Here is a 576,716-nt window from a genome sequence, read left to right on the forward strand (position 1 = left end):
AGTGGCTTAGTCATGCTGGCCACATGACCCGGAAGCTGTACGCCGGCTTCCTCAGCCAATAAAGCGAGATGAGCGCCGCAACCCCAGAGTCGGTCACGACTGGACCTAATGGTCAGGGGTCCCTTTACCTTTACCTAATGCTTTGGTGCTGCCCCTTCCTTTTCCTGCACATGCTAATTCAACCTTTTTTCATCCACAGCTTCTCTTTGTTATTCCGTTTTTGCTCCTGAACACATAGAACTGCGCAGAAAAGCTCCACAGACATGCACACCTTGGCAGAGAAACTAGGCGTAGCCTTTCTCCAGATTTCATTGTGAAAGTTAAGAGGTGTAGGCATTTAAACAAAATGACTAATGAACAGATCTATTTTCCTGGTGTAGTAGTGTATACCCTTTGATATTAGTCATTATTCTACCTGGCTTTAATTGCATATGTAGATTGATAAGTTCAAGATTGATGAAGCACTTAATTCTCAACAAAGGAGGTAGTTAAGAAGACACATTTTCCACCAATGAGTTTGATAGATAATTTAATTAATGTCATACATAATGTGACCCCTGTTTCATGAGAGATGAGACAGAGAAGAAGGTCACAGGTAGAAAAAAAAATGATAATCCCTGGAAGTTTAGAGAGCCTTTTGTTCAGACTCCTATGGCAAATAGAGGAGACCTGCTTCCCCAAACCACCAGAAACCACCAGAGTTGATTACTGATAGACTAAGCCATCATTACCAACAATTGACCATTTTGGCTGGAGGTGATAATCCATCTGGCTTTAGGCCGGGATTCAAAACTGATGGCGTGTCCACACTTCTGCTTGCCCTGCCAATTTCCCCAAGGGAAAACCCGCTGCTTAATGCTGAACTGGAGCAAACTTCAATCAGGTTTTCCAAGGATTGATGTTTCCTCCAATTCGGCAGTAAAGAGCAGGTTTTCCCAGGGAAAGTGGCAGGGCAAATGGAAAGTTGCTTTCTAGGCAGGGCAAGCAAAGTATGGATGAGCTCTGAAAACATCTTGATCTTTCTGATTGATTACCTTTATTGTGACATGGAGAGAGGTGCAACCCTGTTGGTTCTGGGTATCCTCCTCAAGCAACTCTACAGCTTGGGAACTGGGGGCACCATAAGACTATGGCTCCACACTTATCTGCCAGATGAGTAGCAGAGGACAGCACTGGGAGACTTCTGTTCAGGGCTGTTATCTAGGGATTTAAATCAGGAGAGGCTCTTCAGAGGCTGGAACAGGAGCAGAAGGCAATGATGGGCTGGATGGGGAATACAGTTTCCCAGAGGAAATACCCCAAATCTTTGATGAGCGGAGAAGGTGTTTCTGTTAACTGGGTAGTTGCCAATGCCTAGGAAAATGTTCTTCCTTTCACTGACAGCAGCTTTTAAAAGTTTATTTATTTAACTTATTTATGGTCTGCCCTTAACCTCATGGTCCCAGGACTGGAGACACATCATATATTATACATCATTTCAGAATAGTAAAATCACAGAAAGCACTATAAATTTTTGATCATTAATTAGATATCTGGAAAACAGAAATGTGGCCATTCTGGATGGGTTTTTGGATGCTGAAATGGGGGGGGGAGAATAATAGTGTGGAATGAAATGTGCATGATTTGAAAAGCATTCTTAGCAGATACATATTGGTGATATCCAATGTCATGCTATTAGATGTGGCAGGGCTTCCCCTTTCTCCCCCCACCCCTGCAGACCCACCACAAAACCCCCAAACCCTACTCCATGCTCCAGACAGTCTTCCTGTCCTTCAGAGCAGATACTGAGAGTGTGCAGTGGCTGCAGGTAGGAGATGAAGAAGAGGAGGTCCACTGCACTAGTGAGCTGAGGCCACTGGATGTCACCCGTTAAGTTTGTATTTAGAATAAATTCTATCCAGTAACCAAAGAAGAGCTCGAGGCAGCTCTCAGCTTCCAACAAACAACCATCAACAATTAAACAATAAAAATAAAAATAAAAAATAAAAACAGGAACAGCATGAAAGAGGAATGAAAACATCACAGTCAGCTTAAAATACTAAGGTTAATAAAAAGCTCGCCTGAGCAAAATTGTATCCTGGCAACAGAAGCTAAAAAGAGACAGGAGCAAAAGAGTCTTCCATGAAAGAGAGTTCCACAACTGAGGTGGGGCTACAGAAAAGTCCTCTTCTACTAGCACACACTTTTGTTGATACCATAACTGCGTTGCCTGAGGTTTCTGTGAACTTGGGATGTAGCCCACTGCAACCTTTTTCTCTCAGTTGGTTAGAGCTGCAGGTTCGATCCCTGTAGAGGAGAGCTGCATATTCCTGCATTGCAGGCGGCCAGACCAGATGATCTCCAGGGTCTTTTCCAACTCTATATCAGAGAGAGAAAGGGAGAGAAGAGGGAGAAAACTGATTTTCTATGCAAAATATTGAGCAGCTGTTCACCTGCAATTTAATTTATACTCTATACTTAGTCTGATGTTGCTCACTCCCTCTTGCACAATGCTTTTGGAAAAGCTAGTATTGAACACTCTGCAAGTGATATTCATTTACAATATTAGAGGGACTCATTTTTGCTGTCATTAACTTGGCTCTCAAACCATGAAATACATCACTGGGCAGGTGACCCTGCAGAGATGCCCGCAGACCCCCAACATGTGCAGAGTGCAGCGTCTTCAGTCAGAGGTGAGATCAGGCTGTACTGCTGATCTTTGCGATCTGGCAAATGTTACTGGCTTCCAGGGAGTGAGCGTTCAGTAATCTTTTAGTCCACTCTGCTTTTTGCTCATGGATCTATGCTAGGACTGTATGAAACCATATCGTCTAACAGCTATAGGTTAGGATGTATATTCATGGTTTTGGTGGCGACTGATGCTCTCTCCACAGTCCCATAGTGAAGCATCTTAGAATCATGGAATCATAGAGTTGGAAGAGACCACAAGGGCCATCGAGTCCAACCCCCTGCCAAGCAGGAAACACCATCAGAGCACTCCTGACATATGGTTGTCAAGCCTCTGCTTAAAGACCTCCAAAGAAGGAGACTCCACCACACTCCTTGGCAGCAAATTCCACTGTCGAACAGCTCTTACTGTCAGGAAGTTCTTCCTAATGTTTAGGTGGAATCTTCTTTCTTGTAGTTTGGAACCATTGCTTCGTGTCTGCTTCTCTGGAGCAGCAGAAAACAACCTTTCTCCCTCCTCTATGTGACATCCTTTTATATATTTGAACATGGCTATCATATCACCCCTTAACCTCCTCTTCTCCAGGCTAAACATGCCCAGCTCCCTTAGCCGTTCCTCATAAGGCATCGTTTCCAGGCCTTTGACCATTTTGGTTGCCCTCCTCTGGACACGTTCCAGTTTGTCAGTGTCCTTCTTGAACTGTGGTGCCCAGAACTGGACACAGTACTCCAGGTGAGGTCTGACCAGAGCAGAATACAGTGGCACTATTACTTCCCTTGATCTAGATGCAATACTCCTATTGATGCAGCCCAGAATTGCATTGGCTTTTTTAGCTGCCGCGTCACACTGTTGGCTCATGTCAAGTTTGCGGTCAACCAAGACTCCTAGATCCTTTTCACATGTACTGCTCTCAAGCCAGGTGTCACCCATCTTGTATTTGTGCCTCTCATTTTTTTTGCCCAAGTGCAATACTTTACATTTCTCCCTGTTAAAATTCATCTTGTTTGTTTTAGCCCAGTTCTCTAATCTGTCAAGGTCGTTTTGAAGTGTGATCCTGTCCTCTGGGGTGTTAGCCACCCCTCCCAGCTTGGTGTCATCTGCAAATTTGATCAGGATGCCCTTGAGTCCATCATCCAAGTCGTTGATAAAGATGTTGAATAAGACCGGGCCCAAGACAGAACCCTGTGGCACCCCACTAGTCACTCTTCTCCAGGATGAAGAGGAACCATTGATGAGCACCCTTTGGGTTCGGTCAGTCAGCCAGTTACAAATCCACTGAGTGGTAGCATAGTCAAGTCCACATTTTACCAGCTTCTTTACAAGAATATCATGGGGCACCTTGTCAAAAGGTGAAAATCAAGGTAGGCTACATCCACTGCGTTCCCAAACATATCAGCAGAAGGTTCAGTTCAGGCACAACATCTATACCTTCCCACCTCCCTTACAGATCCTCTCAGTACAGCAGAGTACAGCAGAGGGGTCTCTTGGGAGTTCCACTGCCCTCAAACTTTTTTTGGGGGGTGGGGTGGGGATAGCAGCCAGGGATAAGCTGTGGTATTCCCTCCCCAAAGAAATGCACCTGGCTCCTTCATTATGGTGTTTTCATTGTATGCTCTTTACCCTGACTAGCGATACACATTTGTATGAACACTTTGTTCATTTGACTGTAATCTGTTTCAACTATTTTTAATATGCTCAGATTGTTGTAATCCCCTCAGAGACCTCAATGTTTATTTTATTTAGGCATTTATACCTTGCATTTATACCTTGCCTACCAACCTAAGTTCTCAAGGCAGCTCACAATATATTTTAAACACAACAAAATAGACAGTGACACAATAGCCACCTCATCAGGGCAAAGGTGTAGCTCAGTCTTCCCGTTCCCTTTGTTATCTGATGTTATCTGGCATTCTGCAGCTGAACCTCCTGGCTGCTGAAGCAGCAAGATGTTCAGCTCATGATGAAGAGCAGGTAACAAACCTAAAATAACAACAACAACCACAGTTTACTGAGTTAGAATTATGGTCTGCAAAATCCACTTGATCTCCAGCAGTTGCTAAAACCAGATCAAATGCTTCTGAAGTAGCACCAGACCAAATCAATAATGCTTTTTGTTTGGGATACCCAATGTAAACACAATAGGAAATGGAACTGAACATATGGGTCTGGACATGAATGACTGGAGATACATTATATATATATATATATATATATATATATATATATAGTAATTTTTCTGTATTAGGGGGAAATCTTAATAAAAAAGCTTTTTATAAAATGGAGTGCTTTTTGTTACAGAAATAAGTTTAATCTGCAAAAAATGTTATGTTTGAATGCATTGTATTTAAAATGCTACACAGATAGGTTTGTATTAGACAGGAGAGCAAATGCAAGGTTAGATGTTTCCATTTGAGGGTTTAGGCTAATTTAGGGTTGCCATACGTCCGGAATTTCCTGGACACTGTAGGAACCAGTGTCCGGGTGGGGGGAAAAGAAGCTCAATGTCAACAACTTTAGGCCAAAAAACCCACCAAAAAACAAAAATTCAACAACTTTGCCAAAAAAGTTGTGTCCAGATTTTCACTTATTGAAATATGGCAACCCTAGACTAATTGATGATTTATCACCAGAAACCGAAGCTGCAATGTCTGTTGGCAGGAGGATGAAACCTGCAAACTCAGCATCTTAGTCAGTCACGGAAGCTCCACAGTGATGAACAAGCTCTCTCTGGGACCAGAGAGAGGAAAACTATAAAGAAGAAAGGACTATAAGAAGATGGGACCACATTGCTTGCCGTTAAAGAGCAATGTGTTATTTTGTATTTTGCAACATTTATTTGCAACTATTTTAAGCCTGTTCTGCAGTCAAGCTTTCTTCTTGTGGAGAATTTATCATTTCTACTCTGCACAAGGTTCAGATCAGAGATTTCGTTTGAAAAAGACTCTCCTCCCTGAAAGAGAGGGGAGTGGTTGTGGGTGGGAGCCCGAGCACCGCCCAGCACCGGGGGGCATTTGCCCCCTGCCTCCAGCTAACCTGGCTGGTGCTCACGCCCCCCTCCTGTGGCCATCCAACCAGGTGCCACGGAGGGGGCAGGTTCAGCAGCCTTTTGCTGCAGCACTAGCCTCTCCCTGGCCTCATTCCTCATCGTCGTCCCGTGGCGAGTCACCCACCCTCCACTCCTTTTAGTTAGGGCCTAGGTCATTGGCCTTGCTATGGACCTTAGGTTGGTCGCCCTGGTTGTCCGGGGGGCCTGGTAGGAGTTTTTCCATTTGGCATTAGGCTTTTTGGTTTTTTCGCCTACCTCGTAGCAATCGTCACAACTTTTGTGGTATTGGTGGGTAGGTTAGGCATTGGAATAATGTGTTGTGGTGTGTCGAAGTGCTAGGTGTGGCCATCGCCTATGCCTTCAATGTTTAGGGGTATTCCGTTAAAGGAATCTGGCGGTCGTGTATTCTGTCCGATGCCTGCTTGGCGGGAGGCCATGGCACGACCCTCGGTGACAGCAGGAGGTGAGCCTATAGTTGGATCAGCATCAACAGGCTCCACCTACTGGTGAATAAACCCACTTGTTTCGATCCAATGCCTAAGCCAATACCTTTTCATTGCTGTAATCAATAAAGTTGTGGCCTTTTCTAGCCCATTAACCTTATAATCACGTGTCCTTGTGTCTTCATTTCACTTCGCGGGGTCGGGTCCTTGAACCACAAAACTCTTTCCTTACGCTTAGTAGCAATTCGACCAAAATAAAAAAGGGAGGTCCCATCCCCTTGCCATCCCTTTCTCAAAGCCCTTGGGGAAGGGGCAGCTCAGCTCCATCCATTCCACTCCCCCAGCTCTCTTTTTTCCAAAGTCCCCTCAGAGCTGGGTTCCATATAGCTAGCAAGCAAATACTGTGTGTTGATGTATTTATGTATGTATTTGCTTTTAAAAATATGTTCAGGAAGCCGTGGGGTGCATGAAAGAGAAACAGTCCTCACACACACTTGTATAAATATGTATGCTAAATATATGTACCAAACTGCAAAAAATAACCCACAAATAATAGCAAAATCCACAAACATTGCAACTCCCCACATGGCACTGAATAATTTAGCAGAGTACTGATAGTTCCTAATAGCATACTGCACATTTTGATTATGTTAGGAAGGTGAGTCTTATGAGTTGGTGTTAGCCTTACTCAAAGAGCTTCAGATTCCCTACAGTATTTATTTTATTTATTTATTTATTTATTTATTTATTTATTTATTTATTTATTGTTTCTTAAAATCTAAACTGCACATGGGTTCCAGGGAGGTGTACATTAAAATGCAAATACCCATAAATATTGAAAGAAAGCAAAGTTGTTTTAATACTACTTTGATCCACCTGCCCATAAGATCAGCAACAGCCACCCTTCCCACCTTCCCCAGCAGATAGATTGGGAGAGGATCTTCTTTGCAGGGGTCTCAGGAATGCCTTCTCACACAGAGAGTTAGCATGGAGTTCAATAGGACTTGGTATGTGCCTGATCATTCTCACAGTTTCCATTCCATTCCATATTATAGTTCTATCTCGGCTGGCGCTGAGCGGAGGCTCTCCTGTGGTAAGTGCTTGATGTGCAGAGCTTATAGCTGTGGGGTGAAGTGGGAACAGCCTTTCCTTAGCAATACAGTGGTACCTCGGGTTAAGTACTTAATTCGTTCCAGAGGTCCGTTCTTAACCTGAAGCACCACTTTAGCTAATGGGGCCTCCTGCTGCTGCCGCCGCCCCACCAGAGCACGATTTCTGTTCTCATCCTGAATCAAAGTTCTTAACCAAGGTACTATTTCTCAGTTAGCGGAGTCTGTAACCTGAAGCGTATGTAACCCAAGGTACCACTGTATGTGAAGGGGGAAAACATGCACCCACACATGAAACGGCCTGATCCTGGTCTCTCTTGCTCAACCATGCTACAAAAAAATGTGCTCTGAAGTTCTGGGGCTCAGTGGAACTTGGCAAGTTGGTGTGTTTCTGTGTGCTCTTTGTATGAGTGGGTGCATATTACCATGCCTGCCTTCTTTCTTCCTGAAAGAAAACACAAGGAACCAATTAAAATACTATAAAAAATACAACTTTCTATTCAAATAATATATTGCCTACTTTTTATTCCCTTTATGCATGTGCCGAACTCGGTATTGGACCCGAGTGAAAGAAAGCCAAGTTTTGCCCCTGCTTGGCCCCCAGGAATTCTTTTTTTAAAACCTTTCTTTTCCCACCAACAGCAGCTTCCTCCATGTCATTTCTTTTTATGGTTTAAGAAAATTGGGCCCAACCCAAGATTGGGGGGGGGGGGAATCCTTTCACCATGTTATGGTTCTTTAATGGGGAAGACGGAGAAATGCTATTGGGTGACAGAGAAAAGGCGGAACTAAACACCTACTTTCCTGTGTCTTCACCCCAAAGGAAAGTGATGCCCAGCCTGGTGAAAACAGAATAAGTGACGTAAGGAGGGAGCTGCAGCCCAAGATAGGAAAAGAGGTAGTGAGGGAACACCTAGCTGCTTTAAATGGATTCGAATCTCCAGGGCCTGATGAGCTGCATCCCAAGGGTACTAAAGGAGCTTGCAGATGTAATTTCAGAGCCCTTGTCTATTATCTTTGAGAATTATTGGAGAACAGGTGAGGTGAAAACATGGCAAATGTCCCCATCTTCAAAAATGGGGGAAAGGAAGACCAGGGAACTACTGACCGGTGAGCTTGACATCGATACCAGGGAAGGTCCTAGAACAGGTAATTCAACAGTCGGTCTGTGAGCATTTAGAAAAGGATGCTGTGATTACTAAGACCCAGCATGGGTTTCTCAAAAATAAGACATGCCAGACCAACCTGATTTCTTTTTTTGATGGAATTATAAACTTGGTGGATCAGGGAACTGCTGTGGACATTGTTGTTGTTGTTGTTTAGTCGTTTAGTCGTGTCCGACTCTTCGTGACCCCATGGACCAGAGAACGCCAGGCACTCCTGTCCTCCACTGCCCCCCGCAGCTTGGTCAGACTCATGCTGGTAACCTCGAAAACACTATCCAACCCTCTCGTCCTCTGTCGCCCCCTTCTCCTTGTGCCCTCCATCTTTCCCAACATCAGGGTCTTCTCCAGGGAGTCTTCTCTTCTCATGAGGTGGCCAAAGTACTGGAGCCTCAGCTGTGGACATAGTGTTCTTTGATTTCAGTAAGGCCTTTGACAAAGTCCCCCATGATATTCTCATGAGGAAGCTGGTAAAATGTGGGTTGAATGAGGTAACTGTTAGGTGGATTTGTAGCTGGTTGACTGACCGAACCCAAAGAGTACTCATTAATGGTTCCTCGTCATCCTGGAAAAAAGTGACAAGTGGGGCGCCACAGGGTTCTGTCCTGGGCCCGTTGTTGTTCAACGTCTTTATAAATGACTTGGATGAAGGAATTGAGGAGATGCTCATCAAATTTGCAGATGGCATGAAACTGCAGCTAATGCCGCAGAAGACAGAATCAGAATTCAAAATGACCTTAACAGATTGGAGAACTGGGCACAAGCTAAAAAAATGAATTTCAATAGGGACCAATGTAAGGTTCAATGTAAGGCAGGAAGAACCAGATATACAAATATAGGATGGGGACACCTGGCTTACTAGCAGTACATGTGAAAAGGATCTAGGGGTCTTGGTGGACCATAAGCTTTTTTTTTTTTCTCCCAATAATATTTATTCGAATTTTAAGAATTACAAAGAAAAAAAGAGAAAAAAGAAAAGTAAAAAACCAGAAAAAATACAAACAATAAAAAAGAACAGATCAAACCTTTACATAGCTTTCTTTCCTTTGCTTATTTCCTTGACCTCCTCACACCTCCCATTTTTGTATTCTAAATCAATTTGTTATTTCAGCAAATCCTTCCAACCTTGTTTTTATCTTAATAATTTATCTTAATATACTATAGTTTTACATTCTCTCTTTCACCAATTCATTTTTACTTAATCCTTTATGTCATTTCTGCTAAAACCACATAATTTTCTTTTCCCAACATCTTTCTAGCAATCCTTAATTTTACAATATTTTTGAAGATAAACTTTAAATTTTTTCAAATCTTCTTCCACCAACTCTTCTCCTTGGTCCCGGATTCTGCCAGTCATCTCAGCCAGTTCCATGTATTCCATCACCTTCATCTGCCATTCTTCCCGGGTGGGTAGATCTTGTGTTTTCCAGTACTTTGCAATGAGTATTCTTGCTGCTGTTGTGGCGTACATAAAAAAAGTTCTATCCTCCTTTCGCACCAATTGGCCGACCATGCCCAAGAGAAAGGCCTCTGGTTTCTTCTGGAAGGTATATTTAAATACCTTTTTCATTTCATTATAGATCATCTCCCAGAAGGTCTTAATCTTTGGGCATGTCCACTTGGTGGACTATAAGCTGAACATGAGTCAACAGTGTGAGGCGGGCTCAAACCAATGGCTTCAAGTTGCAAGAAAGAAGATTCCATCTAAACATTCGAAAAAACTTTCTGACAGTAAGAGCTGTTCAGCAGTGGAACAGACTCACAGGAGAGATGCTGGACTCTCCTTCCTTGGAGGTTTTTAAGCAGAGGTTGGGTGGCCATCTGTCGTGGATGCTTCAGCTGAGATTCCTGAATTGAAGTTGGTCACCCTTGGGTCCCTTCCAACTCTAAGATTCTGTGATTTTATGACTACTGAATCTTTGTCATTCATGAGTAATCACTAGGTAGTTAAGCACTGGTGGGTAGCAGTGAGTGGCAGGTATTTGAATGTGCTGAAATGTTGGACCAGCACACTTTTTGTCTTGTTTTGTTTCCCAGACACAATGTGCCTTTACCAGGCGTGTTCAGAAGAGCCACAGGCAGGAAGAACCATGTGTGCTTTTCTTGCCTCCTTTCATTCTGGACACTGCTCTGATTATCTTTTGACATTATACTTTAGGAAAAGTAGTGTGTGCATTTAAGAACGGAACATACGACTCTGTGCTAATGACCAAGCATTAGTGGAACTGAATGACAACCAAACAGATCTGCTAAAATTTATATGGTGTACAGAACTAAATTGGGAGGCTTGGCTCTCAGAAAAATGCCATGTATGTTGGCACCAAGCATTAGGCAAGGATGACTTATTGATCTTGGTTGTAAAAAACTGAGGATCAAAGCTCTCTCTCAACTATAAAACTCACTGGGCAATAATAGATGATGATGATGATGATGATGATGATGATGATGATGATGATGCACCCCCTTAGCTCGGTGCCCTCACCACCCTATCTCCCAAAAGTGCAGAAGAAGAAGAAGCAGCAGCCTGTGTTAACTGTTTTTGGTATGCAGTATTGCAAATCAGCCAAAAGAGTGAAAAACCCACTCATACACAAACTTTCTTTGCTCCCATCTCCCAAAAATAGCACTCTAAGAAAGAAAAACAAGTGTTTCTGTAAGGAGTGAGATGTTTTCCCCCTCATATGTGATGTTTACATGCATGCTTGCTGTTTTCCCCACCTGGACAGCAAATAAATGTATTTTGGGTTGTTGTTCTGGATCAGTCCAGAAAGCAGATGGTTAAGCTATTCTGAAACTACAGCACAAGTAAAAAGCCTACAAAATGCCATGTATCCATTTATTTCAAATTCGTTTATCCAGAATTGCTACCTGAAGCCCCATATCTATAAACTGCATACAGTACATGAATTTAGCTTGCCCAATTTCACTTATGAGGGCAAGATGAGGATTTTCCTGTGACGTCTCATGGGAAGTCAGATCTCACAAGAGCATCCCTAACACCCCCAGAGCCAGCGTGTCAAACAGACTTTGCCTGGCAGGCAAGGCCAAGAACTTAAAATCTCCTTCTGTGTGCCAGGTAACCCCAAGTGCACTTAGCGTGAAAAGAGTTTTTCAGTTCCTGGTCTTGTTTGGTGGTATCTAGACATATATAAAAAACACTATGGAAATGCTTTTTTAAAAAATGTTTTGAAAAATATATTTAATTTGCTATAAGCTCACCATCTAGTGTCATATTTGTATACAGTGGTACCTCGGGTTAAGAACTTAATTCGTTCCGGAGGTCCGTTCCTAACCTGAGACACCACTTTAGCTAATGGGGCCTCCTGCTGCCGCGCCATCACCGCACGATTTCTGTTCTCATCCTGAAGCAAAGTTCTTAACCCGAGGTACTATTTCTGGGTTAGCGGAGTCTGTAACCTGAAGCGTCTGTAACCTGAAGCATCTGTAACCCGAGGTACCACTGAAATGCACTTAAAACACACTTAAAACATTATATTTGCAGCTGTGTAGCTGAGTCCCTTGTTAGGCAAGGCCTGCTTGCCATACCAGTTCTGGGATTGGAGCCTCTCTCTCTCCCGTCACTGGCTGCCTTACAGAAGGTAGGCTGGCTAGCTGTGGGGTGGCTCCAAGAGCAACCAAAATGTTGGCTATGTGCAATTTTTGCATGCATATGGTAGCTTGAAACCAACTCCCTGGATAAGAGGTGAAACAACTATATTACCATATCTGGGTATCTAGTCACATGGCTGCACCAGAGTCTGGAAGGAGAGGACCCACAAGCCAGAGCTTGTATACAATTATTTATTGAATAAGACTTCTATATTGCTTACTTTGAAAGAAATCTCAAATAAATTTAAAATAATTTTAAATTTTAGTGGGTCAGAAGTACACAATGCTACTGTTCATGTTAAGCGTTTTGCTTCTCTGCATCTCTAAGTGGTTGACCCAAATTAAATTAAGAAAGAATTCATTCAAAAATATGTGCTGTTCCCTCAGACTGGAAACAATCCTAACAGCATCACATATTTATTTATTTATTTAAGGGATGCCCAATTACGTAGGAATTGAACAGACTGATCCTAAACTGCTAAGGCAGGCTGTAAATTGAATGGGACCATGAAGCAAAAAGAACTCCCAACTGAATTTCTTGAAAAACAAGTTTGTAAACATTATGTGATTATATATTTGTTATAATGTTAGAGGATTATACCTGTGGGGTGGGTAGGCCGGTTGGCGGTTTCTAGAGCCAACTCTGATGAACTGGAAGCGTACGACTCACAATCGATTCAATAGCAACTGAACACAAAGTATGTCTCTCTCTGTTTCCAACGCACACTGACTCTGCCTGAGCTTGGTATTAAGGGCTGACCATTGCTCAGGGCAAGGACTGGCAGAATGGAGGAACCATGAGGCAAAGATGACACATTTAGTTCATTAACCGAGCCTTCCCTTCTGTCCCCTTTCTTTGCCAAGGCTGCAGATGGTGGCCCAAACACAGGGTCACCAAGTGGTCCTTCTCAGTGCCAGATATCTGAATGTACCCCAGCTGCCACTGACCATGTGCACAGAGGCCTATCCCCCCCCCCCGAGAAAGCAATGGATGGAGTGCCATAGCCTTCTTATGCTGAGGGACCACCAGTTATTTTACAACAAAACAGCCCTGTGGAAGAATATCTAGGGAAAGCTATTTCTGAAGTGGTGCAGAGTTAGGGAGCAAACTATTGTGTGCTAGATTAAAATTGAGAAATTTAGAATAAAGACTCTGAGTGATAAAGACAAATTTTTGAGAGACCACGAAGAAGACTTGTTGAAAGAAGTGGAGGCTGGAGAGGACCCAACACTACCAGGGAAAGGAATACTGGACATAGCAAACTTATCGTTTGGATTGCAGCCACCGACAGAAGACGAACAGCAATTGGGAGCAGTAGGAGGAGTAAGTAAATAACCCCATCATGGCTCTGCGACTGTTAAGCTGGAACTGTAACGGTTTGAACGTACCTCGGAACGTACCTCGGAATGTCTTTCATATATTAAAGAAACAACAATTGGACTTGATTTGCCTACAAGAGACACATGTGATGAGAGCACATAGAAGATTACTTATTAACAAAAAATTAGGACAAGAATTTATCTCATCTGACAGAGTGAAAAAAAGAGGAGTTGTTATATATGCAAAAGACAGTCTGATGCCGAAATTGATATTTAAAGATAAACAAGGAAGATATTTGGCAATTGAAATCCAGGTTCATATAAAAGACTTCATGGAATGCTGCATGACTATTAAAAATCCAGTAAACTCTATGCACCATCTTGATCTTCAAGGCCATAACACGGTACATCTAGAGATTGTAAATAATGTGAAAGAGATTATGCGTTGAAATATTTTAGTTGATATTTTAGATTGTAAAATGCTATTTTATCTATTGATTTGTTTTACCTTGTGGGCTTATAGCCGAATAAAGTATTATCTTATCTTGCATCCAGGTTCAAGGACAGAAATTTTTGATTGTAGGAGTTTATGCACCGAATGAAGGTAAATCTGAATTTTTAAAGAAGTTGCATGAGACACTGTTGGATTATTTGGACTTTAATGTAATTTTGATGGGAGATATGAATGGAGTAGTTTCTACAAATATGGACAAAGCACAAAGACAAGTGATTTCTAAAGATGGAAGACTATCAAAAAACTTTTTTGAAATGACTGACAATATGGACTTGGTTGATATCTGGAGAACAAAAAATCCTCTTGAGAGAGAGGGAACCTTCTTTTCTGAAGCCAAAATGACCTGGACTAGAATTGACCAAATATGGGTTACTAGAGGATTGGCGCCAAAGATAAAAAAAGTGGAAATCTGCCCAAAAACATGCTCCAACCATAATGCCGTGAAGATGGAGATGAACCAAACAACAGCTGGTACCTTTAGATGGAGGACGAATGACACCTTATTCAGAGATAAAGAAATCTGCAAAAAGGCCCAAAAAACATTGAGAGACTATTTTGAGATTAATATGAGGACTAATGTTGAGAAAAGAGTAATCTGGGATGCAAGCAAAGCCATTATGAGAGGCTTCTTGATACAACAAAATGCAATAAAAAGAAGAAGCCAAAATGCGAAAAAAGATAAGATTTTGGAAAAGATAAAAGAAGGAGAAAAGAAATTAAGATCAAAACCAAAGTCTCAGGAGATTTTGAGAGAAATTAAACTATACCAAATTCAATATATGGAATTGATGAATCAAGAAATAGAATGGAAAATCAAACAAATGAGACAGAAGACCTTTGAATCCGCAGATAAATGTGGTAAATTTTTGGCTTGGCAATTGAAGAAGAGACAAAAATTAAACACAGTGACAAATTTGGAAGTGGATGGAAAGAATATTTATAATCCAATTGAGATTAGAAGCTGCTTCCAGAGATATTTTAAGCAATTATACGCACAAAGGCCACAAAAAGACTCTGATAGAGAACAATTTTTGGAGAAAAATGGACTGAAAAATTTTTCAAGTGAAAGTAAAGTACTTTTGAATCTGAAAATAACTGAACAAGAAATAGAAGGTGCTATTCAAAACATGCAATTGGGCAAATATCCGTGGCCTGATGGTTTGACTTCCAAATACTACAAAACTTTAAAGGAATGGATATTACAACCTTTGAAGGAAGTCTGTAACGAAATTCTTGAGGGGAAAAAAGCACCTGAAACGTGGAAAGAGGCTTATATCACGCTTATACCGAAGACAGAGACTGAAAAGACCCAACTTAAGAACTACCGCCCAATTTCCTTACTAAATGTGGATTACAAAATTTTTGCTGACATTTTAGCTAAAAGATTGAAAAAAGTTTTGATGGGGGAGATTCACAGGGACCAAGCAGGCTTTCTCCCGAGGAGACATTTATCAGATAATGTAAGGAACATAATAGACATTTTGGAAATGTTAGAAGTTAATATAAACACAAAAGCTGTTTTGATATTTGTTGACGCGGAGAAAGCCTTTGACAATATTTCTTGGACTTTTATGAAGAAGAATCTCCAGGGGATGGGGGTAGGTCAAGGGTTTGAAAACGGTATAGGCGCAATATATTCTGAACAAAAGGCTAAACTTATAGTGAACAATGTGATTACAGAAGAACTTAAGATAGAAAAAGGGACACGTCAGGGGTGCCCAATTTCCCCATTACTTTTTATCTCAGTCCTGGAGGTTTTGCTGAACATGATAAGAAAGGACCAGCTGGTTAAAGGGGTTCAGGTCGGAGTGAAACACTATAAACTGAGAGCATTTGCAGATGATTTGGTACTTACATTACAAGAGCCAGAATCTAGTTCCAAAAGGGTTTTGGAATTAATTCAAGAATTTGGTCAAGTGGCAGGATTTAAATTGAACAAGTCAAAAACTAAGGTATTAGAGAAAAATTTAACAGATACTGAGAAAGAGAGGTTTCAGAATGAGACAGGTTTAACTGTGGTTAAGAGTGTAAAATATTTAGGGATTAATATGACAGCTAAAAATATGAACTTATTTAAAGACAACTATGAGAAATGTTGGAAACAAGTGAAAAAAGATTTAGAAATTTGGTCAAATTTGAAGCTTTCTTTGTCTGGTCGAATAGCAGTTATAAAGATGAATGTATTGCCTAGAATGTTGTTTCTGTTCCAAACATTGCAAATTGTGGATAAGATGGAATGTTTCAAGGGTTGGCAGCAAGACATCTCTAAATTTATCTGGCAGGGCAAAAAGCCCAGAATAAAATTTAAGATTTTAACTGATGCAAAGGAAAGGAGGGGATTCGCCCTGCCAGATTTGAAACTTTACTATGAATCAGCAGCTTTCTGCTGGTTAAAAGATTGGCTGCTTCTTGAGAACACAGACATTTTAGATTTGGAAGGTTTTAATAACTTCTTTGGGTGGCATGCATATTTGTGGTACGACAAAGTTAAGGCTCATAAAGGCTTTAAAAACCATATTGTTAGGAAAGCATTGTATAATGTTTGGATTAAATACAAAGATTTGCTGGAGAACAAAACTCCAAGGTCACCAATGGAGGCAAAGGCATTGAAAAAGCCCAATACGGAGTCTAAATGGCCAAAATATTGTGAAATCTTGGAACAGGAGGATAACAAGTGGAAATTGCAGAGTTTTGAGAATCTAAAAGATAAAGTGCGAGATTGGCTTCACTATTATCAAATAATGGAGGTTTATAAGTTGGACAGGAAAATTGGTTTTCAGGTGGAAAAATCAAAATTAGAAACAGAACTGTTAGAACCCAATACTAAGAATTTGTCAAAAATGTATAACTTGCTGTTGAAATGGAATACACAGGATGAAACGGTTGTCAGCTATGATTAAGTGGGCACAAGATATTGGTCATAACATTATGTTTGCTGACTGGGAAAGGTTGTGGACCACCGGTATGAAATTTACGGTGTGTAACGCCTTGAGAGAGAATATTATGAAAATGATTTATAGGTGGTACATGACCCCAGTCAAGCTTGCAAAAATTTACCACTTATCAGATAACAAATGTTGGAAATGTAAAGAAAATGAAGGTACATTCTTTCACCTCTGGTGGACATGCCCAAGGATTAAGGCTTTCTGGGAAATGATATATAATGAAATGAAAAAGGTATTTAAATATACCTTCTTGAAGAAACCAGAGGCCTTTCTCCTGGGTATGGTTAGCCATGTGGTGTTAAAGAAGGACAGAACGTTTTTTATGTATGCTACAACAGCAGCAAGGATACTTATTGCAAAGTATTGGAAGACACCAGATCTACCCACTCTGGAAGAATGGCAGATGAAGATGACAGACTACATGGGACTGGCAGAGATGACTGGCAGAATCCGAGACCAGGAGAAAGAGACAGTGGAAGAAGATTGGAAGAAATTTAAAGACTATCTTAATAAATATTATAAAATTAATGAAGGTTAGAATTGACATGGGTTTAAAAACTATGTGGTTTTCAGGGGTGTTGATTATGGAAAAAGAATAGAATTATTAAAAAATAATGGGAAGTAAGGGAATGGATTTGCTGATTAGATAATGAAATTAGAATACAGAAGGGGGAGGTATGAGGAGGTCGGGGAAATTAGGTTTAAGAAAATAAGGATGGAAATTATACTTGTTTCTTTTGGTTTTTTGTTTGTGTATGTTTTTATTGTGAAACTTTAATAAATATCATTTAAAATAAATAAATTAATTAAAATTGAGAAATTTAGCACTGCCTGCTAGGCATTTAGACCACTGCTGAGGGAGAAGCTTCTGAACACCAGTTTGTTTCACATGTGCTTTCTTTCATTGCTTATTGCGTCGTTAAATTTTCACAGGAATGCTTAGGTGCATTCCTAAATATATATTATCAATCAACTGGTGCAGGGCTCCAAGTATTAATCATGCACTTAATGGTCAAGAAAGCGTATTCTGCACACACTGTAGAGGGACGTGAGGGGCAGATGGGGCTTGTCAACCTGGGAATGGAGCCCATCTAGGAGAAGGAAAACTCTTACCCTAAACCTCCACCACCTTGCAGCTACTCGTTCATGAGAAAGGCTTCTGGAGTAAACACTGAGCAAACATCCATTAACTGCTGCCTTGCGGGACACCTTTGGGAGGGAAAAAAGGCTGAGGAGTAACCCTACACAAATCCAGAGTGGAGTTCCTAAAATGGTTGCATGGTATCTTGTACACCTCCTTCCAGCAATGCTGCAGCCCAGCTGGTGGGAAACATCTTGCTCTGCTTTCCTTTGGACCACATGAGTGAGGCCGAGAGGAGGGTCTTGTCGTCAGAGCAGCCCAGGACCTTCATTCACACTGCCCAGGCTTGTGCCTCGGGAAGGTCACTTTGGTGCCGCCAACACTGCACAAACAACGCAGGAGGCAGCAGTTATGAGTTACTGGTCTCTGCAACCACAGCAGGCGCTGTGATTCTCCAGCAGTTAAACTTCACCCCTGGAGGCACACTCCATTGTCTCTCAAAATAGATGGATGCCAACAAGAGTATCTCTGGCTTGGCTTGGCTCTTGACTTTCATGTGCTTTGGCTCACTTGTGTGTTAGTAACTTTGGAATCCTGAAACTCCTTGCTCCTAGAAAGGATTAGTTGGATGTGGTTTGTGATAAACTGCTCAGGTTTGGCTCCAACAATGTAAAGAATTCCAATTCTCTGTTTGAATTCCATGGGTTCTGTTTGGGTTAATCCCAAGAAGAGCTAGTTAAAAAGCGCTGTGTCATTTCTCTGGAAGAGTTTAAAAATTAAAAATGACACGTTGGAAACTTCACTGCAGCCTGTCAGCTGTGAGTGGAACAATGCCAACACGAAGTGTCAAAAAACCAGCACTGTCAAAATTTCTTATCTGTCTGTGTTGTTTAAAATGCAAAGTGTAAAAATGTAATGCAATGAAAGGCACATAATGAACTGATGTGCAAAAGAACCTTCATGCACTAAATAGAGATGATGTCAAAATTTCCTAGCACTAAAAGTTTGGAATTAAGGTTTTCGGATCTTGGCAAGAACACAGCTCTGGCACTCCACAGCAAAGAGAAATATCTGTGCTGAGCTCATCATCGCCTGCCTTAATGCGGGTGCCTATTATTCCAGTGATGAAAGACAGAGAAATCAGGGCGAGGGCTAGGCAGAACATCAGGTGCACCTTCTCCCACGGGAATCTCCCCAGCTTCCTTAAGATCTTAACATACTCCGTGCTCCTTCAGTTCACAGACAATTCCCACCTCCATGCACAGAGCAGCTCTTCTCTCTGGTGGCCCCGTTCTCAAATGCATTGAGGGCGGTCAGAGGAGGATTGCTGCTACGACACAAGAACAGTAGCAAAAACTGCTTCAAGCAAGGACATGTGTGCGCGCGCATGTAGATTAGAAATAATACACCAAAGTCATAAAACATTTCCCACCCCACTTCTTCTTCCCGCTTTTGCACCGATGCCCAGCTGATGCCCACCTGCTCATGAGAAGGGCTGAGGCAGCTACACTGGGCAGCAGAATTCAAGAGGCAGTGAGCTACTGGCGAGATCTCACTGAAATCTTGTGAGATCTAATGTGCTCCACAAGTTCTCACAAGATATCCCTGGAACCTCAGGTAGCTAAACAGGGCTGACCACCCCTGACCCCCTCCCCAAATTTCTCCTGAGAAAAAAGTTCTCCTGAGAATGTTCTGCACAATCCTATGCAGATGAGCCTTTTTTGGCAACCCAGCCAGGCATCAATATCATTATACAGTTTCTGCCAGACAGCTAGCAACCTTTTATTTACAAAGCTTTGCTAGTTCTATTTTTGTTGTTTCTGCTGCTTTTAATTATACATTTGCTGTTTGTTTTGTTAGATAGCTGCTGATTCCATTTTTTTTAAAAAAGAATTTTCCTGAAAGCTTTGTAAAAATATATTATTATGTCACTGAGGTCCAGCGCCGAGGGCCTTCTAGCAGTTCCCTCACTGCGGGAAGCCAAGTTACAGGGAACCAGGCAGAGGGCCTTCTTGGTAGTGGCGCCTGCCCTGTGGAACACCCTCCCATCAGAAGTCAAAGAGAAAAACAACTATCTGACATTTAGAAGACACCTGAAGGCAGCCCTCTTTAGAGAAGTTTATAATGACTGGTGTTTAATGTATTTTTAATCTTTGTTGGAAGCCACCCAGAGTGGCTGGGGAAACCCAGCCAGATGGGCGGGGTATGTATGTATGTATGTATGTATGTATAAATAAATAAATAAATAAATAAATAAATAATTCTTGCACATTGTTTCAATTGCTCAGGGCATGAGAGGCATCTAATGAAACTTGATCAAACAAATGGATGAAACATTATTGGATGGCCATCTGTCATTGATTCTTTAGCTGAGGTTCCTACATTGCAGGGTTTGGACTAGGTGACCCCCGGTATGCCCTCCAACTCTACAGTTCTATGATTACCATGTTATATGCCTATGCCCATTGCTCTACAGCTCAAAGGGGACCATGGCACCCCCAGGCTCCTCCCATGCGGAGCCCCAGCCCTCCACCTTTCCATGGCTCTCTAGACGTTCTCCTCTGCTTTTTAAACTTTGGTATTTGCAAGGCTGGCTGGAAAGAGAAGACCAGGCTTCCATCTGGAATGGTGACCTCTTTTCAAGTCGCCATTTGGGGCCTGAGGTCATTTTTCCTAGGAAAGTAAAGTAAGAGGGCAGAGTGGCTAAAAGAAAATGGACTCTGCTGCTCCCTAATAGGGTTTTTTTTTGGGGGGGCGGGGTTCTTCATTTTGTTTGGGGAAGTGTGTTTTGTCTGCATTGGAGAAGCAGGTGTGTGAGTGTGTTTGCTTGCTTGGTGTGTGTTTGTGTGTTGCCTGTTTTTCAGTGTTTTCTTTTCTATGGGGTATTACCTGTTTGCTTTGCCTGTGTATGGTTGGTTTTGGGGGTGGGGGTGGGTATTTTGCCCATTTGAGCATCCCCCCCTTTTCCTTCTATGAAATTGGTGTTTTTGTGTGTGTGCCCATGACAGTTTCTTAGATTTCCAAATGTTCCTCTGGGCCCAAGAAGGTTGGGGGTCCCAGTTTTAGAGGGTTAATGCTGGGAGGATCCTATTTTAAGGTCAGAGAGTGAGGTAAATGACTTTGTGTTTTCTTCCAGTCCTCTAAATCTGCATCCTTTTGTTGAAATGAGGGGCGTTTATGTGGCAACCGCCTACACTTAATTCTTTAGTTCTATTTCCTTTTCAAGGAGCATTCTTCACTCTAGACAACAGAAAATAACTATGTCACTAACATCTTATTACAGACTTTATCTAATCTACTCAGCTATGAAGTATCACAACCTAAGTGACAGGGGGGGGGGGAGGGGGGAGCTGTCTGGAAATCGGTACAGTATTTGAAATAATTCCTCCTCTTAAAAAAGTAACACCAATTTTTCTCTCTAAATGGTTAAGTGTGGGAATGTATTCAAAGTTCTAAGAAATGAGATCATCATGGATCTTAGTAAACTTTGTCTCAGAGCCAGATGGTGATACTCTCAACACAGCCTGACCATGTTCCATGTATAGATCAAGAGAGATATTGTTGTGAGTTTGGGGAATTCATTGTTGAAGTAGCCAGGCCAACTTCTTGGTAATGACTCTAAGTAGGGGTTGTCAGTATAAGGAAGGAATCTGCTCTGTGCTGGAGGGTGAAAGTGTGCCCCATCTCACCTGGCTGCTCACTCGCCAGAGTGGCAGAAGCAGAGAGGGAGAACCACACTGGCTTTCTGCTGGAATCCGAGGCTGTGGCTATGGGAGAAGCAAGACCTTCTGGGGTGTTAATGCTGTGAGGCCCTCCATCGTAGGCTCAGGCTAAACAGACCATATCTCCTAAAGATCTGAATCTCTGCTGCCCCTCATTCCAAGGAAAGCAAACCTTGGGCAAATGCCCAGAACCCCTGGAATCTGTCAGGGACTGGGCAGAGGAGGAATGGTGGAGACGGCCTCCCCAGCCAGACCTTCCCGAGAAGAGGAAGACAGGTTAGATTTACAACAGGAGTTTGAGGGAGGTCACAGCTCAGAGGCAGATGAGGAAGAAAGTTGGGAAATAATGGGAGAGGAGGAGGAGGAGGAGGAGGAGGAGGAGGAGGAGGAGAATAGTTTGAATTCGATATCCTGCTTTGTCACTCCCCTTCAGGAGTCTCAAAGCGGCTAACATTCTCCTTTCCCTTCCTCCCCCACAACAAACACTCTGTGAGGTGAGTGGGGCTGAGAGACTTCAGAGAAGTGGGACTGGCCCAAGGTCACCCAGCAGCTGCATGTGGAGGAGCGGAGACGCGAACCCGGTTCCCCAGATTGCGAGTCCACTGCTCTTAACCACTACACCACGCTGGCTCTCCAGTGTGGAGAGGAGGAGGGAGAGGAAGCACCAGGGGGTCACAGCTGATGGACACAGTGTCTTTAGAAAGCATTCCAGACCCCACCCCTCTCCCAGAACTGGGCAAGCCTTGAAAGTAGGAGAGCTCAAAGGCAGAGGGCACGTAGCAGCACCCATAGACGTGGTGATGAGCATGACAAATGAGGAAGTGGGAGAGATGGGGGGGTGGAGATTCACTTGGGTCAACGCCATTATCCAAGAGGCTGGGGTTCCAAAGCCTCTCTCTGTAAATACTGAATAAAAAGCGAAGAGTAAGAACATCCCTTGTCTTTGTACGTTCCTAGGCAACCGGCTGTGGGAGTCAGCAGCCTGACAGAGACTGGGGTTGAGGCCTTACTGCTTAGAGGCTTCAGGATACTTCCCTGCTAAATAAAGAGCAAAGGGAATGTATTTTTTAAATTGATCTCAATTAATTTGTAAAGAAAAAGAAACATTACAGCTCTCAAAACAATATTATACCCTTCAAAGAAACAAACTGACACAACATAAGATTAGCAGTCAATAGATACGAAAGAAAGAAAGAAAGAAAGAAAAGTAGGTAATTATTTAAAACAAAAACAAAAACCAATAAAGCAAGAGCTCTGCAGATTATAACATGTCCAAAACATATTCATCAGGCAGGCAAGTTCTTATTCATTTCTCTAAGAATGGATGAATTCAAAATAAATTACAAAGTTTATACATAAATATTCAAACATGTTTTACTTTTTTAGGTACTTCATGTGAGAAGGAAAGGAGAGCCTACATCAGCCAAGACTTATGGTATGCAGGTAGCGAGGATTGTCCATGCTCTTCAATATTAATAGATATTATAAAGTCAGAGCATACCACAGTAAAGTTATCTTTCTTAGTGTGGCCTTGAACAACCCTCAGCTTATTTGTTAATTTTTCTATTAATGCCGCATCCTGTATCGCTCAATACCAGTGCTCTTTATAACTGCTGGGAAGTCAAGATTTCCAAGATTTTCCAGCTCTGCCCCACCATTACAGTGGTTCAAAGGTGGAGCTACTTCCTGTGAATCTATACTCGGGAGGCATCAAGGAATTTCAGCCTTGAAGCCAGAACTGCAGGTATAAGGATTGTTCAAAACTCTTCCCTACACATCAAAAGCCATGCACTTCCTGAAGCCTTTGGCTTAATTCCTTCTTCTTCTCCGTCAGCTGAAGTGAGTTCTAAGTGCAGGATGTCTTGTTCTTCCCCACCACCATCAAATTTAGGAACTACGCTTGTCAAGGAAGGGCAGAGATGGCATTACCATTAGGAGCACCAAAGCAACTGCCTCAGGCAGTGGGATCCCCCTGGGATCCAGAGGTGGCAGATCCCGCCACTGTGCCTGCCTGCCTGCCTGCCTGCCACTGAAGCGAAGGTGGCAAGGGGGTTCGTTGCTGCTGCCACTTCTCCACACGTTTGGCAATGTGGTGGCGCAGGAGAGACCCACAGAAGAGAGGAGAGGTGGTGGCAGCAGGACCCACTATTGACAGATGTTACAAGTAGCCTTCTCTCTCTAGAGGGTTCTTTGCTTCAAAGTCCACAGCCGAGTCCTTAGTTCAGCTGCTTGCAAAGCACTGTAACGGACAGGTCTGGGAATTTTCCAACTCCTTCCTCAGACAATCTCTTCAAAAAGGCTTGACTCAAACCTGCAGTTCCAACAGACTGCTGGAATTGTTGGAGGCTCCTACATAATATGAACGTTTTTATATAATTCTGCCCAGTAATACCGAAAGGAGAGTGACAAGATTCCTGCAAGCGCATTGTGGGGAATGAGCCTTCTCTGCTGACTCATGGAGAATTAACCTATTAACTGCATTACTTAACAAAGATGAGGTGACCGCCTCAGGCGGCAGCACTGGCACCAACGTCAGGGAGCCCTGGAGGCCCGGGCAAACACAAGGTTTTTTTGCTGTGGGTGTCTAGCCTCCTCCCCCTGCCACTGTCCACCGCCTTTGCAGCTGCCTCCGCATACCACCCGCCACAGCTGCTGCTGCCTTCCACAGGAGCGCTGCCTGCTATGGCAGTGACTGGACTGGGGCCAGAGGTAAGGTGGCAGGGGGCCATGGTGGGTGGTGCTCAGGGGCAGGGGCAGCAGGTGGTGGCACACAGAGGCGACCACAGCAGCTAAGGCAGAGGCCCTGGTCCAGTCACTGGTCCTGGGGTGTGGCTGCTGTTGCATGCTGATATCTTCTAGGAGCCAAGGTGAGAACTCAGTGTAGGGTGGGGAACAAGGATGATCAAACTACCCCAGAAGGAGCATGACTTGTCCTCCACAAGAGCTACTACCCCTCCCTTAATACCCTGTACACCCCTTCCAGTGGTAGGCAATAGCATTTTATATTGAGATACAGAAAATTGTCACAGCAGTGGTGGTGTGATCCAGAAACTGCATATTAAGAATCCAATCATATAAATACACCTCAGGGAAGTGTCACTGGATTCAGTTGCCCTTATTTCACAACTGGGTGGGCAGCCCAGGTAGGGATTTATAGGCATGTTGGTGGCTTGGTCTTAGAAACAGGCACACAGAGATAGACAACCAAAGGGTCAATGGGCCTGCAAGCATAGGTGCCTGGTCCGGCATCAGGGTTTAAAAGATAAGTGACATTCTCAATGAATAGAGACGCGCAATGCAGTTCCAAACTATCCATATTTATACCCTGGGAAAGAGCTATTGCTCAACTGGCACTGCAACTTTATGCAGCAGAGGTCCTGTTGCTTCCCAGGCATCTCTTTCTGCTTAAACAGATAAATGCTCCTTCTTCGAAGGAAAACAGCGTTTGTTACTCATCCAAGAGGCCCATGTTACAAAGAGTCATTTTGTCAGCTCAGGGAGTTTTTATGGGTTCATCATGACACAGTGTTAACTGGAAAGTGTCCTCTCTGAAAAACCCTCAGCGCTGTCTTTCTGTCAAGAGCAAAATGGGTTGCACACAGCGTTATTTACAAGGCAATGCTACACAAATCTACTTAGAAGTACGGTAAGCCCTATTGAGACCAGTGAGACTTACTCCCAGGGAAGTGAGTATAAGATGGCAGCCTTAAACTTCCAATAAAGCTGTGCATAAAAAGTAGTGTTGTATAACAAACAAATATGTGAAGCACCTACCTAAATTAGCCAAAGTCAGAAGAAAAACACCCAAAGTAACACAGAGAAATGAGTTAGCAGTCATAAGCACAGCACCGTCATTTGTGAATCTGTGTGGTTCTCTTGATTTTTATTCTTTTAATGGAAAGAAATATTCTTCAGCTGAGCCAGGCTGCCTTCTCTTCTGGTGATAATTTTGTGTATGTGCATTTAATTCTCATGAAAGATTTCAGAGGGACAAGCCAGGTCTGTTTTATTTCAGAATGGGAACAACACATGACATCGCCTTTAGGCTGTAAAGCCAAGAGACCGAACCCCAGGCGCTGGAAAGAGAGTTGATCACCACTTTGCTTTGGCATTATTTATTGTTGTTGTTTGCCTCTAACAGTTGAACCATTTACTAATGCGTCAAACCCATTTTAATAATATGATTTCACTCACCAGGAAAAGGCCTGTTCCACATTCCAGATATTATAGATCTAGGTACTGTAGCATCGTCTTCCCCAATGTGGTGCTTTCCAAATGTTGCTGGACTCCATCCTCTGCCGAACCTCCAGCCGTGGTAGCTGGGTTGATGCCAGTAAGAGTCCATCAACAAATAGGGAGACCCTGGTGCAGAAAGACTGTTGGAGTGGCTCAGAAAGCAGACTGAGACTTCGCAGTCAACATGGAGTCCAGCAACATTGTAGGAGCATTAGCTGCCCACCCCTGCCACTCCATGAGATCATGGACCTCACAAAGCCTCATGTTGCTCTGCTGCTCCTGAACTTTTCTGTATAGCTTTCCTATATCTCTTGGTTTCTATATTTTCCTATTTGCGTGTCGAGGTCCCCAGGTCCACCCCAATAACTCACACATCACACAGAAATTTTTGTTTAAGATTTTTGGCATAATTTTGGCCACAACTTTATTAAAATACAAATTTGTGAGTGGTTGCGTAGGCATTGGTTGCGACTATCTGCCCCCACCATGGGGGACAGACTGACATTCCGCACGATGCGAAAGTCAGAATGGGGGAATACACTTGGGGGTTACGCGGAGCAGGGAACCTGCCCTCACCCCAAATGCAACCAGGAGCTCATTGCTATGGCCCGAGCCCCCTTGTCAGAGTGGACAAGCAATAGTTAGCTCCCAATTCCTTTAACGGAATCCCTTGCAGCAGCAGCATTAGAGGGGCAGGCACAGCCAATCCATGCCCCTCAACCAACCAAACCATAAACCAATGCCTAACCGCGAACCTTACAAGTTGTGATGATTTGCTACGCAGTAGGCAAAAACCAAATGGCCCAGCCAATCAGCCAGATGGACAAAATTCCTACCAGGCCCCCGCTCCAAAGCAGACGACCCCATGACAGGGATAGCAAGGTCAAAGCAAACAACCCTATTCTAGGGAGGGAGGGACGGGCAATCCAATGCACGGGCGAAAAGAGGAAGCCCTAGCCTTGTGCAAGGAGTTTTACTATTTCTGGCTGTCAATCAATGAATGGCAACATTAACTTCTTCCCAACAACAAGGGAAGCCCCAATCGCATCAGTGGCCAACGATCAATTAGCCCGCCCCCCAACTTTGGAGTGTCCTGGCGGCCCCCACCGCAACACGTGCTCTCCATGAAGGAGAACACGCTTTCTCATAAGTTTCTTAAGATCCATTGACTTTGTAAGAAGCAAGGCTGTTCAAAGTGTTAGCTGCAGAGCACTTTGGATTCTTTTGTTGTTGTTAAACCACAGCAAGTGAGGATTTTAAAAAAGTTAAAAGGTTCATTTAAGGGTTCATAATGCTATGCTTTAAAAACACATGCACACACAGAACTCCATGGGTAACATTTTGTAGAGCCTCATGTTGTAAGGTTTATCGGAGGCCTGGAAGACTTATCAGAAGACACAAATAAGCAAGAGAAAGGAAGGGCTAGTGTGAAGCAAGAATACACATCACTCAGCCATCTCTTAATTATTTTAAGATAAGAGAGAACAAGCCATGCCCCCACTTTCTCCCTTATAAGAGACTATGAAGAACAGTGGATCCCCTTTGCTTCCCCCTACATAAGGCCCCTGGACCTATTTCTCTGCAATTTAGCAGCCTTAATCCACTCTGGAAGGGCTTCTGGGCCTGTAAATTTTATCCACTTAGGCAAAACGTGGGGGGAATTATAGTCCTTTTTAAATTACCCAAATTTGAAATTTGAACTACTTCTACCACCAATAATAATAATAATAATAATAATAATAATAATAATAATTTTTTTATTTGTACCCCGCCCATCTGACTGGGTTGCCCCAGCCACTCTGGGCAGCTTCCAGCATATATAAAAACATAGTAAAACATTATGCAATATAATGAATTGGGGAACATAAGAGTTTCATTTTATTTAGAGTGATTTCCATCAAAACAACAGCAACCCAGAGCCCATATTGAAGCATGTTTTGTGTTTCAAAATCTCTGCTGAGGTTCTCTCACTAAACTGCACTTGTCCCAAACCTGGATCTTGGCATCCAGGGAATTCTTCTTTTATAGTTATATATATTACCTTGCACCAAACTTTATTATATATTATTTATTTACACATACATACAACCAGAGCCTATGATGGAGAGGCTCATAGCATTAACACCCCAGAAGGTCTTGCTTTCCCCATAGTCATAGACTTGGCTCTCATGTCTTGCTTCTGCCTGCTGCCAACCCAGTTCTCACACTCTGGCTTTTCTCACCACCAGCCAGGTGAGGGAGGAAGCCCGCTCATTTGCCCTCTGGCACAAAGCTGCTTCCTTTGTTGTATTAGCAACCATAGTTGGGTGGTACTTATGACCCTTGCCTGGCTAATTAAACACTGGAACCCTCCTTTAGATTTTCACCCTTCCTGAACCCAGGGAACAAGGAATTAGAAGGGACTACCGCACAATTGCACTCATTTCACACGCCAGCAAGGTTATGCTTAAAATTCTACAAGGCAGGCTTAAGCAGTATGTGGACCGAGAACTCCCAGAAGTGCAAGCTGGATTTCGAAGGGGCAGAGGAACCAGAGACCAAATTGCAAACATGCGCTGGATTATGGAGAAAGCTAGAGAGTTCCAGAAAGACATCTACTTCTGCTTCATTGACTATGCAAAAGCCTTTGACTGTGTCGACCACAGCAAACTATGGCAAGTTCTTAAAGAAATGGGAGTGCCTGATCACCTCATCTGTCTCCTGAGAAATCTCTATGTGGGACAAGAAGCTACAGTTAGAACTGGATATGGAACAACTGATTGGTTCAAAATTGGGAAAGGAGTACAGCAAGGCTGCATATTGTCTCCCTGCTTATTTAACTTATATGCAGAATTCATCATGCGAAAGGCTGGGCTGGATGAATCCCAAGCCGGAATTAAGATTGCCGGAAGAAATATCAACAACCTCAGATATGCAGATGACACAACCTTGATGGCAGACAGTGAGGAGGAATTAAAGAACCTTTTAATGAGGGTGAAAGAGGAGAGTGCAAAATATGGTCTGAAGCTCAACATCAAAAAAACGAAGATCATGGCCACTGGGCCCATCACCTCCTGGCAAATAGAAGGGGAAGAAATGGAGGCAGTGAGAGATTTTACTTTCTTGGGCTCCATGATCACTGCAGATGGTGACAGCAGTCACGAAATTAAAAGACGTTGCTCCTTGGGAGAAAGGCGATGGCAAACCTAGACAGCGTCTTAAAAAGCAGAGACATCACCTTACCAACAAAGGTCCGTATAGTTAAAGCCATGGTTTTCCCAGTAGTGATGTATGGAAGTGAGAGCTGGACCATCAAGAAGGCTGATCGCTGAAGAATTGATGCTTTTGAATTATGGTGCTGGAGGAGACTCTTGAGAGTCCCATGGACTGCAAGAAGATCAAACCTCTCCATTCTTAAGGAAATCAGCCCTGAGTGCTCACTGGAAGGACAGATCGTGAAGCTGAGGCTCCAATACTTTGGCCACCTCATGAGAAGAGAAGACTCCCTGGAAAAGACCCTGATGTTGGGAAAGATGGAGGGCACAAGGAGAAGGGGACGACAGAGGACGAGATGGTTGGACAGTGTTCTCGAAGCTACAAACATGAGTCTGACCAAACTGCGGGAGGCAGTGGAAGACAGGAGTGCCTGGCGTTCTCTGGTCCATGGGGTCACGAAGAGTCGGACACGACTAAACGACTAAACAACAACAAAAGGTCAGCAAACGTTTTCAGTAGGGGGCCAGTCCACTGTCCCTCAGATCTTGTGGGGGGCCGGATTATATTTTTTTGGGGGGGAAATATGAACGAATTCCTATGCCCCACAAATAACCCAGAGATGCATTTTAAATAAAAGCACACATTCTACTCATGTAAAAACACCAGGCAGGACCCACAAATAACCCAGAGATGTATTTTAAATAAAAGCACACATTCTACTCATGTAAAAACACCAGGCAGGCCCCGCAAATAACCCAGAGATGCATTTTAAATAAAAGCACACATTCTACTCATGTAAAAACACCAGGCAGGACCCACAAATAACCCAGAGATGCATTTTAAATAAAAGCACACATTCTACTCATGTAAAAACACCAGGCAGGCCCCGCAAATAACCCAGAGATGCATTTTAAATAAAAGCACACATTCTACTCATGTAAAAACACCAGGCAGGACCCACAAATAACCCAGAGATGCATTTTAAATAAAAGCACACATTCTACTCATGTAAAAACACCAGGCAGGCCCCACAAATAACCCAGAGATGCATTTTAAATAAAAGGATACATTCTACTCATGTAAAAACATGCTGTTTACCGGATCGTCCATGGGCTGCATTTAGAAGGTGATTGGGCCGGATCTGGCCCCCGGGCCTTAGTTTGCCTACCCATGGACTAAGGCATCATGCAAACTAACCCCGCAAACTCACAACAGTATAATCAAAGGTTTATTCAAGAACTTGGTGTCTTGAACGTTTCAAGCAGAGCCATTCATCAGAGGCAGAATCTATGTAATCTCAAGGTCTCTCTCTCTCTCTCTTACATAGCTCCACAAAGAAGCTGCTGAGTGGGCAAACTCAGCATGCCTCCAGGCTATCACTGTTTTGCAGGAAGAATTCAAGTGCCTACTTTAGCTATGCACAATTAAAAGGCCTCTGTCATGGATGTAGGCAGGATTTTTGTTGCGGGGGGGGGGGGGGGGACAGAACCAACATGATTGGTCAGTTATTTAAGTATGTTGCTCCCCCCACTACACCCATGGCCTCTGTCATCCTAGGGCAACGAAGCCACTTTAAAAAAGAATTGACTTTTTGCCATTTAGAAAGTGATGCGGAAACGCATTGAGAAGTGTAGAATGGACAAACGACTAACAGAAAGGTGTATAAGCAACCCACAAGCAAATTTAGGGCTGCCAAATTTTGAAGAGCAAAAAAGAGGACACATTTGCCAACTTCTACTTTTAACTATGGATCACTATGATGATTCTACCCATGAAAAAGAGGATGTGGCCTGGAAAAAGGGGGCACATGTCACCTTTCCATAGTTAAAACCATGTTCAAGGAAGCTTACAACATGAAAATCATGGAAAAAATCGCATTGTTACAAGCATAACCAAAGTAGTCATAAACAATAAATAAAGCATCAAAATGTACACAATCAAATTGAGCAATTTCCACATAAAGCCATAAAAAGATCTAAATAAAAATCTAAAAGAATCAATAACAGAATTCCCCCCCCCCGCTGCCTCAAAAAAATCCCACTAAGCAACAGACTCAAGAGCCTGTTTAGCAACCTCTGCTTTTGCAGCTGGAGTCAGTCAGGCCAGCTGGGAAAAGGCCAGCAAGGCAGAGAACAGGTCTTCCAGGACTCACAGCCAATATGAATAAAAGCTTGTTTTCATATAACTGCCCCGTAAACAAATCAGAACAGGTGCTCAGTAAAGACTGGAGGAACCTTCATATAGATGCGGGCAAGAACTGCAAATGTTTTTCCCCACCCCGTAAAACTTGTTGATGTCATTCCTTGTGTGGTACAGTTGTATGGGAAGAAATTCACCTCTATATGGTTAGGTCCAGTCTCCATACGCCTCACCTGCATCTGTGTGGGATGAAGCATCAGAGGGAAGGGGCTCCTCCACAGCTTGTTGTTTCGTGAAAGGGTCTGAACAGAGTTCTCTATAGCAGATCTTGGAGAGAAGATCTTATTGAACGAACAAGGTAACATTCAGCCACTGAGACAGCAGGAAGGACTCTGAGAGGGAAAGTTGCTATCCCACTTTTTAATTCGTTTACCCTGTGCCAAAATGAATAAAGTAGACGATCACACAGTACAGTGCTCAAGAACAATAAGGGATAAATAAGTCTGTGCTTGAAGTGCCTTTACTCCTGATGGCAGTCAATACTTTTGTCTGTGTGCTTCCAACTCCTTTCTGATGTGTTAATGATAGGCTAGCTATTTCAGTCCTGTACTTTGCACTTTTGTTCCCACTCACTCGATTTCATTTCCCTTCCATACTATGATTATTTGAGGGAGGTGGGGGGGGACCCAGGGTGGGGGTAGAGGGAGCACTCCAATATCTGGCTCCATTTATTGTCTTGATAATGACTCACTGTCAAATTAGCACTGCAAAAACATTTGACATGACACAGTGGAACAATTCTGGAACAACTCTGATGTGCTGCTTCCACCCAGAAGATTACTTTTATGGCACAGTTCAACATCGAACCCTCAGAGTTTCAGCTAAATGGGCTCTCTGGCATGATGCAGAGGCATTACAGGCGCTTTAAATGTGTCATCAGTACTAGTAATGTTAACATAAAATGCATAGGAAAGTATGCTTGGGGACGCCACTAGCCTAAAGTGACAGTTCTGCACCATAGCTGAAGCTGTCTCCACAAGAATCCTTTAGGGATCCAGAAGAACTCGAGCACAGAAACGACCTCAGAGAGAAAGAGGGCCCGTTGGTTTAGCTGATACTACAACTGGAAGAATTCTGCAACGTTTACACATGTTTTATATTCAGTTATTTGTTTCTCCATCAATAAATTCATCTCCCAAGGAGCTCTAGGTGGCATACACGGTTCCCACTTCCCCATTTTATCCTCACAACAATTCTGTGAGGAAGGCTAGGAGAGACCATATTTGGCCCAAAGTAATCAATAGGCGAGAGCAGTGTTAGAAACTGAGATATGAAAGTGAGGAGCTAAATGGCACCTTAAACCTAGGTTATGGGCACAACAATGGAATGTCTAGGCATGCTTTTTTAATAACAAAAATACAAAGCTGAAAATGAATGAAGTGCAACTAAAATATTAAGTTCATTTTTCACATGGTCTAGTCCTTCCCCTGTCCACCCCCTTAATATTCTTTAGAGGGTCTCTTCTCCAGTCTTCAGAAAGTAGCTGGAAGTGGGGAAGCAGAAAAAGGTCCTCCTTTCCTTCTACTCTGCAGTTTTAATCTGAAATCTTAGGCGCAGTACTGCGCCCAGAGCTAGAAAATGCTTGTGCAAATGAAATTCCCTGTCGCAAAATGCGCCTAGAACCAGTGGCGTAGCGTGGGGGGTGCAGGGGGGGCCGGCCGCACCGGGCGCAACATCTGGGGTTAGGGCAAATCCACGGGTTAGGGGGCGCAAATCCACAGGTTAGGGGGCGCAAATTACTTGCCTTGCCCCGGGTGCTGACAACCCACGCTACGCCACTGCCTAGAACAATGGGAGCTTTTAACACTGGGTGTGAGATTTCTGTTGCATGGCTGGTATAGGATTTTAAAGGATGAGCCACCAGTCGAAAAAGGCAGAGATCTTCAAGATCAGATAGGTCCCTCTCCTTCCCTGATTTTCTCTTTCATTTAGTATGAGTCTGAGACACATTTATGCAAACACCCTCCAAGTTTTTTGGGTAGCCAGGGACTCTTTGATCTTTAGATCTAGGGTGGATGTGTACTGTATTATTTGCTACCCATATCTGTGACATGGATGTCTGAAGTAGCACCCATATACTCTGCCTTCATGTAATAAACCAAGCTCTTCTTTATTTCCTTGTTTATGGGTGTTACAGAAATTACGGGGGGGGGGCACATCTTTAAAGTTGTTAAATGTTACAAATATTATGCATAAATGTATCCTTTCGACTTGACAGCTCAGGGAAGTTACCTAGCTTTAACAATCTTATAAAATCATCTCCTTTGCCAGTTTCCTCCATTTCAACTCTATTTTGCCTTTGGAAAAATGACTATTTTCCCTGCCACCTCCCCAAGCGTGAGGACATGTATACACACCTCCTACCCCAGGAAGTGCCCAGAGGTGACAATTGCTGAGCTGATTGTTGGCCAAGGAAAGCCTAATACCATCACCAGACTTGCCAAGGGGTCCAGACATGCAAAGGAAGTTCTGTTGTACTTCGGGTGTGGGACTACAGAGGTCTTTGCCTATGCTAATCTTATACCGTGGTGCCCTGCAAGACGAATGCCTCGCAAGACGAAAAACCCACTAGACGAAAGGGTTTTCCGTTTTGGAGGTGCTTCGCAAGACAAATTTCCCTATGGGCTTGCTTCGCAAGACGAAAATGTCTTGCGAGTTTTTCCGACTCCCCCCCCCCTTTTTCTAAGCCGCTAAGCCGCTTATCCGCTAAGCCGCTAATAGCGCTAATCCGCTAAGCCGCTAATGGGCTTGCTTCGCAAGACGAAAAAACCGCTAGACGAAGAGACTCGCGAAACGGATTCTTTTTGTCTTGCGAGGCACCACTGTACCTGGGTCTTGCCCTGACTGTCTGCTTATGCTAATCTTGTACCAAGGACTTGTCTGGACATGTTTGCCAAGGTTGAACTAGTGTAACCCCTGTCTACCCTCCCCTTTTGTGACATGTCAGTGATGTAGCAATGATGCTGTACGAACTGTATTCTGGGATATGGTGGGAAAGTTTTAAAAGTCATTGTCACCTCATCCTTGGGGTTCAAAATTCCTCTTTGAACCTGTTGCACAATAAACTTTGGTCTACAGCTGTTTACTCTGGTTGGTGGCTGGACTCCTTCCTTTATTCTGCAGGGACCCATGGGCTCTGCCCGACGAGCTGGGTGACTGAGCAGCCTCGCACTAGATTTTCCATAACAATGGGGCATAAGGTTAAGGGTAAGCATGTATCCATAGCAGATGCACTTACTGACTCCAGCAAAACATTTCAATCTTCTCGGAGCTGAGTGTTGAATACAACACAGAATGTGGCCGGTGTCAACTGGATCAGATCTAGGGAAACTGAGGAATCCATCAAACTAGGGAAAGATGTGCTAAAATTAACCTACTGATGATATTTTACACAATATTGATATCTGCCAATTGCTGGAGAGATTTCAAAGGTTGGGGTGGGGAGTTCTTTCCACATGTGGTGGGAGTGCCCAGTCCAAGTGCTCTGGAAAAGAATTTAAAGAAGTCTCTGCTATAGTGCAACAACTTACTCTTATGGACCCTGGACTAGCTTTATTGTCGATATTTCCTGACACAATGCAAATGTGTCACAATGCAGAAGATCTAGTCATATTCTTACTTGCAGCTGCAGATACAGAAGTTTCTCAGTGTTGGAGGCACCACATACATGTGGCACCTACAGGGTTAGTGGAGCAGGATCTAGAGACTGGCTGTGACAGAGAAAGGGACAGAGCGCAACAGACCAGCTAGAAGAGTCAACTCCTTCCAGTGAGTGTTTTGTTGGAGGCTTAACCAAATAGAAAGAGGTATTTGTCAGCTAATTTGTTTCATTTCCCATCACCTACCGTAATTACACGTTTCCCAAATGTTTGGAAGCCCTGAGAGTGCCTACTGCCTTCTGCCAAGTACACTTGGAAAAACATCCTATAAACAAAGCAATCCTGTGAGCGGCAGGAGATTGGCTAGAAGTGGGAATAGCTGGTGTAGTGAGAAACTGCGGCCCACTTTAGCAAAGGGGGAATATTTTATCAGAAGGCCAAGGTTGCTAGGCATGTAGAGGAAATCATGGAGACTCCTGATGCAAAAGAGGAAACAGATCCTTTATCTACTGTTAAAGAAGAATTGGGGCAGTGAAGGATGGGATAAATTTGATTTAGCTGACAAATCTCTCAGATTCACACCTTCTGAAACAATATGCAAAGTGAAACACAGCAATCCTTTGAAATTCGCATTTTGGTGTATATTAAAGTGAGCATAAAAATGAAAATATTGGGGCATGGTCGGCCAATTGTTGCCAAAGAAGGACAGAACTTTTTTTATGTATGCGACAACAGCAGCAATAATACTTATTGCAAAATATTGGAAGACACAAGATCTACCCACTTTGGAAGAATGGCAGATGAAGATGATGGACTATATGGGACTGGCAGAAATGACCGGCAGAATCCGAGACCAGGGAAAAGAGTCGGCAGAAGAAGATTGGAAGAAGTTCAAAGACTACTTGCAGAAATATTGTAAAATTAATGAATGTTAGGATGATGTTGGACAGAAATTAAGTGGTTTCCAGCTGTAATGCTTAAGAGATATGAAAAATAAGGTTCAGAAAGGGGACGCAGGTGGCGCTGTGGGTTAAAGCCTCAGCGCCTAGGGCTTGCCGATCGAAAGGTCGGCGGTTCGAATCCCTGCGGCGGGGTGCGCTCCCGCTGCTCGGTCCCAGCGCCTGCCAACCTAGCAGTTCGAAAGCACCTCCGGGTGCAAGTAGATAAATAGGGACCGCTTACCAGCGGGAAGGTAAACGGCGTTTCCGTGTGCGGCTCTGGCTCTGGCTCTGGCCAGAGCAGCGATGTCACGCTGGCCACGTGACCCGGAAGTGTCTCCGGACAGCGCTGGCCCCATGCCTCTTAAGTGAGATGGGCGCACAACCCCAGAGTCTGTCAAGACTGGCCCGTACGGGCAGGGGTACCTTTACCTTTAATGGTGAAGATTTGTTGAACTAACAATTTGAATTGGAATACAAGAAAGGGAGGTAAGAGGAGGTCTGGAAAATAAGTTAAAAGAAAATAAGTAATGGAAACCTTATGTGTTTTTAATTATTTTTGTACTTTTGTATTTTTGTACTTTTCTTTTCTGTATTTTTGTTATTTTGTATTTTTTCCTTTTGTCATTTTACATTGTATTATTTTCTGAAAACTTTAATAAATATTCTATTAAAAAAAATGAAAATATTGGTGAAAATAGCACACAGAAATGTATATCAGGGGAAACTGCTTGCAGAAATGTGTGCATTAGCCAGAACTGCAAACAAAACAGGTTTGCTAGGGGAAATCTGCATTTGCTGATGAATTTCATGAGGATTTAAAAAAATCATCATCATCATCATCCCAAATTGCTGTAAAAGGTAGAGAAGTGAATTTAAGACTGGCATCTGCCCACAATTCCTTCCTCTGCACAACTATTTTATTATGTTATTCTTTTGAATAATGTATAAGCCGCTTAAAATAAAAACCTAAATGTTAGACAACAGCAAATAAAAAAATACATTTGATAAAATCAACCATAGAATTACAAGTATGATCAAAGTGTGGTCATTATCCTGCTCTCCTACTTTGCATTTGGAGACAGAAGGAAGCTAGACATGTAGGATTGGGTGCCAATTGTTAATTGTAGTTAGTCAACAATGAGATTGATGGGATTTAACTTCGTCATCATGACTAACTTTTCCCACTGATTTCAGTGAGATGTACTAGCAACTAATGTAGCCTGGATTCGAGCCATAGAGTAAAATACATAAATAAAAGCAGATCCCGTGTGCAGATCAGGGTTAAAGATGGGTCTCAGGCCTGAAAAAGTTGAAGACTACTCCTCTAGAAAATGGCGTTTCTAATCTAAACACAGACAAACCAATGAAACTACCAGAAGCAAGACATGTTCTTTCAGCTGAAACGCCTTCCTGTGGCCATAAGGTGGCAGTGGCCATAAAGAGAAATAAGCAAAATGAGACATCTTTAGGACATCAAATCATTATAATTCCAGTGCAGAAACTGCAGGCAGCAGTAATCTCTTTCTGATTCATTCCAGCAGAAAGTTCTCATTGTTTCTCTCGCTATGTATATGCACAAGCAGGATGCTGTGCATCTTTGTTTTGTCTCTTTCCAGGAGCTCATCAAAGTCCATTACGCAGGCTCTGCTGCAAGTTGCAAAGCTGAGCAAATCAGGTCTTCCCTGTGGATGTATAAATGAGCCAAATGACCTCCAAAATCACACATCTTAAAATGAGGTTGAACAAAGTAGCAGATCTCTATGGTGATTAGTGTAGAAAAGGACTTCAGAAAGCAAAGGACCAGGCAATAGAGAAAAGAAGAAGCCTTATTCCAAAAATAATTGCATCCAAAAGACAGCAGCAAGGATAAGCCCAGGCAGCTCTGAAATATATATAAATGGTGATTAAATGCCCACATTTGAGCTCAGCTCCTTGGTGAAAATAAGCACTTCAACAGGGAACTGAAATGGGACAAAAGGTTCCTGCTCCTGGAATTAGATCTTTTAAATATGTCTCAAAAGTGCCCATGTTTGTGTTGAAGACTTTCCAGGTGGACAGTGCTCTTTCCCCCTTTTTTCTAAAATATTCCTGTTAGTTCATCAAGTACATAATATGCTTTTACAAAAGAGACTGATCATTTATCACAAGATAAGAGGAATTTCTAAAACAGCCCAGGGGCAGTGGAACAGCCTCTCAATTTTAAAATGTTTCCCTTTTGGTCCTTAATAGTGATGTTTCATATTGAATTTGCACTTTACATTTAATGGGATGCATTTCACTAGCTTCACAGCTGGAACTGCCCAACCCATGCACTTTGCCAACTCTCATAACTAGGAAAGAGCTAAAAAGTAAAGAAGACCTTGAGAAACTTACGTGACTATAAGTTTGAACTATAAGCTTGGTACAGAATCTGGAGGCCACTGAACTAATTTCTGTGCAGGAAGGGCTCAGGCAGCTAGGTGCTGGCTTATGAGTTTGTTCTTGGTACATATTGCATAACTCTGGCTCTGATCACTCATCCAGGTGATCAGAGGTGGTCGCTGATAAACGGTGTGACATCAGTGGAATTAAGTTAAACTGCTGGAGACAAAAGAGCTCTGAACCCCCTTCCTGGTTTGGCAGATCAGAAGAGGATTTAACAGCTCGAGCAGAAAGAGATTCAGTTGCAGTTACACTGATGCACACAACAGAGAGCTAAAAGTGTCACTCCTTAAATATCCACTGAGCCTTAATGACTCACTTTTCCATACCCTCAAACATTCCATTTGGTTGAGAGACAAACCCAATATGCAGGGACTTTTTTTGTATATCAATACTTTTGCATTCAGCAAAAATTGTCATTGCAGACTTTAAGTCAAAATAGACTTATTTTTATTTGCTCCTCACGGCTGAGAAAGGTTAGCATTGTTTCTGACTTAAAGCTTATTTGCTTCCCCTTTCCCCTCTGCAGCCTACACATCATGTACCTGGAAGGTACTTCAGAGCTATTTCTGTATTTCACTGGTAGCTGCTTTCAAGCTTTTCACTGCAAAGATATGCTCTCCTTTTTACAGAGACCTGTACAGTATTTGGGGATTGCCTTGGAGGTCAGACCAGTTACTATGTGAAACAAAGTTTATGAGAATGGCCTTTCCAGGCAGGGAAAACCCCTCACCTTCCTGGTAGTATTTTTTTCCAGCACTACCAATTAAGCACCAGGCTTTTAGAAATGGCTGCTTCATTGTTAACGCCGGCATTAATTGAGAGTCTGCCAGAGAAATATGTCTGTTCAGAGAAACAGACCAGACAAGAAAGGAGGAGTGGTGTTATATGTCAGGGATGTGTATACCTGTGAAGAGATCCAAGATTTAGAACCTCAAAGCCAAAGTGAGAGCATTTGGGTCAAAATTAAGGGAGAGAAGAATAACAGGGACCTCATTGTGGGAGTTTACTATAGATCCCCAAGCCAAACGGAGGACATAGATGATGCCTTCCTGGAACAGATGGCCAAGCATGCAAAGGAAGGGAGATAGTAGTAATGGGGGACTTCAATTACCCGGATATTTGTTGGATGTCAAACTCAGCCAAGAGCATAAGGTCAAACAGATTCTTCACTGGCCTTGCAGACAACTTCCTTGTCCAGAAAGTGGGAGAAGCAACAAGAGGAACAGCCATTTTAGATCTGGTCCTAACCAATGTTGATGACCTGGTTAGTGGGGTAGAAGTGGAAGGATCATTAGGCGCGAGTGATCATGCTCTTCTGAAGTTTACTATACAGCGGAAAGGAGCAGCCAAGCATACTAGGACTCAATTTCTTGACTTTAAGAAAGCCGACTTCATAAAACTTAGGGAAGTGCTGGGTGAGATCCCATGGACAGTAATACTAAAAGGAAAGGGAGTTCATGATGGCTGGGAGTTTGTTAAGAGGGAGATAGTAAAAGCACAACTTCAGGCAATACCAATGAGATGGAAACATGGAAGGTGCCTAAAGAAGCCAGGGTGGCTATCTAAAGAACTTTTAACTGAGTTAAGATTAAAAAAGGATGTGTACAAAAAATGGAAAAGGGGGGAAAACCACCAAAGAGGAATTCAAACAAATAGCCAGCACGTGTAGACACAAAGTCAGAAAAGCTAAAGCACAGAATGAACTCAGGCTTGCTAGAGAGGTTAAGAGCAACAAAAAAGGCTTTTATGGGTATGTTCGTAGCAAAAGGAAGAACAAAGAAACAGTGGGGTCACTCAGAGGAGAAGATGGTGAAATGCAAACAGGGGACACAGAAAAGGCTGAACTCCTCAATGCCTTCTTTGCCTCAGTCTTCTCCGATAAACAAAACCATACCCGACCTGAAGAATTTGGAGTAAATGATTCAGCAGAGGAAACACAGCCCAGAATAACTAAGGAGATAGTACAAGAATACTTGGCTAGTTTAGATGTATTCAAGTCTCCAGGGCCAGATGAACTGCATCCAAGAGTATTAAAAGAACTGGCAGATGTGATCTCAGAACCACTGGCAGTCATCTTTGAGAATTCCTGGAGAACAGGCGAAGTCCTGGCAGACTGGAGGAGGGCAAATGTTGTCCCTATTTTCAAAAAGGGGAAAAGAGAGGACCCAAATAATTACCGCCCAGTCAGTCTGACATCAATACCAGGGAAGATTCTGGAGCAGATCATTAAGCAAACAGTCTGTGAGCACCTAGAAAGGAATACTGTGATCACCAATAGTCAGCATGGATTTCTGAAAAATAAGTCATGTCAGACTAACCTGATCTCGTTTTTTGACAGAATTACAACCCTGGTAGATGAAGGGAACGCAGTGGATGTAGCCTACCTTGATTTCAGCAAGGCATTTGACAAGGTGCCCCATGATATTCTTGTAAAGAAGCTGGTAAAATGCGGTCTTGACTATGCTACCACTCAGTGGATTTGTAACTGGCTGACTGACCGAACCCAAAGGGTGCTCATCAATGGTTCCTCTTCATCCTGGAGAAGAGTGACTAGTGGGGTGCCACAGGGTTCTGTATTGGGCCCGGTCTTATTCAACATCTTTATCAACGACTTGGATGATGGACTCAAGGGCATCCTGATCAAATTTGCAGATGACACCAAACTGGGAGGGGTGGCTAACACCCCAGAGGACAGGATCACACTTCAAAAGGACCTTGACAGATTAGAGAACTGGGCCAAAACAAACAAGATGAATTTTAACAGGGAGAAATGTAAAGTATTGCACTTGGGCAAAAAAAATGAGAGGCACAAATACAAGATGGGTGACACCTGGCTTGAGAGCAGTACATGTGAAAAGGATCTAGGAGTCTTGGTTGACCACAAACTTGACATGAGCCAACAGTGTGACGCGGCAGCTAAAAAAGCCAATGCAATTCTGGGCTGCATCAATAGGAGTATAGCATCTAGATCAAGGGAAGTAATAGTGCCACTGTATTCTGCTCTGGTCAGACCTCACCTGGAGTACTGGGTCCAGTTCTGGGCACCACAGTTCAAGAAGGACATTGACAAACTGGAACGTGTCCAGAGGAGGGCAACCAGAATGGTCAAAGGCCTGGAAACGATGTCTTATGAGGAACGGCTAAGGGAGCTGGGCATGTTTAGCCTGGAGAAGAGGAGGTTAAGGGGTGATATGATAGCCATGTTCAAATATATAAAAGGATGTCACATCGAGGAGGGAGAAAGGTTGTTTTCTGCTGCTCCAGAGAAGCGGACACGGAGCACTGGATCCAAACTACAAGAAAGAAGATTCCACCTAAACATTAGGAAGAGCTTCCTGACAGTAAAAGCTGTTCAACAGTGGAATTTGCTGCCAAGGAGTGTGGTGGAGTCTCCTTCTTTGGAGGTCTTTAAGCAGAGGCTTGACAACCATATGTCAGGAGTGCTCTGATGGTGTTTCCTGCTTGGCAGGAGGTTGGACTCGATGGCCCTTGTGGTCTCTTCCAACTCTATGATTCTGTGATTCTATGATTAGTAGCTGCAGCTTGTAAAATTTAGAACAAGCCAGGCTCGTTTTCTTTGTTTGCTAACAGGCTTTGGGGGCTTGGGGGGGGGGTCAAGAAGCCACAAGGCCTTTTCAGTACTGGCCCCCAACTTACAGGTATCCTTTCCTTGTGGAGTTCATCAGACCTTAAAACTTCTAAGAAAATGGTAATTACCTGTTTCCTCTCCCATGATGAATGTTTTTTTTTAATTAGAAAGTGTCTGTGTTGCTGTTTATAAGATGCTGTTTCTATCTAAAATCTGTGAGTTAGTTTTTAATATTAGTGTTTTAGTGACATTAATAGTTCTGATATTTTGTATGCTTCTCCAAGGGCTCCATTGATCCATGGTGGCAGTTTGTATTCTTTTTGTATTTTTAGGTTGTGAACCGCCCAGGAGTCTGTGAATGAAGGGTTTTATTCAAATTTATTAAGTAACAACAACAACAAGAAGAATGTGGAATTTTTTAAAAGAAAGAAGAGTGCCATATCTCATATCTTGCACATGGGGTGCATGATCAGTGGCGTCGCAAGGGGGCGGGGGGGGGGGGGCAGTTCGCCCCGGGTGCCATGTCTGGGGGGGGGGTGACAAGAAGGCACCCCACGGGGTGCTCACCCTGCCGCCACCAGGCGCTGCAGCGAAGCAGCCATCGCATTGCCACAGCCGCCATGTGGAGGATGCTCCGTTCATGGCTACAGCCGCGAGCAGAGGATCCCGCCACCGTCTGTACAGCACTCAGGCGGTGCTGACGCCAAACCGCTATGTACAACACATGCACAGTGTTGCACGCATGCACTGTACATAGTGATGCCGCACATGCACCCTACATAGCGACGCCATGCATGCGTTGTATGTAGCGGTGCAACGCGTGCGCAGCCAGCGGTTTCTCCCGCCCTGGGTGTCGGTTAGCCTTCGTTCGCCCCTGCGCATGATGTGATTCTTGCTGAATTAATCCATACATAAATTTCCTAACATAGACAACAAGCCTTTGGGGGGTGAGGTTCTGATTATAGGCTTCCATGCCCCTGTGTGCCCCACAACCTAAAAAACTGTACCATTCACGTCGATAATGGCAACTATATGCTTGGAATAGGTCATGGGCTGTCTGTAGCATACAATGACATTTGTCCAGGCCATTGCTATGCACATAGATTCATGGATCAGGGCATTGATTCACCACATTTATAGAAGGAAGATGTGGGGAGGGGAAATAGAGGGTCATAGCTTGATAGTCGGGTGCATACTGTATTTTTAGCAGGTTTAAGACACTATCTTCAACTCCTGGCAGTTAAAAGGATCACAGGTACCAGGGCTGATCTGAGAACATGGAGAGCTGCTGATATCCAAAGTAGATAGGATAGGACTAGCTAAACTAATAACCTGGTGATCTAAAGCTGCATCTTCTATATTTCTAAAGCACTAGTTTACAGGGAATGCTTAATTGCTAAGACAGATCCCCTTCAGTACCATGATAACCACCTAGAGATGACAAGAAATTGAGAATTCGTCAACATAACTTCATCTGGTGCTCGACATGCAACAAAATGGAACTTATCTCTCAGTGTCATCATCAATGAAGTAAAATTATAGTACAAAGTGTTTGTTAGAAGAGAAAATGAGTTCATTTGGTATCTCCCTATAGCTTATCATCTTATACTCTCCAACTCAAAATAAATGCAGCAGAAAGAGGAAAGAACAGATTTGTTTCCTGAAGCAGATATGAAGTGTTTGTATTGAATCAGTTACAGAACATCTCTTTTTCCTTTAATAGTGCATTAGCTGAGAACAGGCTTCCAACTGGATTGTATATAAGGGCAATTAAATTGTCAAGGCACAAATGTTTTGATCTCATTGGCCAATGCAATATTCTCACAACTGCATCAAGAACACCAGTGCAAAGGTGGGATGAAGAGATCTACAAGTTAGTTTAGATGGACAATTTCAGAATATTTTTCATTCCCCAAGTAATCCATGTTATCTACAGGGCCATGCAGAAGAGCTATGAATAACAGAGGACAGCATAAAAAGAGCACCAGTCCCAGACCCAAATTTGATGTTAGGAAAGGCAACTACAGTGGTACCTCGGGCTACATACACTTCAGGTTACATACGCTTTAGGTTACAGACTCCGCTAACCCAGAAATGGTGCTTCAGGTTAAGAACTTTGCTTCAGGATGAGAACAGAAATCGTGCTCCAGCGGCACGGCAGCAGCAGCAGGCCCCATTAGCTAGAGTGGTGCTTCAGGTTAAGAACAGTTTCAGGTTAAGAACAGACCTCCGGAACGAATTAAGTACTTAACCCGAGGTACCACTGTATAAGAAACCAATGGGGAAGAACTTTTCAGTTTCCCAGAACACTCCCACTACTGACTTGTTGCCATTTCTCCTACAAAGGAATTTCAGATTTCAGAATTAGAGTTTATTTAATTCAGTTTATTTAAATCAGAGTTTATTTAATTCAACTGTCCCATCGGAAGTGTTAATCAGTTCAGCAGTGCTACAAGGAAGGTGTATTCATCTTAGCATTGCTGAATTTTGAATGGCTCGAAGCTTGGCTTGCATGCATTTAAACTTCAGTTGAATGGTCACAATCTGCTTTTTGCATTTCATGAAGTTCGACCCTGCTGTTTACTACTATTTTCTGTACACCCATATGAAGGAACCTGATGGTGTAGATTCTAGTCCATAACATAATAGATCTGTTAATATTTAAGGTGCTACAAGATGCTTCTGTAACAGACTACTCAGAAGTCGCCCAGAGTGGATGGGGTAACCCAGTCAGTTGGGTGGCATATTAACAGCAACATCCAACAGCATTGTGTTGAATTCCATGGGGTTTACTCCTAGGCAATTGGAGATAGGACATGTTAAGCTGCAGCCCATTCTGGATAATTTTACTTTAGATTGTTTACCTGAAAGCGTTCACATGGCATCCAAAGTGGGGTGGGAGCTGGGTTAATCCACACTATACTACTTTACTCATTTAAGAGCTACAAATAGTTCTTGGAACATTTCTCTTGCTTCCGGCACCATTGAATGAAGCTGGTTTCTTTGTTATGTAGAAACTGGTGTTATGCATTGAAAGAAGAAGTGAATGTGGAGCTTGAGCAAAGTAGTCCTACCTAGTTGTATGGAGATGGGTTTTAGTTTCCCTTCTGAGGTTGAAGTGACAAGGCTGGATGATAGAATTAATTCAGAGGAAGGCCATCAGAGCAGATTAAAATGCTGCCAAGGTTTTCTCACAGCATTGAAACTTCAGCTCCATTATCTGTAAAGTAGGAAAAAACAAGAGGGCAGGGAAAGGAATGGAGAGTAATAAAGCTCTGCTGGCAGCTTCACGGATTACAACCCCCCCCCCCTTCTTCATGGAAGCTATTTCTGTGTAGAAAATCAAGCTAACACTGCTGGGTGTTCATTATCTCATTTGACTTCTGTCATTTGACCTGTCTCTGTGCCTTGTCCATATTAGTAGACACCACTCCATTCATATCTCCCATCAAAATGACTTCTGTGTATTATTGGTAGTAGCTCTATAGCAGGGGTCAGCAACCTTTTTCCAGCCATGGGCTGGTCCACTGTCCCTCAGACCATGTGGTGGGCTGGACTATGTTTTTTTTGGGGGGGGGAGGGGGAATGAATGAATTCCTTTGCCCCACAAATAACCCAGAGATGCATTTTAAATAAAATGACACATTCTACTCATGTAAAAACACATTGATTCCCGGACCATCTGCGGGCCGGATTGAGAAGGCGTTTGGGCCGCATTTGGCCCCCCAGGCCTTAGGTTGCCTAGCCCTGCCCTATAGCAACAAACTTCCAGGATACTGGCCAAAACCAGGGACCACTTGGTCAAAGGCAGAGACCTAAGTTGGAGAACTGCCTGAGATTGTGCGTGCTGAAGCCTCAGGGCTCATTTCAGACAAAGAAGGGAAGAGGGGCATAAAATACTCACTGACATCTCTGAATTGGCCAAGCCTGGTAGTAGTATTACAGTGGTGCCCCGCAAGACGAATGCCTCGCAAGACGGAAAACTCGCTAGACGAAAGAGTTTTCCGTTTTGGAGGTGCTTCGCAAAACGAATTTCCTATGGGCTTGCTTCGCAAGATGAAAATGTCTTGCTAGTTCCTGCGGGGTTTTTTTTCCTCCCCCCCCTTTTCCTAAGCCACTAAGCTGCTTATCCGCTTATGTGCCAAGCCAATAAGCCGCTAAAAGCCGCTAAAAGCTGCTAAGCCGTCAATGGGCTTGCTTCGCAAGATGAAAAAACCGCTAGACGAAGAGACTCGCGGAACGGATTCTTTTCGTCTTGCGAGGCACCCCTGTATTAGGAACCTGTGGACAGAGCAGCCAGTGTCTGCTAATGTTCAGGCTCCGACCAACTTCACTCTGCATCCAGCTTCTCCATCGCCTCCAGGCCTAGATTTGGGCATGGCTGCCCAAGAAAGAGAGGGCAGGAATCTCAGTGATGACTAAGCAACTCCATTGTGAACAAGGCCAATGTTTTCAAGTAGTAAGACGGTTTACAGTTAGTAGCCTCTCTTCACCCCCACTTACATAAGTACAAGAAGCAAGTTGCCAAATAACGTGTTTAATTTGGACTTGAAAAAGAAACCCAAAACTTATGAGAGCAGCCAAATGGGGGAAAAACCTGGTTATTGATAGATAAGTTTCTAACTACTGTACTGTATAACTTCTGGGTTTTAATTGTTGTGGTGATGGTGATTTAAACTTAATAGCTTCTTGCCAACCAAAGGGTCTTTCAAGCAAATTACATTAAACAAATATACATAAATACATTATACCATAGAAAGGGGGCGGGGGAAACATATAGCACACTAATATTCCATACAGCATAGTGGGGGGGGGGCAACCAGACCCCCATAACAGTGATAGAAAACATTGGCAGTGTGCTAACAATAAACAAAAGAATATTTAAGCTCAATATCAATATCCCCCTCCCTACCCCCCAAAACCATTCACATCAACCCAGCAATTAAAAATAATCTCCCCGTTGCATCCAAAAGTCCAGCATCAAGGCCATCTTTGTGGGGTGTGGAGTGGGCCTCAAGAATGAGGTGGAAATCTATGAGGTAGGGAATCTGAGGAGGAAGAGGACATTTGAGTTAACTAGGTAATGCTCAATGACCCCACCACCTAAGACCTCCATCCATTCTGCTTGGAAGTTCATCTTGAAGGGTCAATAAATGAGAAGTAACAGTCCACCCATGTAATCTTGAGACCATATCCAAAGAGATGAGCCATAAGATTTGTCAATGCCCGATCAAACGGTATTCCACAAGCTTTGCTGTTTCCATGGTGTGCCTTTCTTGCTTGTGTAATGTACGGTGGCCTTGTTCAAACAAGCCAAGTTTCCTCCACAACTGACATTGCTGAATAGCTTGTGGTCAGAGAAGAGTCCTTCCATCTGACAGAGAACTGGATACTGCAGTAAACATCTCCCACAACCAGAAGGGCATCAAGTCCCAAGTGCATTGAGTTCCACTGGAGGGCAGACATGTGTTCTCATGTGCAATCCAAACAGCTGAGAGAAATGGGAAATGACAGCAATGTAGAGACAAACAAGACTGGCACTGTAATTACATAGCATCTACCGCAAAACATCATAACTTGACATGTTATAACCCTCTCTCCATTTAATGAATTAGTTACAGTTCCCTTTCCTCCTTAGAGTCTAAGGAGCTTAAGGTAGCATGCACTGTCCTCCTCCTCATCGTTTTATGACTAGCCCAAGGTCACCCTGGGAGCTTCATGGCTGAGTAGCGACTGGAACCCTGGTCTTCAAATGCCTTGTCCAACACTTGAACCCCTATATCACACTGGCTCTCCAAGTAGAAAACCACTGTGGCATCAGTAACACATTTCACAACATAAACTAGACTTCCTGCTAGACATAGGAGGCTCATATTGCTTTTACCAAGTGGCAATACGAAGTGGCCTTAGCCAAAAAAGTCCCTGCTCCAACATTCTTACAAGAGGGTTATATACTGCTTTAACTTCTGTAGCAAGGGTGTCAATGGACTTTAAATTACGACTTATACAACAGAAAATAATACAGTATTCAGAATTCATTGGACTCTACTATGTTTGTATAGAAAAGGATTGTCTAAGATAACATTTTGTTGGAGATGTAATTAGGATAATGCTTCTTTAAAACACATGCTTTTACAATGTCCTACACTTACTAAGTTTTGGGAGAAAGTAGCGGATTATGTAAATATGACTGGGCAGGGGGGAAAGCTAGTGTTTGGGGCATGGGCTGGAAAGACCTAGGATCAAAACCCTGCTTAGCCATGTAACCATTTACTTATTGTGAAGATAAAATTGAATAACTCCGTATACTGCTCTAATGGATACAATGCAGAACCATTTCCCCTCCATTCCAGATTTGCAAAGAGGTCCACAGATACATTAGCTGTTTATGGCTTACTGCCACAGTAGGGAGGCCCTTGAGGTTGGTCTGGAAGCTGAAGCTAATGCAAAATATGGTAGCTCAACTGCTCACCAGGATATCACCGTCATGTTACACAGATTGTGTCCTCCCTAAAAGAGGTCATGTGTTGCGGTGAGATCTGGAGACTGACTCCCTGTGTTGTGGGTGGGTTGATTGGTTAGCCACAACACCCGATTGGTAGGTCCCTCGATGTTGGGTTCAATCTGGCCAATGGGGCGCAGTCTAAATGGATAGAGGGACCTATATATACCCATGCACGTGACCCAGAGCTTCCTCTTTTGGCTTGTGCATTTGGAACACCCGCCCACCTCTCCCTACTTTTAGGGCTTGGCGCTTGACCTTGCTATGCCGTCTTGTGTCGTGTGTCATTGAGACAGGGGCACAGCAGGAATTTCCCCACTTGGCTGATTGCCATTTGGGTTTCACCTGCCGCGTAGCAAATCGTCACAACTTGTAAGGTTGTGGAAAGGCACTGGTCCAGGTGATGGGGATGGGAGAGTGGTCTTGCCATCCCTATGTGAAGGGTATTCCGTTAAAGGAATCCAGGGACTCAACTGCTTTGGTCAGCCTCCAAGAGGGGGTTGTGCCATGCCTGAGTCCAGTGGGGCGGCATCTGTTCCCAGCTTTTTGCCTACCTACATGTTTACCCTTGGCTGACCTATGCTGGTGCCCTGAGTCGGTGATGCCTGCAAGGGTGCAGGGAGCTAGTCGAACCAGAGCCTATGCAACCACTCACTCTCTGTAATCAATAAAGTTGTGGCCTAAATTCTGCCAAAAACCAAAACTAAAATTTGAGTCATGTGTGAATTTATTTAGGGGGGAGGTCTCTGGGTTTGAACATGCAACTGCTGAACAAATTACACTGGCTGCAACATACTGGTTCTGATGCATAAAGCCCTATGCAGCTGAAATATCACCTCACCAGTTACATATTCAATAGATTATTGCACTTTGAGGGTGGGCGGTTCCTACTGCAGATACCATTTTATCAGGTCTCTTCTGCACAATATAGGAGCTGAAAAGAAACAGAGCCAAGCAGGTCTGTGCTGAGCATTACATTCTGTGTTGCCATGATTCTGAGATCCTCAGACAAAACACTATGGAAGAGTGAGAAAATTAACAGCAGCCAAAGGTAATATAGGCTTGCCATTCCTTCAAAACAGGAAGAAAACACTGCATTGCCCATATTCCTTTAGGTATTTTACTTTGCAGGGTTCATTTAGGGTTAGCTGGAATGTAATATGTCCTGAGTGACTGAAGAGATATTCTCCATAAGGCAAAGTCAGCAATCCAAATGTATTCTTCTTTTAAGTTGAACCACTCCTTTTCAGTTATTGCTTTAACAAGCAGATGGATTTTGCTTAATGTCTAAAAGGAGTTAAACCACAAAGACACTTAAAGCAATGAGATGTCAAGTCTTTAACTAATGGGATTATACAGTAAAGGACTCTTTAAGATGCCTTGGCCTAAATGATCCAGTTTCTGTAAAGACCTTATTGTAGGTCAGCAGTTTAGACAGTGGACAATAGCCCTACTTAAAAATTGTGGCGCACAATAATTCAAAAAATTCAGCAAATCGAAAGAGCTTGATTTTATAAACTCTTCTAATATATATTCATAAGCTTTCCTAAGCCAGCTGTGTGTGATGTTCATTCGGAATGCTTGTAGTTATTTTTATAGATAGATGGATTTATATAGAAATGTCAATGCTTTTTTAAAACCTTTTCTCTATTTTGTTTTTAATTAGTATATGAACAAATGGAAATACATTTTTTCCCTGCATGGTGACGGGGTTGCTGTTTTATAATCACATTTCATACTGTTGTGGTGACAAAATGTAGCCAAATAGACATCTCTGCTATTGATCAATATTTTAAACATAAATTGCATAGCAGTGTTAACCTCTCTAAAAGGGAAAAAGTACACATGTGAAAAACACATTCTTCCCCCAGTCTGGAAAGCTTGTCAAAGTTTATGACTATGGAAAAGTGGTTGGAAGTGACTAATCTGCCTTTAATAGTCAAGGTGCTCTGTTTTGTGGTATCCTACCTGTTTTGCTTAACCTACACGGCTATATTCTGAGGGGAATGGTTTTACTGGTTTTTTTAAAAAAAAATATTGTAGCTGTTTTAATTGTTTTTGTCAGGGGCTCAGGAGCAGAAGCACAGGGAAGAGGGGAGATGGAGAGCGAAGGGGAAGAATCTGAGGGCAGCATAGGAGAAGAGGACAGTGGCCCGAGAGATTCCATGAGCCTCTCCAGTGAATCGGAAGATTCACAGAAGGGGGTGCCGGTGGCCAGGGCAAGGGGGGTCCCAAGGGGGACACTCCAGAAGCAAGGGGCCAGCGGGGACTCCCAGAGCAGCAGTTGGAGATCAGGACCAGCTTCCCCACCTGAGCATAGTGGGGGGGAAGAGTCCCAGGTATCGGGGGTAGCGTCTCCCCCAGCAGGGAGAGAAGAGGAGTCAGGGCTGACCACGCCTCCATCGGAGAGTCAGGCAACGGAGGGGAGGTCAGGTCCAGCTAGCATCCCGGAAGAGGGAAGCAGTGACAGAAGCAGTGCAACGGTCAGGAGGAAGGTCACTGGGTTGGCGCGAGAGCCAAGTTCAAAAGTACAGGCGCGCGGGGCAGCAGAGAACGAGGATTGGGAACCGGGTCCTAAAGCCCGCCGGAGACAGGGGGAGGAGTCAGGGGACTCAGCGTCAGAAGAGTCCAGAAAGGGGAATGCCCCAGCGGACAGGAGGACCCAGAGGAGAAGAGAGCAGAGGAAGAGGTGGAGCAGGGCGAGAATCTTAAACTGGTGTTAGGGGGGAGGAGATTCAGATGGAACTTCGGCGGTCTAAGGTTTAAGACGTAGAGCTGCGCACTACGGCTTTGGAATGGAAACTGAACTTCAATAAAGACTTTTGTATATAACGACGACCTGGCGTTGGTCCTCTGTGAGCTGGGACCTTGGGCAGCTCTGACAGTTTTTATAACTGTATATTATGTTGTTGCAGCCTGCATGGTCTGGGACCTCTTATAAATATCTACATATACCTACATAGCGTATATAAATAAGATAATCCAGAAGAAGTTAGTTGTCCCATTTGAAGTCAATGGGGCTTAAGTTAGTCACAAGCAAGGACTCCGTCTCCATTTAAAATTAATTTGTACATGCAATTTGAGAGCCATAACCCAACTGAGCTTTGTTTATGCTGCTTTGCCTCTCCTAGTGCGTCCCCGCTTAAGGCTGAGCTGCTTGTCCACTGCTGGATGTTGTTGTTGTTTTAAAAAAAGTCCTGAATAATTATATGCAATATATACATATATGTAGAGGAGTTGAGCTCTATGCAATATTTCTGCAGCATAACTTTATAAATAAAATTATAAATACATGTGTGTTGCAGTATATACAGTTGCAGTATGCATTGATGTACAGTGGTACCTCAGGTTACATACGCTTCAGGTTACATATGCTTCAGGTTACAGACAGCGCTAACCCAGAAATAGTGCTTCAGGTTAAGAACTTTGCTTCAGGATGAGAACGGGAATTGTGCTCCAGCGGTGTGGCGGCAGCAGGAGGCCCCATTAGCTAAAGTGGTGCTTCAGGTTAAGAACAGTTTCAGGTTAAGTACGGACCTCCGGAACAAATTAGGTACTTAACCCGAGGTACCACTGTATCTGTTTACTTGCACTTTCCTTTGGGAAACCTGATGAATGTGAGTATAATATTATAATCAATAATGCATATTATATACAATAATTGTTCATATTTTTAGCAGAATGAGGGGGCGGGGACCTTGCTTATTGTCTAGATTAAATAGTGATATGACAAATAGATAAAAATTGTACTCGGCATCAAGATTTTCAGAAATTATTTTATTTATTATTTATTTCATAAAGTTTATACACCGCTTGATTGTAAAAATCTTCAAAGTGATAAGATAAAGATAAATCTATTAAAATAACCTTGACTTTCTAAGTTTTCTGGGTAGACAAGAATGTTTTTAGCAGGTGCCAAAAAGATTACAGTGAAGAGGCTTGCTTGATCTCAATAGTTCCAAAGTGCAGGCACTGCCACACTAAACGGTCAAGTTCTTACAAATATGGGAAAATGGGTATTATGTGGCACCTGCAGCAGTGTGGGGTGTATGGGGTAGTACCACTGGTGAGGGACAATGTTGTGCTAAACCCAGGGAACGGCTTCGACTGGCAGGCTGAACCAGATGAGAATAGCTGATGGGTCCCAAACCCTCAATGCGTTAGGGACTCCCCCTGAGGCAAAGGCAGGCCCCGGTGGATTGGGAGGGTGAGACTAATGGGTCTAACAGTCCAGAAGGCAATTTCTGGGCAGATGAAGGTGATGGAATATATGGAATTGGCGGAAATGACTGGCAGAATCCGAGACCAGGGAGAAGAGTCGGTAGAAGAAGATTGGAAGAAATTTAAAGACTACTTACAGAAATATTGTAAAATCAATGAATGTTAGAATGATGTCGGAATGAAGTTAAGTGGTTCTTAGCAGTAACGCTAGAAAGGGGTAGGTGAAAATGGATTTTTAACAGGCGAGAAAGTAAAGTTATAATATATTAAGATAAGGGATTAAGATAAAAATAAAGAGGGAAAGGATTTGCTGAGTTAACCAATTGAACTGGAATACAAAAAAGGGAGGTGTGGGGAGGTCAGCGAAACAAGTAAATGAAAGATAAGTTATGGAATGATGGACTTATATATATATATATATATAAAGAACAGAAGGCAATTTCTGCCTGTGCTGTAGAGGGAAATGAGAGGCAGATGGGGCTTATCCACCTGGGAATGTAGCCCATCTAGGAGAAGGAAAATTCTGGTTCAAACCTATGCTGCCTTCTTCAGGAGAAGAAAAGGCTAAGCAGTAAACCCTACACAAATCCAGGGTAGAGTCCCTGAGGTGGTTGGATGGCGCCTTGCATGCCTCCTTCTGGCAACTCCTGCAGCCCAGCTGGTGCCAAACGTATTGCTTTGCTATCTTTTGGAGCACATCAGTGAGGCCAAGAGGAGGATATTGGCATCTGGGCAGCCCAGGAGCTCCAGACACACTGCCCAGGCTTGCACCCCAGGGAGGTCCCTTCGGTGGAGCTAACTCAGCTGCTTGACTTCACCTCTGGAGGGGCATTCCAATGGCTCTCAAGGCAGACAGGTGCCAACAACAGCAGTGCCAAAATTCCACCCTTAGTCACAAGTCTTGATTGTAATGCACTGTGATCTGCAGTTTCAGGTGCATCATTCCAGGCATATCAGTACCTTTTTCTTTGCTGTTGTTGCTTATTTAAGCTTTTATTTAAGCTTTTCTTTTTTATAAGTAAAGCTGGAAGCACGAGAGAGAAGAAAGATATTCACAGTGGCTCCACAGCTGAAAGTTGAATCTGGGTTTTAAAAAATAACAGATGTAAGTATTAAAAAGTAACCCCCTCCCACTGAGATTCTGAGCTGATTTCCCTCTCCCTACAGTTGCCATTTAATAAATATGCAGACAAACTATGGTTTTAATGCAATGTCTAGTTCTGATCTGTCCGTACCTCTTTAAGGTCTGAGCTGCTCTCAGCTTCATTTCTTCAGATGTGGGTTATACCAGCTTTCAAATTAGAGCTCATTAAGAGCATTGATTTGGTCACTGAAAAACTCTGTGATCCAGCAGATACCCAGCTCCTCTTTTTCCCCTGCAGAGATATCTGAATAGTGTTAATTTTGATCCAGCAATCCCTGCACATGGTTTAGTGGGAGTTTTGTTCGTGTGGAGACTGCATGATCAAGACTTAGCAAATATGTGCAAATATTTGAATAGACCAAAAAGAGAGGGGAAAAACCCAACCCTAGGAAGAATTAAGATTTGCAGTTCTGTGAGATTGCTTTCTTTATGAATAATTTTCTTCAAATAGCTAGTGGAAAGCAACAGTATTATTCGATCAGTGGAAAGAGTCAAATCTCCTATGATCAAAGTTTTCATTCTGGAAGTTTCTGTGTGATCTAACCTTGTGTTTGCCTTACTATAAAGGCAAACAATGTTTTTTCAGGAAGTTAAAGGTGATATTCCACTACGGATTTTGTTCCGCTTGACTGGTTTACCCAAACAACACTGAAATGAGTGTTCATGCTGCTTTCCGATGTGCTTTTGTGTGGGTTGTGGGTGTGCTGAAAGTTCCCTCAGGTGCACAGCTGGACAGACTGGGCCCATCTAACAAATGGTCAAATTCCACAATGGAAGTTGGGGTCATCTATCAGTATCAAAAGAGAAGATGATAAGAATCTCCACAGTAAATGGCAGACCAATTAACAGAATGCAAACGGCTGCACTGTATATAAGAATGACCACTATTAGTCCAAAAATGTCCTCAAAATATTCTTAAATATATGAGACTTATGAGACCAGTATCTCATTATTTGTTTTAAGATTTTACACTCTATTTTTGGTTTGCTTCATATTTTATGTGCATCATGACTTAGCACTTAGACTTATTTGACTTAGACTTATTTGTAGTTTGTTTAGTTTGTTGTATACTCTTATGGTTTTCTATTGACACCAAATCCATGCCCTCCAAGAGTTCCGATTTTCTAGGGACAGTCAGTGCTGGAATTACAAAAACCATCCCAGCTTCTGATTTGATCCTGGAATGTTCCTGTTTCCCCTGCTGCTTTGGGGATCAGGAGCAGGACCTAGCGCTTGTCCTGAGCAACAACGGTGACTGCAGCTGTGGCTGCGAGAGAGTACCGTGTCAGCCTGCCCATGGCCTCTGCAGCGCTGCTGTTGCTGCCTCGCCCCTTAGGCTGCTCCTAGCGGCTGCTGTCGTGTGGGCAAGGAGGAAGCGAGGCTCCCATCCCCAAGGCCCAGCCCTGTGTGATACGCTGGCTCTGAGAGGCAGGCAGAGGGCAGGGGCACCCTGGGCAGCAGCGCAAGGAGTCTACATCTTTTTTTTTTAATGCTTTGTGTGTCTGCATCCAATCTTTAAAATTTATTTATTTGTGCATGTTTTTCTTTTTGCAAACCTATCAAAGTATAAAATAATTAAAAAATGCATTAAGGGGTTTCCTCAAGTGGCGGGGGGCATGTGTACTGCATCTCATTGGTGTCGTGGGGGCAGCACTCACCCTTCTTCTGATAAGAAATGCTCTGTGGGGAGGGGGGACAAAAATGGGGAGTCAAGGAGGGTCAATTGTGGGGGGAGTGAGAAATGTCCCTATTTTCACCTGAGGAGTGTTGGAGGGTATGCAGATCTGTTACTGTGTATGCTACTATTATGGAAATTCAAATTTTGGTGCTTTATGGCTCTTTTGGAAAAGTGATGTTTGTTGTCCTTGTTGTTAAAAAATTAATAACAAATATTTTTGAAAAGAAAAGAGAGGAAACAAAATGCCAATGATGTAGGCTGTGGGTTGTATTAGGAGTAGACTCAGTGAAATTAATGGGCATGACTAATTTATGCTTGTTAATGTCAGTGGGCCTACAAGTGAGCAGAATTCAGTTGCCTTTAACCCTGTGATGCTACTTCCCACCACAGTCCACATTTAGCTGGACCTCTGATGCTGCTCACTAACTGCCAAAGTTTGGAAAGAGGGAACAAACCATCCTGATTCTGAACATCCAGCTTTTATAATGGCAAAAAGTTGTTTGGTTCATCCACCTGAATTAAGAAGGCACAACTATGAAGCAACAAAGCACTGGATTCTGTGTATCATTTGCTAAGCGTATAGCTTAATATGGCATGATCAATTAAATCCTTTGGGAAGAGTGCAGGATAGAGCTTGTGCTGGGTTGGCTTATTTGAAGCTGGTCACCCAAACTTCAGTTTAGTTGAATTACAACTTCATAAACAAAGAAGAGAGAGTCTCAAAAGAAATTGTGCCATCTAGCCAAGGACAGAGGTGTTAGAAGAGTTATCGAAACATAATAACATAACATTTTCCCCATAGTACCTACCCAGTGCTTGACATTGTAGTTAAAGAAGTTTTGGTCTTTGAAGCTAAGTTATAATGGAAAATCACTGTCCTTCCTCTGTTCTGAACACCATGCTAACAGTGTTCCTCCCTGTGCTGCTTTCTGAAAAAATAGCCAGGGTTTGTGTGGCCTGCATTACTGAGTATACAGAGAAAAAAGTACAAACATGATACTGTCAGTAATTTCATTCTCCCATTGCTGATGTAACATGATACATGTTGACATTTCTGTACAGTTATGTCTGGGAACGGAAGTGAACTTCTGTAACTTCCGCTCTTTGTTTTCTCTCTGCTCTCGAACAGAGAAGACGGGTGTGAGGCACTCAGCTCACACTGGCCATGTTTGTTGTTTTAACCTGCTGTAAATAATAAAGAAATTTGAAGTGCTACATATCTGAACCGTCTACTTCCTGCTGCAACTCTGCTGCAGCCCGGAGGGGGTTTTTCATACCTCCCCCTCACATGGGGGGCTGCCAATAGGTACTGGGTGCAAAATCTGGGTTCTGGAGAATACCAGCTTGCATTGAAAACAACAGCATCATGTAGTCTTTATGGCTAGAAACTCCATAGCCCTGCTGCTCTCCAGGTATTGTTGGAAAGCCTCTCCCTCGACCCCTGGCTAGGCTGCCTGGGGCTGAGAGGAACTGCCGTCCTGTGACATTGCCCCACAGGTTCTCCAACCCAGGGGACTTCAGCACTTGATGACCACAAAGAAGGGTATTTTTAAGCAAGACGTGTGGGGAACCATAATAATAATAATTTATTATTTATACCTCGCCCATCTGGCTGGGTTTCCCCAGCCACACTGGGTGGCTACCAACAAAATATTAGAATACAATAGTCCGTCAAACATTAAAAGCTTCCCTAAACAGGAATGAAAGAGGTTTGATATTCCAATTTCTGATTATTCAAAACATGCATAAAAGTGGGCTGATGAGTTTATACCTTCCTTATGGGAAACCCATTTCACACTTTGACAATGATTAGTTTGGTGCCCAGGTCAAAATATAAGCAACTCATTAATGTGAAGTACCACTATAGCCCTTAATATTTTAATCATGATTACTAAAAACTCCAGGTTACCTCAATTCGTAATATTTTTCCTTTGCATGCATAATGCCAAACAAACACTACAAAAATACCTTCAAGCTTCTGATAACGCAAATATTTTAGATGTTCAAACCATAACCACACCTAATAGCAAAGGTGTCTCTTTTGGCATTTGCCCTTTTTGTCTTTTGCCCTTTTAACTCTGCCCCCACATTATTGTCATACCAGCCCTTTGAGAAGGGCTAGGTTGTGACCCACCTAAGGCCATTCAATGAGATTCAAGGCCAAGCAGGGTCTGAACCCATCTCCCCAGTCTTCCTCTGACAATCTATCGGCTATATATTTAGGTTGCTAATATGGAGTTATCCTGATGCTTTTCATACTTGTTCCCCTCCCCACTCCAGATATTTCAAATCAATATGTAATAAAGGATCTAATTAAATCCATTCATGACACATATTCTCAAAATCATACTTGAAAGGAAGACCTTTGTTACCTGAGTGATAAAAATCTTCCTATATGGCATTTCTATTGTTCTCACAAATGGTCCTCCTCACTTTTGATTGACAGGTCAAGCCATAGCTCTTTTGATTATGAATGAGGCTAAAGTGTCTAGATATAAAATGGACATTTTACTGAAGGTCTCCTGGTGAGCACTTCTGGACTTTATGCCACTACACATGGGAAATTAGGCTTAAAAGAAGCAAAGGTTTCAAGGAGCAAATATGGAGCCAGAATTAGACAGTTTTATAATTGATCCACAAGTACCTGCTGTACTTGAAATGCTGCTGCCTTTCTTGATAGGATTTGCTCCCTGAGCAGTGGAGTTTTAATTTACACAAAGATGAACTGGGGCACTCTGATTCAAACTAGTGGTATTTTACTTTCACATCAAAATTGTATTTCTTCAAAACTGCATAAGCAACAGTTAAATAGCGCCACAAAAATGGGGAATGGTTGATTTTTTTTGCAAAGAGAAGTAGGCAGTACAAAAGCTGGTGGAGCACAGTGGCTAGGATGAGACCCCTAAAATATGGCAAATCATGTAGTCCCTCACCCCCACCTTGACCCCAGCAGATGGCTTTTAAGGAATAAGCCCACTATGGGGTATGTTAAACAGAGGCTGGAAGGCCTCCTGTCATGGATTTTCACAGGCAACCACCCCCAGTCTGAGACATTTTGCTGCCTGAAGTGGAACACAAATAGCAGCGGTACCCCCAGTAGGGACAACAATTTTTAAAAAGCTTTGCTATACTATTCAGAAATCAATTTCTGCCTTCATCTGTTTATTTATAAAAAATATTTATACCACTCATTCATTAAAAAAGAATCAGCAGTTTACAACACTTGTACATAAAAACCATACAAGAAAAAGCATATTAAAAAGTTGTAAATTAATACAAGGTCCTTGAACCAGGCTCAGTAGATGGGCAGCAAGCACGGACAATTCCACAGGTGGCACATGTTGTTGCACAGGTACCTCCATCTGCAATCAGCCCACCTGAATTTCGCATGAGCTGAACCCATCCCTCTGCTTCATGATGTTGCCCAAAGCTGCTCCCTTTCTCTACCATCATCTGTAAACCATGATCAAAGCATCTCAGAATGCTAAGAAAACTTACATAGCAAGATAATTCGGCAACATTTACATGACATAAAATTTAAATAGTCCCCCAAATATTAATAGGCTAATCAAAACATCTCATATCAATAAAGTTAAAGAATGCAATAATTCTTCATAAAGGTAAAGGGACCCCTGCCCATTAGGTCCAGTCGTGACCGACTCTGGGGTTGCGGCGCTCACCTCGCTTTATTGGCCAAGGGAGCCGGCGTACAGTTTCCGGGTCATGTGGCCAGCATGACTAAGCCGCTTCTGGCGAACCAGAGCAGCGCACGGAAACGCCGTTTACCTTCCCGCCAGAGTGGTACCTATTTATCTACTTGCACTTTGACGTGCTTTCAAACTGCTAGGTTGGCAGGAGCAGGGACCAAGCAACAGGAGCTCACCCCGTTACGGGGATTCAAACTGCCAATCTTCTGATCAGCAAGTCCTAGGCTCTGTGATTTAACCCACAGCGCCACCTGCATCCCAAGCATCTCAGTAAAGGTAAAGGTAAAGGTACCCCTGCCCGTACGGGCCAGTCTTGACAGACTCTGGGGTTGTGCGCCCATCTCACTTAAGAGGCCAGGGGCCAGCGCTGTCCGGAGACACTTCCGGGTCACGTGGCCAGCGTGACATTGCTGCTCTGGCCAGAGCCAGAGCCGCACATGGAAACGCCATTTACCTTCCCGCTGGTAAGCGGTCCCTATTTATCTACTTGCACCCGGAGGTGCTTTCGAACTGCTAGGTTGGCAGGCGCTGGGACCGAGCAGCGGGAGCGCACCCCGCCGCAGGGATTCGAACCGCCGACCTTTCGATCGGCAAGTCCTAGGCGCTGAGGCTTTAACCCACAGCGCCACCTGCGTCCCGAAGCATCTCAGTAGGCTTGTCTAAACAGGAATGTTTTTAAGCAGACTCCGAGTACAGTGAAGGCACCTCCTTGAACTCAATAGGCAGGGAGTTCCAAAGGGGCTGCCACACTAAACAGTCGAGTTCTTCCAAATGCAGAGAACGGTTATTATGTGGCACCTGAAGTAGAGCCAATTTCATTTATCAAAGCAGGTGAGAAGAGAAATAGAATAACATAATCCAAATGGCAGCAAAAATATTATGTTTTCTCTAAAACAAAATGTGACCCCACACAACCTGCACCCTGATGAACAAGGAGAATCCCTGCAGCAGGAGTCGGCCACTCAGGGTCCTTGCCCTCCCTGGACAGGCGGACGTGAGCCAGCAGGGAGCAGATCCTACAGGGCAGCATCCAGGTGGGTTCTGCCTCCTGCTGCCTGGGAGGACCAACCTGTAGGCCAGAGATGGGGAATCTTTGGTCCTTCACAAACTCAATTTCAACCATCATGGTCAATGGTCAGAAATGAAGGGAATTTTAGCCCAGCATCTGGGAGGCCAGAGGCACAGTTTCATCTCTGAACACCGCTAAGCTTAGTTGCAAGGCAAGTTGGCATCATGTTTGTTTCGAAGCTAGGAAACAACGATAGCAACACCTATTTTATTTTCAAGAGAATTCCGTCTCTCTTTTGCCATCAAGGCTCTACAAGCATGAAGAGAAATCTCAGGTCATGGCAAAATAACGCAGCCTTTAAACAAAGCTGTGTTCGTCACTGAGGGTTTGCTATGAAAGCCTTTTCTTCCTTTGATGTTTGTGGAAAGGGTGAGGGAATAGGTAAGACTTATAACAGTGCAGGGAAAATGTTTAAAACCAAGGTTCAGTATAAAGACTAGGTAGTGAAAAGGCCTTTTTATCAGTGTGGTATGTGACTGTACTGGAAAATAAATGGGAAAGATAGAATAGTTACTTTTAAAAAAAGCCATTGGTGCTGGTTTTTGTCAAGCCGTGCTTCATTTGTATTTTTCACAAGCTGGGAATCCAGCGGCTGCTGAACATGAAGTTAATTTTTTGTATTTTAGCAGGTTTTATTGGATTAATATATAACAGGGCAGACTCTGATCTTATTTACACTGATGGAGTAATCCCATCGTAGCTCCGTCAAACTAATCAGATTTGTAGCCAATGAATGCCTGGAAATAGTTTGCTATCTCAGAGGGGGATAAAAGGGGGAATCTATTTTATTTTTCATTTCATCTTTTCAATTTATTATCTTGAGGGATCACATATCACTCTGATACAAGACTTTTTGATTATCTCTTCAAGTCAATAGAACACATTTCTGAGAGTAAGCAAAAAGGGAGGGAGCCTCGTGTTGCGCAGAGGGAGGGTGGGAGGGGAGAATCCTGCCCTCTGCCTATCAACCTCAGTCTCTTAGTCTGACAATTTTGTAGTTGCCCCAGAATCAGAGTACAGTGGTACCTCGGGTTAAGAACTTAATTTGTTCCGGAGGTCCGTTCTTAACCTGAAACTGTTCTTAACCTGAAGCACCACTTTAGCTGATGGGGCCTCCCACTGCCGCTGCGCGATTTCTGTTCTCATCCTGAAGCAAAGTTCTTAACCCGAGGTACTGTTTCTGGGTTAGCGGAGTCTGTAACCTGAAGCGTCTGTAACCCGAGGTACCACTGTAATAGTTTGGGTGCTACTGCTAAATCATAATTATTTTCTAAATTGTAAATGAATAGGTGCAAATTGTGGTAGAGGGTTGAAAAATATGTTATCAACAATGACGAATTGTAGGATTTTTGTAGTCAAAACTAGAAAAAGTAGAAGAGAGAATGCCTTGTGTGTGTACCTGGAGACTGAGAGCAAGAGGATAAATGTTGCAGGGCTTGTTGTCCTCTCCCCGTGTCCCAGCGTCAGTGAAATGCAGCTGTGATGGAAGAACATCTATTTTTGCATGCAGGAAGTCCCGCGGTTCAACCCTTGGCGTCTCCAGGTAGGGATGGGAAACCCTGGAGAGCTACTGTCAATCAGTGTAGACAATACTGAGATAGATGGGCCAATGGTCTCACTGGGTATAAGGCAGCTTACTATGTTCCTAGGACCTTACACCACCACAGTCTGTTTCAAGGTGATCATCAAATTTGACCTCTCAACTCGCATTTCAGTCTGCTTACTTGTCCTATGGACCTCAATGGGAGCCACTGAAAACCAAAGCTGTCCTCTAGTGCTTTCCTCTGCCATGGGTTGCATTTCTAACAGCTAATCACTGCTTTCAAAATACTGCTTTCAAGGTTGACTTCCAACATTTATACGGTGTGTTATGCATACTATGAGGTATGAATTTGACAGAAAATAAACTCAGAACTTGTCAAAATTTTAACCTGAAAGGCATCAAAAAATCGACTTTGGGAACTTGCTAAACCTTACCCTCTCAGTTACTGAAACATCTTACTATATCAGTGTCCCAAATTACCTGGTCAAACCTCAACCTCGTAGGCACTTTCCTTCATTCTTGCCATGATGAAGCATGCTGGGCTAAGGATTTTGCCTCTCCCTTTGTGCACAGGTTTTGACTGGTCACTTACCAGCAGGATTCCACCCCCAGTCAAGGGTGGGCCTCTCATGGCAGATCTGCGGGGAGAATCGGGACTCTTTTTCACCCTGGTTGCTAATCATAGAAGCTGATATAAATATCACATGACAATCAAGCATTGCTAATTAATATGTAATTCCCATTAGCTTTCTTTCAAAGGGTTCATTATGCTGAACAAAATAACTACCCATTCAAACAATTTCATTTTGTATGAAGAAGCGCAGAAGGGAAAGGATGACTTTAAATGAATTGTACAACAATGACGGTAATAATATTCGTCTGAGAGAACTATGGGAAGGTAACAAAAGGGCTTACAAACTGAGTGCATTACAAAGATGCTTTTATACCTGAAAATGTGTGGTGTCCTACAAAAAGGGATGAGAAGGCTTTGAGGTTTTCGTATAAATACCCAAAGATTGTTTCAAAGTTTGTCTCCTTGGAGGGGGCCAATATCTCCACTGGAACTCACCCAATCTCTCTTCTCTTCTGCCATTTAATGTTTTTAAAAACATGCTAGCCTTTCTGTCTTGAGAGGACAGTGAGAAACTGTCCCAGAAACCTTCACTCGGTGTACAGTACATGTGTGGGATATTCCTCTCCCACTATCTGGCAAATCCTGTATCTGTAACGACAACTTCATCTTGGTGCTGCACAAGATGAGGGACAGGACCATAGCTCAGAGGTAGGGGCGTGCAAGACTAATTTCTGAAACTCTGGCAAATCCCTGCCAGTCAGCATAAGCCATATGGAATTGGATGGACCTGATTCAGTTTATGACACCTTCCCAGGCTCCTTCTCTGCTCTGCTTGAGATGTGGAGCTGTGCAGCATCTGAGCTGCCAAAGGCTGCTTCAAGTCCCTCCTTTGAAATTACTATGGGGCAGGAAGGTCATTTTAAGTTTCAGTGGGTCTAGTAAGATTTTCAGCAATGTTTAAAGGCCCACTCTGGACTATGTTCAGGACAAAATGGCAAAAAAGCCATGTGTGTTAAGGCAATTTATTGAACCTCTTTGAGTGTGCGTGTGAAGTTGCGCATAAGCCACTGTGCTAAAATTTATCGGGTTTTTGTTGTTGTTATGTATTTTGTGTTTTTATATTGTGATTTTATGTTGTAACTGTCCTGAGACCTGCAATATAGGGTAGTATACATTTTTTAATAATAATAATAATAATAATGTATAAACCTGCAATGATCATTTGAATCTAACACTTTTAAATAAATGGCTGACTACAAGCAGGACTCCCACATCACTTTAAACCATAGCTAAGCCGCATGCTTGCATATGGAACAAAAATCTTAACTGCTTTGCTCTTCTCCTGCTCTTGCTGCTGCTACACTGCCAGGCGCTAATCCATGGTTTGCATTAGTGTTATGTTTGAACCAGGGTTTCCCCTAAACAAACTGCAAGTGGTAAGCCAAGAACAAACTTTGGTGTTAGCTCATGGTTTGCTTGGAGAGAAACAATCCAGAAGACTATGTTCAGACACTATTCTAAGCCAAACCATTACTTAGCTGCTAGCACTGTGGCAGTAGCAGGAGTGAGGGAAGTCCAAAATGGCCATGATTTTCACCCCTTGCACTGAATGTTGTGTATTCACCTTTAAACCACAGTTAAGCTTAATTGGTGACATGCAATTCAGGCCAATATGCAGATGTCTAGAACACACATACAATTAACAGCCTTTACAGAATTAGACAGTTCTCTTGGGAAAGGCTGTTGCATTGTGAATAGTAGCAAGTCTTAGCTAAATTCTACATAATACTAGTGGATAATCCTACATCTCTCATCTTAACCGCTCAGCAATGGAATTCAAATGACACTCCTGACAAAATTCAGAAACTCTTTATTTCATTGGAACACCCACATTACAGGAAGTAATTTCTGTCTTCTTCTTGTTCTGGTTATCATCTTCCAAACTCTAAAGAACCTGAACCTGCCTACCTTAAGGGTACCTGCCACACATACATTTTTGCCAATCTGAGACTGTCTGATGTGGGTTTCAGCAAAGCCCCTCAATTTGCTTAAGTAAGTTCAAGTAGGCAACAGAAGCTTTCTCTGTGGTGGCCCCTACTCACTAGAAATCTGTGTCCAGGGATGTCCACCTCTGCATTGAAAGTATTTTATACTAGAAGATGAAGCATTTTATATCGCAGAGTATCCTCTATCAGAAGGCCTTCCCCAAGTAGTGACTGGCTGCCATTTATTGGATTTATGTTGCAACTGTTTTAGTCTTTCTGGCATTGCATTTTACACTGTATTGATTCTATCATTTGTATTCATTGTAGTATTTGTGTGTGTGTGTTTCAATGAAATACGTACACATACACTCTTGGATATTGATTTTGAGTGCTATCCCTAAATAAAAGAAATGAATACATCATGAGAATGATATCTTTAAATCTCTACTGAGTCTCTACAGAGACATCTACTACCTAGTCAGAAGAAAACATTCCACATTTCTGATTATTCCAATTCAAAATGAAACAGGGCACTGTGGGGGGCAATGCTGTAGACTGCAAACCATTGGTACAAGAAAACAATAACACTGAACATCTCCTTGTGAATCAAAACAGTGCCATGCCTCATCTACTACACCGCTGGCACCTCTGTGGGTAAAAACAACCAAAATGTATCTGCCTGAGGGAAAGAATATGGAAAATTGATCAGCAAAAGAATGTCACCTGGATTCACTTTGTCTCAATTTGAGGACTCTCTGTTCAGAAGGAGCTTGAAAAATTCCATACAAAAAGGAGGTTTAAAAGCATAATTGTGTACAGCATGACAACCAAGGCTGGATCTGTTTCTGCTATTTTTCCAATTCAAAATGGATGATTCTGTTGATTTATTAAGTTTATTCCCCACCCAGCTGTGGGGAGCCCAGCTGTGGATTTCAGACGCTGTTCTTGGTCCATCTAACTAAATATTTTTCACCCTGACTGACAGCATCTTTCTAGGGTTTGAGGCAGGTCTTTTCCAGACCAGCCTAAGAGGGACTTAACCAGGGACCTTCTACATACAGTGGCTGAACCACTGAGCTATGATCTCTCCCTCTTACAACAAGAGGAATGTCCTTGCCAGAGGCACCAGCTTGCGAGGGTGATGGAGGGGGCAATGTCATGTGCATGGCATCAGGATGTCAGGAGGAGTCAGGGACAGAGCCAAACGCAGTGGCCACATGGCTTCAATGGCTGGTGGCTCCTCCTTCTCCTGGTGCTGCCACTGGCGGGAGGCTGCTTCAATCCTCCTTCCCCTTCATGGGAGGAGGAGGAGGAGGAGGAGGAGGAGGAGGAGGAGGAGGAGGAGGAGCTGGCCATTGGAGCCAGGCCAGGCTTCATCTCCATGCTTTCTGGACGTCGGGAGGCTCGGCCACCACCCCAAAAATACTGGGGCTCCCAAAAGGGCTTGGCCCCCAGTTTATGTCTTTTGCACAAGAGAATGAAGTGTCCCCCCAGTCTATAGGGATCAACAACAGCTCTTCAGGGTATCAAACAGGATTATTGGGCAGAATCCCCGCGATGGAGTGAGTTCCCGTTGTTCGGTCCCAGTTCCTGCCAACCTATCAGTTTGAAAGCATGTCAAGTGCAAGTAGATAAATAGATACCGCTCCAGCGGGAAGGTAAACGGCGTTTCCGTGCGCTGCTCTGGTTCGCCAGAAGCGACTTAGTCATGCTGGCCACATGACCCGGAAGCTGTACGCCGGCTCTCTTGGCCAATAAAGTGAGATGAGCACCGCAACCCCAGAGTTGTCCGCGACTGGACCTAATGGTTAGGGGTCCCTTTACCTTTACCTTTTATGATGACTGTATCATTTTAGAACAGTGATTCCCAACCTTTACAAGTAAGAGGGCCACTTCTTCACCTCATTTTTTTTGTGGACCTCCACATGCAAATTGTAATTTTAGTCTCCATTAATGGAGAGAATACAACACACAAAGGCTATTATGAACTCAGTAACATTTTAAATGAATTCACAAATGTGACAAAAGCAAAGTAAGCAAAAATTATTTAAGTACCAACCAATTCACGATTTAACCACTGAACAGAAACCCAAGCAATTAATTCCAAAGTGTATTCAAATTTCATAAATATAAATTCTTTTATTTCTCCAAAATACCCACTGATCAACACAATTAATCAACTAAAAAATGTATGAAAGGTAAATAAAAAATATATTTTTCATTATGATTCCATTCATTTATTTCTCCGGTATAACCAGTGATCAACTAAATGCAGATGTATTTACTTATTTCCAAGTGAATGCAATTGAATTAATCCCCAAAGGAATTAAAATGAAAGCTTTAATTGCCACTAATGTAATATATTCCTACATATAGCATCAGGGCTATCAACTGTATACTTCAATGAAATCCCTAATCCTTGTAAGTAACACAATTTATTATTTAATAAAATTTATATATCACTTGATTGTAATAATAATAATAAAAAACCAACCCACCGCAAAGCAGTTTACAAACAGTTAATAAAATCGAGAAAAAATCACAACCATATTTTAAAACATACAAAAGTTAAAATGCTAAAACAAATTTAAATTACCTCATCTAAGCATGTGGGTAGGCTTGTCTAAAGAAGAATAATCCTAGCAGATGCTGAAAAATGTACAGTGAAGGCGTCTGCTTAATCTCAATAGACAGGGAGTTCCAACGTGCAGGCACTGTCATGCTAAACAATCAAGTTCTTACAAATGCATTCCACTTTCTGAGCAAGACCCTGTCAGAGTGTAGAAAAGGAAGCCAGTGGTTGGGGGATTCACCCTAAGAGCTTCCCATCTGATCCCTCAAAAAGTGCCAAATATTCCCCCTTCATTATCAATCTCAGCCATTTTCTCCTGCATAAGTGGATAGCAACAAAGACTTTGGTTGAGCCCTCCTTGTCTTAGTTGTGGGATAACCAGCCTCATGTAACCAACATTCTCAAGTCTAATGAATGCATGAAGGGGTTAACACCATAGCCTAAGCTGTCCTTCCAGGCTGAGCTCACCTTGGGAGGGACCAGGTAATCAAGACTTTGTAAAGAACAGTCTACCTGAGAAGCTCAGTGAGTCAACTTGACTAATGTAAGGCTTTCTTAAAGTTTACCATAATGCATACATTTATTTAAATGTATGAAACTGAATCAGTAAATTAGCAGCCAGATGATTGGAATACCAGCAAATTCACATTGCACAATTAATCCGATTTGGCACTCTTTAGCTACATTTCACTTCCACCCCGAAACACTTTTTGTGATAAGTGATGGGAAAGGCACTAAGAAGTATGGCATGACAAATGCTTAACACAATATGGGATAACCTCCCCACAAACAAATCAGAATGAATGTGGAACAGTTGACATTGTCTAACCTCCATGCAAACCATTCGGGATGAATGCTCAATAAACAAGCATCTGTCTTGGATGCTTTGTTGAGATTCCTGCATTTCAGGGGGTTGGACTAGATCAGGGGTAGGCAACCTAAGGCCCGGGGGCCGGATGCAGCCCTATCGCCTTCTCAATCCGGTCCACGGATGGTCGGGGAATCGGTGTATTTTTACATGAGTAGAATATGTGCTTTTATTTAAAATGCATCTCTGGGTTGTTTGTGGGGCGCAGCGGCGTAGCGTGGGTTGTCAGCACCCAGGGCAAGGCAAGAAATTTGCGCCCCCTAACCTGGGGCAAGGCAAGTAATTTGCGCCCCTAACCCCTAACCTGCCGCCACTGCCAGCTTCTTCTTGCTGCTGCCTGGGCTGGTCGGGTGTGGTTCTCTCCCGCGCTCAGCGCTGCGCTGGGCGGCCGCTGTACTGTCCCTCCCCCAGACAGTCCCTCCCTCGCTCTCTCTCCGCTCCGCACCGCAACGCACACCTGGCACCCTCCCCCTCCACAGTGGGTGGCGACCCGGCAGCTCGGATCGGATTCGCACAGCCAGCACTGCAGTGAGAGAGAGTGAGTGAGCCAGGTAAGGGCAGAGAGCTGCGAGTGCGAGCGCGCCCCCCCCCAAATGTTGCGCCCGGTGCGGCTGGCCCCCCCTGCACCCCCCACGCTACGCCACTGGTGGGGCGTAGGATTTCGTTCATTCCACACACACCCCCCAATATAGTCTGGCCCACCACATGGTCTGAGGGATGGTGGACCAGCCCACGGCTGAAAAAGGTTGCTGACCCCTGGACTAGATGATGCATTGGGTCCCTCTCAACTCCTATTCTCTGATCTTATGACTGAAGTAACAGTGTCCGGATAAAGGGAAGGAACAGTACCACTCTATTCCATCTTGGTCAGACCCCACCTGGAGTACAGTGCCCAGTTCTGGGTGCCACAATTCAAGAAGGATCTGAATCACAGTTCTGCTATTTCTTGGCCTCTACACAAATGAGCAAGAGATAGAGGGGAAAGTTCCAGCCTGAGGGAGTTTCTCCCTCCCTCGCAACCTGTGCTCTTCATTCATAACCAAGAACAGCAGCACCCCCTCTATACTTTAACACCTCGCTTTAAAAATAGGAAGCAGCACAACTGAGATAGTCTATTGTTAGTTGCAGAGATGTTTGAAAAGAACAGCACAGCGGCAGAAGAGAGCCAGCCAATCAATGCCCTTGTAGAAAAGATTGGCGTCGGGGGGAGACGCGAATCGGGAGGGGAAAGAAAGTCCAATCCCGGGGGGGGGGGGCGGGGCAAAGGGAGCTGGATTTCCCATTCGGATTCCATACAATAGAGCGCCGAGCGTCTTGGAGCGCCAGGCGCCCGCGAGTCCCTCCACACGCTTCTTTTACCTTTTTAGAACAAAGCCTCCCCGCCTCGCTCTCTTCGCCGTGTCCTTTCCCGACGCTGGGGAAGTAGCCCCACCGGAAAGGATCCCCCGCCTCCTTCCTCGACCCGTTTCCCCAGTGATCCCTAGGGATCCATTCGGCCCCATCCGAAGGGGAACGCAAGGGAGGGGAGCCAGTGTCGCGCAGAGATGGGAAGGCGCCGACTGGAAGGGCGGCAGAAGGACTTGAGCGAGGAAGCAGCCCCTGAAGAGCAGCGGCTGGAGCGCGAGAGTTTCAGCCCCGGGCCGCGGGGGCCGGAGGGAGAGAAGGGAAAGGGGTCTGCAGGGGGGCAGCTCCTCAGCTGCCACGCCAAAGGGATGCCTGTCCGAATCCGAAAGGACACGCGTCGAGCTCTCCCTGTTCTCGGCGCGCGCGCCTTGGACAATCCCCAGAAGAGCTTCAAGCACTTGCATTTCTGTGCCCCCTCCCCGCCGCCCTCCATCGCCTCGAGGGATCCAGCAAGGGGAAGGAAGGGTCGCTCGCCTTGCTTTCTTCTTATCCCACTCAGCAAGGGCAGGTTCTGCAGAAGTGGAGCGCAAAGGCTGTTCATAAGAAGAGTATCTCCTCCGGGCAGGGAACTTAACCAAAAGCAGCGTGGAGCTCCAGATTCTCACCTCTTCTGCTAACCTTTTCCCGTGATTGTTTCGAAGGCGTCCAGAACCGCCCCCGCCCCCCGCGCGCAATTTGCTAAACATTTGATGGAAAAAGAGAGAACAAGATTCACAGTGTTTGCAGCCCATAATCGCATGAAGTTCCATACATTGCTGGCTTGTGCGTCACGCGGGGAAAGAAGCGTTTCTAGAAAGCTTTTCCCTAAAAAACTACAGCATTAAAAAACCCCCACAAGTTTATCACCACCGCAATTTGTAGAAAAACACTTTTCTCCGTTTTATTTTCCCCCCTCTTACAAAAATGATTTAAGTTTCTTTGAGCACAAAAATAGGGTACATTTCCGATTCTCAGTGGCACTTTACGCAACAGAAGCTTACAGCGGCTCCTGCCTTTTGTTCCAAGGCTGCTTACGCCTGGACTACATTTCCCAGCAAGCTGCGGGGCGGAAGAGAGGGCACGTGATGCATTAAAAGAGGTACAGAAGCCTATGGCGATGAGCTACGAAGCGCTGCTTATGTGTGAGATGCAGCACTTTTCAAGTAGCCAGGTTCTTTACATAGCTTCTTATAAAAGAGAGAGCTGCAGGAAACTACGTAGAACTTTGTTGTTGCTGCTTTTCGTGGGAAGATGGAATAGTGCATCAAAACGGAGGAAGGGTTTGGTTTTTTTTTTTGAAAAAGGTATAAATAGCTTTGCAGTTTGTGCAGGTGTCCTCAAAGCAAGACTAAGTCAGCAATGTTGCTGCTCTATTTACAACATTTAGGCCTATTTATGCATTTAATTTCTCAACTAGATCATGCTTTGCAGCTTCCCTCATTTAGTTTTCCACCACCATGGCTAGAACGTGTCTTGTTCTTAACAGCTTTCAGAACTCATCACCGAACTTTGCTGTTAAATGACCCCACTGCACCTCAACCATATTTCATCCTGGTGGAGGTTTGGACAAGAGGGAGACCAGGCTGTTCTCAAAGAAGCAGCCAGCCACCCTGATTATTACCCCATCCTTACCAGGGAGGTCATTTAGGGAGTACAGGGTACAACCACTCCCCTCCTGAGTTTCAAACCACATGAGATTATACCTCAGGAGCAGCTACACTGCTGGTCAGACATTGGTTCTTCATAGAGTTGACAGGTCTCAGGATCTGAACGGGAGTTCAGGAGTTTGGCCTTCTAAAATGGAGCAAAATATTGGTGAGGTGCCAGTGAACTCCGCCTGCGTCCACCGCAAATCTGGGCTGAACGGCATGAAGTTGCTGGTCTGTTGACGTTCTGGGTCCTTGGGTCCCAGAGCTGTAGCCTGGATGCACGGTGCGATGTAGAGGTGTGTTCGGTGGTGGGCTGCGGTGCAGTGCACGGTTGACAGCTCAGCGAGATCCCATCATCGTCGCCAGTGAAATATACTCAGAGTCGCGTAGTGATTTCATGCACTTTATTGCAGCTCATCAAACAGTGAGTACGTAAATCCCCCCCCCCCAAACCTCTGGCTTTATATGCATTATTTACACAATGGGTCCCGTCTGATTGGCTGATTCTGCTTCCCTCCTGGGGCCTGATTGGGCTGCTCCTGCATTCTAGGATCCTACCTGCCTATTGTTCTAGGATCCAAGCTTAGTACATAACACTTATGTTCTTACGTTGCCAGGGACACCAGGCACAGCAGACCTCTGCCCCTGACCTTGAGGTACCATCTCTAGCCTCCGTCAAGGACTCTTAAGTGCTGCATCTACCTTGCTAACTTCCCTGCATCTTATCTTTCAGGCACTCATCTGTGTCTTTGGTTTACACGGTGCTGCTTCAGATGTAAAGGAAAGGTATATGCTTACTCTGTTGTGTTTTTAAAACCAACTGGTTGTATGATTAATTAAACTAGCACAGTTAAATCAACAAATAATTTCAAACTTGTGATGGGTCTAATAGTGAACTGAAGTCCCCAAACATCTCCACAGTACTCAGTGTTTTGCAGCGCCTCTTTAAAAATGCTCCAAAAAGCCTATTTGTAGATAATGGTTAAAATCGGGCGAAAGCAATACAACCTATGAAAATATGAATTCATCACTTAAAATCAATATGCTTTTCTTTTCTTTCTATAATGATTAAAATTAAGAATGGACTTCCCCTCCACCAAGGGCCTTCCAGGGCTCACAGCAAAAATGGAATTATTCACATGAGTATTAAGAGAGATACATCCACAAGCAAGATGCAACTTGCATCTAAGAGCTGGTTCACACAGTATTGTTGACCCATGTTTGATTATCTGCATGTGTAAACAAACCATTGCAGATGAATAACTGGAGGCAGAATTTTAATTGTACCAAATGCCAACTCAGGCCAAATTCATAATTATCAGAGTGGGGCAGTGTAGCTTTTCCATTAATATATGAAATGAGATCTCAGCGAAGAGTTAGCAGGATCCTATAGTAAGTTCCTGCTGACCCTAATTGGGAGAACAGTGTTATGGGAACATCCCACATGATCTGCCTGTTCCACATGTGTTCATCATTTCATGTGTTCCTGAAGTGGAGCGAGATGAGGCCATGGGGAAATAACACCCACACCTGTTGAACAGAGCCAACCCAATACTTTTTGGCACCTGAGGTGAACCACAAAATGATGTTGTCCCTCCTGGCCAGGGAAGAAGAGTTGAGTGAAGCTCTGCATCATTACACAACTAAGGCCTTCAACACTGTAAATCATAATGCCCTATGGACTGTCCTTCTGAAAATCAGCTGCCCAGATAAATTTGTGAATATCCTTCGGCTCCTTCATGATACTATGACAGCAACAATCACAGATAACAATGGCTTTCAAAGTGAACCATTCACAGTGGGATCAGGTGTTAAATAGGGGTGTGTTATCACCCCAACTCTATTTATTATTTTCATTGCCATGCGCATTGTCAAAGGGAAACTACCCACCTGGGCAGAAATCATATATCAAACAGATGGAAAGCTCTTTAACTTGAGTAGGCTGGAAGCAAAGAATAAAGTTATCATAACTTCTATCATAGACCTTCAGTATGCTGATGACAACATAGTGTGTGCCCACTCAGAGGATGACCTTCAAACCATCCTAAACATCTTCACAGAAGCTTACAGAAAGCTTGGCCTATTGCTCAACATCCAAAAAACCAAAACAACCCCTGTGCAGCACCTCAAATCCAACTCAATGGTGTAACGTTGGAAAGTGTCGATCACTTCCCCTACCTGGGCAGTTATCTGTCCACAAGAGCCAACATTGATGCCGAAATCCAGCATCGCCTGAGCTCTGTGAGTGCAGCTTTCTCCTGATTGAAGCGCAGAGTGTTTGAGGACCAGGACATTCGCAGGGAAACCAAAATGCTTGTTTACAAAGCTATTGTGCTATCAACCTAACTGTATGCTTGTGAAAAATGGGCCAATTATAAACGTCATCTCCAACTCCTCGAAAGATTCCATCTCAGGGGGGCGGGGGCAGGAATCACTTGGGAAGACAGGAAAACTAATGCCAGTGTATTGGAAGAAGCAAAGATCACGAGTGTCGAAGCAATGATTCTTCAACATCAACTTCTTTGGTCTGGGCATGCTGTTTGGATGCCTGAATATCGTCTTCCAAAGCAACTACTCTTTTCTGAACTTTAAAATGGAAAGTGTAATGCTGGTGGTCAACAAAGAGGTTTAAAGACTCTCTCAAGGCAAATCTTTAAAAATGTAGCATAAACACCGCCAATTGGGAAACACTGGCTTTTGACCACTCCAATTGGAGAACAGCCTTTACCAAGGTGTCATGGACTTTGAAGACACTTGAACTCAGGGTGAAAGGGAGAAGTGTGCTAAGAGGAAGGCACGCTTGGCAAACCCTCACCATGATCAACTCCCTTCTGGAAATCCATGTCCCCACTGTGGAAGGACGTGTGGATCCAGAATTGGCCTTCACAGTCACTTACAGACACACTGTTAAGACGGTGCTCATGGAAGACAATCTTACTCAACTATGAGTGATCGCCAAAGAAGACATCATTACATAACTTTAGGCACCAGGCGAAACATTTATCTTCAACCAGGCATTTGGCTGATTAAAATTCTATGGCTCCTTAAATGTGTTTATGGGAGGGGAGGGTTTAACTGTTTTGTTTTATTTTGTATTTTGTATTTTGTATTTTCCTGTTGTGAACTGCCCTGGAATCATCAAATGAAGGGCAATATACAAATTTGATTAAATAACTAATAAATTTAATTTAAATAACTAATAAATTTAATTAAATAACTAATAAATAAAATACAGTGGTACCTCAGGTTACAGACGCTTCAGGTTACAGACACTTCAGGTTACAGACTCTGCTAACCCAGAAATAGTACCTCGGGTTAAGAACTTTGCTTCAGGATGAGAACAGAAATCGCGCAGCGGCAGTGGGAGGCCCCATTAGCTAAAGTGGTGCTTCAGGTTAAGAACAGTTTCAGGTTAAGAACGGACCTCCAGAACGAATTAAGTTCTTAACCCGAGGTACCACTCTAACAACATCAGGAGGGGGAAGTAAAGTTCTACATCTGGAAACAACTGCAGGAATCAAATCAACCTTACTCAAAGGTTGAAGTGGGAATCAAAGGCCATCCTGGGGGTGGGGAACCCACTATGATTCATGCCAGGAGGCTACAGAGCCTGAGACCCTAGAGCAGGGCTAGGCAACCTAAGGCCTGGGGGCCGGATGTGGCCCAATTGCCTTCTCAATCCGGCCCGTGGACGGTCTGGGAATCAGCATGTTTTTACATGAGTAGAATGTGTGCTTTTATTTAAAATGCATCTCTGGGTTATTTGTGGGGCATAGCAATTCGTTCATCCCCCCCCCCCCCATATAGTCTGGCCCACCACATGGTCTGAGGGACAATGGACCAGCCCATGGCTGAAAAAAGGTTGCTGAGCCCTGTTCTAGAGAGAAGCCCCTGCCATTTCCTCCCTAGGGGTAGGAGGAGACCACCAGCACCTCCTGTTTTCTGAGAAGCTGCTGTTCCAGTGGCAGATCTGGCCTTCAAGGAGTGGGTGGCAGTGGCGGCAGCAGCAGCAGCAGCAGCTGGCAGTGCATTCTTTGGAGGATGGATCTGCTGCCCCTGTGGATCCTGCCTGAGGCAGCCGCCTCACCTTGCCTCATGGGTGGGCCAGTCTTGCTTCAGAATACTCGTTGGTGGCAGTCATAAGCAGGAGGCTGCTATCACTTTCCTGCCCTGCTTTCGGACTTCCCACAGGTATTGCAATGGTCATTGTGGGGAATAAGTTTCTGACTTCGCTTGAGTTTCGGTCTTATTCAGCAGGGCTTTTCTTATTCTTATTTTTTAAAGTGAATATTAGCACAAACCATATTCTCCCCCCCCCCGCCATAGGAAATATTTCCACTTCACTGGCATCAGTGTTTTTGACCTGAAAACTGAAAATACGTGAAAAGGGGAATAATGTGTTGCAGCCTTTGTTTCTGTTCTTGAGTCGGTAATTTTGACCTGCTTTTTAATTATGCAGTTATTTGGTGACTAAATCCATACAAATACAAAAATAAAAAATTACAACCCAAACAATTTAGTGTTACAAAAATCACATTAAAAATCTGCGTAATTAAAAACCATTTGAAGTTCAAGCTCCACAACCAATACAAATTGATTTAGTTTTCAGGAGTCATTACTAAGTTCTCTGCTACAGGAGTTCAATATACTTTCTACCCTAGGGCTCCATTCAGTGGAAACGCCATCAAGGCCTTTTTGTGTGTGCTGAAGCCGGCTGGAAACTGTGGAGCAGATTTCATCTTTTTCATCCCGTTCAGCAGAAATTTCCTTATCCCATGAAACCCCTCATGACTGGTGGGGCCTTTCACACAGAGCCAAAAGGTGGCAAAGACTTCATTATATAATCATTTGGCACTTTCTCCTTTTGACAGGAACAAAAATATCTTCTGCCAACTTAATTTCTGTTTGTCTGATGCTAAATTACCTTTGAGGTTTTGCTAGATCTCAAATATATGGGATAATCTTGTGCAGGGCAGTGTTTTTAAGTGTGTCATTGACATGAAGCAACTTAAGTCTTCTTAGTTAAAATTACTATAAATGTAGCGGCAATGGAGCAATGGCCCCAGGAAGTCCCTGATCAAAATATTGTCATTGCTAGGACAGTCCTTTATGCAGAACTCTTGCTTCAGCTTTGCAAATAATGTAAGTTCCTAACCCAGATTCCCCCACTCTCACCATCTCTAACCCTTCAATCTCATGTAATTAAAAATAAAATATTTTGGGTTGTTTTGGTTTTCCTTTCCAAGTGTTGCTGTTGCTGCAATCTTCTCACTATGCACACTGAATGTTCATTTGGGTCCACGTATTCTAGATATACAACCCATGTGTCAAAAACCTTGTTATTCTTTGGTAGGCTTTGCTGTTTGTATTTACTGAGGGTTCCCCCCCCCCCCAGCCCATGGTATCTGCCCAACCTTAAGGAAGCATTGCAATATTGTCATGACATCTGGAAAGTTCTAGTTGTGTGCCATACACAAGTGTTGCTGACAGTAGCTAAACTGTGATCAGTATCTTGTGGAACAAGGAACTACCGGTAACTTTTTTCCAGCCTCCCTTAATTCCTTGGGAGGTAAAAACATTAATGATTTAACTTTATTCCCCCACTTGTTTTTCATCCTGACTTTCAATTGGTTGGCACCAAAATTCTTGTCTTGGGGCATTGCACAATGGGTAAACAAAGAAGTTCTGTTAGTGCAAGGATTTCCATTTGTGCAATGGAACTCTGCCCCCTCGCCCCCTGCATGCCCCACCCTACACCCTCCCAGGATCTTCTCTCAGAGCATGTGTGGAAATCCAGTACCAATTTAAGCAGCATGAGGGGAGCATGCGAGAGGGGAAGCTCCATTGTACAGCCATAAGGCCTTGCCCCAATGAAGCTACCTTATTCCCCCCCCCCCCAAAAAAAATTTAAGCTTAAAATTGGGGTTGTCTTACACATGGAATGTTGCAATTAAATATATAAATAAATACATGCCGCCACCCATATTCTCCGCCCCCCCCCCAGCCTCCCCTCACTATTGGCCTCACGACAAACCCTGGTCTGGTATTCCCCCCCCAGCAGCCCCACTCCGGACATTGTCCCTTCCACCCGGTTCCTTCAGCCGCCCCCTGGCTACCCAGACTCCCCATTGAGAGCCAGTGTGGTGTAGTGGTTAAGAGCGGTAGTCTCGTAATCTGGAGAACCGGGTTTGCGTCTCCGCTCCTCCACATGCAGCCGCTGGGTGACCTTGGGCCAGTCACACTTCTCTCAAGTCTCTCAGCCCCACTCACCTCGCAGAGTGTTTGTTGTGGGGGAGGAAGGGAAAGGAAAATGTTAGCCGCTTTGAGACTCCTGAAGGGGAGTGATAAAGCGGGATATCAAATCCAAACTCTTTTCTTCTTCTTAATTCCCCAAGTGCAGCTCTGGCAGTTGCAGCTCCTCGCAGCAGTGGAGGAATCGGCTCCGGCACCTGGGGGGTGAGCTGCCCATAGGGGCAGGGTGCATTGCAAGGCCTCCGGAGTCTGCCTGCCTCCTCCCACTCAGCCACCCTACAGCTGGGGGGTGGGAGGCAGCGGGCAGACTGTTTGGGCCCAAGGGGCAGAGTGCAGTTGGCTCCCCTGGATGTTTGAGAGTGGAGCAGAAAAAGGCAATTTAACTTCTGCAGCATATGAATTCTCTCTTAAAGGGTTCTTCAGCTATCGTCAGGGACACGCTCTCATTCCAGCTCAGCTGCCCGGCTCTGCGCTAGCGCTGGTTCAGTTCTTATACTGCACGTTATAATAATGCTGACTAGCCCCCCCCCAATAAAATAAAATTACCTACAGTAATTATGATACTAAATATATTGATAAAGTTGTTCTGTTTGATGTTTAAATATACGGTACTAAATATACAAGTGTTTTGAATATTTAATAAAATATCAAAGTTGATCTGTTTGGTGTTTAAAACATTTATTTCTTAATTTTGGGCTCAAAAAATAGAGATCGTCTTATACATGGGGGCGTCTTCTACACAGAAAAATATGGTACTTTGTTGGATGCCACCTGATAGTTAACAGTAGACTGCAATGTAATACCCAATGTTTAAACAAAAGCGAAAGAGAATTTTCTGTTAGGTTCCAGTGAGTGTTGTAATTTTAAAAAGGTATTTCTTTATATAGTGCAAGAGATTTCCAAGCTATTTATGAACCAAAACCCACATACTTGAGGTTGCCTGCTACATCTTTGCATGCCACTGTTCTACAGGGTGGCTGCACACGCATTACCAAAAAAGAGGATCCAGATTTGCATACAATTTGCACATACTCATTTATGCACATAGAAACAAATTTAGAAATACTTCTGCAGCTGAATTAGAAATACACTGCATCTCACCATAGTGGGGAAGGCTGTGAGACTGGCTTGTTTCCTGTTGATCAGGTGGCCTGCTCAGGACAGCAACACACTTTAAGGTGGGCTCCTGTGAATGTGAGTAATGCTTGTTCTTGCACATTCTGGGGGATATCCAGTGTTAGTCATACTCAGTGGATTCACTGAAATCATTAGAGATTAGTAACTTGAGTCTGTTGATTTCAGTGGGTCTAATCCTGACTATGACTTAGTTGGATATCAACTAGTAAACGTTTTCTAGTGGTAAGATTGAAATTCATTCAGTTGTCATTAAGGGGGGAAATGTGCCTTATCGACCAGGGACTTAGAAATTGAGGTGGCCTATACACTTGCTGAGCATAGCACACTGCAATTTTAGGGAGCCACCATGCCTTCCCAGAGAAGGAGAAACTTGCAATCTGGTCAGGAACCTTTTTCATATAACATAATGCTGAAACAGCTTAAGAGTCATTTCTGCTTTGTTCCTGGGAGCTGGTTAAAGAGAGTTAGGTCAACAGGACCCAGGGTGATTTTCTGAACAAACTGCTTCTGGTGCAAGGAGTGATACTTCAGTTTACAGACTTATTATGAAATAGCCCCCTCCCTGTCTTGAGTCAATTCTCCACTGTACTTTAATGCGGTTCATTATTTGCACTCGGGGGTTATTCCATTCTGTGCTCAAACCCTTTGAATTCTGTACCATGCAAATATATTATTAATTGAAGCAGACACTTTTTGAATAATGCTCAGCACTTCTTTATAAACAGCCAAAATTAAGGGCATTGAACACCATATTTTCTTGGTGTCAAAGCAAATAATTGCATTGAGAGGTGAAGATCATTAAAGTTTCTGTCCTTGATCTAGACAATAAAACTTTTTGGTCAAGATCTAGACCAGGGGTCCCAAAACTAAGACCCGCGAGCTGGATAAGGCCCGAGGGACTCGTTTATCTGGCCCGTGGTGACTCCAGCTGCCCGCTCTTAATGGTGCTGCACTGCACAGCTGCCCACTTCCAGGTCGGAGGAGCACCGGAAATAGCTTGTGCGCATGCACAAGTGTCATTTCCGGTGCACATCCAGGTCAGAGGAGGCCCGTGCACATGCACACAAGCTATTTCTGGTGCTCCTCCAACCCATAAGTGCGCCGGAAATAGCGTGTGCGCATACGTATGGGCATGTGCTCCCCCGCCCTCCAGCCTGCCGCGCGATTGGCACTGGAGACACTGGCTCGAGGCGCGGTAAGTTTGCTGACCCCTGATCTAGACAATAAAGCTGATACTTCTGCGTCCCAATCTTGCCTTTGTTGTATGTAGTTAGGTGTGACTAATTTTATGAGGAAAGATAGGTGCAAACATGTGTAATTGCACATTCACTGAACTTACAGTGTACATACGGCATTTTATCCCAGAATAAAATTGAACTACTTTTTTTTCTATATAGTTCACACACTATTGCTTATAGTTTACCACTGAAAAATGCTTCTTGGGAAATTGGTTTCATTTTGAAAACAAACTCTTACTGCAGATTGATTCTGTGTAACTCTGCAGTGTGTCTGTTTGAAAACAGATGTAGGCAGTCTCAGCCATGCAGGGCGGGTGGACCCACACCTGCCCAATAACATATGATTCTGTTGTTGTGGGTGGCCATATACCAAGGTGGCAATCACCGCTTCCTTCTTCATTCACCTGGGCCATGTGCAGGGAGGAAAAAGTGTGTCAGGTACGAGCTAGCAGTAAATCACACTGCAAGTTGAGTTAACTCTCTGTTAGCAAAAACAGTATCTGCACAGGAGTGAGATGCCTGATGAGCACAGCAACTTCTGGTAGGTCTTGCCCCATGAAGCAGTTGCTGAGACTGAATTGCTCAGCAGTTGCTGAGACTAAATCTTTCCCACAGCTGCCTAAGTTCCCTCTCCAAACAATCAGAGACTGCATCTACATGTTTCCAATCTCTCCTCTGCCCTTTTCCTGACTCTCCTGGCCCTGGAAGACCAGAGGGGAGGGGAGCTTGCCACACCAGGAGGGGGAGGCACTCATGCCTCTTTCCCAGATTGACTCCTCTCGCCTCTTGGGCTCCCTCCTCTCCTGCTTCAGCTTCTGCCTCTGATTATGCACTTCTCTCTGCCACAGACTCTACGAGCTCACTAAGACCTGTTACCTCTTTAGCTTCTGACATCTCCTCTTCACAGTCTTCTCCCTCTGACCACTCATTGTTGACCCACCATTAATCCCAGAGGCTCTGAGCCTTCTTCCCTTGGTGGTTCCCCAGCTAGTTCCACCCACTATTCCTCTTTGTCCAATCAGTCCATGACAGTGGGTAACTTAATCAAGGGGAATGTTTTGAAATGTGCATCAGGTAAGCACACCTACCCTTGTGGACAACAGGATTGAGAATCAATCTACAGTGGTACCTCGGGTTAAGTACTTAATTCGTTCCGGAGGTCCGTACTTAACCTGAAACTGCTCTTAACCTGAAGCACCACTTTAGCTAATGGGGCCTCCTGCTGCCGCCACGCCGTCAGAGCACGATTTCTGTTTTCATCCTGAAGCAAAGTTCTTAACCCGAGGTCCTATTTCTGGGTTAGCGGAGTCTGTAACCTGAAGCATATGTAACTTGAAGCGTATGTAACCTGAGGTACCACTGTATAATAAAAGCTGCATGTTGAGAATGAGCCAACTATTTTTGTCTGTATGCAATGATAGGATCCAGCTCAAATCATGTGACTGGTCACATACAACAAGTGCAAATCTGGGTACACCATCAGATGCCTTTCCAAATAGAAATCTCCCTTTCTGGACTGGAACACTTGTGCAGAATGTGGGGTGTTTGTAGAGTTTGGAATTCATTGCCAATGGTAGATGGTGAGCAAGTGGTGCACAACAGAGCTGTAATAATAATAATAATAATAATAATAATAATAATAATAATAATAATTTATTATTTGTACCCCGCCCATCTGGCTGGGTTTTCCCAGCCACTCTGGGCGGCTTCCAACAAAGATGAAAGATACACTAAAATGAAAGATACACTATCTTTTTACTCAATGTAGTAAATGGATGCTAAACGGAGAGGATATGCAGACCTGCACGGGATAAAAGGGCCCCCTCCTCAAACACTTACAGCCTGCCTTTCTCCTGAAAGTCCCAAGTTCAATCCTTGGCATCTCCAGGTAGGACTGGGAGACGACCCTGCCTGAAATCCCAGAGAACCACAGCCAGTCAGTACAGTGGTACCTCTGGATACGAACGGGATCCATTCTGGAGCCCTGTTCACATCCTGAAGTAAGCGTAGCATGCGACTGCACATCTGTGCGTGCGCGGGTCATGTTTCACCGCTTCCGCACACGCACGTGACGTCATTTTGAGCATCTGCGCATGCACGAGCAGCGAAACCTGGAAGTAATGCGCTCCATTACTTCCGGGTCGCTGTGGAGCGCAACCTGAAAATACCTTAACCCGAAGCTACTTCAACCCGAGGTATGACTGCACTGAGTGAGACAGATCAAGCTGAAAGCGGCTTCCTTGTTCCACTTGACCAAAGGCCTGGGTAAAAAGGTGCACCTTGACCTACCATCACAAAGCAAGATGCACCTCTTACACCACTTTTCATTTATTAAGTATATTTACAGGGTATGCTTCAACATGTGATCCCATGGCAGGTTACAGTTTAACAAAAGCAAAGTTAAAAGCAAGCTAAAAACAAGATATCAAAAAGCTCAGTTGTAAAAAAGAGACGGCAGAAATAGACTTGAAATAAAAGTTGCTGAATTACAACTTACCCCTAAACTGAAAACTATGGAGAGACTGGGTCTGAATAGAGATTTTGGATTCTTGTCTCATTACATATGCTAAAGCTATTTTTGGCCATCTGCATACTATCCCTTGCTTTTTCCTGTAGGACTAATTGCACTTGTTAACAGGTTTACCATACCCATTGAGTCAGTCACCCATCTCCTACTACCCCTTCTGAGAAAAACCCCACCCCACCCTCCCACTATATATAAGGGTCTGGTGACTTCTGTTTCAGAGTATCTGCATGCACACGAAAGCTTATACCCAGAACAAACTTAGTTGGTCTCTGAAGTGCTACTGGACAATTTTTTAAAAAAATTATTTCGACTGTGTCAGACCAACACGGCTACCTACCTGAATCTAGAAGCATACATACTTGGATGTACAACTGAAACACACCTCCAATTTTTTTTAAGTGTGTGAATTGCCAGAAGTTTGGGGGAACACAGCATTCTTTTCCCTTACATCCAGGGGTGTACCTAGGGGTCGGCCAGCTTGACCCCCACCAAGGGCAGAGATCCATGGGGATGCAAAAATCATGCCTCTCGACTTTGGCTTGGAGTGGCCTGCCTGTCTGCATGCTCGCCGGGCTGCTCCTCCACTGCTCTGGGCAGCTGGGTGAGGCCTGCAGGCGGCTCTGGGCCCCTCAGTGGAGCATCCTTGCCAAGGATACAAGAGATAAAGGGGCACCAATACAGTTCCTTGCCAAAGACTCAAGGGAGCCTAGGTTCACCTATGTGTATATCCCACCTTTCTTAAGTCATAGAACCTAAGACAGTATATGTGTGGTTCTCAGGTGGTCATCCATCCAGACACTGTCCACACCCAGACCTCGTATGCCTTCAGTCCGTACCCTTGCACAGGTATGGGAGCCATATATGCAACATAAAAGAGAAGGACTTGTTTTCCAAAGGGAATGTGGCTTGTTAGAGCCTTAATCCAACATTTCAAGACACAGTGTGTGTGCATTTGTACACATATTGCATACCCTTTCCCTCACCACTAATTAAGTTATAAATGACTGGATCATTACTTATTTTTCAGGAAGGGATGACGGAACTCCCATCACTTGCTCATGGTCAATTCCAGCAGGAAAGAAATATACTGTTTGTTCTGCTTCTCTTGAAATCTGCACTATGTTTCTAACTGTTTCCTTGTCTTTCATTGAATGCAGCACGATGACACCACTGTCGAGACTTGCCAATGCCGTTTCCTTTTCTCCTTTGCCTCTCTATGTCTTTCCAAAGCCTTTTTACCTGTGGACAGAAATTCCAAGGAACTTCCCAAAAGAAAATGTACTAAAAATGGAAAAACGGAAACTAACAAAAGAGGAAGCACCCAGCATCCTGATTTATAGTGTAGTTCAGCCCAGAAACAGTTGTCCTAATTCACGGAACAATGTTGTTCTGCATTTGAAGACAATCTTGCCCTTGGATGTGCCTGCATGGCTGCCTCTCATATCAAAGGGGCTTGTGCATCATCATCTGAGAGAAGATTTTGATAGCAGCTTAGAAGTTCATTCTAATCAGTATTCATGTGCATTTAGAAAGGAGTTTGCTGGAGGAGAAAAAGTTAGCAGCAAGATGAAAGGCTGGCAGGAATACTGGGATAGCTTAGCAGCACAATAGGAGCATATTACAGCACAATGAAAGGTAGCCTTTGATTTGACAATGGAAGCATGGCTGATGGATTGCTAACAATGGGTTTGATCCTGCCAGATAAAGTATGTTTCCTGTCAGTGTCAGAGTGCCCTCAAATTCCACTGAAGTTCTGAACTGTGACCAGGAATGTTTGAACCTTGACAGTGTGGCCTGCATAAACCAGCAGTGGCTCTGGCATTTTGAATCCTCCACTGTCTGATGTGGAGAACTTGCTGAAAATATACCTTGAGGATTCTTGACTTTAAAAAAAGTATACAGGACTTATATTTGAAGTCATTATTGAAGAAAACCAGGGTCAAAGACTGTTGGTGGATCACCTATATCAGTGGTGGACTTTGGGCTTTAAAATTTCAGCAGCACTCTGTGTGATGCCAGAATTTGGTGCCTCCTGCCTCTCGCCTTCCGTTCTAAGTCAGTGCTTTCTCAGCAAGGCACCCAGTGCAGGTGAATTGCTTGCGTCCCTAGTCTGTCACCTGCTATTAATGTATTTAAATATTTTTTTTTTATGGTTGAACGTTGTTTTTAGCAATATGTTCCTCAAATTCTTTCTTTCTTTATTTTTTGCATCCCTTAGTGTTAGTTTGCATTTCTTTTGCCAAACTTTGTGTTCCTTTCCATTCTCATTTAGACAAACTTTCAGTTGCCTCTAATACTTTAGTTGACTCTGCTCACTAACCATGCAGATTAAATTTTATTCTGTATATTAGTAAAACTTCAAAATAGGTGTCTTTTTGAGATATTTAAGAAAATGTGAGATTTCCAAAAACAAAGTTATCACTCCTTACTAGGAGGGAATTTTAATTATCTAAATTTCCTTGTTTCATTATAACTCACCAACCAAAACAGCTCCCACAAGGTCTCCTGTCCTTTTACCTGCCTATCTGGAAGTGCTGTATTCAGATATTAATGGTATTCATACTTAACATTTATAAAGCAGGTTCACAACACTTTGCATTCATTTTCTCAATTCTGCAAGGTACACCAGTATTGGAGAGCCTGTGTGGTGTAGTGGTTAGAGTGGGAGACCAGGGTTCAAATCCCCGCTCAGCCACAAAGCTCAATGGGCGACTTGGAGCAGTCACTCATTCGCAGCCTGACCCCTTGTTGTCGCAAGGATAAAATAGGGAGGATGCCCCCTGGAGCTCCTTGGAGGAAAGGTGAGATATAAATAAATAAATATTATTAAACTGGTAAAGCTCCACAAACCACTATAAAAAGTGGGATGTTTGCATAGGCGAGGTGAACAAGTCAGATGTTACTTTTTTCTATTTATCACTTAAAGAGGCTGCACATGAGTGCTCCCTAACATCCCGAGAATAAAACTTGTGGAATGAGAGGGAGGGAGAGAAAATCATCTGTTGAAAGTGCTCTGATGACCCCCCCCCCCTTAGCTCTGAGCAGAAGTTTTGCTGCAAATGTCAACACGCTCCAGCTCCGAGCGCCAACACTGATAGTCTTGCTGCACTATTTGGGTAGCCACTCCTGCCTCTCTCTAGGTCCTCTCTTGAAGGCCCCACTTGAAGCAGGGTCCCTTCATCCTGCTGCACAACTTGGCTGGCCCGGCCTCAGCCACATGGCCAAGGAAGGTGGGCACTTGGCCTCCCACAGAATGGCCATGTAAAGAATGAAGGGGAAACATAGGTACGTGGAAGGGGCAGGATCAAGAGATGGGCCAGGTGGGGAGGGGACAAAAGGGTTGACTGGCACAGGGCGATATTCCACCACATTTGCTGATTGGCAGCTGGTGATGGGAACTCCTGGTCCAGTGCTTCTCAAAGGGTGCGGCAGGAGAGGATGGCAAGTGTGGTGGGAAGATTCAAGGGCAGTCAATATCACGTTTTGGAAATGATTCATGTTCTCACGTAGCTGCATCGTTTTATACTTCCTGGATGCCCCATGATCATATTATAAAGTAGTTGTGGTCTATGTTACAAATCAAGCACTGCCATGAGTTGTTTCCTTTTGCTTTCCAACTATCAATTAAAAAACTGGTGTGGTGTGAGCATTTTTTCCTTCTGATCCACTGCCCTGGTCCCATGAAAAGTCTTCCACTGGAGGCTGTGCGAGAGGGGGCAGGAGGCCCTCATTCAAGGCCCATCCACGCCCAGAACCTTGCTTCTCTCTCGGGGCCTGTCTGCGGGAGAGAGGGGGCTTCAGAGGCAGCAAAGAGCCCCGGGCTGTGCAAGAGAGGCAGGCCAGCCGAGCCCACCAGCCCCTTCCCGGGCATCCCCCTCGCGGCCAGGGCTTCACAGCTCTCTTTGGGCTGAGCATCCCCGCAGCGCCTCCCGGGCCACGGGCTCGTCGGGACTCGAACTTCTCACGGGCTGCCGCCGCCGCCGCCGGAGCCTCGGCGCTTCTCTCCATCCCTCCGTTGTCCTCGCTGGTCCACTGCTGCTGCTGCTGCTGCTGCTCCCGCGCATGCTCCGACCGGGGGCTCCTTCTCTCTCGCCTCCTCCTCCTCCTCCTCCCCCCGCCCTGCCTCGCTCCATCCGGGCAACTCCGAATTAGCATTGGCAGCCGTGGCACAACTTTTCCCGAGGCAAAGTGAAATCAAGGCGCGCACTCGGAGGAAATATAGTCCCTCCCGTTTGGAAGTCTCCTCGGCCCCCATTGGAGGGGCGGCGGCGCTGCGCGAGGCGATTAATCGGGTCCTGGGCGGAGCAGGGGGCGGCCGAGGGGCCCATGGGGATAGGGGGCCGGGGGGGCGGCCGGGGGGTAGCCTCCCCCCCAGTTTGGCGGAAAGTGAGTGATTTGTCCGCGTCCCTCAGCAAAGAGGCAAAGAACTTGCTTTGCAGCCTGACTAGTTGTTTCTTTCGATTGTTGTTATCGCTTTTTGACGGGGGGGCGGCGCGTGGAAGCCCCTCGCTTCGGTTTTCTCCGGGGGTCGCTGCTTCGCCTCGCCTGCCGCGGCTTCTCCTTGCCAAGCGGGGCGGGTGAGGGGAGAGGAGAAGCCACCAAACTTCGCGGGGGCTCGAAAGTGGGCGAAAAGTGCCGCGCAAGTTGAAAGGATGGAGCTGCGCCGCTTGCCCGAGGCGTTCAAAGTGGAACTCCAGTGTCACCAGGTAATGAGAGAGGGACTCGGCAAGCGCCAGCCCCGCGGGCCTCCCGAGTGGCGGGGGGCTCGGGGGCAGGAGGGGGAGTCGCGGGAGGGGAGAGGCGAGAGGCTCCGGGAGGGGAGCCTCCCTCCGCTGCCCTTCTCCGGGGGGACCACTTCACAAAAGTAGTTTTCCAGCTTGTTTGGCTGAGTTTGGGCATGTGTGTGTGTGTCTCTGTTGTCGCGATCCGGAGTTAACATTGCGGTTGGCACTTGCGCGTGTGTGTGTGTGTGTGTGTGTGTTGGAGAGATTAGGACGAGACTTGAATATTTATGAGCTTTGCTTGAAACTGACTCGCTGTGTTTACTTGCCTCTTTGTTCCAGACCCCCACCCTCCCCCTTACACACACACACACACACACATTTTAAAAAATCCATTACACGTGAAACTCTTTCTAGTTCCTTCTTTTAAGGGGCATTTTAAAAAAGAAACTAGTTGCACAGATGAAGCAAGATCCACAGGTAAATGCAGATCTGTTGTGTGTGTGTGTGTATTGAGTGTGTGTGTGTTTTTAAAACCCATCTTCTTCAGTATTTTAGCTTTCTTGTGTTAAGTGCAGTTCTGCTGGGACAGCAGGATGAGAAAGTTTATCAGTAAGAGATCTCATTTTGAAGACCGGGCTGAGCTTTGTTACTTAAGGGGGTTATTCTGTTTCCACCCCCTTTCCTTATTGTGCATGCTTTCGGTTGGGCTTTTGCCCCCGAACAATTCCTAAGCGCAAGTTTCCTCTGAATTGGCTTTAGTTTACACTTGGTCTCTAATCTGCATTTTATTGCCATTTTTACAGAACGGTGATCTTAAGAAACAAATCCATGAGAGGCAATCGAGAATAGCTGCTCTTAATGAAAAACAAGTAAGAATGAATCGATTCAGTTATGTGTCTGTGGATGGGGTTTCGGCTTTCCTTTCCTTTCTCTCTCTCTCTCTCTCTCTCTTTTACAAAGCACTTTCTAAACATTCTCAAAGAATCCGCGTTGGCCGGAAGAAAAAAAAATACCCGCACCAGTGAATAAAACACTCATGTTTACTAAAGGGAGCCTAAAGTCAGAAAAGGTTTTAAAGATGAGGGATCCAGTTTTCTGTTGCCTTGCCAGGCACTGTGTTTATATTAATAACCACAATACACAAAAAGAGATATGCTGTAGTTAGACGTTTTAAAAACACACACACACACCGAGGCGTCCATTTTGAGTTGGTCGACATGTTTTAGGAATATGGGAAATTATTTGGTCTTCTGCTTAGTTTGTTTTCACTTCCTTGCAACGTGCAAAAGCAGAGAGTTGGGAATAAGGGGACTGATTCCACTTCGAAAGCCTTGAGTGCTGGTTTTGATTGGAAAGCTGCTTTTGCTTCCATAGATACAGATATGTATATATATATATATATGTGTGTGTGTATATATATTCTCCCCCCCCCCACTCCACACACTTGGCGTCTTCTTTCTTTGGCTTGATCTGACCTGCTGGCTTCGGAATCGAGTTCATGTATATACATTTACACACACACACACACAGCCGTGCACCCCTCCTGCATAGCTTTGTCTACTTAGGCAAATCTGAGGGGGGTAAAGTGGGGGGAGGGAGAGAGAAGCGAGACACTATAGAAAGAGATGCCTTCGCCCACCTTCCGTCCAACAAACTTTCTTTTTTTGTGCCTTTCTCTGTGAAGGTGTCTCTTATTTTGCAGCGGGCGACCCTGGTGTGCGTGGGGGCAATGACGGATCCCCCCCGTCCTCCCCTCCCTCCCCACCCACCTCCCCTCGCCCCTTTTGCAAGCTGAAAGAAAGTTGTCTCGCATTGTGAGTTGGTGTTCAGATCAGCTGATGGCGCGGGGCTGGGGATTTGCTGCGTTTCAGCACCACGAACAGATGCCACGGCACGCTCAGCAGCTCCCCGAGCATCTCGGGAGCTTTAAAACGACACACACACACACACCCCCCAACCACACACACAATGCAAGGAGCCCCCTTCCCTGCCCCCCCCGCCCCGTTCGACTTTCGGTACTTCCAATGCAGCGGCTTAGAAATCTAGTCGCTGACCTGCCGGGTTGTCCTTTCCCCTCCCCCCGCCCCCCATAAAAGCCAACTTTCGCCAGGCTCCCCTCCCCCTCCCCCTCTTCCCCGCCTCCTCCTGCAGCTTTGCAAAAGCCCCTTTGGCGGAGAGAGCGAGAGAGCGCAACCTCCTTTCCCTTTTCCTTCGGCTGAATCGATCGCGATTCCTTCGGAATGCAGCAGTTCTTTCAGCACCAAAACTTGGAATAGCGCCTGGATCATATTCCGCCCCCCCCCCCGCCTAAAAAGAGTCTTTCCAGCCTCTCAAGGAGTCTTCGCCCTACGTACCCGGGGGGCGGGGAGAGGGGAGGGAGGAAGCCAGTGGTGGTGGACGGAGAGCGGAAAGGAATATCCCCCCCCCTCCCGCTCCATATATATAGTTGTGGTGGAAGTTAAGAAGTAAGCCGTGCCTATTTTTCATCCTCGCCCGCTGAATGCGCGCCCGAGGCGACGTTGGCTGCATATCTTATCTGCCTGTGCCTGGATGTGTGCGAGCATTTCCAGCGCCGCCACTCCCTCCCTGTCCCGATTGATCGCAGCCCAGAATTTGTCAGCTCGCTCAGTTTGGTAGTGGAAGCTTCCATTTTGTGAGGAAGGGGTGTTGGTTTCTTCATGACATGGAGAAAAGTCTGCAGAGTTTGAAGGCGGGGGGATGGGCCCCCATTCAGGCTTAACATTACCATTTTGATTGCTTTGATGCCATTTTTTTTAGTGGGGGAGGGGACAGAATACCCTACTCAGCAGAGCACAAAGATGTTTAATCACTGTATGGAATCAAATCAGATAGTTTCTTTTCTTTGGGGGTGGGGGAAGGAAGCAGCGCAGAAGCAGCAGCTTAGAGCAGTTAGTCCTTTTATCTTGTTGGGTAAAACAGTGTGCTATATTGATTCTGCTACTACACCGAGTAGAGAATTTATTAAAGCAAGTTAACAGCCTCACACTGCCGAGAATACATTTGTTTATGTTTTCCTGTCTTTGAAAGGGAAATAGTCGGTGGTGGTGGGTTTTACTGCATTAAAGTGATTGTTCCTCTCTGCATTATAACAACTATTTCAAGGCTATTGAAATTTTTATGATGATAGTAATTGGTGAGCTGTTTATTATGTACCATGCTGGAATTTAGATAAGGCAAAGAGACATACTTGGAAAATTAGGGTTCGATGCAGCTGTTGGGTGCAGGATGACATTTCCAATCTCATGCAACACTTTGTGAACTAAATAGTCAACAATGCCTGTGTGTTACACTAAAAGAACCCCGCCCCCCTCCAAATTATGCAATGAGCGAACTAGTCCTTGGATTCAGCTGCTACTTACATTGAAAAGTGCAGATGCCATCGACAGGCTTCCTCTGCCTGCTTTATGCAACAAGAACTTATACAATGGTATAAGACCAGATGCTGATGCAGTGTCTTCTTGTGCTGCGCACTGTCACCTCTGGAGGCCAGATAGGAAATCTCCCTTTGCACAGAGAGAAGAGTGACAGGAGTTTTAAACCCTCAGCCTAAATACAGATAACAAAGTTGCTGGAGTCAGATTTTGATACAATTAATATTATTTCTTCAAGGAAAAGGTCCAAAGCTCCCCTCCCGTTTTTGCCTCGCATGGAAGAGGACTGCTGCATGTGAGCTTGGATTTCATGTTTTAAATCAGACTCCCCATTCCAAAAGACACAGAGTTCACTGTGAAACATTTAAATAGACCTCTGGGAAGTAGAATTAGGAATGGTGGTTTTAACTTGTACAGGTTATTCATATTCCCGTCCATATCTTTCAGGTACCATTTTTGTTTTTACATTCTGCTAATGTGGAACTCATGAATGTGACTGGGTGAAAATGCTATGGAAATTCTGGCTGCAGTCCATAACTTTAACAGGGCTAATCTGGGATCAATGGGAATGAAGACTGCCCAACCCAGAGGCCCTATGTTTATACATATTTTGTGTTCATTTTTAATTGAAAGAGAAAATAGAATATGTGTAACCATACCAGCCACATATATTGGCCATGGCCATTGGTTTGGATTCAGGCTACATAAGAAGAGCTGTGATGGATCAGACCAAAGGCTCATCTATTCCAGCATCCTCTTTTTACAGTGGCCAACCAGATGCTTATGAGAAGCAGGACACCATCAAAAAAACCACTCCAGACACTTCCCATGTAGGAGGAACATACCCCATTGCAATTCTTCCATAGTGTACAACTAGATGTCATTGCTGTTGTCATGCACCACCACTGCTGATAGACTCCTGTATGCCTAGTTGGACATAGTGTTACATTGAACTCAATTTGACTTCCCTGTGGGCAGACCCATTTGGCATTGCAGTGTTAGAGACCAACTCAAATTCTTGGTGGGCAGCAATGGGGCTTAACAGAGTGGCCTCCACATTCAGAGTTCCACCACTCCCACTAGTCAGGGTAGAAAGTAGAGAACAGAAAAATCCTATTTATTTGCTGTGCCATGCTGGATTGTTGCCCCTGGGTGTATAGTGAAGATAGGAGAAATCCTTCTCTGTTCTTTGTTCCATGCATCTGATTCTTATTGTGACCACCTGATTAATTTAATAGGCTTCATCCATTATTATTATTTTTTAAATCAAGGTTTCCAAAAACAAATGCAAAGTGTTTTGAGGATATTACCAATTTAAAAAATGGATTTATATAGGATGCAACTTAGCTGGAGTAATTTAATTTAATTTCTCCTATAGACTTAAATACTTTCTGCAGTATTTTCAAGGATGGATTGCAATCCCCCCCAATGCATCTTGAATCAATACTTCATTTTGCGTTTTGTCCCCAAAGTCAAAGCCAGAGTGTGGGTTCTGTTCATTGCAAACATTAGTATACCTGCATATTCTACCCCTCCCTCCAGAATGTTGATGAATTGTAATACTATTTGAGAATGGGTTTACTTCTTCTTTAACAAGATATGATGTGTGAAGACTCCATTAGTTGGTCCAATGCTTTTACACCTTGAATCCCCATCACCTACAGAACAGCTGTAACATTTTTATCTATACTGTCAAGGAACAAGCATGTATATGTAAATAAAAGGCCTTCGCTGAAAAGCAGCATTGTCCTTTTAAATGCACATCTGAAGCACTCTGCTGCATGTTTGCCTGGGCTTACTAGGCATCCCTTAACTCCTCTTGCTGCTTTTTTTTTTGAACTGCCTACTTAATAATTGCACAGTTAAACTCTAACCTGACATTAGTATTGACTCGTAAAGCAGATCTTGGAAATCAGCAGTGAGCATGTGGAAGACTTGCTGTGTTTTCATTGCTGATGAACTCTCGATTCAGAGAAGCCTGTCCTGAAGCACAGCAATAAAAATATGTCTTCCTGAGAGGCATTATGTATATGCCATTCACTTGGGCGCTGCTTCATTTCTTTGCTGTAATTTACTACCTACATAGAAATCAACATTAGTCTCTGACAGACTCTTCCAAGATAGTGTTATTGCTGGTTTTGCCTTTTGAGGGTAGCATATCTGGAATTAAATTGTTGACTGTCATTTGGTGTTTATGATCTGACTGGAAGTAGGTTCTTGGGATGCATTAGACTTCTCGGAATTAAGGTGCTCTTCTTAAGCACTGGGAATGTGTAGGCAAATTATATCTTTGATGGAGCGTATTATATTATCTGTTCCAAGGGGTTGTTTTTGCTGGGCTTTTCAAATCAAAGGTAGCTAGGTGGTGTCTTGAAATGGCAACACAGTTTACACATGTTTCAGCAGAAATTAATGACTTTTGCTGGAGCTCAGTGATTCCTTTGGTTAGGCATGAAATAAAGTAGATAATATAAGTATCAATGAAAATAGAAGATGGAGCCATGATCCATGGCTGTGTGTGTGCGTGCAGAGACTTCATGTGCTCTTCTATAAGGAGGAAAATCTTCTATGTATACTGTAGAGTGGAACCCCTCAGATCGTGACCAATACCTTACTTGCAAATAGAGGATGACCGAGAGAATGCATTTTATACATTTGCAGCTAAACATTTTCTTTGTTTTATATAGTTGTGACAAGATTTGGCACGTCATTGGGAAAAATAGTTGCCGAAATGGAAATCCAATCATTAAACTTTTGAAATTCCGCTAAGGATAACAATTTCCCCTTCTATAAACCCCTGAAGCAGATGAACTTCAGGCCATCCACTGGGGTGAAATATATTTTGACCAGTTTTTGTTCCATAGAAACCTTGATGGCAGAAGAAAGATTGCTTTAAAAAACACCACACAGCAAACTGGAATTGTAGTTCTTCACTTGGAAGTGCTAGAGGTTGAGAAAAGTGAATGTAACATTTGTTGTAACTGCTTTAAAGAGTTCGCTTTGATATCTTAGCCACTTAAAACACCTGCTGTCAGAACAGTACAATTGATTTCAATTAACTTTGAATTTCTTCAATAAGATGACTCTTATAATAACTCCAGTAATCCCATGATGCCTCATTAGAGGAACTGACTATGATGATTAGCTCTGTGATTTAGCAATGTTTTCCTTGCAATGTCTTTGTCTGTTCAGAAAAAGGAATTCTAGCAACAATGCTGTTTAGAATTTGTTCTTGTTTAATGCTTAAAGATATTTGCTACCTGTTACATGTTGAGGACAGCTAATCTGCAGTGAGTCGAAATTGATTATTGAACAGCTGATGGTAGGATAGCATGAGCACTGAAAAAACTTGTTGTGTGTGCTGCATTTTGTAGGGACCTAATCTTAGATCATGCACCAATTATTCTTTCAGTATATTTTCAGGCCTACAAATAGCAAACCTTAATTTCCAGCTTAATTTTTTTGCATAGGACTCTGGCTAAATCAGTCAGTTAATGTGGCATTCATGAGCAGTTTTAGTGTTTCTACATGTTGCTTTATTTTGAACAATTTTCTTTTGAATACAGCCCTACCAAACATTAGGTCCAGTATGGTGATCAATAAGGCTGTGTTTAAGGGACAGTCCTTCGTTTCAGGAGCCTATAGAAACCCAGAATAGGTTTTTGACCTTGCAACTCTAGGTGAAGAATAGTCCTGTTTCAATGGATCTTCCATTGGTTTAATAATTTGATTCACATAGAGCTTAATCCAAGAAAGAAAAGGGAAGGTCATATTGGTAGTGTGGCCAAAGAAGAAATGGAGGAACAGGAAGTTCCAATAAGTTGTATTTGATAATGCAGGTTTGTAAAAGAAAATTATATCCATGTATGAAGTAGCAAAAGGTGCCTGGGCAGCAGTACAACTGGGATCCAAAGAGCTCATGGACCCAAGAGTTTTGACTTGTATAAAAAGAGTTGAGCATGTGGTAAAATGTTTCCCACTGAAGTCATGAGGACTTAAAGCTTTATTTCAATAAGCTTTGGAGCAGGCAAGAATGTTTCATTGGCTCAATTATCACTGTATCAGCCCTATGAGATAAGTCCCTCTTACTTCATAGAATAATAGAATTGTAGACTTGGAAGGGACCCCAAGAGTCATCTAGTCCAAGCCCTGCAGCTAAAGCATCCATGACAGATGGTCATCTAACCTCTGCTCAAAAACCTCAGTTAAGCTGAAACATAGTGACGTAGCCAAAGCCTCAGCATAGAGTTGAGACCATTGTGACCAACTCCAGCATTTTTTTTCTTAACCCAAGTCCAGTATCACTGCTGCTTTGTTGAATGGTTGCCCTCAGTTTTGTTCCATCTTCTATGATACTCTGTCTCTAGAGTTTGGGAAATGGTATCAATGCTATTGTCGATCTGTGCTGGCAGGTCCTTTATGATTGCACTAGTAGTGGGTGGGTATTGACTGATTTTGTTATATCTATTAAATGATGTGGCACTATCTCACTGCCTTTTGGTCAGAGCTATCCCTCAGTTCAGAAATCTTAGTCCCACTGATTTCTGTGTGAGACTTAAGCAATTGTTTAAACAATTTCCCAGTGAGATTTAAATTCCTTAATCTTGGCTGGATTGCATACACAATGTTTAACTGAGAAAAAGAGTAGCAAGTTGTATGGCTCCATGGTGTCAAATAAGGATATTTTGTCTATAGATGATAAACTGATACCGTAGCCCTGTACTTTGGAGGAAGTTCCAAGAATTTACCTTCAAGAAATTATGAAGCCCATACTGCAAACTTAAGATATGTATATGAAAGGAATCCGGTGGAAATGCAAATTGGGGTGTGTGTGTGTGTGTGTATATATATATATATATATATATATATGGTAGTTATATTAGAAATTACTTCTGTATAAAATATTCTTCCTTAAGCTTCCTTCCTTCCTTCCTCTTTCTTTCTTTCTTTCTTTTTGAATCAGCTACTTATTGTCATGTAGTAGCAATTTTTAGAGTGTCATATGAAATTGCTGATGGGGCTTAGTTCTAGCTACAACCTCCGCATGCCAGTAGTAAGCACCTATTGAAATCTAATATATGCTGTGCTTTCAACACAGCACACACAACCCCTTATGGTTAATATAACAAAGGAAACCCTGTATGAAATAATACATTTTAACCCTGGAAGAGCTAAACCTGAAACTCAAGGTTAGGATGGAAGAAAAAAAAAGCTTTCCTTGACAGAAAGTAAAACAGAAGAAGATCTGACTGAGATTGCTCTAAGGATATGAAACTCTCTAGTGGAAGCCCTGTGCCTCTGCAGGAATCATCTGCTGTGTTGATTTGAGTGTTTGAGAAATTGCTCTCCCCCACCCCCACCCCAGCTGAAATTGGCTCCAGGGATTTTAAATATAGCAGTTGTGGCTACAGAATGTTTGATGTAAAATTTGGCTGATTGCTTACATCTAATCAACAGGAGTATGTAATTGGGCTTGAAAGAGAAACTTTGAATCCCTGCTCAAGGGTTTTCTTCCCAGATCTCTTTACATTAACAGTGACTTATTCCCTCTGTGAGAGATGCAATATTTTTATTTGTAATCTGGAAAGGATTTGCTTTTCCATTCAATAGTGGACCATAAAAATGGGTTACCAAAAGTTTTCCTTTTTAAAAGGAGGTGCATTGCATTTTGAGTCACAGAAGTCAAATGAGAACATTGATACCTTTCACATGCAGTGCACCTTAAAGTGTATTTTCTGTAATTTCCACTTTCTGGAGCTCTTTGAACGAATAGAGATTGCTTAAAGATTTATTGGTGAGTTGAAGATTTTCTCTATAAAAAAAGATGAGAAGGGATGACTGATTTAGAAATGCAAGTCAGGACTCCCTCCTTGTGTATAATTTTCCTGATCTCATTCAGGCAGAAAAGTAATATGCTCACATAAGTGAGTTTGAAAGGTATAATTAAAATATATATAATATTTACTAGTAACTGAAATACAAGAGAAACTGTTTTTAATATGGCAGGTGATTATAGATACCTCTTCAAGGGAAAATGACAGTTTTGTACAAATTCCTCTCCAATGAATGTTTCATTCTGTGGCCTGTATACATTATGCAAAATAGCCCATTTGTATTATTTCTCTTAAGGACGCGGGTGGCGTTTCCGTATGCTGCGCTGGTGCCGGCTCGCCAGAGCAGCTTCGTCACGCTGGCCACGTGACGCGGAAGTGTCTCCGGACAGCGCTGGCCCCCGGCCTCTTAAGTGAGATGGGCGCACAACCCTAGAGTCGGACACGACTGGCCCGTACGGGCAGGGGTACCTTTACCTTTTACCTATTATTTCTCTTACTTTCAGTTATTTCTTCACAGACTTAAGGACTAGAAACCTTATTTTTAAAACAAAAAATCTGAAGTTTTCAGGAAGCTGGATTCTGTACCTGTACCACACTCGGTGCCTTTTCTCTGTTCGAGCAGAATCACATCATGCACATAATTTTGTTTATAATTTCATATAGATTGAAGACCCCTAAAAGAAAACATAGCAATTGAATTGAAAAATGTATTTTTTAAAAAATGTAAATCCCTCTGGGAATGATGTTTCATTCCTCTCCCTATCCTCTCCCTCAAATTAAACCTCTAAGGATCTTGGGTCATTTCCAGTGAAATCCATATGCAGAGTAGACCCACAGAAATCAACAGACCTAAGACTGTGTTGATAAACTCAGAGCCTCTTTGACAACAAAACTTTGGTTCAAATGGCCTATAGCATTAATGCTTAAACATCTAGGACATTTTGTGGGCTGGTGATAAGTATTTAGCTAATTGGGAGCCACTGAATGCAATATAATACAGTCTTTGGCATGAACTCTAGCACAGAACATTGATGCTGTTGCCAAACTTATCCATGGTGTTCCAGTTTACTGTAGCTAAGATATATATTTTGAAAAGGTATGGGCACAGTGTATAAAAGTAAAGTATCGGGAAAAATCTAAAGTAGAAGAATAAGTAGGAAAGAGGTGACTGCAGAGATGTATTCCTCTTTTTTATTATTATTTTAAAAAGCATTGAACCTCTAATGTTTCTATTACTCTGCCACCTGCCAAACATCCATAACTCATATTCATGCACAAACCACACATACACTTACCCGGTACACACAGACAGAGAGAAAGAGAGATCATATGTGCACATGCCTTATTTACGTGGGTTTATTAACATTCTTTGCTGAGTAGGCTTGAATGAAGTGCAATCCTCATATAGATGATCTAATTATAATCATAAGGGACAGAACAAAATAAGCAGTCTTTAAAGGGAAAAGAGTCTGGCAGCTTTGTTTAAAGTGTCCTTTAATGAACTTCTTTAGTAGCTCGTATCTTAGCAACACATTTTATTACATACCAGTGCGGGAGAAGCAGTTTGCAGATGGAGTTGCACACAGTAATTTATTTTCTCCCTTTTCACCACCCCCACTTCTACTTTCTTCTCTGTGGTGACTCAACTGGAATATGCAGACTAGCTGCTTCCTAGCACTGATAGCTCACTCAAACCCCCTGATTGGTTCATTTGTATGTGCTCTGCCTTGTTAGTTGATGAAAACTGCATTTACTATCTTAGAGACTGTGCTTTGCTTGCTATGTTAGGAGGAGCAGAGGCAGGGCTGAGGATTCTGAATGGGGACCGGGTTTAAAATGAACAGGCTTGCTTGCATTCATCTTTCATCTGAACACCCTCCCCCCACCTTTCCTTCTTCCCGGCATCGGCTTATATTCACGGGGTACATCAGTTTCTGGGTTCCTTGATTATTTATTATCAACTCCTAGTGGGTTTATTTTAATCCCTTTCTTCTGCGCTAAAACTGATTTGAATACAACATCTGGGACATTTATAATCCCTTTCTCCTTTTACTGCAAGTACCCTATGATTTAAAATGTAAACGTATCTTCCAGTTGTAGATTCTGCTTTGCGTGTGGGTGTGCACATTTGTAAAACTGACACTTTTCAGCTCTTTTGAAACACAGTTGATTTGGAAGCATTTATGGTTCAGGAGCCTTACCTTCAGAGCGTCAAATCAAGCAGTCAACTCCATGATTTCACTGGCACTAATCAAGTAGCAAAACGTTACTCAGCATGATTAAGGTTGGCCAAACCTTGTCTTCAGAGAGCTTTTGTTCAAAAATGAAAAGAGGAGAAAGGCATTTGATTGAATCAGACTAATGTGGAACATGAACGCTGGGTCATATTTCCCCCTGTACTCAGTAATATTCGGAACTGACACAGGAGTAGCAATGATCAGACTGTCACCCTGGCAGAGGAGATGGGGGAGGGGAAATTACACCAAAGTGACCTCCCCTTTTGAAGGGCACATAGGCTAGTACACAAAACATTCAATTTAGCTTTCACTGTATATATCAGACACAGCAAACAAGGCAAGAGGTGCAAAAGTTATCAAGTGCATTTGTGCTCAATTTGAGCAATGGCAAATTGCTCAGTGTCTTCCCTTAGCATTTGATTATAGGCAAATAACTTTAGGTTTCCATGAAAACGCATGTGTGAGCTGGGAACCCTGATTTAGACATATAGCTTTATGTTGAAACAAAATTTTAGATATACATTTTGATCCTGGTTGTCTTTGCTAGATGGTTTATGCGATCATTATCTCTCTCCCAAACCTCTGTGCATATGATAGAACCCAGTTGGCTGATTTAGAATGGGGGAGGGAAACCACTCATTTTAACCACAGAATACAGGCGTTTCACTAAACACAGTTCCATTTCTTTCTCAGCCCATGGGATTCTGCTTTGATAGTTGAACCTCAGTAGTGGGATGTCCTTTGAAGCTCAAAGCGATTAAGTTGCCATGTGATTAACTTATTCTTCTCTTTTACAATTCATTCCCTTGTTTTATTAACTTACAGTTGGATTGCCAAAATAATTTAAGCTGTAGAATGCATCAAGGTCTTGCCCAAGTGCCAGAATTAGTAGCGACAACCTGAACGGTTGAAAAGCAAAGCCATCATGAAATTTACGGCTTGGCTAGCAAAAAGGCAGTTAGCTTTAAAAAGATGGGCCATCACACAGCCGTGTCTACAAATAAAGGTGGTGTAGACTGGTGTGTTGGATAGTAACCATTTAAACCATTAAAAAATATACTGCAGAGTAAGGCCTGAGTGCACTCTTTGTCAGAAACAGCTGGAACACCTTTTTATTTCATTTTTACCCCATACCTTCCTCCAGAGAGCTCAGATCAATGTACATAATCTCCACATCATTTAACCCAGGCTTCCTCAAACTCGGCCCTCCAGATGTTTCTAGACTACAATTCCTATCATCCCTGACCACTGGTCCTGCTAGCTAGGGATGATGTGAGTTGTAGGCCAAAAACATCTGGAGAGTCGAGTTTGAGGAAGCCTTACAACAACCCTGTAAAGCAGGTTAGACTAAAAGATAGTGACCGGACACAAGTTTACTAAAGTAAGATTAGTGGCCAAGGAGGAATTTAAACTCAATTGAAGCAAAGCACACTGTGAACAAGGTTCACTAACTTTCTGGTTAGCACAATCTGTAGCTTTGTTTGCTATGAGGTATAAGAAGAAACTACAACAAATGCTTTTAAGTCACAGCTTTATTCATTTAAATCTTGAATACAGTATAGACAAGATGAGGAACCTTGCTGTGATCTTGCCCTTCCAATGAAATCTGTCCTGTCCATCCCCCTCCAGCCCCCAATTTATCAAAATTTTGCTGCAACTTTGAAAGAAGCAAATAGAAACTTGGGCAGCCTATTTCAGCAAAGGCTAAATTTACATTGTATTTCTGATCCTAAAGAATACATGGAAGGGACATTGTTTCCAGAAGCACAACTACGCATAGAGCTCTCTATGAATTAAATGGAGTTGAAGCTAATAAGCATCTACTTTGTTGGGATGGAGGATGGTTCTTAAAGGAGGTTCCAGTCCTGGATGAAGCAAAGACTCATTTATTAACAATGAGAGCAGGAACAATGGGAAGCTAAGTGCAGTCTGCATGAATAATATAACCAAGGCTGGTGAAAAGCGGACAATTTTAGTATGCCAAACTGAGTGTAGGAGTCAGCATTTCACTTTTTTAGAGACACTCAGGATTCATCTCCCCACCCTGCTTTCCCACGCGTAGGGAGAGACATGCTTAATCACAATGGATCATCAATTGAAGGTGTGAGCAACAGCAGCGTAAGGCTGCAATGGAGCACGAAAAGTTCTGAGATGAAGATGCTATCCTGCGTGCTGGAGATTTTTCTTTTTTTAAAGAGGGGACATGAAATCTGAATAGTGGGCACGCACAAGTTCTCATTGCATCTTAATATGTAAAGGAATGCATGCGTAATATTAAGGCTTGTTCCTCTTTGCATCCCTGTATACTGAATTATTATTATTATTATTATTATTATTATTATTATTATTATTATTATTATTATCCCACCCATCTGGCTGGGTTTCCCCAGCCACTCTGACTAGGCAGAAAATGAAGGAAGAAAGATTGTGATGCCTGAAACAGGTTCAATGATGGAGGAAAGTAAAAGGGAAAACTGAGCTACTCCTAGCCAAGCTTAGTTAGTGTAGCAGTAGCATAGTGGTGCAGATCAGGAACATCCCAGTTCTCACTCCTCTTGCTCCAAAAATTCTGTACATGGTTTTCAATAAGGGAATGTCTCCCATCCTTAGGCCTCCTTTCCCAATATGGGCTAGTGCTCCTATACCTATCCTACAGGGTTGCTGTAAGGATTCCATCAAGATAACATAGGTGAAGTACACAGATATAAGAATAATTATTAGTTTCTTGAACTATGTAGCTTAACAGAATTTGCCAGGCTCCGTAAGTGGGAAAGTAAGATAATGCATTCTACAGCTGGAAAGATATTTCATGCAATCATAGATAGGCAGAGCTGGAAACAGGCAGCTAAATACTGTGGTCATAGTTTCTTACTTTAAAACAACAACATCATTTTCATGTAGTTTTCTTTCAATGTACAACAAGCCGTAAATTTTAAATCCTCTTTCCACAACTTCTCCCATAAATTAAAAGATAGATTGTAACCCACATCTTTTGCCCAGTGTATCTACAGCTTTAACTTCTTCATCTGTAGTGTCCCAGTCTAACAGTAGCTTATAAATGTTCGATAATAATTTCTCATTATTCTCCAATAATTCTTTTTTCAAACCTTGAAAATTCTTTCCCAAAACCCACTCCTTAACTCTCCTAAATATGTCATTTAATTGGTGATATTATAACCAATCTGTTAATAGGTGTCTTGTCTCTTGAATTTTTTTCAATTTCAATTGGTTTTCCATCTCAGGTAACAGCTCTCTGTAAGTTGCCCACTTGCCTTTCATATTAGTTTTTTTAAACAGATATTGCTTCCAGTGGGGCATTTAGGTGTCAAATTTGACAAAAGTCATCAAAAATTAAAATTTGGCATTTGGTAGGAAGAATTTTGGTATGTAGGTAATGATTTCTGAATGAGGCAATAACAGGAAAATTATCCACTCACTTTTCAGGTAACTTTTTGTTTCTCTTTTTCCCAGATCAATTCTACAGAAATTGGATTGTTCATGCTAATTTTAGTATCGTGTGAAACCCCTACATTTCACTTCTCCATTTCCTGCACTCTGCTCTGAAGCTGCACCAAATGTCCTGCTTTTCAAAATGACTCTTCCATTCTTTTCCATTCTTTTCCATTTGAAGCTGCTCCTCTCTTGTTACATTGCTGCTTAAAACACACCTTTTCCATGAAGCCCTTCGCCAAAGGTAGATTCTTCCCCTCTTTATCCCTGCCCCTTCTTTCTCCTCCCTCTATGACCTTCTCTGAGTCACATTCTAGATTGCAATTCATTAGGCCAGGGACCAATCTTTTCTTGTCATTACAGTATTCCATACAGTACCAGATACATTAATGATGATACAAACAATGGCTGATGAATGGGGGAAAAAAAATCATATGCAATTCAAACTGTGCAGACCATCAGATGTATTTTTCTTTCTTTGCATTCTACTGTTCCTCCAGAAGTCTCAGAGTGGCTTACATCTGACTCCAAGTGGTTTCCTAACTAGGCAGGAGTCAGGTGCTTACTTTTAGGAGCTCCAGTAACGAGAGCTCCAAGCTTGAGGTCTGGCCTTTATTAGCATTTTCAGATTGTTTTGCAAGTTACAAGATTTGTGAGTACCCTGTATGTACCTGTGGTACATCCCTGTAGTGTTAGATATGAACTTTGATCCCTCATTACCTATGCATATTGTGCTCCATACAGCATGTATGTAAGTTTAAAAGGCAAATATTGCCTCATACATTATGGTATGTCTGCAGTAATGCCCCCTCTCCCCAGATTGTACCGTGTTGCCCTGAGGAAGAGAATAGACTCTTCAGAAAGTGAAAACGTGTTGACTGGTTCTGTTATTGCTGCATGCTCATTCATCCCCATAGTCAGCGGCATAGCGTGGGTTGTCAGCACCCGGGGCAAGGCATGTAATTTGCGCCCCCTAACCCGGGGCAAGGCAAGTAATTTGCGCCCCTAACCCCTAACCTGCCGCCGCTGCCAGCTTCTTCTTGCTGCTGCCTGGGCTGGGGTATTTACGGTAAGGTAGCCAGGGCGGCGGCGGCGGGTCCGTGTCAGGTGATCTGAGGCGAGTTGCCGCTGGCGCTGCTGCCCAAATGACGCCGCTTTCCCGGAGGAGGAGGAGAGCAGAGAGGCGAGGAAAATGCAACATGGCCCAGCAGCTGCAGCAGCGGCGGCGGGGCTGTGAGGAGGGGCAGCCTGGCGCGCCCTCCGCGGCCCTGACGTGCGGGGACCGTGGCGAGCGCTGAGAGCCGCTGCCTGCCGGACGCCTTCAGCCTGGACGCGCGCACAGCTCGTCAGTTCCGTGAGACATGGGGCTCTGCTACAGCCTGCGCCCGAGGCTCTTCGGCGACTCCGGAGGCGGTGAGCGCGCCCCCCTGATGTTGCGCCCGGTGCAGCTGGCCCCCCCTGCACCCCCCACGCTACGCCACTGCCCATAGTCTAATGATGTCAAAATGTCATGGGGCTGGCCCTTAATGCAGAACGCAGAGCGACCTGACTGATGTAGGTCTGGCCAAACTAGAATGCCGAGCAGAGAAGTTGACCCTGCTCATGGAGTCAAAGCTTTAAGACTTTGAGCCAGAGTTCACTAAAGTCTAGGGTCTTCATTGCAGTACCATTGCTCAGTCCTAGAAAACATGAAATAATAATAATAATAATAATAATAATAATAATAATAATAATAATAAAACTTAGAGTCACCTTAAGTATGTGCAGAATACTGTTCCATCTGCATCAAGTACCTGCTTCTATGGAAACATAAGATACCCCAGATAGGGTGTAACACAAATGCTTGATTAAATAAACTTTAGACCTCCTCACAGCCTTGGCTCCCGGGCAGTCTGTCAGACACCACATATCTAGGACAATGGCTTTCAGAGAATATGAATTCAAAGAAGGCACATTTCTCATTTTTTTAAAAAAGAGAAATACTTGTAGAGCTTCATAGTGCTTCATCACACAACCCCAAAGCAGAGATTGATGGCCTTTGCTCTAGGATTCACCGTCTTTTCATTAATTTTAATGTAGAGGTACTCCAGACAACTCCAGCTACACCAGAAATACAAATTATCTGGAGTAGAGTTTTAGAGCAATTCTAACAAGTAGCTTAGTTACAGTCAAAATGCACTTAGTTTTTCTCTTTTTTTAATTATCAGCTGTAAAGGCAGAGCTAGGGTCTGAGCTCTTGAATACACATCCATTTTTATGGTAATCTGGTACAGATGGGAACAAATATCCTGGGGGACAGCCTGACAGCCCTCTGGCAACACCCAAGGGTGCCTACGGGCACTGTATCGACAATCTTGGCCTAATGAGATTTCCCAAAGCTTTAATACATATTTGATTACCGCCATCTTCCCCATATGAACTTTCTCTCCATGGGGGGGGGGGTGTGGCTGGCTCGCTGAGCAAGGGGGTACCAGGAGGTTTAAAACAAACAAAACAGTTTATGGGGTAAGAAGTTAAAAACTCATGTGGAGCTTGTTTTTTTAAAAATCAATTTTAATCTTGTATAACAATGGCACCTGTATGAAAACAAGGATTTAGAAACAGAGTAAGCTTTGTAGGGAGAGTGGTGCTTAGAACAATATGCATAATTTTATTGTGGAAGTCTGGAAGTCCATAAGATTGAGTCCTTAACTTGATAAAATATTTAGTGCATAATAGTTGTTTTGTAAGCTTTTTAAAATGTTTGATTAAACATGCAAGAAAGCTTTTTGAATGACAAGTTCACTTTTTCAGCATTAAGCACCCAATCCTGCTCTATTCATCATAATAACTGCAGAATAAACAAACTCTTTACTCCTTACTTCAGGTGAACAAATGTGCTTCTTTATTGCTGGCTGGGTAGAGAACATCACTGAAACTGAAAAGCAGAGGTCAGAAAGGACCAAGGGATGGAGTCTAGCCCATAATACAAACTTCTAATACTTAACTTTTCAAGGGTGGTGTTACTGTTTCCCCCAAAAGGGGGAATGCTTAGATGATTATAGGATGAGTGTGATCATGAAAAATCCACCCTTAGTCAGGGAAAGTGAACATTAAATGGTCTGTCATGTCACAAATGTAAAAGACAAAATTGGGGGAGAAATTGGGGGGGGGGAGTTCACCTGTTTTGCCCACCCTGGCTACAGGGCTGCCTTATACTAAACATTTCTAATATATTGCTTAAAATATATCAGATAAAATATTATAATTAACTCCATCCTATATTAAATGTTTTTAAAACTATATATAGCTCAGTACTAAGCAAAATCCTTACTACATATATTTATAAGAACAGAGAAGATTTGTGGCAAAATTTTGTGGTACTGAAAGTGTGGGGATAAGTTATTAAGAATAGCAGATGTACTGGTCTATTGGCCCATGGCACTGTCAAATCAACACTAAATGCTGGCCAGTTTTTCTGCTGTTCTTCTGTGCTGCTATGGGTTTGGAGTATACACAGCCTTTGCCATGCCTGGACCTCAAGTGAACTCAGGAAAATGTCAGGAATAGGACCAGTGTCAGCAACCAGAAAGGCAAAACATTAGCATTTCTGGGCATCCTTCAAAACAGGCCAGATTTTATATTTTAGAAGCATGGCAGATGCCTTTTTAATTCCAAGCAATGGGGAGCACATATTGACTGCTCCAAGCAAAGTCTGAGAAAAATTAGTTATGCCTGTTGAGAAGCAACATGGAAGGAGAAACTGCATATTTTTACAATAAGAATTTTGCCCTCTTGCATTAATTGTCCCATGGCTCTGCAGTCACTGTTGATGTAAGTTATAGATTACTGGATCATTGCTGAATAGTGGAGTATTTTTGTTTGTTTGCTGGCTGGCTGGCTTGCTTATTTGATTTCAGTGAAATACAAATGCACCCCTCCCCCATGCGCTAGTTTTGAAATAGCCATTTTGTCTAAAACAAGGGCCAACTTGGTGATGTATAATGAGCTGGAGGGCTGCAGCTAATTTGCTTGTTTTATGCTTGCATAGTTTTCATGGATATGCTTTGCACCAGGCTGTGGCAGAGGGACATGTTGTGTTTCATCTGTGATGCCACATGGACCCTGGGTTTTTGTGTTGGTGCTTTTTGTGGTGGTGCATTGTAAAGGAACTGATTGTCACAATGTTATCTGTTTTGGTAGTACATCTTTAACTGCATGCTGCAAGAGAACAATTTATATTATGCGAGGAGTTTATTCAATAATTAAAGGAGGACTATGGTTTTACTCCACAAAAGGCAAGGGAGACACAGTTGGGATGACCAGATGCAAAAGAAGACATGACAAACTGTCCCATTTGAAATATCATCTTCTGCACAACTATTATCATTGTAGGGGCCCTGTCCTCTTTTTAAACCAGGCAGAACAGGCCAGAGGTCTCCGTGGTTACTTACTCTGCTGCTATAGTAATAATAATAATAATAATAATAATAATAATAATAATAATAATTTATTATTTGTACCCCAACCATCTGGCTGGGTTTCCCCAGCCACTCTGGGCAGCTTCCACAGAAACCAAAATACACTAAAATATCACTCATTAAAAACTTCCCTGAACAGGGCTGCCTTAAGATGTCTTCTGAATGTCAGGTAGTTGTTTATCGCTTTGACATCTGATGGGAGGACGTTCCACAGGGCGGGGGCCACTACCGAGAAGGCCCTCTGCCTGGTTCCCTGTAGCTTTGCTTCTCACAATGAGGGAACCGCCAGAAGGCCCTCGGCGCTGGACCTCAATGTTCGGGCAGAACGATGGGGGTGGAGACGCTCCTTCAGGTATACTGGGCCGAGGCCGTTTAGGGCTTTAAAGGTCAACACCAGCACTTTGAATTGTGCTCGGAAACATATAGCCCAAACTCTATGCATATTTACTCAGAATTTTTCACTCAGTTGAATTCGGCTTACTCCCAGGGCCAGCTCAAGTCATTCTGCTGCCTGAGTCAAAGGACAAGATGGTACCTGTAGTATCTCTTGGGCTTGGAAAGGGTACTCACTGTGTGAAGAAACCTTGCAACAGGTCTACCATGATACCAGGAGGCAACAGGAGCCAGGAAAACATAGTAGCTATATCTATTGCTGTGCAACAGATCAACAACTCAGCATAGCAGCTAGGTAAGGCCCTCTCAGCACCTCCTCAACTTCAGACACTTAAGCTGACCAATAAGTTGAAAACTGATGAAGCGACAGTATCTTCCACTGCATTTGAGGGGACCAGGCCAGCTTAGGCGATGTAGGAAAGCTAGTTTCTTAGGTATTTTGGCTGATGGCTCAACAGAAAGGTCGACTGTGGCATCTGAGATTATTTACTTTATTTGGAGGTGAAGTGAAGTGTACTTACTGCAATATAGAGTTGCTTTGGAGAAACAGAACTGTTGTGGGGAAAACAACCTTTAAACTGGTGCATATTATATAAAATAGAATATTTTTATTTTTTATTCAGATTTGTACTACTACTAGCCTTTATCGGCATAAGTTAAAACAATAAAATCATACAAAGTCATCCAAATACATTGATAATCCAAACACATACAATATATAAAAGACTAGATAGTCACCACAGAACAAATCAGGCAACTGTAGATTTAGCTTGAAAGATCTTGGCTAAGTACCCCAAAACAATCTTGGTAGTTTGGGGAGTATCATCCCTCAACAAATATTGGATTACAGACTGTTTGTAAATCACTAGGGAGTCACTAGGAGATTTCTGCGATGGGTGTCGAGAAGAGGGCAATCCAAAATTATGTGATGTATCTGGTGTTTCCTTATTAAAGGAACAGAATCTGTCCTGGAAGGGGTTTTCCCCGAAACCTTCCAAACAAAACATTTGAGGGGAATGCATTTAGACAAACTAGCATAAAAGCTCTGTGATTTGATGGAGTATCTAAATTATAAAAGTAATTAGGTATTACTCCATGGTGGGGCTGTGATCCTAAGTAAGCAGATGAGCATACAAATGGCTGGGAGGGGTACAGTTTTTGGATTTCATAATCTAGCAGCCTCTGTTTGATGAGAAGAGAAGATTTGTGAGTCATCAAATAGAAGAAGGGAATCTACTGTAATCCCTATTTATCTGAGTTTGAGGGTAATATCATAAAACCATGTAGAATTATGTGTATCTCTCAATTAAGAAGTTAGTAAACTCTCCGGGTCTGTATTAAAATGATTTTTTAGCCAGTATTTGAAAGTCATAATCCAATCCAGCTCCTAGATTCTAGGAGATACTGTCCTAACTCTGCACACATAGCCAGACAGAAGACACATTTTGGAGCTCCTAGAATTTGTCAGAAGAAGGATGCCTGTACGCCCTCAACTTTGTTGTTAAAGTTAGTTATCCATAAGGGAATCCCATAAAGGAGTTGCCAAACAGTTTTTGCGCTATAGGCCCTAACCACTGCAGGCACATTCTGATTACCATTGAGAAATTAGAATTGTTTAATTCATGCTGCAGAGCATTTAACTAGGTTGATTATCCTGTTACAATGGGTCACCCATTTTAGATTGTAATAAAAGATGATCCCTAAGAATTTAAAGCTTTTAACTTGTTTGATTTCTTGATCACCAATGCACCATTTAGATGGATGCCAACTCTTTGAAAATACCAAGATCTTGGATTTTGAGTAATTAATCACTAGTTGATTTCCTTGACAGTAATGAAAGAATTCTTTTAGATACCTTTGGAGCCCAACTCTGGTGCAGGAGAGGAGGACAGTGTCATCCGCATGTAAAAGTATGGGAACTGCCTTAGATCCTAACCTAGGAGGGTGGCCATTCACAATGAATAGATGTTGTTTCGTATCATTCAAAAATAAATTAAATAGCCTTGTTTGACTCCTTTTGTAGTTGTAAAGCTGGGTGATAAGTGGCCGTCCGGGGAGATCTTCACCTGCCACACAGTGCAGCTTTTTTGTCAAGGAAAGTAGTTGGGGTTCTAGCTCAATAGCATTCAGTTTCTCCCATAACAGCCCTCTGGGTATCAGGTCAAAAGCACTTTTCAGATCAATAAAGGCCACGTGTAACTTTCCCCTTTTTGGATTCATATATTTATCTGCTAGAAAGGCAAGTGAAAGACAGTGATCAATAGTTGATTTCTGTTTTGTAAATCGGATCTATTCAGGGCCAATAATTCTATTCATTTTAATCCAATCCAATAGATAGCACTCTAAATGTTTAGAATAGAGTTTACTTATAGTGGACAGGAGACTAGTAGGGCGATAATTACATGGCTGCTCAGGATCACCTTTTTTTTTTTTTAATAAATTGGGATAATTACAGAAGTTAACCATGATTTGGTAAAAGGTTAGCAAGTGATAATTGCCCACTAATCTGCATACTTTTCAAAATCTCGGCAGAAATCCCATCAGAGCCAGAGGTCTTACCGGGTTTTAGTTCTGCAATAAGTTCCATAGTTTTGTTTGAGCTTACAGGGGGCCAGTTTGGTATATTAGAAGGGATAGGTTCATCAGCATTTGGAAGAAAGCAGGGTAAAGCATTGAATATTTTAAAATAGTCCACCCAGGTTTGGGAGGGAATAGTAGGTACAGTTAAAAGAGAGGTAGCCAGAGGTTATTTGCCAGACGGTTTTATGAATGTTCCTTTTTATTGCATTTATTAAGTGGGTCCATTTTTTCTGATGGTATATTATCTTTTTCTTAGCAATAAGTTCGTTATATGAACTTCCTTCACATAAAATAGGTTTTTTATCACCCTTTTTGCGAAGGTCTCTGAACGATATTCTGAGCAATCTTTTCTCTGTATAACATTCCTGGTCAAGGGGAGGGATTAGAGAGGGTAACAGATGCATGCTTAGCTATTGTACCACAGTATTCTATTGCTGTTATTACTACCTTAATAGAATGTGAGTTAGTAAGTGTTGTTCTCAAATGTAACATTTTTCCAAGTCCAGGAATTTGGCGATCACCCCTTAGAACTGCAGGGACCATTATTCTAATCCTTTCAGAATACTATAAGAGGCCTGATCTGAGTTACCAGGCTACAAGATCTTATTTGCTGGGTCGCATTTTATAGTCAGAAGTAAGTCTGTACGGACGCCAATATAAAAGAAGTTAACATCAGAGTGTAGATTTAGAGAACAGATGCAGTAATCAACTACACTATGACCCCTGGACGAGATGAAAGTAAACTTATCATCACCAGGAATGTTATTCAGTCTGTTTAAGATAACTACATTATGGGCAATTCAAAATTCCATAAGTTTTAACCCCGCTCTGTTAGTTAATCTATCCTTAGAGGAGCGGAGAATAGACAGTGGGGTAGGTATTATATCTATTCCTTCAAAACCCAATTGGGATACAATATTTTGGTGGTTGGTCCCAATTCGTGCATTTAAATTGGCCGTAATAATAAATTGGGTAGATGGAATTTTTTTGGATAGAGAGAACATAACATCTGACAACTTGACCCAATTAGCAGTTAGAATCATCTCATCTTCTGAGGGAGGTAGACATTTACCAAAATTTTAAAAAGGAAAGGTAAAGGACCCCTGACAGTTAAGTCCAGTCATGAACGATTCTGGGGTTGCGGCGCTCATCTCGCTCTACAGGCCGAGGAAGCCGGCGTTTGTCCACAGACAGTTTTCCGGGTCATGTGGCCAGCATGACTAAGCTGCTTCTGGCAAAACTAGAGCAGCGCATGGAAACGCCGTTTACCTTCCCACCAGAGCGGTACCTACTTACCTACTTGCACTTTGATGTACTTTTGAACTGCTAGGTTGGCAGGAGCAGGGACCGAGCAACAGGAGCTCACCCCTTTGTGGGGATTTGAACCACTGACCTTCTGATCAGCAAGCCCCAGGCTCAGTAGTTTACACCACAGTGCCACCCGCACCACCAAAATTACCAGTTTGGTTATTCATAGTTATTAGGTAAGCTTGGGCTAATGGAGGATAAGTGCCAAGAGGAGTTTTTTTGAATGGCAGACCAGATCTGATTAAGATCAATAGGCCAGCTTTGTGAATAATTGTCTATGAGCCTGTGAAGAATTGTCTATGAGAAGGTAAGCTATATGAAGAGAACCCGGCAATGGGGAAACTCAGCCAGATGGGCGGGGTATAAATAATAAATTATTATTATTATTACCTCAGTCACTAATCAGGTTTCTTGAAGTAATATACAGTGGTGCCCCACAAGACGAATGCCTCGCAAGACGAAAAACTCGCTAGACGAAAGAGTTTTCCGTCTTTTGAGGTGCTTCGCAAGATGAATTTCCCTATGGGCTTGCTTCGCAAGACGAAACGTCTTGCGAGTTCTTGCGAGTTTCCCCCCCCCTTTTTCTAAGCCGCTAAGCCGCTAATAGCCGCTAAGCCGCTAATAGCGCTAATCCGCTAATAGCCGTGCTTCACAAGACGGAAAAACCACAAGACGAAGAGACTCGCGGAACGAATTAATTTCGTCTTGCGAGGCACCACTGCACAATCGAAGCTTTTAAGGTATTCTATGAAGTCCAGGTCACTGGCTCCCGCCCCCCCCCAGTCCAGCAGTGTTTCAGGAGATGAGGCAAAGAATTCCAGTGGGGGCACCTGCTGATTGCCAGCCAGGTTCTACAGTTTGATCCAAAGGTCTACGACTATCCTGAGGGACATAGTTATTTATTTGAGGGGTGCTAGGGAGGGTTGGGGTAAGTTCCATATCCTCTGAATTCAGGTTTATCAGTGGGGTTTGCATTTTACAGTTCAGCTTCGGGGATTCTTGGTTTTCAAGGAATAAAAACTTGGCACCATTGCTTTCACTAGTTTGATTTCCCTCAATTATTGGGGGTGGTCAGTTAGGTGTATTATCTTTAGATCTGATAAAGATGTTGTTCTTTGAAAGGGCACTGCTGAGATGTTCCATTTAATATATGAGTCACAGATTGGTTGAATCATAGATGGCTTTAGAGGGTTTGGAGATTTTTCTTTACTCGTGGGTAGGCTCTCCTTCAACAGATCGTGTTTTGCTATAATTCTCTGGTACTCCTGCTTAGAAAAGGTCTGTGGAGGTTCTTGGAGATTTTCTTCCAGGACCTTATTTTCCAAGGGCATGTTTATACCCAGGCCTGGGTCATCTGGGTGACCTGTCCAGGGAACAGCAACCTTTGGGCAAATTTCATAGAACTTACCTGTTAGTAGTTTCTGGAGGGTTCTCCTCCTTTTTACTTTGAACGTTATTATTTGATAACAGATTTATCTGGCCTTGCACTGTGCCATCGTCCATCATAACTCTGGGTTCGACTTTCCTGGGACTTGTTCTCCCCTTTTCCCTTTTTATCTCTTTTATCACTTGTGACTTAAATTCCTTTAATTTTAAGCCCATTGCTTCTTCTTTGTTGCACAATTTAAGCCCAGTTAAACAGCTTCTCAAAAAGTCTAGTCTTTCCAAGATTTCTATTTGGGCCATGGCTGGCAATGTCCAAAACTGACGCATTAAGGCTTTCTCTTCTGAAGTAAAAAACAAACAAAACCCACTTGATAGTGGAGTATCATGGGTCATGTATAGGTGGTATCTTCCATTCTGGTTTTGATGCCTTTTGTTTATAATAAAGGGGCAAGGATTCTTGGGTCCAATTCAAATCTATAAGGTTTTCATCACTGTTTGGTTTCAGAGAATCTTTATCTTTGTAATGGACAGCCATATCACCAAGAAGAGAGGTCACTGGGGCCTGGTTTTTGAAAAGTCTTATAATCTCTAGCCTGTCTTTTATGAAAAACTCACTGATTTTATAAATAAAGTTGGCTAGATCTGGATCCTTAAAGTTAAACCACTGCCTGTGCCCTAAAACTGTCATGATATTGAAGACAATATCGTTGGGTCTCATTACTCCTGGAGATGTGTTACACTTTCTGCCTGGGTGAGGAGGCTTTTCAGTTTGGGATAATTTGCGATAACTAGTTTTTGTGGACTCATCACCAAATTCCACCCTTTTTCCTAATGAAAGCCACGTTGGACTTCTGGGTAATCAGTTATTGGGTCAAGTTCAATTTTGTGGATAGTATCCTCTCTGTTCCCCTTGTTCCCAGGTGCTTTCCCTCCTGTAGTTAGAGCAGCAACCTCAACTGAAGTATCTGTTTTATTTTCCTCTGTTGGATTTTCCGTCCCTAGCATTTGCTGTGGTATAGCAAGATTTGCTTCTGTCTTCTTCCTTTTCCCCTTTTTTCCTGTGAGCTTTTGATGTAGGCTTATTTGTGCCCAGAGTGGAAACCGTTGGTATCAACTTGTAAGCTTCTGTAACAGATTTTTATGTGCACAATGAGTTTTCTTTTGCTTCTTAAAAGTTTTTAATATTTTTACTTTTATTCAGCGCTTTAGATTTTTTTCTTATACAGTCTTTTGGTGACTTCTTTAGCATTTGCCTTTGTCATTTCACTGATTACCAACTGGGTTTGTTTAGATGTCCTTTCAATAACTTTTGACTCTAAAGCTCTCTCTTGAATTGTAAAAATTTCCACTAATGTTGGAAGCAGCCCAATGCTTACTGTAAGAAGGTTTTTGATGAGGGTTAATTCTGAGCAAACCATATGAAGCTGATCCTGGAGTTGAGTGTCCTCTGTTTGTGGCTAATACAATAAAGTTATTTGGACTGGATAGAAATAGAAGAAAGGTGGGGTGGAATTGTATGATCTTTTAAGTGCAAGGGATGCCAGTATAACCTATAAAAGTTTTATAATTCAAAGTACAAGTAGTCAGTGTTATTTGCACTTTTTTTTTTGCTGGAAGTGAAAAATGAAATAAGTGCCTTTTCTTAGGGAAACCTAAGAACACTTGAAACCTAAGAACATTTGGAAGTCTCCATATTCTGACAAAAGCTGCAGAATCTCAGCCACCTGTGCCCTAGACCAGTGTTTTCCAACCTTGGGCCTCCAGCTGTTTTTGGACTATAACTCCCATCATCCCTAGCTAGCAAGACCAGTGGTCAGGGATGATGGGAATTGTAGTTCAAAAACAGCTGGAGGCCCAAGGTTGGGAAACACTGCCCTAGACCATTTATATTTTCCTCCTCAAATGGAATTTCACTACTTATGATTATCTTCATATACATTCATGGAAAGTGCTGATTCTGGCAATTTGTTGTGTTCAAGATATTTCATTTCACACATCAAGTACTGATAACATTTCCCCCCAGGACCCAGGGATGTTTCCAAAGAGCTAGTCCATACTTTTGACAGTACAGTGGTACCTCGGGTTACAAATGCTTTGGGTTACAAACACTTCAGGTTACAGACTCCGCTAACCTGGAAGTAGTACCTCAGGTTAAGAACTTTACTTCAGGATGAGAACAGAAATCATGCGGTGGCGACATGGTGGTGGCGGGAGGCCCCATTAGCTAAAGTGGTACCTCAGGTTAATAACAGTTTCAGGTTAAGAACAGACCTCCAGAACAGATTAAGTTCTTAACCAGAGGTACCACTGTATTTGTTGGCTTGCAGTATAGTCTGAGGCGATTTCCTTGTTTTTGCCTTCTTTGTTTACTTTTGTAATCGTAGTTTCTAAAAAAGCCGCAGGTTTTCCGCAGGTGGATTAGAGTGCTGCGTTCAGAAATAGCCAACAGTGCAGGCAGTGGGAGAACTGCAACAGTTTTGGTTCTGTCCCTTGTATTTCTTTTCTCGCTGCCAGGAAGCACCAGAAGATGGCATGGTTTATACAGATGCATGCTCGATCGAGAGCAAGAGGCATTAAGAGTTTGTGGAGATGCTATTAATAACGCTGAGATGCTGTTTAAACACTTTGCTATAAAGAAGAGAGGAGACAAGCAATATTTTAAGCCTTATCTCTTCTTTACGCTGGCAAAACACAGCTGTACTGTCCTTTTTGCCTCCCCCCCCCCCCCCCGGATTTGGGTGTCATAGGAAGAGAAGGCAGTGAAAGAAGCAGAGGTCTGATGTAATCAAGGTCCAACGTGAATGTAAAGGTCAGGCTGACAGAAAGGGTACTTGAGGGGATGGCACTTCCTCTCAAGAATTTTGACACAAGACCTGTGTATCACTTTAGAAATTTTGACACCTCTTTCTTAAAGATCCACATCTCTCTTTCAGCCCCCTTTAAGAACAAAGAAAAGAGAGACCCTGTTGAACGCTTGGTGAAATGTTTCACTTCAAATGTTTCTTAGGTTAAGGGTCAAAATCCTGGCATCTTGAGCTTTATTTAGCTTTTTTTCATAATGTCCTCAAGGTTAAGGCAAGCATGCACTTTAAAGACCAGATTATGCCCTGGTCCTTTTATGAAGCTCTAAGGGGGAAGTATCTATATTATAAAACACTAAGGGATTTTGTGATTGTGTTATCTTTTGCTGATAATCCACTGCAATGTTCCCTCTATGTTTCCATGTCCTGGACCCAAGTAAATACTTTTGCAGGCTCTTTGGATGCCCCATGAGCTCTATCATATCTTGAGAGAGTTTTAGTCATGTTTCCCTCACCAACCATATACAGTAAATGGTAGCTGTCATACATACATGAGTGTTTGGTTCACTCCCTAAGTTTATCAGGGGCTTTAAAGTTGCATGTATCTCTTTAAATTGTACATTGCCTTGGGGGCCTTTTGGAGCCAAAATATGACCAATAAAAATATGATGAATAAAATAATAATGAAATGTACCTGCCTGTGCACCTCCTATTAAGGTGTTTTTAAAATTCCGCACACAGAGGAGGAGCAGGGCTATGTGTGGCTCCATCCTGATTTTCCCAGGTTGAGCAAGAAGACCTGAAGTGAGACTGAACACCCTTAGAAACCTGACCTTGACCTGGAACTCTGTGCAAAAGAGATGCCTGATTGCAAGGAGCCTCCTAAATTGCATTCGACCCAATGTGCTCAGAATCTCCCTTAGGAGGTCATGGATGAAGCTGGTGGTGATGTGGACATTGGGAGCAGGGCTAGCATGTGCGTCCCTGATCCCCTTTCATGCACTGAACTTCATAGTACAGTGTTACCTCGGGTTACAGATTCTTCTTTTTTTATATATATAAATATTTTTTATTAGATTTTCCATTAAAAAAAAACATTTTTACAAAATTATACATCCATTTTTAACTTAAACCCTTTTTTCCAGAACTTCCCTCAGCTTGTCTGATAATTTTCCGTTTATTTTTTATCCTCGTCTCACATTTCCCAATATTATATTGCACTCAAATACTCTTAATCACATCATATTTTTAAAACAATATTTCTAACAGTAATTTCACAGAGCTTCTTGAAAGCCAACGAATGTTATTTGCTCATCACAGAAATTTTTGATATACTCTGTAAATTTCTTTCAGTCCTCGGAGAATCTCTGGTCACGTTGGTTACAGATTCTTCAGGTTACAGACTCTTCAGGTTACAGATTCTGCTACCCCAGAAATAGTACCTCGGGTTAAGAACTTTGCTTCAGGATGAGAACAAAAATCGTGCTCCGGCAGCACGGTGGCAGCAGGAGGCCCCATTAGCTAAAGTGGTGCTTCAGGTTAAGAACAGTTTCAGGTTAAGAACGGACCTCCAGAATGTATTAAGTTCTTAACCCGAGGTACCACTGTATCTGAAGAGACTTTGCATCATTTTGCTGCGCAAAATACCAATGTGTCAGGAGTGCATGCAGGAACCAGACCCTGTGACCAGTAGGACTTTGCAGGACTGGTGCCTTCCTAAGTTTGTTCTGAAGAGGCAAGGTGCGGCCACACAGGTGAGGCTGATTGGTAACTCACAGCACCTGGTGGCAAGAGCCGTGAAGAGATATAAGGTCAGCATTTCCCTTCGGCTCTTTGCCACAGCAACACGTTCCCTGCCTTGCTGCGCTTGGCTCCTTGACTCCTTGCTTCTTGACCCTTGGACCCCTGACTTCATGACTCCTTGCTTCTTGATCCTCAGACTCTTGACTTTGTGACTCCCAGCTCTCTGACACTTGGACTCTTCCTGACACCTGGCTTCTGGACCCCCATTCCTGCTCCCACCCCGCCATCTTGCCCCCGGTCCCAATGTCCCCAGCTGGGACTTTAATTGCCCACGAACTGGACCATGACACAATGTGACACTGGTGACATTCCCAAATTACTGACTTAATATATAAAGTACACCTGCCATGCTCTTACCCAAAGGAACACATGATTGTAACACCACTATTGTCTATGAAGACTCTTAGCACTATATCCTGGTAAAGCTGTCCTTCATAAATAAGTATGTTCATGCCAGTGCTGGTGATGCAAAAAGTATAAAGGTACATGGTCTTCCATGTAGAGTCATTATTATTCTACTACACCATAATCACAAAAGGCAAGGACACTGTTGGGCCCACCTCTGGTGTAGTCCCCAGGAAAAGAATGCCTGGATTCAATTTTTAGTCATCTCTGTTTACATAAAGACCCTGTACACCAGTGGAATCAGGTTTGTTCCCTCGTGGAGATTGAAGTGAAATTAAAATAATAAATTTGAAGTCCAATGTGCTACATTAATGTAGTGCTACAGTATAATAAAAAAGGAAAGCAGAACACAATTTGCCAAAGCAGGGCGAGCTTGACTATGTTCAAATCTAGTATATTTTATTAGCTTCTATATATTAAAAACACAGAAATATTTGAGTGCATTTCTGCTCTGAAAAAATGAAAGTATGTCTGTAAAAGCAATACCTTTTAACTTTGACTAATAAGCTGCTCTCGTCTTTACTTGAGAATCTTCAGGTTAAATTCTTGTCTTTGGAGATAATTTTAGATGAATGACCCTTTTGATAAGCTGGCTTTGGACTTTGGTGTGACAAAAAATACAGGGTTTCAAAATGGCAGGCCATCATTAGAGAAATGACAGCATTTCATTAGACTCCATTAAAATTAAAATGGTAGCAGCTTAAGAACATTGGAGCTACCTTACTCAGTTATATAGCATTCATTGTTGTTGTTTTTTTAAATAATTTTTATTAACCGGCCAATCAAATCAAATCAAATCACATCACATAAATTCCAAATTACAAAGCCGAATTTTAAATTTTGTTGAGGGAACCCATATTTCAAGATCCGAAGGGGGATTCTGATCATCTTCTTGCCACTGTGTTAATGTCCAAATCAGTCCAAACAAAGTTCATAATTCTATCCAGTCTTATCTTGCTGTTTCCACATCACATCTTGTTCATATATTTTCTCTTTTTTCTTTATAATCTCTTCTGATAGTCTCCTTAAGCCGATAAACACCAATAATAATCCTGTGTGAATTTTTCCGTTCCATATATCATCGCCTTCATAGATAACAGCACTCTTTCCATCATTAATTACAGAACTGTCGTTCTTAAGTCCCACTGAGGAGTTTCACCCACAATATAAAAACAGCTCTATTTCTCTATTTCTCCTCTCAGACTTAAATCCTCCGACAGAACTTCCCAATATGGCGACGGAATTTTTAACTGCGTCATTCCAAAGCCCTTATACATTCCACACACTTCTTAAAACATGCTTTGGTTCGAAAGTTTATCTCCACACAGCCTTAAATCCACAGCTTAAGTCCTTAAAACAGCATTTCTGACTTGTGAGGGGGGGGGATTCTTGTTTAATCACATAAAGGAAAGAAAGGAAAGTCCCCCCCTCCCCCATCAGTCCCTTTGCCATACCGAGTCTTGGCGTATCTTCTCATGATTTATACTTGTTCCTCCGACTCATCTTGTTTTATCAGAGATCTCTTCTGTTAGCAGTCTTTTCTCCCCCTTCTTCCTTGAGATATGTGCATTCGCTTCATCCAAATTGTTTCTTTTGAAGTTCTTGCAGCTAGTGGCGCGGATCAGAGACGGCGTCCAGGAGCGCCGAAATCCCACAGGAGGGCATTGTGCCTAGTGCCCCCATCCCCACAAATTCGGGGGTGGTATAGGGCACAGCAGGCAAGGGCAGTCCCCCACCACAATCCTGGGGGGGGGGTGTGGGGAGGCTATTTACTCCCATCACAGCCTCCAATTTACCTCGTGTGGGTCGGAGAGATGTATAATAATATCTTTAATACGGTCAATGACCAGAAAGCAATTTATAAAAGAAATACAACATTATAGCAGTATTGTGCTACAAATAACAGTGGAAATATGGCCAATTCACAGAATTGGTACTTATATTTAGGTCGGAGAGATGTTATTGTCAGCCATCTTCTGATGCGCCCCTAGTGGTCCCCCCTATATAGCATTCATTGTTCATACATGTTAGCCTCTGCTTTCTAATGTAGACTAAGACTTGATGTTTCAGAAGACACTTGTGAGAAACATGGTGATTTTAGCCAGACACATTATTGCATGACATCATTCAGACCCTGCATGCATGAAGTTGTCTCCGAGGACCATTCTATAGGTACATCTACCACCATGTTGTATTAATGTCTTTTGAATGTCGCAAGATAATGAATGCAACAGTTTGGTGGTATTTTTCTTTCACTGATGGAGTTCCGATGTGATGGCAAGCCATAATCTATGGCTCACATGCCCAAGCCAATTGCACTTGGTTTGCTCCTAGGAGAAACTAGCAACTACCCCTGGGTTAGCGCTATATATGATTGCAGTTTATTTTGATCCTAAAAAACCATGATTAGTAGCCAAGGTTTCTTTTCTGGGCATATTGATTATGGCTTGTTGTAGTGAAACAACCCATGATCCCTGGTTTGGATGCAACAGTAAGCACTTTGTTTCCTCTGTGTGCTAGTGGGAGGGGGAAAATACACACAGTCTTGTTTACACTTAACTCTGCTTTGCGGTGCCATGTGAATTGGACCAGTGATGATTATAGATATAAGTACACATTTACACTAGTAAAAGAAGTGTGCATTGTACTGAACAAAAGGTTATTAAGGATTTGAATCCCACAAACGTACCATTGTGGCACTGCTGTCCTGTAATAATGGCACAGGAAAAGGCTGCTGAAAGGATTATCTTGGACCAGATACATGGTTCATATTTAGACACCCCCCTCCCTTTCCTTTGGCCGTATAAATTTCTGAGGACACAACAAACATGTTGTAGCCTGATTTTGTTTGTTCCCATGCCTCCAGAATTTATTTGAGGGAAGGTTCCTCTGTAGTCATAATGCATTGTGTCTCCCATCTCTTTCCCTTCCCATCCCCAACCCCACAACAACTGGGGCATTAACTTCTACAAGAGTGATGAGCATGATTGAGCACTTAGCAGTTGCCCTACAGCAAACACTGCTACACTGGCCATTTTTCTGCCTATGTTACATTGTGAGTAGATAAAACTTGTTCAATTGTTGGCATCCACCTGTCTTGGGAGACAATGAAGGAGTACACCTTCAATGGCTGGAGGGTCACAGTGCCTGCTGTGGCTATAGAGACCGATACAGGAGGGGCATGTTTTATTGCAGCTAGGGCAGGTGAAGGTGTCTGGTTTTGTTGCTACAGGTGCACCATGGCCTTTCTTCTCTCTGTGCTCCTCCCAGTAGTCTTCTGGTCATTGCTGTGGACATGCAGTGTAGCCTTTGTAACAGCTATAGATATAGAGTTCTTCAAAACCCAGGATGCCCATGATATGATGGGCTTTTCCTATGGCTTCACAGGGAATTACAGTCTTTTGAGAAACAAAAGTCCTAACAAGTTTCCCACCACCACCATGATCTATGCATGAAATAATATAGGAAGCTGTCTTCTACCAGATCAGAACCTTTGGTTTACCAAGCTCAGTATGCTATATGCTGATGCATAGGGGTGGCCAGATTCACAGGGGCAGCAGTTCTTGATATAGATGTTTATTCCTCCCCTATTCCTGATGTAGATCTTTGTTCACCCTTTATTTCCTGGCAGGGAGAGGGCACCATTTTTTGGTTCGCCTCAGGTGCCAAAATGTCTTGGGCTGACCCTGGCACCATGTCTCACTTTTAAAAGCTGGTGGGACAGGTGGGACTGTTTGTCAAGACATCTTTGCAGCTTTCACCTGGTCTTGGACCCTTGTCACTGTTCTCAAACTCTCTAGACTTGTCTCTGGAGATCTGTGCCCATAGCCTGACCTGTTGAATAAAGCTTCTTTTCTTACTAAAATATAAGAGCCTCTGTCTTGCCTTTGGGATGGGGTGAACAACAAAATCATGTGTTCTCTCACTGAAGTGTTACTCTACCAGAATAACAGATGTGGAACAAAGTCTTTTGACTTCTTCTTCTGGCTCAGAGGATAAAAAGCTGGTGATGCAACTAAAGATTCACCCCATAAACTCTCAACCCCACCTCCGTGGGTTCACTTAACATGCCCCCCCATGAGAACCGAATAAGTGAATGGATTTTGAAATGTTTTCTTCATCAAGGGAAATTTCTTAAATTTCTTACTGAAAAATACTCTTTGGGACTTCTCTTCCAGCTCACCTAAACAAAAGCATTGGGAACTAATTCACTTGCACAGCTGTCTTCTTTCTTTCTTTCTTTTTGGCTTTCTACAGCTGTTTTTGATCCCCTCTATTATGTTTTCTGATATACCTGCATTGTCTGCAGTCTTGGCTGGGACAGCTGTTAGTGCATAAACATTTATGGATATTACTGAACCAGCAGTAAGTCTGTTGTCCCCATGTGCCCATGCTAGGATGTATATTAGACCCTAAAGGTTTGCTAGGTCAAAATTAATTAAGTTCTAGTTAGCTTCTCCACAGCTAGGATCTGTATTCCTGATCCAGTAAGCTGTTCCTTCAGAACATTGACTCTTGTTATCTGACTACTAGGATCAAAGGTTTTAGAATGAATATTTTTTGCCTGTATTTGATGTCCGATTCTTGTTTCAAAGAGCAGAAACTAGCCAGTGTATAAATAAATAGTAATATAAAGTGGAAAACAAGGCATTCTTGTTATGAGCAGTTTTGGGAAACATTTTAAGAAAAAACAACCTGTCATTATGTAGCAGTTGCAGTAAGATAAATATTGTATTTATAATTTTATAAAATGTGCAGAAGCTACTGCCTTTCTGTATATGGCAATATGCAATATGATAATTTGGTTTGGAAATATATATGCTAGTGGTTTTCAACTGGTGCCCTGGGGTGCCCTGGGGTGCCTTGGATGAAGGCAGGCATGGGTTGATGGGTCCGTTGCTGCGTAATATGACTGTTGTTTCCAAAAAGGCCCCTGCTTGGCGCAAACTGCTGCCCAACCCACCCTCTGTCTTGCAAGGAGCTCTTTCGGCATGGAAAATTTATTTATTTATTGCTTCCCTATGACTGATTTATTAAATTTATGATCCAGTGTATGGTAAGAGTTAGCCCTGTGCGTCTTAGTCTGAGTAAATATAGGTATAGGGCCATGCTGGGAACTTTCCACAGGGGAGCCGCAGAAAGAATGTAGTTGGTCAAGGGAGCCGTGGACTCAAAATGGTTGAAAACCTCAAATATGCACTTACAGATTCTGTCTCTGTGTTCTTATTTGTGAAGAGTGGCTGGGGCATTTCAGTTAGATGGGCAAGGTACAAGTAATAAAATTATCAATAATATTATTCTCATTACCCAGTGCACAGCAGAAATTTGCCAAGCAATAGACAAATCACAAAAGTAACTCGCATGTCAAAGCTCAGCTGGTTATAACAGAACCTTTTCGGTGGTGGCACCCATCTTCTGATATTCCCTTCCTAGAGAATTAAGAGTAGCCTCTCCTGCATATCTTCAGCTTCAGTTAGCTCTTTGGTCCAGCACATTTGGTGATGTTTGACAAAGAGACTGCTGATTTGTATACTTCTTTCCCCCCTGCTATTTTGAAGACTGTTTTTAAAAAATGGTTTTAAACTTTTTTTGTACATTTTTTTGTTTAGAGCATGCAGTGGGTTGGAAAGGCAAACAAAGGTGTTCTGAATAGAGCAAATAGATAAACGAAAGGCAAGAAAGGACTCCATAGCGCTACGGTTGTGTAGCATGAACATTGTGGTGTGTGAAACAATGCTATTTGCCTGTGAACTGCTACAGCTGGAAATTCATGCAGCAGGAGTTCTTCTTTGCCGACATGCTTGCAGGATGCTCTGCGATGCTTCCCACTGGCCCCTTTAATGTTTTACATAAGGTATTTCCATTTGGTTGCATTCTTTCACACTTGATGTTCCTGCGACACTCCGCTGGAGTAAAAGGCATTTGCAATGTGTAATGGTAACTGAAAGTTCAGTCATAATGTGGATTAGTACATGAGGAGCATGATTAAATATTGAAGCCAAGAATGTAATCCCTTGTCTCTTTTCTACAAATAAAATGGCCATGTATGTATAGGGAAGAATAATCCATCAACACTTTAAATTACTATGTCCCATAGGCTTGGCACTGAGGCAGACAATTCTACACAATATTTCTAGGTGTTAGATTTTTCGCTTGACAGGTATCCAGTGAGGAAATTCACATAAAATGTAACTTTGACTGTCTGACAGTTTTTCTGGATGGGGGAAGGTGGGCATTATTTGTGGATTGGCCATTATGAAAAGACTTGTTGGCAAATTGTTCCTGGAATCTACCACTTTAGACTGGGAGAGAGAAATGGCAAGCTGTCTCTCCCTATGAAAAAAGAATTCTCCATACATCCAGAACTAGCATACTGAAGATAAGAGAGGAGGAGACCTCTCTCCCCCTACCTCCCCACGTGTGTGTGTGTGTGTGTGTGTATGTGTGTGTGTGTTCCCCCCCAAAAAAGATGTTTAGGAGTACTCTCATTTTGACTCAAGAAAATCACCATTTTATGGTTCAAATCAGGAAAAATACAGTAAATTGACAAAAGTACAAAGATTCACAAAATGGTTAGGGGTATGCGTACCCCTGCATCCCCCCAGAAAAAAGCACTGTGTATACACACACACACACACACACACACACACACACACACACTTGATAAGGCCTGGCATACCCATGAGGCAGACCCCACCACCTCTGCTGCCAGTGGAGAAGTGGTGCCAGAATCAGCACAGATTTCCAGTAAGAACTTGTGAGATTTCACAAAACACATGAGCTCTCATGAGATTTTGGCAAGAGGATCTTGCAGGAAATTGGCACCCAAGCCGGCATTGCTTCTCCACCAGTGAAATGCCACCCCTATACTTGGAGATCAAATACCATGCAGTTAATATGTTAAGACTACGGTGAGGAGGTCTAAGTATCTAAGGTTTTGAGATTTGGGTAGGGAAGGGACCTGTGTATTAATTGCCACAAAACCCTGTTAGTTGTTGTGCAGGAGATATTTTTAAATGTAGTCTTCATGCAGACACATGTTTATCCATTTAAAAGGCTGGGGACAGAAAAAATGGGGGTGAAGCAGGACGACTCAAAACTGAATTGTTTGAGCGAATCCCTAAGTGTGTTTTGTTAATAGATTTGGGTATCCACCAGATCTGATATTTGAATTGAACCTAATTCAAACCTATTGAGGTCTAGCTTGAAGCCCTACTGTAATGAATTCAGATTTTGATAATCTCAGTTCTAAGGATATGTGCTCAATTGATTGAATCAATAAAACATGTATCTAGTACATGTTCAAAGCATTCCTTATACATTATCTCAGCCACGGTAGTCAGCTTGTACTATTTTGCCCATTGTGCAAATTAGTCCTTTGACTAAGGCTACCTAGGAAGCTTATGGCTGAGGTGAAATTTGACCTGGGGAGTTTATCGTTCCCCCTTCCTAGTCACTGCACTACACAAGCTCTCTTTTGTTTACAGTGGTACCTTGGGTTACATACACTTCAGGTTACAGACTCCGCTAACCTGGATGTAGTACCTCAGGTTAAGAACTTTGCTTTAGGATGAGAACAGAAATTGTGTGGCGGCGGTGGCACAGCAGTGGAAGGCCCCATTAGCTAATGTGGTACCTCAGGTTAAGAACAGTTTCTGGTTAAGAATGGACCTCCAGAATGAATTAAGTTCTTAACCTGAGGTAGCACTGTATTTTTAGTGTTTTCATTCTTTTTGAAAAATATTGTTCACATATGCATTTTTAGCTATGATAAATCAAAGATGCATGATAGAATATGAACTGGCTATCGTTGCATTTTTAATATTTTGTTGGGAGCCACCCAGAGTGGCTAGGGCAACTCAGACAGATGGGCAGCATATAAATAATACATTTATTATTATTTATTGTCATATGTTACACAAAAGGTAGCTATTAATTCAGCACATTTAGGCTGCCATCCTTTAACCCATGGGTAGGCAAACTAAGGCTCGGGGGCTGGATTTGACCCAATCGCCTTCTCAATCTGGCCCGTGGGTGGTCCGGGAATCAGCGTGTTTTTACATGAGTAGAATGTGTTCTTTTACATTTAAAATGCATCTCTGGGTTATTTGTGTGGCATAGGAATTCATTCACCCCCCCCCCCAATATAGTCCAGCCCTCCACAAGGTCTGAGGCACAGTGGACCAGCCCCCTGCTGAAAAAGTTTGCTGACCTCTGCTTTAACCATTTAATTGAGAATAAGTTCCATTGAACTTAAAAGGGGCTTAATGTTTGAGCAGACATGGATAAGATTGCACTGTTAGTCTACTCCTTAAGTTTTATCATAATCAGATTGTCATGATCAGCATGAAACACCATGGGTGAATCTCAAAAGCAGTTTCTTCATTGCAAATCCTGTGTGTGTGGACTGTATCACTCCTGGAAAACAAACAACAAATTTGAAAACATCACATGGCACAGCTTTTTCTGAAACTAAGACTACGGGTAAGGCATTTGTGTTTGCATGCTCTCCCAAGATCAAAACCTATTTGTCTGTGTAAAGGTAGCACATCAGAAATGCTAGAAATGCTTCTGCCACTGGAGTTGCCACCGCTCCAAGGGCAGGAAGGTGATTTTAGGTTTGGGTGGGTGTAACAAGAAGTCTGTGGAATACCTAGAAGCAGTGACTGAAGACAAGAGCCTTGCCCTAGTTTTTGTCTCTAAGCACCTGTTTTTTAAATGAAAATGGGAACTCATTTATTTATTTATTTATCAAGACTGATAGTGATAAGCTGATTTTCAGTGAATTTGTCTAATCTTTTTTAAAATAAACTGGCAGGCACCACTGTATAAAATTCCATCGCCTTATTAGGTTTCATGTGGAAAATTACTTCCCATTGTCTGTTTGAGCCAATTGGTTTGGTTGGACTTTCCATGTTATTCTCTTATAAGAGATGAATTTTTTTTCTCTCTCTCTTTCCAGTCTCTCCACACCGCTCAGTATGTTGGGACTACAAAAAATATATATGTGCAGTTGTTTGCTTTGCTTGTCAAACTAAAACATTTGGGAACCCAGTGGGACCTGCAGTGGCATTTCCTACAAATTCTGCCACTGTGTGAAATAAACAGCGAAAGCCCACGACCCCCCCAGGCAGCAGTGGGGGGCTGGGAAGCGAGACTAGAAGTGTGCTTCTTAAAGCCTCGCTGAAAAGTTTATTTGAAAGCAGTATGGCAAGGTGAGATGGTTTGATTTGATTAGCAAGTCTAAATGTATTAGCAGTAAGACAGAAACTGTATTACAATTAGAGGTAATTAGTTGCACTGATTACTTCAGACCACAATATCGTTTGACAGATGCTGCTGTGAGACATGGTATTAAAATAACAGGGTACTTTACCCTCGTAATGCATCTTAGTTTATTTCATATTTGGCTAGACTTTCCTCCCACCCACCTTGCCATCATTCACTTACAAATTTTCAGTTACAGTAGCAGTGGGACCAGCTTTCGGGAAATAGAGTCCCTCATACCCTTTTTTAAACAGAGTAGCAGTCTCAGGAAGGGACAATTTTGAGCAAAGAAGCAGCAGTGTGTGTGTGTGTGTGTGTGTGTGTGTGTGTGTGTGTGTGTGTGGATGCTTAACCCTTTCCACACCTGCTATTTTTCTGCTGCAGTGCCTGTCCCCAAGTTACTCTCACAGGGATTTGAATCGCATGAAAAACAGCTGTGGGATGGGAAGTTGCAACAGAAAATGTCAAGTGGGGAAAGAATTAAGCATCCGCAGAGCACCCACCTTAGGTGGCACAAGCACAAGAAGTGGTACCCTGCCCATCCCATTGCTCCTGCCACCACCGGAACCTACCTCACCCCATTTCACTGGGGAGAGGGAGATACTACAGCATACAGAATTGCTGCTCTTCTTACCTGCCCAAAAGATCTCACTGGGTTTGCTGAGGGGGTGCATTCTGGCAGCGATGGAGTGGGGGACATTTTGCCTCAGGTGGCAAAATGGGACGGGCTGCCTGTGAGCAACCCACCCTCTACTGAGGGACTGTTGCATGCGTATGTATGTAATGTATAGGTGGCTCCATAACAAATGTGGTTTAGCAGACGTCCTACCACAATATGTGATTGTTCTAAGGTGGACCCTGCAGAGATGGAAGACACAATCAGAATGAATGGAAGCTTTGCAAGAATGCACAGCTTCCACTCATTTTTGCAACTCTTGCCCAGAAGAGGCTCCTTCTCAGCTCTTCTTTGGCTCTTCTAAACCATTCTGCCACTGATATACCTGGCATCACCTGCTCTGATCCAAAGCACATAGAACTGGAAGTTACCTGGAGCCTTTCTGTTGGAAGGTGAGGGGTGGGGATTAGATCCATGGAGTGAAAAGGGAATCTATTTCCCACATCTGTTCAGCACTTGACCTCCATAAAATGCTACAGGGCGTACCTTGAGTCATCTGGATTAGTAGCGGGAACATATCCAGGGGAGCAGAATTAACTGAAGTAAGATCTTACAGTAAGTTGTAGTGGGAAATAATTACCCATAGTGCAAAAATGAACAGCCCACTGAATAAAGCAGCTACTTCAATCCTAATAGTACAAATAGTCAGAATAAAAATTTAAGCCAACGCTATTTTAGGACATATAAGCAGAAGAAAATGGGAAAGAAGTTTTAATATACACTTGATCCTATGTAAAAACTGTTCAAAGTGCAGATGTTCTAACTGTCATATCCTCCAACATTTCACAGGCGAATATAGCAGATATTTTTGTGTGTGCTTGTAATAACCCCAGTGGTGCCAACATTTTTGCATAGCGTAAGAGAATGGACGATTTTCTAGGAGCTGAATCCCACCATTCAGAAGAGGGTTGCTGTTCCAGTCTGTTGTCATTCTTTGTAAAGGTAAAGGTAAAGGTACCCCTGCCCGTACGGGCCAGTCTTGACAGACTCTGGGGTTGTGCGCCCATCTCACTCAAGAGGCCGGGGGCCAGCGCTGTCCGGAGACACTTCCGGGTCACATGGCCAGTGTGACATCGCTGCTCTGGCGAGCCAGAGCCGCACACGGAAATGCCGTTTACCTTCCCGCTGGTAAGCGGTCCCTATTTATCTACTTGCACCCGGGGGTGCTTTCGAACAGTGCTTAATTTAGACATAGTGTACTTGGACTTTCAAAAAGCTTTTGACAAAGTACCTCACCCAAGACTCCTGTATATGCTAAGCAGTCAAGGAATAAGAGGAGAGGTCCTCTCGTGGATCAGGAATTGGTTAGGTTGCAGGAAGCAAAAAGTAGGTATAAATGGACAGTTTTCTGAATAGAGAGAAATAGAAAGTGGAGTCCCCCAAGGAGTGGTATTGGGACCTGTGCTTTTTAACTTGTTCATAGAGATGGGAATGAGCAGTGAGCCAAGTTTGCTGATGACACTCAGTTGTTGAGGGTTGTTAAAACAAAGTAGAGAATGTGAAAAGCTCCCAAAGGGCTTTCCCAGACTGAGTGAAAGGGAAGTAAATTGCAAGTGCAATTCAGTGTAAACAAGTGAAAGTGATGCATGTTGGAGCAAAAAAAATTAATTTCATGTACAGACTCATAGGGTCTGAACTGGAGGCGATGGACCAGGAGCGAGACCCTGGGGTCATGAGTAGATTACTCAATGAAGATGTCGACCCAGTGTGTGGTGACTGTGAAAGAGGCGAATTCTATGCTAGGGATCATTAAGAAAATAAATGAAAATAAAACTTCCAATAACATAATGCTGTATGGTGCTTCTATACTTGGAGTACTGTGCTCAGTTCAGGTCACCTCAACACAAAAAGGATATTGTAGATATTGTAGAGTTGGGAAAATGATAAAGGGGGTCGAGCAACTACCCTATGAAGAAAGTTTTCAGCATTTATGACTATAGTAGTTAGTTTAAAGAAAAAACAAGCAGGAGGTGACACGATAGAAGATATGATATACTTTATAAAATTATGCAAGTCATGGAGAAAGTGGATAGAGAAAAGGTTTTCTCCCTCTCTCATAACACCGAAACTCATGGACTTCCAATGGAGGAAGATTTGGAACAGATAAAAGAAAGTCCTTTTTCATGCAGCGCAGAGTCAAACTATGGAACTTCCTCTCGCAGGCGGCAGCTTCGTTGCTCATAACATGTTGTAAGTAATTCACCAGGGCTATGGATTCTCTCTGAAGAGAGAAAAAGAGAAAAACCGTGTAGGGTGGCGATCATTTTAAGAGAGATCCACTATTAGATATCCAGTGATTTGTCAGGCACATATATAAGAAAATCAGGGTTGTTGCTGTTAAATGGAGGCAGCTGGAGCTATGAAACGCCCATTCTTTCAAAAAGTCACTTCTCATATTGGAGATAACAATATTTAATTTTTCCAACCTATGTTGCCTTCTGGCAATCATTAGGGTTGCTGTAGAGCAAATCTATTGATGACTTTGTATCTTCCTGATATATTAAACCCTGGGTACATTTCTCATGCCACACTCATAGTCTTCCATTTCTAAAGGGTGAATCCCTTTTGGTTTTAACTCTGAACTATAAACACATTAAGGGTTTGGGAAGAGAGAGAAAAATGTATTTGAAAATCATACTGTTCTTCAAGAATAAAACAATTTTGTCTATCTGTGTTCGGTTTGTGAAAAATAATCATATTACCAGCCTTTCAGAATAAACTGAATTGATGTGCATTAATATAGACCTGTCTGGTGTCTGAACTGTCTAGAGATAGATATGCTGAATGCTTGAATTATACAAGTCAGACATGTTTGGAGGTTTCTTCAAAATGTACGGTGCATGACCTGACTTATATATTTTACTTATTTGTACACAAATTATACAGAGTTTCTTAAAAATTGTAATGAACAATGATGATAAAGTTGGAATTCTGAACATTCAGAAGTAGGTCCCATTTAGATCCAAACAAACAAATTTGGGATCATGGGTTGATTTCATTAAGGGCTCTAGGGAGGCCATGAGCTTCCTGTTTTAATTTGATTTGCACCAAGAATAAAAAAGGATTTATTTTTTTACCCTTCATTGTTGAGTGAAGTTTGAATGAAACTTGCCCAACAGTTCATTGGCAGGGGGAGAGATTTCTCCAAAATTTTGAGTAGGGAGTTTCATTGTACCTTACTTAAATTTAGGATATGGTTAAGGGTTTTCTGTCCCCCCAAAATTTGCTTATTTAACTTTTTAAAGCCTCCTGCACCGCTTAAAGGTAAAGGTAAAGGTACCCCTGACCATCAGGTCCAGTTGTGACCGACTCTGGGGTTGCGCGCTCATCTCGCTCTATAGCCCAGGAGCCGGCGCTTGTCCGCAGACAGCTTCCGGGTCACGTGGCCAGCGTGACTAAGCCGCTTCTGGTGAACCAGAGCAGCACACGGAAACACCGTTTACCTTCCCGCCGGAGAGCGGTCCCTATTTATCTACTTGCACTTTTGACATGCTTTCGAACTGCTAGGTTGGCAGGAGCAGGGACTGAGCAACGGGAGCTCACCCCGTCGCGGGGATTCGAACTGCCAACCTTCTGATCGGCAAGCCCTAGGCTCTGTGGTTTAACCCACAGCGCCACCCGCATCCCTCCTGCACCACTTACAGTGATGCAAAGCTCTGCACCTTCCTACCCACTACACTTTCTCAAATGACGTGAGAGTGATGCCATGTCACATTGCATTGTCTCACTTCCCAAGTCATTATAGGAAGTGCAGACCATGAGAAGCAGTGCAAAAGTTTCTCCACCGCTTACTGCCAGCCTCACTTCCTAATGGGACCCAGTAAGGCAGGATGGTGCATTATGGAGCCTGTTAGATGTTGCTGGATTGGGGACAGTCCTGAGGGCCAGATAGAAAAGTTTGGAGGGCCACATTCAATCCACAGGCTTAGGGTTCCTACTGCTGCACTAGAACATGGTGTGATTTTGGGAGTTGGCATTGGTATACATTTATATTAATATATGTTCATTATCAAAATCTGTTTTCCTTATCACATGCAAATTATATTCTCATTCGTTGATTAAGGAAAGTTGTATCTTGTAGAGTTATCTCTCTCTGTTTTACTGATCTCTGATGGAGTTTGACTGACATAAACCATTCTGTGCTGGAGCACCATGAGTGCTGTTGCATCAGAAGGAAAAGTCATCCTCTGATAGAAGCAGATGCAATATGAAACATGAATATGTCAGTTAATTGGGTTCATGCCTTGGAATAAGACAGAATACACCATCTAGCTTTACTGGGTATTCGTACAAGTAGAAGACTAGGTATATTAAATCTCTTGGAGCAAAAAGTGTGGTTTTGTGGTACCTGAAATGTAAGAGTGTTACTTGGGAATAATCCCCCTTAAACTCAGTGGGTTTATATGTATGCCACTCGATTACTTAGAAAACTGCTTTATACAGAGTTAGAGCTTTGGTCTATCTACCCCAGTATTGTCTACATACGCTAGAAATGCAGGCTTTCTCAGCTCTACCTGGGGACTGGTCTTGGGATGTTATACATTCAAAGCATGCATTTCCTGCATGCCAAAGGTTTCATGGGAAAGGGGGGGGGGTTAATTTGAAGAAGAAAGTGGGTCCAGTGTTTATGGCAGGACCACAAAATTTCTGGAAATTGCTTTGGCATCTGACATAGACCCATTGGTGCCTTTATGCTACCATGTTTAGTGGAATCCCCAGTTACATTAACTGATTAAAACATTCTGATCAACTAAAAAGATGCCCCCAATTTATTGGTCAACAGGCTCTGAACAAAAAAAAAAAATGAACAAAAAACAATGTAAAGTGGCCAGCTCTGCCATTAGGCAGAGAGAGGTAGCTGCCTCAGGTAGCAGATGCTGAGGGGCTGGTAGCAATGGGAGGACAGGCAGTGTGTGCTGTGCAGCCTGCCATGAGTCCCCATAGCTAGTCTGCAACTTTCAGGTATGGTGAAGGACACTATCCCAGTCTACTCTGCTAAGTTTTTGTATTTGCAGTTGGGGGCAGGTAACTTGTCCTTCACCTCAGGCAGTGAAGTATATTGTGCTTCATGCAAGTGCTTATAAAAACTGTATTTTTACTTCAATTAGTATCTTAAAAATAGATGCTTCCAGTTGTATGAGAGAGAACAAGGAATGCCTCTTTGATGTTGCCTATAGCAACACATACATGCTTTATCGGGAAAGAAAATACATTCCCCACCCCCCTTTAGAAACATTGTTTTCCTCATACGCCAATGTACGCAGATTCAGTTGCTTGCCTGATTGACTAAACCTTATACTGTTATTTGGCTATGATTTCACTAATTATTTGGCAGCCTTATGTATTCTTCCTTTTCATGAACTATTTCAGAGAGGTTGAAATCTAAAGAGAATCCGTCTCCTTTAAAAGTTACATGAGAATCATCTGTGAGCAGCTGGAATTTTAATAGCTTGGGACTACAGGGATGAAGTAACTTACCATGATCTTCCAAGTCTCCACTCAGTGCTATCTGACCTGGCTCTCTGCTCCCTCTTCTTCAGGGTTACCAGGATTGAAGTTTGTGCAGTGCACACAAAGGTTCTGGGTAAAGACAAAAGGCTGCTCAGATGAACATCTAGAGAATCCCTACATCAACCTTCCCTAACCTGACATCCTCCAGATGTTTTGGAGTAAAGCTACCATCCGTTCCAGCAGGGAGCCATAGCCATAGCCCAACACATTTGTAGGGTCCAACTTGGGAGAGGCTGTCTTGCATGCTTACATGCATAGGCCCCTTTTACACGTATACCAAAACAGAGCCTCTTGGCAGACATGGCCAATAGGTACAGGGGTACCAAAGGGACAAGGCTGGTGGGCACAGTCTTGTTCCTGCCCTCAGCATGTGAGGGATTTACCTGAACAGAGCCAGACTGGCATTCTGTAGTGTGCTGGGAGACATTTGAACACACATCCACTGTGAGGAATAATAATAATAATAATAATAATAATAATAATAATAATAATAATAATAGATATGCTGCCCATCTGACTTGGTTGCCCCAGCCACTCTGGGTGGCCTCCAGTAAATTAAAACACCAAACACAGTAAGATATCAAACATTAAAAACTTCCCTATATAGGCCTGCTTTCAGATAACTTCTAAAAGTCAGATAGCTTTTTATCTTGACATCTGATGGGAGTGGGTTTCCACAGGGAGGACACCACTGCCGAGAAGGCCCTCTGCCTGGTTCCTTGTAACCTCACTTCTCGCAATAAGGAAACTCAGAGGTAGACCTCAGTGTCCAGGCTGAACATTGGGAGTTGATGCTCTTTTAGGTATGCTGGGCCGAGGCCATTTAGGTCAGCACCAACACTTTGAATTGTGCTCAGAAACATACTGGGAGCCAATGTAGATCTTTTAGGACAGGTGTTATATGGTCTCGGTGGCCACTCCCAGTCACCAGTCTAGCTGCCGCATTCTGGATTGGTTGTAGTTTCCAAGTCAAATTCATAGGTAGCCCCACATAGAGTGGCATTGCAGTAGTCCAAGCGGGATATAACCAGAGCATGCACCACTCTGGCAAGACAGTCTGCAGGCAGGAAGGACACAGCTGGCATACCAGATAAAGCTGGTAGGCGGCTGCCCCAAAAACAGAATCAACCTGGGCCTCCATGGACAGTTATGAGTACAAAATGACTCACAGGCTGCACACCTGGTTCTTTAGGGGCACACTTACTCCATCCAGGAGCAGGGAGTCCCCCACACCTGCCCACCCCCTGTCCCCCAAAAACAGTACTTCTGTCTTGTCAGGATTCAACCTCAATCTGTTGATTGCAATCCACTCCCCAAACGCATCCAGTCACCCACACAGGATGTTCACCACCATCACTGGTTTTGTTTTGAATGAAAGGTAGAGCTATCATCCGCATATTGGTGAAAACCTAGCCCAACCCCCCCTGGTGATCTCTTGCAGCAGTTAAGAAGCATGGGAGAGAGGACAGAGCCCTGAGGCACCCAACAAGTTTGGCCCAGGGGTCCAAACAATCAACCCCCACTACTTTCTGGACACAACTCAGGGGGAAGGATCGGGACCACTGCATAACAGTGCCCCCAACTCCGAACTTCTCTAGATGGTCGAAAGGATACCATGGTTGATGGCATCAAAAATTACTGAGAGATCAAGCAGGACCAGGAAACAGCTTTCACCTCTGTCCCTAGCCCACCAAAGATCATCGGCCAGTGCGACCAGGGTGGTTTCAGTCCCATGATGGGGCCTGAATCCCGATTGGACGGGATCCAAATGGTCCACATCCTCTAGGTGTGTCTGAAGTTGTTCCGCAATCACCTGCTCAGTCACCTTGCCCAGGAATGGAATATTTGAGAACGGACAATAATTGGCCATAGTGGCCGGGTCCAAATATGTTTTTTTAAGAACTGGGTTAATAACTGCCTCTTTAAGGGGTTCCAGGCAAACCAGATCTATCATACTTGGAATGTGTATGTATCTTAAGTCAATTTAGAAGCTGCTATCTGAATACTTGGGACGCAGGTGGCGCTGTGGGTTAAAGCCTCAGCGCCTAGGGCTTGCCGATCGAAAGGTCGGCGGTTCGAATCCCTGCGGCGGGGTGCGCTCCCGCTGCTCGGTCCCAGTGCCTGCCAACCTAGCAGTCCGAAAGCACCTCCGGGTGCAAGTAGATAAATAGGGACCGCTTACTAGCGGGAAGGTAAACGGCGTTTCCGTGTGCGGCTCTGGCTCTGGCTCTGGCCAGAGCAGCGATGTCACGCTGGCCACGTGACCCGGAAGTGTCTCCGGACAGCGCTGGCCCCTGGCCTCTTAAGTGAGATGGGCGCACAACCCCAGAGTCTGTCAAGACTGGCCCGTACGGGCAGGGGTACCTTTACCTTTATCTGAATACTTCTGAGCATGGCCAAGCATTTATCTTGCACGCTGAAGAAACATGCCAGTCTTTTTTTTCTTGTCAGCATTATGCAAATCCCCAGCATTGACATTAATGCCATTTTGGTTTTTATAGCATGGTGACAGCAACAGCCTGCAATATTAAATACAAATATATGTACGCAGTTACAGTAGTGATTACTGTAGATGCTCAGCTAGTCATAATATTTGTGCACGGAGTGATAAGGCACTCTGAATGATAATAGCACTAGTAGGCACTGGTTAAAGAGGCAGTAATCCTGTGTCATTGTTGAGTTCTGCACTGGTTGTACTCCTGTTATTTGTTTGTCTTGTGTGTATAACATTTTGTAAGGTGAAGTAGGGTCTGCCTGGCTGTGGAAGGTAGAAACCAAGACAGTTTTGCAGGTTAACTTTACTACCCTTATTGTGTCATCTTTAAATTTGGCACATTTTACGAAACCTTATTGACATTTTGTCATGAAAAAAGGAAAATATATTATCCACTTCAACATGTCAACTGAAAATAGCTGCACCTGTTCTACAACAGGTGAAAGGCTGGACTTATTTGTTAGCAGTGGTGGAGTTGGAGCTGCTGAGGTCTCTACTGGACCCCCCCCCCCCCAAGTCAGGTTGGAAGGAAGCACCTCGTGTAGGCAGGGGCAGTGGTTTGGTTACTCCCCATTCCAGCATCACCACATCATTGGAGCAATGGAAAGTAACCACATTTCTGCCCTCGGCCATTCAATCTGATTTCCAGCTTTTCTTTATTCAGTTGCAGCATATTAAAACTATCACTGCACTGCAGAAGAAATAAGGGGCAGATGGGACTCATAAACCTGGAAAGTCAGGCCATCTAGGAGAAGGAAAACTCTGACCCTAAACCTCCACTGCCTTGTGGCTTTGCTCATCTGTAGTAGCTCATCTGCTTCTGGAGTAAACCCCAAGGAAAAATCCATATCCACTGCCTTGTGGAACATCTTTGGTAGAAGTAAATCCTACACAAATCCAGAGTGGAATCCCTAAGACTGGCATCTTGTAAACCTCCTTCTGGCAAGTCCTGTGGCCAAGCTGCTGCCACAGAGCACCAGAGCACTCCTGACATATGGTTGTCAAGCCTCTGCTTAAAGACCTCCAAAGGAGGAGACTCCACCACACTCCTTGGCAGCAAATCCCACTGTCAAACAGCTCTTACTGTCAGGAAGTTCTTCCTAATGTAATCTTCTTTCTTGTAGTTTGGAGCCATTGCTCCGTGTCCGCTTCTCTGGAGCAGCAGAAAACAACCTTTCTCCCTCCTCTATGTGACATCCTTTTATATATTTGAACATGGCTATCATATCACCCCTTAACCTCCTCTTCTCCAGGCTAAACATGCCCAGCTCCCTTAGCCGTTCCTCATAAGGCATCGTTTCCAGGCCTTTGACCATTTTGGTTGCCCTCCTCTGGACACGTTCCAGTTTGTCCGTGTCCTTCTTGAACTGTGGTGCCCAGAACTGGACACAGTACTCCAGGTGAGGTCTGACCAGAGCAGAATACAGTGGCACTATTACTTCCCTTGATCTAGATGATATACTCCTATTGATGCAGCCCAGAATTGCATTGGCTTTTTTAGCTGCCACGTCACACTGTTGGCTCAGGTTGCGTCCCGCGGCTACCCGGAAGTACCAGAAAGGGTTACTTCCGGGTTTCGCCGCTCACGCAGATGCTCAGAATGACATCATGCGTTCTGCTCATGTTGCGAATGGGGCTCTGGAACGGATCCCGTTCGCAACCAGAGGTACCACTGTACTGTTGTTTTTCACAATTTCATATCTCAGAATGCTAACTCATACATTCCATTGAAATCCACATGAATTTCTATTTCTAAAGAGGGGAATTGGGACAGAGGTCCTATCTGGATAGTTCCTAGTTATTATCTTGAATTTAAACTTTTACTTCTGTTGGGCAACAGAAAACATATATAAGAATTTGGAAAAATAACTTTCAGATTATGTTTATTTTATTTTAACCACACTATTAAATAGAATAGAGGAGGCTTTCAAACACCTCGGTTTTTATATCACATGCTTGTTTAGGTCACCTTAATGGTCAGTGGGGAGATACAGTTTGATGAAATATGTCAAATACTTCATATCATCTGTGAGCGTTATGGGTTAGAATTCCACCTCTGGGTTCACTATGTGGCTGCAACATCAAGTGACAACTGCAAATGTGAAAAAGCCACCACAGAATTAATATCACAGAGAGGAGAACTTTTATAACACCCAACATCAGTTCACATCTTCTGCTGCTGGTCCCCAAATGCTGAACAAAAAAATGATGAGGAAATAAGTGTTAATTTGAATGTCTGAATGAGCCTTTGAACCCATGGATTTAAACAAGATTTAAGTACCACCTACCTTCCTTCCTTCCCCAACCCCAATGGATTATGCCAGGTGCTTGCAAAGCTCTTAGATTTGGTTCCAAAGCCATAAAGCTGGTGTTTCTTCTTCTTTTGTGATCACTCGTAGCTGAGTTAGATTGTCTTCCATGAACTCGGCCTTAACAGTGAGTCTATAAGTGACTATGGAGGCCAGTTCTGGATCCATACATCCTTCCACAGTAAATAATAGGTACTTGACCCAGTGTACACACCAGACCCAATACACACCAGAGATTGTATCACATGGTGAGAAAATAAATATTGCAGTTATTAAATATGGGTAGAGGGAGAGGGTCTGGAATGTGGATTCCCGTTAACTTTGTTAATGGATTTTAGTTTGGATCCTTCATTTTTAAAAAAGCAGACATCATTTCTGTGAGTTAATATTTCAACATAACGTTTGTTTCCTGAATATTTGATAGCAGCTCTGCCACCAGACGCCTCTTTCAGCAGGTGTCATGACAGCACCTCCTGAGAAGGGAACACTAAGAGCTGGGCTCATTGGTGATACAAGTGCAGAGTGTACTTTGTCCTTCGGTCCTTATTTGAATTCTAAAAGGACATCCGTGCCAAGTGAAAAGCAAAGGCAGCAGCCCTGAACCCCTCCCTCCTCTTTTCAAGTGCAGCCAGCTCTGAAATATAATTCATATGATCACTTTAGGGTCATTGTACCGAGTCCCTAAAGACCAACTGCATCGTCATGTAGAATTGGTCAGAGAAATACGTGGGGCACATTTTCTCCTCCTGTAAAGGAACTGGGAACAACTATTTCCAATGTGATGAATAAACATGATGGGACTGTCCTTCATAAAAGAACTCATGTGAACTCATTGATCATGTGAACTCATTGCTGCTGAGATTTTGAGTATTTTTTTCCACATCTTTTTTGAAACACATGCATACTGGTCACCAGTAGCCAGTCATAACATTATCAGTGATTTAATATTACCTCTTTTGTAAGATTCAGTAATTTGTTGCATGAAGGCTGCAGTTAGCAGATTGGGAATAGTTAATAGGCTTGAAAAGGTGGAGGGAATGCCTTTTGAAATAACTATCTATTTCTATCTTATTCTATCTTTTTGCTGCCTTTTTTCAGCAGTGCTAGGTAACTCTTGTCAGTAAGACAGCTATTTATTTGGAGGTGTTGCGTGCTCAAGGGGCAGGAGGTGGCACCAGACAGATTCCCCCCCCAAAAGTTCTTTAATCTTATGAAATATGAGGATTTTTACCCAAGGGTGAATTAAACCCTGGCTCTAAGTCATACTATCTGTTTTCTGATTGGATAAACAGTATATATACGTAATATATGGAAGTGTCTGCCAAACAAAAAGTGAGTAAGAGTGAGAAAGAGCTATCTTAGATATTCACCACTTTCTGTTTTCTAATAGAAATCAACAGTTTCTTTGGAGTGATTTCTCCCCTGCAATAATGAACTTTTTCAAATATTTGTCATCTCTCTCCACACACCCCTCCCTGCTATTGCTGATGCTTTGAACAGTTCTTTCCTTCTGGCTCATGTTTCTTTGCCCTTTGAAGATTAGTCTTATAGGTGATCTCACCCAAAAGGAGCTATGCAGTGAATGGGATGATATTTCTGCATTATGTGGCCAGATCTGTCACTGTGGCAATTACGAGCAATGCCAAATGAGGCCCATCTAGGTGAATAAGTTAATGTTTTTGCAAGGAGTGTCATAAAATCACCAACAACACGAGATATTTTTCACACTATCGAAAATGTTTGCAGGAACCAGGAAGTAGTTTGGACTCATTTCCACCAAAAATGCAACCCCCAAAGTGCCTTTGTTTCCTTTCCTCTTTCCTTTCCTTTCCTTTCACCCTTTAGAGACGACACATGGAGCAAATACAGCACATCCCTTTTTGCTTGGCTGTGTATGAATTCTAGTGAGTAACTTTTGGTCAGGAGAGGAATGAATTACTCTGCCCACTGGTGCTCTATGTTAGGTTTGGAAGCAATGGCCAGAGCTTATTTCCCTGCTATTTGATTATGTCCTCTTTACAATCAGTTCTGAATAAGTGTCTCTTTAAAGCATGTAGTTTGGTGAGGATGCTGAGAATTCTGCTAGAGATCCCCACAGGCTTCAGAGAAGGGAGAACGTAAAAGGGGCACCAGTGAGGTCAGGGATAAATCTACTTCCTACTCCATAGTGACTCCAGCCATTAGGTCCAGCCTGTCTGTATTGTCCAGTTTTGGGTTCTGTTTCCTGGTCCTCCTTTTACCTTACCTCCTTCAGTGTGACAGAACGTAGCTTTTATCTACAGATGGGTTGTGTTTGTCTATACGCATTATTTTTTTAGCTTTTTGCATAAAGTACATACGGTTCTTAGTAGTAAAGCTAAAGGGACCCCTGACCATTAGGTCCAGTCATGGCCGACTCTGGGGTTGCGGTGCTCATCTCGCTTTATTGGCTGATGGAGCCGGCGTACAGCTTCCGGGTCATGTGGCCAGCGTGACTAAGTCGCTTCTGGCGAACCAGAGCAGCGTACGGAAACGCCATTTACCTTCCCGCTGGAGCGGTACCTATTTATCTACTTTCACTGGTGTGCTTTTGAACTGCTAGGTTGGCAGGAGCTGGGACCGAGCAACGGGAGCTCACCCCGTCGTGGGGATTCGAACTGCCAACCTTCTGATCGGCAAGTCCTGGGCTCTGTGGTTTAATCCACAGCAGCAGGCAGCTATTTTTGATTCCAGATATGATTAGTTGCTTCTCATTCTCTGGTGATGCCATGTGATCCAACTTTTTAGTCCCATAATAAAACTTTTTGGCTACTTCATCTTACTGGATCACTGATTGTGATGTGAAAATTGCTCCATTTCCTGACACTTTGCAAGTTAAAACTGTGAAAGATACAACAGATGCATCTTAAATGCTTGACTGGTACCAAAAAAGGCAAACATGTCTTTAGCTTATGCTTCTGTAATAAAAAACTAAAGCTTGCCTTGCACCTTGCGCTCATAGTGCTCTGCATTATTCTGCCTTCACTTTGCACCATTGGCTCTGTAGCTAGGATGGGGGCAGATAAGCATGGCACATCCATGATGTCTGGGCATGGCTAAGTTCCTATACAATGCACTTTGCAAAGGGAGGAGCTAAATATGTTGCTGCAACATTGTGTGTAACATATCATCCAGTTTCACTAGCCAACAGTGAGATTAGTAATAGTTATTCATCAGTAGATATGCAGTGTAAAATAATAATAATTCTAGATGTCCCTACAATCAATATAAAGCAAGAGATATAACGATTTAGAACAAATGAAAACATCCATAATGGAAGGTACTAAATACAAAACTACAGTGTGACATCTAGAAACATTCAGTGCAGCAAAACATATTGAACGTTTTTGAAAACTCTGTATTAATTTATCTAGTGTCTCAAATAATCACAATCAATCATGATGTATTTGAAAGGGCAACAGAGCTGATCATTTGTTCACCCCTTATATTAGCTTATCCATCCAGTTACACAGAAACAGGCTGCTGTTCCCAACCAGTGAACACACTTAGCAGTCTTCCTCTCACTTTGAAGCATGTCTTACGTTCCTTAGTATCCTTTGCATGTAGAAATCACTCTCCAAAGTAGATGTCGTAGTCAAATTTGCCTTCATTTAAGTAAAGTAATGTAAAAGAGTAAAAAAAAGTGAAGTAATGTTAAAAAGCCTAAATTGTATTAAGAATTTTTTGTTCATAATATAGATGTACATCTCTGCAGAGATGCTCTTGGAGCGTGCAATGAATAAAGCCCTGTTCTTTGTTTTTAGATTATGCAAACATGTGTCACAGTCGGCAGAAACCATATCGGAAGGAGCATTTCCTCCTGAAAGCCCCTTCTACTTGCTAAGAATTCATAAGTGCTTATATTTAAAAAGATTTTTTAAAAAACAATCTCTGGTGCCTTATAAATCATAGAATCATAGAATCATAGAGTTGGAAGAGACCACAAGGGCCATCGAGTCCAACCCCCTGCCAAGCAGGAAACACCATCAGAGCACTCCTGACATATGGTTGTCAAGCCTCTGCTTAAAGACCTCCAAAGAAGGAGACTCATAGGCACCATTTTAATAGACCAAAAATTGTGAGCACCATTTCTAATTTATTAATTCCTTACAGCTTGCAATCCTCATATTAAGTAATACATCAATATAAAGTTGCTGTTGTCCTGTTAAATTGGTGATTTCACCACCCCTCAATACCTTGAATGAATTCCTTCAAATGGGAGCGATCATTGACCTAAGTTTTAACCCTGCTTTGTTTATGATTGAAAATGCACCACTCTGCTTTGTCCCAGTTCCTGCCAACTTAGCAGTTCAAAAGCACACCAGTGTGAGTAGATAAATAGGTACTGCTGCAGCAGGAAGGTAAATGGTGTTTCCTTGCGTTCTGGCTTCCATCACATTGTCCCATTGCACCAGAAGCACTTTAGTCATGCTGGCCACATGACCCGGAAAGCTGTCTGTGGACAAACACTGGCTCCTTTGGCCTAAAAATGGAGGTGAGCGCTGCACCCCATAGTCAAATTCAACTAGACTTAACTATCAAGAGGTCCTTTTCCTTTTACCTTTTCCTTTCACTGTGCATGCCTTCTTCTCATTAGCTGCTAATCTTCTTTTCCAAACCTTGGGAATTAATGACAGCTGATTGCTGACTGAAGGAAGTTTATGGTTGAACAGAAGGGTAAAGGAGGCTCAGTTTTTAGTGAGATGTTAAACCTCTGCTTGGGCTAGACCACTTCAGGCTGTAGGTGGGGGCTCCTGTGCCTGAGGGCTCCTCACACAAAACACAAAAATGAACAAACAGAACCCCCCCCCCCTTCCCATCACATTCAAAACAACCATGCCAGGAAGAAGGGTTTTACCATGATCTTCTATCTGACATTTAGGTTTTTAAATGGCAGATTTATTTAGTTTGAAAGAGGAAAAATCAGTTGTGTGAGCCCCTCTTTGCAGGCAGTACAACTCAGGCACAAGTTTAACACCTCACTGAGACAACTAAGCATTAGTCGGCAACCACTTAGGAAAGATGCCCCAATGGTCTGTTAGCTGCTGTACACAAAACCCCAAATCAATTGAACTGCCTGCAAAACCTTCTGAGCTACATGTATTCTTCCTCTTCATACTCATCACAAACAAGGACATTTTAAGAGCCTGGGAGAAAAGATGACTAGGATATCTGGGGTTATTTTCATTATTCAAGTGGCCTGGGATCTTTCGCTGAAGTTTGACCAAAGTTCACTTTCCTCATGACAGAGCTGTCCTTGGATCCAGTAAGCTGTCCCTGGTCAAATTCTACATCCTAAGAGCTCCTTTTATCCCCTTGTTTCTGTTTTCCCCTAGTCTGAAGCATCACATGCCACAGAGGGGGTTTTCGTATTTTGTGCAGAAGAACAAAGACCTCCTTTGACCTGGATTTGGATGCATCTGTGATGGCCCACTTCACTGACGCCAGCTGAGCATCGTGCATTTAATTGATGAAATAATAATGATGAACCATGCCTGAACTCGCTCTGACTACCACTTGAAGCAGAAGCTGTGGTAAATCACGCTGCGCCTGCTCCCTGGCGGGAACTGGCCTCCCCCTTCCTTGGGGCACTCAGGCATTGCCGGAGCGATGGGTTCCAGGAAGATTTGTGCACAGGCCTGCCTGGGCTTTCATTTCAAAGCTCTCCAGCCCTGTTAGTGTATGTGAGAAAGGAGCCCCTTGCTCGCTTTTTAGGAAAGCTATTCCACTGCTTTAATGGAAGCTTGGTCTTCCGAACTACCCAGAGAAAAAGGCCCAAGTTCTACTGCTGTTACAGATGCAACAGCAAAGCTCGGTGATTGTTCTTGAGTTTGGCCAGCTGTGCTACAGCTATTTACAGGGTTGCTGCAGCAGTCCTTCAGCTGTGCATAATCTTCTGACATTATTCTTTGATGTTATGTCATCTCTCATAATTCTAGAACTCAGGGCCATCCCATGAAGTTGAATGTTGGAAGATCCAGGGCAAAGAGAAATGTGAACTTAAACTGTGGAAGATGTTCCCACAAAAGGTGGTGGTGGCCACCAACGTGGATGGCTTTAAAAGGGGATTAGACACATCCCTGGAAGATGAGGCACTCGGTGGCTGCTAGCTGTGGTGTGTATGTTCTCGCCAGCTGTGCTGAGTCAAAGCAAGTGGGCTTCCTGGGCTGTTGCAAGCACAGCTAGAGCATCTCAAGTTAGCAGAGCTTTTCAGAAGCTGCTTGCCATATCTATGAAGTCCTTTCACTGTGGATATTGCTGTAGTTTTTCTATTTTATGATGTTTTAATCTTTGTCTCAAAGCAGCTTACAGAAAAATAATAAAAAATACATAGTGGAAAGTGAAGTACTGTATAAAATTCTTAAATAAATAAATATGGACTTCCACCATTCTTGTAGAAGATAGGAGTACGTAAAAGCTTAGCTGACATCCAGCCAGCTCCCCAGGAGGACAGAATTGAACCCCAATTCCTTTGTCCATCCTCAGCCAATATCTGCTCAGTTAAATGCATTTGCTTTATAGACTGGAAATCCCGCCCAGTGGAAACCAGGCAGGCACTATATCCCTGCAAAGTTTCAGACCTTAAATGAAAACATCCCCCCCCCCCCCGGATGTCTTTGCACTATGAATGTTCTCATTTCCTGATGTTTTAAATTTTGTACATAATGTGTTCTATATTCTTCCTTCTTTGCAAGCTACTTTCAGACACATGTGAAAAGCAGGGCATAAATAAATAACCTGGCCTGTGCTATTGCCAGCTTGCTGAGGCTTTGGGAAAAGATGACAATTTTAAGCTTAAGGAAACATTTCATTTCATTTTGCTTTTAATTTGCATACCGGCTTTCTATATTACTATACACAAGGCAGTTTACAAGCTGAAGAAACAACAAGAAAGACAGAAAAGATTACACACCTAATAATCTGATCCAATAAAAAAGTCATAATAAAAATATAACTTTAAAATAAACAACATATCAAATAAATCAATAATCCGTTAGAATATAACGATAAACAGTAAAATTAAGTATCAGCAAATAATAATTAAACAGTTTACTCTTAACAACTACAATAAATAATTACTTAACTATAATAAATAAAAATAACAGCAAGTCGCAATGCATGGCATCTCTTTGGCCGATCAAGAGACTTTGCTAAGTTGAGATGCTGTATCTGTGCCTGCAACCTCCCAGGAAATTCTCCCGCTTTGAGTCAGCACAGCTGGTGAGATGTGAAATGGGATGTAGATCAGGCTTCCCCACCCCCAATGCAGCTGCACAACCTCCACAAGTTTGTCTTGCAGTTGTTTTGCTCAGGCAGCGAAGATGGACAGTTTTAGTTGCAGCTTGAAGGCTGTCTCCTTGTAAATCTGCTCAGGGCCATCTTGGTACATCGGCCATGATGCTTCGCAGCCTGGGATCCATTCTTCCCGCCATGCAATTATTCTCCTCCTGGTCTTGGATTTACAGTAAGGCAGCTTTTAAAGTCATTTGTCAAATAAAAACAAGCCCTTTGGATCAGAGCATTTCAAAGCTGCCAAGTGTTCCAATATTCAGCAGCTGCTTCATTTCCCCTTTCAGATCAGTGGGATATAAAAATTGAAGCCTTTTATATTCCACTTATTTCAATGGGAATGCTAAACATTTCCTCCATGAAATCAATGGGATTTTAAAATGTTTAATGCTGGCTAGATCTTGCCCATATATTTACAGTATGCATAGGCAATTTAGGATGTAACCCTCTGCACATTTACTTTGCTGTACACCTCATTGAAGTGAATGGAGTTTACTTTTGACTAAGCAGTTTTAGGATTGCCCTGTTGGACCACAATTCTAAACCCAGTTACTTGGAAATAAGCTCCACTGAATTCAAGAGTAGGCGTGGTTAGCATTGTCCTGTTAAACATTTTATTCAGCTCAAGGCACTTGGGTCAATATAGGCCCAATATATGGCAAGCTTTATAATCTGCAGGGTCCTGTGTGCAGCCCTTATTTTTTTGGGTGTGTGTTTGTCATTATTCACCTTAGTAAATGTGAATATTTCAAAGTTGAGTGAATGGAGAGATGATAATAATAATGTTTCTGCAATAATCCAATAATCCCTCCTTCCAGAACACATTTTAAAGGGTGTTAGATGTCAATCAGCCAAAGGCCTGGTTAAAGGGCAACGTTTTCACCTGGTGCCTAAACGGCCAGGGCCAGCCCAAGACATGTTGCTGTCTGAGGCAAAGGAGAAAATGCCCTCCTCTTTCCATGTACAGAAGCCAAACTGGACCTTGCAAACACCATCTGAAGCCCTCCATGTTATGTTATGTATTGTGTATTTATACTGTAAACTGCCCTATGATCTTCAGATACAAATTTAATTAATAATAATAATAATAATAATAATAATAATAAATAACAATCTTACTTCAACATCAGTAATGGAACAGTCTTCTGCTGCTCCTGAGAACACCTGGCTAGCTTAGAGGGTATATGACTGGCCTGTGGTAGACATTGCTCCAATATCCAACAGAGAGGAATGACATGGGGGGCTTATAAGGAATGGCTACTGCCAGGATCTGCTGGGTCAGATGACTAATGGTGGGTATGGCTCTGGGTAGGGAAAAGTACCTAGGAGTCACTGGAAAGACCTTATAGGATGTTGGAGTATTATCAAGCACTTTATTTGTATGTCGCCTTTCCAATGTTAAAACCGGGCTCAAGGCGGCTTACACATATTTAAAAATTGCATAGCTAAAAGCATAACAAAAGTCATATACAGTAAACAAAATATTGAAACACACACACACAGCAACAACAGCAAGAACCCCATTAAACACCCCAGCCCAAGAGTTTGTTCAGCAGCCTCCGCTTGTGTAGCTGGAGTCAGTTCCACTCCCAGGCCAGGTGGGAAAAGGCCTGCAAGCCAAGGAGCAGGTCTTCCAGGACAGGCCGCATGTAGCATACACACGCAGAGACAGCTAGATGAGGAAACATAATATAATGCTTGCACCTCACTTTTAGGTGGGGTTATACCAGCAATTATTGGGTGGAAAGTGTGGTGCAAGCTTGAAAATTGCTCTAGAAAACTTTAGAAAACACAATATTGTGTTTTTTAAACTGTCACTGTGCACTCATGTCTTTTGAAGGAGGAAGATTAGAGTACGAATTATACATCCAATAAGTAAACCATCTTCTGAAGAGCATGAGCCTCTGTATCAGGGTGCTGGATGGATGACCTAGATTTTTTAAAAGTTTACCAGATTGTCATACCCCTCGATTGCCACCCCTGAAACTTAACTTTCAAGTGCTGATGAAATGGTGGTTATATTAAGGGACAAGAAAGCAGCTAATGGGATCTTTAACCACAAGATACAATAATGCCATTTTAAATTGAGTTCTTTTGTGGCAGGCTGTCTGGATAATATTGCTAAAGCTGAGCTTCAGTTGTGAAGTAAGTGGTGCATGTGCTGTGAAAGGCAAGCTGCAGAGTGATAACAAGCTATCTCTGCCATGCAAAAAAAGAAAAGTGTGTGAGGGGGAGGGGGAACAATCTATTTCCATCAACTCAACAGTGTGTGTCATGGTAAATACGGGCCCATGATACTCGGCCAAAGAAACATACCATATTGATTGATGTTACTGAATCCAGTGTGTTCCTTGTGCATAAATGTGCTGATGTGTCATACGCAGGAGACCCAGGTTCAATTTTCAGCACCTAGTTGAGGATATTATGTGCTTGGAGATCTACTGCCAGTTAAAGTACTCTAGCTAGATTAAGTAAAGCAGACTAGAATTACCAACTATTGCTTTCCAAAATTCTATTACTTGAGTGAGGCTATGGCCAGAGGCAACCCCTCCCCCCAAAAAAACCCCCAATCTGGACCACCCCAAGGTAAATTTGCAAGCACAGTACTGAATCTGGCAAAAACAATGCCACTTAATTTGGAAATTGGGTTCAGACTCAGAAGGCTGTACCCAATGTTAGGTTTCCTCAGAGTAGACCCATTGGAGTTAGTTGCTTCCATTCATTTCAGTGAATCCACACTAAAATAGACTAAGCAATGGATGCAACCCAAAGTCCTAATGATGACGGTAATTCTGGCATGGACACACTGCAGAGTGAAAGGGCTTTCCTTCTAAACAATTGAGTGACCAAATAATTCCAAATTTAGCTATTCAGGAATAAGTTATTGGGAAAAAGAAAGTAAACATTTTAGAGAAAAGGAGAAGCTATACCATATTTAGAGCTGAACACAACACACTAAAAGTGTCTACATTTTCCTAAAAAGAGCAAAGCTTGGAAGAGCTGATATTATTAAGTCATTATTTTAGTATTACTGTTTCTTTCTAATAAGAGAGGAATAGTATATTAAGAGCAAAAAGAAAAATGTATATTGACAGGATCGCCCAGTCGCATACCTAAGACATTCCACACTAACATAACTGCACACATGGAGATTCCAGCATGTATATGCAAACATATGGTTAACTAAGCAGATTGTTACTCAGATTCATCCTTAAGCAGATTGCTAACTGGGTTACTTAACAGAAATACAAGTGTATTTACTGAAACCAGCTCTGCCTCACAGTTGGTTGCTGTGGTAATGCAATATTTTTATGGGGCTTGGATCTATACTGTTGTTTTGGAAGAGAAGGAGAATTCTTTTTTCTCTGAATGGAATCAAATGTTTCTCCTCACTGTAAGGTGAGATGTCTTTTGTGGTTGAAGGGATAAAAGTTTGGATTCAAGGTGACTAGAAAAGGCTCAGTTCACAGTCGTCCCCCCCCCCCCCCATATTTATTTCCTGCCTGTCTTCCGACAGGGAAGCCAAGGTGGTGCTCATGTGCTACCCATCCAGATTCAGAACTGCTTCACAGCAGCAGGTGGTGAACTCCTTTGCACCCTGGACATACCAAAGAGGAAATAGGGCCATGGTCCTAGGACCCTGCCATCTGTCAAATAAATATAAAAATATTTTGTATGCATTTGACTGCCCTTCAGCTGTCTGTGGACAACACCATCTCCCTCAGCCTGAAAAGCGAGATGAGCACCGCACTCCGCAGTCACCGTCGACTGGACTGAACCATCCAGGGGTCCTTTACCTTTTTACTTTTTACCTCTACTTCTCCATCACATTCAAGGTTCTTGCATTAATTTACAAGTCCTGAAAAGGTTAGCTTCAGGTATCCTAGGGTCCACCTTAACCTTTATATCCCAGCTTGATCACTAAGATCATATGTGGGAGTTTTGTTGCCCCACTCCACCAAGTGGATGAGGCTTATTTGACATCAACAGGAAATAGAGCCCAATCTTATGGAATACCCTGCCCCTAAAGAGCCACCAGGTGTCTTCTGTTCCAGGTTCAAATTGCCATCAGGCTTATGCAGGCAGTTTAGAAAATATATTTCTGTAGTAGTTAGTCTCTGGTTTTTATTATGTACAGATGCACTGCTTTGATATATTTATGATATAGTGTATATAACTGTGTTTATTAATGAATACTAAAATATGTTTTGTGTGTGCAAAAGCAAGCCTTAGGCTCCCCCCACCCCAGTGTTTGGTATGTATACCTCTGGAGCATACATGAGTACATGTATATGCTGCTTGCACAGGTGAATAGTTTGGGGAGGAGTTTCTTGCAGGCACCTCAGTCCACATAAATGACCAGGCGTGGGTCTATGAACCCTCCGCTGTAGATGGCTGGGTGCACAGCCTCTTAGGCTTTAAATGTGTGGCAACGGCCAAGTCACCGTCTCGCTGCCTTGGCCCTCCATCAGCAAAATGCTGATGATAGTGATTCACATTTGTAGCAGAGGAATAACTTTACATTCATTGTCTGCCTAACTGCACAAGCAACTACCCAGTCTCTTGGGGCACTGCAAGAGACTCAAAGAAGGAAGTAGCATGCAGTCTTGAGAGGTGCACACCTTACCAAAGGAAGGGAGTGCAACTCTCAGATCTCACAGTGCATCAGTGTGGGTCAACAACATGTCTGGAACTCTTTTTTGTTTGATCTCTACTGATGTATCTTGAAGGTTTACAATGACCACTCTTGGGCTAGGAGAGGCCATAGCTAATTAAACGATAGCATTTAAATGCCTGTATCTAGGTCATGTCTGTATTGCTACACATTCTTGGTTTTTATTAAAAACTCTAGTAGCAAGGCCAATGAACATTCTCAAAAAATATTTAAAAGAAAGAGAATTGTGGGGCTATTTTTTTAATAGAAAAAGTATGGAAATTGTGTTTAAAACATCTGTCTCCACTTGATGAACTCTTAGGTGGTCAAAAATGAAAGTCAAAGATACTCTTTCTGGTGGAACTCTCCCTCTTACAGTGTATAATGGCTTTTTCTTTAACTAAGCCTGGGAGGTCAAAAGAGCAGACAGATATTAACCCTGAAAGCCTCAAGCTCTTTCGCTGTGACACTAGGGTCTCTCTAAATTAAAATGGTCTCATAGGTGTGTGCAACTTGCACATTAAAAAAATGCAAGCTTGGAAAATTATTGCAACAGGGCTCTTTAACATACTGTACTCTAACAGCTTCTTTTATTTTCATTTATCCCTTTTGTGGCTACAGGATTGTGTGCAAAGTGAAATTCTGCTTAAATCACAATGAGGTCATTCAGTCCAGCACTAAGGGACATAAGGACAAACAAAGAAGCCTGTGTGGTTATCCTTAGTGAGGTGAGGAATAACACATGAAAACTGGTGCTGTGAATGTCATTCCTCAGCCCAGTCCAGCAGTGAGGCTTCTGCATGCATAGCCCAATCAGATAACCAGTGGTGATGCCAACGGCCTGTTTAGGAAAGTAAGAGACTGGGGTATCCCTCTCTGCCAAACAACTGATCAGAACACTCACCATTTATCTGACTACATTGCACAAGCACACATTTGGATTGGGGCCAATAGGAATGATCTAGTATAATGGTGGACAGGATTATAACCGTAACTTTGTGGCAAATACCTAAAGCACGATATCTTTGTTAATGTTGCCCAGATATCCTACAAAATAGAGGAATGGCTTCTTTTCTCTCAGCCCGTAAAAAATGATAAATACTAATATTTATGCCATTAAACAATATAAAAACTAAAGCTAAATCGCCACCTGCAATGGGTAAATTAAATATTGACTAGTTCATTGACTGTTAGATTTAATTTGAAGCAATCATGCAGGAGCCATAATGGTGTGGAAGACGACTGACTATTTAATCTTGGCTGTCATCCCTGTTAAGTGTTGAATAATGAGAAAAAAATGTACTTGACAGACTAGGCGAGTTGACTTCATCTCCTGTTTCTGTGTCAGGAAGGCTAAGGAACTTCATAAGGCTGTTGGGAACAGCTGTTGGAGCAGCACTCTCCGCTTTTCAGTATACAGATGAAGTTGGGTAGTGTGAACGCTCTTTTTCTGACATCCTCCACTTGATTCAATTTCCAGGGTAATTGTTTGGACTGGTCGAGCTAGCCACAGGCCACATCTCCCCCTTCTGGCTGGACACACTTCTCATAAGATACACCAGTAAGTCTGAGAGTAAATCAATCCGTACATTTATGACTAGTGAGAAGAACGGATTTCCTGGATCAGGCCAAGGCTCAGCTAGTCCGGCATTCAGTTTCTAACAGGAGCTGATGAGAGACTCCTTTTTGAAAGTTATCTAAGGCATTGTTGCAAAAAAGTCACTCATGGAATTTGTTTGATGAAGAAATTGGTTAAGCAGAAGTCTTCTTAATTATACTCTTAGCATGTTACTGGCCGCCTTTTAGTACTTTTGTGAATCAAAATAGACAAGATAAGCACCTACCTCCTCAGCATGAATCACTCTGAAAAGATCAAGGTTGTTAAATTTGGATTGATAGCCTTCCTTGTGTTTTTTCTTAATTGCACATAATAGAACTCTTCCACCCATGAGTTTTTGAGATTGCATTAACCCCTTTCCTATGGCTTTTTTTGGGGGGGGAGGGGAGTGCTTCTGTATGTTGTCATCTTCTCTCTCTCTCCCCCCCCCCCAACACACTGTGTATGTGTAACCATTACGTATATAGAGATCTAGGGTCTGTAAACTAAATTCTCTGTTGAATTCTGTATCTGTAGAACAAAAAGCAGTCTGCAGCCTGGTGCGCAGTTGACCGAGAGTCCTAACCTGCTCCCACCCCAGACATTCCATGGGTGCCCTCAAGCACACACCTTTACTTTTTCCTACATAAGTGAGTGGCTGCCACTTACTCCTGTGGTTGAAAAAATAGATTTGGTACTTAGGGAACATTGCTGTGTTGAAGGTGTTCCTGCCAAGAGACAAGGAATGTGCAGTGCACCTCTGTGCACAAAGACATGTTAAGCCTCTGCCATACTGAAGCCTTCGCTCCACATACAAACCCTTCTTCTTATAACCAGAATGGTGGACAATTTTCTGGGCCAAAATATTCACTACACAAAACCAATGTGGTAAAGTCACCTTCTGGTGACAAATAAAAACTAATCTGAAAATTGGCTTTTTACAAAATAAGATATATTATTGTAGCATTGCCTAAATTTAGGAACCTTGATTGTGTTTGCTTTTTTTAGAAAAAAAACTACACAGAGACTGGGCATTTCAAAGACTTGAATCGTTTCTTTCATGTAGAATTTTGTTTGGCAGGACTGGAATCTTTTTGTGCATTAAAAAACAACAACAAACCCTTTCACGCCTTTACGTAATTTAGTCCTCAAAACACCAAACAAGCTGAAGCCGTTACTCTCATGGCAATCAAATTATTCTCTTTGAGAATGCTCTCCATTCTTGGCAAAATAAGTTTTCTGTTTTTTGTTGGCTTGAAACCAGTCCCTTCTCAGTGGGATAATTGCCACCTTTGCTATGTGTAATATAAAATGTGTAGTGCAACGATTACATCTACACTTACAACACAGAAATGCCACGAAAGCATTTCTGTTTTTCTTGAAGATCTACAGGATTTTCAGACAACCCAGAATCATTGCTCAGCTAATGAATGTCTCGTTGGTTGGATTTCTCATACACCTTCACCATCACACTCTTCAGGAAGAAATGGAGGAGACCCTCAAAATGGAGCTGCTACTGAAAATAGCAACCCCACACTGAGTTCTTTCCCATCCCCCTCAAAATGCCCCCCCCTGCCACCAACCATTGATGAGAAGCAGGGAAATGAACCATTCGTGATGTTATGGGAAGATGTTAAAAAGGCAGGAGGAAGTTCTGCACTCCTAAAAATGGCCCCCAGGATTTCTTCTACTTGACTGGAGGAGTTCCATTATCAAATGCACAGCCCTGTATGCATCACTTACAGTTTACCTCTGGTGAGGCTAGAAGGAGGAGATTAGAAGCTCTTACTTGCATTTTCAGTAAATCACAGTATATTATTATTCTGAACCCTAAACTGTGGTTATTCTTAATTATGGTTTAGGGGAACAAGACAACTTCAGAAAGCAGTTGCCCAGGTTCAAACATCCCATGATACTAAACTAGTTAAAAATGAAAGTCAAAACTTTGGATAAAGGGTGGTATATAAATTGTAATCATCATCATCCACTACTACTACTACTACTACTTTGGATTGCCTCTTTATGGCCATTAAGGAGGGGGAGGGGAAGCTGACAAGCCTGTGACTCATTTACATAAAGCTGAACCGTAGTGTAGAGTTATGTCCAAACATGACCATCGAATGGAATGATATCACAGCATGACATATCCAATCAGATTTTACTATCAGATGACATCACTGAGGGCACATGAGAGCAATTGATGACAACAACATGGTTAACTGAACATTTTTATTTTATTTTTTACAAGTGCTCAGAAAGAGCTGAAAACTGAGGGCACCTCTTGGCATGTTGAAAATGTTTGTGAAAAACCGAGACCACTTTATCAGCAGCTCTGCTTTTAAGCCCCATAAAGTCAGGAGTAGTGCTGGAATAACATTGGGCAGCTGGTCTGGCCCATTTACTTTAAAGCTGCCAGACTAATTTATGTGTCACTTTCAAATGTCTTCAGATAAATTCAGCCCAATGTGTAAAAAACAACAACTAAGTATCATTTTGCAAGTTGGTAAATCGTGGCTGCTTTTTTCAGCATAACACTTTTCTAGTAGCAAATATTATCTACATAGGGACGTGGGTGGCGCTGTGGGTTAAACCACAGAGCCTAGGACTTGCCGATCAGAAGGTCGGCGGTTCGAATCCCCGCGATTGGGTGAGTTCCTGTTGCTCGGTCCCTGCTCCTGCCAACCCAGCAGTTTGAAAGCACGTCAAAGTGCAAGTAGATAAATAGGTACCGCTCCAGCAGGAAGGTAAACAGCGTTTCCGTGCATTGCTCTGGTTTGCCAGAAGTGGCTTAGTCATGCTGGCCACATGACCCGGAAGCTGTACGCCAGCTCCCTTGGCCAATAAAGCGAGTCAGGGGTCCCTTTACCTTTACCTTTATTATCTACATAAGTTGCATCTTGAGATGCTGAGAACCATGGGAATGTATTCCCTGGTTAGATCCTCTGAATTTATTTGAATAGAATTTGTGAAAGATGTGTGGGATGGGCAGGATGCGAGGGAATGTACTAATTAAATGAACTTTATATGCAAAGATAAGTGTTGGTGATGGCAGTTATTACTTAAATAAAGCTCAAAGTCCCTATTAAAGGAGTAAAACATGAGACAAAAACTGCTGCAGATTTAGTTCAGTGTAATGATTTTATATGTCTCAGGCATGATTGCGCAGGGGAAGGAGCTGTGCTGTAAATCCAATGATTTTGGTGGTTACTGAATGAATGCAGACTTTCCAAGAAACCTCAACCGCTACTTAAAAGCAGTGCTAAACACACATATAAAGCCCCCAATTCCAGGTAATATAATCTGCACATTATGCTAATTTGTGCTAATATGACTTATCAGATTTGCTAGGTTAGCATACTTAATATGTATAATTTCCAGCAGGTGGTTCACCTCGGCTGCAGCTCTGGAGACAGTGAGCAACATTTGATTTCTAAAAAAGAGAGGCACATCGGGAGTTAAACTTGCCTGGAAGCCCAGGCCCTAATGCCATACATCATTTGTGCAGATTGATGTGGTTGTTCAGTAGTGAAGGAATCATGGTTCAATGACAGAACCCATGTCTTATATTCTGGAGGTCCTGAGTTCATTCCCTGGTATCTCTAGTTGAGAAGAAGCTGTGCTGGGGAAATCTGACCTCACGTGCTCAACCTAATAATGCCTTCTTAATGGCATGCATTTGGGAACAGACTTCATCCTGCTAAGCCATTACTGAGGGGAAAGAAAACACTGCCCATGCTCAGATGTAGGCCTTTTGCTCACTTGAGCCATGGATGTAGTTTAGCCCTTAACATTTCTAAGTTTCAGAGCAAAATCTTGGAAATACTAATGTAGGTATTTAGCTTCTAGCTGGAAAAGCAGAGTTCTTCTCGTTCCTGCTCTGCTCCTGCTTCTCTTCCCCCAAAACACAGAACAGCATACAATCTATTTATCTGGTGCAATCCAGATTTTTATGGTACCAATCCCTGGTTAAGTCACTGCTCCCACTTTGCCCTGTGAGAGATTTGGTGGTACTTTTTAACCTTATTGCCAACCTGCACATATATTTGCTAATGTTCAGGCTTCAGCTCCCTTCTTAAGGCCTCCAGGGACTACGATTTCAGGGTGAATCGTGTCTCTTAGTGCGTGTGCATGTGAAGGCGCGCACATAAACCCTAAGGCACCATGGAGTACAGTCTGCCTTCTTGCCCGCTGCAGCTAGTGAGGTTCACTTCCAGCTGTTACTTAATATATATTATAGGACAATTGTATTCTTTTCTAATACATGTTGACCCCAAGGGACCAACACACACATTCTTAATGGCCAGTGCCAGCCAGTGGCTGTTCATGCTTTCTTGTGTGTGTGCTCTTATCTTTGAAGGGAAGGGATACTGGGGGTGGGACTATTCCTTTCTTCATCTTGTTAAATAGTGCCCTGTCAGATCATACGAAAGTAATATTTTTTTTTTCAGAGGAGATTTGAAGCTTTAACAGTAGAGAATGAAGAAACAAATTTGAGTGTGAACTGCCGTAAGGAATCTCATGAAAGCTTTGATTCCAGCTTTGATACTAGGGCTTCATTTTACTCTGCGGTAGTACAGCCCTGCTTCGATGGGGCTGTTCTGAAGCAAGTGGTACAGAATTATAAGCCAAAATGATTGTGCTAACAGAGCATCCTTTTAAAATGGATGTGTTGATCACAGCATAAACTACCCCAGCTGTATACAATGGGGAATTCTGATAGTTGTGTCAGCAATACCTATTTTCCTGCGTAAACATATATCTTCTTTTTTTTTTAAAAAAAAAAAAAGCTTGTTTTTACTACTTAGTACTTTGTCTAAATATAATATCCTTATTAGTGCAGGTGAAATATAACTCTGGGCCAGACACTCAGAGTCTCTTCCCAGTTCTCAATATAATCAGGTGCCTCTGGCCACTGTATGCCTGCAGCTACCTAGGGCATATAAGGATGTGGTGTCTTGGTAACTTTCGGGTATATAAAACCTAATTACTTTTGATCAGGGCATATACCGTCTTTTTCGCACTATAGGACGCACCTTTTCCCCTCCAAAAATGAAGGGGAAATCTGGGTGCGTCCTATGGGGCGAATGCAGGCTTTCGCTGAAGCTTGAAGACCGAGAGGGGTCGGTGTGCACTGACCCCTCTCGCTCTCCAGGCTTCAGGAACACATCCGCAGCCAAAGCAGCCCTGCGGGAGTTCCCGCAGGGCTGTCTATGCTGCGGATAGGAGCCTGCTTCCCGGAGCGTCGGGCGCCCTGAAAGCAGAGCACCCAGCGCTTCGGGAACACATCCGCAGCCTAGGCAGCCCTGTGGGAGGTCCCACAGGGCTGTCTATGCTGCGGATAGCAGCCTGCTTCCCGCAGGGCTCCCTACGCTGCGGATAGCAGCCTGCCGCCCGGCGCAAGGGGCGCCCTGAAGCAGAGCGGCCTGCCCGCCGGACAGACATTGGCCAGCCCCACAAGCTCGGGGGACAGCAAGGAGGCGCAGCGCCGCCATCCAGCTGTTCCTCGACCTGGTTCGGTTTTCCCGACCTGGTTTTTTTTTGGGGGAAATAAAGGGGGAAAAATTTTCCTTTATTTCCCCCCCAAAAAACTAGGTGCGTCCTATGGGACGGAGCGTCCTATGGGACGAAAAATACGGTACATAAAGAAACAGACTTCCTTAGCTGAATGAGGAATCCCCCACATAAATGTCAGTTGCACATGTTACTCCTGGTCCCATCTAGTAATTGAATGCCACTTTGTTGTAGTCCTGGTCAGACGATGGGTGATTTGCATCTGTGTGTTGGGTGGGGGGATATAATGGGGGCAAAGGGGCTGGATAGAGTCCCTTTCACTGCACAGATTAACAATGCTACTGCCAGTATGACTCAACTGAAGCTACCTAAGTAGAGCCTTGCTGAATCAACCCAGCACCCCATTTCGCATATTAGCCAACCAGATGCCTATGTGAAACCCACAAGCAGCACATAAAGCATACAGGGGCTTTCCAGAAATCTTCATCCAGCCTTCAGCACACTCTTCAGACTTCATCCTCTCTCCACATTATGGTCCTCACCTGCTCAGCACCCTCCTCAGGTGCTTTTGCCTGGCTGGAATGTGTCCTTGAACTGTGACAATGTGTCACAGAGTGAGCCAGTCAGTCATCACACAGTTCAAAATTGGAGTTAACTATTAACACTAACACTTGGTAGAGTGTCAGGCCTAATGAGCACAGCAGCTCATTCCTAATAGGTCTTCATGAAATCAGTTGCCGAGACTGAAAGTCCCCACCTCTGGGAGACAGAGGGGGAGGGGAAATGGTCACAGCAGGGCAGGGAGACACCTGTGACTCTTCATCAACCTGACTCTTGGCTTCCCCCCTCCCACTTGCCAGCTTCAGCTTCTGGTTCTTGACTTTTTTCTGTCACAGACTCTCCCTGCAGCCCAAGCCCTGTTTCCCCAGTCTTCTCCCTCTGACCATCCATCACCATCCCACCCCGCTCCCCCGGCTCTGAGCTGCTTCCTCCTACCATCCATGACGTCATGCCTGTTGTCTGGAGGATGCAGCGGGGTGGGTGCGTAGGGGTCGGAACTTCTGACTTTTGCATGGCTGTTCCACTCCCGGACATAAAGGCGATGTTCCTTATCTGTTACTGCTCCCAGCACCAGGAATTTATTGCAGTACCAGTGGGATGGTGGGGCAGTGGTGCTCACCTGACTTCTGTGCTGATCTCACCCGATCCACTCTACCTCCTGGTGAGCAGCAGTGGCATGACCAGCCAGAGGTCAGGTGAGTACTGCCATTTCACAACACCATCCGCTCCTGATTTAGTGGCATTCTGCCTCTGAATCTGGACGTTGAACATAGCCATCATGACTCGTAGTCATTAATAAACTTACCCTGCATGAAATTTGTCTAATTCTCTTTTAAAGCCATCTAAGCTGCTTGGCCTCACAATAACTTGTGGCAGGAAATGCGATAAATCAGGGTCAGGAACTGTGTGCATATGTTTGCATCAGGGCCAGTTTATGCAGCATCCCTCAGTATAGAAGACCACAGCTTCAGTCCTATACACACTTACTTACCTGGGAGTAGGTCCTAGTGATGGAGCCTACTTTGGAGTAAACATGCAGTATTTATTCAGAAGTCTACTTGAGTGCAGTGCTCTGGTAAATTGCCATGAGATGGCAGCCCAAGGCTTTTGTTTAAAATATTATTGTTTAGTCCTAATCTTAATTAGTCTTACTCTCCAATCAATCAATTACATGCTGATATCAAAATAACTGCAACTCTTGTGTAGTTTGTACTGATATTTGTACTATATCTATATCTATATAAAAAAAATAATCACATTGAAGATACATAATGAATATAATTCAAGTCCAGAACCATGTTAGACTGTGGCTGTGATCAAAGTTGCAGTCCTGTGTATACTTGGGTTTACTTCTGAGTAGACATGTCTAGGCTTGCACTATAAGTCTTTTTGTGTTAAAAAAGTTAATTTTAACTACTTCATACACCACTTAATTGTTTGTGAAATAATACTAAACTTATTGTAGCTTTCCAATGCAGAGTACACTTACTTGGTAATAAGTCCAGGGGTATTTATAACCCAGATTGGTGGGGTATAAATCGTTATTATTATTATTATTATTATTATTATTATTATTATTATTATTCCTCCATTCTTTTCAAAGCTGAGTAGAGTGTGGGCCAGCCTGTGTACACTAAAGCCTTTATTTATGCTCTGTAACCCCTGGATTGGGAGGAATGGAGGGTGGTTGCTTGGAGGGATGTATTTAGACTTTTTTTTTCACCCAATGAGTAATTTGTAGTAAAATTCTTTCCCAAGCAACAGCTCATTATTACAATCTGGTTAATTATGCGCTTGTTTAGCCTCCAAGTACAGTGGTGCCCCGCAAGACGAATGCCTCGCAAGACGAAAAACCCGCTACACGAAAGGGTTTACCGTTTTTCGAGGCGCTTCGCAAGACGAATTTCCCTATGGGCTTGCTTTGCAAGATGTTTTTTCCCTCCCCCCCCTTTTCTAAGCCCCTAAGCTGCTAATAGCGCTAAGCCGCTAAGCCGCTAATGGGCTTGCTTTGCAAGACGAAAAAACCGCTAGACGAAGAGACTCGCGGAACGGATTATTTTCGTCTTGCGAGGCACCACTGTAATGAATTGCTTTTCCCAATTAATTGATTAATTTGCACCTCTTGACTGTGGTTATAATGCAATAATTCAGCTGGTATTTCCATTGACATAGGAGATGAACATGTTATTTTAAAAACTTCTAATACACTGACCTCTACTCTTTTAAACACACACACATACACATGCAAGCCAACCACCCTGCTCACATGATTGGCCTACTTGTGTGACCAGTGTAACGTAGCAGCCACAAACTCTTGTGAGAGCTGTTCCTATTCTGTGAACTGGAAAATTACAAGTTTAATTTTTTCAGCTCCGGAAGAACAGGAGTAATCTTGTGTTGAGGAAATCACTCCAATTTTACTTTGCTCCCACGAGAAAGCCACTCACATGAGCCTCGGGGTCTGGTGTAAGCTGACCGCTGTTACAGCACTGGAACTGACTCTGAAAATCTCTTCCGCTTCCTACATAAAATTAAAATCCTGGCTTGATTAAATAAATCAGTATGAAATTCAAATGTTTCTTCTGGGAGCTCCTTTGAGGGAACCCAGTGGATGTTTTCATGGGTACAGGTTGCATGAGAAACAAGGATATGACATTTGGGCTGTTAACACTTTGATTTCACTGGTAGATGGTATGGCATGTACACTTTGAGGAGTTTTACTGTTCTAAACCACTGAGCCTAGGGCTTGCTGATCAGAAGGTCGGCGGTTCGAATCCCCGCGACGGGGTGAGCTCCCGTTGCTCGGTCCCAACTCCTGCCAGCCTAGCAGTTCGAAAGCACGTCAAAGCGCAAGTAGATAAATAGGTACCGTATTTTTCACTTTATAAGACGCACCAGACCACAAGACACACCTAGTTTTTGGAGGAGGAAAACAAGGAAAAAAATATTCTGAATTTCAGAAGCCAGAACAGCAAGAGGGATAGCTGCACAGCCTGCATTCGCTCCATAAGACACACACACATTTCCCCTTACTTTTTAGGAGGGAAAAATTGAGTCTTATAGAGCAAAAAGTATGGTACCTTTCCGTGCACTACTCTGGTTTCGCCAGAAGCGGCTTAGTCATGCTGGCCACATGACCCAGACAAATGTCGGCTCCCTCGGCCAGTAAAGCGAGATGAGCGCCGCAACCCCAGAGTCATTTGCGACTGGACTTAACTGTCAGGGGTCCTTTACCTTTACCTTTTTACACAAAAGACACCACCAATAAGCAAATACTGACTGCTATTAAAGAACACATGGCTTTAAATTGGTTAGATGATTCCCCAAAGAAAGACTTCTACTTTGGCTCCATGAGCTTTGTAGGAAACCTTCATAGCTGTTAATTATATTAAATGAAACACTATGGTTGGATTATATTACAATATATTATGGGACAACTAATTGGCTAGTATATTAGATTGAGACAATGTGAAAAAGAATTTTTATAAAGCATTGAAAATTGAAATCATCATGCCGTTAAAAATTAAATGTAATTCACTTACTAAATAAAAAGAAGGGCAAGGTCAGAATTAGCTATCAAATGATGTTAATGTAGAACTCCCTGTTTCATAGCAGTATAGTGATTTTTCAGGATCAAGCTAGATGTAAAGAGAGTATCCACAAATGTTCATCCACATATTTACCCAATTCACATGTAAAGTGGGGAGCAGGAAAAACTAACTTTAACCTGTCTCCTTCCCCAGCTTACCTTCCTGTGTGCCATCAATTTCTGAACCAGCCTGGCTCCTAGACTAGATACAAACCAGAATGAGAGAAAAGAAATTGAAGTAATGGTGTGTGGAGAGCAGGAATGAGAGAATATGTCAATTTCCGATTTTCTTAGTTTCTCATTTTTCCAATCTTGAGTTCAATTCTAACTATGCATTCTTCTCAGACGCTTGGAATGTTCTTTTTTAAAAGGATCAAGTTCAACATGTCCAAAAAGGAACTAATTACAGCTTCTCTTCTTCTCTTTGCAAAATAAGCTAGCTTGGTTCATGTTCAGTTCAAGTTCATCTGTTGAGATCATCAAGTTGATCCTTGTCATTCCCCCTCCCCCAAAAAACCTGCACACAGTATTCCAGGTGTGGTCTGATCAAGGCAGAATACAGCAGTACTATTACTTCCCTTGACTTTTACTTACTATCCTTCTGTTGATGCAGCCAAGAGTCTCTTGTTGTTATTTCATCTAAATGAAAATTCCTTCTTTCTCCTGCTTGTACACTGAATCTATGGATATCTATGGAGACTGGAGAGAGAGACAGAAGAAAGAGACTTGGCCTCTCTTGAGTAGAAATGGGTTGACCTGGAAAAGATCCAAGCTTTTTAAAAAATGTGGACTGATTCCTTGCCCAATCCAAGGCCAAGAAAGATGATCACATGGGCTTTAGTGAATTGGCTTGTTGGTTACGGCCAAGCTATCTATTTCAGCGACTGTTCAGATGCCTTTCCAACCTCACATCAGGGCAGAGCACAGCCACCTGGCCCTGCCTCCAGCAGCTAGTACAGTGGAACCTCGGTTTAAGAACAGCCCTGTTTACGAATGATTCGGTTTATGAACTCCACAAAACCGGAAGTAGTGTCCCGGTTTGCGAACTTACCTCGGTCTAAGAACGGAAGCTGAACAGAGGAAGGGCACTGGCGGCAGGAGGCCTCATTAGGGAAAACACGCCTCGGTTTAAGAACAGTTTCGGTTTAAGAACGGACTTCCGGAATGGATTAAGTTTGTAAACTGAGGTACCACTGTACTCAAAACAGACTACACAAATAACAGTATGAGGTCAGTCAAATCAAGTACTTCCTGTACTACTGTAATCCCAATTAGCTTCCTTCTTGTATCACTGTCTCCACATAATTCCTAATCTTATTTAGACTGTGAGGTTCCATGGGGCTGCGATGTTGCCCCCTTGCCTGCATCCCTACCCAAATAGTTGAGTTGAAGGAAGGACAGTGGGCGTGGGGGGAGGGAGAAGACAGGCAGGAAGGAAGAGAGACACATTGGTTGCAAATGAGCAGGATTCTCTTTCCTTTTTCCTTCTGAGTGACATGGTTACCAAATCAGTGTCACAGGTGTTTCCCTTTTAAAAGTGTGCTGGCTTGATGTGCTGTTTTCATAACAAATGATGCCTTGGGGCAAAAGAAATGCAAATAAAGTAAATCTTTGATATTGCTAGTTGCTAGTGGTAGATGATCTGGCAGGGCTTCCTTTACACTGATATTATATGATAGTGTAACACCATAAAACACTGTAAGATTTTTAGCAGCCTAAAATAGTGTAAGGATCTGCCACACTCTGTTAGCTGATTTCTGAATGAAAGCCTGGCATGGGGTGCTCCAAAGTGTCTTGGATAGAATCAGAAACAGGAGCTTTGCCCCCTGTGTGAATGGACCAGAGGGTGGCTGTGGTGGCCTCTTACAAGAAGCCTCTGCACCCTTCTCCTCTTTTGCTGGGTGTGCTGGATTTTTGCAGACGGATGCATCTAAACCAGGGGCAACTGAACCCTTTTTAGCCTGAGGGTGGCATCCTCTTTCAGAGACGACATGGCAGTAGTGTAGGGTTGCCACCTGTCATGTATAATACAGGATTGTCCCATAATGTAATGTAAAATGCTGTGTCCTTATTGATACAGTTTTGTCCTGTATTTCAGAACTTCTCGTCCTCTCTCTCTTTGTGTCTTTCTCTGCTAAGTTAGGGATCCTCTCCAAATGCATGTGTTTGAAAGGATGTGTGAAAGGTCATGTATTTAAACTCTGGATAGCCAAGCACAGACAGATTTACAAATTTGTGTGTGTGTGTGATAAATTCCAGAGGGTCATCCTGTTAGACTGCAATAGATTGGAATGGATTGCTTTGAAGTCACTTCAGCACCAGATGAAAAAATAAATTTCCACCAACCTGTATTTTGGCAGATTTTACTGTGGCAGCCGTAGAGCAGTGGGGAGGGCCAGAAGCAGAAGTGGGCAAAGTAATGCCTGTGCATTTCCCCTTTGGACTATAAGCTAGTTTCTGCATACACTCAAACACACTGCTCTGTCCTCCACTCAGGTGAGCAAGGGTCCTGGATCAAAGTCTGACTGCGAGAAATGTGTAAGGCATGTTTCTAGATTTTCTGTTTCTAGCAGACACCCCTGTACCAAAGGGTGGCAGGATCTGGCCTTTCTTCGTTGCTAGTGTGAATGTCCAAACTTGATTCTGTGCTGTATACTTCTGCTGAAGGCATGCTTTTTTCCTGACAGTCCATTTCTCCAACCGAACAAAGATGGCTGCCACAATAGACTGCCAGAGGAATGCTTTCCTTTCTGCACCTCCCAAGCCCTTTATCCTCCCTCTGTTTTCCCTTTCAACTCTCTCCTAAAGGATAATAAGTGGAGGAAAATCCAGTGAAAGGAACAGCTGGCAGGTTATACAAATGGCTTCAAGGAGGGGCCACCAAGGGAGCTGTATGCACCCTCACAAAATGGAACCTTGCAAAGAGATTTTACCAAACACATTCTGGCAGATGGACTTCCTGCTCCCAATTACCACAGGCAGATGCAGCTCTAAAAGCAACAAATCCACAAGTGTTTGCCATTCAGGAATTACACCCCAGCTGTAATTGACCCCAAATGTCTTTTTCGGGAACAGTCTTCTTGGTAGCCCATGTAGACAGACTGCTGGCATTTCATGTATGTTGCATAGAGCTAGCTAAATGGCATTTCCATTGAATAATGCTGAATGTTCATTTCCTCCAAGGAAAGGAGCTTAAACATTTTCTTTGAAAAATGCATCCAGAGCATTGGTTCCTATTAGGATTTTTCTGCAGTGACTGAAGCTGCACTAAATTTTGAGAATTAATCTAGGTTCCCTTGCCACCATACATTTTAAAGACTCAAGAATATTGATGGAAGCTACTCTCAGGTCTAGTAAACAGCATGGGAAGGGTCTGAAAAAATCACCCCGAATCTGTTCCAGAGGTCATTCATCTGCTGTGCTAAAGGATCACCAATGCCAAAGAGGTTGCAAAATTAGCTATGCTACAATCTTTCTAAAAGTGGCACAGTGTGGAAGATGAGATTTCCTGGGCCTCTGTGACATAAGATAATGTCCACAGGGTACCTGCTATCTCTTCATTGGAATTATTGTTACAATTTCATGAACATGATAGAGAAGAAAGGGGTTTCACAATTCTGGCTGTTTTCTAAGATCCCAAATCTCAAAAGAAATTTGTAGTCCCTTTAGTTCATGGGGGCTATTTTCAGTTTCTTGCACAAGGAGAAAATGTGAACATGTGGATTGGAACCAAATGCGCTGAGAGCTGGCACGGTACCATTTTGCATCTTTTAATGCAAACCAGTGTTTTGTTTTCATTTCTTCTCTCTGAAGAGAAAGCCCTTGGTTTTAAGACCCAATTTAACCTAAAACATCTTTAGCATCAGAGTTTAATAGAACCCATAAATCACAGATTTACTGTAATAATATTCTATGCTAGTTAGTAAAATTGTCAGAGCACAAAGAACTGCGGTGGCAAGATTTCCATAGAACATGCCTTGTAAGAAACAAAGGTTGCGCAGTAAAAAAATTTTTTTATCAAGTTTCACAAATAATTTTTAAAGCAGCTGGCATGCTGGAAGTTCTGCCTATTGCAACATGAGTTATTACCAGTTTGAAGGACGTTCTGTATCAAGTTATAAAAGTGAGCAGGCTCCTCTGGATCTCACGTCATTAAAATGAAACATTTCCCCAATTAAGAACCTGGAGGAATCATGGTTAAAGATAGCTGTGAAAAACAGATGCAGCATGTGGGTAAACAGGGGAGGAGGAAGTAATGTGAGGTAGATCTTAATTTCAAATTCATCATGTGAGAAGGACCAAATAAGGTTTGCTGTATTTATACAGACAACAGGGGGGGGTGGTATTGTTTGGCTCTTGTTTTATTCTGTATTTTGTGTTTTTATCTTGTATTTTTATGCTGTGAGCTGCCCTGAGATCTATAATAATAATAGTAATAGTAGTAACCCGCACCAGGAATTCAGAAACATAGGACTTTGGGATGCACAGAGTGGGGGTGGGGGAAGCAAACATGCTAACTATCACAATTCCCCTTTTGGAAGCATAAAGCTTGGAGCTGCTTAGTGAACTCCACTAGGTGCCAGGCTTTTAAATGCCTTAAAATAAAGTCAGTTTCTGGCCCAAGTAGACTGTAATCCTTTCCTCTTAGCATGCACTTGCCCTTGGATTTACTACGGTATATTTTTTTATTAGAAATTTAAATGTAAGTAGCTCGGATGAAAATGTTTGGGGGAGTGGATTTTTATTTTAAAGACCAAGAAAGTGGTTAAATTAGAGTGCTTTTGCTAGTCATACCCTGCCATTACATAATTCAGAAATAAAGACACTGGGGGTGGGGAAGCCCTTGATAAAACTCCTGGGTTAAGAAGGTTGTAGAGCAGGAACCCAGCCAAATGAGAACGACTGCTGTAATGCAATTATCTAAATGTTTCTGTATGGAGAGTAGGCTGCCCTGCTCCATATGGTGGGCTTTTCCACAGTTCCCCCACAGATCAACTCTTTCATATACTATATCTCAGAGATTATGGGTGGATTTTGGTAGCTGGCAGTATCCTATTCCATTCTTGGGGTGTATTTTTATATACAGTCGTACCTTGGAAGTCGAATGGAATCCATTCCGGAAGTCCGTTCAACTTCCAAAACGTTTGGAAACCAAGGTGTGGCTTCAATTCTCCTTTGGCCAATCAGAAGCTGCAGAAGTTGCGTCAGACGTTCGGGTTCCAAAGAACGTTCACAAACTGGAACACTCCTGGGTTTGCAGCGTTTGGGAGTAAAAACATTTGACTTGCAAGGCGTTCGGGATCCAAGGTACAACTGTATAGAGGTTTTGAAATCCCTCAACTGTGCTTTCCATTGCTATTTAACTCTGGTGTAAAAGCATCCACCTTAACATTTTTTTTCTTTCTAAATTGTGCTGAATGGTAGCAAAGTTGCCCTTGTGTCTGCGAGTCTGGAATATACACTAGGAATCTCTGGGGCCTACTCAGACACAAAAGAAACGGTGCCTCGCAACATTAGCCCCTGAGATCGAAAGGCAGTACAAAGCTCTGGATTAGCTAGGCATGGTATAAATATTAGGAGCCTGTCCTTCTTTCCTGGCTTGTTCTACAGAAAAGATAAGTTCCACTTCAGTTAAGAGGCAACCTTCTAGTTCCATCAACTGACCTTGAGGATTCTGGCCTGGACCACAACCTCCAGATCTAGATTTGGGCATGGCCATTCCAGCCTGTTTCTGATCCCCTTTCAGTCTCTTGCTAGGAGGCACTAGGATTCCCTAAACTATTGCTACAAAAATAAATATATTACTTGTGCTTAGCCATTTTCATTGCTGTCATTCTCAGACCTCAACAATGAAATGGACCAGGCAGTAACCAAAAGTTTTGGCTACTTAGGACCTTGTTTTGGGGTGGGGTACGTGCAGTAGCTTTGCAGAGAATTCTCTCAAGGTAGCCTTTCTGCTGCAGGAATACTGCATTCTCCCCAAATTTGTGGGCCATTCTACATACTGTGTGACAGCAAACTTGGATTGTACCATTGACAGGGAGCTGCCGCCAACCTTCACTCTCTGATGAGTATAACTGTATGATGCATGTGTTGTCAAACCTACATCTGTCCCAGTCACAAAATAAACCACACATGTGGGCCAGATTAAATTTGATAGCAGCAGGCCCATCTGTTGAAGCTGGGGTTGCCAACCTGGCACCTGCAAGCTCACCTGCACCCTTGAGGACCTCACCTGGTCTCTGCAAAGCTTCTGAACCTTCCTTATCCACTCTAGTTGTTATCCTATGTTAAAATCATAAAGTCCCATGCCTTGTATGAGTGTTTTTGTGATGCTGGTGTGCACTGGAGCTGTGGTTTTATACCTTGCAGTCCACCAGTGTAAGTTTTAATTTGACCATTTTGCAAGAAGGGAACCTGTGGGACACCCTGCAAATTCATGAGGGTACAGTTTCGTTTTGCTGGACCTAACTTTTCCCCAGATCCTATAAAAAAGTAAAGATTGTGTGTGTGTGTGTGTGTGTGTGTGTGTGTTTGCGCGCACACACACACGCGCGCACACACAGACACACACACACACACACACACACACACACACACACACACATGACTGCATACTTTCTCTTTTTCTATCAGTGGAGGGGGGTGGAAGTAATCAACAGCAAGATGAGAGAAGGAGAAGGAAAAGGTTTAACAGAGCAGTCACTGTGCAGCCTGTTATACCTTCAGATCCTCTGGTGCTGTGGGAGATGGAGGCTCCTTTTGCCAGTAAATCTTGTAGGACTCCAGGATTGCCACTCAACAGATAACATATGGAGCTGCATGGGACCACTGGTCCTTCTAACCCTGGGATGGGAAATTTGTGGTCCTCTAGGTGCTAATTCTCATCAGCCCTGGCCAATGGTCAGGGATGATGGGAATTGCAGTCCAAATACAGGCTCCCCATCTCTGACCTAACACAGCACTGTTTACTATGACTGGCTGTGGCTCTCTGGTGTCTCAAAACAGCTGTCAGTCTCAGCACCTGCTACCTGAGCTTCTTTACCTAGAGATGCTGCAACTGCTCTACCCCTCAGCTATAGTCATTCCTTCCCCCATAGAGACTTGCACTTGCATTATACTGTATATACCTGTATGGCCTTATTGTGTATATCAGACCCTCATCTCAGTGGCGTAGCGTGGGTTGTCAGCACCCAGGGCAAGGCAAGTAATTTGCGCCCCCTAACCCGTGGATTTGCGCCCCATAACCCTAACCCCCAGATGTTGCACCCGGTGCGGCCGGCCCCCCCTGCACCCCCCACGCTACGCCACTGCCTGATCTACAGAAGTATTGGAAACATATGACCAAGTCGAATGGAGAATGGGTGTACATAGCAACCCTCAAGTTCAGCAATAGTTTAGATGGCTGTAGTGGATCTGTCTGCTGAGTTATCCATAGAGAGGGGGGTGGAGGGAGAGGGAGGTGTGTGTGTGTGTGTGTACTGCAGCACAGTTTATAGATGTCATACCTTTAATATTCTGTTGTCCTGAAGGGGTAAGAAAAAATGAACCAACTGAGGTTCCCTCTGTTGCACAACCAAAAGTTATAAAGAGTTCTGACTTGTATTATAACTAGTCGTACGACATACTGCAACTGGAGGGAGACACACTGTGATTTAAAGCTTCATGTCCCTAACACCTGAACATATTATGAAGTAATATACTTTACAGATGTAAACCAGGTCCAAACTTGTGTGCCATGAGTCACAATCAAGGAGCCTCCAAAATTTATCCCTGTGGGTTTCCTCCAAACTACAATGCTTGTGCGCCTTTGGCAGAAGCTCTGTCATCTTGACTAGTTTTTAAATGGTTTAAATTTTGTAGAGTAAATGTGCCCAAAGCAGTGAAAGGGGTGTTAATTCAACAGTGTCTCTGAAGCTTGTGAGTTTAAGTTAGATTTCATTAGACCTACTATTGCTGGACAAAAAGAGCTTACACAAGCACCAGGAGACATACCTCTAATGTTGACTCTTCATGGAGGAATGGACAAGAGAAGGAAATACTATGAGTTTATCTCTGGAACATTTAGGCAAGAAGTAGCTGTAGTAGCAGCGGCAGACTTTATTGTGCAAAGCCTGCTGCTTTACTGCCACACTTACAGCCTCCAGTCGTGTCCCTGTGGGTTTCAGCGTGCTCAAGCCTTCACAGGAGGTAGAACAAAGGATGACATAAAAGAGGGGACACATTGGACAGTGACTATGCCATTTAATTTATAAATTGCTGGATCAGACAGCGCAGAGTATACAATTTGTCAAGCTGAAATCTAATGTCCATATAATATAATGTGCAATCAAAGTGTCCGCGAAACAGTAGTAACTTCTTGAGAGTGGTTTTGCTTTCTAGTAGTAAGCATGCCTGCAATTGTAGCTTTATTACTACAATCCGAAACATACTTAACTAGAAGTAAATCGCCTTGAAATCAGTGGAACACACTTCTGAATGAACACGGCTAAGGTCAGGCTGATAATCGTATCTCTATTTTCTTTCTTGGTGCTACGTTTTGTGAGGGAGGGCCAGAGGGCACACATAATTATTTTTGCTCTCCTGTATTTGTTAAGACTATCACAACATTTACAGAAAAGATGAGGGATTGAAAGCAGTGACCTTACTTTTTGAATGGGAATTTACTGGAGAGTAATTGTCAAGGGGGGAGCATATTCTTTGTTATTTTGTACATGTCTCTATATGAATAACACTTTTTAATTTGACAGTTTGTGCCAAATATCTTTATATGAAGAACAGGATTGAAAATTAACCCCTGGGTCACTTTTCATTGCAGAAATAGACCTACAGTATAGTCTTCCAAGAAGGATGTTGCACAGTCTTAAATAATGTCTCCAAATTTCAGCCACTTAGCATTTACAGTTTTTGTTCTCTTAACTACTACTACTATTAATAACAATAACAATAATAATTCCACCCCCTCAATGGAATTCAATGAACTGTGTGCAATGTTAACATATTCTGGTGGTGGAAAATGTCACATTAAACTTTTTAAGCAGTAACTGACCCAGGGAAACAGGTAAGCAACTTGCTTCTGACACACAGAGAGATTTACTTTGGGACGCTACCACTTGAGACAAATTTGAATTCAGCCTAGGATAGAAATATATCCCCTAAAACTGTCTATGCCAGCTCTTTGGTTTTTTTTAAGTGAAAACGAAATGCAGGGAAGCAGTTTAACATGCTCTTCTCCTGACACGATACATGTGGCTTTGTTTGGGACATTCTACTATCCTAAGTTAAAGATTTCATCTTCTTCTGTGGAAAGGAGAAAATAGCTTATAGCAGGTTTTTTTAGATTTCCCAATAAGAACGAAACAGAGCTTTAGATTTAACAAATTGGCTCTGACCTGGAATAATGGATTGGATTTGATAAATAGAGCGGATCTGAAAGAGAGCTTCCCAATTAATACAGATACAAGGTGAATCTTGTGGTTGCCGCACGTCCCTAATACAAATATGCTCCCAGAGACTGGATTCTTTGCTTCATTTATGCTTACATTACCTCTCATTTGTACTCCCATTACTAGCGTGACAAAACTGAAAATTCTTGTCACCTTCTCCGGCTTTCTCATCATGCTAGTTTATTAATACATGAGGGCTGAGGAAAAAGGCAGCACAGACCACAGAGAATCTTGGTAATGGGATGGCTTGGATGCGGACACAGCAGGCATAGCTTCAGAAGATTAGAAATGAAAATGCTTGCAATTAGAAATTCTGAAGCCACTGTTCTCCAGGAACTCACGGTGGAGTTTAAGTACACAGATTAAGCTAGAAGGTGAGAAAATAATTAAGTTGAGCCAAGTGTTTCACCATAACACTGTCTCTGGTATCAGACCATAAGATCAATCCTCATTTTGAATTCTAGAGGGACAGCCAGTGAGTCACAAAGTCCTCAGCGCCACAGCAGGGAGTCCTGCATTCACTATCCAGTACTTCCAAAAGTTCAAAGTACTTTACATACGTTTTATCATCTTGTAATTCTTAGAAGGATCCTGTAAGATAGCCCATTGATATTATCCCCATGTTGCTGGTTGGGGGCGAGTGAAAGACAGTAGCTAGCCAAAGCTGCAATCCTAACTCTGCCTACCTGAGGGTTTGCACCATTGCTTTCAATATGATGTACTTCTGAGTAGACATGGTTAGGCTCGCTAGCAAGTGTACCAGCTGAGTCAGTGGAGTAGGCTGGTGTGTCTCATGTCTCCACCTGATGCAGCCAGGTGGAATGGTTGTAGGTGGGTGAATGGGGCCCAATGGCAATTGGTTCTGGCTGAACAGATGAATCAGGGCTTGCTGTCTCACCTCTTCCTTTGATGTAGCCAGGTGGAATGTTTATCCATTCAGACAGGGCTGGCCCAATACATTTTGGCACCTAAGGTGAGCCACAAAATGCCCCTCTCCCTAGGAACATGGGGGGAACACGGGTGGGAGGAGACCAGCAGTATCTCCTGTTCACCAAGAGGCTGTTGTAGAGGCAGAAGGGGGTGGGCTGCCAAGGAGGCAACAGAACCAGCCTCCAAAGAGTGTGCCATAGCCATTGCTGCCACTGCATTCCTTGGAGGACGGATCTGCTTCCCAAGGCAGTCACCTCACCTTGCCTAAGGGTGAGCTGGCCCTGCCTGCATTCAGATATTCTGAGACTTAATAATTCCTTGAAGATATTCAGATATTCCAGGCCTGACTCCCAGGTTAACACAAAATAATGGACAGGGTGCACATTATTCTTGCTCTGAGAATACAGCCAAAAGAGGATTCCTGATGCTGTAGAATTACAGAATTGTAGAGTTGGAAGGGGTGCTGAGTGTCATCTTGTCCAATACTCTGAAATACAGGAATCTCAGCTTCTTGAAACCAAGCGAGTTGATACCCCCCTTCATACTTTAAATAAATGAACATATTTTTGATGTGGAAGTAGGAAAGAACTATAACAGAGTCTTCAGCTTTTAGCTAAACAAGGAATGCAGTGTGGGCTGGCTTGCTGAAGTTCGGCTGAGGTGATGGTGCCTGCTCCTGCTATGTGGTCAAATGTAGTTGAAAGAGGCAATTCTTCCTTCTATACACTGCATCCATCTAAACCAGCGGATCAGGGTTGCCTTGGAAACAGAAAATACCTCTTGGGCTTGGGTTTCATGGATAATCCAGAAGACCTCAAGCTTTCCCCAAGTGAGTTGACACAGATGTTATCAACATGTCACAGTGGGGGTTACCAACTGACCAGCAAAATTAGTTGACCTGTTCATGTGCTTTTAATAGATTGATGAAAAGCTAGCAGTAAGGCCTGCATCAAAAGAGAATAGTAATTTTAAAGGATAGCACTTCGATATAACCTTCAGTAATATTTTTGGGCTAAAATATTTTTCCAGTTGCTAGAAAAGCAACCTTTACATTTCAACAATCAGCACAAAGGAAAAGTGAAAATCTTTAGCCTTAATAACAAGGGGTTTCAAGGGATCATTTCTTTTTCTCTTCTAAAAACTTTGAAATACACTGTAATAGAGAACTTGTAATTGTAATTTTTGTGGTAGTGGTGGCTAATATTTGGGAGCCCAGCACAAAGGAGCTAGAGAGAAAGGTCTTTGGCTGCCGTTGCCTGTACTACTCAGATCCTAGGGGTGAGTGGGGATGAGGTCCAGGGCAAAAAGAAGACACTCTAGGCAAAGAGAAACACAAGAACAATTGGAACATGGTGCAGTCTAGAAGACTGAGGGGACGGAGGTCTGAGATTGGAAGGAATAGTGGGAGGGAAAGTGAGGCATATAGGGTCAGGCGCTCTTGTGAAAAATATCAGGTGAAATTTACCTGTTAATGTGGGGAAGAAACCCAATCAAAATCTTATCCACAGATCTCTAGTATAATATAAAAATTTAGACATAGAAGAATATGTCAGACTGCTTTTAATAGTGATTTAAATGTGCAGATGTGCATAACTCATTAAAATTCATGTTCATGATAAAACATTTGTGTACTTTTTATTTGCATAAGCAACTCTTCTGTATATTAGCTTGTGCTAGTTTTCTTTCAAAGACCATAATTGGCATCATTAGAAATATTGATTTTAGGTTTCAAATGAAACAAGTTAACTGTAAAGAGTGCCTACAGGCAAAAAGAATAATCAATCCACAATTGGTTTTCTCAGCATGGATATATCTATGGAGCCACTCTAGAGGGAACATGATACAAACATATGCAATTATGGATGGCACTGGGTGGACATCTTTTTCCTAGATTCCTTCTTCTAGATCTCTGGGTGACGGACCCAGTCACATTGCACAGTGATAGATTTGATTTTTTAAAAAAGTGAGGATGTCCACTGGCTTGGATGACTTTAACAATGCAATCCTGTACCCTTTGAGTTCAATGAAGCTTTCTCCCCAGTAAGCTTGCATTGCTTTAATTAAGCAAAGCTCAGTCAAAGGTCTATAGACATGTGTTAGCATTCATTATTGCTAATATTATTTATTGCTGTTAACCGTGATAACCAAATGAAACTTCATGTTAAGAGTCAGTGTGTCTGTAAATTGCAGTTGCTGGGGACTAAAAACTTGTTTCATCCATGGGCTTAGAGGTCCTGGCTGGGCTTTACTGGAGGCTGGATTCTGGATGAGATGGCCCCTTGTTCTGATGCTCTTCTTAAGCTTGTATGATCACAGTAACACTCTTTACCTTCGTGTCATACTGCACACAACTTCTGGCAGAGTGTGGTGATAACCACTGAGATAGATAGATATAGGCCTGGATTCAACTCACCTGGTGTGCTGGCAGAAGCCGGTTCATGTGCTCCTCCTGGCACAATGGAGCTTTCTGCCCACTCCATACACCCCCATGCCTCCTGCAAATCTACTCTGGAGGATCCGGCAAACACCTTAAAACACAGGCAGAAATGCTTGTGCTAACAGAACGACTAGAAGAGGGTGACACTAAATTCCTCCCATTTTGGATTTGAAGAACCTGTGGGTGTAATTGAACAACAGGGCACCATGACCCCTTTTAGTTGGAAACAGAAGTAAAATGGATGGTGCTTTGTATTTGAAATGAGACACAGAAATTTAACAGTTATTTCCTATTATTAGCGTATATGTTGCGCAGGAACTGGTAGCAGTACTGGAGCTCTGCATGAGCATAACTTTTCATTTTGTCAGCAATTTCCAAAGGAAAGGAACTATAGATCTCTACAACAGAATAAATGGCCTTGAGGTTTTTTCAGGTTGGTTTCTGTTTTTTTTTTTTAAAAAAAAAAGCTGCTCAACACGAGGTCATTTAATTAGCACATTGATTACTAAATTCTTCTTTTATAGCTGCTGCACAGCAATATGCTTCTTTCACATAATGCCTTTGAAAAGTTCAGTTGATGGCAGTTCTCTGTAATACTTACAAAGAAAGGGAGAGGGGGAAGACTCAATGTTACTACACTTCTCCCTGGAGAGAATGCCCAATCAGTTCATTCCAGCGCTTGGGAAGGAAACACACACACACACACACACACACACGGATTCTTTCAGTGTTGCTGAAAGAAACATTTTATCTGTATTTAGCAGCACCCCAGGGTTGTGTTTAACTTAAAAAAACCAAGCTGTGTATGTGTGTGCGTGCATGTGTATTTTCTCTCTTCAACATGTTACACGCTTCTAGTAAAAAAGAAAAAAAGGGGAAATGTGCTGTTCCATTTTTAAATTGTAGAAGAGAACAGAACATTTAGTGCCACTTAACTCTGAGTGTCTCTGTGCAGCAGCATGAGTGCCATGCTGGAGCGGCTGCTAGGGTCTGAAATAACCACAAAGATTGAATTAAACCTGAACAAAAGTTGAGTGAGAGCTATTGCCAAGGTTTGTACAATGCATTCTGTTGGCAGAGTTAGTGCATACAATGAACATTGGGGGTGGCCAAATTCTACATGCAAAGGAAGCCACTCATGTTTCCAGGTTTCAGGACCTGGAAACATATCTGACTCATGGGTCAGATTCCATCACAAAGTGGGCATCATCCAGCACAAAGGACTTCAACTGTTGGGGTGCATAAATAGAATCATAGCATGGTTGATCTTGAAGAGAGCATCTAGTCCAACGCCCTGCAATGCTGGAATCTCAACTAAGGCATCCATGACAGATGTCCACCCAACCTCTGCTTAAAAACCCCAGGCTTAGCATATGAGATGCAAAATTAAAAGAAAATGCGGGTGGGAAGCAGATATAGCATTTACATGGTGTGGAGTATCACTTCTTTCTAACAACTGGAAATCTTTGACTTTTTAACCAGAATCTAATTAAAATTGAGGGTTTGCCAGAGGCAAGATAAGCTTTCATCAGATTTCTGTCACATTCCAGAGGGTTGGTACTTCCCTATGAGAATGTTGGTTTGACTTTGGGTGCTCCCTCCCTCCCTTTTAAACGGAATGATCTTTTTACACAGAGACCATAGGCGCTGGCTCCTAGGGGCTGAGACAGTTTTGGGCACCCCAAAAAATATTTTTGAGGGGGCTGGGCCCCCTCCATTTTCAGAGGGCATTTGGCTCTGCCCCTGGCTCCTCACAAAATTGCATGTGCAACTTCAGGGTGTTGCGTGACATCCCATCAGCCCCTCCCAATTCCTCTGGAGAAGCTGGCACCTCTGATAGACACAATGTGATGGACAGGTTTTTTAAACGCTTAACTGTGAAAAGAATAAGAAAATTGTAAATGTTATAAGTCACAAACTTTTGTGGCATGTCTAAAAATCAGGACTATTACACCCTGGTGCATACATTTGATGTTTGAGCAAATCTGTGCACAGTGTTTTTCCATGTGAGGAAACATTTGTACTGAAAGGGTCTTCACATCAGATAAAATGCTTTACAAAAATGCCTGTGTGAGATTGTCTCTGTTTGAAGGCTTAAAATCCCTTAAAAACAAATGCGTCTGAATTAAAAAATCAACTTTCAAAACAAGCTAAGATAGGACAGTTGGCCAGCATAGGTGCTCAGAGAAATCTTGTTTGGTCCCTGAAAGCTCTAACAAATTTTAATTGAGCTGAGGGTAATAGAAACTTGCACAAAAAGCAAAATTATTTAAAACTGTGGGAAACAGAGAGGCTCTACATTTGAATAGTGCATCTGTTTTTGGATTTAGTAGGTAACAATGCCTGAGCGCAAATGCAAAACTCTTAACTACCTGATGGCACCAGCTTTATTATGGAGCACTTTTGAAGAAGTCAGTTTCTGCAGCAGTGTTCACTTCTAGGCCCTGAGACCATTGTTTAAAGGAGACAGCAGTCTACAAAACTGCCTCTCACTGAGCTGGAGCAAAGAGCAAGAAACAAATAGGAGAGATTTTATGAAAAATACCCCCCCCCTTACTTGTATATATGCATTGTGATGTTTTGTTTTGTGTTAATAGCTTGTGTTTTTATATTGTAGACAGCCCTGGGATCTTCAGATGAAGGGCAGTACAGTGGTACCTTGGTTCCCAAATGGCTTGGCTCCTGAAGAAATCGGCTGCCAAATGTCACAAACCCGGAAGTAAGTGTTCCGGTTTGTGAACTTTTTTTGGAAGCTGAAAGTCCGTTTCAGCTGTCGGCATTGTTTCCAGGGCCAAAAAGCCAATCAGAAGCCATGCCTTGGTTTGCAAATGTTTTGGAAGTTGAATGGACTTGCAGAATGGATTGAGTTCGGGAACCAAGGTACCACTGTATAGAAATTTAACAACAACAACAACAACAACATTGCACTGTGCCACTTGTGAATGCTGATCAGAAACTTCTGGAAACTATTCTAAAATGTGTCATTCTTTTAGATGTATATGCTTATTAGTCAGGGTTACATGAATGAGCATTATGTACCCTTCTGATATTTGCATTTTCATATTTTAAACATTTCTCCCAAAACCATTTTTATTCTCATAATTTAATCTCTTTGCACTAAACCATCTTTGTTCTTGCAAGCGAAAGGAATGTGCATGAGCATAACTTAATTGTTGCTTAAACTCTAACACTACCAGCTCTATGGTTCAGTACAAACAGTGAGTGGAACATTCATACTTGAAAATATACAGGGCATTTAGTCAAATTGATTATGTTGATAAGATCGCAGTACAAATGGAATAAGCTAATGGCTCAGATAAACAGATGGATTTCCTGTGGAAATCTGGTTGAGGCTCTGAAAACTTAATTTTCTGTGGAATTCCTTCTGCAGGTTTCAAACATAACTACCTACATATAAAACTTTCTTTCTTTCTTTCTTTCTTTCTTTCTTTCTTTCTTTTTAGCAGATTTTGGTATAATGAGCATAGAAATCAAACTACGTAATTCACATACTGGGAATTATATGTGCTTTCACAAGAAGGACATAAATGTGGCCTTTCAAACTTTGGGGTTAGCTGAGTCTGAAATACTTTAGGCCCATTGACATGCTTTGCTACCATTATTCATCATAACTAAGAGATATTAATAACGCCCCTTGGCTAATCTTCAGATTATGGAACACAGAATAGTCCTGATTCTTCAGCGGCTAATGGCAAAAGTTGGAATTGACTTAGGTAAAGATGCTGCCCTTAGAGCAAACATGAGGTCAGTGGAAGACTTTAATTGCCTCTAGCAACGGAGTTTGGCAGAAGTCCATCATTTCCATTTTTCCTGGAAATGAGTTTAATTTGTCTAAGTAGCAGAGGGAATATTGGCTTTAACAATCAGGTTGGCATTGTACCAAATAGTATGCAGGGAGTGCACCAGAGAATTTGGGGGGAAAGGATCACAAATGGAAATTGTGGCTGTGGTGCATGAAAGCTTCTGTCTTACTTAATGTTGTGCTCATTTATCATCATTTGACTCACAACACAACTGTGCAGAAAGGGCTACCTGCTTTAGATTTGCTGACTCCTTGAATGGGAGACTCCGGGGGGATTCCATCTAAAGCGCAGCAACAAGGGAATTGGGAACTTACTTAAGCTCTGTTGCTTTCAGTGGTGCATAAAGCTAACTTTGCTTAGACTGGGGCCCAGATCTTCACAAAAGATAAGTCTGACCCTCTTGGTATATGACCAGGATGTTATCAGCCCTCCACCTCAGGTCCTCAAAAGGTATACTTCTGATATTGTTTCTCTTATTTTGCCCCCTTGTTTTTGCAAGAATAAGGTGCCATTATCAATGGTGTATATGTTTTTCATATTATTGCTTTGTTTTCATATTCTTTAAACTACATCCACTTTTACATGTACGTCCTTATGTTTTTGATACTCTGTTTCATGGGGGGGGGGGGTTTGTAGAAGTAATACACCCTCCCTGCCTGACTTGTCAGGTTCCATCCAGGCTCCACCTGCAATCCTCTGTGTTCTAACCTAGTACCACTTTCTCCCACCATAGTTTCTCTGCCATAGTTTAGGGCAGGGGCAAAGTATATTTCTAAGTGGGTGAGAAAAAACAGCAACATCTGTTAATGACAGTTCAGAAATGTGGGGAACAAGTGGGGGCAAACTCCTTGTTTGTGGGGGGTGCATGCCCCCACCCCCTGGTACCACCTGGGCATGGTTCTGTCCCATGGCTCATCATGGATAACTGCAGTTTCTTCTAGCCCTTGATCAGTACAGAATAGCCTTGATTGGAAAAAAGAATAAGATCGAATCGAAAATGTAAACTGCTATTGCGTGCCCTAGAAACTTTATAATATTTGGAACAGTGTGCTAGACCATGTGCAGAATATAGAAGTGGCACAGGTGCCCTTCAGATTTACCTGCATTCATGTGGGAGTGGCTTTTCTGTGAGCAAATCTCAAGTGACAGGAGAAGTCCATATGATGCAAGTTTGTGGGCAGCCCTGAGAGGTTGATTGTTTGCACCCTGATAGTAAAGATCCATGCAGTCTGCCCTGCGTACATGATTACTTCTTTTGGACGCAGACACAGTCTGAGGGACATATCCCAACTGCTGTAAAATGCCATATCATAACTTACAGCTGGTCACTCATCATAGCATAATTTCTAAAATTAATATACCACCATTATACAGTTAAGCAAGATGAAATCAGTAATAGCACTGAAGGGAAAGGGTATATTTTTCATTTGAAGCTTTCACTGGAATGTGTCTGGCAGATCTCCCTTGAGAGGGATTTCCACACAGGTATTGCCAGCGAAAAAGCCTTGCTGTGGTGGTGAGTAGAGTCTCTTCAGATTATACAGACTCACCTGATCCACAGAATTATGGGCTGTATTCAACTAACCTGTTCAGCTCATGGAAGCCAGAGCAAGGTCACCCTCTAAGTGCCACGGGGCTTTTCCTCTCTCTCCCATGTGACCGCCATGCCTCCCCTAAATTCACTCTGGAGGGTCAGGAGGACCCAATAAACAGTGCAAGTTGAAGGGGGGGGGAGAACATTCCATTGGGCAAGCAGAAATCCTTGCGCTCATGAACAATCTGCTTAGCACCACGTTGAATTCTACCCCATGTTCCAATTGGATGCTAATGTGAAGATTGTAACATGATTATCTTTTAGATTTCATGCTTCTCCAAATTTTGCATGGCAGTTCTTAGCAAATAATAATAATAAAAAAATACCAAGAATACATACTTTAAAAAAACACCAAATAGTATTTAAAATGTTTGTTTGGGGATAAAATATGCTTAGGAATGCATACATTGAGATTTAAACAGATATTTAAATATGTATTTTGTGGTCAAATATGAATCTTCATGTGGATTTCTTAAAAAAACACAATAAAATCAAAGATTAATTTGGAAATAGGACAGAATGGACTTATGAATGAACACATGGACCAGAAATAGACCTGATCTATCCATCCCTAATTACAGCAATGGCTTTCAAAGCACTAAGTATAGACTAGGGATGGAAGAAAAAAATGATTCAGTTTGCTACTTACTTAAATCACGCTTTTTGAAATGATATGCTATCTGAAACGCATTTACCTTTGAAAATATCACTTCTCTGAATTTTGCAGTGTAGTTCTCCAGTCAAGTAATGTGTACAAAAATGCAGAGTAAAGTCTGCATTAGTGAAAATAACATGCAAAATATCAAGGAAAATCGCTTGACAAAAGTGTGCATGTTGTTAGAAAATTCATACTAGACTGCTGATGACTTTTCATGAGGACTTTTAAAAAACACAAACTGATGTGAATATCTGGAGAAGTGAACATAAGATGGAAAATGATAAACTGAGAGAAACCAAAATATACATATTAATGTATCCATTGTGTGGACTGGTGGTAGCACTGGACTTTAATTAATTTCAGCAGGAGCAGAAACGGCCTGTTCTGTTCTTCTCTGCCTTCCTTGTGAATTGGTCAGAATGCACCTTTATTGGGTACAGAGGTTCAGGCTATTTGTTTCAATCTACAACTGTGGGTTATATTGTATTTGCATCAGAGTCTCTGTGAAATCTCCTTATTATGATTTGCTTTCTGCTAATCAAAGTGTCTCCTTTCCCTTCACTTGCTCTTAGGTTGTATTCCTTGTATCCAAAGGCACAAAGACAAACTTTGGGATGAGAGGCAGAGAGTTTGCAAAGCCAGTTTGTCAAAGAGCAAATACCTCTTTTTGAATGCTTGATTTAATGCCGCAGGCATGCTTCCCTTCTGACTCAGCTCTTTGTTATGACTAACTGTTCAGTGGATATAGATTTTGTGTAACTGTGGATAGGTTTTTAAGTATACAACATTAGTTAATGTAATGAGTTAATTTTACACCAGGCATAAAATAAAAAAAGCTCAAGAGCACCAGTGCAAATGTGCTGTTGGTACATTAGAAATACACCCACTTCAGTCATTGTGTGTTTGCTGATTAGCAGGGAACAGAATTAGAGTCAAATTGCATTTTATTTTTTCAGCTAAAGATATAAAAAGTAATAGAAGTTAACTAATTAGTTCCCATTCCCATTTACAATGGCATCTTTAAATTGATGTATGTCTTTTTTCTTTTTGAATTTTTATTAAATAAATTGATGTATGTCTCAACCCTGCAATAAGCAAAGAAGCGGCAACTGAGCTCAGAGGGTGAAGTTTCCATAGAACATCCTATGTTGAAGATCCCAAATGCATGTGCTTGAGTTCATCGCTCAACAGAGCTCCAAACAAAGTAAGAGAATGAAAGCACTTTAGAAAAGCACTGGACTAAGCATTAATAAATATTGGCTACTGATGTTGATATTGTCCTTTAGAGCCACTGTTTATTTTTTGTTCTGTTCTATTAAATTTGTATACTCCTCTTCATCCGTAGATCTCAGGTCAGTTTGCAGCATAAAAATACATAATTAGAACAAGAACAAAACAAAGCAATACTTTTATAGCATTCTTTTCTTGCTTTTTGTTTTGTTACTGAGCATTTACGAGGGGGGGGGGGGGAAATCTCTAATGTGTCATTTTATCACACACACACCCTGGTATTTATATGACCCCTACCATTGTCCCATCCCAGGGCTTTCTAAGACAAATAAAAAAGCAGACACCCCAAGAAAATGCACATAAAAATTCCAGAGAGTTCGAGGATTATTTCATCTGCCTGCAATATTGCTCTTCATTGCAGTCTGTGGGAGGAGAACCGCTTGGTGTCCTTGCACACTGCTTAGCCTTTGGGCTGATGCTCCCATTGTTGGCCTGAAGTGGACCATTCTTTTCTTCCTCTGTCTTCTGCATTCCACACTTATTTACTGCTCATCCCTTTCTTTTCTTTTTTCTTTTCTGTGTGGCCTCCATTGCAATGGCTTACTAAAGCTTCAGTTCCACATGGCCCTCCATTAGTCACCTCTTTTGTTCATTATAATGTCTCCCCACCACAGACTGATAATTTTTCTCTTTTCTTTTCTTTAAAAAAAATCAGCCCTTGGTTTTGCTCGGTATTCTCTTATTCCCATGTTTTCTGTTGTCATTTTATAAAAATGAGAATGTATACTTGAGACGGACAGACATAATACATACATCAACTTTACAAATTTGGTATTAGGCTACTGGAAATCTTTGCCACTATCGTTGCCTTAAGTGTAAGCTAGACATGACCTTAAAGATGTGTGGGGAGAGGTTTTTCGTCCTTTCCTTCTGATGGAAATTGCCCTCTCATGCCTCAAGCTGCTATTTGGTACAGGAGAGTGTTATTTGCACTTACGGAAGCTCTTCACCCATGTAAAGTAGCAGTTGGGGCAGGGGCAATTTCCATGACATCCCTCCGCCTCCGCCACCATGCTCAGTCCTGCTTGGGCCAGAGTGTCTGCTTCTTACTGCAACAACAGATGCACACAATGCCAAGCAATGAATGTCAAGGCCGTGCGTCTTTTGGCCTTTATACAGAGTTCTGCAAGGTTCCCCGGTGGACATCTTGCTAGCCCTGCTGCTGAGGATTCTTTTTAATTAGCAGGTCTCAAGTAATGAACCTGAGGCCTTCTGCATTCACTGGGCTAAGGCTGTTCCCCACAGATCTAAAAGGGCAAGCCATGAGGCCTCCTTGAAAAAGAAAGGCATTCCAACTATTTCTGTTCAGGAATTGGGATGTCCCACACATACATGTATACATACATACTTTCCCCATGGAAACCAACGTGCCTAAATGTGGTTCCCCAGGCTGTGCTGGTTGTAACTTGCTAATAATTGACTGTCCAAAGACCATTTAACATGTAAGTCACTAAATGATAATGCATAATGGATTTACAGAAACCAGGAATGAAGTGTTGAAATGTCTTGTCTATCTCAATGAAGTGGACCTAGATGGCTTGTTGACACCACAGGTCTTATGTTGAACAGTCACGGCAGCACACCTCTCCCTGCCCCCCCATGGACCAAAAACCAGGGGCCAATGTGTAAAAGTAAAAATGGTACATACAGTGGACTTCTTAATGTACAGAGTATGTAGTTTAGATGTACACTGGTTGTATGTGTGTAGGCCTCATGCAAATCAATTGCGTAGTGATTTAAGGTGCATGGAAAGGACAGAGACACACATCTTTATCAGGATTCTTTTCTTCCCCTCCCCCTATCTCTATTTTCTCAGCTCTAGCTCCATATCCACACTTTATTATTATGTCATTATCCACATTTATTTCACTACTTTTAACAGTCATGTTAAAGGGGCTGGGAATTTTTGCTCCGAGAGGTTAGCACCCTTAACAAACTACACTTCCTGGGATTATCCATGACAATTAAAGCAGCATGATAATGCTTTAAATGTATGCTATGGATGTTACCTTAGACATTGTTAGAAACTCAGCTCATGATATTCTCAGAAGCCAGAGATTCCACTTGAGTTGCATCTTTATTCCAGGGCAAGAGGGAACCATGGCTCCATGACAGAGCAGATACATTGCATGCAGAAGTCTCCATGTTAAGTCCCCAAGATCGTCCGGCAGTCTGATGGCAGAGTTAGGAAGGAGGCCTACCTAAGGCCCCATCAGAGAATATAGTCCTAGGATGGATAGACTGATGATCTGAGTCAGGAAGCTCCATAGATATGTCTCACACTATAAAGAATAATCCAAATCCCCTTACTTCCATAAAATGGCAGAAACTGCCCTTAATTTTAAAGTTAGGGCATCTCAGAATATCCAGTTTGTTTCTTCTTGTTCTTATTCTGTTTGTATTATGTCCAGAGGCCTTTTTTCCACTCCCCCCCCGCCCCAAGGAAATGGATATCCACACAGTGTAAAATGCGCAAGGGCAGCCATCTGCCTCTCAAAGGGCATGTGCATTTTTATCTAACTTGTGCCAGCTGGCAAGAGTCCCTAAAGGCACAGATTTAGATGTCCTGATACAAATTTAGAAGCTTTAGACACCCAGGCTCCACTGCCTTTTCTTTTCTGTAAGAACCATGTTAAAGTTGAATGATGGTATTGTGAAGTCCCTTGGAAAAACAATATGACTTTTCACATTCAAGAATGGCCCACACTGGAAATGGCATTGGTTGCTTTCTAACACTCTGTTTATGCAGCACACTATAGGAAGGTCTCTGCATACCTGGTGCATGAAAATTACCAGACGTTTCTTCTTTCTTTTGAGAGTAGGACTGAGAATAAAATTCTCACCACTTTGCAAACATTTTTGAGGCTGTTGAACAACATTTTGTCTTTTTGAGGAAGTTTTGGTGCTCCTTGTGAAAATGTTAGTTTATTCATTTAAACTGCCACCCCGTGCCCTCAACTGCCCTCATTTGCTCTGAGTAGCATTTTTGTATTGCCAGATTGTAACTTTAGATAGTGATGTTGTCAAATCAAACAAGGCATCACCGCTCATGTGAGTAGCTCATGGGTGTCCTGGATGGAGCCGAAGATGGAGGAGGAAATGGCAGTGAGGAAACAGCACCCAGAGAAAACAGTGGCACTGAGCAGAACCACAAAAAGATTAAAAAGATGAATACTTACACAGTTGGAATAGTTGTTTGGATAAATTTCTAACCCAAGAAAAGTGGCAGTTTCTGCTCAAATAGAAACCTTGGAAGACTTGCTGCAGTCTTGTTTCAAAAGTAACTAAGCATTTCTCAGGGAAATCCTTCAGCCAGCTAAGGCAATCCTTTCCCTTGAGGAAAACACAATCTTTTAACTTCTTTCTTCTTTCTAGACTCTCCAAAGAGCTGAAGGTTGTCTCCCTTGGGAGGCTAACATCCATTCAGCACTACATTTGTCCATTTCAGAAAGATTCTGTCTTGGTTGAAAAGAGAGTTTGCTTGGTTTATTGTGCTGTCAGATCTTGGCACTCTCTATCCATGTAGATATGCATTTGCAAATTCAATTTCAGGGGGAGAGAGGGAGCATGGAAGGATGATCAAGTCTTGGGGGTGGGGGAAAGAATCAGCAGATAGCATATTTGAAATTAGATTTTCAAAATTACTGTTTATTTTTAAAAAGGTCTGAGGGTCTTAAGGGGGATGTTGATCAGTAGGGAGAGCACTTGAAATTAGATTTCATAAATTACAGTATTTTTTTAATGCATGTAGCAAGGCATCTATCCCTCCTTGTATCACTCAATAAAAGAGGGTAGCAAACTCAGAAGCAGAAAATATATAAGCCCCCAAGTTCACGTTTGGGCTGGAAACATATTAAAATGTAAACTTTAATGGAATTCATGCAGGGGTGAAGAATGATTCAAAGAGGCGATGAGCGTGTGCTTTCAGAAAAACAAAGAGAGGAGGAATATTAAGAAACAAGGGCTTCAGCGCCGTTATGAAGGACTACTGTGATTTATCGAAACTTGATGAGATGCACCTCTCAAAAAATGCAAATGTCTGGTCTGGAGCTGTGTAATGAATGGGCCCATGCACAATAAAACATTTGACTTGTTTGGTAGACTCTTACTGATGCTCCATATGCTCTGCTTCATGCTCCTTGCCCTTTCATCATGCTGCCTTTTTGTGTCTCTAAAACTTAAATTAGAAGACTGTCGATGATTTAAAATCCATGTAGAGTTTTCAAGCCTGTGGTTAAGTCAAGCAAATGAATGTGGAAATTTTGTGAGTGTGCAGGGACACGGCAAACCACAGAAAGCAATGAAGTTTGGGAACAGCAAACACATGTAAATTTCAGGAGCTGCTAATCACATGTAAGACTACAGCTTTAGGTTGTGTGAGGCTCTGTGTTGCCCAGTGGGGAACAATTTAAATACCACACAGTCTGTCAAGGGAGAGCGGCTACACGCTCTTGCAGTTTTTATTAAAACAGGCGAAGCTAAAACTCAGTTCCCCTGCCTCCTCCCACCCCACCACCCTTTTTCCATTTGTTAAAGTTGTGCATTAAAAGAAGGAGATATTTTACAGCTTTTCCAGAGATTTGCAGGCTTCCCACCCCCCACTTCCATCAAGGCTAAGGCCCATGGCAGCCTTGAAGTTGCGCTGAAAGAATGTCAGCAGACTTCATAGGGTTTTCTATCAGCCCTCATCTTATTAAGATCTGTTTACTGAACGCTTTTTCCTAAGATGAAGGAACAGCAGAGCAATCTATTAATCAAATGTTATTTGAAGCAGGCCAATGTTGTTTAGGGATTCCCCCACCTCCTGCCCAACATAAGGATTTGTGCATACAAATATAAACACAAAATGGGTGCCTCTTTGGTGAGCCTGCATTGCAGTTCATAAAAGATCTCTCTCTCTCTTTTCCTCTCTCAGAAAAAAGCCAGCTAATTAAGAGCAGCAAGAAACAAAATGCCAGCTTGTAGATTTTTCTTACCCCTGCAGGAAGAGCCTTCCCCCCCCCCATTAGATTCCTCTTTCTTGATCTGATGTAAGGAGAACAGAGAGTCAGCTGTGAATCTAGTCCCTTGTTCTCATTTCCTTGATCACTGACATGGTTTCAGGGGGAGAGGGTGGGAAGGACAACAACGAGAAGGGAGGCTGTTGCAAGGTTTTTATTTAAAAAGTTACCCTCCCCCCTCTCCTCTGCAAGATACACAGATGCTTCGAGAACGTTTTGTATTACGAGTTTGACTTTTCCCATTAAATCCCATCCTCTTTTCCCCTTGTCTCCTTATTCGTTAAAATGCTGATTACAAGTCAGTAAGCACATAATTCAGCTCTTTGATGAGTGCATTGCCAGTGAGCAATGCAGGGGGAAATGCTAATTTTTTTTAACCCAGCAAGCTGTCTAATGGCTTCAGAAATTAAAGGATAATTGCACATGAGTGAATTTCTGTTTTTACAAGTCCACTGTTACCATTTGGAAAGTATTTGCATTTTTGTAAACACACACACACACACACACACACACACCACTTCATGTCAAGTTGTTAATTCTTTGTTATTGTTTTCGTCTGGAAAAAAGAGACAAGTTTCACTCTTTTTAGCCTTGAGCACATTTATTTGGAAACTAGTTTGGGGGATTTCAAGAACTGTACTTTCCTATAAGGACAAGTTCACCTGTGTGTCCCCAGCAAAGAGCTGTAGCTCAGCAGTTGAGCTTCTGTCTCACAATCAGAAGGTCCCAGGTTCAATCCCCAGGTGAGAGAGCCGTACCTGAAACCCTGGAGAGCAACTGCCAGTGTAGTCTGTGCTGAATTAGATGGGCCAATGGGCTCACTCACTTTAAGGCAGCTTCCTATGTTCCTATGATTTTTCATCCCTTCATTAGTCAGTAGAGATGGGTGAATCTGTCAGTTTTGGTTTCTCTGTGTGCCTCATTTTTCCAATCTTCAATTCTCCACATTTCCACTTCATTTGCATTTATTAAAGTATGCATAAGAGTTAACCAGTATTTTATTGCAAATTTCTCCTACGTATACATTTTTTGTATGCAATTTGATCTAATAAACAGATTCTTGTGATGTATTTTTCACCAATAGCTGGTTTCATGCACACATTACACCAGTATATGCATTTCTGTACATACTGCTTTACTAGAGAATGTTGTTTGGAAACAACCATCTTCCTTCTAAATCTCCAATCAGGCATAAGGAGAGTAGTATTTCTCTGTCTCCCTGCCTTCCTCTTGAGTGCTGGATGTTTGTTTGCTAAGGAGTGGGGGGGGGGGTTGCTTGGATTTGAGCTACTTTTCTCCTTTGCTGAAATAAAATTAATGCATAGCACACAACCTAGATCCCCCTCTGCTGTGCTGATTGGATCCCCATGCCGATTAAATATTTCACACCGATTAGAGGAAGCTGAAAGCACTCAGCTGGTAATTCAGCATATACATGACTTCTACAAGAACTGACTTTTGGGCTTAAGTCAAACACCCCAGTTTCTGGCAGTTTGGATTAGAAGGCGTCATCTGCATTAAAATCCTTCAGCCCTGTTGCCGTAAAGCCTAATTAGCAGAGGCACACATAAGGGGAGGGGAAATGAATACATTGCATTGCAAATGTAACCCTAAGAAGTATCTTCTGAAAACAAAAATCATCAAGAACAAAAATGACTATTTTAGTTCTTTCTTTAATTAGGATCTCCTCCAGGACCCTTCTGGGGCAAAGCTTTTTCTAAGATGCCTTATCCTCACCCTGCCATCATCTAGTCTTGCCAGCTGAAGGCAGAGAGAGAGAGAGAGAGAGAGAGAGAGAGAGAGAGAGAGAGAGTCCCCCACTTTGTTTCGGTAGGGCTTTCTGAGTAAACAACATGCGTAGGATCAGGTCCAGTAACTTTTATTTCTGTTTTCACTTGATATCTGCCAAGGTTTCTCTTTTCACAGTAAACTGGAGGTGAAATATGTATTAATAATCATGCTGTTACCTTCTTTGGTCCACTCCATATCCTTTGGTATTGCAGCCTATTATTCAATTTAGTGGTAGGAGTGTGGGGCTTGGTGGAATTTCTCTCTAACAGTGCAGTCCTAATGTGTTTGAAAAGGCTTAAGTACCCCTTGCTTTGTAGAACACTGAGCCAAGAGGGTGGCTTCCTCCTTCATCTACGCTAGTGCGCTGAAGTGGGCTCTCTGGAACCCTTGTTAAAATTGCACCATCACATTTAACAGAAGGTTCAGTTAATTCTGTGCCTCTGATAGTGCCTATTGTCAGTTTGCAACATGCTCTTTCTCCCTTACTGTCCCTTCTCCTGATCCCTTGCAACCCTTCCTGCCAAATTATGTGTGTCAGGCTAAGGATGACTTATCCTTAAGGTTCAGTAGAACAAGTCCCGTTTTTACCCACTTCAGAGCAAATAAATGCCTTTGCCTCCTGCTTTTTTTAATATCAGCATTTAAAAACAAAACATACATTGTTTCATTGGGCCAAACTTCCACCTCTTTGAAGCAGAAGCAGGGCATGAAAGCACAAGCCGTATCCTGCTCTTTGTGCCCAGCTTTGTGTCCAGAAGTGCTTCTGAACATGGAGAATCCTATTAGCTATTTTTGATAACAGCAGCTCATACATACACCATTCATAATTGGTCAAAATGTCTCTTAAAGTTATTTAAACTAGTGGTCATCACTGTATCTTCTGGCACTGAGTTCCATAGAGACCAATCTCTGTCTCATACCACAATTAAATACCAAAATGGGCCTATTCTGGAACAGACCAGGATAGTTTCCATTTGAAAGTATACATCTGTTTCTGTTTGTGGGTGTTTTTGAGAGATACACCCATGGAGTGAAAGAAGGAAATATGACTGATTCACGGGCCCTTCCCCATGCTTCCAGTCTTGTGTGAAGGGGAAAGCGCCATGTTGACTACTCCTGTCTGACTATGGAGAAGTGAGGCTTCTAAACCCTATTGGCAAAGAGGCCACTCTTGTCTGGTTTAAGAAAAAATGGAAAAACTTTTTTTAGATTTATTTTCTCAAAGCCTGAAAAAAATATGCTGGAAGGGGTGCTAAGGATCATTTAGTCCAGTCCCCTGGAATGCATGACACGTATCCACCCAAGTATGCTTAAAAACCTCCAAGGAAGGAGAGACCACAACCTCTCATGGGATTCTGCTGCACTGTCAAACAGCTCTTACTGTCAGAAAGTTCTTCATGATGTTTAGTTGGAATCTAGTTTAGGTCACAATAAATGGATTATTATACATGTGGCTTAGCACATGGCTATGATTTTATTCCTGCCAACCTAGCAGTTCAAAAGCACACAAGTGCAAGTACTGTAGGTAAATAGGCACCACTGCGGCGGGAAGGTAAATAGCGTTTCCGTGCGCTCTGGTTTCCGTCACGGTGTACCATTGTGTCAGAAGGCTCATGACCCAGAAAGCTGTCTGTGGGCGAATGCTGGCTCCCTCAGTCTGAAAGCGAGATGAGCACTGCACCCCATAGTCGCCTTTGACTGAATTTAATTATCCAGGGGTCCTTTAGCTTTTTTATGATTTTATTGAAAAATTATAGAGGAATCGTTTTTAAATTAACAAAGCTAGTTGTCAATGCATATAAAGAAGATTATAAGGAGAAAGGGGAAGGCAACAAATTACTCACGGAAACTTCCATATCAAATCCAAATGTAAATCTAGCTCTTGATAGCATCCATCTGTCTCAAGAAACACTGGAGTGCACTTCTGGGGGTGAATCCAAATTGCTACATTGGTTACCTCCCCGGGGCACAAGCCTGGGCAATATGTATGGAGGTCTTAGACTGCCCAAACAATAAGAGCCTCTTCTGAGCCTCACTATTGAGGTCCAAAGGAAAGCAGAGCAATATGTCAGGAGTGCTCTGATGGTGTTTCCTGCTTGGCAGGGGGTTGGACTTGATGGCCCTTGTGGTCTCTTCCAACTCTATGATTCTAGGATTCTATGATTCTATGTTTGGCACCAGCTTGGTTGCAGGAATTTCCACAGGGAGGCATACAAGGATTTGTGTAGGGTTTACTCCTTGTCAATGTATATTTTTTCTTCTCCTGAAGATATCCCATGAGGCAACAGAGGTTCAGGGTCAGAGTTCCTAGATGGACTGCCTTCCCAGGTTGACAAGCCCCATCTGCCCCTCACTTCCCTCTACAACCACCTTCTTGACCATTGGACCCACTATTGGTCTTGTCCACTCAATCCACTGGAGCCTGTCTTTGCAAGCAGGGTAAGCCCCTAACTCAGTGAGGGTTTGAGACTCATCAGCTCCCTTCACTTGGTTTAGCTGCCCAGTAGAAACCGTTTCCCCGGGTGTGGCCTCTGTCACATGCTGACAGCTTCTAGGAGTCACAGGTGAGAGCTGAGTGCAGGGATGGGACCAAAGGCGGACAAACTACCCCAGAAAGAATACAATGTGTCCCCCACCATAAATATTACCCCTCCTCTAACATCCCATACACCCCAATTAACTCATTTTATCTGTTTTGAGTAGAGTGTTAGGTTTCAATTTGTGGTCAAAGTTCCTTATAGAAAAGATTGTCCATGAGAGCTTTAGTCCCTTGTAGAGCATCTATGGCCATTTCATTCACATAGGTCCAAAGAAGACAAAGGGAGTGAGATGGGGCCTCACATACCAAAGGAAAAACCTGCCTCCTTTTGTAGATAGTGGAGTAAACCAGTGGTGAAAATACTCAATATCAGGTGAAAATGGTCCAGGCAGTCAATCAGACCTTTACTTGCAGGATGGTCCCACCTTTCCAATGGATTTGAACTTCCATTACAAAACAGCAACTCAGTTCAGAACATTGGGCTACCATAAAAAATGGGTTAAACTGGGTAAGAGGATTATTGCTGTCACACCAGGGTTCTCAGTGGGGGTCTAGATGTTCTAGCCGACACTGTTGTTCTGATCAGAATTTAGGGATTCATCACAGGTTGTAGTTGCAGAAATAGAACGTACTTGAATGTATAATGGTCATGTGGAGTTCCAATTTATACCAAACTGCTTTCATGTGGTCACCAGGTGCATGAAAGTTCTGAGGATGAGGTGTGCACACTCATGTACATGCTGCAATATCATTTTTCCATAAAGAGGACCACTGGCCTACAAACAATGAATACATGTTGTGTACATGAATATATGATGACCATGTGGTTTTATATATGGGTAAATATTTGCCTGGCTCATAGAAGAATGAAGCTTGGGGGAAAAGGTCACACAATAGCTGTCAAAGTCACTATTCATCTAAGTTCCAAACGCTGTAATTTTTTGAAAAGCAGGACTGAGAATACGTTTGTGGTTCATTTCCGTTGAAGGACAAAGATTGTTAAAATGTGTTTACTGTGAGTGGAGGGTAAATTAACAAAGGTCAAGACCCAGCCTGGTTGAAGAAATAACTATTTAGCTCTCTCAAAATGCTGAATTAATTTGAATGCTTCCATTCAAACATGATTGCTATTCATTTGTGAACCTATCAAACTCTCCGAGTTTCACAGAATATTTTTCTCTAGACTAGAGTGTTATGCTCTGCAGAAATATATAAATGAAAAGGAATGGATGTTGCTGTGAAAAGGAATCGAAGGATTTTTATTTCTATTTTATTGCCTCAAAACCTTAGTGTCAGGGGAATATTGTTCTGGAAGGATTAATAGAACCAAGTGCATGTCCAGAGCATGTTGGAGTTGTAATATGGACAGTGATGGACAGTGAATTCTAAATCTCACTTAAACAGATCACTTCTCTCCACCCCCATCCCTGAGCCACGAAGGGATGTTGACAGCCTCACATCAATTTAAAGTCACCACCACAGGGAAGAAAACGAGTGTCAGAAAATAAAGTATTTACAGTGTGATCACACCCTTATTCAATGATTCCTATATAGACATGTGTGCACCGGTATCTGCATAATATGATTCTGCTCAAATGAAGCTGTTTAGGAAGGATGACGATGTTGGAGTATAAAACAGATGAAGCTGAATCTCTTTCAAAACATGAGATAAACATAAGCTCAAGCATGGGAAGGAAAATGCTGAGGGAAACTTGAGCATCAAAATATAACTCTCCCAAAATGTGGATATAGAACAGTATCAGAGAGCTGTTGGTAAAAACAAGTACTTGCAAATGATAATACAGGATTGTTAATGTAAGCAATAAATGTGATACAAATTCCATCCTTGCTGTACCACAGTCTAGGACTCAGAGGACCCAACTAACAAGGCAATCCTAACAATATATTCTCAGAAGTCCTACTAAACTCAATGGGGCTTACTCCTCAGTAAGTGGAGTTAGGACTATATCCTAAGTCATAGAGTAGGCCAATTTAAATAAATGGTTTTAAGTTACTTCAGGCCATTGATATCAAATTATCTACTCTGAGTATGACTGACATTGGACAGCACCCAAAGTCTTTTACAAATAAATTCTTTTCTTGTTGTCAAGAAGTCTAGTATCTCTTTTTGTTGTATTTTTTCAGCCACAAAAAGCATAAATACAACTATTTATGACCTGCAGGGACTGGCCTGATTTAGACATATTTTTCTTAGTTTATTAAGCTATGGTATGTATGATCTTTGCATTGCCCCATACTTCCGCTCTTCTCAGCATGCTGTAAGGCACTTCCTGCATAATTAATCGTTATTTCCCATCACATGTGAATCAGAAAACAATGGATAGCGGGTTCAGAACAAACCAGCATCTTACATCAGCTTCAAACCATGGTTTATTAGGCCAAAATAATTAAATATGTGTCTATACCTCAACATGTGAAATTTGTATTCTCCATTTATGCAAAATACAGCTTATAAATCCAGAGAGCTAGGCAGACCCCTGTGTACAATCAAACTGTGGAGGTCAGAGTGGAGACCAACAGGCGCAATTTCCCTTTGTCTCTTTGCAAAACTCTTTTGAGTTTATTGGATAATTTTTTGAGCCTTTTTTGAGATGCCACCTAAATGCAAGGCATCGTTACCTTCCTCAGGTACTGACAAACCCAAGAATCAATGAGTAGTGCCCACACAGGAGGAGAAACTGGAAGTGCTGGATTGCTTACAATAAGGCGTGATCATGTGTGCAGAGCCAGTGTGGTGTAGTGGTTCAGAGAGGTGGACTTGTGATCTGGTGAACCGGGTTTGATTCCCTGCTCCTCCACATGCAGTTGCTGGGTAACCTTGGGCTAGTCACACTTCTCTGAAGTCTCTCAGCCCCACTCACCTCACAGAGTGTTTGTTGTGGGGGAGGAAGGGAAAGGAGAATGTTAGCCGCTTTGAGACTCCTTCGGGTAGTGATAAAGCGGGATATCAAATCCAAGCTCTTCTTCTTCTTCTTGGCATGTAAGTATGGTAGGAATGAGTCCAGCAACCATGCCATCAAGATACCCGAGAAAGAAATCCAGGCAGCAGTGGTAGAGAGTGCACCTACAACTGCCAAGGTCACCAGCTACATGTGGAACAAAGTTCTGGTGAAGACAGAGAAGGTGCTGACCCTGTGGCTAGAGGACATGAACTGCCAGCATGTCCCCACTGATGGCAACACCTTGCGAAGAAGGTTCTCCATCTGTATGCGCACTTCAAGTCTGCTACTGAAGGGGGGGAGTGGGCCGTGAAGGAGTTCTAAGCCAGCTCTGGTTGGTTGAACTGCTTCAATGATTGCTTCAACCTAAAGAAGCTCCACATCACTGGCGAAGCTGCACCTGCAGACACAGAGGCTGCAGAAGCAGACCCCAGGGAGCTGAAGAGGCTGCTGCAAGAGGGCTATTTTCCAGAGTGGGTCTTCAATGCAGACAGAATGGGCGTGTTCTGGAAGAAGATGACTGAGGCACTTACATTGCGAAAGCAGAGAAGGCAGCCCCCAAATTTAAAGTTGCGAAGGATCAGGTGACTGTGCTGCTCTGTGGCAATGCGGTTGGGCCCCTGATCAAGCCAGGCATGCTGTCCAAAAACCACTGAGCCCTCAAAGGCAAGAACAAGAACCTGCTGCCTGTCTACAGACAGTCCAGCAAGAAGTCCTGGGTGATTGCTGAAAGCTTTCTGGACTGGGTCCACAACACTTCAGCCGGGAGGTGAAATGTTACCTGCTAGAGAAGCGGCTGGAGTTCAAAGTGCTGTTGGTGGATAATGCTCCTAGTCACCCACAGGGACTGTAATTTCCACATAAAGATGTCACAGTTGCTCCCCCCCCCATACGTCTTCACTCATCCAGCAAGGGTAGCGCTGTGGTCTAAACCACCAAGCCTCTTGGGCTTGCTGATCGGAAGGTCGGCAGTATGAATCTGCATGACGGGGTGAGCTCCCATTGCTCTGTCCCAGATCCTGCCAACCTAGCAGTTCAAAAGCACACCAGTGCAGGTAGATAAATAGGTGCCGCTGCAGCAGGAAGGTAAACAGTGTTTCCATGTGCTCTGGCTTCTGTCACGGCCTCCTGTTGTGTCAGAAGTTGTTTCGTCATGCTGGCCACATGACCTGTCTGTGGACAAATGCCAGCTCCCATGGCCTGAAAGCAAGATGAACGCTGTACCCCATAGTTGCCTTTGACTGGAGTTAACCATCCAGGGGTCCTTTACCCCCCTTTTTAAAACTCATCTAGCCTCTGGATCAAGGGGCAATTAACTGCTTCAAGGCTCATTACATCAGACTCACCTTTGCCTTGCAGATCAGTGCCATGGATGCTAAGCCACATCTCAACCTTCTGGCATTCTGGAACCATGCTGGCCTGATTGCAGGTTGGAATGGGCCCTGCTTCCTTCAGAACAGTAGATTTTCCTACAGGATTACATTTCTTTAGAGCCAGTCACAACAATTGTCCTTCTGTACTTCGGTCCTCAGAACCTCATTTGCGTAAACAGGGTATACAGTTCAGTGTGGACAGTAGGTGAGGTTGACAATTGAGTAAGAGGCTATGTATTGCGCTTCCTCACTCCAAACAGATTTTCTATAAATGTACTACAAATTTTCATTTTCCTAATTTCACCATCTTGAGGCACTGTTCATGGAACCAGCCTTCTTTGATCCAATCTCACAACTTCAAAAAAGCCAGTCCATTGTTTAATAGCTGTGCAATATGGATATTTAACAAGCTGGGTCCTGATTATTCCCTGCTGAGGTTTCTTTTTAGCTTGCTTTTCTTCTTCAAGTTGCCATTACTACTATTACTTCAAGTTCACCGTTACTACTAGCAGAGACCTCTGAGAGAGAGTGCCTTTTGCTTTTTGAAAGTATGTAAGCAGTAGCAAAGCTATTCGGCTGGAGAGGCATATATTGGCTCTGCTTTGTATAGTTTTAGATTTATGAACAGGACTCAGCCATGTAGAATACTGGAAATCACAAACAAGCAGCTGCTTTTCCAGCACATTGAAGTGTGTTTGCATGTGACTGGCATACATATTTCAAACTCCAGTTTGCCTGTGGCATCCTGCCGTGAAAATGAAAGTTGTGTCGCCACTGAAAGGCGCTGCTTCAAAAATGGGTGTATTGTGAGGATTGTTATGCAGTATATGAGAAGCAGGGAGCTGCTTCCCAGCATTTATAGAATGTTTTTGATTGGCTCTTCTTTTATGACATGTTTTCAACTACAATGCCCAAAGCAAGCTTAAGAGATCCTTATTACTCATTGTTCCAAGAAGAGACAGAGAACATGTTCTGCTGACTGATTCCCAAAATGGAGATTTTCTCGCTTTTAAAAGGAGGATATTCTTTTTAATTAAATTTGGCAGAAATATAACATGGCAGATGTAGCTTTTGTTTGAGGATTTTTTCCACCTCTCATATCATAATCTTTGTTGTTTCTGCCAACACCCCTTTATCAGGCTCTCCATAGGGTATGAAGTCAAAAAGAAAGAAGTTCATTAAAGAGGAAAACCAAACTGTTTCTCCTGGCAGGAGAATCTAATTAAGAAAGATGTTCCGCTATTGATCAATGCATTTTTTCATGGAACCTTTCAAGTCAGCCACTGTGGTGGACTCAGGACTCTCATGTTCCAGTAGGTTTGCCAGCAGTCAGGGTTTGACCCAAAGTTTCAGGATTTCAGTCTTTTTAAAAAGGTTTCCCAGTGGTATCGTCAGGAGCACATCTAGGTCCACAGATTGCGGGCCTCCCTGATCTCCCCCACAAAAATATCCCTTACCCCCCATGCCCATCATGAGTCACCACACACCTGCTTTCCTTTCTCTTAAAGTTACTTGACAGGGAGGTCTCCACTAGTAGAAAATGCATACAAAACCCCCACCACAACAGATTAAAAAGAATGGCAAAAACACCAGTTGGCGCTCATGCAACGCCCTGTGTGGAAGCATCAAACAGTAGCAGCAATCTATGGTAGGACATTATGAGCCATGGTTGGCATTGTTTGTTTTGTGCCTAGAACACTGTTCAGGAATGTTATGGAGGTTTCACCGTGAAACCTTCCTGTTGTTGCTGCTGTCATTGCCACTGCCACCAGGAAAGTTTGAATGGAAAAGCGAAGGAGGTGACTGTGTAGACATGGTGGGGTGGAATGGCCTGTTGTATGCCTGGGCCAAGTCCAGCATTCAGAGATGGGTTTGGGTTCCACTTATAATGAACTCAGCTCAGGGGTCCAGAATTGGAAAGGACACATCTGAATCACCCCCATTTTGAACTTCAACCACCAATACTAGTTTCTTTTTGTTTGTTCATTGGTTTTTATGTTGAAAACTACTAAAAATGCAAATGCTCTTCCTACAGTCATTCAGCCCAAGAACTCTGCTGCTCTTTCATAAATTTCCATAATGATCTAAAATATAGTGTTAAAAGTAAGTGCCTCATAAGTTTATTTATCTGTTTAGGCTATAGAACTAAGATTCCTTGCATGTATATTGTTAGAAAAACACTCTTCTCCTTTGACTTCTCTTTGGTTTTATGTAGAATAAACATCGTAAACCGTGATGTTAAGTAGAGCAGACCATATACACATTTTTGTTTCTTGGTTTCACGGATTTGTAGATCAAGTTGTGCAATAAGCATTTGAGTCTAGTTCTCCATGGGCTATATTAGTTCAGACTACATGTGTGTGCTCACACAATGTAATGCTCACCCACACAAATGCAATTGCCGGCAGGTAAAAAGCTCATCAACGAGAAGGTCTCCAGCTTACCTTCTCTCTGGCATGCTGTTTTTAAAATCTTCAAAAGCAGTCGCAGCTTTCCACTGTGCGAATCCCCACCTCCAGTCTGAAATGGTGTGCAGCCCAGACACAGGTTTACCAGACAGAATCACTAATGCCCATTTATGTTGAAAGACATAAATGCTTGAGTTACAGGTAGGTAGCCATGTTGGTCTGCCATAGTCAAAACAAAATAAAAGAAAAAAAATTCCTTCCAGTAGCACCTTAAAGACCAACTAAGTTAGTTCTAGGTATGAGCTTTCGTGTGCATGCACACTATCTGAAGAAGTGTGCATGCACACGAAAGCTCATACCTAGAACTAACTTAGTTGGTCTTTAAGGTGCTACTGGAAGGAATTTTTTTTCTTTTATTTTGTTTTGATAAATGCTTGAGTTAAGTCTTTATGAATAAAGGTCCCAGATACAGATTAATTGTGACTTTTTCTAAGCACCTCTATTCTGGCTAAACAGTCTTTGAGTCTGTGCTCCTTTCTCTTTGTATGTTCTCCAACATTTCAGAGATGTAAACAGGGACATTTCTGCATACCAGTTGCATCACCCCTGCTCTCTTATTAAAAATTGCTGACCTCTCCACTCCACTCCGTACGCATTTCACATTGTACATTGTGTTTTTTCATTTGTAATTAAAATGTCTACCCTGCACAAGTTTATGAGGGAAGGTGAGTTAAACTGAGTGTTTCGAATGCTTAATTCCAACATGGATCTGACAGTACACTAGAGAATTGTTTCATCTCAAACATACAGCAGCATTTGCTGAATCCATAGGCTGTGCCCTGACAAAATGGTTCCTGCAGAATTTGATTTGCTCATCATATGCACAGCATTTAAACACATCACGCATTTTTAAAGGTTCCTCATTAGCAGATCTTACTTGTAAGTCAGCTACAGTACATGATTTGGGATCAATTATAAACAGCTCTAATGTTACTTTCGTGAGTTACTGTTCCAAGAGCTTTTCTACCCTGAAAGGCAGCATAAATATAAATACCCCCCCCCTTTTTACTAAATATATTGAAATAAATAAACAAAGGAATGAACTATCACTCTAAAACTGAAATATGATGGCAGTAGCATTAACATGTAGTGTCCTGTCTACCTAACATGGTCGTTATGAGGATAATATGGAGATGGATACCATGTATATCTCCCCCCACCTACTTTGGGGAAACGTATGAAATAATATCAACACAAGAAGTCTCTAAGCATCAGAGTAACAATATTTGTCTACTTATAAATGTGCAAGTTACATAATTTCAGATTTCTGTAGTGCCCCCCCAATGTACAGTACAGTGGACGCTCGGGTTGCGAACGTGATCTGTGTGGGAGGCACATTCGCAACCCACAGTGCTGCGTCTGCACATGTGTGGGTTGCTATTCAGCGCTTCTGCACATGAGCAAAGCGCGATCGCCAAAACCAGGAAGTAACCCGTTCTGGTACTTCTGGGTTTTGGCATGTCCGTAACCCCCCAAAAAACACAACTTGAAGCATCTGTAACCCGAGGTATGACTGTACACTGGGATTTTTTTAAGGGAAAATATTCAAACTTTTTTTTTTTTTTTTTTTGCAGAACAAAATTCTTATAGCTGCTATACTTTTACAGTACAAAAATATTTAACTTTTTACTGTTCAGTTTTGTGTGCTATACTGTAATAAGCAAGTTTAAAGGGGTTGTAAAACTGTAACTTCTACAGGTGGAAGAAAGAAAGCCCACTAGTCAGAGTTGCACTAGATGACAAAATTAAGAAAACACAGACAGAGGGTCACAGACATTTTGGGAAGGAGGTGTGAAGGATCTACATCAGGCACAAGGGGCAGGGGAGGAATAAAATACCTATTGCCCCCGCGGATCCTGCTGCATGAGGCCCTGGGCTCAAGGCTGCGGTCAAAAGAAGTCTAAAGGGAAGGGACTGAAGACCTGCAAGAGAGAATTCAAAAAGATCGCATGCTCTAAGCAGCAGAAATCATTGCCAAAGAACTGGGGCGGGTAGAGGATATATGCGCTTTTTAACTTCTGAAAGCCCGTTATCCTGGAGTGCTCTATCCCATGCACACTTATTTGGGAGTCAGTCCCACAAAACTTAGTACGACTAAGGGCCGGCCTTGCGGGGCGCGCAATCCTGGGGAAGGTCTCTCGCGCAAGCCTCATTCCCGCGAGCAGGAGCTGCACCGGAGCGCCAAGGCTGGGCTCCCGCGGATTTCCAAGGGGCATGCGCAGCCGTGGCTTCCGTCGGGGCGCTTGGCCAGGCTCCCGCTGGCGGGGCTGCCTCGCAGCAGCAGTGGCGGAGGGCGGCGGGCTGGTTTTGCCCGAGTCCCAATGTGGGCTGCTCAATGGAGGAGGCAGGGTCTGGATCGAGAAACAAGGAAGGCGCGGGCGAGCCGAGTCAAGTGATCCCGAGCTGCTTCCTCGCTTCAGAATGCGTGTGCGAGGGGGAGAGAGAGAGAGAGAGCGAGACTGATGCCCTGACTTAAGCCCAGGTCCGTCCGCCGACCCCGACGGGGCTCGCCAGCGCCCTCCGCTCCCCGACAGACGGGCCGCGCTGCCCCGCTCTGCTCGGCGGAAAAGGCAAGGCGGAGTTGGCCGAAGCCCGCAGCCCCGACGGGGAGGAAACAGCCGCCTGCCCGGCCCTCCGCCTGCAGCGCCGGGGGTCGCCGCCAGCAGAAGCCCCCGCGGAGCCGAAGGCAGCTGCTGGGCGGGGAGGGCGGGGAGAGCCGCTTTCCAAGGCGGGAAGCCTGAGCGCGTGTCGCCTTCTTCTTTTCCCTTGCAGAAGCTGGCCGTGCGGAGCTGCTCGGCCGCGGGGCTGGTGGGCAGCAGCGCAGCAGGGAAGGGCGGCGCCAGCGGCGGCAGCAGCAGCAGCAGCAGCAGCAAACAGCCGGCGGGGCCGGCGCTCCTCCAAGCGGGAGGAGGAGGAGGAGGCGGCGGCGGCGGCCCCAGCTCCGGCCCTGCGAGCGTGGCGCTCTCCGTGCTGCCGTCCAAGGGTCCCGTGGCCATGGTGACCGCGCACCTGAACGGCGGCCTGGGCTGCGGCGCCGAGCAGAGCGCGCCCATCAACCTGCAGACCAAAGGGGGCTGCAGCGCCCGCCGCGCGCCCGCCGCGCCGGGATCCCAGAGCCAGGTGAGCGGGGGGGGGGGGGTGCTGGGCAGGGGATGCAAGGGCAGCCCGAAAAGCTCCAGATAAACGCACACCGGTGTCTACTTTGGAAACCCACCTTGCTCGATAGTCCTGGAACTGTGAAACTTTGCTCACGGGCTGGAAGATCGTGGTCATCAGTCGCTAATCGATTTATGATGATTCAAGCAATAAAAATAACTCAGGTGTGGAAGTAAGGAGGTAGAGATGCTGGAGTAATTGGCGGGGGTGGCCGCTCAGGTCCGCATTAAAAGGCCCCCGCACTCTGGGTCTCTGGCCATACTCTGAATATGGCCATGCAGTTTAGTGAATCGCTGGCCAGTCCGACCCACTTGGGTCAAACTCTGAGTCTTCAGCTTTCCAGAGTCTTGGGCAAGACACCCTTTCAATCCAGCTGCCTGAGATCTAACTGAACTGGAGACCCCTGAGGCTGCAGCTTTGTATGCAAAGTATGTGAGGTCTTGCTTCTTTCCAGCTGCAAAATGAAGCCCAACCTTTCCTTTGATGAAGTGAAGCTGCGCCTCTTTGATGGTGTATGTGTGTTTCACTGGATGCAAGATTCAGTGACAGCAAGCACATGCAGAGTGCCTTTTCTCTCAGATGTTACAGACACTGGGCTATGCCAAGGGTGAAGAGAATAGAGGAGGAAGAGGCTGGAGCAATGAGGGAGCAGGAAGATTATGGTAAGAAGGAACCTTCAGGCGGACAGTGATGACAATGGGGTTTGGATGCTCTAAAGATCAGCAGGGAACAAAAGGTGGGGGCTATACACAGGGATGTCTGGAAACAGGAGAGCCTGCTTACAGAAAGAAGTAATGTGTAGTCAGTGACTGGGTCTGTTTTCCAGAAAATTGTCCTATGGATAATTTGTATTGAAACACTTTCTGATGCCCTGGAGAGTGATCTAGTTTAGCATGTTTATTTAACTTGCAGTTTAGTAAAGAAATATGTGAAACTACCAGGCTTGCCAAGCATTTATTTGCACTGGCACCAATTCATTCCTACTAATGAACTTAATAAATTGACACTCCTCCCACCCCAATATATTGATTATAGAGACCTTTCTAATAATGCTGTTGATTATTCAGAGTTGGGGCTTCTTCTGCTGATTTTATTCATTTTGCTATGTTGTTTTCAATATTTGCTTTATTATAGAGAAGCAATTGATACATTTAAAAATATTGATTTAATTGATTTAAATGTCAGTTTCTGATGGGTTTTCTATCTCTCAGAGGGGAGAATAATGTTCAGTGTAATTAGTTCTGTGCGTAGTGCTGCTTTTGAATAGTCACAGACAACCAGAGGAATGTGATGCAAAGGCCAGATTCCTGAGAATCTAACCTTGTTTGTAACCACCACCACAACAAAAGTTTCTCGTTCGTTGTGTGCAAGGTTCAAAGCCTGGCAAAATCTCACCCAGTGGTTGAATAAGACTTCCGGTGGTTGTGGTGTGGTCTTCTGTGCCTTGCATACTTTCTATATCTCCTCATAACTTGGATAGGCAGTATAAATTATGCAAAATTAAACATGCAAGTAATTGATATGCATAATGTATACAGTTAAGAGCATTCAGATAATCTTGGCACAGAATCTGGTTCTTCTTTTGGTTCAAGTTGTGTTTTAAAGCACAGAGTACATGCCAACCAGGTTGGAATAAACTTCTGTCTTCTCTGACAATTTCTTTCTTTTGTTCCTGTCTGTTCATAAGACTGAAAAAAGAATATAGTTCAGATCATGTTCTGCAAGGCTCCCAGAATCATTTGGGAAAATAACTTTAGGAATATGAAAATCCATTTTGACATCTGGCTAGCTATAGAGGTTTTGCAGTACACATGTTTACATCAGTCGAGCATCAGTGGGCTCTTTTTAAACAAGCCATGCAAGCCAATACTTTTGGCTAGGCATTTGCCTAAAGCCTTCTTTCTAGATTCCTTATTCTGGAAACTCTTGTTGCAGTGTAGTGAAATGACAATTGTATTATCTCAGACAGGGAGTAGTTGACCTAAAAACCTGTGAAATATGCATTGCTATAAGTATAAAAGGTAAAGGACTCCTGACAGTTAAGTCCAGTCGTGAATGACTCTGGCCAAGGGAGTGACGTTTGTCTGCAGACAGTTTTTCTGGGTCATGTATAAGCTTAGATGACCAAAATGCAGCACAAAGTGTCTTAATTTGTATCATCACCATCAGTTCTTATTTGTTTGTATCATCTCAGTCAGAAGAGGATTGCAGGTTTTAGAGCAGACATAGGCAAACTCCGGCCCTCCAGATATTTGGGACTACACTTCCCATCATCCCTGGCCTTGTCCTGTTAGCTAGGGATGATGGGAATTGTAGTCCCAAACATCTGGAGGGCTGAGGTTTGCCTATGCCTGTTTTAGGGTGACTGCAGTGACAAGCTGGCCAAAAGCAAAAACAAACAAACAAACAAACAAACATAAAACCTGAGACAAGATGGGTGGTTGACTATGGGTGGTTGACTCCTCAGTTCAAGAAGTGGTCAGATCGCTTATTTAGGATGGCACCACCCTCCATCCTAAATGAGCAAGTGCATAGTTTGGGGTGCTCCTGGGTCCAACAATGTTCTTGTAGGTGCAAGTGACCATCATGGCAAGGAGACCTTTTGCCAACTTCAGTTTGTGTACCAGTTAGGGCTGTTCCTGGGCAAAGAGAGCCTGGCCAGTGATTCTCGCACTGGTAACCCAAAGTTTGGACCCTGCAGCAGGAGCAGAGTGTGGTGGCATTACTATTGTCAAAGAACAGCACTGCCTGGCTGTGTGCTTAAGCCAGGTTCAGTGTGCTCCTTTTGACTGTCAGGGATTGGTTGGATGCAGAGGACTAGTGGGAGGAACCAGCTGGGGAACCTCTAAGGGCAGAAGGCTCAAAGCCAGGGGGTTGGTGGTGGGACAGTGATGGGTGGTCAGAAGGAGAAGGTGTTGGAAACTGGAGAGGTAACAGGGTTTAGTGAGCAGGGAGAATCTGTGTCAGAGAGAAGTCCAGGATCAGAATCATAAGCTGAAGTAGAAAAGGAGGGAGGCCAAAAGGCGGAGTCCAGCTGGTGAGAGGCATGGGTGTCTCCTCAGGCAAATATTTTTTAAATTTTCGCTACACCTTTTAAAATATTGCCTGACTCTGTTTTATGGTGCTTCTTGAGACCGCTTTGTTGTTCTGCTGTTTTAATTTTAAACTGCAGTTTTATGATACTGTTTTACTATTTTAATTGCTTTTTATTTGATTCAAAAGCCACCCTGAGGTTTTAGTTGTTGTTTTTTAACTGAGCTAGAAATTCAGTACATAAATAAATATGCTTGTGGCATTGAATAAGTAATGAAAAAGAAGAAGAATGGTTTTATTTGCGTTGTGGCATTCTCAGGGCTGCAGCCACACCCACGCAGTTTGCAGTGCTGATTTACACCATGCCATTCATTATGAATCCTTGAAATTTCAGATTTGCCTAAAGGAGGGTTTTTTTGGGTTTTTTTTGCGTGTGTGTGGAAGCAGCACAACCCTGATATTGGCTTAAGCCACAGCTTAAATGTTGGCTGTGGTGGCAGCTCAGCTGTTATATCAAGTTATTTAGATTTTCTTTTTGATGAATAAACAGAGGCATGAAGTACATATGCAAGCTACACTCCATAATATGATTCTAGAAATGTTGCAGTAAGAACCACTTCTCTGAGCAAAGGATGCTGGTGCAAACCCAGTAGGCAAAATATATAGTGTGCCCATGGAATGGTGAGATAAGCATCCTTCATCCCAAGTGCCACATTCCATTATGGAGAACCTGTGTTGGCGGAGGGGGGGGGGACGTGCCGGTGGTGAGCAGGTCAGAGGCAAAAGCTGATGGGGCAATGAATGTGACTCTTACATTAGGTACAGTAGGATACCTTTTGGCCAATATAAAAGCCAGATAGTTCTGCACACACAGCTCTCCATTCAGGCAAGCAAGAGGGCACATACTAGCCTGGCAAAAGCTCTCAAGGAGGACATGGAGAAAGGCTAACGGGGGCTGTGGCCCCAGGGAGGTGCATGATTTAGGGGGTGAACTTCTTCACTCCTGGTGGGTAGTTTAGATTTCTATAGAATTATTTGTTTTGTTTAATTTCTATCCCATCCTTCCTCCCTGAACAGTGCCTAGGGTGGCTAACAGCATCATTAAGAACATATCTAAAAACCAATAAAGTAGCAGTATAAAATTCTAAAGGGCTTGAATCTTCCAATCTCTTTCCAAAGGGGTAGGCAACCTAAGGCCGGGGGGCTGGATGCGGCCCAATTGCCTTCTCAATCGGGCCCGTGGACAGTCCGGGAATCAGCGTGTTTTTACATGAGTAGAATGTGTGCTTTTATTTAAAATGCATCTCTGGGTTATTTGTGAGGCATAGGAATTTGTTCATTCCCCCCCCCCAAAAAAAAATACTCCGGCCCCCCACAAGGTCTGAGGGACGGTGGACTGGCCCACGGCTGGAAAAGGTTGCTGACCCCTGGCCGAGACATTGTTAGTCTCACACCTAGTACAATGCACAGTACTTGCAGTAAACCCTCATTTGGTGGGGTAATACCCCAAATCCTACACTTATTTTTAGCAACTTATTTGGGGCAGCTGTATAAATTAGTAGGTAAATAAATATGGGGAAAGCAAAATGTCACTTGCTACATAGGTATCTTGCTAAAAGAAGTGTTGGGTTTTGGATATTACCCCACCAAACCAGAGGTAGAAGTAGACATAGGAGCAAACAGCAGGTGTTACTCTTCACCATTGTTTAGTGGTCTGTGTTCCCGCCATGCAAAACTCAGAGATGTCCTGTATATACTGTTTGTGTGTGTGTGTGCGTGCGCGTGTGCGTCTGTGCGTATGCGTGTGCATGCACATCTAGGCAAGTAAGAGTTATCACAATTAAATAACACATTCCAGCTTTGCAGCAGTACTAGGAGGCACAGCAGGGCTAGATATAGAGGCCTGGGCAGCCATGTCTGGCACTATGTGCCTGAGGTTCTCCACCTGGGAATTTGCAGAAACCAAAAAAGGTTATGATTTTTCACTGAGTAGTTTTAATTAGCGGGTTTGGATCCATTGTGTCAAAAGTCAGACAAAGTCAGCTTTTTTCCCGTCGTCTTGATTCAAAATGGCATCCAGTCACCAACAATGACCGCTTCCCCACCTCAGGAACCCTTGTGCGGAGTTTGGCAATAGCATCTTTAGCCAACAGAGAACACAGATGGACAGACAGAGAAACCACTTTCCTAAATACATAGTAGATAATAATTTAATCAGTTGAAAAAATAAAATTGCAACCTGGTGCCTGCTTTCCTGGGAGTACCTTCCTGGGGAAACTTCTGAGAAGACATAGGATTGTTCCGTAAAATACTTATTGGTTTGTTGCACAGACTGGTGCACAATCCGTAGCACAAGATCTTACAAAATCAGCACAGGCTTACTGAAAGCAGATTCCAGACACTAGATTTTATCACTGTCCACAGTTGTTCTAATTTTTCAGAAATCATTTCATATACATCCAGACCCTCCAAGTGCCCCTATTTTCCAGGGATAGTCCTGTATTTTCAGAAGCTGTCCCAGTTACTGATTATATCCCAGAATGTTCTGCTTTTCCTTAGATCATCCCTATTTTCATCAGAGAAACGCTGGAGGGGATGTATGTAGAGACTTAAAGCAACAGAGTAACAAATTCTCAATTTGATTCTTTCTGTAGACAGAAAACTACAGGCTATGTGGAACATTTTGGTGTCTGCTTTCCAATATAGAAGTAGTCAACTGAAAATTAAAAACAACAAAGACTCTGCTCAAGGGGAATTTATCCATTTTGATCTAGTAATTTTTCAATTTGTGTTTGTAGTTGATCATGCTGTAGCAAGGAATAATCTTGATTGTATTCATGGATGTCAAGTTGAATTGGGAGTACCCATTTTCAAGTCTAGTTTTAAATTCCTTGCAAGCTATTTTCTTGTCGTTTGATTGAAATAGACTTCTGAAAGGCCATATGAATGCAACAATGTGAACAACATTCTGGTGCCAAGAAATCAGATTAGATACTTCAGAGTAAATTTGCTCAGGGAAATGTAATTTTGAAAGTGTTTCTCAGGGCATATTGATTAGCTTAAGCCAGTTTTTGAAGACTGATAATGAATCTTCAGCCAAGAGTATTCCTCTTTCTGTTCTCAGAAGAGCAAAGAGTGTATGCTTAAAGATCTATAGAATGGTTCTCAATATTTTATCTTTAAAAGAATTTGAATAAGAAATCCTAAAATGCAGTGCATTTCCAGCTCCTAATACCAGGAGGGCTCCAGCATTGTTTTGAGTTTACAGGGAATGGGAATTCCAGGAAAGGGCACCTTTTTTCCCCTCCCCCACAGTGCTAAAGGACTCATGTTTGGGGCTTGACTGTCCAAGGCAATACTTATAGCTGTATAAACAGGGTGCTATGATGACAGAGGGAAAGGTGAAACTGTTATTTTTCATAGTTGGTTTTTTAATACTCACATTAAACACATGCCCCAGACCCTATTTTCCACCTCCAAATTTGTTAGTATAAACGGCCAACTCCCTCTTCACAAGGAATTACCTTTCCCTGCTACCCAAACTCCCACCTTCAACTTCCTGCATTTCAGTTGCTATTAGTGTTCAATAGGCACTGAAATATCTGTTTACATAGAATCAGCACCTACCACTGTATACCAAATTGTTTTTACCTAAATCTCCATGGATCCCATATTCACTGGGTGCCTTCTCGCTACACCATAGCATAGTTTATGTTTTCAAAATTTAAGCTGTTTGTAGATGGTGTTTCTTTGAACCGTCCATAGACAAGTATGGTTCAAGATTGCATAATTCAGTAAGGTTGCTTAAGGAATCTGGATTTACTGTATTCCTGGAAATGTCTCCTGGATTGGAATGTAATTATTTGGAATCTGCTCCCAACCAATAATTTGGTTTGGGGCTATGGAGCTCTTTGACTCCCCTGTGCACGTGTCTCCATTGAATTGTATGGGGGGCTGCAGCCCCCAAAACTACCAGTGAGGAGGAAATGTAATCCTCCTGCTGAAAACCCTGAAGACTGGAGGGTTTTTTAGTAGGGAGATTGTACCCGTTGCTAGTTTGGGGGCAGCACCCTTTTTAAATCTTCATATGCAATTCACTGAAGACAAAAATATCCATAGCAGGATTGAAAAAGATTGTACCATGAAATCTTGTTGATGTGAGGAGGAATCTTCCCCACTGAAAATCCTCTTTCTCCAAGTGTCCTTTGTTGGGGGGTGGGTTGCATCTCCTGCTCCCCCCACCCCACTGCCTCCCCCCCATTTACCCCCCCCCCCATAATGTCCAGGCTGTAAAACAGCCCCTTGCAACCCAGGAGTGTTTGTGTCCCTAATTCTCAGTGCATGGACCCAGGACAGTTCCCCTCACCTGTGCCAGGGTATTCCATTTGGAGATTCTGGAATGCAGAATTCTGTTCAAAATTCAACTAGAGTGGACTTTGCCAGATGTTGGAATCCCAAACCAACAACGGAATGCGAACTGTTGTGCTCATCCCTATAAATTAGTGGTAGACTCCAACATCTAAGTCAGGTAAGACCACCTCAAAATGGAATAGAAGTGTTTCTCTTTAGGCAGAAGGATATTGCACTATGGTCTTATGGTCTCTATTGTTGTAACTCTACAATTTCCCCAAAAAATTACATTGTCCTTGGTTTTAATTAGAGTTTCCAAAGATCACAAAATGTCTTTGGTTTTTATTTATGTATCATTTATTGAGTAGAGTTTATAAACCACAATCAAATAAACCCTAAAGAAGATAACATGGAATTAAGTTTCCACCTTTTCAGAAGGCCTCAATACTCCTGTTTTGTTTGTTTGAAGGAGATTTTTTACACAAGAGAAGGAATTAACTTACTCTCGCTTAGCTACCTTTTGTGCCTGTTACTTGGCTAATTTGCATTCAGGATCATATCGTGAAGAATTACCTTTTGGGACAGAAGGATAAAAATGTGCTATTAAAAGATCTGAGGCTGTGTCCATATTTGTTGAGCTGTGGCTTTTAAGTGAGGGGAAGACACCTCTCAATCTAATAGGCAAGGAGACTGGTTGTTGTTGCTGCTGCTGCTGCTGTTGAGAGAACATTGATTGCCCTTTTACTCTAGGAATGCAATGACAAACTAAAAAAAAGGAGGTGAGGCATGTGTCAGGACTCAAATGTAACAGTATTTTCTTCATCTTTCTATGAGCATTGTTATATAGCACTGTTATCTGAGCAGCTCACAAGCCTAAAAGAGTGAAATACAATCGGAATGCAATATGTTCTCATTGGCTCTTAAAGGCTAAAAACAATAAATTCCTTACTGGAATCTAAAGTGCCCCTGCGATTTAACATTTCATAGTTTAATTTACATAACATTTCCAGCAAGCTGAGAGACAAATTGACAGCGAATGTTTAGATTTTATAAGTGAAGAACTGCCGTCCTTCCCTTGTTGCTATCTGTATGAATGTTGAAGCAACCAGCCTTCACTATAGTAAATTACGGTGGCTGTTCTTAAGACTTTGAGACCTGTTGACATTACTCCAGACAGAAATGGAGAAATATTTGGCATTTTTGATAAAAAATATAAATTAGTTAGCAACATGGAAATAGGGCCTGTGTCCCAAACACTGATAACTAGACCATTTCATTTATATGGCAGAGCTTATTTGCTCAGTATTATCATTTAACTTCCTATGAAGTACCCAATACCTGAATCTCCTATGGGCTGCCCTCCGGCCTTTAACTGCAGGAAAGTTCCAGCCATTGTAAGCAGGCATTCAAATTTCATCAGTGTCTGACTCCAAGAAACTATTTAATATTTATATAAAAGTGCAAGGACATTCTTTCTGTAACTGAGAATTCCAACCTGCTGTCTTCACTGACAAAGTGGAGAGGATACCTCTCCTGTGTCTGAAATTACTGGTTGTCATGGTTCTGCGTAAGTATACTGCTAGGTAAGAGTTTCAAAATAATGAAAATGAAAAATTTAGGTCCTTTGTTGTTAAAATAACCACACTAGGTAGCAAGTCTTTGAATATTAGAATGATGTAATTTTTGAACAATAGTTAACTGCCAAAGAAATTAATTTTAAATGTGGATTACTACTGTCCTCACAAGACAGAGTTGAATCATAAAGGAAACTTCATTCTCCAAATAGTCTATGCCCTCCAATTCTTAGCAAGAAGACATTTCCAGTTAGTGATGGACAGGTTCAAAAATAATGGATTTGGAGTATGAACTTTCCAAGCTTGTAATGCAAATATATATTCCAAGGAAAAGTGTCACATGGCAAAACTTATCACTTCAAATTTCAATTTGGAATGTTATATGGTTATATGCTGATTTTGCACCTGTACCATCCAAATTCATCATGCTCGACTCTCAAAGCAATGAGTCATTGCTGGCGTATGTTCAGATGATGATTAGCTTTTAAGTTTTGACTAAGCTACCTGGCCCTGGCAAAAATGACCCACAAGAAGCAGGTATGGCAGAGGACTGCAGCAGATAGGAAGAGCAGCAGGCCTATAGGTTAGAGCAGCTTTTCTCAACCTTGGGTCCCTGTATGTTGTTGGACTACATCTCCTATCACCCCTGACCACTGGTCCTGCTAGCTATGGATGGTAGTTGCAGTATAACAATATCCGAGGACCCAAGGCTGAGAGGCTGAGCTAGATTGTGTATCAAATTGGAGACTGAGAACCAGAAACAAGGGTAATCAAAGAGAGCCCTTCAGAATCCTGCACTGGTCCCAGGGAACAAGCAACTTGCCCGAACATGCGCAGAATGTTAATTGATTCTGGAGCTCCCGCACTCCTGGCAAGCCACTTTGACAGATGGGTGGGGCCTGTCAGTCTCCAGGTGCTCCCCTTTCCTGTGCAGCATGGCTTAAGTACACGCTGTGCTGCAAAGGAAGAAGATCCCTGCTGATCCAAGTGGGGCTTGGAGTCTCTGCCAGTCAGTGGATTGGCACCGACCTCAAGCCCTGTTTTTGGCAGGGATCAGCTCCACTTGTGAGTTCATGAGTGGGAACCATTCCTGGCTGGCCTTGCATTTGGCACCAAATTTAAAGGCACCAAATACAAGTTCCACTTGCCAATGAACAATTAGGAGTGCATTTTAAGTCTCCCTCTTGTTCCTTTGCAGCCACATCTTGCCCTACAACTGACATATATTTATTTATATGTACTTAAATAACGCTTAATATTCAGAGTATCTAACTGGCGCACAGAAAATGGTGCTGCTGGTGTTTTTTTGAAAGAGGTGGCTGCAGCATGGGTAAAATGGGAGTGCCGCTGTCTCTGCCAGCCTTCACTATCCCACTGTGATAGAGGCCCGAGCTCTGCTGAGTAGCTTGCAGGAAGGTCCAAAACAGGGTGTCATGGGTATAGGGCCCTGGAAGCTTCAGATCTGCAGGGTCCAAAGTGCTGGGGATCCTCAAAAGGCACAACTGGTGGCTGTGCTGGTCCATTCGTCCCTGGCTCTAGTTGGGATTCCTCTGTAGGTCCAGTCTCCTTTGCACTGCAAAAGCTCCCTGTTAGATGAATTGTGACATATAAATTATGTAAAATTTGACCCACAACTAGCGACAGAGAAATAGCAAGGGATCAGGTGGCGCTGTGGTCTAAACCACTGATCCTCTTGGACTTGCCGATCAGAAGGTCGGTGGTTTGAATCTGCACAACGGGGTGAGCTCCCATTGCTCTGTCCCAGCTCCTGCCCACCTAGCAGTTCGAAAGCACACCAGTGCAAGCAGATAAATAGGTACCATTGCGGCAGGAAGGTAAATGATGGTTCTGTGTGCTCTGGCACTCATCACAGTCTTCTGTGAACCAGTAGTCATGCTGGCCACATGACCCAGAAAGCTGTCTGTGGACAGACTCTGGCTCCCTTGGCCTGAAAAGCGAGATGAACACAGCAACCCCATAGTTGATTTTCACTGGACTTAACTGTCCAGGGGTCCTTTACCTTCATCTTTCCAGAGAAAGAAACAAAACTGTATTCAGTGCAGTCCCTTAAATTTCCATTTGCATGGGTTCAGAACAAAATCAGTTGGCTTTCTTAATTCAAGAGGACAGTGATTTGTGTCGGGAAGTTGCAAATACTTCCATATTGAAATAATCTAGTACTTTTTTTTTCCTGACAGTGGTTTTAAACCACAGCTCTTGAATTAACAGTTACAGAAGTGTAAGAGTGAAGGTGGAATGGGCATGTTTTCCCCATGAAGCATTTTATACTCAAAAACAAAACACATACCTAAAAGGAAACCCCATAAACAGAAAGTTAGGATTCTTCTGCTCAAATGAATCCTAGGAATAGCTCTTCATTGTGTTGGTGCCAATCAAAATAACCCCCATGGAGAGCTTTGATTCACTTCAGAAAATAAAAGAGCCCTCTTTAAAATGGTAATGCATTGCAGCTGTTCCATTGTATTTGGAAGTTGTTTTATGCCTCATGTAAATTGCCAGGCTAGCATTCATGAAAATGTCAATGTTTTTAAAAGTTAGTTCTGTTTACAAGTCTGGAGGCAATGACAGAAGGGGAATAAATCAACTATATGAAGACTGATTCTGGATGGCTGGAATCTCTAGTAATGCTAAGATGTACCAGCTTTTTGGTTTGTGGCAGGGTGGGGAATCTCTTGAGCATGATCCAGTCATACACATACATTTTTAGGCTGTAATCCTATTCGTGATTGTTCAGATGTAAGCTCCAGTAAGTTTAGTGGGACTTACTTCCAGATGAATGTGTATAGCATTACAGCCGATTGATTTGGATAAGTTTATTAATCACATTTAAATCTTTCCCACTGAAAATAACTTGTTAGATGAACCCTCCCCCACCTCTTATTAAGAGCAACAGAGAATGAGATATGCTTATCCTTATTATTCTTATTTGAATTTATATACTGACCTATACCTGGAGGTCTCAGGGCAGTTCACATAAAAAGATCGCAGTATATAAAAGCAATAACCTAATAATATCCCCCCAAAAGAGCCACATTTTAAAAGGGTATGGGATGTTGATCAGGTCAACCAAAGGCCTGGTTAAAAAGGAACGTTTTTGCCTGGTGCTTAAAGGTGTATAATGATGGTGCCAGGTGAACTTCCCTGGGGAGAGCGTTCCATAGACGGGGAGCCACTGCAGAGAAGGCCCCGTTCTCGTGTTGCCACCCTCCGGACCTCTCTAGGAGGAGACACACGTAGGAGGGCTTCAGAAGATGATCTCAGGGTCCAGGTAGGTTCATATGGGAAGAGGCGGTCCTTGAGGTATTGCGGTCCTGAGCCATTTAAGGCTTTATAGGCCAAAACCAGCACTTTGAATTGGGCCCAGTGCAGTCAAACCAGGATCGGTGTAATATGCTCAAGACTGTCTTGCTCCGGTGAGCAACCTGCCACCGAATTCTGCACCAGCTGAAGTTTCCGAACTGTCTTCAGAGGCAGCTCAAGTAATAACGCATTGCAGTAATCTAACCTTGAGGTTACCAGAGCACAGACAACATTAGTTAGGCTATCCCTGTCCAGATAGGGGCGTAGCTGGGCCACCAGCCAAAGCTGATGGAAGGCACTCCGGGCCACTGAGGCCACCTGAGCCTTGAATGACAGAAGAGGATCCAGGAGTACCCCCAAGCTACAAACCTGCTCCTTCATGAGAAGTGTAACCCCATCAAGAGCAGGCAACCTCCCAGCCATCTGGTCTAGGGTGCCTCAGTCTTATCTGGATTGAGCTTCAGTCTGTTGGCTCTCATCCAGTCCATTACCAAGGCAAGACACTGGTCCAGCACTCCCACTGTCTCACCTGCAGATGTAAAGGAGAAATAGAGCTAAGTGTCATCAGCATACTGCTGACAGCGTACTCCAAACCTCCAAACCTCCAGAAACCCACCCAGCGGTTTCATGTAGATGTTAAACAATGTGGGGGGATAGGATTGAGCCCTACAGAACCCCACATTGAAGGTTCCACAGGGCTGAAAAGCATTCCCCAAGTAATACCCTCTGGGAACGACCACTCCAGAAGGATACACAATTTTCAGAAATGAAAAGCTTTGGAATTTCCCTGGTTGCCTTAATTTTATTGAAGAAGAAGAAGAAGAAGAAGAAGAAGAAGAAGAAGAAGAAGAAGAGGAGGAGGAGGAGGTTTGGTAGAGGCATTAACTACAAGAAAGAAGATTCCACCTAAACATTAGGAAGAACTTCCTGACAGTAAGAGCTGTTTGACAGTGGAATTTGCTGCCAAGGAGTGTGGTGGAGTCTCCTTCTTTGGAGGTCTTTAAGCAGAGGCTTGACAACCATATGTCAGGAGTGCTCTGATGGTGTTTCCTGCTTGGCAGGGGGTTGGACTCGATGGCCCTTGTGGTCTCTTCCAACTCTATGATTCTAAGAAGAGGAAGAGGAAGAAGAAGAAGAAGAAGAAGAAGAAGAAGAAGAAGAAGAAGAAGAAGAATACTGCCCTTCATCTGTAGATCTTGTGGAAAAAGGAAAAAAACAAATCAATGATCCCCCTCCCCTTATCCAGTAGAGGCCACCATATACCTGCTGGAGATGTTGTAAGGCATTTGAATGATTCATAACTGGAATGTTGAACCCTGGGTGCATTTTGGGGGAATTGCAGACATTTCTACTAACTTTCTTTTCTAAGATTTCTTTTGAAAATAGAGGCATGGTGGAAGAAACACCAATCCTGATTCAGCAGTAGTGTGTTAAATGGCTTTGGTTCTGAAGCTCTACAATGGTGTTGAAAAACATATTTAAGTTAATTGGACAACTGTAGTGGAAAACAGACTTTGGGGCACTTGAGAGCCAAAAGGCAGTATCTAAATTATTTTATAAATAAATATAAATTACAATCTTCTGTTTAAATTTCATTTAAACACATTACTAGCCGATAAGGGGGCCAAGCTACATAGTGCATGTTATAATCCTCCATGTTTTACAATACTCTGTGCTTTTAAATTTTACTTATTTATTTTATTAAATTTATACCCCTCTTGATTGTTAAGAAAAACCTCAATGCAATTTACAAAAAGATAAAAACAATAACTTCGAGAGAGAAAACCACAACCCTACTTTTAAAGATACAAAAGTTAAAATACTAAAACAGGTTAAAATTACCTCAGCTTTCTAAGCATCTGGGTAGGCTTGTCTAAACAAGAATGTTTTAGCAGGCACCAAAAAGAGCACATTAGTGCTTGATGTCAATAGGTAGGGCGTTCCAAAGTTTAGCGTGTGCTGACATACTAAATGATCAAGTCCTTAGAAATGCGGAACCGGTATTATGTGGCACCTGTAGTAGCGTCCATTATAAATCAAAAGCAGCCTCATCAGACCATGAAACTGAGCAGGAGAAGGATGGGCATGGCAAAGCTTCAGTCTGGGAGTTGCCTTGTACAATTTACGTCACAGAACAAACCACCTGTTCCTTTTTTTAAAAAATAAATGTTTATTAGCATTTTCAAAAACCACACAAAAACAAAAATTAGACAAAAAAATCACAGAAATACAAAAATCCAAAACTTGAAAAACAATTAAAAAAAACACACATAAAATTTCAATTACTTATTTTCATTTAACTTGTTTCTCAGACCTCCTCACACCTCCCCTTCCTGTATTCCAATTTAAATTATTAATTCAACAAATCCTTATAACCAAACTTAAACCTCAATACTTATACATCATTACTCATTCTTAAACATTTTTCCTAAAGTCGACCAAAATTTCCCTTCCACGGCTTTCCCAAATTCCAAACAAATAGCAAAACAAAGTAAAAACAAAGCAAGTTATAATTATGTACCCTTTGGATTCACAGACTCCACTCACCCCTTTCCCTGTTTCAGTCCCCAACAAATGTTCATCAGTCTAATGTACTGTTTAGCCTGGAGATCTCACGTCCGAGGCTCTTAAATCTCTTTCAGTTCCTCTCTGCTGGTCTTTTTGATAGTCCTTAATGTTAGACCCCAAATCTCGGAGAGGCTCCGACCCAACAGGATCCATATTTTTTCCAAACAGTCCTCCATGCTTAAAGGTAAAGCCTATGGGGTACTCCAAATCTTTTTTCATGCTCCTTTCAAGTCCAAATGTCCCCATGGCTCCAGCTTCCCAAACCACCTGTTCCCATCACGAGGGGGGAAAGTACATGAGCAAAAGAGCAGTACATAGGCAAGTACGGTGGTACCTTGGTTTACGAAATTAATCCATTCTGGAAGTCTGTTCTTAAACCAAAGCGTTCTTAAACCAAAGCGTGCTTTCCCATAGCAGCGGGGGACTCAATTTACAAATGGAACACACTCAACATGTTCTGCTTCTAAGGCAAATTTCAAAAACCAAAACACCTACTTCTGGGTTTGCAGCATTCTTAATCCAAGTCGTTCATAAACTAAGCTGTTCTTAAACCAAGGTACCACTGTACTGAGATGCTGGGTGATAGTTGTTCAGAGATACGTTGCCTAATTGAGGTTTGGTAGAGGCATTAAACCAGTAAACGAGAGAGATCTCAGGGTGTCCGTTGAGAGTTTGGCAATTCTTTCATGGAAACCGATTTAGATTGCATGGTTATTGACAGCAGCATCTTTGCAGACAAAGAATGGAAGTGTAAAGTTCTGCACAATTCCTTTGTTGAGGAGAACTGTACCTCATTTGAACCACAGGGAAAATTGCATCTCTTCTGTATGCCAAGAATGGTGGTGATAAAAATGCTAACTTAAAGTATCTGAAGAAAAATGTTCAACTATTTTCAAGGCTTATGGTGAATTGGAATCATGACTGTGGCTATTAACTAAGCAATTCTTTAAATATGGGAACTGACCTTTTCTTACAGTGCTCTCCACTTTTGGTGAAGAAGTAGCTAGTGTCACTTTTAGCAAGGAAGCACATATGATCAGAATCAACCGATCTATTGAAGTTACTGAGATACCATGTGCACAAGGGAGTCACACAAGCCATGCAGAGAGTTGCCTTTGACATTTTCCAGCTTCATATCTGCAAAAACATCATGGAAGCATCTTGACAGGTTGATCATAATATTTCCATCCTCGGCTCCCAAAGGGGTTTCCTGCCCATGTTCTTGGATATTGGGAATGCTACTCAAAAGCTCCTGGGGTTCCAGCCCAATCCCAGAGACAGTAATGGCGGTCGCAGAAGCTGTAGGGGCCACCACAGCCCCAATGGGTTGTGTGCTGCTGCCCCACTGGAATACACAAAGCCTTGAGATGAGAGCAGAGCTCCTGAGGGAGAACCTGAAACATAAACATACTATAAAGCAGTGGTTCTCAGACTTTTTTCTCTGGGCCACATTTTCAGAAGAAAAGCTTGCTTGTGCCACACTGAATTTTGAAAGAAGAGGAAACCACTCCTAGCAGAGCTTGATTTATAACATAGTGCACAACTATTTTATCATATGATCACAGGACATAGAGAAATTATGAAACAATGGAGCTACATATGAGCATGAATCATTCCCAAAATGTAATCACAGTTGTAACTTGGATCCCTGACGCCTTGCGACCCGAACATTTTGGCTCCCAATTGCCACAAACCCAGAAGTGAGTGTTCTGGTTTGCGAACGTTCTTTGGAAACCAAATGTCCGATGCGGCTTCCGATTGGCTGCAGGAAACGCCTACAGCCAATCGGAAGCCGCGCCTTGGTTGTCGAATGTTTTTGGAAGTCAAACAAACTTCTGGAATGGATTCCATTCAACAACCAAGGTACGACTGTATAAACGAGCCTCTTACATATGTACGCAAACTCAATGAGAGAAGCAAGCTTGCTTTGGCAAAGTAATCTTATTTATATAGGTCTAATTTGAAAAAAACGAGGTCTCATCTCTTCAACACTTTCTCTTTTCTGATCTTTCATATTTGTCAGAGTTGAAAATCCCCATTCACAACAATAAGCCATGGGGAACTGTAAAAGAATAGCTAGCTGTGATGTAATTTGTGATATAATCAGCTAATACTCCTGAAGAGAGGCGTGGATATTATACTACACTACACTGAAATGTTTAAATGTTTCTTTGATTGCCCTTGAATCTTCTTGCCACACCTTTTGAGAACCACTGCTGTAAAGAATTTCAACCCTCAATAGACTCCAAATTAGTATTGGAACAACATAAATCTTAACATATAAAAGGGTTTAAGTAGAAAGCAAACTACAGTGGTACCTCTGGATGCGAACGGGATCCATTCCGGAGCCCCGTTCGCACCCTGAGCAGAACGCAACCCACGCGTGTGCGTGTCAGGGGCTCAGGAGCAGAGGCACAGGGAAGAGAGGAGATGGAGAGCGAAGGGGAAGAATCCGAGGGGAGCGTAGGAGAAGAGGACAGTGGACCGAGGGATTCCATGAGCCTCTCCAGCGAATCGGAAGATTCACAGAAGGGGGCGCCAGTGGCCAGGGGTAGGGGGTTCCCAAGGGGAACGCCCCAGGAGCAAGGGGGCAGCAGGGACTCCCAGAGCAGCAGTTGGAAATCAGGACCAGCTTCCCCATCAGAGCATAGTGGGGGGGAAGAGTCACAGGTATCGGGAGTAGCGTCTCCCCCAGCAGGGAGAGGAGAGGAGTCAGGGCTGACCACGCCTCCATCGGAGAGTCAGACAACGGAGGGGAGGTCAGATCCGGCCAGTATCCCGGAAGAGGGAAGCAGTGACAGAAGTAGTGTAACGGTCAGGAGGAAGGTCACTGGGTTGGCGCGAGAGGCAAGTTCAAATGTACAGGAGCGTGGGACAGCAGAGAATGAGGATTGGGAACCGGGTCCTAAAGCCCGCCGGAGGCAGGGGGAGGAGCTAAGCGACTCAGCATCAGAAGAGTCCAGAAAGGGCAATGCCCCAGCGGGCAGGAGGACCCAGAGGAGAAGAGAGCAGCGGAAAAGGTGGAGCAGGGCTAGGATCTTAAACTGGTGTCAGAGGGGAGGAGATTCAGACGGGACTTCGCCGATCTAGGGTTTAAGATGTAGGGCTGCACGCTGCAGCTTTGAAATGGAAATTGAACTTCAATAAAGACTTTTGTACATTACGACAGCCTAGCGTTGGTCCTCTGTGAGCTGGGACCTAGAGGCAGCTCTGACAGCCGCGCATGCACATGATGTAATTTTGAGCGTCTGCGCGAGCAGAGAAACCTGGAAGTAACCCGTTCCATTACTTCAGGGTCACCGCGGGACACAATCTGAAAAGATTTAACCTGAAGCTACTTTAACCTGAGGTATGACTATATACATAAGATTGAATAGTAACATGGAAACTTTCAATCCAAAAATTAGCAAATGATCGTGTTTCTATAAATTTATCAGTTTGAATTTTGCTTAATCACTCAGATTCCATAAGTCTCCATGGGTGGATCAACCTTACTCCTATGTAAGGAGTACATAGGGGAGTTGGGAACTATCACCACCAAATCAAACCTTGCCAAGAAAAGTAAGCTCACAAACTTACAGAAACATGTTCCTTTGTAAACTTTTGAAATGAAAATTTCCATGATAATATTTAACTTTATGTCCTGTGAAAATGCATAGTTTGCTTTTTATTTAAATCCCTGTAGAAGTTATAATATAAGTAATATAATTTGAAAATCAACACTCTAAAAAGTTTTTTGTCTGATGCAGATTGCTGTAGTATATAGCAGATTTCTTTTAAATCTTTGAAAACGCCTGGGTTAAATGGCTTTGGCTCCATCTTTTCAGAATTGGGGCCTGAACTGGTGATTTCTTTTAAGAGACATTGATATGTTAGTTAAAACTTGAAAATCATGTTCACATTTGTGATAAAGAGGAGGGAAATGTGGCTTTCCACATGAAAGGATGTGTTTTTCTTCTGTGAATAAAAATAGTTGCAATGTTTGTGGAAAATAGAGCTTTTAAAACAAAGGGTGATCACTGAGTTCAGTTCCTCAAGTTTTTAAAAGTCAGCTTACATTTAAAGGTTGCATTTAGCACTTGGCATTTATATAAATCAAGCTCAAGGTTGAATTCTGTGTTCGTTGTAAAATGAATGTAGAATGGGTTTTTTTAAATAATAAAAACCCCACAACAAAACCAAACACCCTGCAATTACTTCAGTGAATATCCATTCAGGTTAAGAATTTTCATCTTTGCTGTTGCCATAGTAATCTGTTCCCCTGTCACTACCACATTACAATCCATTCTGTTTCCAATATTGAACATGTAGCAGACAAAAACATCTTTAAAATAGCTTTAGGTGTCTTTGCAGCAGGAAGCAGTATTTGCTTGTAGAAATGTATACATACTTTGAGAAAATGATTAGCGGTCACAACATCAGATTTTTACTACAGTTATTCATGAAAGGTAATTTTAACAATCTCATTTTATTTTTACTGTGGGGAAACACCCTCCGAGAAAGCAGATTCATATACCGGTATATATTTTCAGTAACGGGCTGATAATGAAAAAGTTTGGGAACTAACAGCCCCTTAACCGTTTGGCAGGGAACAGTTTTCTTACACCATTGCTGATTATTATTTGGTGCAGTTTGTGGAGCACACTGCTTTTTCCTTGAAATGGATTAGGTTTAAGCAAAAGAGGCAAACTAAAATTTATCTACTGTTGCCTTCAGCCATTACTTGAATTTCCATCTTGTAACTGTAGAGAATACATAATCAGTACTAAGTTATTGCTTTTTTTTGCACCTGATACTAAGTTTATTCTTGAAGTAACTGGAAATTTTAGGATGAGGAGGGATTTTTTCCATTGTATTCTGATATCTGTCTTTTTTATACGTCTGGGTACATTTTTGTATTTGCTTAAATTTTAAGAACATTCATAATTTAAAAAACTTGTTGAACTGGGCAGTATTCAAGTGCTCAATTTTTTAATGTCTATGAACAAGTAAGCATGCTGTTGGAAAGAATAATAGAATCAAACGAGTTTTAGTTTACTTTTGCTTTGTTACACAATATAAAACATTTCCTTTATATTCCATATATTCAGATATTTTGAATTTTTTAAACCTGTAGTTTGCTGTCATTTTAGTGTTTTTTATCAACTATGGCTGTAATACTGATGTTGAATCAGCTACACTGAACTCACTGGAACTTGCTTCTAGGAAGACATGTATTGGATCACGCTTTGATTTTCGTGCTTTTATGTTTTGTTAGCTGCCCTAGGAGCTGAACTTGTGTTGTGTAAATGTAATAAACAGATAAAAAACAAATTAACCTAGAGTAGCACTCTGCCATTTGTGAAGCGTTTGCTTCTTTCCCCTTTCTTGTTCTTTGAGGGATTTGCACTGACTTGAAGGAGCTGGTGCTGCCTATAGAGCCAAAGTCCCATCTTTCCAATTCCAGTACGCTGTTGACACCTCTTCTGAACCTGTGTCTGCCATCAGTAATGGACTGGATGAAGGGGAACCAGTTGAAACTTCAGACAAGGCAAAGGTGCTCTTGGTCAGTTGGAAGGCAGAACAGGGAAGAGGGATTCAGCCTGTGCTGGATGGGGGAACTGACTCACAGGCTGAAGACTGACTCCCATGGGCTTGCTCCTGGTCCCTGAGCATGGATGCTGAGCACTCTGCCAGGGCCAGGAGTGCATTTGCACAGGCAAAGCTAGGGTGCTAGCCTTGAGATGTCTGATTTGGGCACAGTGAAACACACCTTTGTTTGTTTAATGTCTATCCCACCCTTCGTCTAAGGATCCCAGTACAGTTTACAATATAAAAATATAAAAGTACAGTAACAAACAAAATAGTAACAAACAATAACAATACTGCCCCCACCCTAGTTAAAAAGGCCTTAGATCAGTGGTGTCCAAACAGATTTGATGACGTGAAGGGCTGTGAGGGCCAACCAAAGGATTGAACTTGTTGAGGGTTTTTTTGGATTTTACCCCAGGAAATAAACTGCCACAGGGGCCGGGCTAAACTGACCAGTAGGCCGAATTAGGCCCACCGAAACAGACTTTGGACATGGCTGCTGGCTCTGTTCTTCATGTAAATAATTTCCTGGGGTAAAATCCCAAAGAACCCTCAACAAGTTCAATCCTAAACTCAACAAGTTGATTGTTGATTGTTGAATTAGCCCAAGGCCTGGGAGAATGTTTTTGCCTAGTCCTAATGAAGGCACCCAGCGGGCCTCCCTGGGAAGAGCCTTCCACAAGCTCTCTAGTTGCATCCCGTTTGGATTACTGTAATGCACTCTGCGTTGGGCTCCCAGAAACTTCAACAGGCTCAAAGAGCTACAGTCAGATTGCTGACCAGGGCTGGTTACAGGGCATATATTTTGACTCCCTTGCCAGAAGAGCTCCACTGACTACCAGGCAGTTTCCAGGCACACTTCAAAGTGCTGGTTATGACTTATAAAGCCTAGGTCCACACTATCTGAAAGACCATATTCCCTCATGTGAACCTGCCCAGGTTTTGAGATCTTCAGGGGAGACCCTTTTGGCTGCTCCCAGACAAATTTGGAACTCCCTTCCTGTGGTCTTTCTTCCGGCAGGTGAAGATTTTCTTATTCCAACAGGCTTTTGGGAATCAACTGCTCTTAATGAAAGGGCTGGTGCCACACTGTTCTTGTTGTAATTGTATGGTTTTAACATATTTTATAGATAGATAGTTTTAATTATCTTGATGTTTAATTCAAGGAGTGTGGTGGAGTCTCCTTCTTTGGAGGTCTTTAAGCAGAGGCTTGACAACCATATGTCAGGAGTGCTCTGATGGTGTTTCCTGCTTGGCAGGGGGTTGGACTCGATGGCCCTTGTGGTCTCTTCCAACTCTATGATTCTATGATTCTAATTGTTTTTAAATTATCATTTCCCCTTTATTTTTATCTGGAAGCTGCCTCAAGTTCCTGTTAGGGAAAAAGTTGAGGTATAAATAAATATATGAAAAATATAATGGCAACAACAGGAGGAGGGGAAGGAAATCATGCTACTGGCACAAGATTGTGGTTAGCTCAGGTCTAAAGGTGTAATGCAGGTTTTTTAAAAATAATATATTTAGGCAAAGCTCCAAGCTGTTAGTTTCAGCCCAGATATATTTATGTTTTGAAAAATCTTAATTACTTCTTAAAACCAATGTATTAAAATATGTATGGGGAAAATATTTTATATATGCTCCTTTTTTATAGTTTCTCAGTTTTGACACCTGCAGTTTCCAAACAGTTTCTGCTTGGGATTATTTTGATAGTGTCTTCCTGCCCTCCACTACCATTCCCCCTTCTATCTTTAAAGTGCATGGCAATGCAGACATTTCAAGGGGTCAGTATTGACTGCATGTAGGCTGCAGATAGAGAAGAGATTTGAAGTTATCTTTTGATTTTTATAGTCCTTTTTTATTAAAATGCTTAGTGCTGTAAATGTAGTAATAAGAAACTCATTTATCTTGACGAAAGTGCTGCTATAAACTATTCTGCACTCATAAAATAACCTTTTAAATTATTGTTTCTGCTGGTATCAATAAATTCATACAAAGTGCTTAAAGGTCAGGCGTTGCCAGAAAAATGTCTTTTCAGCTTGTTAATTAAAGGTTCATAAGAATGTGCACAAGTTTGCTCCCTTTGACAAATGTAGAGGAGAGGAAAACTATGCCTATTTTCAGAAACGTAAAACAGAGGTGGAATGGCAGCAGGGAATGACAAAAAAGCCGCAGTTGATGTGACTGACATGAGGGAAGTGCCTACATTAAGGTTGCCAGGTGGTGATAACACTCTCCACTCCCTTCTGGGGAATGGGACATGACTTGACGTTCTGTTTGATTGCATTCAGATATTGCCAAATGCTCTCTGAACTTAAGGATGTCTGTGTAGGTGTTGTGTTCCAGACACCAGATACCTTGGGCAATGATGTCTGTGGAAATTGGTCAGCAGGACCGCATCTGAGAGTAGCCTGAGATCCAGTCTGAGCAAGGGCACTCCGTAGAGCATCCTGAAGAAGAGGATCTGACACCAGATTGAGGCTGGAGGCTCAGACTTTTTAGATGGCGGTGCAGGCTCACCATGTTAGGCTGCCATGATGGTGCTGTGTAGCCTTTTTCTATATGCATCCCAGGAATTCTTGGGACCAGTGATGGTTGAGAGTCTGCTTGTATGTGTGGATTAAAGTGTGTGGGTGTAGATTGGTGGAGGTATGGATATGTTAGTGCAGGAATAGCGCATGGGGTGCCAGCTCCCGTCATTCCTGACCATTGGCCATGCTGGCTGGGACTGAGGTCTCACCCTCTGATGGTTCCACTCCGGAAAAGGCATTTGGTTGATAAGAAGTTAGTTGCTTGATCTTTCTGATATATTTAGTGCGCAAGGTACTGTGTAGGTAATGTTCAGTGTTATTGGTGTGTTTGATTTGCTTCTTTCATGATGTTATCGGAGTTCGCTGCCCAGCTCTCTCTGTTCTTTGCTATTAATAGTTTTATTGAGGTACTATTGGTTTTAAATGTGTTAGCTGTCTTGGACATTGCTTATGGAAGGGTGGGGTACAAATTGTTTAAATACTAAACAAGTAGAGGAGGGGGACTGGAGGGGTTCAGTCACACCTACTCCAAAAGAGACGCGCACAAATGCTGGGTGCTCACCTTCTCTCACCCCAGATGGTTTTCCTTTCATGCTGATTTTTTGTTGCTTCTCTGCCCCTTCAAAGTATTATCAATCTGTTGTGTCTGTTTTGGACAAATGTAGGACTCCAGCATTTATTATGCCTGGGGTGGGGGGGATCAACCATAGTGGTACAAAAAAGAAATAAAGGTGATTTGGACTGTGCAGTCATGGTTAGCACTGCACACAGAAAAATATTTGTTGTGTTTGCAGGTGACGCCACTCAAAAAGGGACCCTGCAGGAGTTGGTGTGAAGAGCCAACTGGGTCTCATGACTTTGTAATGGTTTTCCTGAATATAATCTCTTCCTTATCCTTTGAGGGAGTGGGATTGAAAAAAGATTATATTTCAAATTGCAGCATGCAGCTTCAGTGTATATTTTCAGAGTGCTGCAGTATGAAAATGGTGGCATCTTATCCCATAATTTTAGTTTTTTAGTGTTGCATTCTGGGCAACTTCAATGCAATGTGGGAGTGCATTAATTCAGAGTTCTGGCCCTTTTGTCTCTCCTCTTTTTCCTTTGACCCTATGTATTGAGGACTTTTGTTTCCTCAATAAAATAAAGTGAGTTAAGCTAACATGTTGCAGCAAAAACTGCTTTGAAATTCTTATGGGAGACTAACTGTATCTGCACTCCCTGTTCTTCATGTAAATAATTTATTTAGTGCTGCCAGAATGCTGACAAATGAATTATTTTGAAAGAAATATGAAAAAACTAAATCCCAGCACACAAACTAAATCTAGTTGGCCCAGAAAGCAGCAGCACAGCTTTTCTCTGGTACTAAACTTAAGGAACATCACACCGATATTAGAGCTCTGCTAGGTATCAGTTGGGTTCCGTAAAACATTTAAAATACGGGGTTAAACCCAAAAAATAAACCCTAGACAACCTTGGCAATACCTTAGGAAATGCCTCCTTTACACTTAAGTCTCACCCCTCCCTGAGTTAAGATCCGTAAATGGGCCTCTGAAGTAAGACTAGCTTGATATTAGAAATAGAGCTTTGGGGGTAGTGGATCCTTTTTATGGAGCTCTCCCTTGTGGGAAGAACACCAAGTCCACTCCATAGATTTTTTTAAAAAACCAACAGCAACCAGTAAATACTATTGTCTTCTGTCAGGTTTTGTTACCTACTTCAAGGTATTGTTCTAACCCCTCTGTGTTTACATTGTTTTTATCAGGGGCGAGTCTGAACATGGTGCTGTGTTGGGCATCCCATGTACCAGGTTTCATTGGTTCTCAACTCAAAATACTCTTAGGATTGGATCAAGGCCCTGAGTCCAGTCCAGTCCTAAATGGGGCCCACACACCCCATGATATTGTCTGCATCACTACCTACCTTTTCCCAAACTTACCTCCGTGGAGATTAAACTAGAGAGGGCTTCAGAGCGCCACTCTTCTATCACGGTGTGAAGATTTTATTACATAGAATCCAGATACTGTAGCCAAATTAAGGCAGATAACATTAAAAATAAAGAGAATGTGGGATTTCCACTTTTGCAGCATTTCATTGTTTCAACGTGGGCTTGCATTGCCTTTGAAAAATTTAAACCATCATGCTTTAATATTAAGAGGCTGATAAACATTAAGCATGTATCGTTCGGTACTAAAAATTTCATAACTGAAGAATACCATAATTTGTTTTCATTCTCCTGAGAGGCAGCTACAGTACTCTGAACTTCTTCAGGGAAATAAATCGACAATGTTTTCTGAAAGCGTAGGTGACAGGACTAATGATAGCTTCATTGGAAAACACAGCCAGCACTCCTAGTCCACAGATACTAAGAGAAATGAACTTGGCAGTACAATGAAGCTGTCTGGCTGTTCCTGTCCCCTTCAGCTCCCCTTTTTTATTATTTCTGGCCTCTGTGTGTGTGTTTAACAAACAAGCAAAGCTTTTTCTGTTTTATAGAGCTAACCCATGGATGCAACTCATGATTGAACAGTTTCTAGAGTTATGAGTTGTGCCAGATAAATGCAACATGGTATTGGGGAAAGGAGGCAACTGAAGAATAGAAAAAGGAGATTTCATACGTTTTCTGCTTTTTATTAAAACTATTAAATACTGGTAATTTATTCTGATCAGATGTGAAACAAGGAAAGGTGGTATGTGTCTCTTAGGGTTGCAGCACACAAAATATTTTTTATGTGGATATCACTTTTGTGTTCTGTGCCATTGCATTAGGTGAATTAACACAAGTCTGTTATGTTGTACAGTGGTACCTCGGTTTACAAACTTAATCAGTTCTGTAAGTCCATTCTTAAACCAAAACCGTTCTTAAACCGAGGCACACTTTCCCTAATGAGGCTTCCTGCCGCCAGCGCCCTTCCACCATTTGGATTCTGTTCTTAGACCGAGGTAAAGTTCTCAAACCAAGACACTATTTCCGGTTTTGCAGAGTTTGTAAATGAAATTGTTCTTAAACCGGACTGTTCTTAAACCGAGGTACCACTGTATTAGAATACCACAGACACCCACAAAAAATCAGGATTTTCTCCTACAGTGAAACAGACTTATGTGATGTTGTTCTTATGTGTGCAGTACACATATTTTCCTATGTGAAAATGATACACAAAAATTTATACTGTGTGAGGCGGACAAAAAAAAGGTTAAGAATTCAAAATGCAGCATTCCAATGGAAGTAGTATTCGTGTTTTTAAACTACAGTCTCTATCTGAAGGAATCCTTTAAAACATATGCAGTTCAGAAAACCATAAAGTTTGTCTTTCATTTGTCTAATCTGAATCAGCCCTTCTTCTAGGAAACTTATGGTGGCAGGCAGGGGGTTTATTCTTTTTTTGTCATTACATCACCAAGTGAAGCCGGTGGAGCTGGGACTTTGGATAGAGCCTTCTCAGTGACGGCACTCCAGTTGTGGAGTATCTATGCCCCTGACTGGCACCAACTTTAATTACCGTATTTTTCACACCATAGGGCGCACCGGACCATAGGGCGCACCCAGTTTTTAGGGGGGGAAATCAAGAAAAATAATCTTATTCCCCCCCCCCAGCCCCAAAGAGCAGCATACAGGATGGATCCCGCTGGCTGTTTTGGCTTCCTCTTTAGCTCCACGCAACCTCTCCCTCCCGGGAGAAGCTGCACGGGGCTAAAGAAGCCATAGCTACGTGCAGCCTCTCCCTGCCGGAGGGGCTGCGCGTGGCTATCCCTGAAGCCTGGAGAGCGAGAGGGGTCAGTGCACACCGACCCCTCTCGCTCTCCAGGCTTCAGCGAAAGCAACGCAAAGCCTTTGGAGCACGGAGGGAGTGCTCCCTCTGCACTTCGGAGGCTTAGCGTTGCTATCACTGAAGCCAAGGAGCCTTCATTCACTCCACAGGACGCACACACATTTCCCCTCAATTTTTGGAGGGGAAAAAGTGCGTCCTATAGAGCGGAAAATACGGTAGTTTTCAGTGCCAGATAAAAAATGACATCTTCCTCCAGGCCTTTGGAAATGGAGGATGATTTAAAGAAGCTGCCTGTTAGCCACCTGGTTTGTCTTAGGAAAGAACAGAGGGAGAGAACTTAACACCGCCATGCTGGTTTTAGAATCAGAGAATTGTAGAGTTGCAAGGGACCCCAAGGGTCATATAGTCCAACCCCCGCAATGCAGAGATCCTGCCCACAGGCGTCCTTGGGTGACTTGAACCAGCCATCTTCTGATTAAGTGTGTCACAGAGAGCACCAAAGGTTTCTTTTGACTTTATGGTGTACGGTGGTACCTCGGGTTACATACACTTCAAGTTACAAATGCTTCAGGTTACAGACTCCACTAACCCAGAAATAGTACCTCGGGTTAAGAACTTTGCTTCAGGGCAAGAACAGAAATTGTGGCACGGCGGCAGTGGGAGGCCCCATTAGCTAATAACAGTTTCAGGTTAAGAACGGACTTCCAGAACAAATTAAGTTCTTAACCCGAGGTACCACTGTATTTTTATTGTTGTGACCTTCCCCGGGATCACTTGATGATAAGGGTGGAATATAATAAAATAAATATCCTTTTTATCTTTCCAACAACCCTATGAAGCAGGCTAGACCCTGAGCAGCGGTAGCTGGCCCAAAGCTGCAGTGAGGCGAAAACAGGCGTGCATGACGACTCTCTTTGGACCATTTCAAATCCTGAAAATTCATTTCTTCTGGCAGGCTTTGGGAACCATTGCAGCTGTGCCGATTACAGTTCCTCAGGTGAGCTCCTTGCAGAGGTTGGCAGGACAAAGACCAGCAGTGCTACCTCAGGTAAAAATACTCTTTTTGTGAATTGTCTGCTTTTATTAATGGGCTGTGTGTTCTGATATTCAGAGAGTAAATCATTTGTTTAGGTACCAGCAAGTCAACCCACTTAATCGTCCGGGCAGCCATACACCCAAGGAAGCAAGCTGCAAACACAAATACTCCTAGCCAATCCTGCATGTGCATAATCACAAATAGTATTTCTGTGTGAGTGTATTAAAGCAAGAAATGTGACTGAAAGCAAACAGGGGCTAACATCATCATCATCAACAACAACAAATGTACACAACAGGCTAGTACAACAAAAATAGAAGTCTGAGTACGCTTTTAAACACAGAATGAAATAAATCCCATTTGTGCCATGGGTGGGGTGAATCTTAAAGAAGAATATCATTGATAAGCAGAGGGGGGTGGCAGGCTGTTCTTCCTTATATATGTCATAAAATCAATCCAAACCTCTGCCAATCTTTTACATGGTCCCTTGGAAATATGTAACTGGTTGCTCAACTTTTCTAATAAACCAAGTTCCCAAATTTTGGAATACTAAAAAGAAATACTGCTTCCTTTCAGATCTCTCCAGAAATGAGCCAATGCTAATAATATTCATCTGTCATTCTGGAGAGGGCTGGATTTAAGTGTGCGTGTGCCCCTGAAGAAAAATTGCTTGGTGTGATTGTCAAGTATCTGAGAGGCCTGAGTCCATGCCACTTGCCAGCTGCATTTGTCCATTGTAGGTCTTTTGGTAAATCACTTCATTTTCCTAAATCTCTGGCGGTTGTAGAGATAAGAATGGTCAGGCCTTCCTGACTGGGAAGCCATCACTTAAGCAGCAGTTCACTTACTAGTTAATAGAAATGGCCTTACCTTTGCATGTTCTCTGTAGTATGGTTGTGTGACCACTGCATCCACCTTTTCAGTAATGCCTGTGACCACTGGAGAAACACTATGTGCTTTTAATGATCTGTATCGCTGCAGATGGGACGTAGGTGGCACTGTGGGTTAAACCACAGAGCCTAGGACTTGCCAATCAGAAGGTCAGCGGTTCGAATCCCCGCGACGGGGTGAGCTCCCGTTGCTCAGTCCCTGCTTCTGCCAACCTAGCAGTTTGAAAGCACATCAAAGTGCAAGTGGATAAATAGGAACTGCTCCGGCATGAAGGTAATCGGCGTTTCCTTGCGCTGCTCTGGTTTCGCCAGAAGTGGCTTAGTCATGCTGGCCACATGACCCGGAAGCTGTACGCCGGCTCCCTCGGCCAGTAAAGCGAGATGAGCGCCGCAACCCCAGAGTCTGCCACGACTGGACCTAATGGTCAGGGGCCTTTACCTATCGCTGCAGAGGCAGCAGCCATCTGGGTTTTTGGTGCTTCTTTTTCTGACCTCCTCACCTCTTCTGGGCACATTTCTCAGCAGTGAGGGATAGTCAGACAAGACAACAAAGAGGGGAGGAAAGCCTAAAGTGTTTCATGAGGCCTCATCCTGAAGCCTGCAGGTTCAATGGCAGTTCCTTTTGGGAGGTAGGGAGCCTACCCCAGGAGGATTTTCAGACCCCTTTGCCACGCTTACCTGAAAACGATGCAGTTTGCCCTATGCAAAGTCATGAGGATTCACGGCCAAGCAACGTCCTGCTTAGGGCCTCTGCCTCATTCTGGGCTGCAGGGGAAGCTTGGATGCATCTCTCCATGTATGGCAGGAATGTAGCTCACAACTGTCAGCATAGGCTCCCCACAATTTTGGTTGAGTGATGATCAGCGCATGGCAGGCTTTAAGAGCATCGTTTCTCAACCTGTGAGTTGTGACCTGCAAGAGGGTGACTGGCTTTATAAGTAAACCCAAATATTAATCCCTTAACTGCTATGTTTGTTTGTTTGTTTGTTTGTTTGTTTGTTTGTTTGTTTATAAACTCACATCCAACATTTCATCATGCAGGTCTATGAGCAGCTCACTTTAATAAAATGTTGCAGAAATTTAAAACATAAATTAAAGCTACAAAATTTAGAATCTCAAGAATTTAAAAGAAGAAGAATCAGTTGGTTCTGAAAATACCTTTGGTGGAGTTTAACTAGTACAGTGGTACCTACGCTTCAGGTTACAGACTCTGCTAACCCAGAAATATTACCTCGGGTAAAGAACTTTGCTTCAGGATGAGAACAGAAATCGTGCGGCGGTGGCGCAACAGCAGCAGGAAGCCCCATTAGCTAAAGTGGTGCTTCAGGTTAAGAACAGTTTCAGGTTAAGAACAGATCTTCGGAACGAATTAAGTACTTAACCCGAGGTACCACTGTATTCTACTAGCTAGCCATTTCTGCATTTATAGTTCCACTGCCACTCTTAAAACCGTGGCCACTTTTGTAGCAACTTGTGCCAATACATTGAAGGTTCGGCGTAGGATCAGCTCCCTAATAGCCCCTTAGTTAGCAATGGCAAGGATTGTCAGAAGGAAATGTGGGTTGCAATTAAGGTTCAGTCTTTAGAGGAGGTTGTAAGATCTTCTGTAACAATTAGTTTTGGGTCGTAGAGCCTGTTTGTATGATAACGAGCAATTCCTTTTCATAAGATGTGAAGGGAAAATATTGTGGCTAATTAGATTCCAGTCATAACATTCAAGAGTCATACAAGAGGTACATTCTTTTAACATTCAGTTAGAAGTTTTGCGCTTGTATTCAAAAGACTTGGGTCTGGACCCTTTGTAGCAATCTGAGACATCTGCATCAGTGGTTATAAAAAGCCGGACTATTTCAGTTGTAGTTCCCTTCCTATGAGTTGCCTTGCTTAGAAAATTTCACATAGGCATTTCTTTGGAGTCTTTTGAGTAACTGATAAAAATCAACCTCTTTAGAAAAGCTTTTATCAGTGGATGACACTGATATTGATGTTACCTGGCTTTTTGGTTCTTACCTTGTTCTGTAGGTGTGATGTTTTGCTCTAATGTGTAGATTAAGCATGCTTACCCCCATGAGAATATATAATAGGCTGATTTTGAAAAGATAGACATTCTAATGTAAATAGATGTTGTGATAAACCATGTCTTACCAGGCATAAATGGATCTCATCCACTTTGTTCTTCCCTAATAGATCTGGGGTGAAACAAACCACAATGCCTGATTTAGTGTTAATAAATCATGGTATGTACCCAAGTTTGTACGTTCACGTTTGAGTAAAACAAACCACAGTCTGTGGTTTAGACAGGATCATGAGTGGAGGATCGTGGTTTCATTCCTCTGCATGCTAGAAGCCCATATAAGTAGATTCACATAAAACCATTAACTGTAGTTTACTGTGATGTGTGAATTGAGCCAATTCTCTGCAGCTATACAGCACATGCCCCTCCATAGAAACAAACAAACAAACAAAAGCTCAGTTTAGGAAAGCTCTGCTTCAAATATGCTCTTTCCCGCTGGGCATCAAAATATAGATATTGTTGAGATTTTGATTATTTTCAGCTTTTGAGGCATCAAAACAAATTGAGCTACAACATACTATGTTTGAAATCATTATATACATAAATTCAATAGAGGCTTGACATCTGTCATATACTAATGAAATGATACTTTGCTTTCTCCAGAAAAGCAAAACCCACACTAATTGCATTATGTTCAGCAGTTGTAAGAACACATTTCTATTTATTGCTGTCCCTTCTCTCCCAGTCCTTATGATGCCCTCCTGGGGTATATACAGTGGTGGAGCTTCATGCTCCAGAAACAGGGGCGGAGAGCAGGCGGGGACAGGGCTGGCACGCGTCCTGGGGGTGGGATGCGCCGCCCAAAGGGGCGTGGGGCATGTCCTGGGGGCATGGCGCACCACCTGTGGGGGCTGTGTGCCCAGCATGGTGGGGGGGCAGCCGCAATGGAACCCCGCTGGGATCATGCTGCCAGGGGTGGGGTGCTCCCCCTGTCCCCCTCTTTCTCCACCAGTGGGTATATAGGTGCCACTTACCATATATACTCAAGAAAAACTGACCTGAATATAAGCCGAGGCACCTAATTTTAGCACAAAAAACTGGGAAAACTTATTGACTCAAGTATAAGCTGGTTCACCACACCACAAACCTGGTGGTGGCAGCAATGGCAGAGGGCAAACAAGCAGCCCGAAAGGGCTCCTTTCTCGGTGCTCGTCCCTCCGCCGCCGCCGCCTCTGCCGCTGCCTGCCTCTGCCGCTCGCAAGAGCAGGCATAGGAGTCGTGGTTGGGAGAGGCGCAGCGCAGCGGCTCCTGTGCCTGCCCTTGCGAGAGGCGGGCGGCGGCAGAGGGACGAGCAGCGAAAAAGAGCTGCTTTCGGGCCGCTCATCCCTCCACCGCTGCCACCCGCCTCACTCGTGTATAAACCAAGGGGGGCTTTTTCAGCATAAAAATGTGCTGGAAAAGTCGGCTTATACTCAAGTATATATGGTAATTTGTGTTACCTATGGGGCCTGTTCCAATAGGAAGGAAGAAGGGTTCTAATTTTGCAGTGAAATTAGATATTAGGAGGGAATCAGTGTGCAAACCCAAGGGCTCTTCATTTAATGCCCATCTGTGATTTGGCATCACGTCTAAACTCAGCCTGAAAGTTGATGTTAGTAAGAAGTATTTAATAATATGAGAGGTTACCATATAACACAATTTTATCTAGGAATAAAATTTTGTTGGATTGCCAACTTTCTGTTATCAAAGTGTTTTGGACTTGTGCATGTTGCTGTAGCACCAAGCTCTCTTGGTGTGTAAGGAATATTTGTCTGACCCCTAATTGTTGCAAATAATTTCTTCCAGGAATGGTAATGGTTGGTGCTACGTACTTAACCCGTACTTTATCATCATCTAGCACATTTTTGCAGTATATACTGCTTAGCATTTTTTCTGTATTTTTTTTTTAAATAAAAAACTCTAATCCTTTAATTGTCTGTTTTAATGCTTAATGTTTTGCCTGAGAATGTGGAGATTAAAGCAGTGTGTGGGATAATGGTTTCTTGTTCTATGTTCTGTTAGGGGTTCATTTCTTGTGGCCTGTAGGCAACTGTTTAATTGTTTCTTTAACTTGTGCATTGGGCACAGTTAGAAAGGCAGCATTATTTTTTTATTTGTAAAAATGAATTAACTTCCACATTAAGTTAGTTTGAGATTAGGTTAGGGCAGAAGCCTGTGAGGGCTACGTAATTCTGCTGAGTTATCACAAGGGGGCAGAAAAGACCCAGTGTTCCCTTAGCTTAATCCTTCATTTTGAATAAGAACACTTAATTTGGCATTGTTTAACACTGGTATGAAATCATGCTATGTACATTTAGTATACAGTGGCACATGGTGAAATGCTGTGTATTAAAACAGGCTACAACAAAAGTAACTTTAAGTCAAACCTAATTGCAACGCTCACAGTGCTTTGCTATAAATGCAGCTTAATGCAGAATTAATTGTTCTATTATCTCTAATGGAATTTTAAATTCATACTATACTGCACCCGAGGCAAGGAAGTCAAAGGTTAAGGCTTCCATGCTGACTACTGAGGGCAGGATTTGATTATTTTGCACATTCCTGATATGTCACATATAAACTGAACTCTGCCTTTGCTCTGCACTCAGCCAATATTTTTTGCCATTCATTTTTATGATTTATATAGTGCTGCTTTAAGAGAGTTTCACAAGCAGAAAAGACAGGCTCTTATCTCCAGGGATCTTGGAATCTACATGTTGGCAGTAGGGAAGACAGTCAAGCGAAGGAAGAGCAGAAAGGTGTAGAGGTTTGAGGAGGGAGTCTTATTTATTAAATGGGCAACAGGAGAAAATAAGAAAAGTCATTTAAGAGAGGAGCTGTCTGGTGCCTTTGAACAGTAGAACTGTATGAGACAAAGTTGAGAGCACGGACATAGTGGGAGATAAAATAGGAAAAACTGTGGCAAGAACTTTGGTGGTAAGGATAACACAAAATTAATAAAGAATGACAGCCCGTGGATGCCACCATCTTTTTATTTTTACCATGCCAAAGCTGTTTTTGGGTGATGGGTTACTGGTATCACCTACCTGCTGTTGTGTTAGGCCACTGCAAAAAGGCCCTCCAGCTGCATGGTGGTCTGGAACATAATCTTTTGCTTATTTTCTTCAAGCTTCAGCAGCTGAAAGCTGCTTTTGCTTGCTGAAATTCAAAGCCTTTGGGGTAATGACACGGACAGCTGTTTTCAATACCAGATTATTGGGAAATGACAGGGCTGAGAGCTTTATTCCCAAAGAATGGGAGTGGAAGAACTGACAAGTGCAATATGGCAGCTGGAATGGAAGGAATAGAAGTTGAGCTAACTATGTAACACATTAAATTATTTATGCTTAATCTTGAGGCGATGCTTAACACATTGTTAATTTAGAGCCATGTTGACAGGATGGCATTAATTACACCAGTAGAAGGTATCGTATCATCAGAATGCTGTCCTTGGAGACCTTCATTTTAATGTCTCATTTGTAGAATGCAGGCTGCTGCTGCTGCTGCTGCTACTACTTCTTGGCACATTCTCAAATTTTGGCAAAGTGCCCACCACCACCCTTTCTGGAAAGCCATCTTGCATTAAAGATTCCTAACTCCAGCGGTCTCAGAAGTGGCTTGTAACTTGCAACAAATAAAAAGTGAAATCTAGCACCCATTTACTGCACTTCAAACCGAAGCAATCTGCTTTTTGTCATAAACTCATAACATGCACAAAGGAAAGATCTTTGCTTAGTATCCTTCAGGGCTTGAGACTTATGGCTTAACGGGTGGGAGAAATCCTGTAACTGATTTGTACATTCGTGAGGATCAAGTTTTAAATTCATTCCTAGACCATATAACTTTTAAGTGGCAGGAATGGGATACAATGTCTGGATGCTTCCCCAGGTGGAAAAATCTCAATGCATTAGCAGAACTTATCAGTGAGATAAATGCAATCTTCTCTTAGATATGTTGGTTTTCTGTGGGCAAGGAAACTCTCCTCTTCCCCGCAGTGAGGAACATTCAGATTGCAGAGCAGAATTGGTGCTTTCAGGAGCAATACAAACTCAAGATCTGATGGGATGAGCAGAGTTTGGAATACAGTGGTGCCTCGCAAGACGAAAAGAATCCGTTCCGCGATTCTCTTCGTCTAGCGGTTTTTTCGTCTTGCGAAGCAAGCCCATTGACGGCTTAGCGGATTAGCGCTATTAGCAGCTTAGCGGCTTTTAGCGGCTTAGCGGATTAGCGGATCAGCTGATAAGCGGCTTAGAAAAAGGGGGGAAGGGAAAAAAAGTCGGAAAAACTCGCAAGACATTTCGTCTTGCAAAGCAAGCCCATAGGGAAATTCGTTTTGTGAAGCGCCTCCAAAACGGAAAACCCTTTCGTCTAGCGGGTTTTCCGTCTTGCGAGGTGTTCGTCTTGCGGGGCACCACTGTAGGTGTATTTCTGGCTGAGCATGGGGTCAGCCAGGGCCACGCCAGCTGAAGTCACTCATCCCGGCTCAGCCAGAGATACACTGGCATATGTCCTCCCTCCCAGCTGAGCAGGAGCTCATCGCGCTCAGCCAAGGCTGGGGTAAGTCATGGACAGTATAGTGGAGGGGGTGGGAAAGGGCAGGAGGAGACTTACCCCTATTCTAAACTCTGTTCAGCTTAATCATATGACCAGTGAACACAGCAGAAATTGCACTGGCAGAAAGGGTGCTGCAAGTCAAACTATTTCAAAGGCTTGTTTTCCCTCTACCAGATTTGGGGGCTCAGCCAGCAGTACCCCTGCTTCTGAACGGAACTTGGGACAGGGGTAGATTATGCCAGAATAATTTGTCCCATAGTTTGGATTGCTGTGCCCGTGAGCGATTGGAGAGGATACTGCCTGAACCATCATCTCTAAAAACCAAACTGAATGTGACACAGAGTTCCCTGTCTTACTTAGCTTTAGTAAGATCGCTGTGGTCAATAATAGCAGCGCCTAGGTGGGTGGGTGACTTGTTATTATTAAAATTTCTATATTGCCCTTCATCCGAAGATCACAGGGCAATTTACAATATAAAAACACAAAAATACACACTATAATAGCAAAAGCAAACACAGGTTTAAAGGCCATAGATTGCTCTTCTCCCAGGCCTTTGGCTAATAAAACAATATTTTCGTCTGGCACCTAAAGCTATGTAATGCAGGTACCAGGTGAGTCCCACAAGCAGGGTGCCAATGCAGAAAAGGTCCGCTCTCATTGTGTTGCCACCCTCCGGACCTCTTACAGAGGAGGTACGTGAAGAAGGGCCTCAGATGATGATTGCAGGGGCCATGGGGAAAGGCAGTCCTTGAGATATTGCAGTCTTGAGCCGTTTAAGATTTTATCTGTCAAAACCAGCGCTTTGAATTGGGCCCGGAAACTATTTGGTAGGAGAAAAGCACAGTTGAAAGGGATTGAGCACTCCTCCCCAATTTCACTTCCTGAATCAAAGTAGTAACTCTGTGCTGCTGCTTCTGCTTTGATATTAAAAACAACCACAACCACTGCCATGGGCCCAGATCACCTGCACTATCTCTTAGGGTTTTCTTCCCTATTCTTTTAAAACTGAATTGAACATTGTCTTTTCTTCCCTGCAGGTTAGGCCAAAGACCCTGATTCCAGACAGCCTCCCTATATCTCCATGCAGAGACCAACCTTCCAAACAACCTTCTGCGTTCCAAAAGGCAACTGTAGTCAGCATCAAAAACCCCACACCCGCCCTTCCCACTGCCAATAATACTGTTAGCCATGTACAGACACCCAACAGCCAATCACAAAGTGTCACTGAGTCTACAACAACTGTGTCAGCGCCCCTGAGCACCACAGGTGTGGCCTATGCCATCATCTCCACATCCCCCAACAATGCAGCTCCCATCAACACCAGTGCCACTGTTTCAGTGGTCAATGACGGCATTAAAGTGCAACCACTCCTCATCAGTGCTGACAGCAAGGTAAGTTTCATTACTGAACTGCCGTTCTTATTGCAGGTTTACTAACTGCATGAAGGGCACAGGTCTGATATATTTAGCTGCATTTCAAAAACTATGCCTTTTCCCCACCACTCTTCTAGTGAAAGTACAGGAAGCTGTGTGAACTCTTCAGGAAACACATGGAAAATAATAGCTACCATATTTTTCGCTCTATAACACGCACCCGACCATAACACGCACGTAGTTTTTAGAGGAGGAAAATCCGTAGGCATGCCACCCGTAGGCATTCCCTCCATAACACGCACAGACATTTCCCCTTACTTTTTAGGAGGAAAAAAGTGAGTGTTATGGTGCAAAAAATATGGTATTTAAATTATCCATGTACTAGTGCAGTATTGGATGTTTGTTTTGGGAGACAAGATGATAGAAATATCAGAGACCAGCTCTATAGCTATAGGCTTGGCTATTTGGTTCAAATGTACAGGGTGTTGTGCTGCTTTGTGGGCACGGTTCCCCTGTCAGCTCAAAATGCTGCAGGCACAATAGGCAGAATTCTTCCCGGGGTCTAGATACTAAACTTAGCCATTGCATCTCTTGTGCATCTTCCTTAGTCCTTCTGTAGCTCCCTTACTTTATGTACCATATATTCCCTTATGACCTTAACTGCTATAATGTTTCTTCAGAGCTCACCATCTGAGTAACTCAGTTTTGTGTCAGTTTTCCAACACAAATGTGCCTTTCTCAAGCATTTTTCTCACCTCACCTTCCTTTTAGGTTTCTCTTTCTCAATACCCTTCCTTCAGCCCAATTGCCCATGGTTTCATTCTTGCAATCTGGTCTCAGTATTCACCTTTCCCTTTGTGAAGTTTAATTTCAGCTAGTCTGACAGCTTTCCTTTCTGCATTTTAAACTAGACTGCAAAGTATTTAGTTCTCTGAGCAGCAGAACATGCTGTACCTCAACATCAGCTCAGTCAATCAGTTGCACAATATAGATTAATATATATATAACAACAGCATCTTTTTACACAAATTTCCCTTAGGTTGTTAACATAGAAAGTCAAACTTTTAAAATCAAACAATTTATTACTTCAGTATAATGGTTGATTTTCAACTTTACACTCCTGAAGGCAGCATCAAGTAAATGTTTAAACTAGTGAAATAAAGTAAAACTATATAACAGTAAAACAATGACAATTTCTATATTTCCCTCCAAGGGAATAGTAGCTGATTACCAGTGAGTGAAAATATTGTTCTGCCCTGTGGTGGGACCCCATAATCAGGCCTCCTCAATAAACCTTAGTTCTCTGTCAGGTCCACATGGCTATATCCAAGACCCATGCCACTGGAAGTGGAAGCCACTGGAACTCATGAGTGCCTCACTAGGCAACCATCAGACCAACTTATTCTACATTAACGGAATGCTCTGAGTTGTCTTTGAGTGCAAACCCACAATGTACACATTACAATAGACAAGTCAAGAAGCTACCAAAGCAGCAAGGTCCTTCTCATCAGTGTGTGCAGCTGACATGCCAGCCAAAGTTGATGACACAAACTCTTGGTCATAGGCACTACATGAGCTGGCTCTTAAGCTCTGCGTTTGGGTGACTTCCAGTGATGCCCAAACACTTGTTGAATGGCAATCGGCTCAGGCAATGGAACTTCCAGTCTCTCTTCTTCCCTGTCCTGCCTCCTTCCCTGTGTGCCTCCAAAAATTTATCCAGAAGGTCTCTTAATTCTCCACAGCAGATTTTGGGAGTGTTTGGGGATCTGGAGGAGGGTGGAGAGCAATGAGAAGCCCAGTTGTAGCTTCATGCTACATTGGCTCTCACCCCTTGTTTTCCATGTGGAATGTGATTGCATGTAGCCATCGTGTAAACATAGAATGTGTCCCACCTTTGCTAGATGGAGGCAGGGTTTGGGTTGCTTTTTTCACCCTCATCTAGTCCATTACTGACTGTTGCACCGGTGTCTGGTGGAAAGGAAAAACAGAGCAAAGTCCCGTCTTCCTGTTGACACCCACCTCATCACTCTAGATGACCTCTCTTAGCAGTTTTTTCATACTTGGTATAGAAAGTCCTGTTGATGCTAGAGGAGTAATAATTGTCTTTCTCAAATACAGAGATAAATTTGCACTCCTATGTAGCTCTGCTGAACTCAGTGAGACTGTAAACAAGCAAAGGATAAGCTGAAATTGTGTTGTTGTGGACCATGCCATGGAATTGTGTTACTGTGGACCAGGACATAATTAATAGGCTAGAAAAAGAGGGACCTGAGAGAGACTGAGATGCTAGATTTAAAAAGGAAACTATTCTACCATTTCCTTTTGGAATATTAAAAATCAGGCTGGAGATCCCAGTTTTGGCAACTTCTGTGTTGCGGGGATACCACGTGGACCACCATTCTGAGACATGCCAAGCGATTGAATCAACTAGGTGTAAGTGAACAGTCTCTGAGAATGGTGCCTCTTTCGTTTATAATATTTGTAAAGATTCTGACAAGAGAGTCTCCAGATTGTAATATGCCAGCTGTATGATTTTATTGTCTCTGCAAGAAAGAAGTTGACAAAGGAGCCCTTTATTTGAAGATTCTGTTTCTCTGTTTGAAAAATTGAATCCCTTTCAGACTGTGGAGCAATCTTCTTTTCATTCACCCATTTGTTTTGCAGGTCATCATCATTCAGCCTCAAGTTCAAACCCAAACAGAGAATAAAGTGGAGACAAAGAAAGCTCCTGAAGAGACAGCTCAGGGACCCCCTGCTACCAAAAAGAAAAAAGAGGAAAGTCCAGAGGTTAACAAAATCTTATTTTCTTTATAAACGTGATATTTCGTATACATAGAGATGCTCACAGAACGTCTCCTCAGTCCAAAGGTTAAGCTGCTGCTTTTAGAGCATACATTCCCTTATTTACTGACGGGGGGGGGGGGGGGGGGAGCTGCAACATGCTTGCCTTAGTTTTATTTATAACTTTTGCAAAATACAGTTTGTTACAAGATCCACAAAATATGCCCAGAGCACTTTGTCCTTACTAGCCTTAGTTAAGTGTTATAGTTCTGTGTTTTAACAAAGTAATGAAAGTGCCCATTTGATCTGTGTTTATTTACATATTTGTGTAAAACATATTCTTTAAATCCAGTGTGATTAACAATAATAATAATATTCAAATAATTTGTAAAATCAACCTAAAACATGAATACAATAACATCTACAGAACCAGAGTAATGTGCAAGACTGAGTATTAATAATCAGAAAAGGTTTGGGCAAGCAAGTATCTTTTTAGCCAGTGCCTAAAATTAATGACGTTTCCGCTTCCCTCATTTTGGAGGGGCAGCTGTTTTGCAAGCCAGGTGTCTCCACAGAAGAGGCCTGCTGGGTTGCTGAGGACCTCTTCTGAAGACCGTAGTTCGTGGGCAGGCCTGTACAGGGACTTTTAAGGTGTTTTATGAACTTCTGCAGCACCGAGGAGAATTGGCTACAAAAAAGAATAAGCAATCAGTTTCTACTTGCTGTATGACAAATGGTTCATGTCACACTCTTACCGTTATAAGAAGCAATGGGAAGCAAGTGCAAGGATAAATGCACTTCTTTTTCATTGTTCACTGAGAATTTTCTGTAATATTGATTATTTGCAAGCCATCTAGATGGATAAGAAAAGGTTCAATGAATAGCTTGCAGATGCGGAGAGGCGGGTAGGACTTGATTATTAATATAATATTAATATAATAATAATATCAGGTGGCGCTGTGGGTTAAAGCCTCAGCGCCTAGGACTTGCTGATCGAAAGGTCGGCGGTTCGAATCCCTGCGGCGGGGTGCGCTCCCGCTGCTCGGTCCCAGCGCCTGCCAACTTAGCAGTTCGAAAGCACCTCCGGGTGCAAGTAGATAAATAGGGACCGCTTACCAGCGGGAAGGTAAACGGTGTTTCCGTGTGCGGCTCTGGCTCGCCAGAGCAGCGATGTCACGCTGGCCACGTGACCCGGAAGTGTCTCCGGACAGCACTGGCCCCCGGCCTCTTGAGTGAGATGGGCGCACAACCCCAGAGTCTGTCAAGACTGGCCCGTACGGGCAGGGGTACCTTTACCTTTACCTTTTAATATCAAGCTTTAAGTGGCGCTTTAGGTCAGAGATGCGAAACCTGTGACTCCCCACCCCATGCCAGGTGTTACCAAACTGCAGTTCCCCTCAGTCCTGATCATTGGCCAGACTAAGTGGGGCTGATGGGAGTTGGAGTCCAACAACATTTTGATGGCTATAGGTTCCCCATGCCTGCTTCCTGTGATGCAGCCAACGTGGCGGCATACATATAGACCTGGTGTTATAACTATTAATGCCACTTCAGTTTCCCTGCAAGATGTTCCATACACCTGATTTTTAGTGTAGAGTTCACTGCAAGCTAATAAGCTTGTGGCAAAACAATTCGCCTGCTCTTAGAAAACAGACCTGTAGAACTTCTTGGAAATAATACTTTTAAAATTACAGGTAGTAAATAGTAAAATGGGACCTAATGCTATGAGATATGCAAGAGCATTTCAGAGTACTCTAGGAGATAGCAGAATTGAACCCAATTGTCATTACTCAAGTTGAATAATATTAATAGCTGTCTTTGGAACATCGCCTAGACAGAACAGACTTGTGCTCATTTTTTCCTCTGTCAGCAAAAAATACTTTACACATAAGACTTTTCCCTAAAATTGGGACGACTGCATTTGTTGTCCAACACCAACAATTTATTCTTATTTTTTTCATGGAACAGTAACAGCAGAAATGACTATAATACAGGATTTATTGCTTACCGTCTTGGGTAACTCTTTGTTCTTTATGTTCTTCTGATGGCAGTGGTGGCTGACCTGTGACCCTGCCAATGGCGTTGGCCTGCAGCGCTCATAATTCCTGACCATTGGCCCTGCTGGCTGATGGGAGTTGGACTAAAACAACATCTGGAGGGGCCACAGGTTAGCCACCCTGGTCTTGTGGATTGTAAACTCTGTTCTATTATTTTCATTATTAGTAAAAATTCTTAATAGATGATGCTCAGCACTGCATGAGCAGACACCGGGGCGATCATAGAATTGTAGAGTTGGAAGGGACCCTGAGGGTCATCTAGTCCAGCCCCCTGCAATGTAGGACTTTCAACTAAAGCATCCATGACAGATGACCATCCAACCTCTGCTTAAAAATCTCCAAGATCCAAGGGAGCTCTTAATGTGAAAAGTATTCCTGCAACTTAACTTTCCTTTCCTCTCTGCCACCTCCCCAGATTTGCTGCAGAAGGTCCCCCAACTCTCTGGAGTAGTTTTTTGGGGGGCATGTGGGGAGGCTGCAGGGTAGAGAAGGGGAAGCTGAGTTCCACCCTCAGACAATCACAGTAAAGTATTACCCAGTGTTTATCTAGAGCTTTATGGCTGTGCAAAACACTTCATTTAGTCCTCAGAGCAACCTTCCTTCAGATGGTTGCCTGCCTTTCTTACATGCACAACCTTGCTGTTTCAGCACTTCTTCCAGTTTTTACATAGCCATTCACTGTAGATTTATGCCTCTTACAGGATACTGACACTGTTGCTGTTTTGAACGGCCGCTTCACTGGGCCCCTTCTTAACTGCTTCACTAAAGTAAAATATTGCATTTGGTGAAGAGTTATCAAATATAAAAGAGCACACAAAAGGACATGCCTCATGTAACGTGACTCACTTAATTCAAGTCCATTAGATATATGTAATATGCTCAGCCTTGATCTTCAGTCCACAATGGTACACCTCTTTTTTCTGCCCACAGCAGCCATTTTTTGCTGGCATCTAAGGCACTTTTCTCCATATCTGAATACTAGCACCTCACTTTTTAAAAAAACCAAAAATGCACTGCTTATATATCATTTCCCCTTGAGTTGATGTCAAATTCTACTTACTTATGTATTTCAAAATGAACTGCCCCCGATATATTCTGTTACATGATTGCTTATCTGAACACTAAAAATCTCCAAGTCTTGAGCTTTGATTTCCTGTTATTTCTGTAAACAAAGCCACTGGGGGATGAGTTGTGTGGCTGTTCATCTTGAAAGAACTGGTTGTGTTAGAGAGATACAAGTTGTTCAGTGTATGAGACCAGAGGATTTGCCTAGTAGTTATGCAATCATGGTATAAATGGAACCTCAACAAACACAGCCAACCTACCCATCACATGTTGCCATAACAATGCTCATCTTCACCCACCTTTCTGAAAATCAGCCTTCCCCCTCATTGTAGTTTAAGTAAGTAAACCATTTCCCTCATATTTGCCTTTGTGTTTTTGATCCCTAGACCCCTTCAGTTCATTCACTCGCATCAGGTATGAGATGTATTTTTCACTGGGATGCCATTCTTTTTTGTGTGGATCACCACTCTGTGTTGATTTAATAGTCATTTTAAAGAATACGTATTTTCTGGCCTTGCATGAAATAGCATTCCAGGGTGTGGTTGGGAGACACAATTGGAGATTAAGAAGGTATTTTAATATCAGTTTTATTTTCAAATTAGTTTTTTATTCCTTTCTGCATATTAGAGTAGAACTGATGACTTAACAGGAACAGTTCTGCTAGAAGAACCGTATGGTTATCAGGCAGTGCAGACTTGGGGCGTAAGCATGAGGTCTGCTTCTGTCTTGCTTTCTTTGTGCACTAAAGAAAAAGTATGTATTATAAGGCTCTGGGTTAATTTATTTTGTTCTTTGAGTAAGCTTTAGTTGATTAACATGCATTTATGCAATTAGTGTAATTAGAACTAACTGTGTAATTAGTGTAAATGCATGTAGCGACAACTAGAACATATAATTACAACGTGAAATGTTGTTGTCTTTTTTTTAAAAAAAAAAATCCTTATTGAACTATGCAAAGAGAGAACTGCAGATTCCTTAAGGCATTTATTGATATATTTAGTATGAACAGAATTCAGAAATATAGATCAAGAAAGCTTGGCATTCAAAAGCAAAAGAATAGGTAAGCAGAAACCTTGTTTGAAAACAGCAAAGCAGCGAATGTGGGAGTTTGAGTTGGATTTGGAGCAAGAGGGTGGATCCAGGGCCTCCTAAGGCAGCCGCCCAGGGACCGTGGTATTGCAGCCCAAGTGCTAGGTGATCCTGTAATTGGTGTAATGAATGACATGTTTCTTTAATTAGGTTGTTAAGTCTTCCTTTCCCCTTGAGTAGTGGAGGGCTAGGTCCAGACAGTAGGCTGGCTCCTCTTTGGCCATGGAGAAAGATGTGACAGGCATGTTGGGTGCTGCTGCCCCTCCGTTGAGCAAAGAAAGTGCACAAGTGCTGCTTCCTTTTGCCCCTGACTTGCAGTATCAGGTCAGGGACAAAACCCTCACCACAAAAGACACCCTGCCAAGTGTCAGCTTTACCCCCACCTGAGTTTTCTGTTGTGCTAATGACCCTCCATAGAAAAATCCTTACTCATCTGTGCTTTAATCTCACTTTATTCAAGGCATGGTGACTTGATGCAGTCAATACAGAGAGGCAGTTCTTTGGGCAATGCATGTTTGCAGAAATAGATTTTCCATAAAGTTGGTTCAAGGCAGCAAATGTTCAGATTTTGCCATGGTTATCACACCATCCTGAGTCTTTTGATTTTTGCAAAAATAAAAATAAAATGTCATAGCTCTTCACACATTAATCCATAGTCCAGAACAACAGGGTATGTTCTACTGAGTCACTGAGTGCAGGTTACAATTGTTTCTCCATCTGCATTAGATGGCTGGATCAGTAGGTTGGTTGCCCCTAACCGGCTGCACATTTTGCTTTATAACTTTATTTTGAGGAGGGTTAGAGAATCATTCCTCCCCCCGCCCCCAAAATGAAAGCTCAGAATCCAGGGGTCTTGCAAGTGCTTTAGCACCTACCTCTCAGTGACCTCGGCCATCATCTTCTTTCCCCCTCATGGACCAGTTTGTGGCCAGTCACCAGTGTTGGAACTGGTGCTTATTCTATGTACTCTGGACATAGAACCATTACAGACGTGAGCTGTAATGTCCAAAGACAGCAAGTCAACATGAGAAGGCTCCTGTTGAACTTCACCAAAAGTGCTTGTCAATTATCCAGTGATATAAATGTCTAGACTCAGATTTTCATATTCCATTCTGCAATAGAGAATATTTAAAACAAATCGCACTAGGGTTGCCATATGTCCTCTTTTTCATGGGTAGAGTCGTCATAGCGATCCACAGTTAAAAGTAAAAGTCGGCAAATGTGTCTTCTTTTTTGCTTTTCAAAATATGGCAACCCAACAGCTGGTGGTTGGGGTGAGGTCAGATTTTTGAATGCTCCTCTTAAATAAAAATCTCTCCACACTTAATTCAACAGGCAGCAGGTTATGCTTCAGCTTTTCTCCCTGGTGTGCCAGTCTTTCATGTTTCTTCATGGGGTTTTTTTTTGGGGGGGGGGTTAGAATTGTCACCCCTCACGTCCAGTCTGAAGCAGTTACATTCCATTTGACTATTTCATTCTGTTACAAGTGTAGACCAGACTCTGTCCACTGTAATTGGGATCAGAGAGTTTATTTTCCATACTGCTCACTTTTAAACATAGAAGCAGGAAACCAATGAAACCGTATGCACAAATGCAGTACAGTACAAATCAAACTTTCACAAAAACAAAACTCTGGCCCACCTGCACAGGTTTAACACTGCTTTGAGGAATTCATCTGAACATAGATGTTGTGATTTTTTTTATAGAGGACTGAAGGTCCTGAGTTATTAAAGTGTTCATGCTGTTAGTCTTCAAATGGAGGAATTTGTAAAGCCCTATGGCGCAACTGGAGTTCTTTCAGCAGTAATCAAAGTAATGTATTTTTTTTATTTCTTCTCTAGAAAATTGCCTTTATGGTAGCATTAGGCCTGGTTACAACAGAATACTTGGAAGGTAAGAACGCTTTTATTACTACAAAAATGTTTTCTGTTTTGGGGGGAAAGCAACTTCTCAATGAAGGTTGGAAACTTGGACTCTTTATTAATAAAAGTGTTGGGGGGACTGGTCCTCATGAAGTAAAGTATTGTGTGTTCTTTGCCAGCTGAAGATCTTGCTCTGGTGTTCAGTAATGTAGCTTACATATACCAACAAAATGCCATGACTGGAATGTGTAGAGTATACTGCAAAGAGCTACAGCCAAGATATACTGTATAACAAATCCAAGATGGCGTTTAATGTGACTGATGTTCTTTAAAAAATAAATAGCATCCATGTGTGTCAGTCAAGATCAAAACTGTTGTAAAGGGGGCTTAATCCTTTCCCCTCATACCATGATCTCAGTGATACTCACTTCTCAAAGCTTCATCGGGACCATGACACAAGAGGAATGGGGTGACCATTGTGATCTCGTCCCATGCTGGTGATTAAACATCCACCTCTGTCACATACTCAGCATATTGTGTAACTTCTCTTTTAAAATATCACTTAAATTTTCTAGAATGTGAAGAAGCTGGGGTAATAGAGCACTTCAGAATGCAGTCATATCCTTTGTGAGGATCCCCTCCTATTGGTCTTGCTGTTTGTTTGTTTGTTTGTTTGTTTGTTTGTTTGTTTGTTTTCCCCAGAAAGGCTCAGAACTTTATAGCTGCATTTTGGAAAATGATTTCATGCCTTGATGAATGGAAATCTAAAAGCAGTTTACAGAAAGTTCTAAGTCATCAGCATCCCTAATCCTTTAATGGCAAGAGATTGAAATGGAACTTACAAAGCAACAGTTTTACCAAGAGGCTTGCGTAATACAAATCATGTAGATAATAATCCCACAACTTGCCCGTCTAATCTTTTTTTACGTCAGGAAAGTAAGAGTAATAATTTAAAGCTTGAGCACCTCTGAATAATATCACTGACAATTGCTACACTGAAAATACCAGCAATCATCCAGGAAAATTTTTCTCTTAGTTTATTAAGATGTTTCAGTATCAATAACAATAAATAGGAATGGGAATGGATATGGATTTTAAATATAAATTAGAACAAAGATGTTTTTTTAAATATGTTCTTTCTTTAGGTGATACAAAACTATCTGGAAGTAAAGAGGCGTCTAAGCTGGTTACTAGAGGGGTTGTTTTAACTGGGCAGGAGTCGGATTATCAGGTCACAGCAATTGTGGCAAAACTCCATATGCCTTTAAATTCGTGCAAGATGCTCCTTCATATGTTGAGATATGTATAGAGATGGAAAGGCCTGGAAAACCCCCGGAAAAATTGAAAAAAACCCAACCTAGGTTCCCCCCCTTTTCTGTTTCCCCCCCAAAGCCGTTTCTCCCCGGGAAAATTGAAAAAAAAACCAACAGTTTGATATAGTTTGAATATTCAGCACACTTCCCCCCTTTTTTTCTGGAAAAAAGGGCTTTGGATAATAAAAAAACAACCGGGGAAACCTTGGTTTGTTTGTTTTTCCAATTTTTTCCGGTTTCCCCCCAGGCCTTCCCATCTCTAGCTATGTATCACTGGTTTTCAAGATGCCACTACCCAGTCATCAATATCAGGTGGAGAATGGGATTTCCAAGCTCATGTAGCCACTTAGTAACTCTCTAAATCCAAGATACATCAAACTTATTTAAGACCCATGGAACGGAGTAACCAAACCAAGCACCATATGAAGAAAGCGAATGCAGAAACTAAATTCACCAGGTTCTCCCCTGAAGAGGCACAAAGCATAGAAATGCTCCAGTTCTTAAAATCTGAGAGGCTTCGGGGAAACCAGAGGGACCTGCTATTTGGGCAAGTTCTTTGAGACTTCACTTGTCCCTGGGAAACCCTGGCATTTCTTGCAGCAAGTCCACATTCTGTGAAATCAAGGAAACAGGCGGCGGTCATTCAGCAGAGTCTTCAGGAAACCATCAGCACAAGCATTTCTGCTTGTCTGGTGGAACCATCTGTCCTCTCCTCGCCCCACATGCTGTCCTGTGGGTTCTCCCAACCCTCTAGAGCAGCTTGGGGGGAGGTGTGGGGAGAAAAGCGGAGGGGGAAGCCCACTAGTGAAATGGGTTGGTTGAATCTGGCCCCACAAGGCAAGTGCTGGGGGAGACACTTGCTGGGGAGGAATTAGCAGGAAGGCGGGAGCACCTAACTTGTTGCTCGCTCACTGATTCTCCCCTGCAAATGTTCCCCCCCGTAATAAAATTTTCCCAGACAGATTTTGAAACTGGAAGAAACCCAGCTAAGAGGAAGTGCCTAGTGGGTACATAACATCTGCACTGAAGACTTGGCAGGTGTGGGAGGCGTTAAGCAGCTCCTGCCAGTTTGCCATACAAATGTCCCCACCAACCATCCCTGCATTTGTATCATTTATTCATTCATTCATTCATTCATTCATTCATTCATTCATACTTAGCTCTCCTTTTTCCCTGACAGGGACTCAGGGAGGCTTAAAGATTTTTTAAAAAATTAGGTACTTGAACAGGCAGCAGCTGTTGACATCTGCCAGCTGCCATACATTCTGATGACAGCATATTTCAAAAGACACAATCCCTTACAGGGTCTATGGGAGGCCAGTCACTGAGGCCAGGTTCAGACATTTCATCCCTTCCTCCATTTGCCATGATATGCTCTACATCTGCCCTCTTCACAAACTCCAACCATTTCACTTCTTACAAAATACCTCTAAAAAGGCAAAGTTGATGGCCATTATACAGTCTTGTATATTTTTAGTACTTCATTGCAACTGACACACATTTGGTACAGCTGATTGCAAACTGGTTATATAGGCTACCAGTCTTGCTGTTCAGGATGCCTTGCAGAAGTCTAGCCCTTCTTGCAGGTGTTTTCGCTTTTGCAAGAGGGATAGCCATTGCTACCTATAGAAATCTGAACTCTTTTTGTACTTTTATAACTAGAATACACAAACACTGTGACTCCTCAAAACATGACAACTCTCCTACACACTGCTTCAAAGAAGAAAGCAAAGCAGCTCCTCAAAGTTAGCCTGTGTTAATATTATATTTTAATGATGTAAGTTGGGGGCATAAATTTGGGTTTTTTTAACCTTTTTCTAAGCGAGGTTTTGAACCAAATACGTCTACAAATTCAGCTTTGATATTTATAGTCTTTCTTTCCCCTACTCTATGAGGGAAACAAAGAAAACCTGCAGTGCCTTTTGCAACAGCCGAGATACAAAACTGTGATAAGGTTTTTGTTTTTGTTTAAAGAAATGAATCCTTGTAAGATTGCAAGCTGCCATGGCTCCAGGAATATAAGGATTGCCTTGGTAAATTAAAACAAGGATTGGAGGGCCCAGTAGGCTGTCTCCAACTGTGGCTGACCAAATGCTTCTGGGTGCTCAAGAGCAGTGCCTGATGGTGAGGCCCCTCCACTGCTGTTTACCCCAGTGTCTGGAATTCAGCGGTATATAGCCTCTAATATAGTTGTCTAGTTAGGTCTTCGCCATCTTGTCTTCAGGAGAAGAAAAGGCTAAAGGGTAGTCCTGGAGATTGTAGTCTCCAAGACGGTTGTATGGCGCCTTTTCTACCTCCTTCCGTCAACTCCTGCAGCCAAGCTGGTGCCAAACATCTTCCTCTGCTTTCCTTTGGACCACATCAGTGGGGCTGAGATGAGGCCTTGTTGTCTGGGTAGCCCAGGACCTCCATACACACTGCCCAGGATTGCTCCCCAGGGTGCAATATTTGGTGCTGCTAATGCAGCAGTTTGACTTCACCCCCACAGGTGCAGTCCATTGTCTCTCGAGACAGACGGATGCCAGCAACAACAGTTTAGGTATTGAGCTATGCCAATTGTTATTAGACATCTGTGAATCTGTCTGATAATCAAAGGATTCTCATTGAGTAGCCATTATACCAAAAGTGTGGAACCTTTTTTCATCCCAAAGGCCACAGTCCTTCGTGGGTGACCTCCTGGGGGGCACAACAGCCATGGATGGGGCCATGGACAAAAAGTGGGGAGAGCAAGAGGTGCAGCACTTACCTTTGAGTGTAGGTGGCATTCCAGCCTTACAAAATACCTACCCCTCCATCCATCTCAAGGACACAGTCTAGCCAGGCAAAAGCACTTGAGGGTGCAGAGCAGGCTGGAGAAGGGGGTGACCTGGCGGCAGGGGTGGCCCTGGGAAAGCTGCAAGGGCCAGATAAAGAAGGCTTCAGGGCCATATTTGGCTTCAGGCCTGAGGTTCCAGACTGCTGCATTAAACCATATTGTGAATTTCAGAAATAACTTCAAACACAAAATCTGACAAATTATCAGGGCCGCTGCCCAGACAAGCATTAGAAACTAAACATAAGGTCTAAGCAGACCACAAGCCAAAAGTCATCTGACTAATGAGTTGTATCTGAAAAAAATTGTTTTCAAATGATCACACACATACAGAGATAACGTTTCATAAATTGATTACAGAAATCCAAAGCAAGCGTCAGGAGAGGAAAAGAAGAAGCACAGCCAACCCAGCCTACAGTGGGCTTTTGGAAACAGAGGTACGTCTCATCTTGTTGCTTTTTCATTCCCCTTCACTTCTGGTCCTTATTCACGTGACACTAGAGTGACCACAGTAGTTTCCCATTACAAAATAAAAGCACGTCCCTGTTATAAAATAAGACTTTAAAACAGCATAGCTGCCATGGTTTACTGTATTATGAAGCTGTTGAGAGAAACACTTACATTGTCAGTGTTTCCCTGGTTGGGAGCGTGACAGCCTGATCAGTTTCCTACTGGCGTAAATGTATAGGATAGACATGAATTGCTAAACCCAGTAGCATCTTAACATTAGCTCTGTGCATTTACCACCCACAACTCAAGCTTATTTCATGGGGAAGGAAAGGCTAAATCTATCCCACCATCTGCTGTTTAGGAAAAGTGAGATTTGGGGGGGGTGGGGAGACTTCATTGTTTTGATTTGCCGAGGATTGGTTCAAATTGGGATTGGCAATTGCAAGTGAAAGTAGAAAACACTTTAAAAAGTCCCCCACCCCCACCCCAGTAGTTTCTGATGAGTGTTGCATGTTCAGTAAAGCAACCTCAATAAATGTTTCCTGTGATGCCGGTTTTATCTAATTCAGTTACAGCTAATGAACTAGTAATGGGATCACTTATTTCTTTTGTATGTGACTGACATAAATTTAATCTCAGCAGTTTTGGAGAAGTGGAAATACAAATTATGTACATTTCTTCTTTTCATGCTTCTGGCATAACATATGGTGAAATACATTGTGGACTTTAAAAATACAATTTCGTTAAAAATCCACTTTTTAAAAGCACACATTTATGCCAGGAACTTGGGAAGATGAAATACAAGGCACTGTTTCTTTAGGCTATTTAAAGCTGACATTTGATAATGACATTAGCTGACGTTCATTGAAATATTTATTTATAACAGTATAGATTGCCTTTTCTTTTGTAAAAGGTCCTGATTCTGACATCAGCATATATATATATATATATATATATATATATATATATATATATACACACACACACACACACACATATATATACATATATATACACACCTATCCAGCTAAAACAATGTTTTTTTTTCTAACTCTCTTGCATGGAATTCCTCACTAAAAAGGGAATGCTCCTGAAGGAAGTTGTGTTTAACCCACAGATTTAACACAGAATACCACAACTGCTCCAGGAAATCTCATGTTAATTTTATTATGGGATCTCCCCAACACTCTGATATAGAACCCCCTTTTTTAAAAGTATGTATGTGCATATTATTGACACCCATGTGTGGATAGCTCCTGATCATGCCCTCTCAGTTGGACTTGGTTGTTGTTGGAAGAAATGTCTTAGTCAATGCTATTCATGTTATCTTTTGCAGAGGAAACGTCTTGCATCAAATTATTTGAACAATCCCTTGTTTCTGTCCACAAGAGGTAAGATCTCTGAATTATTGGAATGGAAATATAGGTTAGTACTCCACACTTGAAATAATTACAGTAAAATTGGGTTTTTTAGCATCAATAAACAACAGGAAAAATAAAATTAATTTTACATTATATATCTGTGTCACCTCCAGAAGGAGTTCTGAGAGGTCAGAAGACACACCTCCTCTTTATGACAATTTACATGAGTCAAAAAAGGGAGCTGCACTTTGTAAAATTTACCCTATTGAAGTTTAGCCCTAACTACTAGATCTGTATGCCAACTTTTCAGCTAACAAGGCACAAATTATTTTGAGCTAAAATATATGAATATTTGAGAATTGGACTCTAGCCTATGAGAACTCATGTCATAAAAGTTGTTGATCTTTAAGGTGCCCCAGAACCCCTGCTTCCTGAAAAAAAATCATTCTTGCTTCACTTTTGTAAATCCATTTCTTTGGACAAAAAAAATGTATTAGGTGTCTTATTGGCCAAAATACATATATTCAGCACCTAGTTCTAGAAAATGTAGGTTCGTTTAATATTTGAGCTTTTAATGCAATTTATACAGTAAATCATCCTGAAAAATTAGAAAGGAAAAACCCCCTGAAAACTATGAAATGCACTGTAGATTTAAATAATAATTTTATGTGCTCCTTAGCTTAGATAAAGCCTGAGTTTTTAATATCTAACTTCATTCAGTCTAATGAAACTGTTACCTGTTTTGAAAATGCATATGATATTGTTGTAGTATCATAGTGGGACTGGGCTTTACAACTGGCTAGTAGAAAATTATGGCTGGCTACCAACACTGATCAAAATGTATGTGCCACTGCTTTGGTCTATCTACCCCAATTCTGTGCGATCTTGACTGGTGGCAGCACTGCGTGGTCTTAGGTAGAAATTTTCCCAAGCTCTGCTACCTGAAACCCTTTTAGCAAACTCATGAAAAATGAATCCAAGATTCTATGTATGCAAAGCATGCACTGTACCCATGGTATTAACAGCAGCAGCAGCAGCAGCAGCAGCGCACTGGAGTACCTAGACCAGCACAATGTTTGAGCATTGTGCAGCACTAAATAGCAAATTACGATTTACCTCTTTCTTGCTAATTTACAGGATAAACTCAGTTTTTCTATTGAGCTGCTGAAAATATGTACACAATGCTAGTATAGTCTGCACTTCATTCCCATTTTTGCCCCAGATTAATATTGTGGTAATGGGATGCGGGTTGTGGTAATGGAACGTGGTTGCCGCTCTGGTCTAAACCACTGAGCCTTGGGCTTGCATCAGAAGGTTGGCGGTTTGAATCCCTGCGACGGGGTGAGCTCCCGTTTCTCGGTCCCAGCTCCTGCCAACCTAGCAGTTCAAAATCACGTCAAAGTACAAGTAGATAAATAGGTATCGCTCCGGTGGGAAGGTAAACGGTGTTTCCGTGCACTGCTCTGGTTTCGCCAGAAGCGGCTTAGTCATGCTTGCCACATGACCTGGAAAAACTGCGGACAAACACCGGCTCCCTCGGCCAGTTAAGCAAGATGAGCGCCGCAACCCCAGAGTCGTTCGCGACTGGACTTATCTGTCAGGAATCCTTTACCTTTACCTTTTTAATATTTCTAGTTTCTCAGGGCACTTCCAAACTAATTTTTTTGCAGATGATCTTCTCCTGAAATCAGAATATTGATCAGCTGCAGGTCACGTGTTCAGGGGAGTTATCCCCATCCTGATTGTTTCTAGCTCACACAAGGGTTGCTATGAAAGACAGAACTAACATTTAAAGCATTGGTAGCTTTACATTCCAGCAGTGGAAGGTATCTCATTAATGAAGCACTCTTGTTGCACTTCTGGTTATCCCTGCCTTAGATGTTTCCTTAGAACAAATGTTAGTACCTCATTAAGGGGCGCTGTGGGTTAAAGCCTCAGCGCCTAGGACTTGCCGATCGAAAGGTCGGCGGTTTGAATCCCTGCAGCGGGGTGCGCTCCCGCTGCTCGGTCCCAGCGCCTGCCAACCTAGCAGTTCGAAAGCACCTCCGGATGCAAGTAGATAAATAGGGACCGCTTACCAGCGGGAAGGTAAACGGCGTTTCCGTGTGTGGCTCTGGCTCGCCAGAGCAGCGATGTCACGCTGGCCACGTGACCCGGAAGTGTCTCCGGACAGCGCTGGCTCCTGGCCTCTTAAGTGAGATGGGCGCACAACCCCAGAGTCTGTCAAGACTGGCCCGTACGGGCAGGGGTACCTTTACCTTTACCTTTACCTAACCTACTTGGGAATAGGCTGGGCAAGTGTTTGTGTAGTTCTCCTCCTTCTCCTTCTCCTTCTCCTTCTCCTTCTCCTTCTCCTTCTCCTTCTCCTTCTCCTTCTCCTTCTCCTTCCCCTTCTCCTTCCCCTTCCCCTTCCCCTTCCCCATCTCCATTACCAAACCCTTTTTCATTTGATTGGAAGGCGACTGCATATAGCCCCTCATCTTTACTGACATCTCTCTAATTTCTCTTGCTAAGCTCTTTCAGGGAGAGCGTTATCTCTGATCTTGCGCAGCCCTGGCCCTGTGAATGTCTTGCATGCATCACTTCAGTTCTTTGTGTGTATGGGCATGTGAGTGCAATTTCACACATTCAATGTGAACAAACAAAAAGTGCCACAATCCTGAGAAGAGGAAACATACATGAAGAGGGAATGCAAAAAGCTTAGTATAAGGATAAACTAAAAAGGGGGGAGTGCATGTAGGGTCACTTGGACAGACATAGCCTGACTGATTATAACCTTCTGCTCATACACAGTATTCTTTTATCATAGCCTACCTAAAATCCCACCAAGCTGGGGATCTAAGCCCACTGCTCCTAACCTGTGTTCTGCCCTTCTTTCATAATGCTAGCCAATGAGGATCCATCTTGGCAGGTATGTTTTACCACACCTTGTAAATTGCGAGGGAACAGGGTCTTCGTTTAAGCTTTTTTTTAAAAAAAAAAAGATATTGTGTTGTTGTCTGTCACCCTGGGCCTTTTCAGTTGTCACATACCAGAGTGTACATTTGTAAGTACTATTGTCACTGCCCCACTGCTGTCCAGGGTAGTTTTGCCAAAAATGCAGGCAGTGCAATGGTCAGAGAAATGACTGGAGGAACAAAACTCGGGTTCACACATTCTCTGTCCACTGTAAAGAACAACATTTTGTTTTTATCTGTATGCAGAATCTCCCAGGTTCCATTACTTGTCTTTCCTGGCTTATTAAATCTAGCAGAGCGGGCCTGAGTGATTTCTCCCTGCTCCCTTGAAACAGCCTAAAGACCCCTTTGACAGGAACAACTCTTGACCAGTCACAAATGCCCCCTTTTTGGGAAAGGTGGTGGAAAGGGTTGTGATGGAGCGGCTGCAAGCATTTTTGGATGGCACAGATTATTTGGAGCCATTCCATTCTGGGTTTAAGCCTGGCCATGGAACTGAGTCAGCCTTGGTCTTCCTAATGGATGACAATTGCAGAGAGGTGGACAGGAGAGTGCAACCTTACTCCAGATTCTTGAATTCTTCTGATACCATTGGCCATGGTATACTCCTGAACAGCCTGAAGATTCACCACCACAGTCTAGTGATCACACATGGAAAACAAACAGACAGCAAATCGGAGAATGCTAACCTTAGATTTCAGGATCCCATCTATCAAGCTAAATGATGCTTCCAGGACCACACAATTATGTTTTACACAATCACAGATTCTTCCACAGCACTGTACCTACAATCCTATATAGATTATGTGTGATGTTGAGAACCTTCATAACACAGGCAAGTTAACATGCTGACAATATGTCCACCATAAACCAAGAGCCACTGAAGACATATCTTTAGCAAAATCAGTTCATCACCGTAGAAACAAATCTCTTCAAAATAATTATTTCCCTTCTGTTTAGAATGATGGCTCCTGTCTCCAAGATTTTCATGCTCAGGAACAATGTGTAATAGTTGGGTTGGTGCTGTCAGGCTTTGATCATTGATATGAAGTAGGAGTGCTACAAATATGCTAAGGTCTCGTTTTCATCTATTTAACTGGACTTGTTTGGCAAAGTGGTGAGTTTATATGGCCACAGTCTGCTTGTGGAGAGCTCCTTCTGTAGATCAGCTGAACCACCTGGCTCCTTGTGCTTTTGTGTTTTGCAGAATGAGGTCAGCCATGATGAATATTGTTCAGCATGTAAGCGCGGTGCCAATTTGCAATCCTGTGGAACATGCCCCAGAGCCTATCACCTCAACTGCTTGGACCCGCCCTTGAAGACTGTCCCCAAAGGGGTCTGGGTCTGTCCTAAGTGCCAAGAAAAGGTGAGATGTGCCTTTACACTGTAACTATCCAAACCTGATCTGGGAGCTGAGTTGTGTACAGATATAAATTTGGTGAGCTCTGTAAAGGTTGACCACCAGTGCAGCTGAAATTAATCTTCACCAAGTCCCACTAAAAGTAATGGAACTTAAATATCACTTACTTTTTATATTGATTTTTATATTAAGTAACTATGCTGGATTCAGTCCTTTTAGTTGGTAAAATATCCTCCTTACCTTATTCATTTTGTAAAATATCCTAAGTCCATTAGTACTGATTTGCCTAAGGCTACACAGTAAATTCACTATTGCTCCCTGTTCTGTAAATATCTCATTGAAGTGATTTTTGCACAGCAAAGTTTAAATCATTCACTTTTGAGTATTCAGGGTAAGAGGAGAGATAATGCCTAAATCTAATCACCCGAGAAATCCCAGGCTGCTCATCTCCTGCAAGAACTTCCAGAAATATGGTCTCTGGTGTACTCAGTGCAACTCAGTATCAAATAACCCACCATCTTTATGGTAAGTTGATTTCAATGGGAGAACTTTAAGCACATGCTTAAGTCTCTTCCAATGAAATCATTGAGTGACTTAACATTAGCTTCGTAATGATATCCTATCCATAGTAGGACAAACTTAGCCCCCCATTCATAGAAAAAATCACTGTTACCAGTCTAATATAACCAAGAAAGCTATATAACCAGCACCATTAGTATTAATAAGGTGGTACCTCGGGTTACATACACTTCAGGTTACAGACTCTGCTAACCCATAAATAGTACCTCGGGTTAAGAACTTTGCTTCAGGATGAGAACAGAAATCACGTGGCGGCAGCGGAAGGCCCTGTTAGCTAAAGTGGTATCTCAGGTTAAGAACAGTTTCAGGTTAAGAACGGACCTCCAGAACAAATTAAGTTCTTAACCCGAGGTACCACTGCATTGATATTAAGCATAACACCACTTGCAAGTTAAAAATGATGCCTCCACTGATGATTTTCTCTTTTATTTATACAGTATACAGTGGTACCTCTGGATGAGAATGGGATCCGTTCCGGAGCCCCGTTCGCATCCTGAGCAGAATGCAACCCACGTCTGCACGTGCACGGGTCACAATTCGCCGCTTCTGCGCATGCGTGTGACATCATTTTGAGCGTATGCGCAAGTGGCGAAACCCAGAAGTAACCCATTCCGTTACTTCCAGGTCACTGCGGGACACAACCTGAAAAGATTTAACCTGAAGCGTCTTTAACCCGAGGTATGACTGTAACTATATGGGACGCAGGTGGCGCTGTGGGTTAAAGCTTCAGCGCCTAGGGCTTGCCGATCGAAAGGTCGGCGGTTCGAATCCCTGCGGCGGGGTGCGCTCCCGCTGCTCGGTCCCAGCGCCTGCCAACCTAGCAGTTCGAAAGCACCTCCGGGTGCAAGTAGATAAATAGGGACCGCTTACCAGCGGGAAGGTAAACGGCGTTTCCGTGTGCCGCTCTGGCTCGCCAGAGCAGCGATGTCACGCTGGCCACGTGACCCGGAAGTGTCTGCGGACAGCGCTGGCCCCTGGCCTCTTAAGTGAGATGGGCGCACAACCCCAGAGTCTGTCAAGACTGGCCCGTACGGGCAGGGGTACCTTTACCTTTACCTTTTTATGACTGTAACTGCAAAGAGAGTCATCAGTGTCAGTAACAGCCTAGAGTATAAGGCAGTGCCGACAGCTCAACACTTACTCTCCTTTAAAGATAGAGCAGGTTCTACTCTAGACATAAAGAATAATTAACAAAATTAACTGCATTTGATCCCCAGCACCTCATGAGGAGGGATGGACCCCAAAAGCTGTGAGACTGGAAGCACCAGTTTTTTCCTGGATTTGTGATGAGGGGACTGCAATCCCACATAGTAATTCATCATGGTTGAGGAAGACCTAAACATGAAGTTTTGGAAGACCTTTAATGCATTTTTTTCAGCACTGTCATGGTACACTTGGCTATCACTAGAGGGTTAAGCCATCTTCAGTGATCATGGATACTAAAGAAACTGCATATGCAATCATATGAATTCCCTACATTTGCTGACCAGTTCATGCAACCTTCTGTTTGTATTATTTTGTGACTGCATATGTGAGCATGTGAAGAAATTTGGCGAGGTGAACCAGTCTGGTTGTATTACAGATGACATTTGCTAGACTTACCTTGACAGAGAGTTTTGTTCTCTCTTTGTGGGAAGGCAAAATATAATTTCTAGATATATTTGCATGCTTTTCATTTTACAAATCGGCAAACTAACTACTCTTACGGAGCTATTACATAGTCCTGATATAATCAGCTTTTGAGGAATAAATTGGAGGGTGGCAATTCTAAACGATTGTATGCATTATAACATAAGTGTGCCCTTGAGTTGTTTGAATCCGTTATTTCCTGAAATTGTAGGTGTTAAAGAAAGATGAAAATGTGCCATGGGCTGGAACTCTGGCGATTGTTCAGTCCTACGTTACTCATAAAACAGGTACGAACTGTAGCAATTGATTATAAGAAATGGTTTCTCAAGTGTCAGCAACTTCAAAATGGAGTCGCCTCAGGGGGTGGATTGCAAGGGTCTCAGAAATAAAGTATCATCCAAACACATCTGTACTTGTCTGATGGAAGGGTTTCCCAATTACTGTTCTAACACATCTGAATTGAGAGTTCACAAACTCGGAGGTGGACTAGGGGTGTGTGTGTGTGTGTGTGTGTGTGTGTGTTTGTTTCACATAGGAGACAAATACCGTTTTTCATTTGTGGGTCAGAGGGGGGAATTCTCACTATAACCTTTCTCCTTGAAAGAGAGGAGGTCACAGTGAATTGAGGCCGTCTGCGAGCCCATTCATGCAACGGCATTCTAATTAGGTGGGTGCTTTCTGTTCATTGATGACTTTGCTTTTTGTCCTTAGCACATGAAAACCCCTTGAGTCCTTGAGCCCAGTGTAAAATATGCACGTCCACCACCACCCATTATGAATATTTTACTTGTGTCCTGTGACTTTTGTTGTTTTTACTGTACCTCCTTCAGACTGAGTTGTTAGCACTGTGTGCACCTGTTTATCAGCTTAACGAATTTGACAGTATCGCCAAATGCCTCTTCACTAGATGGGTCGAAAGGGGCCCTCCCAAGGCATCTCTTACACTCCTCTGTTACATTTTTCATCTTAACAGCCATTCATTGCCTGCTTTCTTGCCTTTGCTTCACAGTCAAAGAAGAGGAGAAGAGGAAGTTATTAAAGAGAAGCAGTGAACTGAGGGGAGAACACAGGAAGCTAGAGGAAAAAGAACACTTTCTCAATAATGCAATGAAGGTATCATTTCTGGCTGATGGCTTAGCCTGAAAAATTGCCCAGGCACTTGCTACTTTTGAAATCAAGAGAAATTAGCACAAGTGGACAAATCTGAATGTTTCTTTAAATTTCTGGACAGCAGCAGATCACTGAAACCTTACCTCCTTAAACTTGACCTATGGGTGTGTGACAGATGGGTGGGGCCTCTCACCTGTTAAGTCACATGGCATCACAGTGGCATCAGGTGATACTTATTTCGCCTGTGTGGTTTGAAATCCTACTGCACAGGCAGAAGATGTGTGTGGTGCTTTGCGAGTGCTGACCATCAGCTGATTTGTAAGGCTTGGGTGCTGAGAGCTGGGTACAAGGCTGGCAAAGCTCCATGATTGGCACTTCCCAAGCACCAACAAGCAGCGAATCAGTGGTGCCTGAAAAGCCCCCTTTTGCCCGACCTTCCCCATAGCTGGCATCAGGTGTGGGGCAGGTGGCCATGGCTTGGCTGAACCTGCCTCATGGCCCAAATGGGGGGAGCTCCGGGAGGCTTCCCTGTCCTTGTTCCACAGAGACTAAAGAGAACTTCGCAATCAAGCACAACTACCTTTTCGTGCATTCACACGAAAGCTTATACCAAACTTAGCTGGTCTCTAAGGTGCTACTGGACAATTTTTTAATATATTTCGACTGCGTCAGACCAACACGTCTACCTACCTGAATCTTAAGCCCACTAATTTCTGTGGACATATATGGTGGATTGTGGCTACTTTCTTCTTGTGAGTAAGCAGCCCCAGTTGGCTAAATCCAGCTGTGTTGGCTAGCAGGCTATTAGGAAGGTGTAGTGTAGCAGCTGTGCTAGTCCACCATCAAGGAAGTCATTATGCCACAGGATCATTGGCAGATTCTCTGATCTTGAACTTTTGCATCCTAGTGACTTTCTCTGAAACATGAACTTTGCACTGGTTTACAGCCTAAGGCTGCAGTCCTATGTGAACTTATGTGAGAGTAAGTCCTGTGGAACTCAGCGACACTTTACAGTTAAACTGCAGAGGATTGTGGTGTAAATAAATCCTTGTTCTTTGGAAGGTAGACCTGAGGTCTTTTCTTCCTCCTCCCATCTTCATTGTTTGTTCTCTATTACTCTAGTGGTCACTAGAACCTTAATCCCAAATACTATACATTCAGCAAACCATATTCTACAACACTTTTAATAACATGTTTAAATATTTGCCCATGAACATGGGGGGCAATTGTGACTTCCGCACAGATTTCCAAAGAGCTAAGCACAAAGCACGTTGCAAAATAAAGAAGCTAAGCCGTATTACAAAGGGGACGTCAGTGTTGCGGATTCTTGCAGATAATTAATTACGAATAACGCAGATTAGGAAAACGCTAAATTTCTACAATAACAGCAAATATGCTTTAAGATAGATCAGCCCTAATATTGGACTTGTTGTTCTTGCTCAAATGGGAATTTAGAAGGCCTACATTTATAGCATGGGCGCACCCCACAATTCAGAAGACCAGTGAGCAATGTATGAGGTTTGATTATCTGGTGTGTGTCTATATGTATTACATTTATTTTGAAAATTCGAAGTAGCATTTACATCTGTAGCTAGTCACATTTTGTTCAACTGCTGCTCTCATTCAGGAAGGACACCCATCAATTTTTCATGACATTTAAAAGAAAATGAGAGGCAAAGTAATAATTTATTAGAAGGCAACTTAGTGGGGTGTGTTCCCTTTAACTGTGCAGACTTAGTAATATAACCATGTACATGCCTGAGTCCATAACGGCATGGGCTGAAGACTCAATAGATTCCTCTGTATGTGCGACTGTGTTATGTTAGGTAGAGAGTAGAATTAGAAAATGAAAAGGATGCATACTTCATTGTTCAGATAGAAGTTTTGGCTGTTGACTGCAGCAATGCAATTCCACATAAAGACCTCAACTGATGAGAGCAATCAAAAATATTATGCTACAAAATGGCTTGGTTCCTGAGGTTTTCATTAAATTAAAATGGAGCAATTGAGAGCCTAGATCCAATAAAATGGAGAATTAAATTAAAAAGCAATTGAATTAAGTGGGACACATAGAGACCGAGAGGTAATGGGCCCTGTACTTTGCAGTATGAAATATTACATTGCAAAATTTTTATATTAAAGTATAAAATGAAAGATAACTTATTCAAGGAAGCTTGTGGGAGATTGTGCCTGGATATTTGCCTTAGTGTTAAGAGGGGATGCCTGTTTTATATTTATAGTGAATGCATGCAGATAAATTCCATTTTCACTGATACTACAACTTTTGTGCTCATACAACATGTGAAAGTGATGCAAGATAAGAATTTCTGTTGATGCATCCAGTTGATGCATTTAGTATTAAACTAAATAAAGTTTAAACGGAGGATATTTCTGACTGGATCTAATAACAGGAGGAATATGTTTGTCAATTACATGCACGTGTTTTCATATGAGGGTGTCATGTCCATTTCACTTGCTAAAAATACTCTCCTCCTCCATAAGGGCCAACAAATATTCATGCCAGAGTGTGTGGACTATATTAAATAAATTCCATTTGTATGTGAACCAACATCATCTGTTCAGTCTATCCAGACTAAAGGCACGATCTTCCACAACCTTCCTTGAATAAGTTATCTTTCATTTTATACTTCAGCATAAAATTTTGTAATGTGATATTTCCCCCCACCCAACCCTTAGAAGAGCAAGTCTCTGTGCCATACCCCTAACTGCCTCTGAAGGTCTCTTCGCTTTCAGAAGCGATTTGTCATCTGGTGTTGGGAGTAGTGGGCAAGAGAAGCGGCCTTTTGAGAAATCCCTCTGGGCATGTAGAATTAATAGTGCAGGTCTTTGGATTCCAGCCAGTGGAAATAAATAAAATCATAAATCTTTGTAGATTGTGCATTAATTCAGATTAGAGAGTGGCTTTGACTAGAATCCCCCTCTTCAATCAACATAAGCATGCATTCAGGCAGGGCTGGGGAGGGGCGAATGTATCCCTAAGCTCTACCCTTCAAGCACCCGGCTTGCGATTCCGGCAGGATGCTTCAAGGGGGGCCACGGTGCAACTCATTTATTTGAGCTTGCCCACACAAAAGCGTGTTTGCAGGGAGAGTGTTTTGACACCCAATGGAATGTGTTCTTACTCTTTCTTTCCACCTTTGACAGAAGTGCTTAGAGCGAAAAAACAGCCTATTGGCCCAGCAGAAAGGGGTTCAATCATCGCTGGAACGCCTCAAAACTCTCATTAGACTGATACAGAATGAGCAGATGATTCAGGTTACCATGACAACCACCACCACCTCCTCCCTGCTAACCGTCCCCTGGATCAAACCGTCTTCTGCCTCAGCTGCTGTCGTACACAAAGCCTTGCAGCCGACACAGGGGAACAACTGACAGGGGCTGCCTGAAAACCTGGTTTTTCTTTTTTGAAAGAAAACAAAAGGTGAACTTTAGATAGCTGCAAACACAATAGCTGTGGAAACACTGCAACTGCATCGAGAAGGAGACTTGAGGGGAGGCAGGGGAACAGAAAGACTTTGTTGTCAATTTTTATTACACCAGGATGTTGGGTGAACCACCCGTTTGACTTCGTTGGTGTCATGGCAACTTTCTACAAAGCAGATCCTGCTGCAGTTTTCTATTGCTGAGATATTCTGTACTTAGGATATTCTTTCTTTCTTTTGTTGCATTGGCCTTAAAGTATTTAATGGATAAGGAAAATGAAGCGGCATATGTTGGCCAATGAGGGGAGTGCGGTGGTGGAATGGAATGGAGCATCCTTGGGGAGGGAAGGTGGACTTTAAAAAGTTCTCATTTTGAAGGGAAAATAGTTTTAAAAGCAAAGAGATAGTTAGCTAGTATGCAGGTAGTTGGTAGGGGGGGTGCAGGAATGGTTAATTGGTGACAGTGAAAAATGGAATAGCTTTTAAATCAACATATTTTTCTTTTAAATGAACAAGGTCTGCCACATTGATTCAGGTTGAACTGGACAAGGGGCTATTTGAGAAGAATTGCATTTGTGGGACACTCACAGAGCCTTCAAAATCAAATCATTTTTTCAGTATTATAGTTGAGAATTACAGATATTTAAATAAAAATGTATGAAATTAGCATTTCTAGTGAAATATTGAAGTATTTTCATGCTGATGCTTCTTGTATATGCGTTCTGAAGTATTTAAAGAGCTATGCCTGTAAAACCCCTTAATTTTGCAGGACCTTTCAACTTATTTTGCTATTGATGTATTTTTCTCATGGAGTTTTTTGTGCAAGGTTTAGCATAAACCATAATAGTGACAAATATCTTCAGCAGGTTGGATCTTTATTATTATTTTGAGCGGGGACGGGGTCAGATTTTTTTTAAAGAAAGAAAGCAAATAATCTTTTTTGCTGCTGCTTTTTTTTTCCTGTCAAGACAGTACAAATGATATGCCAAAAAACTTTACACTTTTGTACTGCATTTTTATTGTAAAATAGGGAATGTGAAAAATGATTATTCTTTATTTTGTTTTATTTCACTTGCAGAAGTATCTGCTAAATAGTACAGGAAATAAACTGCCTCAAGGGGTTGTTTCGTTTATTGGATGTATCAGGAGCTGCGGGGGAGGGGTGGGCTGTCACATTCTAAGTAATCGGTTGCTTTTTGGAAAACCTTTTCTTTTTATATTGTTTGTTGATTTTTACCACATGTGACATGTTTAGCACTAGCCTGAGAAAATACTGGAGAAACTGCTTTATTCCCCCTCCCCTCTAGCTAGTCTTCCGATGCAGCGAGCTCAGTCTGGCCCCATCCGGCCAAGCGGCCTCTGCTGGTGCCCTGAGGCCTACCTCAGAAGTTAGTGGTGGACACACCAGTTTCCCCTTAGCATAACTTCCCCATTCTGTAACCCTATGAGGAGCACCATATCGGATTCCAGGGGCTGGGGGATTCACTCTTGAATATTCAGGATGCAATCTTATACATGTCTACTCAAATGTTGGTGCCATTGATTCCCATGGTACTTTTTTGCCAGGTAAATTTACATAGCAGAAGTGATAACCTCTGGTTTGGGGGGGCCTAATCTGGCCTCCAAGACAGTTTTTCTGCACCCCAAAGATTTTGCCAATTTTTTCAGCAGTGACAAACTTTGAGAGAGGGAGTGTGTGTGTGTGCTGGGGTGGGCAGAGCCCAACATGGATGAGGATGCAAAAACCCCTCCCCAGGGAGGGGGCAGCAGCCTCTTTCCTCAGCTGATCTGCATGGCTTAGCTGAGGAGGGAGGCTGCAAGTGTGTAGGACTGCAAAGAGGCCACACTGACAGCTGGCATGCAGCCCCTGAAGGATTGGCTATGAGGAAATGTGGCCCTTGGGTCACGAAGGATTAGCCAACTCTGGTGTATAGGATTTGAAGTCCTATATTACAAAGTAGCAGTGTATTTTAACAGCATTTGTTGCATTACTTTTAGTAATTCACAATTATAGCATCTTTCTCAATACTAACACAGCTTTGTTTGTTTGTTTGTTTGTTTGTTTGTTTGTTTGTTTGTTTGTTTTAAACAAATGGATTTGTGCCTTTGGCATGCATACCTAAGACGCAGACCCATTTTAAATATATGTATGACAATAGCAAGTCAGCCTGTAGAACCAGCGATTTGGCCAGAAATATAAGTGCTCCTGAGAAATAATTTGAGTGGGGTCAAAACCTCAAGGAAGGGCGTAGGGTACTCTGCCCACCAGCCCTCTCTAAATGTTGCCCCTGTGTTTAAGTAGGTCTGAAGCAAAAATCCATTTCTGCATTCCACAGGTGAAGCATCTCACAATGGCCTATCACACAGTGCCAATAAATCAAGGGATTTGGCTTTTTATTGATTGATTGGGGGGTCACCCAGCACTAGGCAGCACACGGTCCCTTCAACCATTTTCACAACTCCGGGAGAAACTGTGCAGTACTATACAAATCTATTTTAATACACTTAACACTCTGTTGAACAAGATTTTTATATTCTTTTATTGACAAACAAAAGTGAACTAAGTGAAACACGGTTGTGATACATTGGTTATTGTATGCCAATTTATGCATTCGAACGTGGCTTGCAATGTAAATGTTTTCAGGTTTAATGGTTCTTTTTCTCCTTCTAAGACGAATTTAAAGAAAAGGGGAAAGCACAGAAAGTTGATTTAATGTGAAAACTTTCGGAAGTGTTTTTCTGGGACTGTTAAAAGTAGTTATTTTGGGAAAGGGACTGTCCCGTGGATAGTGTGCATAGAAAACAAAGTGTTTGTCTTAAATATACCAATGTAGTTTACTTCTTTATGATGAATTAAAACTTGACTGACAGATTTAATACTGGTGTGGTCCCTGGAATGTACGTGCAGCTTCCAAGCATAGCCTGTGCTGCCCTGAAGAAGGCCGAAGTGTGTTGCTGGGGCCCCTCATTCCTGCTTCCCCTCACCATCCATGGCAAACCACCCCATGGCAAAGTCCTCCTGGGAACTCTGCCCACACGGCATCATAGGTAATAATTTCCTGTTCAATAGAAATGCCATTGTCAAGATTTGGTTTTTCATTCACCAATTTAGACACCAGAATCAAAATGGTCTCAAAAATAAACTGCATGCCTTAATTTGCCCTCACATTTAATTGCAGTCTAAAATGTTGCCCCAGTGCATGAGAGAGGGGACTTCAATCCTAAAGACAATAAAGAAAGGGATAAAAATGAAAACTCTCATTATTACAATACCTTTACATAAATCTGTGTTGCAAGCACACTGTACACTCTGACAACCAGAACTGTGCACAGTATTTCATCATCACATCTCAAAAAAGATAATGTAGCACTACAAAGGGTAACCAGAATGATCAGGGGACATTAAAGCCACTTGTCATCTCCTGGGCAAGTAGCTCAAGCAGATGTTGACTGTTCAGCTCATGAGGAGATACGATAGCCATCTTCAAATATCTCAAGGAATGTCACATGGAAGATGGCATAAGCTTGTTTTCTCCTGCTCTGGAGGCTAAGACTCAGACCAATGACTTCAAGTTACAAGAAAGAAGATTCCAGCTATACATCTGGAAGAACCTTCTGACAGTAAGAGCTGTTTGAGGGTGTAGCAGACTCCTTTGGAAGATTGCAGACTCGCCTTCTTTGGAAGCTTTTAAGCAGAGGTTGGATGGCCACCTATCATTTCGTGGATGCTTAGCTGAAATTCCTGCATTGCAGGGAATTGGACTAGATGGCCCTTGTGTGCCCTTAAGAGCCAGTATGTGCCCTTAACAGCCAGTGTGGTGTAGTGGTTAAGAGCAGTGGACTTGTAATCTGGTGAGCTGGGTTCGATTCTCCACCTGCAGCTGCTGGGTGACCTTGGGCCAGTCACACTTCTCTGAAGTCTCTCAGCCCCACTCACCTCACAGAGTGTTTGTTGTGGGGGAGGAAGGGAAAGGAGAATGTTAGCCGCTTTGAGACTCCTTAGGGCAGTGATAAAGCGGGATATCAAATCCAAACTCCTCTTCTTCCAACTTCCAAGTTCAATGAGACTTAACACACAAGAAAGTAAGTTTCTGTTTTGCTATTGCAGTGTCCAGCAGCTTAAGGCACACATTCAACAGCTAAATGTAGATTCTTTAAGGTTCCAGGAGGTTCACCAGGAGAAGCATCATGAACCTGCTCTTAACTCTCACCTTTGATAAAGAATTGCTTGCTGCTATTAGCATTCCCAGAATGAAGGGAAGAGGATGCCCTTCCTTTTACATACTCTTTTGCCAGTTCTTTTTAATTTCAGAGTGTTGTAACTATAAGCTATGATAACCCATCACCACCCATCCTCTCTGTGTATGGATTTTATCGGGGTGGGGGGGTGGGCATCATTTATGACATCATGTCCAATTCTGCATTGCCTCAATTTTTTTTTTTTTTAAAGCAAAGAGCCTGCTGTTGTTGAGGCCTATAAAAATCTCTTTGCCTAGAAAGAGACAGGGAGCCCATTGCAATACTCTGCGTGATGCCTTGGTAATGAATATGGACACAGGGATGTTCTGGCTTATGCTAGCCTTTCATCATTGGCAGTATGTTGCACTATGCTTCTCCTGAGGTGATTTGGGGACCCAAAAACAGCTACTGTGGTCCAAGACATCTGTAGTCCCAAGTGCATCCTTTGAAAGGCAACAAACACCAGCTCTGCCCCCCCCCCCGGAAAGATTCCGCTTCAGCCGGCCACCTTCCATCCCTGTGAGGCCTTTGCTTGCTTCTTGTCAGTCAACAGAAAATCTTCGTAAGTAAGCACTTTGGGGCAGGAACCAATCTTTTTAAAAATATATTTTATTAAGGTGATTTCAGTTAAAGGAAATAAAGTGATACAGGCAATAAAAGGAGGGGAAGTGTTTATATGGCTCTGTAATGCTGACAGTGTTGTATAAACAAGGCTCCATTGGGGGAGGGCAGGAATTGCAAGAAAGAAATTGTTGATCCTTCAGAATGAACGTGATGACAAAACATTGCTAAAAAGATGTATTTATTGTAAATGGCAGTTTTTATTCTATGTTTCTTTTTATGTCTTTGCTTACTGGTTGATTGCATCTCTCAAACAATCAGGTTGTTGAATTGCACACCTTGCAGCCCTGCACCCAACCAGACCAGGATATGTGTGCAAAAAGCTTTTTAGGGTTCTTATTGTTGCCCCCCACCCCAGTCTCTGAGCAGTGCAAGATTGCAGGGGTCCAGGTGCTGACTCAGGGTTCAGGTTTCCTTTGGAAATGAGAGATTCAGAGGGTGAAATAGGGTAAATTCTATGACCACGTTGCTGTGCAACACCTGAGAAGCTGTTGAATGCCATTCCTTCCCTGGTTTGTTAACACATTGGAGAGGTTTGCACATTCAAGCAAAGACATGCATGTATGAAGAATCACTAATGATGAACCACTGAAAAAAAATCCCCACATCAAGTCAAAGATGATGCAAGTTCACCATGAACAGAGACTCATCTGTTCTGCAGCCAACCAGCCATCATGTCAAGAGCTTCATTGCTAATTCTATAGGCAGAATGATTATTTCCTGACTTTGATAATACAGTTTTTAATTATTATTATTTTTAAAAGTCTGCCTAACTTTCTACTTTCTTCTTCAGAGAGTGTTTACAAAAAGGGACATTATTCTGAAATGAAGCAGAAACAGCTACATCAGATGGAATAGCATTTGCTTTAATCAATTTTTCCCCACCGTGGCTGCTTTCTCCCTATGAAATGGAGCCCCAGCTCCAGGAGAGATGGATTGGTGTAAACAGAAGCCACTAGACTGCCTCTCCAGCGACTTTTAACTTAACCAGGGTGAATCCCATTAAAGCCTGAGAATGAGTTGCTTACATTAAAATTGTCATGATGAGAAACTACTTGCAAGACTTTGAAGGAACTCCCAGCAATAAATAAATAAATAAATAAATTTAAAATTGCTTGTGTTGGGTGTTTTTGGAGTACAGAAATACATCAGGTCTTTGATCATTGGTATTCATCAGAAAGATTTTACAGCTTGTGTTTTCCTTCACTTTACCATTTCATCTATGTAATTTAGACAAAACTTTCATCTCCTTTTCAGGCTTTGACACAGAGAGTCTTTGAAAGAGTTTACGAGTGTTGATATTAGACAAAGTAGCCACATGCTGTTCTGTATTCTAAACGCTGCTGTGCCAGCAATTTTATACTCCTAATGCCATCCCAAATAATGTCCAAATTATCACTTAAGGATACATAGCAGTTTCTTTGATTATGCTTAAAAAAAAAAAACCTGAAAGGATATATAGATAAAATAAAGTTATTCTTAAAAGCTCACACAACTAGAGGCCTGAAACATGCTGTGCTATATACCCAGTAAAAAAACCCAGTAGACTTACAGTGAAGTAAGGTGGATGGGAGCCAAAGAATGGCATAATTTCAATGTAGAACTAATAAGTACCCTTACCGTGGTACCTCGGGTTACATACACTTCAGGTTACAGACTCCGCTTACCTGGAAGTAGTACCTCGGGTTAAGAACTTTGCTTCAGGATGAGAACAGAAATCGTGCAGCGGGAGGCCCCATTAGCTAAAGTGGTACCTCAGGTACCTAAGCCACCTGCCGACGGCTTAGAAAATAGCTGCCCAATTCCCTCTAATGCCATTAGGGGGAATGCTAAGTTAAACTGTTATTGTCAGGACAGCTGGCCCTTTTGCAGATTCGCCAGGCTTCGTGAAGAATGTGCACTTCATCTATGAAGTGGGAGTTGTGCACATTCCTGCACATTGTACGCAATTTCTAACAGACCTTGGAGAATGTGCATATCTGAACTACATTTTGGGCATTCTCCAGCCCATTAGCTTAGTCCCCTTTGTACATTCTCTAGGTAACAGTCACATTCTCTGGCCAGTGTGCATTGTCTCCGAGAAAATGCATTCCCCCCTGTTTCTAGTTCAGGGATGTGCAGTCTCCCCACCTCAATTGCTTCTGACTCCCTGCTTAATCTTACATGGCTCACAACGTATTACCCAAAAGATAAAATTTTCAGTCTCCTTTTCACCACTCGTAATTGTATTCTACAGACCTCCGTAGCACAAGGAGGTCTCTCGCCCTCCTACAATCCAGATGGAAATAGTAGCCGGCCCCACCGAGGACACCTGGCTGCTATCAAGCTGAGGAGCGGGGCGGGGGGGGTGGAGAGAAGAAGAGCACGAAGCCCCTCTGGTCCCACTCAGAACCATTTCTGTCCTTGTCCACTGCTGGCGGCTCACCTCCAAGAAAACAGCACTTGATAGAAAAGAATGGCTGTCAACGTCTCTGAGGTATTTTCAAGGCTCAAAGATTGGATGTTGGTATGTTAGAAACACTGGTTATGTACGCATAGTCCAAGCTGAATACAAAGCATGCCTTATTTTTAAAAAAAGCATAGGTAAGCTGCATATGCAATGCTCTCTAAGCAGCCAACAAAAAGATGCAGAAATTAATAGATGCAGAAAGTGGCTTATTGCCATACTGTTCTCCAAACAAGTTTCGAACATGCCTGTGCTTCCTCCAGAATAACCACAAAACTGCAATCTCAACAACAATATGCTAAATCCATTAGCAGAGAAACAGTAATACATACTCGTCACGTAATACACTCCACTCAGGATGGACTGATTTAAATCAAAACGATTTAAAACCAGTTACTTAATTCAGTCCATTCAGAGTGAAATTACATAAGTAGGCAGTATGTGCTACAGTTTCTATGCAAATGGGCTTGTCATATTGTTGAATTTGCAGTTTCGTAGTTCCCCAGAGGAAGGATTGCTGTGCTGTGTCAGGAGCTAGTTAATTTACATTATTATGATCAGCATAGACAAAATATCAGTTCAAATCATTGGTTTTAATTACTTTTCCCACTGTGTAATTCACACATTTCCTAAAGAGAAATGAATACCGAAATCCTTGGATGTACAGTCCACATGTTTTGCTGAGAGACAAAAAAGGGCAATTGTGAAATTAACAGCTCATTATTTGACTCCCAAGTCCATCATACACACTCAATGTACTCAGGCAACTCCGGGCCCCCCACACCCGGACATTTCTCCCAGCATCCCGTTTCCCACAGCATGTGGCCATCATGACTAGCAGCTATTGAACAGACAGACTGATCTCACTGAATGTGTCCCATCACCTCTTTAAAGTCTTCCAAGTTGATTACCATCACCAAACTTTGTAGCAGGAAATAGTTTGGCTTGGCTGTGTACTGCATGAAAGGCTCCACAGGTAGGATCCACAAGGGTGAATCAGAATAAGTAAAGGTAAAGGGACCCCCGACCATTAGGTCCAGTTGTGACCGACTCTGGGGTTGCGGTGCTCATCTCGCTTTACTGGCCGAGGGAGCCGGCGTACAGCTTCCGGGTCATGTGGCCAGCATGACTAAGCTGCTTCTGGTGAACCAGAGCAGCGCACAGAAACGCTGTTTACCTTCCCGCTGGAGTGGTACCTATTTATCTACTTGCACTATGATGTGCTTTCGAACTGCTAGGTTGGCAGGAGCAGGGACTGAGCAACAGGAGCTCACCCCGTTGCGGGGATTCGAACCGCTGACCTTCTGATCGGCAAGTCCTAGGTTTAACCCACAGCGCCACCCGCGTCTCAAATCAGAATAAACTAAGCCCCAAATTCAGAAGTAAGGCAGTTGCTTATAAAGTTTATTTTAAATTAGTTCTAATTTCACAACTCTTGGCCCCAGCTCTGACCAATACTCTGTGCTGCTGTTTGATTAACTGGATGCTTTCATATATGACATCAAGGACCAAACTGGACAGGATGTCAAGAGATGTCCTCTCACAGCTTAGGAACATAGGAAGCTGCCTTATGTTGAATTGGCCCATCTTGTCCAGTGTTTCCTACGCTGACCAGTAATGGCTCTCCAGAGTTTCAGGTGATTCTCTCCCAGCTTTACATCAATAGCATGGTTTCTGCCTGGGCTTCTGCAGGTTCGGCTCACCCACCTGGGAAGGTAGCCCATCTAGGAGAAGAAACACTGCCTTGCAGGACATCTTTGGGAGAAGAAAGGGCTAAGGAGTAAACCCTACACAAATCCAGAGTCCCTAAGATGGTTGGATGGTGCCTTGTATGCCTCCTTGTGGCAACTCCTGCAGCCAAGCTGGTGCCAAACATCTTGCTCTCCTTTCCTTTGGACCACATCAGGGTGGTCTTGTCATCTGGACAACCCAGGACCTCCTTACACACTGCCCAGGTTTGCACCCTGGGGAGGTCATAAACAATGTGGGAGGCAGCAGTTACAAGCGACTGGTCTCTGCAGCCACAGCTGATGTTGAGATTCTCCAGTAGTTTGACTTCACCCCTAGAGGTGCACTCCATTGTCTCTCAAGACAGAAGAATGCCAAGGATGATGACAACAATCTTGAGATGCTGGGGATTGAACCTTTGGCATGCAAAGCAGATGCTCTGTCACTGAGGTATGGCTCTTCCCATAGCATTGTTGCATGTGTCTGGGGGAGGGTATCAAATGAGTAGCATCACAAGGTGAGATGCAGAGCCTTTCCTTCAGTCTGTCAGTCCTCTGGAAGGGTAGCTACTCAGTTACCTTGTTCTGGGTTGCGAGACACTCAGAAGCCATGAGGAAGTTTCTTGCTGCTTCTGAATGTGTCCCAACTGGACATGAGATGAAGGGAGGACTGTGGTCCTGGTCTGAGGGACAGGCTCAACATCTCACCTGGTACTGATCTGGGAGGCACTATGTATTCTATAACCCCAGCTTCTCAGTTTTCCTTTCAAACCATGTGATGGAGGTGACTCCGTTTCCTCTCCTCCCGCCACTCATCCATTCTCCACAGCTGCTGCTCCCCTTGGGTCCCTTCCAGCTCTAAGATTCTATGATTCCCTCAACCCCATGCCTGATCTTCAGTTTCAGACATCGTTATATATCAGAATATTATTATTATTATTATTATTAGTAGTATTAGAATTTATATACCCGGAGGTCTCAGGGCGGTCACAGAACAAAATCAAAATACAAAACCACAAAATACACACAACACCCCAATAACACCCTCTCCCCATATTGTGATGTTTAGCTGATGATATATCACTATGTTGAAAACCATATATCACTCAGCCTTAGTCTGTGTTTTTTTTAGTACACCTAAAATCATTTGCTTATTAGGGGCTACCCCACATTTTGTTCAAAAAATTGCTTTGCAGAGGTAGCTATCTTACTGTTATCAAAATTTTCAAAAGTAGGGGGTCTGTGGCTTGGCTTTTGAAAATTAGGGGGTCCTCAGTAGTTAGCTAATAGGGAACCACTGTGCGGGAGGACTGGGGGAAGGTGGAAGTGACCACAAATAATGAGTTGGCTCCTAAAGCTCGCCCGGATGGTGGAGCCCATGCTGATCTCAGCACTTTCATAGTTGACATATAATGCTATTTAGTACTGAAAGTTGGCAGTTTAGGAGATTTAATAGGTGATTAATTCCCATTTCCTGCAAAGAATGAAGATATCAACAGGTCTGAATGACTTTGAGTCTGAAGTTTGAAATATAGCATCACATCCAATATGCTATTTCAGATTTTGAGTTTGGACTCATTTAAAAATTGAGGCACAAGATTGGAAGCAAAGCAAATTCTAAATATTGGTGGATAGTTCACAATTCAGTCCTAATTAGAAACAGCACTGATACTATAAGCACACTCAAGCAGAAAAAAGTGTGTGATTTTTAATGCTATTGGCACATAGGGGTGCTTATATACCAATTAACAGTGTCATCGAAATCTCACATCAGTCAAGTCAACTGTTTCAGCTTTCTGCAGTTCAGAGGTTGACTCCCAGATGTGCTGCAGTGTGGATCATTATTGGAAATATATGCCAAAGTTCACCAGGTTAACACCTGTCTGCCCAAGGTAACAGCAGCCCTCTGGACCTTGTGGGTCTATAATGACTTTCAAACGCTGTTTCAGCTCTTTGTGGAGCAAACCTGAGCAACCTATTTTTAAAATAAGAATAATGATAATTCTGCTGTGAAAATAAGCAGATATGGTTCTGGAGGTAGCACAGGGGTAGAAAAGAATGAACAAGCTGAAACTTAATCCACACAAGACGGGGAAACCAGAATCTCTGAATGGAGGTTTACAAGTCATCTTGAAGGTCTCACATTCCCTAAAAGACCAAGCTCAGAGTTTGGGAGGTTCAGGTGGTGGCAGCAGTCAGTCACTGGCCCTTTCTTAACCCCTTCAGCTGGTACACCAGCAGCGATCCTGTCACTTGGCAGGAACAGCCTCACCCTCGTCATCCATGCCCTGGTCATATCCAGACTAGACTCCTGTAATGCATTCTTTGGAGACTGTCATAAAAATGGCAGGTGGTATTGTGACAGTGTGAATGCACTCAGAATACCCACAGTATTGCTTTATGGCTCTTGTTATCACTGACTTTTAGGAGAGATGGCTTGTATTGTGCCCCAGCACTCCAAGTCTAAAGAAACTCCTCAGCTCAATACCCTGGAGAAATGTGGTGTGTGTGTGTGTGTGTGTGTGTATTCTAATAGAAGTGCCGATTGTAAATAATAATAATAGCCAGCAGAGGTTCCCACTTGAATAAAATATTTGGGGTGGGGGCAGATAAGCCCTGCTCTACATAACCGATCACATGATGAGGTGCACCCATACCATTTCAATGGAAATGCCGATCAGCTTGGGGGGCAGCCCCCTAAATTTTTTGGGTGGGATGAAGGGAGTTGGCTTCTGTGGTAGCCAGATGGTGCAGTTTTTTGTTCTTGATAAAATACGGTGTTTGGAATCTTGCAGCCTGCGTCTCCACCCAGCCAAGTACCCATGTTGCTCTCTGGGTGCTCATCCATATCCATATACGGCCTAGGACCCTCGTACCTACGGGACCGCCTCTCCTGGTATGCCCCACAGAGAAACTTACGGTCTTCAAATAAAAACATCTTGAAGGTCCCAGGCCACAGAGAAGTTAGGCTGGCCTCAACTAGAGCCAGGGCTTTTTCGGCTGTGGCTCCGATCTGGTGGAACGCTCTGTCACAAGAGAGCAGGGCCCTGCGGGACTTGACATCTTTCCGCAGGGCCTGCAAGACAGAGCTGTTCCACCAGGCCTTTGGCCAGGGCACAGCCTGACCCCCTCCTTCGGCAATCTTCGCGGAGCTCTGGCCCAATGGTTGCCAGTGGCTTGAATTAATTAATTTTATAATGAATGATTTTAGAGTGTTGTTTGTGCTGTACTTTTGTACTGTTTTATTGTTGTTAGCTGCCCTGAGCCCGGCTTCGGCTGGGGAGGGCGGGATATAAATAAAATTTATTATTATTATTATTATTATTATTATTATTATTATTATTATTAGAGGGAGCAGGGATAATGAGTTTGCTCATCCAGCGCATGAGAAGCAGAGGATGTACAAAGTATGGCAGTAAGGGACAGCAAAACAGAAAGTGTGTAAAAGTATCAATTTACATCATAAATGTTTTAAGAGCACTGTTGCAATGGGGAGATAAAACTGTTGTTTTGCTTTCTGACTACTGGTGGTCTTCTGTCCAAACTGGGGCAGGTTGTTGTTCAGTTGGCAAAGCCTCTTCTCTGAATTAAACCTGACAGCTGAACTGAAGTGTTGCTTACTGTAAGCTGTTTAGAGAAAAGTGAAGAAAAGAAAAAAAAAAGAGTGAAAAAGATTTTGCCAGGCTTCAGAGTAACAGCAGGATTCTAACCTAAATGCTCTTGTTGTTCTACTGTTTTATTGCATGTTAGAATAAAAATGATAGTTCTAATGCAGCTTTCTTGCTATCATGGAAAATGTTTTAATACATTATACTTCCTGCATCAGCTGTGGCTGAAATACAAATTAAGAATCAGTGTGGTGTATTTTCCAAGACATTGAGCCCTCTGAAGTCAGAGAGAGAGAGAGAAGCGAAGCAGCGCTCCACTTTTCACACTCATCATAACAGTACTGGGATACTATTACAATAAAAAGTGTAACCTATTTCTCAGAATCACAACCCAACTATTTATTTCAGGGATGGTGGAAATGTGTTCTGGGGCAATTTCATACTCACTCGAACACTGTGGTAGGAAATTTCCTGACAAATTCAAAGCTCTTGAGGTTTTGGGTTCAATTTATTCAAAAATGTGCAATCATAGGAAGGCGTGGGGCGGGGGGGGGGGGGAGAGAGAGCCAGAGTGATGCCTTCTCCCTCTCTCCATGGAAATTGCAGCAAATTAATTGAGTGACAACATAAGGAAAGTGAAAGAAAGTGGAATTAGCAGGACTACTGTTAAATAAATAAATGTTTTGCCTATAAGGAGGATTCATGAAAATTCAAGAAATACTTTGGAGTGCAAAGATTCATGGAACATACAAGGTATTGCACACACAGAATGCATGGTGGGGGAGTGTAATTGCACACCTGTGCCCTTTAGCCTTACCTGCCCCCTCCCCAGGGCTTATCCACACCTTTCTTCCACTTTTTCCAAGCACAGGCCACAATTTACAGCTCCGTGTCCAAGCATCCTTTTTTCACTCCGGAAAATTCCCTGCAAAAATCCATCAATTAAAGCTCCATTGAGGCAAACGTCAGTTTGTGGGGGAAATGGATTGATTTTTGCTCTGATTCAGCTTTAAAGAGCGGGTTTTCATGGGTAAACAAACAAACAAACAAAAATCCTCAGATATGGAGCATTAAAGCACAGACCTCTGCCTGGAAAGAGCTGGGCAAAAGGTATGGATGGAAAAACCCAAAGGTTCACATATGTGTCCTAGCACCTCAAAGCCTGTTCAAGCACGGATGTTCAGGCCTTTCTTGTTTCTCAGCACTTGAAGATTCACTGCCGAATGTGTGCAGTGGCTCTGTGGACAAAGACAGCATTTTACAAAGGTCTGTCATCCCTTGTTGCTGAAGTTATCAAGTGCAGGCAGGTGAAAGGTTAGGCTAATATACAGAGGATGATTTGTGATCTGATTTAGCATGTTCATATTATCTGTAAACAAAGCTAAAATATTTGAAATTTCTTGAGGTGGCCTAGCATTGTATTTGCCGAAGGCATCCATTCACTAATGAATCTAGGCAACAGAAGAATAAAACACTGGAAACAGAAGAATCTAGGAAACAGAAGAATAAAACACTGGAAAAAGCCCCCTCTCCATCACCGGAGTACATGTAGACATTCAAAGATACACAGGCCCCAGGTCCCCAATCATGAGCCTCATGCCATTGGATACGGGCACATTACAAGGCGCATGTTGCCACTGAGGCCATAGCATAAAGGGGGTCCTGTGCAGTTTCCACATTCCTGCGTTTGGTGTGTTCCAGTGTTTACTGCTTGTGAATCTGTGAAAAGGCCTTAACTGGAGACCATTCTGAGAAAGTGTGTAGAGGACACAAGGCATTCTCTCAGCACAGACTGAATAACTACAAATGTTTGTGTGTGTGGATGTCCTTGTTAGTGCAGGTGAGAGGAGAGAGACTTTCTGCTGGCCATCAGGCAATGGCTTTTTCTACCTACCTTGCCCCCCCCCCTTCAGCCCCAGGAGCCTTCAGAACAGAGCTGTTCTACTTATTTGTAATTGTTTTACTGCTGATTTCTTGGTTATTCTATACAATTTATGTTATAATGGTGATCTTCTATTATGTTATTGTTATTATTTGTAGCTGCTTTGTGTCTTGTGTGAGTGAAAAGCGGCATAGAAATATAAGAAATGAAATGAAATGAAACGAATTGTAGCAGCAATGCTGGGCCTGGGTTTATTTTGTTGCTGTTATTGGTATTGTTATGAATTTGTGGGGTGCCTGGACTCCCCTTCCAATTTCTGGGTGCCAGATGCAGGATTTCGTGTGTTAAAATACAAGCCAGGAGCCAGGCTAGTAATGGTCTGCTAAATATGAGTTTGTTAGGCAGTGGTTTTCAACCTTTTTGAGTCCATCGCTCCCTTGACCAACCACATTCTTTCAGTGGCTTCCCTATGGGATACGGGGAATCCATATGTGTGTTCCATACGAGGCCCATTCTGCCCCCCCCCCCTTCTGCCCTTGCCCATTTCTGGCACACATGTAAGCTGCAGCGCACAAATGGGGAATCCCTTTCACTTCTTTTTACTAGCACTTGCCAAACTAAAGCATCTTTCCATATTGCTTCATTTTAAATTTAAGTGTGGGACACGGGTGCAAGAAATTCAGGAAGAAGAAGGAATAAAATAGCTGGCAACATTAGGCCAACAGAGACCCTGGGAAACAGCCTGGAACTCCCTGGAATCTCACACTGCTCAGAGATTGGGAAGGGCGTGTAACAATATTAATGTGGAAATACCGGATTTTTCGCTCTATAAGACGCACCAGACCACAAGACGCACCTAGTTTTTGGAGGAGGAAAACAAGAAAAAAATATTCTGAATCTCAGAAGCCAGAACAGCAAGAGGGATTGCTGCGCAGTGAAAGCAGCAATCCCTCTTGCTGTTCTGGCTTCTGGGATAGCTGCGCAGCCTGCATTCGCTCCATAAGACGCACACACATTTCCCCTTACTTTTTAGGAGGGAAAAAGTGAGTCTTATAGAGCAAAAAATACGGTAGCTCAATTTGGCTGTGTACTTTTTCATGTGTTTTGTTTATTGTTTGCGACTACTTTTGTTATGGTTGTAATTTTGTAAATCTTCTCCTGTTGTAAGGTGCCTTGAGCATGGTTTTATCAATGGGAAGGCAGCATTGGCAATGAGCCACAGCCCTACTCAGCCACAAAGCTCACGTGGCCCAATACAGCCTGAGTCACACACCCCAGCACAGCTCATGCCTTCTGTTAATGGAATGACTTTACAGTGGTGCCTCGCAAGACGAAATTAATCCGTTCCGTGAGGCTCTTCGTATAGCGGTTTTTTCGTCTTGCAAAGCAAGCCCATTGACAGCTTAGCGGATTAGCGCTATTAGCGGTTTAGCGGCTTTTAGCGGATCAGCTGATAAGCAGTTTAGGGCTTAGGAAAAGGGGGGGAGGGGAAAAAACCCCGCAGGAACTCGCAAGACATTTTCGTCTTGCAAAGCAAGCCCATCGGGAAATTCGTTTTGCGAAGCACCTCCAAAACGGAAAACCCTTTTGTCTAGCGGGTTTTCCGTCTTGCGAGGCGTTCGTCTTGTGGGGCACCACTGTATTTGTTACATGCATAAATACTTTTAGTTCACCACTAAGGGCAAAAGTCCTCTCATGGTGTCTTATATCTGTAAGTCAGTGTTTAAATCGACACCAGTGCAATTAAATGAAAAAGACCAGCCCAGTTGCTGCTAGACCAAAACAAACAGCTCAGTCTCAAAATAATCTACCATACCATGAAACATTGAAAAATATATGCTAATCTGACATCCCTATTAATGATTTGGAAGAGCAAGAAGCAGCGGAGAATGGAGCAAATATTTAAATGCAGTACATTTTACAAATAACGTGAGTTGTGCAGCATGGTGTCAGCCATAGAAAAAGCTGAATCTGGATCTGAAAGAGGCAACAGACATTTGGATACAGTATGGTGACTCCTCTAAGCCCAGACATCTCTCCACCTTGAACTGCAACAGCACAGCAGGATTCTAAAAGCACCTTTTCAAAACATTTTCACTTTGTTAACTAATGCTGCCACTGGATTTTCAGTTCTGTTTTATCAATATTATTGTGTTTTCACTCTCCCTTAGTCTTATCATTTTAATTTGTATGCTGCTTTGAGACGGATTGTGACAGGCAGCAAATAAACATATATCTCATTTCGGGGAAGGCAATTCAAGAGATGAGGGTTGGTTGGGGAGGCTGGCAGGCAAAGTGTTAAGCACCCTTCCTGCTCAAAATTTCAGCTTCCTTGTGCAGCTTTTCATTAAAAAGAAATGCTTCATTACACATATTTGCATGTAATGGTTAGTTTGCCCCAGAGTTCAGGAATTACAGTGTTAGAAGTGAGGATCACCACCAGCCGTTCTATATGGATGTACGCTTTGTCACAGGACACCGCAGAGCAGGTGTGCAGGTGTGGACTTGTCACATTTGATGAGCAAGCGTCTCTCTCTCTTTCACTGCCCATGCCAGGAGGCCTTGTGTGGCAGCAGCAGCATCCCTCAGCAGCAGCAACACCAAACGTGTTTCTATACACATGCATGGAGAAAGAGTGATAGCGGTTCGGTGGGGGCTGGGGGATTTTGTTAGAAGTATGTTTGTGGACCCACAACCTCACCCCACCCCAAAGCTGCCTGTTATCTGCCTGATTCGAAGCCTGTGCTGGGGGGGGAGGTGGGGGCTGGCAGGAGAAGTAAGAGCTGCTTTGGGCCTTTTGAAAGCTTCGTATTGGGGGTGCCAGATGGCGAGGCAATGATTTCACCCAGTCCAATCATGGTGGGAATGTTTAAGATCAGGCATTAAAGATGATGCAATGTGGTAGATTTTATTGCTTCTTTTTATTGCCCCATTAATTAACAGGATAATGTTTGCAGGAGGGGAATATGAGGCAATAAACTGCTTTTGTGGGTGATTAAACATTTGAATGAAACTAAGACATTTGATGGTGCAAAAGCAGTTTATTGAAAAGCACATTTCCACTACGTATTAAACAAAGACCAGATTGCAAAGGCGAGGTGGGACAAGGAGGACCAAATTCTGAACCACAGGCAGTTTCAGCAGTTTCTGGGCAAGCAATAAGGGAACAGATTATTTTATATAGGAATTTACTATCAATCACATGGTATATGCAAGTAATGGGAGACGGGAAGGATCCCATAAGCACTCCATAAACAAATCAGAGTGAAAGCTTAATAAAGCCCGGAGACGGTCAAACTGCTGCGTAGACTTTGTGCCAGCAAATCAGGATGAATGCTCAATAAACAGATCCAGGGGAGCCCAAAGAGAAGAAGAAACCACCGTTTAGATAATTTAAACTTGCAGAACGAAACTGAAAGCTGCCATTGACCTTAGCCCAATAGCGCCCCCCCCCATTACATACAGTACATTGAAATTTACATTTTAGAGTTGCAACCAGAATTTAATGTCTAAATTTGAAAGTCACCCTGCAAATCCAGGAGGTGTGTTGGGGCAGCTGTGGCTCCGCAATGGTGAAGATGAGGCAATTCTGCATCTGGTCATGGCATTTTCTTCTTCATTTTAACACCACACATTCCAGAGTAGATTAGCGGCACTGAAACTATGTTCTCACTTGCCACTAGATGTGCTTTAAAGTGTGGGCAAATAACAAGCAATGAGTATTTTTCAGTGCTTTGTACTGTACTACATATGACTTCATAGATGCCAGGAAAGTTCTAATGGAAATAAATGCATCAAATCTTGGAGAAAAAAGAGCCTTGGTCCATATACAAGTACGTATAAATAATAATAAATTTCAGATATATCTTTAAAAAATCTGTAATTATTTCAGGAATTAAATACTGCTGCTTCAAGTCTTCTATTTTTACTACCTATATTAATTACAATTCTTTATCCAAATATATTACATTAAACTTTACGATTGCAATACTAAGTTTATTTATGCCAACATTTTATACAGTAGTATTGATATGCCATCCATAATTAATCTATATCCTACTATGTTAGCATTTTTTTTTTGGGGGGGGGATACCTCAATTCAATTTTTTCTTTTGGAAATCCCACCAAATATATCTAAATTTGGTGTTATCTTGCCCATTTGGGTGCATGGCTGAGCAAGAGAGGTGAGCAGAGCCTTTCTTTGGTAGGGTAAAATATTTCCTCCTCTTTCAAATATTCTGATTATTTCTACTTTTAGTTAAGTATTTTTATTTATTTACTTGATTACGGGGGAGGACAGCTGCCCCCCTCCCCCCGGCTATGCCCAGGAGCCCAACCCTACACTTAGTTACACAGATGAAACTCCAGCTGTGGTCAGCAGGCTACAAGCTCAGACACTGTAAAGACTAACGTATTTATGGTGACAAGCTTTTATGAACTCTGTTCAGAACTCTTGATGAACCCATGACTATTTCTTGCATTTGCTTGGCCTTTAGGCCCTACTGTGTAAAAAATTGTTTCTTACCCCCCCACACACATCTCCCCCCCCCCAGTCTGCCCCCATCTTTCAAGATCATGTCATGCTTTTTAGCAGTGGTTGGTGGGTGTAGGCACACGATTCCCTTTCATTTCTACTGCAACATACTACTCAGGATACTCTTCAGGAATCACATTTCTGTCTACCCTATTTGAATTCACAACACAAAAAACCCACTACCATTTTGGTTCTAGTCTTTTCTAACTGCAGACACAGGTTTTGAAAAGACTGCCTTTTGTTTTCCTTCAGAGAATAGTAAAAGTGTGTGATGTTTTTCCTTGCTGGAAGCATTTGAGGAACAGACAACTCTTGTGAACAATTTAAAAGCTGCAACAGTTCAACTGAACTGCAATATTTAACCCATTTTATTCTCTGCCTATCACCAACATTAAAGGCAAAGCTTTGATTCCACATTTTATGATTCCATTTGTTATTGTCTTAAGCCTGATTGCAGCCTGTGTGTTTCCAGCAGATTATCTCTGGTAATCACTTTCTTTTCTGCAATGGAAATGATCTGAAAATTGCTCTTTGATAACTGGGGATGGGTTCATGGAGGCCACGATGCAAAAAGCAAGAATTGTGCAATAATCATTTGTAAAGAGAAACCGTTATCAAAGGAACTGTGGGGGACACCTCCAGGACTTCTCGGGTGAGTTGTTGAAATTTGAAACATATATTTCTCACACAGGAATTCCGCTGTAAACTCTTCTGAATAATGCATGAGACTTGATTTAACGTCACAGTTAATCCTGGCATTTGCCGCCGGAAAAGAGTACTCTTAGGGTACATCAGATTGAGGGTAGGGGAGAGGAGACGGGAACAGTGTAGAACTAAAATCTGTTAAGATAGTTGTGGCGGAATTCCAAGCAGCTTGATAGGAAGATGTTTTTTATTGGTAAGAACCTTCCTTAATGAAGCACAATAACCAGCTGCTCCCATAACAGGCAGGAGGAAAGGGCAATGTCCACTCAAGTCTGGCTTTGCCGCTGACTGCACCAACTCAACAAGGTTCTGCTATCTCCCTGACTAGAGACTGTGTATAAAAAACACAACTGTCATATTCACATATTTTTAAGAGTGACTATTGATGCTTTGCATCCGCGGAGTACTTTTCTGAGTTCAAAGCACGTGTACCTTCACAACAGTCTTGCATTTGTTTATTGTGCCGCAACACATCCATTGGTGCACCACTTCTGGCCACAATACAGTATGTATTATTATTTTCATGATGCAGGTTGGGAGCTAAGGGTAACAGACACGGCCTTGCCTGAGCTCTGCAAAGGCGTTTGTGGTTGAAATAAGACTGCCTATCCACAAGCAGGACAGACTTCAGCTCTTGCAAAGAGACTTCCCCTGGTGTATCCTCACTTCCTTGTTCCATGCGTCTCCCTCCAACATGCTCTAGTGGGTTGGGGGCCCCCTGGAGCAGATTGGGGGGACATGTTGGAGTGCAAGGGGAAGCAGACATTCCACCGTGTGAGCAGAAATTGGCTCAGGTGTTGTTGGATATCACACATGGAGCTTAAATGCACTAGGGACTTTCTGCTACCCCAGAGTAATGCTGCTGCTTTGATTATGTTGAATTTAATTTATTCACATTTTGATCCTGATCTATTTTTTTGCTGTCTGCTACGTATTAATTCATGAAAGCTTTGTTAGTTAAGCAAACATGAATATTTTTTCATTATAGTCATTCTTAATTTATGAAAGGAATTGCTTTTTTATCTATTCAGAAGTAGTTTAACTGGAATGTTTGCTAGCTAGTTAATGTGGATATACATTTACGGAATGTATCTAATCAGCTGAGTATATTTATGTGTTGTTTTGCTGCATCTACATCTTGATTTGTTTTACTCTTTCCATGAGCTGCTTTGAGTATATTTATGGGAAAGCAGCAAATAAAGACACAAATATAATTAATAGCAAACAGGCACCTGATTCCTGCACTGCTTTGCTGAAATCAGAAGCTCTTGGCCACACGGAAGACCCTGCAGCAGATGTCTCCTATGCCAGCATTACTCGGGTTTTGAGCAATGAGTGCAAGCTATAGCATGGGCTTTTCACATTACCCAATAGCATGGGAAAGAATCACATTGCAAATTGCTTTTTCCACCTTACAAACATGAGCAATGGGCCCTAAATTACCCCTAAAGATGTAACATGTGAAGTGGCCCTGTATTTACAGCTGATGCAGTAAAAGGATGAAGTTCATCTTAATCAGAAGTTCTACTTATTCCTGCTCCCACCTCCTACATGGGATCAAATTGGAGCAATTCTCAAAGAACAAATCTAATGTCTTCTTGTAAAAGATTTAGAAATGGTAGGAAAATCCAATATATCACTGTAACTTTGCAAACACAAAACCCAAACCCTCACAAAGATTAATGTGTGGTCAAAGTATATCAATCAATTTTTTATTGCAGTCCAAAGACTCACCAATAGATTCCAGTACATAAAAAGACATAAAACATACTTACTACTTGGACATCAGATAAAACTAAGCTTCTTTCAGACCTTTAACTAATACAAAGTGCTCTCTGATCCTGTCCGCCTTAGAATGAAACTTGGCAACTGCCAAAGATACACTGGGAAACCTATCCTCTAATAGGTACCTAACATAAAATTGTGCAGGTCTTCCTGGAAGGTTTGCAATTAAAGAAATTACCTTTTGTTGTCGGACCTGCTTGTATAGTCTGCAGGACAGTAGAATATGCTGCATAGATTTTACTTCCTGAATTGTACAGGGGCATAATCTAGCAGAGTAAGGAAATACCCGCAAATCTGCCTTGGAGCATTTTAGAAGGAAACACATTCAGTCTGGCCTCGGTAAAAAGTCTGCGGTAGTTGACCACTGTCAAGTTCTTTAGATATTCAGCTATGTGAAATGTCCCGACATACTGTAAACTCACAGCTCTTGGTGAGCAGGATGAGTATGAACAGGTCTGCAGATCACCATAGGCAACGGCCCACAGTCTTTGCTTTAGTGATTTAAAGGCTATGTTGAAGCCCAAGTGTTCAAGAAGAAATGGGGACAGCCCAATTGAGGGAGCTTTTTGGGCGTTGCACTTGGACCAGAAACTAACATACTCATTCTGAGCTAGATGTTGTAATACTCCTGTCCCCAATATGAAAACACTGACTTTAAGCCAGTATCTGAAGGATGCCCACCAGGCCCAGGTCAGTAGAGGGCATTCCCAAGTTTCCAAGAAATGACTGAGGTAGGCACATCTGGGGATCTGGAGGACAGCCCTCAAGAATTTAGCCTGGAGATCATCCAACTCAGATGTTAATCCTCCACTCCAGATATTAGAGGCATATAGTAATTCGGCAGCTGTCCTGAATATTTTGATGGCAGGTGGAATATACTGGCCCCCTTTAGTAAAGTGGCCGATTGACTAACTTGTGCTTTCTGGAGGGCTGCAGATCTATGGGTGATCCATGTCGTTATGTGATGGAATGTCAGCCCCAGGTATTGGAAGCTTCTAATCTGATTGAGGGCGTGCTCATCTAGTGACCATTTGCAGTGGGAAAGATTCTTTTCAAAAACCCAAATTTTAGATTTCCCAAAGGTAATTTTTAGGCCATTCTGTACACAATAAGGCATGAACCTCTTTAGTTGATAATTTAGACCTGGTCTGGAACATGAGAGAATGGCTGCGTTGTCAGCATACAATAATAATGGAGTCCTCCAGACCCCAAGTTTGGGTGGGTGGCCAAGTGGCTCTAGGTCATTTATAAATATGGTAAACAATGAGGGTGCCAGGATACATTTGTAATTATCTAGTGGCAGCTAAAATAGCAGTATGTACTTGTTGCTAGGCACCAGTCAGTAGGCTGTCAGCCATCAGTTTCTGAGCTACATGATGAGAGATCAACTGAATTTAGATTTAGACCAAATCCATCTTTCTAGAGAAGGACTCATGTGACTCCCCTCTATCAACCCATGCCCATGAACCCTTGGAGGAGGGATTTCACATACAATTAACACTTACTATACAAAAATCCATATATACACAGTTTATACAGCATTGGATTCATAAATGTATAAAGTGTTCCTGAGAAAACATAGCAAAAAATATTACTTATTAAATTTATATAATGACCTTCATCCAAAGATCACAGGTGGGCTACAGTATAAGTAATTTAAGACTGTTTGCAACTTAAACGCTTTAAAAGGCAGACATTACTAAAGGAATGAAATCTAAATCAACTGTTACACCTTGCTTCCTCAAAATTACTTTCTAAGATTTTTTTGTACTGATAGCTTTGTAGATGTTACACAGTCATGTGTTTGGAAAAATTTAAGAGAAATTTGACTGGGAGCACAGCTCAGTGGAAAAGTGCCCTGTCTTGTATGTTAGTGGTCCCAGATCCAATCTCTGGGCATCAACCAAGGGAACAGAGGTAGCAGATTTGGAAGACACACACACCTAGCACCTGGAGTTGCCAGTAGGAATAAGCCTATTTTGTACAAGGCTTCTTCATGGGAAGCAATTCATTTCTGTATGCACTGAAAATAGATTCAATGGAGTCTAGCGCAGAATAATGAGTGTCCTTCCTAGGGGTGCATCCCAGTACTGTATGTGTTTTCAAGGTAACTGCTCACCAGGTACACTTCGAGAACTGAAGATTGTGGGGTAGAACTCTATCAGTAACCCAATGAAAATATTTATCGGTACCAGAGTACTGAAAGAAGGAGTGCCTTTGGGTGACCAGATTAAATTCAGGCCGAAGACGCAAGCCAGGTTGGAACCAGTCATTTTGTTGAAAATGCTTTCCTGTGACACCTGGAAAGAGGCAACACATGCAGATCATTAAGCACAAAACACACAGAGGACCAAACTGCTAACTATTCAAAACTGGAGGCACAGCTGCCTCCAGTTTAAAGATTTCAGTCTACACTCTGCCTCCCTGCCAAGAAGTCTGCCCAGCCTCTGAACTGGCGTGCAATAAAATAAGATAAACAATTGATGCAGCATTTGTTTACTAGCAGGTACAGTGGAACTGGTATACATAACTCTAACAGTTATCTGATTCCAACTCTGAACAGCAAAGTAGAGATGGAGTTAGGGGAGTTTGACCGGTTTGCCTGCCCATGAGGGCACTGCAGGGAGCACCACAAAAATGACAAACAATGGAAGGCGGGGGGGGGGGGTGGCGGCAGCACTGAATTCTGGTGTTGCCCGGGATGCTGCTGAAATTTGGAAACCCAAAGCACCACAGCCAGGATACGAACTCCGCAGATTAAGTCAAACCCATTTCCAGCCCTGCCCACCTGCCCCAGGCCAGTCCCAAGAAGGTTGGCTCATGGAGCCCAAAAGGTTCCTTAGGCCTAGACTACGGGGATAGAGAGCAGGGTTGGCCCATGTGAGCCAGGTCCATGGGTGTGTACAGCAAGCAGAATCCACATTCACAAGGGTGTAAGTTGCTGAAATGCCAAGGGGCTCTTTGGATTCTAAAGAGACGAAGAGACATGTGGTGTTATGTGAGACACCAGGGGAAGGCTCTTTCAGAAGCATCAAGCTGCCTCATCCCTTCTCCTCCTTGGGGGCCAGGGATGGTGGCCAGAGCCAGGCCCTCAGCTTTCTCCTATCCCAGGGGTTCTCAAAGTGGGGGTCCATGGACCACGAGTGGCCTGCTAGCTTTATTGAGGTAGTCTGCAGTGGCGAATCCCAGGGATGGGAGTCCCTGGGATAACTCAGTCAGTAGAGTTTAAGATTCTTAATCTCAGGGTCATGGGCTGAGCAAGAGGACTAGATGACTTTTGTGGTAGTTTCCAACTCTACCATTCTATGCTTCTATGCTGGTTATACTTTTATGTTGTCTGTTAAAAAATTAGTAAATTGTGGTGGTAGTGGATGTTTACTTTTCAGTGTGCCTGCCAATAAAATATATTCATTACAAGCCAGATGTGCTTGTATCGATCTCATTTGTAGCCATGCTCACCGAGGTAAGAAAGAGATTTATTAGTAGGCTCTAGGACTTGTGGGATGGGAGTTGTCTTTGGAGCAAGAGACACTCCTAAGTAGGTGAAATCCTTTTCTGAACTGAGACAGTGTCCAATGTTTCCATCATAAATATCAGGAACATTCCGCCCCCGCCCCCCACCTGAGTCCACTGCAGGGGACTTGCAGCGTTTCATTTCAAACAGCTGTGCAAGAGAGGCTCCCTCTCTCTCAAGCCTTCCCACATGAGCACCTTCACAGAGTCCCTTTTGCCTGCCTCAGACTTCCCCAAGAGCCCTGCTTAAAGCAATAATGCCCACGGTGCTGGTGTGATGGCGTCCATACCCATCCTTTGGCTTGAAATGTCTAACTTTATTGACCACCAATGTTGCTGCCACAAGCTGAACTGCACAAAGCTGCCTGTTGTTTATGTCAACTGAAAATCTTCAGCTGCCCTCCCAGGTAAGTAAGTAAGTAATTTTATTTACGGCCATAGGCCCATACAGGTAAAAACGACACATAAATAACAACTTGTGCACGTGGGGAAAACAGCCACTAAAGCACCACTATAACAATAAAATACTATAGAATAGAATGGCATACTACGCCTTAGTTAGCTTGTAGTGCCCCTTGGCGTCGCTTTTGGGTAAGGACAGCGACCAGGAACCTTGCCACTTTCAGGGTCGTATGAGTATCCTTATCCTGCAAGATTTGGGCAAGGTGGGATTTTGGTGGGGTGCCCTCTAGTTTCTGTATGATTGATCCCAACAAATTTGTCCGTGGCACATTAAACAGGGGGCAAGTGAACATAATGTGCTGGAGCGACTCCGGTGTCTCCTTATCACATTCGCACATGGCGGGGGCTTGGCCCTTTGAGAATCTATGTCTCAGGACGTTGGAGGGAAAAACGTTGAACCTCGCTTTGGTGAAGGCCAGTCTATGGGCAACAGTCGAAAGGGAGGAGAGGTATGATGGAACGCAGTAAGTTAATGTGATACCAATGTTCTGAGGCGAACAAACACCTCCCCCCAGCATATAATTTCGCTGTAGATCGATGTCATCCAGTCTTTGGCGGATCAGTCTTTGAGCAGTAATTTGGTCTAGTTTTAGGGAATCTGAAGGAGAGATTCCATAACTCAGGAGTTTGGCATGAATTCTACTAGTCCAAGGGCTAGAGAATTCATCTCGCCATAAGCATTGGACAAGGTAGTGGTTTGGTAGTCTATGCCACAATGATAACCAATAATTGAAGACTTGCTTCCACAGGCAAGTTTCTAAGGATGCGATCTTCAATTCTAGTCGCATGGCTGCGTTGCTTACGCACAGAGGGAGCATTAGGAGCCGACGTAGAAATTGATTTTGCAGTGTCTCGAGAGGAGCAAGATCTGTCATCACAGCCCAAAGCGGGGCAGCATAAGCAAGCATGGCAACCACTTTTGCCTTGAACACCTTTAGGGCCGAGGGAACGTGCAAAGCTCCATCCGAAAAAAAGAATCGGAGGAGCGCATATGACAGAGTTTTGGCCTTGTTAAGTAGGTGTTGAATTTGAGCTTTCCACCCCAAATTGTATTGAAAAATAACTCCTAGGTATTGAAATTTTAGAACTTGCTCTATTTTTGCTCCACCAAGCTTCCATTCGTATAATCTCCGGCTTCTGGAGAAAATCAGAATCTTGGATTTAACATGGTTGATGGTTAATTGGTTGAGTTGACAATACGTGGCAAAGATCTTCAGAGCTCTGATTAGTCCAACACGTGTATAAGATAGAATTACCGCGTCGTCCGCATATAAAAGGAGTGGTTAGCGGTAGTCCGCTAGTCTAGGCGCGTGTATACTTAAAGAAGAGTTAACTAGGGGTGCTCGCATGTCGCTGATAAATAGGTTGAATAGACAGGGAGCCAATATACATCCTTGGCGCACTCCCTTGTTTATTGGTATCAAATTTGTGAGGTTGCCCGCAGGAGTAAGTCTCACTCTGGCAAGGGTATCTTCGTGGAGCTGACTTATAAGCCATAAGAGTCTTCTATCAATGCCCTGTTTCGCAAGTTTCTCCCATAGGATATTTCTAGGAACACTGTCAAAGGCTGCCTTTAGGTCTAAAAAGGCAGCACAAAGGTAGCCCCGGGGAGGAGAGGAGTACTTCCGTGCGAGATGATAAAGAACTATCGCATGATCGGTTGTAGAGCGTTTAGTTCTGAACCCTGCTTGTTCGTGGCCAATCTGATTAGTCTCATCTACCCATCGCAATAGTTTAGTCAGCAAGAAGCTGGCATAAATTTTCCCTATAATCGAAAGGAGGCTGATGTTACGGTAGTTTTCCGGCTCCGTTGGAGAACCTTTTTTATGAATTGGTACTATAATGGCCTCCTTCCATATTTTGGGGATGAGGCCAGAAGCGTTGATTGCATCGAAGGTTTTGGCCAAGATGCCAGCCCACCATTTTGGGTGTAGTTTAATGGCTTCGGCAGGGATCAGATTGGGCCCTGGGGCTTTACCCGGTTTCAGCTGAGCTATTAGCTTGGCTATTTCGTCAGGATCGCTGGGAGGCCAAATAGGTAAGTGGGTAAACAGATGCGTCAGATGGTCAGAGGGAGCATCCGCCTGTGAGAAGCATTTCTTCAGGAACAATTCCCATGTTGGTGCAGGGATGACTGCCCTTGGGTATTTCCTCACCCTTCTGTTGATCAAAGACCAGAATTCCCTGGATCTGTGTGATTTTGAAGCAGTAATCAAAGCCTGCCAGCGGTTGTATTGCCACTCACGTTTGGCAATTTTCTGCGTGCGTTTGTAAACTAGCTTGGCTTGTGCATAACTAGCTGGCAGAGTAGATGCACCGGAGGTCTTATATACATTATATATAGCACGAAGGCGCTGTCTTGCTTGTTTGCACTGAGAGTTATACCAGGGGGCGCCGCAAGAATATTCATTTCGATTTAATATTTTGGGTGGTAACCTAAAGAAGGACGTAAGATCAGTCGTAAGATGGTGGAAGCATTTCAACACTATGCTATGCTCGTCTGAGGCAGAGCCTATGCTGGGATGGGGCCCAAGGATTTCTTTTTGAAAGAATTCCTGATACCTTTGAGCCTGGGTCTCCGACCATTTGATTCCTCTTACTTGGAGAGATTCGTTGGTTACCATCTGAGTCGCATGTCTATGAGCCTCCGACTGCCAGTTCAGGGAAAGCTTGGCTACAAGGGGAAGATGATCACTAGATTGTACATTCTCGATCTTAAAGGTGGAAATACACTTAAGTAGATCCCTGGAAACCAACAGGTAATCGAGGACACTGTTTGATTTAACGCTCAGGTGGGTAAAAACCCCAGGAATATCAGGGAGGCATGTGCCATTTAAGGGGACCAGATTTAAACGGATGGCCATTGGATAGAGGAGTACTCCAGCCTCATTTGCTCTGTGGTCTTTAGAAGTTCTCCTCATGATATGTTCCAGATCATAATTATCAAGGTTTGGAGTAACCCACCATTTGGCTTTGGTCAGCGAGTCCCAGTTTGCTGCTGTGCGGGCGTTAAAATCGCCACCTATTATGGCCGGGGTATTAGGAAACTTAACATAGCATGAGAGCAAATGCTCTTCTAACGAGCCCCATTTAGAGCCAAGTTTGGGGGAAGAACCCCCAGGTGGCAAATAGACATTTGTGACTAGAAGTGAGATCTTTCCCCCCGCAATCAGCCCGGTAAGGGCGTAAGGAGTAAATTTAGAATGTAGGTTGAGGGAGATGCCTATTATTAGGCCCCCTTTAGGGCGGCCTCCTTTCAGGGAGGGGCAGGCAGGGAGTTCTAGAAGCTCAAAGCCATTTAGAACAATTTTCTCTACTTCCCACGATTCTTGGAACAAGATGATATGAAACAGGTTAATATACTCCAAGAATTCTGGATCAAGTTTTTTTCCCCTCCAGCCCGCAATATTCCAGCTGAGGACTGATAGGGGCGAGTTCCTGTTGTGTCCAATTCGCTGTCATTTCAGGGAGAGATGTGTGTCCTTAGGGGGCAGGGCAGACCCCGCAAAAAAGTCAGTTATTTTACTTTGCAGGGCTGGCACCTGCTGGGGGTACCTAGTCTTGAAGTTGGTAGTAAGGTGTTCTGACTGGTGCAACAGGACGGGTCTCCTGCAGGCTAGCCCAAGGGCGGACACTTCAGTGGGAAACTCCACAGGATTTGCTGAGGCTGCCCAACCGCGAGGTCTAAAGATCGCCGATGAAACCATTTGATTTATACGTCCGGCCGGGTCTTCAATCAAATCCGGGCCATTTTTTGATGTAGGTGGAACACTCCCCTGTCCTGCTGCTGGCGAAGATACTGGGGATGCTTGGTGTACTGGTACCGTTTGTATATCGGGTCTATGCCGCTCAGGGGAAAATGAGGACTCCAGTTCCGGCATTGATGGATTGGTTGGTAAAGAATTGTTTTGGTGGAAGGAACTCTGGGCTACATTCCTCAGCGGGGAACTCTTGGAGGGCGAGTCAAAATTTATCAAGAGTAGAGATGAGGGGCCTACTTGTGAGACAAAACCTGGGTCTGCCAAGCATCGGTGGGTTTTGCCCTGAAGTGGGGGAGGCATGGGTTTAGGGACTGAACTAGGGTAAGGAAGGCTTCCTGCTTCCTTAAAACACGGCTCCGAAGAGCTGACAGGATTATCCTGAGAAGTGAGCAGGACTTTTCCGTTCTTCTGGACATGTATGAGCTGATGATTAAGTACTTCTAGTCTATCAATTATTTCTTGTTGTTCCCTCGGTGGGAGGTCGCCAAAGGTGGCTAAAAGCTCTCTTTTCTCCGGCGGGGTCAGAAGATTACTTGCGCCGGTGGGTTTCTTTAGAGCTCGTGAGGGCGTAGAGTAAGTCCAGTTTCGGTGCAGATGGGTATCCTCCGGGAGAGGAGGCTCGATGTCCCGAGGTGCTCCCGACCTCTCCGGCAGAGTCTGCTCCTTGCCGTGACCGGCGAGTAGAAGGGGGTGGATCTTACTGTCCGTAAAAACTCTTGTTGGGGTGATATCATACCTAGCCAAGAGTGATTTCTGCCTGATGATAACTGAAGGGATCCTTGGAGAGGCCCTCCCAGGATGTTCACACTACCTTGACCTTTCCAAATGTAAAGTGTTCCCTCAGACAGTGAAGATGAAAAAAACAAGGATCAGCAAAAACGGCAGTTCTGAGCACCAAAATCAACTCAAGTCTGCACTTTACATAATAAGGGACACTCAAAAATAATTCTATGTTCTGTTATCCAATTACCAGAGACATCACAGAGTACTTTTGCACACCTCATTAACACCTTGAGCGTTGAGAAGTGTGTTGAAACGGCATGTCTATTACTGGAACAAAAAGTCACTTAGATCCATAATGCTGAGGAGAGATATTTGTAGCTAAAATAATAGCAAATGAGGTGAGGATTTTCATAATAGCTTCTGGAGATTATATTAAGCAATGACAGATGAAGGTATCTGATGCATTCTGTAGTACTGTGTAAGCAGAAGTGGCTCTATTATAAGGGAAACTGAGGCAGAATGAAAGAATTACCTTGCTGCGTCACAGGGGCAACTTAGTCTAATTTTATATATGTTTTATATATGTTGTGAGCCACCCAGAGTGGCTGGGGAAACCCAGCCAGATGGGCAAGGTATAAATAATAAAATTAATATTAGTAGTAACCCATCTGCAACATGGTCATAGAATCATAGAGTTGGAAGAGACCACAAGGGCCATCGAGTCCAACCCCCTGCCAAGCAGGAAACACCACCAGAGCACTCCTGACATATGGTTGTCAAGCCTCTGCTTAAAGACCTCCAAAGAAGGAGACTCCACCACACTCCTTGGCAGCAAATTCCACTGTCAAACAGCTCTTACTGTCAGGAAGTTCTTCCTAATGTTTAGGTGGAATCTTCTTTCTTGTAGTTTGGAACCATTGCTCCGTGTCCGCTTCTCTGGAGCAGCAGAAAACAACCTTTCTCCCTCCTCTATGTCACATCCTTTTATATATTTGAACATGGCTATCATATCACCCCTTAACCTCCTCTTCTCCAGGCTAAACATGCCCAGCTCCCTTAGCCGTTCCTCATAAGGCATCGTTTCCAGGCCTTTGACCATTTTGGTTGCCCTCCTCTGGACACGTTCCAGTTTGTCAGTGTCCTTCTTGAACTGTGGTGCCCAGAACTGGACACAGTACTCCAGGTGAGGTCTGACCAGAGCAGAATACAGTGGCACTATTACTTCCCTTGATCTAGATGCTATACTCCTATTGATGCAGCCCAGAATTGCATTGGCTTTTTTAGCTGCCACGTCACACTGTTGGCTCATGTCAAGTTTGTGGTCAACCAAGACTCCTAGATCCTTTTCACATGTACTGCTCTCAAACCAGGTGTCACCCATCTTGTATTTGTGCCTCTCATTTTTTTTTGCCCAAGTGCAATACTTTACATTTCTCCCTGTTAAAATTTATCTTGTTTGTTTTGGCCCAGTTCTCTAATCTGTCAAGGTCATTTTGAAGTGTGATCCTGTCCTCTGGGGTGTTAGCCACCCCTCCCAGTTTGGTGTCATCTGCAAATTTGATTAGGATGCCCTTGAGTCCATCATCCAAGTCGTTGATAAAGATGTTGAATAAGACCGGGCCCAAGACAGAACCCTGTGGCACCCCACTAGTCACTCTTCTCCAGGATGAAGAGGAACCATTGATGAGCACCCTTTGGGTTCGGTCAGTCAGACAGTTACAAATGCACTGAGTGGTAGCATAGTCAAGTCCGCATTTTACCAGCTTCTTTACAAGAATATCATGGGGCACCTTGTCAAATGCCTTGCTGAAATCAAGGTTGGCTACATCCACTGCGTTCCCTTCATCTACCAGGCTTGTAATTCTGTCAAAAAACGAGATCAGGTTAGTCTGACATGACTTATTTTTCAGAAATCCATGCTGACTATTGGTGATCACAGTCTTCCTTTCTAGGTCTCACAGACTGTTTGCTTAATGATCTGCTCCAGAATCTTCCCTGGTATTGATGTCAGACTGACTGGGCGGTAATTATTTGGGTCCTCTCTTTTCTCCTTTTTGAAAATAGGGACAACATTTGCCCTCCTCCAGTCTGCCGGGACTTCGCCTGTTCTCCAGGAATTCTCAAAGATGACTGCCAGTGGTTCTGAGATCACATCTGCCAGTTCTTTTAATACTCTTGAATGCAGTTCATCTGGCCCTGGAGACTTGAATACATCTAAACTAGCCAAGTATTCTTGTACTATCTCCTTAGTTATTCTGGGCTGTGTTTCCTCTACTGAATCATTTGCTCCAAATTCTTCAGGTCGGGCATTGTTTTCTTTATCGGAGAAGACTGAGGCAAAGAAGGCATTGAGGAGTTCAGCCCTTTCTGTGTCCCCTGTTTGCATTTCACCATCTTCTCCTCTGAGTGACCCCATGGTTTCTTTGTTCTTCCTTTTGCTACGAACATACCCATAAAAGCCTTTTTTGTTGCTTTTAACCTCTCTAGCAAGCCTGAGTGAATTCTGTGCTTTAGCTTTTCTGACTTTGTGTCTACACGTGCTGGCTATTTGTTTGAATTCCTCTTTGGTGGTTTCTCCCCTTTTCCATTTTTTGTACACATCCTTTTTTAATCTTAACTCAGTTAAAAGTTCTTTAGATAGCCACCCTGGCTTCTTTAGGCACCTTCCATGTTTCCGTCTCATTGGTATTGCCTGAAGTTGTGCTTTTACTATCTCCCTCTTAACAAACTCCCAGCCATCATGAACTCCCTTTCCTTTTAGTATTACTGTCCATGGGATCTCACCCAGCACTTCCCTAAGTTTTATGAAGTCGGCTTTCTTAAAGTCAAGAAATTGAGTCCTAGTATGCTTGGCTGCTCCTTTCCGCTGTATAGTAAACTTCAGAAGAGCATGATCACTCGCGCCTAATGATCCTTCCACTTCTACCCCACTAACCAGGTCAACAACATTGGTTAGGACCAGATCTAAAATGGCTGTTCCTCTTGTTGCTTCTCCCACTTTCTGGACAACGAAGTTGTCTGCAAGGCCAGTGAGGAATCTGCTTGACCTTATGCTCTTGGCTGAGTTTGACATCCAGCAAATATCTGGGTAATTGAAGTCCCCCATTACTACTATCTCCCTTCCTTTTGCATGCTTGGCCATCTGTTCCAAGAAGGCATCATCTATGCCCTCCGTTTGGCTTGGGGATCTATAGTAAACTCCCACAATGAGGTCACTGTTATTCTTCTCTCCCTTAATTTTGACCCAAATGCTCTCACTTTGGCTTTGAGGTTCTAAATCTTGGATCTTTTCACAGGTATACACATCCCTGACATATAACGCCACTCCTCCTCCTTTCTTGTCTGGTCTGTTTCTCTGAAATAGATTGTATCCCTCCATTATTACATTCCAGTCGTGGGACTTATCCCACCAGGTTTCAGTGATGCACTTCTGCTTTTTAAAAAGGTGCAGCCTCTCTGGGCTCAACAAAAGCAGAGGCCATTACAGAATTAGGGCTGGCGTTCAATGTGATGAAGGAACTGTGAATGCCAGCGAGACAACTGCCTTAGGAGGCAGGTTTCAGTTATCATTACAGGCAACAGAGTGAGTGATGGATATTTTTGATCTATGTTTTCCGGAGCAGCTCTCCTTGGAATGAATGGTGGCTCTTTTCAGTGAGGCCTGCACATTAGACATTCCAGATGGACTGTGCTCCAGCTTATTAGCCTCCCCCCAATAACAACAGAGAGACAAACCTCTCAAAACAATGTTAATATTATATCACATGCAGCTGAATAAATGTGTATAGAAATTGTGTGCATGCTCTGGGCAACTGTGACGAACTGGAGCTTCACAGCCACGTGTATTTGCAGCAAAACTGTCCCTTGCTATGATCAACATGTGGATGTCATTCTTTTTTGAATGTGAAAAGACTTCCCACGCTGGAAAAAGTGGTCAGAGTGCAGCAGATTTAAAAGATAAGCACACATACTTCAATAGGTGCCACTGGAAATTGGATGGTTGCAGGTCTCCAGACTGCTGTTATTTTGTTATTTGGCTAAATGTGGCTTTGAAGCTGGATTAAATACACGTTATAGTGGTCACAAAGAGGTTGCTGAAAATGATAGCCGCACAGTGAGTTAGTTCTCCATCCACCACTAGCAAGGGACTTGCTGTGCAGTTGGCCACTGTCCCATGGGAAGACAGCACACCCCTTTTGCCACCTGAAGCTTAGGTTTTAGGAGGAAATATCTTGCCACAGAGACACTTTTCCTTGTGGCATCCTTGCAGCAACTTTAACATGCATTCCAGATCTCAGTCCAGATCTTCTGAATGTACTTAACAGTAGAGGATAAGTAAAGGCAAGGCAAGGCACACCTGGCCATACTTTGCATTGTATAATTTAGGCTGCAGCATCCTTTGACAGACTTTAGAGTTTTGTTTTCACAGTGGAAAAAAGTAATATTTATGTACACACGTTTAAGGATCTAGCCTACAAATCAAGGGAAAGCTTTAAGAAGTAAATAAGAGAGGCTTGTAAATGCTTCTTTTAAGCGGTTCAGTGGATTATTTGATTTTATTTGGATTTACATGGCACTATGGGTTATTTATGAAAGGGGTTTATACTAAAGTTATCATTGGGGTCATTAGTCTGCTCTGACTTTTATTATTACTGGAGACAGCAGCAGTTTGTAACTGCTGTTTTGGCAATTAATGTTTCACAGCCTCCTTGCAATTTTTAGAATTAAAACCAGTTGTTACACAACAGCTTCAGAATTAAACAGCAGCAATCATGAGGATTTAATTCCTACTCACCATATGGAGAAAGCATATAAGAAACTTCAGAACAGCATAATTTTGCTCAGGAAGTCCATGTAGAATTTCTCTGCAGATCATCACCCGTAAGCTACTTTCTACACCTGCAAGAACACAGAATTTATTATAGCTAATGTTGATAAAGAGTCAAAGAGGTGCATTGCCAGAGAGGAACAGTATGTCTTTGTTTGATCTCAAATGATCTTATCTGTCAAGGCTTTTGTCTGGTACAGGCTAATAAAGGAGAACAAAATGCACTTGCAGTTCCAGTTTACACCCTCTAATGAAACTGCCTGGGAACCCTTTGTCCAAACCCAAATCTCTTCCATATCCAAATTCAATCTAAACAAGACTGCACCACTTATCCATTAGCTAGTGGGAACCTGAGTTCTAATGTGATCTTACCAAAACACACACAAACACAAGCTGCAACCCAACCCAACACACCCCTCACCCTACTTCTCCACACAATGCAGAAGACTCACAGGTTCACTTCATGCCAAGAAAGACAAATGACATTCTTTCCTCTAATCATTTGGCAGATGCAGAGCACTTGGCACCAAGGAGGGATCAGCTTCTAATTTTGTACCACCCTTTGCAGACACTTTGAAACAGCAGGGATAGAGTTTGGTAATCTTTTGTAATATGGCGCCCTTTGTGAGGCCAAAATTTGGTGTCCCCAAATGTCTCTTCTCCATTTTGTGCGCCCTTGGGTTGGTGCCCTGTGCAGGAAAAGCATTTGCACTGCTCTAAATCCAGCACTGGAAACAGCAAAATATTCTTGCTTCTTCTCAGTGTCTGCACAGTCCCGTGTGAAATGGTTGACTCCTTCCCTGTATCAAGTTCCACAACACTTGAGGGAGGATCAGGGCTGACTATAAAGCCCAACCAAAATATGTGAACCCCTGCAATGGGAACTTTGATTTCACTTGTAGGCCTGCAAAGTCTTGAAAATTCTAGGTGTCTGTAAAAGAAAAGCATGTGTCTAACTCTCATGGTTCATGCAGACAGATGTGAATACTGCATCGCATGTCAACTCTTCCACAGAAATCCATGGGACTTGCAAGTGCTCAGTTCTGGCAGTGTTTTTTGGACGGCAGAAATCACAGATAAATCAGAACCACATTATTTATTATTATTAATATTATTATTATTATTACAGTGGTACCTTGGGTTACATACGCTTCAGGTTACAGACTCCGCTAACCCAGAAATAGTGCTTCAGGTTAAGAACTTTGCTTCAGGATGAGAACAGAAATCATGCTCTGGCGGCACGGCAGCAATGGGAGGCCCCATTAGCTAAAGTGGTGCTTCAGATTAAGAACAGTTTCAGGTTAAGTACGGACCTCCGGAACGAATTAAGTACTTAACCCGAGGTACCACATTATTATTATTATTATTATTATTATTATTATTATTATTATTTATTATTATTTACTCACTAGTAATTCCAATGATTTGATCATAGGGTTCAAAGGTCAGTAAAGGCTCTGGGAGTTCCCTGAGTAAAGTCTTAAGTATGACAGCAGGAATATGGATATCTCCATAATCATCGAAATTAACAGATTTTCCTATGTTAAAAAAAAGCCAAATTAGCAATATAGTTTTACAACCTGTTTACAGCCTATAGGCAGACCAACACTGCATTATGAAGATGTCTGCAAACATAAAATGAAGGCTGGCAACATTAACCCTGCACGGTGGGAATTTCTTGCAGAGGATCACAGCACCTGAAGACAGTCATGTGTGACCAGAGGAAGAATGATCGCTGGGAGGAATGCAGAGAGAAGAAACCAGCTGCAATAAAACATGTCTCTCCTGTATTGGTCTCTACGGCCACAATAGGCGCTGTAACTCTCCAACCAATTGATTTCATCCCTTTCACGACATCAGGTAATTATTCAGTATTCAAAACATTTCAAATGCCTAGTGTTATTTCACAGGTTGTTGCTGCCTATCTTAATGTTAGGATGACATATTGCCCTTACTTCAACCAGTAGATTTGTCAGCTATAGCCTGGACCCACAGAACAGCTCTTCCCAATTCCCAGAGAGTCTTTCGATTTGTGTTTATGCAAAAGCAGCCCTCATGCACTTAAGAAACATAGAGGACCTTCAAATGGGTTTGTGATATGGAATGTAACCTTGCGATTCAAAGGCAGAGTGAGTCAAGATAGAGAACTGGCTTATAGGCAGACAACTGATTCATCCAGAACAGTACTGTCTACTCCAGGGCTAGCCAGCATCTTGTTGGGCTACAACTGCCATCATCCCTGATCATTGGCCATGCTCACTATTGCAGTCAAACATTTCGAATTAGCTAGTCTGTGAAGTAAGGGATCCTCTTAAGTGATGATTCTAGGGACTGAGCCTGGGACTTCATGGATGCAAATCTTGTGCCCTAGCAAGAGGCTGCCTAAATCCAACTGAGTACACTCATTGTAATTCTTTTGAACTTGGCTAAAAGTTTCAGTTGATTAACTAGCATGGACCAATTTCAATGGGTAAGGCTAAAAATTAAGATCCTGCTAGTTTATCTATTAATTGTTTATTATTATGGTTCTGGTAGGTTAGCGTAATAGCGAATGGGAAAAATAATTAAGGGTAGCCTTTACTCATAACAATGAGCTATAATTTATCATTAATTTATCATTTACTATACAAACACAATCTCAAATTTCTTTCAATTTCCCCAAAGGAATCCATATCTGGTAATATGCACATCTATTTAAATGTCATCAATTAAAAGGCAGATGATTAATCAACTACTCACTGAAGACAGCCTTACACAACATGACATTTCAGGTTACAAATCAGCTTATTATTAACCAATAGAGTAATAAGGAATCCATGCTCACCAAAATAAACATTATTTTAAAAAACATTATTATCTTTTGATTATAGCAGACGAAAACTTACCCTGATTATAAAGTTTCTGAATCTCCTTAATACTTTGTATGCTAGCTGACCGTCTAAACAGTCCTTCTGCTTTGAGTCCTGTAAGGAGGTGGGGGTGGGGAAGCATTAATAGTATTCCTCATAAAATTGCTGTTCACAAACATCTTTGTGCTGGTTCGGATCTCTAAGTCTCCAGTGCAAAGAGAAAGGGATGTCAGACTAAGTATGCTCACAAACACAGGAGCTGCACCCTGGTGGTGGTTCACGTGAGTACAGGAGTGTATTCTTCAGTTGCTCTGCTTAGGTACACACTGCTGTCAGGAAGAGTCAGGTTTATTTATTATGACCTGGTTTTTTGGATATGTACACTCACAAGAAAGTTTGCAACATAATAACATAGCAACTATGCCCTAAAATTCTGAATTCTAACAGTTAAAATGATGTTAAAGGATGGCAGCAAGAGATAAAACATTTGTTAAAACACAGCATCATAAAATTACTCAACTGGATGAAAGAACTCTTTAAAGCTTTCCTAAAGGCCAAATATACAGGATCAAACCTATTTCCGGTGTGGCGGCGGCTGTGTTCTGCAAATGTGGGGTTGTCACGGAAAAGGCACCATACTCACCAATATGACAGGTCTCAATGGTGGGCTACAAAGCAACGTCTCAGATGCTAATATTAAGGCAGGGTCATAAGGGTGAAGATGGTCCTTCAGAGAGGCTGCCCCAGACTTTAGGGTATTCATAGGATAATGCCAGTACCTTAAAATGAACCTGCAAGTGGGTCAGATTTAGCCGGGGAATTGTTGAATCGGCATGCCATGCGATGCCCACCAAAGCCTTGCTTACCCGGGTTGTGCAACTGCAACTTCCAGGTTCCAGTGAGATCCACTGGCACCATCTCTGCGGGGCCGTGGGTGCCAAGACAGCCACAAAATTTTCAATGAGGGGGCCAGGCCTCCTCAATATTCCTCAGCTACGTGGGCTCCAGTGGGCCCTGTCCTGGCTGCACCAGGCTCCCTCTACTGTGAGGAGAGCAGCCGTAGCAGGCCCCTCTGGGCCTTTTGGAGGGTGTGCCAGGGCTCCTCCCAGTGTGTGACATCATGTGCAGCGTGCGTGACTTTGTGCGCACCAGGCACCCACAATATTGGGTGGAACCCGGCGCTCCTGGCAAGATTACACAAGAGCCCCATGAGATCACACAGAGGCTTCAGTTTGATTGGGTGGGGTTGAAGTCTCGCCACAACCCAGAAGCTGTTTCTCCTCACTTCTGTGGTAGTGGCAGCAGTGGGCATGCCTGCGTAGGCACCCCTTCAATGTTGCAGTCTGATGCAGCTGCCTCAGTCTGCTTCATGGATGGGATGGCCCTGACGGGGAGTTGTCTCCACGTAGTTGGCTCACCGGGCTATGCTAAATGGGCATCTGAGTTGACCCATAAATACAAGAGCGTTTCCATTGGTCCTTAAAAGATTGTGAACTGATTATGATGAGCATGAGAAGGTTCAGTTGCATGAAGAAGCCACTCACACAATCCATCTATTCATGTGAGCTGTGCAGCACTGGAACCATGAGCTTAGCAACATTGCGGCTCCACCATGCATCTTTCAAAAAGTAGAAATGGGAAGTGACTTTGTCACCAACACACAGCTTGTGTTGTTGTTGTTGTTGTTGTTGTTGTTGTTGTTGTTGTTGTACAAATGAGTTCTCTTTCAGATTTCCTTGCTCGGGTCCAAGTTTTCTTCTTTCCCAACTATCTGGAAAATGTGGCCTTATTCTTTTTCCTGTCCCAAATGACAACTTTCATTCTCATTCTCATTCTCCCAATTTTGTTGTGGGCAGAATAGTTTGCCCTTATCTTCTACAGCCTAGACAAGTTTCACTTGGGATAGATTTTCGAGCAGTCAGTCCTTCAGTTCACGAGAGTTTATTTAACAGTTAATGCTCTTGTCTGTTGAAGATCTCCTTGTGTAAAGTGCTGCATAATAAATGTTTCCTTTTAGCAGGCTGGGTTTTTGTTTTGTTTTTCCCGGTATGCTTTAGTTTAAAGTGACTTGCAGCAAACCTTAATTGAAGACATTAATCTGAATTACAGACAGCAGCTGTGCTTGTCTGGAACGGTTGTTTGAGACTCACATCTTTCTTACTTTAGCAGTGCTATAGCACCAAACCTTTGCCGGGTAGCCTTCCTACCAGTCTTGAGGACAGAGAAACATTTAACTACAGCATAGAAATATGAAATAATGGTCTGACCTATTATTCATATCAGAGATCGCATTAATCAGGCAGCCTGAGATGTGAGTGGATATCCCTTGGTCTTTTTGGAAGATAAATATACAAAATGGTTGATTGGTTATCTGAACACGAGCTTTTCTGGGTGTGGATTTTAGAGGTCTGTGTTCAAATTCCTGGCTAGACATACAGAATAGCCTTGGGCAGTTCAGCCTTCTGCCTTAGCATTATACGTATTCCAACAAACCCAAGGTAGCTGAAACTATCAACAGAAGTGTATGGAACAACCTTACACTTACAGAGCAAAATATCCTCTTGAATTATATACCCAGCACATGGAACCTTACAAAAGGACAATATGAGTGGAGTCTCCTTACCACAGCAAAAAGACTGATACTGATGAATTGGAAAAATAAAAATGCAGCTCCCTTCTATGATTGGATTGAAGACTTATACAAACTCACAACATTTGAACAACTTGCATATAAACACAGACTTGCCATGGACAAATTCAATTATATTTTGAATCCATTCTTACAAATACTGTAATAGCTTAAGATCTGGTGAGGCACAATAACAACTTTGTAAAGTATACAGTTTTGGGTTCCCCCTTTATTTTTCCTCCTCCTCCTCCTCTTCCTTCTTCTTCTTCTTGTTTAGTCATGTCCTACTCTTCGTGACCCCCTGGACCAGAGCAAGCCCGGCACTCCTGTCTTCCACTGCCTCCCACAGTTTGGTTAAACTCAAGTTGGTAGCTTCAAGAACACTTGTCCGCACGGGTGCTATTTCTTTTTGTCTCATCATGTTTCGTGCACATATAATTATGTACTTTTTGAACTTTCAGTAAAGAAGTCTGGGGAAAAACAAAACAAAAAAACCCTACAAACACATCCAAACATTGAAATCCTGTTGAGCTCAGTGCGATTTACTCTCAACTGCATGTTCTAGTTCCAGCTCTGGATATGGACAGAATACTGGCATAAGTTCTCACACATTCAAAGATAATAAGGAATTTTCAAAATGTACATTTAAGAATGTAATTTCAAATGCTTACCTCCCCGCCTCCCAATCCTTGACACAGGAAAGGAAAATAAATATTTACATATATGCAATCCAAATCCAGCCTGCCCTAAGACTGGACTTGGATGAGATTGGATGAGGCTTGAATCTCCCCTCTGCCCAAAAGCTCACTGGGTGACCTCTCTGGTTGGCTTCTATCTCTCTCTCTCTCTCTCTCTCTCTCTCTCTCTCTCTCTGCCTAGCCTACTTAAAAGGAGTGATGTGAGAATAAAATAAGCCCATGTTTACCACTATGATTAAGTATCTGAAACATAATGGGAGCAATCTAATACCTGCTTCACCTTTGCTGCTTTTCTGTATGTCAGTTTAACCCACATTCAAAGGTGAAATACAAATACCGTACACAGTATACACCGCGTATACACAGCGGTTCTGAATTGTATCTATAACAGGACTTTGCTGGCTGAGCAGCTAACAAATGCACCAAATAAAGAAATACATCACCACTGTGGATGTCTGAAAACAAGCAAACGACATTTGCATGTTGACAACCCCAGATGAAATTTGTGACGGTCCAAATACTTAAAGGATGCACCAGTGAAGACTGACAGCCACATAAGCTTTTGAGGGCTGTCCCAACAAATGAAGACAAACACCAGGGAATGCTGACGTTCACAAAGTTTGCCTGAGATTGCCAATTTTCAGGTATGAATGTTGATATTTGCCACATTTTGGATACTCAAAGCATTGGGTGGTAAGGCAGCTTCCCACTACACCCTTGGCGGGGGGGGGGAGGGTAACCGCTGAGCTGAGTGATGCCCTGGGATTTCATCTTGATAGCAAAGGGATGGAAGGATTCCGTGAGATTGGCAGAAGGTTGACTGAAACTGCTGATATGCTGGAGGCAGGGTTTTCAGAAGTATGAAAGGGTAGCAGAGAAAGAATGAGAGTGTTGGCTCTGGGAAGGAAGGCTCAAGGAGGATGGATACAAGCACCTTTCTAAATAACCAGCGGTGGTCAGTGGGTGTGGTAGTCCCTGCTCCTTCCTAAGACAAATTTTGTGGCTTGGATGCAAGGGCCAAGAGAAGAATGAAAGCAAGGGTGTGCTACTTAATAGCACATGAGCAGAAACTAACGACTTGGGAATCGCTCCTGTGTTTAATCAGCAATATGCGCATGAAAAACACATATACAGTGGTACCTCGGGTTACAGACGCTTCAGGTTACAGATGCTTCAGGTTACAGTGGTGCCTCGCAAGACGAAAAGAATCCGTTCCGCGATTCTCTTCGTCTAGTGGTTTTTTCGTCTTGCGAAGCAAGCCCATTGACAGCTTAGCGGATTAGCGCTATTAGCGGCTTTTAGCGGCTTATCAGTTTAGCGGATAAGCAGATAAGTGGCTTAGTGGCATAGAAAAAGGGGGGGGGGAGGAAAAAAAAGTCGGAAAAACTCGCAAGACATTTCGTCTTGCAAAGCAAGCCCATAGGGAAATTCGTTTTGCGAAGCACCTCCAAAACGGAAATCCCTTTCATCTAGCGGGTTTTTCGTCTTGTGAGGCGTTCGTCTTGTGGGGCACCACTGTACAGACATTTCAGGTTACAGACTCTGCTAACCCAGAAATAGTACCTCGGGTTAAGAACTTTGCTTCAGGATGAGAACAGAAATTGTGCTCTGGCGGCGCGGCAACAGCAGGAGGCCCCATTAGCTAAAGTGGTAAAAAGGTAAAGGTAAAGGTACCCCTGCCCGTACGGGCCAGTCTTGACAGACTCTGGGGTTGTGCGCCCATCTCACTTAAGAGGCCAGGAGCCAGCGCTGTCCGGAGACACTTCCGGGTCACGTGGCCTGCGTGACAAAGCTGCATCTGGCGAGCCAGAGCCGCACACGGAAACGCCGTTTACCTTCCCGCTGGTAAGCGGTCCCTATTTATCTACTTGCACCCGGAGGTGCTTTCGAACTGCTAGGTTGGCAGGCGCTGGGACCGAGCAGCGGGAGTGCACCCCGCCGCAGGGATTCGAACCGCCGACCTTTCGATCGGCAAGCCCTAGGCGCTGAGGCTTTAACCCACAGCGCCACCTGCGTCACAGCTAAAGTGGTACTTCATGTTAAAAACAGTTTCAGGTTAAGAACAGACCTCCAGAACGAATTAAGTTCTTAACCCGAGGTACCACTGTACATATTTTACAATACTGCATTAACAGAGTAGCCAGGAACCACAGTCCTAAGTCCAACTGACAGGTATGTGTATGTAACTCTTTTATTTAAAAGCATATGCAAAGGGAAGGGAGAGTTGGCTACAGACATTTCTATTTTGGAAGCAGAGTTCCTCATTGATTCTTACGGGAAGTTCTACTTAATAATCAATGGAACAATTTAGACCAGGATGTGAAGAGAGCTTCACTTGCCATTTCCTGACCTTATAAGCAAAAAGTCACTAGTGCATGGTGTGTGGGTAATTGTGTTGTATTCAGACCACTGTAAATATAGGGCCTTTATTCAAGGAAGCAGTGAAGCTAGATGCTTAGAACAGAATACATTTTTGGTTCTTTCATTTCACCCATGTGGCTCTGTGGTCTGATCCACTCCATCCCTACAGCTGCTTTTCACCATGGAAACTTACTGCTGGAATTCCCTCCCCATCCCAGATATTTATCACAAAATCTTTTTTGTCTAAAACCAAAGTAAATCCTTACCTTTCCTTTTTAGATAAGACACTGTGTGTTTCATTACTGGTGGGATTAATTCGCCTTTGTTTTTAGCTTTGAGACTGTTGGAGGAAAGAAAAACAAATCTGAACAAGTTTTCTCACAGGGTTTCCATACCATTTTCTTACAGGGACAGCTCATATTTGAATCAGCTGATTACTGCAGCATTGCGTCCTGTGTGAATAAGCCATCTCAAATAAATTACAAATGAATGAAAATACAGAGCATTTCCAAGCACCATGTTGCTCAATGGAGTCTGTTCACACGCTCAGCTGTGACTCAGCAAGCGATGAGTAATCAAACTATAACCCAGCTCATCACTGAGATGTTCCTGATCCTTTCTGAAGTATCAAGATACCAGGAACATTTCTGTAGTTAACTAATCTTGTATTCTGCAGGGGTCCATAAACGTCTTTCCAAGAAAGCAAATCTTTACTACCACCTTGCGGTAAAAAAGAATGAATAGGAAGGAAAGGGGTTTTTATTCAGTGTGGCAGTCCTAGATGAAGACAGAGGTAAGCCCCCTCATCAGTGATGGATTTCTGTGGCTGATCCAAACCTGCAAAACAGCATCTGTTTTCTGGTTCTTTACAATAAAAAGAAATTTGGTTCTGTGTAAGGAAGGCAGGGGCAGATCTGCCTTGAAACTAATGGAGCTTAAGCTTCAGAGCCCCAGAAGTGACTTTGTTCCACGTTGTTTACCAGTGTTGGGTCTAGTAGACCCAGTTAGTTGCATGACTCAATTTGATAGGTTCCTCAGCAGATAAGTCCATGTGGAAAGGATGCTTTCAGGATCTGGCAATGTGGCATCAAATCCAGGAACCCAATCCAAACACAGTCTGAAATCCAGTTAGGCCAAACCAGTTCCAAAGTCAGCTGGGGTTGGTCCACACATAATTAACAAAATATACTAGTGTAAAAATGATTTTGCCTCACATACAAATGCATGGGATTTCTCATTCCTATAGACTGTATTCTACAGATTACTGAATGATTTCATTCAGTATGTAGTCATTTCACAATAATTAAGAACAGGCTTCCTTATCCTTCCTTTCTTTAACGTCTCAAAAATAAGTGAGAAACCGTAGACCATGAATGTTCTGAGTTCTCTGTTGTAATGTAGGCACTCATAACTGAAGGAGTTTTAAGCATTGCGAGGAAGAGAGACTGAGAAAGAGAACAAAGAAACACATGGCAACTCATCCAGATTGAGTAAAAAGAAAACTTCTTTTTTCCAACCACATGTGAAAGAAATTGTGTGGCTTACTATTGGAGGCTAACACCAAACTGCTGGGTTGGAAGAGGGGGTCTTGGTGGAGGGGTCTTCACTGCAGTAAGTGGCTTTTTCTTTTGTTTAGTCCGAAGATTTTCATCATGTCTAGTGGAGAAAAGTACACATAATATTCAAGAATGATGTTTGAATCATTCATGTTTCTCAAGAAAAACTTACAAAGATGTATAACAAGTTCTAGAAGTTCAATCACATTGAAATCTTAATTTCAGACTGCAATCTCTTCACAGAATATTAAAACATAAAATATCAACAAAATGTACCACTTGCTATTCTCAATTCCGCACTTGCTGGAGTACACTTCATCTTATCTGATAGCTGACATCACTTGGTATGCTTCTGTATTGCACCAATATGGAATACCTTAACATTGCTGTTTATCTTCAGGTTAGGGTTTTTATTTTTTGTTTAAAGAACATATTTTAAGGAATATTTGTGAGACATACCTTAGATTAGGGCTGCCATATTTCAAAAGTGAAAATCTCTGGACACCAAAGTTGTTTAGCTTTTTTTTATTTTAATCTCAACAAAAAAATGAAACTTCTGACATGGGTTGCCATACGTCCAGATTTTCCTGGACATTGAAGAGATTCCTGCCCAGACACTGTTTCTGATGGCCGAATCCCAGTTATGTCTGGGAAATTCTGTACGTATGGTAACCCTACCTTAGATGAGATTAACCACCTAAAGCATGCAAAAGTGCAGCCATATTGGGTCTCTATGGATTCAAGGCCTAGGTGAACTCTGCTAGAACACTTTTCTCATGGGTACTTCAGGTCTAAATAATGTTTTTGTTTTACATTGGTACCTCGGGTTACATACTCTTCAGGTTACATACGCTTCAGGTTACAGACTCCGCTAACCCAGAAATAGTACCTTGGGTTAAGAACTTTGCTTCAGGATGAGAACAGAAATCGTGCTCCGGTGGCGCAGTGGCAGCAGGAGGCCCCATTAGCTAAAGTGGTGCTTCAGGTTAAGAACAGTTTCAGGTTAAGTATGGACCTCAGGAACGAATTAAGTACTTAACCCGAGGTACCACTGTAGTTTGAAAGCTGCAGCAATAATGCTGGAATCTTGGTTCTCGCAATGACCTTGAGGAGGGAGTGTTGTATTTTGCCTGTTTATTTTGACATCCATTGCCCTGAGCTCTTTTAAAGGGGGGAAGAGCTATAAATACTCTGAGTCAATAAAAATAAAAATAAATAAATAAATGCCTTTAGCCCTTTAAGATCATGAGAAAGAGAGCACCAGGAATGCAACAGCACAACGGTGTCCTGCTTCTCTGGTTGTATGGCAACTGCGTGTGTCCTGCCCTCCCTCTTTTCTGTCATTAAAGCTACACAAGAGTAAGATGAGAAAGAATTTAAGAAGAGCCCTGCTAGATCAGACAAAAGCCGCATCTCCTCCATCATCCTGTACTCAGGGTGACCCACCAGCTGCCCACAAGCAGGATATGAGCACAACAGCTGGTGCTCTTCAGGAACTGATATTCAGAAGCATATACTGGCCACTGATAGCCCCCATCCTTTAAAAGCCATCCTGGTTGTCCACCATAATCACATCTTGCAGGACCAAATTCTTTTGTTTAACTAGGCTTAACTAGTCAGCTTGTGCATCTTGGTTCAGAGACTTCTAGTGCTGGATTAAACCCTGTGGAGGCCCCAAGGCAGACAAAATCTTGGGGCGGGGGGCTGCCAAATTATCTCCTGATATATTTTTGTAATTTTCTGTCAATATCAAATCAATTGTCAGGGAACTGCCATCAGAGCCAAGGGTGGAGGTAAGGCTCCCCAATGACGCTGGAGAGGGAACCAGCAAGGAAAGGGGGGGGAGCTTCCGCTGGGGAAGGAGCTAGGCGTGACGCTAGGAAGAAAGGGGAGGCTGAGGGAGCTTCGGAGGGAGGGCTCCGAGACTGTTCCAGCGAGGCCAGCGGGGAGAGCTCAGGACCTCCACTTGGGACGCCCACTCTGCGCAGAAAGCTTCCGCGCAGGGAGGCTAGGCGGAGACTTGGTGTCAAAGAACTTTTATGTTGGAAAAAGTTCAGGAAACGCCCACTGACGGATTCTGCCAGTGATTGAGACAGCCACGGAGTAGAGGCTGTCCAGCTGGGGGGAAAGTTTTAACCAAACAACTCAGCTTGCAGCAGTCTGCGGGTTACGCACAAGCAACCCCAACCCCCATTACATCAATATTCTTTGGGTTTTTTGTCACAGGGCCCCTAAAACGCTGGTGCCTACTCTGGCAACCCGGCACTGGAGGCTTCTAACATCAATACATTCCAACTCTCCTCCAAATGCAACTGCAATTCTTAGCACTCTTTGACTCTATTCCTCTGACTTTATGCCCTTCATACACCTCACACTTTTGAACATCAAGAAGAGTGAACCTCTGGACTGCACACGGCTCTCTCATTTCCTCAGTTGTGGGAGGTCAGCTTCTGGGCAGAAAACCTGGGAAGGTGACCACTGTGGAAGGCTGGACCCAAGGGCCATATCATACACCGCCATTGTTTAAGTGGACAGCTAAGATACTGTACACATACATTTGAATATTTAAAGTCGTAACAACAAGCATGCATGGGCATACTTGTATTTACAAATACACTTAGCATACATAGACACAACGCTTGCTAGGGAACCAGATTGGCAGCCTCTGTTTGCAAAACAGCTCTGAGTTAAAATCGTAATTCTGTCACTTTTACAAGATGGAAGTATAACTCCTCCTGTACATTAACTGCATGGTTATTTATTAAGCCGGGAGGCATATATGAACGTTTAATTGTTATATATTTACGTACTGATGTACAAAACCCATTTATATAACAGTGATGCAGCACCAGAACATTTTGTTTTGTTTTATTGCTATGGCTAGTGGCTGATGCAAATAAAGATTCTTCTGATCTGATCTGCAACACCAGCTTCTGTCAGTCAACCAAAGCATGTAAAATACTGTCATGAAGCATTTTATAGCTACTTCCCTTATCTGGAGATTCAAAGTACTTTAAGGAAAATAACAGTGGCTGCAACTGGGAGTTCTGGTGACATGAGAATTGCTGGAACACTCCACTGGTAATCTATTGAGGCTTCTGGCCTTTATGGCTGGATAGGCTTGAAAGCGTGACCAATCCCTGCTGAAAAACCAGAAGTCAGAGAAGAAGCTGGTTGCCAGTGGTTTAATGCAAGGGTTTAGTGTGCTCTGCAACTCCCCTACAAGGAAAAGTTGCTGCATTTTGGACTTTTTAGTTTAGAGAGAAGACAAGTCAGAGGTGACAGGATAGAAGTTTATAAAACTATGCATGGCATAGTGAGAGTGGTTAGAGGAAAGTCATTAGCATTAGAACTAGTGAAGCTGATGGCTGGAAGATTCAGGACAGATAAAATAAAGTATTTCTTCACCCAGTGCAGTGTTGAACTAATGGAAGATAAGGCTGTCCACAGCTACTAGCCACGGTGGCTACGTTCTGCCTCCAGGGTCTGAACCATTATACGCCTGAGCATCAGTTGCTAGCGATTGCAGGTGCGCAGAGTACTGTCATGCTCATGCCCTGCTTGTGGGCCCCCCAGAGGCATCCATCCGGTCAGCCATTGCAAGAACAGGATGCTGAACTAAATGGGCCATTGGTCTGATCCAGCAGGCTCATCTTACATTCATATGTTATCATAATGAAGTAAAATAAGTAAAGTAGGAACACATTTCACAGAAGTTCACATTTGAAGAAGTTCTTGAAGAAGTTGCAAAAACCAGCTTTTCTCGGTGCACAGTTTGGATTACTGGAGGCAGAATTTCCTTTTCCTTTTCAACGCAGAATAAATACAGCCCAAATGAAATTCTGGTGCATAACTTACAAGGCTGGTCCATGTGTAACCCCTGCAGATACCTATTTACTTTCTCTGTGGTGAATCATTCAACATTTCTTAGATGTTATTACTGGTGACAATGCACTTTGTACGATAACATGTAGCCAAGAATAGATCAGGTATATCAAACATTTAATCAGACAGAAGTTTAGTGAAGTTGTCTGAAAAAGGAAAACAATTTAATATAAGACCTCTCCCCCCCCCCTTTTTAAAAGAAGAACATTAAGGACTGTTTTGAACGTGTTACATACCGAATAACTTCTTGAGGGATCTTAAGTTGGTCGTATTTAAGATGGTCTCTCAGGTCACTCAGGTAATTCAGATAGATTACCTTTTTTCCAAACTTGTGACTAAAAATATAAGAAAATTTATACAAACACAGGAATTAGGAATATTTCCTGAAAGTGTTACTTTAATATTATGAAACCTAAATGTCAACGTGAGTGCCAAAAGTGGACTATGATTAAAGCAGCCAAGGCACAAGATGCATTCATTTTCATTTGATCAAACATAAACATACCATGCTTGAGTCTAATTTGAATAAAAATGACTGTCTTCCATCCTAATATAACTGCTATTTGCATAGATATAGAAACCATTGTTTTGAGAGGGAAACAAAAACCTTTATTTTAATGCAGCATTAAAAATGTATGGAAAGAGTATGTTCTGTTAAGCTTTCTATGTCAATAGTTAAGTGGAAAAAAATAGACCTTATTGCTGGCAAAGCAATTTGTGCCTTGCTTTATATGGAAAGATTAAATTGTATGGCAGCAGTTTCCATAGGTCCAATTCTTCACTGCCTTGACAGAATGGAAACCCCCTTCCTGCTCCTGCTAATATCTGGATGTAGATGTCAGTGTTGGTTGTGTAGTTTCTATTCTGCTGCAGCTCGGATTCCAATGAAAACCAATTAATGTTGCTATTATTAGGATATTCCACACTATTCTTTTCAATGCAAAGGAAACCCAATGCAAATTAGGGGGGAGGGGAATTACCAATTATATATCATTTGTGGAATGAAAACAGCAATGAATACCAACTGTATTCACTGGATTGATTTCTGTTCCAGATGCATGATAAATAAGTAAACACTGGGAATTTCCACTTCCATTTCCATTGGAATTCTCTGACAATCCCACATGTGTTGCAGGAGTAATTTGATGTTGTTGTTTTTCTGGCGAGAACTTTGATCCCTACAAAGGGCTACACTTCCCAAACAGAAATGATCTTATCTGCCCCTTCCACATGGTTCCTGCAGTCAGAGGGGCATGGGAAAGAAGCTTGGAAGCTTTTCCTGTATTGCTGTGATAACATACGCTACAGACAAACTTGATGAAGCACAAAACAGTCTTCTCTCTTTTTTAAAGATAGTGTCAGAAGCAGTTTGTCCAATATTCAACGGGACTGAGCTGAAATTGTTCCAAGAAAGATGATTAAGGGTCTGGAAACCAAGTCTTATGAGGAACAGTTGAGAGAGATGGGTGTGTTTAGTTTGGGAAAGAGGAGACTGACAGGAGATATGACAGCCATCTTCAAATATCTCAAGGAATGTCACATGGAAGATGGAATAAGCTTGTTTCTCCTGCTGTAGAGGGTAGGAGCTGAACCAAAGGTTTCAAGTTGCAAGAAATGAGATTCTGACTATACATCAGGAAGAACTTTCTGACAGCAAGAGCTGCTCAACAGTGGAAGAGTCTCCCTCAGGAGGTGGTGGGCTCTCCTTCCTTGGAGGTTTTTAAGCAGAGGATGGATGGCCATCTGTCATGAATGCTTTAGCAGAGATTCCTGTATTGAGGGGTTGGACCAGATGACTCTTGTGGTGCCTTCCAATTCTACAATTCTATGATACTGGGATGATTCACATCAAAATTTGAGAAGATGTTTGCCTATTTGTTTCCATTACATTCACTCAGGACAATAATAGCCTCAGCACTCCACTCCTGTATGGTGTGTGCTCACTAACTAGACATTTACTCACTGATATTTGGGGTCTGTAAATCAGCAGAATTGGCTCCCACTGCTTTTGGGATCAATATCCCAAATTATCATGATGCTTTGTCCCTCCCACAGTTGTCCCTGTGCGCATGGGACCCTGCGGCTGGCAGTCTGTGCAAGACCATTTCACACAGGGAAGCACAAATCTCTTTGTCTCTTGAACTACACGTCCTAGATTAACAGCACACTCTCCCTTTTGTAGAGAAGGATTTGGGCCAGAAACTCACTGTTCAAAATATTGATCATTCTGTTCAAACTCTGCTTCTGATTGGCTCCAGCACACCTTACAAGATCCAAACACTATGAACATAGGATAGGATATCCATAAACATAATTTAGCATGATCTAGAACTTAATGGTAATGGGGGTAAAGTCTCAGATCTCTGGGCCCCAGAGAGAGTACCCTTTCATGTATCCCTTACTTGGACCCTGAAAATAAGACACAAATTGGGCTAACATACTGTTAATATTATTCCCATTTCTGTACATTATTCTGCAGAATAACATTGAAAGCCCAGCTCTGCATGCACCAGCACCCTCTAGTGGAAGACAGCAGAAATTTTAATTAGAAGAAATTAATTAACACAAAGAGTTGGCTTCTGCTGTCAAGGAAGTACTTTTACCGAATTAACACACTTGATCCTCAATGTGTACAAACCTAGTTAGGCCTTCCAGGATGCTCTTCCATGATAAAATGAAGCATTTATGCCAGCCTATTAGTGAATTCCAAAAGAAAAACACACACGAACAACCAAAAACAGATTGTGTTACCCATGGAAGCAGTGCCTTAAATAATTTGCTCTTCACCTCAGGAGGGCTTCCTGTTCTGCAGAATCTGCTACCTTGACATCAACGTTTTATGGTTTTGCTGCTTTCTAATGGCATGGAACCCAGCCCTTTCACTCTCTCCCTGACTGGAAAAAGCCAACTTCAAGGATGGGGTGGAGATAAACATGAGTGTTTCCAATCACTACTTCTGGAAAAGGCACCCAACACCTACTCCTACGCCCATGAACCTCTAAACTATTCTTCCTCTCAGCTTGAAACAGAAGAAAGAAAGTGGTTCTTCTCAGGTGCCTTGTAAGTTCTTGGATTTGGAAACTTCTTGAACATTAAACACACAAACACACACACACAAATGTTCTCTGACTCTCAGCCCACCAGCTGAAATCTAAGGGAGGGGACTTTTAGCAAAAGGAGCTCTGAAGACGAAAAGCACTCCACTAGATCCCATATGTACCTAAGCACCACACTAAGGGAGAGGATCTAGACCAGAGTGGTCCATGTTTTCATACCAAGTGGGCTGCAAGAGTACTTTGACATGGGACCTGTGGGCCACACACTGCCTTGTTGTGTGGGACGCATTATCTGATGCCCCAGGGCTTTGGGAAGGAGGTGCAAGGCTCTGGCAGGGTCCTAGAGCCCTCTCACCTCCCCCCCCCCAGCTAGGAAAGTGCTAACTAGGCTTTGGGAAGGAGGCAGGAGTACTCTAGGATGCTGGGAAGTTAAGTCTTATGAACTCACTGAGATTTAGTCCATCAACACATGTTTAGGATCAGACAGCAAGTAACAGAGGAGAAAGTATCTGACATCAACAGAGTGAGCACAATGGAACAGAGTGGGAAGAGTGAGAACTCTGAACACAGTAGACAGCAAAGTTAGGAGGAAACATAAAATAAAATAATTTCACGTACTCATGCCTAGTCCTCATCACCCATAATATACCGGGTATTTCATTGGCAGGCTCCCCAAGTATTTTTACCTTGTGATTTCTATAACACAGATGTTTCTAGAAGTCCACTTAACAATAACAAAAAAGCAAACTACCCTTCAGCTAAGCACAAAATTGTCTTCAGCAAACCAATATGTACCTGATTAGAGGTTTAAAAATGTTCCAAATAATTTTTATGAAATTGGTTGGATGTACAATGTAGAGCGCTTTCAGATTTTTCTTATACCTGCAGAAAAGAAAATTAAATTGTTAGGAGACTTCTGAACGTTACATGCTGTAGTGGAGTGGAGCTGCAATTGAATGTGGGGGGAGTTTTTATTACTGGAACATTATACAGTATTCATTTCAAGTACATCTAATTCAGAGGAATTGAATGTAAAATGAAAAGAAGAAATGGTCAGTCCTGATGGAACTGAAGTAGGTGAAGATTATACAGCGATTACATTACAAACCAGTATCTGAATTGTTTTGTGGGTATAATAATGGTGGGGAAAATCTCTCTAAATGGAAAAAAAGTGTGTGGGAAATGGAGAAAGAAAAAAGGTAGCAAGAAGGGAGAAGCTCTTTAGAAATTCAAGAGATGGAAACCATTATTTGATTCCAATTTCTGTTATTCATTCATTAAAAAAGAAAGTTTCACACTGAAATGAATTTCCAACTTAATCATTTTCCTTTAAGTATTTTACTACGCATTCTTAAAGATACCCGGAATATGGCATTGACCATAATGATATATGATCAGCACAGCCCCTGGTGGAAGACCTTTCTCAAGGTCTCAAGACCTTTCTTTATAGTAACATGTTGGAGGCAGCCAGAGGAGCTCATTAGGATGCCCACACATCCATATGAGGAGCAAGTTTAACAAGTCCCTTCCTTGCCCTGCCCAGTGCTGCTACTATCTCCCAAAGTATTTTTAAACCAAGTTCATAGTAGTCACAGGGGTTGCTGGGTGGGCTAGGTGCACCCCCACCCTGAATATCCTTTGTTTTACCCCTCTTCTGTCTAGACCTGTCACTCCTGAGCTATGCAAGATGTACTGACAGTTGAGCTGCGGGTGGTTGGAGGCAGGAAAAATTAGGTTAAAACTGTTATTGATGTGGTGCTATGCCAATGCGAAAGATTTCCAGGACTTTGTAGCACTGCAAGGCAAATCGAAAGGAGTGAATACTCCTTTGTGCATTCTAAGTTCATGGTGGTCGGGATTCTAATAACAGGTGCAGATTGCCTTAGAGTTTGACCGATTTGCCAGGCATATGGAGCTTCCTGCTTGTTCACTACTTTTCTGCATGAGGACAGGGACAAACAGGCAAATTTCTTGCAGAAGTGAAAACATCACTATGGGATCCAGCAGCTTGCACTCCATCAACCCAGGGAGACTAAAGACAGCAATTCTCCCTCTCCTCGCAATGTTATTTCTATCCCATGCAACAATGAAGTCAGAATGCTTCTGATATGCCAAAAGCCTGGTAAATATTGTTAATCCGTTTTAAATCATGCCACCCTAATCATATAGGACAAAGTTCATCTAGATCAGTGTTTCCCAACCTTGGGCCTCCAGCTGTTTTTGGACTACAACTCCCATCATCCCTAGCTAGCAAGACCAGTGGTCAGGGATGATGGGAATTGTAGTTCAAAAACAGCTGGAGGCCCAAGGTTGGGAAACACTGATCTAGATCTCCTCCCTTCTGTGAATGAGTGTCACAGGCCTTTCTGCAAAGGCAGCTTAAGCTCTAGGTTATTGTGATGACAAAAATAGGAAGACCAAATATGTGCTATGATGTGCGCCAGGAAGGGGCGGGCAGGATGGAAATGAAATCAATTTTTAATTAAAAGTGGGAAAAACCTGGCCAAACGATGCCTTTATCATGGTGATTTTTTTTATTTTTATTTTAAAAAAGCATAATTTAGAAAACATACTTCCTGTCAAATTCTTTGTAGGCGCTTTGTAACCAACTCAGGGACGGTTTATTCTTACTGTTCAGTCCATAGTGGAAGTAGACCACTGTGTAATCATTTTCCACATACTGGTCCAGCGCATACTTTAAATATCTGGAATAAAAGCAGCATAGAACACACCAATAAATACACTGTATTTTCACTGTGGTTCTTTAGCTCTAAAGAAGAGAAGGAATATAGGTGCCCAATGGCCTGATACATACTATTTTCATGGTATGCTCAAGCCCAAACATTGAACATCCCCCATAGGACTTGCTAGTATTAAAAGCTTGTTCAGAGATCATTCAAATACAAAGAAAGATGAAGTGAATGATGCTCGATTTTATGGCTGACAATTGGAAAGCTATAATGGATGTAGCCCCCGCCCTGCCCTGCCTGTTGACACATGAGTGAAAATAAGAAAAGACTTACTCTAATAACCGTCTGTGATTAAGTTGATAGGAAGGAGGCAAACGGCAGCAACTGAAAGCAATCACTTTTCTCCCCAAATTATCATCACCTGGTAAACCAACAAGAGTTTAGTTATCAGGGTGATAATTTCACTCTAAATGCACATGTTTTAAATGCAAAGCTTTACATGCTGGAGGACAAACGTTTAACAGGAGGATATAAGATAAATTGAGAGTGGATCAGCAATTATTAAAAACAAGCTGTTGTGGGGAGCTACTTCTCCCCCACCTCCTCTCCCAAATAACATGCAGATAACCATGTTCACAAATGGGGCTTCTGGGCTGCACTGACACAAAACCACTTGTTGCTAGAGCTTCTGAATCTATTGATGGGCCCCTGCACTCCCAGCCTGGTTTGCTCCTCCTTTGGGGTGGGATGAGGAGAGGGAGAGAGGAGAAAAAAGGAAATGAAAGAAGTGAGAGGTGGTTTCTCCCAATGCCTGCCCTATAGGAGCAGGGGTGGGCATTTGGAGAGGATCCCTAACTTGTGGGGGGGGGGAGAGAGGCTAACAGGACAAACTGTGTTCAATAATCAATACAGGACACAGTATTTTACACTGAAATATGGGAAGATGCCGTATTATACAGGATGAGTGGCAACCCTACATCTGAATATCTGAGCAAGGGTTGATGAGCCAGTAAGATTGCTGACTTACACACACGTAAGCTGAGAAACCTTCAATAGGATCTTTAGCCCACTCCTCTGTGTGTGAACAACTTGAGATGCTCTCCTCTGTTTTCACACTTGCATAAGCCAAAATATATACATACATAAACACATGAGTGAACAGCTGAACCTCAAAATAAGGGAATGGTCCTGCCAAAGCTTCTCTCAGGACTCACACTGTGGGCAGGGATGCCGCACCAGAGTCACGCATGTCTCTTGGGAGAGATGCAGTGACTTGGGCACACACAGGCTCCGTGCTGCCCAAACAGTCTGCCCGCTGCCTCCCCCCCCCCCAGCTGTAGGGCGGCTGAGTAGGAGGAGGCAGGCAGACTCCAGAGGCCCCACCCCTATGGGCCCCACCCCTATGGGCAGCTCACCCTGCCCCTGGGTGCGCCGCCCCAGGCACCTGAGTGGCTTCCTCCGCCACTGACGGTGGGAAAGATGAGCCCTTTGTCTGTGCCTTATCATCACACGAGAAAAAGCTACACAAAGTGGGAAGATCCTTGGATATTGTTGCTGTTGTTAATTTGTATCCCACCTTTTCTCCAAAGTGTTCAGGGTTTGTTTTTCACACATTTCTCCCCTTCTCCATTTTATCATGACAACATCCCTGTGTGGTAGTTAGGCAAACAGACAGTGACTGGCCCAGGGCGACTCAGTGCGCTTCATGGCTGAGGGATTTGAAACCTGGTCTCCCAGTCCCAGTCCGACACTTGGATTGGAAGCAAGATGCCAGAGATCAGTCCGAGTGAGGGGCTGATCTGGTCACCCATTTGCTTCTCTTCTATTTGCAGGCTTCTATTTCTGCCCTAATCCTCCAAGGGACTGTATTTCTTTATTACAGGTTAAATAACTTAAAGCAGAAAAATTAAACGATTTGCAAATACAAAGAAGATGCCAAAGAGGTTTTCAGCAAACATACCTACAAGGTGAAGTATATTATGTCTGGCCACATCATAATATGGGTGTGTTGGGCTTATTTCAGCATCACCATTTGACACAGAAGCAAATGATACCTGGCTCCCTTCAAGTTCTGCATTTTCTGCCTCATCTTTCCTTAATTCTGAAGCAAAAAACATATTTAGGTACATTTACAAAAAAACAACAACCCAGTAACTCAGGACCAAATAATTAAAAAAAGAATACTGTTCTTTATTAATATATTCCAGTTATTCAGATGCCAAGTACTTCTAGATTCCTGTTTGCTGGCAAGCAAATCCATCTGGGCAGCTCACAACTGGGGCTTGAAGGCTGCCACTCTCCCTTGCTGGGGTTTCCAGTATTGACAGGTCTGTGACCACTGCTAGATGGTGAAATTGCCCACTCCCCCTTTAAAGCCATATAAGCCAATGACAATCACTGTGTTTTTATGGCAGTGAATTTCCAGTGATGGGTTTTTAATTTTGTCTATTTTACTTTTTTTAATTTATAAAATTTCTATACCGCCCTCATTTGAAGATCAAAGGGCAGTTTACAATACAAAACACAAAAATACATACAAGAATAACAAACAAAACCAATAACCCTCCCACACACAGTTATTTGTTTTTATTGAATCCGTGTTCATACAACAGTTATCCAAAATGCCTATGTATTTGTCATAACACGCTACTGTTTGATGTTGCGATAGCTCAGTCTGTAGTGCATGAGACTGGTGCATGAGTGCATGGTTTGATTCCATGTTGGACAGACGATTCCTGCATCGCAGGGAGGCTGATTAGATGACCCTTGTGGTGTCTTCCCACCCTGCAATTCTAAATCTATGATGCTTTGCATTGAATATGGCACTAATGAACCCGTGCTGATATGAACAGCTGAAGGGGGTGAAAGCTGTGAGATGTATCAGGAGTGGGGCAGGGGACAACTTCACTCTAGTAATGGGAACACATCCTTATTGAGATTTTCAAAATGTGTTCCTGGAGTTCCCTAGAAACTCATTAAGGATTTCTTCTCAATGAGAAGACTAGCTGCTCTGAAAAACAACAGTCTGCCACTGCCTGTCTCTGTACTGTGTGGCCACAGGAGAGAAATGGTGAACCCCAGAGTCCATGGCTCTGCAAACTGGCTACACCTGGTGTAGGAATCAACAGTGTGAGCAGAGTGGACTGGATATATTTTCTTAAGACAACAGCTTCCAATATATTTTCCCACAATGAGGGAAAACCTTCCTGGAGAGAGAAACCACTGAAAACTGCTCCTTTAACATAGCATTATAATAGGAATGTGTACAAATTAATGGAAAACATTGGTGTTACAGTTGTTACTGTGGAGATTTTCTGCATATCTGGTGAAGAAGCCCTCTAAAATTTTTTGGAAGGAGATGGTTAGCATTAACAGCACTAATGCTATTGGCACATCACATTTATCAGAAAGTTTAAAGAGCAGTGTAAAGATCCTGGATAACAAATTAATCATTAACTTTTAATTAATAATTCATATAATTATTAATACAGAAATAGTTAACTATAACAATGCCAATTTTCACATTGCATAAAGCAGAAGCCATTGCACTTATGTTAAAAGTGACATATTTTAATAGCAAGGAAGAAACAGTTTTATACAGACACTATTTTGTAAAGTTAAAATGTAAAAATGATCAGGCATTAACTCTAATGGAAATCTATTAATATTAAATATTAGCTTATGTCATTATTTATCAAAGTGAATAGGCAATGCTTTCTTAATGGACCAGTAAACACTGTTAGTATGTTTAAAAAGTAAGAATTATATTATTTCCGCGTCACATTAAGCATCCCTCTAGTCCAGCAGCCAACCAGATGCTTCTGGAAGTTCATGAGCAGGGTAAGGGGGTGATGGCAACCTGCTGTTATTTGTTTCAGGCATCCAAGCACTCAAAGGTATGCTGCTTCCAACTACAGAGGATTGTTCTTACATGCAATGATTTGTGTGCAATTTCCTCCCTTTTATGTATTAGTGGTGAGATACAATTTATGTTTTCTGAATAAACAGGGTTTTCAAAAGTCAAATTTCTATATTATTATATGTTAGAATTGATTCCCCCCCCCAAAAAAAATGATGGGCCCCCTAATGAGTTGGCCATATGGTTATGTTCATTGGAACATCTTCAAAAGATAACACACAATCAGGAGGTCTCTAGCCTCATTCAATACTTGTCTGTTTAGAGTAATGACTCCCATTTGTGCCACAATATGTGATGATAGCATTATTCCAATAGCCTAGAATTTCACTGGGAACACATGCCAATAATTCATTTAAACTGTGTGTATTAAACTAACCTTCAACCTTAATAGCTTTTGATAATAAGGTACATGCCAGTGCAGCAGTTGTAACTCAAAAATATTACACTATCCTGGCAAAAGTTATTCACTTAGGGAAGAATGTCTTCTAAATCATCTGGAAATATATAGAAGATACCACTTGATGGGCAGTAATAGATCTATCTATAGTTTACCTATTTCAGCTAACTTTTCAAAATCGATTTCTGACATGCCTTCCATATACAAAGCTATCCAATGCAGACAATGTTGTCTTCTAGTTCTTCAGTCCTTGATCAACCCTAGAAAAAACACGAAGATTATTAGAATCAGAGAGAAGTAGAAAAGCTTCACCAGAGCATATTTTTAGGGCTCAGTTCCAGAGACATCTTGTTGCAGCTGTGCTAGGCACTCAGCATTGCATGACCTTTCTGCAAGTTTCTCTTGTAATAAAAAGAAGGCACCTATCTGCTTATTTCTTATTAAATTCATCAAACACCTTTCCAAGAGTGGGCAGATCAGTATGGATCTTCAGGAAACTGTCTGAGTGAACTGCAGTGGATAAGCAACTGTTTCCAGCTCACAATGCTTTTAGCAGTGGTGATGAGAAAAAGCATTATTTCTCTCTCTCTCTCTCTCTCTCTCTCTCTCTCTGCTAAATTAGGCTGCTGGAAACTGGGGCAGGAGAAGAGAAGAGAAGAGTTGAGTTCTGGTGTTGCGAGGAAACTCCTGGGCTGACAATGGGCTCTGAAGCAACTTGTTCTTCCATTCTATGTCTCCCTTCCTGATCCACTTGGTGTAACTCAGAATTCTAGCGGGAAAACAAAATAGATTCTGCAATCCTAAAGTCTGCCCAGTCCTGATGTACATAAAAATACCATTAAAACCCTAAGCTGCAGCAAAAAGAGAGCAGGTATGGGAACAGCAGAAAAATCAAATATCTAAATCACAGCCCAAAGTGGACTTAAAACAAAAATGTTCTTGCTTGCCTCCTTGTAGTGGGATGACCAAGGCTAGGCAAATGGGAGGTTAGTTTTGGCTACCCACATGGCAATGGACTCCGGAAGAATCAGGAAGTGGGTCTTTTCCTCAGCACCAAATTGATGAAGGGAACGCAGTGGATGTAGCCTACCTTGATTTCAGCAAGGCATTTGACAAGGTGGCCCATGATATTCTTGTAAAGAAGCTGGTAAAATGCGGTCTTGACTGTGCTACCACTCAGTGCATTTGTAACTGGCTGACTGACCGAACCCAAAGGGTGCTCATCAATGGTTCCTCTTCATCCTGGAGAAGAGTGACTAGTGGGGTGCCACAGGGTTCTGTCTTGGGCCCGGTCTTATTCAACATCTTTATCAACGACTTGGATGATGGACTCAAGGGCATCCTGATCAAATTTGCAGATGACACCAAACTGGGAGGGGTGGCTAACACCCCAGAGGACAGGATCACACTTCAAAACGACCTTGACAGATTAGAGAACTGGGCCAAAACAAACAAGATAAATTTTAACAGGGAGAAATGTAAAGTATTGCACTTGGGCAAAAAAAATGAGAGGCACAAATACAAGATGGGTGACACCTGGCTTGAGAGCAGTACATGTGAAAAGGATCTTGGTTGACCACAAACTTGACATGAGCCAACAGTGTGACGCGGCAGCTAAAAAAGCCAATGCAATTCTGGGCTGCATCAATAGGAGTATAGCATCTAGATCAAGGGAAGTAATAGTGCCACTGTATTCTGCTCTGGTCAGACCTCACCTGGAGTACTGTGTCCAGTTCTGGGCACCACAGTTCAAGAAGGACACTGACAAACTGGAATGTGTCCAGAGGAGGGCAACCAAAATGGTCAAAGGCCTGGAAACGATGTCTTATGAGGAACGGCTAAGGGAGCTGGGCATGTTTAGCCTGGAGAAGAGGAGGTTAAGGGGTGATATGATAGCCATGTTCAAATATATAAAAGGATGTCACATAGAGGAGGGAGAAAGGTTGTTTTCTGCTGCTCCAGAGAAGCGGACACGGAGCAATGAATCCAAACTACAAGAAAGAAGATTCCACCTAAACATTAGGAAGAACTTCCTGACAGTAAGAGCTGTTTGACAGTGGAATTTGCTGCCAAGGAGTGTGGTGGAGTCTCCTTCTTTGGAGGTCTTTAAGCAGAGGCTTGACAACCATATGTCAGGAGTGCTCTGATGGTGTTTCCTGCTTGGCAGGGGGTTGGACTCGATGGCCCTTGTGGTCTCTTCCAACTCTATGATTCTATGATTCTATGACCCTGTGTGAGTAAAAAGCAACAGGCAGATAGGCAGGCAGAAGCTCTTGGGAGGCAGAGCCCCCTTTCTGAATAACTGCCCCCCCCCACTCTGCCCCACCAAAGGTCTAGGTAAGCAAATCCTTCAGCCTAAGTTTATTTCCAGGATTTTCTAAACAGTGCCAGAATGCCCCTGCAAAAAAATCAGAAACAAGTTAAAACACGAAGGGAGATGGGATCATGAAAAGAGAACATCTGGCCAGTTTTCAGCATATTGTTCCTGAGGGGCTCCAATTAGAAAGTTTCCATTTACAAGAAAAAAATTCCTGTAGCACCCTAGGAAATTAATTTACCCCTGACCATAGCATTCTCTGTTCCTAAGAGATAACATAATCTCCTTAATAGCATTTGACGCCAAGTATTACTGTTTATAGTGAACTGCCAGAATTAACTCTTCCTCAATGCCTAATGAAGGGAAATGTTCCACAATAAAAATTTGGAAACCTTCTACAATAAACCCCAATTTGTATCATTCATGAGTACTACCTTTTGACAGCCTTGAAAGATTGTTGCCATGTAGGCATTAAAAAAAAATGAAACTGCAAACACAACAGTTAAAAAAATAAAAGAACATGCATCAATGGATAGATGGAACAAAGCCAAAGGATTCCTTGCAATGTTTGTTAACTCTTTGATGCTTTCCCTTTGTTCCTCTGGCTGTCAGCTACACCTCTTATTTAAATGTAAAGCAGAAAGCTATTGATCTGGGTCTTTAAAAGGGAGGAAGATCCCTATCTCCACACGCATCTGCCCTCCACCAATAACTCTTTGTTTCTTCTGAGATGCAACATGAAATATCAGGTTACTTTAATATGCAAAGTACATTTTGCATTCTTTAACATCTTGAGAGAAGCTAAAGTTTCAGAGAACTTTTTTTAAAAGATAAAAATATCAATATTAAATTAAACCTGCATGCTTACTATAGGGTACCAAGAAAAATAAAATGCAGCCAGTAACAGTTGGGAGAGAGAAAAAGAGCTTGCATATCATTTTTATGAATTCTCTAATTAATGTCTAGGTTTCCCGTGCTGTGATCTTCTGGCCCCCGTGGCAGTTTATTTCCTGAGGAAAAATCCAAAAAATATCTCAACAACATCAATCCTAAAAAAGTTCAACAACTTCAATCCTAAAAAAAGGTTAACAACTTGGGTCAGCCCCTTTCACTTCAGCAAATCTGGCCCTCTTTGAAAAAGGTTTGGACACCAGTGCTCTAGATCTCCCACTCAAAGGTTAGGCAGAGAAGAGAGAAAGACAGCTCTGCGAGATTTCTCCCTGCCCCATGGAAACCTCTGTGACACTTGCCTCGCTGGCACTGGAGCTCTGGCATCAGTCATCCCTGTAACCTCACTTCTCACACTGAGGGAACACCCAGAAGGCTCTCGGAGCTGGACCTCAGAGTCTGGGCTCAGTGACATGCTCCTTTAGGTATGCAGGGCCGAAGCCGTTTGGGGTGTTAAAGGTCAGCACCAGCATTTTGAATTGTGCTTGGATTGTACTGGGAGCCAGTGAAGATCCTTTGTTATATGGTCCCAGCGGTGCTCAGTACCAATTCCGGCTTAGTTGTAGTTTCCGGGTCACCTTCAAAGGTAGCCCCACGTAGAGCGCATTGCAGTAGTCCAAGCGGGAGATAACCAGAGCATGAACCACTCTGGCGACACAGAGCACAGGCAGGTAGGGTCTCAGCCTGCGAACCAGATAGAACTGGTAGACAGCTGCCCTGGACCTGTGCCTCCATGGACAGCTGTGAGTCCAAAATGACTCCCAGGCTGAGCACCTGTTCCTTCAGAGGCACAGTTGCCCCATTCAGGACCAGGGAGTCCTCCACACTGGCCCACCCACTGTTCCCTCAAGTTTCTGAGGTGTGCAACCAGGTGCCCCCATGACAGGCTTCCTCATCGAGGCTGGAGCTGCGGGGAACCAAGCCATGCCTGGGCCTTCGAGGCTGGCACCGTGCTTCTCTCTCCTTGGGGTCAGCAAAGGGACGCATACCCCTGGGCCAGTTGAGAGGGAGGGAGGGAGGGAGGGAGAGCTCAAGTGACCGCCATTTTATGCAGACTCCTGCCATATTCTCAGGACACGCTGAGGGAGCAGAGAAGGGGCAGCTCTGCAACTCCGCACCCCTGCACCATCCTCCACGCCAGAGCCCTTTTGCGCATCATTCATCATCCCTCCCCTGGCGCCACCAGCCAGTCACCCCCTACACAGGTCAGCAGGCACCGCGGCTCCCCAGGCTGTGTGGGAAAGGGAGGAGAGAGAGAGAGAGAGAGAGAGAGAGAGAGAGAGAGAGAGAGAGAGAGAGAGTCAGTCAGGGGGGCAAAGAAGGGACCCTAAGAGAAGGTTCTCCTGAGTAGAAGGGAGCAGGCAGGGAGAAATAGGGGGAGAGTGGGAGGCTGCCTGGTGCCTAGCTGGTTCTTGCGGGGTGGGAGCTTGGATCAAAAAAAGAGGCAGATGGCAGCGGGCAGCAAGAAGCTGGCAGGGTGCTTCTCCTGGCCATTCACCACTCTGCACGGCAGGTCTCCTAGTCCCATGGAGTAGAGGAAAGCAAGGAGAGAACCCATAACTCGTGCAGCCATGCTCGCTGCCGGCCCTCTCCTGCTAGGGGCTCAAGCTGCCTCATTGTCCATGTGGCAGTGCCATTCATTGGCCACGAGACACCGCCAGGGTGGGGTGGGACAAGTTGAGGAGGAAGAGAGGAAGGAGCAGGGCAGCCGCCAATGCCAATGTGGCCGCCCAGTGTGTGCCTCTACCCCAGCTGCCTAGTCCAACACTTGCCCCACCCTGGCAGCCAGCAACCCACATTATACCCCTGATGCATAGGCGTAGTCAAGGGGGGGGCAGGGGGCAACTCCCCTCCCCCAGATCAAGTAAAATAGAAATAACTAACTGACCAATCATGTTACTTCTGCCCCCCCAACCAAAGTCCTGCCCCCCCATGCCCATGCCCTGATGCCAGGTGTGGGTTGGGCATGGATCCCAGGGGACAAAGCAAGGTGTAGCCTCCTCAGTCCTCTGGTACACCCTCCCCTTGGAGGCTGGTTATTTTCCCTCTGGGTGGGGCTGATGGCAGCTATAGTTCAACATCTGGAGGACACCAGGTTTTGAAGGCATATGTACCAATTGCTTCAACGTCCTATTGATTTAAATGAAGAGTTAACTATATGCTTACATTTCTTCTATTGAAATCAGTGAGATTTAAGTGCTTATCTTTGACTTTTGAGGACCCTTTATTATTATTTTAAAAGCAGAAATTTCACATTACACCAGAGAAAGATAGCAGGTTTCTTTCCTTTTTTAAAAAAAATTATGTTCTTTAAAAGCATCATGTTAGATATTTTGTGGATTCTAAGCTTTGGCTTTTGGTGATAAGATACAGGACAGAGAGGGGCACACAGAAAGGTTAATTTCTGAGATGGACTGAGATGCAGCCTTGGGAAAGTCAGGATGAAAGCAAGACAGACGAGCTTTTGTGTGCTATCATTCCAGGTTACACACTGATCAGACAGAGCAGATATTTTGGAAACCAATTTTCTCCCAGTCTCATTCATTCAACATTTGAGGAGAGAGAGAGAGAGAGAGAGAGAGAGAGAGAGAGAGAATATGTTGTTTTATTTTCAAGAAATATATACTATCCAGAGCCAAGGAAGAAATCTAGCTTGGGCATTGATATTTCAGAGTTTAAACTCAAGCAATTACAGACACCATCCTGGAATGCTTTCTAAATTATTCTATGCTGAAACAAGAGCTTCTTAAAGTTACATTAATATCCCTCCAGGATGGTGTACACCTAGAGACACATTTTCCTTAATGCTTGAGGTAGAGGACACATACTGTAAGAGTGTGAAGCTAATGTACCACAGTGTCCCAATGCAAGCACATTCTAAAGCATGGGTAGGCAAACTAAGGCCCAGGGGCCGGATCCAGCCTAATTGGCTTCTCAATCCGGCCCACAGATGGTCCGGGAATCAGCGTGTTTTTACCTGAGTAGAATGTGTGGTTTTACTTAAAATGCATCTCTGGGTTCTTAGTGGGGCCTGCCTGGTGTTTTGACATGAGTAGAATGTGTGCTTGTTTTGAAAGTGCACCTCTGGGTTATTTGTGGGGCATAGGAATTTGTTCATTTTTTTTTCTCAAAATATAGTCCGGCCCCACCCACAAGGTCTGAGGGACAGTGGCCCCCTGCAGAAAAAGTTTGCTGACCCCTGCTAAAGTCATATCATATTATTGTTGTTGTTATTATTACTATTATTCCAAAGTTTAAAATGGAAAGATTGGGGGACGGCATCATGGTATCACAACAAATGACCAATAGGAACAGCCAATTAAAAAAAACACCAAATTTAGTCACTGCTCACAGGCTATATACTTTTTTATTATTTGTTCTTATTCCTCATTTCTGCTGACATAGTCTTTTATGCTACAAACTGTGATTTTATAATATTAGTTTATGTGGACCACACAGAAAACAATAGTACTGAGCAGTCTTATATAAATAGAGTAAATAAATAATAAAATAAACCATGTATTGTATTAAAATGGAATATGTGAAGTGGTCTTCATAGAGAAAAACGACAGTTCAAAGATTTTCAGGGAAGACCAAGGTGATGGCATTAACTCTCCCAAGGGCTCCTCAAAGCATCCTAATAAAGGGTGGGGGGGAAGGTGAGGGAGAGAAAGGAGTTGGGGAAAGTGTTCGGCAACTCATTCTATCAACTGTTTACTCCCTGGTTCAGACTGGGAGACGCCTCCTACTTTACCCTCTGATGCACTTTGAAAAGTAAGAGAGCTGCAGGCTACCATTTCAGTTGTTCTGTCATGTTGTCATGTGTCTCCTAATGGTGCAGCAATGAAACTGCTAGCACCTTTGCAAAGCTAAGCAGGGTCCAGAATCGTTTCAAATTGGATGGGATTCCTGCACCGCAGAGGATTAGATTAGACGTCCCTTGAGGTCCTTTCCAACACTATGAATCTAGTTCAGCTCACAAAAGTTAGCAGTCATTTTTGGCACACAGACACTCCAGCAACTTTCAAAACCATCTCTGCCTTGTCATCTAGAAGCAAATTTATTTGCCACAGGCAACCAGGATAGTAGTTACTGGTACTACCTAGCCTGCTCTATTCTAGTTTGAGTCTGCAGAGTTGTGGATAAAAACAGTTGCCTCTTCACACTTCTGAAAGGTGATCCCTCCTGGTCACAAGACCAAGTATCAGTGCCACTTTTATTTTACTAAGTTTTTGGGTCATGTGAATGGGCTCTTAAATAAGTCTAAATGGTGGCTGGATTACAGCCAGAGCTTGGCATAAAACAGACAGCAAAATCTTATATTTGCTTGAAGCAGTGCATGTGTTTATTGGGTAAGGATGATTAGCTGTTAATCACAATAAACATTAATGATCAACCGTTTTATGAAATCTGCTTTCTATTAAATTAACTAACTGTAAAAGGAAGCAACAACAAAGAATTATGCTAGGCTAAATCCACACTCAAGCAGAGATTATATCCCAAGAGTATAATGCTTTGGATCTTAGACTGAAATATATTTTAAGATGGCAGCTTTAATTGAATTAAGCTGGCAAGCTAGTGGACAACAGTCTGGAGTGTAGTAACTACATATTTTTAACTGCAAGAATGATCCACAGGGAATCATTCAGCTCAAATAAATTAGCTCTTCATATAGAATATTAATATATTAAATAACACAGGCTCGAGTTTCTTAAGCATAGCACACAATAGCAGCAAAGAAACACAGAGCAAATGAGACAACAATGGCAATCGGCACATTGAAACAATGCGGATTCCCACATCAACAAGGACATGGAGAGGTTCATCCAGTTCCCAGTGCACCCTATGGGATGAATTACATGTGGGTGGGAACAGGCACCTTGGTCCAGGGCTACAAATTACCCACAACATAGTGTGACTACAGCTAGATCGAGACCCTTACCTTTATTTCAATCAAGTGCTGTTTAAAATGGTAAAATGATTCTAAAATTGTGAAAAGACCTTCATGCAGCTTGCCTGCTCAGGAAAGGAACCAAAGAGAGCCAGTGTGCAAAGTCACAGTGTTTCCTCTGGGTTTCCTATGACCTTCACCAAGCTATGCAGATAGAAAATCTAAGTACCAAAATGGAAGAAGTGAACTGAAGCAGAAACACACAACCCAACCCTAACCAAGAAGAAACTGGTACTGATCTTAACAGGACTTCAAGTATGTGTAGGAATCTAGTTTTAATGAGATAACAAACACAATAAAACTTCAACCGGCTGTTCAGTCAAAAAGCAGGAAATGTTTGTCAGCACCACACAGGCACCATGTAAAACTGTTGTGTTGCAGAGAACAGGGAAGAAAACGCAAACACAGTGGAGTCACTCTTTTAGTAAAACTGAAGTAAAGGGTACAAAATAAGCATGCTCGTAAGCATGAGGAGAGAGCAGGAGGGTACTTGCCCTCCAAATCTCCTCTGGGGTGTCAGCTACCCAAGGACATTTTTAATCTGCTTTCTTTCCAAGTCCTTGGAGGAAATCCTGCTGGACAGGTAGAGGGTGTGTGTGTGTGTGTGTGTGTGTGAGAGATCAGCATACATGATTAGAGGTTAAGCACATCCCTTGCACACACCCCTTGTACTTCCTATGTCAATACCCACTCCACCCTTGCAGTTGTCTGATGTGCACATACCTCCCACTGTCACTCCTTCCCTCTCCTTCATCTTACACAGTACAGGAGATGAAGGTTTGAGAATACCTTATTTGCTCCATTAATTATGAAAAATCTAAAATTTTAGTTTTCGAAAGAAGCTTCTCCCGGTCTAAATGGGTGCTGGATGGCCATAACCTTGAACAGATCAAATACTTCAGTTATCTAGGGCTCACACTCCATCATACAGGATCTTGGAAGCACCACTGGCAAACCTCCCTTCAAAAGTTGGAGATCACAAAGCTAGCCATACTCAGATTCTTTTTCACAAAGGGCAGCAAATACGTTCCAGCAGCCTTAAGGGTTTTCAACGCAAAACCCGTTTCCCAACTCCTGTACGCTGCAAATGTCTGGCATAATGGGGACCTGCCAAAGCTTTCAGGCAAAATTTCTACAATCCCTGCTCCAGGTACCCAACTGTGTCCCCAACTCCATACTTCTGTTGAAAGCTGGTGAATGCCCAATTTCAACTAAAGCATGGTGGGCTGCCCTAAAACATTGGCTCAGGATTTCAGTGTTTGATCTAGGGAAGGGTTTGTACCAACACCTGACCAATGAGGAATTTGTCAGCAAATGGCAGAAAACCATGGCTAAAAAAGCCACCTCTATTGGTCTGTCTCCCCCCCAACTGTATTAGCTGGGTTATGAAGGTGCCCAAAAGATGTTATAGCAAAGATTATGGGATAATGCACACAGTGACTTGCGATCTCAATCACACGCAGTCTGTAGTCCGCTGGCAGTAGGAGTACAATATGGGCATGTCTTTAAGTTAACATCTTTAAAACCTGACAGTACCAAACTATTGAAGGCTTTTCACCAAAGCCAGACTAAATGTCTTTCCTTCTGCAGTGTTGGATGGCAGGTGGAGAGGAGTTCCCTGCCAGGACAGACTTTGCTCGTGTGCTCAAGACATCGATTCCATAAAACATATTTTGTTGCACTGTACAAATTATGAGCAAGCCAGGGCTGAACTGATAATACCCTCGCTGGTACCTTTCCCGGGAAAATCAGAGGCTCACTATGTCAGGTTCCTATTGGAAGACCAGACAAACGCTAGAACATTAGCAGTGGCAAAGTTTTTATCGGTGGTTGCAAGAACCAGTGATCCCTATATTCTGAACAAAATGCTTGTTTAACCTGGAGGTAGGCTGTATGAATTGTGTATTGCTTTGTAACGATTTGTTGGGTCTCTGGACCGTAATAAAGATTGTTGTTGTTGTTGTATTTGCTCAGGTAACATATAATTATTTTCTCAGTGCCAAGCTAAATGATAAATATGTGTATGCATTCAGATGTCTTGTTTTTACTTTGAAAACAATAGCTTGGGGATAACCCAGACTGGGACCATGGTAGGCAAGAAGGAAGGGTTTAACCTTCTTTACCTATAGCACAGTAAAAGCACCCCCCTGAGCTGCTGCTTTTCCTGGGAGAGAAGCAGGTACAACACACCTATGCTATATTCAGCTATATCTCACCTAAAGCTAAACTGAGTAGGCTGTTCAGTGTTTATAGGCCTTGAGGTTGTTGCAGGAGGACAAAGTCTTACCTTTCAAAGTGTCCTTCCTCCTCTTATTCTCAACCCCTTTTTGCCTGCCTAGAACCCTCCTTGACAGGCTCTCCAGTTAGTATCACCACCTACATGGTTCTCCCAAGCAACTCCAAATACCAGTTCACACTGCATGTGATTCCTCATGTGTTTTGTTTACCATATCACACAAGCAGCACCTGGCCTCCTGGGATGTATGTTTCTTGTGTGGTAAGGAAATCGTGACATCAGAGGAACTAGAAGCCTTTCAATGTATCGAACTGGTACACAGCAAACACTGAGGTAGTAACATTGGTGGACTTGGGGCTTTAAAATTTCAGCAGTGCCCTGTGCAATGCCAAAATGTGGCGCATGCCCTACCTCTTGCCTTCAATTACTCACCACTGCACAAACTGAACATATTTAGACAGAAATCTTGCATGTCAATGGGACTTATTTGCAAGTAAATTTGGAAGTAAGTCATGTTGAACTCAGTGGGACTTGCTTCTAAGTAAACTTGCATTACAGACAAATTCAGACACTGAGGGAAACACCACTTTGCAGTTTACCACAACCAAAGAATAAATTTGCAGTCTTACAACCCTGATTAGTAGTTACCTGGAAGTGAAGTGCCATTAACTTTGATGCTCCTTGCTTCTGAGTACCTTGAGGGCTGCTTACTCTGAAATAACTCCCAAGTAAGTTCAACAGGGCTTATTCTGAAGCAGAGGCCTACAGGATGACAGCCTCATGGGCTAGTCATATAAATGTTAACTAAGCAGGAAGACCTGTTGACTTTAGTGTGACTTTCTCCCACTTGAAGCTCAGGTTATCCCGAAGGAGATTCCAGAGGGTCAGATGTTTGCCAGAAGGAATGGAGAGCAGTGGGTAGCAGCCCTGGTTCAGTTCTGGGCTGGACCCAGACTTGAGAAGAGACACACCGACATCAACTGGGTTCAAGTTAGTCATAACTCTTATTTTATTTCAATGGATCTACTCTAAGCAGTCAGCCTCCTTGGAGGTGCAATGGCCATCTGTGTTTGGATGATCTAGTTGAGATTCCTGCCTTGAAGTGGCTTGGACTAGTAGTGGGTTCCAATTCTGCGATTCTGTGGTTCTATAGGAAGAGCGGAGCTGATTCCCCCTCGCTGGTGCGCGCAGCAATTCCCAGGGCGCATCCCGGGTTCTGGAAAAGCCTTTCCAAGAATCTTGGAGGACGGGCCCAACCCAAAAGCACAGATTCCTGAGCAATTGTAGCGCTGCTGCTCCCAAGACGGGGGTGGCAAAGGCGGAGACCCCCCGCAAACAACCTCCACCCAGTTCAGGTCCCGAAGCCTACGGAGGCCCCGTGCCCTCAGTGCGCCTTCCTCCCCGGCCTCCGGGGACTTGGGGCGGGAAGGTCCTCCGTCCAGGCTCCGCTCGCCCACCGGAGGAGGAGGAGGAGGGGAGCAGGGCGCTGGCTGGCTGGCTCGCCCACCTTCCTCGCTCCCTCCCCGGCTCCTCTCCCCGCTTTGGGGGCGCGCAGCAGAGGCCACCCTCCCTGCTCACCTGGCGTCTCGGGCTGCCCTTCCTCGGCGAGGCGCGCCTTCCTCTGGCGCTGCTCCTTCCGCCTGTGGGGCCTGGCCGGCCTCCCGGGCTGCAGGAACCGGCCGGGACGGGCCTCGCCCCTCGGGCAGCAGGAAGCAGCCTCGCCGCCCCCGGCCGCCGGGAAAGGCCCTTCTGGGGAGGAGGAAGGGGGCTCTTCTTCGCACCGCACGGGGGAGCCCCTGGGGAGACGCCATGGGACTCGCGACCAGGCGCATCTTTGCAGGATACTTGCTAGAAGCTGCTGGGGCTCTTCCCCCCCCTCAATACCCTTCATGTCCTGGTCGTGGCCAGGCTCCTTTGGAGACAACAGAATTTACAAGTTACTATACTTCTGACTCCCCATATGTTTTTTTTTTTTTTTTGAGACTACAATTCCCATCATCCATTTTTTTTTATATATAATAATTTTTATTAATTTTCCAGTTTTAAAACAAAACAACAACAACATAAGAACATCAACAAATACAAACAAACACACAAATATAATTTCTCAACCTCATTTTCATAAGCCTCCTTTCTCGGACTTCCCCATACCTCACCCTTTTTGCATCCTTATTTTACAGTTTTTCAGCAACCCTTTTTGCCAATTTAACCTTATTATCTTTCTCAATTTCCCCTTAAATCATCAAACAATTTCAGCTGTAATTCTGCATCTTCCTTCCCCTTGACATTTTAGCACTCCTCAATTTTGTAACAGTTCTTAAGATATACTTTAAACTTCTTCCAATCTTCCTCCACCGTCTCTTTCTCTTGGTCACGGATTCTGCCAGTCATTTCTTCCAGTCCCATAAAGTCAATTACTTTCATCTGCCATTCTTCCAGTGTGGGTAATTCTTGTGTCTTCCAATACTTTGCAAGAAGAATCCTTGCTGCTGTAGTAGCGTACATAAAAAAAGTCTTATCCTTCCTTGACACCAATTGGCCGACCATGCCCAAGAGAAATGCCTCTGGTTTCTTATGAAAGGTACATTTAAGTACCTTCTTAATTTCATTATAAATCATTTCCCAAAAGGCTTTAATCTTTGGGCAGCTCCACCAAAGGTGAAAGAAGGTACCTTCAGTCTCATTACATTTCCAACATTTATTATTGGGCAGATGATAAATCTTCACAAGCTTGACTGGAGTCATGTACCACCTGTAAATCATTTTCATAATATTTTCTCTTAGGGCATTACATGCCGTAAATTTAATACCGGTGGTCCATAACTGTTCCCAGTCAGCAAACATAATGTCATGGCCTATGTCCTGTGCCCATTTGATCATAGCTGACTTAACTGTCTCATCTATTGTATTCCACCTCAGCAGCAGATTATACATTCTTGATAAATTCTTAGTATTGGGTCTAACAATTCTGTTTCTAATTTCGATTTCTCCACCTGGAAGCCAATTTTCCTGTCTTGTTTAAAGGTCTCCATTATTTGGTAATAATGGAGCCAATCTCGTACCTTGGACTTTATTTTCTCAAAACTCTGTAATTTGAATTTGCCACTTTCTTGTTCTAAAATTTCAAAGTATTTTGGCCATTTGGATTCCATATTAAGTTTCTTCACCTCCTTAGCCTCCATTGGTGATAACCACCTAGGAGTTTTATTTTCCAGCAAATCCTTATATCGAATCCAAACATTGTATAATGCTTTCCTAACAATATGGTTTTTGAAGCCCTTGTGAACTTTAACCTTGTCATACCATATATATGCATGCCAACCAAACCTGTTGTCGAATCCTTCCAAGTCCAGAATGTCTGCATTCTCAAGAAGTAGCCAATCTTTCAACCAGCAGAAAGCTGCCGATTCATAGTACAGTCTTAAGTCCGGCAGGGCAAACCCCCCTCTTTCTTTTGCATCAGTAAGTATCTTAAATTTTATTCTGGGCTTTTTGCCCTGCCAGACAAATTTAGATATATCTTTCTGCCACTTCTTGAAACAGTCAAGTTTATCCACAATTTGTAATGTCTGAAACAAAAATAACATTCTAGGCAATACATTCATTTTAATCACTGCGATTCGGCCTAACAAGGAAAGCTTCAAGTTCGACCATATTTCTACATCTTTCTTTACCTCTGACCAACATTTGTCATAATTGTCTTTAAATAAATTCACATTTTTAGATGTCATATTAATCCCCAAATATTTTACTTTCTTTGCCACCATTAACCCAGTTTCATTTTGAAAACTCTCTCTTTCAAAATTTGTTAGATTTTTTTCCAAAACTTTAGTTTTTTGTTTGTTCAGCTTAAATCCTGCCACCTGACCAAAGACTTGGATTAACTCTAAAACTCTTTTTGTACTAGTGTCTGGCTCTTGTAAAGTCAATACTAAATCATCTGCAAATGCCTTCAATTTATAATGTTTAGCTCCGACCTGAACTCCTTTTACCAGCTGGTCCCCCCTGATCATATTCAACAAAACCTCCAGGACTGATATTGTAGCACCCTGCTTGTGGTTAACGCTTAGCTGGAATGAAATATTCAACGCAGCAATAGAGAAATTAAAATAATAATTTATTTGTCAGACAAATAAATATGAGGCACAGTGGTATATGGTTACCAAGCTCTGGCCTGGCCTCTTGCCATTCTGGCCAGCACTTATATTTCCTTAATCCAGCCCCCTTGCTCCTCCTGTGGCTGCCTCTGTCCAATCAGCCTGGTTGAAATTCCTATTGGCTATTTGCTAGAACCAATCACAAAAGATACACCCATTTCCTCTCGCCCTTTTATGGAAATCAAAAAGCTATATATTCTTCTATCTATAAATGACAAATAAGTAGTAATATATCTTACATGTGTCTCAACAAGGAATCTTAATTACCAGCTCACCTCTTGCCCTCCTTGCTCTATTGCCTTCCAAAACAGATGATTAATCTTGAATTTTTATCTTAAACATATGTCAAGGATTTTGAGTTCACATCAACATTGAGAGATCTCCTTCATTTGAAGGTTTCTAAACAAAAGGCCTGACAACCATATATCAGGAGTGCTCGATGGCGTCTCCTGTCTGACAAGGGGGGGCTAGGCTGGTGGCTGATGGCCCCTGTGATCTCTTCCAACTATATGAAATAAGAATCTAGCATAAGGATTTAACATTTCTTAGCTTCTAATTCCTTTGCATAATTACATTTAAGCTAATATATTTAATACATAAATAACCTTTTAAAAGGAAAAGAAATCTTAAAAGGATCTTAGTTTAAGAAAGAAACAGCTTTAGAAAAGACTTCCCAAAAATGTTCTGTTTCTGCCAGCCAGACCAGTTGCTTTTTCACTGCTCTTGACCTTTTTAACCTTAGGAAGAAGATATGGCTCATTTTACTATTTATCAACCCTTAATTTGTAGGGTCAGTGTAACCTTGGCTGTCAGCCTGTAATTCCCTTTTTACGACTTTGAGAATTGTTTTCTGCTATAAATCAGGGGGGCCCCTTGTCTAGGAGAAAAACATTTTGCCAAGGTTCTTAGGCTGCTGTCTTCTAAGACTGGTCTTTTAAGATACAGGCCCTGATCAAACATATAAGCTTTAATAAAAATGCAAGCTTATGATTAGATGCCTCAATATAAAAAGTAATGGGGATATTGGGCACCCCTGCCGTGTCCCTTTTTCTATAGAAAGTTCATCAGTAACCACATTATTTACAATTAACTTTGCCTTTTGTTCAGAATATATTGCACCTATACCATTTTCAAACCTTTGGCCTACCCCCATCCCGTGGAGATTCTTCTTCATGAAGTTCCAAGAAATATTATCAAAGGCTTTTTCCGCGTCCACAAAAATTAAAACTGCCTTTGTATTAATGTTTACAGTCAGCAGTTCCATAATGTCAATTATATTCCTTACATTGTCTGATAAATGTCTTCCTGGGAGAAAGCCTGCCTGATCCTTATGAATCTCCTCCACCAACACCTTCTTCAATCTTTTTGCTAAAATGTCAGCAAATATTTTGTAATCCACATTAAGTAATGATATAGGGCGGTAGTTCTTAATCTGATTTTTTTCCGTTTCAGTCTTTGGTATAAGTGTAATAAAAGCTTCTTTCCACGATTCAGGTGCCTTTTTCCCCTCTAATATTTCATTACAAACCTCCTTAAGCGGCTGTATTAACCATTCCTTCAGTGCTTTATAATATCTGGAGGTTAATCCGTCTGGTCCTGGAGATTTCCCTAGTTGCATGCTTTGAATGGCACCCTCTATTTCTTGATCTGTTATTTTCTCATTTAGAACCAACATACTTTGTTGCGGAATTTTTTGTAATCCATATTTCTTAAGAAAGTCTTCTATATCTCCTTCGTTTTCCGGCCCTTGAGCATATAATCTTCTGAAATAGCTCTGAAAACAGTTGCTGATCTCATTTGGTTTAAAAATGTTCTTTCCATCCACCTCCAAGCTTGTAACTGTGTTCAATTTCTGTCTCTTCTTCAATTGCCATGCTAGAAGTTTCCCACATTTGTCCGCTGATTCAAATGTCCTCTGTCTCATTTGCTTAATTTTCCATTCTATCTCCTGGTTCATCAGTTCCATGTACTGCATCTGGTAAAACTTGATTTCTCTCAAAATCTCATGAGACTTTGGTTTAGACCTCAATTTCTTTTCTCCTTTTATTTTTTCCAAAATCTTATCTTTTTTCTCATTTTGTTTCTTCCTCTTTAAGGAATTCTGTTGTATTAGGAAACCTCGCATCACGGCCTTGCTTGCGTCCCAAATCACTCTTTTCTCAACATCTGTCCTCAGATTTATCTCAAAGTAGTCCTTCAAAGTTTTTTGGGCCTTTTTGTAAATCTCGACATCTCTGAATAGGGTGTCATTCATTCTCCATCTGAAGGAACCAGCTGTTGTTAATTTCATTTCCATCTTTACTGCGTTATGGTCGGAGCATGTCTTTGGGCAGATTTCCACTTTTTTTATCTTTGGAGCCATTCCACTAGTAATCCAAATTTGATCTATTCTTGTCCATGTCATCTGAGCCTCTGAAAAGAATGTTCCCTCTCTCTCAAGGGGGTTTCTTGTTCTCCAGGTGTCAATCAAGTCCATATTTTCGGTCATTTCAAAGAAAGTCTTAGGTAGTCTCCCATCCTTAGAAACCGCCTGTCTTTGTGCTTTGTCCATATTTGTAGAAACCACGCCATTCATATCTCCTAATAAGATCACCTTATAATCCAAATAGTCCATTAATGTCTCATGCAATTTCTTATAAAATTCTGCCTTCCCTTCATTTGGTGCGTAAATGCCAACTGTCAAAAATTTTTCTCCTTGGATTTGTATCTCAATTGCCAAAATTCTTCCATGCTCATCTTTAAAAATCAATTTTGGGGCCAATCTCTCCTTTGCATAAATCACCACTCCTCTTTTCTTCACTTTATCTGATGAGATAAATTCCTGTCCTAATCTTTTATTTATAAGCAATCTTCTATGTGCCCTTGTCACATGGGTTTCTTGTAAACAAATTAAATCCAATTGTTCTCTTTTCAAAATGTGAAAAACCTCACGTCTTTTTCTGGGAAGGTTCAGTCCATTACAGTTCCAGGTTAAAAATTGCAGAGACATAATTAATTAATTACCTCCAGTTGCTCCCTGCAACTATTCTTCTTCCGTTGGTGACTTAAGTCCAAATGTCAGGTTTCCAAGATCTGTTTCAGAAGTCGATTCTAACACTCCTTTCACCAGGTCCTCCTCGTTTCTATCAAGGAATTGTTCTTTATCTTGCACTGTTTTTATTTTAACTTTCTTTCCTTTGAAGTTAAAAGACAGGCCTTGTGGAAATTCCCACCTAAAAGGTATGTTGTTCTTCTTCAGCAGGTCAGCCAGATTCTTATAGAAGGTTCTTACCTCCAGAATGTATTTTGGGATGTCCTTGTAGATTTGCACCGAAGCGTTTCCGATCTGAAGAGTTCTCTGGTAATGCAAGTTTAATAATTTATCTCTTTCCTCTTTGGATCTCAAAGTTATCAGACAATCCCTTGGAATCTTCCTGCCTTGCCTTCTACCCAATCTGAAGGCAGTTGTTATCTTAAATTCATCTTCCTCTGACTTTACCTGCCAAAATTCTGAAAATTCTTTGGTGAGAAAGTCCACCAGGTTGTCCCCCTCACTTTCGGGAACCAATCTAAGTCTCAGATTCTTCTCCTTCCTCTGCATCTCCCACAAAGACAAGGCCGCCTCATGTTGGTCAAGCTTCTTACAAACTGGTATTAAACTTTCCTGTGTGGTTTCTGCCGTAAATTTGGCTTCTTCCGCGATTTTTCGGATTGTGGCGTTTTCTTGAACCAATTTATTTATGGTTTCTGTATTAGACGTAATGCTCTTAGTATTTAAGTCTAATTTTGTTGTAAGTTCTGTCAGTTGTTTGGTATTTTCCGTACTCTGTCTTGTTAAGTTTTCTAAAGATTCATTTATTTTAAGTAGTGCTTGTGTCACTGAATCCATAAATACGTTTATTCCTTTCTCCTGTCCAGCTGCGCCTGTTGGCAATAAGGCTGATATTGAGCCCCTTTTCTTTTGTGCAGCTTTAGCTTTAGATCTTGTTGCTATCTCTTCTGCGGAGCCGCTCATATCCCAAGGTCGTTCCCACAGGAACAGCTCTTAAGTGGAAAAATCCAGTGACTTACTTTTTCACAGTCTATATTACAACTGTTACCTTTCAACCCTCTAGAGGGAGCAGTTCAATGTATCCAATAGGCAGAAGAAACAAAGAAACCAAAAGCCCTCGGAGGGAAAAAGATTTTAACAACAATCTTTCAATCTTCTAATTGCAACAATGTTATTTCTGTAAAGTCCCAAAAGTTATATCCAATAAAGTCCAATAAAGTCTGCGCTTTGCAGCAGATCTTATCTGACAGTCCCCTGTCAAAGTGCTTCGCCCCGGCAGTCCGTTACCAGAGTCAGAGACAGCAGAGATTTTTTAATTAAATTTTCTCTCATGCAGGTTAAACCAAATTCCCTTTTCTTCCCCCCCTGCTCCTGCTTGCTGGGGGGGGGGGAATTAAAGTTCAATGTCAAAGTTAAGCAGTTCAAAGAGTTCAAAGTTACTTTTCCTTCAATTGCAGCTTTCCAATTCCGTTGCTTTAAAAATCATGCAGTCCGGGGGAGGCAGACTTCCTTTATTTACCGTCCCCCGATTTCGGCCAAATTTCAAATACTTTTGTAGTCCCAGTAAGGTTTCCAATCCTACTTACGGGTATTTCGATTTCAGACCAAATTTCAGGAAGGAATCGGCGCTCTCCGCCTATGGCGACGCGGCTTCACTCCACGGGCTGGGTAACGACTCTCAGCACCGCACGCACCCCGATGCCACTCCGGAGCCTTTAAAAAGGCTCCTTAACAGTAAAGGGGGGCGCAAATGGTGCCCACCGAGTCTCCTTGTTCACAGGCTTCCGCGCCTGTGATTTTAGGGGTCCCCGCTTCGCCGTAGCGGTCAGACCCGAACTCGCGGAGTAGTCCTCCTCCGGAGATCGAAGGGAGGACCGCCATTAAGCGCTGGCGCCGACCGGAAGTCCAATTCCCATCATCCCTGACCACTAGTCCTGTTAGCTAGGGATTATGGGAGTTGTAGTCCCAAAACATCGGGAGGGCCCAGTTCAGTGGCGTAGCGTGGGTTGTCAGCACCCGGGGCAAGGCAAGTAATTTGCGCCCCCTAACCCGTGGATTTGCGCCCCCTAACCCGTGGATTTGCCCTAACCCCAGATGTTGCGCCCGGTGCGGCCGCCCCCCTCTGCACCCCCCACACTACACCACTGGCCCAGTTTGCCTGTGCCTGGATTATTATGTAAGAAATGCTGCCTTGTTTTTAGGCGGGACAGTTTTGGTTCCAGGTTGTTAGGTACTCAGTCACCGCAGTTCACCGTGATGCCTTTTCTAAAAGGGTCGGTTTCTTTTTTCCTGTATCAACAGTTGTGTTTCAGGGAGGGGATCGAGGGGGGGGGAGCTGTTACAGGATACATTGGAGATGGGTCTGATGAACTAAGATTAAGGGGGCACTATGTATGATTAGCATGTTCTTAATATCAGAATGAAGTTTATCACAGGTGCACCAGCTGACCCCTCACAGGAAGGGACATGTTTAACATGTTTTGCTGAAAGAAAAATGGCCTCTGCACAGCCACATGCATACCAGCTTCCCAACCTATTCGTTCACAGCATCAAAGAACCAGGCTTTGAGCAAAGTTTCAGCCTTGGGCCTGTAAGAATTGTAGAGTGTAATTTACTCTGTTGGGGTGGCAAAGAGGGAAAGTATGACTCTCCAGAGAGGGAGTTTTACCTCAAGAGGTGTCTTGAAACAGAATAAATCAAATAAGCTGTGACATTTTTTAGAACTTATTCTGCTGTGTGTGGTTTTTTTTCAGCTGAGAAAAGTCTAGCAAAAGGGTGTATGAAATGCACAGGGGTAAGAATTTGCCGTATATAATCCACCATTTTGAAAAATCCCCTAGCTGTGTGCATGATAACAAAACACTTAAACATATGGTGATTCTTATGCTTTGTCACAGCCAGCTCTCCAGGCAGGTAAAGACGGGGTGCTGAGGCCCATGAAGGAGAATTCAAGCAAATCATCTCCACCCATGCCCACTAGCACCATCAAGTGATAAAGTGCTTGTTGGACTCTGCCCATGAGTGTACATTGGATAGCAAGGCGCAGCGAAGCCACATGTTTGTCACATTCATGCTTTAGTTTATTTATTTAATACCATTTTATATCTTCATAATATCACAGTGAAGTTTAACACAACAAATACATTAAGGCAGAAACAAGTGCAGGTTCATGAAGCACTAAAAACCCAGCCATATGTGACCTTTGATGAGTTGACACCTCTCAGCTGAATGTGCCTCACTGGGACGGACGTTGTGAGGATAAAATGACATTTTCTGTTGACTGAGTGCTGCCTTTTTGCTTCATAAACAGAAATGTTTATGAAGTTACATTTTACTAGATTTACTCAAGAAGAAAATTCTGCAGTAGCTAAACTTTAAAAAGGAAAAGCAGCCCAATTATGCCGAGAGTGTGATGTCTCTTTTGTCACAAGCTTATTCCCCCCCCCCAAGACCCTCTTACCTATTACATACCCTGAGGAGAATTCTGAGTTCCTCTAAAACTTTGCAGCTTCATTTGCTTTAATTCCCTCAGATGAGCAACATGAGAAGATAAATCTATGTTGTGTTCTTAAAATAGGTTTTATGGGAAAGAATAGGGTAAGCAATAACAAGACAGTAACCCATCAGCAATCTATGCTGATCAATGTAGCCCAAAGCCAACCCCTGCCCGCTGCAAAAAAATAAAATAAAAAATCATTGTGCTGACTAAGGCAGGACCTTCAACTTATCTCATGATTTGGCCAGGCCAGCAAGTGACAACAGTTCATTGCTCTTTGGGTCACTGCTGGGCTCATTTCATGGGACTTGTGCATGAAAATACCAATGATGTTTAATTAGCTTTGCCTCATATCTCATTCTTTGCACACAGTTAAGCTACAGAGAGAAACTGGTCTTTCTCTTCTCTGTGATCATATAAAATCTTAAGCACGTCATGTAAATGAGCAAAGGTTCCTGTCCAGCTGGTTGGGGAAATGGCGAGGATCCAAGAAGGCCTGCAAGGAGTGATAAAAGAAACTGATTGCAGCCGTCAAATGCAATGCTGTTCATCTTTCCTGCTGGCCCATCAAACAGTAAGTATCCTTTCTGAAAGAAAAGATAAACACAGAATGCTCATATTTTTCCTTTCCCTAAATAGACTTCTGCATGGGCTCACAGGCAGGCGTGCACACACACACACACACACACACACACACATCCCAGAATCCTGGCACGTGTTGTTGTTTGAAGATCCCCAAATGCAGGGGCTTTTTTTCCTCCTTGAGCAAAGGCAGCTGCTGAACTATAGGAAAAATATTAAAACTTTTCACAGAAAGGGCTTAATCCACAATCTGAAATTCACAGAAGCATTAAGTCATTATTCAAATGAAAAGCTGCATTTGCCCATTAACATATTTTCATCAACCAAAAAGCAAGATGCTGATACGAGGGATGATCTATGCATTCCTATTTATATGGTAATTGACTGGTTAGGGAGTTTTCTCTGTTATTTTCCTAGGGTGTGCTACGTGTCAATTAAAACAATGTTTTTAGCTACCGTTCTAATGAAACCAGACATCGTTAAGAAACCATTTCTTATGTGTAACCACTGATGGAGAAGTGGGGGACATCTAAAGTCAAGCATTTTGTGCAACCTTCATAACTATCAGCTTTTGACTTAACTATGAAGGAAAATGGCTAATTATTATTTTTGCCCGGTCAATGTTTTTTGCCTGTCAAATTTGCTGTAAATAAGCATAAGAACATTGCCTCCCTTCCTGTGCATTTACATACTGAGAACATTTATTTCATTGAGGACCCCCTCCACCAACTTCCCCCCCCCCCAAAACAAACAAACAAACCCCCCTCATATCCAAGATGTAATAGTTCAGTGGCTCAAGTTCTTTTGCTGTTGTCAATCAGGCTTCATTTCAAGAGGGGAAACATCTTTTGAGAACAGATTTGCAAGTGAAATTCCATCATGTTCAAAGCTTTGCTTCAACTAATCATCATGCAAGAGATGAAACATAGCATCCAACGTTAATTAAAATGGGCACATTTTATCAGTGTCATACTACTGAGGGATGTGGCTCAAGCATGACCAGGAGTGATGCGTGGCACAGGGCAAGGAGGAGCCCTGGATGCTGCCTCTGAGTGCCCATCCAGGAGTTATTCAGAAAAGAAAGGGGTGGGGCACATATCAGGCACATATCGTCTTCCAGAACTTCTCTGCTCTTGGAAGCCACAGTCTTTTCCTCCTCTTTGCTTCATATGTGGGTACATGTTTCTCCTATTCTGCATGTATTTTTTTCTAAATAAATAGATTCTACAATAAAACACTACATGCTTCTAGAACACTCTTCACCTATGGAAATTAGAATTAAGTTTTTTTAACTTCACTTAAATAAACAAGACAGAATTATATTATAACTTCTTGTAATGTGGATGAGGTTTCCTATAGTTCATGCTGAAATATGTGCTTAATATGTGAGCCCCAAAGCAGACTAGAAACCCCACTCAATTCTTTGTCTGTCACCTTGCAACAATAAATGAAGCACTCCATTTCTAAGTGGAAGGGTACTGGTACATGTTTTTAATAAAAACCATCACCATTTAAACTTAAAGTACTGATCAGTTACATTTCTTGCTGCATTGCCACATATCCAAAACATTATGGCCTGATTTCCATATGCATGCATATCACTTAATATGGGCAAGATGAGGCCATACAAAAGTTCTGTTTGTGATGTAATATCTATGACAGCCCATTCATATGTGCAGATCATAAATGCTGCAATCATCCAAATGTGACCAGCTGTGAGCTATATAGGCCTTGCTATAATGCTACAGCGACCAATCATTTTAAGAGTCACAGCATTTATCTTCCCATGCAATGTAAACAGGTCTAGTCACTTCCAGCGCAGGCGGTGTTTTGATAGACACAGAAATTTAACCCCAAGAGTTAGGTTAAGGTTTATGCTGTCTTGATATGCATTCTGTCAAATTCCAAGGTGTAGTTGGAAACCAAAATTACTTTAAGTGCTGCTTATTGAGTTTAAACACTGTTCTGTAGACTGTTTTTTTTACTATCCTCATTGCAGCGATGAATGCTGAACAGAAAAACTGACAAACAGATGAAAAGACTAACAGAACCTAGGAGTCAGTGAAAGCAAGCTGGTAATTGATGGGCTGATTGATATACACTTGAGCAGTCCAGGCTGTTAATAGGAACTGCAATCACAACAAATTGGCTTTGTGACCAGCCAGAAATAATCTGCTGGTCTCAGCAAAGCAAGCTCATTGAATTTCCCTCCACATGCCTAGGAACTTGTGCCAAACACAAGTATACATACCAAGAATTGTGGGTGGTTGTTAAAGAAAGTGCAGAGCTGCAAATCTCACACACTTATGAGGAAATTATGCCTTTCGCTAAGGTTGTCACCTTTTGTTTCTGGCAGGTTTAGTGCCCTAAAGTGCTGCACATCTGACAGAAATTCAGTAGCTGCAGATTTCCCTGCAGGGATATGCAGGGATGGGGAAAGCATTATTTGTTGAATTTCTGCCTGTTGGAACTGCATACTCTACCCTGCCAGAGAGAGGGGTGGTAGTCCCATTCCATTGCACTAAACAGACAACTACTCATTGTGTAACAAGAGCTACTCGGCTAGGGGGAAAAACACAACCCCTGTGGGAATAGAATGGATAGCGGTTGACAAAAGGTCTGGATGTATGCTGGAAATCTTCAAGAGGGATGTAAGTGGCATTCCATGGTAGACAGGAAATGGGACTTGTTTTAGTCTGTGGAAGGTGCCATAAACCAGTCTTCTCCAACCTGGTGCTCCCAGATGTTTTGGATGACAGCTCCCACCAGCCCCAGCTAGCATAGCCACTGATCAGGAATGATGCAAGTTGCAGTCTAAAACATCTGGAAGGCACCAGGTTGCTGTAGATAGGGCAGTGGGAAATGCTTAGCTACACTTTGATGTGCTCAGCAGCTGGATGGCATCCAAAACTTGTGGTTTGCCTAAACCACAAGTACCAATTCTCAAATATCCAACTGGGAATAGCTGTTTGATGGCAAACATACCGTTTCCCGAGACTTCCGCAGTGGAAGGAGAAACAAGCATGAATGAAAATGAACAGTAGGTTATGACTGTAGCATTATCTTTGCTGCCAACTCTGCTTTGGGATGCCATTCAGTCTGCTTGTTGATTTAGAGCAGTTTCTTCATTTATCACCAGCAAAGTGCTGTTCACCCTGTTGAGAAGTAACGTGCTATTTATGCAAGAATGCAAATGTGGACAGGAACTATTTATCAAGCCAAAATATTAGCTTTGTTTGGGACCATGGGAGTTAGATATTAGCCACACAACTGTAATTGCAAAAACCCACTGAAGAGCCTGTCTTTTTGAAATGATTGATGTTCATCATAAACCATAAACCAGCAGCTTGAGAAAGCTGGACCAAACCAGACGCAGTCAGGAATACCACCCGGTCCCATGGTTGACAATGTAGCAGCAAGAAAGGAGCCACAGGGTGTGACATCCACTCGGGGCATAGGTGGGGCTGTGACTCCCCATTCTCCATTCCTTCCTGAAAATGGCTCTCACCTAAATGCCATAAACCAGGAGCTACAGTTCAACAATATCTGGAGGGACACAGATTAGCCCCCCGTGTCTTGAAAGTGTGCATTGGAGTAGTGAAGGTGTACTAAGCACTGTTCAAGGCAAGAGGAAGGCTGCTCTGGGTTCACATCCAGGGCTAGGCTGAGATTTGTGGGCCTGCAAAGGGATAGATCTTCACTAGGATCCCTCATTGAGCCAGCAGTTTGAAATACAGTGTTATAAAGAACAACTATGGGCCACCTAGAACCAAGGTTCTTGCAAAAAATGTTGGACTAAGTAGACCTTGGTCGGATCGATGAAGGCACGCCTTGTGTATGAACACAAACTCAGGATCTCTTAGCACTTCGTAATTGTGTCTTTATCTCTGAGAAATCCTGATTATTCACTCTTGCTTTGCAAATTCAAAACATACAAGTAGACCACAGAAGAATTCTAGTACAACCAAAAGCCAAACAAGTAGGCCACCACTAACTTAACACACCAACTGAAATATCTTTTGATGGTACTTTCATTACACAAACTACTGTGTTCACTGGCAGCTCTTTCAGCTACAGGAGAGAATGAGCTGGCTTTGAATACGAACTTCCCAGGCTGAACCACAGCATAGGAGGGACACTGGCAGTTCAGCTGCAATTACCTTGCCTGCACTATCTTTGTGCTGTAGATAAAATAGCTCAGTCTCCAGGGAGTCTTCAATTTTTATACTTCTCCAGCATTACATTCGCTCTAAGAAAGAAAGCAAAGCACGATATACCCTTCTTTCCCATGAGATCACCTTCTGCCAGCACACTCCTGGATGCTATTTTGCTAATAAAATGCTTAGACAATCGTTCTCTCCCAGACCATTCTTGAGCCAGGCTATTCCTCAGTCATGTTTTGATATACACTCATTTCATCCAAAAGGAAGCTGTACACCAGGGATCCAGCCTGTACAATGAGACCATTACACATAGTTTGCTGACAAAGACAGAAGAGGACACAAAAATTGTGTGCAGCTTTACACACCTCCTCTCACTTTTTGCATTGCTTCTTTCTGACAGCATTGCTATGCGCAACCAACTTCAAATGGTTTCACGGTTGCGACTTTCACTTGGGTTTGGTTTCCTTTGGAAAGGGGTCACTGGAGGCTTATGGCATTTGTAAAAATATGACTTTATTGACAAATAGGCAAGTTGAGCATAAACTTAAGCCAAAAGACAGCCTAATCTGCTGTTCCACTTCAGATTGCAGGTATCCCCAGCCATCTTCTCTCTCCAAAACTGTACTTTTTGTCAGCAGCACAGCCTACTCTCGAGTAGGACCCTGGCAGAAACACATGCCCGACTGGCATGTTCTCTCCCTCCTGGTCTTTCATCCGGGAGCTTCAAAAACTTTTTCTGCCTGAACATCACAGCGACCGATGCCAACAGACACCAGCACTCTTAGGGATCCGCAGAGTCTTTGCAGCTTGTGTGACAGACCTTAGCAACTCAGCATTTTGGCTAATCTACTTTATTTACATATAAACACACACAGAGCACTGCAACATGGCTCCCTCTCTCTAGCCTCAGACAGCAAAGAGAAAGAACAAAGAACAATAGTCCCACTTCACAGAACACAGTAACACAAACATCCTGTCTCCGTCACTTCCCACTTTGTGGAGTCAAAATATACACCGTCATGTGACAGACAAAAATCCCGTGACTGCAGTCATGGAGCAGGAATTCTAACACTCTTGTTCCTGTCACACACCCTTAAGATTGCAGCATACAGTGGTACCTCTAGATATGAACGGGATCCGTTCCGGAACCCTGTTCACATCCAGAATCAAATACAACCCGCATCTGCGCGTGCACGGGTTGTGATTCGCCACTTCCACGCATGTGTGTGACATCATTTTGACCATCTGCGCATGTGTGAGCGGCAAAACTCGGAAGTAACGTGTTCCGTTACTTGTGGGTCGCCATGGAGCACAATCCGAAAGCGCTCAACCTGAAGCAACTTCAACCTGAGGTATGACTGTATTTAACTAGGGAACAGGAAAGGTCTGGTTTTGCCATATTCAGAAGATACAGTGAAGATCTGGCTACGAAAGCAATCATCTAATGATTAGCTTCCATGGAAACACATCATGTAAATATCCCAGGCTGTTATTTGTTAAGTGCCAGAATCTGGCCAGGTTTTGTCCTAAAGCCACCCACACTGATAGCTCTATTCACATAAATGTGATAGTAAAACCCATTACAATATAATATCACCTATTGAAGCACCCTTAGTAGAAATGACTGAGGGATTGCTTCAATGTGCCTCATTTAGAATACCTGCTACACTAAATATGCTGGATCACTCTCCTTTTGCAGTCTGGAATAATTTATACAGCCAGTAGAATCCAATCTTTTTTGGACAGTACTGCTTCAGGAGAGGCTATTAAATGTACCCCCACATCAAAACCTTGTTGGTAGAAAACTTACTTGCTGGGGAGAAAGTTGAGCTTAATTTCACTCAGTGGGATGCACAGACAGTGGCAGCAATGGATGTGGCACACTCCTTGGAGGCCAGATCCGCTGCTTCCTTGGCAGCCTCCCTCCCAATGCCATCTCTACAGCAGGCCCCCTGCTGGTCTCCTCCCAACCCAGGGAGGAAAAGGCAGGGAATGCCCTCTGGGGTCTCCTGGGCTCTGCACCCACGCAGGAGGGTTCAGATCTGGCCCATGATGACCTTTGATTCCTCACCATGTTCTCAATGTTGAGCTTTATTCCCCCCTTGTTTCCCATCCTCACTCACCCTTTCTTCCATGGCAGGGGCAGGGAGCATACTACGGTTCACCTCAGGTGCTAATGGGAGAGTTGAGAGTGGGGCAGTCCAGAAAAGAAGCCTGCCTTCTTGATCTGCTGATTCCATAAACTAGTTCTCTGAGTTGCCTTTAGGCAAGACAATTCTACATGACTGAGGGCTTGTCCACACACCCACTTCTCCCATGCTTTCGTGGCCTGCGTCTGAGTGGTTTTGCCTTTGCCTTGCCACTTTCCCCCAGAAAATTTGCTTTTTGCACCAAACTGGAATGAACGGCAATGAGTAGGAAACCCAGCTGCTGTTTGTGTCAATTCAGTGCTAAACCACGGGTTTTCCTTGGAGAAAGTGGTGGGGAAAACAGAAGTGTGCATGAGTCTCGAGTCTTAGGTTGTGTACACACCATTTACTCTGGCTCCAGTGTGCTCCCACCATGGGCACTTGATCCTTTATACACATGGTATGAGCTACAATTCATATCTATTTTGCAGTTTCTTGATAAATAATGCTGTTTGATGTGTTTTTCCTCAAACCAGCTTCCATCCAGTTAGAAAACGCAAGTCGCAGTTAAGCTCCATTTGAGACAGCTGTTGCCTGTGTGCATGCACAAATGACATCTTCATGACAGTTTGGAGGAGGGGTTGCAAGCGTGGAGGAACCAAGCAGGTGATGTGCCCCTTTCTTTTTCTTTCTTTTTTATGATGTGCCCCTTTCTAGTGTGTACAGCAACATGCAAATGTGACTTCAAACGCAGCACGGAAAAGCGACCTTGCTGTATTTAAAGCAGCTAATGCGTACATAGCCTCAACCATTTCTGTTGCTGCTTTTGTTTGGAGCTATGGTGCATTCCAGTGGCCAATATGGTTAGCAGCAATGTGCTGCCTCTTGGAGAGGCTTAAAACAGCTGTAGTCTCAGTATTTCTGATGAAGGTCTATGGCCAAGTCTAAGGAAGGCAGGATTCCAAGATAAGCTGAATGAAGGAGAAATGCAGAAGATCATTAGACATTGATAGAACAGGCAGAGACTACGGGCAGCCGGTAATTGGAATCAATACATATTAGCATTTTAAAAGCCATAATTTCATAGCACTTCAATTAGCTGAAACTGAAAGAGGAAAGAAAACAGATTAGTTCAATCCACGGAAACATAGTGGATTAAAGATTGATGGGTAGAAACAGACAGGTTGTGACAGTGTTGGTTCATCTGTCAAAGTAAGCAAAGAGGAATCACATATTCAAAAGAGAACATTTGCCATGGCCTTAAAGGACAGTTTGTCTGTGGCGGGAAGGTAAGTTGGATAGACCCAGAATGGCAGTTTTCAGGCCAAAGAAACTGATTAGCAGGAAGATGCAGGGCAGAAAAAAAAGGTACATATTCATGAAATGCATATTTAACTTTCGAAATTTGTATCCACAGCTTGTGTTGTTGACAATAACCTAGATTACTTGAAAAAGAATTAGTCAGATTAATGGAGTGATAGAACCTCTATGTTTAAGTACAGTGTACCTCTGAATATCAGGTGATGGAGACAAACAGCATTCCTATTACACTCACTTCTGGGAAGCCCACAAGCAAAGAAGGTGCGGTTCCCAGAAGCAAGTGTGTATCTGAGTGTGCAAAGTATTTTTTTTTAAAGGCCAAAACAGTCACTTTTGAACCTCCCCCCCCCCATTTTTATGATTTTTATTTTAAAATATATGTTACCCTTTTCTAGTACAAAATATAACTGATTAATACATTAACATGATTAGCATCAGGATGGAAGAGGCAAAGTCAATTTTTTAAAAAAATAATATTTATTAAGGGTTTAGAAATTACAAAAATAAAAAATAAAAAAATAAACATGACAATATAACAAAAAACAAAAACACTACATGACACATTGAATTAATAAAGCAAAACAAAAACAATTTTAAAAAATTCCAATATTTTCAATCTTAACTTTCATTCACTTGTTTCATTGACTTCCTCATGCCTCCCTTTTTGTATTCCACTTCAATTAACTATTTCAGCAAGTCCTTTCCATCTTCATCTATTTTCTGTCCTATAATTAATCTTAACATATTCTAACCTAATTTTTTCCCCTTTAATACATTAACAATCTATCTGTACCTAGTTCCTTATAACATTTCTGCCAAAGCCATATAACTTCATTCCACCGTTTTTCTAAAGCTCATTAATTTTACAATATTTCTGTAAATAATCTTTAATTTTTTTCCAATCTTCTTCCACCAACTCTTCTCCCTGGTCTCGGATTCTGCCAGTTATTTCCGCCAGTTCCATATAGTCCATCAACTTCATCTACGAGGCAAAGTCAATTTTTGTGTGTGATGATGCTATGATTTAAGTGATCCCTGTAAGACCACGAAGTCTACCTAGTTGCAGCACTGAGGGAGGGACCATCTTGGTTTTCACATTCATTTAGGGCAGGGTGTGAAAAACCCTCAGCCCTTCAAGTAGAATAGTAGAATTGGAAGGGACACTGAGGATCCCCCATCAATGCTGAACCCCATCACCCTTAGACATTGACTGTGCTTGTAGTTGTAGTTCAGCAACTTCTGAAGGGCCAAAGATTCCCCACATCTGGTTTAGGGAAAAGCCTTCTCCCATCTGGGTCTCCCTCCCTGTCTTCTTCTCTGACGTGTGTCTCAATTCTGATGCTCTTCTGCTCCACATCCTAATTAAACCATACTTCACACACTTAGGCAGTTTCTATTATTTGATGCCTCCCATTTGTGCATTTAAATCAACCTCCCCCAACCTTGTGCCCTCCAAATGTTGTTGGACTACAACTCCCATAAGCCCAGACAGCATGACTAATTGGCAGGAATGATGGGAGTTGTTGGAGGTGTTTGTGCTGCTTTGGATTATTTGCTTCAGTTTCAAGGCACGATTTCCGCTACCTGCTTCCTCAACATTCTTGGACCCCAGCCTGGAGATGGCAGCTCATATTTGTTAGGAAGGCACTCTGCTTTGCTGTCACCCTGCCTTACTCTGCACACTGCTAGGCAGCCACACAGCATGTATTGGAAATTTGCTTATCCTCATTACCTAAGAGGTATAAGGACTCTGGATGTACTGTATCAAATGCCTTATTCTGCACTTGACTCTTTGCCATATGTAGACCCCACAGGGGCTGGCCTCTTGTTTAGTTGTTCAGCAGCCCTGAGAACAAAAAGCAGCCTCAGCTGGTAAATTAGTCAATCATCATTTACATTAGTAAAGGTTAGGATCCCCACACCCAGGTCTGCACACTGAACCCCTTTTGCACCCAGCCCATCTGCATGAGATGTACCAGAACCTAGTCTTCCTATTCTCCTTTGTATATGGTACCTTCCCCTTTCCACTCATCACCAATGCCTGAAATGTGTGTCCTCAGTGAGCTTCCTGAATGCACCTACTTTTTCTCCTCCTTTTTAAAAGAGCATGCAACTTCCATGATAGGTCACCCCTCTCCTCATGAAACAGAGTCTCTTCTCCAGGAGACCATGCCACTCAGTCTTGCAGTCCTCTCATAGGAAGGACTGCTCCATCCTCAGCTTGTTCCCACCTCCTCTGCCCCTTGCCTCCTCCCCATGTTTGTTGTTTTATTTTGCTTTAGGTAGGACCCAAAGGCAACACAAAACCTTGTGCTCTCCCTTGAAGACATTTTCCTGTGTTTGCACCAAATTGTTTGCCCAAAGGCTTGCTTATCTTCCCAGAGCACTCTGAGCTCCTGTTTTTTGTTTTAAAAATGTTTCCATTGATGGCACACTAACATGCATGTTTGTGTATAACATGTGACTGGGGATAAATATAACACATTCCACCCCAATATACTGATAATGACATCCAGTACCTTTGGGCATTAGCATTTATTCCTGGCTGCTGCAGCTGAAAAGCTCTGGCAGAAAAGTTCCCCTTCCCCAACTCCAACTCCCATTTCAAATACTAAACCTGAGGCAAGAAGGAGCCTCACAAAACACTCATTTGTGATGACACCTACTTCACCTGCCTTCTGAGAGCATCTTTGAATATATGGACGTAGGGAGCCAAGGAAGGAGTGCTCTGATGGTGTTTCCTGCTTGGCAGGGGGTTGGACTCGATGGCCCTTGTGGTCTCTTCCAACTCTATGATTCTATGAAGGAAGGGGGCTGGTTCGTTCCTGGTCTTTCCCAATACAAATGTTGGCAGCTTCTGCATTCCCAGGACTATTCTGTTCTCCAGGTAAGAGTGGACATGTAATCAGGTTCTGTAATTAAGCTGGTGCCTTCTAGCAGCAAATGTTTCCCACTTACGAAGCACATGTGCCGAGGGGCAGCTTGAACATGGCCTACGAAATCCTAAAGAGACAAGAACGTTAAGTAAACAATGTCTCTTGTTTCTTTGAACCAGACAACACTGCATCTTTTCCTTACAAATGAAAATTGCAGGAAGCTTTATATTTCACTCTGATGAAAATTCAGATAGGACTGCAGATAGACAAACCAAATAGTTGTTTAATGAGAGGGGGTGTGCAGATCTGACCTCTTGAGACTTCTCAGGGTCCATCTTCACTCCTCTCGTATAAACCTGGTCTACTTTATTACTCTAGCAGTCAGTGGCTTTCCATGGTGTTGGACAGAGGCTTCTTGCAGCTTTGCTACTTGAGATCGTGTCTAGTTGAGATGTTGGGGCTTTAACCTGGAACAGTCTGCACACAAAGGATGCAATCTAGTATTCAGTTCACTTTAAAATTATTCCACAAAGGTCTGTAAAGTTATGCTACATTAATTTGTGTATAGAATTTCCTCTGTGTATCATTTTAAGACATATCTGGAGCTCAGTTCCTAATGTGGAGGGGGGTTGGGTGAAAGGCGGAAAGTCTGGTGAAGAGAATAAAGCCTGGGTAGTACTTGAAGGTTTATCCCACAGAACTGTGAGGGTGTATTATGTTTTCAGTGCAATTCAAATGGCATTCTTGTTATTGGTTAAATGAAGCCGAGTTAGGTCCTCAGCCATCAGTGTGGAACCTGTGGCCCTTCAGACGATACTGGACTCGTTTCCATCAGCATGGCTAATGGTCAGGAATGATGAGAGTTGTGGTTCAACATCTAGAGGGCTACAGGTTCCCAGCCGCTTACCTAGACAATAAGTTGTAACCTGGTGCATTTGGTACACACAAATTATGAAAGTACGGGAGTTCTCAATCACTTTGCAAAACACTGTTTTCTAAGGATGTGTGTACAGTGGCTCAATTATTAAAGGGAGGAAGAGTGCAGGCTGCATGGGATTGACATATATCCAGCATCCAAATTGTGGAATAGCGGAGCAGAAAATGGGGTGAAGGAAAAAAGGAATCTCTCTCTCTATATATATTTATGAGCATAATTCAGAGGAAGAAATGGGAAGAATAGCTTCAGGAGATGAGCTCTATCATGCCTCTCACTTTGCTCCCGCCTTGCTAGTGTGGAAGGGCCAAAGATCCTCAAGATACTTGTTTGGACTTCTTGAGGAACACTGTGAGAAAAGGAAGCACACCCAGCAGAGCTCATGTCAACTTCATACAATTGCAGGTATGGCTACCCATCACTCTCACTGATAGGGGACCAAAGAGAGTTTTCCTGAAGCCCAAATTCCCAACACACAGTACATACAAATCAGGAATGGGATGGGTTTCTATATATAGATTGGTAGCGAGGACTTAACTTAGCTTCCATTAGCACAAGTGAAATGCAGTTTCTGGCAGTGCTTCATGAGACGCATCTGGCTATTATTTCAAGAATTACGCTTTAAAAAATTATTGGTTTTGTAAGAAAAAACACACAGGAAGCGCTCTCTCAACAGTGCTATTCATACAGCACGCTATTTATTTAAATTTTGTTTAGAACTTTCACTCACTGATTGGTAAAGGGAGTGCTGATGTAGTGAGAAAAACAACCAAAATGGTCATGATAAATCATAAGATTTTACTATTATCTGGCACAATCTTTATAAAATTAAAACAAACTTTGCTGACTTCTGAATCCTAAATAAATGTTATTCTTCAAAGAACCTAGCTTTTGCTTTTATGGAAGTGTTTGTAAGTAACCCCAAAAGTACGTGTGGCAGGCGGTGGCGGTGGCTGTTGCCATCCAAAAGGATTTAATAGCAGGGGTGGGAAATGTGTACTTAACAACAGTGTTTGATGAAGGAGACAAAGACAGCAAGAAGTCTAAGGGCATAGTCACATGGTGCATTCTCAGGTTTGTGTTGCAGGCCGGTTCACACATGCATGCTCAGGATGACCGCAACATTAGATGATGACTTCAGAACTATGATTGGGCCTTCACAAATCAAGAACCACAGATACCTCCTCACTTTACTTCAGATTTAATGGCCTCAATCCAATTAAAATGAACGAGGCTTAAGTTAATGGTCACTAATTTGGCACAGGTTTCCAAAGGGTTGTCAGCTAGGCACTATGAGGTGTGAGTAATCCAGCAATAAGCCAAGTGGTGCACATGAGCCCACAAACCCGCCCCTGGGTTCCTTTTCCAGGGCATCAGATTCACGGTGTTTGGTCCACACTGCTTTGCTGCTTGTTTGCGCCACAGACGGGGCAGCCGTTGAAGATGCATCCCTTCTCCCCTTTGCAATGCTGACATGGAATTCTCCCACACCTCAAATACCCTGTTTCTTCTGAAACTTCTTCCTACAGCTTTATGTTAAAGCATAAAATTGGAAAACGTGGAGATTCTCATGCACTCAAATCCTCCAGCCCAATTCATACGCTTCCCGTTTGTTGCAAGGACCACTTCCATCTACTTAGACCCCAAACCACATCGATAACCTCCATCAATAGAAATCACATAGGCTAGAGGAATGACATAATTACTTTCCAAACCAGTAATCGCACCTGCAATCTTTTACTTTTTACTGATGCTATCGCTGCACTGTGGAACACAACCATGCGGAAGGAGCTTTGATGGCAGGGAGGCAATGTACACACGCCAGGCCTAAGTGGTGGAAGAATGGGAAGGGGGCAGGATTCCTTTAAGGAAAGTGTGCCACAAGTCCAGTCCAGAGAATGAGAGAATACCAGTTTTGTGTGCACTATGGCACATGAACACAGCTACCCAGCCCACTATTCCACTAGGTCCTTCACTGTGGGTATTCCTCTGGTCTCTTGATCCAGGGCAGCAGCAGTATAAGAGGCCAGAGGCAGACTGGAGACCCCAGGTTCATGCTCCCTTGCCTGCCCCCCATGTAGCACCTTTGCCCAAGGCTGGCCTCTGATGGAATGGTGTTGCTTTCACGGGTTTGGCCGGCAGCTGGTGCAACCTGCCCAAACTCCACTGAAGTCTGTGGAATAGACAGAGACACTTTCCCACAACTGAGGTTCAGTGGTATTACCATTATCTAAACCACGATGATCCATTCCCCCCCCCCCCCCAACGTGTCCCTCCTATGTCATTCTGGTCTGAGGGGCATTCTCTTTATCTGAATTTCTAGCTGCTCAAGGATTTCATATGACCCCCTCGCACCCTTCAGTTATCCCGTGTTCCTAAGCACAAACTAGGATTATTATCAAGAGTGCTTCAGACAAGGCTCTGCCTGCTCACATCCACATTGTACCCTGATGAACTTGAGCAGCTCTGACTGAAATCAATGAAAATCCCATCAGAATCTGACTCAATAGACTCCAAAATTTGGTCCACTATATTTTCAGGGCTGGCTGTAGGGGCTATGGCAATCAAGTCTGAGTCCCTGGCCAGCTCAAATGCTCTCTTTTGGTCATCTCTTGGGTAAAAGAGTCCCTTCTGTTGCTCAGGTGCACTGAGGTTGCTGGGGCACTGCGCTGAGCTGGCAGAAAGCCTCTCTGACTCTCCTGATTGCGAATTCTTCATGGTGATCATGGAGGTCTTGGAACCATTGTCTGTGATGGTTGTGAGGTTGGAGTAGCCCGGCATCTCTGTGCAGGAAGTCATTTCGGAAACAGAGTGTCTTCGGATGCCAGTGCCATTGGGGGCCACGCCCTCTGTTTCGTACTCAGCTACTGGAGTCAGCAAAGGATTGTTGTAACTTTTGGATCTCACCACAGGGTTCTTGGTCAGGATGTCCCCCAATTTGGATCGCCGGAAGAAACGTTTTTCTGTTAACAAACATGAAGACCAGTTAAAACCTGTACACAGCCCTACACTTTTCTTGTGAGCATCGTTCCCATCACTGCTACTACCACCATGAGAGGCCTGTGATCAAGTATTTGGACAGTTGCTTCAAATCAATATGTAAACATCAGGTTTAGCCTGACCTCTGTCATGTGCACCTCTTCTCCTCCCCCCCCCCAATTTCCCCCTACATATTTGGACTCTCCCCCTTTTCTTCCTCACTCTTCAAACCCATTCTTTCCTAAACTTGCCTGGCCAGGTTCAGACACTTGGCTGTATGTGCTTGACGAGTTGCCATTTCAGGTCTCTGCCTCCTTCCCTTCTTGGCCTTTTGCTTCCCTCTCTAGGCCCTCTCTAGGCCCTCAGCAGCAACAAAAACCTTTCTGCCCCCCCCCCCCCGCATTATGGGAGATCAGCCTGGAGACTCTTATCTTATCTCAGCCTGGAGACGGCCACAGCATCTCACAGTGCCTTACAGTATGGATTATTTGGACACAGAGATCCCAAATTGGATGGGGGGGGACTGCATGTTGAGATTCCTGCATTGAGGGGGTTCCTTCCAGCTTTACAATTCCATGACTCCAGGCCTTCTCAGACTAAGGTCAAGTGATCTCTCAATCAGTTTCAGAGAATTTTCTAACTTCTATTATCAATTTCCTCTTTGGGGGAAAAAAAGTATATTCAGGCCTGTTCTTCCTTGAAGAGCTTAGGTGAGTGAGATGACAGTGGTCACAACTTTCAGGCAGCTGAGGCTGTCCAGCTGAGTGCTGTTTCATCAAAATAGCCACAAGGAGGCAGCAGCTTAAAGCTGTCACATGCAAAGGAACAAATGCCAGCTCTTTCTCTTGCAGGCGAAATTATTTTCAAAAAGGGTATAGCGTGACCAGCATCTTTTCCATAACCAGAATCTGCCTTTAAATAGAAGAACTGACATAGAAGCCCTTTTCTTTTTAAGCGTCTTTTACTTCTTTCTGCATCCTGTCTAGCTAGGATGTTTGTAGGATTATTTCTGTAAATTACTTTGGAATCTGTCTTAACAAATGATGGCAAATAAGAAAAAAGCTGATGATGTTGTAGATTCACCTTTCTGACTCTTTTTCTATGTATCCCTAATATTTACCTGACAATCAGTGGCAGAAAAGGGGAAAAGGAAATGCAGCAGTGCTACTGGTTTGCCATGTCAGAGGTCACAGCCCCCAAATTAGAGGCCAACCGCGGGTAAAATTATTATGGAAACTTTGTCCAACAGACAGCTTCCCAAACTTGCCCCAGTCTGAGAGCAGCGGAAGTGTCTTGTGGAAAAGAAGGTTCATTTCCTCTCAGGCTTCTCTCTGGTAGTCAACCGCATAGACAGAACAGTCCATTGCTCTTCATAGGCTGGAAGCACTCTGCATGTCTGAACCACGGAGGTACCGCAGTGCCATTCTCACATCCTTCTACCAGTGTCAGAAAATATCTGAGGCTCTTTTCCAGCACCCACTGAATGTTAGCCCTAGTTTGGCATGAAGTTCTCTAGCCTAACCTACTCTACCAGCTTGAAGTTGGGAAACCTCTGGCTTGGTCCTGGGCCAAGTTCATGGAGAGAGATTTTACGATGCATATTTTGCTTACCTCAGACAACCTCTGCCGTCTTCCAGCAAAGAAGTTGCATTGGCACAAAGGCCCTGCCCCTAGTTTATCATCCAAGCGAAATCTCTTAGGTAAGCTGGTTATGGAGGACATTTTACACAGATGCCTAACTTTGGTATAGTTGTGCAGTCCCACCCAGAAAATTATACCATGTTTTGTGGACAAAAAAGCACTTCAACAGACATATTGTGTTTTAGAAGACAGTATGAACGTTACCTAAAATGCAGGATGAGTGTGGGATAGGCCCATCGCTGGAATACAAGCCATAGGTGCCCAAGTAAGGAGAAACAACCTTCTGCAACAGGGCTTCCAGTTTCAAATAGTCTTCAGTCACCCCTTTTGATTCATGAACACCCTGAGAAACACATGGGGGGGGGGAACACAAACGTCAACATTTCAGACTTAAGCTATCAATCTTTGCAAAGTGAGGCTGGTGTACTTAATGGCTGTCAGGGACATGCATTGTTTAATTACAGCTTGTGTGTCACATTCTGCAGGATTTGAATGAGAAACCTTGTGGATTCTGTTCTGGTTCCTTGTGATCCTCGGATGAAGGGCGGGATAGAAATTGAATGAATGAATGAATAAATGCTGGTGCGGGAAATGGAGGGAGGAATTGCAAACAGTTCCAGCCTGGTCTGTGGATTGCAGTGAGCCAATCCCTTGTTTCTGCTTGATCTAAATCTGCACTCCCTAGTCTTGACACAATAGCTCACTCAGTAGAGCACGAGACTCTTAATCTCAGCAATGTGGGTTTGAGCCCCATGTTGGGCAAAAAGATTCCTGCACTGCAGGGGGTTGGACTAGATGACCCTCGTGGTCTCTTCCTACTCTACAACCCTGTGATTCCATGACATTCATAGCCAAGATAGTGCAGTGGCACTGAGGTCCTGGATAAGGGCATGAGAGACCCAGGTCTGAATCCCCACTAAGCCACAATGCTCATGGGGTGATTTTGGAGCAGTCATTTCTCTCAGCCTACTTTACCTCCTAAGGCTGTGCAAGGGTAAAAAGGGGGAGGGGGAGTACCATGTCTGCCCCCCAGAGCTCCTTGGAAGGAACACATGTTCACAAACTCACTCACACAAGAGGCCCCCATTTGAAGATAAGCCCATGTTCCAGCCCAATAGTCTCATTGTGTAGGAGACAACCCTATATTCCAGACACTTCCCACATTTTGTACAGAATGCAATGCCCCATCATGGTTCTCAGGATGTTGCACTATTGCCATGGACCACTAGGTGTCAGTGCAACGCAAGAGTTTGGGTTTGTGCTAATTCGGATAAAGTTATAACCATAGAAATCCCCCCTCCCAGTTATTAGCTAGAGCAAAGTTTTTTTACTTGTGGCAACCATATTAAGGATGACAATTTTACATTTTCAGGGATGCCCTGAAACACTTCTAGTAAACTAAACAATTACTTTGTCTTATTCCTTTTTGTGAAGATCAGTAGTAAAGTGAGATAATCATAGAATTGCAAAGTTGGAAGGGACCCTGAAGACCACCGAACCCAACCCCCTGCAATGCAAGAATATGCAGCTGTCTCATACGGGGATCGAACCTGCAACCTTGGGGTTATCAGCAGCACACTCTAACCAGCTGAGCTATCCTGTGCCTTTAACAGCAGCCTGACATGCAGAAATGAAGCTGGCAAACCTTTTCCCAGCCCAGAGACAAAAGGACGGGAGAAGCTTTCAAAAAAGAGTCACAGCCTTTCTTGTCTCCTTGCAATCTACTGCCACAACCACCTGCACAATTCCTTTCTGGCCAACTATTGCCACAGGTCTTCCAGAATTTCCTGGGAATTGATTGCTCCTCTAAAATTTTAAATGTGGAAAATTGGTAGCCGTTTGTATATACATACATACGCACCACTTGCAAGTTGTTTAACGGTGCCAGTGCACGGTTTCCCATGATGACTATTTCAGGTCCAATTGCCGCACAGGAGTACGCAAACTCTAAATGAATAATGTGGACTTTTAAATCCAGAAACTGAGGGATTTACAGGTCTGTAAATAGCCACTTGCCTGGTTGTTTGTAACAAGGAAGAATCACTGAAGTTGCCTGCAGAGATTGCTTTCAAAGTGAGAGTTGGTTCCACCTTACTTAGGGAAATCTAAGCAAATGTTATCCCTCTTTAATGTTTTATTGATTCTTTCACACAATGCGGCAACAGACTTGCAGGTGATAAGGAGCTGTAACAAGTGCTTTAAATGTGCAATGAAAACACTCACAAACTGTTTACAGCTATTCAGAATGATAGCTCTGTTAAAAACAAAGCACACATGCATCATTGCTGTGGCACACAGGAGTGATAAAAAATACCTGTAATCTGCTGTATATAGTCTTACTCCCCCCCCCCCGCCCCAAGCTGATGTTTCGTCAGAATTAGAACTTGGTGGGTCTCATAGTTTAACTGGAAGCCCCTAGACTTTAGCTGCAGGTCAGGGGGCCCAGCAGGAAGGAGTTAAATTACTCTACCCCAATGCAAATTGCTGCCTCTCCAAGTCCTTTGCTAGACACAGTTCTATGATCTGACCTGATCTCAGGTAGGATGCTTGGAAGTTTTGCAGAAGGCAGGGCTCACCTGCTTATTCTCTGCCATTTGCTTTATTTAGTAGGGGGAGTCAACAGCTTTCTGGTGCCTGAGGCGGAAAATCTCAAAGACATACTAATGCCAGACATACCAAATCAGTTCAAGACAGCTTTTTCTAACCAGCATTAGCTCTTTATTTATTCAAGATCATTTTTATTCTTCCTTAACACGTGCATGTACACAGAAGGTATTTGTATCTAAAAATATAAAAGCATAAGAGACTATGCCAGATTTAAAAACCACGGAGTCAAAAACTTATAGCGGCTAATGGAAAGCTCACCTAAAACAAAATGGCCCAGGCTGAGGTTTTTGCCAATCTTGTGATACAAGACCTTAAACTGGGATGCCAGGGGCTGAGACCTTCTGCATTCAAACCACGTGCTCTGCCCCTGGTGTTTTCCCTAGAACTTGCTTTACACTGCGGTCAGACCACTGGGCCAGCAAGCTCAGGATGATGCACTTTACACCTTGTTAATTTAGAGATGGCCGTGACCCTGAGGGTCATCTGGCCTGACCCCCTGCAATGCTGGAGTCTCAGCTATGGCATCCATGGCAGATAGGGCACAATGTCACAGGAAGTTCTCCTCTGCAAGTTCCACTGAAATGTAGCTGCACAAAAGAAACAGCTCCAAAAGCTTAAAATCACTATTTAGGGGGGAGGTTTCCCCAGAAAAGCTCTACAATTTGGCAACCCTAAGAATTAACAAAGCTATGCTAGAAGCTTTAGAAAGCACGTTTAAAGAAAAAACCACCAATGTACATATTTCTGCACACCTAGGGAGTCCCCCGAGTATGGGCACGCCCTTATTTTTGGGTGGCCCTGTTTCACTTCCAAACTGAGATGTGCTTAACTACCTGGTTTGAATGTGTGTATATCTCCAAGCAGGAAGCAGAGGGATTGGCAAGAATCTACTTTAAACGGCTAAGTTTGGCTTCCTTAAGTTTCTTTGAAGAGATATCCTATGCAGTGCTTTGAAGAAGCATGAATGCTGGCTTGACTGCTGTCGAGCGCTTATGAGGATAACACCCTCCCACCCTCTCACACCTATGTTCCCGGACTAAAACATTCATGAGTTTTTCATTTTGATGGGTTTCAGCTTTCAAAGGCATTTCCACAGCCTTATCCTCTGTGAATAACTAAATCAGTTTGACTGGTGTTTTTTCTTGCTTTTGAAGTATGACTAAAGAAGCGGATAGGAAATCTCTGTAAAGTTGTAAAGAGCAACTTTTTCTGGTATCTTAATAATTAGGTTACTACCTTTTAAGCTAACACCTTCAATTATTTTTATTAAGAATACAGCGATGTTTGCTAAGGGCAAATTCTTGTCTGTCACATAGAAGCCTGGGTGTTTTTTAAATATGCAATACATGCTACTATTCACAGAAGTGTACATTTAAAGGCACAATTTCCTTGCAGCTGATTCTCCATGGTGTGTTCAACCCATGCGACTTCCTCAATCACTCGGGAAGTGCATGTTTAAAATTACATTAATGTCCCTTTAAACACTCAGGGCCAAACCACGCAAGGCACCACACATGAAAATAAATGCTTAACATTGAGGCACCAACAGCAGATTTTCAAAAAAAGATGCATAGGGTACCGTGGGACCACAGTGCACCCAGGAGTCCTAACCTTTCCTCCTGATGTCATGATCCTGGTGAAAACTGCCACCTACACCCTACTGCTGGTGTCAGTGGGAGTTCCCCCTGCCCAAGGTTACAGCAGCAAGGAAAGGGCTGGGATCACTGGGATCAGAACTTGTAAGAGTTAAACTTCCCCTGCCCGTGCACTGGTGGTTCCAGGGGAAACCGCTCATCCCTCATGACTATTATTCGTTGTTTTTTCAAACATCCTTGATGAACTTCCAAGTGACACATTTAGCATCATGTCTTGTTTGATCCCCAGAAGAGACAACTAGGGAAGTCTTTGGCCCTTGCTTCTAAGTATTTCATAACAACAGGCAAATGTACAAAAACAGTAGGACTCCATGCACCTTTGATTGAAAGTAGGCCCTACTAACATTTGTCTGGGGGAAAAGGCAGATAGATGTATTAGGTGCAACAGAGGGAACTCTATGCCTGCCGTGCCACATCCGCACACACAGACTGGAATTGCCTTCTAAGGAGCAAGCGTCCCTAGCAAAGGCTTCCAAGTAAATATGCATAGGTTTGGGCTAGTAAATTTATATGACAAAAGGTTATTATAGGATGACCTCTCCATTAAGAAGTTTCTTGCAAAAAAACACACCTTGACGTGTGCTTTATATATTGTAATTTTATGTTGTGAACTGCCCTAAGATCTACGGATGAAGGGTGGTGTTCAAAATAAATAAATAAATAAAAAAATAAATAAATAAATAAATAAATAAATAAATATCCAGTTTATGGCTTCATGGGATAGCCTCTGAAGGGGAAAACAATGCCTTGAGGTGTCATTAGCTTGGTATGAGTGACTACAAACTCAACCCTTCCTACTAGGAATGAGCTCAGGATCCGGGTGAGGTTTCCTTATTGTACAACTAGCACCTTCCATCCTCTTGAACTTTCAGTGCTGTCGGGGGACTTCTGTGGCTGGCTATGGAGCTGGAAATTGCCCTTGGAAGTGGAATCCGTTCCAGCTTGACCTCGTCCTCTCCTGAGCTGTTCCTGGCCCACTTCCAGGCATTCACCATGCAGGATTCTTGCATTCTTTTACACTGTGAACAGAGCTTCCAGTGTTCTCCAAGCATGTTATCTATAATCAGGGTTTACTCTGATGCCACCGGTGACAGGCATCTTCATTGGCCTAATGGGGAAGAACTCTAGCTTCGTGTTCTGCCTTCATTCATGCCCAGTTGCACAAACAGCCCTTGCTATTTAATACAAGGCTCAGTTAGCAGAGGAGAGCATTCAAAATTAGGAACTCCCATGTGCAGTCTGAAATAGTACAGAACATCCTACCACTTCAGGAGTGAATCCCACCTCCTCCTGTTGCAGGTGGCCCCACCCAAAAAGGATGTTGTTGGTATAGTATGGAACAGGAAACTTTGACTGAAATTGAACTGTGAAACTAAAAAATGTAACTTTTATTGACTCCTCCATTAGGATTTACAGAAGAGTCACCACCGTTGTTTTCTCCATACACAACACTGAACCCAATGGTGGTAGCTGCTGACATGACAATTCTCCCTGGTAATCTTATAAAGCAGAGGCGAATACATACAAAGGGCCCCAAAACGCTTTTGATATGGTCTCCTCTCTATTACAGGCCACACACAGCTGTTTTAAAAGTACAAGCCTACAACAACGACAAAGCCCAGTGTTGGTTGCAATAAAGTTCTCCTCCTGCCACCAGGCAAGATAAGAGCAGATCGTGAGCAGCTCGCTTGCCATGCCTGCCTGCCTGTGTGGTATGCCACCATATAGTAAATGGCCTCCTATGTCCACATTTTGTTGTTCATGTAAAGGCAGGTAAAGCAGAGGAACAAAAGAGCATGGCCTTCCTGTAGCCATTTGGCTTCCTTTAATCTAGGGGCCAGGTATGGTCAGTTTCTGTATTCTCCACAAACTGGTTTATAAGACAAGTGTATTTCCTGTGATAAACCAACTTTATCACTAACCAACTTTTTCTGTTTGCAAACCATCCCTTCTCTGATTAAGGTAAAGGTAAAGGTACCCCTGCCCGTACGGGCCAGTCTTAACAGACTCTGGGGTTGTGCGCCCATCTCACTTAAGAGGCCAGGGGCCAGCGCTGTCCGGAGACACTTCCGGGTCACGTGGCCAGCGTGACATCGCTGCTCTGGCGAGCCAGAGCCGCACACGGAAACGCCGTTTACCTTCCCGCTGGTAAGCGGTCCCTATTTATCTACTTGCACCCGGAGGTGCTTTTGAACTGCTAGGTTGGCAGGCGCTGGGACCGAGCAGCGGGAGCGCACCCCGCCGCAGGGATTCGAACCGCCGACCTTTCGATCGGCAAGCCCTAGGCGCTGAGGCTTTAACCCACAGCGCCACCTGCGTCCCATCTTCTCTGATCACTTAATAGTAATTCTTACATCATGGACCACCACATTCATGGGTTCTGGCTGTGCTGTGTGGTGCAGGTAATGGCATTTTGCCCCAAGAATCAACATACACAATGCCCTTCTCAATGAATGGCTTCTTGTTACACAGAGAGTCACCAAACAGAGTGAATGCAAGCAGCTTCTAAGAGGTGTCAACACCAGTAAGTCCTTTTGAATAGTGTGTTGCGCTAAAGTCATGCACAAACACAGAATCATATATTTGAGAAAAATCCGTACCTGTAGGATAAGTAACATCTGAATAATGGAAGGAGGAACCCTCGCTCGGGAACGGGACAAGGCATCTTCCAATTTAATATTGAGAGTTATAATATTCCTGAAGTGCAGCAGAGACAGTTGTCGGACAGAGGGCTCCTTTCCCTAAAGAGACAATTGAATGAAAGTTGTTTTCAACACTTGTCGTTTGCTTGCTTTCAGATTAATTTGTGGAAGCCAGTTAAGCCTGCTTAACTGCTTAAGTCCTTTTGATTTAATGGAAGATTCCCTAATTTAGTCTCAGCAGTAAGGAACACAAACTTTATGTACAATCAGGAGATAAGCTGAAGAACAATGAACAGATTCTGCCTTTATAATATTCCAAATAATTATGGGAAAATTACCATAGGAACCTTTGTGATGGTATTTACTTTCATTTTTTAAATTTATATAATCCATCAAAATGGCTGATTTCTGCCATATATGTTTCATAATGTAAAAATTAATGCAAAGATAATCAAGACTGGTTATATCAATTCCATTTCTAGTTTTCAATTTTTGGGAGGGCATATGAATTATGGAGCAACTATAATTTCAGCCACAAGAAATACATTGGTTTCCGAGCACAATTCAAAGTGCTGGTGCTGACCTTCAAAGCCCTGAACGGCCTCGGTCCAGTATACCTGAAGGAGCGTCTCCACCCCCATCGTTCAACACGGACACTGAGGTCCAGCTCTGAGGGTCTTCTGGCGGTTCCCTCACTGACAGAAGTGAAGCTACGGGGAACCAGACAGAGGTGCCCTCCCTGCGGAATGTCCTTCCTTCACATGTCAAGGAGACCAAGAACTACATAACTTTTAGAAGACACCTGAAGGCAGCCTTGTATAGGGAAGTTTTAAATGTTTGACATTTAACTATGTTTTTATATGTGCTGTAAGCTGGCCAGAGTGGCTGGGGATACCCAGCCGGATGGGTGACATATAAATAATAAAATTGCTATTGCTGCTGCTGCTGCTACTACTACTACTTTGGGCAAGAGTTTGGTTAAGGAGATGGATATATATAATAATAAATATTTGTTTTTGTATGGAATGTGATGACATTGGAAATGCAACAGAAGTATTTTGGGCCCTCCAAAAGTTATTGTCCTGATCTATTAATCCTTAGTACTTGAATTTCTGTAGTTCTATAGAAATCCTATAACTGACAAATTCTATGAAAATTATAATCTGGATCATTTTATGTGGGGATAGATATTATAAATAATATTAATCACAGTGGTGAATTTAACTCATGTTTCTTAGGATATTGTATTTAGGAATATTGTTTTCAAACCTCTCTAAAGTTACAAACTTCTTTGACACTCCTCTTAGTTTCGAAAGTGGCTTGTGATAGTCATAGGACGGATGAGTGGTGGTGTAGAAAGCTAATCCCCAAACCTCATAACTCCAAATAGCCCATGGAAATGCAAAACAAATCAACTGATTCTCTGGATCCTAGCCAGTTATTTTGGAGGTACTGGACACATCTAGGCTGAGAAAGTGGTGGGACTTTTTAAAAGTTCAAGCTATAATTTTCTAGTGACACTGTGAACATCATGCTATGAAGAGAGACACGCCTACACAGGCAATTCTCCGTAATGAAAACACCCCCCCCATGTGTTTGGCAGAAGTATTTCCTCATCTGTTGTCCCGCTGTGATGTCTGGCTCTTGGCTGATCAACCTGCAGAGTAGCTTCTTCTGGTTTTTCCTGATTCTAAAGTAACAGAGCAATATTTTACCTGCACAGGATAGAATATAGCCTGAAGCATGGGCAGGACATCACTGAAAAAGAAATCCCACGTTTCAGCCAAGGTATCCAGAAGTTTCTGTCCTACAAATTAGGAGGGGGGGGGGGAGTTAGTCCAAGGGCTCATACTGAAGAGTTCTTTTTAAAAAGGTATTTTGTACAAAGGTGGAAAAGCAAACTACCAAATATATGCATTATGTGCCACATCAGAACTGTGAATACGCTGAGCTTCTTGTTTCTTTAAAATACACGTGAAGGAGGGAGCTCTTTTCCATTTTCCCTTTGCATACATTTGAAAGACAAACAGCTAAACACAGAGATGAGCTTTGTGCGGCACAACTATTTAGTTTGTGGGTACCGTGGATGCACAAGATGGTATATGGCATACTCACTGTAGAGTCTTGTGTTCATACCACTGGGAATCTCCTTCAAACATGAGAGGAAAGTTCATGCAGAGATACAGGAGATTTATTTGCTGTGCAAACTGTGAATCAGGCTTAATAAGAGCAAACCCTGCCTCTTGAATCAGGTAGATTTTGTTCAAGCTCCATTTGGTGAGGCCCGAATAATTTTGTACCAGTTCAACAAAGTGTGCATGAATTAACGACTGTTTGTGTGTACCCTCCTTTTTAAAAAGCAATAAAACCAAGCCCCTGAAGGGCAGCTGATTAACATCCTCTCCTAAATTAATAAGATTCAAACTTACTTTTTTTGCGGGTGTGTGAGGGGAGGGGAGATTTATGTGCAACCCCTGAGACACGCCCCCCCCCCCCCCCCCGCTGCGCTTTAAAGTCCCAGAGAATGGCCTTAAGTCACAGAATGGAGTTCCAGTGCAGGGAAACATATGGAAATGGCTATGAGCTCTTTGACAGAAGAGTGGAGTCTAAGGGAAGGAACATTCTCAGTGAATTGGCTTCTGTAGTTTTTCACCGATGTTCACAGGACTATTTAATCATAAAGAGGTTTATAATTTGAGGGGAAAGGTAAAGAGCCACACGGGAGGCTGCCGTTTCCTCAGCTGATGTGCCAGACCAACTTCATTTCCTTGTTCAGCAGGCAGGAACATTAAACGACTGCTGGGGCAGAAGCAGGCTGTTGTTCTGGTCTGAAGCCAGTTGAAGAAAGAGTTTTGATTTGGGTGCGCTTTTGGATCAAGCTCCGCAGGCACAACCTCAATTACCTTCATAAAACCGGATCTTGTCCCTCAGGATCACCATGCCTTTTGTAAGCAGCTGGTTCTGCAAATACAACATAAAACAACTTTCCATTTATGTTATGCTGCTTCCCTTGAATCGTTGATAGATTATTACTTCCATATTTTAACCACAAGGTATTTTGGTTTTTTTAAAATGGCAGTTCATTAGAAGAGGGTTGCTCACAGCTTCTACTGGGCTACGTGAACAGTAATTGCAATGTATGGGATGCCCCATCTTAATATTTATGGTGCTGTGAAAGCAGGAAAATTAAACCTGGAAACAGACAATATGCAAAGAAACTAGAATGATATAGTGTGGATTTTACTGGACTGCATAGCCTGGGTCAGATCCTGCTTTCCTTTCAACCCCTCACATTACTCACTGGGGAACATTTAGTGTAGGATTATTTTAAAAACCTTGTGCTAACTCACATGACTGGGCTGGCTTAGAAATCACACGCTTGCATGGTTTTTTTTTGTCACTTTCTAATTTTTGAGCTTGTAGAAAAACAACCACATCTTCTTGCAGTTCTGAGGTGCAATAGCAGAAGATGCCACCAGCCACTGGCACAGCTCCCTTGGCAGAGTCTGCTGAAGCCAGCAGCTGCAGAGCTGTAGAAACAGTTGCCAAGGCAAAGGGGAGGCAACTCGCAAGCATGCAAGCTCCGGATGTCTTATGAGGAAGTTGCAGGGGGATGAGATCTGTGAAGCTTGCTGCTAGGTATTTAATAGCCAGCAAGAAAGGGAGGATTCCTCTGCATCTTTCTCAGCTACAATCCACACAGAGCTCAGGGAAAGAGAGGAGGAGGAGTTAGCCAAGGATAAATCCTGTTTTCTTTGACTGAGCATCAAACCACAATTTATGGGAGGAATTCACCACAGTGCTAAGGAGACTGCTCCATCAGTGCAAGCCCCATTTAGCTCGTGGAAGTCCTTGCACGAGCTTCTTCTGTTGGGATTAGCTAGTTGAACCCAGCCCTATGGCTAGCAGCTGTGTCAGGGTCCAAAGCATTCCTTAACCTTAGGTGTGGAGCTCCCCTAGTTTTCATTGCAGCCACAGTGTGTAGGGAGAGGAGGTTAAACTCCTCTGGCCTGAGCCAGGTTCCCTACAAAAGTGCCCCCCGTTAGTCTTTCCATGTTATGTTGGCCATCTTTATATCATAATTTCGAAAACGTCCTTCAAATATTTCCCCCCTAAATTTTAGAGACATGACTTGAATAAATAAAACGGAACTAATTTATAACAGCATCTTCTGCATGTCTGTCCTGGTCCCTCATCTGTGCCAGACTGGAGCTGGTGCACCAAGAGTGACAAAGCTCCTACCTGCACCGTCAGCCCTGGCCAGGACTTCTGCTACGGTGGTGGATCTGCTGCTCTGCTGTGCCCTGCTGCTCCCTGACCTCCATCGGAATTGTTCTGTAAGTCCTATTAAGTTCAATGGGACTGACTCCCTGCTAAGTGTATATGAGATTGCAACCTTGGTTGTTTTTGCAGTTACTCTGATATGAAGTCACATTTTTACTGGGCCGGCACTAGTGTGCTTTGTGTAGGTCCCCTTCCCCTTAATGGAAAGGGCACTCAGCCTTGTAAGCTGCCAGCTGCTGCCTCAGCTGACACAGGTTGACCACCCCTGTGAGAATTAGGTCTCGGACCGTGCCGTCTATAGAAGCAAACCGAGGTCCCTCAGTATTCTTTTTGAAAACCCTTATTTTAGAAGTGAAATATCTTCAGGTCTTCAGGTCAGGACCAGTGTGATCAGGCAAACAAACTCTCATGCAAATTTTTCATATTAAAACCTCTTAGGTTGGAAGCGTCTGCTGTCAATAGTTTTGTTCAGCAGACTGCTTCAGTGAACAGCGTGAGGGAAAAGTAAAAGACTAAAAAGCAAACTGTACCAACCTGTAAATATTCAGTAAAAAATGATCCCAACTCAGTTTTCAGTAGTTGCCTGTTCCAAAGAGGAGAATAATAATAATAATAATAATAATAATAATAATAATAATAAATAATCATGTGACCATCACATTGTGCTGTACATGCACCATACTTTATGGCCAGTGAATGTTCATGCAAGAGTAAATGTGTTTGTCTATCAAAAATGGCACAATACCTTGTTAGATCATAGTTGAACCACATAACACTTACTGAAATAGTGGCACTGGACAAAATGAGCAATTCCACATGGGAATGCTTGTTCTGAAGTAAAACAACAAAAACCTGCAGATTGCATCCCATCTAGTTTGTCCCTCAGTGTTGTTGTTGTTTAGTCGTTTAGTCATGTCCGACTCTTCGTAACCCCATGGACGCCAGGCACACCTGTCTTCCACTGCCTCCCGCAGTTTGGTCAGACTCATGCTGGTAGCTTCAAGAACACTGTCCAACCATCTCGTCCTCTGTCGTCCCCTTCTCCTTGTGCCCTCCATCTTTCCCAACATCAGGTCTTTTCCAGGGAGTCTTCTCTTCTCATGAGGTGGCCAAAGTACTGGAGCCTCAGCTTCATGATCTGTCCTTCCAGTGAGCACTCAGGGCTGATTTCCTTAAGAATGGATGCGTTTGATCTTCTTGCAGTCCATGGGACTCTCAAGAGTCTCCTCCAGCACCATAATTCAAAGGCATCAATTCTTTGGCGATCAGCCTTCTTTATGGTCCAGCTCTCACTTCCATACATCACTACTGGGAAAACCATAGCTTTAACTATACGGACCTTTGTTGGCAAGGTGATGTGAGGCTTGCCAACAAAGTAAAGTAAGTAAAAAGTAAAAAAGTAAGCCGAGCCTAACTTTCCTGGTGCCTTCAATTTTAATTGAGAAAAACAAAAATAGCTTAGATATTCAAAACTGCCCATATACAAAAACCCTGATGAAAGAGGCAGGAGCTGCCTTTGTATTGGGCAACAGCCACAGCAGAGGTTAGCAAAGGAATTCTGCAGTGTGCTTTGTCTGTTACCAGCATCTGGAAGCAGCTAAAAATACCTCAAAGCTTGAGTCACTGATATCCTGCTTTATCACAATTTCCTCTCTCTTCTTGTCTTCCTCAATTTTTCAGCAGACTTACTCTTCCAGCTCCATTCCTCGCCCCCTACAGTCTAGCTTCCACCCTTTGCACTCCAAAAAATGTCCTTGCTAAGTTCACGGACAATCTTCTTGTTGGCAAGCCCAAAGGTCTCTTCTCTCTCTTGCTCTGCTTCGTTGCCTTTGACACAACTGATCCCTCTCTCATGTGTGGCCCTCTATGCCTTAGACTTCCACCACTCTGGCAGCTGTTTTTCCTATGCATCAGCTCATTCATTCAACAATGTTAAAAGCGTATTTGTTATCAAATTCTGTTCTTCTTATACAGTAAATATCTAAAATTCTTACCAACATAATCAGTGCAGGGGGGAAGATATGTCTGCTCCCAAAAATACAGCACAGGAAAGAACAACAATTCCAACTAGCCCTTAGGAAATGCAGCAAAGACCTTCAAAGGACAGGCTTGTTTCAGCTTTACCAGCCATGGAAAGCTTTTCATGGTCTTATCTTCCTATCCTTTCCTTTTACCCTACCCATACAAAGTCAACCCTAGACTACAAATAATAAAAAATAAAATATACCAGATTTGTTTAACTCCTAAAAGTGGCCCAGCAGAGGATGAATAGAGTGTTCTTCAGTTCTTTGCCAGCCTCTCTTATAAGTAGAAAACAGACTAGGAAAAATATAGAGCAAATATAGCAACCTGGTGAAGGAGACATGGAGCGACTGACACCCTTTCTGCCAGCTCTTGGCTTTTATGCTGTACCCACAGGAGGGAACACGACCCTTATCTAGAGCCAGGGTAGAAATGCAGCGGGGGGCTGGCAGGGGAATGACAGGGGCATGCAGTGCTCCAGGCTTTTGCTGCAAGCCTGCTTGCTTTGATGCTAGGCAGGGCGAAGGCACAGCATCTTTGTCCACAGCCAGCAGATAAACAAAGAAGGCTGCTGGAGGAGGGGCATCAAGAAAAGGATAAAAGGCATTATCGCTTATAGCAACCACATAATGGATTTGAAAGGTAAAGGTAAAGGTACCCCTGCCCGTACGGGCCAGTCTTGACAGACTCTGGGGTTGTGCGCCCATCTCACTTAAGAGGCCAGGGGCCAGCGCTGTCCGGAGACACTTCCGGGTCACGTGGCCAGCGTGACATCGCTGCTCTGGCCAGAGCCAGAGCCAGAGCCGCACACGGAAACGCCGTTTACCTTCCCGCTGGTAAGCGGTCCCTATTTATCTACTTGCACCCGGAGGTGCTTTCGAACTGCTAGGTTGGCAGGCGCTGGGACCGAGCAGCGGGAGCGCACCCCGCCGCAGGGATTCGAACCGCCAACCTTTCGATCGGCAAGCCCTAGGCGCTGAGGCTTTAACCCACAGCGCCACCTGCGTCCCAATGGATTTTATTAATTTTTATGGATTTTTATGGATTTTTATTAATTTTTATTAATTTTTATGGATTTTTATTAATTTAATGGATTTTACTGTACTGTAAATATGTCTCCGTTACCTACAGCTAGGGCTGGCCAGCCCACCCATCAGGCAGCCTGAGGCAGCTGCTTTGGGTGGTGAATACCTTGGGGCAGCACCCTTGGCTTGCCTGCCCCTGCTGCCCGAGACAGGAGGAGAAGCAGTGAGATCTTGCAACCCCAGTAAGTGAGGCTTCAGCCAAGGGGCACAGCTCATTGTCATTTCGCCTCAGGCGGCGAAACAGGACTGGCTGCTGCTGTCTAAAGGAGGGTTGATGATTAGCCCTGCTGTTTTCTGGCACCTCTGAAAAGTTGCAGGGCTTGTATGAAAAGGGAAAAGCACAGTGAGGTGAAGGAGGAAGCTAGAAAGAGCATTGCATCATCCTCTCTTCAACTGTATGAACTTTTCAGGGGCAAAAATACGGTAACTACCCTCTTGCACCCCGGGGTGCTGCTAACACAGCCGTTTGGCTTCACCCCTGGAGGCACACTCCATTGTCTCTCAAGAAAGATGGAAGCCAACAGCAACTGCAGAGCCTACATTAATTCCTTGAGGAGGGCTTGCCTTTGTGCACATCTCTGCACACTGTCATTGACACCAGTGCCACTATCTCAATAGTTGGAATAAAGTAAAATGGTACAGATCACTTATGAAATAATGACCGTCCGTGGTGATGACTGTGTCTTGGGACAGGTGTATAATCTGATGATCTGACTCACCTGACTCCTTCATTCAGATTGTAGAGCTCGTGTTCTGCAAGACCTTTTCGCTGGAACACAGCTATGACTCCATTATGGATACTGCAAGAAAAAGGTACATTTGTGACAAGCTGCACAGCATTTAACTTAAGATTTCACAACCTTTCGTTTTTAGGCATTCCTAACAATTACTTCCAAAGCACAGAAAGTGAGGGGTAACCCACAAACCTGCTGGAAGTAGCATGGTGAAGAAGACAGAACAGATGGAAATCAGGCTGGAAGAAAAGATGGAGAAGTTCTAACTTCTAGTTCTTTTTGATAAAGCATGTAATGGATGGAATACTGGACTAGATCAGGGAAAACTTGGGTTCAAATCCCTGCCCAACAATGACAAAACTGAGTGACGATTTGAAAATCCCTCTGTACAGACATAACCATCAACTATGGCTGGGTACACATTACGATCTTAAAACTCAGCTAGATTATAGAATAAGTGTAGAGTTGGAAGAGACCCTGAGGATCTTCTAGTCCAGGCATAGGCAAACTCAGCCCTCCAGATGTTTTGAGACTATAATTCCCATCATCCCTGACCACTGGTCCTGTTAGTTAGGGATGGTGGGAGTTGTAGTCCCAAAACATCCTGAGGGCCGAGTTTGCCGATGCCTGTTCTAGTCCAACCCACCTTGGATCAAACCTGCAGCCTTGGATGTTATCGGCACCATGCTCTAACCAGTTGAGCTATTGTTGTTCTTCTCCATTCAGACTGAAGCTGCTTTAAGGAAAAAATGCTGCATTTCATAATACAGGATAGATATAGATTGAGCTTGCTTGAGGAAGGGCAGGATACACGTGATATTTTATTAATGGTAATATTGCAATATTTGATGAAATATATAAAAGATGCAATCATGAGCAGAAAGCAGTCTTTGGCAGAGCTTTCCCCTTGTTTGCCTCAGACAGACCCAGGGAGACAGCAGGTGAGATGATGATAATGTGAGGGCCCTATTCAAGCCTCTAGCTGCTCTTTGGCAGAGGTGCCCAAAAAGTCTTTCCCTTAATCTCTGCTGGCACAGGAGAAAGGATCTGAGATGCATTGGGGGGAATACAGGATCAAGGGCGAGACGGGAAGCTGGGCTGAACCCCTGGATGGATTGCCAACCACCTCTCCTATTCTGTGCTTTAAGGGGAAATAGACTGCAGAGCGTTTAGTCTGTTATGCTACTGTAGTGCCATTCGTATTTTGCACAGTAGAGAAAGTCAGCACTTCAATCATGCTGCACACCTTAAAGGACAAAAAAGAGTTCCTGTGTGTAGAGGAAAGTGGTGGGATTCTTTGCTTCAATAATTGCTGTGTTTGCATGACCTTTTGCAGCGGTCGCAGCAGCTCATCACCAAAACATGCTTCCAGTTTCATGTTGAGCCTCATTGTTGAGCAGCAAGTCCAGCCTCATCATCCCATTTACAGGAAACTGTAGCTGGCAGGCCAGGGCAATGAGGCCACTACCTAACCATGCAGAAATGCATGAACAGATAAAAATAGAAGATATTGCTTGGTTTTTCTCTTCTCTCCCCATTCTTCTTTCAGCTGATAAGCGTTTCAAAGCTGGTTCAGTAGCTCTTTGTCTGAACTCCTCTCTCAGAGACACACAGAATGGAAACACTGGTCAGCAGGTTTGGGACAGCATGTAGATACACTCAATGGACAATTTGAAAGATTTGAGGCTAGATGTCTCTGCAGACAGCAGTACAACTCAGGCGCAATTCAGTTCAGAGAGAAAATGAAATACATTCAGAATATGAAATATACTTTCTGCCACCATTTTGCAAGCATTTGTTAATTTTAATGGAGGTATTCAGATTTGTTTGAAGACAAAAGGGTTTGTTTCCACCAACAAATTATAGTAGGACATCTGGGGTACACAATTAGGCCAACTAATTATAAGTTACTCCACTGCATTCCATCCTTTGTGCAAAGAAGCCATTTTAGTCTAGGTTGAGAGAGTTCAACTTGCCCAAGGCCTCCTCATCAGCTTCATGAGTAAGAAAGGATCTGAAACTGGGTCTTCAAGTCCAAAGCACTCGCTCAATTCTTTTGCTTTGGATGAATCAACAGGACTACGGTTCTCTTTGTTGTTGTTGCTCATCCTGTCTGTCAGATTTAAATAACAACCTAGCTAACAGAATTCTGCTTCTGAAGCTTATAGGATTATAATTTTCTGATCTGTGATGCTTTGCATTGCATATTCCTGCTCTATAAATGACCCAGTGAAACACTTTCGATTCACTGGCTTTGGGAGAACAAAGTCCTCCTTCCAAGGAGGGATATAATCTGCTCTGGATATGTAATAGTCACAGCATCATAGAATTGTGGAGTTGGAAGGGACCCCTGAGGGTCATCTAGTACAACCCCTTGCAATGCAGGAATCTCATTTAAATCATAGTCCAGTCAAAAGCTGATCTAATTATTTAGCAGGTAACGTTAGACTGCAGGTAGAAGTTAGCATTTTTGAAAGTCCTTCACATCCCAAGTACAAAATGTGGGAGAACATTAAAGTAAAATCAACTTCTCCAACTTAAAAGGAACTCTTCTTTGTGTTTCTTGCTGAACATAACCCAGCTCAAAATAACAATGATGGGAGGTTGTGTTGCTTAAATGCCAGGCCAGGTCACAATCCAAAGGTCTTCACAGCCAATTCCACGAGAGGAGTGCAGCTTCTAAGTCCCCTTCGAAGAAGCAGCCCCTAAAATTCAGGGATCTTCAGAAGTGACCCCCATGCAGTCTGAAAAGCTCTTCTGGAAGAGAAAATATCTCAAGACACCCCCACTACTCAGGCACAAATTCATTGGACCAAGGACATAGGATTAGGGTCTCTTGTCACCATTGTACAATTTCAATATCCTTTTCTTATTTCTTCCACCAGCAAAATGTTCCTCATCATAATGTGTGGGTTATGTATTATATTATTATGTACATATAATATATCTTTATGCATTACAAAGATGGTATAATTATTATAAAGCATCAGATGAAACACTGCTCAGGTCCTCCTAACTATTATTACTTTATAAATTAATGGGAGGGGGAACAAAAGAGTCTTGGTGTCATTTGTCCCCCACTTGTTCTACATTAATCGGTACCTTAAATGGCTCACAGATCTGGGGAAGTAGTGAGATGCTTCAAGGAAAGTTCTCTCTCTCTCTCTACTGAAAACTCTGATTTCAAGGAACACATTTCAAGGAACCATGGGCCATGCAGGCAGACTCTTCTCACACTGGCCCAGGCACCAAAATCCCTGTCCTACCACCACACTTCATGAAAACCCAGCCATCTACCATACAATACAGGTGTGATTTGTTTGTGAGCAATACCTGAGCTGAGGTACCATCCCAAGGCAGCATGGTGAGGAACGGGTGTCACTCAAGTAAACTTTTCTTCTTGAATTACCAGCTTGGCTTTAGTTTTCAGAGCAGAAGGGAATGGAAAATCCCTGCCCCACTCCTCCTAAAGCAGGTCTGCGTCTATCTACAGAACCTACAGGTTTTTCTGCTAAATGGGGATTATACAACTCTGCCTCAAACTGCTGGACATATTTTTTAGCTGATTTTGCGCCCACCCCCTCGCCTGAGCCCCTGGTGGGAGCCCACCGCACCACCCCCTAGCTACGGCCCTGGCTGGATCCTCAGCTAGTCCTGCTACCATTGTGTGATGGAAACAGTCCAAATCCAAGCATGTCCACTGTGCAAGCTTGTGAGCTGGTGTAGCAAATCAGCATTCCCTGCCCTCTCAAGCAGGGTCCAGGGTCTTTGAAAGACGGCATTTCCTCATATAAACCTATCTGAGTTCTGAGACCTTTGGGAGAGACCCTTCTCTCAGTCCCACAACCCTCTATGTTGAGGCAGAGTGAGGCAGGTAATATGATGATGATGATGCTGAAGGCCTGTAGCTGCTGGCTACCAGTTTCAACTGCTTTGTCCCCACCCATATTTCTGCTCCCTGGGAGACCACTCTCCCCGCATGCGCTGGCTCCCCCCTTCCCTCCCTGCAGACTATGTTGGGCAAGTTGAACCAGCTGTGGAAACTCTCATTAGCCACACAGAGCTATCAAAAAGTGAGGGTGACAAATTTGCAAAAAGAGTAAGGGAATAAGAACTCCCAAAAGTGATAGCATTCTTCAGCTTTAATAACTGCCACTTATTCATAATTGATTAGAGCTGCGTAAGAGTAAGATACTGCGCAACACTTGACATCTTCTCAAGAAGCTATACACTAATTATGGTAATGTGAAGATGCTGAAGTCAGCAAATTAGCCCCCCAGCTCATTTATATGCACAAGACTTGTGATTAACATACTTTGCAAATCTTTTCTGCCGTGGACCCCAGTAAATGACTTGCAACCCAAGATCTAAGCTAGGGGTGCTCTGACGCCCGCACAAACTTAAAATGGCTGCAGCTACGACATGAAGTGTTGATAAGGATTCCTTGCAGTCTCTGCTTACAGTTTTTCATCAAGTAGGACTCAAGCCTGCTGCTATCTGCATAGTCCCCATTCTTACGGACACTAAAGTGTGAAGGAATGGAGGGAACTGCCTTTCTATGCCATATATGCACACACAAAAGATGAACATCTCACATAAAAGTAATGTTGCATAGCTTTCTTGTGCTTTGAGGGAAAGAACTGACAGAAAAACTATTTTGATTTCACTTCTGCTGATCCAGGCCTGGTTTCTTTTGAATGGGTCGTGTCCTTTGCTCCTATGGTATGTTTCTTTGTTTAGGGAAGCTTTTAATGTTTAACAGAGCACACTATTTTAATACAGTGGTACCTTGGGTTACAGACACTTCAGGTTACAGACACTTCAGGTTACAGACTCCGCTAACCCAGAAATAGTACCTCGGGTTAAGAACTTTGCTTCAGGATGAGAACAGAAATTGTGCAGCAGCAGCAGCAGCAGCAGCGGGAGGCTCCATTAGCTAAAGTGGTATCTCAGGTTAAGAACAGTTTCCGGTTAAGAATGGACCTCCAGAATGAATTAAGTTCTTTATCCGAGGTACCACTGTACTTGTTGCAAGCCATCCAGAGTGGCTGGGGTATAAATAATAAATTATTATTATTATTATTATTATTATTATTATTATTATTATTTTGCTGTCTTCTCATTTGTTTTAACCTTGTACAGTGGATTATTCTGTTTCCCTGAACTGTAAAGAAATAACCAAGCTAAGGATGTCTTTCTCTATAAGGACCTGGAGTTTGGATCCCATGAATACGTAGATAGCAGAGCTTTTTAAACTGAGGTACCCAGTTAAGGACTATCCATTTAAAACTGGCTTTGCAGACCTTTTAAGCAAAGGTCTGATTTTACAAGATTATTTCATACACTTCTTTAGAATCCATGAAATACAGGATATCATATACAAACAAATGCTCTAAGTAACATGGTCGTATTTGGGTACGTTGCTGTCAATTGTTTTGCAGAAAGGGAGGAAACTGGTTTTCTGGGACTGGGGGAAGAGGGAAGAGGTTTCAGGCATAATCCTGCTCTCCTAATGTCCAACAACAAGCCCTTGTCCCAGTCAGCTCACAACAGAAGCAGGGAAAGAGCAACGTGTTGTTTGTGACAGGGAAATCCAGGACTCTGTCATAGACAACTTGGGGAACTGAGTGAAGGTTTGATGCATCACAGAAGAGTCTCAGTGGCAAGGAGGTTGAGTGGTTAGACCAGGTACCTCCTTCTCTCAGATCCTGTTCTTCACATGCAGTTCAGCAGCGAGGGTGGATTTTGGCCTACATGATGTGTAAAATGTCTACTTACTTGCACTGCTGATCAATTTCACCATTTTAAGACACTTGTCTTTATTCAGGTTTATATTCCCCTTCTTTCTACATCATTGTCTCTTCCTTCCCCCCAACCCTCCAATACTACCAGTTCATCCTACAAGCAGCCACTGTTTTCTAAGGGGCACAAAAAAGGAAAACAAACAAATATCCTATCCTTTTGGTCTTAGAAATTAGGCCAAAGATCAGAAAGCCTGGAATTCATTTTTGCTATTATTATCTGTTCTGTTTTCAGCACTCTAGAGCTTATTCCAGTCCTGCCCCACTTCAACGAGCAGCTAAAGACTGCACAAAGATAGTAAAGAATCGAAGTTATTTTAATCCTATGCAAATTTTGAGTGATTAAATGAAACTGGTAGGTAATGTATTTATGCTTATATTTGCTGTTAGGTTGGTTTGCTTGTGTAGGTTGTGAAGCAGGCAATGTAAGCTGTTTTGAGGATTCATGGGAAAGCTGAAGAGGCCATGAAATTATAAAGTATAAATTTGCACAGCAGAAACTAGGCAGAAGGCTTGCTTTGATCTGACAGTTTCACATTAGCTTTGGAATCAAAGGGAAATCCCTACAGAGAATGAAAGCATGCTAGGAATTCCAAAAGCTGAGACCAATTGTGAATCTTAGGCAGGCCTGGGGAAGGGACAGTGCCAAAGCAGCTGCCAATCACCTGATGTCAATCTTGTCACAACTAGAAGTGGTGTGAAGTCAAGCCACAGGTGCAAAAGAAAGCTTGGGAGAACTCAAGAGTGTGAAGGAAGATGTCAGGTGGGGGCTCTGAGTTGGAAACTCAGGCCTGGTGAGCCGGATCAGTGCTGGGTGGAAGGGTCTTCATCACTGCATTTAATGCATTTATTTTATAAAATTTATATGCCACTTCATTGTAAAAAAAAACACCAAACAAACCTCCAAGTGGTCTTTGCATCAAAAAAACCCCAATTTCTGAACCAGGTCTGCCAAAAATTCACATTCTGGTCCTTGATCTGCCAAAGCTTTGTCCTTGGCTCTGCCTACGGACCAGGAATTTTCAGTCACAAGCTCACATCCTTAACTGCAGCCAAGAGTGCAACTTTTTTTTAAGATTACTGAAAAGAAGTGGAGAGATGAAGCACTTACAGAACAGCATTGACGGCCAACAGGATTTTTTTTAAATTCTAAATGATTTGGAGAACTTTTCAATTTTGGGTTCTGAAAATCGATATATTTTAACTGGATCGTCTTGTTGATGTATTGCAATTTATAATGAAATGGCCATTGGCCATAAACAATAAAAGTCTGTCTGACTGAAGCAGTTGCAGCTCCTCTCCACTTTATCCTTATGTTCTTTTCTCCCCAGAGGGTGGCTGGATTCAAAAGAAGACGGAAGTTGATCAGAAGACAGCAAAAGCTGTTGAAATTTGCTCTTCCATTTAACAATACAGGTGAAGGAGCCCTGTGTGATTTTACAACTGACCACCCAATGGCTACAGAGTGATAGGACAAGTAAAAGAAAAAAGTGAATGCCATAGACTATAATGCACTTTAAAGGCCTGTAACTTTCTGAGAAGACTGCCCGAAAGACAGACATATTGAGGTCTTCTTGCTGAAAAACTTTTAGTGTGTTTGTATTTTCTGTCAAGTAACTTTTAAAATCAAAAGTTAGTATCTGAAGTTGGTATCTGAAGAAGTATGCATGCACACAAAAGCTCATACCCAGAACAAATTTAGTTGGTCTCTAAGGTGCTACTGGACAATTGTTTAATTTATTTTAAAATCAAAGTTTGCTTTCAATTGGAAACTCTGTTTGTCCAGAGAGACTATCTTATGGCTTCTAGGAATACTACTGCATAGAGATGGTGAAATGAATAGTTGACAAACTGGGACATTTCCTAGGAAACCACTCTACTGCACTCAAGTTTTGAACTGGATTTTATGTACAGATTATCTAGTCAATATAATAAATATATTTATTAGGTCTGCAATATTGAGTTAAACATTTTAAAAGGCCCCCTGGATTAATCAGGTGACAATCTGGCTTTTGGTTTTTTTTACAAAATGAATTTTTATAGCAGATGTACACAAATTTTGAGAGGCACTTTAAGGAGTGGCATTGCCTCTTCTCTGCTGTACAAGACAGAATGTCTCTTCTAAGACGGTGCTTGCTGTGGCCTGGGTATGCATTGCGTAAAAACAAAGTATGTTTCTCCCCTTCCTCAAAACTCATATGCACACACATTTAATTACCGTATTTTTCCTTCTATAACACGCAGATTTTTTCTCCTAAAAAGGAAGGGGAAATGTCTGTGCGGGTTATTGAGCGAATGTGTGGTCCCTGGAGCGAATTGGTGCCAGGGGAGGCAAAAAAAAGCAGGCAAAAATCAAATCGCGCGTCTCCTAGAAGGGAAACTTGAAAAGAGGAAGCGGCTGCTTTCCGGCATTCTGCCTCAGGGTCTTACTGCCCACCCAGCTCTGTTTCCTTGCTGTGTTTGCTCAAACGGAACAAAGAGCAGGGAAAGCCCCTCCCCTCCAGGCAAGCAGAGGGGAAAGCTGAAAACATGCAGGAGGGAGAGAGAGAGAGAGAGCAAGAGCTGGCTGGCTTGGGTGGGTAGGTGAGGGAAAACTTTTGCCTTCCTTTCCTCCCTACCCCTCTCCTGCATTCTTAGCCAGCTGCTTCTCTGCACACCCCTCTCCTGCTCCTTGTCCCTTCTGTGTTTTTCCTTCCCTCCCCACTTAAAATGTGGTTAAAAAGCATGGATCCACATGGATCCTCAGGATCTTTGCATTGGGTCAGCCCAAATTCACCATCAGATCACATAGCATGTCCATGGCTACAGCCTGCCCCCCCCCCAAATCACGCACCCACTGTTGTCTGGGGCTGCAATGATGCAAAAACGTGGTTACAAAACATGGATCTACATGGATCCTCAGGATCTTTGCATTGGGTCAGCCCAAATTCACCATCAGATCACATAACATGTCCATGGCTACAGCCTGCCCCCCAAAAACCACACACCCACTGTTGCCTGGGGCTGCAATGGTGCAAAAACGTGGTTAAAAAGCATGGATCTACATGGATCCTCAGGATCTTTGCATTGGGTCAGCCCAAATTCACCATCAGATCACATAGCATGTCCATGGTTACAGCCTGCCCACCAAAAATCACGCACCCACTGTTGCCTGGGGCTGCAATGGTGCAAAAACGTGGTTAAAAAGCATGGATCTACATGGATCCTCAGGATCTTTGCATTCAGTCACCCCAAATTCACCATCAGATCACATAGCATGTCCATGGTTACAGCCTGCCCCCCAAAAATCACGCACCCACTGTTGCCTGGGGCTGCAATGGTGCAAAAACGTGGTTACAAAACATGGATCCACATGGATCCTCAGGATCTTTGCATTGGGTCAGCCCAAATTCACCATCAGAGCACATAGCATGTCCATGGCTACAGCCTGCCCCCCCAAAATCACGCACCCACTGTTGCCTGGGGCTGCAATGGTGCAAAAACGTGGTTACAAAACATGGATCCACATGGATCCTCAGGATCTTTGCATTGGGTCAGCCCAAATTCACCATCAGAGCACATAGCATGTCCATGGCTACAGCCTGCCCCCCCAAAATCACGCACCCACTTTTGCCTGGGGCTGCAATGGTGCAAAAACGTGGTTACAAAGCATGGATCCACAGGGATTCTCAGGATTTTTGCATTGGGTCACCCCAAATTCACCATCAGATCACATGTCTGTGGCCACAGCATGAAGCACAAAAATGATACATCCACTGTTTCATTCAGAATGTTTTTTCCCTTGTTTTCCTCCTCTAAAAACGATGTGCGTGTTATGGTCAGGTGCGTGTTATAGAGCGAAAAATACGGTAATTTAAGCCATTTTTTTGTGTAACAAACAGCATGCTATTTTTTTGCTGCAACAACAGGCTATCCTAGCACTTGGGCACATACGGTATATGCCCAATATTTGCCTGGATGCAAATTAAGTGAGCAAAGGCCTTGCATCTCACAAGTCAGTGTCACTTCAGGTGGCTAATCGAAACAGCTAAGTAGTGCCATATGCCACGGGCATTAGAGCAGCTTACCTACAAGGCAAGAGAAAAAATAGACCCCAAGTCCAAATAAGGAAGGGCTGGCCACTGAGGTCACAAGGCGTTACCACGGGGTTTGTGTGTGATTAAGGAGTTTGTCAAGGTGGATTCACAGACTAGGGAACAGCAAGCAGTAGCTCCAGGGCCAAATCAAGTCCGCTATCAGTAATGCTATTTTCTTGCCCCCTTTAGTTGTCTATGCCTACCCCTGACCTGTTATGCTCCATCTCATCCTTAAAGTGGCCCACCAATGAGAAGCTCAGAGTAAAGGAAAGCAGAGCGAGTATATTGATTTGAGCCACTGGTTCTTGCTAGCCTCTGCAGGGCTGAAGGACCAGACAGCTCTGCAAGGGTGTCTAGGTGATTTGGTTGGGGCACAAACTGATGCCCTGGTTGACCTCCAGAAACCAGAGATGACCCAGACAACCAACACAATCACTTCTTATTCTCAGATCTGCTAAGACTATGAAATGGTTGGGTTGATGAGTAGGACTTAGAGGGTGGCAAACTCTTAAAAAAGTATTAACAGTGGCTAGAAACAGGTGGGCAGATTCTTCTAAAGAAGACCTTCCTGGACCCTGGTGATTTCACCAGCTATCACTGAGTTGCAAATCTCCTTTTCTTGGTTCAAAGTGTGTAGATGTGAGGCTCCAGGTATCCTGAATGACGCTCATTTTCTGGAGCCATTTTTATCTGCCTTCTTCTAGGCAGATTGGGAATTGAAGTGGCTTTGGTCAGCCACTGGCCAAACTGTAATAGGAGAGTGACAGAAGGCATGTGTCCATTCCCTGACACCTCACACCAGCATATAATCAGCCACAATATTTTTCAGAAATGCCTGTCTGGTTTGGGTACACTGCTTTACACTTATTCCTACCTGATGATCATTTGCAGAATGTTGGGCTGGGTGGCTGCAGTTTGGCACCGGGGCAGCTATGCTACAGTGCTCCACAGACTTCTGCACTGCCCCCCAGGCTACCTATCAATTATATGAAACCACTGAAAGAAGTCATCAGAGGAGCTGCAGGTAGATTTCATTATGGAGATAACACCCATCTCTCTCTCTCTCTCTCTCTCTCTCTCTCTTACATGTGGTCCAGATGTAATCACGGATACTCTGTGCAGATGCCTAGAGTTAGCAACAGGCTAGACGAGAGCTAAGAAACTGAAGTTCAATCCCAAAACAGATTTGCTGCTAATATTATCAATCTAGGAAAGTAGTATTCAGCCTATTACTTATGGGGACCACCCCCTCTTAAAGACTAGGCGTATTAACAACTACTGCCCTGTCACAAATCCACCCCCCCCCCTTTGGGCAAGAGGTTAAGGGGTGATATGATAGCCATGTTCAAATATATAAAAGGATGTCACATAGAGGAGGGAGAAAGGTTGTTTTCTGCTGCTCCAGAGAAGCGGACACGGAGCAATGGTTCCAAACTACAAGAAAGAAGATTCCACCTAAACATTAGGAAGAACTGTTCGAGCTGTTCGACAGTGGAATTTGCTGCCAAGGAGTGTGGTGGAGTCTCCTTCTTTGGAGGTCTTTAAGCAGAGGCTTGACAACCCTATGTCAGGAGTGCTCTGATGGTGTTTCCTGCTTGGCAGGGGGTTGGACTCGATGGCCCTTGTGGTCTCTTCCAACTCTAGGATTCTATGACTTGAAAAGGTCATGGTGACACAGCTGCAGAATTAAAGGGGAGTGAAGGGATAACGTATTTGTGACCCTGTGACTCTTAATAAATTTGTCATTGGCTTTTGATACCATAGATTATGATATCCTTCTAGGTTGTCTATGGAAGATGGGATTTGGGTGGCACTGTTATACAGAGCTTCCTGTCTTATCTCCAGGGATGGTTACAGCACTGGCTGAGTGCTTCTCAGTCCCCTGGGTCTTGAGCTATGAAGAGAAGAAGAGTTTGGATTTGATATCCCGCTTTATCACTACCCGAAGGAGTCTCAAAGCGGCTAACATTCTCCTTTCCCTTCCTCCCCCACAAGAAACACTCTGTGAGGTGAGTGGGGCTGAGAGACTTCAGAGAAGTGTGACTGGCCCAAGGTCACCCAGCAGCTGCATGTGGAGGAGCGGAGACGCGAACCCGGTTCCCCAGATTACGAATCCACCACTCTTAACCACTACACCACACTATGGGGTACTACAAGGTGCTATGCCGTCTCTAATGCTACTGAACACTACATGAAGCTGCTAGGAGTGGTCACTAAGAGATCTGGCACGAGGTGGCATCAGTACACCAATGATACCCAACACTGTTTCTCTGTAACATCTGAATTGGGTTTGGCTGAGAAGATGACTGGATGCAGCAGTGGGCATTAAAAAAGAGTGTGAATCCTGGCAAGATGGAGGCTTTGTGGATGTTTCCTGGCTCTGAAAATCTGGTAAGTTGCTTGCCTTGGATGGGGTCACACTCTCCCTGAATGAGCAGGTTTGTAATCTGAGGGCATTCCTGGATCCACCCATCCCTGGGTGCACTGTTCCTGGATTGGGACAGTGTTACCAACTGTTCCTGGATTGGGACAGCTTGGCCACCGTTGTCCATGCATTGGTAGCGCCACAGCTGGACCATTGCCATGTGCTCCATGTGGGGCTGCCCTTCAGGTTGGTGGAGAGACTGTAGCTGGTGCAGAATGCGGTGCCCAGGTTGCTTGTGGGAACCTGCATATAACATCTTGCTCCTGGAAGTTCCACTGGTTGGCAATTTAAGAATAAGAGCATGTGGCCTGTCTAGCCAAGCAGGACCTGAGCGCAACAGCTCGCTCCCCTCCTAAGGTTTCCAACTGCTAGTATTCAGAAGCGTATAGTTTCTGACCGTGGAAGCAGTGCAGAGCCATCGGAGTGAGCAGCCACTAATTGTCTTCTCTGCTACAGACTAAGATAAAGGTGCTGGTACTAACATATAAGGCCCAATACAGCTCAGGATCAGGTTAATTTAGAGACTGTGTTATCCAATATATACCCAGCAGGTCACTGCGGTCTGCAGAAGAGCTGCTCCTACAAGTTCCAAAAGATCAGAAGCCCACTCCATGGCAACTCAAAACAGGGCTTTCAGCATGGCTACCTGTTCTGTGGAACAGCATTCCTGTCGAGATCTGACAAGTGACCACTACTTGCACTTTCCAGAAACGGTTTAATACATTTTTTTTTCATGGTGTGGTTTGCCACATGGATGAATGGGTCTCTGCCATCACTGTCTTTTTTTTAAAAAAAAAAAAAAAATCTGCTGATTTTTATTGCACATGGCCTTGAGAGACTTGCGTAAAGAGGATGAGTAAATTCATCCTCCTCCTCCTCCAGGCTCAATTAAAGGTGCCGTTTTTGGCCTTCAAAATCCTAAACATCCCAAGGGACTGCATTATTCCACACAAGCCTGGCCAACGAACCATTGGAGGCCCTTTGCCCCTGCATTCAGCGCCCAGGAGAGTGGCTAAAAAAAAAAAAAGGTATTTTCAAGGGGGGGGAGACAATTTAGAGTTCCACCTTCCTTTCCCAGACCACCACTTCTCTGCTTTCAACTGAATGCCACCCCCACCACAGTGTTTCTAGTCAAAAATATTTTTAAAAGTCTTTTGAGGTTTCATTTCACACACGTGCATATAACATTTAGTAAGGCCCAGATTAAGATTATAGTCGTAACTTGGTCTGCTTCTCTCTTTTTTCTTCTTCAAATGCCAACATCAATAATGGTTAAACCTTAGTGATAATATAGGGAACTCTGGCATTTTTTTTTTTTAATGGCAGAGATTCTTTCAGTAAATCTCTCTCCCCGTGATTTATTTCTAGCTACAAATATATTTAACAACCCACTTCAAGTGTTTCCTCCCTCCCCCCCCCCCATCATCAAGACACATGCAGTTTTTCCTGTTCCATAAACAAACCACCCTCCCCTGGGAGAGGAGAAACTACACCTACTTTCTCAACAAGCAAAGCAACCAGGAGACGTAATAGCCAGCAAAAGAATAAGGGTTCCCTAGATCTTAACAGTCATGGCCAGTGAGAATGAAATGAGAGAAAACTCTGTATGTCAGCACTAACAGAAGGGCTAGAAGCATGAAAAACCTGGAAGTTTCCTCTCATATGAAAATCAGACCAAGAATTCAAACTGTGTTGTGCCTTGTTGCTGTGTGTGTGTGTGTTTCTGTGTCTGTGTGTGCACACACACACATACACACGCTTTAAAATCTGAGCCAGAAGTGATTGTTTGCAGTGTTGGCTGCGTTGGCTACTGTGGAAGAAATTCCTGGTGCCTGCCTGCGTGCGTGGGGGATATGCAAGAGCGTACCTGTTCCAGGTGGCGTTGGAGCAGGCCCGTCGCTGCTGGGTCCCCCGCTCATCCAAGGATGCCGGCTCTCTCTTGCCCAGATCACTGAGGCTGGGCGAACTCATGAACTTCAACCTGCGAAGAGTCCTCATGGTCAAATGTGTTGTTTTGTGCGTGGCAGCTAGAGAAACACCATCCTTTTTACAACACACACACACGCAGCTGGAGCAGCAGCTTCTCCGTTTGCTGTTCAAAAATGAAACTTAAAAAAACAAAACAAAAAACAAAGAAGAGAGAACCAGTCTCTACAGAACACACCTCTGCCAGCAAGAAAACAAACCTTTAATCAGATCAACTCTGACGTCATAAATTGTGGTTAATAATTTCTCCAGGCTTTTTTTTTTTTTAAAAAAAAAAAAAAAAAAAAAGCTGAACTCCTCATTGCTGTCCTTTACATATTAAGGGGCCCTTTAAACCGGAAGGTTGTGCAAAACTTTTTCTCATCCCCATTGTAAAAAAAAACTGAGAATCTCATTCCGCATGCATGTTCCACCTGCCATAGTAAAAGCTTCACTGAATTCTCAAGAGCCCCCCCCCTTCTCTTGTAACCGGAGCCAATAAGGGAGGGGGAAGCAACCCACTAAGGGTGACGTATGGAGGAGATTGCATAGGGAAGTTTCGTAACCACTGATTCTTTGCCACATTACAACACACAAACTCTAAATCTCTCTCTCTCTCTCTCTCTCTCTCTCTCTCTCTCTCTCTCTCTCTCTCTCTGTGTGTGTGTGTGTGTGTGTCTTTCACCAGGGCAAATAACAAATCTGCTTGTCTAAGAGGTTGCTTAAGCTGAAAGCACAAGATAAGCCTCCTGGGCAAAACAGGAGGTCTGTTTAAGGAGATGTGGGTGCTTTTGAAAAAGCATTTCAAAGATGTCCTGCAGCGCTGGTTGCTGGGGGCGCTTCCACCTCATAACAGCTTCAAAAGCAAAGTTTTACAACGGGGGGGGGGGGGGGGGCATATTTGGTCTCTAAAACACCACAACCTGGAGAAACAGACAGAGATGACTCAGCTTGAAATTTAAAAAAGTAGGAGGAGCTCAGCAGCATATATGACAGAGCAAAGCCGTTTGCAGTTGAAACAGCCTAACAAGAGCCGCCGCTCTTACTCTAAGGCAGGGGTCAGCAACCTTTTGCAGCAGGGGGCTGGTCCACTGTCCCTCAGACCATGTGGGAGGCTGGACTATATATTTTTTTTTGGGGGGGGGAAATTAACGAATTCCTATGCCCCACAAATAACCCAGAGATGCATTTTAAATAAAAGGACAAATTCTACTCCTGTAAAAACACGCTGATTCCCGGACCGTCCGCGGGCTGGATTGAGAAGGTGATTGGGCCGCATCCGGCCCCCAGGCCTTAGGGTGCCTAGCCCTGCTCTAAGGCAGGCCGTGTATCCACCCAAAGTGGGAATTTAAGTATCCTGGCATCCTGAGATTTTCCATTCTCTTGTAAAAATATTCTTCAACTCACTAGGTACACTGAAAAGAACCTATAGGCAGTTATCTGGTCACAATACTCCCCTAACCCCAAATCACAAAAGAAATGCACAGTATTAGGGGCCCCTCTGCTCCCCAACCACTCACGTTGAACAGATCTCTTGCAAGAACAGTTTATTTTGGTAGGTAAGTGCCAAAAACATCTGCATTTGCCTCTCAGCCCGGATTTGCATGTTACAGTTTAACAAACACATCATATGTCAACCTTGTGCTTTTGCGGTAAACTCCAGTTGTCTAATCTACTCAATTTACTATACAGTGTCTAATGCTTATAATGATATTAATCACTATAAACAAACACCCCATAACATGTAAAGAAGCTACTGGGATTTATTTAAAAAAACCAACCAACCATAATTTATAATTTAGAAACAAATGCAAACAACTGAACGAAGAAGCCCCCAAAGGAGAGCCCATAATAAGTGGGGTTATTAGGGGAGGCTGACCTGTGTCACCCCAAGGTGGACTTCACTAAATATGATTTTGAGTGGGCACATTGAGCACTACCTGCCAGGCCAAAGAATGTGCTCCCCAAACCCCACGCCATTACGTGTTTTGTGAGATTCACAAAAATGGATTGAGATTCCTGCACTGCAGGGGGTGGACTCGATGACCCTTGGGGGATCCCTTCTGACTACATGATTCTATGAAATTCTAGGATTCCATAAAAGGGGGAGATCTGGCGGTGGCCTTGCCCATTAAGGAACATTACATATAATGTACAACGGTGATGGTGTTCCCAGAAACTTTTGAGAAAGTGCAATACGTTTAGGATAGATGGGGCTTCCCATTTTAGCTATGGTTGGCAAATAGACAAAGGATGTATTTTCTGCTGTTTGGATGGATTTTATTAAATACACTAATCAAGGTCACAACGCCAGATCGTATCTGTCTGTGATCATATATGGCTGAGAGAGAATAAATGACATGCAAATGTGACCAATGGGCTCAAAGACAGCATAAATACCCCTGGAGACTAACCATAAAACACTTCAGTAAAAAATAAACAAAAACAAAGAACAATTTTGCAAACTGCAGTACAATAAAGAACAGTAACAAAGCAAGCAGTGACTGGTCTCTCATGCGTCATTATTCCAGTATTTGACTGGAAAGAAGTGGTATCCATTGAAATCAGGTTAGCGATAATACAGCCCCTCCAAAACCCAGCGTGGGTAGTTGAGAGGTGATGAACTCTCAAGAAGTATTTATGAAAGTTAGAAACGGAAACCACACCATGTCAAATATAGCCTGGCTCCTCGCTTTCCACATATCATGTGCTAATATTTCCATGAGAGCAAGACACAAAACATGCTTAAACCAACTTGCAACTAAAAAAAATCAGAGGACATTTCCCAGCCTCTACCTTTTGCTAATCTGCCTACAACCCCTAGTGGTGCAGCAACAAAACTGCTAGCACATTTGCAAAGCTAAGCAGGCTCTGGTAAAGTTTCAAATTAGATGAGGGACCGTGTGTTGAGATCTCAGAGTTCTGAAAGTTTCCAGGGGTTCCAGGCACTTACCCTGAGTTTGGTTTCCTTGAATGGAGTTTGCTGTATGATAAACAGTGGTACCTCGGGTTAAGTACTTAATTCATTCCTGAGGTCCGTTCTTAACCTGAAACTGTTCTTAACCTGAAGCACCACTTTAGCTAATGGGGCCTCCTGCTGCCGCAGCAGCACAATTTGTTCTCATCCTGAAGCAAAGTTCTTAACCCGAGGTACTATTTCTGGGTTAGCGGAGTCTGTAACCTGAAGCATATGTAACCTGAGGTACCACTGTATGGGTTATGTGAGTTAATGATATATGGTTTATTTATTCATATATACCATCTAGCTTGGGACGCGGGTGGCGCTGTGGGTTAAACCACAGAGCCTAGGACTTGCCGATCGGAAGGTCTGTGGTTCGAATCCCCGCGACGGGGTGAGTTCCCATTGCTCGGTCCCTGCTCCTGCCAACCTAGCAGTTCCAAAGCACGTCAAAGTGCAAGTAGATAAATAGGTACCGCTCCAGCAGGAAGGTAAACGGCGTTTCTGTGCGCTGTTCTGGTTCGCCAGAAGCGGCTTAGTCCTGCTGGCCGCATGACCCAGAAGCTGTACGCCTGCTCCCTCGGCCAGTAAAGCGAGATGAGCGCCGCAACCCTAGAGTCGGCCACAACTGGACCTAATGGTCAGGGGTCCCTTTACCTTTACCATCTAGCTTATCTACTCATCTAGACCACCTGAGTCTACTATTGAGGGGCTCACATAATACCCCAAGAAGGTCTTGCTTCTCCCACAGCCACAGCCTTGGATCCCAGCAAGAATCAGGCATGACTCTGTTTCCCAGCTGCCCAACCTGCAGTTCTGCCCAGCCTGCTTCTAGCTTCACACACAACCCTGCTTTTGTTTTTCTAACTAGCAGACAGTTATTCTCTGGTACAGAGCCACTTCCTTTGTTACTTTAATGACCCACACTTTGAAGGCCATTATGGTCCTTGCCTGGCTAATTCAGCAATTGAATCCCGGCTGGATCCAGGAATGGGGAAGGGATCCAGGCAAACAGCCTAACCCCACCCCCAAATTCACAACACCAAGTTCTTTATGGACGAGGTTGGGGCAAGTGAAAATATAGAAAGGAGAGCTAAAGGGGCAGCTTTTGGGACCACCTAGTTAGTTAATTTAGAAAAATTATCTCAGAATTGTGTTATTGAATATGACTATTGGTGATTTCCAAGGTCTGCAGAGTGTTTGAGAGGCAGATCTGGGAGAAACTTTTTCTGATTCAAACTGAGAAAGGAACTCTTTGGCACTGTGTACCATACAACGCAATCTCAGCACCACTGAAGCCTCTCTGAAACTAATTTGTTGTTGGTACTTAACTCTGGCAGAATTAAGTCATGCTAACCCATCCCTATCGCCTGCATGCTTAAAGGAACACGAATAAAATGAATTTGGATCTTGGGAAGACAACAGGTACTGTGGGTAGATGGTTCCTATGCCTGTTTTGGACAGAGCTATACTCCCTCTAAAGGAGCAGTGTCATATCTTGGGGTAGTCCTGGGTTCATCCTTGTCTGCCATTGCATTCAGGCATGGCTCTAGGCTACTTCCATTGCAGATGTTATGGAGAAACAGCTGCAGGTCATCACCGTAACTGGGTCCTTCTGGACAGAAAGAAGAACAAGAGACATTCCAGTTCAACTTGAGGTTTGCTTGAGGAGGACACACTTCCTGGGCTCTAAAGACATGGAGGTGGGGGTGGGGGTGCTCACGTGACCCCCAGTGCCCTTCCATGACATCAATAAGCAGTGAGGGGCTTAAGGAGGTGAATCCACACCTTCCCCTCATTTTCTGTTTTTCTTCTCCAACTGACGCAACACCCCAAGGCTCCTGGAGGCAGCTGAGCATGCTCAGTTCTTCCTGGGTTCTTTGAGGGGGGGGTGCCCCACTTTGGTTTGTCAACGTTTGGTGTTTCTGCATACCTCGCGCCCTAAGCAGTCATCCTCCTGCATCTTTCTCCTGCCCCTGGGTGCCTTCAAAATTCCACCTCACAGGGAGGGAAATGTGCATGCTTGGCTCTCATTGAGCTTTCGGGTTTTTTCTTTATCGTTTTCTGCCAAGTATGCAGAAATCCCTGCCTAGTCTGGTCCCGTTTCACTGCCTTGATGACAGATACAGGACCACCAAGTTTGCTATTAGAAGGGATGGTGATAAGGAAGAAGATGATTTAACACTTCAGAAACTCTGTCCAATGTGCAGATACTTTTAAACTGATGTATAAGATCAGGGAAAGTTCATCTAATAACAACTGATAATGAAACAGTTGAAACTCCCTGCTCACCTCTGTGCTGTGTAAATTGTTCCTTAGCTTGCCTACCTTGCAGAATGTTAATTGGCTCTCTGAACAGGGTGACCTTGAGGTATCAGCCGGAGAACCACAGAACTGTCTCCTATGCTTATATATGGTGTGGGGCTGCCATTGCCTGGGAAATCAGAGCGGTGGGTTGTTCAGAACTATACTTTCCCACAGCCCTATTTCACAACTCAAGATTCTTCCTCTTAACTGTCCTGATTTTAAAAACCACACACACAAGCACCCACACGGCAAGATAAAGATAGGTCACGAAAAAGGCCTGCCAGAAGGGGATGGAGCCAGCACTTTGGGAGGGAGAATAAAAGGAGCCGTTTCAGAGAGAGGATTCAGATGGGGAGATGGTCTAAGAGAGAGCAGGAGGGAGGGAAAGTAAGCTGGTCCTGGTCTGCGTGTGTAACATCCGCCCAGGGAAAAATATCAACAGCTAGAGAAAGGAGTCTCTGAGCTTAGATAGGAAGACTGTGTTGGGTGTCTTGGCTGAGTTGGAGCCAGGAGAAGGCGAAGCTGTGAGGATACTGTCTCCTTGGGTCTCCTTCCAGTCAGGAGGGGAGAGATCTTCCAGAAAGAGAAGACTCCCAAACCAGGCAAAAGGGGGGCGTGGGGATCCCCTGGGTCTGTTAGACTGCCAGAGGCATCTCAGGAGTAGAAACGGACAGAAAAGTACCACCTCCTTGTTTAAGAACCAAAGTATTAAGCTGTAACACCTACACAACAACTAAGTTTAGGAACTGAAGTGTAAGCAGTGGAAATAAATTGAGCATTTACCATCTAGTCTAGAAACCTGTAACATCTAACTGAGGAGTAAAAACTGAATTAAAGCAGCTCATATTTAAAAGAAGCTGTGCATTTATTACCTTGTTTAGAAGCCTGTATCATCCACTAGATTAAGTATAATTATTAATAAGTTAACTGTTTCCTGAAAGAACATTATCTCCTGACACATTCTTTGTTTTATTAACTTCGTTCTGTAAACTAAATCTTTCTTTACTGGTTCTGCTCCTGCCTGAGTCTTCAAGGATCTAAGTTTACCCTCACAGAAAAACCAAGATATACCTTGTGGTGGTTATACAGGGTCTACGGAGAGGGGATCTGCCTCCCTACCTCCCTTAGGGAGAGAGGAGGAAAGGGGAATCGGCGAGAGCTGCCTCTTCCCTCTCCACGCTTTTCTGCTGGTTGGAGGGTCAGGGCATGGTCCCAATCGTGCCAGCAAACAGGACCTCACCCACTAATATTACATTTACATTTAACGTTTGCAAGCCTGTTTGCAGAATATGGGATGGTGGTAAAAAGCAGCCACGCCTGAAGTCACCTTTTTATCCTTTGAGCTTCCTGTTCTCTCATTTTCAGCAACCTCCTATGCAAGACCTCAGCTGCTATGTGGTCTTCAGCGCATGAAGGAAATGTAACCCTAACACCTACACACACTTGAAAAGGACACGCCATTCTTGGCACATCCTTGTCCTTCTGCTTCCAGGAAAAATGTCTCCTTATTTTGTTTTCAAGTATGAGCAATCTGGAGCGCATGTACACTTATGGCTTTAAAGGAAGATGAGACCAGTTCTTAGGGGAGATGGCTATGGCTGGCTACCAGCTGTGATGGCTCCGCTCTGCCTCCACAGTTTGAGGCAGCCATGCTTCTGAAGAGTGCTGCTCTTGTGTTCAGATCCTGCCTGCTGGTCTGGTCAGCCACCGTGAGCACAGGATACTGGACTAGATGGGCCATGGCCCTGACCAGCAGGCTCTTGTGTTCTTATGCTAATGATCTCCAGATATCAGGTTTAGGGTTTCTTGTGGAAATGCCTCCCTCTACTGGAAGGATGGCTTTGAAGCAACTGAGACCCACTGAAAAACCCACACCTTTCAACATGAGAAATTATATACACTTGAATTGTTATAGGCTCTCAGCACCGAGAAAATGAAGAGTACATTTCAATGTATCTCGAGAGTATACTGAGTGTATGAGTCTTCTGGGCCAGATTCAACTAATGTGATGTGTCAGCAGAAGGCAGTGCAAGGACTCCAGCTAGGGCAGAATGAAACCCTGACATTATATAACACCTCTACTCAAGAGATCTGAACTCTTTGATAACAGGCCAAGTTGAAGGCGTACATAAAGCAACCAGTTTACCTGAGGGATTGCCTTACCTCAGACATGCCCACTTGACCACTTTAACAGAAACATGGAATCACAGAGCTGGGCTCCAGTGGTCATCTAGCCCAAGCACCGGCAATGCAAAAACTGGCACACTTACAGGTGCCACATAATATTCATTCCATGCTTGTAGGAAGTCAATATTTTAATGTAGCAGCATCTGCACTTCAGAACTCACTGCTTCTTGACATCAGGCAGAAACCTCCACTGCCTGCTTAAAACAGCTTTGTTTAGGCAAGTCTACGCAGGCATATGGAGTTTACATGTTTTATTTCGTGCTAGCTACTGTTGATTTTAATCACCTTTTGAATATTTTAAATATCTGCTTTTATCAATAATGTTTTTTTTCAAATTAAAAAGGTAAAGGTAAAGGTACCCCTGCCCGTACGGGCCAGTCTTGACAGACTCTGGGGTTGTGCGCCCATCTCACTTAAGAGGCCAGGGGCCAGCGCTGTCTGGAGACACTTCCGGGTCACGTGGCCAGCGTGACATCGCTGCTCTGGCCAGAGCCAGAGCCAGAGCCAGAGCCGCACACGGAAACGCCGTTTACCTTCCCGCTGGTAAGCGGTCCCTATTTATCTACTTGCACCCGGAGGTGCTTTCGAACTGCTAGGTTGGCAGGCGCTGGGACCGAGCAGCGGGAGCGCACCCCGCTGCAGGGATTCGAACCGCCGACCTTTCGATCGGCAAGCCCTAGGCGCTGAGGCTTTAACCCACAGCGCCACCTGCGTCCCAATTTTTTTTAAATTAAGCAGTATAAATTTTGGACACCCACCCACTTTATATGTAAATTTATAGGCCTCTTAACCCGCCATATGACCCTCAAAGAAGCTTAACATAAAAGCAACCATAAACACAATTTTGATGCAGCAGTATCACAGGAAAAAAGCTACGGTTTAGAAAAGAAAACCCACTACTCAGAATGCAGAAAGGCCTGCTGGAACATCTCTTGAGGAAATTCCATAATGGGTGCGTCACCACTGAATAAGTCCTGTTTCTTGGGGCAGAAGATCTTCATCTTAGATGGCTGGTGGCAACCAATACAGAAGACCTCAACTCACAATTTCCGAAGACCTGTCTGAATTTAGAAGGCATTTCCTGCTGGTAGGATGATAGCAAAGATGGAGAGAATTCTATAATGTGGGGCGCAGCCAAAAAAAAGCCCGCCTCTCATGTCACCACCAACTGTGCCGCTGATGTTGAGAAGAGAAGGTGACTACCCTAACGATCTCCACACTTGGCCAGGAACGTACAGGGAGATACAATATTTCAGGTTGTCTGGGCCATATAGGGCTTTATAGGTCACTTTGAATTGTGCCCAGAAATGGACCAGTAGCCAGTGACATTGTTTTAACTGGGAAGTAATATGCTCCCTGTACCTGGTCCCTGTCAGCAGCCTGGCTGCTGTGTTTGGGGCCAGCTGAAGCTTCTGAACACTCTTCAAAGGCCACCTCATATAGAATGCGCTGCAGTGGTCCAGTCAGGATGTAACTAAGCCATACAACATTGTGGCCAGATCCAGCATCTTGCAGTTGGTGCATGAGCCATCATTGGGCAAATGCGTCCCTGGCCACTGTCAGAATCCAGGAATACACCCGAACTGTGAGCCCGAGTATTCAAGGAGACCCCATACAGCAGTTGTTGAATTCCTGATCCCTAATCCATCTTCTGCCTCAGTCATGTCTGGATTAAGGCTCAGCTAGATCAGCCTCGTCAGACACCAATTAAGAGTTTCCTTAGATTGTTTGTTTGTTTAATTTATCTACTGCCCATCATCATAATATCTCAGGGTGGTTCATAGAAGAACACAAAGGATAAAAACACAAGTAAATAATTAAAACAAAACAGCAAACAACAACCCTCCCTTCCCACAAACACATTTAAAAGGTGGTAGAATATTAATCAGCCAAAGACCTGGTTGAAGAGAATTTTTTTTCGCCTGGCACCTAAAATATATAATGAAGGCGCCAAGCAAACCTCCCTGGGGAGAGCATTCCACAGACAGGGAGCCACTACAGAGAAAGCCCATTCTTGTGTTGCCACCCTCCGAACCTCATGTGAGAGGCGAGGGGTGCCGAATTCTGGCCTCGCACAGGTGCCACTGAAATTTGAAAGACCAAAATCCATGCCTGGCTAACCTTCTTTTTCACTACCCTATCTGCCAAACTATGTTTCAGCTTTAAGAAAGTTGAACCAACCTTGTGCACTGTCTCTGTCCCATCCCCATATAGCAAAGTGGGTGAGGGAGGGGCATTCTGTTACTGGCCATTGCCCCCTTTGCTGCCTGTGTTTCTCACTCCTTCAGAATCAAGGGGATGGGGGTGGTGCCTCTGATAATTGCCCTCCCCCCTGCAGGGCACTCAACCCTCCTTTTCCTCTGAGTACATGGAGACTATCTCACTCTCATGCGCCTTCTCTTCCCTAGAAGGAGTGTTGGCAATACGGGATGAGTTTTTGGGGTAAGGGCATGGGCAAGTCAAGGGGTACTTGCCTCCCCCTTCCCCATCACTGGTCTCTGATTCTCTCCCTTCCAACAGTGGGGCCTACAATTCACCCCAGGATCATATTCTCCCCATAGTGCTCACCCCCAAGGCTCTGCCAGCCGTTGACATAGGAGCTCAATAGAGCTGCAAAACAACTCTCACCATATGTTCTAACACTGAGCCATGTACAACCTACCTAGGCCTGACCACCCACCTGCTGTTGCCATTACTCTGGTTGCAACCCAGAGTTCCATATCCAACTGAGCCTGGCCTAAGCCAGAGTGTGCAATACTCCAAAGACCCTTCAGGGCAGCAGGTGGGTCTCAAACCCTTAGTGAGTTAGGGGCTTTCCCTGCATGCAAAGCCAGGCTCCCGCGAATTGAGCGGATGAGACAAAAGTGGGGCGAAGGGTGAAGAGGGCGCTTTCTGCATGCGCTCTAGAGGGAAGTGAGGGGCAGATGGGGCTCATCCACCTGGGGAGGTGGCCCATCTAGGAGAAGGAAAACTAATCCTAAACCTCTGCTACCTTGTGGCCGTACTCATTCATGAGAGAAAGTAAATCCCGAGAGGAAATCCGTACCCACTGCCTTGTGGGACATCTTTGGGAGAAGAAAAGGCTAAGGAGTAAACCCAACACAAATCCCAGCAACTCCTGCCACCAAGCTGGTGCCAAAGGCCTTGCTCTGCTTTCCTTTGAACCACATCAGCAAGGCCAAATGTGTGTGTGGGGGGGGTCTTGTCATCTGGGCAGCCCCAGGACCTCCAGACACGCTGCCCAGGCTTGTGCCCCAGGGAGGTCACTTTGGTGCTGCAAACACAGTGACTCAACTTCATCCCTGGAGGCACACTCCATTGTTTCCTGAGACAGAAAAGTGCTAACAACAAAGTCAGGGACAGGACATCCAGTCTGGCCTTCCACCTTAAGTCTCTTCTCCCCTCCCTCATGGCTCCCTGCCCCCCTCCCAGTGCACAGGCTTCTCCCACAATACCCTCACTTTCTCCCTCTCCCCAAGCTGCCAAATGTCTGGCTGAAAGGCAGCAAGAGTGTTCGCAACTCCTCTGCTTCCCAGAGCCACACTCCAAAGGTCTCCCATTTCTCTTGCTCCCGAGCCTAGTGAAACATTAACAGATGTAATGCTTCCTGTTGTAAAGGGGGGGGGGATCTGATAGGCTGGCAAGCAATCCCAGTAGCTCCCCACCCCCTCTGCAGATGGCAAAAAGGAAGCCCCGCAGCCTGCAGAGCAGTGCAGGAAGAGAGAGAAGAAGTCTCACATCGCCTAGGTAACCAAGCAACTATCTTTCTGCGCTGTGTTGCAGCAAAGTATGGGGTGGAGGGGGAGAAACAAAACAGCATTGAGGCGCATGTGCCACATCAGTTGTGGAAAGCATGCGTGTGTAAATTGGTGCCCTTCTTTTTAAAACGCACAAAAGAGACCAAGAACTGGGGTTCTCACTTCTGTGTATCTAAGAAGGGAAAATAAGAAACTGTATGCATGTATTTTTTGGAGGACAACCATTTCAGTGTTATCCAGAGCACAGGGTCAAACACGCTGCCCCTTGTATCCCTTGAAAGCCCCGCCTTCCACTGTCCATACCCTGCAAGAAGAGGGGAGCCTTCTCTGAGCACAGAGCCCCTCGGGATTTAGGCTGCACCCACACCAAACATCCAGAACACTTTCAAGCACCTCACAGAGATACAATCAATCTCTCTTCCTATGGAACTCGGGGAATTGAGGGCTCTCCTAACAACTTTCAGCAGCCACAACCAAATACAGTTCCCACAGTTATTTGAGGGAAGCCATGGCTGTTAAAGTGGCATAATAATGCGTGTATTGTGTCAGTGCACCCTTGGAACTCTTAGTAAGTCAAGGCCATTTATCTCTTACTGTGAAAATGCTATTTTAGCTTAGAAGTTTTCCAGCTAGGGTCCAGGCAACTGTTGGAAACTTACAGGGATTTCTTAATTAAAAATATCAGTAATGGCAAGTGAAACTCTCTTATAATTATATTTTTTTTATTTATACCCCGCCAATCTGGCTGGGTTTCCCCAGCCTTGAAGAGTTTCACCTGGCAAGCTAAAACGCATGCACTGATGGAACAATTGTAATAGTGTGACAATGAATTCCGCCCTTTGAGAATAGGTTGTAGATTACCACAGTTTAGAACTGGAACAGAAAATAGAGTCTAGGGTCACTACACATAATTCTGTGTCACACTCTGCTCAAGGCAAAGACATGCACACATACACATGTTTTGGGAAGTTACATCATGAAGCAGACGAACACCAAGAAACCTTTGAAAACAACAACTAAGCCCTGTTAGGTTTGCACTGCTCATGAAAACTATGAGAAATATGGAGCTGGTTTCAGGAACCAAAGTCGCTCGGGCAACAAAAAGAATCTTTTCTTAAAGTGTAAAGTACTGCATTTGTTATCCAAAGCAGCCTCTATTCTGCTTTTAAAAAAATAAAATAAAAAATTAGCTGTGCTCCACTGGCCATTCATGCTAGAGGTGAGAGAAAATTGTCTCCCCAAATTATCTATCCTACTATTTCGGTAGTGAAATTGAGGGTGTTACTTTAATTAATATTCTCAGGGAATTTGTGGGCGAGAGGGGTGGAGAATAAATTTTCCAACAGTTTTTTGGGGGAGTGAGACTGTTTAGCAGCAGAAACAGAAACCACTGTGTCAGCATCCGGCCAAGCTGTATGACCCACGACACCCCAAATCATGTTGGGCTGGTGTAGTGGGGTAGCCAGCAAAAAGAAAGAAAGAAAAAACCAGGGCAAAAAAGAAAATTATCTGACATTTTATTCTTCTTTTTTTTTTTTTGGCATACCTCCATTCACAACAGTAGTAAATGTTTACATCAGTGTTGTTGTTGTTGTAATTTGCATACTGCCCTATACCTACAGGCACAGAGGTCAGGTCTGAGGCAGAGATTGAGGGGCAGCAAACCACACAAAAGTGTTCATTCTGCCATTCCCTAATGCAGGTCTGCCCAACTCGTGACCCATCAAGACGGATACAGCCCCCCAGTGACATATACCGTGCCCTGTCAACACACACATTCCGGCCCCACATATGCAGCCCCAGGAAAAGAGCCAAAACAGATTTACTAGCAGGCATCGTGCATTTGCTGTATCTGCTCAGCATGGTGAGTCACGAGTTGTGCAGGTGTGTCCTGCTAACTCAAAAGCAGGAGCTGAGGCATTTTTGAAACTCCGGCTACATCCTGAACCTTCCTTTCAACCATGCAGGCTGGCTCTTGATATTCTGCTGCTGGAGGCAACAATGCATTTTGCCATTCTATTTTCTCCTGGCTGCAGCTCCTTTTCCAATTCTGAAGGGAAGAGACTGTCACTCTGCCGCTGGCTTTATGCTGCCCTTAAGATTTTAGGACTATTGCTTTTATTTTATGGGGAATGAATTTGTCATTTCCTATAAGCCACCTGGATGACATGTTGTTATTGGGTAGAATACAAAGGCAGAAAGAAAAAAATAGACCAATTCATTCCATTTACAGTGGTACCTCGGGTTACATACGCTTCAGGTTACATACGCTTCAGGTTACAGACTCCACTAACCCAGAAATAGTACCTTGGGTTAAGAACTTTGCTTCAGGATGAGAACAGAAATTGTGCGGCGGCGGCGCGGCGGCAGCAGGAGGCCCCATTAGCTAAAGTGGTGCTTCAGGTTAAGAACAGTTCCAGGTTAAGAATGGACCTCCGGAACGAATTAAGTACTTAACCCGAGGTACCTCTGTATGTGCTTGCAAGAAGGGCTGCAATCAGGGCAGCTGCATGCACACTACAGGCCATCATGTCCAAAGGTTTGGGGGCAGGTGGAAAATGGTGCCCCCGAGAGGATTATCATTTTCCTGGAACCCCCAAGACAGAATTCTGCTGCTTACAGAGTTGGGCTGTCCCTGCACAAATACAAAGCTCCTCTCAGGAGCATCACATCTGAATAAACTGCATCCGAACTTTAAGAAACAACTTACCTGCTGAAGAGTTCAGAGCAAGGGACGGAATTGAAGTGATCAAAAAATGTAGTAGTTCACTATATCCATGTCACAACTGGAGATTTCTGGGAGTCTAAAGAAGTTGCATGAAGCAACATAGCTCTGCAAGAGAAGATTTAACATGTTACACTGCAGAAAATTCACTTGCTAATGACATACCTTTGAGCCTTTGCCCAACTACTTTGTTTCTGAACCCTGATCTGTAACTCAGCCCATACCTGCAACCAAAACAACTGTATATCGCTTGCCTGTTTACCCCTGCCTCTACCAAGCTCCCTTCCACTATCGTTTCTCTTGTAATGAATTTTAGATTGCAAGCTCCTTGGGACAGTGATCTGTCCTCTTTCACTCCGTAAGATACTATTATTATTACTTATATGCTGCCAAATACAAAGCATTTCTAGGCAACTTACAAGTACAACAGAAAAGCAACCATAAATGATAAACAATACCCCCCCTCCTCCCAAAGACACACATCCAGATCCACCCCCCCCCCCACTCCAGGTGTTATCACAAACAGTCAAAAGGCTGGGAGAAAGGGTATGTCTTGACCTGGTGCCAAAAGCATGTAAAAGCTGATGGCAGGTAGTCTTTCCTGGGTAAAGTATTCCATGTACACACCTAATGATTCTGATGTTAACACCACCACCAGCAGCATTTGTGTTATTTTTGAGCGTTCAAAGCACTTCCTATACATTATCCTAGGGATCATATAGCCATCCTGTAAGGTAGGTTTGAGTTGTTATCCACAAGTTGCAGCAGTAAGGCTGAGGGTGAGAGAATGTGCCCAAGGCCACAGGAAAGACACAACAAACATTTCCAAATGTACCTGAAAACTAGGTCTACCAGCTTCAACTCACAGTTGAGGAATCTCTGGTCTGTGGCTCAAATTAGACCAACCAGCAGTTCCAGTTTTCCCCCAAGGACCACCTATATGACATCAGGTATGAGGCAGGTACAGTACAGTAACAGCTGCAAAGGAACAACCGGGAGCATTAAAGCGCATTCTTGATTCTTCCTTTATGGCTTACATCTGTGACGGTTAAACTTGGCACAAAATACAAGCCCTGCTAGGTTCAGCTACATTCAATTTCAATCCAACAAAGTGATATTCAAAAGTAGACCCACTAATATTCACCAACAGACTCACTGTCCCCAGGGCAGAAATCAGTGGTTGCATCTAATGTTAGTCCTGCTCAAAGCAGACCTACTGAAAACAATGGGCATAAGTAACTTAGGTCCATTAACCACAATGGCTCAATCCTGAGCACAGATCTAGAAATCCCAAGGGTTTTACTCTGGCATGAATGTGGGAGAGAAACTTTTCCAGGTTAGCTGCAAAGGACACCCTCTCCTTTTCAGGGACTGCAGAGAGGAGGAAATGACCTTGAAGAAGATGCTTTCCTCACATCCACTCTCCTCCCACTATAGACAAGGGGTCTTGAATTCAATCTAGTAGAGCATCTCCACAAGACTGTCATTAGCTGAACAGCTGCACACTTAGTCTATGGAGCAGATGGCGCAAAATTTCTATGATCTCTCCCCACCCTCCACATTACTTGGACTTAGGCATGCACAAAAGAGCTAAAGAAATCCTTTCCTGGGGTCTTGTGCATTAGAAGCAGCAGCAACAACAGGTCTCTAGGATGACAGATTTACCGTCAAACAGCTGTTTTGGTGATGTCAAGCCTGCCAGATTTGTGAAGGAACAACTGAATATCATCAGCTGACACTTAAGCAGTAACTGAGTTGACAGTAAGAAAGCTGATAATATCAGACCCACTGCTGACAAAACTTTATATTTTTTTAAAGGCCACTTCCCAGCATCCCATCATGCTTCAGGTGGATAGAGTCCTGCACATAAACAGGCAAGGTTATAAAGACAGAGATAAGCTTATATTTTCAAATTCTGGGCTCTCCCAATGCTAAGGGAAAAGGTTGTGTCCCTGAATGCAGCTCATTCATTCACTCATAGAGCAAAAAGATCTATTTGAGGAGAGCTTTGTTGTGAGGAACTTCCGGAGAATGCCTGCCGGAAGGAGAAAACGAGGTGCAAAGAGCCAGAAGACCATTATTGAGACTCACAATTCCTCTAAAACAAAGAATCGGCAAAGAGCCAATGCCATCTGCCCTGGCTCAGAAACAGAGCGGGTTGAGGAAACCGAGAAAACGGAGTAAATAGAACAAACAGTGAGTAACAACGTTGGGGGAACCTCACCCCCCCTTAAGGAGGATGTCAATGACCCGACCCCCCTCCTCCCAGAAAAAGCTAATCCGTCCAAGGGGGCAAGAGCAGGAGCAGGAGGGATTCCTCCCACTCCTAACACTGACCCACCCATGCCTCTAGAACAAGATATCAGAGGAGCCTGCTTTCAACCCATTCGGGATACGCACCCCTACCAAGAGATTTGCATGTTGTCTGCAGAAACTATGGTTCTGGTTCTCCAAAGACTGGATGAAATCCTCACTAGAATAGTTAACATTGAGAAACAATTGGATACTAGTTCCTCCCCTTTAAATGCCCAAGGGCTTAAAAGGATGATAAGAAATGACTCTGTTAATAACTCACCAACTCAAACTATGGATGAAGTGAGGTCCTGTCAAGTCTTGCAAACGAACCAGATAATGCTTGAGATTCACCAATACACTCATAGGTGGATGAACCGCAGACAAATTACTATGTCCTTGTCTCAGCTCCTGAATTACCATTACCGAAATGTAGATGTAGAAAATTTCCACTTCCTGCCTACCTTGAGAAACACCATGCGCCTATTTATGACCTTTAGGTCATCAACCCTCCCATCTCGACTCATGGAGATAAAGGATACCCTATGGTGGTTCCATTCTCTCCGCCCAGTGGACGAAACTAGGGGGCAATTGGTCCCTTGCATAGAGCCAAAGCTAATGCGGATAAAGGAAACCAAGCTCAACACTAGAAATACTAATTGCCCAAAGGAAGAAAAGAACTCTGTAAGCCTAGAATTACAAGACCTGAAGAAGAGGCTAATGAGTATAAAGACTGAGATTTCTACCCAAAATATAAGGACAGTAGAGCCTAGAGCACAATATTTAAAGACGTCCAACAGCTCTTTATCCCATAGAAAGACATCAGTGCAACTCCCTGTTCCCTTTTCAAACGACACCAAATTAGATGAGGAATTTGGCGCCTCCGACATTTCTATAGCAACAACACCTAAAGAACTCTATGTTGCTGACAATCTGGAGATATCCAGCACCAAATCTACATCTGGACCTTTGCCTAATGTTCCAAAAACTTATCAGAATGATCAGCCTTCTCTACTGTACTCCTGGAGAGAGAGGATGGACAGATCTTTCGAATTCGAATCTGGCTCTTTGTTGGCCAGTGATCTACATTTTATAACACATACCTCATTAATAGTTGCACAGCCACAGATAGAACCAACAAGCCTCCAATTAACCCAGGAGGGAGAAGGGGATTGACAGTTAATGAAACACCATGGGACTGTCCCCCCCGCTTGGGGTGCGGTTGGTTGGGTTTTATCTTCTAGGGATACTTACCCTATCAGACCTCCACCTCTTTCCCATACCATTTTGACCCAGGAGTCCTGGCCCAAGGATGACTTGTTATTGAGGGGATGTTACCCATCTATTGGGGAGGCTAGTATGGGATCTGGGATTTCCACAATTGAAGGGCTAGGGAGGAATGGCGGTGGGGCTAGATATCTCTATCGGCGAAGGGTTTCAAGATGCAGTGATCCTCGAACCCCTTCCAATCTACGCCCCATCCCAAGGGATGAGGGTAGGGAGAGCAAGGATTACACACCTCCGTCATTTGTGCTGTGCAATGCCAGGTCCATAGGCAACAAAACCGCCACCATGCGTGACTTTTTTCTCGCAGGGGATTGACCTGGCTTGCGTGACGGAGACCTGGGTACGGGAAGGCGAAGTAGTCTCCCTACATGAGATAACACCCCCAGGTTTCTCTGTCCTCCATTAATCGCGGACTGTGGGTCGGGGAGGAGGAGTAGCATTGTTAATCCGGGAGGATTGCTCTTTCAGAGCTCTGCCATCTCCGGCATTGAATGTGTTGGTCTCGTGTGGGGCACCAAGGAGAGCTTGGCTGTCTGGCTGGTGTACCGGCCACCCAGCACACCTGCAGCCACCCTGTCAGACCTGCTGGAGGTGGTGGCGGGCTGGGCCTTGGAGTTCCCAAACCTACTGGTTTTGGGAGACTTCAACGTCCATGCCGATGCCGCTCCCTCCTCACAGGCTCTGGACCTAGTGACTTCCATGGCAACACTAGGGCTCTCCCAGGTTGTTTTGGGCCCCACTCATCAAGCAGGCCACACGCTGGATCTGATCTTTGGGGCTGGCATAGATGTGATCATGCTCCCCGCTGTGGAAGTGCCATGGTCTGATCACTACGCTCGGAAAGCCAAGATTGACTTCCCGCTCCTCCCCGGCTCGGGTGGCGAACCTATTTGGGCTCGTCCGCGAAAACTGATGGATCCTGATAGATTCCGACAAGCCTTGCGGAACCCTGCTCCTCCTGGCGACTCATTAGATGACTTTGTTGAGGACTGGAATAACCGGCTCTTGGCAGCCATTGATGAGATCGCGCCTAAGTGCCCTCTGCGACCCCGTCGAAACCAGGCACCTTGGTTGCCTTTACTGAGGAGCTCCGGAAAATGAAGCGGGATCTCAGACGGCTAGAGCGAGTATGGCGCCGGACTCGTGACGGAGCCTCAAGAACATCTTATAGGACGCTTATGAAAGCCTATGAGATGGCTATGAAAGCTGCTAAAAAATCTTACTTTGCAGCTTCCATTGCATCCGCTAGCTCTCGCCCGGCACAACTTTTTAGAATACTTAGGTCAATAACGTTCTTAGGAGGATAACCAAATTTAAGCACAAATTCGACCCACAGCTGTGAGGCATTCGCGAGCTTTTTTGCGGAGAAAGTCCTGTTGCTCCACCGTGACCTCCCTGCCAATTTAGATACAGTGACTGAACTGGAGGCCCCTCGACTGACTTCAGGTCCAGCGTTGGACCATTTCGATCGGATACTCCCTACTGATGTGGATAGATTCCTCCAAGTTGGTAGGCCCACCACCTGCCTCCTTGATCCGTGCCCGTCTTGGCTGATTAGGGAGCATCCAGATGTTGCGCGGACCCCCCTGGTTGAAATTATCAATTTGTCCCTTTACACGGGGACATTCCCAGGGGAACTGAAGGAAGCAGTGGTGTGTCCACTCTTAAAGAAAACTTCATTAGATCCCTTAGACCTATCCAATTACCACCCAGTTTCAAATCTTCCATACCTGGGTAAGGTAATTGAGAGAGCGGTTGCTGAACAGCTTGGTAGGTTTTTGGAGGAAACATCGGCATTAGATCCATTTCAGTCCGGTTTCCGTCCTGGTTTTGGGATGGAGACGGCTCTGGTTGCCCTAACAGATGATCTCCGTAGACAACTGGATCGAGGCAGGTCAGGACTGCTGATCCTTTTAGATTTGTCAGCAGCCTTTGACATGGTCGATCATGATCTTCTGGACCACCGCCTCGCAGACGTGGGGATACAGGGCATAGCCCGTAACTGGTTGTGCTCTTTTATCTCTGGTCGGGGACAGAGGGTGGCACTAGGGAGGGAAATGTCGTCGCGCCACTCCTTGGTGTGTGGAGTGCCACAGGGCGCAATTCTCTCCCCGATGCTTTTTAACATCTTTATGCGCCCCCTTGCCCAGATTATCTGGAGCTTTGGGCTGGGCTGTCACCAATATGCTGATGACACTCAGCTCTATCTGCTGATGCATGGCCACACTGACTCGGCCCCGAACACACTGACCAGATGCTTGGAAGCTGTGGCTGGATGGTTTCGGAGGAGCCGATGGAAACTAAATCCTTCAAAGACAGAGGTCCTATGGCTAGGTCGGGATGGCATGGGGATGAGGGACCAACTCCCTTCTCTTGCGGGGGCCCAATTAGTGCCATTGCCTTCCGTTAAGAGTTTGGGTGTAATCCTTGACACCTCCCTTTCCATGGAGGCGCAAGTTACAGCAACAGCCAAGGCGACATTTTTCCACCTTCGCCGCATCAAGCAGTTGATCCCTTACCTTTCCCGCCCTGACCTGGCCACAGTGATTCATGCGACGGTCATCTCCAGGCTTGACTACTGTAATTCGCTCTACGCGGGGCTGCCCTTGAAGCTGTCCCAGAAACTCCAGCGGGTGCAGGATGTTGGTTTCTATTTCCCTCACTGAGCAGCAAACGCAGTCACAAGTCTTTGTTTTGCATTCCACAGTCAGAGTACTGTTGGGTTTCCCACGGGAATGGGAGACTGGATGTGACGTTCACTGGTTTCCTGTTTTTCACTGTTCTCTCGGTGTTCTTTGTTTCCGAGATGAGTTGCTTGTCTGCTCTCGCAGAGGCAAGATGCATGTTTGTATTCTCTCAGCATTGAAGTGTAAATAAAGTTAAAGTATGTGGCACATACTGCTCATCCTTCCGCTGTGTGGACTACGCTGTTTAGGCTCCAGATAAGGAGCCTGCAAATCTCACATTTTTGGTTATGGGCCCAGAAAAACGGATCTAATGGCTCCTGGCAGAGGAACAAAGAAACAAAGGATCGGAACAGCGGCAGAGGGATGGATCGGTGTTATCTGCTCTGCGCGTCAAGATGATTGATGAGAGGTATGTGCTCATGCTCCGGGCAGCCTGCTAGCTCCTAATAATGGCTTTATGGCTGGACTTTGAACTTTTAAAGCCGTTTGCCGTGGCAAGGCGCAAAGGCTCAAAGACACAAGCTCACAGGCTTGAGAGGCTTGAAAACCGAAAGTACTTTTAAAATTGCTTTTGGAATGAAGCAGCTGCAGTTAACACAGACGCAGCTTGATTTAAAGCAGCAGAGATGGCTAGCTGCAGAAGGCTGGCTGATGCTTGTGGCACTCAGATTGCTGTTCAGCCAACTGCTCAGCTCACAGTAGCGCATGTTACTGCCGTGATTCTGAATGAAGCAGACCGCCGGGGTGCTAGCTGCATGGGTAAGGGGGAGTCTTCACAGACGTCATCCCAGAATGTAGTGGAACCACCAGATGGCGCCAAAGCTTTGAAGGCAGTGAAATGCTACTCGTGTGGACGTCTAGGCCATATGAAGAGGGAATGCCGATATCCCAGGGCCAAGACAGAGCAGCGCAGCGAAAGCTCATCGTGTGGAAAAGGCCAAGGCCAAGGCAAAGGTCCGGTGTCCAGGACAACGCAGCACAAGGCAATGGTCTCACGCTTCATTCCAAAGGTTGCAAAGGTCCAGAAGACATCTAGGTCTTTCTTCGTGGTTGATTCAGGAGCAACAAGACATTTATGCAACAACAAGCGACTGTTCGTGTCTTTTACACCGCAGGAAGGTGCGATTCACCAGGCGGATGACCACACGATCTCCAGTCAAGGCTACGGAACTGTTGTTCTTCACAGTTTGGACTTATCGATACAAGATGTGCTCTACGTTCCAGATGCCACACACAATCTACTCAGCGTTGCGCAGCTAAATGAATGGAACATTGATGTTTCCTTCAAGAACAAGAAGTGCACCATCACAAAGAAAAACAATTATGTATTGCATGCTGAATATGTTGATCGTTTGTTTGTTTTGTATTATGATGATGTTGTGCAGGATGAAACTTGTTGCATTCCAGGTTCTAACAAAGGTTTGCATGCAGGATGTATTCATGATTTTCACAGGAAATTTGGTCATTTGCATTTTGAGGCAGTATCTAAAATGCCTGCCTTGGTTGAAGGTATGACTATTAAACCCTGCAGGTACCACATGAAGTGTAAGGCATGCACAGCAAACAAGGTGAAAATGGCTGCAAAAGGTAAGGTGTCTAGTAGGCAAGCTACAGAACCATACCAGGTTGTTCATGCTGATTTGGTTGGTCCACTATCGCCCTCTTTGGGTGGAAACAGGTACTTCATGGTTCTCATTGATGCATTTTCCAGGTATATTTATGTGTACAGTCTCAAGCAGAAATCAGAGGCTTTTCCAAGGTTCAAGGAATTCTGTGCTTGGTTGGAAAATGTGCATGGTAAGAAGATAAAGACTCTTTTCACTGATCGCGGGGGCGGAATTCACTTCTCAGCAGTTTGAATGAATTCAACACGATTTGTCTAGTCCTCACTCACCATGGCAGAATGGACTTTGCGAGAGGGCAAATCAAACATTGCTTCAAGGGTTGAAAACCTTGCTGCATGATGCCAATCTTCCAGAGAGTTATTGGGCCGAATCTCTCTCGTGTTTTGTTTACAGTTATAATCGCAGGTTATCTTCAGCGATTGGTTGTACCCCCTATGAGAAGATGTTTGGCAAGAAACCATACATCAAACACATGAGAATTTTTGGTTCTGACATGTGGGTTCACACACCACAAAGCTCCAAGTTAGGCAAGCGTGGATTGCATGGTATCTTTCTAGGTTATCAGAAAGGTTCTTACAGAATAATGATGACTGACTCTAAGACAATTAGGCTCACAAGAAGTGTTGAGTACAATGCCAAGTGGGGGGAGAATGTGGGAATTTTCCAATGTTATCCTGATGACAGTGATGAGTCTGAGGATAGACAAAAGCAGCCGCAACGACCCACACCCACTGATGAAGGTTCTGATTCTGAGTCTGAAACTGAATTGGGTGATTCAGAGGATTTCAAGAGTGCGAAAGCCTCTATGCGACCCTCTGAAAGCTCTGATCAAGAATTGGAGGAACCACTGTTCACAATAGGTCACTTTTCTCCTAAGAAGGAAGAGGAGAGTGTTGAAGACTTAAGGCTAATTCACAGGTCACAAAGAGCCACAAAAGGCAGACCTCCAAAGAGATTTGCTGATGAATTTGCTAAGACAGCAGTAGCAGCTGTTAAAAGCTCCAAGAAGGTATTTGAACCTTCAAGTTTCCAAGAAATCCAGGATTTGGATTCAAAGGATGCTGAGCCATGGTTAAATGCCATGAAGGCTGAGCTTGATTCCTTAGAGAGGAACAAAACATGGGAGCTAGTTCCAGTAGTTCCAGGAATGAAACTACTTGGAAGCAAATGGGTCTTCAAAGCGAAGACTGATTAAAATGGCAAGATAGTCAGACACAAAGCCAGATTGGTAGCCAGAGGTTTTGCACAGGTACCAGGTGAAGACTATCACGAGACCTACTCACCCACCGTGAGGTATGAGAGCATTAGGCTTATGCTCAAGCTGGCTGCAGAGGAGAATCTTCACATTAGTCACCACGATGTGAATACGGCATTTTTGTACAGATCTCTAGGTGAATCTCTTTATATGCTTCCACCTGATGGCGTACAGGTAAAACAGGGATTTGTTTGTGCTCTGAAGAAGTCCCTTTATGGTCTCAAACAAAGTGCACGGTGTTGGCACACAAAACTCACTGAAGTATTGTTTTCTCTAGGTTTTAAGCAAGGGAAAGCTGATCCATGTGTATTTGTCAAAGAGGAGGGGCAAAAGAAGCTGTATTGCTTGTTTTATGTTGATGATATTTTATTCTTTTGGAAAGATGTCACAATGTACAATAACGCCCTAGCTCAACTGAAAGAGCACTTTGACATGAAAGATCTTGGTGAGGTAAACAACTACCTATCTCTGGAGATAGAGAGAGATCAAGATGGTAACATTCTAGTACAGCAGTCACGGAAAATTGCTGATGTGTTAAGCAAACTAAACCTGATGGATGCTAACCCTGTAGACACGCCGATGACAACAGGTTATCAGGTAGATGACACTGAAGAAGCATTTTCTGACACTACACTGTACAGAAGTGTGCTAGGCAAACTAAACTTCATTGCCAGATGTTCAAGACCTGACATTGCTGTTAGCTGTAATTTGCTAAGCAGACAAGTCAACAATCCTACTGTTAAGGATTGGAAAGCTCTGAAACGCATAGCACACTATTTGAAAGGCACTATGCATTACAGACTGAGATTTAACAATCAGAACTACGCTGTTTAGGCTCCAGATAAGGAGCCTGCAAATCTCACACAGAATGCTGTAGCGAGGCTCCTCACGGGGTCTCTGCCATGGGAGCATATTCACCCAGTGCTTTTCAAGCTGCACTGGCTCCCGGTGGAGTACAGGGTCAGATTTAAGGTGCTGCTTTTGACCTTTAAAGCCCTTCACGGCCTAGGACCCTCGTACCTACGGGACCGCCTCTCCTGGTATGCCCCACGGAGAGCCTCAAGGTCCATAAATAACAACACCCTAGTGGTCCCAGGCCCTAAGGAAGTTAGATTGGCTTCAACAAGAGCCAGGGCCTTTTCAACTCTGGCTCCGGCCTGGTGGAACGCTCTGCCTCATGAGACCAGGGCCCTGCAGGATCTGATTTCTTTCCGCAGGGGCTGTAAGACAGAGTTGTTACGCCTGGCCTTTGGCTTGGATTCCCTCCCTCCCTCTCTTTCTTTTTTCTTTTCCTTCTCCTCCTGCGATGAGGCTACATTTTAATATTTTAATGTTCCATTATTTTAATGTTGTATTTTATTTTTGTTTTTAAGTTGTAATCATTCATCTTGTTTTTATTATTGCTTGTAAGCTGCTCTGAGCCCGGCCTTGGCTGGGGAGGGCAGGGTATAAATAAAAAATTATTATTATTATTATTATTATTATTAACCTAGTGCCAGGGAACCTGGCCGTCACTGGCAGATCTGCTAGTGCAGGCATAGGCAAACTCGGCCCTCCAGATGTTTTGGGATTACAACTCCCATCATCCCTAGCTAACAGGGCCAGTGGTCAGGGATGATGGAAACTGTAGTCTCAAAACATCTGGAGGGCCGAGTTTGTCTATGCCTGTGCCAGTGTATTGGTAGACATGGACTGTCTCATCTGCTTGAAGGTTGGTTACAAGCTGTATCTTCTGTGCAGGAGAATCCCTGGGCTGTTGTAATGATCTCAGGCAGGCAAGCGGGTCTCTGGCAGTTTTATGTACGTTTATTTACAATTTGCATCCAGAGACTGGCGCCAGACCTGCCACCATTAGCTACAAGTTGGCCACTCTAAGTCTCCGCCCCTATCACAACATGTAGGGCACCAAAGTCCAGTCCTTCCTCTTTTGTACTTCCGTTGCATCTTAACCCTTTCGGTTCTTTTGGTTTGAAGAGAAGGTGGGTGAACTCCCCCCACCCCCGCTATCAAATGACAATTCCTCCAAATGCTGTCTCCCTCCTGGTTGCATAGCAACCCCCTCAATGTCTTCTATCTCCTCCCCTTCCTCTGCCTGTGAGCTCTTCAAGTCTAGGAACACTTGATAAAGGGGGGCTGAACTATCCCACTCCTGCTCTGACTGTGGCTGCAAACTCTTGCTTCCAGAGTCAGACTCTGTCTCCCTTTGTACAGGCATTCCTTCATCTCGAGACTGTCTCTTCCCAGGTATTCAATTCAGCCACATCCCTGACAGCTGTTAAGGATATGCAAAAGGGAGACTGAACTGAAGGCAGGAAAGGGGGCTAGTGCTGGTGACTTGTGGAAGTCAGCTGGTAGTTCACCACCCCTCATATCAGCAGAGTCCCCAGAGATTTCCTGCTCCCAGCAGACAGCTTCTTCCAGAGTTTCTGGTTAAGGGGAAACTCCTCTCCCACGCAGTTCAAAGTAGCAAAGTCTTTATTGTCTCCAGACACAAGATAAAACTAAGCACTGCTATCTCCTAGATGCGGTTCTTCTGGCCTTTGAAGTAAAGATACATATGTACAAAGAGAGCCACTAACACTATCAACATGCTAGCTAATGCTGTGTAAATTGTGCAGCCTCTTTTCCTGACTCTCCCAGATTCAGAGTCAGATCCTGACAGCAAACAGGATAGCAAAAGGGCCTGAAGCAGGACAGGGAGAGGACGCACATAAGGAAAGCAATGCCCTGGAGACTATTATACCTGTCTCTACACATAGGCATATTTACTGAACCAACACCTCACTGGTGTTGCTATGGTAACCCAGTGCACCTGTCACCCTTATCTCAGAATACCCAGATGTGGAGGATGTGCTCCTCAAGACATGAGACCGAGGACTGTGTAGGTCAACCCATTGTCTTCATGACACCAACAGATGGCTACACAGAAGACACAACAGATTGGCTGGTACAGCTGTCAATAAACTAAAGAGGCATCAGTGTCATGGACTGGCTGGATGCAGAGGAGCGGGGGGGGGGGAACCGACCAGCTGGGGAATCCCCAAGGGAACCCCCAGGGGAAGAAGGCTTAGAGCCAAAAGGTGACAGTTAGTGATCAGAGGGAAAAGAGGGGGCAGACTGGGAGAAGGAGGTGTCAGAAGAGGTAAACAGGTGAGCAGGAAGAGGCTGGAGAATGGAGAAGTCCTGACTCTGAGGAAGATGAGGACGGGGGCCAGGAGACAGAGAAGCAGCTGAAGAAATCAGGGAATCTCCCCCTCCTGCTGCAAACAGCTTGCCTCTGCCCTGGTCTCCCAGAACATTCAAAGAAACAAGGGCAGAGCAAAAAAGAGACAGAGCAAAAAGGGCAGAGCAAAAAGTTGAAGGACCCTGAGATTGCTTGGGAAGGACGGGGGGGGGGGGAGTCTTAGGAAGCGTTGGGAAGGCTCCTTGCAACTGCTCCACTGGGGCAAGACTTACTGGAAAGAGGTGCTGGGATCTCCAGGCCTGCACTGTTTTGGTTGCTTTGAATAAAGAGTTAAGTTCCCAGACCCTGGTGTTTTTACTGCTGACTTGCTCCTGACTCCGGCTGCTGACAATCAAGGACTTTCACAGTAATATCATAGTGGCAGACCAAAGATCACGACCCTGGCCGTGTTTGTTTGCATGGAGAAGCTTCTAAGGGAAGAGGGGCTGAGCAAGGAAAGCAGGCTTCTTGACCCAGCAGTGGGGAACCTAACAAGACTGTTTTGGCCAAGCCGCATCCACCAGCCCTATTCCAGTTGAAATATTCCATGCTGTGCCTTTGGCTGCGTGGTTTGATTTCAGAGGAAAATGGACAGAGGAAGACTGTCCACCTGCCAACGTTGGCCTGCAAAGGTAGGAGATGCAAGGACCTAGATATATAAAATTTGAAGGCAGTGTGGGGGAAATGAGCCTGCAACTATATGGACCATTGCAACACTCCCATGTAACCTACCAGAGAACAATCAGCTGAGAGGGCTCTCATTGGCTTTAATATAGCCCCATGGAAAATCCCTATGTTAAACCATTTTACCAACACACATTTTGGCATTCTCATTTTGGGGTCAATTAAACCATTATACTTAACATTTCTGTGTCTGCATGTTCTTTTTGTTATTATTTCTTTTTCCTTCTCTATTCCTGCCCCTCCCCCCCATGCCTTTCAGGGTTTTTCGTATAAAAGTCTTGGTTTGGTTATTTTTCTCTATAAACCTTAATAAAATTAATTTAAAAAACAAAACAAAAGAGGGTGTTTAGTATGAAGATAAGAGAAAATGTGAAGAGTTATTTTCTTCTGTGCATAAGCTTGAGTGAGCCATCATTTTTATTTTGTTAGTTCACCTCCCGTTATTAATATACAGTGGGTTCATTTAATAATGTAAGGCTTCTTAAATAATTCTTCAATAGGTAATCATTACCATTTAATGTGCCTCACATTCCAAGTCCTGGAATATGAAACACGGAGGCTCCGCTGATAACGGCTCTCTGCATAGTCTCTGCCTGCATAGTCCTTTGAAATCTTTTTACACCAGTTATGGTCTATATTTTGCATTCCTGCAAGCACCGCTGCCCCAAGCAGAGAGCAGAATTGACAAAGGCATTTTAAAGGTTTCTATTAATTGAAGACATTTCTATTTCTACGCCATGCTCCCTGTGGGCTGCGCATGCCAAGTGGCTCAAGCACCACAAGCTCCGTGCAAGCCGTGCGCCCCAAGTGCCACATGCACAACATTGGGAAGAGCCAGGGCCCCTTTCCCCAGCAGCCGCACGTAGGCCCAGCGAGGTCCGTCACAGGCAGCAGAATATTGAGGTTGCCCGGCCCCCTCCAAAGAAAGATGGGGGGGCTTTCACACACACCCCAATGTTGCCCCTGCCCCCCGTGCTTGAATTTAGGTCAGCTTCTCCCAAGAAGCAAGCCTTTAAGTGTGACAGACCCTCCCATGTAGAACTCCTTGCCAACAGAGGTCCAGCAGAAATCATCCTTGCCATTTCTGAGGCACCTTTTGAAAACTACTGTATTTTTCACTCTATAGGACGCACTTTTTACTCTCCAAAAATTGAGGGCAAATGTGTGTGTGTCCTATGGGGCAAATGCAGGCTCCTTGGCTTCAGCGATAGCAACGCTAAGCCTCTGAAGTGCAGAGGGAGCGCTCCCTCCGCACTCCGGAGGTTTCACATTGCTATCTCTGAAGCCTGGAGAGCGAGAGGCGTCAGTGCGCACCGACCCCTCTCGCTCTCCAGGCACCAGGGATAGCCGTCTGAAGGCCTTCAGAGTGCAGCGCAAGTTCCCGCTGTGTTCTGGAGGCTTCACGTTCCTTTCACTGAAGCCAGGAGAGTCTTGCTCTCCCGGCTTCAGCAAAAGGAACCCGAAGCCTGAGGAGCACAGCAGGAACTTGCGCTGCGCTCGGAAGGCTTCAAGGATAGCCACCCACAGTCCCTCTGGCAGGGAGAGTTTGCGCAGGGCTAAAGAGGAAGCCAAAACAGTGAGCGAGATCCATCCCGCTTGCTGCCTTGGCTTGTGCCATAGCCTCATGCAACCCCTCCGGCAAGAGCGAAAAATACGGTATTATTTAGACAGGCGTTTGAAAGACAAAATTGTTTTTGTCAACCAGTAGTTACCGATGCTTTAATTTATCTTATTGTAATGTTTTGTTTTTATGTCGCGTACCGCTTTGCTGTATTTTTATGGAAGGGCTATATATATATTTTTTAAAATTTACATTATCAATTATTTTAATTATGCTATTTTTAAAACAATCCTTCTTGCATATTGTTCTTTACACATATAATTCTGAAAAAGGAGATTTCCCATGATTTTTCGCAATAAAGAGGCAATAAGAACAAGCCCCTAAACTAACATGCATCTAGCTACCTTAATTAACAAGTATAAATGCTCGCGTGTGAAAAACCCAGCTACGGGCATGGAAAAAATGAGCAAATGCACTTATCTTTGCAGAGGATCTATTCACCTTCACCCGTGTTATCTTTCCATCTCTGCTGACTTTCACGGAGGTGCAAACACTATGAACACTTTCATGACACATGAAAAAACCCTGGAAAGTTGCCAAGTTAGTTACCACAAAGGCCTGTTTAAAAATAGTCACACATGCTGGAGACTTTACTGAGAAAGCAGCAACCTGCAATGTTTGCAGAGGTAAAACTGCAGCTGCAATTATTGAAAACCCGATGCTAGAATAAAATATGCAATGATTATAGACCCTGGGAGAATTAAACCCTGTAGGAATGTGGTCCTGGATTTATTCCCCTTTGTTGAATTTTTTGCCATATCACTTTTGCCCTGTAACCTCATAATTTCAATCTTAACCAAAGCCACACATTGCTAGCTTTGCTTGCTGAGAAGTTTGCAGGATGCTCAAAGTTCCTGTCAAGCACACAAGGTATCTTTAATTTATTCTAAGACTAACCAGGTTATTGTATCGCTTTTACCCCCACTCCACTCTGCTTCCCCAAACCCTTGTCTTGGCTACAGGTGGCAAAACCACTGGTTGAGAAACTGGGTGCCCTGTTAGGAAACATAATTCTCTCATCTTTCGAACTGTGGTTTATTGTCAAGGTGATCGGTCAACATGGGAGACATGCGTTTCTACTGGCTGTGCACTCCAGGAACATACAGTGGTACCTTGGTTTAAGAACAGCTTAGTTTACGAACAACTTGGATTAAGAACTCTGCAAACCCAGAAGTAGGTGTTTTGGTTTGTGAACTTTGCCGTGGAATAAGAACATGTTCCACTTCCTGTTGAGTGTGTTCCATTTGTAAATTGAGTCCCCCACTGCTATGGGAAAGCACGCCTTGGTTTAAGAACGCTTTGGTTTAAGAACAGACTTCTGGAACAGATTAAGTTCATAAACCAAGGTACCGCTGTATTGGGTTACTGGAGAAATCACAAGGGAGCAGTGCTCACAGAGAAGCGTGATTCACAAAGGAGGTTGCCATTACAGATTAACCAGGCCATTAGCTCTCATACATAGTAAGAACAGCATCCGCTACGTGTAAAACACAAAGAATCTGGCCAGGGGAATCTGAAGATAGTCACGTCCAGTCAGGAATGGGAGCGGCGGTTCAGGGTTTCTAGTCTCCTACGCTGTGGGGTAAATCTGAAACCAAAGAAACTTTAAAGCAACAGATTACAAAATGGCATGGGCGGAAATTTGCTCTTCAAGGTCACAAGTCCACCTGAGCACACCCAAGGGTCTGCGTGTGCATAAAATCTTGGCCAATGGAACTGGGGCTATAAAACAAACCACCCACTAATGGCCTTTTGCTTTGGAAGAGAAACCCATAGAAAACCAGATCAATCTGCAGCTCACCTAGCTATATGAATGGGTACAAAAGTCCCAGCCACACCAGTTCCTACTAATATTATCTTGCAGGTCAAAGCATTACCTGGCAGTGAATTTATTCTGCTACAGGGATGATGCCAGGGCAGAATTCGCAGGGATAGGCTCATTTTGCGAAGATGCATTTAGTTTATGGTCAGACTCCAGAGCCCTCTGTACACAGAGAGTAGGGAACAGATGTGTTACATTAGTTCCTACCATCTGCACACAGTGCAAAGTCACTGGATTGGCCAGGCCAGATATATATGCCTACCTTTCTGCCCTTGCCTACTCAACAGATCCATATCCTCCCTCGCTTTGCACTTCAGACTCTAGCTTCCAGCCAAAGCCACTGATCTTTAGCTAGAGATATATATCCACCTTCCAGATTCATGGCATACAGTGGTACTTCAGGTTATAGACACGTCAGGTTACAAACTCCGCTAACCCAGAAATAGTACCTCGGGTTAAGAACTTTGCTTCAGGATGGGAACAGAAATTGCGCAGCAGTGGCGGGCCGGCAGCGGGAGGCCCCATTAGCTAAAGTGGTGCTTCAGGTTAAGAACAGTTTCAGGTTAAGAACGGGTTAAGTTCTTAACCCGAGGTACCACTGTATTTGCAAAGAGAAAGAAACACCAGTTTTAATACCGGGTATTTCCGTACTGAATTTCCCATGAAATTCCAAAGTCAATGAAATAAGAATATTGAGGGGTCCCTTCCAGGGGTTCAGCTTCTTAAGGAAGACTGGACCTTCAGAGAGAGTGTACCTTTTAAGGCTCAAACCGGTCGGGAAATGAACAGAGACCAGACCAGGATATACGAAAGCAAAGTGGCTACAAGCCTGATCTTTATTAAAGCTGTTGCAACAGGGTGCTCTCCCCCCCCCCACGCAGGAGAGAGGAGGAGGACCCAAGCAAAGGTGTGTAAGCCCTTATATAGACTTTGAAATTGCCCACCCCTGTAGCTCAATACCACCCCCCAGATACATCTTACCTACAGCACAGAAGGGGTGTAGCCCAAGACCACCCTCTTAATACATCAGAGAAGGGGCGGACTACAACAGAAATCTGAGTGCATTTTTTTCTTCTTCTCCTGTCTGCCAGGTTACCTGATTGGATTACCTGGGCATCCTGGCCACTCTTTTGTTATGATAACTACTCAATTCCTGAATCCAGGTCACAGGTCACAGGCTCACCCTATTCATATCTTAAATGCATAGCTGTCAACTTTTCCCTTTTCTTGCGAGGAATCCTATTCGGAATAAGGGAATTTCCCTTAAAAAAGGGAAACGTTGACAGCTATACTTAAATGTGCCCTTGAGACAGGATTTGTGAGCAAAGAGACAATGGGGAGGCTCCCCCTTTCCTTCGACCTTGCAGAGAAATATTTGAGGTGAATTTGGAAGAGAGAAAACGGTTTCAGGACTTTTCTGTGGGTTTCAGACATGTGGTTTACATATTCGTATGTGTTTGCTTGGTACATTTATGAACATCTACTTTATATATAAAGGTAAAGGGACCCCTGACCATTAGGTCCAGTCGTGACCGACTCTGGGGTTGCAGCGCTCATCTCGCTTTATTGGCCGAGGGAGCCGGCATACAGCTTCTGGGCCATGTGGCCAGCATGACTAAGCCGCTTCTGTCGAACCAGAGCAGCGCACGGAAACACCGTTTACCTTCCCGCCAGAGCGGTACCTATTTATCTACTTGCACTTTGACGTGCTTTTGAACTGCTAGGTTGGCAGGAGCAGGGACCGAGCAACGGGAGCTCACCCCGTCACGGGGATTCGAACCGCCGACCTTCTGATCGGCAAGTCCTAGGCTCTGTAGTTTAACCCACAGTGCCACCCGTGTCCCTACTTTATATATATATAAGACCTTAAAATTCTTATAACACCAACAAGCTTTTGTGGGCAGAAAAACAGCATACAAAGTAGCTCTTCCATTTAACACTTAAAAGGCCACACGTGCTGACAAAGGAAAACATCTACCTTTGCGTATTCCTCAAAGTTAAGTGATAGCACTGTGCCCTCAACAGGATAGTGGAAAGGTATAAAGCATTTGTGGTTTTGGACTATCAGCTCTAAAAGGATTAACCAGTGTGCTACAAATTAGACAGCCAAAACACTGTTGTAGCAAACAGCATTGATTAATGTGCATATCTGAACGTCTGAGACGTAATGGAACGGCAGGCTTCAGGGCTGGTAGGACCTGAGTTCAAATCCTTCGGGTGACATTCACCAATTCACTTCCTCTCCACCAAACATCTATCACAAGCTTGTTGTAAGGCTAAAATGGGAGTGGGGAAATGTATAACATCAGCAGCTTATATAATGAAGAACAGGATAAAAACACAATAAACCAACCAGCCTTAATAAAAGGTGAGTTATTAGGGCACAAGTCTCCAAGATCGCTGCCTGCGCTGAACAAATTTCCCAGCCCTAATTTAAGACAGAGGACGAGATGGTTGGACAGTGTTCTCAAAGCTACAAACATGAGTTTGACCAAACTGCGGGAGGCAGTGGAAGACAGAAGTGCCTGGTGTGCTCTGGTCCATGGAGTCACGAAGAGTCGGACACGACTAAACGACTAAACAACAACAACAATTTAAGTATATTTCAGAAAGATCCTCCCTCTCTGTATCAGCTAAGAGTAAGACAACAAAGCAATTTGCTACTGCTAAGATGACAAATGCAAACCATCTGTTTAGACTCTCTTGAATTTACAATATTTCAGGTTATACTAACAGGCATTTTTATAAAACTGTAACACTGAGGCAATTTATTTCTGTGTTTGCTTTTCCACCTTAGTGATGAATGACTGTTTAGTTGTACAATACTTTTATAAGTCCTCCCCAGCTAAGTTTGTAGAGATGCAGAATTAACAGTACAAATAGGGATTTCACTGTACATCAGCTGTCTGTTGAATTATGGAAAGGGGAAAATAAGAGTGGAAGAAGCAAACTTAACTCAATAACATAAATGTAGAGATGAATAATGCTGATCTCTGAAAATGATGTAGAGGTGGTACATGACCCCAGTCAAGCTTGCAAAAATCTATCATTTGCCCGATAATAAATGTTGGAAATGTAAAGAAACCGAAGGTACATTCTTTCACCTTTGGTGGACGTGCCCAAGGATGAAGGCTTTCTGGGAGATGATCTATAATGAAATGAAAAAGGTATTTAAATATACCTTCCTGAAGAAACCAGAGGCCTTTCTCCTGGGCATAGTCGGCCAATTGGTGTTAAAGAAGGATAGAACTTTCTTTATGTATGCCACAGCAGCAGCAAGAATACTCATCGCAAAGCATTGGAAGACACAAGATCTACCCACCTTGGAAGAATGGCAGATGCAAGTAATGGATTACATGGAATTGGTGGAAATGACTGGCAGAATCCGAGACCAGGGAGAAGAGTTGGTGGAAGAAGATTGGAGGAAATTTAAAATCTACTTACAGAAACATTGTAAAATTTTTGAATGTTGATGACATTGAAATGAAATGAAGGGGTTCTAGTAATAAAGTAAAAGACTATGTAAGAATGGATTGATATCAATTTTTAAGTGGAATACAAAAAAGGGAGGTGTGAGGAAGTCAGGAAAATAAGTTAACTAAAGAGGAGAAACTAGAAAAAATTGTTTGTATTTTTGTATTTTTGTGTCTTTGTATTTTTTCTTGTGCTGTTTTTTTTTGTTGACTGTCTTATAATTTCTGTATTGTGCAAATTTAATAAATATCTTTAAAAAAAATATTATGCTGATCTCTTCAGTTCATGGGGATGTTGACAGAGAATTGTCTTTACATGTGCAAATCTAAACTGAGACATGGTAGTCAAAGAGCTTGAATCATAGCTATTGAGCCAAATTCATTTGATGAGAATGGCTATTAAATAATATTTTAGTGACTAGCAGCTCAACATCATACATGTTTACAGTCATCCCTCAGGTTACAGACGCTTCAGGTCGCACATTTTCGGGTTGCGCACCACGCTGAACCAGGAAGTAGTGGTACAGGTTACTTCCGGGTTTCGGCGCTCGCACATGTGCAGAAGCACTAAATCACGCTTTGCGCATGAGCACCAAATCGCGACCCGCACGTGCGCAGATGCCGCGCTGCGGGTTGCGAATGTGCCTCCCGCACAGATCACGTTCGCAACCCGAGCGTCCACTGTACTTGCAAGTAGGGTGGATAAAAATCAATGATTTAAAAAATAAATTTTAAAAATCGGATTTTTAATCTTCATTCAAGCTATCCTAAGTTCTATTAGCCATCTTAAGACAGATGGAACAAAAGCTGATCACAACAACTGGCAAGCAAGCATCAAAGCAGAATAGCCAGTCGCGCCCCCCCCCTCCTCCTGAGCCTCCCTGCTCTCTACAGTCATAAGTGGAGTCTCTGCTCCAGAATGTGGGAGGTCCGGAGGATGGAAACTGGAGACACGACCTTTTGAATGAGGACACCCCAGCACCAGAAAACTGCACTCTCCCCAGGGCTGTTTCCACGGAAAAGCAGGCACCAGCTCAAGGCCTCTAAATTTGCCCAAGCTCTTAAGAAACAGCAATTGTGAATTTTTACGGCCCTTCCTTATCTTAAATTTCTTGCATTTCTTTTATTGCTCCTTTACTATTAACTGTAATAACGGTCATTATCAACTGTGCCATTGTAAGCTGCCACCATAGGCACTTCTAAAATCTGAATGTGGGATATAAATATTTAAAGTAACCATTAAAATAAAGTTTGTGGGGGAGAAGTCGTTGGATAAATTTACCCTCCCCCTTTAATCATACGTATATTTACGCCAAGCAAAGTCTAATAGGAGGGGAGGAATTCAACCTAGTTATTCTAGCAGAGGAAGGCTCCAGACAGCTATGAAGCATGTTCTCCAATTTAGCTGTCAGGTTGCATTTAGCATTCAGTGCTGGTCCTAGAGATTTTGCTTGCCTGAAAATGTAAATGCAAATTAATTTGGATTGGTGGCTTAGAACGAGCAGTGAAATATACTTATAACCACAATTCTCTCTTTCAAATCGCTACACCCACAAACCTTTCCACCTACAAAGCAAAATTCCAAAAAATGATTGAACAAGGACCAGATGATTTTTAAACAAGCCAGCTCTTATTTGCAACTGGAATCTGCAGCAGCCTTCAGCAGGCTCTTTGGCTCTCAAAGGGCAGCTCGGATAGGATTGCATCTGTCTTTAAAACAAAACACGGGTGAATTTCTCAGTTGGTTCAGGTTTTCACAAGTGACACTAAAATATTTAATGGTCTTTGTGTACTTTGCAAAGCCAGGCATGCAGATTCTCCACTTAATTTTTGGAAATGTATCACCTAGCAGGGAAAGTCACATCATATTCAGATTCTAAGGCAGGGATAGGCAACCTAAGGCCCGGGGGCTGGATGCGGCCCAATTGCCTTCTCAATCCAGCCTGCGGACTGTCCGGGAATCAGTGTGTTTCTACATGAGTAGAATGTGTCCCTTTTATTTAAAATGCATCTCTGAGTTATTTGTGGGGCATAGGAATTCGTTCATTCCCACCCTCCTTCAAAATATAGTCCGGCCCCACACATGGTCTGAGGGACGGTGGACCGGCCCCCTGCTGAAAAAGTTTGCTGACCCCTGTTCTAAGGGCATCTGCGATTGCCAAGGAGCTCCTTCTGTAGCAGTACCAGAGGCATTGTGGGGAAACGAACGTGGCACTTGGCTACAGAGTCTCAACCGTGGTTTCAGCCTGGAGCAAGCCTGGCCTCCTGGCAAATATATTGTTTAAAAGCATTTGTTTAATTTCCAGAAGCCTCCCAGGTATCAAGGTCTCCCATGGGCACCTTTGAGAAGTCAGCGCTACAGCCAGCTCACCTTGAGCAATGGAGAGCCTCACAGTTCAGAACATCAGCACTGTGAACGTAGCACAGAAATCAGGAGGAGAGAGAGAGAGAGCGCATTTCAAACCATATTTTGGCCTCGTGTGCTTTTCAGCAGTTGCACCAAATAGGAATAAAGCAAAAGGCTATTTGAGCTACACTTGCTAAGGCAGACCAAGTCAGCAGGAACTTGGGCACTGATTTAAAGGAAGAGAGGAAACCTCCAGATACAAATAGATGTGTTTATTGTACACAATGCATCCATTAATTAATTAATTTGCAACAAAGTTGGAGACCAAAGAAATCTGAACAGGGTGAAGCATTCTAAACAGGTTCAACACGTTGGCTGATTTTGCAATTAGTTGGCGGTAGCTGTAAAGGATATCTTACCTTAAGATGGTTCTAAGAAGAAAAAGATGCTAACTTTGCTATCAGTGAGTTCCAACAAACCTGCTGGTGTCATGTCGCCCCCCCCCCTCATTTCCCCCCATTTTGAGGACCTAAATGCAGCTCTTCCCAGTCAGCTGGTTGTGTCAAAGCAAAGCATTCAAATGGTCAGTGTTTAACCCTCTGGGGTTCTATACAGCGTATTGGGGGGGGTTCAAAAGCCCATTTTAAGGCTGACTCTACGGCTTACAATGGGACGCAGGTGGCACTGTGGGTTAAAGCCTCAGCGCCTAGGGCTTGCCGATCGAAAGGTCGGCGGTTCGAATCCCTGCGGCGGGGTGCGCTCCCGCTGCTCGGTCCCAGCGCCTGCCAACCTAGCAGTTCGAAAGCACCTCCGGGTGCAAGTAGATAAATAGGGACCGCTTACCAGCGGGAAGGTAAACGGCGTTTCCGTGTGCGGCTCTGGCTCGCCAGAGCAGCGATGTCACGCTGGCCACGTGACCCGGAAGTGTCTCCGGACAGCGCTGGCCCCTGGCCTCTTAAGTGAGATGGGCGCACAACCCCAGAGTCTGTCAAGACTGGCCCGTACGGGCAGGGGTACCTTTACCTTTACCTTTACCTTTACTACGGCTTACAACATGTGACAAAGAACCCTGCACTAAACACTTTATCAGTTGTTATTTTACAGTACTGCTTCATAGTTCCCATAAAGTAAAATGACTACAGACACCTTACTTAACAACTGCAGATAAAGAATATTCTTTATATTCATATAAAGAGAAGGCAAATACAATCCCTCTCCCATTTTGAATTTTGAGAATGTTAGGAAGGCCTCTCTCTCCCTCTCTCTCTCTCTCACACACACACACACACACACATGCTTTAATCCCCAAGTACACAATTTTTAAGCCGCTGTACTATTAGAATTAGATTTCTCTCACTCTTATCTCAATATATTGTTGTGATATCTTACTTATGTGTAGAATGGAATGACATACAGTGGTACCTCTAGTTGCGGACACGATCCATTCTGGGGTGCAGTTTGCAACCAGAAAAGTCCGCAACTAGAGCAGCGCTTCTGCGCAAGCACGGAGTGCGATAGAGCGCTTCTGCGCATGCGGTGAAACCCAGAAGTATACACTTCCGGGTTTGCCACCTTCGCAAGCCAAAAAGACGCAACATGAACCTAACGCAACACAAGGTACGACTGTATTCCACTGCACCTCATTTTTAGACTAACAAGGTCATAACAATGCCCCAATGAAGATATGCTTTAGAATGCGTGGACAGTGCCAGTCTGATGAAATCTGAAAAGTCACAAATGTAAATACAGTTTCTAGTGATTTGGAATGCCCTGTATCACTCCTTGTTTTCCCCCTTCACTAGCAAAATTATGGCAATAATTGTACAGTGGTACCTCGGTTTTCGAACATAATCCATTCCGGAAGACTGTTCGAGTTCCAAAACATCCGAAAACTCAATCAGGAAGCCTCAATACAGAAAACTCAATGCAGAAGTCGTGTGGCATGTTCGACTTCTGAGGCATGTTCAAAAACTGAAGCATTTACTTCCGGGTTTACAGCATTTGAAAACCGAAATGTTCGAAAACAGAGACGTTTGAAAACCGAGGTACCACTGTATTTGTAAACTTTGTGCAGGCTACAGAATTCAGCTTTTCCTGAAGCAGAATTTTTAGAGTGGTGTGCACACAGTTCTGCTTAAAGCCTTTACAAGCTTAAAATAGAGATTTTTCCATGCCTTGACTTTCAGTTTCAATGCTGAACACAGTTTAGGTGTTTGGTCAACATTTCAACAATGTTTTCCTATGAATTCAAGTCATAGTTTGTTAATCCTGTACATTTTCCACATTAAATTATTAGAGGTAATTTAGATATCTTTCACAGGAATTATATTTTACTTCCATAATATTGCCAAGTGAAAAGAACAGAACAGAATGGAACGGAAAACCATTCCGTCAGAATATAAAGAACGTAAGCAGAATGAGCCAAGGAATAATTGTGGGTTTAGGTTTCAAGACAGGAACCCAGCCAGATTTTCAAATACATACTGCCGCAAATTGGGCCAACAATTTCTAGTGCTATATTGCCTGCTTGACTACATAAATATCTGCAAGATTTAGAAGAATGTACAGCTCACACAAATACACCCACTCAGCTCCTGGACACCTGAGAGAAAATCCATGGATGTCTTCTGCTCATCCCACAGAACTAGGAATTCATGAAATGGCTCAGTTAACAACAGAACCACGAAATGGTCCACTTATAACATGGTGCAGAGCAGGAAAAACAGCAGTTCTAAGACTGCAGCCTCAGGCACGCTTACTTGGGAGTAAGCCTCACTGTACCCAATGGGACATAACTTCCATAGACAGGATTGAGCTGAACATAATATATGCCCTGTTGCAACAGATAATAGGGGTTTATGTTAATAATTCATTTTATGTATCAGAATTCAACATGCGATACGGCAATATTACTGACCTACTTTACAAAGTTGTTGATTGGAACACTCTAGAAAGCATTAGGGGAGATCCGCACTTAGGCTGGGAATGTGGGTTCTGCCCATAGAGTGAGTCTGCAGAGAGAACATCACATCTGGCCTATATAGCAATGATCGCATGCTCATACACATCATATTTCCTTTTCTAGTTCAAATTCCTGCTCTAGCTAAAATTTGTCAGTTCCCTCTATAATACTAATAAGATTTGCTATCAATTTGTTTCTAAAACTCTTATTCAGACCTTAGGCTTTCCTCAGTTATTGTGAAGCAATTGTCATCATGGTTTATTTTATTTATTCCTTGCATTGATATCCCATCTTTTTCTCCAAGGAGCTGGACTCTCCCACACCCCCTTTAATCCCTACAACAACCCTGCGATGTAGGTTAGTCTGAGAGGCAGTGATGGGGACAAGGTGACCCAGCGATCTTCATGGCTGAGTGAGGAGTTGAACCCAGGTCTTAGTCCAACACTCTAACCACTGCACCACACTGGCTCTAGTGCACCTCCACTGCTGCTGTTCTAAGCCTTTTGCACACGGCATTAGCCACAATCTGTATGTAGTTTCTTGAGAAATGCTGCTGTTGCAACTCGCAACATGCAAATACAACTTGAAACCCAGTAAAACTCACTGTGTTTTAAGCTGTGAATGGGTACATAGCCTAAGCCTCTTCATGGTATTGCTGATGGCCATCTATCTTGGTTACTCTCTTCCACCGTCCCTCTGTTCATCAAACACAACTCCTATTAAAGCTCCACTTCCTTCTGCTATTTCTTGCCTTCTCTCTTGTGGCCCCTTATATATGAAACTCTCCCCTCTGAATATGTGGCTGACCTCTTTTCTATCTCACTTTAAGAAATGACTTTAAAATTCAACTTACGGTAAGTGAGAAGCAAGCTGGTCATTTCTTTTAAGACCATAACTTAAGGCTGATACAATGATAGCTCTTCTGCTATGCTCACCCTGCCCAATATTTGCCTCTGCTCTATAGGTTTCTCAGGTGAGTAGCGCCGACCTGCATCACAAAACCAGCTCTTAGATAGGCTTAGTGCTGCATACCTATGAACCCAGAGGCTTCTGACACGAGAAAATTGGGCTGTTTTGAGCTTGTTAAGCTAATGCCCTTTAAGGTCCCACTATTTGAGATCCATTTATTTTGCCAAAGCAGGGGGAATTAGATACAGGGGACCAAACACGAATGTCACAATTGCCTGTATTCAGCATATAGCATATAAATAAAGTAAAAGGCACCTTTGCTTACAGGTGTATGCATCCGACCCCATTTTGCCTGCACATCATGAATGAGAGGGGCCACCTGTGTGAAACAATGACACTGACTTTAAACTGAAAAGTCATTAGATAAGTTTTGAAGAAGCAACACACAAGCATTTACAAACGGATCAACAAAAACGACTGCTCCATAAAGACACTGTCAGGAAAGACTGAATCCACTTCAGCCACCCTTTCCATACCCACCAACAAATATTTAAAACCTCAGCAGGAGGAATAGTAAATAAGAATGCAGTTTGGTGAAAGTATTTCTAAAAAGCTTCATCTGAGGCTAGAGCTGCTCACTATGTCCAACGCAGTCAAGGCATCCCCATGTTGTGTTCTGCTACTCTCCTCTGTGATATTTAGGAAACAGTTACCCCATGTTCATCCCACCAGTATCAACATGGGTGGGAAAACATGCAACACGGCACACATAAATCTCTGGTCATCGAACGTTACAGGGGAGAAGCGGAAAACTTCATGTCACATGTAATGTGGATTATCAGCCTGACTCTGAAACAGCCTCAAAGCCACTGGACAGCAAGGGTCATGGGGTGTTTTACTCTGAGTAGACCTACTGAATTAATGAGCAGGACTAAGTTAAGTCCATTAATGTCATTAATTTAAAACGTCACTGAATGCTCAACCCACAGGGTTTTAAGCCTCCTGTACAGCTGTTTTGTGCTTTTTACATTTTCTAACATAAATATATTGGATGGGGAGGGGAAGATCAAGAAATCTGAAATGGCAAACAGAACAGGAAAAACATGCAAATGTAAATTTAATGAATATGTTGTTCTAAATTTGTTATAAGCAGTGGTGAGGAACAGTGGCATAGTGTGGGTTGTCAGCACCCGGGGCAAGGCAAGTAATTTGCGCCCCCTAACCCGTGGATTTGCGCCCCCTAACCCGTGGATTTGCGCCCCCTAACCCTAACCCCCAGATGTTGCACCCGGTGCAGCCGGGCACCCCTGCACCCCCCACGCTACGCCACTGGTGAGGAACCCCTGGCTTAAAGGCCTAATTTGGGTACCAATTTAGCTTGCAAAACTGTCTTCAAATCACACCTCCCTGCTCTGCACTAGACACCACATAGGGTATCAGATGTGGGGCAGGCGGAAACTTCCAAGCAAGAATTGGGAGCCTTAAATTGCTCCCAGTTTTTCCCTTGGCGAGAGGGGTTTTCTGTCTTGGCCCTGTAAAAAGTGAGAGGTGACTGGTGATGGGGAGGTGCATGTGATGAAACAAGGGGGGGGGGAAGGTGAGAGAGGGACTACAGTATAATAGCTATAGTACTATTGGAAATGCTAGTTTGGCTCCACCGGTGCCACTCTGACCGTGACCCCACCCTGGTAAGAAGCAGCGACACCACTGCCAAGAGGCCAACTCTGTAGTGCTGCCCCGCCAGCCTCTCCTGACTGGCACCACACATTTAACACAGGGAAAGCGACTAATAGAAAACATTAGTTTGTAGGGACAACAGTGTGTAGGGACACACTGGTGGAGGAAGAGGAGTGTGGGGGGAGTGCACCGCTCCCGCAATCCCGGCAGGGTGCCATCGCAGCTGCCCCCCTGCACTGGGCACCCTGCCCCCAGGACGCGCGCCAGCCCTGCCCCCACCTGCTCTCTGCCCCCCCAGCATGAAGCCACTGTCCCTACAGTAATCATAGGATCATCTGCCCCACATGCAATAAAACAGGGGTCAGCAAACTTTTTCAGTAGGGGGGCGGTCCACTGTTCCTCAAACCTTGTGGGGGGCCGGACTATTTTTTTTTTGGGGGGGGGGGAAATGAACAAATTCCTATGCCCCACAAATAACCCAGAGATGAATTTTAAATAAAAGGACACATTCTACTCATGCAAAAACACACTGATTCCCGGACCGTCTGCGGGCCGGATTGAGAAGGCGATTGGGCCAGATCCGGCCCCTGGGCCTTAGGTTGCCTTTTCATGCAATAAAACATATCTCTCCCGTATCAGTATCTACAGCCACCGCAGCCAGCAGCTGTAACTCTCCAACGGTGTGACTTCTCCTGAGCCAGATGGATGCCAGAATTGTAGAGATGGAAGGGGTCCCCTGGGTCATCTAGTCCAACCCCTTGCAGTGCAGGTAGGTGGGCCTCGAACCCAGGACCCAGAGATTAAGAGTCACAAAAGATAAGAAATTACTACTGTTTCCAGCCATCAAGCCATCAAGCTCATGAGCTGCAGCTCACCTTGGGCAAGCCTTTCTCTCTTTCTCCATCAGCCTCCCTGGGCTTTTCCTCCTTGGAGCAAGAGGGGGGTCAGGGGGACCAGAGAGGATGCGCTGCTCCAAGGATGCTCCGAGGAGAGGCTGCAGGGTCAGACCCAGATGCCCGCAAGGCGGACCGAGACGCACCAGCCACGCTTCCCCCGCGCGCCCCCGGAGGGAGAACCCGACGCACCCAGCGCCACCCCCGCCGGGCGGTTCCCGCTCAGGTCCGCTTCCTGCACCGAAAGCCTCTCCCCCCCCCCCCCCCACGCCTCGCTGGCTCACCTTGGCCGGCGCGCGAGGCCGGGAAGCCGAAGGACCCCACGGCCTCCCTGCCGGAGCCCAGCGTGGCTTCCGCCGCCGCCGCCGCCGCAGCAGCAGCCTGGGGGGGGGGGGTCTCTCCGGTTCCCCGCCCCCATCGCCCCCCCCCCCCGGCTCGAGCGCGGAAATCCGCCCAGGAGACCCCGGCCAGGGATCCCCCGGAGAAGATCCCTGGAGCAGGAGACGCCCTCTCCCTCCCAGACCCCCCCCCCGCCGCCTCCCCCCTTGCAAAGAACCGGCCCGCCCAGGAAGCCGCTGCCCCCCCCGCCCCCCCCCAGCAAGGCGCTCTCTCGACTCACCGGGGCGGCGGCGGGGGAAGCAGCTCCGAGTGGGCGCGAGGTGGGTCTCCGGCCGCCGATGCCGCCGCCTCTCGCTGCCGCCATGGGAGCCTCCCTCCCGCCCGGCCTGGCCGGCTCCGCCGCCGCTCTGCTGGGGGTTCGGTCCGGCGCGGCGGGCGAGGGCGGTCCGTGCGCGCCGAGGGAGATGCGCTGCGCTGCGCCCGGGCGGGAGGGAGGGAGGGAGGGAGGCGGCTTCTTCTTCTTCCTCGCGCGCAGCGGGGGGCGGGAGGAGGCGGGGGGAGGGCGAAGCCTCGCTCCACTTCGCCCCCGCCCCAAACAAGCTTGTGTGTTTGCAGGATCGCAAGCCTCCGGAGCAGGCAGGGGAGCGGCTGATGCTGTGTGAAAGGCGCATCTTCCCATTGTAAACCGGCGGGGGGGGGGGGATCTGAATCTTGCTGTATTGGCAACTACAGTAATAAGAATATTTGCAGAGGGGGAAGCATGTGCCGAAGTCCCCCAGTGGGGGGGAGGAAGGTTTAAAACAGAAGAACAAGACATCCCTGAGCATATGCAGAGTGCTCGAGGGCGCCCAAAGGGCAGGCGCCTCCCTTCCTCCGATTCTATAATCAATCACAGAACTGCAGAGTTGGAAGAGACCTCAGGGGTCATCTAGTCCAACCCTCTGCAATGCATGCAGGTCTTTTTGCCCGATGCCTGGCTCGAACTCACCACCCTGAGGTTCACTTTCAAGCTTTACTGACTGATTCCTGGAACTTCTGTGGAATATGATTTTTAGCGTATCTTTGTTTCTGCACAAGATTCAGGGCAGCACTGTTCCCCAGCACTGGGCTCTGATGCACAGGCAGAGCAGAAGGCAAGGGGGGGGGGGCGCCCGATTTTGGCCTTGTGCAGGCTGTTGCTGAAAATTCGAAAGACCAAAGCGCCCCCACCCCACCCCCCGGAAATGGCATTTAAATTAGCCAGCTGTTTCTGTACAAATATGTGTTTTTTTATATTGTGATTTTATGCTGTGAACTGCCCTAAGATCTACAGGTACAGGGCAGTGTACAAATTTAATAAATAAAACAAAACATCTTCATGTTTCCCTGGATGGGAGCATAAGGCTGACAGTGCCATGGCAAATGTGCGGCTGTGGCATCTTAATTTGGCACCAGATCATGCTCTCGAAAAACAACCCCCCCCCCCCCGAGTTAGAATGCTGGGTTGACTGTTGGGAAGAGAAGCAATGGAATGGGATCCAAAACAGACTAGCTGCAATCCTGAGCAGGAGCTCCCAGCTCTGTCTGCAAGAGTCAGCTGGAGGTGCCATTTGTTATTAACTGCTCAATAAGACGGAGGCTCCACAATGATGCATCCCGGTTCCTGCAAATTCTTTTTATGGTGATGGAAACCACCCAAGTATCTAACATAGGCAGCAAATGTATGGAAAAGCAAGGCTTTCCAAGAGACATCACACACTCACATGCATTTCCATGAAAGGTTTTTACATTTGCCCAGGATTTAAAAAAACTTTTCAGTGTATTATGCTGCTTTCAGCTCTCACGTTCTGATATTTTAATGCTGCTTAATATTTGTTGTTCTTAGATTGTTTCTTTAATTTCCCAATTGTTTCATCACAATTTTTATATGCAGCCCTGCAAGTGTGTGTGTTGAAGAGCAGTTCTTGCATACATACATAATGTGGTGAGGCAAAGTGGAGAACTCTGTGGACTCCCCTAGTTACAAGAATTATGTCTCTACGCAAGTGCATGCATGCAACAGTTTTTGCTTTTGGTTGTTTATTGCTGTTTTATAAGAGCAATTCCAAAGATCAAGTGCGGTGATTACATTGCTTTCTGCTCTGCTGAGCTGTGGCATCGTCGCCACTGGACAAGGTAGAAGGAGGGAGAGAAGGGCGCAGAGGAAAGAACACAGGCGAAAATATACCAAATAGTCCACTAACATTTTTTAAAGCAGAAATGGATGTGTTTAGCCAGCAGCTTGCTGTGCTCAGTAACCAAGGCACACACGTCTTTTGTTTCCACAGTTTCTGATTTTATCATGAGCTGGGGTATTTTGAGTTAATATTTAAAATGTTTAAAACATTTTCATGCTTGTGGGTGTTCTGTGCTTACTACAGAGATTCAAATGGTGGGCAAGTTGGGGAAAAGGAACTTCAGGATTGCAGCACGTGAATATGAATTGCTTTTCTGCAAGCATATTTAAGTTAGGAGAAGCGTCAGAAAATCCAATCCAAGCAAATTCCAGAGCCCACTGGGATAAAAAAGGTGGGATTTATTTAGTTATTTATTTAATCTATCTATCTATCTATCTATCTATCTATCTATCTATCTATCTATCTATCTCCAGGAACATATTTCTTGAGAACCAGAGGAGAGGTCAGAATCCTGAAGAACAACACAGTCACACACCAGATTAAGTCAGATACTATTTTGTAAAATAAGTCTGAAGGTTTCGTATACTCTTGCATGCTATTATTTTTACTACTATTAGTATTTTTTAATGAAATTAAGTATAACATGTATGAACGTGAGATGGTTGAGAGAATCTTTGGAAAGGTGTCTCTGCAAAGAGTCAGGAAAATCAAGCTCCAGCCATGGACAGCTACAAACACAAATTTGTTTTAAGTAAAACATCAGATTAAAGGAAAAGATTCATTGGAAGAGGAAGCTCTGCATTGCAAGACATCTGTGCCCATTTGCTTGGACCTCAAAAGTTGTAGAGTAAGGCCTTCAAATACAAAGTCATAATGATAATGACCCTTCCTTAGTCAAGTGCCAGGCAAAATGTTCTAATGGGGCCCAGTGGGGCAGAAGTGCTACACTACTTTCCTGACAGGTGGGGTCATTGGTGCTTACTGGGAAGAAAACTGGGAAGGGCAGGGCAGTGGGGGGTTGGCACAGTGTGAACACACCAGCAAAGCCAATTGTATCCACTGCAACAACCTCCCCATTGCCTTGCCCCTCCCACTTCCAGTAAGCAACAACTATGCATCTGCTAGGGGAGCCACTTCAGAGAGACGCAGCAAACTGATGTGGAAACTGGGGAAATCGGAAACCAAAACTGACAGATTCATCCATCCAGAGCCAAGGATTTCGCTGCTGCTTCCAAGTCACCTTGGTCATCCGAAAATGAAGGTCAAAGCCTCCAATGAATGACTCTGTGAAATGAAACAAATGGTGAAATTCCTGATTTGGGCAAGATCCTTTTTGTTTATGCCATTAAAAAATAAAAGCCAGTTCCCAGCATTTTTGTTCTACCCTTGTGGCACAACAAGCAACAGAGATCAAGGTGTGTAAACGGGAGCCGATCAGGAAAAGTGAATTGCCAAACTTGGATGAAGAAGAAACTCTGCTCTTTACAATGTGCGGCCCAGCCCTGGCTGAGAAGGCTCCTGCAGGAGGTTGCGTCCCCAGAGAGCCCTTTAATAGACACATTGCACATGTGCCGCATATCAGAAGGACAGGCATTTTGCTGGTTAAGAATAATCTCCAGTTGGCGCTCCTGTTGGTGTTGATAGAGCTGCTTTGTGAGCCCATTTCCCTCCTGGAATCCTTGCTCAGTAATTTTCAATGCTGCATCAGCAGGAAAGGAAAGCGAACAGAAAGGGAGGGAAGGGCACACGCACACTGGCCTCCTGCTGGGAGGGATTTTTGAGCACTTCATCCCAGAAGCCAGACAAGCTCCTGAACAATCCCACCACTCAGGACAGCAGTTCACGCAGCTGATGAATTGAACTGTAGTTCACAAAGGCTCATGCTATCATATATCTGTTAAGTCTTAAAGGTGCCACAAGACTTTTGGATATCCGTGCTGCAGCAAAGTACTGTAACATGGACCTCTGGAAATGTAAACGAGAGTTTTGATTGCTGTGAAATCCATAGTGCTGTCAGTGAGAATGGCGCTGCATGAACAACAATGGATTGAATGCTTAAATATTGTACCTGGATATATCGGATTCTTCCCAAAGTCCTCATACTTCCAAACACCTAGGTGCCAAAATGAAAGACTGGATATTCTAATTACTTTGGGGGTTGCTGGTGATCTTATCTTTTAGAAGTATGTTTTGTCTATTTTGATCTCACCTCATTACTGCTACTGGCTGTTAATACAACCTACTTACTACCGGTACATATTAATTTTATTGGTTTTATTTAGGCTGGTTAATTGGTTAAATCAACCTGTTTTTAAGTTACATTCTAGCAGATTTGCATATTATCAAATCCTTAACCTAAAGTTCTTTTTGAGATATTGCAATTTTATAACTCAAAGTTACCACTAATTCTTACCAAGAAGGCCGTTCTTCCCCCATTCCCCATCACAGTAACACATCAAATCCAAAATACCTAAAAATAAATAAAAAAGTACGAATAATTAAATACTTCTCATTCTCCTTACCTGATCTCTAGCAGCTGCCACAAGCTGCCCAAGGGAGGAGGGCTGCGGCCATGGAGAGGCCATGGGACGCCCCCCCTTGCAGCCACCGCTGGCGCCACCACTGACTCCTCCTCATCCCTGAGATTGGCAACAGTGGCACTAACTGGAGAAATAGAGACATTCCGGCATCAAACCAGAAGCCAGGACGACTTTCATAATTCTGGGACTGTCCCTGGAAAATAAGGGACACTTGGAGGGTTTGTAATCAGCTGCTGAACGGAAAATAATACAGTGCAACTGACTTTCGGGGTTGGTGTGTTGTGTGACAAGGACACAGAGTGCAATGAGATTGAGTGTTTGGGGGGGGGAGGCTCGGTTAATTTCATTGTACACAGGCTGTACATTGACAATAAAGGTATGATGATGATGATGATGTGCAGGGGCTCCTTGGCAGGCAAGCTGATGTTGCAAGGGCTACAAACATTTGGAACCCCCTGGTGGTGGCAGGCCTCATCAAGCACTGCACAACACAAACCTTGTACGTCAAGTTCAGGAAATTGCAGGCAGGCTGAGTACAGATGTGCACCAAAAGAAGAAATGTTCGCTTGCAATCCATGTTTCATCCCACTGCTTATGAGTTGGTGGATTTATGCTGATTTAATGTATCTTGATAACACTACTTTGCAAATTATTTTTAGCACGCTGTACATTATCTTTCCTTGGCCTGCCACATGGCACTGTTTCATTTTTATGCGTTGTAGCTTAAAGTGCAGGCTTCTTCTTCTTCTTAGTCCTTTTATTTAAATACTTTTATCATTGCTGCAGATCATTCCATGACAGCCGGCCACAGAAGGCACATCTATTATCAGAAGCAATGATGATGAGTGGGTTAAGGGGGGGGGGGGTGGCTGGCCTTTTATGTACAAGTCTAATGAGTTTGTCATTTGAATCTCCCAGCTCCCTTATTGCTTTGCTGGCTCCGTTGAGAGCTCTCCACCACAGGAAAAGTGTTTGTTATATAGCAACAGAACATGGTATCTGCATGAAGCTTATTCACTGATCCACCATGTGGTGGAGGAGGCCCTGCCTCAGCAGAAGAAGACGAGGTCTGGGAGGGAGCTAAGTCGGTTGAGGGACGTCAATGTCTGTGCCATTGGCACACACAAGAAAAAGAGGATGGTGGGAAATGGAGCATGTGAACACCTTCTTGAGCAGCAGCTACACTTAGCTGTGAGTAAGGAAAAGGAAACAGCAGGGGAGTCTGGGGAAATACTGATAAAAAGCAGGGGAAAGAAGCAGCTCAAGAGGAAACCCTTATCGCTCTCTCCTGAAATGAAATTAACTGTGAAGGACTATCTCCCTGTTCTTTCTGCGTTACAAAATAAAAATAAAAAGAGCTGTACCCAGCTAGTCAAAATTATGAGCTAAGAACTGCTAAATTCTGCACCATGCATCTTATATGAGCACTTGCTCCCACAGTTTGTTCTGGTTTTGCTAATCATGGGGAGGAACAAGGAGCTAGGCAAAGCCATCGACGCCCCACTCCCAAGCACACCTTGCTGCTTCCTCACCAGCAGATATTGCCTAAAGCACACCTTTGAAAGCGTGTATTTGCAACCAGGCTCTAAGTTCATTCTTTTGTTTAAATGGCCATAGCGGTGGAGGGTATTGTGGGATGTGGGCTTCTGCACCTAGTAGCACATTTCCCCTTAGTAGCATATGTCCACAAAGAATTGCCTTGGGCAATGTTCTCGAAATCTTTGCTGCTGTTCACCTCAAGGAGGCTAAAGAGCCCAGTTTGGTGTGATTGAGTCAGTGGGTGAAGCCCATGTTGCTGACTCTTCAGCCTTTGCTTAAAACGGGGCTCATTGGACTTCATCTACCATCACCCCTGAGTCTGACCTTTCTGACAGGAGCTGGTGGGAGTTTGGAGTCCCACCCGAGTAGGAGGGCTGCCAGCCCCTGTGCAAGTATACTTGACAACTAGAGTGACAGTTCCCATGTCAAAACAACTGTGGGTGTTGCACCTAAAACTATGAATAACGTTGATCCCAGACAAGTAAATTTCCTTTGTCTCCATCTGTTCCCTTAACATAAATATTATCGGAGCCAATGCTGTTGACGCACAAATGCCTGCAAATCTGTGCTAGGTGTTCTCCCACCCTGCCATCTACTTCTGAGGTTCAAAAGCAAATGTTTGTTTTCTGAAGGAAGAATTGGACCCATCTGTTGTGTGCAAGCAATGGGAGAGAAGTGGGGTGCTCTGGTAAAAGGTCATTCAAGCCCACAGAGGGGACAGCTAGAATACAGTAGATGGTCATATCAAATAGGAGAAAGGGAATCATTCTTGCTAGAAAAAACAAGTATTTGCAGAAAAACCTCTGAACAATATATGAGATTTTTTTGTATGAAATATGAAAACATGGCAGCTGTTCTGCTGCCCCCTGGCACATTCCTGACCGCACCCCTAACCATGATTACTCAGAAGTAAGACAGTCAGATCCACTGTGAGGGAAAAAAGAAGAGAGATGCAGGGGGAGGTAACTTGGAGTGATCTCCACATCTAACATCTGATTTTGAGGATCTGGGGTGCAGATTCCAGCTAACCTGGCAATACTGCAGAGCATCATTTTATAGTTGTACAGTATTTGATGAAGTGGGCTTTGGCCAATGCAAGCTTGTAGCACAACAAATTTGTTATCTTCAAGTTACTACAAGAGTTGTTGATTTTTTAAAAAGATGGCAGCAATTTGCTGTGCATTCAGAGCAGAATCCATTTTGGAAAGAAGTAAGCCCCACTCTCATAAGTGAACACAAGATGTGGCACATGCACACAATTTGAATGACAATGCCCATAAATGGGGGTGGGGGCTTTAATATTTTATTGGGGTGGCAAAGAGATATTGGCCCCTAGGACTTGGCTCCTTCCTTAGCAAAGAAGTCTCTAGCATCAGGCTTTGCCCCAGTGCATTGCAGAACCATCAGCTGATTGTGATCCTGGGTTTAGTGTGCTTAAGTGTGAGAGCTTCTTGATAACGCCACAACAATTTACCACATGGTAGTTTTGAAATGTAAGAAGCAGCCCCTCCACCTTTAGGCTGTAGGCCTCATGTAGCAGAGCTTACTTGCAAGTAATTTTTCTCTTGCCCATTGTGGGCAAATGATATTCACATGGTTGCTGAATATCATTTGATAGGAAGAGGGACAGATTGTCCAAATTCCACCAGATGGAAAAGGACAGAGTATTCTGAATGTACCATGTGTGCTTCTTTCTATCTTATACAGTGGTACCTCGGTTTAAGAAACTATTCGGCTTACAAACTCCGCAAAACCGGACATAGTGTCCTAGTTTGTGAACTTTACCTCGGTCTAAGAATGGAAGCCGAACGGTGGAAGGGCAGCAGTGGCAGGAGGCCTCATTAGGGAAAGCGCGCCTCGGTTTAAGAACATTTTCGGTTTAAGAACGGACTCCCAGAACGGATTAAGTTTGTAAACCAAGGTACCACTGTAATTCCTTCCAGTACATGGTAGGCAGGTTTGCTGATAGTCAGCTTTATGAAGCAGCCAAGAACCAGTGCTGTGGCTGTGCTTTCCTTCCTCGCCCCTCCTTGCATTCTTTCCAATTCTGATTTGGAACAATGAATTAGTCTATTTTAAATTTAAATAAATGATGATGATGTTCATGACTGGCAGAAACAGGTACATGTGCAGTTAGCTGAAATCTGCCTCCAACCCTCCGTTTCCTGTCCTGCATCTACAAGTCCAGAGGACAAACTCATTACCCTCTGCGCAGCCACAGCACCAGCTAGAATTAACTCAGTCACCACCATCCGTTTTAATGAAAGATTTATTGCTGGTGTCTGTTCTGCTGTGAAAACCCTGTGGTTCAACAGGTTAACGGCATTTCCTCAGCTTCAAAAACAATAGCCCACCTGTTCCTGATATTCCTCCATGGCACAAGTCTATATCAGTTTACACAGTTTGCGTGAAAAGAGACAACTGCAAATGTCAATTCCCCAAGCACTTCATGGCGGTCAAATATATACTTGGGAATCTAACAGGGCTACCAACTGATTTGGAAAACATCTCCATCTGGCCTGTTCTTTTCCTTTTAAAAGCAGTTGTCCTTTTAAAGAAAATACTTTTCACAGCACAGTATTATAATTACTACTCACACCACCAGCAAAGGGGGACAAGACTCCTGTACATTTGAATACTTGTTATATAGAGGGGAATTTCTTCAGGTGCAGCTTTTCTCACCGGGGCGCAATGAACTGTACCTGACAAAAAATTCCCCCTTCCATGAAAGGTGCAGATCCTGCAGGGATGGCCTGGGAGATTTTGCTGCTTGAGCTGAAGCAGAACATGCCGGTCCCCAATATGACACCTGCTCCTCTTCTGCAGTCCCTGTGGAAGAAGAGAGGGAGGAACAATATAGTTTGACTATGCAGTTAAACACTGCTCAACACTTAAACTTCCTCCTACATCTAACTTTAGCCCTCCTCCTCTTTTATCCTGGCCAAGCAAGGAGACCACAACTACAGGTGGCAGTGCAAGACCCGTGGGTGATATCTAATCCATTGATATCAATGATTCAACTTGGAATACAACTAATGTTGGATTTTAATGGTACATGTGACCCAGGGCTGGCCCAAAACAATCTGGCACCTGAGGCAAACCACAAAATAGCACCCTCACTCCAACAAGGAAGAAGGGGTGAGTGAAGTTCTACATAAGGAACTGGTTTGGGGGATAAAGATCTACAATGGGAACGGGGGGGGGGGGGGGGGACCAGCAGCATCTCCTATTCACCAAGAGGCTCCTGCAGAGACAGCATTGGCGGCGGCGGGGGGGGGGGGGGGCAGATTTGGCTCCACAGGCAGATCTGGGGCAGGAGCAGCAGCAGGTGTTTCATTTCTTGAAGGCCAGATCTGCTGCCCTGTGGATCCAAGTTGCCTCACCTTGCCTCATGGGTGGGCCAGCCCTAATGTTACCCATTCCTTTGTAAAGGGGGTGTGATTTAATGAAGGATAAAAGTTAAAGACAAACCCTCCTTCCTCCTACCTGCCGCTTTCTGCTCCTCAGCCCCTGCCAGTTATCTTCTAATATCAGGAGCCAGGTGGAGGAAAAGGACTTCTAGGAATGCACTGCTTGGTGAAAGTGTGTGCTGTGTGTTTGTGAGTGTTCAGTACCCCCCTTTAAATCACACATCCACCCTGCTTTTCACGTGCGTAGGGCAGACCTCCACTTGAAGATGCTGTGCGATGCCGTTGGTGCTGAGTGCAACCCTGACAGTCTGGCTGTGCAGACTAATTAATCCATTCATGTCAAAACTGCTTTGAGCAAAGTATTGCCTGCCACATGTTGATCAGATCGCCTGTGAACAGAATTAGTATGAAAGCCTCTTTTTCATCAAAGGAGATGCCTTGTGGCATTTAGAGTGAGAAAGCCAACGCTGTTTGAAGTGCAGAAAATTAATATTCAGTAGACTTTTGAGAAGCAGCAGTTCTTACTATTGGATCATGCCATGAAGAATATAGCAGTTTCCACATGGATATGTACTTCTCTTTTTCATGGAGAAGAGGTCCAGCTCAATGAGCCCTACGTCTTCAGATGTTACCACCAGTTTCTGTGGCACAAATCACATGGAAGGACTTTTGAATGTGGACTTCAGGGCAGCATCTCACTCAATGGCTTTGTGTTCAGCAGAATCTTCCTTAGATACTCTCATCTCCCAGATCCTAGATATGGGTAACAGAAAAATAAAAACAAAGCTGTATAATCCCTCCTTTCCCAGAAAGCCAGAAGACATAGAGAGAAGCTGGAGTAGGTCCAATACTGTTAGACCCAAGTGCCCTGCGCAGTACTAAGATGGCAGGGACCGCCTAATACTTTATATCTCAGCTCTATCCCCGAGATCACCAGCAGGAGTGTCATTGGTTGTCCCCTGAGTCAACATCAGGACAAAACAGAGCCTTCAGCACCATCAGCCTAGTATGATGGAAGTCTCTGGCCATGAAGATACAGCAGCACCTTCACATACCTGCTGACCACTTTTTACTCCACCAGGCTTAAGCAGGCAATTAAGAACACATAGTTCCATCATAGTTAGCTATTGGTCTCTGATTATAAATGCTTACGAGTTTATGATTTTAAATGCTTACATATAGATATTATTGTAACCAGTTCTTTTATGATATAGGGGTATGTAAATATCTTTTTCAAATAAATAAATAAAAAAAATTTTTCCAAGTGAATTTTTATTGTTTTCCTTATATATTCTTTTCCAACAAATTGTAATAACACCATACATTCCCTTTGACTCTGCCGAGTCGTGACCCCCTCCCTCCCCACAACTGGTATATTTATCCTCTTTCCATCACGCACATCATTCTCATATTAGTACTATTATACACTGGAGGTATTATGTCAATCCTGCTAGTGTCTTGACCTCTTTACAATTCTTCTTTAGATATTCAATAAATTTACTCCAATTATTTTGGTATCTTTGATCTCCCTGGTCACGGATCCTCCCTGACAGTTTGGCAAGTTCTGCATATTCTGTCAACTTCGCCTGCCACTCCTGAATAGTTGGTATATCTTGTACTTTCCATCTTTGGGCCAGAAGGGTCCTCGCGGCAGCAGTAGCATACATGAACAAATTTTGATCTTCTATTTTAATTTCTGTTCCTATTAAGCCTAATAGACACGCTTCCGGTCTTTTGGGGAAAGTATATCTAAATATTTTTTTTAGTTCATTATAAATTGATTCCCAAAAAATTTTTACCTTATCACAGGTCCACCACATATGGAAATAGTCACCATCTGCCTTTTTACATTTCCAACATTTTCTTTCTTTTTTCCTAAACATTTTAGCTAATTTTACTGGCGTCAAATGCCATCTATACATCATTTTTAGCAAGTTTTCCTTTAAAGCCATACATCCTGTAAATCTCACACCCTCCTTCCATAATCTTTTCCACGCCTCCAATTCAATGTTATGCCCGATATCAATTGCCCATTTTATCATTGATTCCTTTACTTCTTCATCTTTTGTATACCATTCTAGTAATAAAGTATACATTCTTGATAAAATTTTATCTTTACAGTCTATTACCTCAATTTGGAATTTCGATTTTTTTCTTCCCGAAAATCGAAATAAATAATATTGATTCAGCAAAGCTCTCTCTACTGGACCTGGACTGGACCAAAAGTGCATGTGGTGTTAAATTCACGGCTCCCACAGAAAACAAACAGCAACCATGTGTTTAATTTCCTCACACCACTCCGTAATGCCTAGGGGATCTTAGCTGTGTCCTGGTGTCAGGACCTCAGGCACTTTCCCAAACCGCCAGTGGTGGATGAAGGGGGGTGCGGCCCGCCCTGGGTGTCTTCACTGGGGTGTGTGTGACAAAATGAGTTAAAAATAAAAAACTGGGCTAACAAAACTTTTTAGGAGTGACGTGGTGGCTTAAGCCCCTGCAGGTTCTGCGCTGCCTGAAACAGTCTCCCTACAGCTGAGGGGGATGTGGCAGAGAGGTTCCAAGCACCAGAGAGGCTCGCCTCGTCCCCATAGCAGATCACCCCAAGCCCATGGGCAGCTCGCCCCGCCCCCATGGGTGCAGATTGCCCTGCCCCCGGCTGCAGGACACCCTCCCCCCCGCACCATGTGCCTGGGCGGCTAGCTATGCCGCGGCAATGCACACCCCACTGGCCGCCACTGGCAGACAGGGGGGAAATGGTATCGGGACACTGATAAGCTGACCTAGATGTCACAGAAGAATCAAGTGCATGGTTGCTATTTTCAGCATAGTCATGAATTTAACATAATGTATAATTAGTTCTACTCGACGACATTTACAGTGTACAGCTGGAAATGAAAAAATGGGAACAACCTGGTTTTACTGTTGCGCATACTCTCAATGGAGCCAGGGTTAACTATGGCTTCCTGTGCGGTGCACCTCCAGCAACCAGCCTGTGGTTGGTGCTGTGCAATGTTTGCTCAAAAGTGAGAGCTAGCCACGGTGATATTGCATTTGGACGACTGTCATGTGCTCTATGTGAGGCTGCCTTTGAAGGGTGCTCAGAATGCCACAGCTGGTTCACAATGCCACAGCCAAACCATTGACTGGAGCTGGTTGCTGGGACCATGGGACTCCTGAGTTACAAGAGCTGCACTGGCTACCAATCTGGATTTTTAGGTACAGTTGAAAGGGCTGTTTAGGTCATATAAAGCCCTGCATGACTTGGGATGGGATTATCTGAAAGATCACATTCTCCCATCCCACCAACATCTCCAATGTGCTTGATGGGATCTTGAAAGAGGGGTTTCTTGGAAGCCATCCTCCGATCACTTTCTGTTGGCTGGCAAATATATATTTTTATTTAGAGACTCTTTTGGCCTTGTGAACTGACTTGTTATGGCTGTAGTAAATGAGCAGTTTGGCTTTTCCCCTATTGCTTTCATTCATGGTTTACCAACCTGCTGTTATGTTTTGACTTTTATTTTTCCTATTGCCAGCTGCCTTGAGCACCATTTGGTGGAAAGGTGGGATTTTGGATGCTAATTTAACCAACAAATCATTTCTGAAAAGGCTTCCAGATTGCCATGGCTGGGTGGAAGCTGGTAACCAAGGTTACCCGTTTGCTATTGCTGCTACTGTGTCTTTAACAGCCACCTGACGTGCTGAAAGCAGAAAAAGCCTTTTTCCTATACCAGAAAAATATTACCTCCTTATTTCTGCAGAACAGGCTGCCTGCTAAAAAGTGCAGTTGCATTAAAAAGATATGGGGCCCCTCCTAACAGCTCTTAGAAAGCAGACAAAGGAGCCACCTGATGGTCTCTGGGTTCTGGGCATGTGTGGCTCAGGTAAATGGCTGCCTCTCAGGTCCTCTCCTGCGGTCAGCTGCTACTTCATCCAAGCAAGAAGCAGTGCTTTTGGCCAGTGGCGTAGCATGGGTTGTCAGCACCCAGGGCAAGGCAAGTAATTTGACGCCCCCTAACCCGTGGATTTGCACCCCCTAACCCTAACCCCAGATGTTGCGCCCGGTGCAGCCTGCCCCCCCTGCACCCCCCACGCTACGCCACTGCTTTTGGCAACAGCTTTATCTTCACATATTAGCAGGTGTTGCTAATTATTCTTTATACTGTGAAATACTTCACCTGCTTTGTTATTGTTAATTTAACTGTTAATAAAAACATTAAACATTAAAAAGCTTTCCTAAACAGGGCTGCCTTCAGCTGTCTTCTAAAGGTTGTATCTCCTTATATCATATCCTTGGCTTGGGAGTTGCGTAAACTCCACACCCTCCAACCTTCCTCCACTGAAAACAGGACATCCCACTATCCCATCCAACATCTCTTTGACGTCCTAAGGAATAGCAGGACATTCCAGGATCAAAGCAGAAACCAGGACAGCTTCTTTATCGGGTTGTCTTCGTTCTTACTTTTATTATGTATTTTGTGTTTTTTATATTGTAATTTTATGTTGCGTATAAGGTGGCATGCATACTAAATAAATAAATAAATAAATAAGTGCCCAGTTGCTACATGTAATAATAGAGAGAGGGCTATTCTAAACCTTTCCGCTTACTGTAGAAATTGCCTACCTGGAGTGAGTCGTGTGAGAGAGGGAGCTGTCAAAAACAAGACTTTATTTGCCGTCTCAAGCAGCAGAGTTCAGAATGCAACAGTGTTAATCCACCACCAGTTGCCATAATGTGTAGATCTCTTCTGCTTTGCAGAATCCATCTGGAGGGAAGAATTCAGCCAATGCTGTTCTGATCTCTGGGCAAGGACAGAAATATATTTGGTCGCCTGAGCAAGGTTCAGTTTGTGCACAGATATGTGTGAATATTATACATGCTGGGCCTGCCCACAAGCTGTATGCACGCAAAGACATATACCCAAATGCACCCATGCCCTGATGGTGCCCTCAGCGCCCTCTGTTTTTTCAGGGTACAGACTGTGCATTGAGAGAGCAAAGCACTTGTTTGCCCTGTGAATGGGAGCTCAGATACGTTGAGGGGGGTTTGGGCCTGACCCCACCCTTCAAGCATAGATTTCAGTATGTTTTGACTGTCCACCCAGTGCTTTTTTGTGCAATGAAAATAAACACATGGAATTGGAAACCTCTGTTTATCCCAAATATTAAACTGTTTTCCTTTGCAGCTGAAAAAAATGCTTCCTGTTCCTCAATAATATAGAAGCACAGTTGCCTCTAGTCACTGCAAAATGTTACACCACCAGTAATTTATATTTCATGAGATCGCACTCAAGGGGATGACTAGTAAAAGGGTAGCCTGTGAAATATTTAAGAATCTGCTATATTTCAAAGATCCTTAGGGATCTGGCAAGTAGCATCACCTGAAGAGTGATCACTCTGCAGCCAGAATGGAATAAGGGACAAATCCCCCACAACCTGTCACCTACAAAGCCAAATGTCAATCACAAGCCATACAGGATGAGCTCAGTAAACAGTCTGTTTTTGCAGCTTTATTGGGAGGGCAAAAGAGGTGTGTCTGTGTGTGTCAAACACATGGCAGCCCACAACTTATGCCTGGTGGGTTGTTTTCTGATTGTCGACCTGAATTTGACACAGAGGAGGAAAGCATAGCATTACTGTGTCTGCTGCCCCGTTCCTTCGTACATAATAGGAGCCCAATATACAGCAATTAAGCTGGTGAATCTTAGCCCATCCTTTTATCTCAGTGCTTGGTGCAAAAGCTTGATCTGCCTAATTTCTGTGCAGGATCCAACAGAGAGTTGAGCAAAGTGAATGGAAAGTCACTGGTGTTGCAAATGTTTACTGGCTGCGGATCCTTGGCAGCTTTATCTGCAGACATTAATAGGTGACTGTGTGCATCTCCATGCTGAACTGACTCTTTCGTGTAAATCAAGCTGCTGTCCAGGACATAAGAGCAACCAAGCTGTGCCAAAAAAATTTCCCCACATATTTTGGCAATTGCTGTTAATTAATGAGAAAAGAGGGACGCAGGTGGCGCTGTGGGTTAAAGCCTCAGCGCCTAGGGCTTGCCGATCGAAAGGTCGGCGGTTCGAATCCCTGCGGCGGGGTGCGCTCCCGCTGCTCGGTCCCAGCGCCTGCCAACCTAGCAGTTCGAAAGCACCTCCGGGTGCAAGTAGATAAATAGGGACCGCTTACCGGCGGGAAGGTAAACGGCGTTTCCGTGTGCGGCTCTGGCTCGCCAGAGCAGCGATGTCACGCTGGCCACGTGACCCGGAAGTGTCTCCGGACAGCGCTGGCCCCTGGCCTCTTAAGTGAGATGGGCGCACAACCCCAGAGTCTGTCAAGACTGGCCCGTACAGGCAGGGGTACCTTTACCTTTACCTTTAATGAGAAAAGAAATGACATTGAAAATTATCAAGGGGGGGGGGATTCAGTGAAATTCTCATGGGTGCAGTGGCGCCAACTTGGGCCCCAGATTATGGGTGCCCAGTGGCACCCATGATGTAATGTGATGTCATGACGTTGTGACATGGGGGCCTTGGAGGTCACGTCCAGGCCTTGTGAGACCCCCAGCATGGCTTCCAGTTTCTACCAGAGGTCCTATTGGAGGCTTCACAAGGCCTCGGACGTCGCCTCGGAGGTGGCGCCTGGTTGCCTTCTTCTGAAAGCGCCCAGCTGCTTCCCCAGTTAGAGCTAAGCATAAAATGCTGTGTTTGATAAAGGGCTTGGAAGGGTGACCTATTCCATGGGGGGAGGATAGGAAGAAAGAGCAGAGCAAAAAAAAAAATTGACAGCATGTCTTGCAATTTGTGTGTAGTGAAAAAGACTCGGGAGCTCTGGAAGCCTTACGCACAGGACAGGGATGACTTGAGATTTGGAAGGAAGGATGAAGATTTATTGGTAATTCTTGGCTTTTTAAGCTTTGTGTTTAAGAATTCTACTCAAGGTGTACAGCTGATTAAACATAGCAGTTTCTATTTCAGTCTCAAAAGTTTGGCGCATTGCCTTGACAACCTTTCCCCTCTTTTAATGCTCCTTAGTTCAGTGATATTTGCAGAATTAATCAGGATATTAACCAGGATATTAATCAGGATATTACATTTCCTGATTACTAAAAGAATTATTAATTTTTTAAAATGGCTTTTATTGTACCTTGAAGGGCTATTGTGATATGAGCTTCCCAAGGAATCCAAGTAGGTGAGATGACAGATTTGCTTACCCAAATCTCTCCCTGCCACTTTCCCTCCCCTCGGGCGCGGACCTTCCTTCTCCCTCCCAGTTGCTCAATGATGCTGAGAACGTAGCTCTGGAACTCCCTGCCTCAGAGCCAGATATTATTATCTGGGTTGCTTGCTGTGGCAGTGGCAAGGGACTTTTAAAAACACTGCATAAACTGTAATAATGGCTGAAAGCTCATGATTTATTAGTACCTTGGCACTGACATGGCTCAGGGGTGTGCAGGGACACTCCAGGCAGCCTGGTCCCCAGTGAGGAAAAGGAGCGGCTGCACTGGGCAGCCGGTGGGGGATTATTCTGAGTGGCTGGGGGGGGGGAGGGGGAGGAGGAGAAGTGGCTGAGCAGCCGAATGGAGGATGCGATGCAAGCAGAGGGGCAGGAAAGAGGAGAAAGTAAAGCAGGAGGAGGAAAAGCCATCACAGTCTGATTGGTGGGAATTGGCAAGAGGATATTGTAGTTCTATTTAATCCTCTAGAGACCCATGTGTGTGGGTTAACAACAAAAGAGAAAATGGCTGGTGCCTGTTTTTAAAATGCAGGGCTTTACGATTTCTCCTAAGAGAGAAAGCGCCGCCAAGCGAAATTTAATTCCCATTGTTAAGAAGTTTAGTGAAACTTATGAATATAGGCTATAAAATCTCATTTAGTTCGTTTGGCTGCCTGAGGCAGCTGACCCCCTTTTACCCTCTTTTCAATAAATAAATCACAGCCTGCAGAGTAAGTTTTAAATGCTTTACTTACAGTTTCTCGGTCTCAGACATGCGTTTTCCTTGTGCAGCAGCAATACAATAATGCAGGTAAATGCAACAAAGCAGCCTCAGTTATGTTTCTGAGGCTGGGAGCTAAGTTGAGGTGCATTTGCCTCTAAGACTTGCACACACACACACACACACACACACACAGAGAGGGGGGGGGGACAGGCATCAGGCATTACTTCCTGCCTCTCAGGAGAAGAAGGGACGTGACCTGAGCCTGCTCTAGAACTTTGTGGTCCTTCATCCCTTCGTATATTAACTAACAAATATGCATTGTTATGTTTGGCTGCAATAATCTCCCACGCTGCCTGACTCAGGCTGTGCTATTCTGCTGGAGACTCGGGTCCCACCTGCACTATATATTGAAAGCAGCATCATGCCACTTTAGATAGTCATGGCTTCCCTCTAAAAATCCTGGGAACTGTGGTTTGTTATGGGTGCTGAAAGGTGTTAAAAGGTAAAGGGACCCCTGACCATTAGGTCCAGTCGCGGACGACTCTGGGGTTGCGGCGCTCATCTCGCTTTACTGGCCGAGGGAGCCGGTGTACAGCTTCCGGTCATGTGGCCAGCATGACTAAGCCGCTTCTGGCGAACCAGAGCAGTGCACGGAAACGCCATTTACTTTCCCACCAGAGTGGTACCTATTTATCTGCTTGCACTTTGATGTGCTTTCGAACTGCTAGGTTGGCAGTCAGGTGTTAGGAGACTCCCTATTCCCTCATAGAGCTACAATTCCCAGAGCAGTTTAACAAACAAATCATTTTTTCATGGCACAATACAGGCCATGTAACATCAGCAAAAAAAGAGAAACAATGTATTTTTTTTCTTTTATTGTCTCTGCTTCCATCTTCTACTGTGTTTAATGTTAGTACCCCAAAGTGTGAATTGGTTTCCAGACACATTCAATTTGGTAGAGCTGACCCTATCAGAATATCACTCAGGAATACAGTCTACCCAGAAATTAAGTTAGCCTTCAAAATAATAAGGACTGGAAGAAGTTTAAGGACTATTTACAAAAACAATATAAGTTGTATGAATGTTAAGTATCTGCACGATTTAGAAAATCTCAGTTCCAGCAAATAGATTTTGTAAAATAGAAAATTAAGTTATAAGTAAGAAAAGGTCGAAATTTAAGGCAACAATATGTTTAAATTTAAGGTATGAGTAAATGATAAAAATTATCTTAAATTTAGAAGTATAATATTTGGAAAGTACAAAATAAGGTATGAAACAAGGTAATAATTTGCTGATATTTTTAATATAAATAATGCAGGGTAAAGGAGATGTGAGGAAGTCCAGTTAGTTATATATATATAAAAAAATTGTATTGAATGGTTGGTTTTTTTCTTTTTCTTTTTTCTTTTTTATTTCTTTTTTTCTATATGGTTTTTTGGTGTATTTGTTTTGGCTTTTTTGTGTATTATTTTTTGGTGAAGGGATCTTGTATGAAAATTTAATAAAATATTTTTTTAAAAAAACAAAAACAAAATAACAAGTCTTCTTTTAATCACCAGAGATTTTGTTTTTAATAATCCAAACAGAATTACCGGTATGTGCTTCTGTCTGCATATTTTGTTTTAGCATTGCAAATCTACCACTAGGTGGCATTACAGCAGCAGAAATCATTTGAGGATGGCACTCAGCAATTGTTTTCATATTCTGTATTTTTAAGGTAAACTTGCCTGTCTTCAGGGTTCCTCCCCCCCCCCCCCCCCCCCGCTCAGGGTCTGGAGGCAAAGAGCTAGAAGCATGGGGGTGACCCTGAGGGCCCAACTTCAGCCTTCTCTACCCCTCCCTTATTCACCCCCCCAGCCTCAGTGTCTTTCTTCTCTGTGGAAGAAAATAATGGTGAGGCCGCCACAAATTACATGTCTTGGTAATACACTGGAAATCAGTTGATAATTCTGTACTGAGATCATGAGAAGCTGGGAGGGAGGCATTAAATCACTTTGGAACAAAACGAAACAAGTGTCACTTCTCCCCCAAAAGGAAAACCCCTCTTCTCTAAATTTGGACATTTTCAGCAAATACTTGGACTTATGTGTGTAGGACCTTGTGCAAAGGGGAATTTTGGACGCAGGTTGTTGGGAAGAAACCTGGTTTCCCAGGGTAATTTCTACCCTGCCTGGTCCTTTGGTGGGTGGAGTGTGGGAACTCACTTTGACCGTGAGGTGGCAGTGGCTGACTGAAAGTAAAAGAGCAAGCACATTGCCAAAATATTGGCAGGAAGATGAATCTTAGGAAACACCCAGATTGAGGATATTACCGTAGTTATTCTGAGAAGAAGAGAGGACGCTCACTTGGGGAAAATTCAATGACTTTTATATGTTCGTTAACTTCTTTCCTCTGTAATAATAAACTGATACATGCTATGAAATCTTTGACTGTAAGATCAAGATGGCTTTCATGCCCCAGTAAGATTTTAGTCTAAGAGTTGTTTCAGATCAAACTGTGGCTCTGGCAGCCCAGTGCGACATGTACCCTCCATTTCCCCAAGGTACAGAGTAGGGATTGTGTATGTGCGTGTATGTTTGTGTGTGAAATTCATTCGCTTCACATTTTACTGTGCATCTACCTGATTCATACTTTCCAAACCAATGCATAAGCTGAAACACAGTTATCCCTGGAAATTTGCACTTCTCAGAATTTTGTAATGCAATTCTCAAGTAAAATGATGCACATAAGAATGTATGTATTAGTGAAAATAATGTTCAAAATTACATTATGCTAGGGGGGATCGCTTGCAAAAATGCAAATATTATTATTTAAAAAGAAACTATTCAGAGAAATCATAATTCTTGTTTCCTAACTGTATGTCCTATTGTCCTTTACCTGACCACTAGAGAATTCCCATCTCTTCTCTCCTGCTGCTTCTTCTTTCCTTTCCCCCTAAAATAAAAACCTGAAACATCCGATGCTCTTAGCACATTATGCCCCTTGTGGTTTGGCTTGTCCTTGCTGGCCAAATTCTGCATCACATGATGTTGTTGTCCATGAGCGGCTGCCTTTTAACGATATCATTTCATCCCCTCCCTGTCTTTCTCAGAATGGTTGTGACATTTCTGGGATGGATACGTTCTTTAAATCAGTGAACTGCAAAACGTCCTCCAACTAGACAAGAGCGCGATCACTTAGACCACTGACCGGAATCACAAGAGGCTCTTGGTGCTGAAAGGCCTGGAGGTTTGTTGCTGTTATCTGAGAAGACTGTGAAGAGCTAGGCTTTCAACCTTATTTTTAAACTTCTCCTTTATCTGAGGCAAGGTCAGAGGAGGGAGCAACGGGGCCAGTTCAGGTGCTGGGACCTGATCCTTCGCATGGAGTAGCTGCGGGGAGATGTGGCGAGAGGCCGGAGGCAAAGGACAGTGCACTCTTCATCACACCCTAGAGCAGCAAGCTAGCTGAGGGGCTGCAGGGCAGACCACATGGCCACTTTTGCCGCCTGAAGCAGCTGCCTCACTCTGCCTCAGAGAAGGGCCAGCCCTGGTGAGAGGCTCCACTTCCCAGAGAGAAGGAGGCACCCAAGCAGGTTAGTTGAAAAATGGGCACAGAGATGTGTTCACAGGATACCACTGCAAAGCAACACCTGCATTCCTTACCAATAATGCAGCGGGGCGGGAATTAAATTTCCCCTTGCTATGTACTGCAGCCCTGGTGATGATGAGCTCAGCCGCCATGCCTGGTAAGGGCCATTGAGCTTTAAACAACAACAACAACAACCACCTGTCCATGCTATTTTAGGCAAGGCCCTTGGCGAGAAAGCATCCATGGAAGGATTTCTGGTGACTTCGTGTGCCTGCTATGAAAAGCTTCACCTGCTGAATTTTCACTTGTCACACATCTCTTGAAGATGCAGAGACAATGGCAGAAAAAAATACTTAATACATCCAGGAATATATCTCCTCTCCCTTTCCTACCTTGGTGTGGACACATAGCATATCTGCTACTGTAGTATAAAGAAAATTATTATACAGTGGTACTTCTGGTTACGAACTTACAGTGGTACCTTGGGTTACATACGCTTCAGGTTACATATGCTTCAGGTTACAGACTCCGCTAACCCAGAAGTAGTACCTCGGGTTAAGAACTTTGCTTCAGGATGAGAACAGAATTCGTGCTCCGGCGGCGCGGCAGCAGCGGGAAGCCCCATTAGCTAAAGTGGTGCTTCAGGTTAAGAACAGTTTCAGGTTAAGAAAAGACCTCTGGAACGAATTAAGTGTGTAACCAGAGGTACCACTGTAATTCATTCTGGAGGTCTGTTCTTAACCTGAAACCATTCTTAACCTGAGGTACCACTTTAGCTAATGGGGCCTCTCACTGCTGCTGCGCCACCGGCATGCGATTTCTGTTCTCATCTTGAGGTAAAGTTCATAACACAAGGTACTACTTCCGGGTTAGTGGAGTCTGTAACCCGAAGTGTTTGTAACCCGAGGTGTTTGTAACCCGGGGTACCACTGTATGCCAAAGGAAATCCATACAGTTGCAGGTTAAGCTTCATTTTTATTTTTATTTTGTCATTAGCCAGTCACTCCTAACAAACAGGTTCTGAAAATGCCATTTGTTGCATTTTGTGATTAATGCAGTTGGTGTTCCCACATGGATGGCAATTTATCATTTGCTCTGTGTTTCTGGTCTGGAAGGGATAAGTTATTAGTGTTTGCAGTCATGTTATAATTTCTGTTATGGCTTTAATGTATTTTCAATAAGGGTTAGGATAACAATTGGGCACTTTTGCAGACTGGCAGTCTGAAGCTAAAACATTTCCCCTTCCTCACCATGCAACGTCTGCAGTGTGTTTCTCAGTGTTGTTATGAGTTTGTGTTAAGTGTTTGTGGGTGCCAACCGCTTAATCCCTGGACCCAGAAAATGTTAAAAGCTGTGAGGCCCTCCATCATGGGCTCAGGTGGTATGCATGTGTAAATAAACCTTATAGCCCCCACGATGCCTCATTCCCAAAAGGAAACATGGACCCTGGGTCAGCTGCCAGGACCCCCTGGAATCTCGCATTGCTCAGAGACAGTATATTGCCATGGCAGGCTGAGAAAGCACAACACGGTCAGTCCACAAATGAAATCAGACAGAGCAAATGAACCAGGCAAACATCAGCAAGAAGAGAGGTACAACAAACAGATCTGTCCGTGGCCACTTAAGCAGCTGACACTTTCTCCATCTATAGGCCAAAAAAACTTCAACCTCTTAAGTTCTTTAGGTCAGGCTATTTAAAAATAATAAATGATACCCCACCTCTGAATTGAATGGCATGTTTATTTTTATCTTTATATATGAATGTTTGAATATCACACATGTCAAAAGTGCAGTTTTCAGTATTCAGCTTTCAGTGAATGCTGAAGACCCGCCTTGCCCTTTGACCTTTGAGATGTGCGTTTTCAGGGGGTCCCCATTCACGTGACTGCTTTTAATTCTGACTTTCAAATTGCAGTGACTTCCCTACTGGTGAAGAGAAGTCGATAAGATTCACAACAACAAGAGCAGCAGCAATGCAGACCTGCCATTGCTCATGTTTAAACATTTTTTCTTTTTGCATCCCATAATGGCACCTGCTTTTTCAAGGAAGTCATATTGTTTCAAGCTCAACTCAGGAAGAGCCAAAACTAGATTTAAAAAATGACTGCAGCAAATATATATAGAGAGAGGGAGGGTGAGAGGGAGAGAGAGGATGCCAATTGGTTGTTGAGTAGAGCCTGTTAGATGGCATTAGTTAGTGCCTCAGATGGCTAACATATATTTCTCTGATCTGAAAAAAGTTGGAATATTTGGAACAGAGGTTTAAACCTTTTAAAAATAAAATAAATTAAAATAATATTGTTCTCACAACATGAAATGATGAGTGTATATCCCCATATAAGCTAAGAAAAAAGTGAGGAAGGGTAGAATTTACCCCCTCCCTCTGTATGGGGCTAAGGGAAGAGCTGGAATTCTGAGCAGAGGAACCTTTCCATTTCCGGGGAAGGGAGGCTTGCCAGGTTCTTCAGCAGGGGGAGCTGGGCTCCCCAGACAGACAACACAGGGGAAGCTGAGGCCTTCCCATTTCAAGGCAGAAGCCTGGTCAACCCCTAAGCAGAGTGTGAGGGAGTGACAAAAGAAATTGGCTATTGCCATTCTAAGGCAAGATGCTGTAAACATATTATAAAGGTAAAGGTAAAGGTACCCCTGCCCGTACGGGCCAGTCTTGACAGACTCTGGGGTTGTGCGCCCATCTCACTTAAGAGGCCAGGGGCCAGCGCTGTCCAGAGACACTTCCGGGTCACGTGGCCAGCGTGACATCGCTGCTCTGGCCAGAGCCAGAGCCAGAGCCAGAGCCGCACACGGAAACGCCGTTTACCTTCCCGCTGGTAAGCGGTCCCTATTTATCTACTTGCACCCGGAGGTGCTTTCGAACTGCTAGGTTGGCAGGCGCTGGGACCGAGCAGCGGGAGCGCACCCCGCCGCAGGGATTCGAACTGCCGACCTTTCGATCGGCAAGCCCTAGGCGCTGAGGCTTTAACCCACAGCGCCACCTGCGTCCCCAGAAACATATTATATTGACAAGGAAATGCCCTAGGACTTATATTGTCATCTTTCTAAGCCTTCCAGCTCTGCTCGTTTACTTTGATTGCCATGCTAATTATTTCCCCATATATTTTTGTCAATTTTGATAACATTCCATTAAAACCCAATTTAAAAGCTTTCATTTCCACCTGCAAATTCTATTTCAAACTCGAGGGATTACAATGCAATTTTTGCAATTTCAAGTCCTACTATTTCTGATTAACTACTTGTTCCAAGAGAGGCCAGGGAAATTAAATGTACATCACCCATCACTACAGCAAAACTGTTCCATTTAATCCAGAAACAACAGGTAGCAGAGATCAAATTTAATGCAAGTTGGGGAAGCTTAGCTAGAATCCATTAAGTCCAGAATGGGGTAATAAAAGTCTCATTTAAACACAGCAGCCTGTTTGACTTTTCAGCTCTCTGTTTTCCAAATATATTTGTTCTCTCAGAACCTCAGTTCAGCTGGACATGATTCAACGTGTCTTTGCTACATCACATTCTCGTTATGTTTAATAACTGCAAAATGAAATAAATACTTGAACACTCATTTCCACATGACATAGTGCATGGCTGTTTATACACACACACACACACACTCCAGATTTAGGGGGAAATGTCCTGTGTGAAACAGGTCCCATTCTGATTTTCCTTGAAGTGCACAACTGAGCGTTTTCATCCCTGATTATATTGTTGCAAATAACCTTGGCTCAACCTTTGGTTCAGGCAGTGTGTCTGAATCATTTCCCTCCTCCCCCAAAGTGTGATTAGCATATATTATTTAGTCAAGATGGGTTAAATTTCCTGGGAATTCTATAGGCAGGGGGCTAGACTAGATGACCCTCGTGGTCTCTTTCAACTCTACAATTCTATGATTCTATGAAAGAAGCTTGAAACTAGATAATGGCAAATTTAGAGATATCATCTAACAATGTTGGGAACCTGCTGTCTTGTTGGGATCTTAGTTTTTTTGTCCCAGGAATATGCAAATATTTTTCCAGTTATTTTGTACATGGATAGTTCTGTCTTGACAAGCACTGGTACCTCACGTTGCAATGCAGTTTCTGTGATGGTGGGATTTTCTGCATTGTCGGCTCACATCCTAGCAATAAGGGTGTGGCTAGTTCTTACTGGAAGTGTTGACTTGCTTGCTATTTCACAGGGTGCCAGGTCCTTGTGCAAAACTCCCTTTAATTGCGCTTCCTCCTCCTTCCTTCTTTTCCACAGTTTTACGGAAACTGTTAGGAAGCCTCTTCCTTTCTTCTCCAATTGTTGCAGTCCTCAGCTGCATGTCTTCTGTTACAAATCACAGTGTTTCTTCTTCACTGCTCAGAAACTTGTCGGTCTCTTCCGCACATATATGTGCAGCTACAAATATATGGCTTTCACTTTGGAAACTAAGAATCATGGATATTTGTTGCATTTCTAATTTGGCCTATAACAGCTACCCAGACCTGATGCAGCATCCATTCCTTCTATTACCGTACGCTCAAGTCCAAGGAATATCCGCCTGGCACATCTGACATATTCTGTTCATTTGATTCCTCCAAGACATCTCTGCTTAGTGAGAGAGGTCTTTTAGTTTTTCCTGTGAAACCAATCAGATAGCTAAAAGTTTTACAATTAATAGAATTTGCCTCAGGAGTTGCTCAGGTGAGTAACTTCAACTACAGGTTGAAGAGCTGGATCAACGTTTTCTGTGACTGGAGTTTACCTGCACACAGTTTGAACGATAGCAAGGAAGCTCATTATGTTGGGTAATTTCTTGATTGCAATATAGACAATGGCTCATGATGACTGACCAAGAGATAGCTATTATAGCAATTTTGTACATTCATGAGATCAAGTGATAACTGCAGATACAGTTATGAATAAAATGTGTGGCTACATTCACATAATTCATAGAATCATAGAATCATAGAATCATAGAGTTGGAAGAGATCACAAGGGCCATCGAGTCCAACCCCCTGCCAAGCAGGAAGCACCATCAGAGCACTCATGGCATATGGTTGTCAAGCCTCTGCTTAAAGACCTCCAAAGAAGGAGACTCCACCACACTCCTTGGCAGCAAATTCCACTGTCGAAAAGCTCTTACTGTCAGGAAGTTCTTCCTAATGTTTAGGTGGAATCTTCTTTCTTGTAGTTTGGAGCCATTGCTCCGTGTCCGCTTCTCTGGAGCAGCAGAAAACAACCTTTCTCCCTCCTCTATGTGACATCCTTTTATATATTTGAGCATGGCTATCATATCACCCCTTAACCTCCTCTTCTCCAGGCTAAACATGCCCAGCTCCCTTAGTCGTTCCTCATAAGTCATCGTTTCCAGGCCTTTGACCATTTTGGTTGCCCTCCTCTGGACATGTTCCAGTTTGTCAGTGTCCTTCTTGAACTGTGGTGCCCAGAACTGGACACAGTACTCCAGGTGAGGTCTGACCAGAGCAGAATACAGTGGCACTATTACTTCCCTTGATCTAGATGCTAAGGCTTCTTCAACAAGCACATGTACAGAGGTGCTTAATGCTCCATTAATGGCAAAGATGGCTTCAACATGGAAAGGTGTTATTTCAGAGCTATGGTGGAAATCTGGTGAAAACCTTCAAGCATTAACACATTTATGGAATCTAGCTGGATGGGTCAGAGGTGTGATAAACACATAATTGAAGAATGGAGTGTTGCCTGCTGCCCTTAAATTCATGGCTGGCCCAAGACATTTTGGCACCTGAGGCGAACCACAAAATGAGCCACCAGTGAAGAAGGGGCGAGTGAAGATCTCTATCGGGAACAAGGATGGGAAGAGACCAGCAGTGCCTCCTATTCAAAAGAGACCACACAGAGGTGGCATGGTGGAAGTTTGCTGGTGAGGTGGCAGACCTGGCTACCCAGGAACACACTGCAGCCATTGGTAGCAGTGGCAGAAGCTGTGGGCGATGCATTCCTTGGAGACATGATCTGCTGCCCCTGTAGATCCTGCCACCTGAGGCGGTTGCTTCACCTTGCCTCATGGGTAGGCCGGCCTTGCCTACAGTGACGGTGGGGCATCCACTTCTTAAGAAGCCCACTGTAGACTTAATGGTGTGTAATAACCATGGACCAGTCAGCAACACCCCTTTCTGGGCAAAGGTGGGTGGTTGTGGAGCAATTGCAGGTATTGCCGGATGTGACTGCTACAATCTGTGTTCAGACCCAGCTTTGGAACTGAATCAGCCTTGGTGGCGCTTATTGTGAGAGGGACAGCGGGGGGTGGGGGTGGGGGGAGAGAGAGAGACCCTGTTATTTTGCTATACTTGTTATCTCAGTGACTTTTGATTCCTTAGACCATGATACCCACTTGGGTCATCTCAGTGGGATGGGTATCAGAAACCCAGTATTACAATGTTCTGTTCTTATCTTTAGGGCTGTGTTCAGAGAGTAGCACTGGTTGAGTGGTCCTTGGACCCCTGGCAGCTGTGCTATGAAGTTCTGCAGGGTATTATTCTCTCCCCCCAATGGTATTTAACATTTATATGAAGTCAAATAAAGTGGAGCTGTACTGTACATTTATATGAATCCAAATAATGTTAAGAGTACTAGTGATACTTTGCCCCCTCCCCCAATTCATGACCACTACCCACAAATTCATATAGATGTTGAACAGCGTTGGCAACAGAACTGTGCTTTGCAGTACACCATAGCGCAAGAACCCTGGGACTGAGACACAATCCCCCAACACTACTTTCTGAACATGGCTCCAAAGGTAAATGGAACCACTGCGAAACAATGCCCCCAGCCCCTGTACCACTTGACATCTCTGGTTCGGGGAAGGTTCTGTGGTCGGGTGTTTCAAAAGCAGCTTGGAGAACGAGAAGTAAGAGAAGAGTTGCCCTCCCCCTGTCTTGCTCTCAATGCTGTGTCCCCATCAGGGCCGCCAAGGCCATGACAGGAAGGGCTGGATGAGCCCTCTGAGCCTATCATGCAAATCGTCTCTGTTCAGTGAAAAAGCCCTAACAGTGCAGCCTTCTTCTTTCTTTATTTTTTTAAAAATGTGTTAACTGTACAGCAACCCATTTCTATACTCAGGACACTTCTCTACGGCTGTGCATGTGGTTTCTTTTACTTTAGACAGCTGAAACCATGGGTGCTCACTGCACCCCTCAGGGCATGTGGTTGCTTCCATGTTCCAGAGGCCAGTCTTCCACAGCTGGTGCCATGCCACTGTTCCATCTGCCAAGACACAGAAAGCGAAGACGTGAGACTTTGGTTGCGGCCGAGTGAATTTGGCTTAAAACAAACGATGGCAGCCCTCTTGCATCTGCTACACTAGTGCAGCAACTTCAAGGGATCTGAGTGACAGTAATGAGCTCTGTTTGTATACCTCCAGGAAGCCTGTCGGTATGCTTTGAAAACACAGTAATTGGAGAATTACATATTGAATGTGAGCACTGTCATGGCTCTTGTCAAAGCTGACAAGTTTCTTTCGGGCAACATGCAGTGTGATCCCATGCATGGCTACGCAGCAGTAAGCCCTGTTGTGTTCAATTGCTCAGTCCCAGGTAAGTGTGTATAGGATGGCAGCCTTATTTATCTGTTTGCCTCACTCAAGGAAATTAGGTTTCCTCTTATCCCTCTTGTTTCGCATGAGAGATGTAGTCCAGGTGGTTGAGTCGAAGCAGGGATGGGAATTAAGTGGGATAGAATACTGAGTGTCGGTTGGCAGCGCCTCCGCAAACGTCTGCTGTGACAGGCCGGCAGCAGCTCCCAGGGATGATTAGAAGAAGCTTGCCTCCAAAAGCAGAAGCTGAAGGCTACAGAAAATCAGCCCAACAATGGAAGAGGGAGGCCATGCCTGATTACTGCTCCTGTCCTGGTTTTCTCTTGCCCTGCCTTTGCCCAGCGCCTTGGAGTGCATAATGGAGAATCTGCTAGTAGGAATAGAAGGTTCTGTCAATTTTGGTCCCTTCAGTTTTTTCATTTCCCCGTTTTTAAAAATAAAAAAATATTAATTTTTCATTTGCAGATTTAACAAGCAGAAGACAAAGAGAAAGGGAAAGAGAGGAAATAAAATTTAAGTGGAAAAAGAGGGAAGAGAAATAACAACGACAACAACTATATATATATAAAAACAATATAAACAATAATTATAGACCGCTCCCAGATCACATTGCAGATACAGTGACCATCAGTACAGTAAGATTTTTCAAATTTCCACATTTCTGCAGCAATTTGCAATTTTACCTTTTAAAAAATTCTCATGAAAATTCATCAGCATTTTAGAGCAAATTTCTCCCAACAGGCGCATTTTGTGTCTGCAGTTTTGACGAATGTAAGCATTTTTTAAAGCAATTTCTCCTAATAGGATGTATCTTTGTATATATATTTTCACCAATATATTATTTTTATGCACATTTTTGCCCACATTATGCATTTCTTTAAAGATTGCTTGGTTGGTTGGAGAGCTGCATTGCAGGATGTGAATAAGCCCACATTCTGAAGGAGGGTCGTGTTGCATTTCCCATATAGTTTAGGAAACTGCAAATTTGATAAATTCTGCTTTACATGTGAGCGGAGCTTTATTTCATTCCCAGCCCTCTCTACCAGGACCTGGAGATTCACTCCCCCTTTCTTGCTCCAGATCTCTCTCAGCTACATTGGCAGAGATGATGCTGGCAGAATAGACATCCTGATTTAGGAAACCTCCGACTCCCCTGGCTACATAGCTACAATTCTTGGAGTAGTTTAAAACCAATCTGTATTCCCAGGGAACTCTGGCATCTGTAGCTAAAGTTTCCAGGATTCTTTAGGGGAAGCCATGGCTGTTTACTATGGTCCGATTCTGCTTTGAATGTATAGTCATGCTCCCCCAAATCTGCCTCTGAGGGAAGTTCGGCACCCACAAAATCATGACAGCATAAAATATTGGAGGCTGAATGAGGTTTCTGGGGGAACAAATAGGCCCCTACAAACTCATCCAGGTCTTCATTTGTTTTCAGCTATCGTTGCCCAGGTTGACAGGGATGGGGATGATTATTGTACAGCCAGAGAACTGACAGCCCTGTCAAAAATAAGTTCTGGAAGTCTTCCTTTCCCTTCTGCTCCATGATGCCCCCCCAATTGCAATGAGAGCAGCTGCTTCCTAGTTCAGACTTCTGTGATCGAGGAGTCGGCTTTGATCTCTCACCAATAAACAAATAAAGGAAAAGCTGCTTCAGTGGATGGAAACAGTTTCGTATCCAGGTAACCATGTCCTTTCCTCATTGATCACTATGGTAACCCGACTCCCTCCTTCTGCTCCCTCGAAATGAGACAAGCATGTTTCACAGATAACAGGGAGGGAGAATCTTTGATTTTGCTAATCCATTCCTTGACTCCTCAGCAGTGAACGGTCAACCTCTGTTTCTAATAAGGGGTTTGAACTGAAATCACTTCAAAACAAACACATGCGCCACACACAGTTCAGGCGAAAAGAAATCAAAGTGACTGAGAATGTTGTTTGGTGAACATTAGGTCTGTCACACAGACATCGGTATCATACACTTGACATCTGCTTGAGGACAGGCTCCTGAATGTGTAAATTGGCTCCAGAAGAAGAAGAAGAAGGGCAACAACAACAACAACGTTTCTGAGACCATGGGAAAGTTTTGTCCTTTGTGGGTGCATGCAGAAAACATGCAGCTCTATCACTTGCTGTCCAGCATTGTCACAGACAATTAGGCACAGGCATACAAGTTCAGATAACTTGGAAAGTTTGCAATGAACTAAAGATGAGCTGGCATGATCATCAGAATCATGTGGTCACTCAATAAATTTATTCTTGGATCTGCTGCCTATTGGGCAGGAAAGAGAATTTTTCCAAACGATACCTGATGTGGTGTTGTTGTTGTTGTTGTTGTTGCTGCTGCTGCCAAACAAAACAATAACCCCCCACCCACCCCAGTTTAACAGACTATAGATTGCTTAATAAGCCAAAGGTTTGGTTATAGAGAGATGTTTTCACCCGGCACCTAAATATATAAAATGATGGTGCCAGGCACGCCTCCCTGTAGAGAGAGAGAGAGACCATGGAAAACACCCCCCAAAAAAACTTCTGGGGGCCCTTATACTGGAGTTTGATGCCACAGGACACATTGACAGCCATTGACACAGATGAATGAAAGGATGCCTCTCCGCGGGAGTTAGTCTTCATGATGGGGAAATGGAACCTCCAAGTTCACAGGTAATATTTCTCTCTGAATACCAGACACTGGGCTGCCCTTTTCACGTCCCGCTTGTGGGCTTCTGGAAGCTTCTGCCTGGTCACTTTTTTTTTAAAAAAAATATTTATTAAATTTTCCATTTTAACATTCCAATCAAATCACATCATATATTCTGAATTATACAAATTATTCAATAATTAAGCAATCCAAATACTATGCCAAATTATAAATTTTTGGGGGAGACTTCACCATTCTCGGAGGTCAGAGGGGATCTGATCATATCATACTTCTACTGCTTCTCATATTCATTTCCGATGGTTCCCATAAGTCATTCTGATGGTAAATCCCAGGCAGTCATCCTGAGTTCTTTGGCATCTCTCCAGTTGTTAATGAGATGTTGCTTCTATGCCAATATTGTAAATCAAACCAGGAAATCTTTTTCCAACAAGCCAAAAGTCAAAATTCTTAGTTTTTTGTTTAAAATAATTGTTGTCTCCACACAGCTGATAATTGTTAAACCCATATTATATCAATAAATACCAAACTTTTTCAATCTCACTTGCTTCATAGTTAGTCAAGTAGCCGGACCTTCTAGAGGGGATTTTGCTGAGTAGCATAGTAAAATAAAGTATAATGAAAGCAACAAGGCTCACACACACACCCTTTCCATTCCAGCATGCCTCCAAGCAGATAATAGTCCTTCTTCCGATCAAATCCTTTTTTAGCACCTCAGTGGCTGGTAATTAGAAGAATATTTCCCCCCTCCTCACTCAGAGCATGTCCATAACTTAAATCCATTTTTTCATCTTAAGAAATGGAAGTTTGTCACTCATGGAGACAGCTTTGGAGAGTTGCCAGGAAACTCACTGTGCTATGCATCCAGAGCCCCCTGGCCCCTCATTCCTTCCAAATTTGGGGGCAGGTGTTGGACGAACTGAGGATGAGAATGCCCTTCCGAACCTGGGGGGGGGGGGAGGTTGGAAGGCTGATTACTCTCATCTCAGCCTCTAACTACCAGTGCGAGCGGCTGCGATGGAATTTCAGCCATCTTGGTGGCGACAAGCAGGAAGTCTCTGTCTTCTGCCTGGCCACTGTTGGAAGCCATGGCGCTGGGCTACATGGACCTTTTGGCTTGATGTAGCAGGAATCTATTTATGCAGCATTTTAGGTGCAGGAGAGTGAATTCCATGTTTAAATGTTCTCCTACAGAAAACAATCTTCCTGCATATGGAAGACCAGCATCTTGAGAAGAAACTAGTCAGCAACCCAACTGCCTTGACTTCTGGACATTGTCTTAACTTCTGTTATATGGGAACCACTCTGGAAACAGTTATAAACAGAAACATAGAAATGCCTTAAATGAGATGTTGTTTGTGTGTTGGGTAGGGGAATAGTTTAACAATATCTTCTCATATACCAGAAAGCAGCACGTCTTCATTAAGTTCTGACTCAATAAGGAATTGATAACCTGATGCAAAGTAGGCTATACAGTACATATATTTACTACTTTTTTGAAAGTAAAGTGCTGTGTTTTCAGCTGAGATCTCTTTGACCAGAATGTCAGTGATGCTGTGCTTGATCTTGTAGCAGCTGACCTGATTTTTACAGACCTATCACTTTTTGTGTTGTAAACCACCATGATCTACAGATGAATAGAAAGAAAGAAAGTGACAGGGTACTTATATTTTGGCCATTTCCTGTTTCAAATGCAGCTTTATAGGGTCAGATGAAATCTTATTGGTCCTCATGTAATTTCAATTCTGCTGGATCAAGAACTATAAGAACTCATTAGTTATCTGCAGTGTTGTTGTTGCTTATTAAATTTATATACTGCCCTCCATCCAAAGATCACAAGGCAGTTTACAATATAAAAACACAAAATGAAACCACAAAACACATACAGTAACATATCAGTAAAACAAAAAACATAATACAAAAAGCCGTATCTCTAACACATTCAAAAGGCCATAGGTTGTTTAATCAGCCAAAGGCCTGGGTGAAGAAAAACGTTTTCACCTGGTGTTTAAAGATAAATAGTGAAGGTTTCAGGTGAGCATCCCTGGGGAGAGCACTCCACAAATGGGGAGCCACTGTAGAAAAGACCCTGTTCTTGTGCTGTCACTCTCTGGACCACTTGTGCAGGAGGCACCTGAAGAAGGTTACTTTATCTGGGGTTTAAGGCATTATCTGGTTAGTTAGTTTATCTGGGGTTAGTTTATCTGGGTTTTAAGGTTAGTTTATCTAGGGTTTAAGGCTGGTTTTAGGTCAAAGCCAGCAATTTGAATGGGGCCTGGAAACTGATTGGCAGATAATGCAGTTAGGCCAGGATCGGTGTAACATGCTCAAATTATGTTGCCCCGGTGAGCAACCTGGCTGCTGAATTTTCTAGCTGAAGTTTCTAGACCGTCTTCAGAGGCAGCCCCATGTGTTGCAGTAATCTAATCTAGAGGTTACCTTGTGTTATTACTGTAGCACAAGAGCAAACAGGGCAGCAGTTTGCTCTCCTTGCATCCTGCATGGGGAGGCCAGGGGCATGCTGAGTAGAGTGCCTAAGAGCATTGATTTTAAAATGTAATACTAATGCAACAACAACAACAACAGTACTCCTAGCAGTGATGGTATGATGTCACAATTCAGAATGTGCAAAGTGCTTTACGTGCATTTTGTCAGCAATCCTGGCAATAGCCTGGAAAGATGAGTTGCTATTCCCATTTCCTTATTGTGAGCAGTGAGATGTGTGTGTGTATCAAGAGATCTTGCCTAAGGCTTTGTGCATCCACAACTCTCGTCTTTTAGTTCTGTGTTGCACTAGCCATATAAAACACATGAGCGTTGTGTACATAAAATACTGCTCAGCTAAGGTGGCCAATTATGCACTGCCGAAAAGGGGGCACAAATTGGCAGAACATTTGCATATGGTACTTTGTACAGAAAGACACAATTTTCCAAGAATTATTATAATTTAGACAGTGATGCAATACATCTCACCACAACGGAAGAGCAGACTCCTGTGCCTGCTCAGTGTTTTGACTGTTCATGGGCTCCAGCTCTACCTTTTTATGGCATAGCCAGTGCTTTTCCCCCTAAAAAAATGTTTAGGGGTACTCTCATTCTGACTCAGGAAAATCACCATTTTATAGTTCAAATCGGGGAAAATAAATACAGTAAATGGACAAAAGTACTAAGATTCACAAAATGTTTAGGAGTATGCGTACCCCCCGGAAAAAAGCACTGGGTATAGCCATTTAAACTCGCCATTCAAATAGGGTACATCTTCACAGAGAGGACTGTTCTCTGAAATCCCTGCAAAATAGAGGACGGTCATGTGCAAATAGGGCACATGGCCACTCTTTGCTGGGGCAAATCTGTGCTACCAACTTAAATTGGTTTAACCGTTAATAAATATATTAGGAATCCTGGAAATTGAAGTTCCCGTATAAGGGTGAGCATAGGAGCCAACTCCTAGGAGCCAAGGTCCCTTCAGCCCCCATAAAATATTTGAGGGGGCTGCCCCCCACAAGTTGAGGGGCATTGCCATTCAAATGGTGTGTGCGTGCTGCATCTTGTGGTCACTTATGCCCCCCCCCCAATATTTTATTCATTGTTAGTGATCTCTCACAGAAGTCTCAGCAATAATAATAATAATAATAATAATAATAATAATTTATTATTTGTACCCCGCCCATCTGGCTGGGTTTCCCCAGCCACTCTGGGCGGCTTCCATAAAAACCAAAAATACACTAAAATATCGCAGATTAAAAACTTCCCTGAACAGGGCTGCCTTAAGATGTCTTCTGAATGTCAGGTAGTTATTTATCGCTTTGACATCTGATGGGAGGGCGTTCCACAGGGCAGGCGCCACTACCGAGAAGGCCCTCTGCCTGGTTCCCTGTAGCTTTGCTTCTCACAATGAGGGAACCGCCAGAAGGCCCTCGGCGCTGGACCTCAGCGTCCGGGCAGAATGATGGGGGTGGAGACGCTCCTTCAGGTATACTGGGCCGAGGCCGTTTAGGGCTTTAAAGGTCAACACCAGCACTTTGAATTGTGCTCGGAAACGTACAGTATCCCCAAAATATGAGGGGATTATTTGGGGGGAGCCTGAAAACATAAACAGGTGTAAATCCCATATAATTTGGAGGTCTACAAACATACAGTATGATGCATTCTGTGGACAGCCCTTAACTTCCTTCTTCCTTCTTCTGGCTTCAAATCTATTTTGAGGAATACCACCGCTGGCTTTGCTGAAGAGTGGCACAGTATGGTGCTTTCAACCCACCTTTTAAATAAGGCAAGACAATGATTTGCTTTTTAAAATAAAGTAAGGAGCCCATATTCTTTATAGCCAGTTTATTGCTTTTGCAAAGTATTGATCTCTCACAAGGGATGGCAAATGCTTCCGTAGGCAAGGTGGAGTTACTACTGAGCTGTTTTACCGTTGGTAAAAGAGATGCTATTAAAATGAATGTAAGAAAATAGGAACATGGGGGCATTTTAAGCAGAAATAATAAAGCTCTTTAATGCCTCCAATGCAACTCTAAGGATAATACGAAGTGATGAGCTCTGCAGTCAATGAATTTTATGATCTGTGCAATGCTACTGAAAGCATTAATATGGAAACTAATAGTGTAGCAGAGAGCAATCAAATCTACAGCTGCTGTAAAGTTTCACAGAAGCCAATGTAGTGCTGGTGATGTGTTACAGCTATAGAATGATTTTTTCCTTCCATTGGCAACACTCAGAGGTGCTGTGGGGAGCTTGACCAGCCCCCCCCCCGACCACTTTCCCAGATCTCAAGGCCACAGCAGTTCCTCACTATCTACAGACAGGAGTGGCTGGGATGTCAATAACCACTTGCTTTCACCTATGGTGACAAAAACACGTATTCTGGACTGGACATGTACGGCTATGCCATACAGATGGGCTGGTTACATATATTTGGACCAGTATATATTTACCACTATTGATTTATCGTTACATTTATATCCCACCTTTCGTCCAAGCAGCTCAAGGTGGCACATGTGGTTGTCCCCTCATTTAATCCCCACAACAACCTTGCGAGGTAGGTTAGGCTGAGAGAATATGACTGGCCCGAGGTCACCCAGTGTGATCCATGGCTGAGTGGGGATTCAAACCCTGGCCTCCTGGTCTCCTTGTCTGACATGCTAACCATGACACTACGCACTTCTTTGCAAGGTTGCCATACAGATCCATTTGGGCCAGGACCATTCATTACTGATCCCACCCAAAGTGTCCCATCTTAAGTTTGGTCATCGTTTGTTAGTGAGAATTGTCTTCTGATGCCTCTGAATCCTTCCCCCCCCCCCGGCCTGCTGTTCTTTGCTTCCTGTTCTCTGTTTGCTTGATCATGCATAGCTTTCTCAGGCACCTCCGAAGGTGATGTGTTAACCAGAATAATTTGACTTCCCTAATTCAATATTAGAATTGCCATGGAAACCTCTTAGCAACACGGAGGAATAACATGGCTCCAAAAGATAACCACAGGAAGCTCACATGGGGATGCTTGGAGGGGGGACAAATGTTACTTATACATTCCAGCCTCTGGGCAACAAAAACAGCAATTGCAACCCCCAGTATCATTTTTTTTTTTTTTGCTTTACAGCAAAATGGCTCTCTTTTAGATTCCTCATACTCCCTCAGCAACTTTTTGCAATGAAATTTTGAGTCTGCAATTAATTAATAATATTAATAGTATTAACTGTTAACTCCACCTCATTTTCTGATACTGACAAAGCAGCATGTTTTCTTGTCTCTGGTCATCAGGCAGGCACCATACACACAAATTATCCTGCTAATTGTCTTAGTAATTATGCCTTCTAAAAAATTTTTAAGGAAGCATGTTACTGGGAGGGACCAGGGAGGGACCAGGGAGGGACCAGGGATACAGCCTGGTCTGGGAGAGATAGCAGAGGCTCTGGGCTAATAGGATAGATCTGCTCCTGTGAATGATAATAGCAGGCAGGCTGGGTTGAGCCAGAAGAACCATAGTTTTTTTAAGAGTCAGACCATCATTCCAGCTCGCTCAATATTGACCACACTGGGGACTTCCAGGTTGGCACCTCTGGCAATGGCGGAGCTCCTCCGATCGGGAGGAACTTGCTCCGTGGAAAGCAGGGTCTGACCCATAGAAGACCCATAGAAGACCCATAGAGACCCATAGAAATCACAGGCGGGAGAAGCTTGTGAACTTGGGATTCGGCTGGCACCTTTTGCGCCTCCCTTACTCGCAGGGAAACCCTGTTTTGGGGATCCGGAGCGACGTGGGGTGAGTGGCGCGGTGCTTCGAATTGACTGCTTTTTTCACGGAGTGAAGCCGCATTGCTGCTGTCGGAGAGCGCTGACTTTTTTTCCTGTGGACAATTGGACTTTAAACAACTACCCGTGAGTAGAACAGAAAATTGGATCTTTAAATACCTTAATTTGGCATCGAAACGGGAAGGTTTTAAACAGGAAGTCCGCCTTCCTCTTTTGTAAATAAATTGAAGCAAAGACGCTACAAGCTAAAGTCTTGGGAAGTCTTTGGCAAAGGATCAAATTTCCATCGGTTAAAATTACAAAAAACCCCTTGGAAGCAGGAGAAGAGGGGGAAAATTCTGGACCTAGCGAGCCTGCAGGAGAGAGTAAAAAATCAAATTACCACTGCTCTGAACCTGGAAAAGGGTGCCAGAATGTTTGGGGAGAGTTCATTGACTATGAACAGAACGCATTTGACAGCTAGAAAGATACTGTTTCCATTGTCCTCTTCTGCGTTTAAAAAGGAGGAAAAGTAACTGAAAATTGAAACTATCTTTATTGCTTGAGTTGTGCTTGAAAGGGCTGATACAAGTGGAGACTGTTTCCCTCTAGAGGGAGCTTTTGAAACTGTTACAGGAGTGTAACTGGGAAAGTCCCAGCTGCAAGATAAGGAATTGTGAGAACCAGAGATTGACCTTTGACTTTTTAAAATGTTGACAGGAGAAGCCATAGTAACTGCATTATGTAAGATAAGCTATTTGCTGGAACAGCTTCATAAAAAGACGGATGACATGACTATTAAAATTGACAACTTGGGACAAAAAGTGATTAATTTGGGACAAAAAGTGAGCATCAATACAGAAAGTATTCAGGATTTGCTTCAGGAATCTACTTTGGCAAGACAAATTGTGGAGGAGAAGGAGAAAGCTGTTGTTGTTGAACCTAAAGTAATACAAGCGGGATCCTCAGCCTCACAGAAGCAAACTGACGACTATAAATTGAGGCCTTTTATGATTGAATTTAGGAAAAACCAGATTTTGAGGATTGGAGCCCGGCTTGGATTGGAGAAGGAAAGTTGGAAAGATCCCTCTATGCAGGGATTAATGGACTTTTGGGATATGGACTTGGGTCAGGAGGAGATTGAAGCTCTGCGGGCCTTTGGATTTGGAAGAAGCTTGAAACATGTTCTGAAATATTGTATGGATCTTAATTTTAGCCATGGAAATTTGGCTGATCTGTCGAGAAGGAATAAAATCATTGTTAGGTTGGAGTCTCCCCGAGATTTGCTCTCTAGCATTAAAGAATATGAAGATCTGCAGAAGGGACTTGGAAAAGAGTTAAGAGCCTCGGACATAAGATCTCCAGGTTGATGGACTATATGGAATTGGCGGAAAGGACTGGCAGAATCCGAGACCAGGGAGAAGAGATGGTGGAACAAGATTGGGAAATTTAAAGTTTATTTATAGAAATATTGTAAAATTAATGAATGATAGAAAAATGTTGGAATGAAATTTTATGGCCTTAGTGGAAATGTTATAAGGAGTTAAGCATATATAAGTATTTTAGTTTTAATGGAAAATAAGGTTAAAAATATGTTAAGATATTTATAGTATGACAGAAAACAGAGAAAGATGGAAAGGATTTGCTGAAACAATTAATAGAAGCGGAATACAAAAGGGGAGGTGAGAGGAGGTTGATGAAACAAGGGAATGAAAATAGAGTATGGAAAAGGTGTGATACATGTTTTTAAATTGTTTTTGTTTTGTTTAGTTTGGGGTTAGGGTTAGGGATAGGGTTTTGTTTAGCTTAATGTGTTGGGGTTGTGTTGTGTTTATATTATGTATTGTATTGTTTTCTTTCTTTTCTTTTGATTTTCTCTTTTCCTTTTCTGTAAACTTTAAAAGTAATAAATATTATTTGAAAAAAAAAATATTGACCACACTGTTCTCTGGGACTTTGGGCAGGAGTCTCTCCCAGTCTCCACCTGGAGATGCCAGGGGGGATTATTATCACTGTCAAGGAGATGTCTGAAACGTCTTTTACTCTGACTTACTTAAATCCAGATGGTTCCAACTCTTACATAGCAAAATCAGATCTGTTGGTATTGACTTGTTGGAACTCTTTTATAATTCAAGTGAGCAATATATTTATCTCAATATTCATACCAGATTAAGGGACATTGAAAAACAAAACACTGAGTCAGCTGTAAATAAAATTTGCTCCCCAAGTTCTATGGTTTAAATACAACAGATAACAGGGTCACTTATATCTCAAAATTAGTAATTCCAGTCCAACACAAGGCCTTTATGTCAGCCCAATGGAATGTTTCCCTCTCAGCTTTTCTCAAGGGCAGATATTCAAACACCCCCATAAATGATATATATTGCGGATGTTCTTTGAATGTGCCAGACACTGTAGAACATATCATTTTCTACTGTCCATTGTACAACCAGCTGTGAAACCACAGTGAAAATACAGTGGTACCTCTGGTTAAGAACTTAATTTGTTCTGGAGGTCTGTTCTTAACCTGAAACTGTTCTTAACCTGAAGCACCACTTTAGCACCACTTTAGTTAATGGGGCCTCCTGCTGCTGCCGCGCCACTGGAGCACAATTTCTGTTCTCATCCTGAAGCAAAGTTCTTAACCCGAGGTACTATTTCTGGGTTAGCGGAGTCTGTAACCTGAAGCGTATGTAACCCGAGGTACCACTGTATAAGGTACCACTGTATATCTGTCTGACATTAACCCAGAAGTGACTGCAAGGGTGGCTTGGTTTTTGTCAATAGTATCTCTTAGAGTAGCGAATGGCACCATATAGCGGGGGGAAATTCCAATGAAAATCCTCATTTTTACATATTTTACATGGCTGTTTATTTGTATATATTTTAATTTTTATATATACTGTATGGATGTTTTATGATGGCCTATATTTGTAATGCCTAATAAAGGTTTGGCTAAGTAAGTAAGCAAGCAAGCCAACCAGTGGGGATTGAACCTGTGACCTCCTGCATGTACCCACTGCCAATGCCACCTCCATTTCCTTCCAGCTATTGGAGATTTCGCTTTGCTCTCTGAGGGGGAGCAAGCAAGGAACTTCAGATGTGGTTGCTTCCCTTGCAGTAGAGGGTGAAATGGCTCACTGTTACTGAGCTCAGTGACCTAGTCATCTTACATACCGGTACAAGCGTGGGCTACACAGATCAAGAACAAGGCTGTCTTAAGCATATCTGGCACTGTAGTGCAAAGCTCCCTTCAGCGCTCACCTTTCCCAGAGTTTTTTTTAGGGAGGACGGCGCTGCCGCCGGGGCTGGAGAAGCTGGGCAGCGGCTGGAGGGTGGCTCCTCTGGCGGGGAAGAAGCAGAGGCTGGACGTGGCACCTCCTGGCTCAGCTGGACGCTTTGTGCCGCGGTGGCCACGGCAGACGGAGGCTCCGGGCGCGGTGCTGCTTCGGCGTGGCATGGCGGAGGCGGGCGAGGGCGGTGAGCTGATGCTGGGAGGCACCGTGTCCAGCCTCCGCCTCTTCCCTGGTGCCCTTCAGAACTTGGCGCCCTGCGCCACTAGCCTCTATGGGTAAGACCCCCTGGTCAAGAATGTGCACTAAATGAAAAAGTAGAAGCTGACTTAAAAAATAATAACCCTCCAACCAACTCAGATTTCTAGACTTTGCACACAAAAAATCTGGCAAGTGGCCCAGACATCAAAACAAAACAAAAAACAAACCCTGAACAGTCAATGACCTTTTTTTCTGGCTGATTGACAACCCTATTTTCAGATTTTGTTCTAATGCTAACACACACACATCCTTAACACCTTCCTTTTGTGACCAGCGTGCTAAGTGCTACATCTGATATTTTAGGAAAACATGGTGCTATGCATTTAAACAGCCATTATTTCAGGTGCATCTCACAGATGAGAATTGGGAAAGAAACCATTTGATTTTTAACCTGCTAAAAACCGGTTAAAACATTGAGGGTGGCCACCTCAGTTCTAGATATTAGTAGCCAGTAGTTGCTCATGCAATACATGTGTTTAGTCCTTATTGTTCTGAAGTAGGTAACATAACAGGTGATTAATAATAATAATAATAATAATAATAATAATAATATGAATAATAATAATAATATTGGGCAATGTTTAAGTAGGCAAATGTATTGTGTGAATAAGACAACATATGATGTCAGCCAACCTGGAGGACCAGGACCCATCCTTCTTGATTACATACCGTCCAATTCACATGTTATATTTCTAGCAGAAGCCGCTAGCACTCTTGAATCTGCTTTCAGCTGTAAGACCTCTGCATGTTAAAAGCATACAGAAAGGAGCAATTCCCTGTGCGCATGGAGATTACAAGACACTTTTATTTCAAAACATCAGTGCCACAGGCACTCATTCCCTTTTGTCTCTTTCTTTGCACTCCATTTGTCAAGCATTGGTTGATCTGTATGCATTATTAGTAGTTCTCACTTCATCATGTCTTTTAGAGAGGGATTTTATAGACATTTAAGGTAATTGAATTAGGTTTCTCTTTAGCTGTGTACACTAAACAGATACATGTATGGACAGGTGCTTGCAGGCTGCCTTCTTATGGATGGAAATAAGTTAGAGATGGAACGGAAGTTCAGGAACGCCCTTGGCCAGTGCTAGTTGGCTCTCTCCCATCTTTTCCACTCTGGATGGGTTTCCTCCTGGTTTCTCTCCTGGACTTTGCCGCTTCTGAAACTTAGCAGAAACTTAGTAGTAAAAAGTCCAAATGGTCTGCTGGGAGTGCAGTGCTGCCAACTCCAACAATGATTAGTTAGTCCATTGCTGTTATTATCAACAGCACTCCTGAATGATCAGGAGTTCTTTGGACTACAGTATCGGTTGGGATGGCATTGGCTTCTCAGTCACCTGACACGGGGTACTTGCCAGAACGCAGTTTTACTGACGAGTTCAATAGCATAATGGCCAGTTAGTGGATGACGTGTCCTAGTCATAGAAACATAAAATTGTAGAGTCATCTTGTCCAGCCCCTGTAATACAAGAATCTCAACTAAATCAGACATGACAGGTGGCCATCCAATTTCTGCTTAAAATCTTCCGAGGTGGGAGAGCCTACCACCTTCTGAGGGCTGTGGTCCCAATGCATTTTTGAGGGGGTGTGACCAGGTGCCCCCACGACAGGCTCCCTCATCAGAGCCTGACTCTGGCACATGAGGGAGCTGTGGGGGCAACTTCCTCATGCAACAGCCCAATGCCACCAGCCTTAGCTGCCACCCACTCTCCTTGGCTATGGTGTTCATGCCTGGGCACAGCTCTGTTCCCAGGTCAGGTCTGACCTGGGGGCAGAGAGCAGGAGGAGGGTCGGCGGCAGCTTCTCGTCCCTCTGCTCACCTGGACTGCAGCGCAGGAGGGAGCTGCATGAGATCTTGCTGGAAGCTGTTGCCTCTGCACTTCTCTGCCTCCAGTGGGGTGTCCACAGGGGAACTGCCTCTTGGGCTTCCACTTCATGAAGCAGCTGCCTCCACCTGCCTCATGGGTGGGCCGGCCCTGCTGTGCATGCTTCACATTAGAAGCTCTCCACTTCATCAAACACCCTCCATACACTTGTAGGGATTCAGTGCCCACCAGAGGAATCTGCTACTATCAGGTTTACCATGTTCAGCCCCTGATTTCTAAAGTAGCTCCTCTCTTCTATGGGGTGGGCGGGCTGCGGACTCTGCCTGGAGGGTCCTCATTGCACAGCACTCTACAGGTTCCCAGTTTAACCAGCCAAGAAGCCCCCCTGGGGAAACCTCTGTTCCATTTATTCTGCAGCCATTGCTGGAACTGGTTTCTTTCCCCCAACAATTGCAACCCTGCTGCCTTTGCAGAAGGCAAGCCAGAGCAGATTTCAGTCTCTGGATGATTTCCCTCGCATTTCCTGACAGCAAAGGATAACATTTTATGCTACATGAGAACAGAATATGTGGTATAGGCTGTGACTGATCACAAGAACTGTGCAGCTAATGATCATGAAGCTGATGGAAGAAGGGGCCAGGGAGGGTGGTTGCTCTTTCTTCTCTTTTACCTTTTCCTAATGTGAGGCAGAAGAGCAATGAAAGCAAGGCAGAGTGCTCAATAATAGAAAACTGGTACTGGCCACCCTGAAGCAAACTGTCACACATCCAATCAGAGGCAGCAGATGTCACTGAAATATATGTCACTTATCTGCCAGGGCTTCTTTGTGCCAGGGTGATTTGTCAAAAAAACCCACTACAAAAACCTGACAGCAGTACAAAGCACACTATATGGCAGTTTGATCATAAATAGCTTCTTTTGTGACAACAAGTTCCCAAAGCAAGGTGGAGGAAAAAACATCACCCATATTGTATGACAAATCAGCTTGCATTGTGTTTGCCTCGTTCTAATTAGCAGCCTTGTCCTAAGGCAAAAGGAACCTCCAGCCCATGAGCAGAGAAATCCTGTTCTAGTTTTTTCTCTCATTACTGCTTCCTTCTCAGCTGAAGAGATGGGTTTCACTCTTCCATAGCAGGCAGATCAAACCAACTAATATGAACAAAACACGTTCAGCTCACAGGGACTCCAAAGATCCAGTGGCAGAGCTTCATGTTCCTGCACTGGGGGGTGGGGGGTGGAGAGCAGGCAGGGCAGGGCGGGGCGGGGCGGGGCGGGCGGGCGTCCAAGGGACATGGCACGCTGCCCGCAGGGGTGTGGTGCATGTCCTGGAGGGCGGGCAGCCCTGATGGCACCCTACCAGGATTGCTCTGCTGGGGGCGGTGTGCTCCGCCCCGCACTCCTCTTCCTCCGCCAGTGCAAAGATCCCACCCAAATGGTGTACAGTTTTCCCTTGGTGGGCACTTTTCTTTAGTTACGTAAAGAATTGAAGCTGTTCTTCCTAACAAGAAATGTGCACTGAAGGAAACTTGTGACAGGAAGTGAAAAGCAAGGGCACCATTTCAGGTGTGCTGAGGGAAGAGACTTTGGGGGCGAGAGGAGATTGCAAATTCCCTTCTTTGATCATATCACAAAGGTGAAATTGCAACACACACTGCATTTGCTGCAGGTACTTTAAAACTTACACACGCTAACAGCAACATTTTAAGCACCAACAAAACCAAAACCCTTTTGGTTTTGAAGCCAAGGTTGCCTGCTCACAATACATTGAAGGCACACCCTCTCTCCAAAGAATTCTGGAAACTGTCATTCACCCCCTCACAGAGCTATGACTCCCAGCAGTCGTAACAAACTTCAGTTCCCATGGTTCTTTGCGCCCTGCATGCACTTTAAATGTGCTTTAACTGTACAAAGAATATGGAGCCAAAGTGATTTTTGCCTTCTGTGTGCATCTCAAAAGTATGAGCAGAGCTATGCATGCTCTAAAAAATGTTTTAAATCTGCACTCCGAACATATTAGTCCATTCTGCTTTTGCCTAACTTATTCTTCCGTTTTTACTGTTCTGTATAGTTCGTTTCGGGACGCAGGTGGCGCTGTGGGTTAAAGCCTCAGCGCCTAGGACTTGCCGATCGAAAGGTCGGCGGTTTGAATCCCTGCGGCGGGGTGCGCTCCCGCTGCTCGGTCCCAGCGCCTGCCAACCTAGCAGTTCGAAAGCACCTCCGGGTGCAAGTAGATAAATAGGGACCGCTTACCAGCGGGAAGGTAAACGGCGTTTCCGTGTGCGGCTCTGGCTCGCCAGAGCAGCGATGCCACGCTGGCCACGTGACCCGGAAGTGTCTCCGGACAGCGCTGGCCCCTGGCCTCTTAAGTGAGATGGGCGCACAACCCCAGAGTCTGTCAAGACTGGCCCGTACGGGCAGGGGTACCTTTACCTTTACCTTTATAGTTCGTTTCAGGGACGCGGGTGGCGCTGTGGGTAAAACCACAGTGCCTAGGACTTGCCGATCATATGGTCGGCGGTTCGAATCCCCGCGGCGGGGTGAGCTCCCGTCTTTCGGTCCCAGCTCCTGCCCACCTAGCAGTTTGAAAGCACCCTTAAAAAAAAGGGCAAGTAGATAAATAGGTACCGCTTTATAGCAGGAAGGTAAACGGGGTTCCGTGTCCTGTGCTGGTGCTGGCTCGCCAGAGCAGTGATGTCACACTGGCTATGTGACCCGGAAGTGTCTGCGGACGGCGCCGGCTCCCGGCCTCTAGAGTGAGATGAGCGCACAACCCTAGAGTCTGTCAAGACTGGCCCGTACGGGCAGGGGTACCTTTACCTTTACCTTTATAGTTCATTTCATGTTGCCAAACTTGGGGTTCAGGCAGGAGCCATAATCCACTTCAGGGATTCCAACAGGTATTGCTCATGCAGTTCCAAGCATCTATTTGCAACCCAAAAGGGTAAGTTAACATGCTCAGAAAGAAGGACCAAAAAAGCTTTCGCTCCTGAATTCTGCACACGCTGTGGTAATTCTGCGGAACAGTGGCATATGTGTCTCCTGTTATTCAACATCTATACAAAACTGCTGGGAGAGCTGTCATTCGGGCATCTGGAGCATATTACCATCAGGACGCTGATGGCTCTCAGTGCTTCCTCTCTGTTCCATCACAAGCAGAGAGGCTGTGAAGGGGCTGGATTGGTGATGGGCTGGATGGGGGCTAAGAAACAGAGGCAGAAGCCTGACAAAATGGAGCTGCTGCGGGTGGGTGGTTACCAGGTCTGGGGATTAAATGTACAAGCTCGTATTGGAGGGGTTCTACTCCCCCTGAAGGAACAGGCCCACCCTGTGAAATGGGGAGGTGTTGCCTGCCCCCATCGCATCCTTGCCGACAGCTGCTGCCACTTCTCCTTACTTGCCTGGTAGTGGCGGAGGTGGGGGGCACCCTTGGGATTCTTCTGCCCCCAGCAGCTGCATCACTTCAGCCCTTGTGGTCCTGTTTGCCACAGAGATTGGCGCACTCACTGGCTTTAATTTTGAAAGGAAGTTTCACAACGAATAGTTTTCAGGCACACAGCAGGCCACCTCCTTTCCTTATAGAAAAGGCCAGCCATGAATGTCATGGGCTTTTTAGGAAATATGGACACCAGGGAAGACTGCAGAGTGCAGACAACCTGAGAGCTGATTTGCAGACACTGACAAATGCTCCAGCCGCCTTGAAAGTAAGGCAACAGAAACCCTCCAACCCCCTATGAGAATTCCATAAAAATTATCCCCTACCTTTTGATACTTTTTGAATGCATTTTCTTTTCTCATTAATTGATGGAGAATGGTGGGGGTAAAAAACGCAGTTGAAATTTTCAACACAGCACTAACGGTTTGCCTTCTCAGCAGTCTCAGTGACCAAGGAAGATAACAGCCTTGTTGTAATCACTTTACCGTCTAAAATATGAAAAATGCTTCAATCAAATGCAGAAAACATCTCACCAGCCATCCTTTAAAGTTTCCAAAATTAATTATAGCAGACGACTAATTAGTCACTAAGTATATTTACTGCCTTATGCTCCAAATAATTAGGTAACATTTTATCTAGCCAGAACAACCATGGAATTTTCAGCCCTGCTTCATTAGTTAAATTGCAATATAACTATTTATGTGAGCTGAAATTGCAATCCATTCCCTTGTCACTTTTATTACTTATTGCATTAAAACCAAAGAAGATCTTCTTTGTCCTCATGACTACCTTGTTAAGTAGGGCAATTATTATTATTATTGTATTTTTTTACAGTGACTGAGAGAATAATTTGCACAAAGCATTGGTAAATCTGAACACTGGTTTTCCTGGAGCTAAGTTTATGGTGTGCTAATAAATGTAAGAGAGTCTCAATTTGAGAGGCAGGATGTGCGTGGTGAGAAGTTCTTGCAAGGATCCCTGGAGGCAAAACCCCTTCCTCCCATCGTGGGGTTACGGTAATTTGAATGAGGTCCATTCCAACCTGTGTTGAGGGGGGGGGGGAGGTTAATTTTCTGTGAGTCAGCAGAAATTGCCCCCCCTCCCGCCCTTCGGTACAGCTTCAGGCATCTTGTGACTGTCTTATCTGAGTTTCTGGACAAACTAGCTCAGGACCTAGAGCAGGGGTCAGCAAACTTTTTCAGCAGGGGGCTGGTCCACTGTCCCTCAGACATTGCAACTTAGCCTAATCAAAGTCCCCAATTTTCAAATAAAGAAATATGATTTGAAAAATCAAAATATTTAAATAAATATAAATATAAGCTTTGATGTGCTTCTCGTACCCTGAAGCATCTTGTATATTGCTTTGCTTTCCACAAGAGTGGGCAAGTAGCAAAGAACGGGCAAAAGGAATCAGTATCTTGTTAGTTTAGTGTCGTGATTTCTGTGGGGACCTGCTGCACCTCTTTCCGTTATAATATAGGGTTTCAGTATTCTTTTTGCGTTTGCTTGCGTGAAAGTAGAATTTCCTCTTGCCATTGATTTAAAAGCGTACATTTCTTGATTACTCAAAACTTAAATGTCTACGGAGGAGAGGTATGGGGGGAGAGGTGGAGGGGAGGAGGAGGGGGGTGATGCGGGATTGGGGGCTGTGGGGGGGAGGGTGGGGGGGAGAGGGGGGGAGAGACAGGAGACGAAGAAGTAGGTGAGGAGGAAGAAGGACTAGAAAGTAAAACCACCCGAATTTAAATAGGAGAAACTTAAATTGGTAATTTACTGACTTAATTGTAGACAAATACTATAATGAATCTTAAAATTCTAACATGGAATGTAAATGGTTTGAATGACAAAACTAAAAGGAATAAAATTGTAAATGTTTTGAAAAAGAAGAAATTGGACGTAATCTGTATTCAAGAGACACATGTAGCCAAAAAGCACAAACATGTATTGTTAAATAAGAATTTAGGAACGGAATTTATAAGCTCCATGGCAGAGAAAAAAAGGGGAGTTGTAATATATGTTAATGCAAAATGGGAACCTAAATTGATATATAAAGATAAAGAAGGAAGGATATTGGGGGTGCAAATCAACTTTCAGGGGGAAAAGATTAATGTGGTAAATATATATGCCCCAAATTCTAATAGGCCAGAGTTCTTTAAGAAATTAGAACAAGTCTTGATGAATTTAGAAAACAATAGGACGATATTATTGGGAGATTTCAATGCGGTGCCAACACCAGAGATTGATAGACAAACAGAAAGGGGAAAACGAAATCAAGGGAAATTACCAAAATCATTCCAAGACCTGGAAGAGAATATGGATCTAATAGACATATGGAGACACAAGCACCCAACAGAAAAGCAGTTTACCTTTTTCTCAGAGGTACATAAAAGCTGGGCCAGAATAGACCAAATTTGGACTTCAAGGGAGTTAACCTTAAGAGCTACAAAATGTGAAATCCAACCGAGAACCCTCTCTGACCATAACTCAATAACATTGGAATTAAAGGGCACTTCACAAGGGGGCTTCAGATGGAGGTTAAATGAATACTTGTTAGACAATGATGAGGTTGTAGAAAAAGCTAAAGCTACATTAAAAGAGTATTTTGACTTGAACCTAAATACAGGAACAAACTTAGAAGTGGTATGGGATGCCAGTAAGGCGGTCCTAAGAGGTTTTTTCATCCAACAAAATAGCTATAAGAAGAAAATGAGACAGCAAAAGAAGGAAGAAATTCTTAGACAGATAAGGGAGTCTGAAAAAAAATTAATCGAGAATCCAAAAGATGACCAAAGTATACAAATTATAAAAATATTACAAACACAATATTCGATGTTAACGAACCAAGAAATTGAATGGAAAGTCAAGCAAACGAGGCAAAGATATTTCGAATCAGCAAATAAAACTGGAAAACTATTGGCTTGGCAATTGAGGAAAAGGCAAAAGCAAAATGTGATAAATAAAATAAAAGTAGAAGAAGAAGTGATAGAAGACCCAAAAAGGATACAAAAAAACTTTCTTAAATTTTACGAGGAATTATATAAAAAAGGAGAAGAAGACCTAACTCAAATAGAAAGGTATCTGGAGAATTGTAAAGGAAAGGTCATAACGGAAGAAGAAAAATCCCAATTAAACAGACCTATAAGTATAGAGGAGATCCAGAACGCCATTAAAAAAATGAAATTAGGGAAAGCACCGGGACCGGATGGTTTATCGGCAAAATACTATAAAGTTTTAGGAGATGAATTGGCAACAACGCTCTGTGAGACCATGAACAATATACTAAGAGGAGGAAAGATACCTGAGTCCTGGAGGGAGGCTTATATAACGTTAATTCCAAAACCGGATACAGATAAATTGAACATTAAGAACTATAGGCCAATATCGTTATTAAATAACGATTACAAAATATACGCAGATATCATGGCAAACAGACTGAAAAAATGTTTAATAAATTTAATCCATAAGGACCAGGCGGGTTTCCTCCCAAATAGGTTCATGAAAGATAATTTGAGACACATTATAAACATAATTGAATATTTGGAGATTAATAACAATATACCTGCGGCACTGATTTTTATAGATGCCGAAAAGGCGTTCGACAATGTCTCTTGGTTGTTCCTAACAAAATCTCTGGAGGTGGCAGGAATAGAAGGGGAATTCTTGAAAGGAATACAGGCAATATATTCAACCCAATTTGCCAAACTGGTAATAAATAACAATCTTACAAACACATTTAAAATCGAGAAGGGTACAAGACAGGGGTGCCCCCTCTCCCCGCTATTATTTATTATAGTATTAGAAGTACTGGCGAACAGAATAAGATCGAAACGAGAGATACAAGGAATTAAAATAGGATTGAAGGAATTTAAACTAAGAGCTTACGCGGACGACCTAATGTTATCTTTGGAAGAACCGCAAGGTAGTTTGGGCAAGGCGCTGGAGATCTTAGAAGAATATGGTAAATTATCCGGTTTTAAACTGAACAAACTAAAAACCAAAATGCTGACAAAAAACCTAGGTGCTGAGGAAAGAGAAGAACTGGAGAGAAAACATGGGATAAAGGTGGTTAAAAAAATAAAATACTTAGGAATATGGCTTACACCAAAAAATATAAACTTAATTGAAGATAATTACACGACAACATGGAAGGAAATTAAAAAAGATTTGGATGTCTGGAATAGAGTTAACCTCTCGTGGATGGGCAGGATGGAGACAATAAAAATGAATGTTCTTCCAAGAATGCTGTTCTTGTTTCAAAATATTCCGGTAATTAGGGGGTCAAAATTATTTAAAGATTGGCAGAAAATTCTTTCACGATTCATTTGGCAGGGAAGGAGACCAAGGATAAGATTTAAATTACTTACGGACCGAAAAGAGAGAGGGGGACTCGCAGTCCCTAATTTGAAATTATACTACGAGGCCGCCTGCTTATGCTGGGTTAAAGATTGGATAACCTTGGAAAACACTGATTTATTGGATCTTGAAGGAGCAGACAACAGGTTCGGATGGCATGCCTACCTCTGGGCAAATAAAGAGAAGGCTCATAAAGGGTTCTCAAATCACATCATTAGGGGCCCACTATATGGGAAGTCTGGGAAAAAAATAAAAAATTGTTAGAATGGAGAACGCCCTGGTGGCTGTCCCCAATAAATATCCTAACTATTAAAAAAATAAATATGGAGGAGCAGAAATTAACATATGAAGATTTATTGATAAGATCGGAAGACAGCTGGAAATTAAAGCCATATGAAGAGCTGAAGGGAAAGTTGACAAGCTGGTTACAGTACCATCAAATTAATGCGATTTGGTTAAAAGATAAAAAAATTGGAATGAATGAAAAGAAATCGAAATTCCAAATTGAAATAATAGAAAATAAATTTAAATTACTATCTAAAATGTACAATTTATTACTGGAATGGAATACAAAAGATGAAGAAATTAAGGATGTTATGGTAAAATGGGCGATAGATCTGGGGCATAACATAGAATATGAAAAATGGTCAAAATTGTGGAAGGAGGGAATAAAATTCACGGCGAGTGTTGCAATCAGAGAAAATCTAGAGAAGATGGTATATAGATGGTATATTACGCCAGAGAAGCTAAGTAGGATGTACAAAACTGGAAATAAGGCCTGCTGGAAATGTAAAACAAAAGAAGGCAATTTCATACACATGTGGTGGACATGTGAGGAAATAAAAAAATTTTGGGATACGATATATAATGAATTAAAAAAAATATTAAGATATACATTCCCGAAAAAGCCAGAGGCCTTCATATTAGGTATCATCGGAGAAGAAATTAAGAAAGAAGATAGAGTCTTATTCCAATACTCAACAGCAGCGGCCAGAATGTTAATTGCCCAAAATTGGAAAAATAGAAATATACCAACGATGAGGGAATGGCAAACGAAACTATATAACTTCGTCGAACTAGCTAAAATGACGCAGAGAATTAGAAACCAAAAGAATACAAAGTTAAATAACGACTGGATTAAATTTATGAGATATATTGAAGGTAACTATAGTAACCTACCAAATATAGCAGGCTTGTTATGAAACTTTCGATGTATAGATAGATCAATTAACCAACATCAGCTGTAAAAATGAAACTCTTAAAATTAAGAACCCGAAATCAGGAGGGAAGGAAGTCAGCAAGTATGTGTTATTTATCAGTTTATTTCTATTTTCATTGCTTTGGTGCTTTTTTTTCTTTTTTTTTGTCACTTTTTTCTGTTATTTAATTTAATAAGTATCGGATTTAATGTAATTTTTTTCTTTTCTGTATTAGTTGTTGTCTTAAATGGTTTTGTTTTTTCTTTGTGTGTGTGTGATAAATGAAAGTTAATAAAAAAATATTAAAAAAAAAACTTAAATGTCTAGCAGCTGATGTGTGAACTCAATTTTAAAAATACTCTGTTTGAAAAGATGGGAATTCTCATGACATATGAGGACCTGGTTGAGTTTTTCTAAAAGTTTGTTTCAGACCAGCTGCTCTATCTGCAACAGAGCACTGTCAATACATTCATAGCGTTAGTGAGGAGATATGAAGCATCTCTTTGTGTTGTGGTGGTTTATCAGAATTGGCCATTCACACGTGCAAGTCCTCATGTAATACACGTGATGAACACTCTGGTGTGACCCAGGGGGAATCTAAACACATATAAAAAAAGTTTTGAAAATGCTTTTTTAAAAAAAGTTTTGAAAAATATATTGAATTTGCCATAGCTCACTGTCGCCATCTAGTGTCACATTTGTATAATGCACTTTACAACACACTTGAAAAGTTTTATTTGCAGCTGTATAGCTGAGTCCCCAGTCCTTGGTTCAAAGTTCACTTAGAATGTTAGCACTGAATTTAGTATCCTTTCACATTGTAATAATGAGCAGTGATCACATGTTCACTAAATATGAATGTGTATAGCATACATATAGGCCTTAATTGACTATTTCAGCTTTTCGTGGGAATGCACTTCCTTCAAAGAGCCCGCTGGAGTACTTTCATTAGGAAGGAGTACATTAGTGCTGATTACATAAACCAGAGCATATCAATGCCCCGAGGCTCTTCCAGAAGAATCAAGAAACACTGAATTCTTCTAGAAATAAATTCAGTATTTGGAGTAGAGGAAACAGAATGCCAATAAAGAAATCAAACATCATAGGCTTTTGAATTTTAAGGCAATAAATACCTTTTAAGCAATATAGGTTTGAAGATATCAGCCTCATTCTAAGGCAGTCATATTTATGGTGGCCTCAGTTCTGATGTCATGGAACAGAGTGAGTGTATTGTTCAAAAACGGTTTTATCTTTGCTTCTTGCACTGTGGCAATTCCATGGCATTCTTCATTTAATTTGAAGCGTTACAGCTTTTTGTGGATTAGATACTTTGAAAAGCAATTAGAGTTGTATCGCTTCCTTCTCTTTGGATAAATTACCTTCAACAGCTGTACTGATTAGGTTGCATTTTGGAAAGCTGCCATTTTGATTGTCAAAGGACGAGCAAATAACTGTGTGTATTCTCACAGTGGCAAGTTCAGAGACGCTTTGTAAGCCTCTTTGAGGAAAGTGGAATATAAATGTGATCATATGATGCAATAAGGTTGCATCATTTATTTACCTCCCTCCTCACTACTCCCCTGGTTCCTCCACTCAGCCTCCTTATCTCCCTAAATTCTCCCCTAGTATTCTAAGTGAGAATTTGGTAACACGTTTCATTCCTTCCTTGTGTTTTTCTACTGGAAGGACTGGCTGGGAGCTGTACATGTTCATGGTTGGTAGACTGTGTCCAGGGTTTGTTAATGAGAGCAACAAGTTTTCCACGTTTCACAGCCATTATATTATTAATTACCTGCCCTTCACCGTGATGTCCTAAAGTGGGTTACAGCAACTTAAAAGACAACATTAAAAACTGTTTTAAAACAATTAAAAAAAAATACAATCACAAAATGCAAGGCAAGTCCTGGAAACATCTGTTTCATCATTGCAATGTAATCTAGGTTAGGCTGAGAGATGTGCCTAAGGCTGTCCAGTGAGCTTTATGGCTGAGTGGGGGCTTATATTCTGGTTTCCAAGGTCCTAGTCTGACACTCTAAACACTATACCATATTTTTTCCACACGAAAATGCAAAGTTTGCTTCTCTAGGTTCTGACCTGGGAAACTAAGCAGGCACCTCAGATTTTGTTCAGTAAAATTTATGATTTTTACCCATGATGTTGTTATGTATTTTTCATTCAGTAAGTGTATAAATGGTCTTCTTCATTCATCAAACTAGATGTAAGATTTGTCATGTAGTTTGTGTAACTGATTATATGTATATATTCGGAATTCCCCGCTAGAGCTTCATCTGAAGCCTTAGCCCACTGTACTTGCTATTCGTAATGGGATGAAGTCATCCCAGTCCATCTCAGGGCTTTGTGCTGGCCGCTTGCTAAAGAGAAATCAATCTCCATACTAGCAAGTGAAAGCCCCCCACCATGAATTTGAGTGGAAATGCTGTTTATTTATGACAAATGCACTTTAATTATTCTAGATCAGGTTGTTGTATTCTAAGCTACAGCATCAATTGGGAACAAGTGCCAGGAGTTAACATACCATCTGTGTTACATATGAATCAATTGAGCCTGAATTGTGATAGATAACCTAGCTACAGAGTTATGTTAAGAGCAGAAAATTGAATCCTGAGGGTAGTCAAAATATTGATGGAAGCTGTAGATTTATTGAAGCCAGCTGGTTTCATAATAGAATCATTTGCAAGGCATTTCATTTACATTTCTCTCATACCCCCCCTCCCAAGCATTAGTATTACAACTGAGTATTTATTTGCCAGCTCAGGGCATTCGTGAGTCTACTTAATTTCTCATTTGCAGGCAATTAGATTCCAGTTTACATCTTGTGGCTTCACGACCTCCTGCTTGTGGTGCCGTCCTTGGAGAGATGAGGATACAGAGGAAGTATCAATTGCTTTTCCAACTGCAGGTGGATTCAAGAAGCAAACAATGCTGTCCCCATCTGTAAGGTCTGGGCTGTCAAAAAGTTGAAAAAAGCACCACTTGGCTCAAGCCGGCAAGCAGCGCAGTCACAAGCAGCTGCAGGGAAAACCTGAATGGAATTGCCATTAAGTTGAAAAAGGACATTGGAACAGCAGTCCTGCTGAAACAAAGCTGTCTTAACCGGATGCCGGGAGCTCCAAATGTGAAAATGAGCACCTTCAGAGGGGCCAAAGCACACACTCTCATTTCAAGGAAGGACTATCATCATAGGGGCCAAGGCCCCTTCGGCCCCCCAATAAAAGATTTAAGGGGGCTGCCTCCCCAGTTGATGGGCATTGCCATTCAAATGGGGTGTGTGTGTGCTGCATCATGTGATCGATTATGTGGGGTGTTGTTTACCTGTCCCTCCAATATTTTATTCAAGTTGGCACCCCTGCCTATTATCTTAATGTTTCTTTCCTCCATCTTCTCTGCAATCCCAAAGTAGGAAGTGTTTCTTCTTCTTCTTCTTCTTCTTCTTCTTCTTCTTCTTCTTCTTCTTCTTCTTCTTCTTCTCTCTCTCTCTCTCTCTCTCCCTCCCTCCCTCCCTCCCTCTCCTGCAGTGTCAGTAGTGACAGCTAGATGGAACGCACAGTACTGTTGTCAACTCAGTACCTTCAGAGACCTCCGCATCACCTCATTAGCATGGGAATCTATATTTTAGGCTTTGCAATTAACCCAGCGATGCCTCCCATTTCCATGCTAAGCTTTCTTGATGAAGGCAAGAGTGAGTGCCAGGGCCACTCTCTTCTCTTCTGTCATGTAGCTCTTTATACTTGTGATACTTAATAGGAAGGGCTGGTAGAATCAGTTTGGAATAACAGTAGCTCTTGTGCCTTGAAATGCTCTCGGGAGGCAGGTCCCCTTAGAGCTGAGCAGAAATGGCTTCCCAAAAGTTTTTGCCTTATTGGTGAAAAGCAGGCAGGCAGGGGGGACTCCGCAAGTACCCTTGAGGAGGAGAGCAGAATTGTCCAACATTGTAGAGGAAAAGGGGCTGGAGAAGAACCTTCTTGGAAAATGCAACAGACAATACTCTTCTGAGAAATGTCAGTGCAGATAATATTGAATGAAACTACATGGTTGGCTGGTACTTCTGAAGCCCACCCCATAGAGCTGTGTTAACCTATCTTTTAATTTTTCTTATCAATTTTTACTCACTCATTATCTATGCTTAATTAGTATTCTATGTATATGTTTATGAATATGTGTTTGCAAGCAGACGTGGTACCTACTAGAAAGTGCTGATGACAATGGACCCGCTTCACAGATATTTCTGTCTCCTCCAGAAGCCATGTTTCTGCCCCCGTCCTCTGATTGTAGATATTTGTGAGATTGTATAATGCTTAAATCCACAAAACAGGGGTGTTGTGCTGCTATTGATTTCTGGCACAAATGTGAACCTCATCACTCAAGATCAAAGTAGAAAATCAGACTCAATTATTGGGAGAAATGTACCCCATAGTCCCCACCCCCACTCCCCTGCTGGAAAAGGACAGGTCTAAACTTGACGCCCGTCGACTTGCAGGTGATAATTGGATCAAACTTGGTAACGGAGGTTAGCGCCACATTTTATGCTCTATGCAAGCAAGAATCAATGTGTGACCCAATCAGTCGCCATTTGCCACCATTCTTTCACAACCCTCTTGTGGCAGAGACTTCAGCCTTTCCTAATCTAAGTCTCTCAAAATACTTTGGACTATAACCCTTATCTGCCCAACCAGCAGGGTTGATGGGAGTTGCAATCCAGGATATTTGAAGCCTATTTTCATTTGTCAAGTGTTTCATTTCATGCTCTGAAACCAGGGGCTCCTGAATAATATACATATACATACAGACTTCAAAGGGTTGAAATAGACATTGCCCTGCCCCACTGAATTCCAGAAACTCAAAAGTCTGATCAGGGTTAAATATCTTCATCATAGAGTTCACAGCCTCAGTACAAGTGGGATAAAACCAACATGAGTTTGTATTGCACTGCATTGCCTACAATTTATAACACTGAATTGCCTATTACGGTACTTGAATTGCCTGCTCTGGAATAAATGGTTTCAGAACAGCAGCCTTATAAGTGATGGCACTTAATTAGGTTTGTCCCAGGACTTTCAATGACACCACTAAGATGGAAAACACTCAAGTAATACTAATGATGGTTCTTCATTAGTTCATATATTAGAGCTATGTCTCCAAATCAAGGTTTTCTCCCTGGCCTTTTAGCTTTGACCTTGCATCCCGAGTTGGTGGTGTGTTGACTTTGGGACAGAAAACACTGGCTTCACATTGTTTCTTGCCACGTTAGGAGAAAATGTCTTCTAACTCATCTCTGTGTGAAGGTGAGGGTGTTTAGTCGCGAACAATAGAGGCCAGGGCTGCTATATATTTCATGGAGTAATTCCTAAACCTCCATGCCCCATAGGGAAACAAGAGGGGCTGAAGTGTGCTTTTTTGGTGGGGTAGGGGGAGAGATCACATCAGGTTCAACACATGCACCACTGTATGCCTCTCAGCCAAGGAATCAATGATTCTGCTCCTTATCTACCAGTGGTGCAAATACTGCCATCATATGAATAACAATATTTATAGTTTCATCCTAATTCTTCCTTATCTTGGGCTATTTTACCTAGGTACTGTGAAATATAATTTGATTTTTATAAAATTAATTGTGTTAGCAAATAATGGGCATTATTATAAATAGTGGATTCTATTTTCAACATAATTGCACCCAAATAGACATTTTCCATTCCTGCAGCACTGCTAGATCCCTTTTGATCCCTTCAGGATATGAGAATGGCATTACACGGAACCTAAGTTCCATAATGTTCCCTATATAACTGGGGGAAGGTCAGTATTTGAAAATAATATGTCCTGGTATGATATTTCATGATCTTAGCATGACACTGAGAGCAACTCGTAAGATTAATGACTGAAATGGTTGTGTGTCTTATAAAAAATATCCCAGCCTGATTGGACCAGGAATCCTTCAATGGTTGCACTGAAATGTTACATCTTGTCAACTAGTAGTTGTAAGTCATGTTGATGGAGAAGAAAGCCTCACGGCATTATTCACTCTAGTAAGTAAGTGTGCTCAGGACTGCAGTCCTGTGTTTTGTAGGCGCTCCCAAGCCCTGCTGAAATCAACAAAGTCTTGAATAAGCAGAATTGGTGAGGATTGGAGCCTTCCTCCTTTTGAAATTCAAAGCCAGTGGCTTTCGTACAGCGCACGTAGGGTTACTTGACTAGTGTCTGTTTATTAACATTGCCATCACTTTATCTGAAGCATCATGAACCACAATATGTTGTCAGGAAAAGCGATTTGAATAAAACATGCAATCAGAAGTCAAAAGCAAATCTGTTTTGCCTTCTGAAAGCTTTAGAGTGTGAGATAGCTGTCTTTGCAATGAAGCTCTTGGAATTTTAAAAGGCAATGTAGGTTCTATTTATTAAGTTGAACAGAGAAATGCAAACTGCAGTATAAGTTCGGATCCCTCAACCTGAAGCTGTTCAGTTGACCTAGTTTTCGCATGCATGTTGTTGTTTTGCAGAGTTGGTTCTGTTCTCTATGTGCTTCTGTTCTAGGTGGAATAAATTAACTCAGTCAATGTACTTCTCATTAGTTAAAAACTCCATAATGAGAACTCCAATTAGTGTCCTGATTTGGGGGAAATACATAGTGCCATCTCCCAATGCAGGCTTCGGTTACTGCATAGTTATGTCCTGCATGATTTAATTAGAACTTGGACCCTTGTTTTATTACCTTCACATTATATTGGCAAGGTTAATGAGAGCATGTAGAAATAATATGTCTGAGTGATACTATCAAGCATATTTTGTGTTAGAAGCTGCTGCTTTTATTTAGGGCAGGGGTGACTAGCCTGTGGCTTTCCAGATGCTGTCAGACTCCAACTCATATCAGCTCCAGCCAGCATGGCTGTTAGTAAGAGATTGTGGGAGCTATAGTCCTCTCTAGCTCTAGCTCCTGCCCTAGGGAGGGACTCTGTGGTATAGCAGGTTGGAAGCTGCAAGCTTGTAGATGTTTTTAGACCACAGCAGCTCCCATGATCCAGGACCATTGGTCCTTCTGCCTAGGCCTGATGGAGGCCCCACAACACCAGAAGGGCCACAGGTTCCTCATCCGGGAATATTGGACCGGCTATGAACCTCACTGCAAGGAACCCTCTTTCACGTGATCCTACCTCACTGGGTTGCTGTGAGGAGAAATGTATCATTTTTATCAGCTGTGTGGATTCGAGGTGGGGTCGGGTGTTTCTGCTCTGCCATCCTACTGATTGATGCAACGCTGCTGCTAAGCAGGACCTCTTTGATAATTTTGGGTAATATGGTACCCCGAGCAAGGCCAAAATTGGCATTTCCGAATGAATCTTTTCAGTTATGGAGCTCCTCAATTATGGAGCAGGGCTCTGTGCTGGGGAACGGCCTGCACCACCCTAAATCCAATGCTAGCAATACGTGTTCTCCCAAGCAGAAGAAATGCCTGTTTGAAGAGGGTGCATGGCGTTGGCTGATATGGAATGATGTTCCACAGGTGTCACAGCTGACATCACTGTAGAAGAGGCACCTCTTGACTCATTTAGTACATTTATACTGCACCCGACCTCCAAGTGGCTCAGAGCATCATATGTGGCTCTAACTCCACTTTATCATAGCAGGTGATGTAGGCTAGGCTGAGAGACGCCAACTGGCCCAATGTCACCCACTGAGCCCCCTCTCTCCCATTTCGATAGTTGCAATTGGTTTGGGAAACCTCTCTTTCACGTCTCAGCATGTCCATTTCGTCCCAGGACACCCTCCTGGAATTTCGGGGTACGCGGAGCCTTGCTTCCTCCTTAATTCCTCCACTACCAAACGCGTCCCCCCTCCACAGTGGGAGAGCGAAGAACATGCCTCTGTCTGTAGAGAGTGACCAAACCGGAAGGTCATCACCCACAGAGTTTCATGGCTGATTGGGGATTTGAATCCTGCTCTCCGGTCCACACAGCAGAATGCCTCTCCCATGGCCGAAATATTGGGAGATACTAGAACAAGATCGAGACACATTGAGATTGCAGAGTTTTGAGAAATTAAAAGATAAAGTGTGAGATTGGCTACACTATTATCAAATTAGAGAGGCCTTTAACTTAGATAAAAAAATAGGCTTCCAGGTGGAAAAATCGAAACTAGAAACAGAATTGTTAGAACCTAAAACTAAGATACTTTCGAGAATGTACAACTTGCTGCTAAAATGGAATACTCAGGATGAAACAGTCAAATCAGCTATGATTAAATGGGCACAGGACATTGGTCATAACATTATGTTTGCTGACTGGGAAAAGTTGTGGACCACTGATATGAAGTTTACGGCATGTAATGCCTTAAGAGAAAATATTATGAAAATGATCTATAGGTGGTACATGACCCCAGTCAAGCTTGCAAAAATTTATCACCTGCCTGATAACAAATGCTGGAAATGTAAAGAAACTGAGGGAACATTCTTTCACCTTTGGTGGACATGCCCAAGGGTTAAGGCCTTCTGGGAAATGATCTATAATGAACTAAAAAAGGTATTTAAGTTTACCTTTCCCAAGAAACCAGAGGCCTTCCTTTTGGGCATTGTCGGCCAATTGGTGCCAAAGAAAGATAGAACATTCTTTATGTTTGCAACAACCGCAGCAAGAATACTCATTGCAAAGTATTGGAAGACACAAGATTTGCCCACTCTGGAAGAATGGCGGATGCAAGTGATGGACTATATGGAATTGGCAGAAATGACTGGCAGAATCCGAGACCTGGGAGAAGAGTTGGTGGAAGAGGAATGGAAGAAGTTCAAAGAATACTTACAAAAACATTGTAAAATGTTTGAATGTTAAAATGATGTTGGATATAAAGATAACATGGCAACAGGGACATGGTAAAAAGAAAAAATGTAAGAATGTTTCAAAGAAAAGGGTGTAAAGGCTGAGTAATATCATGTCGAAATTAAATAAAATGATATAAGGGATTAAGTTATAAAGAACATACAAGAATGCATTCAAAAAGAAAGGGGAAATTAGAAGACATAATAGGTGGGAAATGTACAATATTGATTAAGATTTGAAAGAGGGTAAGGAGCTGCTAAATTTGATTGTGTAAAGGGGAAAGCAGGAAAGGGAGACGTGAGGAAGTCAGGAAAGAGGGTTATAAAGATAAGAATTTAAAAACTAATTTTTCTTTACTTTCTGCTCTTTTTTATTTCTTTTTATTGTTATATGTTTCTATACTGTGTTTTTTTATTATGTTGTTTTTCATTGTATTTCTTTGTTGTTTGGTTTGATTGCAATATCTGTTTCATTATATAAAATTAAAATAAATATCTTTTTTTTAAAAAAGGAATGCCTCTCCCAGTACAGCACATTCTCTTCATGTGAGAGAACAGGGGTTGGGATTTTTGTAAGCCCTTGCTGTTTGTTTTTGTTTTCTTTTAAAAAGAACCTGTTGACAAATTAATCAGAGGTATCTTATTATTTGTTCAGATGGCTTTTCGTTGTTCAGTCAAACCAAGGGGGAGAGATGGACTGTTGAGGATTCATTTTTAGGGGTGTCAAAGGCAGTTTAAAAAGTGGTGAGTTCTCTAAAATGCAGCCTAGCAACCCTATTGCTCTATGTTCATTTATATGTGCAGAATCTCAGAATTTTTATTCCCTTCTATGTGTTGGGAGCCATTACTATTAATTAAAATATAACAGACAGGCAAAACCTTTGACTCTATATCAGTAAGGGCTCATCCACACTTCCCTTTGCTCTGCTGCTTTCCCCAGGAAAACATGCTCTTTACCGCTGAATCGGAACAAATGGCAATGGGTTTTCTGTAGTTTGAGTTTCTTCTGATTCAGCATTGAAGAGTGTGCTTTCTAGGGGAAAGCTGCAGTGCATATGGAAAACTGCTCAGACCCGTGCCTAGAAAGTATAGGCCAAGCCAAAAACTGCTTGGACCCAGGGGGTTTCTAGGCACAAGACAAATGGACGTGTCGACCACCAGCTGTAAGCCTATTCACTGATGTACTTTGAAGCCTGATAAAACTTCACTACACAAATATAAAAAGAAAGAAACACAAACACAAGTATTTCATTTCAACTGAGAATGCTATAGATGGATTTTGTAAAATGTCACGGGACCCCAGAATCCCAAAGAACTAGTTTCCAGGGCTTAATAGACTTATGATGGGGATTACACTGGGATGTGTTTGGATTTAAGAGGGAGACTTAAAAATAAAAATAAATAGCCTGAGACAGTCTGTTGAAATCACCAGGACATCTTGGATGAGTAAGCCAGACAGGAAATGAAGCATTGTATTCAACTTCTCACCTGGGAACACAAATCAATACAAAAAAATGGCTGCTCAAAATGACCCAAGCTGCAAAATGCCAGAGCCAGTGAATGCTAAGATGAAAAACTTATGTCCTTCTGCTTTCTATTTTAAGGCTGCCAGCAGGAAAAGCATCCTCGGGGCAACATATCACAATGTGAGATCCTCAGGGAAGCATTTTGTGACCAGTCACTTTCACCTCCAGCCAGGGAAAGCAAAGCTACTTGAGAGAGGAACAATTCTATACTTGAAGAACAACAGCCCAATAATGATCCAGCAGGTGACTTTTGTTCATTGTTAGCATCCATTTGTCTCGAGGGACAATGGAGTGCAGCTCTGCGGGTAAAGTCAAACCCCAACGTTAGAAAGAGGTGCCAGAATTCACCATGAACACCTTCCTTGTGCCTGAGGTGAACTAATATGGTCTCAGAAGAGTTCTAGCACATGATGAGCTGTTGGTGTAGACCCAGCCTTAGTAAAGGATGTGCAGCCACTCTTCCTGCTTTATCTCTGCAAACATTAGTGCACCCGTGGCAAACACAGATGCTAAAGAAAGCGCAAAGCACCTCTGAGGCAAAGCTCACCTGTCGTCTGATAACTCTGATGGTTCTATGGCTTAGTTTGGTTGGCATACGCAAAGGGTGAGGCTTGCTTCATTAACCTCAGACAGAAACTGTTCTATTTACTATGCTGATCTTGTAACCACTGAACTAGTAAATGATGTATCAGCTGAAAATTGAATTACCCAAATGCATTATGACAACAAGGATCACTTTTCCTCACCTGTTGGTTACAATCTGTTCCTCTGGCAGGAGGAATTTGCTGGCATAAAACAGTGTTACTGGCTGCCCATTTTTAACCATATGGTTCAGACGGATCTAATTGATTTGTGCATTAAGGAGAGGAGAAAAGAGCAGTCTGGCTTTACATACGGATTGAGGGTGATTTGTTCTTATGCTTTCTTTCTGAAGCTCCAAAGACCAAGATCACATGCCTATCACTGACACCAAAGGGATCTGCTGCTTTTGTTTTGCCCAAGCCTCATGGAAAGATTATTTTAAGCATGGGTGGTGAACACTGTATATTGATTATGCCATCTCGGAACAGCATAGTAGAAATGATTACCAGATCTTAAATAAGAACATAGGAAGAGCCCTGCTGAATCACGTCATCTCCCAGAGTGGCCAATCAGATGGCTATGGGAAGCCCACAAGTGGCGCATGAGCCTGTTATAATAATGTTACTATTTGTACCCCGCCCATCTGACTGGTTTGACCCAGCCACTCTGTTAGTGGCCATCAACACATTTAAGGTAGGGCTGCCATATTTCAAAAAGTGGAAATCCAGACACAAAAGTTGTTGAGCTTCTTTTAGCTAAATCGCTTTTTTTTTAAAAAAAAAGAAAAGCTTTAAAGCTGTTTTTAAGGAAAATCGCCCCAAACGACACTGTATTGCCATACATCCAGATTTTCCCAGACATTTTTGCAATTTCTGCCCGGACACTGCTTCCAACTGCAGTATTCTTGCTATGTCTGGGAAATTCAGGATGTATGGCAACCCTAATTTAAGGGCCATAAATTTTACAAACCAACTGTGCATTGTTTGGAAAAGTACTTTCTTCTGTCTACTGCCCATCAATTTCCTAGGATGACCCTGGTCCTGATATCATGAGAATGGGAGAAAAACTTCTCTCCAGTTTCCCCACACTGTGCATAATGGTACAATACTTTATAATGTAGTCTTTCCTTGTAGAGAAAGTATTCCAAGCCCTTGGCAATTGTCTCTGCCCTCTTTCACGGGACATTTCCAGGGCTATGATATCCCTTTTGAGATTAGGCAATCACAGCTATAGACAATACTCCAAATACATTTGCACTAGAGTTTTACATAAACGCATTTCAATATTTTTCCTAATGATCCCTAGAATATAATTTGCCTTTTTTTATTGAGGTATTCACCCACAATATTCAGTGCATCTTTAATTTTAGACATGACTCTTTGTTTTGCAAAGTCAGTGCCTGACATGGTCTTGGTGATGGCATGGAGAATCTTGTTAGTGTAACTAACCTGGGTGCTTGGAGGGAATGTATATTCCCCATACTGAAAGATTCCATTGCGAGACCACTTCCTGGTGAAACTTTCTCTCACTACATACAACAAATGTCTTGGGGAAAACAGCTGGCCACTGTTCCAATGCCGGGCAGCTGAATATGTGAGCCAACTGGATTGTTCCCCTGCACTGCCAACTGGCATTGATCAGTAGTGACAGTTTGTGCTAATTATTTTGGCATCCAAGTTTCTCCCTGAACCCACACAATGTCTCAGAGATTGGCACTTAGGAGCTCTTGAGCAAATTGTAGGCAGCTCACAAAACGAAAAGGCATTTCTGGTTCCAGCTGCTCAGCAAGCAAGCAGTGCAAAAATGTCCCCTTTCAAAGATCCGTGCCCACAGGTGTCACTCTTTTCAATGCACTGTTAAAGCACGCTTTTGACAGCTAAGTTGGCATTAGAGTTGTAAAAGAAACGAGCATATAGCACAATACGCAGTTTGGGTTTGAGATTTTCCCCCTCCTTCCCTGGTTCAAGAGGTATTTTTAAAATAAATTGAGGTTTTAGTGCACAAATGGTAAAGAATTGGCAAGGCTTAATCAAAGCTAGAAATCATCAGTGGAACATGATGTTGCACTCATTAAGTGGGGAACAGGCAAGTGGGGGAGCCTCTGTGACACAGCTGTCAAAAATTAAATGTCACAGATGGAGATTTCTCACCTGGCATATTCCCTTAGAGTTAGTTCACACATCAAGATGCAAGTTGTTGAATGAGAAGCTTCTAAGGGCCAGTTCTCTTCACATATGCATGTGCACAATTTGATTTCACTTCAGCAGATTACTGCATTTTGGTCTTGTTCATTATTTGATAGCAATGTGCATTCATGAACGGGCCACTGTAGAATGGATAGAATTTGCATACATTCTCAGCTGCAAAGCATTTTAATGAATTCGTTTCACACATTCATAAAGTGTGCAACAATAAAGAGTAGTGAATTCTCGTCACACGTATGCTAGGGATGTGCGCTTTGGGTACCCTGAATTAGGAGGAAAACACCCAACAACCACAATAGGAGTAACAAGGTCCTTGCTGAGGTGTGTGTAACTTCCTTCCCCAGCCTTTCCGGGGACCCCATTTCTTCTCTCTCTCTCACCCACCCACGCACCCCCACCCCAGGAATCCTACTGCAGACACATTAAAATGATGAAGCCCGCCTTTCCATGGAAACCATTATAGCTATCATTCCAACATTTGCTAAAGCTTCACCCCCTGAGAAGGGATGACTAGGCCTGCAAACTGCATCCAATTCTGGCATAAAATCAGAAGGTGACAGGCTTTCATTGTTCTCTGTGCCTGCCATTCACCTTAGATAGAAGAGGTCTCATTCATGCCACTCCCACGAGCAGATGACAGCCCCATGCAATCCAGACTGGGACTTCAGTAGGTTAAAGTTCATCAACACTCTCTCTGTCGCTCTCTCTTTTGCTATTTACTTTTTAAAAGCAATCCACACATTTGCTAATTGTGCAGACGGCACCTGTTCAGGCCAATGCAGCCCTGGGCCTCCGAGGGCTAAGCGGGGGGGGGGGGGGCTCTGCTAGGCGCCTGCTGGACTTATGCTGTTATGCCAGGAATGCCCCGTGCCTCCCAGCCGACTGGAAACTGAATGGGCGAAATGGCCACGCCTGTTTATATGCCTTGCAAGAGGAAAAATCTTGACCTGCCCCACTGCACACTAGCATGTAATGCCAGATCAGAATAGACAGCAGCTGTGTGGTGGCTCATCTCATGGACAAGACTCCAGCTCTGGGCCTCAGACAAGCTTTGCAAGGGCTTGCATCCCATCTTGCTTGGTCTTTAGGTTCTGAGATGCTGGAGACCTGGCAGTCCTAACTAGAACTCCCATCTATGGCAGTGTTTCCCAACCTTGGGCCTCCAGCTGTTTTTGAACTACAACTCCCATCATTCCTGACTAGCAAGACCAGTGGCCAGGGATGATGGGAATTGTAGTCCAAAAACAGCTGGAGGCCCAAGGTTGGGAAACACTGATCTATGGCATGCTTGGTATCAAGTCCTCTTGAGCTTTTTTTTTTTTTTTTTTTTTGACCAGAAGTATTACTATTAGAAACTATAGAACTATAGAGTTGGAAGGAAACCCGAGGGTCATCTAGTCCAAGCCCCTGCAGTACAGGACTATCAACTCAAGCATCCATGACAGAGGGCCACCCAGCCTCTGCTGAAAAACCTCCAAGGAAAGAGAGTCCGCTGTCATTGTTGAGCAGTTCTTACTGCCAGAAAGTTCTTCCTGATGTTTAGTCAGAATCTTCTTTCTTGTAACTTGAAGACATTGGTTCAGGTCCTACACCCTCCAGAGCAGGAGAAAACAAGCTTGGCCATGTGACAGCTCTTGAGATATTTGAAGGTGGCTCTCATATCTCCTCTCAGTCTCCTCTTAAACATACCCAACTCCCTCAACTGTTCCTCATAAGACTTAGTTTCCAGATGCTTTGGGTATTGACTCTGAAGAAATGATATAGAGAGACAACTGCATAAAACTTAAAGTTTAAATGAAGTTGCTGAGGTATTCAAAAAGAGAACCTGTGTTCATCCTATTACACGCCAGAAATTATTAATTACAAGTTTGGATGAGCCAAATGATCTCTCGGGCATGCAGGAAAGCTACTTCTGCTTCTCAGAAATGAGAAAATTTCCAATTAAAATATGGCAGTGAATTGTACCGGAAAGCTTTGACTGTATGAAATTAGGTGTTAAATTTGTAGAATCCGGAACAAACGCCATTAAAATGTAGACTGTTCATATGTGAATTGCCAAGAATCCATCTGAGTTTGCTTAAGAGAAGAAGGCAGTTATGCTTGTGTTCCTTCTTAGTAGTTTTCTTTTTTCGATGCCTTGAATGCTCCAAGTGATATGGAAACATCAGTGTCCTGGGCCATATATAAAAAGGGGCTGACTGAATAATTCAGAGATTCTTTGTAAACCTCTTCTGAATACTCTGAAGCCATGCTCTCTGTATGGCTCTTCTGATAGCTTCCACTCTCGTCCGTTTCTCTGTGCATAGAATTTCCAAACTAAATTATTAATTCCCCTGCTGATGTCTGGCATAGGAGGTGAACTAATATTCTTTGTTTTCCTCTGAATGTGAGAGAGGAAAAAGCTCATTGTCGATCTAGGAGCACCTTGAACTGACATACCATCTTTCTATTTATAACCAAGCTCATTGTTTACTCAATATAGGCAAAAGCTGTGGGAGATTTTAGCAGTGAAACCTAAGAATGCATATTTTGCTAGTTGGTATAGAAAGGGGTTAACAGAGTTCTAATTGCTCAGTGAGATAACATCCCATCTTCCTCCTGAGAGGGAGGAAGTAAAGCTTGTTTCCTGTTCCCTCGCCTTCACCGTCTCATCCTGCAGGCAGTGGAGCAGCACATGCTTCACCTTAGCCCCCAGCCTCAGGCAGGTGTCTGAGGCTGCTTTGCAGGATTTCAATATTTTACCGGCATTACTTGAATGCTGTTGCATAAGGCAAGATGTATGTCTGAGACCCAGTAACTGTAAGTAAATAATTTTAAACTTACTTCACTGTATGTGGTTTGTTTCATTGGGTAAAATGGAGGGGTCAGCTGCTTCATGCAGCTGAATGGAAATTAATTAAAGTAATAGCCTATGCCTAACGATGGGATTTAATACTCTGCTATTGGAGTTCTCTGTGAGCTACACCCACATTTTAAAAACAAGCACCTGCCATTCCCCCCATTGTTCATTAACCCACACATATAATTAATTAATTATAATTATAATATAATTAATATTTCCTCTAATCCATACCCATCAAGTGCTAGGATGGAACCATGTCAACAAGAGCACTTTGGCAAAACTCCCAGGTAAAATTCTACAATATTTTATAAACAAAACATCAAGGGGGTGCTGTTGTGAGAGGAAACAGAATATAAAAATATATAGACTTCCGGAGGCGGCGCGAACGACAATGGCGGTCCTTCTCGCGCTGTGAGAAGGAAGCTCTTCAGAATCGGGTCGTCCGCTACGGCAAAGCGGAGACCCGTGCTGGAAAACCCCAGGCAGCAAGAGCCTGGGGACGTGGGACTCGGCGGGTGCCGAAAGCGACCCTGGAAACGTTGAAGAGACCCCATAAGGAGCCTCGGATCGTGGAGGGGGTCGCGGCGCTGTGAGTCGATCGCTACTCTGAAGAGTGAAGCCGCGCAGCTGCTGTCGGTGAGCGCTGACCTTTTTTCCTTGAATTACTGGGAACTGAAAAGCAACAACCCGTGAGTAAGAAGGGACTTTTTACGTTTGGAGTTTAAATTAATGGAAATTCGGCTGAAAGCGGAGAGATGTTAAAAGGAAGTCCGTCTTCCGCTGCTACTTAAACTTCAAAGCAAAAAGAGCTGGAGACGTGGAGCCATTGAAGAGGCTTTTAAACTATTTGATTTGAGCATTTTTTGAAGCTGTTTTTGGGTAAAGTAAGGACTTATCTTTTTAAGTGGACTGTGTCAATCTTCTGTTTTGGGAATTACAAATTTTAATTGAGAAGCCCAGGCAATAGGGCTGCCTGAACAGCAGAACTGTCAGTTTGCAGATTTGGCTATTGTGTATTTGGATTTGCAACAATCTGAGCTTATTTGGATTTGCTACTCTGGACTTGCTACTTTGAAATACCAGTTGGCACTTGTCAGAAACAATGTTATGTTACTAACACCAACTCTGCTAAACATTAGTTACTGAAGGTCTGTGGACATTAAATTGGATTTTATTGATTTTATTTGATTGGACTTCTTCCCTCAAAACATTCTAAGCTCCCTCTAGAGGATTTTGGATTTACAGCAGTGACACTACTTTACTTTCTCTTTCCTTTCCTCCTATTTGACTGTTTGCTCTTGGGCTGCTACATTCTCATGGGAACAACTCAGCTTGACCTTGACTCCTAGATAAAATTGGAATGAGTGGCACAAGAAAAATAGGAGCAAGAACTAGACAAACAACTTTAACCTCAGCTTTACAGACACGTAGATCATCTGTACCTACTCTGCCGTCAGCGGGGGAAGAAGAAATTGTGTCTACTCTGCCTAGAGAAAATTTATGAAAAATTGGAGTCTCTGGACAAAAAAGTAGAATCTTTGGATAAGAAAGCGGATGAACAAACAGCTAAAATTGACCAAAATACAGCTAGTCTAAATAAAATAACTGGACAGGTGGCACAGAACGTACAAGCAATTGGGCAGCTAACTGAGGCCACTGTAGAGAATCGTAAATTGGCTGAGGCTACTAGCCAAAAGGTTGAAAATTTAGAACAAGAGGTAAAACCATTCTATAAACAAGTTGGAGAGCAACAGATGTATTTGTCTATGATAGAACTGCGGAATCGGGAAAATAATTTAAGGTTAAGGTCAATACCAGAAGTTGAAGAAGGAAACTTAGCTGAGTTCCTGACCAAAGAATTTTCCAAGTTCTGGCCTATCCAGGAAGAAAAGGACTTTAAAATTGTGTCGGCCTTCAGACTAGGAAAATTTGCAAAGAAAGATAAGCCCAGAGACTGTTTGATAACTTTGAGATCGAAGGAGGAAAGGGACAAGATATTGGGCCAACACTACGAAAAGTCACTGGACATTTTGGGTAGAAGAGCTGAAATTTACAAGGACATCCCGAAACAACTGCTGGACCTTAGATCCGCCTATTTTGAATTGGTCAGATTGTTAAGGAGCAACTCAATCATCTTTAGGTGGGAATTTCCTCAGGGATTATCCTTCACCTTCAGAGGGAAGAAAGTCAAAATCAAAACAATTGAAGACAGAGATAAATTTTTGACTGCCTACGGAGAGGACCTTCAGAAAGGAATTGAAACACCTTTGGGGCCTGGAGCATCCCCTGTACCTCTACCCTTGGAACCTGAAGACTCAGAGAAAAAGATACCACCCCTAGAGAAATAACAGAATTGTTCAGGATGTCTCTGCAGCTGTTGAGTTGGAATATTAATGGGTGCAATTCCCCGGAAAAAAGGAGAAAGTTATTTCATATATTGAAAAAAGAACAATTGGACATTATTTGTTTGCAAGAAACACATGTGACTAGGCTACACAGAAAAGTGCTAATAAATAAAAGATTAGGCCAAGAATTTATTTCTTCGGATCGAGTTAAGAAAAGAGGAGTGGTGATCTATGCAAAAGAGAGCCTGTCACCTAAATTTTTGTTTAAAGACGAGCAAGGAAGAATTTTGGCAATTGAGATACAGCACCAAGGAGAGAAGTTTTTGATATTAGGAATTTATGCACCAAATGAGGGGAAATCGGAATTTTACAAGAAGTTGCATGAGAGCATCCTGGACTATCTGGACTATGACAACATCATTATGATGGGAGATATGAATGGCGTGCTATCAACCAACATGGATAAGTCACAAAACCAAAATGTTACAAAAGATGGCAGACTACCTAAGACCTTTTTTGAACTGACCGACAATATGGACTTGATTGACATCTGGAGGACAAAGAACCCCTTGGGAAGAGAAGGAACATTCTTTTCTGAAGCCCAACTGACATGGATGAGAATCGACCAAATATGGATATCTAGAGGTCTGGCACCTAAGACCAGAAAGTTGGAAATCTGCCCAAAGACCTGCTCCGACCATAATGCTGTAAAGATGGATATGACACTACTACCAACCGGCTCCTTTAGATGGAAGATGAATGACAATTTGTTCAGAGATCAGGAGATTATCAAGAAGGCCCAAAAAGCCCTGAAGGACTATTTTGAGATAAATTTGAACACTACAGTGGAAAAAATAACTATCTGGGACGCAAGTAAGGCTGTGATGAGGGGGTTTTTGATACAACAGAATGCTGTAAAGAAAAGGACACAAAATGAGAAAAAAGATAAGATTTTGAAGAAAATTAAAGAATTCGAGAAGAAGTTAAGATTAAATCCGAAGTCACAGCCGATTCTGAGAGAAATTAAACTTTATCAAGCACAATATTCCAAATTGATAAACCAGGAAATAGAGTGGAAAGTTAAATTAATGAAACAAAGAACATTTGAATCGGCGAACAAATGTGGAAAACTGCTAGCATGGCAGTTGAAGAAGAGACAAAAACTAAATACTGTTACAAATTTAGAGATTGAAGGAAGAAATATTCAGAACCCTGTGGATATCAGAAAATGCTTTCAGAGATATTTTAAAAAATTATATTCTCAAGGGCCGCAAGATGAAGCTGAGATAAAACAATTTTTGAAAAAGAATGGACTATCAAAATTATCACAAGAAAATAGAGTAATCCTGAACTCTAAAATAACACGACAAGAGATTGAACAAGCCATTCAGAACACGCAACTGGGCAAATCCCCAGGGCCAGATGGGCTCACCTCCAAGTACTATAAGACATTTGAAAGACTATTTGATACAACCATTGCTGGAGGTTTGCAATGAAATTTTGGAGGGGAAGAAGGCGCCGGAATCGTGGAAAGAAGCGTTTATCACATTGATACCAAAAGTGGAAACTGAAAAGACCCAACTTAAGAACTACTGCCCCATCTCTCTTCTAAATGTGGATTACAAAATATTTGCAGACATTTTGGCAAGTAGATTTAAAAAAGTTTTGAACCAGGTAATTCACAAGGACCAGGCAGGCTTTCTCCCAGGTAGACATTTGTTTGCTAATACAAGGAACATTATTGATATTTTGGAACTCTTGCAAACAAATATCAATACAAAAGCAGTGTTAATTTTCATCGACGCGGAGAAGGCCTTTGATAATATTTCTTGGAAATTTATGAAGGAAAATTTGGAAGGGATGGGAGTAGGACAGGGTTTTGGAAATGGGATAGATGCAATTTATTCTGAACAAAAGGCTAAACTGATAGTAAACAATGTGATTACAGAAGAGTTCAAAATTGAAAAAGGAACACGACAGGGCTGTCCTATTTCCCCATTGTTATTTATTTCGGTCCTGGAGGTGCTCTTGAACATGATCAGAGGGGACCGGTTGGTTAAAGGGATTGAGGTCGGAGAGAAACAATATAAACTTAAAGCGTTTGCAGATGACCTAGTTTTGACCCTACAGGAGCCAGAATCTAGTACGAAAAAAGTATTACAACTAATTCAAGAGTTTGGTCGGGTAGCGGGATTTAAATTAAACAAGCAGAAAACTAAGGTGCTGGGAAAAAATTTGACAGTTACAGAGTCAGAACGGTTTCAGAAAGAGACAGAGTTAAATGTGGTTAAAAAAGTAAAATACCTAGGGGTGAACATAACAGCAAAAAATCTGAGTCTATTTAAAGATAATTATGAGAAATGTTGGGTTGAAATTAAGAGAGACTTAGAAATTTGGACAAGATTGAAACTTTCCTTGTTAGGCCGAATTGCTGCTGTAAAGATGAATGTATTGCCAAAAATGCTGTTTTTATTTCAAACATTACAGATTGTGGACAAAACAGAGTGTTTCCGGAAGTGGCAGAGAGATATTTCCAAATTTGTCTGGCAGGGCAAAAAGCCCAGAATTAAGTTTAAGATATTAACTGATGCGAAAGAAAGAGGGGGCTTTGCCCTGCCAGACTTAAGGTTGTATTATGAATCAGCAGCTTTCTGCTGGTTGAAAGATTGGCTGCTTCTTGAGAATACTGATGTATTAGATTTGGAAGGTTTTGACAATGCGTTTGGTTGGCATGCATATTTATGGTATGACAAGGTTAAGATTAATAGGAATTTCAAGAACCATATTGTCAGAAAAGCATTGTTTAATGTCTGGACAAAATATAAAGACTTATTGGAAAATAAAACTCCAAGGTGGCTTTCACCATTGGAAGCTAAGGCCCGAAAAAGACTCAATATGGAGGCCAAATGGCCGAAGTATTGGGAAATATTAGAAAAAGATGGAGACAACTGGAAATTGCAGAGTCAGGAGAAAATGAAAGACAAAGTGCGAGATTGGTTACATTATGCTCAGATTAAAGAAGTTTTTAAACTTGATAAAAAATTAGGATTCCAGGTGGAAAAATCGAAGTTAGAAACGGAACTGTTAGAGCCTAAGACTAAGGTACTTTCAAGAATGTATAACTTGCTGTTAAAATGGAACACACAAGATGAAACGGTTAAATCGGCTATGATAAAGTGGGCACAGGACATTGGGCATAATATTATGTTTGAGGACTGGGAAAAATTGTGGGTTACTGGGCTGAATTTCACTGCATGTAACGCTTTGAAAGAAAATGTAATGAAAATGATATATAGATGGTACATGACCCCAGTCAAACTTGCAAAAATATACCACTTGTCTGATAATAAGTGTTGGAAATGTAAGGAAAATGAAGGAACGTTTTTTCACCTTTGGTGGACTTGCCCTAAAGTGAAGGCTTTCTGGGAAATGATATAAAATGAGCTGAAAAAGGTATTTAAGTATACCTTTCTTAAGAAACCAGAGGCCTTCCTTTTGGGTATTGTCGGCCAAGGGGTATTAAAGAAGGATTGAACATTTTTTATATACGCAACAACAGCAGCAAGGATACTCGTTGCCAAGCATTGGAAAACTCAAGATCTACCCACACTGGAGGAATGGCAGATGCAACTGATGGACTATATGGAATTGGCCGAGATGACGGGCAGAATCTGAGACCTGGGAGAGGAGACGGTGGAAGAAGATTGGAGAAAATTTAAGATATATTTGCAAAAGTATTGTAAATTGTATGAATGCTAAGCAGGATGTTTGATCATAAACAACAGGGCACCATGGAAACAGATGAAGTGAACTATGAAGATAAGTTAAATTTATGAAAAAACCAAATTTTTAGATAACTATTGGGTTAATTTTAATGCGCCAAAGAGGAAATAAACATATCTAAAATTTAAGACATAATATTGTAAAAATTGACTTTAAGGTGGGGATAAGGTGATAAATTGCTGGTTTAATTTTTATAAACTTGGAACGCAGGAGCGGGAGATGTGAGGAAGTCCAAGGAGGATTAGAAAACATGCTATGACACATGATATTTTGTATGTTTTATTCGGTTTGTTGTATTTAAAAAATCCTTAATAAAAATTTAATAATAATAAAAAAACAGAATATAAAAATATAAAATAGTATAACACATTTATGCAATACAGAACAATTATGTGAAAGTGTTCATCCAGAAGATCATCTGAAAACATTAAAAAAAACCTTCCTGCACCACTGCCCAGCCCAATAGTGAACACCTAAAAATATACTTAAAGCCATTTACAAATAAGATCTCTGGAAACCAATGGGACCTATAACACAATCCTATGCATGTTTACTCAGAAGTAAATCTCTTTGTTTTCTTTGGGGCGAGTATGTTTGCGATTGCTGCCTTAACTGAGGTTGCAAACCTAAATTTGGATATTGACCTGGAAATAAATTCCACTTGCCCCAAGAAGGGGTTGCTTCCAAGAAGAGATTGTGAGCTCGCTTCCCTTGAGAAGGAAAGCTGGTCTTTTAAAAAACCATTTAGCCTCCCATTGTAAGGAATGCAGTTCAGCAAAACATTTCAGGGTTGTAGAATTTTGCCTTAAGAATAAACCAAGGGCTGGAATAAAACCTCTGTTCATAATTGATATATAGAAGTGCATAAAAGCAATGAAGCAGCCTGTGACTTAGGCAATACATGAAGCAATAAGCAAATGTCAGTCAATGGTTTGATTAATGGACTGCATTATATTGTATTTCTTATCTGCATTTTTCAGGTTTTCTTTCATTATTCTAGGGTAGTGATACAACTACAAGCCAGCTTACAACAAATACAGTGGTACCTTGGGCTAAGAACTTAATTCGTTCTGGAGGTCTGTTCTTAACCTGAAACTGTTCTTAACCTGAAGCACCACTTTAGCTAATGGGGCCTCCCGCTGCTGCCGCGCCGCTGGAGAACGATTTCTGTTCTCATCCTGAAGCAAAGTTCTTAACCCGAGGTAATATTTCTGGGTTAGCAGAGTCTAACCTGAAGCGTCTATAACCTGAAGCGTATGTAACCCGAGGTACCACTGTACATTTCTCTGTTTACTTGGATACTTTGCTGGATAGCATGTCATTGTTTCAGATAAATGTATTTATTATTTATTTTATTTACTCAGTTTCTATACCATCCTGCATCTGAGGATCATAGGGCCGTTTACACAATATAAGCACAATAATAATACATAACATGGTAACAAACAAAAACAATACACCCTAGGGTTGTCATATTTCAAAATGTAAAAAAGGAGAACACCCCAAAATTGTTTAGCTTTTTAAAGGAAAACCCGAAAGTTGCTGAGTTTTTCTTTACAAAAATGCCAAAAACTACAATTTTTCAACTGACTTGCCTAAGATCCAGGACAAAGCTCTGCCTTTCGGAAATTCCCTCCGGACGTCAATCCCACCTTTGAAATCACCCTAATATACCCCCCCTCACCAGTTTAAAAGGTCATAGATTGTTTTATTAGCCAAAGAACTGGGAGAAGAAGATCCATTGGGCTGAGCTATTTCAATTGCTTTTGTTTGATTTACTCATTGCAAACAACTGAAAGTCTGTAAATTTTAACTGAAACCTGATTTGCATTGGGGGTAGAATAATTTTGATTGCAGCTGTATATCAGTAGCAGGGAGTGTCTGGTGTATCCCAGAGATCAGTGGAAACCACCAAAATATTGTGAATTTTAAATGGATAGTGTAATTTGTGAGTTTGGTCTGTCACACCAAAAACTGAGTGAAGTCACATTTTGGTCCCCCATCTTGGTTCAAAATGGCACCTGGTATCTGAATGGCAACAAAGTCCATCGCCTCTACCTCGTTGCACCTTTGTGCCAAGTTTGGTGACTATATCAAGAGACAGCTGATCTTTTGCCAAAAACCAGGCAAAATCATGCCAACCTGATGTTTCAGTCTGCCATCTTGCTTCAAAATCACGGCTGGCATCCAAAAATTGATGACAACCCCCACTCCTACTGTGGGAACCCTTGAGCTGAGTTTGGCGATGCCAAATCTATATAGAGAACAGACAGATGGAAAAACCATTTGCCAAACTATATAGCAGATCACAGCATTACAAGGTTCACAAATTGTCTGGGCATACGGTGGAGGTTAAAAGAAACAATGGTTTTCAGGAGGATGTTTGTTAAGCTTATTTTGGTTGTGGTGAGATGTGAATCGGAGCTTATTCTATATTTACCCAGATATAAAACCCCACTGTGCTCAGTGCTCCTCAATATTTTGAAATAGATGTGCGTAGGATTGTGGCTCTACTAACTGCCCTACATGAGCTTCCAATGATTTGAAGAACATATTGGCTGCAAAACAAACATGCAAACAGCCAAAGCAAATGCAGACAAAACACAATGACTTTTTTTATTTAATAAAAGGGGCACCTGAACTTCTTCCATGGGGAAATGAATTTCACTTTTTAATGCAGGGATGTGCATGAAGTAATGTATTTTGAAAGTGGAACAAAAAGCACGTTCGCTTGGTCAGTCTACCACTTGTTATGTGAGAGGAAAGCTAAGGAAGGATTTCTTCAAAGTGTGAATAATAATGATAATAATAATGATAATAATAATAATAATAGAAATATACTCTGAGTTGAGTGTGAATTTCATGCTCTTTATTCAGCTCATAGTAGCAATGAATGAAACTTTCCCCAAAACGTCTAGCTATATATACATTATTTACACAATTGGCCCCGCGTGATTGGCTAATTCCGGGCTGCTCCTGCAGGCCAATCAGGTTGCTGATTCACTTCATCCAGGAACCTGATTGGCTGCTCCTGCAGGCCAGTCAGGTCACTGATTCACTTCCACCTGGAGCTGGATTGGGTGGCTCCTGTGGACCAATCAGACTGCTGCATTCTGGCTCCTATTATTCTAGGATTCAGCTAAGTACATAAAATAACAACAACAACAACAACAATTTTATTATTTTTAACAATAATAATTTTATTATTTTTAACAATAATAATTTTATTATTTTTAACAATAATAATTTTATTATTTTTAACAATAATAATTTTATTATTTATACCCTGCCCATCTGACTGGGTTTTCCCAGCCACTCTGGGCAGCTTTGTTGTTGTTTAGTCGTGTCCGATTCTTTGTGACCCCATGGACCAGAGCAGGCCAGGCACTCCTGTCTTCCACTGCCTCCCGCAGTTTAGTCAAACTCATGTTTGTAGCTTCGAGAACACTGTACAACCATCTTGTCCTCTGTCGTCCCCTTCTCCTTGTGCCCTCCATCTTTCCCAACATCAGGATCTTTTCCAGGGAGTCTTCTCTTCTCATGAGGTGGCCAAAGTATTGGAGCCTCAGCTTCACGATCTGTCCTTCCAGTGAGCACTCAGGGCTGATTTCCTTAAAAATGGATAGGCTTGATCTTCTTGCAGTCCATGAGACTCTCAAGAGTCTCCTCCAGTACCATAATTCAAAAGCATCAATTCTTCGGCGATCAGCCTGCTTTAAGGTCCAGCTCTCACATTCATAAGTCACTACTGGGAAAACCATAGCTTGAACCATACAGACCTTTGTTGGCAAGGTGATGTGTCTGCTTTTTAAGATGCAGTCTAGGTTATTGCTTTTCTCCCAAGAAGCAGGTGTCTTTTAATTTAATGACTGCTGTCACCATCTGCAGTGATCATGGAACCCAAGAAAGTAAAATCTCTCACTGCCTCTATTTCTTCCCCTTCTATTTGCCAGGAGGTGATGGGACCAGTGGCCATGATCTTAGGTTTGTTTTTTTTATATTGAGCTTCAGACCATATTTTGCGCTTGCTGCAAAACATTTGAGCCCCTGAGCCTTTGGCCAGTCATTAAATCCATTTGTCTTGCCTACAAAGGGAGAAAGGAGATGTTGCACTGCCTACAGAATGTCACCCAAAGAGGGTAGGGGTGGGGTGGGGTCGAGCCTAGTGTTATAAAGTGAAATGCAAAAATAAAGAACTTCACATTGACTCATACTGAAGCAAGCACTGACCTCTCTACCGGTCAACATTTGATAAGGGAGACAGTATGGAGGGTGTGGAGTCAGGGTACTGCATCAGTATCTCTCAAAAGTTTGAGAGAGCCTGCATTTTTGTGAGGATCTATGATCCTCTCAGAATGAAAAATGACTTCTTGATGGAGCAAGATAGGAGAGAGAGAAAAGGAGAGTAGGAGAGGAAAGTAGATTCACAAAATCAGTGAGAACGATGATCTTCATTTTTCTGAGCAATGGGAGTAGCTAAATCTGAAAGGATATTTTGCACAAATTGGGTAGGAAAATCCCCAAATTCTTTGCATGATATTTTGAATTTCACTACATTTGTAGATTTCACTTTTGGAATGAGACAGACACTGAATGATATTTTAAAAACCTCTTGATGGATTACGAGGCAACCAGTATAAATATAGACACATTGCCCTCTTAAGAATCCCTCCATCTGCAATCAGGAATATACAGTAAGCTCCATAAAATTCAAATTTTGCAAGCAAATCTGAGTTGGAAATATACACTTGAGATCTGCCCCCTTAAACTAATATCAGATATACTATTATAAGTAAAACAAGTTCATTCTGCTTCCCAAGTTTTTGTGGCAATGAGATAGCCTATGCTGCTGGGCTTTTTTAGGAGGGACACAGGTGGCGCTGTGGTCTAAACCACGGAGCCTCTTGGGCTTGCCGATCAGAAGGTCAGTGGTTTGAATCTGGGTGAAGGAGTGAGCTCCCATTGCTCTGTCCCAGTTTCTTGCTGTAAAACAGAAACTGGGACTGGCAACTATGGAAAGGATTGCCAAAGGCAGGGATAAAGATCCTGTGGTCTTTCATGAATAGTCAGTGGCCTGGGATGATAAAACTTGGAGTCCAGCAGCATCTGGTGGAGGCACAGGTTAGCCATTCCTAGTCTAAGGGAAGCTTCAGATATAGGAGCAATTCAGCAGAAAACGAAAGACACGTGGTATGATGCCTCTGGATAAATGCTTGGAGCCTCTTACCATTGCATGGGTCAACAAAGCAGTATACCGTGCCTGCAATATTTCAGCCTCCTCCTCCTCCACGTTGACCAGCTTTACACCCTAGAATTCAGCAAGGCTGTCTTGTTCCTGGCCTGGTCTTTCACAGGCAGGTCAAATTTATCATCTAGTTCTTAATATAACCCAATTGCCTGATTTGATCTAGGTCAACGAACCAGATTGGATTGTGCATCCCTGCCACTGTCCTGTGGATTCCTTTACATTCTCTCTGTTGTTCTAAAAGGGGTTCAAGTCCTACAAAGACATAACAATGGCTAATCTGGTCACCCAGAGCTTGAAATGGCTTGTGTGCAAGACTCCTTGCCACCACATACTTTCCATGCAATACTGCAGATTCCCCTGGGAATGACAGGACTTGATGATGCTCTGCTGCTCTCAGGGAAAATTGTACAGTGGGGGGAATGACTGCCGTCAGTTAAATACTGAGGGCAGTCATGTTTGCTTCCCCCAGACAATTTTTCCTGGGAGTCTTTTGCTCCGTGGGGGACTTGCCCTATTGAGTTATTCTCTTAAATGGTGGGGCTGTCCCTCCAGAAGTTTTATCCCAGTCTCTTCACATTTAATAACAACAATGTTTGTGTGTGTGTGTCTACTTATTGGGGGAGGGAATCCTTTCTACATACTCAAGTGGAGCAAAAGCAAGTAATTCAGTTTATAAAAAGATGTCTGTAAAACAGTTATAGGTGCCTACTGAATGATAGCCACAGAGGAAAGTTTCTTGTTCCTAATAGCAGAGCTGAAGCGACAGAGGAACTGCTTCAGATAATTACACAGCACAAGCTGTAACTTACTCTGATTTTTTCTTGCTGGAAACATCTGTAAGAATTCCACTTGAAGCAGCTGTAAGAAAAGAACCTACTGTTAATTTTCACAGTATGACGCTTGAGGCTTTGGCCAACTTTAGTAACATAAAACTATAATTAATTCTCACACGCTGCACACAGTGCTTAGAAATATATCTTCATTTGCTTGTGCAGCAGGAGGTTCTGCCATGATTAATGGATTTCTATGTAAGAACCAACTCTTGCCTCTGGACACACACCAGGTTAACCTTTAGAAGGTGGATTATAAAACTGGAAGGGAATCCTTGGCCGCAGCACTGATCTTCTGTGGCACATTCTGCGGCCATTCTTGGTCCCAGTTCCTTGTACTGTTTGTGAAGTGGACAATTATGGAGAAAGCACAGATAACCTCATCCAAATTTTTAAAAAAGAAGTAGAAAAGGAAAGAGTAGAGGGCTTTTTAGACTGGATCCACTAGTTTGGCTACTTGGGAAGAGCTAAGGAAGAGGGGCAATGGTGGAACTATACATTCAGCGAAATCATATGGTAGAATTCTTCCATCACTCTGCAGACAAAGGACAACATTTTTAATGCTCCCTATGTAGCCATAATAAAAAAAAATCTCTCAACAGATGAAACACAAATGCCTCTTGGGAAGACATTCTCCTCTAGTCCTCTCCCTGATGTGCTGCTACAGGAATGTTTATTTAATAGATTCACATTCCACTTTTTGATTGACAACATTTTCTGCAGGACCACCCTTGGATGATGATGAAAACAATCAAAGACAAGATAGATCCATCCCTATATAATAGGCAAGGAAGTACAAAAGGCATTGTCACTTACAGTGGTACCTTGGGTTAAGTACTTAATTCGTTCCGGAGGTCCGTTCTTAACCTGAAACTGTTCTTAACCTGAAGCACCACTTTAGCTAATGGGGCCTCCTGCTGCCACTGCGCTGCCGGAGTACGATTTCTGTTCTCATCCTGAAGCAAAGTTCTTAACCCGAGGTACTATTTCTGGGGTAGCAGAATCTGTAACCTGAAGAGTCTGTAACCTGAAGAATCTGTAACCCGAGGTACCACTGCATTTGTATTAATTGGTAACTGGCAACTACACAAGTCACAGGAAGAGGTGCCTCAGCCCCAGGGTCAGGCAAGCTGGTTGTTTTTTTAAAGGTGTGTAAAATGCCTAGGTTTGCATGTCATAAATGGCAGAATTTAGGTTGTCTAGAAAAAGGAAGTTCTTGGAGCGTATTTAACTATGAGAAAAATCAACAAAAAGATAATGTTTCATAAACTTGTCTGCCTCCTTCTCCTCTGAAGTGGATTAAATATCACATACGAAACAAACAATACTGTTCTTTTCTCCTACAGGCAATAACTAGGAAATGGCTTTCTTTGTCACTTGATAAGATTTTATGGTAAGCAAGTTTATTAAAACTTTCCAGGGCCCACGACCCATCAAAATTTGACAGTGAGTGTAACTGACAGCACAACCAAATGAGTTTTTTAAGGGAACAGATGCTAAAACTTTACAAGAGAATTACTGAGACTTGACTCAATGGAATATATCTATATTCTAGAAACATCAAACATTTGACAATAAGCTGGGGTTAATAATTCCTCACTGTTGAATGGAACGTTTGGGGGTGGGGTATATGGAGCGTGTTAGTTGCAAGTATTTTTCAGAAATGGAAAAATAAAGTTTAAAAAGTAATAGTTTTACACTCTTGCTTTCTTTTGTGCCCTCCCGCTATTTGTAATGAGATGCTGAGCAGATAATGGGCACAGTGGCGAAGCCGCATGCTCTGACACTGGGGGCGGAGAGCAGGTGGGGGCATGGCTGGCAAGCGTTCCGGGGGCATGAATCCTGGGGGCGTGGTGTGCGTCCCGGGGCGTGCCGCCTGCAGGGGCGTGGTGCGCCACCTGTGGGGCGTGCCGCCCGGTGTGGTGAGGGGGTGCACGGCATGTGACCGAGGTGGCAGCCGCGATGGTACCCCCCTCCGTGATGGTGCAGGGGGTGGTATGCTCCTCCTGCCCCCCTTTTCCCCGCCAGTGAATGGGCATGAGCATGCGTAGGCAAGTGCTCGTCCAAACTTCCCTTTCCTCTTCCCAGCTAGCCTTGCTGCATATCATGCCCCCCCCCCCCGCTTGACTCCCTCTGTTTAGGTCTTCTCCAGCCTTGTTTCTTTTCCCCTTTCCCTGTGTTTGCTCCCTCTCATCTGCTCTCTTCCTCAAGGCCAGCGCAACCCCAACTCTTCCCTTTCTCCCTGCTTCCTCTTCCTTTCCATAGACCCTCCTTCCTTTCCTCAGCCACCTCCCTTGCCTGTTTACCTGCTGGGCAAAGTAAGCTCCCACACCTAAATGAAACCCCGAAGTAAGGATGCTTTTAAATGCCACTCTCAATTAAGTGTTGATGGGCAAAGCGTGTTCTCCTTCATGGAGAGCACGTGTTGCAGTGGGGGCCGCCAGGACACTCCAAAGTTGGGGGGCGGGCTAATAGATCGTTGGCCACTGATGCGATTGGGGCTTCCCTTGTTGTTGGGAAGAAGTTAATGTTGCCATTTATTGATTGACAGCCAGAAATGCCAAAACTCCTTGCACGAGGCTAGGGCTTCCTCTTTTCGCCCGTGCATTGGATTGCCCGTCCCTCCCTCCCTAGAATAGGGTTGTTTGCTTTGACCTTGCTATGCCTGTCATGGGGTCGTCTGCTTTGGAGCGGGGGCCTGGTAGGAATTTTGTCCATCTGGTTTTTGCCTACTGCGTAGCAAATCGTCACAACTTGTAAGGTTCGTGGTTAGGCATTGGTTTATGGTTTGGTTGGTTGAGGGGCATGGATTGGCTGTGCCTGCCCCTCTAATGCTGCTGCTGCAAGGGATTCCGTTAAAGGAATCGGGGGCTAACTATTGCTTGTCCACTCTGTCAAGGGGGCTTGGGCCATAGCAATGAGCTCCTGGTTGCATTTGGGGTGAGGGCAGGTTCCCTGCTCTGTCGCTACCCCCAAGTGTATTCCCGTATTCTGACTTTCGCATTGTGCGGAATGTCAGTCTGTCCCCCATGGTGGGAGCAGATAGTCGCAACCAATGCCTACCCAACCACTCACAAATTTGTATTTTAATAAAGTTGTGGCCAAAATTATGCCAAAAATCTTAAACAAAAATTTATGTGTGATGTGTGAGTTATTGGGGTGGAACTGGGGACCTCGCTGCTTTAGGTCCCAGCAGATGTGAGATGCTGAGAAGGAAATTGACTGACTCTTTAGATTGCTGCATTTTTGCTGTGTTTGCAGCACCAGAGCAACCTTCCTGGGGCGCAAGCCTGGGCAGTGTGTATGGAGGTCCTGGCAGTGGGGTAGCAAGGTCAGGTGGTACCTGGTGCGAAATATTTCTTGTCACCCCCTGTCAGGGAACTGCCATCAGAGCCAGAGGCGGAGGGAAGGCTCCAGAGGGATGCCAGAGAGGGTCCCAGCAGGGAGAGAGGCAGCCCAACCGCTGGGGAAGGAAATCAACGTAACACCAGTGGAGAAGGGGGGCAGATGGGGGAATCGGAGAAAAGGCTCCAGGACTCTTCAGCAGAGACTAGTGGGGAGAGCACGGGTCCTCCGCTGCCCACACCCTCCCTGCGCAGAAGACTTCCGCGCAGGGAGAGTAGGAGGAGACTTGGCGTCAAAGAACTTTTTTGCTGGAAGAAGTTTAAGAAACGCCCACTGATGGATTCTGCCAGCGACTGAGACAGCTACGCAGTGAAGGGCTGTCCAGACAGAAAGGGTTCAACCAGGCAACCAAGCCAAGAGTGGCGGCAACTTACACATGAGCAACCCCCTAGAACCATTACACCCCCCATTGAAATTATTAAAAGAAGGAAAAATAAGATACTTACAGTAGCAAGTGTTATTTTCTGCCTCCTTTTCTCTCTCTCTCCCCCCCGCCCCGCTTCAATAGCAGCAGCGCCGCTGCCAGCGTATCTCTCAGTTGCTCTGAGGCAGCAGCCCAGGCAGGAGTGGCACGGCATGGCATCCCTTACCTGGGGGGGGGGGGGAATATTTTATTTTAAAAACAAATATTTTTTGCTATTTTGTCACCCCCTTCAGTGATGACACCCGGGACGATCCACACCCACCGCACCCTCCTTCCTGCGCCTCTGCCTTCAGATGTCTTCTAAAAGTCAGGTAGTTGTTTATTCCCTTGACATCTGATGGGAGGGCGTTCCACAGGGTGGGTGCCACCACCAAGAAGGCCCTCTGCCCTGTAACCTCACTTCTCTCAGTGAGGGAACTGCCAGAAGACCCTCGGCGCTGGACCTCAGGGGGTGGGGGTAGAGCTGAACGATGGGGGTGGAGACGCTCCTTCAGGTGTACTGGGCCGTTCATGGGACAGTGCTGGATTAAACCCTGTGGAGGCCCCTTGGCAGCCAAAATCTGGGCAGGGGGCAGGCCTCATGCGCACGTTGGAATCACATTGAACTAAAAAAGCTTGATTGTCGTTTTCTTTCAAGATCAAATCAATATTATTTTGATCCATTGTCGTGGGACCCCTAAAAAGTGTGGGGCCCATAGACCAGTGCCTACTCTGCCTATTTGGTAATCCAGCCCAGCCCCTTTGGCTGCAGGAGAGAGAAGAAGAGTAAGTTGAGGGACACCTTCTGATGCGCTGCAGCTGTTCCCCAAAATGAAATGGAAGGCTCAACGTTTGTCAGGCACTTTCTGATGCTCAGCAGTCCTTTTGTGGTTACAACAACCCTGTAAAGTAGGCCAGTGCTATGCGCTCCCCAAACTGCAGCTGAATTCCTCACAGATTGGCATCTTACCACTGTTTAAAAGCATCCAAGGAAGGAGAGTCCACCACCGTCCCAGAGAGTCTTACCACCGGAAAGTTCTTCCTAATGTTTAGTCCGAATCTCCTCTCCTGCCCTCCCCTCTGGAGCAGCAGAAAACAAGCTTACTCCCTCTTGCTCAGATATTGGAATTTGGCCCCCCTCTCCTCTCATTCTCCTCTTCTCCAGGCTAAACATACCCAACTGCCTCAACCGTTCCTCATCAGGCTTGGTTTCCAGACCCTTCATCACCCTGGTCGTCCTCCTCTGCTCACCTTCCAGCTGCTCAATATCCTTCTTCAACTAGCCTGCACTGGCTGGCAGCAGCTCTCCAGGGTTTCATATTGGGGGACACACATTCCCAGCCCTCCCCGAGATGCCTCCCAGGACAGAAGACCTGCAAGCAAAGCAAATGGTCCAATCCTGCACTATGGAGACCCTTAGCCTGCCTTGATGGGTGTGAGGATAGTCTCCCTTTGGAAATGGGGCTGCAGGAAGAAGGATGTGAAATGCCGACTACGTGCATCTGCGGAGAGGAGATGCGGCTCAGCTGCAGACGGAACAGCAGGGGCCTCCAAGTTCTGACAGAGGAGCACCACCTCTCAGGAGGGGCCAGGGCCGGGGGGGGGGGGTTGCCACGGTGACAAGGACCTGCCCTCCTTTGTGACATCTCTTGCTTCTCCCTTAAAAGCCACACACTTGCAGGCAGCCCTTGTGGGTTAGTAGTGAGGTGAGGTGAGTAGCAGAGAGAGGAGTTGGTGGTGGTTGCAGACGATAAGGAGAGGTGTTCATTTGATGGTTATTTTCATTTGATTTATTATTTTACTTTTTACCACTTTTATTTTAATTATTTTATTTTATTTTTTGTTCTGTATTTTCATATTTTTTTATTTTACATTTTCATTTTGTGCACATTTGTGCACATCTTGTATGTATTTATTTTGGCATAGAGTAGTAGTTAGGGGTAAGTGTAGGGTTAGGGTGGAGGTTAGGCTTAGGGTTGGGATGAGAGTTAGGCTTGGGTGGGCATTTTAGATAGTTAGCTAGTTTAGAGAGAGGGTGGGAATTTTTCATGAACAAGGTGTGCAGACTGTAAGCAGGATTCCTTCCCTTTCTCTTGGTCTCTTGGGGTGAGGGGTGAGTCCTGGGTCCCCTGCACAGCTTTAGCTCTCTGGAAATCAACCCGGCCCGTCTTCTCCAGAGAGCTCAGCTCCTCCACCCTCTCTCTTTCCCTGCCTTCCCCATTTCTCTCCCCTTGTCATGAGACAAAGGTTCTTGAGAGCAGAAGAAGTAAGGCAAAGCCTAGACGCCTACACAACCATTCAAGCCCAAGCCTGTTAGCTGTTAAGCAACCTGCTAAGTCACTCATCTTGGGTGATGACTCTTTTCTCCCTATAAATAGTAGCCAGTCTCTCTCTGAGCCTCACTCGGCAGTAGTAGAATATGGTGTGTGTTGCAGACAGAGTGGCTCCGGGACTCCAGTTAATCAGAGACTATGTCTCTGTGAAGAGTCAGATAGCTGCTCTGAGCACTCTGTGTATGCTCTTTGACTATGCTGTTTATGCACAACTTTATTTTCTCAAGTAAAAGTTTTATTCTGTTTATGAAGAAGACTCTGCGTTGATTAATTTACCGCTGCGCGTCACCCCTCTCATCATTTACATTTACTAGGACATTCCTAGCCCACTTTCCTCCCAGGAGCTCCAGGTGGCCTTCATGGTTCTCCCTGCCACCAATTGTTGTCTTCATGGCAGCCCTGCAAAGTAGGCTAGGCTGGCCCAAGGTCCACCAGGCAGCTTCATGGCTGAGTGGGGATTCGAACCCTGCTCTCCCAGGTCCTCCTAGTCCAGCTCTCCAACCACCACACCTCTGCCTGGCTCCATTTTGCATCTCTCCAGCTGCCCTACGACCTCAGCCTTCTCCCCCTTCCTGGGGGTCTCTCTGGCTCCAAGGAAGACTCCACCATCTTCCTCATCTTCTGCTCCTCTTCTGGGACACTTTGAGGCGTGGAGGCCTCTCCTAGGGGTCTCCTCCCTCTCCAGGAAGGGCAGGGCTATCCTAAGAAGATGAGGAAGAGCAGCCCTTTAACAGCTGGCAGTGCTCCTCTTTCCTTTGGGCTGGAGCTATTGAACCCATAGCACTTGGGGCCTCCTTTCTCTCTCTGCCAGACCTTCATGCTCTGGGCTGCCTCTTTCCAGCTCTCGTGATGCCCTTACAGGTCACTGAACTGCAGAGAGAGATGGATGGAATTGGGTCAGACGACCCTCCTCACCCCCCCCCCCAAGAATTGGGGCTGCTGGCTTCTGAGTCGCTCCCTCTCCTTGTCTCTTCTAGGTTCAGGTGCTTAAGGCGCCTGATCAGCTGCAGCAACAGGGTGCCCCCCCTGCAAGGCCCAGAGCAGCCCATGGCATCAGGTGAGCAAGTGGCCTTCCTTTTTGGGACAGAGGAGGGCAGGAATGGCTGGGGGGCAGCTAGTCAAAAGATGCACAGAGCCAGACAGCTGGATCCAACCCAAGGTCCATCTGGAGACCCCCGGAAGGAGCTGACTTTCCTCCTTGGCTCTCTTCCAGCACATCTTTGGCCACTTGGAGCGCTTCAGGAATCTCCCCCTGAGCCTGGCCCAGGAAGCCCTCCTTCAGCTGAAGTGAGTGGGATCTCTGGGGTGGGTGGGGTTGCGGGGGTGGGGTGGGGGCAGAACTCCAGGGGTAGCTCCAGATGGGCAAAAGCAGGCAGGAGGAAGAAGGGGGCAAGGGAAACTTGGAGGAGGCAGCAAATAACCCCTTCCCTTTCTCTCTTCAGTTTCATGGGACCCCCATTTCATTTTTTTTTAAATAGATATTTATTAAAGTTTTTGAATACAATGCATAAATAATAAACAACATTACTTATATCATAACATAGTTTCCTCACTTCTTTGGACTCCCTCACGTCTCCCGCTCCTACTTACATCGTTGAAAAAATTTTTTCAAGCAAATTATCATCTTGTTTACAACCTTATATCCACTCATTTAAATAAAATCTAACAGTTCTCCAAAAAGTTTGTATTTTCCTTAATCTCACTTATCGTCAAATTCAGATCTAATTCAGTGGTGGACAATTTTTTATGATCTAGCATCCTTCTTAACATTCAACCAAATTACAATATTTTTGTAGATAAATCTTAAATTTCTTCCAGTCTTCTTCAACCCTCTCTTCTCCCAGGTCTCGGATTCTGCCAGTCATCTCAGCCAGTTGCATGTAGTCCATCAGCTGCATCTGCCACTCTTCCAGTGTGGGTACATGGGACCCCCATTTCAGCTGCGATATGGTCAGTGCTATCCTGCATAGGATAATGTTCTTGGGGGCGCAGAAAAGGAGGAGGAGAAAGAGGTATGTCCTCTGCTTTCACTTCCCTTTGCACAGGACTGCTTTGGCCCAGACGGGCCCCTGACTCTGAGACACTCTTTCCTCCCGCAGGACCTCCGATATTATGCCCTTTGGGGAAGTGAGGCAGAAAGGAAACTAGTGGCCACCAGCATTTCTCGTTTCACGAAGATTCCCCCACCTCAGAGTACGTATCTTGCTTTCTTGCATTCATTTCTTTGGTTGATTCCATCCCCCCAGGAGCACACCCCCCAGCGACTTTTAACGCAGAATATGCGGTGTATGTCCCTGGGGGCCAGGATGAGGCCAGAAGCTTTTCCCACCCCCTTTCCTGGTGCTGCCCTTCCTGTCGGGGGAAAGGAGGGAGCTGCGCCACTTTGCAGCTCATCGTCTCCCCTGCCTTGCCTGCCTCCTCCAGCCGGGAGCAGGGGCAACGGTTCTGGGCAGCCCACCGAATGTCACCCCCCTTCAGTATGGCACTCGGGGCATGCCGCACCCCCGCACCCCCCTTCCTATGCCGCTGGGTCCTTGGCTTGCTGATGTCTAACCCCTAGATGTCTAACACCAGACAAAGGAGAACAGAGCAATTACTGTATTTTAATATTTTCTTGGAAGCTGCCCAGAGTGACTGGGGAAGCCCAGCCAGATGGGGTAAAATAAATAAATAAATAAATAAATAAATAAATACATACATACATACATACATACATACATACATACATACGTTTGGCAACAGCATGGCTGCAGGAGCTGCTGGAAAGAGGCATACAAGGTGACTCCACTCCAGATCTGTGTAGCGTATACTCCTGAGCCTTTTCTTATCCTAAGGATACTTGGTCCTTAAACTGATTAAACTGATTTTGCAGTGTTGGAAGTTGGAATCATGCTAGATGGTGTGAAGTGATGGATCAGATTGGTGTATTGGCTAGTGATGTCACAAAAGCCCTCAAGCATGAATAGCCAGTCAGCTTTCCTGCAGCTTTCTCCTTACTGACTAGGCATGTAGTAGAATTTCTTCATTGATTGATGGATTGATTATTTAATTTCTATACCGCTTAATATATTTTAAATATGTCTAAGCTGTGCACAGAAAACTGAAGCAACAACAGACAACTTAAACAAAATATTACAAAAATACAGAGTTACATATAAAAATGCTACATTAGTACAAAGTTACTAACATAAATAAATAAATTTCAATTCATTTTCCTTCAGACATACCCTCCCTTTCAGCCTCCAAGTTTTCACCAGACAAACACCGCTCACCCATAAAAGTCTCACAACAAGAAGAGTTCCTGAAAAGAGTGGACATCCCTCTAGTCTCTCACTCTAGGATTGCTTTTTATTGGCAGCCCCAACGGCGGGGGGGGGGGGGAGAGACTTCTTTAGGCTGCCCACAGCTGTGTCCCACTCAGCTGCACTCTGCACACCCAGTTCCAGGTGCAGCAGGTTTGTTGAGTTTCCCAGGGGATCCAGGCGATGAGAAAAGGACCTCCCCACACTCATTGCTCTTTATTCACCCTCTTTTTTTCCCTTTTCACTGAGCTTTCCATTAGGATATTCTTTCCAAATGACAAACTGGTCCAGGAAGAAGTAGCCTGGAGTGCCTTCTTTCTCACAGACATATGGAACATATGACCCAGACAGGTGGCAGACAATTCTGCTAAATGAAGAAGGGAGGTGCGATTCTGTCAGGACAAAAGTAATTGGAAAATCTCCCCTCTTGCGCTGACATTTAGTCCATGGAGTGACTAAAATAAGCCTAAGCTTTCTGTCACAAGAAAGAACAGTTGAGTGAATCCTATGAATTGCTGCTTGTATCAAACTGTCACTGTGGTATATTTACTATATAGGAATAATAATAAATGTCCATACCTTCTTAGGTGTGATAACCTGTATACAGAAAACCAGTACTCTTCTACTGTGAAAATGACTTTAGAATTTGTCTCTATATAAAGATTTTTAATTTTTGAAAACTGTTGATATACACTATGTTGTACTGTGTATTTTGGGTATATGGACCACAATAAAGCTGTGTGTGTATATATAAGGCACAATAATGAGAGAATAGGATAGACTTCCCCAGTCTCTAGAAGTTTTGCACTAAAATGCCCATCCCCCGCCCCAATGAGAATGAATGCCTGCTTTACGAAACAAGGTTGTTATCCATAATTAGCCTTTCCCAGAGTGTGGCTTGTGATGTTTGAAAACTGCCCACTGTGTGGACAGGCAGTGTCTGGAAGCAGCTTCTGGGGTGAAAAAGCAGGTGTCAGGAGCAGCTCCTTTGGCCTTGACCCCCTCCCTCTCTCCCTCCTGCGTTCTCGGGTCTGCTATGGCTCACCAGCTGGGTGGAACTGATGGGGCTCCTGCTGGATCTTTGTTGCTGTGTTTTTCTTGTGCTTCGAATTCTGCTTTCTGTTTAATGTTTGCATGTTGCCTAGAGAAGATTTTTCACTTTTAGACAAAGCATACATAAGTAGTCCACAACTCCTGTCTTGTGTGCTTCTCTCCTCCCTGAGAAGGGAAAGAGCTGCCAATTTGCTTCTTCAGACCAGACGTTGCTTCTCCCAGGCTTCCTGTTTCCCTCTCCCTCAAGCACAGTAGCGCTGGCTCCTGCAGCTTCCCTTATGAAGTAGCCCTGTGGAACTTGGTCCATGTATTCTGGATCCTAATACCCTTCAGATCCCACCAGTGCCTTTTCCCAGCCTCTTAGGAGGAGAGAGAAAGGAAGTGGTGAACTCATAAACTGTTGTCAGGAAGGATCAGGATGAAAGCTCCTTGAAGCCTAAAAATGTTTACTTCATGGAAAGTCTTTCTAAATTGAGGTTTATGGAATGCTGCATCACTTAGGGTAAAAACCATAGAATACTATCTCCACTGCTGATCTTTCCATTACAATTGGCTCTAAAATGAAAATAGAAGGGCCGTGTGGCTTTGGGGGGCAAGTGGTGTATTTTTCTGCAATAATTATCTCTCCTTCCTGGAATGTTGCATACTTATTCCCCAATGATTGTTTAGGTTTCTTAATGTTCATGTGGCTTGTTTTCCCCACTTGCCTGCATTCTAACTCTTGGGCAGTGGGTGCTTGTTTTTTTTGTTTTAAATTAAAATTAAAGTATTCTTGAAATGTCCCTGGGTCCTAATGGTGTTTTGTTCAAGTCAGCATCAGGCTGCCATAGGAGTTTCCCATAACCTTATGGCCCTAAAACCATCCTGGCAGTGCTCTTATTTTAATTTGGGACAGAATTTTATTATTGGTTTTATTTATTTATTAAATTTGTATACCACCCTTCACCCAAAGATCTCAGGGTGGTTCACAGCATAAAAATACAAAACTAAAACACAAAATACATAATAAGAACAAGAACAAAGCAAATCAGTAACGCCCCTCCCCAAATCCCACAAACACATTTAAAATGATCCAGTGAAACGTTTTCAACTGTAAGTCATCTTGGCTGTTCAGCAGTATGAGTGGCAGTGCTGATGAAATATATAATACTTGATGCTAAAGTAGGCTTCTAAGTGGTCTAACAATGAATAAAAACTAGGGACACAAACAGAATAGAAAAACCTGCTCTAATTAAAGTATACAATTAAACAATCATATCAAAACATTAAAAAATAAATATCCATAACAAAGCTAGACCATGAAACAATCCAATTAATAAAAACCAAAGCAATTTAAACGAGGAACTCGAGAGCTCAATGGGATGCTGATATGTGCTGCTCTTCCCTCTTGAACAACATGGTCAAATGCCCCCCCCCTCAATATCTCTTGCCCACAAACAGGGTGGAGAATTTCAAGAGGGGATCTGTGCAGAGCTCCTAGAAAAGCCACTCCTTGATCTTGTGGCTCCTTCCTCTTCTGCATGTATAGCTTCATTCGATTGTGGCCTTGGCTGTTAATTTCTGAGAAGTTTAAAATAATCATTACCCCTCATTGGCACCCACCACACCGAACACTTTAAAGAAAAAGTAGGTAACTGAATGATGAGTACAGATACAATTCAGAGAGAGAGAGAGAGAGAGAGAGAGAGAGCGAGCTGGAGGAGGAGAGGACAGAGGGTGCAGAAAGAGCTGTGAGTGGAGAAGGGCCCTTTCCCCTTTCATCCTCTGGACCCCCAGGGAAACTCAACCAACTTCCTGCGCTTGGAACTGGGTGTGGAGAGTGCAGCTGAATGGGACACAGCTGTGGGCAGCCTGAGGAAGGGCCACCTACCTTGAGCCTAGAAATGAAATAATCAGTCAATAATCAATCACACATGTTTTGTAAGTGTCACATGAAATTGATTGGTATTAGCTGCCAGGAAAGAAAAAACTTCTTGCTTGTATCGCTAAGTTATGAGTCACCCTGACAGAAGTTGTGGCAATGGCCACTAGATTTAATGGCTTGGAAGAAAAGATTAGACAAATTTGGTGGCTTTGAAAACAATACTGATTTTTCTGCAAGGAGATTTTGTGTTTAGAACCCCATTAAGTTAGTAGAGCTGCAGTCCTAGGCACATTTACTTGGGAGTAAGTCACATTGAAGTGAGTAAATAGGATGCATAGGATTGATGAATAAGACATTGCTGGATCAGAACTTGTGAATGATAGAGAATATTAAGGGCATTTCACTCTTGCTTTTTCTTGCACAAAGAATAATAAATTGTTTGGGTTTTTTGTGGGGGACAAAGACCACATCTTTCCTCTCAGTTGCGCACCTCTTCAAGGCATCGGTGTGAGGAAAGGTGACTCTGCTTATGTCATTCCTTCACTTCTTTGCACGCTTTTTAAATGAGGAATGAACAGCTTCGGTTGCAGCTTTCTGACATTTTATAGAAAAACATATAAGCACCTATTTCCCCTTCTTTTGCCCTGGAGACTTCTTGTGACTTTGCTGTTGGAGCAGAACTGCAATAACAGCCTCACTGTCATATGCCTGAACGTCTTTTCATAAGGAGTGCAGTCTACCAAAAAATACTGTGGCAGGTAGATTACACTTAAAGCAGAACCCTGTGTTAAATTTGGGGTTCTGTTAGTGTATAGTGGTCCTAATAAAAATGGAGAGCAGGTCTTTGTTTTTAGCAGATCTACTGAGCAGTCATCCAAAAGTGCATTTGTGAACGAAGTACATATGTGTGTCAGGGCTGGAGTCAGACGCAGGTCCACAAGAAAGAAGCAGAGTTTGTCAGAGAAGTTAACTCCTTAGTCAAAGAATGAACGGCATACAACTCAACATCACTTTCCAGCAAGTCTTGCCCCTATAGAGCAGTTACCAGGACTGGTGGTGCCCTCCTTCTGCCAGTGCTAAGACTCTTCCCCTGCTGGATGTTTCCGAAGCAGCCTGAGCACCTGTACTCTCTGCTCTGCTCTATGCACCATCCTGCATGTCCTTGGAGACAAGGGACAAGGGGAGATTGTTGCAGAAGGAGAGATAAATCTCCTGGGATTCTTCTGCAGCCTCTCCTCACCCTCCATCTGCTTCAGCCTATGAGTCTGAACTCTCTCTGCCACAGGCTCTCCTTGCTCACTAAATCCCATTGCCTCTTCAGCATCCAAGAACTTCTTACCCCACTCTTCTCCTCTGACCTTTCCTTGGTGTCCCACCCCCAATCTCCTGGCTCTGAGCCTTCCTCCTCTGGGGTGTCCCTTGGGCTTCGCCAGCTAGTGCCTCCCACCACTCCTCTGCCTCCAGCCAGTCCCTGAAAATTAATAGCTGCACTAACGGACAACCAGAATTTGAGTATGCGTCTGCCAGAGGCCGGCAAAATGAATCATTCCTAAAAGTTTTGTGTATTCCCTTAACTGTGTGACTGCACAAATGAAACATTTGTGATATTGTAGTGATAAGGAGATTCAAGGATTCCCAGCATCTCATTTCTTTTTCATTTCACTTTTTATTTGTATACCACTTTTCTATATTACTATACACAGGGTGGTTTACAAGATGAAGACACAACAAAGATCACACACTTTACAACAGTCTGAACTAAGATGAAAATGTGATAATAAAAACATAACTTTAAAATAAACAACTTACATCAAATAAAGCAATATTTAATAGTCCATTAGAATATAATAATAACACAATAAAATTTAATATCAGCAAAAAATAATTAAACAGAAATTCTCAACAATTACAATAAATATTTTCTAAACTATAAATAAAAATAAAAATAACAAGTCACATAAAATGTCATAAAATACCAAATGGTATTTTATTCAAATGGTATTTTATGCATATAATCAGAAAAGCAAAGACACATAGCTTACAGAACTATTTTTTAAAAATTCTGGTTCTGGGGTCTGTTAGGCTCATGAATCAAGCAATAATCCAGTTCACAGCAAGCTGAAGCGAAACAGCATCTGGAAATGGCATGAAAACCCAGAAAAGGACCACATAACTGATGGAGCAGCTGGTAGAACAAGTAGGGAGTATTCAGGTTAATTAAATCCTTCTCTAATACATTTTGAACAACAATCCAAATGGCAAGACCTCTTTTTGGCAGATAGGGAAATGTCCCCCATGGATCCGAACTGGGTCACAGATGCAGCATCTTTATAGTAAATGTGATCAATTCTGCTTGCTTAGAGAAACTTCAACTTAATAATTCTAACTGAGCTGAAGAAAAGACTCACAGAGATGGAGGGGTCTTGCAGGTCACTCCTACAGTCCCCTGCTCACCGCAGAAAATGTGAGATAGAGCAGATAGAGCAACTTCTGCTCAAAGACCTCCAGGAGAAGAGGCCCATGATTACTCAACCCTTCAACTACTCTTACCACCTTTGAGAAATATCTTCTAACATTCTACTGAAATCCCTCCTCCTGCAATTTAAGATCCTGTGTTGTTACCTATCTCTCGCATGACGAGTTTGCTAGTGCATGTATGAGACTTTGTCAATTGCTTTGCTGAAATCAAGAAAAACTACATCCACTAACCTAGTGGAAATCAAGAAATCAAGAAAAACTACATCCACTAACCCAACCAAAAAGAGAAATAAGATTAGTCTGGCAAGATTTGCTCTTGACAAGTCCATAATGGCTCCTAGTAATCATGACATTGTTATCAATATGCTTACAAATAGATGCTTTATAATCTTCTCTAGTATAGATCAGATTGTGGGGTGTATAGGGTATGGAGGGTGGGCACTACATCTGGTGGGAGACACGTTGTGCTCCTTTTGAGGTAGTTTGTCTGCCTTTGGTCCCCACCCATCATTCAGCTCTCACCTATGGTTCCTAGAAGGTGTCACCACCCTAGGAAACAGCTTCGACTGACCAGATAAACCAGGTGAGGGTAGCTGATGGGTCTCAAACCCTCAGTGAGTTAGAGACTTCCCCTGCATGCAGAGACAGGCTCTGTCAGATTGAGTGGGCAGGGCCAGTGGTCAAGGAGGCAGTTTCTGCACATGCTGTAGAGGGAAGTGAGGGGCAGATGGGGCTCATCAACCTAGGAAGACAGTCCATCCAGAAGAAGGAAAACTCTGGTCCTAAGCATCCGCTGCCTTGCGGGATGTATTTGGGAGAAGAAGGAGTTAAGCAGTAAACCTTACACAAATCCAGAGTATACTCCCTAAAATGGTTGGATGGCACCTTGTACGCCTCCCTCCAGCAACTCCTGCAGCCCAGTTGGTGCCAAACATATTGCCCTCCTTTCCTTTGGTCCAGTTCAGCAAGGCTGAAAGAGGGCAGTCCAGGACCTCCAGACACAATGCCCAGGCTTGTGCCCCTGGGGGTCACTTCAGTGCTGTAGCACAGAGATTTCACTCCCCCCCCCCTGGAGGCACACTCCATTGTCTCTCAAAACAGATGGATGTCAACAAGATCAGATGGACCAGCCTGTAATTTCTCAGTGCCTTCTTTCTCTTTCTTTGGAAGGTCACGAGGAGCATAGCAGGTGCATAAATACTTCAGGGTCAGTTTATCAGTTGTAGGGAAAAAAGGAGTAAAACATGAGGAAGCTCTCACATCTTGACCCCAAGAATGAGGCTGTCTCATGCTTTAAGCAGAGCATGCCATTAAGTCAGCAAATCCTGCATTCCTGTTCAATGCACCCTGAGGAGATTTCACCCCTCCCATATCCAAGAATCTGCTGATGTGCTCTGCTGATTCTCCAGAGAGGAGGGGCGGTGTTCTGCTCTCTACTTATTCCACTCCAGCCTAACATCTGTCAGTCAGTGTGTCGGAGAGAGAGAGACTGAGTGTTAGAGATTATGTGTATAGATAAGGTTGCTGCTAAGAGCAGCTGCAGACACTCAGTGCAGTTCAGTTTTTTAGTTTAGACCTCATTTAGCTCTGTATATAGTTGTATATTATAGTTGTAGATAGAATAAAGAAGATATTCTACAGAGCTGCTCTCCGAGTCATTTATGCTCTGCTATACTCTGCTGTGCGACGACTGTCTTCTTGTGGAAGTGAATCCGGTACTCACAACTCTAAGCTATGAGTCCACAGCACTTTGTTGTTTTTTAAAAAAATAATATTTATTAAGAGTTTAAAGATTAGAAAAAGAAAGAAAAAGAATTAAACATGACAATATAATAAAATACAAAAACAAAAACAAAAACACTACATGAAACATTGAATTAACAGAACAAAACAAAAACAATTAAAAACACTTCCAATACAGTATTTTCAATCTTAACTTTAATTCACTTGTTTCATTGACTTCCTCTCGCCTCCCTTTTTGTATTCCACTTCAATTAACTGTTTCAGCAATTCCTTTCTATCTTTCTCTGTTTTCTGTCCTGTAATTAATCTTAACATATTCTAACCTTATTTTTTCCCTTTAATACATTAACAATCTGACTGTACCTAGTTCCTTATAACATTTCTGCCAAAGCCATATAACTTCATTCCACCATTTTTCTATAGCTCATTAATTTTACAATATTTCTGTAAATAACCTTTAAATTTTTTCCTATCTTCTTCCACCAACTCTTCCCCTGGTCTCGGATTCTGCCAGTCATTTCCGCCAATTCCATATAGTCCATCAACTTCATCTGCCATTCTTCCCGGGTAGGTAAATCTTGTGTCTTCCAATACTTTGTGATGAGTCCACAGCACTTTGACCTGCTGCTGTGCAGAAGGTGGTCTCTGGAAGTGCTACCCAGCTCGCCTAGCCCAGTCGGGGCTGAAGTGGATGAGTCCAATTGGTGGCACTGGCTCAAGGGCGATGCTGACACACCCATCCAATACATATGTTTGTTGTATTTGCATTTCACATTTTAAAATGACCTTTTAGGACTGGGGGGGGGGAAGCATTCAGTCTTCACTAGGAGGCCTGATGAGATGACCAGCTAAACGAAAAGTTCTTTGCCTCATATTGTTGCTCTCTGATATAGGGTTATATTTTCTTTTCCCCCTTGGCTCAGCCTCTCCATTTTCTCAGAAATAATCCTTTCTGTGTTACCTGTTCTTAAGCCACACTTCTCCACCCTCCATAGTTTTCAGGAAAAACCAAGCTAAAATTGGAGCAGTGGGAATCTTCTTTTGCAATCAGCTGTCCACATGGCCAGCCATGGTGGGTGGTTGCTTAGCAGCTAAGAAAAGATGCCTCCCAAAAGAGTCGGAGCCCTGAGCATTGAGGGACTCTGCTTGGATGCTCAGTTGCACAGCTGAAAGTGGGGTGTTGGTTTTGTCTCTACCTTCTTTGCTGGTGTGTGAGTATGAGGGACAGGGGGAGAGAGAGACTCCAAAGTCAAGCTACACACAAAACAGTGAGTCCCAGAGAAGGTGGATAGCTTATTTGACATGCACTTATCCATAAATGCCTAATCTTACAGTAAATGGGACTGGATTTGCTTATGTTGCACTTATCGCATACTAAGTACAACCAGATCAACTATGCGATCAAGCATACTTTGGTCACCCAGACCAAACCAAATACCTTCTCCATGTCCTTGGGCCTTACTAACTGATGTGGCAACCCTAGACTAATGTAACTGGATTAGGGTTGCCACCTTTGGTTGGGCAAAATAAAGGACAGGTTAGGCAAAATACAGGACAGGTTGGTGGGGAATTTGGGGGCTAAAAATCACTTTACCTGGTGCAGAAATGACTTCAAAGCTCTCCACCAGACAGAAGGGAACCAGAACTCCCTCTGCCCATTCAATCCACCTCTGCCCATACAAAAACTCCTTCTCCCACACCGGACCAGGCCCCTGCAAAACCCCTGTCTCGCTCTCTGACCTCCCCCCCCCCACAAAACCTGAGAGTCCACCGTAGCAGGCCATTGCAATGCAACCCCCCTCTCTTGCTCTCTGTGACCCACCCCCTGCCCACACCAAAACTCTCTCTCTCAGCTCAACCCTACCCTCTGCCTGTATCCTGTGATAAATTTCTCCTCCTCATGAACCCACAATCTGCCCACACTAATTCCCACTCAGGCTCTCACTCTCTTCCTCCCTCCAAACCAATAATCTAGGAACTTTCACCACTTTGTAACTAGGCTAAGTTTTACGACCTGTGCAACATTTCTATCTGATGCGTGTGCACATACACCACACCTTTGAAGAGTGTGTAAGTATGCTTACCAAATGTGTGGCATTTCCCCATGCTAGCGAAAATGAGAAACTTTGGAACTCTCCTGGAAGGACATATTTTAAAGGTCTAACAGTCTGTATTTCCACACTTTGCTGCATATTTTGTGACTTTAAATCTCTGTTGGGGTTCTCTCACCCAAGAGAACTTGATTTAAACTTAGATCTTGGCATCCAGAAATTCTCCTTTCTATGTATACTGTATGTTTGCACCAACAAGCACAATCCTCAGAAGGAATCCCCCCCCCTTCAACGCCCCACCCCAAGCTGTATCTGCTGAAATTCTCTTTTTCACAAGCATTAAAGGTACAGGAGCCCTGGCCTCTTCCACTCCTGCCCAGGTCCATGTTTTCCTGCTTTTGTATGTGTGATTCATGTTGGAGGATATATCTGTATTTTGTGGAGAGATGCTACTGAGCTTATTGTAGTGTTCAAAAAAATAATATGTGAGACATTTTAGCATTGTGTTTTGCTTTGGGGTGTGTTTTCAATAGAAAATTGGCCAGCAAACCTAGTCATATGCATATTTGCTCAGAATTAAGCCCCGCCGTGTCCGTAATGGCTTGTTTCAAGGTATGTGCAGGATTACACAAAATGAGGTTCCCACATGTGACGAGGTAGTAAAAACAACTGATCTGGCAGACAAAGGCATGGACTAGAAAAGTGAAACTGCTTTGTGAGGAAGGACAGTGTTCTCCATAGATAGTATATTTCATATCTATCCTCTTTCTCCCATGTGATGTGTTAGAGGAGTGGGAGGGAGACTTTCATGACCGAAAAGCTTTCAGAAGCTATTTAGAGGCATTTCTGTATGGTGTGAACAATAATTATAGTGATGCGTCTCACCCGCTGAGGTGGATGTGTGAAATGGAGCTCTCCGTATTCTTAACGCTAACCTGTATTATTTCCTATCTGAACACCTGCCTCAGAGCAGCAGGGGACAGAGGCTCAGAAAAGCACAAATACATTTTTTTCTGAATACAAGTCTGTGGTAAACAATCAGTTTCTTTAAAAGGATCTATTTAACCTTAAGCCCATCTCTTTTCTGGCTTTGCTCGACAGTTGGAATTGGAAACATTTTGGGCTCAGCTGTGGCCTTAACCTGCGTCCCCAACTTTTTATTCTTCCTCATCAAGGTGATGCCAAAGAGACTTCTGACTCCAGTTAAATAAGTTTGTTGGGAGGATGTGCTGCTCACAACATAAGTTCCTTTATATTGTCAGCTTATTGATCTATCCAGCCCAGCATTGTCTCCTCTGGTGAACCATGGTCCTCTCACCTTCCGAGCAAAGGACTTCCCAAACCCACTAAAAAACAAACAAACACTAAACTAAGTCGATGTTGTGAAATGAACCTGAGGCCTCCTGCTTGCTCCCCTGTCACTTAGCTGTGGGCCTATATTCATGTAAACTGCAATCCCTTTTTGATGGTGAAGTCTTATCCAAGAATGCTGAATAGATCCCCCCTATCCATAGGCCCCGGGATCAAGAAAGTGATGAATGATGGGATATAAACTGAATCTTAAATAAAATATAGATAAACCAATAGGCAACATATATTCTGAATACCAGGTGCGAGGGACAAATAGAGGGGATTGGGAGTTGCTTTACATGCTAAATCTGATTAAAGGGAGTGTCTTGCTGTTGATATTTGTAAGTCACTCAGGAAACTGTTTTCTCGGTGTGCATTAAACTATTTTATTATGACTCTAAAGCATGAAGAATCAGTACATTAAATTTCCATTATCAGTGCTTTTATAAAATAATGTCAAGCATGCTGAGTCTATATTGCATTATATTCTGCAGTGCAATTTAGATCCTTAGAATATATATATATTCTAGATATGAATTCACATAAGCCTATTTCCACAATTTGTGTGTACATGTACAGTTGTGATTCCAAGATGCATGTGGCTCATGCAGGAGATTTGATGTTCCTCAGCAGTTTTAGCAGCTCTTCTTGCCAATTTCCAGTTTTGTCCTTAAATCCTCTTACTGGATTATTAGAAAGCCCACATCTAGGGCTTTTGTAGGCTTTTCCTGGAACCCAGAAATTCCCAAGCCAAGCTCACCTTGTCAGCAACTACATAATCTCAGGCAAGCTGTTGTTATGTCAGCTTCAACCTTCCCCCAAGAGCCTCTTCCTGATACCTGGGTGTCATGACCTGGGACCCAGGTGAATGCCATCACCTGGGGAAGCTGTCAAGACCCACAGAACATCATGCACCTATGCCCACATCCTCTGTCTCTCTGCTCACACAGTACATGTCTGTGATACTGAGTACCATACCTGGATGCCATAATTCAGAGGTATCATGACACTGAAACGATCACATCACATGCACAACAAGCGCCGAGTCTACATAAACACGTTCTCACAGTTACAACCACCCTGTATCCCCAGTTGCAACTGCAAGGCCATTGTATAAAAGCTTTGTGCCTCTGTCCTCTCTCTGAAAATAGAGGTGTCCCCTCTTTAAGCAACTCTCCTTTGCTTCCTTTCCTCCACTCCCAATTCCTGCTTCCCACAGTTATTTTTATTTTAACACGAGCCCCTCCCTACAACTCTCTCTCCCCACCATGTAAGCCTAGGTTGGCTCTCAAGCATCAGGTATCTCTTGTCATTTTGTCTTTCTGTTTACAGCCCTTGTTTACTTTTGCAGTGTTAAATATGAGGTAATCCATGGTTGCACTTCAGAAGAGGAAAATAATCGGATTGGTAAACAGCTCTCTGAATAATGCCCGTCTTTATAATAGGATTGTAACCAAAAACAAAGGTACTGCCAACATACAGTGGGTATTTTGCTCATGTGGTTTAGAGAATTGCTTAGTGTCTTCATTTCTCTCAAAGCCAGCTCCCAATGTTCCACCTCACTCTCCCAGCATCCTATCAGATGGAAGAAGCCTGAGAAAGAAATCATGTCTGTGATGGAGTCAAGAAGTTTTGGGGTTGACTATCTTCTCAGTGGCTCCCACTGAAGTTCTGGGGAACAAAAACCAAGAAAGAAAGCTGCCACTGAAGTGGAAAGGAGGCCAGATCTTAAACACTGGGATCACCAGGGGGATTTTTGCCCATATAATTGGCTGCTGTCATTTGTTTTTATGGGGGAAAAGACAGTGTTGCATTAAGGATAAGGGTCAGAGCCATACCATAATGTGCAGCCAACACACAGTTAAAGCACATGGCTTCCCCAAAGAATACCGGGAACTGGAGTTTCTTTCTCACAGCTATAATCCCCAGTACCTTTAACAAACTACAGTTCCCAGTATTCTTTGGGAGAGGTCGTGTGCATTGAATGTGCTTTAAATTTGTGATGTGGATTATTATAATGTTTTAGGTGGAACAAATCTTCCCACTGCCAGACACTGAGTAGATTGGGCCCTGCAAAGGATGGTATGAGGGAAGAATATTGTCTATCCTCCCCTCCTCCTCTCCTTCCTGAAGATAGCAATGCTTCGCCTGCAAACTGGAAGCTCTGTTTTGGGAAGGAGAAAAAGAAAGGGGGAAATGCAGAACTTTGCTTCTTTCCCCACTTCCCACGGCAAATGCTGCTTTCATTTTCTGGGGGGTAGTGCTGGTGGCGCATTTCATGCTCCTCCTTAGGGCACAGTGTGTTTGGCTTTTGGAAGCAAAGCACTGAGGCCCAAGGGTCACCCTGCCACTCGATGACCTGTGAATCGGGGAATGGGGAGGAGGAACAGAGGGAGAGAAGCCAGGCAGGAGGACTAGGAAAGGGTTAAAACTCTCCCTCCTGACAACCTGACAACCCTTCAGCAAATAGTCTACAGTATATATACCAATCTCTTCTGACACTTCCCAAAGGATGCAAGCAAACAGTAATCATTTTGGAATTACATCTTTATATATCGTGGGTCATTAATGGTTTGTTTCCTTTCTACTGTAATAAGTCCTTTTGTTATTGTGCATCACAATTAATAATAAAAAGCTTAAATTAATAAATGTTTGCAAGTGCTTGGGTAATTAAGTCAAAATGGTGCTAAATGCTATTCATTATTGGAAAAGCTAACACAGAGGAATAGCTCATTTAGAAGCTGTGAGCTTCTGCATGCTGTGCTTTCCTAAGAACGTGAGGGGAGCCCTGCTGACTCAGACCCCTGCTGACGCAGACCGGAGGCCCATCTGGTGCAGCATTCTGGTCACATAGTGACCGAACAGGACCTGAGGGCAGCAGCATTCTCCTTGCTTGTGACTTCCAGGAAGTGGCGCCTCCGACAATGGAGACAGAACATAGCCATCATGTACAGTAGCCACTGATAAACTGCTTCTCTGTGAATTGGTCTAATCCCTTTTAGAGCCATCTGAGTTGGTATATGTCACCATTTTTACGGCAGTGAATTCCATCATTAGTTAGTCTGTTGATGGGCATCATCTTTCAACAGGCCGTCAACTAGCCATGCATTGTGTGAAGAAGATGGAGCAAGCTTGTTTTCTCCTGATACGGAGAGTAGGACCCAAACCAATGGATTCAAGTTACAAGAAATGAGATTCAGACTACACAACTGGAAGAAGACCTTTCTGAGACCATGAGCTGTTCGGCAGTGGGGCGGTCTCCCACTCGCAGGGGTTGGACTAGATGACTTTCGGGGTCACTTCCAACTCTAGAATTATATGATTTATTCTATTAAGTACTTCCTTTCATCTGTCCTCCCGAGTCTTCTAACATTGAGTTTTGTAGAATTTAACACCTCTGTCAGGTCCCATCTTACATGACTTTTCTCTGAAAAGCCCCCCAAACCCACAAAAGAGTTGCACAAACATTTTGGTTGTCCTTTTCTGAACCTCTCCCAGATTTGCAGTATTAGCTATCTGATTATTTATTAAATTTGTATACCGCCCTTCATCCAAAGATTCCAGGGCAGTATAGTGCAAAACATTTTTAAAAATATCAACAGCAAAACAGGGAGTGGCACTTGAAAACACATGTTTTTGGGGAACAATTCTCACGTTATATTGTTAGGGGTGCACCTAAGATTATTTCTTATGATTAGCAAGGAAGCAAATAAATAAATAAATAAATAAATAACCCATCAGTTTGGGAAAAAGCCAGTTTCACTACACAACCCTCTCATTTAGCATAACTAGTAAGATAAATAAGTAGTATGCAGCCAGTCAATGGAAATGACTATACAATTAAGGCCACAAGAGAATGAACTTACTGCCTATAGGTCAGTTGGTTAGAGCATTGGTGCTGACAACATAAAGGTTGCAGGTTAGATTTCCATATGGGGCAGCTGCATACAGTGGTACCTCGGGTTACAGACGCTTCAGGTTACATACGCTTCAGGTTACAGACTCCGCTAACCCAGAAATATTACCTCGGGTTAAGAACTTTGTTTCAGGATGAGAACAGAAATCGGGCTCTGGCAGTGCGGCGGCAGCGGGAGGCCCCATTAGCTAAAGTGGTGCTTCATGTTAAGAACAATTTCAGGTTAAGAACGGACCTCCGGAACGAATTAAGTACTTAACCCGAGGTACCTCTGTATTCCTGCATTGCAGCGGATTGGACTAGATGATCCCCAGGGTCCGTTCCAATTCTACAATTCTACAATTCTATGATTCTATGAGTACAAAGCTTGAAATAACATTGTTGGCAACAGATGGCAACCTGGCTTACAGTCCCAGTGAAGGATTTTTAAAAAAATATAAATAATCATAACTTTAGAATAAATTTCTTATGCTCCAGCTACCAAGTTTTAAATTGAACATTTTTGCTCAAGTTATAAACCATTTCCCCCTGAACAAAAGTTTTCTATGAAAACTAATTTTCTGATTGCTGACAGCTGTACTTCTGGCACCAAAGCAACCTGTCATGAACTGCAAAATCTTCCACTCCGCTCTCACTCCATACCTGTTCAGTGTTAATTACTTTGCCCTTCTTACTCTGACTTCTTTCTGCTTAGGAAAATGGTCTGCTACTTTACCCAAGTACAGTGATTAATTCTAAATTCTATCACTTGCATAAAGATATATTGATTTTCCATTCTGTCTGCTTTATGAGGCATAAAGCTGAATCTCTTTTGTACAACTTGCATTTATATTGCATCATTTCTAACACAACCCGAAACCAATTGGCTTTATTGTAATATGCAGCAGTGCAAAGAATTAATGCTTGCTTCTAATGTAGTCAGCACAACCTTCAAAAGATGCCTCTTTTCACTGCTGGCTACCTTTGCTGGTGCATTAACAATAATAAAGGACAGAGCTTCTTAAACAGCTTGGGTGAAATATTTGCTAGTTTCACTTTCCTGAAAAGTGACATTGCAAGTTTGGAACTTTTATCTGCAAATGCAAATGTGCTTTTATTATTATTATTATTTTACTTCCCCCACACCACGCCACCACCAAAGACCAGATTTTTAGAATTTGTATTTTGTATATTGTTACAAAAGTTGGCACTGCCCCCACACTCTGCTGAGGGGGACCAAGATTACAGGAGATCACATGTGCTCATCCAGGGTTTTTGCTGCTTTGGAGAATTGAAGACACAGTGGTGACTGTTGTAGCTTTACAAAATATGGTTTATTCACCAATTTGCGCCTTCAGTCTGCATGGAGGGAGTCCTGATCTTATGACATGGTCATCTCAAGAGGGGCTTGTTCCCCACAGCAGTGCAGCCCTGGAGTCCAAGCCTGCCCAAGAAGGATCTCATTCTTTGTTCTTCTGCTTCTTCTTCCCAGCACACCTTGCTAAAGATGCTCTTTTCCTTTCCCCTCACTCCCAGTTACCCTGGCAACCTGTCTGCCCAGACCCAAGATTCCTCTTAGATGGGCCATCAACACCTTTTTGTTATGTTCATGCCTCTATCCAAGGTGAAGCCCTGGCTTGGAAAGAAAGCTTAGCCTGTATTTTTCCACTGGTCTCCAGTCTTCACTTCAATACTCCAAAGAATCAAAATCTGATCATTTCCCAATTTCTAGCATTTAGTGGGGGCATCCCCTCAATTCCTTCATCCAAGTCGTTTATAAAGACATTGAACAACAACGGATCCAGGACAGAGCCCTGTAGCACTCCGTGTGGCCCTTTCTTCCCAGGAGGATGAATAACCAAGGCACCCACCTAGCCCTGCCCCTGCTGACCCCCTGCTCCAGTCCTGTCTCGCCAAACTGCAATGATGCCAGGGGCAAGGGGAGGGCAGTTCTGTGCCTCTGCCCTCACTGCACTGCAGTCACAGCCAGGGGGACAAAATTAATGTCAAGTAGCATTGGAACTGCAAATATTCGGTGGGCTGCGAATTCCTGTTGCTAATTTTTGGCGATTTTTCTGTGTGCTAAATGTCCTATTTCCGAAGCGAGTATTGAATATTCAATGCAGCCCTGCCGTCTGTTAGATCATACAAAGCACATAGAAATGTATAGCACAACCTTCTCCTTCAGGAATAAGATGTCCATTCCAGGCTGGTGAACACTTAGAGGAATTCCTTATGCGGAGATATTTGCCCAGTTCCTATGTTATTCTGGCAGCATGTGACTGCTATTGAGACTTCAACCCATCCTGTGTCCCCCAGCCCATCAATGAATACCATAAATTCATGCTATCCAATCTGAGAGTCCTGTGAGGGAAGTGTTATGGAAAAATCTAGGTGTGAGGCTGCTCAGTCACCCAGCTCGTCGGGCAGAGCCCGCAGGTCCCTGCGGAATAAAGGAAGGAGTCCAGCCACCAACCGGAGCAAATAGCTGTAGACCAAAGTTTATTGCGCAACAGGTTCAAAGAGCAAATTTGAACCCCGAGGATGGGGTGACATAGACGTTTAAAACTTTCCCACCATATCCCAGAATACAGTTCATACAGCATCATTGCTACATCACTGACATGTCACAAAAGGGGAGGGGTAGACAGGGGTTACAATAGTTCAACCTTGGCAAACATGTCCAGACAAGTCCTTGGTAAAAGATTAGCATAAGCAGACATGGCAGGGCAAGACCCAGGTTTAAGGTTAGCATAGGCAAAGACCTCTGAAGTCCCACCACCCAAAGTACAATACAGTAGAAGTTCCTTTGCATGTCTGGAGCCTGAGGTGAGTCAGGTGATGACATTTGGCTTCCCTTGGCTAACAATGAGCCCAGCAATTGTCACCTCTGGGCACTTCCTGGAGTCCTTTTTCAAGGGGAAAATAGCTTTGGAATGGAGGAAACTGGCAAAGGGGTTGATTTTATATTATTTTTAAAGCTAGGTAACTTCCCTGAGCTGTCAAGTTGAAAGGCTACATTCAGGCATAATATTTGTAACATTTAACTTTAAAGATGTGCCCCGCCCCCCATAATTTCCGTAACAGAAGTAATGGAGAAATTATATGTAAATGTTCATCCCGTGTTTCTGTTTATAGGGAATGCCTTAGTGAATCTAATTCACGTCTGCGTGTCTTGTTATGTATATCACAAGCTGTTTGAAACTACCAGCGCTGTAGGTGGCTTTCAAAACTAATAGTATCTGTTAGGAGTGCTACATCATTAGTCATCTTGCATGTGCTGAGCTCTGGGACACATTCCAGGTCTATTTTGTTGGAAATAAATTTGCAAGTCATCTTTCCCATTCAGCTGTGTGTGTGTGTGTGTGACATAGAAAGTAATGTGCATTAGGTTTGACTTAGCAAAAGCTCTACTTAGATTTCATGGCAATATGACAATAGCATCAGCGTCTCCCCCATTTGTTTCTGACAGAAATATTGCTGCAAAGAGAATTTGTCTAAGTGCAGATAATCCAAATGTAAATTTCAAAATGCTTTTCTCTCTGTAGCTTTAGAGTCAATCCAATTGTATGCACTATTGAGTCATGAATATTTTCCATAACCGGCATGTTAATAGGCTGTGGCATGTTGTTTTCTGTTCTGTCCTGGTTTTATACATATATTAGGGGTTGGTACTGATTTTGTGGGCACTCCAAATCACAAGGCAAATTGGGATGAATCAGGGAAGGTTCTCATGTTTCCAGGTCAGAATGTGTCATTTAAAAGTTCTCTCAAGGCTGATCAGGGACTTTTTCAGTTTCTGAGTGTCTCTGTGCCTTTGCCTGTGAAAAAACGCATCCCCCAACCTTGGAGAGAGGCCAATTTGGTTGGGGAAGAATCCAGAAGCTGAGATTTAGCTTTCAGTCACAGTGAATGATTTCCCCTCCACTCCAATCACAGTGATTTGGGGAGAAAGATCAAAAACTGTGTAAATTTTTCACATGGATCTATGCCTTCATCTTTGCAAGTTAATGGCGAGATCATCACGGTATGCGCAGAGGTCTGTGGGGGTGGGGCATAGGCCAACTCTCACCAACAGGATTTGGGGTTGGAGGGGGGCTTTTCCCCACCAGTCTTTCCTGGGGATCCCCCCCATCACATTACCCACTACCCCTCTAGGACTTCTATGGTGCCTGGGACTCTTGGGTGTACCTGCAGCTCCACCAGGCCTCACTGGGTCTGCTCACAGCTGCGACCGCCTCCCACCACATGACATGTGCGCCACCCCCACCCCCCCAAAAATTGGGCGGTACCCAGCGCCTATGCCTCCCCCAGCCTGGTGCTGGTCAAATGTTTTGGACTACAACTCCCATCATTCCTGACTACTGGCTATGCTAGCTAGGGGTAATGGGAGTTATAGTTCAAAATACAAGGCCTGTGATTTTAAACTGCCCTTAACATAAAGCAAAGATTATGTAATTCTATTACCTTCGAGAGGAGCATCTTGTTTTCATTTCATTTCTTTTTCCTGCTTCTTTTTTGAACATAGGACACAGCAGGAGGTAATCAGGTGCTACTTGTCATGCAGGTTTCACATTTCCATGTTTGTCAGTTCAAAATGCCACACTGAAATATTTAAGGCTCAACTTAGCAATGTTAAGCTCTGAAAAGAAAAGAAAAATCTGACTCTCCAGTTTCTTTCAATGCATGGTGATTTTTTTGTAGTGATGTCTATTATAAAGTATAGAAAATGCAGTTTTTTAAAATTTTGTAGGGGGAACTTCCCATCACGCTTACAACTCATACTCTCAAAAATAAAATGTGCCTTTTGAGACATGACAGCTGGGACTCCCTTGCCCAAACTGTTCATCTGGCATTAACTTAGTTATCGTTCAGTCCCAGATATTTGCCCAAGCATTTGGCGGCAATTGACTGAAACATTCTGGCATGTGCTCCTTTGCTGTGCTAACATGGTGTTTGTTGTATTTTGCTCATGATGATGATGGTGGCACAGGTTAAATATTTTATGCTAGACACTGTACCAAAATCAAAAGCCCATTAAAAGCACTGCTTGCTTGAAAGCTTGCAATCCAGTGAAACATGACATACAAGAAACAGGAATGGGGAGAGAGGTGGGCACTTGCCCAGGGCAGAGGGGCAGATTTTCCCATTGCCAGGTTTGAGTTGGCCTTTGGCACAGCGCCACCTACAGGCCTCTGCCAACCCTGGCCTGGGCTCCCCCTCAGCATGGCCGCTAGCCATTGCCACCTGGGGCCAGTGAAAGCACGATAGCTGGCAGTCTCTCCCCTCTGACAACCCTGCTTTTGTGTGGCAGTGTGCGATCCGAGTACTTGGCACTGGGCATTGTATTTCCACCTCCACCCCCTTGAAACGTGGGTACATTATACATCAGTTTCTGCTGTTTTCAATCGGAGACTCTCATAATTTTGATCAAAGTACCTTGAGTTATATATCCAGTGCATATGTCAGTCACTGTGAGTGCCAGATTTAAGAAGATCAAGCCTATCCATTCTGAAGGAAATCAGCCCTGAGTGCTCACTGGAAGGACAAATCCTGAAGCTGAGGCTCCAGTACTTTGGCCACCTCATGAGAAGAGAAGACTCCCTGGAAAAGACCCTGATGTTGGGAAAGATGGAGGGCACAAGGAGAAGGGGACGACAGAGGACGAGATGGTGGGACAGTGTTCTCGAAGCTACCAGCATGAGTCTGACCAAACTGCGGGAGGCAGTGGAAGACAGGAGGGCCTGGCGTGCTCTGGTCCATGGGGTCACCAAGAGTCGGACACGACTAAACGACTAAACAACAACAAAAAACAAGCTATAGCTTAGGGCTCCACTCTCTTGGGGGTCCCCAAAAATTTAAAGGAAAAAAACCCTGGATGTACATTTCCAAAATATAAGATAAAAAACAAATAAAATAAAACCTACATAACAGCAACAGTGTTTTGTGTTGTGTAGGCTCCTACAATGCAAGTCATGGGCCGGCCGCCTACTAGCCTCCTCCCTCAAATATTACTGGTTTGCTCATTTCCATCTAGCATATATTCAACACGAAAAACAGCGGCAATTTGTTGTTGACAAAGGACAGCTGGACATATAAAGGGCCCCATTACCTTCAGTAGCTTCGGGCCTCATCAAACCTAAATTCGGCCCTGGTCACTGTAGTATTTAGTTACACTCAGGAGCAACACTGTGATCCTTATTTGTTAATAAACCTTTTGTAGCTGGCCTGACTTGGCATCACGCTTTCTATTGCATTTCTAGGTTAATAAAAAATAAAAGGTTGAGTGGTCGACAACAACTACTTGAGCAGAATGACTGGAGGTGGCATTGAGAAAGATCAGGCTTTGTTCGTCTGACAAGTGGGTCTTCTTCCTTAAGAGGGCCATTACATTTTGATCCTCTTTTAGAAACCATCTGCAAATTGGAGAGCAGAAAATGCACATACCTGCTATCGCTTCTTGAAGCAAGGGAGGGCTTTTTCTTACCCTCTTTCTCTATGTCACATTGTGAGGTGGTAAACAGCAAAGCCCGTTGCCACAGCAACCGAGCCATGGTCAATGAAAAGCTTTCATTCCTGTTCTAAGGAAGTAGCAATTATGGTCTTCAGGTAACGGCAAGTGAGGAGCTCATTATAGTCAGCCCTTTTGCATTTAGCTTGAAGGGTGCAGCACGAAGCCACAAAACTAAATACAGTAAGTAGAATCTTTGTTTCCACTTGGAGATAGGAAAATAAGCCCCACTTTCCATAATGTGAGAAAGGGAGAAAGGAAATGACAGGTTTTGACAAAAGAAGCAATGGTTCTAACATCCAGTTCAAATTAGGTTTCTTTTCAAAGGGAAAGTATTTCTCCCTCTCTTCAGCTTTTGCAGGGCTGCAGCCTGGATGCAGGTCTGGGCTGGCACAAGGCCTTTTGCTGCTTGAGGCAGAGGTCAAGATGACACCCCCTCTCATTTCCAGACTGGCCACTGAAGAGGGGACACTGTCTTCCACTGCACCTGAGGGAAGGCAGGCTCCGTCCTCGCAGCATCCTGCTGTTGTTCTCCGCCACTTGATGCAGCCACTTCAAGTTGCCCTGACACAGGATGAGGCCTTTTAACTAGCCTATTCTATAGATAACAGTAGCAGAATTCAAGCAGTGAATGGGGGATTTTAGAGTGAATAAAAAAGTATTGGTCCAGACAGCAGTCACAACGGCCACACAAATACTAGTAATGGGTGACACCCTCCCATCTTGATTTCAAAGATGGGGGGTCTTTTGACGCTGCCTTCCTGCCGACTAGTCTGCAGCTCCTGGCCACTTCTCCTGAGGGAATGCAACCCTTGGCGTGGGGGAAAGAGACTCCCCTTCCCTCGTGCAGGTGCCAATCATCCTCAGTAAAATGTCCAGGGCCAAAGTAACTTAGAAGGTGCCTTGGCTACCTTTTCAGATTGTCCCTCTGTTTCCTAAAACCTGGCAGAGGACTCTGCTTAGCTTATAATGGATCTCTCAACTGGGCTGAGTTACCAGTATTTCTTTTTTCTTTCTAAAGGAAGCAGTTTGTATTCAAAGCCCTGGAAGAAGCACTTTTAATACAAGCTGCTTTCTGCAAAATGTTCAGGTGTTAGGAGCCTTTCCCCCTCTGCAGAGACTTCAAAGGGGCTCCCTGTAGCTACCGATGAGCTGCTAAGCCTCTTTGAAGATGTGTTCCCAGTGTGTTCACCTGGCTAGCATGGAAAGTGCATTCTCAAAGGAGGTGACAGTAGGTGTCAAATCACCTGATGTCAGGGGATGGGGGGGGGGTCTCATTCCCCACCCTTGATCTATGCTTCATAAGGTTTTTCAGGGATCTGATTTCTATGGATGTTAACTTCTGTTGCTTTATATGGATCTGCAATCCCCTTTGTTGACAGTCTGATGATGAAGGAATTCTGCATGCCTGCTCCTCTTTCTTAAATGCTATGATGAGCAGAGCATGGGTAGGCCCGGTGGCCGAATCCGGCCCAATCACCTTCTAAATCCGGCCCACGGATGGTCCGGGAATCAGCAAGTTTTTGCATGAGTAGAATGTGTCCTTTTATTTAAAATGCATCTCTGGGTTATTTGTGGGGCCTGCCTGGTGTTTTTACATGAGCAGAATGTGTGCTTTTATTAAAAACGCATCTCTGGTTATTTGTGGGGCATAGGAATTCCTCCTCCTCCTCCCTCTTCTTCTTCTTCTTCTTCTTCTTCTTCTTCTTCTTCTTCTTCTTCTTTCAAAATATAGCCCCGGACACCTGGAGCAGAGAGCACTAAGTGCCCCACATGGAAGCTGTTATGTACTGAAGTTCTCACCCTGGGCCAGCAGGGGGATACTGTAGATAGTTATGCAAATGAAGGATCGAAAGTGACGTTCAGTGATTGGGTAGTTTTAGAAAGTTGCTACAGTAACGTTGTACTGGAGCTCTATATAAGCAGGCTGACTGAGCCCTTCAGCTCAGTTCTGTTCTGGCCTCTGAATAAACAAGAGCTGTTTGAAGAATCGCTGTCATCTGATATATTCACCCACAACTTAACAGTAACTTAGAAAGGAGGTGAGGAATTGCAGCAGGAAGAGGGCAGGGGCCACAGATGGCTTGTCCCACACTTTAGTAGGAGTTCTGAACATCTTTGTAAGAGACACTTTTATCAAAAATGTGTTTGTCACCATATCATGCTGCGTGATTGGTTTGCTTTACTGAGCAACAGTCCTTGTTATATTTACTTTCAGGTTAATTTGTGCCTGGACACCAGTAGGATTTTGGCTTTATCTGGCTGTGTAGATAGACCATCAACACCACCAAATACTGCACTTCTCAGCCGAATTCCCAGTCTATCTGTCTCCCTACCTTTGCAGACTTAGACCTTCTGTAAATGTTTCCACTACATTTCCTTCAGAAGTCTAATCCCATTATTTTGGGATGCCACGACCTCCAGTCCACTCTCGTGTTGCCTCCTCCCCAGCCCCTAGAGCTGTCTACTTGCAACTTTCACAGTGTTTATACTGGTATAAACGGCTGGTATAAGGCAAAATGAATTACAGTCTATCTTCAGCGCTAGGACTGACATTATAACCACAGGCCTGTCTCTCCTCACCCCTTGAAAACAAGGCTAATGATGCCCAAGTCATATGTCAAGGACTGACTTTTTAAAGACCAACCTTGCTGGTGTTTCATAATGCATGGAAGCTGATTCGCTGATGATTTATCATTTATTTTGTCAAGAGTGTGACGTTTACTTCACAGGATAAGAGAAAGATTCCTTCTGTTTGCACTTCTGTTCCCAGACATATAACCTTCTCGCCCTTCTACCTTCCTGAAAAAGGGACTAGGACTGACAGAGATTGTTTTAGTTATGGCTCCAGAGAGCAAGTCTTGCTTGAAGCATGCATTCAAAACAAAGGAGAGTTTTCTATTTTGGGGGTAAAGTCTGCAGAATCTTTTGGCATAAGTACTGCTTAACACAAAGTTTAATTTTCTTTTCCCCGAAACATTTCTGTGCATGTGTCATTAGCTTTGACGACCCTGCCCCTGCCCCCTCCACCAGCACTGACGCTGTGATGACCACCAGGAAGGAAGTGGGGCAGTTGGGACACTGCAGGCACAGAGGTGCAACCCATTTAGTGCTCCCGCTGCTGCACTTTCCCTGCTGAAAGAACGTGTCATTGAGGACAAATGAGAGCAGCTGAAATGGATGGGCAAATGTAAAGATGGCAATTTTAGGCAGGCTCAGAAAAACCCTGAGCTACTTCCCAAATTGGGGGAAGTACCGGTAGTTCAGTTTATTTCCAAACCGGGGGTTGCAAATCCATCACTGCGAACTCCTCTGTCACCTTCAACTCATTGGTGTGAAAGATGCAACCTGTTCTGTGACTCACAGCTCAGTTGGATAGAGCGTGCTGCTGATAATACCAAGGCTGCAGGTTCGAGCCCCATATGGGAGACCTGCCTATTCCTGCATTTCAGGGGGTTGGACTAGATGATACTCAGGGTCCCTTTCAACTCTTGAATTCTATAATTTTATGATTCATTATGACCACAGCAAGAGTCAGTGATGTTATCAAAATTGATTTTATCAAATTCCATAGAATTTCTATCAAATTTGATAGAAATTTCTATCTATCTATCTTCTTCTTCTTCTTCTTCTTCTTCTTCTTCTTCTTCTTCGGCGATCACTCATAGCCGAGTAAGATTGTCTTCCATAAACACGGTTTTAACAATGAGTCCGTAAGTGACTGTGGAGGCCAGTTCTGGATTCACATGTCCTTCCACAGTGGTGACATTGGTTTCTGGGAGGGAGTTGATCATGGTGTGGATGCCTTCCTTCTAGCACATTTCTCCCTTGTATCCTGAGTTCAAGTGTCTTCAAAGCGCATGACACCTTTGGTAAAGGCTGTTCTCCAACTGGAGCGCTCGCAGGCCAGTGTTTCCCAGTTGTCAGTGTTTATACTACATTTTTAAAGATTTTCCTTGAGACAGTCTTTAAACCTATTTTGTTTGACCACCAGCAGTACGCTTTCCATTTTTATGTTCGGAATAGAGTAGTTGCTTTGGAAGATGAGCATCAGGCATCCACACAACATGGCCAGTCCAACGAAGTTGATGTTGAAGAATCATTGCTTCGACACTGGTGATCTTTACTTCTTTCCAGTACACTGATATTAGTTTGCCTATTTTCCCAAGTGATGTGTAAAATTTTTCGGAGACACCGTTGGTGGAATCTTTCGAGGAGTTGGAGATGGCGTTTATACGTGGTCCATGTTTCACAAGCATATAGTAAGGTTGCTAGTACAATAGCTTTGTAAACAAGCAGTTTGGTTTCTCTGCAAATGTCCCGCTCCTCAAACACTCTGCACTTCAAAAGGGAGAAAGCTGCACTCGCAGAGCTCAGGCGATGCTGGATTTCTGCCTAGGTAGGAGAAGTGACTGACATTTTCCAACGTTGCACCATTGAGTTGGATTTGTCGTGCTGCAGAGGGGTTATTTTGTACTTGTTGGTGCAGCGCTTTGGTTTTTTGCATGTTAAGTGATAGGCCAATCTTTTCATAAGCTTCTGCAAAGATATTTAGGATAGTTTGGAGGTCATCCTCTGAGTGTGCACACACTACGTTGTCATCAGCATACTGAAGCTCTATGACAGAAGTTACGGTAACCTTACTCTTTGCTTTCAGCCTGCTCAGATTGAAGAGCTTTCCATCTGTTCGATATATGATTTCTACTCCGGTGGGGAGATTCCCTTTGACAAAATGTAGGATCATAGAACACTATATGGAGAATGCAAAGGGTCTACGTTCAGTATGGGAGACAGATATAAGCAAAAAAAATTAACAGCACTATGCGGGATGGCATACGGAGAACCCCATCCTTAAAAACTATTCTATCTCGCCTTTAAGAAGCTTCTCTGAAGGTCATTCTCAAGTGGCACTGGACTCCGGTTCGTCTAGCCAAAATCAATAAATCTCTAAACCCCCCCCCTCCACTTTGTTGGAAGGGCTGCGGGAACCTTGAGACATATTTTTATGCTTGGTGGGAATGCAAAATTGGACCGGGATCTTCGATATTATCTCCAAAATTGTTAAACAACTTCTTTCGGCAAACCTTGCTTTCACTAAACCCAGATTCCAATCCAGCATAAGGATTTAATTCGTTTTCTATTTGTAGCTGCACATCTAGTGATAGTGTATCAGTGGAATTCCCAGGTGGAGCTACCTCTTGAGATATGGTTTAATAATATTTGGGATATAGCTAGTTCAGAACAACTAACTGGGCTTAAAAGAATTGCAAATGAGGTTATAAAGAAAAATAATTTTGATGAAACCTTGTCTCCCTTCTTTTCATACCTATGGGGAAAAGAAAGTAAAGCTCTCCCACCAGCTTCACAAGTCTTTCTGTGGAGAACCTATATGCCAGTGTTCTAAGACCATGTAAAATAAAATGGTTCTTTTCTCTGTGGAGACTGTATTGTATAATACAAAACAGAAAATATATTAAAAAATTACAGAACAAAAGTGTCAGGGGTTCAGGAGCAGAGGCACAGGGGAGAGAGGAAATGGAGAGCGAAGGGGAAGAATCTGAGGGCAGCGTAGGGGAGTATGAGAGTGGCCCGAGAGATTCCATGAGCTTCTCCAGCGAATCAGAAGATTCCCAGAGGGGGGCGCCGACGGCCAGGGCAAGGGGGGTCCCGGGGGGACACACCAGAAGCAAGAGGCCAGCGGGGACTCCCAAAGCAGCAGCGAGAGATCAGGACCAGCTCCTACACCGGAGTGTAGTGGGGGGGAAGAGTCCCATGTATCAGGACCAGCTTCTCCTCCAGCAGGGAGAGAAGATGAATCAGGACTGGCCACGCCTCCATCGCAGAGTGAGGGAACGGAGGGGAGGTCAGGTCCAGCTAGCCTCTCCGAAGGGGGAATCAGTGACAGGAGCAGTGTAACGGTCAGGAGGAAGGTTGCTGGCTGGGCGCGCGCGCCAAGTTCAAATGTACAGGCGCGCGGCACAGCAGGTAACCCGGATTGGGAACCAGGTCCTAAAGCCCGCCGGAGGGAGGGGGAAGACTCAGGGGACTCAGCGTCAGAAGAGTCTAGAAAGGGCAAGACCCCAGCGGACAGGCGGACCCAGAGGAGGAAAGAGCAAAGGAAGAGGTGGAGCAAGGCTAGAGTCTTAAACTGGTGTCTGGGGGGAGGAGATTCAGACGGAGCTTCAGCGGTCTAGGGTTTAAGACGTAGGGCTGCACGCCGCGGCTTTGAAATCGAAACTGCGTTTCAATACAGACTTTTGTACATAACAACGGACTGGCGTTGGTCCTTTGTGAGCTGGGACCTCGGGCAGCTCTGACAAAAAGTTTAAAGCATTTTAAACCTTTTTCCAGTTAAAGTAATTTCCCTTCCAAGGCACACAACTCAGCTGGATTCCACCACTTTTATCTACCCAAAGGCAGGGCTGGGCCAAGAGATTGTGCTTCCTGAGCTGCTTCCACCCCGTTCCTTGTTGCTTGTTCTCATCAATTGGGCATCAACAGTGGGCACGTCTGTAGCTGGCTGATCACCTTCCCCACAAAAGGGGAAGCCACACCTTTGACACTATGCCCTCCTCCTGTTGTTGTTGTTTAGTCAATTAGTTGTGTCCGATTCTTCGTGACCCCATGGACCAGAGCCCGCCAGGCACTTCTGTCTTCCACTGCTTCCTGCAGTTTGGTCAAACTCATGCTGGCAGCTTCAAGAACACTGTCCCACCATCTCGTCCTTCGTCGTCCCCTTTTCATTGTGCCCTCAATCTTACCCAACATCAGAGTCTTTTCCAGGGAGTCTTCTCTTCTCATGAGGTGGCCAAAGTATTGGAGCCTCAGCTTCAGTATCTGTCCTTCCAGTGAGCACTCAGGGCTGATTTCCTTAAGAATGGATGCGTTTGATCTTCTTGCAGTCCATGGGACTCTCAAGAGTCTCCTCCAGCACCATAATTCAAAAGCATCAATTCTCCGGCGATCAGCCTTCTTTATGGTCCAGCTCTCACTTCCATATATCACTACTGGGAAAACCATAGCTTTAACTATACAGATCTTTGTCGTCAAGGTAATGTGTCTGCTTTTTGAGATGCTGTCTAGATGCCCCCATGTACAGAACAATTAACTACTTCCTGGCCCCACCCAGCTTCAGAAGCTTGCTGGGACAAATCTGCAACAGGGCAAACCATTTGTCAGAGTGATACAGGAAAACTGTACCGATGGCCATCTTGCTACAAATAACTGCACTTGGATGTGTGATAAAATCTTTCTCACCAGTTGGCAGGATAAGCCAAAGCATCCCAGCATTTGAGAGCTCATCCTTTGGTGATTTGGTTATCTATGCAGACCTAGTCCACCAAATGTCCCATGGAGAACTTAATCTGGAGTAGTTTCTAAGGATTCATGTGCCCAGTTTACCAAGTGACATCATGGTGGGCCATTGCAAGCTAATGCTTGGTAAACAGTCATTCTACTGCCTAATGGCAAAATACAATTCTAGACCTTCCCTGGCTTGCAGAGGTCTTCCATATTGTGAAAGACCACAAGTGTCCATGTCTTTGTGCAGCCACAAATATTTTAGTCAAGTCAAGTACTTTATTACGGTCATAGACCAGCATAATGGTGGTCGCTTCCAACTCTATGATTCTATGATTCTATGATAAGCAAAACAGCTAAATAAATAGCATAACAGTATGAATCTAAGCAAATAATTATTAAATAAATAGGAGCAAGAACCGAACGTAGATTATACTTAATTAAGCATAGATAATGGGTGAGTAAAAATTTATAAGAAAAATTAAAAGATTGGTTAACACAGCTATATGGGGTGGGCTTCAGAAGTGCGGATCTAACAATATGGGCCTTCAGTTTAGGACTGAATTGTAGCATAGACCATTCTTCGTTGAATATCTATCACGGCAGTGCAAAATCTGGCAACTGAGTATGTGACTTCTGGGCTCTCATCCTGTAATAATAGGGAGATGGGTTGGATAAACCTAATTCGAATGTCTATATAATACTGGCAATGAAGAAGGGCACGCTCCGTTGTTTGCTGCTGCCCAGAGCTACAGGGGCATTTCCTCTCCTCGTAAGGTGTCTTCCTATAACGGCCTTCCTGAGTTGCCGGAGGGGAGGACCTGACAACGGGCCAAAGTGAACTATGTACTTTGGTGTTGTTGGGATGTCAAGGAAACTTTGCACAGCTGTTAACGGAAGCAACAATGTGCCTTGTTCAGAATCGTCTGGTTGTGAAGCACAGAGGAAAAGCCAAGGGCCTTGGAGACAGAGAAGCAACCCTATACTTGTTTGTCATCTGTCAGGGCCCTAATATCAGTTTATGTATAGAATATGGTAATTAGAACTGTAATTCAGCTACTAACTTGCAAACATATGGATACAGCTGGCTCAGAAGCACCCAGGGTGCTAATTAAATACAAGGTTTTAAGCAATTACCATCCAATTCAGATGTTTTGGCAGTTAAAGTGCATATTATTCTTCCATTTCCTCTCTTATGCTATGCCTTGGGCCTTGCTACCCTTTGCATCTTCATTATGCAGTGAATATATTCTTTAGCTCACATTTTTGTTTCATATTTGCACATACGGGGTCTATCTGTAAATTGTTTCATACTCATAACTATTTGGTAAACAGACATAAAATAATGCATTTACTAGAACAGCCTCATTAACTGCAAACTCCAAAATTTGGGATCCCCTTCAAACTGGTGCCAAAGTTTTGCAGCATTTTGCAGAGAAAACCCCACATTCTGCAGTACCCCGCAAACTGAGTAATTGATATATTAAACCAAGATTTGTATTTAACACCCCCAAATCCAACATTGTCCGATTTACTCCAAACCAGAACCCAAATTTGGCAAAAGTTTTGCAGTGTTTTGCAACCAAAGTTTGACAATAGTTTTGCAGAAAACACATCAAGGAATACATCAAGCTGGGCTTCTAAGTTAATGCCAAAGTTCAAAGTTGTGAAATGGATGACTGGGGTTTTGGGTGATACCCGTGTCAATTGCTCAGTTTGTGGGGCACTGAAAAACACAGGGCTTTCTCTGCAAAACAGCTGCAAAACCTTGGCACCAGTTTGGAGGGGATCCCAAATTTTGGGGTTCATAATGAAGCTCACTAGAACAGCTAATCTGATGAACTGATGCTGCTCATTTGGGCAAAGGATGTAGTTAATAGCAATCTGCCTACATTTTGGACTTGTGCTTCAGAAACTGTGTGAATTGTAAAGTGTGACTCTGTAGTTGCTACTCAACCATGTTTCTATTTTCAAAAAATGCCCAAGCCATCTAACATTTAATTTTTTTTAGAAATAATCAAATAATCAAAAAACAGCATCCTAAGCTATACAAAAGCATTCCTGGTCACAGCCACCACCTGAAGATCCTAAATTCTGGTTTTCATTCTTTAAACTGAATGCTACCCCAACAGAAACAGACTGAAAGTCCTTCGGATAGTGCCACTTCATGTAACATATTTTAAAGCAGCCATACCAAGCCCAACCACACCACCACAGAAACACACACACACACACACACACACACACAGATTCTTGTATATCTTTATGGTAGAGTTGTTAGGGAACTGGATCTGGCTGGTGGGCTAGATTCCAAAACCACTCAGCCCCCGTGGGCCAGCTTCAACGGTGGGCAGGACTACTCATCTGTCAGTCACCTGGTGGCATAATGATGCCAGGTGATGGACACCTATGGAAATTAAAGTCGGACACAATACCCACTTAGCAGTTGATGGGCAGTTACAGCAAGCTCCTTTGAAGATGTGCTTTCAGCGATTGATCCTCTTTAATATGTATCATGAGCCCTACAACTAATGTCATATATCACATCAGGTGGGAGGGAGCAGTTGGCATTTGTAGGAAATGGCCTGGCAGGCCAAACTGTGACCTGTACTGGGCTTAATTAGACCTCTGGGCAGAAGCATTTAACAACTCCTCTTCATATACAGTGGTGCCTCGCAAGACGAAATTAATCCGTTCCGCGAGTCTCTTCGTCTTGCGGTTTTTCCGTCTTGCGAAGCACGGCTATTAGCGGCTTAGCGGCTTAGCGGCTATTAACGGCTTAGCGGCTTAGCAGCTTTAAGAAAAAGGAAACAAACTCGCAAGAACTCGCAAGACGTTTTGTCTTGCAAAGCAAGCCCATAGGGAAATTCGTCTTGCGGAACGACTCAAAAAACGGAAAACTCTTTCGTCTTGCACGTTTTTCGTCTTGCGAGGCATTCATCTTGCGAGGTACCACTGTAACAATGCCTCTAGATACAAAATCAGAGGAGCATGTTTGGATCAATCACTGTGGAAACATGAGATGATGAAGTTCTAGATTGTTCTTTAGGATCATTTGAGTTGTACCATTGCCCCCATTTTGCCAAGTCCCACAAGTCTTTCTTAACACAGTAGTTGCTAGGGGTGTGCATGGGCCTGAAGATTACCCTTGCATTTTACAAAATTCCTGTCCGTTTCTGAGTTGCTGTGTGCTCTCTTCACTCCAATCTCCATTTCAGGTTCTGGGCTGCTCTGTATAAAATGAAAGTAAGTTGGTACTAATTTACTATAATGGGAAACCTAAAAACAGCTGCCACTTCCCCACATTTGATCAAAGTAGAATGACATTTACTGACGCCGGAGGCGCTGCGGAGTGGATCGTGTCTTCCAAATGGCAGATAAATTGAGCCAAGGGCTTTTTGTGGGGGAAGTAAAAGCATACCTTCCAATATTTCTCAGATGAAAATAGGGGCATTTCTTACTCCCGCACAAATGACCCTCCTCGACCCCCCATTTTTTGTGGGGGCCCCCCACCTGCCGAGCATTTCTACCACCACAGCACCAACAGAGCACAGCACACACAGCCTCCACGTCCTGAAAAAACCCTTTTGAAAAAAACAACTATTATTGCAAAGAAGAGGAGTACGTTCCCCATAGCTTAGCTCCTTTGCCTTGTTATTGGGCCCACACACATAACAGATACCAGGAGAAGGTTACTGCACTTTGTCCTGGCAGGGAGAGGTGACTCCCCCCCCCCCCAAAAAAAAAGTACAGTCACTGAGATAAAAATCATTTTGAAATTTGTCCTGGCAGGGAGAGGTGACTTCCCCCCCCCCAAAAAAAAAAGTACAGTCACTGAGATAAAAATCATTTTGAAATTTATGACCATAGGCTCAAATGCTTGAACCAAAGGACCAGAACTGAGATGATCTTAGCTGAAAACGATATTTGGTTTAATTGATTGCATCCACACAAAGTTCCATATGGCTAAACTAATTCTTCCAAAGAGAAAAACATTCTGCCTAGGGATTGCACTGAATGCTGCAGGAGCAAAGCTTCCTTGCGCATCAGCACAAATCATAGATCAGGTACCACCTGAGAAGAGAAATCCCTGCCTCTATGAGGAATGTCTGTTCAGCAATTTAGTTATTTATTTATCTTATTGACTGGCCTCCAAGGGGCTCAAGGCAATATATTACAGTTATCCACCTCACTACTTTGTCCTCAGAACAATTTGGTGAGGCAGGCAGGTTGTGAGAGGGTGACTGGCCCAAACTCACAGGGTGAGTGCCATGGCTGAGTGGGGATTTGAGCAGAGCCCTAGCCCAAACAGTCTAACCATAACCATGGACTGCCCCCCTTGTCATACGTACCTTTAAAAAAAAAAAGACAATTCCTTTTTTTAAAAAAACCCTACTGTTCAATTTATAATCAAAACCTTTGTAATCGAAATATTTTCAATAATTACTGTAAATAGATTAATCTTTGAAACATTTCAGCCCTTCAAAGAATTGCGTTAATGCAACCAGGTCATTCATTTCACACCTGTCACTGTTTAGCCATATGCCTTTCATAACACTGGTGCTGATCAATAGTTGACTTGTTGCCTTCCCTGCCATCTTCCAGAAATACCCATTAAAAACCTGTGGGTGACACTAAAATTCTATGAGTCAGTCATATACTGCTATAGGCAGCCAACTGGAAAATATATTCATTTCTCTGGTCTATTGCTCTTTTCATTCCCTATGTGTTTTAAAATGCAGATGGTGAAATCCAAAAGAAATAAGGAGAAAATTAGGAGGTACAAAACAGAAACGACATCTGCTCATGAGACATAATGTTGTTGTTGCTTTTGGCTGCAGTGAAGCCCACAGTTCTCTGGGTTTTATTTCATTTTCGTTTTTGTTTTTGTTTTTTTGTTTTGCTTAACTATAGCCTTTCCACAGAATCGCATGGTCTGGTGTGAAGTTCATAGAACTATAATTAGACATTTCAAGTTCCTGCTTCCCTTCACAGGAAGAACTGGATTTTCAGATCCTAACGTTCAAGAACATAAGAAGAGTCTTCTGAATCAGGCCGATGGCCCATCTAGTCCAGCATCCCATACCCTCCAATATGATGTGGCCCTAAACCAGAATGCCACCTTCTGTGGCTGCATTCCCATGTGAGTCACGTGACCCACAATACGTCACAGTCCCAGGAAAAGTGCTTTTTCGGGGCAAGATCACGAGAGAGTATGGCGCCCAAAATGGCTGCCATGCTCCCATGAGAAAAAAACATGATGTATGGGGTGGTATCCTATTCTCACAGTGTCCATCCAGCAGCTGGCATGCAGCCTCTGACAGTGAAGATAGAATTTGAAGGGGGGAAACTGCAGCTCAGGGAGAGAGCACCTGCTGTGCTTGCAAAGGGTCCAGCATCTCTGGGTAGGGCTGGGAGAGACTCCAGTCTGAAATCCTAGAGAGCCACTTCTCATCAGTGTGGACCAGCCTTTCTCAGCCACGGATCCCCAGATGTTGTTGGATTACAACTCCTATCATCCCTGACCACTGGTCCTGCTAGCTACTAATGATAGCAGTTGTAGTCCAACAATATCTGGGGAGCCGAGGCTGAGAAAAGCTGCTGTTGACAAGACTGAATGAGATGGACCAATGGTCCACTATAATGTAGGGTAACTGCTTATGCTCCAAGGTGCTTTAAAGGTCTAGCAAAGCATCAACATTAATCCAGAGAAAGTTAGGCCTAGTAAATTTACACATCACTTAAGCCATATGCAGACATATTTTAAATGTTTTGGGGGAGTAAGTTTGTACTAGGGGAGGATGAATCTGACAGTTTTCTTGGTTTCTCATTTTTCCAATCACAAAGAAAAAGAAAGGGAAAAAAGAGTTGGCATGAAAATCTGTATGCATTCTCACAAAGAGTGCTCCTAATAGATGCATATCCCAAAGCAATTTCCCCTATCCATACATTTTGGGCGTTGACGACATGCATCAAAAAAATTGGGGACGTGTGAATTTCAAAAGATAGTCTTTTGATTATGTATTTTTATTGTTTTAAAGAGCTGCATCAGTGGTGTAGCAGGTAGACAGTCTTTAAAGAAGGTATAAAATGCTGATTAAAACAGAAAAAAATATTCGGCACAACCCTTCCTCTCTTTACCATGCACCAAAGGTGATATGATTGGACCATTAACTATGTTTCTTTCCAGCTGGAAGCTTTTTGAAGGCTTATTTCTAATACATTTAATTATGAAAATCGAGCCCCGTTCTCACAGAACCAAGTTTTTAAACATGCATATGTGACAGCATCTGGAACTGTTAATTGAAGTGAGCGGTTGACAGCACTGAAGGAATGTAGCTGCAAACTGAATTGGATGAAATTTGAATAAGCAGATGGATTTTTTGCTGGAAACTTCTGCTGTGGTTTGGGAAAAGAGATTTCTGCTCGTGGGCAGACCAATTAGGGTAGAACTGGACAGTTTGCTTGACTTGCAGCAGCTGCTGCAAATGACTGCTTTGTCCTCCGCCTGTAAAACTCAGTCTCACTTTCTGCATCTTTCTGCATCACCAGAAGCTACCAATGAAGTGGAATCAGGACAGAGAAATGTATGGTCTGATGCAGTCACAGCACAACTGTTTTGGGGAAAGGGGTAAGAATTTGAGAAAGAAAAGACAAGACAGCTCCGTGTTAAGCGTAACATCTATTTCTGCCTTGTCTTTCTGACTAAGCTATTCCTCACAAATTGTTTGGGCCTCTCTCCAGAATTACTTGATCAAATTTTCAGTTCCAATACTGGCTTAGACCTGCTTGTAATTTTCCTTGCAATTGTACAAATGCAGAATATTTTGCGAACAATGAAGATTTCCAAAAACTAATAACCTCTCAGAGAAAAACTTTTGTGGCCCAGCACTGCAAATGTAAATGAATATGTTGACTGCTTTGTGAAAATAAATAGCTTTTCATATGAAAACTATTTCACAACAGAGCAACATGAAGTTGGCAGGAAAGAGTCATGGTAATTATGTCCCTAAAGATTAATTTCATCACTTTGACTTTTTTCCAAAAAAGTATTCAGGACAAAAATATTTATCAAAGACTCTGAACACAGAATATGGGTGATCTCATTTATGCAAGTTGCAATTCTTATTTGTTTCATAGTTTCCTCCATTGGAGATTAAGATAAGAGCTGAAATTTCCCTGGAGGTTCTATTTCATAACTTTGCCGGTATTTTGTAGTCCGTGCTTATTGGTTTGATAGATGACCTTGTTTGTATGCAAATTAGTTATTTTAAATACATGTAATCTTTTCCAAATAATTACTGTTCGGGAGCCAACCTACAGTAGCTGAGCTAAGAATGAAATCCAAATGCATTTCTTGACACTCCTTCAGATTATGTTCATCCTTATTTTTATGTATTGCAGGCACACATCCTTTTCAGTTCCTAATATAGTGTGAAAAAATAAGAATGCCATTGTAGTTCTTCCATAAATTGTTTCTTTATATTGCAATACTTAATGCAATTGAGGCAACAGAACACTACTGCACAGAGGGTGGTGTCAGATGTGAAATGATCTAGTCTCATAAAAATGATCTAGTCTCATAAAATGCTTACTGTCACCATACTTCTCTGCCAGTTGTGGCAGAGACAGTGAATCTCTCTAGTGGAGATACGTATTTCTCCAGTTTTCAGAAGAAGCACAGCAGTATTTTAGACAATCAACTATGATTCTTAAGTATGACGGACTGAGACCTCAGTGATTTGTCTAAAAATATTATTTATCGTGTTAAATTTCTGCTTTCAATTGTTCTCCAATCTGGAGAAGACCTGGTTGTGTGGGAAACAGAGGTGTTCATGAGGATTACAAACAAAACTGTCATGATGCAAGTTTTTACCCGTCTGCAATATTCACTTCATGACTGTATAGAAACTGAGAGGAGCAAGCGATCTATTGCTCAGTTGTGACATTTGAAGGAGAGGAGAGAAGCCTGGAAATATTACTAATTTATTTTTCCAATTTATTACCCACCCTTGACTACACCCTTGGGCTACAATTTAAAATGGGACGCGGGTGGTGCTGTGGTCTAAAGCACTGAGCCTTGACTTCCGGGTTAGCGCCTCCAGCAATGGCAGAGCTCCTCCGATCGGGAGGAACCGGCTCCGTGAAAAACAGGGTCTGACCACCACGACGACAGCGGAGACCCTTAGAAATCGCAGACGGAAGAAGTCTGTGAACCTGGGATTTGGCTGGCACCTTTTGCGCCCCCCCCCCTACTCGCGGGGAGACCCGGTATCGGGAATCCGGAGCGACGTGGGGTGAGAGGCGCGGTGCTTTGAATTGACCGCTTATTTCACGGAGCGAAGCCGCATTGCTGCTGTCGGAGAGCGCTGACTTTTTTCCTGTGGACAATTGGATTTTAAACAACAACCCGTGAGTAGAACGGGAAATAGAGCTTTTAAATAATTTAATTTGGCACCGAACGGGGAAGGTTTCAAACAGGAAGTCCACATTCCCTTACTGTAAATAGACTGAAGCAAAGTAGTTGTTAACTAAGGTTTTGGAAAAGTCTTACGTAAAGGATTAAAACTCCACTGATTGAAACTATTAATTTTGACCAAGTGAACTTGCAGGAGAAGGTGAAAAATTAAAAATTGAAGCATCACGTCTCTGAACCTGGGAACGGTTTGCAAAAAGTCCATCAACGGTAAACAGGACAAATTTGACAGCTAGCCTTAAAAGAAAGACATTGTTTCTATTGTCCGCTTCTGCACTTAAAAAGAAGAAAAGGTAACTGGAAACTGTTACTAATTTACTTTTGGAATTGTGCTGGAAAGGATTGATACAAATGGAGACTGTCTTCCTCTAGAGGGAGTTTTGGGACATTGTTACAAGAGTGCAGCTGGGAAATTGGTCTTAAGATAAAGACTGTGAGAAACTAGTTCTGACCTTGAACATCTTAAGAATGTCGGCAAAGGAAGAAGTAGCGTCTGTACTGAATAGGACAATCTATCTGTTGGGAAAGCTGCATAAACAGATAGATGTCATGGCTACTAATATTGATATATTGGGAACAAAATTGGGCATCAGCATAGAAGTCGACAAGAACCCAGCACAAGAATCTTTCTTAGAACAAATTGATGAATTAGAGAAGGAGAAAGTTGCTGTTGTTGAGTATAAGGCAAAACAAGGGGGAGCCTTAACCCTAAAGAGGCAAATGGAGGATTACAACTTGAGGCCTTATATGACTGTAATTAGGAGAAGCCAGCTTTTGAAGATGGGTGCCTGGCCTGATCTGGAAAAGGAAAGGTGGAGAGATCCCCTTATGCAGGGATCAAATGACTTTTGGAATATGAATTTGAGCCAGGAGGAGATTGGAGCTTTTGGGGCCTTTGGACTTGGAAGAATTGTGAAACAAGATTCGGAATACTTTATGGGCCCTAGCTTTAACTATGGAAATCTGGCAGACCTGTCAAGAAGGAATATAAGCATCGTTGGGTTGGAGCTCCCCCGAGATCTGCTTTTTAGCACCAAAGATTATCAAGAAGATCGGCAGAAGGGAAGTGAAGAAGAGTTAAGAGCCTCGGATATAAGATCTCCAGGTTGATGGACGCTGGGAGGTTGATGGAACTGACGGCAGGGGCCGAGACTGGGGAGGGGAGACGGTGGAAGAAAATTGGGAATTTAAAGTGTATATATGGAGAATTTAAAAAAAAATCAGTGAGAAATGGAAAAATCGTGGAATGAAATTTTTATGACCCTAGGGGAAATGTCTTAAGAGATTAAGTTCAAATATATTAGTTTTAATGAGAAATAAGATTAAAAAAAGTAAAAATGGATGATTAATTGGTGAAAGAAGAGAATGTTAAATTACAGTATATTAAGATAAATTATTAGGATAAAAACAAAGATGAAGGATTTGCTGAAATATCTAACTGAACCAGAATACAAAGAGGGGAGGTGTGAGAAGGTCAAGGAAATAAGCTAAAGAAAGAAAGTTATGTAAAGGTTTGATTTGTTCTTTTTTCTTTTTGATTGTATGCATTTTTTTTCTTTTTTGTCTGTTTTCCTTTTTTATCTTTTTTCTTTGATGTGACTTGTTTTTATGTATTGTTTTACTTTCTTTTTTGGTTTAATTGGGTGTTTTTCTGTTGTTATTTTTTTATTACTCATGTAACCTTTAAAATTTTAATAAAAATCTAGGAACTTCTTCCAACTGAAAAAATCGAAGAATTTGAGAAGGAGAAACTTCTTGCGATTAAAGTGAAGAAAGGGGGAGCCGTAACCCTACAGAGGCAAATGGTGGATTATAATTCGAGGCCCTACATGATGGCAACCAGGAGGAGCCAGTTTTTGGAGATGGAAGCCTGGCTTGGTTTGGAAAATGAAAGATGGGGAGATCACCTTATGTGGAGATCAAATGACTTTTGGGATATAATTCTGAGCCAGGTGGAGGTTGGAGCTCTTGAGGCCTTTGGATTTGAAAGGAGTGTGAAACAAGATTTGGAATATCCTATAGGCCCTACTTTTAACTACGGAAGTCTGGAATACCTGCTAAGAAGGAATATGACTACCGATGGGTTGGAGCTTCCCCAAGATCTGTTCTTTAATACCAAAGACTACCAAAAAGACCGGCAGAGGGGACATGAAAGAGATTTAAGAGCCTCAGACTTAAGATCTCCGGGTTGATGGTTTTCCGAGATTGATGGAACTATTGCTAGAGGCCGAAACCGGGGAGGGGAGTTGGTGAAAGAAAATTGGGAATTTAAAATGTATATATTATGATTTGTCTTTTTTCTTTTTCTTTTAATGAGAGATGGGAAAATCGTGGAATGAAATTTTTTCTGACCTTAGGGGAAACGTTTCAAGAATAAGTTCAGATATATAAGTTTTAATGAGAAATAAGATTAAATAAAGTAAAAGTGGATGGTTAATTGGTGAAAGAAAGAATGGGAAATTACAGTATAACAAGATAAGATATAAGGATAAAAATAAGGTGAAGGATTTGCTGAAATATCTATATGAATTAAAATACAAAGAGGGGAGATGTGAGGAGGTCAAGGAGTTAAGTTAAGAAAGGGAGTTATTTTAAGGTTTAATTTGTTCTTTTGTTTTCTTTTTGTTTTTTGGATTTGTATTCTTTTTTCCTTGTTAGCTGTTTTTGCTTTTTTATTTTCCTATTTTTATTTTTTTTCTTGGATATGTTTTGTTTTTATATGTTGCGTTTTTCTCTGTAACCTTTTAAAATTTGAATAAATATTATTGAAAAAAATAAAAATAAAATTTTAATAAAAAACTATTAAAAAAATAAATAAATAAAGCACTGAGCCTTGGGCTTGCTGATCAGAAGATTGGCAGTGCGAATCCCTGCGACGGGGTGAGCTCCACTTTTAGTTCCCCTTGCTTAGCTTCTCTTCATCCGCCAATATAAACTAACAACAAAATTTTCCATTTAACATTAAGTGAACCAATTTCCCCCCAGAGTTTTCTGAAATAGTGGAGTTAAGCTGGGCCAAGCGTTCAGGCAGTCTCTGGGTGGATCTACACACAGGAAAAAACACACACTATAAATAAGCCAGAAAATAAATAGTTATAACAAAATATTAAAAAGCTATGGAAAATCACAAAGAATTTTTCTTTGCTCTCCAGCACCATCTAGGTGTTGCATGTTTATAACGCATTCAAAATGCTGTTTTTTGAGTAATGTAGCTGAGTCCTTTGTCTCTCTCCTGCTATACTTCCCACAGAACAGTTGATAGTAGATGACCCTGAGGGAGGGGGAAAGCCCTGCTGAGGCAAGCTCTAGGGTGGTTTTTCTCTTTGCTCCTCTCTCTCCTGGAACCACATGCTTTCTTATACTCCTTCCACTTATAATCTGCTAGCATGATTCTACCATGGATCCTCAATGTCTACCAGGCTCTGCTTCTGACCTGGCTGGTTCTGCAATGGTCATGCCCAGGAGCCCAGTATTTCTGATATGAAATAGGTCAATTACAGCCAGACCACATCTCATTGGTTGCTATGGGGATGCCTATGAAAATGTCCTCCCTGCAATAAATAATCTTTCCCAACAGGACTCTAGACTTTTGTTGATGCAGCCTACAGTAAATTTTCTTTTCTTTTTTTTGCCACTGCATCACACTGTTGACTCATGGTCCACAGTTGTTTGTGTGCCACTGAGTACCCACAATCTGGGGCCCAAGTCGGCACCTCTGCTGCCTAAGTGCAGAACCTTATATTTGTCCCTGTTGAAATCAATTTGATAGTTGGGGCCCAATTCTCCAATTTGTTAAGGTCATTTTGAATTCTGATTGTATCTTCTCCATTAGCTATCCCTCCCAGTTTAGTGTAATCTGCAAATTTTATGAGCATCCCCTCAATGCCTTCATCCAAGTCATTCATAAAGATGTTGAAGAACAACGGGCCCAGGACAGAACCCTGTGGCACCCCACTGGTCACTTTTTTCCAGGATGACAAGGAACTCTTTGGGTTCGGTCAGTCAACCAGCTACAAATCCACCTAACCGTTACCTTGTTCAACTTCGTTATAAGCCATCTTGGAAGATTTGTATTCTGAAAGGTGAGATGTAAGTTATCAGAATATTAAAAAAATAAGAAAGAGGGAGGCACAAAGCCAGTCTAACCAGCAAAGTCAATTGAACAAATAGTACCCAACACATTTTGAGAATCTTCGTCAAGGGAAATTGTTCAATACCTAGATAAACACAAACTTGTACTTCATTTATAGCGGAGCTGTGTCATGCTTGGGTTGTGCTCAAGGCCCATCAGAATCAGTGATTCAATTTCAGTAGAACAATTTCCCCTGACAAAGGTATTCAAATGTATTGGGAGCAATTTATTAAATTACAATTGCACCTCATTGCCTTTGCCTGCTGCAATTTTCAGGAGCGTGGCACGCTCTGGAGCTTATTCGGGGTTTACAGCATACATGTCAGAACACTGTTTTACAGGTCTGATGCGGGGAGATTGGAAATGCTATTTGTTTATTTCTTAAATTTGTTCCCTACCTTTCCACCCAACAGTGCTCATTGGGTCTGGCTTGTAGGCATCTTGCTTGCTGCTCTGGGACAGAAAAAAAATCACAATTTGATGGGCCAATCCTTCCATTCTGTTGCACACAAGCAGCTTCCAGCAGCAGCCAGTTGGGTGGCACCAGCAGAGAGAAGGAGAACGGCAAGGCAGCAGGGAATGTGGCACGGTGCCACTGGCCTCTGCTGGCAGGTTCCTGCCCATGACTCTCAGGCCCCAAAGGCCATGTGACTATCTTCTAGGGGGTGTATGGCAAGAGTAGGGGCTTTCAGACTCAGGAGCCAAATGTGGCCCTCCATGTCTGTCTATGTGGCCCTTGGAACTGACCCCTCTGGCTGAAAAAGGTTCCCCACCCTGGTGTATGGCAGCCAGTTCCAGTGGGAACTGTATCATTTATGAGTTTAAATCTCCACCCATTTACAATTGTTCCACGTGCAAGAAAACATGAGTATCTGTCAAGGCCTCTGTTAAAGTGATTGATTAAAAATCAGATGCTGGCATTTAAAATAGCTGAGCTCATTCCTTTTTTCCTTTCTTTTTCAAGAATGCAGCCTGGAAATTTGGAAAGCTTTGAAAACTTTGAGTCACTTGGGTGAGAGAGTGCTCTGTCTTCATTTAAATAAACTTGTTCCGCAATTATTCTTATGATAGATTCCCTCTCAAAATGTTATTTGATACAAGAATCAAAACATACAGATGTTAAAGCATGCACTCCATATATAAGCTACCTTTCTGTAAGATAAAGTACATTTAGAAGAGGCAAAATCCTTATATGGGATTTAACATTGGTCATCATCTAACTCTTTATAAAGAAGAGTTCTTTATAAAAAAGTACTACTCAGCTCAGTATTTCATTATCAGGTGCAAATGCAAGTGAAGATCCTGTCAATTTGAGTAATAAAAAACCCCATGTGCTCTACGTGGGGCTACCTTTGAAGGTGACCCGGAAACTACAAAAAAATCCAGAATGTGGCAGCTAGACTGGTGACTGGGAGCGGCCGCCAAGACCACATAACACCGTTCTTGAAAGACCTACATTGGCTCCCAGTACGTTTCCAAGCACAATTCAAAGTGTTGGTGCTGACCTTGAAAGCCCTAAATGGCCTCGGTCCAGTATATCTGAAGGAGCGTCTCCTCCCCCATCGTTCTGACTGGACACTGAGGTCCAGTGCCGAGGGCCTTCTGCCGGTTCCCTCGCTGAGAGAAGTCAAATTACAGGGAACCAGGCAGAGGGCCTTCTTGGTAGTAGCACCTGCCCTGTGGAACGCCCTCCCACCTAAAACAACTACCAGACTTTTAGAAGACATCTGAAGGCAGCCCTGTTTAGGGAAGCTTTTAATATTTGACGGACTAATGTATTTTAATATTTTGTTGGAAGCCACCCAGAGTGGCTGGGGAAACCCAGCTAGATGGCGAGTATAAATTATTATTATTATTATTATTATTATTATTATTATTATTATTATTGTTATTATTATTATTATTATTACATTTACTTTTGTCAGTTAACCAACATGGGGAAAATTGACAGAAAACAATTTCAAGGTGCCTAGTGCTCCCTTTGCAGAATGATATTATGAAAAACTGAATGTATCTCAGCTGCCTGGAGTTCCCTCTCTCACAGCATTATGACTGACTGCCCTTTGAAAAGTCAGCTGCTTGACATTATATCTCATTTTCACATAACAACGAAGCCATTTTCGTCACAGTAGGCCACATAAGCTCATAGACATCCCAATGGTTAATTTTATTCTCTTTCTCTATTAATGAGTTCTCTGTTTGAAGTTTGAAATCTTAGGTTTCACACAATTTAATTGTTTATAGCAGCAAAGCAAAACTGTACCTCTGGTGTTTACTGTGACCATAATCCTTTACTTCACCAAGTACAGAAAGCAGAAGCTTGGCTGATTTAAAATGTGGTTTGGGTTGTTCAGAAAGCTGCTTTCTGACAGATTTTATATCCATTCCCTGGCCAAATTTGTCTCCTCTTGCTACATGGGAAGCAATCCAGACGCAATAGCAGAGGCCCTCTTCTCTGTTCATGTGTCTCCCCAAGGATGTCTAAACTCTGGTGGCAGGTGGAGTAGGGTGTCTGTTTAATAATGGAAGTCAAAGCAGGTGGGGAAAGAGTGCCATCCCCCCCACCAAGCATCTCTGTCATGCAGGGGGAGTCAGTGTGTCTTGTCTCCCCCAACTATTCCCTGGGCTGCCTAGGGATGAGGGGAATGTAGTCCATCCATATCAAAAGGGTTCCAAACTGGCTACCACTTCTGACTCAAATTCTTCCCTGCTCCAGCCCATCTCTGATCTTGGAGCTGAACTGGACTGTGAGAAACAACCGTGGAGCCATTGAGTAGAGCGAGGAAAGAAGGAAGGGTTCAGCTCCCATTGCCCGAGTGTCCTTTTTTGATATTCAAGTGAGACACACATGCCCTATCACTAATTTTCAGATGGCCCTTGCAAACCAGTTTACAAAGGATTTAAAAAGTAGTGTGAAAATGTTTGAATAAATATATATTTAAAAACATGTTACAAGACATTCAATTAAACACAACACCGTGTGTGTGTGTGTGTGTGTGTGTAATCAATTAAAACAGTGCTTCACAAATCAGCATAAGCATTAAGAACATCTCTCTGCCGTGAGGAGCATACAGTATCTAGTTGGACAGCCAGAAGAGAAAGCAGAGAGAGAGAGAGAATTAGAAGAGGACCAGATATTGCATCTAAAGAAGCCCCAGCAGAGATGAGGTAGACAGGGGAGCAGCTTCTCTTACCCAGAGGAAATATTGAATGAGCTGGTTGTTGGATAGGAAGAGAACTTGCTGAGAAGAGAATTGTGTAAACTACGGCATGAGTGGAGTGGAGACGAAGAAACCACTTGTAATTGAGTCAGGGCATTTTGTGACAGTGCAGAAAGCGCTCGCAAGATTGCAGGGCATTGAAAGGAGTTGGAGGAAACGGTAAGAGCAGGAGTGGTTCATCTGGTGGGGCAGAGCTGCAACAATAGCCCGCTGGGAGGAGGCAGTTAGACTGGGACTGTGCTAAGCCAATCTGGTGCCCCTGCTGTTCCCCCCTCACAGGCCCAACTGCATTTCTGCCTCTCCACTCCCCCTCCCAGGAAGTGGCAGGGCTCCAAATGCTGTTCAAAGGTAGTGGAAGAGGGTAAGTTGATCCTGTGGTCAAGAGAGTGGACAGTGGGGAGAAAGGTGGCCTTCAGGAGACTAGAGGGAACATTGTATTTTAAAGTATCTCTAAAACCTTTATCTACTCCCAATTCTTCAAGTTCACATAAACTTTCCCTCCTGTTTTTAAACAGAATCCGGAAATGTATCAACTGCACACTGCTAAATACATACTCAGAGTTGTGTGTTTTGGAGAATGCAGTGGCAGCTTTCCATCTGTGTGTAGAGCACAGTCCTGTTTTATCAACACTCTCCAGGCTCCCTTCATTCTCTGCTTGGTAAAGATAACCAATGGAGAAAATTTGGAAGCCTCCAGTACGAAAGTGGGACACACATGGAGGAAAGAGATTATCAAACGATAGTGTATCTGAATTAAACTTCCTGAAAGAGGTCATCTAGTCTAGGCAGTAGGCTTACAATAAGCAGAGGAAAACATGCTATTGCTCTTCTTCCAGATGCTCACATCAGAGAAATATTTGCACTAAAGCTGCCTCATTCTTTCCCAATGGTAGATAGCGCAGGATGCCTCAGTATGCAATAGCGCCTGTTTGGGGAAGTGAGACTAGAAGGAAAGGACGGTGGAATCAATGGCCTTTCTTTTTTTTTTTTGGAGCAAAACAGCAGCCAGTAGGCTTGGTCTTTATTGAAGACTGTCATGACAGGACTCCCACCTGCCTCAAGGTGGAACAAGATGGAAACCCCAAACAAAAGAGCCCCCATACTTTATTAGCTGCTAATCCCCATGTTACACCCCCCCCCAAAACTACATCACTAATACATCATGGCTACATCATGAAAGGGGAGGCCTGGTGGCCGTAATCTTTTTTTTTTAAAAAAAAAATATATATTTTATTAAGGGTTTTCTTGTTTTACAGTGTGAGTGTAATGCCTCGTATTTTTTCTCTTCATGTAACATTTTTACAAATCCGTTTCATTTGTTGAGGCATTAGGGGGAGAAGAAAACAAAAAGAAAAAAAGAAAGGGGGGGAGGGAGGGGAGATGGATGGGGGTGGGGTCGGGTAGCGGTGTTTCTATTATGCTTAATGTATGTAGAGTTTGGTGTCAGCGTGCTTGTGTTGTTCACTTGTGTTCCTTTGGTGGTGAGAGAGGTTGGGGTTGGCCTAGGGTGTGATTGTTTGTTTGTGATTGGCTGTGGTGATCTTTGTTTTCGTGTGTGAGTGAGGTGGGTGGGTGTTTTGGATCAGGTTAGCCATATTGATTTGTATGCTGTTGGTGGATTATTGTCATTGTCCTGTTGGGCTGTGTATGTGATAAAGGGGAGCCATACCGGGGTGAAGGTGTCTTCTTCTGTTTGTCCCCGTGTCAGTTTCAGTTTATTAGTTAATTTTTCTAGTAGGGCTGTTTCCCATCCTATTTGGTACCATTGGTCCATGCTTACTCCTGACAGGTCTCTCCAGTGTCTGGTTATGGTGTTTCTGGCTGCTGAAAGAAGGTGGGTTATGAGTTCTTTGTGGTGTAAATGGGAATTGCCTTTTTCTTAAACTGAGATTATGGCTTTGGACAAATCTCTTGAACTTTCTGTGGATTTGTTTTCCATAATAACACTTGCCAGCAATAATAAGCCAGTTACTCAGTACATCCCGGATTCTATATAGATTTGGATAGTTGTGTTCTATAGCAGCCAACATGTATTAAAGCAGCAGGCGTGATCATAAAATGTTCTCTCTGTATTCAGTCCCAACAAACCTTTTACTCTCCAGGGCTAAACTCTTGAAAAAGTTTTTGTAAGCTGACTGTATATGGCTCCTTCTTAACATGATATTGCCAAGACGAGAAAGTTCCTCAATCTATCAAGCACTTAGGTGATGGGGGAAGAACCTCTAAGGCTCAATTTAATGGATATATGTACCCACTGAAAACAACAAATTAAATCATTTTTAAAAATTAAAAAATAAACAAGAAGGGGCATTACCCCCCATTGAGCAAGACATTTGCTAGTAGGATATCCAATAAACCTTAAATGATTGGGGAAAGACCTTTTCTACATAATACTTCTAAGTAGATGACAATTTTATTTTCTTTAAAATATTTATAAGTTGCCTTTCCCTCAAAAATTACCTGCAAGGTGGTTTGTGCAAATAACTATAATAATAATAAGACGCATGTTTGAGTTAAAATACCGGTATGTCACTGTATGTAGCTTAGCTGTTCTGTTAACTTGAGGGGGGAAAGTGAGAGAATACAAACCTTGCTGGATGTAATTTTTATTATAAGTGAAAATGACTAGTCAATGAAGCAATTTGCATTGTTACATATCTATGTGGAATAAATTTCTCATCGAGACCGTTTTTTTACCCCATGAATTTCAAAGGTATTCAGAAAGTGCAATAATCAGTATGTCTACATCAATCTGAGGTTACACATAATGACCAAGCCAAGAATACATAATTAAGGCAAAAGGTTAGCGCTTAAAAAGCCAAAAGCAATGAACTGCTGATCTGATTTTTAGTTGTCAGCATAGTTGTTTTATCTCTATGTCGAGACTATAGTACAATACAATAAAATGTAGCAGTGTACAACTCATCCCATAGGCAATTATTTTACTAGCTGTTACTGCTATGAACTTCATATTGATTATACAATGTATGAAAGTACATAATGCCTTTTGAGTTGCCTTCACGAAGCATGAATTATATAGATTTTTAGCTACTTTTCAGTATCTCCGTATCTTAGTATCACAGCCCCATAAGAGGGTGTTCTATCACTTGCTGCGTGGATTTAAGTCTTCCATAAGGAGGGTAGGAGTGCTTGGTGCTTGTCCTGCTTCAATTGTCTCACATTCTAACTCTCTTCAACTAAGTTTTAATATATTTTCGTTCTCCATCATAATGACAGGCAGGATTGAAAAAGTGCTTTTCTTTGGAGAGTTACGTAAATGTCTGCTGCATGGTCCTATCGTTGCCACATTCTTGTGAAGCCTTCCCCAAACTGGTGGTGCCCACCTGACATTTTGTACTACACACCCATCATCCACTGAGATGCCGACTGGGGCTGATGGTATTAAACCTCGGAGGGCACCAGCTTGGGGGTGCCTGCTCAAGTGTTCAAGAAAGAGGGCTAGGGGAGAATTGCTCACATGAATGAATGTGTTCTTCAGCTGCCCCCCCCCCCAAGCAAAGTGCAGTAGATGGGCCTTTGCTAGGTTGACACCCTGGCTTTGAATTCTCTCCCTGATATCATTTTTAATCTCATTCTGGCACCAAATATCTTTTCATTTTCCCAGTCATTTTAGCTTGTATTAGCATCAAATCAGTCCATCCCCCCACCATTTATGCTGCTTATATTTATTTTATATGTTAATATGTGTTTTTATTTTAGGTAATGAGTGGTGGTTAAGGTGCAACATGTTCCAGTAAGGGGTGTGGGTGTCTGCATCTCAAGATGTGGCCTTATCTATGCCAAAAGATGGGCAAAGTCACACCAAAGTGAAGTTTCAGGCTTCCAAGATTCGCAATGGCAGCCAGCATCCAAATGTTGTGAAAGATCACTGCCTTCTCCCACTGGGAACCGTCATACCAAGTTTGGTGATGAAATCTCAAGAGGCAGCTGAACCCACAGAGAACAAATGTACAGACAGACAATTTCCCAAAATATATAGTAGACACATTCCTAGGGAAATGGTGGTCTACTGTAAATATTCTCATGGCTTTGAACTAAATGAAACAGTGCGAGCCAAACTCTCAGGTTGTCTATGAAAGATAAACAGTCAGCTAGGTTTAGCCTTTGATCCTCCCAGTTGTTTAGCATACTTTACCAATCATGTGACAGCCTATTATTTTATACTGAACAAATGCTGCATATAAAGGAAATATTAACTCATTTAATGCTATGTTGAAGCCTGTTTAAGGCCCTATCCTGAGACATCAAGGGGGGGAAATGAGGACCACACCATCTCCCTGTGATGCTGTTCTTTGCTGTGGTGTGAGGCTACAAATGGCAGAGAAGCCCTATGGCTAGGGCTTTAAGGACTTAAAAGGAAATAGCAGTCTGAATGTGGAATTCACTGCAGTGTGTTTCAAATAAAGGAGAGAGGCAGAAAATTGCAGTAGAGCAAAGAAGGAAATATCCAGATAAGATATTAGCGTTTTAACGATACATATGTAAAGTGTTCCTGATAGATATTTGAAGGAAGGATGCAGGGATAGAATTAATCTCTCCAGCTGGAGCAGAAAGTGCTGAGAAATGAAGTTTTGTCCAGCACTTCTGCCTTCTGACTTTTGGTCTTGAAGCAGCAGCTGCTAAAGAACTGCAAAGCCAAATGTGAAAAAGAGAGAAAAGTAAGTTAATCAAGCTGCCCCCGTGGTCTGAAGGCTTTCAGAAGCAGCTTTGCTGGCTGACCTAAACTTCCCTAAGTTTTTCATTTTAGTTGCCACATGACAGCTGTGGCTGAATGAGGGTAATGTCCCAAATTTGCACTGAGGCATAAGAGTTTAGTCAGTGTTTAACAAGACGAGAAGTACAGCTAAGGTTCCCACAGGATGAGTGGAGAACATTACATTAGGAGTGAGAAAGCCACCTCACCCCCCACCTCCAATTACAAGACCAGAACCACTATTTTTTTTTAAAGTATATTTATTTATTTTTCCAAAAACAAAAGAAGCATCAAAACAGCACAGAACAACAAAAACAACACAGACTGAGTAAAGAAAAAAGAAAAAGAAAATTAAAAACAAGAACTCCAGTTTTTAAGCTCACGTTTACAAAACTTTCTTTCTTGACCTCCTCACACCTCCCTTTTTTGTGTTCCTCTTTGTCCAATCAGATACAGCAAATCCTTACCCTCCTTCAAAACTCATTTCTAATTATTATAATCACTTCTATTATGTCTCCAATCTTTCCTCCTTATAATTAAACACCTTTAACATATTGTTTACTTTTGACATAATATAACCTTATTTTTCCACCCTTTTTCTATTACATTTTTTGCATATTTTTTTAACACTGTACCACTGATGCCATATTATTTCATATCCAACATCATTTTAGCATTCATACACTTTACAGTGTTTCTGCAGGTAGTTCTTAAATTTCTTCCAATCCTCTTCCACCGCTTCTTCTCCCAGGTCTCGGATTCTGCCAGTCATTTCTGCCAATTCCATGTAGTCTATTACTTGCATCTGCCATTCTTCCAAGGTGGGCAAATCTTGTGTCTTCCAGTACTTTGCAATGAGTATTCTTGCTGCTGTTGTCGCATACATAAAAAAAGACCAGAACCACTATTGCCGCACCTTCGTTGCTTCTCCATGGACACTGGAGAAGATGCTCTAAGCCAGATTGATTTGTTCACCACCCAAACTAGCTTCCTGTCCTGGATCCTCATTTGCAACAGTAAAATGCTAAAGAATCTTCATGACAATTTTTCCAAACCAAATTTGCTAACTGCTTCAGGAATGTGGCGAACTAAATTTAACACTGGGGAAACGGGAAACTAAGAGACCTGGAAGCGACAGACCCTTGTGTCCCTAATCGGCACCCTAGTTGTCTTTTAAATGGGTGGTTGTGAAGCTGCCTTTTTGTGTGAGCCCAGCCCCTGTCTCAAAGGCTGCCTTAGCCCCATGTTCAAGAGAGCAAGAGAAGGTCCAATTTGCTATGCATTTTCCAAAGCCTGCTTCCCTTTCAAGAACAGTAAAGGTGTTTGCTTTCAATTTTGGATAGTTAATCACAAGCAGGTGCTGGAAAAAACATCTAGGCTGAACAAATGGAAAATAGATAAGGCTGACTAATTATCGTCCTTTGTGTTCTATAACCAAGGGGATTTCTGCTTATTTGCTTTTGATGATTTCTGACATCCGGCACTCTTGATCTAATACTACCTTGTCAGAAAACCAGGGTAGGTGTTTTTTTTTTAAGTGGCTTGCTCCAGCAATAAAATGCTTTCTAAATAAATAAGCTCCGAGTCCTATATAAAATTGCTAATCAGCAACAAAATTGGTGTGGGATTAAAATGAAATAAAACTCAACTTGTTTAACTCTTGTCTAATCTGCCAGGAGGTGAGTTCAGGGTTTTGTTCCACTTCAAAAAGTGCCAACACCAATACCTACTGAGCCAAATGCTTTGCATTGCTGTGCATAGAAATCAGTGCAGCTGTTAATCCAATCACCAGTCGAAAAGCATCCAAATGTTGGGAATCTGAGCTTCGCCTATGCAACAAACTACACTGCATGCAAAGAAGAAGAAGAAGAAGAAGAAGAAGAAGAAGAAGAAGAAAAGACTCTTCTTATTTGGCATGCCATAAAATAACTTCTTAACTAGTGACAGAAATGTTAACCCAGTTTAATGTTTGTAGTAGCTTTAGTGGACACACTAGTCAGCAAAGCTGTGCAATAATAAAAAAGACTACTTTCCAGAACATTAAGCCTCCTTTCACCTGTTTCGTTTACTTGTTTAATAAACATAGAGATCTCCTAAGCTGGTTCACAACTATATAAATACTTATACAGAACGAAATAAAACCTTCAATCCATTTCAAATGTTGACCAGTATTAAAAATCAGCATAAAAAAATACTAGGGCTGCATATACACCATGCTTTTAAAGCACATCCTTTACCTTAAATAATTCTGGGCACTTTAGTTTACCCCACGTAGAATTATGGCTCCCAGTGACCTTAAGAAACCACATTATCCAAAATTCTTTGAGGGGGAAAGTGCTTTGAATGTGACTGAAAGGTAGTGTTTACAACCATAGGCCAACAAATTCAAAACTAGCCTTCACCAAGCTGGTGGCCTCAAGGTGTTTGGGGCTACAACCTCCATCAGGCCCAGCATAATATTAGCTGTAGTGTCATCATTAGCACCCAGCAGCTTGGTAAAAAGATGAGCATTTAAGCCCCATTTAGAAATCCAGAGGGAGGTTGCTTGCATCATATTCCTTGGAACTGAATTCCCTAATTGAAGCACCACCACCTAGAACGGGCATCCCTCCAGATGTTTTGGACTACAATTCCCATCATCCCTGACCACTGGTCCTGTTAGCTAAGGATCATGAGAGTTGTAGGCCAAAACATCTGGAGGGCTGCAGGTTGGGGATGCCTGACCTAGAACTTATCTGTGCCTATCTCCATTTCTTAGGGCCCCTTCACACATTTACACTTGGGGTTGTAGAGCAGAAACCTATGAATCTCCAGTCAGACACAATTTCCATTTATTTCAGTGGTGCTTACTCCCAGGTAAGTAGATATAGAATAACAGCCTCCAGCATATGCCTCAGGCACTTAAGTGCAAACACGTGTATTGCACAGGGAGCATGGTAGCCTTCAGCCCCCTATTGGACAAGTGTACATTTATTGCAAGCCTCGGTGTGATTTGTGAAATACCCACGAAAACACTCTAGGAGTTGACAAAATGGCAGGCTGTTGGGAATTGGCTGTGATATAAATAAATGACAAACACACATTAAACTGCCTTGGCTTAGGTCTCCTGTAAGTCTTTCAGAGCTTTCTTATTTTTTCTAAAAACTGGGTGCATCTTATTACTGAGAAATGGCATAGCAGCTCCTCAAGGCAATAAAGGCCAGAGGAGTGTGAAATAGCCTTTATATTGCATTTTGATCCATTCCAGAATGAATACGTGCCTATTACTCACCTACCAGAATTGTGATGTTTAAAGGCCACCCTGCAGTAATATGCCATTCAAGCCTAACCTTTCAGCTTTAATAAAAACTAAAATTAAAGAGGGCGCGCACACAAAATCTGTTACTTTAAATGTAACATTTTCTTTAATTGCCACCTGCTATTATTCCATTTCAGATGGAGAGTCTTGTTCATTACCCTCTCTGTGGGGACGCGGGTGGCGCTGTGGGTTAAACCACAGAGCCTAGGACTTGCCGATCAGAAGGTCTGCAGTTCGAATCCCCGCGACGGGGTGAGCTCCCGTTGCTCGGTCCCTGCTCCTGCCAACCTAGCAGTTTGAAAGCATGTCAAAGTGCAAGTAGATAAATAGGTACCGCTCCGGTGGGAAGGTAAAGGGCGTTTCCGTGTGCTGCTCTGGTTCATCAGAAGCGGCTTAGTCATGCTGGCCACATAACCTGGAAGCTATACGCCAGCTCCCTCGGCCAATAAAGCGAGATGAGCGCTGCAACCCCAGAGTCGGTCACGACTGGACCTAATGGTCAGGGGTCCCTTTACCTTTACCTTACCCTCTCTGTGGGGCAGGGCTCTTGGGCTGTCCACGAGGGACACCTGAAAGCAGGGATAGAAGAATGCAGTGGTTCAGCAGGCAGAGCCTTTTTCTTCCTCTTTAGCTGGCATTCCTGCCCTAGTAATATTTTCCTCCGAGATCTATCCTATCAGCACATACCTGCATTTAGGCTATGATATACCCTGTTACTCCACTACCAAGGCAAAATTCCCAAGGAAAAATAGTTGTGGAGTTTTCATGTAGTAAAGGAGCAAGATATGCCTTGGAATACAATCTCAGCTAAAGCAACCTGATCTTCCCACATCCCCATTAAAAGAAATTAGTTAGGTGTTGAAGGAAAAATTTGGTGTGGTTTAACACAACAATTGCTTCTTCTTGCAATTGTTGGCATTGCTGAATGCATTCCTCCCCATTGTTGGCATTATTGAAACTGGCCCTTTAAGGACTCTTTTTCACTTTTTCACTTTGCAATAAGAAGTCCACTTCTTATTCTGTTTTTTATTTGTGCTATTGAGGGGTTTTTTTTGGGGGGGGAATAAAAAATAATTAGAGTTGTGATGTTGTAATGTATTTGATGGAGTGTGGTGGAAGAAAAACTGGAATGCAACAGTTTGGTGGCAGAGAGGTTGCCAGAAAAATGGAACCACTGCAGTCTGATTTTGTACTGGGAAGTGGAGCCAATTCAGCATGTGGTACCTTCCAGGATCCAATTCCACAGTCTTTTTCTTCTGACCAGCCTTGCCAAGACATGACACATGGTTATAGGAGATCACTCATTATGTCCTCCATTTGGCTTCTTCCATAAGAAGGGCTTTATAGTGCTTAAAAGGTAAAGGACCCCTGACAGTTAAGTCCAGTCGCAAACGACTCTGCGGTTGTGGCACTCATCTCGCTTTACTGGCCGACGTTTGTCCACAGACAGTTTTTCCAGGTCATGTGGCCAGCATGACTAAGCCGCTTCTGGCGAAACCAGAGTAGCGCATGGAAACGCTGTTTACCTTGCCGCCGGAGCGGTACCTATTTATCTACTTGCACTTTGGGTCGTGCTTTCAAACTGCTAGGTTGGCAGGAGCAGGGACTGAACAACGGGAGCTCACCCTGTCACGGGGATTTGAACCGCCGGCCTTCCGATCGGCAAGCCCTAGACTCAGTTGTTTCGACCACAGCGCTACCTGCGCCCCTGAATTATACTGCTTACTGACCATATAGATAGCGGGTGGATTGTTTGGTTTCCTGGCACATTCCATTGTGTCTGGGTAGTCTCCTGTGATTTGATACTATTTGTCACGTCCTCTTCTTCCGGTTTCAGACTCCTTGTCACTGTGTTCAGTACATAAATATTCTCTTATGCAGCACCACAGGTGTTCCTCTCACCTCACATTGGTGACTTCTGACTGTGATTGGCTGTGTCTGAGGTTTAGGTTTTGTTTTATTTGTGGATTAGTCAATCCATAGCTCTCTGTCCCTACCAAGAAAACTGAGTTGAGATCTGATCTCCTTTCTAGAGGCAATCAGAGCATGGAACCAATAGTTCATTTACTAAGGGCAAAGCAGAAAATTTGCTGGCTCACTTTAGCAACAGCATCCCCAATGGTCCATGGACCCCCAAATTACATTTTGATGAAATTGACAGCAAGAATGAAGATCTAAAAGAGCATGACAAGGAGCAGGCATAGGAAAGCACTTGAAACTTACTGAGCTGGGATGGCAGATTTCATTCCTCCCCCCAACCAATGACAAATGTGTACTACCTTGATACACTGCCTGGACAGTGATAAAGAGAAGGAGGGGGGAGGAAGGGGGGAGACAGAGATGTTGACAAGGTCTCCTATAACTGCCCGTGTCTGCAATCTGAGCGAGTTGAAGTGGAAAGCAGCCATAAATAGCAAGAAAGATTTGTTAGGCTCTGCAAGATCTGAGCATTGATTCAGCCTTGATTGGGCTCCCTACCAGTGTACTTTCGTCATTTATCTCAGGTTAAGCCATCACTCTTGTTACAGCATCTGTTCCTCATCTATTCATTTCAGAGAACACAACAGCATTTTCCATTTTGTCAGCTGCTCTTCTCGCCTTTTTGATTGCTTGAGACCTGAAGTTTGAGAGGCTGCTCTCCTATAAATTATCCCTAATTTGAAATGAATGTGCTCGCTTTGAGATTTGACGTGAGATAGGGCCTTGTACATTTCCTAAACTAAGCTAGGCTAGAGATGAAAGACAGAGTGACCTTGCAACAAGGTACAGGCAGGGCTGGAGAGCAAAAATAAAAACCAGGACTCTGACTACAACTGTTTGTTTAATATTGGGTAAAAAGCTTTTATAAGGCATAACAATGATTTCATATCAGACTCCAACTTCCTTGTGATATTTTATGCATCAGATTTTTCTACATAGATACATGTAAAAAAAATTGAGACGATTTCCTCAGGTCATCAAAAACATACCTCCACCTGAAAATTGGGCTCACATTCCTTGGTCTTCTGACTGTCACTGCACAATAAAACAAAACAGCTGTTGTCTGTAATAAAATACAAAGTGGAAAATTCCCTTCAAAGTACTCCTATGGGGAGGGATTCAGAAATTGTTGTAAAAAAAAAAGCATTGGGAATTGGTTTCAAAATAAATATACCAATATAATAATGCTGTTATACAAATCTATGTCATGACAATGGTTGGAATGCCAGGTACAGTTCTGGTAGTCACATCTCATGAAGGATATGGTAGAGGTTGAATAGGTTCAGAAAAGGGCCACCAAATTATCACGGAATAGAGCAACTCTCCTAGGAAGAGAAGCTACAACATTTGGGCCTTTGGGGTTTAGAGGAAAGGTGAGAAGAGGAGGCATGATAGAAGTTTGTGAAATGATGTGCATTCTCAGTGGAGAATGTGGAGAAGTGGACTTTGGATTTTCAGCAGCACCCTGTGTGAGCCCAAAAATCAAGACGTCCCCACCTCTCACCTTCCATTCTCCTCAATTCACTACATCACAGCTGCAATGCCCTGCAGCGCCCCCTAGGCTTGGTGCCCAGTGTAGCAGAGCTGGTTGTGCTGCCCTAAATCTGTCTCTGGAGAGACATTTTTCTCCATCGTTCGTAGTACTAGAACCTGAGGTTATCCAATGAAGCTGAATGAGGGAAGATTCAGGACAAGCAAGAGGAATTACAAAAGAAATTAACGGCAAGGTAAATTATGGAAGGGGGATTTCAAGCTTCACAAATCTGCAGTTTCATCTGGAATGCTTCAGCTAGGGGATACTTCAACTGAGCCCTACAAAAAAGCCTAGTTCTAGTTGTATCCTTTAATTAGTTTATTTTGAGACAATTCCTTCTGTTATACATTGTCTCAAAATAAACTGGGGACAACTGCTGTGCAGTTCAACACTATTTTCTTTACTTGAAAATATTGCAGAGCACCCTCCTTTGAAACATTGGTAATGTAAAAGTGACCTTTATGAAATGTGGGGTTTTCAGCCTCCAAGACCTGAAGTGTGGCTGCAGTTCTAAATCGCCTACCAAGA

The 576,716-nt window shown here is 43.3% G+C and overlaps 3 protein-coding genes and 7 long non-coding RNA genes across 21 annotated transcripts; 6 read left to right on the plus strand and 4 right to left on the minus strand.

Moving 5' to 3' along the window:
- The first annotated feature begins 86,165 nt into the window (after positions 1 to 86,165).
- Positions 86,166 to 264,931, plus strand: PHF21B (PHD finger protein 21B). Of its 4 annotated transcripts, none has more exons than XM_079975229.1 (14): positions 86,166 to 86,558; positions 87,380 to 87,445; positions 199,185 to 199,532; positions 227,236 to 227,328; positions 235,851 to 236,204; positions 238,851 to 238,973; positions 245,020 to 245,071; positions 249,526 to 249,602; positions 250,952 to 251,006; positions 253,865 to 253,887; positions 255,141 to 255,299; positions 257,713 to 257,788; positions 258,511 to 258,614; positions 261,777 to 264,931. In XM_079975229.1, exons 1-14 carry the CDS (start codon positions 86,505 to 86,507, stop codon positions 262,002 to 262,004), a joined length of 1,812 nt encoding a protein of 603 aa, XP_079831355.1. In that variant the 5' UTR covers positions 86,166 to 86,504; the 3' UTR covers positions 262,005 to 264,931. The 4 variants fall into 4 exon arrangements, with proteins under 4 accessions (XP_079831355.1, XP_079831357.1, XP_079831356.1 ...); XM_079975230.1 differs by lacking the exon at positions 86,166 to 86,558 and adding an exon at positions 86,871 to 87,053; XM_079975231.1 differs by lacking the exon at positions 199,185 to 199,532 and having other exon boundaries at positions 86,170 to 86,558.
- Positions 193,683 to 199,790, minus strand: LOC307215843. Its single transcript, XR_013838667.1, has 3 exons — positions 199,627 to 199,790; positions 196,389 to 196,509; positions 193,683 to 194,040 (listed from the first exon to the last, which is right to left on the minus strand). It is a non-coding gene; the product is annotated as an uncharacterized lncRNA (long non-coding RNA).
- LOC307215724 (rho GTPase-activating protein 8-like) lies at positions 264,571 to 333,125 on the minus strand. 4 transcript variants are annotated; one of them, XM_079975353.1, is made up of 13 exons: positions 332,959 to 333,125; positions 321,084 to 321,188; positions 318,573 to 318,713; positions 316,946 to 317,033; positions 316,496 to 316,627; positions 314,718 to 314,804; positions 311,103 to 311,201; positions 306,971 to 307,081; positions 305,692 to 305,765; positions 299,774 to 299,851; positions 298,298 to 298,426; positions 296,856 to 296,959; positions 264,571 to 265,275 (listed from the first exon to the last, which is right to left on the minus strand). In XM_079975353.1, exons 2-13 carry the CDS (start codon positions 321,127 to 321,129, stop codon positions 265,270 to 265,272), a joined length of 1,095 nt encoding a protein of 364 aa, XP_079831479.1. In that variant the 5' UTR covers positions 321,130 to 321,188; positions 332,959 to 333,125; the 3' UTR covers positions 264,571 to 265,269. The 4 variants fall into 4 exon arrangements, with proteins under 4 accessions (XP_079831479.1, XP_079831476.1, XP_079831477.1 ...); XM_079975350.1 differs by lacking the exon at positions 264,571 to 265,275 and adding an exon at positions 283,502 to 285,901 and having other exon boundaries at positions 332,959 to 333,124; XM_079975351.1 differs by lacking the exons at positions 264,571 to 265,275; positions 332,959 to 333,125 and adding exons at positions 283,502 to 285,901; positions 332,029 to 332,122.
- On the plus strand, positions 332,270 to 353,632 carry LOC307215817. Of its 3 annotated transcripts, none has more exons than XR_013838636.1 (5): positions 332,270 to 332,370; positions 342,437 to 342,638; positions 344,646 to 344,721; positions 349,486 to 350,711; positions 351,254 to 353,632. It is a non-coding gene; the product is annotated as an uncharacterized lncRNA (long non-coding RNA). The 3 variants fall into 3 exon arrangements; XR_013838637.1 differs by lacking the exon at positions 332,270 to 332,370 and adding an exon at positions 340,732 to 341,362; XR_013838638.1 differs by lacking the exon at positions 332,270 to 332,370 and having other exon boundaries at positions 341,845 to 342,638.
- Positions 353,633 to 354,735: 1,103 nt separating this feature from the next.
- On the minus strand, positions 354,736 to 431,409 carry PRR5 (proline rich 5). Of its 3 annotated transcripts, none has more exons than XM_079975369.1 (10): positions 431,297 to 431,409; positions 401,906 to 402,028; positions 387,887 to 388,127; positions 373,703 to 373,783; positions 370,411 to 370,459; positions 368,496 to 368,553; positions 367,308 to 367,399; positions 365,551 to 365,691; positions 358,893 to 359,031; positions 354,736 to 357,031 (listed from the first exon to the last, which is right to left on the minus strand). In XM_079975369.1, exons 3-10 carry the CDS (start codon positions 388,015 to 388,017, stop codon positions 356,478 to 356,480), a joined length of 1,245 nt encoding a protein of 414 aa, XP_079831495.1. In that variant the 5' UTR covers positions 388,018 to 388,127; positions 401,906 to 402,028; positions 431,297 to 431,409; the 3' UTR covers positions 354,736 to 356,477. The 3 variants fall into 3 exon arrangements, with proteins under 3 accessions (XP_079831495.1, XP_079831496.1, XP_079831497.1); XM_079975370.1 differs by having other exon boundaries at positions 387,887 to 388,000; positions 431,297 to 431,408; XM_079975371.1 differs by lacking the exons at positions 401,906 to 402,028; positions 431,297 to 431,409 and adding an exon at positions 388,206 to 388,449 and having other exon boundaries at positions 387,887 to 388,000.
- LOC307215845 lies at positions 368,534 to 381,395 on the plus strand. The gene is made up of 3 exons (XR_013838669.1): positions 368,534 to 369,929; positions 379,754 to 379,873; positions 380,850 to 381,395. It is a non-coding gene; the product is annotated as an uncharacterized lncRNA (long non-coding RNA).
- On the plus strand, positions 382,143 to 382,923 carry LOC307217394. Its single transcript, XR_013839590.1, has 3 exons — positions 382,143 to 382,312; positions 382,483 to 382,622; positions 382,791 to 382,923. It is a non-coding gene; the product is annotated as an uncharacterized lncRNA (long non-coding RNA).
- A 43,959-nt stretch (positions 431,410 to 475,368) lies between the features above and the next one.
- Positions 475,369 to 486,160, plus strand: LOC307215846. The gene is made up of 3 exons (XR_013838670.1): positions 475,369 to 475,613; positions 476,812 to 476,921; positions 485,777 to 486,160. It is a non-coding gene; the product is annotated as an uncharacterized lncRNA (long non-coding RNA).
- A 46,386-nt stretch (positions 486,161 to 532,546) lies between these two features.
- LOC307215832 lies at positions 532,547 to 541,526 on the minus strand. Of its 2 annotated transcripts, none has more exons than XR_013838655.1 (3): positions 541,471 to 541,526; positions 539,491 to 539,628; positions 532,547 to 532,721 (listed from the first exon to the last, which is right to left on the minus strand). It is a non-coding gene; the product is annotated as an uncharacterized lncRNA (long non-coding RNA). The 2 variants fall into 2 exon arrangements; XR_013838656.1 differs by having other exon boundaries at positions 539,491 to 539,665; positions 541,471 to 541,511.
- Positions 541,527 to 541,642: 116 nt separating this feature from the next.
- On the plus strand, positions 541,643 to 556,151 carry LOC307215839. The gene is made up of 3 exons (XR_013838663.1): positions 541,643 to 541,717; positions 553,829 to 553,976; positions 555,386 to 556,151. It is a non-coding gene; the product is annotated as an uncharacterized lncRNA (long non-coding RNA).
- Positions 556,152 to 576,716: the final 20,565 nt, after the last annotated feature.

The sequence above is a fragment of the Podarcis cretensis genome (genome assembly GCF_951804945.1).
Source record: "Podarcis cretensis genome assembly, chromosome: 5".
In the NCBI taxonomy this organism is placed as follows: Eukaryota; Metazoa; Chordata; class Lepidosauria; order Squamata; family Lacertidae; genus Podarcis; species Podarcis cretensis.

Excerpts from the sequence above, each read along its gene's own strand:
- PHF21B (XM_079975229.1), top strand. The coding sequence starts at position 86,505 with ATGGAGCTGCGCCGCTTGCCCGAGGCGTTCAAAGTGGAACTCCAGTGT. Across the intron at positions 87,446-199,184 it reads CTGCTCTTAATGAAAAACAA|AAGCTGGCCGTGCGGAGCTG; the intron begins GTAAGAATGAAT and ends TTTCCCTTGCAG. Across the intron at positions 236,205-238,850 it reads TCATCAGTGCTGACAGCAAG|GTCATCATCATTCAGCCTCA; the intron begins GTAAGTTTCATT and ends TTTGTTTTGCAG.
- LOC307215724 (XM_079975350.1), bottom strand. The coding sequence starts at position 321,129 with ATGGAAGGCATGTCAGAAATCGATTTTGAAAAGTTAGCTGAAATAG. Across the intron at positions 305,766-306,970 it reads TTTGGTGTTAGCCTCCAATA|TCTCAAAGCTAAAAACAAAG; the intron begins GTAAGCCACACA and ends TTCCTCCAACAG. Across the intron at positions 285,902-296,855 it reads TTATATGCTTTCTCCATATG|GTGTCACAGGAAAGCATTTT; the intron begins GTGAGTAGGAAT and ends GCCTCTTTCCAG.
- PRR5 (XM_079975369.1), bottom strand. The coding sequence starts at position 388,017 with ATGAGGACTCTTCGCAGGTTGAAGTTCATGAGTTCGCCCAGCCTCAGT. Across the intron at positions 365,692-367,307 it reads CTATATTCTATCCTGTGCAG|GGAAAGGAGCCCTCTGTCCG; the intron begins GTAAAATATTGC and ends TTGTCTCTTTAG. Across the intron at positions 357,032-358,892 it reads ACACTCATCCTGCATTTTAG|AAAAACGTTTCTTCCGGCGA; the intron begins GTAACGTTCATA and ends GTTTGTTAACAG.